Source organism: Pristis pectinata, chromosome 2 (genome assembly GCF_009764475.1).
Source record: "Pristis pectinata isolate sPriPec2 chromosome 2, sPriPec2.1.pri, whole genome shotgun sequence".
Classification (NCBI taxonomy): Eukaryota; Metazoa; Chordata; class Chondrichthyes; order Rhinopristiformes; family Pristidae; genus Pristis; species Pristis pectinata.
The window spans coordinates 79,530,517-80,107,232 of record NC_067406.1 but is presented as its reverse complement, the minus strand read 5'-3'; the positions used below and the strand labels follow the sequence as shown (position 1 = coordinate 80,107,232).

Sequence of the window (576,716 nt, the reverse complement as noted above, 5' to 3'; positions counted from 1 at the left end):
CCTCCTATTTATTGTATAGCTGCCTTGGTTGACCTTGGCAAATGGATTAAAGTGCATTTGCCATTTTTCTGCTGAGCTGACCAGTCCAGCTAATATTAAGGTTTATCCTATCCCTTTGAAACGATTCCAATTACTTTCCTACCATCAAATACTTAAACCAACTGGCCTGTAATTACTCAGTTAATCTCTACCTCCCTTTTTAAACAACAGTACAACATTAGCAATTCTCCAATACTCTTGCAAAACTTCTACTCAAAGAGGATTATTTAACAAAATGTACGCAGAGCTTTTTTGAAGAGCTTCGAATACTATTCATTTGGGCTTGACAATTTATCCATTTTCAAAAATCAATCCCTGAATTTTTCCAGTTTTACCACAGTTATCCACTTTAATATTTTACAGTTGTTCACATTAATTACAACATAGGGATCATTCCCCTCTTTTGTGAAGACAGTCAGAAATAACTTAAGAACCTTAGCCACTTCTTTTGCCAACATACACAGTTCACCTATTTAGTCCCAAATTGATCCTTAGGCTCTCCTCTCCTTTATTTACTTACTTTTGTTTTCTAACTTTGCTTGTCAATCATTTTATAAACCCTCTCTTTGCTTTTCTAATCTCCTCTTCAATTTCACTCCTTCACTTCCAATACAATATTAGGCTTTCTGCTATTTCAATCTATATCATAAGCCTTCCTTTTTTCCCTTGCTCTATTCTCTATGGATTTTTCGTGGGTACTCCAAATTTTTAATAGTCCATCCCTTTGGGAATATATTTACCCTGATCTTTATATTTATCTCAAATCATTTTCTTAGATGCTTTCTATTGCTCCAAAAAAAAATTACCCTCAAGTAGTTGTCTTCAGTCCATTTGCTAACTTACTTTTCAGTGTAGTAAAATTGGTCTTATCCAACACGCTCCTAATTGTGCTTTCTTTTATATAACTGTACTAAATCTGACTGAATTATGATCATTATCACACATAAGACTATTGAACAGTTCCCTTATACAATGAGATGGACTATGACCTCACGATGTACCCTGTTGTGACCTTGCACCTTATTGCACTGCACTTTCTCTGTAGCTGTGACACTTTACTCTGTACTGTTATTGTTTTTACCTGTACTACATCAATGCACTCTGTACTGACTCAATGTAACTGCACTGTGTAATGAATTGACCTGTACGATTGGTTTGTAAGACAAGCTTTTCACTGTACCTCGGTACAAGTGACAATAATAAACCAATACCAAGTGCTCTCCCACTACTCCTTCCAAATGCCCACATTCAACTCCCGAGATAAATCCAAAAATGCTTCTCTTCCCCTGCACACCCTCACTTTTATGAACCCTCTACATGCTAACAAAAAAAAACTTATCCTGAATGGGATTTCAGAATTTTGTCTAATTATATCTTTTACATTGCTGACATTCCAGTTAATATTTGGGTTACTGAAATCGTTATAAATGAAAAATCTATAAGCCACAGAACAGGAATCAGCATTTCACAACAGGGTGACTGTTGCACGCAATAAAATGAAAATGGGGTTTTATTGAGGATATATCTAACAGAGGGAAATGCTGAGATGCAAGTCTGTCTAGAATACAAAATCACGTGAATTGTCTGTCAACTGTGAAACTTTCTTAATTATGCTTCAGTACAACACTTACATTCTAATATCAAAATCAAAACAAAGTTATACAATAACACAATTCTTGTGGTTAAGTACCATGTCACAATCTTTCATAGCAAAAATTTTGAAAATAAATTGTATTTATCCTTCAATGTCAATATCCACTATCAGTACTACATATGCTTGCTATATTGCCCAAATTACTAGTTAAATACAAACTTTAAAAAAATTTCATGTTTATAATTGCCTGCTTCATTGCAATTTTTACATGAAGGATTAAGTGCTCAGAAAAAGGAATTTGAACCCGAGGAAGAGGGATATATACACCACTTAGAAGAATGTAAGAGGCAGTAACATATTTTCTGTATTATATAAATGAAATACTTTTGATGAAATTTGGGTAATATAATTCGGTTACCTAATTAATGGAAAAATAAACAACTTGGTTTATTGGCACATAGAGTACAGTTGCTGAAGTAATTCTGTATCCACAAAATACTAGTTCCAGCCTTACCATTAGAAAGAAGGTGTTTGGCATACTGGGCTTCAGCAGAGAGGGCATTGAGTACAGGAGTTGGGAAATTATATTGCAGTTATCTAAGATGTTGGTGAGGCTGCAATTGGAGTACTGTGTACAGTTTTGGTCATCCTGTTATAGGAAAAATGTTATTAAACTAGAAACAGTGCAGAAAAGATCTACCAGGATGTTGCCTGGACTTGGGGGCCTACATTACAAGGAGAGGTTGTGTAGACTAGGACTTTATTCCCTGGAACACAGGAGATTGAGGAGTTACTGATAGAGATAAACAAGGTCATGAGGGGCATAGACAGGATGAAATGAAAGTCTTTTTTCACAAGGGGCATAGGTTTAAGACCAGAGGCGAGAGATTTAAAGGGGACATCAGGGATAACTTCTTCTCACAAAGGTGGTACGTATTTGGAATGAGCTGCCGGAAATATTGGTTGAGTTGGGCACGTTAGAAACATTTAAAAGCCACCTCGATAAGTACATGGATAGGAGAGGTTTTAGATGCTATGGGCCAACGTGGGCAGATAGGATTAGCTCGCTGGGCAACACAGCTGGTATGGGCGAGTTGGACTGAAGGGCTCTAAAGCATTAAGACACGAGTAAGCAATTTAGCCTCTGAAGCCTGTTCCATATCTTAAATATACCATGGCTCATCTGTAACTCAACTCCGTATTTCTGCCTTTTCCCTTTGTTTCTTGGTAGATTTCAGAAAAAAGGAGATTTAAAATTACGTCTAATCCAATAACAATTGCCATTTCAAAAACATTCCGAACTTCCAACTCTTCTAATGTAGAAACATTTCCTAAACTAAACTCCTAGAAGCCTTTGAAGCTATGCTCACTAATCCTAAAGGGCAAATAAGGGGAACAAAGTAAAATAGTTCCTATCTACCTTTTCAGTTCCACTTAATATCTAGCAAACTTTAAATCAAAAATCCATACCTTAACTTTGAAATTCTAGGGAATTCAAATCTTGTTTATGCAATCTCTCCTTGTAATTTATCATTCTGATAAATCTACATTGCTGTCCATGCAAGACCAATTGAACTGTTTTCAAAAGTTATGCTCAGAGCTGCTCAAATGTGGTTTAAAAGGGGTCTGAATTGCATTAACATCACTTCCATGCCTTTTATGTTGTAGAGGTCAATATTCCTTTATATTTTCTGTACCTGCCCATGATATTTTAATGATATATCACCAAGGTTGTGAATGATCTGGTTCTGTTTCAGAGTTGCCAGTGAGAGGGATGTAAACGAATGCCAGAGAACAGAGATTGTAAAAAGGACCAAGAAATCTGACAGGGATCAAAAGACTAAGTTTCATCCTTCCTGTGCCTAGCCAAAAAACAGTGACATAAATTTACAGTATACTTATTAAGATGGAACAATAGATCAACTACACTCATACCACATTTAAACCCATGCAGAAAGGATTATGGAAAAGGCACTCAAGTATCAATGGCTCAGCAACTAAATTAGAAAAACTGGAATACTGGAAATCTTAAAAAAGTTAGAAGTTTACAGTAAGCATTTAGTGAGAGACAGATTACAGTCCACACAGAGATTCTGAAATAAAATTTATTAACTAAACTCAGTCTGGAACTTTAATTTGCATTTTCCTCTCTGTTTTAGTCATTGTGTTCAGTTCTAAACTTGGCAACTGATTGTTTAAATTTGTGCAGGTAACAATCAGCCCTTAGCTCTGCTTAATGGAGCAAGTAAAATAATATAAAGTCATTTAAAAGCAGTAAAACTCCCCTTATAAAAATATTCTGTTGAAGTTTATACCATTAGGACTACAAACCTGATACTTGGTCCTAATCAGACCCTCATGCAAACTGGTCGATTATACCTTAATCTCCAAGTACATTTAAAAATTTGGGATTATATCTCCATGGCTCTTTGACAAGCATTTTAGTTGTTTATTATGATGGTCCTGATCTATGAAACATATTAAGAACAGACAATTTGAGTTACAAAAGGACATTTATTCAGCATTTTTTTTTACATGTTGTACTAATTATAAAAAGATACAGAAGATTTTGTATTTGGTGGCTTTATAAACTTCAGCCATGTCTTTTTGCAGTTAACTTGAAAGTGAGTAGAGAGAGGGAAAGTTATTGTAAATCTTTAGAAATTTGAATATTTGTAACCTAGATAGCACCCTTAAATTAATGACACAATAAGCTAATTTATTCAAATCTACTTGGTGCTACTTCAGTCAGACCATTTAAACTTTCAGTTAACATGAAATATTTCTTGCAAAACAAGTTTTTTGAGCTGCTGGAGTTAGAAATTTGTGTAGTGATGTTTTTTCATGAAATCTTAAACAAAAACATTATTGTCTTTAGTGCAAAACAAAAAAGCTAGAAACATTGCACATACAAGAACTATAATAGATTAATGCAGTTCACTTAATAAGGAACTGTAAGGTTAATTACTTGTGTGTCTCGGACACTTTTCCTTTGTTCATGTACTTCTTTATAGGAAAATTACCCATTTTTGCCTCTTACCGATTTAACTTTTTCTTCTTAACCTCCTTCAGGATTTCAGCCTGTGCGTTTCATTCCTTCCCGGTATATAGTCTGTTCATTCATTCATTTGAATAACTTGGATAACTTTTCTATTGTACTATAAACTCAATTCTTAGGATACAGCGAAAAGAAAATCAAGAATAATGGAAATCTGAAATAAAAGTAGAAAATGCTGGAAGCAGCTGGCAGCTTTACCAGCATCTGAAAGGCAAGACAGATCAATGTCCCAGACGAAACTTTAAGAAAGGATCATTTCTTTCTCTTTCTTTTTCAGGCGATCAGTAACTCTGGATATTTCAGCAGTTTTCTGTTAGAATTTTTCTAATACACCATATGCAGGTGATTCCTTTAAAAGGATCCACACAGCAACGCTTCCTTTATCAATAATTCTTGCATATTCATCTTATAATTGAAACTTCCCCAGAAATAACTGTAAACTTCAACTGGAAGTTTTGGGATCAGCTTACCAACATTTCTTTTCTAGAATAGGATTAGATTTCGTAAAATAAAATCACTGCAATAGGCACATATCTACAATGAAATTCTGCAAATACAACAGAATCTTGTTGAAAACATTTTAAAAAGCCAAAAGAAAAGTTATCTTGCTGTATATTCACATTATTGTATGAAGGTGTAATTGCATCACAACTGGCAAGAAATATTGCACAAAAATTCATACAGCTGTAGAGAAAGCTGTCTTTGAGAGCATTTATCTGCCAGGTCTCCATAGAAACCAACCAAAAGATTTTCTTCCTTTGCTACAGGAAATTGATACACAAACCAAAATGGCATATTCCAAACCAAGTATCTCCAGAGATGAAAAAAACAGGTAAAATATATTTTAGTTTGAATCATTAATAAATTATAAAGATTTTAATAAATATTCCTGATCAGAGCCTCCTTTGGCAGCTTTTGAACCTTTATAAACTGTCAAGCTTAACAGCGTTCCATTTGCCATGCAAAGGCTTAAATTTGAAGCTGCACTTCTAAAGACTGGTGCAATAATCAATCAATCCGATTTCCACAAATTGTGAACCTGTCTATTTCAAGTAGATCTTCTTTTGAAGAACATTGTTTGCCATCAGGTTTTTCCTGTGGTATTCCTTTGTCCTCTATATTGGGGGTTGTAAGAAATTGGTCAGAACTGTTGCTTGAAACCAGAGCCGATACACTTTCTGACAGAGATACAGGCTGGCTAACGATGGAGTCTGATTGCATTTCTTCTGCTGGAACGCCTGTCAAAATGAAATTACAGGTTTTGCAAATGCATTCCATTACAATTTAATTTTTTAATCTTTTAATCAGAAACACCTCCACAGTAAAATGCTTGAAAACATTTGGGATTTTCCACACAAAGTACTAAATTACCATACAAAACAAGTAACAGCTTATCAGGACTATTATCTGTAATTTATGCACATGATTTTGTTGCACTAAATTGAAGATCTTGCATTATATTATCTTTAAGACTTTAGTCCTTCTGTTGCACGTCACTGTGATTAAACAGCAATAACTACCAGCAATACTAATTTATATTTTCCCTAAGAACTACAGGAAACTAACATAAGGCAATCGAATCATGTTTGTATTAATTACTTTGCATGTGGATAAAGTGGATAATATTTGAAGAAAAAACTGATGGAACAGCAATTGGTCAAAGATAACTGACTTCACATAACTCTAGCCCCTCTATGAACTGATAGCAGCACCTAGACCAACAGTTTTACTTTTAAACTGTCAAAATCTTAAGATTTCTCTTGCTTTTCCAGGAAACTCATCTCGAAACTAGTTTCATAACCATTATAAGAGGTGAAACCAAAACACATGAAATTGGTCCTTATTGCTTGTTGGAGTCCCAATGGAGCATTTTTATACGAAAAACCAGGGGAAACAGTAGAAGGTATTGAGGGATAACCATGGTTGTCATAAAATGAAATTTGAGATGACAGTTGGATTAGGAGGGTGTGGCTACCAAAGAAAAGGGTAGATTTGTGTGAGATGCAAAGAACTTTAGGGACTGATGACAACTGAACTGGACTGAAAGAAGCTGCATTTAAAGAGGCTAGTTTCTGTCTTCAAGAGGGTCTACAGGTGCCATAGAGCAAGTGATTTTTAGTGTTAATTAGATAAATTCAACATATAGCAAATGAATGAATACGGGCATTTAAAATGACAAATTTTATCTTGCCTTATTATTAAATTGTCAGCAGGCAAAGCACACTCAAAGCATAACATCATTGAGAGGAATGTCCAAATATACGATGTAAACAGTGGAGGATAATATAATTAAAAACCTAAGCACAGAGAAAATTACTGCAGGTGCTAAATCAGAAGTTCCCAAATCTTATTCCAGATGTATGTACACCCTTTCCAGAATACGTTTTATATTTTAACACAATAAATGTAAATTATATTTTTTATTTTATCCAACAATGTGTGCAGTTTAATTAGCAACAGCATTATTATTAATTATTCTTGTCAGTAGTGCAGTTTTGAATGTCATGTTTGTAATTACACATGTAGCTCACATAGACTTTTTGTTAGAATATATGTTCCACACCAATAGGAAGGGAGCTAGGGGATGGAGCATGGCACACAACTTTGTTGTAGATCTGTTCTTTATTTTCTAGTTCAGAACAGTTTATTGTTCTGAAGTTGCCCATGATTCCATTAACATGATCTGAACTTTGGAGTAGGGATTGAAAACACACACACACACACCACAGGTAAATCCAACATCTTCACCTCAAGTGTGTACTGTGTTAATTAAGGTAAGGAGGTAAATAGCCACAGCCTTACACAATGAGATTTGAATCTTCCATTAAATAATTTCTTCCATGTACCCCATAAAATGTTTTTTGTACTCCTAGAATTACACATACCATAGTTTGGAAACCCCTGACCAGATAAAATTTTATTTTTTAAAATGTATAAATTGACATGGAAACAAACATAGGAGCTGAAAGGCCATATCTAGGAAACATTTTAAGCAATTTAATTGGTCTGCTTTGTGACATTTCCTGGTTGCAGTGAGAAATGCAAATTTGGAGAGGAATTGTGCATTACTTACATTGGAGTGATTATATTTTAAACCTATTTAGTTCATCACAGTGTGTGTGACTGATCAATTATGTCAAAATGGATAATGTAATAATTTGATCAGTCACATAAATTATGGTGGATAATTTTTACAGTGAAATGTATTTCCACTCTGAATATTTACATTCGAGGTACGACTTTATGGGAGACATGATTAAACAACACAGAAAAATTAATTTGGTTACCAAAAGAACTACGTTATTGACAGTAAAGCGCACTGCTCAATCCAAGCTGGAGTATATTCTCAGAATGTTATTTCTGTTATTCTGAGAAGAAAACAACATTACTCATTTTAATTATGTTTCCAAGATGTTGGTAAAAATTGGAGTAGAAAACAAAGTTGTCCTATCTAGTCATCATCAGCTTTATGCTCATTGATTACTGAAAGCATATGTAAATAAAGGCCATGGTCAATGCAGACTGAGAGTATGTTAATAATGGTTTAGAACTCCATTGCTCAGTCAACCCGACTAATAAAGTTCTATGCAGCACAATTATTTGTACAATAACAGGACTTAGAATTGTATCATGCAATTGCCACTGCAATTTTGAATAATTTAATTGAACAATGTATTTTAAAAAATATCAAATATGGACTTTTAGGACTGTGGATTTAAGCCAGATAACTAATTGTTTTAGGTTCAAATTCATTTTGAGCGTCAAGGCATTAAACTGCATTTTAAACTGATTTTTTTCTTTTTTTGTAACATATATTGTATGTACATAAAATCCAACATCCCCAAATAAAGGAAAGTTGATTTTCCACTTCATTGCGTTGTGCCATAATATATATAAAAGGTAGATTTACTAATTCTATTACTGTTCAGCTTACCACTGGAAACCTCATTACACTTACTTTTATCGTTTACTTTGTTTCAGTAGGTGGCTTCCCAATAACTGAACTGACATTCAAATTGATTAATTTGCATTCAAAACAAATCTTAACTTATGATTTTGTGAACATACTGATCTTGTAAACAGTTACACTATTGGAACAAAATGTCTCAGTATAAAATATTTTAAGTAGTTTGCATGTAGAAGTTAATTACCTGAGATGATTTAACTTTGCTGACAGATTTTTTGGCAGGTTTCCCAGGGATGCTGGCTAGTGGGGATTGAAACAGCTTCTCCTCCATCTTGGCCTCTTTTACATATTGGCAAGATTCCCCAGCAACACAATGCTGTTCAGAACTTTAAGTGCAATCAGCCTTGAAAGGGGAAAAACAAAGATTAGGCTTATAATAGTAAAGGAAAGCTGCAACTAGAAGTAATTGATAATGGCCAAATAGTCCAAGCTTTTCCAGAAATATGTCTATCAAGCTATGCACAATCCTCCAAGAAACAAATTGTTACTAGATAGTACTAATCTGCATAATCTCTGCAACCACTGTCTCTCATAGAATTTCAAAGTGTAATGCTGAGACATGGTAATTGCTTCTAAATATAGCTAGTCTTGAGTTACAGTATAGTTTCCCATCACCCCCAGAATATCTGCTTGGCTTTTTGCTACCAAAATATCAAGTTGTTCAAAGAAGCATTCCCAGAAACATTTCCATGCCTTGTTGAAAAAAATCTAAATCAGAAAAAGTCACTTTATCAATGGCCAGTCATACTTTTCAAATTATATTTCTAGGACATCATTAGTGACTCCAACTCTTTGAAACATGCTAGCACTGTGCCATTTAAACATGCATTCTAGGATGTATTTTTCCATTCAATGTTACACTGGATCTATCAACATTGACCCTTTATTGAGCCATTTCTTGTCAACCTGAGGTTTGGTGACAGTAATTTTGAATTTATGCAAGTACAGCTGTCAGTTTAGTCCAAGCAACTTGTGAAAAGGACGCACATCTCAACCAAGCAATATACTGAAATTCTCTTCTAAATTAATGTCCTTATAAGAAAAAAATGCAAGGCCATTCACTAAGACAGCAACAGGATTGGATTCCAACAGAGGTAGCCAAAGTCGTGGTCAATGTGAGAGGTTTAAATAAATTGGTTGAAAGGTGGAAGGGGACTGAGGAAGGACTTCTAGACCATGAGAAATTAAAGGACCAACTGGGAAGAGCAGATGAAGGGAAAGAAAATGCAGAGTTACCTTGATTTACAGGAACAGATTTAAGTGGTGTGGAGGAAGCGTGTGGCTAGGTTAGAGGAGATTACAGAAGCAGCAGCAAGCTATGGAAGGATCAAAATGTAAGAACTTTAAATTTATAACATTGAAAGGGAACAAGTAACCATGCAGGTCAATGGGATAGAGGGTGACATTTGTAGTAGTAGGAAAATTCCAGAATGGAATTCTAGGAGAGGCAAATGAAGAGTATTCCACCACGCTCCTTGACTTGTGCTTGTAGATTGTGTAAAGACTTGAGGAATTGGGGTGAGTGACCTGCCTGTAGTACTCCACTTCTGTTGCCTTATTGTTTTACTGGATTGTCCAGTTAAAATTTTGCCAATAATAATACCAGGAGAATGAATGATAGGGTTTTGATGATGATTGCCTTGAACAAGGCTGTAGTTAGATTTTCTCTAGTTTGACTTTATCACCATCTAGTACATGATTGGTGCAAATATTATTTGTCATTTATTACCCAAAGTCAAAATATACTCTAAAAGTTGTCTGCGTTACCACATTTAGGCACCGACTACTTCATTATCTGAAAATGGTGCTGAATACAATGAAAGAATCATAACCCATCTTCATATTTAGTGTTTTGATGAATTAGCTAATAGAGTCAGCTCTGTCCAAAGGAATACTTGCAGCAATAGTTTGGCTCATATAACTGGCCTTCATTGATCACAGCCGCTTTGATACAACTCTAGTTTTTTTCGTATTCCAACTGACTTCCCACTTTTTGTAGTGCATGTTAATCTCAAGGACTCTCACCTCCTCTGTGGAATTCAACTCTTTTGTCCACGTTTGGACTTTGGCTATAATGAGTCTGGAGCCAAACTACATGAAATAATCTGGAAAGAGGAGCAAACTATCTTTCATTCTCCCATCCCAGAGAAAAACAGATAGAGAAAGCAAATAGTTTTGCTATGATTGCAAGCTTCCCTATGGTATAAGCACATCACGCGCATCTCAACTCTGCTCAATACCAGAATCCAAAGACATTTTATGTCCTCGGCAACTAGATGGTATGCGGCCTCAGGCAACAAATCATACTGTTCATTGCCTAATGTCTTGGGAGCAGCATGAGGCCTTATACTGCAACAGTCCTGCTGTGCCATTTGCATTTGCGACTAGTAGCAATAAGGGTTATCCATTGTCAGCATGGCTATTGTTACAATATGCAAATTTAGTTTGTCGTGTCACACCAAGATCTATGCTAGTGTCACGACCATTCACTGTATTTATAAATAGATGATTGTTTAGAAAGTTACATATCCAAGTTTTCCAATGACAGAAGCACAAGTTGTGAGAATAGAAACATAAAATTACCAAGTGTTATTAACAGATTAAGCAAAAGTACTAAACTGCAGTACATTAAACTGCAACAATCTGCTACCCGATTGTTTGGAAATCCCAGTGGTTTTGTATCTGGCTTGCCAGGTGCTGATTCCTGTGCTTTGACACATTAAGGTTCTGGTTCCTGTGCTCCCTCTGACACACCAAGGTGCAAGTTCCCATGCTCCTACCGACACACCAGGGCCCCAGTCCATGCACTCCCTTTCACTCACAGGGGGTCTGGTTCTCATGCTCTCTTGGAAACTCATCTGATTCTGCTTCCTACCCTTCCCTGAAACTCAACTGGTTCTGCCTCCCACACTCCTTTGAAATATACCAAGGTCCTATTTTTCACACTCCCTTTAAACTTCACTGGAAAATTCACTATTCTACTGTGTAAAATTAAAACAAAAAGTGAATTAAAAATGTTTTGGAGTATTAATAAGAATAACATCCAATAGTCTGGAAAATCTGCCAGTCCAGCACTACCCCAGTTCCAAGCATTTCACTATGAAAATAGAAGGTCATTTATTTTGGACCCAAAAAAACAAATGTTTTAAAGGATGACAAATCTAGAAGCAGTGCAAATCCAAAAGAACATAAGAAATAGGAGCAGGACTAGGCCACTCTGCCCCTCAAGCTTCCCTGCAAGTCAATATGATCATGGCTGATATGCTGCCAGGCTTCATCTCCTCTTCTGTGCCAGTTCCCTAAAGAGCTCAATTCCCCAATCTTTCAAACATTTATCTACTTCTTCAAAACCCCCGATGGTCCAGCCTCCTCCACCTTCCAAACTAGAGAATTTAAGAAAATGTCATAGATAGGCATCTAAAAAGCTACAGTAATGTTATTTTTTATTATTATACAGAGGATCTAGAACAAGAGAATAAATTTAAAGCATGATTTAGACCATAATCTGGAATATCGTAAGCAGTTCTGCAAACACCAATTAAGGAGGATTCACAAGCTTTGCAGGGAGTGCAGAGTAGATTTCTAGTGTCATAGTCATAGACCATTGGGGGTTTTGAAGAAGTAGATAAATGTTTTGAAAGATTGGGAATTGAGCTCTTTAGGGAACTGGCACAGAAGAGGAGATGAAGCCTGGCAGCATATCAGCCATGATCATATTGACTTGCAGGGAAGCTTGAGGGGCAGAGTGGCCTAGTCCTGCTCCTATTTTCTTATGTTCTTTTGGATTTGCACTGCTTCTAGATTGTCATCCTTTAAAACATTTGTTTTTTGGGTCCAAAATAAATGACCTTCTATTTTTTATTATTATACAGAGGATCTAGAACAAGAGAATAAATTTAAAGCATGATTTAGACCATAATCTGGAATACTGTAAGCAGTTCTGCAAACACCAATTAAGGAGGATTCACAAGCTTTGCAGGGAGTGCAGAGTAGATTTCTAGTGTCATAGTCATACAGCTCAGAAACAGGTCCTTCAGCCCATTAAGTTGGTACCAACCATCAATCGCCCAGTTACACTAACCCTACATTCTCATCAACTCTCCGCCCCCCCCCCCCACCCCACAAGATTCTACTACTCACCAATGCATAACAGGCAATTTAAAGTAATCAGTTAACCTAATAATCTGAACATATTTGGGATGTGGGAGGAAACTGGAGCATGGGGAGGAAACCCATGCAGCCAAAGGGAGAATGTGCAAACTCGACACAGACAGCACCTGAGGTCAGGGTTGAACCCAGGTCTCTGGCACTGTGAGGCAGTGGCTCGACAAGCTGTGCCACCTTAGTTGTTGTCTGTATGGAACTGAAGTGTAACATTGGTAGTAAATCACTTCATCACAGTTAGGTCAAAAGGTGGGCAAATGGAGGTGCTCACGTCAAACTGGCTTTGGACTCCTTCATGCTCCTTGACAGTAACACAGGCTTTCTGATGTTTTCCATTGCACCAAGCATTTTATTGTGTATGTCCTTCAGCATTCTTTTGCAGACTGTCTTTCAATATTTTCTTGCTGAAACAGAATATGAGCATGACTTTGTCCTCCAGTGAGCTATCCATGCCATAACCATGGATACAGGCCACATACATGGTGACTTCTTATTACATGCCAACCCCTCCTCTTATACTGTCCTCTAAGTTTCACACATCTTAAAATCTGCCAGTACAAAATCACAAATCTATCGGACCATTCCTTACACCATCTGTAGTTGTAAATAATAAGGGAGTTAAGAGGTGGAATTTATGAAATAGGCTGGAGGTATAAAGGTCTCACTTTCTTTGCTATTTCTGCCCCTCCACTGACTATGACCTCTAAATTAGAAACCATTAAGCATTGCAGGTTAGCTTTAACTGTAGTGTAGCAGTTAGCACGACGTTATTACAGCGCCAGCGATCGGGGTTCGATTCCCGCTGTCTGTAAGGAGTTTGTACGTTCTCCCGTGTCTGCGTGGGTTTCCTCCAGGTGCTCTGGTTTCCTCCCACATTGCAAAGACGTACGGGTAGGTTAATTGGGTTTAAAATGGGCGGCACGGACGCGTTGGGCCGGAAGGGCCTGTAACCACACTGTAAATAAAATTTAACTGCTGACAATTCTGGTCACTTGCTGGCATGTATAGTCAATAAACAATGTGGAGAGCTGGTTGGATGCTGCATTCTTGCAAATGAGTGGGCACAAAAGCTGTCTAGGTTCCACAGTATGAGCAGGTTAATTGTACCATAATCCTTGCTGGGTTTTATTGGCCGTTTGCTTGGATCTATTCAAGGAGGATTCATCGAGTGATGCATTATGTAATGTAGTATGTGATGATACTGCATAAAGACTGATCTCCAACGAATTACCGAGCAGTCGAGGCAGGGCTGGGAGATGCTCCCAATTGGAATTAAGATCAGCTTCATGCCATGATTGCAGGCCTCTCACCCATTATTGACAGTCACAGTATATTCTTTGCCTGCCCCTGACACAGATTCATCTCTCAGGTTGGTCTCTGTAGACTCCTGGATGTCTTACTTAATTCTGGAAGACTCTCGGACAATCCGAGAGGGCTGACAACCCTAAGCAAAAGGGCCGTGGGATACTATATATGGCTCAAGTGTTTGATTGCTTCACTAAGAACCATTTTATTCCTTCTTTCTATAACATCCCACAATGCAGTGCAAATTCCTGCTTGCCAGTGGGCTCCATATAGACTCCAAAGGCAGAATGTATTTGCAGATTTGCCAAACGCAATCTGTCAACAAGCTCAGGACTTTCATTCCAAACTTGCTTTCATTTACTGAGTTAAATGCTGGCAGTTGGGTACAGGATTGCTGGCATTTAAAAGCCATATATGACCCAGTAAATAAAGGATGAAGAGCAATGAACTGTTTTATATCCAGCTAGAATATGCAGGTATGCTGTATTATACATTTCAAATTATTCTGATCCTTTTAAAAAAAAGACAAAATTCACTAAAGATCAAAATATTTTCACCACTCCACCAACTCTTAATGTGCCTCAAAAAAAAATCTGAACATTTCATTTCAACGTAGATTTCTTACCCGAGGTAAAACACCAATAGGCTGACAATAGCCAAGGCTCCCTGAATTTTTGTGGAACTTGTGATAACTCTGGATAGCTACACATGAAAAAGAAAGACGTTGTAAACAATGGTTCAAAGAAATCCTCAAACAACGTAAATTTCAAATTTATACAAGTGACTACAATTATTGATGTACCCATTTAACAAATCTCAAATAGCTTGCTAAACTTTATGTCTGACATTAACCATTAAACTGTTTAGTCATGGGAAAGTTGCCATGGTAAGTTTTAATATCAGACCAAGAGTAAGAATAAAAGGTAATAAAAGATTGCCTGTGCAGAAAAAAAAATTAAATATTCTAGGAACATCAAGTGTTGACACAGTATTTTGTTTAAAACAAATCGCAAGAAATAGGAGAAAATAACGGGCAAACAAATAAGAAATGACTGACTTAATATTTTAAAGTTACTCCAAGTAAAACTGATAAACGATCTTTTACTCTCATATTTTGGGTTTTACAATATATATGTTCTATACAGACTCAACATCATCAATCACCCTTGTATACAAACACTGTGTTCCATAGCAATTGAAGTATGCATTTATACACTGTTCAGTATCTAAACAAATAAAGGCTGGAATGATGAACTGAACAGAGACATTCTGAATTAGCTTACTGGAATCTTAAGTACATTTTCAGGAACAAATAACAAAAAAAATCCTCTATACCACAAAATCATTCCTCTGCATGTATCCTTGAAAAGCAATGCTTCTAGCATCATTATGATCTTTATCTCTCTTTTCACACAAAGTACCTTGCACAAAGGGGGAAGAGGAGAGACCAGGGAACCTGCCACTAAGCTGCAGAAACTCATGATTCCTAAACCATTCTGATCATCAGAAATATTTTTAAAAGTTTCAAATAGATTTTTTAAAATATTAAAAATTTTAACAAATACATTTACTTCTTAAGCTACAATATCTTAATAATATCATAAACTATAAATGGTGAAGGTGGTCATTGATTTCTGTCTCTGGGTTTTCCAGCAAGTTATAGAGTCATGGAGTCATAGTCAAACAGCACGGAAATGAGCCCTTCAGCCCAAATGGTCCATGCCAACCCAGATTCCAATCTAAACTAGTCCCATTTGCCCACGTTTGGCCCATATCCCTCTAAACCTTTCCTATCCATGTACCTATCCAAGTACCTTTTAAATGTTGTTTACATACCTGCCTCAACCACTTCCTCTGGTAGCTCATTCCATATACTTACCAACCTCTGGGTAAAAAAGTTGCCCCTTGGGTTCCTATTAAAATCTCTCCCTCTCACCTTAAATCTAGTTCTTGACTCCCCAACCCTGGGAAAAGGACTGTGTGCATTAACCCTATCTATGCCCCCTATGATTTTACACATCTCCAAAGGATCATCCTTCAATCTCCTATGCTCCAATGAGAAGTCCCAACCTGTTCAACCTCTCTCCATAGCTTAGTCCCTCGAGTTCTGGCAACATCCTTTGCACTCTTTCTAGCTTAATGGCATCTTTCCTATAGCAGGGTGACCAAAGCTGAACATGATATTCCAAATGTGGCCTCACCGATGTCTTGTACAACTGCAACATCACATCCCAACTTCTATACTCAATGTCCTGACTGATGAAGGCCAGCATGCCAAAAGCTTTCTTCATTACCTTGTCTACCTGTGACACCGCCTTCAGGGTTAGGGTATCAAGTACTTGTACTCCTAAGTCCCTCTGTTCTACAATCAGCAAGTTCTGGGGCTTTAGCAACATCTTGCAATTTGCGGCACATTGTTCCATTGAGGAGAACACAGGAGTGCCAAATTCATCTCCTTCTCCATTGAAAGAGATCTGTAGGCAGTAGGAGTACATGACTCAGTGGTATTCTGTAGGTTTAGTTAAGGTTCAAAAAGCCAGTGGCTTTCCCCTCATAGATTCATAGAATCACAGTACCGTTGCAGCAAGGAAGCTGTCAAGTTCATAACAGGATTTGTGTAGGGACAATCCTGCTAATCCCACCATCTTCTCAAAGGCCTGCATTGTTTTTTCCTTTCAGCTATCTATTGCATGCTACAATTGGATCTGTCACCACTGCTGTCATTTGCAAAGCGTTCCTGACCTTAAACTCTCACTGTGTAAAATGTTTTACTTCATATCACTTCTCTCACCAGTCACCTACGTTCCTAGTTTTTGACTAATAGCAACAGTTTATTTCCATCTACTTTGTCTACATCCTCATAACATTAACTACCTCATTCAGATCCTCTTGCAACTTCTATAGTTCCAGTGAAAACTTTCCTAAAATGTGATGCCAGAACTGGACACAATACTACATGTTTTACGAAGGTTCAAAATGACTTCCCAGCCCTTGAACTCTGTCACCTTATTTCCCCTTTAGCTTTGTGCAAATATTTATTTATTTGTCTTGATTTTGTCTTTGTTTTTAATTCATTTATGAAAAGAGGCATAGTGGGAATTGTTCTGGAAAGCTGTATTGAAGATCCCCAGCTTTATGGTGTAACTTTCTTGGTTCCATGAAAAACCTCTACACCATACTATCTGACACCATTACCCATCCTATTTCAACATCCAATTTTCTTGGATTTTACAGTGGTAATAACAACAATACAAGCAGGATCCTCAGCCATCATGAATGATGTGGTACTGACATCAGCTTCTGGATTTTAGCTCACTTTCACAATAGCTCAACTTTACCTTTCTTGGGAATATTTAAAGGTCCAACAACACAGTCAGATAAGTTCTGAGGATTTTTTTCCACTGTCCCAGCTAACCAATATCCTCTATCGATACAAAGCAGATGATCTGATCATTTATATTACAGCTCTGTAGGACCTTTGCACAATCTTAGCCACTGTTTCTCAAAGAGTCGAAGTCATGCAATACAGAAACAGACCCTTCTGCCCACCATGTCCATGCCGATTATCAAGTACTCCATCTATTCATGTCACAATCAACAGTGTCTACACTACAAAAATACTTGATTGGTTGTAAGACACTCTGCAAGTTTCTGCTGTTATGAAAGATGCTATATAAATGTAAATTCTTTCAAGCTCCTTCTTGTATAGTCTATTCATGATTTCCCTGGACGTATACAATTGTTCAGTAATGTAGGTGCCATTCATTTCCTTCCCATTGCAAGTCTGTGCAATTTCTTCAATTCCATTGTCTTTCTCTGCTATAACTCAACTAATGAATATCTGTTATCTACCCATATGTCAATTTCTTATCCATTCGTTAGAATGGATCCTTAGGTGTATTTGACTTAATTACATACTTTCACAGATGCTAATTATGATAGACTTCAGGTCATCAGTAAGGTGTTGAGTGAGTACAGCTTTTTTTTTGCAGGATCCTTGAGACCTTCAACATTGATTTTTCTACTGCAGTGTTTCTGTGGCCAAGGCATGTTGGAGCCAGGTTGATGGAAATAAGGAGCAGATTTGGCAGTGGTCAGTCCAGCAGTTGTTATTATCTGTAATGGTGTGAATGAGGCATACAGTACATCCTTGCGGTCACTTACTCAAACAATGACATAATCTTATAGGTGCCAATGGCTGAATTGAGTGTGTTGCCATGAGGCTTTATAATTGTCCCTCAAACAAATTAGGATCTGATTATGACAAGATTATGTTCCAAGCATTTTGTCAGGAAAAGAACACCACTGGAGTTAGCTTTCCTAATTCCTTCCTTGCCAATCACAGCTTTCCAGAGGATCATGTTCTTTCCATGTCCTTTCTAATAAGGTTCTGGCTTCTCTATCAGAAAACAGTGAGACTGGTTTGATGAAAATGATCTGGATCCCAGCAACTAATTAATCCAAATCATTGACATTTTTGCATTGAAGAAGAATGTATACGTCATGGGAGACAACACCCACGAAATCCAGGCACATGAAAGGCAAGAATCAACAAAAAAATTCATGCAATATGGTGGGTGGAAGGCTCACCGGAGATCCAGAAACCAGCTAATTATCATGATATGCATGGATTCTTCAACACTATCAGGACCATCTTTAGCTTTAACATCCAAGGACTCATTCCAAGGACAACCAAGAAATGAAGGAGCACATTAAAAACAGAAAGGCAGTTGGTTTTTGCTGGTGGTAGCAGCTCAAAAATCTTCCAAACAAGTTTCTGTCTTTGATGCAAATGTCCTTAAGTCTATCTTTGTTTCTGCTATAGTCTCAGAATTACTCCAACCCAGCAAGATATTGAATAGGTCATCTTGAGTAGATTTCTCGAGGTCCAAATCCTGATGAAGTACCAAAACATGACGGAGATATTTTTCTGCTGCAAATTCATGACTCTATCGCTCTCATCTGAGGAAGGTGAGCCAGAGGGGATCTCAGAGACCCTGTGATAGCTACTATCTTCAAGAAAATCTGATTACAGTAACTACAGATAGGATTCCCTATTGTATTTCACAAAGAATGTCATTGCAAGGACCCCTGCCCCAACCATGTCCACAAACTCCTCCCCGAGTCTCAGTACAGATTCCATCCATCCAAGGACACAATGTCACGATCTTCACTATATGATTAAATAGAAACATAGGAAGTGACATTAACCACTGAACATAGCGTTCTTTGATGTCCAAAAAGATTTTGATTTCACCTACAGAGGTGGACTATGAAGAATCCTTCTCAAATTTAGCTCTTCTCAGAATTTTGTTTAAACATTTATGTCTGCTGCACAATGATGTACCAGCTCTAATTCTAACCAGACCCAATTCCAGTGCAGAATGGAGTCATGCAAGGCTGTGTCATTGCACTGATCCTCTTCCTCACTCTAGTATTGCACCTTATTTCCAACAAGCTCCACAGCACAGAATAAGGCGGAAACTCTTCAACCTTCATTGCTTTCATACTAGAACCAAGATCAGCCCAACTTTAGTCAGTCATTGGTTAACAGTGTGCAGAGAACATTAGCGAATGTTCACACTCAGAAACTGACTTCCATATCATCACTGATTCCTTCAATATAGCATCTGGGACCATGCACCTTAAACTAAACATCTGGGAAACTAAGGTCCTCTGCCAACCTTCCCTGCTGAACAATACCACAGTCCTCTGACAGTCAAGATCCATGACAAAACCCTGATCATATCTTGGGATCACTGATCACATATTGGAAGCCACTTCTCAGTGAAGGAAGACATTAAGAAATTCCCCATCACCTCCAGTGAGCCAGCAGAGCCTTCAGTCAACTGATAAAAGCACATTTGAAGACCAAAACTCATAATAAACACCCAGTTCATGTTCTAGTAAACATCAGTGATCCCATCACTCTACCATGCATCAGAGATAGCAACTGACAGCAGGGACCCAAAACCACTGCAGATGTGCCACCAATGCTTTCTCTGCAAAATCCTCCAAATCTATTGTCAGAATGGGCAAACCAATGTCAGAGTTTTCTCCCAGATGAACATCCCCTAATTGAGGCCTTCTTTAAAAATTGTAACATCTTCTCTGAATACAAGAATCCCTGACCCGTGACTGCACAAAATAGAGGAAAAGCATCCAGAATGGCACTGAGAACCTAGCATTTCTACTATGGGAGCATGCAGAGACCCAGCAAAGAAACTGAAAGTAGCACATATCCCAGCTACCCAAACAAGCATCACCTACTCCACTTGTAGCAGAAACTGCAGATTTCGCACAGGACTCGGTAGCCACCATAGGGACCATTGAATTGGAACGGAAACAAGTTAAACTTGAGCATGGTGGACTGCCCAAGAGGATGCCTTCACAGAATTCTGTCAAAAGTATTGTACTAGGTTTATGCATAAATCATCATCAGGTTTCACAGTTGGTTATTATTTCCTTAAAGTCCTTGAAGTTTGTCATAGTGTTTCTTCATCTTGTAAAGAAAAATTATTTGTTGTTTACAGGATTTGCAGTTGAGAAATAATCTTTAGATTTCACACTAATACTCAATTTGATTATTTTATGATTGAAAAGAGATTAATGGGTCTTCAGTGGTTGGTATCTTTGTAGCAGCTTTCATTAGTGTTCATATAAGAGTATTCGTATTCCTCCTTGTTAATTGCAGCCAGATAGCATACACTTACATTGCTTGCGTTACAAGCTTGAGCTCATTGTTGTTCAAATAACTGTTACTCACATACATTATTTTTAATGAAGAAACAAATCCAACAGACACAGTATTGGCTAGGGCAGTTTTATCCTTCTGAAAATTCAACTACAGTGTGATGCAAATACAATAATAAAATCCTGAAGTTTGTAGAAAAATTTCAAAAACCATTTAGCACATCAAAACTACGGCAATACTTTGCTTGAGTAATCCAAACTATTCCAACAGTCCTGTTTTCCCTCAAGATACCCATTTTTTCTTCTGCTTCTGATGCATATCCAATCGTTCCTTAAAAGCTGCAAATATCCTGCCTCAGCCAAGTGCTTGGGAGGTGGGGGTAGTCAGTGGACAGGATAAAAGACAAAGGGGAAAAGGAGGGAAAAGACAAAAGGAATACTGAGAAATGGATTGGGTGGAAAGACCAAGAGGGAACTTTCTCCAATTAGGAGGGGAGAGGGGTGGGTGAGGGGGTGGGAATTAGTGAACTGTGAAATGACGGGATGGCAACCATGAGTGAAATTCTCGCCAATATTCTATTAGCTACTAAATACAAACTGAATTTGGAAAGGGGGATTTGCAGTCATGTTCTTGGTGAAAAATGCCAGGACTCAAAAATAAAATGCCTTGCAAGTAGTTCTGAAGCCAGTTCACAGAATTTTGTTTAAACATTTTGAAATTTGTATCCTTAAACTGAACTTGCACATAAAAAGGGATTCAAAAACTCGCAACAACCGTTGCTGATATTGGTGGTATTAAGGAGGTTTCTAACTTGAAATTTCTGAGGCTAACAAAGTAATGAGAGCAACAAACTAAATTTCACTTCTTACACACGTGTAGAACAGCTTGTGATATTAGAAATCCTAGATTGGCACCAGGCTTAGTGAAATCCTTTAAACGACATGTCCATAAAATTTCATCCTACTGCCACAAGAAGAAATAAGCTACTGAATAGATGACTAGATTTTTGAATTTAACGAGCCATGTACTCCACCTCCATAATCACTTACTGGATAAAGGATGGCACTGGAAGAATATGTCAAGGGCTGCATACATATCAAGAAAAATAAGAAGGAATAATTCTCCATGGTGAATGAACTTAGAGGATATTATTTGTATTTGACGAGGATGATTTTAAGATAAGATATCTTTATTAGTCACATGTACATCGAAACACACAGTGAAATGCAGCTTTTGCGTAGAGTGTTCTGGGGGCAGCCTGCAAGTGTCGCCACGCTTCCGGCGTCAACATAGCATGCCCACAACCTCCTAACCTGTACGTCTTTGGAATGTGGGAGGAAACTGAGCACCCAGAGGAAACCCACGCAGACACAGGAGAGAACGTACAAACTCCTTACAGACAGCAGCCGGAATTGAACCTGGATCGCTGGCACTGTAAAGCGTTACGCTAACTGCTACAAGTGCTTGGCAAAGACACAAGCCAGATGGGAGACGTCCAGGTGTGGCACACTGAGACAAAAGGGTAAGCATTTGAAAAGCAACAATATGGTCAGGGACTTCTAAAAGGAAAAGACAGTTGCAGTTTGCTAGGACTGTGGGGTCAAAGATGAGGATTTTAAAAGTGGGTATATACTGGAGAGTTTGAGGAGGAGCCAGACACTACCTGATGAGAGAGAACCATTCACAATGTTGGGAAGGTAAGTTGGGTCTTCATTTGGGGAAGGAAAAGATGTGGCAGAGATGAGAGCTAACAGATGGTCTCAATCAAAGCCATTATATTCATTTACGAGGATATATCTTTGATAATTTTGTTTAAACATAATAATCTTCAAATAGTGCTTAAAAATGAAACTTTCATTGAATTAAGTCTTCCAAAACAGTCTATTTGTTAAAGAGGGATGATGGGGGCAGAAACAGAAGAGTTCAAGGAGATACTTGGTATATCTTTGCAACACTGCATACATAATTCTGGAGTAAGTCCTTTGGCAGAGAAGAGCAGGGCCTAATATTGTTTGATGTGTTCCAGAAGTCTGGCAATAATGACTAAGTAAGATGTGTACAGAAATATTAAAATCTGCTCCTTTTATATTAAATGGGCAAAGAAAAGATCACATTAAGGGAACCAACAGTATGGTAGAGCTTTATTGGGGTTACAGACATCAAAGGTGAAAAATGAGTGTCTGATTGGAAACTTTTTTTCAATTATTGACTCCGCTATCAGAATCATAGGTTCTCTGTGGACGCTAAGTTTAGACCGGAAATGGACATTTTCAGGATCTTCCTGAGCAGGAACAAATAGCACTTGGGAATTTCGTAATAGCAAACTTCTCTGCACAAAAGACAGAATTCTGCTTCATTGTTTAGATATCCAAGGCATGTAACTTATGACTACTTCAACCCACGTACAAGGCTGAAACAAGGGAAGGATTTTTCCACAGAAAATGGATGCAACTCCAAGGAGGAAGTAATAGTCAATAGTGGTGTATCACCTATTACCTTGGAGTATAATTCAACCTTATATTTGGAACAACTCTTTACAAAAGCTCTCAAATGTGGACTGGAAGATATTACCTGGAAGTTAAATAAAATAACATAATTTGAGAATAGGCAGCAAATGTAGGCTATCTAATCCTTTGAGTGCACTCCATCATTCACCAATATCACAGTTAATCTTCTACCTCAGCTCCATTTCCTATACTATCCCTATATCCCTGGATTCCCTTAATACCGGAGAAAACTATTTATCTTTGAATATACTCCACAACCGAGTCCACAGCCCTCTTGGATAGTGAATTCCAAAAGGGTAAAGAAATTTCTTCTCAGCTCAGTCCTGAATGGCCAACCCTTATTTTTGAGTATGATGGTTCTAGCCACCTGGCCAGGGCATTCTGTTCTGTTAGGCCTCATAACATTGTGTAAGCTTCAATAATATCTTCTCCAATACTCCTGCCACTTTAATGAATACAGGAAGAGTCTATTTAATCACTCCTCATATTGCAGATATTACTTCAAGTCTAGTGAACTTCTGATGCATTCCCTCTCTGGCAAGAGTGCTACCTATTTTTTTTTTAGGTAGTAGTGTAGTCTTTTTCACCTAAGTGCAGTGCCATCAAGGTCTGATATAACTGCAGTTAAGACACCTTTGCTCCTCTACTCAATCCTCTTGTAAAAAAGGCCAACATACCATTTGCCTTCAATTATTGCCTGCTGCACGTGCATATTAACTTTCAGTAATGTGTGTATGACACCCAAATCCCTGTGATCAACATTTCATCAGCATTTAAAAATACTCAGTTTTTGTTTCATGCAGCAAAGTAGATGACCTGCCTTTTTCCACATTATATTCCATTTGCCACATTACCAACTCACTTAACTCATTTTTATCCCCTTGAAACCTCTTTACATTGATTGGACTTATTCTCATACTCAACCAATCTACTTTGAGTTGCACAAAAACTGTTCAAGTTCTAACTGATGAACACCATGTTCAAATTTAATCTACAAGATCGTGACATGATGTGCTTGCTGTTCACCATGTTGATGTTACTTTGTATCTGCTGATCACCACAAAAAGGGCTCACCACAAAGGTCATTTAACACTATCGTCATGGATGGATGTACCTAAAGTTATGCACTTGGAGATGGCAGTTCAGAACCAAATCAACTCTTCATTCACTGATTCAACTGAAACTTGAACTAAGCAAATTCAAGGCACTTCAGAGTACTTTTGTTGACTGATACTAGTCTGACTTCTTCCCATAGGAAAACACATGCGAAGCATTTAACCTGATAATTATATACTGTACTTTTAAAATTCAAAATGCTTCTGATCATGGGGGAAGAAAATGAGGATGCAAACACAGAGCTCCACTCACCTGCATCCAAATGGCAGCTGAATTTGAAAAAGGTTCAAAATTTAATTTTATAATAGCAGATGGTCTAATGGATGCAGTTAAATTACAACTGGCAAGTCACTGAACCAGTGAAAGATTACTTAAAGATGGTTTCACACTGTAGTAAAAATTCAATTTATTAGACTTTATCACATAATTTTCACTGATTCTAAACTGAAACTGATTTTCATAAAACTAGCCTGATACAAAACTTAATTCAACATTATTGCAGTCTGAATCTTCCATCTCTGATGCTTGAGCTCATATTTAAGACAATAAATTTAATCTCTGCTTGACGTATCAGCCAGCCATCAAATTATATCTCAATCTACAAACCAAATTCTGAGTTTTCAGAAATTCATGCATATTTCTATTTTAAGTTTTGATTACTTATAACAGCAAATGTGATCAAAGCTAAATTTGAACTTGTATTTATATAGTGCCTTTAAACCTCCCAAAGTGCATCATACAAGTATATTCAGGCAAAAAAAAAATCAAGCCAAAGAAAGTAATTATTTGTTTGAGTAACTAAAAGCTTGCTCAGAAAAGTAGATCCTAAAAAGAGAGAGAAAAGAATAGGTAGAAAAGTGAGGAAAAATTCAGAGCTTAGAATAAAATATTAAAGATGTGTCTGGCAACGATGTGGCAAATAAAGTGCATAATGCACAAGACTCTAGAGCATAGCAAGCATAATAACTGGATAGGGGTTGTATTACTGTATAAGATGTAGGACAAGGTTGTAATCCAGAAGTCTAGAATAATGATCCAAGTTTGAATCTCACAAAAGGTAGCTGGGGCATTTAAATTCAGTTAATTAAATTAAATCATCTGGAATGATCATTAAGAAACTACTAGGTTATTGAAAAAACCTAACCGCTTTGTTGGTAGCTTTTAAAGAAGGAAGCCTGCCATCCATATTTCATCTGGACTATATGCAACTGCAGGACATAGCAATGTGGTTGACTCTTAACTGCCCTCTGAATAGACTGAGTAAGTCATTCAGTTGAATCAAATGAGTCAAAACAAGAATAAAAGTGGTCAGAACAGCTGGCATGGCATCAAGCTAAGCACTGGATTCTGGTAAGGATAGCTCAGTTGATCCTGCAAAACGCTCCTCAGAAACATCTGGAGATATGTAATAATTGGGATACAGAAAGTCAAGCAACAGCTGTTGCTTGTCTGTTTTTCAGCCAATGTTCTAAACTCCTTCTCATAATCCCAAATTATCTCTAGTCCCACCAACAGAAAAGACCCACCAGAGATGGCAGCACTGTGGTGTACAGTTAAGAAGGAGTAGCACTCCTCAACGCTGAATCTGGGCTCCATGAAGTCTTATGGCATCAGGTCAAACTTAATGCTGATTAACACCTACTAGCCTCCTTCAGGTGATGAATTAGACCTCCTCAGTGTTGAAAATCTCTACAGAAAGTCACTGAGAAGGCAGATTGTATTCCATGTTGAGGACTTCAATATCTATCTTTAACCAGGCTGGCTGGGTCCTGAAGGATATGGATACCAGATTGTAAGTGATGAAGAAAAAACATGAGAGTAAAATCAACGTGACATCATCCTCATCAATCTACATGCTGCAAATTGATCCATGAAAGTATTGGCAGCAGTAAACTCTACAATCCTTACAACAGACAAAAGAGATGCAACTACCTTTAATTAGGAACGGCTGAGAACACAGATACTACAGAGGTTGTGACCCAGCAACATCCAATTTGTGAAGTGTTGTTCTTCAGATCCAATTGTGCTTTTGGCTAAACTGTTCCAAAGCAACTGCAATACTGCCATCTACCTGAGAATATGAAAAACTGACTGGATATCTTGTGTCCAGAAGACAGAGGACAAATTCAGTCTTCTAATTACCACCCCACTGGTTGACTCTCCATTGAACAACAGATTGATGGAAGGCAAGATTGACAGTACTATCAAGCAGCACTTACACACCAATACCCTGAATAGCTTGTGTTTCGCCAGGACCATTTGGCTGCAGACCTCATTATAGCCCTGTTCCAAACATGGACAAATGACTGTATTTTGAAGTCCTTTTGGCATCAAGGCAGCATTCAATAAAGGCTAACATTTAACAGTCTTAGCAAAGTTTAAGTGATTGCGAATTCAGGGGTAAAGCAATGGTTGGCATCCTGTCCATGTTGAAAGGAAGGCATCTTGGCCACAGCATATTGGCAGAAGGAGCTCCCCTAGCAGTGCCTACAGCCCAAACCTCTTCAACTGCTTCATTAAAGACCTCCCTATTCTCACAAGGTTACAAGTGCAGACATTCATTGAGGATTACACAATACCCAATTCCATTCACAGTTCCTCAGATAATTTAGCAGTATATTTCAGCAAGATCTAAATAACATTTGTGTCACCCAAGTGCCAAGCACTGACAATCACCAACAAGAGAGTAGAGCCACTATCCCTTGACATTCAACATCATCTTGGTGGGGAGGTGGGGGTTCACCAGTGATTAGAAAATTACTAAATAGCTACATATAATGACTACAAAAGCAGGTGGGAGATTGGGTTTCCTGCAACCAGTGCTTCACCAGCTGACTTGCACCATCCACAAGTACTAGTCAGGAATGCAATGAAACCTCTCAGTATATTTCTAACACTACAAGGTTCCGAACATCATCCAGGACAATTGCAGCAAATTTTATTGACATCCAAAATCCTAAACATTTACTTCCTTCCCTCCACCCACAGGCAAACCTTGAAAGCTTTAATAGCATCTTCTAAAGCAACAAATTCTACTACCTGAAAAGATATAGGCAGCAGCTACATGGGAACAACACCACCAACTGCTATCACACATCATCCTGACTTGGAAATTTGCTGTTCTTTCATCATCATAGAGTCATAGAGCACCATTGCACAGAAACAGGCCATTTAGCACATCTAGTCCACGCCGGCCTGTTTTTTTTGCCCAGTCCCATCTACCTGCACCCGGAACACAACCTTCCATACTCATCTCATCCATGCACCTATCCAAACTTCTCGTATATATTACAATTGAACCCGCATCTACCACTTCCGCTGGCAGCTCATTCCACACTCGCACCACCCTCTGAATGAAGTAGTTCCCCCTCAGATTCCCCTTAAGTATTTCACCCTAAACCTATGACCTCTAGTTCTAGTCTCACCCAACCTGAGAGGAAAAAGCCTGCAAGCATTCACCCTATCTATATCCCTCATAATTTTGTATACCTCTTAGCTCTCCCCTCATTCTTCTGCGCTCCAGGGAATAAAGTCCTAACATATTCAACCTTTCCCTATAACTCAAGTCCTCAAATCCTGGCAACATCCATGTACATTTGCTCTGCACTCTTTCAAGCTTATTGATATCTTTCCTGTAGGTAGGTGACCAAAACTGCACACAATACTCTAAGTCTGGCCTCACCAACATCTTATACAACTTCAAAATAACATCCCAACTCCTGTACTCAATGCCCTGATTTATGAAGGCCAATGAGCCAAAAGCTCTCTTTATGACCCTATCTACCTGTGCTGCCACTTTCAAGGAATTATGGATCTATATTCCCAGGTCCCTTTGTTCTACCACACATCTCAGTGCCCTACCATTCACTGTGTAAATCTTACCCTGGTTTGTCCTCCCAAAGTGCATCACCTCACACTTGTTTGCATTAAAATCCATCTGCCACTTTTCAGCCCATTTTCCCCAGCTGGTCCAGATCACTTTGCAAGCTTTGATAGCCTTCCTTGCTGTCCACTACGCCCCCAATCTTGGTGTCATCCGCAAATTTGCTGATCCAGTTTACCACATTATCATCTAAATCATTAATATAGATGAAAAACAACAACAGGCCCAGCACCGATCCCTGTGGCACACCACTAGTCACAGGCTTCCAATCAGAGAGACAACCATCTACTACCACTCTCTGGCTTCTCCCGCTAAGCCTCATTGGGTCTAAATAGTGGAACTCCACACCCAACAGCACTGTAGGGCCACTTTAGCTATATGACCTGAAGCAGTCCAATGTGCTAGCTAGCTCAAGAAAAATATGTAGATGGATTATAAATGACTATACACAAAGTTAACAGATTAGTACAATTTAGGATATCGGCACAAGAGTTTCAAATAATCTCAAACTTATAAAGGGTGGAAGATGAGAAGGCATTAGGAGATCATTAGAATAATGAAGTTTGGAGGTAATAAAAGCATGAATGTTTATCTTAGCAACAGATAAGCAGATACAGAGTCAGGGAAGGGTGATTTTATGGATATGCCTATTCTTTGTGATGTAGAGAATGATTCCAATTTATAGTAATACTTATTACTCTTCCCCAACTATCTGATCATCATGGCATCTCTACTGCTGTGGATGTGCTCAACTTCCCTCATTTCTGCCTTTTTCCCAAGCTTACCATCTTCAAGTCACTAGCCATTTCCCAGCCTCGTTCTTCAAGTCATCAGTTCAGTGACCTTGAATGTGGCACACATCTGTTAGTCATCAATCAGATCTGGTGTGTCCACATTAAACATTATCACAGTTCACTCCTTTCAGTCAATTTGATACCTTACTCTGGATTCATCCAAAAACACGAAGCACCTAATCAGAATGATAAACAAGTTTTGAGCCCCTTTCTTTTAATCCTGTACTTTAACTTCCAATCTGGAAAAATCCCTCTGTCCTCTTCTCCCATCACTCCAAAAAAGCATTACAGGATCCCACACATTCCAATATAACATCCTGGAATCCTAACCATCCTAGCTCTGGTTCACATAACTGCAGTTTCTCTCTCTCTCTCTTCCGCCACCTCCCCTCATGGTAGTTGGTAATGTTGATAGATCACTAGTCTTAGACTCCGTTTTCTCCCTTTGAAAACTGCTCTAATTACTACTCCTCAACTACTTGCTCATCAGTGACCACTAATCCACTCTTTATCCCACCACTTCTACTCAAAAGGTCTTTGAGCACCGCCTCCCTGAACATGATCATTTCTCCAAAATGCCCCTAAACCCAACTTTCACCCTTGATACAAAGATGGCACATATGGGCTAAAGCAATGGTATCCATTACAGCTGTGGCATTAGTCTAACAATGCACCACATCCAAAACAAAATTTCTCCAATATTTCATTTAGTGGACCAAGCCTCCTCTTCCATCATCCATCACACTGTGCTGTTACATGTCTTTGCAGCTCATCTTAAGCAATGGTTTTCTTCAAATGGTCCATCCTTCGACACCTCCCCTTCCATCTAGATACTGCTGTTTGGTAACATTAACCACAGGCTAAAGTCAGTTTCATATATTTGCTGACTGTACCCAATTTGAACTCTCAACTATCTCCATTTCTATGATGCTGCTAGATGACTTGTATGATAACAAGTTATGGATGAATCACAACTTGTTCAACTGATCAAGACAACCAAAATTATCACCTGTGCCCTGTACCATAAATCTGCTCCTCTGCACAGACAACATTTCTGGCACTTGGGTGCATTACTCCTTAATCTTGGTATCTATTCAACTCAGAGATCAACAGGCACCAGATCCTATACATTGTTAAGACTTTCTTTCATCTTCAGTGCCGCAATGATGCTTGAGCTACTGGTGCTACTTCAACCTCACCACCACTGAAAAAAAGTTCAAGATTTTGTCAGCTCCAGATTCTGTCACTTTAAAGCTGCTTTCACGGGCATTTCATTGTCCACTACCATATATTTAACTCTATGTACTACTTTGAGCATTATTCTGTTCAAAACTCATTCACTAAAAACTATTTCACTTCCAACGGTAATTATAGCCAGATAAAATGAAAATATTTCAACTTTTCAGACAACAAATGTGTTATACCTATTTTAACTTACCAGAACGGCTAATGGAAGTGGTATAAATCCCATTCTTCTTGATACTGTATCACTATAATCTGTATATGCCTGTAAGACAAATTGTTCTCTATCAAACAGAACATACTGTAAATAATGGATTAATGTGTAAAAATATATTAATGTCAGTTGTCTGACAAGTGAGCATGAACTCCTTAATGGTTTGGTGCAGCATCCATGGAGACATTGATTATAGTCATACACCATAGAAACAGGCCCTTTGGCCCACTTGAGTCCACACTGAGCATTATACATCCATTTACACTAATTATATTTTATTTTACCCACCTTCCCCTCAACTCCCCTCAGATTCTACTACTCACCTACATACACAAGGAACCATTTACAGTGGCAAATTATCCAACTAATCCACAAGACTTTGTGATGTGGGAGGAAACCAGAGCACCTAGAGGAAATCTAAGCGATCACAGGCAGCATCAGAGGTCAGGATTGAACCCAAATCAATGAATCTGTGAGGCAACAGCTCTATTAGCTACAACACTGTGTTGTCCATTTTTGAGAAAAACATTATTTAAGTAGAATGGAATCCCTCAGAGGATACTTTTAGAATTCTCCACCCCAGACTACAGTAGATCCTGTGTTGTTAGATATATTTAAGATTATGATAGATTTTTGAACTACGGGGGAAATAAAGGGTTACAGAATCAGGCAGGAAAGCAGAGCTGAAGGCAACAAACACATCAGTCTTAGTCTTATTGAATATTGTCACAGATTTGAGGAGCTGTAAAACCTATTCTTACTATGGTTTATTTTGCTCAGACGAACCAGGGAGAAGAGAAATGCTTCTTTGGGCCCCAGAAGGAATTCTACTGCCACTGAATACATCCCTTCTATTTTATACAAGCTTATTTTTCTTTTATTTTAGTGCTCCAGGTCTCCCTTGACAAAATTCAAAATGTTGATGGTCTCTTTTACACATTTATCAATCTAAATTTAGATTTTCAGTAAATGCTAATTTACATATCTAAGCAGCCATATGGATCAACATCCTCCAGCAGCTTTCCACAATTAAACAGAGAAGTCTTCTCTCTTTGCTGGTTTGGAAATATACTGCAGCTCTGGAGGCACTTTCAAAACGATCTCCAATTTTGATCACATGGATTAGTTATTGATATTTGGATATCAATAACTTACATTGATATTTAAAAAAAACACCTAAAATCATTGAATTCTTGTTCTCAGATCTATTTTTGAAGTGTTTGCAGACCTTTCTATCTTAATATTGTTGCAAAATAGTTTTCAGTGGGCATCAAGAATTTTATTATTGCCCTTTCCACTTCTTGACTATTCAGTCTTGTGCATTTCTGAGAATGATGCATTAAAAACAGCCGGAGTCTTGTCATTTCCTAAAATATTTCCAAAGAAGCTGTTCTGTAAGAGATGGCTGAAAAAGACAAATAAATGGTTGCTGCTGATCCAGCCAGTGATTAATTGAGTACTCTCAATAAATGAGCATGTGCTTATGAAATAGTTTTCGGATAGACCGTCTTAGGCCAATGTTGCATGTAAGCATTCCTCGTGACTTTGGATGGGATCTAAATCTATATAAAATTTTGAGTCAGCAACTAATTAATTTATAGGAAAAGAAAACAGAGGCTTTTGTTCAAGTGCCAACCTGGCTTTTCCTCCCAGATGAATCTCTGCAGCATTGTAACCAGGCAGAAAAGCATCAAATTTTATGGCTTGCTTACTTTAAAAGTGCTAACTTTGCATTAATCTTCAAACCAGTAAACAATATTTATAATAATCCAATATATAATTCAAGAGGTGTCAAATATACCATTAGGCTCTAGGAGGACACTCTGTTGACTCGAAAGAAAGATGCTGGAAACTAAGAACAAAGAAGCACAGTAAAGAAAGTCATGACACCTGGTCAGGGAGAATATAGCTGAAATAGCTTTCTATTCTGCTGTGAACTATCTGGAGAACAGAACAAGTGAATGGGGATGTTTTGGAAACTGACATCATGCAAAAAGGACAGTCTGGCAAATTGTAAAGCATAAACATACACTTTGATAATTGCGGACCAGGTGACTAAAGTGATTGTGTCAACAGGAATTTGAAAGAGTCAAAGCAAATGTCTAGGAGGTATGTGAAGAAATGGATAAAAAGATGCCTCATAGATAACCCAACAATAATAATTCCAGAGACCAACTACTGAAGGAAGTGAGTGTCAGGGACTCAGAAAAGAACTCATCTAGTCATACTCTGGGCCAGGTTCACCTAAAGTGGGTAGTATCTAAATACAAGTAGTAAATTTTGGAAGTTCTGAAACTGAAGAGCCTTGTTTTAAACTACGCAGTAAATCTTTGGGTTTTTTGAACTAATTGTGACTAATAAAGAGGCATAGTTGTTGGGCAAAGTCATTTGTGTTTTTTTATTGCGTGCTGCATTTAATTGGCGACACTATAAACTTATAAAAATTAATAGTTAAAGGAAGTGCATTTAGGTACTTACATTTTTTTGACGGCTGCTAACCAAGTCAAATGCAAGGCTGGCTCTATACTCACTGTATACCTATGTACAGGAAAAAAGTGCAGATATTTTAGCAGGGTGCCCAGAACCCAGTCAGACAACGTGATATCAAAACGACCTTGAATGCACTAGATGGACCCAAACTTGCCGCAAACACTAAGCCAGACATGCTCAGTGGTGACCTATGAGGTAAATATTAACTTTTTCCCCAGATCCATGCCCCCTCAGCCAAATCATTGACATAGATTGTGAACAGCTGAGGCCCCAAGCAATGACCGCTGTGCTAGTCATACAAGTCACAGCCTGCCAGCTTGTGAAAGACGCATTCATTCCCACTCTTTGCTTTCTGCTTTTTTAACCGGCTCTCAATACACACCAATGTATTATCCCAAATTTTGTGTGCTCTTAGACTTGTTAATCAACCTTCTGTGGTATAGAGAAAAAAGACAGGAAAAAGTTGAGGAATGGTAATGTTAATCAGGCACCATAGTATAGAACAATGAATTCAAAGTCTGAATCTCTGGTTGTTGTTAATGAATAGAAAAAGATGCTTGGCTGATTCAGCACTGAAAAAAATGGATTCCCTGGTGACAGATGGGGAATCCCAGCACCATCTAGCTGACATTGCTGTTGGACCTCACCTGGAGTCCAGTGATGGAGCTAAATGACAACTGGGCTAGCATCTGTCACTCAGCATTACAAGGTTTACAGCAGCTGCATGCAAATCTGGGACTTATCTACCAGTGGATAAACACCAGCAGTTCTACTGGAACTACTGGCCAGAGCTAATATGGCCCAAGTCAATGTTGCAGTAGAAGATATAGAGATATTAGATAGGTTAAAAAGGTACAGTAAGAAAAAACTAAAAAGGTTGGCAGTACTCAAAGGAGCCTGAAGGTACATGAAGTACAGGAGCCTGAAGACCCACACTCTAACGATTTAGGAACAGCTTCTTCCCCTTTGTCATCAGATTTCTGAACAGTGCATAAACCCATGAACACTACTCGTTCTTTTTTTGCACTACTTATTTATTTTGTAATTTAGAGTAATTTTATGTCTATGCACTGTACTGCTGCCACAAAACAACAAATTTCATGACATGCAAGTCAGTGATAATAAACCTGATTCTGATTCATCTGGACTGGATAGGATGTATTACATGGCTTCTGAGGGCACCGTGAAGATAGCAAATTGAATTTCTAATTGCTTTCAATTATTACAAAAACAAATCTACCAGGAATGCCAGAAATCTAAAATAAAAACAAAAAATGCTGGAAAGATTTGCAAGTCAGACAACAGAGAGAGAAATAATGTCCCAGGTCAATGCACTTTCAGCAGGACTGAGAAAAGGGGAGAGGGGAGTAGAAAAGACAAGAGAAAGTCTGTGATAGATTTCCCCAGAATCAGGAATTATTTCTGCAAATATTCACTCTGAACCCCAAATGTAAATTTTGGCAAGACAAGTGAATTAGATGTGTATTTTGTTGAGTCTGGCTCATTGTTCACAATAACCACTCCAGCTACTCACAGCCCCATGTCTGAATTCATATGGCTGATCTTTCTGGCTGAAACCATTCTAGAGTTGAGCAGCAAGGCCGTCTGTGGCATATGGCCCTTCAATGATGTAGGGTGGGTCAAAACAAGGCCATGTCACTATATATACCTGGAAACCTTTGATAGAAGGTGAAGTTCTGCTCCCAGCTTCTCTATTCTTAAAGCTGTTATGGTATGTCAATGTTTTATTTTCAGAAACATTTAAAATCCATTTGAAATAAAATAAAAACGTTATTTTTAGTATCTGTCTAATAATCAAGAATAAAATTACCTTAAAGAACCTAGAAATACTTCAAATAATTAAAAAACATTAAAATAAATACAAATAATTAGAAAAATAAAACTTATTCTTCCTTTTCCTCCTTGTAACCATTCAATTGACCCAGCAGCAGTCTAAACTGTCACAGGATCCATGAGCAGATTCCTCAACTGAAAGACTCAGCAATCACATCAACCTTCCACTTCAACCTTTCATGTGGAGTCCAGGAATGCAGCTGGGAAAACACGCAGGTGAAGCTCAGCCAGCAAGAACATTTGCACTGGAGACCTTAATTTGCCAGAACTCACGTGGGTATAATTACCATCAGCTTCATGCAAAATTGTTGTCAAAACCCAGCAAAATACAGCTTATTGCATTCTGAAGTTGATACAAACATAAAGCTTAACAATAATTCAGTAGTGATCTGGTAATGTTAATTTTAAGAGCTACAAGAATGGCATGTTGATTAAATATCACATACCTGTTATAATACTTAAAGAATTCTTAAGAATTAGGCTAAAACATAATAAAGGAAACATTAACTGTCATTGAATACATTTCATATCACTTGTGTTTGATTCTAGAACTGGGTATTGAAGATGAAGCATTTTGTTCCCCACCATCTCAACAAAATAATTTACAATAATTTTACAAAACAAGTTAACCAAACTGACAGGCACCTCACATAAGTAATAGTGTCAATGGTTTTCATGGAATATAACAACTTGAAACATATCAAGTGCTTATCTATTTGATGTGCCATTTCAAATAAATAAGTGGAGATTGGATGGAACTTCATTGGTTAACAATGGTAAAAGGTATTATAGTGAAGTGCTTTGGAACTACCAATGGATTAAAAAAAATCACTATAAAATGCAAATTCTCTTTTACACAAATAATTATTAGTATACTCACATCAGCTGTAATATCATTGAATTTCGTAATAAAAGCATGTTTAACCACATCCACAGCCATTTCTGATGCAATTACCATGCAAACATCTGGAAACAACACCCAGAGATGGTCTAAAAAGAAAAAAAAATCTTCTTCAGATAATTTATTTTACTTCAGAGTTAAAATTTTGTGTTCACATTTGTCAATAAGAATTCAAATTCATATACATTTAAATATGATCTAAACAGACAAACATTTTAGATTATAATGAAGGATAGAGACATTCTTATTCTCATTCTATTCTAAACATTATTAAACCCTGATCTACTTTGGAAGTTTTTGCACTTAAAAGAAATACTGAAAATAAAATAAACAATTCAAATTGCAACCAAAGGTTAGTTAAATATTGTTAGATTGATGGATATATTATTCTGTAAAACAAATGCAGTAAAACTCTGATAATCCACTATCTGACCATTCAGAAATTCCAATGGCTGGGCATCTGGCTCACCAGGTGATGTCTGCAATTTCCTTTCACCAGGGCCCCAGTTAGCATGCTCCCTTCCTACTCAATGGGGCCCTCCGATTCCTGCATTCCCTGCCAATTTGCCAGGACTGGTTCCAGCACTCCCCATCCAGTCCCCAGGGTTCCATTTCCGGCATTCCCTTTAAATTCACTTGGTTCTTTTGGCTGTGCTCCCTTGAAACTTACCTGGTTCTGTTTCCCACAGTCTTCTGAAACTTAGCTGGCTCACCGAAATGTTACTGTTTAGTATCTTTTAAAAAAGTGAAATAAAATTGTGTTCAATTGTTAATAATATCCAATGGTCCAGAAAATCTGCGAGTCCAGCACCACCAAGTTCCTGAGCGTGCCGGATTAACAGAGTTTTACTGTAGATAATAAACATGCTTGTCACCCAGATTGGACTGCAAAATCAAACCAATTCGAGAAACCCACATGCACTCTTTTACCTGGGTTCCAAGAAAATTGTTCCATATTCCTCAAACAAACAATCAGCAGAAGTACATAGTTGTTGAATCTCTCCCTTATATCTGCAAACAGATTTTTGTCTACGTTAGTGATTATGAAAAAATTGTCTGAAAATTTATTTTGTTTCTTTGTATTTTGTACTGATGATTTTTTTTACCAAGAATCTCTGTTTTTTTCAAAAATATCGTATAGTGACTAAAGATTTAAAGTGCCTCCAAAATAAAATCACAGAATAAGGGAAACTATTAAAAGAAGCGTACACAGATTATAAAGCATTAAGGACAAACAACTCCAGCTCTTGGACACAAGGAAAGCCAGAGTGGTGACATCCAACTATGTCTTATTTTAATTGGCAGTATAAGGAATGAGGAATGGGTTTCCCAGATGTGCCAAAGTGCTGTTAAATGTACGTATAAACACAATGGTCATTACAAGACGATAATGGTGTTAAACTGTCTTCAAATATTGGAGGGCACAGCTTTAAGGTAAGAGGGGGAAAATTTAAAGGAGATTTACGAGGCAGGTTCTTTTCCTACACACAGACCAGTAGGTGCCTGGAATGCACTGCCAAGGGAAGTGGTGGAAGCAGATAAGATAGCAACGTTTAAGAGGTATTTAGACAGACACATGGACAGGCAGGGAATGGAGGGATATAAACCATGGGCAGGCAGATATGCAGTTTAAAATGGCATCATGGTTGGCACAGACATTGTGGACCAAAGGGCTTGTTCTTGTGCTGTACTGTTCCATATACACACACATATACATCTGTCCTGTATTTCACCATGGCTTTTCCCATCTCTGTACTGAAAAGGTTGAAGCTCCACATGGTTGAAAAGAATATAGATTCAAGCACCATATCACCAAATTTTAAAACTTACATTTATTCACTTTTACAAGACTGGAATCTTATAAGTAATGGAGTAGTTATCAATTTCACTGCATGGAAGCTGTTACGCTGTGCACCTACAACTGCACAGAATTACTGGAAATGCACAATATCTGATAATTACCCGTCCACAGAAGTTGTCTGGTAATTATGAGATAATGCATATTTTCAGTATTTCTGAAGTTTACAGCAGCAATGATATAAAATGTGTGCCCAGAAATTCAATTGCATAACAATCATTTTGGTACAAGTCATCCTTGTAATCCTGACCCAAATTCTGTGTCAGAGGCACGAGGACATGGACATTCACAACGTAGCATTCCCTTCAGAACTCTGCATGAGAACTTGGAAGACGTTCTTTCTGCAGCTTCCATTGGGCACTTTCAAGACAACCAAGTGTTTCCAAAGCAACATACGATTTTGAATCATTTTCAGACAAGCCCCTCATTTCATTTGTATCCTTCTGGCTCACATGTCACCACACCACAATCGAATTCAGAAACCAAAGGTACCAACCCCCATCAACCACAAATTCCCCAAGGACCTTAGATGGAGAATTTGATCTCCCAACTCAGTGATCCTCCAATTTTTCCAGTCACTCCATATATCTCGGTCCCCTGATCACCTGACCCAGTGATCCTTCAAGCCCCTAATGGAGGCTTTAATCTCTAAACTTAACTCATTGCCACCCAAATCCTTGGCTGAGTATCAGTTCAAACCCAATCATCAACTATCTTCAACTACGGTCACCTTCATCCACCAATCTTCCAATCCAGTTTCCCTGTGCTCTAGCGTTCCAAGGCCTTCCTCTAACACAACCAATCTATTATATTATTCCTTCTCAACACCCAAACAGACTTTGATTTTCAACCCCACAGATCCAGTCCATATAACCCCATAACTTCACATCACTTTTATTTGCTTCTCTTTTTACCTTAAAAAGCCTCTACTGAAAATCTTGTTCTCCTTTCTCACACACAAGGAGGGTTCATTCATTCAAAATGAATCCTGGAGTCTTAGGCAATCTATTAGTTAATATTTTGCTGTAGACAATAGGCTTTGAAAACATTTCAAAAACCCACAGCATGCACACTTCTCCAGCATGCACCAAGTTAGATCAACTAATCTTACGCAGCCTCTAACATTATGCTGCTATTGAAAATAAAATTTTAAATCTTATTCAGTCCAAAATGACTTTATTCTTTAAGTCATATACAGTATAAGGTGAACAGAAACAAATGCATGGAGAATCTTTCAAATTTTCTGTTGATAATAAAAAAATGAATGAATTGAATTGTGAAAGCTTGTCACAGAAACAACAGTGCTTTTGTCACTTACAACAAAAACAGAATATGTTGGAAATAGTCATCAAATCGTATACAACATCTGTGATTAAAAATAACATGGCATTAGACCAGATTTTGTTGTTGGTTGAATGAATGCCCAGAGCTCTCCTATGAACTTCTGCCCTGTGGTTAGTGATAACGAGAAAATCTAAATCAGCATGGGTCTTGTACAGGAGGTCTGGGACCCATCAGGTGTCAACTAGATGCCTCCTTATCCAAATGTAGTGCTTAAAAAGCATATCAATTAAAGTTATAGTCCACAGAGTCTGTACCAGGGTCTATGCTAGTTTGGACATTTAATTCAATGTAAAATCATGCACAGAAAATGAAATAAGGAGAACAAAGAAAGATGGAACTAAGACAGGGAAAATAATAACCATCTGAGTTCTAATTTTTGGCCTAAAAACAATAGTCGGTGGAGGCCCAAACTTTGAGGCATTGGCTCATCATTATCATGTAGCCTGAATAAAGTATTTTCCCCCACTAGCATATAGAATTAACAATTTTAAAAAAGTAATGCATTAATTTGTGATCATGTTAACTGCAATGAAAGGCGTTAGCTTCAACCAATGCTTACATATTCCTACTTATTCCTTCTTCATATCACTCATTTTCCTTCAATATTGGAGAATTTGCAAAATCAACACAGCATGACTGTTTTTATAATGAACTTTGATTTAAAGTTTGGTTGAACATTCAATTTAGTGGACCAGGGTCTCTTGGCTTGGGCACTCAAAAGGTGGAAAACTAAACATTCCCTTTAAGAATTAAAATCAAACACTGCAGGCACTGATAATCTGAAGTAAAAGCAAAATATTGGAAATATTCCAATTCAGGCTGCACCAATGGAGAGAGAAACAGGATTAATCAGAATCCTTAAAATACTTATTTAAGGCCATAAGTCTATTTTCTGCAGTACAGATAATATTGGACTCTACTATCGCTCTCCATCAAAAAACATTAATGAAAAAGTGAATAAAAACATTACATTGCCCAATTTCACTGTTTTTTGGAAGATTCTAAAGTTTTACAATTATGCAAAATAATTTTAATATTACATGAAATGCAAGCTAATCGATTTCAAGCATATTTCAGACACCACTTCACAAGTGCACTCAAAAGTGGAAACTCTACTTCCTAATTTAAAGTAGGCTTGAAAAACAGATTTTCAAACTCATGGTACAACTTTTAAAACACAGCTTTTTTTTGTTAAACAACAATGCAGGTCAGTGGAGCTGTACATACCACTATTGGACATCTGAAACAGATTGTTCTTCTCAAACTTCTTGAAAACACTTCCTTTTATTTCCACAAACTGTTTAAAAAAAAGTTTAAAATCAATTTTGAAACATTATAGCATAATATATAATCGACAACTTTAACTAACTACTTTTGAGTGAATTTTGGGGACAATCTAGTATTTGAAAATCAGTATCACTAAAACAAAGGGAGAAAATCCAAACAAATTGCAGCTATCTAATCAGAACTAAGGCATCTGCCACATTTTGTGCAGGCATAAGTTAGAACTTGGCAGAGGTTAAATTTATTGCAGGTATAAAGTGATGATGTTGTAAAAAAATTTCATATGTGTCAACGGCATTACAAATGATTCCAAAAATTAAGGCGAGGAAGTGGGTTTAGAGAAAGGATGAAAGTTGGGAAACAAGTTGGTGAAGGAAAGAAGGGCAAGTAACCAGAAGCAACTGATTCAAGATAAGTGAAAAAGAATCAGAAGTAACATAAAAGTAAGTGAACTATTGTGGTTAGATTGTTCTGCCTGAAAAGGATGCAGATTCAATAGCTATTTTAGAGAAGAATTGATAACTATGTGGAGACAGAACATTTACAAGACATTTTGGGACAGCAATCAGTTGGATTAATTCAATAGCTGTAACAAAGAGCCGACACAGACACAAGGGACTGACTTGCTTCCTTATGTGCTTTATCATTCCATGATTCAATGATTGTGACAATACTGAATTTCACTGAAATTGTAAAAGTGAAATCTCATTGTTTCATCTATTCTTAAAATATACTTGTTTTTATTATTTGCAATATTATTGATAGAATACCAGACAGCTGTTAAGGTGTACAGGAATCCATGTATTAAAACTTTTGGGCACAAAATACTCACATTATTTGACATCATGATGGTAAGTAATGATTTGTTGTGGGAGTTGAAAGCAACGTTCAAAGTTGTTGCTTGTACCATGACCAAAATTGTATGCAGAACTATTTAATTTGTTAAGGATAGCACAGAAACAAAGAAAAAAACCATGAACCTGCCCACTATAAAAATATTTTACAGCTTGTGCAAATACCTAATTGTTGAAATTACAACAACATTAAAAGATAAAAATTGAAACTGACATTGAAGTACCTTCAAGAGTCAATCAAATAAGATTGAATGACAAACTGCAAAATTCCAACCTGCATAAAATACAACTGTATTTTTTTTCATGCATTATTGGAGCATTATTTGTTATAGCTGCCCTCATAACAGTGTCCAAAGTTATAAATGCCTTTGCATGTTTGATCCTGAATATGCTTTGTACCGTAAGTTACAGGAAGTTGATAACCTGATACCTGGGACGTGAGTGAACAACTAGCTTGAAGGATTGTGAAATTAACAATGCAAATCAGAAAATGACAGGTAACTTAGAGTGGTTGGATTCAATGCTAAAGAAAACTAGTAATAAAAAGGAAAGAAAAATTTAATCAAAATGTAGAAAACAAAAATAACATTTCTAAAACATGGTTAAAACTTGAACAAGACTTCATATTTAATTATCAGTGCAGAGAGATTTGTGGCTCTAAGTAAAATCTAAAATGATATCTGGAAAAAAATGGAATGACTTAATTTTTCTCTCGTGAACTTGGCTTATGTCTACTGTACAATTCAATGACTTCAGACCAATCAATCTATTTGTGTTGAATAGACAGATGTGAACCTCACAAAGCCAATGGCAGAAAGTTGTATTTCAGGCAGGGAATTTTCCTTTTTCCATATTTAAGTATACATTTGTCCTCATCCAAAGTTACAGTAAGAATGTGAAAAATAAACAGCGAATACCAACAGCCTCATCATTATTCTGACATAAAATCATGTGACAATAAAATTTTGAAAAGTATAGTATTGGATCATGTAAACATTGCTACATTTGTACCTGACAATAGTCACAGTTACATAGTACTTCAAAACTATTTAATATTCCCTCATGTTCCTTTCAGTAAAAACAATTAATAAATGACTTAACAGTATAGTTAATATTTGACGTGCGTAGAAAAGATAGCAATGTTATTAATTAAATCATTCTCATTTGTGCAGAAATATATTGATTCCATTCAGTATGTCACTAAAACCTTCCATAAAATCATGAATAACTGCAATTGATTAAACATTTAAAAAATTCAGATCCATTAATAAATCTGGTCCAAAGGATACAAACATAAAGCACTGCCATGAAGAAGTGAGGTATCACCCCAATATGAGCTCTTTTTTTCTTTTTGGGTTCTGTAGCTGTCCAATACAGTGCATCCAAAATATCTTGACCAAAGGAAGAAAAAAGACGATCTGCAACCTGTGGAGAAATCCGGCTACAGTATAATTAATGGGACATTCCTCAAAGTCACTCAACTATCACAGAACTGCTATTTTGTAACTACTGTGATTAAAAAGTAAGATAGTAAACTGGGTACAAGACCATAAGGTATGGGAGAAGAATTAGGTCATTCTGCCCATTGAGTCTGCTCTGCCATTCAATCATGGCTGATTTTTCTCAATCCTATTCTCCTGCCTTCTCCCTGTAACCCTTAGCAATCAAATGCTCCTCATATGTTAAGCCTTTCATTCACACGATTATTCTTGTGAACCTCCTCTGGACCCTCTCCTGGGCCAGCACATCTTTCCTTAGTTACGGCACCCAAAATTGCTCACGATATCCCAAATGCAGTCTGACCAATGCCTTATAAAGCCTCAGCAGTACATCCTTGCTTGTATATACCAGTCCTCTCAAAATGAATGCTAACGTTGAATTTGCTTTCCTTACTACCAACTCAGCCTGCAAGTTAACCTTAAGGGAGTCCTGAACTAGGACTCCAAGTCCCTTTGCACCTCCAGTTTCTGAATTCTCTCCCCATTTAAGGAATAGTCTACACCTTTATTCTTCCTACCACAGCGCATAATCTCACACTTCCCTATGCTCTATTCCATCTTCTACTTCTTTCTCCACTCTCCTAACCTGTCCAAGTCCTCCTGCAGATTCCCTGCCTCTGTGACACTACCCATCCCTCCACCTACCTTGGTATCATCTGCAAACTTGGCCACAATGCCATCAGTTCCTTCAACCAGATCATTAATGCATAAAGTGAAAAGTTGTGGTCTCAACACTGACCCCTGCAGAACTCCACTAGTCACCAGCAGCCATCCTGAAAATGACCCCTTTAACCCCACTCTCTGACTTCTGCCAGTCAGCCAGTCTTCATCTCTCACAAGATCGAATAACTCAATGACAGTTCATAGCAGAGAACAAACTGGTTTGGTTAAAGCTCTCATTCGAAAGTCTGTGTTCTTTCCTTGCAGCTGTATGTATACATTCATATAGCTTGAAATTAACTAGACCCACTGGTATGTCATAAGAATAAACAAAATTAATTTTCTGAGTATTTGAGAATGGCAGTCCTATTTTAAAAAATGCCTGTGTTTTATTCATTTCAGGAATGGCAAATTGAAGTTTGTGACTACAACAAATGTTATCAACAAACCTTGTTCTATGTAATTTTAATTCCCTTAAAAGGTAACAGATGCAAAATGTATAAAAAGGTTGGAGGAACAACACCTCATATTCGTCCTTGGGAGTCTCCAGACTGATGGTCTTAATATTGATTTCTCTAATTTCCGGTAACCCCACCCCTTCTTTTTCTTCCCTCCCCCACTCCTTTGTCTTCCCTTATTCCTATGGCTCCCTTCCCCTGCCCTGATGACCTGCCCATCTCCTATCCTCCCCCATCCTTTATTCCATGGTCCACTGCCCTCTCCTACCAGATTCCTCCTTCTTCAGCCCTTTACCTCTTCTACCTATCACGTCTCAGCTTATTACATCTTCTCCCCCTCCCACTACCTTCACCCTCTCACCTAGACTCGCCTATCACCTGAACTCACCTATCCCCTGCCTGTGTGTACTCCTCCCCCTCCCCCTCCCCCCACCTTCTTATTCTGGCTTCTGCCCCCTTCCTTTCCAGTCCTGATGAAGGGTTTCGGCCCCAAATGTCGACGGTTTATTTCCCTCCATAGATGCTGCCTGACCTGCTGAGTTCCTCCAGCACATTTTGTGTATTGATGTAGAAATGGTGATTGTTTAAATAAAAAATTAATTTATAACAATCCAGCTTGGAAAATCTCACTTTACAGATGTTACATACCTCTAACATGTTGTAGATGATGTAGAGTTTGATGACAGATTGTCCTCTAATAAGATGATACATCATGGAATAATCCACATAGTGCATCATGACAAAGCAGATGACCATTATAACTGCCTTAAGTATGTCACACACTTGAGCAGGTTGCAGTAATCTTCCATCACTTAGAATGAAATTAAAACATTTATTTCAAAAAAATTGTAACCAAAAATAAAACAAAACACCTAAATGATTATAAATGATGGTGCAATGCACAAGTTATATTGCCTTTATACATTTATTTCTTATACAAGCAACATGCTAACATACTTTTCATAATTCTTATTTTAATTGTTGCAAGCATTCAAAACATATTACAACCTAGAACAAAAGGAAGGTACAATTGAATATATTTATATAGCAGCTTTTACAACCTTAAGCATTCCAAAATGCTTTAAGGAGAATTAATTATTTTTGAAAGAAGAGTCAGCTTTACAATGAAAGGAAATGCTCCAGTAATTAAAACCAAGCAAAGTCCCAGAACCAGCAATGAATAAATGACCAGGTAATCTGTTTTTGGAGATTTTGGTTGAGGAAGAAAAATTGTCCAAGGCAATGGGAACCTTCCACTTTGAATGTTTCAAGGATATTTTCCTCCTCAATCACAAACAAAATAGATTGAATAATTACATGAAGAAAACATGTGGGAACATGGGAAAGAGAGGGGAAGTGGGACAAAACAGCTTTCTCTTTGAAGCTGCAAATTCAATGGTCCTATTTATTCTTTTACTTTATGAATCTGAGAAAATACAAAGAACCTCATCCAAAACAAAGCAACCTTCAATGTTCAGCAATCCCTCAACAACGTACTGCATTATCAACCTAGATTGTGCATTTAAATCTCAGGAACAGACTACCAGTCAAGGATTAGTAGTGCAAAGGTATATCAGCCATTCAAATTTAATGGGGTAAAGAAAAAAAGGCATACAAGAGTGACAAAATACATTCAAAAGCTGGAGGGCCAGGACTGGTTAAGTACAAGTTCAATCCAAAAACCTGGAGGGGGGGAAGAAAATTGGAAATCAAACAAAATCAATTTAAAAACTATCAAAACTTACAAAACATACAAAATTCTTACAGGGCTTAAAAGAATGAATGCAAGGAGGATATTTCCCTTGAATAAGGAATCTAAAACCAGTGATGCAGTCTCAAAATAAGAGACCATTTCAGATCAAGATGAGAAATTTATTCACTTGGAGGACAGTGAAACTTTGGAATTCTCTACCCTGGAGGGCTGTGGAGGCACAGTCATTCAGTTCATTTAAAACAGAGATCAATATACAAGGGATATAGGGACTCAAGGGATTTGGGGATAGCATCGGTAAATGGACCCGTGGTAAAAGATCAGCCATGATCTTGATAAATGAAGGAGCAGGCGTGAAGGGACATACGGCCTACTCCTGATCTTAATTTCAGTCTAAAACAGAAAGAACAAAAGTCATTAGCAACTCACTCAGCCTCAAAAATAAAATATACACTTCTAGAAGGTGCATAGATGGTAATAGTGAGTTGACCATTTTAATTTATTATGATCTAGAATGTATCAAAACAAAAATGAGGGCAAAGGTTTAAGGTAAGATGAAGGAGTTTTAAAGGGGATCTGCAGGGAAAGGTTTTTTTTACGGACAGAGAATGATTGATATCTGAAATGTGCTGCTAGAGGAGGTACAGAATAAAATACAATCACTATGTTTAAGAGATATTTAGATAGATACTTGAACAGGCAAGGCATAGAAGGATACAGACCTAATGCGGGCAAATGGGATTAGCATAGATGGGCTAAAAGGTCGGAATGGATGGGGAGGCCAAAGATTTGTACAGCACAGCAATGGGCTCCCTCACTTAAGATACATCAAGACTCTTGACACAGTCAGTTTGAATATTCCTCAAGAGACTGGTGAGAATTGAAAACATATAGAAAAGGAAGTAAAAATTTAAGTCACGTGGAAAACAAATGAATACTGGGAAAGAGAAAGAAATGTAAAAAACACTTAACTTCTTTTGCTAACAATCACCAATTAACTTCTCCATGAGCCCCCGCACACTTCTGAGCTAATACCCCAAGTTCACATCTTGCAAATTTTAAAAATTGATTCCATTGGCTTGGAATGTAGTACAAACAATGGAAGAATCGAGCACCTCCAATAGCTACCTCTTGATTTCCACATTTAAACACACGAGCAGATACTGCAAGTTGCTATCCAAGACAACCCCTGATGTGCTAAGAACTGTTGGTGCCACTGTTACTAGACTCAAAAAAAGCCAGCCCATACTTCAACTGCACCAACTTATCTTCATTAACAATATATAACAGTTCTGTCCTCATTAACAAGTCTGTATTAGCTTAATTACAAAGGATTTTAAGTTTACTTTTGATTAAAGATTCAATATCCTAGATAAAAAGTGGCTTCTTTAATGGATTTACTGAAATGAACATTATCAGTAGAACTTGGTTGGTTTTAACAACTGATAAATAAAATAGCTTTGAACACTTCTGATATACTCTATATCAAAGTTATATGTTCATATGCATTAATACGCTTTATGTTTCCCCATGAAAATCATGCTGTAGCACTGTTTTGAGTATTGGTATTTTGAACTAATAATATCTAATGTTGAAGTGTAAGTCAAGGAGAAAATGAGAAAACAACCTTGTAATTAACTTAAAAAGTAAGACCATTGTACCGAGAGAAGGGATATGAACAGGAAGACATACAAAGGATAAAGTTGTAACTTGTATTCTTCCAAGCAAGCGTCCTTTGCAACCTCAGGTGTTGGTTGTAAGTGCATTATTTACTTTCAATTATAGGATTAATTAGTGACTAAGATCAGGGGAATTCTCCCTTTATTCTGCACACTATTTATTCCTCACCCTTCTTACAAGAAAGACAGTCACTTATCTCATTACTGTTGGTGATATGTAGCTGTGTTAAAATTACCAATTGTATCTTCCCACATTATACCAACCACAACTGAAATTCTACTTCATTAGATACAGTGCTGAAGGTTGAGAATTAGCATTATACAAATGCAAGTTCATTCTTAACTAGAGCAGGGAGAATCCTGCTTTTTCGCTCTTTTGATAAACTAGTTCTCTTCTGGGATTCAATGAAATTAGAGAGGTGCAACATCAAGTACTTGGAAGCATTTCAGTATCACTGATCTGTAATTATATCTGTAATTGAAAGTGACATGGAAGTGAAACACATTGATAGACTAACTCAAAAGCCTCTATTGGCTTAGCACGAGAGAAACTAGAGAAGAATGTACAGAACAGAAACATCTGATGGGATCATTCTGAAAGAAAATTATAAATTCATTTTAATGGGAAAAGCTTGAGTACCACAGTAACAAAAGTAGAAGAGTTTTTTAAAAAAAACACACACAATAAGGATGACCAAGCACATAAAGACGGTTAATAATTTTGAATTCCTAACAAATACCAATTAGTCTGTGAATCTCATCCCATCTGGGTGCATATAATCTGCATGCAACACTGACATATTACCCTTCACAATCTTCTAATGACAGGAGAAAACAAAAAGGAAATAAAACTGGGAATTTCCTTTCTGATCTTGAAGACAATTAAACAAGTTCATGGCAGCTGTAATAACTGATCCCAGATAATTCTCTAATTTCTATAACTTAAAATGACTTTCACATGTAGGAACTCCTGTTCTTTCGCAAAAAAACCTGTAGTGCATTCACATTGAATATATGTACTGACAATCTATTCCAAATATTGACAACTCTAACCCAGTGCACCCAATTCAATTCAATCTAACTGATTTCTCAATGGACTCCCAAACTATTTGTCTTAAATAATCTGTTCATTTGAGGAATTTTTAATCCCTTCATTCTCTTAAAGATTTCAGTACAATCTAGGCATTAAGCCACTCCTTTTCTAGTGTCTTGATAACCCCTACCATATAAGAGGTCACGTCTAAAGAACAAATTACAAACAGAGATCTTATGTCCAGCATTCCAAACAGTCTTAAGAATAGAATCAGAAGCAGATGTAGGCCATATTGCCCAAGAAAATGCTTTACCATTGATTAAATCACATATGATCCTGTGCCTTAGAGTCATTTTGCCATCCTTCTCCCATATCCTCAGTTACCCTTACCATCAAAAATTCCATAGGTCCCAACCTTGAATATACTCAATGACCAAGTATTCTCATTCCTCTTGGGAAGAGAATACCAAAATATTTACTAAATCTGTAGATATAAAAATCTCATCATCTCATCCTGAGAAGCTACCCTCCAGCTCTCAATGCTCCAGCTGCAAAATAAAGGTCTTCAGCATCATCCTTGTCAATTCTTCTAAGGAACTTCAACAAGATCTCTCTCATTCTTCTAAACAAATGCAAAATGGCTAATCTTCTTCAATTTTATTACCACTATCTAACACCACTGGAATCCAGATCAGCTTCAGCAGTGAAGACGACCGCAAAATAATCAAGCAAACCTTTGAATCAATGAGCTTGAAGAATCCATCAATGTCCTAAAATAATTGATATCTCTTTAACAATGTTTAAAATAAATCTTGATATCATAGCTCCAATTATTCATGTTTCTTTTTCCTAATGCTTTTCAGGCAGATCAGAAAATAGATTCTATTGATTTCAACTGAATCCAAGACAAGTCAATTTTCCAGATGTTTATCCTGCTGAAATAGTTTTTCAGTTTGGACATTATCATTTAACCATGTTGATTTTGTTACTTAATAAATAAGAGAAAAAACATGGAATACAATTTCAATTTAAACTATAAGCAGCAATAAGGCCTATTTGGTGGCATGTGTCTGTGTCAGTAAGCCATGTATTCAAGTGCTAGCATAGAAACTGAATGTGTTATAGAACATTATCTAGACCGTATAGGTTGAAACTCTCTAGTCTGGCACCCTTGGGACCTGACTCATGCCAGACCACAGGAGATGCTGGACCATAGAAATTGTCCTCGATTTTCCTCCTCCAAGCATGAGACCTGTTCTTTTTAACACTGATCTTTTAGACGCTCTCCGGGTTACATAAGGGTTCCGAGAATTGTCCATAACCCAGAGTTTTTGCAAATCAGAAACACAGTTAGCTGAGGTTGCAGTTAGTGCAGGTCAGCGTCTGATTCAAAATACGCCAGACCACGGGAGTTAAAAGACCACAGACAGCATGACCAGAGATTTTCAAGCTATATTTCGAAACATCATAGAATGTGACCATATGAGGATAGCAATTTTTAGAGAAGTTTAATCAAAATCTTATCTACTTCAGTGGTCAAACTCATAATTACAGGGCCAGCAACCCGGGTTCAATTCCGGCCACTGTCTGTAAGGAGCTTGTATGTTCTCCCCCTGTCTGCGTGGGTTTCCTCCGGGTGCTCCGGTTTCCTCCCACATTCCAAAGACATACAGGTTAGGAAGTTGTGGGCATGCTACGTTAGCACCAGAAGCCTGGCAACACTTGCGGGCTGCTGCCAGAACAATCTATGCAAAAGATGTAGTTCATTGTGTGTTTTGATGTACATGTGACTAATAAAGATATTTTATCTTATCGTATCTTAAAGATCCAATAACACTCAAGTAGAATTCTCAATTTGGCCAGCTTTCTTCAAACAACTGCCATCTAAAATCAAGTTAACTGCTACTCCTTATAATAGCTTTTCTGGAACCTTGTATACAAATTAACTGAAATATTTATCTGCATAATGTTAACTGTTGTAAAATATTTTGGAATAGTGAGAGGGTAATTTAAATTGGAAGTGCTTTCTTTTACAGTTGTTTGGGATTGATGTCCCAATCCCTTAGAACCAATGAACAAAATCAAATATGGATGCAAGGGGGAAAAAAACAGAATAATGCAAAAGCAGGTAGGTGCTATGCTGGCTGATTACTGGTTTCCATAGTAACAAGGCAGAGTCCATAACAAAAGTCCTTATTTTCCTATAAACAGAAAAACACATTCTCATGTTGAAACATAAATAATCATTTTAGCTTTCCTGAGCTTTATTTTTAAATGCAAACAACAAAGGTGGTAATGTTTCAGCCAGATGAACAGCATTTATAAAAACATAATAAACAACAGGAATTGAACATTCAGCTCCTCATGCCTGTTCAGCCATTCAATAAGATCATAGCTGATCTTTTACATCTGTGTCAGTTTCCAGCATTAACCCCCTGTTCCTTGGTTCCAATTAATACTTAAAAATCTATCATTCTCTGTCTTGAATATATTGAGTGACTGAGGCACCAACGACTTCTTGGACAGACAGTTCCAGAAGGTCTGCTAGCCTTCACATGAAGACATTTCTTCTCATCTGTGTTCGGAATCGCCAACCAATTATTTTGAAATAGTAATCCCTAGTTCTACACAAAGCAGCCAGGGAAAAGATCAACTCTATATCTATGCTTTCAAGACTGATAAAAATTTTGTATATTTTGATGAGTTCACTTTTCATTCTGCTCAGCTCCAGAGAGTACAAACCTAGTGTTTCTGTTATCTCCCCATCAGACAAAACCACTATCCCAAGAATTAATCCAGTGAACCTTTGCTCTACTCCCTCTATCACAAATATATCCTTCCTTACATAGAAAGACCACACCTGTACACAATGTTCCAAATGTAGTCTCAAAAGGACCCTATACGGTATAATAGAAAAAGGAGAGGTTGGTAAACAAGGAAATGATACCAGAGGAATGGCCACTACAAGTGCGTGGAGAAAGGTAACACTACTTCTGTAGCAGTTGGGTAGAAACCAGTAGCTTAGTTAACAAAAAAAGGCTTCAAACTGAACAAATTTTCCCACCCATTAGCCCTGTCACATAAATGATAGTAGGGGACCGATGCAGTTAGGTGTGACCAAAGTTGGGGACTGAGAATGAGGTTAGGTATGCAACCAGAGTCTAGGAATGGAACACAGATGGATGGCCAGAGTCAAGGATTGGCACGACAGGAAGAAGTGCGGGTGGAGGGGGGGGGGGGGGTGCAAAAGCCAATGTGGTTAGGTGTGCGGTGGGATCCTGGGTGCAGCTGGAGTCAGAGACCAGTACGTGCATAGGTATGTGGTCAGAGCTGGGGACTGGCATGGTCATGTGTGCAGTGGAACCAGGGGATGGGTAACAATGTGGTTCAGTTTGTGGCCTGAGCCAGGATTGGGAATTGGTTAGGTATGTGGCTGGAGCCAGGGATCAGGAGTACATTTAGGTATGCAGCTGAAGCTGGGGTTAGGAAACCATTTAAGTGTGCAGGTGAAGCGAGGGACTGGGCATATGATTAGGTGTGTGGCCAGAACTAACAGCATGGTTAGGTTTTTGGCCAGAGCCAGGGGGCAGAGGGCACATAGGTGTGCAACTGGAGTCAGGGAACTGAACATGGTTAGGTTTGCTGCTGTAGTCAGGGACTGGAATGTGGTTGAGTGCAGAGGGAGCCAGGGGTTGGACATGGTTTGGTGTGCAGGCAGTACCAGGATCTAAAAAAAGAGGATCTGATATGCAGCCAGCCTCGAGAGTCGGTGACTGGAACATGCACATGAAGGGGATGAGAAGCAAAAGGGATGCAGTGGTTAAGAGCTTCTGTACCTAGCCCACACTAGTATGCATGTGAAAGCAAGTTTGGCAATGCCAGACAGCACCTACATATGTGCCCACTAATGTGAACACTAATATCCAATGCAGCAGAATCTGAGCTTCAGTTGCTTTAGGCCCATCTGCCTCTGGATCAAGACCTTGCTTTGTGATAGTTGGTGTGCCACAAATGCCCTATGTTAATGGAAACCATGCAAAAGCATCTTCCATTCCACAATATGAAGTTCAGTCACAATCCTCATGGACAATCCCATCAGTGAATGACCTGAATGCTGCTCTTCTACCATAGCTTGGGAACTCAGATGCTTTGATATTGACAGTGTTGCACTGATTAAGACAAGATGGGTAGAAACAGCCAATTTAAAGAAGAAGGCAGTAGGTGCACCTTCTTTTGAAGGAGAACACCAGAAGAGGAAAGCCATCTACATGGAAAGTGCTTTGGCATCAAGAATGAGTTAGTCCAGCAAATCAGCAACTCACCCTGCAAAATAAGCAAATGTCTTGTGAGACCTTTTGGCTCACTTTAGTGTGGAACCAACATGTTCTGATCATCAGTGCATGTGCCTAACCCTTGAAGTTCTGGATGAGGCCAAAGAGTACTTCTTCAATGGCCTTGAAACAAAATGCAGCTCAGTATATCAAAAGGAGACAAACTGATCCTCCTGGGCAGCTTCAACACCATGATGGGAAGGGTCAAAATCTTTTACTAAGGCATGAATGGTAAAGAAAGAATAGGAACGCTAACTCCAACATGGTCCTTCTCTTGATAAATGCTTGGAGAACTGCCATGTCATAACAAACACATAACAAGTTAAGGCCTTCTTTTCTCTATTTTTTTCTTAGTCAAAGGGAGTAGTCATAAGGTTTATGGATGCTAAGGCAGTAGTCTGCTCCTCCTGCAGGATGTGGGAGATTGAGGACATTTCCCATGATCCCGATGACTACACCTGCAGGGAGCATATTGAGTTGCAACCCTTGGTAGAGTGTTTAGAGCAGTTGGATCTGCAGATTGATTCGCTTTGCAACATCTGAGATATGGAGAATGTAGTAAACAGTCTATAAAGTGAGCAGGTCACTGCAAAGGCAGAGGAAAAAAAAGAGGACATGGGTGACCACCAAGAAGGGTAGCCAGGTTGAGGCCCCCGTGGTCATTTTTCTCTTTCACAAGTGTACTGGGTTGGATACTGCTGGTGAGGTGGCTTTCCAAGGAAGAACAGCAGTGAAAGACCAGTTCGTGGCACTACAATTGGCATTGATATGTGTGGGTGGGGGGAGGGGGAGAGAACAGGACTGGGACAATGATAGTGATAGGGTATTTTATTGTAAGGGGGGCAAATAAGCATTTTTGTGGCCGCAGATGAGACTCCAGATTGGTATGTTGCCTCCCTGGTGCTACCTCAAGGACGTCTAGGAGTGACTGAGTGCATCCTGAAAGGGGTGGGTGAACAGCCAGAGGCTGTGGTACACGCAAGTACTAATGACATTGGCAGGAGAAGGGAGGAGTTTAGGGAGCTAGGTAGCCATTTAAAGAGCAGGACCTCAAAAGGTTGTAATCCATAGATTTCTCCTGGCGTTACAAGCTAGTGAGTATAGGAATAGGTCAGATGAATGTGCGGCTGAAGGGATTGCTCAGGAGGATGGGCTTTCGGTTCCTAGATCACTGGGACTGTTTATGGAGAAGACTGGATCAGTACAAGTGGGAATAGTTGCACCTTAATCCGATAGGACCAACATTCTTGCTGGGAGACACAAGAGACTGGAATCTGGACCAACACACAAGGCACTGGAGGAACCCAGCAGGTCAGGCAGCATCTATGGAAGGAAATGGACCATCGACGTTTCAGGTCCAGACCCTTCATCTCGGCTGGAGGGTGAAGGGTCTCAACCCGAAACATCGACTGTCCATTTCCCCCCATAGACAGTACCTGACCTGCTGAGTTCCTTCAGTGCTTTGTATGTTGCTCCTTGCTGGGAAGTTTGGTAGCACAGTTGGGGAAAGTTTAAACTGAGCTGGCAGGAGAAAGGACAGATCAAGGGGTACAAACACTTAGAGGAGAAATAATTAGTACGTCCAGCAGACAAAACAAGTGAGTAAGTGAACATCACGGGTATTCAAAGATAAATTGCATCTATTTTAACATGAGGAGTATTACCATTGAAGTAGATTAACTCAAAGCTTTAATTAACACAGGGGTCTACAATATCGTTGCCATCACTGAGACATGTTTGAAGGACACGCAGGACTGGTAACTTAATACCCCAGGGTACAGAATTTTCAGGAAAGACAGAGAATTGGAATTTGTTTATTATTGTCCCTTGTACTGAAGTACAGTGAAAAACATGTCTTGCATGCTGTTCATACAGATCAATTCATTACACAGTGCATTGAGGTAGTACAAGGTAAAAACAATATCGAATTGTATTCAAGGTAGAGTGTCACAGTTACAGAGAAAGTGCAGTGCAGGTAGACAATAAACTGCAAAGGCATAACGAGGCAGATTGTGAGGTCAAGAGTCCACCTTATCATACCAGGGAACCGTTCAATAGTCTTATAACAGCAGGACAGAAACTGTCCTTTAGCCTGGTGGTACGTGCTTTCAGGCTTTTGTATTTTCTGCCCGTTGGGAGAAGGGAGAAGAGAGAATGTCCGGGGTGGGTGGGGTCTTTGAAAGAGCTATTGCACTGTTAGCCAAAGATTGCTTTACTTCAGTGTTGAGGAAAGATATCCTCAAACAAGGCCACATAGGTAGAGATTAGAAACAAAAAGGGTGTTGTCACTTTGCTGGGGGTATATTATAGACCTTCCAAAATTCAAGAGGAGATAGAGGAACAGAAATGTAGGCAGGTGTCAGAGAGATGCAATCAAAGCAGGACTATTTTACTGGGGGATTTCAATTTCCATAGAACCATAGAACCATACAGCACAAAACAGGCCCTTCAGCCCACCATGTTGTGCCATCCATCAAACCACCCTCACACTATCTAACCCTTTCCTCCCGCATATCCCTCTATCTCACATTCCTCCATATGCCTATCCAACAAACTCTTGAACCTGTCCAATGTATCTGCCTCCACCACCACCCCAGGCAGCGCATTCCATGCACCAACCACTCTCTGGGTGAAAAACCTCCCCCTGACATCTCCCCTGAACCTCCCACCCATAACCTTAAAGCCATGCCCTCTTGTCTTGAGCACTGGTGCCCTGGAAAGGCAGCGCTGACTGTCTACTCTACCTATTCCTCTCAATATTTTATATACCTCTATCATGTCTCCTCTCATCCTCCTCCTTTCCAGTGAATAAAGCCCTAGCACCTGTCACAAACCAGCAACAAAAGAAACACACTGAGCATGATTCAGTGTTAAAAACTATTTTATTAATCACTACTTATGATAATACGTAAAATAAAAGTAAAAAAAAAATGTTAGTATGTTAGAATTCAAGAATGTTAAACCTCGAACGTTAATCCCAAAACTAAACTCTTCGTATGTGTGTGTGACAAAGTCCAAAACTCCCAGTTCCTGAATGGTTCTTAAAGTTCAGTTCCGCAAGCCATAAGGTGAAACATGAGCAAGGGCTTCTTCAACAACCACCGTTGTCTGAAGATAAGATGTAGATGTAGAAAAACATAGAGAGAGAGTACATACGAAATCCAAATGTTCCACGATGGAACCCAAACGACACTTCAGTGTTTACTCGGTAGTGACTTCCTCACCCCGAAAAGCATCCGAACCGTGGTCGTCCACACACAAATACCTGTTTCCTTCTACAGGTCAGCAACAAAGTGAACTCCACCGGATTACTTCCAACTTCCATACATGGATTTCAGTGGCAAACACAGTTATTGTTTCTCATCCATCGATAGAGAAAACAAGCAGGCTGGTGTCTCTCTCCCTTCTCTCTCTCTCTTTCTTCTTCTTCTGACTTCTTCAACAACGTCATTACGTCCTTTATCTTCTATTGACGTAAGCACGCCCCACACACACATACACACACACTCTCTATCTTAAAGGGACTTTCACTGAGTCCGTAACACACCTTAAGCCTTTCCTCATATTCCATATGCTCTAATCCAGGCAGCATCCTGGTAAATCTCCTCTGCACCCTCTCCAACGCCTCCACATCCTTCCTATAATGCGGTGACCAGAGCTGAACACAGTACTCCAAGTGTGGTCTAACTAGAGTTTTGTAAAACTGCATCATCACTTCACGGCTCTTAAACTCAATCCCCCGACTTATGAAAGCTAACATCCCATAGGCCTTCTTAACTGCTCTATCCACCTGTGAGGCAACTTTCAGTGAACTGTGAATATGAACCCCTAGATCCCTCTGCTCCTCGACACTGCCAAGTACCTTGTCATTTACCCTGTACTCTGCCCTGGAGTTTGTCCTTCCAAAGTGTACCACCTCACACTTCTCCGGATTGAACTCCATCTGCCACTTGTCAGCCCAGCTCTGCATCCTATCAATATCCCTCTGTAAGCTCCGACAGCCCTCCACACTATCCACACCACCGATCTTAGTGTCGTCCGCAAACTTACTAGCCCAGCCTTCCACCCCCTCATCTAAGTCATCTATAAATATCATAAAAAGTAGAGGTCCCAGAACCGATCCCTGCGGGACACCACTAGTCACTGCCCTCCAATCTGAGGGCACTCCTTCCATCACAACCCTCTGCTTTCTACAGGCAAGCCAATTCCTAATCCACACAGCCAAGCTTCCCTGGATCCCTTGGCCTCTAACCATGAGGAACCTTATCAAACGCCTTATTAAAATCCATATAGACCACATCCACCGCACTACCCTCATCAATCTTCCTCGTCACTTCCTCAAAGAACTTTATCAGGCTTGTGAGGCAAGATCTTTCCTTCATAAAGCCATGCTGGCTGTCCCTAATCGGTCCATCATTCTCTAGGTGTTCATAGATCCTATCCTTTAGAATCCTTTCTAACAGCTTACCCACCACAGACGTGAGACTCACTGGTCTGTAATTCCCTGGACTATCCCTACTACCTTTTTTGAACAAGGGGACAACATTTGCCACCCTCCAATCCTTCGGCACCATCCCCGTGGACAACGAGGACTCAAAGATCCTTACCAGCGATTCAACAATCTCCTCCCTCGCCTCTCGAAGCAGTCTGGGGAAAATCTCGTCAGGCCCCGGAGATTTATCTGTCTTGATATTATTTAACAACTTCAACACATCCTCTCTCGATATCTACAACCTCGAGAACATTACCCTTACCAGCACTCCCTTCCTCGTCATCAAGACCCCTCTCCTTGGTGAATACCGAAGAGAAGTATTCATTGAGAACTTCTCCCACTTCCGCCGCCTCCAGGCACATTCTCCCACCTTTGTCTTTAATCGGACCTACCTTTACCCGAGCCATCCTCCTACCCTTCACGTACGTGAAAAAGGCCTTGGGATTTTCCTTAACCCTACTAGCCAATGCCTTTTCATGTCCCCTTCTAGGTCTCCTCAGTCCTTTCTTAAGTTCCTTCCTCGCTACTCTATATTCCTCACGGGCCCTGTCTGAACCTTGCTGCTTATACCTTATGTATGCTACCTTCTTCTCCCTAACTAGTCGTTCCACCTCTCTCGTCACCCACGGTTCCTTCACCCTACCATTCCTTCTCTGCCTCACCGGGACATATTTATCCCTAACATCCTGCATAAGATCCCTGAACATCGACCACATCTCCACGGTACATTTCCCTTCAAAATGGACATCCCAATTTACACTCCCAAGTTCTCTCCTTATAGCCTCATAGTTCACCCTTCCCCAATTAAATATCTTCTTGTCCTCTCTGCACCTGTCCCTGTCCATGACAATTTTAAAGGTTATGGAGCAATGGTCACTGTCCCCCAAATGCTCACCCACCAATAGATCCTTCACCTGTCCCGGTTCATTTCCTAAAACTAGATCTAGCATGGCATTCCCTCTAGTCGGCCTGTCGACATACTGCGTCAGGAATCCCTCCTGGACACATCTAACAAATTCCGTCCCATCTAAACCTTTGGCACTGAGCAGGTTCCAGTCTATATTTGGGAAGTTGAAGTCTCCCATTACAACAACCCTGTTATTTTTGCTTCTCTCCAAACACTGCCTGCCAATCTGCTCCTCTATATCTCTACTGCTACCTGGGGGCCTAGAGAATACTCCTAGTAGAGTAACTGCTCCTTTCTTGTTCCTTACTTCCACCCATACAGACTCTAGAGATGATCCTTCTACAACATCCATCCCTTCCACAGCCGTAACAGTGTCCCTGACCAGTATCACCACCCCTGCTCCTCTTCTCCCCCCTTCTCTATCCCTCTTAAAACACCAAAAACCAGGAATATTCAATATCCACTCCTGCCCTGATGTCAGCCACGTCTCAGTAATAGCCACGATATCATAGTCCCCCATACTTATCCAAGCCCTCAGTTCATCTCCCTTATTCCTGACAGTTCTTGCATTTAAGTAAACACACTTCAGTTCATCTACCTTACTACTTTTATAGCCTGTATTCTGCTTCTCCTTCCCCAAAGCCTCTCTACCTGTTTGATCTAACTTTTCCCCATCCCCTTCTTCCTCTGACCTACTCCTCCAGTTCCCTTCCCCCTCACAAACTAGTTTAAACCCTCCCGAACCACCCTAGCAAACCTAGCCGCAAGGATATTGGCCCCCTTCTGGTTTGGGTGTAACCCGTCCTCTCTGTACAGGTCCCACCTTCCCGAGAAGAGATCCCAATGATCCAGAAATCTAAAACCCTCACTCCTGCACCAACTTCTCAGCCACGCATTTATCTGCCACCTCCTCCTGTTCCTGCCTTCACTATCGTGTGGCACCGGCAGCAATCCTGAGATTGCTACCCTTGAGGTCCTGTTCCTCAGTCTTCTGCCTAGCTCCCTGACCTCGCTCTTCAGGACCTCATCCCCCTTCCTACCTATGTCGTTGGTGCCAACATGGACCACAACTTCTGGCTGCTCTCCCTCCCGCTCAAGAATCCTGTGGACCTGATCAGTGACATCCCGGACCCTGGCACCTGGGAGGCAACATACCATCCGGGATCCAAATATTAACTGGGTTTGCCTTAGCATTAAAGGCTCAGCGGGGGCAGAATTTTTGAGGTGTGATCAGGAGAGCTTTTTGACATAGCAGGTAGATAGGCCAATGAGGGAAGGAGCATTATTTGACTTTATTTCTATGTTTCTATGAATTTCTATGATTCTATTGCTGGACGATGGGATCATTATGGAAGGGTGCCCACAGGTCAGCATGGATGAGTTGGGCTCAATAGCCTATTTCCATGCTGTATGATTCTATGAAAGGAACTGGTCAAGTGGAGATGGTAACCATGCATCCACTATCTCCAGAGGGAATGCCTTCAAAATGCTAGGATGCAAGCCATCAGGACCTGGAGACTTATTGCCTTTAAGTCTCATTAATTTATTTTACTAATGCTAATTTCTTTTGGCTTTCAATCTAGACCTGCAGTTTTCCATTATTGTATTGGTTTATTGTATTTTCTTCTGCAAAGACACAAAATATTTGTTTAATTTCTCTGCCATTTCCTTATACCCCAATATAATTTCTTCTGTTTTAGTGTGTGAAGGACCCACATTAAACTTCAGCTAATCTTTTCATTTTTTCTTCCATATCTACAGAAGCTCTTAAACTCTGTTTTTATGTTTCTCAGTAGCCTACTCTTGTAATCTACTTTCCCTTTCATTATCAATATCTTATCAACATTATATGCCTTTGATCCAATGCTATCTTTAAATTCCCTTGTTAGGTTTTGAATGTTTTGCCTTAAAAAGGGAAATACTTGTTGTGCAGATAATTTGCTAGCACTAAAACACTGCATTGTACAGATACAACTGGTACTATCCATTCAAGAACAGGCAAGATTCATATTAAAGGTTATCACAGTACTCGGCAAAATTACTTATCACCCTGACACAACATTGGTGAGACATTCATAATTGCAGCAGAATGGTATTTTTTTGGGCAATCTATTATTTATAAATCTTTTACAAATAACGACTGAAACATCCATATACACCTTACCTTAAACCAAAACAGGGTAGAGTAATAAATCGCACTAGGGCCAGAAGGACTCTAAGTGGTAGTAGAGTAAAGAGATATAGAAAGGCATCCAGGCAGAGGAAGAATCCAAAAAACATCAACTGAAAGAAATAAGAAAACATGTAAAAATAAGAAACACTTCACAAAAAAGTGATGTGCAATGGAATAAACAAGTCACAAAAATACATGGATCCATATAACTTCTTCAATCTATATTAGAATTGAAGGTATAAATGCATAAATCTAATTCCTGAACTTGCATTGAGGCAATGGAGATACATGCATGGAGAAATGTTGAAAGGCTGAAAACACTATGATTCAATGGGAAAACAAATTTTCAGTAAACGGCATGGTATTTGCAAGGGTGGAAAGAAGGAATAGACAAAGCAGAATCATATTCTGATTGACTTTGGGATACAATTACTAACTAAAACAAGTATGGAAGCTATTTTGCATGAAAACACCTGAAGCAGCTTTCTTGGACAGGTGTTCATTCTGGACTTGAATTAGGATAGAGCAATCTTTAAAATGGTCACAAGTATAACCAAATTTGCAAAAGACTCCCAAAAGTTTACAAATTTTCATTTGCCAGGATCCTGAACACCAGTGAAAATTATGGAGAAATAATCTGTTTCTTAAAAAAACGGATTTTGTTTGGTGATCAGTTACGTATTATGGAGTGTTTGTTAAAACTATATCCAAAACAATCATTCTAGGGTAAGCATGGCTGTTTGTGAGATGCATATCAAAAAAATCTTCAAATGAATAAATACAACTATCTTTAAAGGCATGGAAAAATAAATTTCCTTTTATTATCCACAACAGTGGGCATTACTGGTAAGCCTAGTATTTAATCACTATTACTATCTGAGATGAAGGATGAGCAACTGCCTTTAACAACTGCAGTTCTTGTGGTGATGCTACTTGCACAAAGATGAATGTTGGGGAGTTTCAGGATTTCAATCCAATGACAATGAAAGAATGGCAATATAATTTCAAATCAGTATTGTACAGGATGTAGAAGGGAACTTCAAAGTGGTGGTATTTCCATGCACCTGCTGGTCGTCCTTCTAGAAGGGTTGAGATTACAAATTTGAGAGCTGTAAAGTAGTGCCTGGGTAATTTGCTGCAGGCCATTTTGTATATGGTATATGCTGAAACCACTGTGCACCAATAGCAGGAAAAGTAAGTATTCAGAATCCCAATAAAATGGGCGGGCTAATTGAGTGATTTGAAGCTGGACTCTAACAGGCAAAAGAGAGTATTCCATTGCACCTTGCAGATGGTGGAAAGGCAATTGGGAGTGAGGAAAGGAATCACTTGCCAAAAAAATGAACGGTCTATGACCTGCTATTGTAGCAACAGTATCTACGTGACAGGTACAGTTAAATTTCTGATCAATGATGAACTGGGGTTGGTGGGTGACTCATTTACAGTAATTTGGTTGAATATAAAGGGGAGATGGTTAGATTCTCTTGTTGGAAACAGTCACTATCTGAAGATTTGCAAATGGCACTATACACTGTGGAACATTCCCACCTTTGACCTTAAGATCTTTGATAAAGCAGGTGAAGATGGTTGGGTCCAGGACTGCACCAAAGAACTGCTACATAGTGACTTCCTGGGGATATAATGACCAACTTCGAGCGATGACAAAAACAAAATTCTATTGGCTGGAGTCATATTTAGCCCAAAGGAAGTTTGTTTGAAATTACCATTAACTTCAATTCTGCAAGGATTCTTTGATAATACTTAACTAATTGTTGCTCTCATAGCAAGGCCATTCCCTTTCAACTCACCTTGGGAATTCAGATGTTTCACTGCTTTATCAGCTGCAGCTCAGTTGGTTAGGCAGTTTTGCTTATTAGGGGTCAAGTCCCACTTCAGAGAGACACCAGCAGAAAAATCCAGACTAACATTCTATCGAGAGATTGCTGCACTGTCAGTGCTGCTGTTTTTCCGGACAAAATATCAAATTGAGACTCTTTCTGCTCTATTCAATGAATATGGAAAGATTCTATAGCACAAATTTAAAGAATAATAGGGCAATAATCCCCAGCATCCAGACCAATATTTATATCTGACTCAATAGATTATCTGGTTATTATTCTTTGTGGTATCTTGCTATACACATGTTGATTGTTGTATTTCCTATATTACAATAATGATTGTTAAGTATATTGGGCCACCCTGAAGGAGATGCAAAATTTGCTATGTGAATACAAGCCTGTATTTTTCTCTCTTTTATCCATTATTGGACTAAGGTATCGATGATGCCTATAGCTGGATGGTCCTAGTGGAACCCAAGCTAAGCACATGGTCAACTGGCTTTTGATGACTGGGTGTCCCTTGAAAGTGGTGTTGGTAGCACTTTCCATTACCTTGTTGATATTTGGGAGGAGTCTGATGGTGTATTAATGGACTGGATTCAATTTGCTTTGCTTTTGCAGGACAGAAGATCTTAGGACAATGTTTAACTCTGTCCAGTGAATCTCAGAGTTTGTCTAGTGTTGTAGTTTGTTCTGGTGCAGCTGGTCCACAAGTGTTCAGCACTACTGTTGAAGGGTACAAGGCTTTGCTCTATTCACTACTTCCTGTTCTTTCTTGGTGTCAGTGAACCCAATTAGCTGAAGATGGGCTTCTGTGATGATAGCTGGGATCTCAGGAAAAAGTCAAGGTGGATCACTTATAAAGCATTTCCACCAGATGATGTTTGTAAATCTCTGCCCCAGAATTTTTCACTTAGTTGCAAGGCTCCACCATTGCTGAGGTGGAGATGTTCTTGGAGCCTCCTCCTTCACCCGCTTGCTTATTAATAATTGTTCTCTATCATTCATGACAGATAAGACTTAGCAAGGGATCATGATGGAGAAGTCTCAGACTCCGGCTAAAAATGGGACTATGCCTGGATATTGACTGACTGGTTTGTAACACCTAGGCCTGTTCCCAGATATTCATGATGAGAAATTTGATGGATTGACTAGGTTGGGTGTACATTTATTAGAGCACGAAAGACCATTCAGCTCATTTAGTTTTGCTGGCTCTCTGCCAAACAATCCAATCAGTCCTTTTCCTCTGCTCTTTCTCCATAGTTTGCAAATGTTTTCATCTTCAAATATTCATTTAAACTGACCCATTCGTATTTGAATTTGATATAGTGGCTTGATCTAACTGAGTGACTGGCGTGATAATTTCAGAGGGCAGTTAAGAGTCAACCACATTGCTATGCACCGATCACAATTAGGCCACATGAAGCAACACAGGCTTCCTTCTCTAAAGGTCATTTGTGCACAAATATTCATTCCTATAGTGGAATGGGACAGTGATCTAAGCAAATTGATGCACCTGAAATCTGCATTTAACTTACTGTATAAACGACAAGGTGGCAAACATGAAATCTTGCTCAAAGCATATGTAAAAATTATGACAAAATCCAGCCTAATTCATAAGGAATATTAAGTTGATTGGATCCACTAACTCAGTGAGAGAAAGACATGCTAAAACATGTCATTACATCTGCCACCTATTGGTTACCTAATTCCACTTAATTCTTGGAACCACTGTCAGCTGAAAATGTTATCTGCCATTGGTTGTAAAAAGAATACAGTTTAGAATCCAACTCTATTTACAGATATACCTGATCAAAGATGTTTTATATTCAGATGTTCAACATTTATTGAAAATCAAAAAGCAACAGCAATTTTTGAAATGAATTTCATCAAAGCTTGTTCTGTTCTGCTGCTGTAACAAAGGCAGTTTTCTTCAAAGTTACAAAAGTGGAGGAGAGGGAGAAATCATCCCTTGCAATACCCTTATTGTCTTCCATCAGAAAATACTTGACATAGGAAAACAACAAATGCTAAAAATCGAACTGGACAATAGCACGCCAATATTATACCCAACGGCATGCAAAATTTTTGAATTAATAATATATTTTAAGTAATAATATCTAATAATGGATATTGCACAACACGTAGTAATTATAGCACATTGAAAAGTTTTGTGACTAATCTTCAACATACGACTATAAAATCAGAATAAATACCACCATGTATTTATTAGAAGATTAAAAAAAACAATGTTAGTGAACAGGTGAAAGAAGGGAACACTGTTAATACAGATATTCCTCAATTTATGAAGGGATTATATTCCAGGAAAACATTTAGTAAGGTGAAAATTTATAAATAGACATTAATAGGAAATGCCTTTATATAAAAAATCTGAAGCTCAAGAACCTTGATTGAATATATCAAAACACTTAAAATACATCAATGTATCTGAAATAATGAAGTATCATTTGTTAACAAATAAAATCTTAAATTACCATAACAATGTGCATAATGCATTCTCATATGTACATAATGTTGTCAGCCATGACATTGATGTTAACCAGATATCCAGATGAACAAGGTTCTGTTCTCCAGGCTGTTTTTCAGACAATATCATTGAATAAAGGGGAAGAGAAACAAATGATACTTGGAAGAGCAGCAATGTTATCCAGGCCTTTTTATTCAATCATCACACCCTTGGAACATTGGCTTTTGATATCCCTTTCGTGCCTTTGAGTTCTCTGAGAGGCCTAGGCTTAGAGTCATGCTGGGCATTGCCTCCAAGATGGGCATGGGCACAATACCAGGAGCAATTTTCACATTCCTTGATATGAATATTCAGGGTGGCATCCTCTTCTGAAAAAGCCCCATCTCATCAATGATAAACACCTGTTTCAGCTCCCTTGGAAAATTGCAGCTACAGTATCTGCATTTGCTGCCTCCCCCGACAAATATTATGCTGGTTTGTGTGCTTTTGAAATGTTCCAACTAGCCATGGCTAGCCTTGAACATTGTATCCCTTTTACAATTTCCTCTCCACCACCCACCACACAACATTCTTTCAAATCTTACTTTTTTCTAGATCATCATCTGATCTTCTAACTACATGCTTAAAACTTTTTCCCATTTTCTGCATTATGACATCTATGCCCTTTGTAGTGAATGACACTACCATGGTAACATTCTATTGCAATCAATAGAGGGCTATTTCCAATAGTCAATTATGTCAATGGTCATTACATCAACAGGTTGTGGTTTATTTCAATAGGTCTATGCCCCGTGTAAACAGTAGTCTATTTCAGCACAGCTGTCAGTCTAATGGCTAGCAATCTTTGTTGACACAGCTATGCCTTGTATTTCAATTGCCACTTATTGCTAATATCTATTTAATCTTTCTCTCTGCCCCTTAACATTAGGGATCGTTTATTGAATCAAGGACAGCCTTGTAAATAGAGGATACAAACCATACAGGGTAAATTGCATCATAGAAAAAATCTGTCAATCAAACATTGATTACGCAAGGGATACATATACAATATAAACCCATATCACTACCACTATTGCTCAACTTTGGCATTTTAGCTATATTCCATAAAATCCATATCAGTGCCGTTCACATCAGGGAAACAGGCAAAAAGTCAACAATGCAAAAAGTATAGCATCTGTTTTGCACAAATGGGACTTGTCTGAGCTGGTTAGGCAACTGAGTGTCTCTTTAACCAACAAGATTAAAGAATCAGTGACTTATAGCACAGGTTCAGAACTAGGAGGTAGTTATTAAGATTAAATAAAGTGCAGAAAGCAAAATAAAAAGGTGATGGTCCAGTGGTACAGAAGTAATTTGGACTGAGAGAAAGAAATAAGTAAAACAAGGTTTAAAAAAGATAGTTTTAAAATCTCCCAAATAATAAAAATCCAAAGGAATGCCACACCACACTTTTAGAATTAATTTTTGAGCCAAGAGGTTATTTGACATTAATCAAGACTTATCTTGTTTTAAGTGGGTACACATATTGGAATGGACAAACAGAAACTTCTAGCAGTTTAGCTCATATATATCAAGTTATTTAAATGGAGAGATACCATTAGCAAGCAGCTCTGAAAGAGGGCTTCTCCAGCAGCAACATCATCATTTCCTGACGTTGTCTTGCATGTGTCAGAAGTTTCTGTTCGACTTCCAAATAATGAGGAGTGCTGTTGGACTCACTTATCTATTTCTCAAAATGCAGCCCATGATCTACTTAATATTCATTTTAATTAACACTTGCTCCATCTGGTGGACGATGCATTTCATTGACATCTTCAATGTACTTCGGAAACAAATTAGACCACCCTACATCAAATTCACAACAAAATCGATTTCAGATATGCTATTCTGCCAAAGGACATAATACCATGCATCATATATTAATGCTATAAAACACTTTAGAGTTTTTTTTTTCCTCAGTGGGGGAATTGGCATACTCAACTTTGGAGAAAATCCTTAAGCTGTGAAGCCAAAGGATATATTTTTATATGTTCACAAGCAATTAATTGCATAAATAAAAGATAAAATTAGCTTCTGCCCCTTGACCCAATGCACAGCTATGATTCAGTGTATATTTGTTTCTCTTTTTACCATTTATTTCCTCTCTCCCAAATATCTAAACTTCTTTCCCACATTTTTGTTTCTATTCTACACTGCTCCTTCCTATCCAATCTCCCTTGACTGGGAAAATGCAGGGGCAGCAGCCGTTGATGAAGAGTCGTGTTATGTTCTTAATAGTGAGGACGATAGTTGTAGGCAACAAGATGACCCTGATCTGTTGGTAAGATGGGGAGAGCAATGCCAAATGGAATCCTAATAAGTGTGATGTTATGCACTTTGGGAGGACTAATAAGGATAAGACTTACACAGTGAATTGTGGGGCCTTAGGGAGGATAGAGGAACAGATTTTAGTGTACAAGTTCAAGTTCAAGAATCCCTAAATGTGGAAGTACAGGTAGATAAGACAACATATACTTGTCATCAATAGCTGAGGCAAAGAATACAAAAGTGGGAGGTATGGTATAACTTTATAAAATATCAGTTAGGCTACAGCTAGAACACTGTGTACATTTCTGGTCGTCACACAATAAGAAGGATGCGACAGCACCAGAGAAAGTTGCCTAGGATGAAGTGTTTTGGTTAGGATGAGACAATGTATGGGCTGGGTTTGTTTTCCTTGGATGGAGGAGGCCGAGAGGGGACCTGATGAAGGCACATTGATAGGGTACATGGTAGCAAACTTTTCCCCATAGAAAAGGTATCTAAAACTGGAGAGTATAGGTTTCGGGCAATGGGGTGAGCTGAGGAAGAACTCTTCCATCCAGAGGATGATTGGAATTTAGAAAGTTGAGCCTGAGTGGAGGGTGGAGGCATGCAATTTCATAGCACCTAAAAATATCTAGGCAAGCAAATGAGTTGCCAATGCACAGAATATCACAGACGAAGTGCTGGTAAATGGGGCAAGGATAAAAGGGTACTTGATGGTTGGCATGGACATGGTGGGCCAAAGGTCCTTTTCTGTGCTTTATGATGCTATGACTCTAAGATGGGAACTCAGTAAATCTGCTGAATGAAGTAGCAAAAGGGAATTTGGTAATTGTGGAAAATTAAGAAAGGAATCAGCCTGAATACCTTTCATAGCCCTTTATACAAAACTACATCGATCAAATTAGAGAAAATGCTGAATAGGCAAAGTAAAAGGAGACTTTTCACAGAAATGGATATATGTACGTGAATCAGAATGGCAAATTTTGATCAATTATTTTTTCCTCAAGTTAAAAGAAAAGTGCAGTTCTTTTGTTTTGCAGAATGTATTGAGAGTTTCTGCTTTGGGTGTAATCTTTAATCCAAGGTCAAACTGTGTTAATTTTCCTAAAATAAAGTTCAAACATAGCTCAACACACAAATGTATAAATCACCCATCAACCATGGCAAACCATCAAAAAGATTAGCCATATGGACTGATTTATTATACTCTAGAAGATTTCTAGACCAATTTCAAGGTTTACCAAACTGCAGCCTCTTGCCATCCCTGAAAGCCTTTTCCTGGAATTCTTGAATTTAGCAATAACAGCATTTCATATAGAGAGCTGAAAACCCATCTAATCAACATTTGGTTGAAAATAACTTTGCTTCTCCCTCAAGATGAGCAGATAGCCAAATGAAACTTGAAACATTTGTGTACAGTTAATCTTAATATAAGATTCTTTATCGGCATTTTAAATTCTTTATGATTTGTAACTGATTAAAATGCAGCCATTGCTTTCCCAACTGGTGGACAATTAATATTGTTTGATTGCCAAACTAGTCTAAGTCCTGCAAACTTCACTGGAACCATACAGAGACAATTCTGTTGGCCCAAAATCTAAATGGTCAACAACATACCAAACTTAACTGAAGACACAGAACAAGAATCATTTGGCTTCTGCTTGTGCAGAAGGCTATGGATTGCACTTAATCATGTTCAGACAACACATTAGCAAAACAATGAAAGTATTAGCAAATTTCTAACTGCTTTGATTGATTTAGCAGTGGTTGATTATTTGTACAACCAAAAAACTGCGGAACTATGACTAGCATCCATCATGTAATTTATAATATTAACTTTTAATAAAGATGGCATTACTACATTAACTTTTTTCACTTCCAATCATGGCATTTTGAGCAAGGAAACATAGTGAGATCATAAGACTTAATGTAGGTTTAAATACTGTGCCAATTATAATTTATGGATGACACTCATTATGTCTAACAACCTGTCAAACAATGAAGAAATATTAACTGCATCATTCCTCTTTTCCATTTAAAATCAACATTAAGCAGCTAAATAAGAGAATTCCATTTACACATGAATACATTAATACAGTTATTCTTACTCATATACTTGCAAACTCTGTACACTTTTAATGTGTGATAATGTATCACCTGCTGAAGCAAGCTAAATTTTAGTCAGAAAACTCTTAAAAGAAAATAACCATACCTTTTCCAATTCTCGAGGAATTCGTAGACAAGTGTATACTCTTTCCCTCCTTTCTTTGTACTTGGCTTCATTGTGTTCCAAAAGATATCCTCGTGTTAACTCGGCACTAATAAATCTCAGCAGGGAGAGATCTGCACAAAAAAGATTTTAAAAAGTATTAACAACATTGTTTCTCCCTTGGGAAATACCAAAAATCATTAACTAGTCATTTGTCTTATTTATTGAGGATACCAGCCTTGTTAGTACAAAACTGGTATGTTTTTGCTCAATTAGCAATAATTCAAATTGGAAAGCAATTCAATAAATGCAAATGATGTTGTGTCCAAGGTGCTGCAACATGGTGCTGGGGGATTCATAATTTCTTAAAGATGAGAAATTACCTCAACAATTATTTAATCTCAAAGAAAAGTCTTATTGTACATTGCAGAATAGCAATGCTTCAGCAAATCGTCTGAAGCAGTAAGGAGCACAGCAACAGTCTTAAAATGTTATTTAGACAAAATGTCTGACAGCAGGTAAGAACATTGTTTTTAACAATGATTAAGCAGTCAGTTCTATAAAGTTTGCTTCTATGGGATGCAATCTCAGGATTTTGATAACAGGGAAATCTGGTGTAATGAGGGGAAGGGGAACTGTAATGGTATTTCATTTCTGCTTAGTAAAATCAATCAATAATTAGAGGCACAGGAGGGATCCTATGGAATACACATTGTGTGCCACATGGAAACTGCTACTGTACTGGGCAACTACATGTACAAGAAGAGTTGACAGCTGCTGACAGCTCCAGCTTTCAGAGCATGAACAACACCTGACCTCACTGGGATCCAACAAAGTTCAGTCGCATGCTTCTTGAGGTGGTGACTGCAGTTCAAGGAAATGTCACCTTTCAGCCTCCTTTGCTCCAGGAAAAGAAGACCTAGCCTATCCAATCACCCCTGATAACTCAAGCCCTCCTATATAGGCAACATCCCTGCAAATTTTTTCTGCACCCTCTCTAGCTTAATCACATCCTTTCTCTAGTGTGGTGACCAGAACTGCACACAATACTCCAAGTGCAGCACAACCAACGTTTTGTACAACTGTAACATGACATCCCACTCTTATACTCAATGCTTCGGCCGATGAAGGCAAGTGCTACCTGTGTTCCTATTTTTAGGGAACTACATACTTGTCTCTCTGTTCAACACCACTGCCCAGGGCCCTGCCATTCACTATGCATGTCCTTTGTTTTACTTTTCTTTAAACCTTTAAATATGTTTCTTTAAATCAATGCTGATTTCCTTCAAGTCCTCATTTTCCCTTGACTCCCTTTTCTCCACTGTTTGCAGGTTTTTTGTAGAGACACAATGGCAGAGCATTTTTGTAGCAGTCATAGAGCTGTACAGTATAGGGACAGGCCCTTCAGCTCAACTCATCCATGCTGACCATGATGCCCATCTAACCTAATCCCATTTGCCTGCTTTAGGCTTTCTGCTCCCTTCCTATCCATGTACCTGTCCAAATGCTTTTTATATGTTGTAATTGTATCTGCCTCTGCTCCCTCCTCTTCCATATAACCACAACCCTCTGTGTGGAAAAATTTGCCCCTCAGATTTTCTTTAAATGTCTCCCCTCTCACCTTAAACCTATACTCTCTAGTTTCAGATTCCCCTACCCTGGGAAAAGGACTCTGACCGTGTCCCCTACGTATGACCTTCATAATCTTATAAACCCCTACAAGGTCAGCCACGGCCTCTTAAACTCCAGTGAAAACAAACCCAGCCTATCTAATCTCTCCTTGTAAATAAAGCCTTCCATTCCAGGCAACATCTTGGTGAACACAAGACACTGTAGATGCTGGAATTTGGAGCAAAAAACAAGATGCTGGAGGAATTCAGCAGGTCAGGCACCATTTGTGAGGGAAATGGACAGTCAACATTTCGGGTTGAAACCCTTCAAATACAGATGAAGGGCCTCGACCCAAAACATCGACTGTCCATTTCCCTGCACAGATGCTGCCCGTCCCACTGAGTTCCTGAGTATCTTGTTTTTTTTTAAATCACCCTGGTAGCGTAAATTGGGAACAGATGTTCTTGGAGAAGTGCACAGCAGAAATGTGGAGGTTGTTTAAGGAATGCTTGCATGGCGCTCTGAATAGGTTTGTCCCACTGAGGCAGGATAAGGATGGTAGAGTGAAGGAATCGTGGTTGACATGATATGTAGAATATCTTGTCAAGAGGAAGAAAGAAGCTCACCTGAGGTTTAGAAAGCATGGATCAGACAGGGCTCTGGAGACTTACAAGGTAGCCAGGAGGGAGCTTAAGAATGGACTTAGGAGAGCTAGGAGGGGGCATGAGAAGGCCTTAGTGAGTAGGATCAAGGAAAACCCCAAGGCGTTCTCCACGTATGTGAAGAATAAGAGGATGACTAGAGTGAGTGTAGGACCGATCAGGGATAAAAGAGGAAACATGTGCCTGGAGTCGGAAGAGGTAGGAGAGGTCCTTAATGAATACTTAGCTTCGCCTTTGTATACTTAACTGCGCCTTTGTATACTTAATTGCGCCTTTGGCGATGATCTTTGTGGCCTCACTCACCACAGGAATAGTGCCAGATGATGGGAGAGTGGCAAATGTTGTTCCTTTGTTTAAGAAAGGGAGTAGGGATAACCCTGGGAATTACAGACCAGTGAGTCTTACTTCAGTGGTGGGCAAGTTACTGGAGAAGATTCTTAGAGACAGGATTTATGGGCATTTAGAGAAGCATAGGCTGATTAGGGTCAGTCAGCATGGCTTTGTGGGGGGCAGGTTGTGCCTCATGAGCCTGATTGAATTCTTTGAGGCTGTGACAAAGCACATTGATGAAGGTAGAGCAGTGGGATATAGTAAGGCATTTGATAAGGTTCCTCATGGAAGGCTTATTCAGAAGTTAGGAGGCATGGGATCCAGGAAAACTTGGCTGTGTGGATTCAGAATTGGCTCGCCCATAGAAGACAGAGGGTGGTGGTAGATGGAATGTATTCTGCCTGGAGGTTGGTGACCAGTGGTGTTCTGCATGGATCTGTTCTGGGACCCCTGCTCTTCATGATTTTTATAAATGACTTGGATGAGGATGTGGAAGGGTGGGTTAGTAAGTTTGCTGATGATAAAGGTTGGCGGTGTTGTGGATAGTGCAGAAGGTTGCTGTAGATTACAACAGGATATTGATAGAATGCAGACCTGAGCTGAGAAGTGGCAGATGGAGTTCAACCTGGATAAGTGTGAAGTGATACACTTCGGGAGATTGAACTTGAAGGCAGAATACAAGGTTAATGGCAGGACTCTTAGCAGTGTGGAGGAACAGAAGGATCTCGAGGTCCACGTCCATAGATCCCTCAAGGTTACCGCGCAAGTGGATAGGGTTGTTAAGAAAGCGTATGGAGTGTTGGCCTTCATTAGTCGGGGTATTGAGTTCAAGAGCCGTGAGGTGATGTTGCAGCTCTACAGAACTCTGGTTAGACCACACTTGGAGTACTGTGTTCAGTTCTGGTCACCTCATTCTAGGAAGGATGTGGAAGCTTAGAGAGGGTGCAGAGCAAATTTACCAGGATGTTGCCTGGATGTCTTATGAGGATAAGTTGAGTGAGCTAGGTCTTTTCTCTTGGAGAGAAGAAGGATGAGAGGTGACTTGTTAGAGGTGTACAAGATGATAAGAGGCATAGATCGAGTGGACAGTCAGAGACTTTTTCCAGGGCGACAATGGCTAACACAAAGGGGACATAATTTTAAGGTGATTAGAGGAAGGTACAATGGGAATGTCAGGGGTAAGTTTTTTTTAAACACAGGAAGTGGTGGGTGTGTGGAACGCACTGCCAGCAGAGGTTGTGGGGGCAGATGCGTTAGGGATACATTTCATGAGGGCTATGTGGAGGGAAGGGTTAGATAGATCTTAGAGCAGGATAAAATGTCGGCACAACATTGTGGGCCGAAGGGCCTGTACTGTGCTGTAGTGTTCTATGTTCTATGGTGAATTTCTTTTGTACTCTCTCTAAGCTACCACATCCTTCCGGCACTGTGGCAACCAGAACTATACACAATACACAAGTGTGGCCTGACCATTGTTTTATATAGTTGCAACATGACAAACAAGAATTTCTAGACCAAAACCTCTAAATAATTCATTGCAGGAGCAAACAAAATGTATGTAAAGAGATACCCAAATTGTTTTAAATAGTAGTTTAGATAATGGATACATATTAAAGTGATCTGCAGAATGTTCATTGTATCACTAGTGAATTAAAATGCAAGTACACATTTATGCCAAGAATAGTCATGAGTGACTGAAGCATGATACACTAGTCAGTGTTGGAATTTCCAGCGTAAACTATGCATTTGTGAAAATCCTAAAATTGTAATCAGTGATTCAGCTTGCTGTAAACATCGTGAAAACCTTGCAACTTGTTCATGAAGCCTAAGGAACTTTTTACATAGCATGGGGAGTTATTTCTTAGCAAATTTCCCCTTCCAGGTTTGCTGCTCGGGAGAATTCCTAATGCAACTGGGTGGTCAGCCAGCTTGTTGAAATTGGGGTACAGGATGCTATTGATAGGTTTGAAGTAGAGGTGATTGACAGCAACAGTGTTAAAGACGGAAACGGCATATCAAGTTCACTTGATCATCTTGGGCAGCTTCTTCAGGTCGGGGCAAAGTGCTGTCACTTTGCCATGAAATGGCAAAATTAGCAAGTCCTCAGAGACCACGTTACCCATGATGCAAGTAGTTACTATGCTTTGTGGAAAAACAATGGGGTAGGGAGGGATAAAGATTTTGTGGTTAAGGCAATAGGTTTGGATATCTTGACTGTACATTTAGTAGTTTAGAAGCATGAATCTACAAAATCAGGGACTAAATTAGCAGCAACTTGGTCAAGATAGGATCCTCAGAGAAAGCCAGCAAGTCTTTCTTCAAAGCAAATCATGTCCAAACTAACCTGACAGATTTTTTGATGAAGTAACAGGGGCACTGTTAATGAGAGAAATATAGATAATGTGATGCATATGGACTTCTTAAAGGTATTTGATAAGGTGCCATATAATAGGATAGTCATCAAGATTAAGGGCTGTGGAACAAAAGGGCTGCAGCAGCAGGGATAGAAAACCAGCTAAGTAATAGGAAAGAAAGTGTGGTAGTGAAAGTCTGATTTTCTGACCTGAAGGGATGTGTACATTGGAGTTCCTGAGTTTCCTAGACCATTTTTTTTTGATATATATTAATAATCAGGACTGGGGTATATAGAGCACAAATCTGCAGATGATACAAAATTTTGGAGGTGCAATAAACTGTGAGGAAAGTTGTAACAGATCAAAAATGCAGATGGGCTGGTGGAATTGACAGAAGGAAGGCAGATGAAATTTAATGATGATAAATGTGAAGTGTCATATTTTGGTAGGAAGAGTAAGAGGAGCGAATACAAACTAGAGGGCACAAATCCGAAAGGGTTACAAAAATAGAGAGATCAAAGTATGTGCATAGTGTGTGAAAGTAGTTTGGGTGTGTTGAGGCAGTTATAAAAGGATATAGGATCCTGGGCTTCACAAGTTGAAGCATTGAATACTTGGTTCAACAACAACTGGAGTAGTGTCCAGCTCTGGGCACTGTACTTTAGGAAGATGTGAAGTCCATTGAAAGGGTGCTAAGAGATTTACTAAATGGTCCCAGGGATGAGGGACTTGGGTCATATGAATAGACTGGAGACATATTAGTCAAATGTACATTGAAACACACAGTGAAATGCATCTTTTGTGTAGAATGTTTTGGGGGCAGCCCTCAAGTGTCACCATGCTTCAGGCGCCAACATAGCATGCCCACAACTTCGTAACCCATGTGTCTTTGGAACGTGGGAGGAAACCGGAGCACCCGGAGGAAACCCACACAGACACGGGGAGAACGTACAAACTCCTTACACGACAGCGGCCAGAATTGAACTCAGGTCACTGGTGCTGTAACAGCATTATGCTAACTGCTACACTACCATGCCTGCCCGTAGAGAGAAACTGTTTCCAGTGGCAGAGGAGTCATGAACTGGGGGACACAGAATGAAGGCAATTGGCAAAAGAACCAAAAGTGACGTGAAGAAAATACTTTTTTTTAAAAATGTATACTATATGCAAGTGGCTGGGGTCTGGAATGCATTGCTGGAGTAGTAGTAGAAGAAGTGCTCAAATGTGGTGTGCAAAAGGGAGCTGGACAAGTACCTGAAGCGAAGAAGTGTGCTGGACTATGACAAGGATGGAGAAGTGGGACTGTTCTTACATACAGCAGTATGGCCTCGACAAGCTGAATGGTCTCCTTCCATGCTGTCACACCCATTCTGTGATTATGCAGTTTGCAATGGACTTCGATAGGAGATCAAGAACTCTCCGAGTACACTAGTGATAAGTTCAACATCATGTTGGACTCAAAGGTTCCAGTATTTTCTGTTTTTATTTTGGATTTCCAGCATCTGCAGTTTTGACTTTCACACCTGTGAGGGCATGATGGCAAATAATCAGAGCCATGAAAAATAACAAGTCATTGAGGACATCGAATGAATGCATGATTGTATTAGTGGGATAAGTCTGAAGTGCTGAATTGAGCAGAAGAAAAGTGTCACCTGCAAGATTTATTTTGAATAAAAGGGCAAGTCTGGTTACTTTGAATAAAAGGGCAAGTCTGGCACCTGTCAAAGTGGAAGGGTAGTACAAAATGGCATACCTGTCCCCATTGCATTGTTATGTTGGAAATGTTAGCAGTTCCACCAAAGCATTAGAGGACCTTCCATGTGTACACTGAATGGAATAAAAGGGCAATAATAATGAAGAAGAGGGAAAGGGCAAAAATGCTCAGATTAAGGCCATTTCCAATCACATAGAAATTTAAAAAATCTGTTTCAACACTGCAACTTCAGCATGTGTTTGGATCTTGAACTGCAATTTAAGCTTGTGTATTTAATGTTAGAACAGGCACCCAAGATACTTACACTGAAGGAAATGTCCTCTTATAATGGGAAGGGATTTCACATAGCACTGAACGCAGTTAGTATCCCTGGAATGTCAGTCAGTATCCATAGAATGGAAAAAAATTACATAAGGAAACCCACAAAAAGGTTTGCAATAATATCGACAAACGCATTAAATAGCATAAATGCAATTTTTTAAACACCTCTAATGACAATTTCAAAATTAAAGAGGATTAATCAAGACATCGATATGAATGGAGACACGGCCGCAGACTGCCCCATATGAGATGGTCTACTATTATGACCGGAGCTTCAGGAAGATCCATCAGCAAGAAGCACATTAAAGTTGAGAAATTGAGAATATTAGGACAAATGAAATGTGTTGTCCTCTAATATGTACAAAATGCAACGGTACTGATTATAGCAAACAAACCAACTCCTAAGAGATTGACTGAAAGAGTTAAGGATGGATTGGAAAAATGTATTTAGTGTGAATACATCACAACCAAGTTTAAGGAAGCCTCTGGAACAATATGAAGATACATTTATGGATTCATACAAAGAAATTAAAGAGCACTAAAATCACATACACATTAAACCAAATGCCAAACTGATCTATTGCAAGCCTATGCCCAAGGCCTTTGCAATAAAATCTCAGTTGGAAGAAGAGCTAAACAACTGGAGTGACAATCAGATATTAGTGAAAGTGTCCACAAAGTGATGGGCAACACGCATTGTGATATATTTAAGGTAGTTAAGACTGGCCTGCTCTGCAAACATTATAGACTGACCCTTAGATTTTTACACCAAATTGGCAGGGGCAAAGGTCTTCATTAAATTAGACTTCTCTCAAGGGTATGCCCAGTTTAATGTAAAAGATTAACAAAGAAAGCCAACATTACTTGACCATAAACAACTACAATAGGTTTTACTTGTATAGAAAGCTACTGTATGAATGGAAATCATAACCAAGAATATTGCAGGCAACTGCAGAGGTCCAGCATTGTTTGTTCTGTCAGATTGGTATTCTAATCATTAATGGCAAGCTTAAAAAAAGCAGATATGCCTTTGTTGCAGAAGGAAATGGCTTATGTTGGTCTGGAAGTGGATGGAAACAGACTGCAGTCAGCTAAAGAGAAGCATCATTAAAGCCAGAAAATATTAGTGAGCTCAGGTAACTTCTACCTTTGATCCAATAATATGCTAGATTTCTGCCCAAACTTGACACAATATTAACTCCCTTTCTTCAATTATTAAACAACAAACTGTGGTATTGGGGGAAAAGAGATCAACAAAAGGCACTTGGCCTACAGAAGAAACCCCTCAGGGATAAGTCCTTTCAGGCGCATTATGATACCAATAGTGTGCTAATACAATGGCCAGAAGAAACTCTCTGAACCAGACACATCAATATTGTGGTTGGACCAGCATGGCAAGACCAAATAACCTGCAGCAAGTTGCTCACCTCCTGACGCTCCAAAGCCTTTCCACTATCTATAAGACAAACAACAGGGGCTTGATGGAATACTCTCCACTTGCCTGGAGGAGTGCATTTCCAACAATCCTTGAAGCTGAACAACATCTGGAATAAAGCTACCCACTCGTCTGGTACCCCATGCACCACCTTAAAAATTCATTCCCTTCACCAGCAGAGCAGTGTGGACACAGCATGGGCTATTTACATAATGCACTGCAGTTACTCACTCAGATTATTCCAAAACTGCAACTTTTACCACCAAGAAGGACAAGGACTTCAGATGCATTGGTACCCTACCATCTGCATATTTTCCTCCAGTTAGAAACCATCCTCATTTGAAAATATCACTGTTTCTTCATTGTCATTTGGCCTAAATCCTGGACCTCCCTACCGAACAGTATTGTGGGAGCACCTTCATCAGAAGAACTGCAGCGGTTCAAGAATGTGGTTCACTGACACCTTTCCAAAGAACGTAGTGTATGGACAAAGAATACTAACCCTGGTAGCAATACCCACATTTCCCACTCCCTTCCCAAAATAAAGGCGGGGGAAGCACTTTTTCATCCAAGGATGTAATAATTTATGATATAATTATTCATTATTAAAAATTCCCATGAAAACAGAGTAGAACTGAAGTTTTATAAGACTTGACAACAAACCCAGAATGCCCCCGTGGAAGAGCCACAAACCGATTGCACATAGAAATACACAAGCAATATGTTGAGAAAATCCAAATATTGTGGATAAATTTAGCAGGTCATGCAGTATTCTCTGGTGTTTTTCCCCTCTTCGCAGAATGTAACCTGACCTGTTGAGCATTTCCAGCACTTAGTTTTTATTTCAGATTTCTAGCATCTGCGTTTTTGTTTTCTTTTTTTAAAATCAAGCAACATATCTACCTCTGAAGAGAAAATTTAAGCAGAACATTAGTTCTGAAGGTGATGGAATATTTAACTGACATTGCTAACAGCCTGCATTATTGTTTCTGTACTGGGATCCTCCCCCCTTTCCCCGTCATTAATTAAAATGACAGATTGCCCGCATGCAAGCAGCACGGTGCTGCCAACCCACAGCTCCTGCCAGGTGACTTGTGTGCTCATTGAGTTCCACTGCTGTCAAAGAGAAAGCTTCGCCCCTGCCCAATCCACGGTCGCTGGCGACCGCTTGACAGACAGCCGTTGACAGCTGTCAAGCGCCCGGGGTGCCTGGAGCGGCCTCCTGCCGGGCGATCGGTACCGGGCTTGGCTCGAGGGCACTCCGCAGGGTTCTGAGCGATAACGAACGAACGATCGATCGATCGATCGGTCGGTCGGTCAGTCGGTCGGTCGGTCGGTCAGTCGGTCAGTCGGTCAGTCGGTCAGTCGGTCGGTCGCCCCCCTCCCTCCCTCCCTCCCTCCCTCCCTCCCTCCTCGTCGGGAGCAGCGCTCCCGCCACCAAGGCCCGTGCGCGCACCCACCCGCCCGCCCGCCGACCAGCCGGCCCCGCCAAGCAAGGACCACACTGCCGCCTGGCTCACCTGACAGATTCCGTTTCTTCCCCCCGTGTTTGCTTGGTTCAGCCTTCGCCTCATAAAAACCTAACGTCTCCGCCCGGTGGATGCCTCGGTCAGAGCTCCATTCCTCACCCGCTTTCTTATCCCCGCTCTCCAGCACCGCCGCCATCTTCTGACGGGAGGAGGAGGAGGGGGAAGAGGGGGGGGAAAAAAAACACAAACACTGCCGTCACGTGACCCGCCGGGTTCCCGAGTGGGCGCGCATGCACGGACGGCCCCGCCTGCTGCGTGTGTGGGTGCCCCGGGCAAGGAGGTTGCGGTCGCGTCGAGCAGCAGGTAGGATTGGCCGCCTCAAACGATATAGTTATTGTCAAAGTAGTTCCCTCATCGTAAAGGGACCGGTTAAACATCGAAAACAAAATCTGAAGATCCTGGAAGTCTGAAATAAAAAAACGGAAAATGCTGCGACAGGCAGCTCAGGTAGCATTTGTGGGAAGAGAAACAGCCAACGTTTCAGGTTAATGACCTTTCATCAGAAGGGTTCCTGCGTTAGAGTGGGTCTGACTGGGGGACGGTCAGATGTACCTCCCTTGTTGGTTCTGATGAAAGTGTTTTACCCTAAAATGTTAATTTTGTTTTTCTTTTCCACAGAAGCCATGTGGCTTGCTGAATGTTTCCAGCATATATTGTGTTTTATTCCCGTTAAGAATTGCACTTCCCTCCAATAACATTTTTTTCGTCATTCCCCACCCCCATCCACAATTTAGCACAAATATACAATTTTGAATGTTGTTTGCCCAGCTTCGTTGCTAATATACCCAAGTGGAGATGGGGGTCTCAATGCCATATACTGTTAAATTGCTGGTAACTTCTCTCTCCAGTAATTTGCTAGTGGCCCTGTAGATCCTTTTCACTTTACTCTGACTGTGTTCCTCTTTCCAATTATTTGGACTCTCAAATCTTGAATGATTGTTCATCAGCAAAGGCATTACCTTCATCAGTATATACGATATACAAGGTATTTTGAGTATGGAACAATGCTGCCTTCAGCCCCTAAGGTCATTTGGCCAGATGTCTTTCCACCTCTTTGGAACACTTCTATTTTCAAAATCTTTGTTTGTGCTTCATTCAGCGTTTCTTCTTCGATGCTTCTGATTCATTGATAACTGAACAGTTCTTGCCTGAAACATGAAATCAAATTTCAATTAAGTTTCTTCCAATTTCCACCCTTTTTTTAACACAATGTTTGTTTTTCCCATTTCCTAACTGAAGACTTCTCTCCACAATGCTTGAGAATGCCCATAAAAATGTATGTTCTATTGCCCACTTTGTATCTTCCAATTGGGCATATTCCAATCTTCTGCTTCATAAATCCATCTTCTCTTTCTTTATTTATAACATTATCTTCCCACTTTTTTGTGCCATCATTCCTCTTGCTATTTACTCTCTACAGCCTTTCATCCTAACACAAACTTTTCCTGTTTGTTGCTTTTGCTCGTACTTTCTTTCTAAATTTGCTCAGAGATTCTATCATGTAGCATAACATTCAGGTGTATTAATCAATTAAATCTTTCTCAGAGCATTGATCTATCTTTCACAAAGGTCACGTAACTGCCCCTTGGTCTTTGTGAATATAGGACACTTGTACATGGAGGCACCTAATGTGAGCTGTGGTGTGCAACTGTGTACATTTGGAAACTACTTCTAAGATAGACATGTATGTGTGGACCATGAATGCAGGAGCAGGCCTTCACAACAAACCTAAATTTAAAGGGCAGCTACCTTTAATTTATTTTGTTGTCTGCTGGTGATGTTAGGAATATTTTCTAGGGTTAAATTCTCACTCTGACATCACATGAATACTGGTTCTTCCTCTTTTTAGCATTACACCTCTAACATAAAGTTTTGAGTTGGAAGCACAACATGATTTTTTAAAATCTGAATTAAGAAGCAGAATAATTCCCCTTGCTTACAAGAAACTATTATTTACACCAACAATCAACTTACAGTTCTTAAGAAGCTGAATGGGCTTTCACTTTCTATTCCCAACATAACAAAACACACCCATTACAGTACTGGTGTGACTAACTGAAACTGCATTGTAATGAGAAAGATCATGAACCCCTGTCATGAAACCCTAGCATGAGAGGTTAATTTTTTTTTACTTTGTTTTGGATCTCTCCTGCCTCTTGAATTCATTGTTAAAGTGTGCTGTCACCAATTCATCATATACTCTGCACACTTCCATGATTTACAATTATGATGAAAAATTAACTGTAGTTCAAGTGAATTTATAAAAACAAATCAGAAAAGAATAATAACCAAAAGTTATCAATTGATTTTTTTAATAAAGATTTTAGTCATTGTTTTATCAGCTTGCAGTCATGAAATGGCAGAATTTAAGACCTGAAAAGCAAAAAATTACTGCAAATACTGGAAATCAGAAGTAAAAACCAAGCACTGATTGAAATATAGTTAATGCTCTTGGTTGATGATTCATTATGTGAATCAGTTGAAATGTTAACTCTGTTTAATATTCCATAGAATTTGTTCACCTGCTGAATAATTCCAGTATATTCTGTTCTGATCTGTGAACTTAAGCCTGTTTTCTTCAACCTGATATACTTATGTTGATGTTTATTCCATTTCAGTGCACACAGTATATGGTTTTAATAAAGTAATTGCTGTCAAGTATTCTTTAAAATCTTAGTAGTCACTGAAAGCTAACATGCAGGTGCAGCAGCCAGTTAGGAAGCACATGGTATGTTGGCCTTTATTGAGGGAGGACTTGAGTACAAGAATAAATGTGTCTCAGTGCAATTATATAAGTTGTTGGTGACACCGCACCTGGAGTATTGTATATAGTTTTGGCCTCCCCTCTGAGGGAATGAGCACGCATTCACCAGACTGGTCCCTTGGATGGCAGATTTGTCATTTGCGAAGAAATTGATAAGGCTAAGACTCAATTCTTTAGAGGATAGAAGAGTGAGAGGTGACTCCATTGAAACATGCAATATTTTTTGGTGGGTTCAATAGAGGATGATATTTTCCCAGCTGAAGTATCAAAATAAGGGTTAGGAAAACAAGGAGGAATTTCTTCACTTAAAGGGTGATGAACCTTTGGAACTGTCTATCACTGAGGGCCGTGGGGGCTCAGTCATTGATTTCCTTCAAAACTGAGATCAGTAGATTTTTGGATATTAGAAGAATCAAGGGATAAGGGGCTGGGACAGAAGAATGGAGTTGTGGTACAAGATCAGCCATGATCTTATTGAATGGTAAAGCAAGTGAGGGACTGATTGGTGTACTCCAATTTTTTGTAATCCTTTTAAGTTATTGTGTGCATTACATTGACTGAAAATGTGATGGAGCTAGATTCAGTAGAAATTTTCAAAAAGGCATTTGGAGAAATACTTCAAGATTTAAAAAAAAAATACAGGAATATGGAGGGGAAAAAAGAACAAGGGTTTAAAACTAATCTTTCAAAGAGCTGGCCTGGGCCTATGAGTGAAATAGCTTAATTCTGTGTAATATTGTTCTATGATCATAATTATACAGAAGACCCTGGATTATGTAAGGGTTCTGTTCCCGAGAACTGTCAATAAACTGAATTTTCCATAAGTCGAAAATGAACAATCTCCCCCAAAATCATAATGCAAAATATTTTTAACTTTGACAGCCCTTGGGGACTGATTTGCAAAGAGTAGACTGGGGGAAGTCAGTGTAGGTAATTGGAGTTGTTACCAGCAAGTGAACTATGACAGATGTTTGCGTGCACCCTGGATCGGGATGGGGAGCTGATCTGCTAATCAGTGAGAAAACTATCTTTAAGTTAATAAAAGAAAGTGTGTACTAACAAGAGGTGGCTCAGGGTTCATGATATTTGATCTTACCTGAAGGAGAGTTTGGAGAAGGAATTGGATTTTTATCTATGGGTGATCTCTACATTGTACCCTGGTGAAGAGATATGAGTACTATACCTGGGAGCAGAGTCTAGGAGAAATTGTGTAAAGTTCGGTTTCTCTAAGTCAGGTCTTTCATAACCCAGGGACCCCATGTACTTCATTTTCTGTCATCAAGATTTATAGCAGTTCTCAAATGCTATATTCTCTTAGAGACAATAATCTTCCATGCAGATCTCCTTATGGAATACTTGAAGTTGTAATAATTTAGTAAGATTAAAAAAGATTGCGTAGAATAATGCAGGGTCCATAACTCCAAATATAATAATAAATTTGACTTAATTACATGCAAAAATATCTCTGTTCATTTTCTTTCAGAGCTGAATGTTTTGATAAAATGAATGTTGTTAAAATAAGAATGCCGTCACTGCGACTGGGAAAGCAGAATGATGTGAAACATAATAGTAGCTAGGGCATGATGTATGAGCAGAATAAAAATGTCCAAATTAAAATGCAGTCCATTATTTCTTTCTTATACACTGCTATTCACCAACTTCTGCATTCTTCTTTGTCTGTTATACTCATTATACATTTATATCAAACAAAATCATTGATCATTTCTTTTAAGAGCAAGATGCATCTTATATATCATCTCTGCACATCCAAGTGTATTTGTAGATACATTTCTTTAAATGGACAGAGATCTTGGAAGTAAGAAGCAATCTGCTGGAGGAACTCAGTAGGTCAAGCAGCATCTATTGGGGGCAGGTGGGGAGGGAAGGAATTGTCAATGTTTCGGGTCCAAACCCTGCACCTGGACTGAGAGTGGAGATAGCCAGTATAAAGAAGAGAGGGAGAGTGGTTAGACAGGTGCCAGTAGGTGATTGATGGATAGGGGAAGGGGGGAATCCAGTGGGTAAAATATGTGGGTAGTAGGTGGATGGAGCTTGTGGGGGAGTGGGGGAAGAGTGATGTGGGGCTACAGGCTGGGGTGTGGGAAAGGGGACAAAAATATGAGTACTGGAGGTGGATCGGAAGGAGAGAGGGTCGGGGAAGAACATGGGTGGTAAGGGTTTCCTGAAATTGCTGTCCCTCTGATCAATGTCCCGTCTTCCCATCTTTGTCCTCTTTCCCATACCCTCCCACCACACCCCTCCAGCGCCAATTCACCCTTTTTCATGCCTCCTCCCCCAATTTCATCTCCCCTTTCCTCTCCTGGTTCCATCTGCCTACTGTCTAAACATTTCAGCCACTGGATCCCCCCTCCCCTATCTGGTTCCATCTGCCTACCTCTCCCGTAATGGTTCCTATTATCACCTTTCATACCTATCATCCTCCTAACAGTCTCTACCTTCACACTCCACCCCCTCATCACCCCCCACCACCCAGCTGCCTTTGTCTCCTAACTCCGCCCCTCCTCATCTTCCCATCCTCCTTGGTCCTCAGTCTACCAATCACCTACTGACCCCTGTCTCACCATTCCCCCTCTTTGTTTTATATATACTGGTTATCTTCCCTCTCCACTCTCAGTCCTGATGCAGGGTTTCAACCCAAAACATCAACAATCACCCCCCCGCCCCCCCCAACGCAGATGCTGCTCAACGCACTGAGTTCCTCCAGCAGGTTTTTTGTTGCTCCATATTCCAGCATCTGCAGTCTCTTGTCTCCGATCTTGGAGATATATTCAATATGGTTTCCAGGATCTCATGGTAATTTGTACATTTCTGTTGGATTATTATTGAATTTCATTAATACAACACCGCACAACTTCATCTAAACAAGAACAAGATGAGTTAAAGTCTTGCTGTTTCTTCTTGAATGTTGTGCCTTGGTGGGATTGAATTTTTCAAGTGAAAGGAAAAGTAAATGAGGAATTTGTTTTGTATTGTGCTCCCTAATTCTGATATAGAGAGGAATGAAGACTCCAAACTTTAATGATAAGATAATTGGGGTTGGTAAATTATGCCATCTTAGGTCAAAGACCAGGGCTGTGAAAACTAAAATTCTATAGGGCCGTGTGTTGCCCATAATGGCACGATAGTGTTGCTCCAACATTGTAGACACTGGCTTGATGCATCCAACCTCCTTTCAAAACTTAAGTTGAAACAGATTTCTTAAGGTGTGATTTCTGTTTATTTGTAGTTGTGTCAGGAGAGTGGAACTGCAGGAATTTCAGGACCGAGTTGTTTTTCCGAAAAAATCTGTTGCTTCTGTAATGCTATAGATCAGCCGGACCTTGCTCCATCATTACATGAACCAGATGACCAATACTAGTTCACTAAGAAGCGTAAAAGAGCATGCTAGGAACAACAACAGATTACAGATGAACTTACATTGCAGGAATGCAACAATACTAAACACGGGATGCATTCTACAGACATAGCTAATGACCCCAAAAGCAATAAATTAGATTTAAAGTTCTGCTGTCTGACCACATTCAGAAATGGCAATTAAACAGCTAATGGACTTCCCATCTTCACTGATGCCAGATTATACTGAAGCTGTCATGGCTATATATTTTGCCATTCCAAGTTTCCTTAACCACATGCTGCCAGCCATTTGCTTCAAACTACTGCAGAAGAGATGATGCACAAAAATATGATTTTGGATAGTGAGCTCCAGTTATGAAGAAAATTGGTAATATATGTCCAAATCAGGATTGTGTGTGACTTGTTAAGGATTGGGAGGTGAATGGTATTCCCATGACACAACCAATTAGGATAGCTCAATTCAGTCAGAATTGGTGATTGACTGCTTTGTGCATGATTGTGCAATGGAAAATGAAATTGCAGTTCTTAAAATTGTATTGTACAAAACTTACAACACAGAAGGAGCCATTCAACACGTCGGGTCTGTGCCAATAATTATTTTTCCTCCATTTATTTACTTTGCATGTTTTTATGACCAGTATATGCTTCCTGTTTTGTTTTTGATTGTTTTTAACAAAGGAAAAAGACAAAACATCATTGCACTGTTCCTTCACGACATAGAGGCTTACATTTAAATTATGCCTTTTATAACTCAAGCTTCTTGAAGTAACTTGCAGCCAATGAAAGACTTTTTACAGAAATGTAACAGCCAGTTTGCACACAGCAATCTCACACGCATGTGTAATGATGATGAGATAAACTGTTGATTGAGGGATAAATATTGACCAGTGCAACAGGGATGATTCAAAAGTAATAAACTGTAGGTGCTGGCAATCTGCAATAAAAAACAGAAAATTCTGGTAATTGTCATTGAATCATCCAGTTATTGTGAGGAGAGACAAACAGAGTTAACCTTTCAGACTAATGATCTTTCATCAAGGCCTGTTCCTCTTCAAAATAGTGTCACAAATCTTGTATATTGAACTTTCAGAACAAATCAAGGCCCAGAAATTCCTCATCACAACTTACTGTGTGTTTGAAAATAGATTTAACCCAGAGCAGAGGAATAGTATGTGCACTTTTGAGTGGCTTTCTTCCATTGGAAACTTCCACTCCTGACTTTTTGACAGGGTTTTCATTCCCCAGCAACCCTTTTCCTGTGTAAGACTCCCGAAAATTACACACAAAATAGAACACCCAAAATTTGTTGCTAGTGAAGTTATCAACATCTCTGGTCTGAAAAGAGAAGTTCTTATTTATCCATGGAAGAAACAGATTTTATTAATCCTGCTTCCTCTGAAATTGTGCTACTTAAAGGTGTAACACCAGTTACAATTTTATGCTCATCAAAATCTGTGGACTTTCTATGACCTAAGAAAGAAACTCGCACATTACTTGGACTGCTTTCCTCATTACAGTCAAGATCACGATCGCTCTTGACTTCTAGCTTCATGATAATTCCAGGATGTTGCTGCTACATTTCACAGTTGGCTGCTCAGTGCTGCATTAGGGAGGTTACCCAAACAATATGCAAAGAAAAGACTCTCATTTAGCCTACAGAAGCAAGCAAAGCAGGCACAGATTTCCTCAAATTGCAGGTAATCGTATTGCATGACTTGTTACAGAGACTTCTTTGGCAACCTCCTTCCAGCACCTCTTGGCATTTCCTTGGATGTTCTCCATGGTATTATTCTTCACTAGAATGCCCAGTTCCCTTGGATTCCCTGAGAATACCTTTCCGCTTTCTCCCATCATTACAGCGTCCATTCATTTAGTAATAATATTCCTATGAAGCAGGAAAGTGCGACTTGTATTATGCATTGGAGCTGGCTGCTAAGATCGCAGCAGCTAGGCTGAATGCATCATTGCTGAAGTAGACACTGTGCAGCATTACAGACCTGACTGTGAACCTTATAATTAAAGATCGCAATCTTTATGGGACTGTTGTAAACGGCATTGAGGTGGCGCACAATGCCTTTAAAAATGTATTAAAACAACTTGTAGGCCAGAGTTGTTGTTCAACTCTCATCAGCAGTGTAGCAGCTCTGACAGCGCAGCACTCCCTAGGTATGACCCTGGAGTATCAATCCAGAGGCTTGCGCTCTTGAGTGGTACTTGAACACATAATCTGCTGACATAGAGGCAAGAGTGCTACCAGCAAAACATAGATGACAGGGCAACTTACCTTATGTTTGGACAATTTACATAATTAGTTTTCTATTTTGTTTCATTTAATTACCAGATATGCATACTTCATCTAATTATAGTAAATAGCTTTGGCTACTAATCTGCTTAGTTGCTAAGTGACTGTAAAGCTCTAAAATGATGCTTAATATATTTACTTTAAAACTATGTGTTAACCCAAACAGGCATTGCAGCTTAAAGTATAATTAACTGACATGTTATTTCCTACTTATTCCTTGAAAAGCTGACAAATAGTTGGAAAAGTATGTTTCTAACCCATTTTAAAACAAACACAAATATATAAATCATTTGTTTCAGCTTCATTTATGTTCCTTAATATTCTAATACAACAAAATGCATCTATCTCAATGTTGTAAAACAATTATCCTCAAATCCAGAATCTTTTAGAAGTATATGTTTAATGTTATTTAGGTATGTAATTATTATCAGAAGGTGGCTTTATTTGCTGAAAATAAATAACTGCAGATGCTGGAAATCTGGGGAAAAAACAGAAAATGCTTGAAATACTCAGCAGGTCAAGCAGCACCTGTGAAAAGAAAAACAGAGTTAACATTCCAGGTCGATGACCCTTTGTCAGAAAAAGCCATTCAGCCCCATGACCCTTCTGGCAAGGGGCCATCAATCTGAAATGCTAACTATTTCTCTCTCCACAGATGCTGCCTGATTGCTGAGTGTTTCCAACATTTTGTGGCTTTAATTGCTAGTAGGAAAATACTTAAAACTTACAAAAGAAAGATATTGGAATGGTAATTTGTTCCACAAGGTATACAAGTCTGTGATCTTAAAGATTTTTTTTTATTTTGATATATTTTTCATTATCAAGTTACAAACAAAGAAAATTAGTTGTATTGCTTCAATTTGATTTCAGTCGTCATTGTGCAGTGTAATACTATGAAAGGGATAATCCTGGTTTTCACAACGTGAGGATTTGTTTGGTACGGTGAACAGAAAAGACAAATTTGTGAAATAGAATGTTTAGTTCTAAACATTTAACATTAAAAGTGAAACTAATGAACAGCAAGTTTCGTGTTTAGATGCATTAATAATATACAACTTGTTAGCTCCAAGTAGGGCTCAAAACAGAACACATGATATGGAACCAACCTGATTTAGAGATTTGTATTAACGTTTAGCAAACTCTTAAATCTTACATTATTTTCTACACACCACAGGTGTTGTGCCATAGATATCTCTTCAGTATGCGTGGGATGAAATAACTATGGATTTAAATGTCACCATTGGAAGCTCAGTAAGCTGCTTGTTTATCCTGTGGACATTGTTATTTTAATTAGTATTCTTTCCAATTACACAGCAAAATAAATTTCAGTTCATTTTTTACTGAGCAGTGAATTAATGAAAATTAAATGGACAATTAGTCTGATTTTTGCAAATAAGGATCGGATTACTGCTAATATAGAATGTTCCCTAACTTTGTCAGTTTACACCGGTACAGAACACATCCTGTCAGCAAAATTGTTTGCTTTGCTTTGTACTTGAAAATCTAAAATGCCCAAAAGGCAAATATACCATGTTGAGCATTCCTACAGTTACACTACAAACCATTCTCAGCTTCCTTCCTATCATAGATGCCACAGATAAAAAAGCGGACCAGTGCCTCTACTTCCTCAGGAGGCTAAAGAAATTTGGCATGTCCCCTTTGACCCTCACCAATTTTTGTCGATGCACCATAGAAAGCATCCTATCTGGATGCATCACAGCTTGGTTTGGCAACAGCTGTGCCTGAGAATGAGGAAACTGCAGAGAGTTGTAGACACAGCTTAGCATATCACGGAAACCAGCCTCCCCTCCATGGACTCTGTCAACACTTCTCGCTGCCTTGGTATCAAAAACTCCACCCACCCTGGACATTCTCTCTACTCCCCCCTCCCATTGGGCAGAAGAAACAAAAGTCTAAAAGCATGTACCACCAGGCTCAAGGACAGCTATCCACTGTTGTAAGACTATTGAACGGTCCCCTGTACGAAAAGATGGACTCTTCTTCTCACAATCTACCTCGTTATGGCCTTGCACCTTTATTGTCTGCCTGCACTTTCTCTGTAACTGTAACACCTTATTCTGCATTCTGTTATTGTACTACCTCAATGCACTGTTGAAATGAAATGATCCGTTTGAATGGCATGCAAAACAAAGTTTTTCACTGTACCTCGGTACATGTGACAATAATAAACCAATTTATCCCAGTGGTTTGAGGTTTATCAGGTGAAATGATAATGAATATAATTCCCTACCATTCAATTAAAAGAGACCTTTTTTGACTTCTCAGATGAGCAGCAGGATAAATGGCCTCAGTAAGATACTAACCAACATTGTGCCTCCTGCTCATTTATATGATGGCCGCATTGGCTGCATGCCTCAGCAGGGAGGTCAGTAACAATACTGGCACCACTTAAAGGTAGTCTCTAGAACTTAAAATCAGTTAAATGTTTTAAAAGGGAGATGCATTTTAGTTGCAGCAAGTTCTGGCAGATATTCTCAAGAGAAAATGACTTGGGTAATATGCATAGTGGAAGGAAGTGGGCTCCTTGGATTTTGAATGCTGAACTGCAGGCTTTGGTGAAGGAGGTCCAAGTAGGAGAAATATCCTGTTACAGGGGAGCAAGGAGGCGTTATAGACTTACACTGAGAAGATACTGGGAAGAGATCCATGAAATTCAAAACCTGGAGTCAAGCCATGAAGACTTGTATCCAGTGATCCAATAACTTCGTCAAAATCCGTGAATATATTTTCAAATGCCATATTCCATCAACTCAATCACCAGCCTTGTACACCATTCAATGCACCCATCCCTATTACTCCACTACCAATAGTCTCCATCAATCAGGCTTCATATATAACTTTCACCTGCACATACTTAACATTATTGCAAGCCTAACACAGCTTGCACACACTGACAGCTTATCAATCATTATCCAACACCTAGCATACTGCTCATATGGAGTCATACAGCATGGAAACAGACCCATCAAGTCCACACTGACCATTAACATTAAGCACACTATTATGCTAATTCCATTTCATTCTCCTTACATTCCCATCAACTCCCCCCGGATTCTACACCTCGCTTACACACTAGGGGCAATTTGCAGTGGCCAATTAACCTACCAGCCTGCATGTCTTTGGGATGTGGACGGAAAGTACCTGGGTAGAAACCTACATGATTACAGGGGGATCCTGCATATTCCATATGTACAGCAACAGAGATCAGGATCAAACCAGGATCGCTGAAGCTGTAAGACAGCAACTCTACTGCCTATAGGCTGCCACCACTGCCATTGTGCTGCCCTCTTTAGAAAGATATAGCATGGACACAGGCCATTCAGCTCACTGTTCATACTGACCCATTTTTTACATTTCTATCACATTCAGGACAAGGTGGCACAGGTGGACAAGGAGGAAAACTAACTGGCATAGAAAAGGCTTTACTCCAAAGATGAAAAAGTGTCTGTTATACCTGGAGCAATCTTTTCTAACACCATGAAGCGTCAGAAGATGATTATTTATTGATCTTTTTTGTAGTGTGAGCATCACTGCAAGGCCAGCATCATTGCCCATCCCTAAATGCAGTTTTTTGAAATGTTGAAGTCCGTCTGGTGATGGCCTCCACAAAGCTCTTGGTAGGGAGTTCCAGAATTTAGACCCAATGACCATGAAGAAGTGGTAATATTTTTCTAAATCAGAACGGTGTATGACTTAGAGGGGAACTTGTATGAAGTAAGTATGTTCCCCATGTGCCTGCTGCCCTTGTCTTTCTTGGTAGTAGAAGTAATGGGTTTAAAACATATATTTGGGATAACTTAGGCAAATAACTGCAGTGCACTTTGCAGAAGATACACTCTGCAGCAGCATTGCAGAGGTGGTGGACAGAATGAATGTTTAGGGTGGTGCTTTGTCCTGGCTGGAGCTTGATGCATATTGCTGCAGCTGGACACATTCCAGGCAAATGTAATGTATACAAATACTCTCCTGACTTGTCCTTCATAAATAGGGGATTAGCTTTGGAGTGTTGGAACATGAGTCACTTTCAACAAAATATCTCGCCTCTGATCTGATCTTGCAGTCACTGTATTTAGTGGCAGGTTCAGATGAGATTCTGATCAATGGTGAGTTCTAGGATATTGATGTTTGGAGAGGCAGTGAAGGGGATGCCATAGAATATCAAGAGTAGGTGGTTAGACTTAGTCTTATTGCAGATAGTTATGGCATGGCATGGAATGTTACCTGCCACTTAGCAGTCCATGCTTGAATGTCATCTATGTTTTGTACCTTATGATATAAGCAAAGTTATTGACGTAACATCTGACGCAACTTGGGCCCAGGACACTGCCCCTAGGATCTCCTGCAGTGATGTCCTGGGACTGCGAGGATTGTCCTTCAGCAACTACAAACATTTTCCTTTGCACAAGTATGTCTCCAAACATTGAAGTATTTTCCTCTTGATGTACCTCACCTCTGGATTTCTGCTCATTGCTCCATGTGCTGGTTAAGGCTGTGATAAGGTCTGGAACCAAGTGGTCCTGGTGAATCCCAAACTGAGTATCAGTGAGCAGGTTATTGGTAAGCAGGTACTGCTTCTGTCGCTTTGGTAGATGATTAGTCATTACTGAGCCAGAATGGATTTGTCCTTCTTTGTGTGAACAGGAAATACTCAGGCAATTCTCCACATTGTCATGTAGATACCAGTGTTGTACCTGAATTGTACCAGGTTAGAAGTGTGGCTAATTCTGGAGTGCATTTCTACAATACTACAACTGGGAAGTTGTCGAGCCACATAGCCTATGCAGTACTTCCTGATATCAGGTGGAATGAATCAAATTGGCTGAAATTTGATTTCGGTGATGGTGGGGATTTTAGGAGTAAAATAATCATCTACATGACATTTTTATGGTTGCAAACTTTGCCTTATCTTTAGCTCTCATATACTGGGTTCACTTTTGTTGAAGATGGGAATGTTCTTCGAGTTGCCTCCTTGCATTTCTTGTTTAATTGTCCACCATCAGTCATGATTAGATGTGGCAGGATTGCAGATTGTACCATTTTCCAAAAAAAAGCGAGTATTTCATTGTGGAAAAGTTAGTCCGAAGCATGTACCAAAAATGTTACCATTACACCCATGAATATCACATGCAAAGAGGACCTGAGTTTTTTGGGGGAGTTAATTGACAAAAGCTGGGGAAAAAAAACCCTGAATATTGGAAAAATTATTTTTTTATCATTCTGATGAAACAGCATGCTGACAAGCAATGACTCTCACAGAATTTCATTTTGCTTTTAGAAAGCTGTGTCTGACTTTCAGAATGCACATAGAGATTGCTACCAAACCATTTTGTTAATGGGATATGCTAATCTGTAGTGAAAAGGACAGTGGAAGCAGAGGTGAAAGTGGTGTGAGAAAATAAAGTCGTCTGCAGTAACAATGATATTGTGTTTGGTGCTCAGAATGTTTTCCATGTATCAGTAGTGGAATTAACACTAAGATGCGGTAATTGATTGTGCCACATGCTGGGAACCTAGTGTGAACCCCCACTCTCCCCAGTGCTATGCTGGGAACCTGGTTGAAAGTTCAGCTTTCCACTGTGCTGTATAACTCTGACTGGTACTCCCTTGGCAATGAAACAATTAAAGTGATCTCATTGCTGCATAGCTTGGTGTGGAGTGGCCACCAAGGCAAGGTGTATTGGCTACCTATGAGGGCTGGTGTTGGGCGGCTGGATGAGCAGTGTGGTCACCAAACCCTGATGTGGGGATCAGGGCTGCACTCTGGCCACTACAGGGAATTCAGGCCATTACTTACCCAGCCCACCCAGCATCAGGCCTCACAGACAGCCACTGTACATTGCCTTGGTAGTTCACTCAGCTGTTTGGCAGTGAGGTCTTTGTGTCACTTGCTGCATAAGCACCACTGGAGGGCACTGATTTGCACCAGGTTCCCGTAAAGCTGCGCTCTGCCCAAGTGGGTGTGATTTTTTTTTAAAAAGCATGGCAGGGGTACGTACCTGTGCATTTAGAATCCAGGACTAAGAATCACCCCTTAGTTGGGCCTCCGTGTGCTTGAAAGAAAATGAAGATATTTGCCAGTTGTTCAGTCTGAAAGATTTTGCTACAGGATTTGAGTCGCCAAACAGAAAGTTTACAAATGGTTTCCAGTATTCAAGCAAGCAGCTAACATTCTCAGTAAACAAAAAGCAGTGAGACTTTGTGACTTTTAGTGCTAAACTTGTGTCCTGGCAGAATGTAAAGTTGGGTTGCTTTCAACTCCCATGCATGTGTGAGTATAGTGCCAGCATGAAATGACAACATCCATTATCTCCTTACAAGTAGCAATGTCAAGGCCAGTCTTTATCACCATGTCAATCAAGTAATGGAGTCCCTTGTATATATTCCTTTAAAATCTCAAAGTAAATTTCAAACCATGAAGTAGCTTCACTAAGTAGCTTGCAGAATTAGTGCACAGACATTTAACATGAGTTCATGACATGGTTATTTTGATATAGTTGAGCCTAGAGGAACTGAAAGTTCACTTTTTTTTACAATAACTGAAATTGACAAACACTGAAAAACTTTAAATAAAACCTCTGAACTGAATCAAAAATAAAAATCAAAAAATTCAAGCCCTTAATTGAAAACATATATCATTTATGCTTCCTTAAGTTAACAGTTGGAGATTTTCTTTTGGCTTTGGCTTGAAGGGTTAGATTCCAAGAATTCAAACACAGAATGTTCAGATCATCACTATAAATCTTGCATTTCTACAAAGCACATTAGTAATTTAAACAAATTACAAGAGAAAGAAACAGAAGTGTCATTAACCAATTACATAACAATTCTGCAAAAATACTGTACTGGATTTAATGAAAAATTTGACAACAGTGATTAACCACTGTCAGACAAATGCATTAATGTTACCATTGTTTATTGGCACAATTAATGGCAAAGCATACATAAAATACATCCGTATAATGACACAAAGACTCATTTCTAAGTTTCACATTTTGTGCTGAACATTTATGTGAACAAAATTGTGTCTGCACTAAACCATCTTTTAGTCCCCTTATAAAAAGCTTACATAAATACACAAGCAAAAATTTGACCAGCATGGGTTCCTGCAAAACCTGAATATAAATGATCATCACTATCAGAGTCCCATGATAGTAACAGTTCAAACTCAGGAACAAATTCAAAGAAACCACAAACCTGCCATACTAAAATGCCCACAAAATATAATGGGTTGCATGGCTTATAATACCAGCTCGAGTTTTTTTTAAGCTTTGAATATGAACTCACTAAATCAAATTAGGGGATTTAATATTTCAATACTGCTGAATGCAGACATTTTTAAACAAGAAATTTTGGGTTTCAGCCTGGATAAAGAAGAAGGGGAAAGCACAAAATTTTTTAATAAAAACTGATATGTTCCTTTTTATTGAGAGGCCTGTGGTGTGGGATTTTCTGATTTACTCTCCTGACTAGATTGCGCTTTGCTGTTCCAGGGACTGTTACTTCCCAGTGCAGGAGAGTTATTGAAATCTTCCTCATCATCAATGCCATTTGCTGCATCATACTGTGTGTTCTCTAATCGAGTGATCAGTCGCTCATCCTCATCCCCGAACTCTCCGCCCATCAGTGTAGGTTCACCCACCACCATAACATCCTACAACAGGACAGACAATCATGTGGTAAAACAGTGAAGAGATTTTGTTTGCTTAACCAAGACTATTCATAATAATAGGATGAATCTGGCAAATGTTCGCCTTATTCTGTTTGATTAACTAGTTAAGAATAAACTTTATTTAGACAACTTGTTTTCAGTTTGGCAACAAATCTCAAATCTGACAACAAACTAATTCCCTCTCAATTTGTCAAGACTCCATTATATATGTGGTTAATTAGTAAAATGTATACATAAAATTTAACTATTTATATCATTTTAATCAACTGCCCGTAGTCCGAAGCAAAATATGAACAAATATTACACAGTGACCACTAGATGGTGTCCTTGTCCTGTTTATAAAGTAAGAAAAGCTCATTGAAACCATAGGGAACAAATATTGATCAAACATAAAAACAAATACAGTTTCTATTTTACAACATTTGCTTTCACTTGAATTGATCAAGATTTCACACCATGTATTATCTTTCTCCCTGCATAAATTTCAAATTTCCTATTTAGAGTAGAAACATATGTAATCTGGAAAATTCTCATGAGCAGATATCCACTGCATTCTTCCTAATCTAATCAAAAGCACATACATTCGTAATCATTGAGCATTAACATTTAGAGGAAATTATGCTAACCACTACAATTTAATTACAATTTTTAGAAACGAGAACCTCATTCAGCTGTTGTTGCTAATGTCCTGGGATTTAACTATAAGGCAAGGAAAGGTCAGATACAACTTGATTGCATTTTGCATTTATGCTGAGTTGGGATTTATAGGACTACAAAGAGCAGATAGGTAAAAAACTATGTAATTACCTGAAACATGAAGCTTTCACTCCAAGTCAATCATTTTTTAGTTCATTTCTATTGAGGAAATAATTTTTTTCGGCATAGAATTGTTTGGAGATTATCTAAACAAATTTAAATTTTAATCTCATGGAATACAGTTTTTAATGTATAAATTCTCAGTATAAAAAAGCTCTATAGATCATCAGAGTAATGGTCTCATCAATTAATAAATTCTTTTCCCTAACTCACTTCCATGCTTAATGTTCTAATGTATTTGAACTGGAGATGGGTGGAGATATTTTCATTCATTCATATGAGTGAATGGCATAGAAGAAGGTTATCAAAGGATACAGCAGGATATAGATCAGTCACAGATATGGGGGGAGAAGTGGCAGATGAAGTTTAATCCAGGCAAATGTGAGGTGTTGCACTTTGGAAGGTCAAATGTAAGGGGAAAGTATACTATTAATGGCAGGACCCTTAATAGCATTGATGTACAGTGGGATTTTGGGGTACAAATCCGTAGCTCCCTGAAAGTAGCCATGCAAGTAGATACGGTGTTAAAGAAGGCGTATGGCATGCTTGCCTTCATTGGTCAAGGCACTGAGTATCAGAGGAAGGAAATCATGCTGCAGCTGTATAAAACTTTGGTTAGGCTGCACTTAGAGTAATGCATGGAATTCTGGTTGCCCCATAACAGGAAGGATGTAAAAGCTTTGGAAAGGTACAGAAGAGGTTCACTGGGATGCTGCCTAGATTAGACAGTATGAGCTAGAAGGAGAGGTTGGACAAACTTGGGTTATTTTCTCTGGAGGCTGAAGGGAGACCTGATAGAAGTTTATAAAATTATGAGAGGCATAGATAGACAGAATCTTGTTCCTAGGGTAGAAATGTCAAATACCACGGGACATGCATTAAGGTAAGAGGAGGAAAGTTTAAAAGGAGATGCGCAAGGCAAATTCTTTTTTTATACAGAGAGTGGTAGATGCCTGGTACTTGTCTTTTTTTTCACTAAGGTCTTGATTTTGCACAGTCTTTTTTTCCTCTCCCTCTTCACAGTCTTGTATAATTTATATTCTCTATTGTCTGTACCTATGTGCCTGTGATGCTGCTGCAAGCAATTTTTTCAATGTACCTGTACCTCACCGTACTTTTGTACACAACAATAAACTCGACTTGACTTGGAGTTGACTTGAATAGGCTGCCTGGGGTAGTGGTGGAAGCAGATATGATAGTGGTATTTAAGAGGCTGTTAGATAGATACGTGACTATGCAGGGAATGGAGGCTCTGGATCATGTGCAGGCAGAAGAGATTAAGTTTAATTTGGTGTCATGTTCAGCACAGATATCGTGGGCTGAAGGGCCTGTTCCTGCATTGTACTGTTCTATTTTCTATGAAAAGAGTAGACTCTTGAATCAAATTGTGGCCATTCTGTTGACTATCTCAATCATCATTGTTCGTTCATGGATGGGTTTGTTTAAACAAGCAATAAGCCCTTTCCAGAGGAAATTCAAGTTGGCTCACTCTGACATCTTATTGATTTATTTTGGTTTGGGTATTTGAGGACAGGTCCATTCATTCAACATCACTACCTATCATATTTATTTGAAGAAAAAAATACCAAACAAAATCCATCAGAAAATTCTGTCTCAAAATAAAGAACTTCCACTCTATCTATGAGAAGAATAACAACTTTGAGGGGAAAAAATCCAAACCTATCCTTTCTAACCAATAAACTGTTTTATGTGATTTTATGTCAAAGTTATTTAATTGTAGAAAATTCCACTGACAGATTCAAAGATAAATTATTTGACATATTGGGAACTAAATGTACTTGATTGGAAGGACTGGGAATCTTAGGCTGCTGCTTTGTTTCTTTGCTTTGTCTTGTGATCTGTTCCTAGTCCTATACATTCAGTTACTCATTTGATTCTGTAATGATATCAACTATCACTCCTTCATTCACTTACTTTGTTTTTTTTAACATTTCTTGAAACAGCTTCCAGCAGTGATATGAATGTAAGTCAACACAAATGTGGCAGATAACTTGTTCGTTAGCTAGATAAAAAGAATTCAGACATTGCAAAATTTGCAACCTTCAGTTGATGAAATTACATTGATATTTTTCTCTTTGCCTTTTACACTTTTAAACAGAAACAGTTTAATATTATCCCCTCTTCAATGAGTTATAGAGTCATACAGCATAGAAACTGGCCCTTCGGCCCACTGAGTCCGTGCCTAGTATACACATATCCCATTTTATTCAACTCGCCTTCCTATCAACTGCCTGCAGATTCTGACTGCACACTGCAGACTACTCATCTACACACTAGAGCAATTTATGGTGACCAACTAACCTACCAATTTGCACATCTTTGGTATGTGGGAGGAAACCCATGCAATCACAGGGAAAACATGCAAAGTCCACATAGACAGCAGGATTAAACCTGGTCTGCTGGAACTGTGAGGCAGCGGCTCCATTAGCTGTGCCACTCGATAATGAACAAGATAAATTTGGAAATTAAACCAATACGTGCAAAAGACCCCACTGCTCCCATTTTACAGCTACGGATCAAGTGTTCCATTATGGAAAGGCAAGATATTTTACTAAAGTTTCCATATTATCCATCAGTTTTCTCACCACATTGTTATTGAGAACTTTAGTCGAAATTAATCTGTGTTCTCTGAAGCACAGAAAGCAAATAGGAAGTAGGAGCTGCTGCTGGTTTCATAAACTAACAGCATTTTCCAAGCACTCCTTTCAGCCAGGAACAGCAGCCTTGATTCTCCTGGACCCTTAAAACAAAGATTGTGCGCTTACATACGTACCCATGTCCCCATGAAAGATCACCCTGACCTCCATTCTGAAATTTTCCTTAATACTTCAGCCCCAAATTGAATGGCTATATATGAAGATTCCTGCTCTAGCTCATATAGAAGATGCTCATATTTGTCATGGTGATTTATATTCCATAATTCTCCCAATTTTCCTTTCCATTTGGAAAAAAATTAATCATTTCAGACTCTCAGCCAAAACAACTCTGTTCACTTAAAGAAGGATCATCAATTAAGTAGATACAAAAGGCATTGAAGTATTGGAAGAGAATGGGAATATGGCACTAAGAGAGAGGATAAACTATGATGGTATTGAATAGCACTGTAGGCTTGAAGGGCCAATGGGCCTACTTTTTTATGTTTCTAAGTCATGAAGATAGTGCAGCAGAGACACTAGATATTAGAGATGCAAGACCAGTGATCTGCAGCCCTTCTCATTCAAAAAGAGAATTCAGGTTGTAAATTATTTTTTTTAGAAAGGAGGAAAACTGGTCAATAATTGGAAGGCTTAAGGAAAAAATGTTCGGATAATTTTTCAATGTTTTTAAAAGATAAATGTATTTACATTTTTAAAAAAAAAGAAAAAATGAAGTTAAGGGAGAATGACATTCAAATATTTAGTTCTTTCAATGAACTGACACAGTGTGATGGGCTGAGTGGCTTCTAGTTATATGATTAGAATATATGTGCTCTTCAAGCAGCAGAAATAACTGTTGAATAACAATGAAGTGACTATAATAAGAATGATGCTCACATCATTTCCATTCATATTTTAAATATATTTTTTCCACTTTCCAGAAGAGTTTCTGGCCAAAAATTTATTTTTAGCTTTGTTTGTGCCATTCACCCTTATTTGAGAGTAAGTTTAAAATGATAGCATGACATCATAGCTGAAATGGATACCACACTAACCCAAAAGTGGCGACAGAGGTAGACAAGGCGGTGAAGAAGGTGTTTGGTACACTTGCCTTCATTGGTCAGGAGTTTGAGTACAAGAGTTGGGATGTCATGTAACAACTGTACAAGATGTTGGTGAGACCACACTTGGAGTATTGTCTGCAGTTCTGGTTGCCTGGCTATAGGAAGGATGTCATGAAACTGGAAAGGGTGCAAAAAAGATTCACAGGGATGTTTTCTGGGACTGGAGGGTTTGATTTATAAGGAGGGACTGGATAGGCTGAGTGTTTTTTCTTTGGAGCATAGGAGGCTGAGGGGTGACCAGAGGTATATAAAATCATGAGGGGCATAGATAACATGAATGATCACAGTCTTTTTCCTTAGAGTAGGGGAGTCTAAGGGTGAGAGGGGAAAGATTTAAAAGGGACCTGAGGGGCAAAAGTGGTGGGTATGAGGAACGAGCTGCTGAGGAAGTGGTAGAGGCGGGTACAATTACAATGTTTTAATGACATTTTAGAAGGTATATGGATATGAAAGATTCAAGGGATATGGACCAAGCTCAGGTAGGCAACTTGGTCAGCATGGACAAGTTGGACTGAAGGGCCTGTTTCTGCACTGTATGAGCCTATGATTCTAATATGGCATTGTGTCAATGCATAGCACAGTTCACCGATATAATGTGGAACAACCAACTTCCATTCAAAAATTCTTTGAGGAGTTTGTTCATGTGCTTCTGTGGGCAGCAGGGGAGGTGAAAACCACTCACAAACCTGATTTTTAACAGTAAATCAGTAAAATCAGGACTTGGTAAAACAAACTAAGCCTTCACATTATTCTAAATATTCTTTCTGTTTTTGTGAAAAAAAGTCATTTGTTAATGGTATGGATTTGCATTCCTGCTTTGGTATTTTGTTGTTTAAAATAAATGTTGCAAATGGCCTAGCTTGTGATCACAGAACTGGCAAGGATTATTAATCTTTTGAACTGCTACAAGTGTCCAGGAGTAAGATTCTGCATCTCTCTGGGAATGATTAACTGCTGAACAGGTTTGTTTGTGTAAGCTTTCAGCCTGTTCCAAAAGTTGGCAAGATGTTTAATTCTCCAGTCACCAGCAATCCACTGTTTGTTCCACTGTTTGATTAGTGTAATTAATTTAGGTAAAGTTTTTTTAAAAAATAAGATAACAATGCACATACTGATGAGATAATTTGCATAGGTAATTAAGTCATTAGCAAAACCTGCTGATTGCCAACAAGCCTTAAATTTACCATCTGTTACCATAGAGTCTGTCACTTATAAACATATTGGAACTGTACAACAATCTGTGCAGAAAATGTTCCAATTTGGCCAGCTGTTATAATAAACAGAGTGTCAGCATGGAGGAAGAAAACCTCTTGCTAATTACCAATGCACCAATGAGTAAATCTATTCATCTCATTAACAAAGAAAAACTCCTCCTGCATGTGGAAAAACAAGCACTGTATCTAATGAGAAATATGTACAGGGACACAGAGTAACAAAGAAATGATGTATACAAAATGTCTCGGAGCACAAGCTGGAAAAATAAACAAGTACATAAAAGGTATGTTTCCCTCAACACTACTGGCACCTGAACCAAATAATTCAAACACCCTTCCCTGCAGAGAACTGTAGTATAGCCAGCAACTGAGGCTAAGAATAGAGTTGTTTAACAATCAGAAACCAAGTTAACATCCTTCTTTTCTGGAATTTCTGATGACTCATGAGGAAGTACCATTTCCTTTACCAAATAATATCAAGCGGCATCTAACAATGGAATTTCCCACCTTCGGTCTTTTTTTCTATCTGCATGACACAGGCATTTGAATCCCAAACCTACTTTTGTTCTGTATTGACTGATAGCCCTTTATTTACTTCCACACCCCTCCCTCCCCTATGAGATGCTGTTTACTGAAGTTCCTGGCCCTTCACCCTGGTTCTCAATAATAAGGAATGACTTAGAGCAAGAAATAGAATTGCAGTTTTATCATTCTTGCTTTCAATAATTTCTCTTCATTTTTAAGCGTTAATTTTTCAGACCCTCTCCAATTTTCTTCCTCGCTCAATCCCAAACATATCAAAATTCTTTTAAAATGATGTGAATTACATCAGGCAGAGTATTTTGGGGGAGCCCTGGAGCCTAACTGGACAGAATAGCAGCAAGAGCCAGCATACTATCAACATCTTGATCAATGTATGCAGAGCACTACTAGCTATTGCATAGAATACTTCTTCATCTTGCATTAATCTGAAGTCCTGCAACGTTCATGGCATCCAAATCTCAGCTCTGTCTATCTTGGCTAAGTGAAAGCACTCTTTGTTCTGGGTCATAAATTTAGAGGATTAGAAACTTGAGTAGTTAACTTCGGCTAACACTTCACTCCAGATGTGAGGGAGTATTGTACTGGTGGCAGTGTCAGATGAAATCATCCATGTAAAACTGTATCTTGTCTTCCTGTTTAGATATAAGCAAATGATCTTAAGATAGCATTTAAGGAATGGAGTTCTACTGGTGCCCAGGACAAGATTTATCACTCAACCAATATCACAAAAGACCGGTTAGCCATCAAATTTCCTATTTGTGGGATCTTCCTAAGCGCCAGTTGGCTCCTGCTCTATCTATAAAAGAGAGGCAAAAGCAACCAACAAGCAACTAATTAAATGTAAAATATTTTAGGATGTCCAGTGGATGTAAGAAGCCCTGTATAAATTCAAGTTTTTCTTTTACTTGTGTATTTTCATCTCTAGTCCTTAACATCTTTGTGTTCTTTATTGCAAGCCAAAGCTCTCTTAACTCTTCCTCTTTCAGCTCCTTGATGTAAATTAAGTGCATGCAACATTGACCCGTTGCCACTCCTGTGTTAAATTGAATTTACTTTGTTTTTCTGCTTTTGGAAAAGAGGAAGTAATAATAATGCACCACACTACATTTATTTCTTCACTGGCCACTGACAGTGAAAGGCAATGTGCAAACCCTTTTCCAGTGTGTGAGTACTGCACATTACATTGTTACAAGTAGTTGCATAGGGAAACTTTGGTGCTGACATGATGCAAGGCAAAAGTAATTTGGCTTTGTACCCAAGTGGATCTGTAAGTCAAAGCAGTACACAGGATTTGCCAAAACATTTTTTCTGCACTTAAATTTTCTAAATAGTACCAACAGTAAGGGAACTGCTTTCAGAGTTGACATCAGTTACACACCAGCATGACATAAATGACCTTCTTGAATCATTTGAATTTAATCTCGCCATAGCTAAAACCATCTTTTCCTTACCTCATTAAATTTATCTGGCATTCTTGCCTCTCAGTCTAAATAGCCAACTGGGAAATTTTGAATTTTGTCAAAAGAAAGAATCTATCAGCTCCTTCTCCCAGCTGAAATTCCTATAATCATGATTTCAGTTTCACAGTGAGCCGTTAAGTTAGTTTCACCTTCTCTAAAGATCAGATCAGCTGTGCATTGGGGCTATTTGTATCCTGATTGCTGCTGAGAAACATGAGCAAAAATGCAGCATATCCCATATTATTCAGCCACTCTCTTCGATGTGTTGCTTACTTTAATCTCATCTCTAATGTTGTATTTGTCTCTCGGCTTCTTGTTTCCACTGTCCATATCCTGTTAGAAATTACATCCTCTAAACCAATTCCATTAATTCAACAATTGGGGCTGAATTTTCTGCCCACTGACTGAACTGAGAAGAAAAGGGAGGAGGGTTTTCATTATTTTTGCAGCCAGAGGAAGGAAAGTTTTTACTGATGGTGTGCATGGAATTCATTTTTATTGGGAATACACCATAGACTACCAAACAGCAGGAAAGTTATTAAAGGATAAATCTGTATACAATTTAGAATCAGCATACAATCGAGGATATAAGGTTTTGGTCAAAATTGGGAAGACTTCCAAAGTAGTTCTTACACTTCTTCCTAAATCAAGAATGATAAAGAGCTAGACTGGAATCTTGGCAAAAAATGATTACAAATAAACAGACTGAAGATATGGCACTGGGGAAATAACCTGGCTTAATTAATTAATTGCATTTTTGATGTGTATCTAACAAGAAATATTGAGTCTGAGATAAAGATAATGTAAACTGTAAATGCTTGAGTTGGTCAGGGGGCCATGCAGTGTCTGTGGAGTACGAAGCTGATATTTCAGGACCATATATCAGAACTGGGCGAGTTCTGATGAAAAGTCATCAACCTGAAAAACTTGCATTAACCACATTTCCTCAGATTCTCTTAATACCTAAACATTTATCATTTTCTGCCTTGAATATATTGTGTAGCTGAATCTCCACAGCCACTTGAGTTGTGAGCTCCAAAATTTCCATATCCTCTGGGTGAAGAAGTTTCTTCTTATCTCTGTCCTGATCGGCTGATCCCTAATTTTGAGATGGTCGCCCATTTTCAAGACCTTGCAGCTAGGGCAGGCATCAACTCCACATCAACCCTGCAAAACCCTACAAGAATTCTTTGTTTCTATGATATTACTTCTCATTCTTCTAAACTCTAGAGACTGTAGGTCAAGTCTGCTTAATCACTTCTCATTTGAAAACCTAAGGAATTAATCTCATGAACATTTTTCTATACTTCTTTTGCAAGTACATCCTCCTTTAGGTTGGGAGACCAGATCTGTACACAAATTTCCAGATGCAGTCTCACCAAGGCCCTATATAATTGGAGCAAGATATCTCCACTCTTGTATTCAAATACTCTTGTAAAAAAGCCAACATACTATTTGCATTCATAATTCCTCATTGCACCTGCATGTTAACTTTTAGTGATAAGGAAACCCAGACTCATCTGAACACCAATACCTTTCAATCTCTTATCATTTAGAAAATACTACCTTCCTACTTTTTCTACCAAAATAGATAACTTTATATTCTTTCCACATAATATTCTATCTGCTATGTCCTTGTCTATTCACTTAGTCTGTCCACATCCCCCATACCCTCTCTGCATCCTTCTCAGAGTCCACACTGCTACCTAGCTTGTACCATCACAAAACATGAATATATTACACGTAATCTTCTCCTCCAAATCAATGATACAACTTGTGAGTAGCTGAGGCCACAGCACTGATCCCTGATGCATTCCACGGGTCATAAGTCTTCCAACCCAAAAATGACTGGTTTATTCTTACTTTCTGTTTTCTGCTCATTAACCAATTAATGGTTATTAACTGCTCATTAATCAATATACCCACACGGGTATATTGTCTCCACTCCTAGGCACTCTAATAAAAAACAGAAAATGCTGGGAAAAACTCAGGAGGTCATGTGATAGATGTGAAAGAGTTAACATTTCAGGTCCATGACCTTCATCAGAATGAAGAAAGAGAGAAAACAAATTAGTTTTCAGTAGCAGAGAGGGTGGGGGAGGGAATGGGTAGAACAAAGAACTTTGCATTTACTCAGATTTTCTGCACAAGTGCCTCTTAAATGTCTTCCTTCTTCCCGAAATGTGGTAGTGTAAGGCAGGCACGGCTGTGTAGCGGTTAGTGTAACACTATTACAGCGCCAGCGACCTGGGATCAATTCCGGCCCGCTGTCTGTAAGGAGTTTGTACGTTCTCCTCGTGACTACGTGGGTTTCCTCCGGGTGCTCCGGCTTTCCTCCCACATTCCAAAGACATATGGGGTTAGGAAGTTGTGGGCATGCTATGTTGGCGCCGGAAGTGTGGTGACACTTGTGGGCTGCCCCCAGAACACTCTACGCAAAGATGCATTTCACTGTGTGTTTCGATATACATGTGACTAATAAAGATATCTATCTTTTTTAATATAATGTGCAGAGCCCTTGACCATATCTCACCTATTTCCCATACCTCTGCTCTCATCCCCTCTCCTGGACAGAGCAAGAACAAAGTTCCCCTAGTCCTCATCTTCCACCCCACCAGCCTCTGCATTCAATGGATCATCCTTCACAATTTCTGCTAGGTCCAACAAAATTTCACCACCAGACATGAACTCCACTCCCCTCCTCTTTCAGCATTTCAAAGGAATCACTCCCTTCATGACTCCAAGGTCAATTTTCCATCTCCATTAACCACTCCCCATTCTAATGGCATTTTCCCATATAACTGCAAGCTAACCTATCCTTTCACCTCTTCCCTACCCGCCATCTAGGGACTCACACAGTCTTTCCAATTGAAGCACTGATTTAATTGTACTTCCTCCAATCTAGTGTAATGTATTCGGTCTTCAAAATGTAATCTCTGTCACATTGAAAAATCCTGCTCGGTACAAGAGGAACCACAGGTTTGGACATTTGGTTTATGTGCTTGGATGAGGAGCCAGTGGTGCGAAGCTACCATCTGCGGGATTATGACTGAGCATCACTAAGTCAGAATCCTGCCTAAATGTTACAAACAGTCTTCTACAATTGAAAAAAAACAAAAACAGATCGGGTGATTACACAGCGGAGCATTTGCATTTAGTCAGCAGGGGTGACCCTGAACTCCCTGCCGCCTGCCACTTTAATTCACCATCCCACTCCCACTTTGATCTTTCTGTCCATGGCCTCCTGCACCTTCCATCTGAGCACATTGTAGTCCTCGAGGTCAAATTCTCCAACTTTAGGTAACTTGCTCTTTCTGTCTCTATCATTGGCCATAACTGGTCATTTCTGCCAGTCATCCATCTGTGATTTTGGCTCCTTTCTTTGCCCTCTCTCTATTAGTACAGCTTGGTCTGCTGGGCATGTCCCATAGCCCTATCATTAGTAACATAACAAAGACAAAGAAGGATAATGTGCTTCGACAAGCTATATTCAGTCAATTAATCTCGCCCTATCAGAGATTTTTTTTTTGTTCTATCTTTTCCTTCCTCACCTTCTCTGCAACTGAAAATTAACTTGTTTTCTCTCTCTCCCAGTTCCAATGAAGGGTCTCAAACCTGAAATATTAATTCCTTTCTCTTTTCACAGCTGCTGCCTGACCTGCAGAGTATTTCTAGCATTGTTTTTATTCCAGATTTCCAGCATCTGTAATTTATTTAAATCCCATGTGCACAAACCTTGTTTGATAATCTTGATGCCAAATCTCTACTTGGGCATTCAGAAGACTTATCTAAAGTCTTCTGAGTGACCAAATACACCACATGAACTAGTTCTCTCTTATCTATTCTACCAGTTAGAGGTAGGGAGGGAAGAGGTCATAAAAACAAGGAAAAGAATTTCGAAATTGAGCTACGCTGTTCCCAGGTACACATTTTAGTTCTCTGAGCACGTGGGTAATGGGTAAACAGGACTTGCTGCAAGTTAGGACATAGCTAAAAGTTTTGGATATCCTCAACTTTTTGGTGAGGGAAGCCAACCTGCAATGTATTAGAATAGTTGTGCAGAGGAAACAGAGGCAAAAGTCTCAGCAGCAGATGTGCTAAAGTGGGTGTAGAATCTGGCAATACCAAAAAGGTAGAAATGGTGAGCCTTATTAATAGCTTTGTTATATGTCCATACATCATTTTGGAACCAAATATAAAGCCAAGATTGAAAACAACCTCGTTCAGCTTAAGATAGATGCCACAGAAACAAAATCCAGCAATATTGCAGAGGTAGAAATAATCAGTCTTAGTGATGGCTTAGAAATGTATTCCATACATATGTTGGGTCACATATGATGCTGTGGTTGCAGACAGTTTCAGACAATGCCTAAGAATGGAATGGGATGAAGTTAGTTTCTCAGAAGCAAAGCCTATGAAGGGAGCCAAAGACAAATACATCATTGGCCCAGGTTTATTCATTGGCAAAAGTGGAGATCAAATAGCAGACCAACAGTGGGAGACATATATTTAACTTGTTGCAATGATTCTCAGGTATACATTTTCAATCACTTGGACTAGATATGTAATATTTAGCAGGCTGCAGTACTAATCTTCTGAAATTTAGCTTAGTGAATTTAATTGAATTCACTGAAACCAAATTATATAAGATGGCTACAAAACACATTTACTACTGCATTGTCTGGTTAATGCAATGCTAATTAATTATCTTTGTGCTACAAAAGCTGGGATTCACTAGATAATGAGAGATAACAGATATGGGACAAAATACAGGAAAAAGATCCTTAAGATAAAATAAATGGAAGAGAACTTTCTCTGTCTGTATCAGAACTGACTATTTCTACAATAAGTCATCCAACTGTGATACTGGCTTGGTTTTTTTTCTCTCTCCATTAGTACAGCCTGGCCTACTGGGTGTATCCCACAGTCCTGCTATTAGCAGCACATAACAGACAAAGAAGTGTAATCATATTCTAACTGCCCCCACTAACCATCTTGACTGGTCATTCCCACAGCAACCCTGGTCAAACCCTATCACAGATAGGGTTTGTTCTATCCATCTCTTACCCCCTCGCCTCTGCCACATTCTCTGCAACTTAAAACTACCACTTTATCTCTTTTCCAATTCTGAAGACGGACCTTTGACATTAAATGTTAACCCTGTTTCTCTTTCCATAGATGCTGTCTGCCCTGCTGAGTGAGTCCAGCATTTTCTATTTTTGTTTTAAAAAGGTAGGACTATTACAGAGTTTGATGAGTAATGCGAACAATCAAAATAAAGTTCACTTTTGCATTCAGTTTTGTAGATGAAGGATAACTAAAAATGTCTGATTAATTACCATGCCTTCTCCTCAATATTCAGACACTTTTAAGACCAAGAATCTCTTCTCTCAGCAGGTGTGATTTCCAGTGATTTGCTCATCAGAATTTAAGGAAAGGCTGCAAGTAGTCCCAGATTTAGCCTCTTGCCAAGGAGGGTTGTGGGTGTGGGAGAGATGTGGGATAGATCATCAAATCAGATGGAAGTAAGTGGATAGAGTTGTACCCTAAGCTCTTTGATAAAGTCAACTTGTTCTACTATATCTAACACAGGAATATCAGCCATTCTGTGGAGCACTCACAAAATTTGCATTCAAGAATACTGACAGAGGATGAAAGGGAAGATAATGGCAGCATGAACTTCTTGAAATAAAATTTCTGGAAAATGGGAATTATACCATAGAAATAATGGGTGGTGTCAAATTTTGTACCCAAGTTCATCAAGGAGGAAGGAAGTTTAGAGGCACAAAAACAAAAGGTCATTGGTAAAGTAAAAGAATAATTTTCAGTTTAATGAGATGTTGGTGGCAGTTACTCCAGGGGCTTGGACCTCCAGAGTTTTCAGTAAGTCAAATTATTTTGACGTAGGTAAGATTGGAGAATTGCCAAAGTTTGTTGATGTTATCCAGTTAGGCTTCATGGTAAATCTTGAGCGACAGTGCAAGAAGATATAAGCAGATTACAAGAGTGGGAAAAGTAGGTGGCAGATGCAGTACAATGTAGTGCAATAAGAATCAGAAAATGTAAAAGAAAATACAGCCTAAATGATAAGAGAACAGTGAGCTCAAGTGGTAAAGGTAATTAGATTTGTAAAAGAAGGAATGAGGCTTTGTGGATCACACGTATGAACATACGACTCAGGACAGGAGTTGGCCACTCGGCTCCTCGAACCTGCTTGCCCATTCAATAAGATCATGGCTAATCTACTTGTAACTTCAACTCAGTTTGATGCTTTATGGATATCGGTATTGAATGTAAAAGGAATGAAATGCTGTTTAATTTTGTAAGATATTGGAAAGGCCAATCTTCCCTACAATCTTTTGTAGTGAGGTGTGGAAAGAATACACTGAAAAGATTTACCATAATATACTAGGAGTTGGAAATTAGAGTTCCAAAAACAGTCTTTGAAACAGTATCTCTAAAGGTTGAGAGAGGAATCAGAAGATTTGAAGAATCTTAAGTATCCAGAAGAGGAGACACTGAAAAGTTATATCCATTGGTTGGTGCATTTGTAACAATGGGAGAACAGGCCTAGACAAATGAAACAAGTAGTTAAAATGAATTCATACAGAGAGATAGTAGAACTTAGTGGCTGTGAGGTAGTGGGAATAGCATTAAAGGGAGTTTGATAAAAGTTTTTGCAAAATGTGGAGGGAAAAAAGATGGAAATGTGATTAGAGGAACAGATCCTACTTAGAAACTACCACCAACAAAGGCCCAATGTGCTTTTTTATTAAATGAGTGGGCAAGAATGGAACTTTAATTTTAACCATCGGGGCCAGTCTATAAAATTATTTATTCCTTTTATATTTTCTTACAGGAGCTTTTAATTTTCCATAGTTCCTATCAATGCATTATTCCATCTCATTTGGGAGGATCCGATCTCATGCTTTCTCTTTCCTCAAATCTAATCCAGCAGATTTAATTTAAAATGTGAAACTTCTTGAACTGCCAGTCTTTAACAAATTGATCCCTCCTTCTCTTCAAACGGCACTCCCTTTACATTTGTTGCAGAAGCTGCTGCTGTTTCTGAAATCATTGTATCATTTCACGTTTATCATCAGGTGGGGAATGATCTAGCATAGGAGCACTGCGCAGGCAAACTGGAACTTTGGAAGTGCAGTTCCAGTGATTTTTGGTCCTCTTTATTAGCGAGGAAAATGGGAGTTCACAGAGCTGAGCTTTAAACTGCTCCACAGGACTTACATTAAAAATTATCTTTTAAGTAAACTTCCCTACATTCCAAGTTCAACAGTCTCCATGAGATATATGCATAACTGCAAAGAAATCAAGAACTAGCTTCCACGTGAATAGCTTTGGTCGAGAATCTTTGCCTTACCCTTTTGCATCTTACATAATAGCCATACTTCATATCGTACTTCATAATGTGGGATCAAATTTAATTGACAAATGGCATAATAAGTTCCCAAGGTGCCTTTCATTGCTAAGAAATGAGCTGATAGACTCATTGGAAAATATTAGAAAATCAGCAAATATTCATCAAGTAATGCTTACAGGTACTTGCTTAAATCATAAAACAAAACACAGGTAATGAGAAATGACTGTAAACTGATCAACTTCATTAACATGAACTGGACCATCTGTCAGACATAATTACCAATCCAAATGAGTATTGAAGTAATCAAGGTACTTAAACTGAATGACTTCAACAGGTTTCTTTCAAGACCAGTATCCCAATTATTGGTTTATTTATCAATTGTGAAATAAACATGACCGCATCAATCCTGAGAGAGCATTCTGCTTATTTCATGGTATTACCAGGCTATAATCAAATGTTAATTTTTAATTAGAATGATTCTGTCCTTGCCCTCCCTTCAGTCACACACACTCTGGCAAACACTGATGACTCGTGTTTAGGAACGGAAACCCTGACCTGTGTTTCCTTCCTTTTCTTAAGGTATAGAGATTAATTATAACATCCTATTGCCACCTGGGCTTGGACGGGGGGGGGGGGGGGGGGGGGGGGGGGAGGGGGGGGGGTGAAATGTGGAACCTTCCAGGTCTGTATTGCTCAGCCACTTGCTGAGTGAATACATTTTAATCGTAAAAACAATTCTTTCTCTTTTCCCCCTTCTTTATTTCTGGGGATTTACCTGTTCCGGAGTGGTAGAGGACGACATTTAGGATGTCATGTGGAGCCGCTGTGCTGAACTGTGCGAAGAGGATGCTGGCATTTCAGGTTGAGCCACCGTGGAGACGTTGTCCTGAAGGACGTGGATGAAGCCCTGCTGTAGCTGCTGCCAGAGGAGGGAGGACACTGTGGGTCTCGATTATTTTGTTGGAGCCGCTTTTTTCTCAAGAAAACTATCTTTTCCCCCAGCTTTTCACGTTTAACCGTGTGCATTTTTTTTTAAAACTGCTTTAACACAACATTTTGTTTTGATAGCAGTGAGGCTGGGGGAGGGGAGATGGCAGGGGTTAATTTGAAGCTGTAAATGTGTGAGGTGCGGCTACCTTCTGAAGGGTCTTTGAAGGGCAGTTCCTGGGTTCAGGCACCTTTGTGAAGTATGAAAAGGGTGGGGCATTGGAGAGGCAGGCATACTGTCATTTTTGGTTCATAGAACTTGGACTTGCAGCCCTTTGCTGCTATGCGAAGCATTATGGTCAGTACCTTGCTTGACAGCTAGAATTTTGCTTTGGTTAGGCATCTGAATGAGGTTGTTCAGCAAATAAGAGCAGACCCATGGCAGACAGAAAACTGGCGTAACACATATTGCATTCCACTGTTTGCAGCCATGATAAAGGAGTATTTTACATACCGTGTGTACGTTTAAAAAGTGCTCCATTTAGAGAGTAAGGGATCACAGTATGTACAATGTTACCAAGCCACTTTCGCCATTATGTTGTTATTTTTGCTTTTCACTTTTGGTCCTGTACACTCCGTTATGAGTTATCTCGCATAAAACACAGGTGTTTATGGAACAAAGCAAAATACAAGACACACACACTATCGGAGAAAGCTTTTTTTTAAAAGATTTGCGTTGGAAGAGCCAAGGTTGAACTGATTATTTTCTGGATTACGTTTGGGTTATTTTCTGGATCTTAGCAGATAAAGGTTACTGAGAAAAGTTGACATACGAAAGACGAAACAAACCATTACAGCAGTGTGTGTGTAAATACATTGTATATATTTAAGTAGTAACTAGTCAATATGCTTGTCCTGGTCAGACACAGAAATGAAAGGAGATGCTTACAGGTACCTGACTGGAGAGACTGAAATTCCCTGCAGGCCCCTTTTTCTTGCTGTTCATGCTGTTGATGTTTCCTGCACTGCTGTTTGAGGTGCTGCTCGCTGAGTTCTTCCTCTTTCTCCGCTTATTTGTCTGTTGTCTGGTTGGTTCTGCTGTGAAAAACAAAACAAAAACATGCCAGGATCATGGTTTTGACATCATACCTAGCTTTGCGTGCACAAGACTGATTAGCTTTACCTTTTCCTGACTGGCTAAATATGAGGAGCTGCTTAGTCAAGTGCAACATGGCTAAAGGTATATTTTGTGTGAAGTTGTAATAGATAAATTCTTTATCCTGACATTCTCTCCGATAACTCACTCCCTTTAATGTGTTCATTAACTTATGAAGTTGTAATTAATCTTACTGAATGGTATTTGCCTGATCCCATCTTAAGCCACCAAAATAAATGTTGAATAGTTTATTTCAGATCACGATCATTTCCCTCCCTCAGTGTTTATTTGGAATGGTTGGTGATTTTGACTTCATTACTGGCCAGGTAGCTATTAGCTGGTATGAGCTGGCCTCAAAATTGTAACAGGATAATTTATAACTGGAAGGATAACAACCTTAATTTTGCCCTTAAGTAGCTGGTGTAAGATTGATGTCTTCCCAACTCTAAATATGGGATCTTTACAAAAATTACGACAATGAAGTTCTTCCCACTAGGGAAGGCTTTTAGAACAGTTTATCACTTTTACATTTCAATCAGTTGAAGCCTTTTTCCCTCCTCAAAGGTGCCAATTGACAACACTGCTCTTCATGAGGCCAGCAGGAGGTGAACATGGTGAGGGAGATGAAATGCCAGCTTTTTCTTTGCAAGGCACCCCACCTGAAAAGCCCCACCTGGAAAGTCCCAAAATGAATATGACTGCTAAAGCTGTCTCCAACTTGGAACCACTGGAGTATGAATAAAGCATAAATGACCCAGCACCAACCATGGCAGAAGATTTCCTTTAGTTCTTGCATAATAATGGTGTAAAGACTTTTTCCAACCATTATTGCTAGCAAAACTCCAAATGCTTTTGTTTAGAATATTTGTAATTTTACTAGAAATAGAAATGTAGGAAATTTTCTCACTGTATTTACAACATTAAAAACACAGAACAACCAAAGAAAATCTTTCTCTGTATTTACTTGAACTGGGTCAAACTAACAGTTACATGTTGATGAATAAATATGGAACATTCAGCAAAGCTGTGGTCCAAATCATGGCATTGGATGTGAAAACCATCCAAACTTCCAAGATTATTCTTGCCTTATTGCTCCCTCCATGTCTTTGTTATTTTATATAATATATACTTCAAATGACTTTAAAAATAATTAAACTTTGTTTTCTTACCGTTATGCGCTGGGCGCGCTGAGCGAGGTTGTGGGGTTGAGGCGGTGTGACGTAGGAGAAAGGGTATAACGGCTGATTGTGAGGTTCGACCTGAAGGATTACAGCATCACGGGACAGGTATTTTACTCTTACATGGTTGTTAATTTCAGCGGTTTTACTGGTGCATATACGATATAGTATAATTTTTTTGCCATATTTGCGAATTAATTTCCTCTATTTTTCTCCTCAGTCCCCTGATTCCTCCAAGCCGCTTACCCACTGAGGGCAAAAGAGCAGGTAAGTGATCTGTCTGCAGTTTCTACCAGGGCCACTATGAGCCTGCCTACTAGAGCTCTGCAGGAATAGCCTGGAGGCTGCAGTCCCTCTGATTCTCCCTCCCCTTCTGTGGGGAGGCATCTGTCCTCCGCTCAGCGCCTTCCCACGACAGCACAGCTGAGATTTGAAACCAAGCTGCATGGGGTTTAAACCTTTCACTCCAACAACACCATGACACAATGCACTGGCACTCCAACGTACTGAGTCACTGTGCTGCTTGTTGTAGGATACAATTGTACGCTTTTCAAATCACTACATCTACTTTTTATTTGCAGGTATAAGAGAAAAACATGATGAGAACAGTTCACAAATTAACTGCCTTTAACAGTGGACTAGATTTACTATGTGGCAATGTAAATTATGTTAAGAGTGAAACAATGAGAAATGTTTTAAGTATGAAAATGTTAAGTAACTATAAAACGATTGGCATCAACTCTGGTATAACAAACCACTTAGATACAGGACATAACCACATTACCAAAGTATTCTTTTTGACATTCATTGAGTTCATATGAACAAGCAGAATACTTCTATATAGTATAGTTATCAAATTTGATGGGAATGTTAATTAGAAAACTGGGTGGGAAAGTCAGCACACTTGATACGTGGTGCTCGTGATTGGTTGGTTAATAATTTTATTGATGAAGTGGAATGTGCTGCCTTCGCAGCCAGTTCTCTGATCCAAGCTTCTGTTAAGTAAGAATCTATGCTGGCACAGTCTTACAAATTTGTAAGTGAATAGATAGGTTGAGTCGTCTACTCTTTGCTAGCATGCAGAAATTCCTTCGTGTTCTTATATTCAAATAAATAACCTCATCTTAATCTGACATGTTTACATGATACACTAGGTGTTGATCAGGGTGTTCTCCTTGCTCCAAGTAATCAGCGAGGAAACTAAAGCAATCAATAACTTGTAGGGCTTACTTCACCGTGGGCAGATAAGGCCTGCATCGATCCATCCCACTTTAATTTGTGAGACACTATGCTGAAGCCAAATGCAGCATCAGAACAATTAATTAATTGGGCAAATTTTGGTCTTGATGACAAGTTACAAATTTTCTGGGCTTGCCAATTTGATGTGTTGCACGATTAATTTATCACCTCACTCAAAGCATACCAGAATGTGTTTGATACCAAAATCTTAATAGGTGTACAAAATAACTTTTGAAGTTATGGGCAAAGTACTACAATGTCAACAGTTATCCACAACATGCAAAGACGACGATGGCAAAGCAAAATGCAGGTTTACTAAATGTCTAGTCCATTAAGTATCCTATCTATCCTGTAAAGATTGGCTTAACTTCACATGGAAAGTTCCACATGAACCTCATTGTGAATCACAACTAAATAATTTCCAAATAAATGTTACCTTGGAATACTTGCGCAGTTGTTCTATTGACTATTTATTTACCTCCCTTAGTTTTCACTTATTTAGATGTAGATCTAGGATATACTGTATATGTATGTATATAAACCTAACTCAAAGATTCAACAGTCTCCTAAATGGTTTGCCCAGATTCACACATTTGCGAGAATCTACATTTAAAACAATTCCAGGACCCAGTTTTTCTCAAAAATATCACATTCAGAAGCAAAGGCAGAAGCTTAAGGTTTCAGTGCTAAACCTAAACAGCACTGATTGCACCCTAATCTGAGCAGTCACTTTTGTGGAAGTTTTTAAAAAAATACTGAAATAATTTGTGGATACTAAAATGTTGAGGGGAACGCTTTATTCAAAGCATTCTCTTTTACACATTGTAAAATAAGTCTTCCCAAACATTTCCTTAAAAATTTGACATATTTCAAGGAATTAAGCTGGAGCAGTATACCGAAAACGGGTATGCAACTTCACACCCAAAGTCAGTTGCAACTCACCTTCCCCAGTCGTTTGGAAAGGGGAATAGAGATCTTCAAGATGTATGGAAATGCTTCTCATACAGCTTTCCCTGTTACTTCTCCTCTTAAAAACCTTAAATTATCCAGCAGTACAATTTAATCAATTTTAACAAAGCAATGCAGGGTACATTTTATTTGTCCAGCTTCAAATTGAATTCATAGATGAGGTGAATTAAGTAATTAGAATTAACAATACAAAGTCTATAAATGGATGAGGGACTATCTGGTAAGACTATTCCTTCTCTATAAAATCCTTTCCCATATAAAAAAAAATGCAGAGAAGGATATGATACATGAATATATTTTACTGACTATTGGAAAAAATACAGCCTGAGCACATATGGAGTGCAGCAATTAAAATATGTATTTCAGTCAGTGTTGTGGATCTCATAAAATTTGCATTGATACATAAACATGAATATCAATATCGCCATTTTCAAGATTATTTTATCAATTCATGTGTGTAATATAGCTCATATATCAGTTAGATAGTTACCTGCACTACTGAACATATGATATGGAGACACAAGGATGTAATAAATATCATTAAGGTGTTACGAGAAAAATAGTGGTGATTTAGAGATCAGTACCTTTGATATTGTGTTAAGTGTGAGGAACTTTATAAAATTCATTAATGAAGCATTCCCCAATGTCATAATAACTGTTTACCTCCAGCTATAATATTCAATTAATCATTGCCAGCCTACCTGGAGGTGCCACCATTCGCTGCCATTTCTGGAATAAGCATGTTTTCAGGCAGTCCCTTGGGCTGATATTGTATGTTTTGTGTCTGGACATCAGTTCTTGCATTGGCTCCAGTATTACACACAGCTGGAAAAATGAGCGCAGATTACCTAGTGTTAACACATCACACATTAAATGCATTTTTAAAATATGATAAAAGCAGAGCTATGCTGGAACAGATTTGAGTTATCAAATAAACTTTCTCATAAGTTGAAGTCTTACAAACATTCCTTTTGCTAATTCCTTAATTGATCTGAAAATATCTCTGATGGTTCTAGCCACTGTTAAAATATTGTGAATTTGAGTCTTGAACTGTATGGGTGATTAAAACTGGCAGCAATTTCAAAACAACAAATTGTTAGTAGAGTAATTCACATCCAGCCCAGATTCATTCAGGAGCTTCTCCAAAACTCTGAGAAAATATCTACATTGTATTATACCTTATTTTGGTACTATTTCCACTTTGGTCTCCATTCAATGTAAAGGGGAACTTCAATTGGAAACAATTTCTGTTTTAGATGCTTTCATTTCACAGATAAAAATGACAAGCAATACCATAAATTTCTTCGACCTTAAAGGATGCAATAGAAACAAACTTACAATGCAAATTTGCTTCACTAAATTGGGGTGCAAGGCTGCCTCCTTCAGAATGTCTTGTCCTCCCAGCTGGTCTGATACTATAATTTGAGTTTTACTCATGTAACTCTGAATCCCTTCATTGCAAACTATAGAGAGGGTTTGGAAGAGGGACTTGTAACATCAAGTAGGCCTTAGAGCTCCTCCGGAACATGGTTTCTTGGAACTGGGCAGATCCAAAGTAGTTGTTGGGTTGCTTTCTGGCAATAGCAGCTAAGTACTAGGATGGCAATATAATAACAAACTTTTCATTAAGGGGGGTGCCAGTGTGACCTAGAGTAGATCCAATGCAAACAGTAGCACTGCAGTGTAGGAAATGAAATGTTACCATGTCTGGAAAATATGACAGCCGCATCATCTATGCATTTGTCAAGAAATGGGAGTTTAAAAAAATGTTCATTTAATTGACTTTTTCCCCCCACATAAAATTTCGTAAGAGCAAATTTTTATTCCATATCCCAAGTATTTTGGTGGTGATGGGTGAATTCTACAAAAGCAAATTTCCATTACCCGAACTGTTGTGAAGCAGAGGTCCCCTTTACTGACATTTTCTTCAAACAGTCACTCTATGTTATGGTGAGACTATTTCATTCTCTTCAAAAAAACATGAAAAAAATCTTTACTCTGCTTTCACTGTTAAATTTGACAAAAGAGAACAGAAAAAAGGACATAGACAAAATGATTTGAGGAGAAAGTATAGGCCGCCAGTAAAGCTTCTCATTTTTCTTACAAAATGGAAGGAGGCCATTCTGCCATTCCAGTTTATGCTGACCTTAGAGCAATCCCATCAGTATCGTTTTCCCATTTATTTCCCTGTACCCTTTTCTCTCACATGCCCATCAACTCCCCCCCCCCCCCAATTCTCCTGCCACCCACCTACAGCAGGGGCAGTTTACAGTAGCCAATTAATATTCCAGCACATCTTTGTGATGTTGCTGGAAACTGAAGAACCCAGAGAAAACCCATGCAGTCACAGGGAGAATGTGCAAACACTACAGTGGTTGTGTGTGGGCCATGAGCAACTTTTAAAAGCTATCTAGATAAGTACATGGATAGGAAAGGTTTAGAGGGCTATGGGCCAAATGTGGGCAGATGGGACTAGCTCACTGGGGAACAGTCGTCATGGACAAGTTGGGCTGAAGGGCCTGTTTCCATGCTGTATGACTTTATGACTACAGAGACAGCACACATTGTCAGGAGCAAATCTGGGTCACTAACTGCTGCACCGCTATGCTGCCCCAATTCTCATTTCAAACCTGGGAGCAGCTAATCCTATTCAATGAACATATTTTCATTTCACTCAACATCCATTCTAAATGACATTCACTAAGATTAAAATTCTCTCACTTAATCTCTGAATAGGATTAATAATTAGATTTGGGTTATAGTGTATCAGTTATAATTACATGGTTCAATTCAGTCTGGTTGATCTGCATCTATTTACGAGAGCTGAAAGATCAATTGCCTAAAAATGCTTTAGGTACATAATGGGAGTAATTCATATCCAGCCCAGATTCATTCAGAAGGAATGAATTGTGTGTTTCACCTGTACTGATTCATGCCAGTGCAATAGGATCATGGCTTAAAATCCCAATCCCCATATATGAGGATTTTCATTGTCCAACCCTTCCACACACATGAAGTTATGTGGGTTGTGACAATAATCACCAAATTTAGTACTGTTACATTGTGACACTTCTTTGCAAACAAGACTAATGTCTTTCAGTATGGAGTCCAAAGGGAGAGTGGACATGATATAGTGATCTCTCATCCATGGTAAAATGCTTTGGGGCTAGCAGTTCTCCATGTTTAAGCATGGAACAGGAAATTCTAGAAAATCTGCAAGCAATTACATTGTCTTTGTCAGCGTGTTCATAAGGGGCCTCTCTTCAATGCTGCAAGTCTGATCCTCAGCTTCTGGCACCTGCCCTGCACGATGTTGCTTACCTTCTGCTCCTCTTGCAAAGACCCAGCTCCCCCATTGCCTAGGCTCTGTAGGAGGCAGGAGATGTCAACAAAGTACAAGACCCTCAGAGTGAAACAGAGAGCAGAATTGTATTTTAAGGAGACTGATGGCTAGACTCCTGGTGATGCTATGGCTTTCATCAAAGGCTGCAGTTGCAGGAGCTGGGAGAGGAACTGCAAACCAGGGAAAGTGGGAATAGCCTTAATCTCCCAATATCCAGCCCTCAGGAATGTGCACCATCTAAAATATGTGAGCTGCCAAGGGCTGCCTAAGAGTAAAAGCATTATGTGAGCTTTGTGGATACCTGACAATCAAAAGAAAATTCTTTTCATGGTTGACCACAACTCACATGTTCATGAAGTGGAAGACCTTACAATTCACAAACTGATCTGAGTTATGATGGGAAACCAGAAGGGCAACGTTTGGGAAATTGAGATCATCACATGAATCCCGGGGAAGCTCACAATCCTGGTGAATTCATGCTAGCCTATAGATTCTGGGGCATGAAATCCATGGATGTGGGGTGCCCAATCATGTCTATTCTGTCCCGATGCTTGACCTGTAGCTCCAGCTCTTGAAACTAAAGCCTCATATCCTCCACTGAAGAAAAAGTAAAGGGAGTCATTTTTTTTGGGCAGTGACTTCCTAATGATGTGATGAGCTAATCATAAAGTGTGTATGTGAGCAGCTGGCTGGGAATTAGGCAAAAATCTGCCTCTGCCACTTGGATTGATCCAGAGGTCAGGATACGAAGGTGACAGTGATCTTAACTTCCACAAACAGAGCAGTCCAGAGATGGGGTGTGTGGTTGGAAACTCTTTATGGAAGGTCATATCTCTATCACCATCAACTTAGAAAATCTCAGCTTCTAGAGATATTGCTTCTCAGAGAGAGTGAAATAGAAACAAGGTCTATAGACTCTGGGTTGAGAAGGTCAGTGAGTAAGAGTCCTTCTAGCACTCTTACCTCAGGGTCCCTAGCTACAATTGTACATGCCTAATGCCTGACTGACAGCTCCAGTTCATGCAGCAGGCCCACCACAGAAGCACACGTGATGAGCGGTTTTGACTGTGGAATTGGTAGAGGACCTCAAAGTCTCTATCCTCAGTAAGAACCTGGTTTAGAATCAGTCTCCATAGGGTTCTGCCCTTGATTGTAGAAGTTTGGGCAAAATGTGTGAATGGCCCTTTCAATCACACTGCTACACATAAATGAACATTCAGTGGGAACTGGTCAATGACTCTTCCAATGTAGGAGCAACATGACCTAACTTCTTCTGGCAACGGTCCACATAAGCACTGCTAAATGACTGATGTTATTATGTACGTCACTTGTACAAGCACAATTTGCTTAGGTAAGTGCCCAGTCTAATTTCCAGAGTGGTGACATTTAGACTACCAGGTTAATGTGTTGTGTTATTGTGTTGCACTCAGAAAACATCCACTTGCCAATGTACAGTTATGCAAAAGTATTCAATACACTAGTGTTCCAACTGACCAGGTCACTGTGTCCTCCAATCGTCACCATCTTGAAGGCAATCATCTAATTTTACCTCCATTTTTCCCCTCTCCAATAATACCAGATCTTCATGCAACTTTTGAAGCCAAGAGGCTCATCTTCAGATTTATGTTCTTTATTTGTGCTGACTCTGTTGGCAATTCAGTTGAGATCAGGATTTCAGTGGAGGGGTAAAATTGAACCCGTACTCCTAATTGAACCTCTATTTTGTACAGAGACACTCCAAGCTATTTAATACATAAATCTTGAATGGGATACACATTTTGAGTTGTGAATGGCATTATGTTGCAATCAATCGAAAGCCACAGTCATTAGTCAGTCAATTCTTGGCAGAAAACAACAAAGCATACTTCTCCCTCATATAGCATAAACACAGCAAACTTTGTGCGAAGAATAGAAAGCAAGCTAGCTCTTCATTAATAGGTGCAAAATAAATACAAAGATAGAAAAAAGAATCTCATCATTACTTTCTTGTAAACAAGCTTATTTGAAATCCTACATGGTAGTTGGCAAAAAGCCCAGGTAGTTCTCTAGACAATACATGTTGATGGATTTTTCTTCTATACAACAACAAGGAGCCTTTAAAGTAAAAATCAAAAATAGAATTTCACTCTCTGCTTCAAAAGTAGGTCATTGGCTGAAGCTGCTGACAATATGCTTATTCACCTTTTATAAGAAACAAAAAAAAATTCCTTTGTGCTGAAATGCTAATTTCAGCTTTTTAAAAAACACTCATTTGTATTTTATAGACGTACAATAACGTTATAGCATTTTGATTCTCCATGATCATAAATAAATCACGTTTGCAGTCATCTTTTGTGAAAACCAAGCCTTTATGCACAGAGCATCCAAGATGAAACTGTTTTTGATATTCTATGCTCTTTGCACCATAGGAGGGGATTGTTCACCAAAGAGGTAAATCAAACTGAGCAGTAGTGATTCATAGGTACCACTCTCATAAAATGTTGAAATCCACTGGTAGCCAGAAGATGGCACGAGACACTCTGTGACCTGACAATAGTCAACAAGTGTTCTGACAATGTTTAAGCTCCTATTTCTATGTCAAGAACCAGCAGGAGAATTATCAGTACACTTTCAGTCATGCATTTTAGCATTCAAGATCTATCTTGTTCAACAAAACTGAATGAGTGTTATTTAGATAAATATAAAATATTTATCAACCATCTACAATACAAATCCTGTATCTTGAAAAAGTGAGCACTCTTCACTCCATTCGGAATTTACAATATGAAAAGTACAAAGCTGAAATTATAAAATCTACTAAATCTTACTTGAGCACTATTTTTTACTTCAGAACATGATGAAGCTATTATTTGAGAAAATAACGATTAACAATGCTGGATTTGGAAGGTTTGTCTAAGTTACCATTAAACGCAACATAAAGTTGAAATTTAGGGGAATGGTTCTTGGGAATACTTTTAGACAACGGCATGAAAAGTCCATTTATCTAAGAAAAAAAGCAAGTTGAAAGGTAGAGCTACACATCATATGAATGCAAAAAAACAAACTACTGGAAGAACTTAAGTGAGAGTCAGGCAGCATCCATGGAGGGAAATGGACAGTTGAAGTTGTTTTCGGTCGAGACCCGTATCTCGACTGAAGATAAAGGGTCTTGCCCCGAAATGTCGACTGTCCATTTCCCTCCATAGATGCAGCCTGACTCACTAAGTTCCTCTAGTAGTTTGTTTTTGTTCCAGATCTCATGTCTGCACCGGATGAACGGATTTCCATTAACTGAGCTATTGGTCCCAGGCAAGTCATCAAATAATAATATTTACAGCACAGGGAGCAACACCTGGTTCACTCTCTGGTGAATAGTTATACAACAACTTCAGCAGAGCCATGGATCCAGCTGTTTTCTAAGGTGGAAGCAGATGAAATGATCATGTTATAAAATACTACAAACACTTCACAAACAGTGAAGTGATGCATTTACAAGGATGTAAAATAAGGATGCAGCCTATGGTGATGCTGAGTTCAAGTACAAATATTCCTTAAATATTCCAGTGTTGACATTTTAAAAAAAAGAGGAAATAGCAAATCAGTTCCATATTTTGGAATACTGCAGACATAAGAGCAGTCTTGCTTGCTTGTAATTTACTATTATTTATAATGCTGAAGAACTCCTCAATCATTTGCAAATGATTTATCGGTGAGCTTGAAAGCAGTGACCTTAGGATTATTAATTTTTCTGTGCAGAAGCCATCACAAGTCAATGACACCAAATATACTAGCAGCCAACCTTTACACAGACAGCTGTTCTAAGTATAAAATTGAGTTTAGCTGCTCCATCAAAACTATATATTTTTACTATTAAGCTGCCTGTGTCCATCATCTAGGCTGAGGCTGCTATCAATGGAATGATTGTCAGCTTCCTTCTTCATCACTGGTTAGGCATTGGTGTTCTCTAGCTTTCTAATTTCAGGCCTGTCACTTTTGTTATTCTCTAATCATATTTTGCAAATTAATTCTAACAAATTTCAACATTATCCAGAAAAATAAATCTACTTATTCCATGCTATTTCATCCACCTAACAAGTTGCTAAAGCTTCCTTGTTGTGGTTTCCAAATGATTAAGTGATTCTACCCTCCAATACTGCATTTGGATGTTCATTTCTATGCTGATTATTGTATATCATAACTTAGTGATATTGAATTATAGATTCAGAAAACTTATAATGCAGGAGGCCATTCATCCCATCATGAATCTACTGGTTGAAAAAGATCTACCCAAGCTAACCCCAGCCTCCAGCACTAGGTCTGTACTCTATAGGTCATGGCTCTTGACGCACACCTCCAAGTACATTTTAAATGTGACGGAAGTTCTGTCCTGTCTGTCAGTGAAATCCAGACCCTTACTATCCTCTGAGTGAAAATTGTTTTCCTCATTTCCCTTCTAATCCTCCTACCAATTACTTTGTGCGCCCTGGTTTTTAACCCCTCTGCAAAGGGAAATAGATGCTTCCTATTTAGTCTAAGACCCTTTTAATTGTATTCACCTCAACCATGTCTCTTATTGGCCTCCCCATTCCAAACAAACCACCCAACTTAGCCAATATTTCCTCATAATCTTAATAAATCTCCTCTGCATCCTTTCCAGTTCAATTAGATCTGAATACAGAATTCAAGTGCAATGTATAAATTTCTAATATAACTTCCTGTGTCTTGGTGAATAAAAAAAAATCATGCATTCCTTTTTACCTACTCACTGTGACCTGTCCTGCTGCCTTTAAGATCTCTTTTTTGCTCCAATATCCTCCCATTTATTGTATATTTCCTTTCCTTGCACCTCCAAAATGCATGAACTATACTTCTCATGATTAATTTGCCATTCTCCTGCCAAAATTCACCAGACCATGTACAATCTTCCTGTAGTCTAAAGGTTTTCTCCTCACCATTAATCATATGACCAACTTTTGTATCATCTACAATCTATCTTGCCCTCTACAATTAGCTTCCATTCATTTATATATTGCAAAAAAAGAGACTGAGTACCAAGCAATGTGAAATTGCAATGCGAAGAGCCTTCCAGTCACAAAAACAACTGTCAACCATTACCCTTCTTTCCTGCCGTAACCAATTTCAGATCCAATTTGCCACTGTCCCTTGCATTCCTTGGACTTTAAATTCTTAACCAGCCTGACATAATTGGATATTATCAAAAGCCTTGTTAAGATCCATGTAGACCACATCAAATGCTCTGCTCCCAACAAACTTCCTTGGTGCCTTCTCAAAAAGCTCAAGTTTTTCAGATGAACAAATCAGTGCTACATAAGAACATAAGAAATAGGAGCAGGAGTAGGCCACCTGGCCCATCGAGCCTACTCCACCATTCAATAAGACAATGGCTGATCTGGCTGCGGACTCAGATCCACTTACTTGCCTTTTCCCCATAACCCTTAATTCCCCTATTATGAAAAAATCTATCAAACTGATTCTTAAATATATTTAGTGAGGTAGCCTCTACTGCTTCCATGGGCAGAGAATTCCACAGATTCACTACTCTCTGGGAAAAACAGTTTCTCCTCATCTCTGTCCTAAATCTATTCCCCCGAATCTTGAGGCTACGTCTCCTAGTTCTAGTCTCATCTACAAGTGGAAACAACTTTCCTGCCTCTGTCTTATATATCCCTTTCATGATTCTGTATAAGATCCCCTCTCATTCTTCTGAATTCTAGCGAGAATAGTCTCATGCGATTCAATCTCTCCTCATAGGCTAACCCCCTCATCTCCAGAATCAACCCGGTGAACCTCCTCTGCACTGCCTCCAAAGCCAGTATATCTTTCCTCAAGTAAGGAGACCAGAACTGCATGCAGTACTCCAGGTGCGGCCTCACCAGTACCCTGTACAGTTGCAGCATAACCTTCCTGCTCTTAAATTCAATCCCTCTCGCAATGAAGGCCAACATTCCATTTGCCTTCTTGGTGACCTGTTGCACCTGTAAACCAACCTTTTGCGATTCATGCACAAGCACTCCCAAGTCCCTCTGCACACCACGCTGCAATCTTTCACCATTTAAATAATAATCTGATCTTCTATTTTTCATTCCAAAGTGGATGACCTCGCATTTACCAACATCGTACTCCATCTGCCAGACCCTTGCCCACTCACTTAACCTATCTATATATCTCTGCACCCTGTCCGCATCCTCTGCACAATTTGCTTTTCCACTCAATTTAGTGTTATCAGCAAACTTAGATACGCTATTCTTGGTCCCTGCTTCCGAATCGTAAAAAGTGCTAACTGTCCCTCAATGATATATGTTTCGCTAAATGAAAGATTATACTATGCCTTAGAATGGATTTGAATAATTTTCCCAACACTAAGGTTAAACTAACTGGCTTGTAATTACTTAGTTTATCTCTTCCTTACTTTTTAAATAATGGTACAATGTTAGCAGTCCCCCAATCTTCAGGCACCTCTCTTGTAGACAGGGAGAACTGAAAAACTGTTGCCCGAGATTTTGAAATTTCCACCCTTACTTCTTCTAACAGCCTGGGTTAAATTTCATCTGAGCTTGGTGATTTATCCACATTCAAGGATGAATGTGAAGAAAAAAAACCTTAATATTTTCTTTTTTTAACTATGTTCAACCTATCCAATATTTCACACTCATTGCCCTTTACCTACAACACTGGCATCGGACCCCTCTTTTGTGAGGATAGACAATAAGAAATTCAGAAAGAACCCTACCCACATTTTCTGCCTCTAAAAACTTTAAGTCTTCAGTTCCTACTTGGCCTTATTTCTTTGTTATTCTCTTTGTTATTCTCTTTATGTACTTAGAACACATTTTTGGATTTTCATTGATCTTACAGCAATATTTTTTCATAGCTTTTCTTTCCAAATTTCCCTTTTAATTTCACTCCCTGCACTCTTCCAGGCATTCTGCTGTATTAAGCTCTCAGTGTCTGACATGAAGTTCCTTTGTTTCCCTTACCCTACTGTCTACGCACTTTGCCGGCCAGGGATTTCATATTTGGCAGTCTCATGCCCATTTTTGTGGGATTATATGTTTGAATCCCTGGAATCTCCTCCTTAAATGCCTTTTATTGCTCTGAGACTAACTTATCTCCTAACAGCTCCTCCAGCCCACTTTTTCTAAATCAGTTCTCAGTAAAGCTGTCTTTATCCCAATTTAGATTTACTCCTATTTTATCTTTTTTCATAACTCTATCAAACTATCCTCCTATTTATGCCCAAGAGTAATCTAAAGATTACCAGTTTTGGAGCCCTCATTTTTAATCTCTTTCCTTAAAATTTGAGAGCAGAACTTCATCCCCTTTTCTATCTATTTTGTTTGGATTGATCTGGACAGCAACATCTGACTATTCACTGTTCCCCTCAAGAATGTTCTGCAGCTGATCAGATAGCATGTTACCTCGCTTTGCTAGGGAGGCAACATAAAATCCTGGAATTGCATCGGTTGCTGCAGAGACTTCTGTCTGCTCTGCTAACTACAGAATCCCTGTAACAATTGCTCTCTTGACCTTTCTCATTTCTTAATGCTATGGTTTTGGCTCTGGCTATACTCCCCAGAGGGAACCCCAGGATTAAATACTGGTCAGAGATCAAGATGCACTTAGGGTTCTCCTGAAATATACCTTAGGGTTCTCCTGAAATATATGCATTTTTTTCATATGCCTGGCAGTCATCCAGTCCACCTCTGCCAGAAGTCTCTTCACCTGTGGGTTGACCATCTCTCTAGTGATGTATTTCATGAAATGCTCTGCTTCACAGATGGCTACAATGATGTCAACCATTCCTTAAGGGCTAAAGCTTGGAGCTTGAGCTCGTCCAAGTGATGACCCTTCCTGCACTTTGATTGTCAAGGACACACAAAGCAAGTGTGTTGGAATTCCCACATTTGCACAAGTCTGAGATATTCTGGCTGTACCTCAATTTATTATATTGGCTTACTTTCCAGGAACCAGATAAGCACCTCTTTGCCTCATTGCACCAAAATCCTGACTTTTGTATCCTACAGAAGTTACTGCAGCTTGACCTACTCTCAGAATTAATGGTGAAGGAAGTTTTTGAAGTTGGCTTTTACAAACAGTTTACTACATTGTCCGTTTCACCGACATCTTCCTTCACATTTGTAAAGAACACATTCTTCATTCTTCACTTATGCTCAGAACTCTAAAACCATGGATTTCAAGCCAGTGAATGTTCCCTGCACTGTTTCCAGAACCTCAATGTCTCTCTTGTTTCTCAATGATCAGAAATGAGTACAGTACACAAGATGATGCCTGATCAGAGCAAAATATAGTTTAATCACAAGTTGTTTCAGACTGAGTTCTACTGTTTCAGCTACATCTTTTGACATGTTATTAGCTTTATTGACTGATGCTCCACGTTGATTGTACATTAGTTTCATCATTAAGTTAATTTCTTTAACAAAACTATCCATGTTGATCATTTTCTTTTCCTCATGTGCAACTGTTTCATAGTTTTTGTTCATTTTCTCTCTGCCCCCATTAACCCATCAGAGACGTTCCCTTTGTCCTGTCCATCCCTCCCCCACCTTCTCTGCAACTTAAAACTAACCTGTTTTCTCTCTTTCCCAGTTCCAATGAAGGTTCTTTGACCTGAAATGTTAACTGTTTCTCTTTCCACAGGTGCTGTCTGACCAGTGGAGTGTTTCTGATATTTTCTGGTTTATTTCAGATTTACAGCATCTACAGTTTTATCTTTAATTTTCAAAACTTTTCATATATTTGCATGAAATTACATTTCTAAGATCTGGCCAACATAAATGTTCCCCATTCACCCATACACATAGATAAACACAAAAGATTCAAAATCTTACAAACTCACTAAGTGCATCTTCCTGTCATTCCAATAATATTCCCAGCTTGATGTGATATCACCTCACCAGCCCTTATCAACACCTTCAATGTTACACAGCTGGGCTGTCAGGGTGAGGTCCAACTGGCACATACCCCAAAGTACATAAGAGACAAGCCTGATTATTCATTCTTTTGACTGGCAGCCTTCTCCCCCTCAGTCAAGGAAACTAATTTTCTAACAGCGTATGCCCTGACTCCCTGCCACTCCAAGCATTCCCAAACCTGTATGTTCACCTTCACATTACCAGCCCAGGACTACCAACGGACTATTATCCGTCTACTGCTGTGTCAAATCAGCTGAAATCTGCATCCTCCCAACTGTCAGACGTCAGGCTCTGCTTTTTTTCCACGCACCAGAGCTAACTTCCCAGATACCTTATTGGCATCTTCACTGCTCAGTAACCCCAAAAGGTGGGCCCAGCTCTGCTCCAGTCCTTCAGCTCTTCTGTGCTTTGTGGTCTTCTTAATTGATTGTGTTTGCAAGACTCAGATCATTCATCTATTGGGCATTTACATAACAATTTATAATATAATAAATTTTTTGGATGTTTTAAAATATAATAGTAACATAATATTAGAATCCATTTCTATTATTCAAGTGAGTCCATGTTATAATTTGGGAACTGCTCAATATTTGATACTATTTGTACAAAACTCCAAAGGAGACACGAGAGGTAAGAAGGTTTATGAAGTACACAGAAGAGAAGACAATGTGAGAAGTATCACTGCATAGTCAAAGTAAGAAAAAGAGTAATAAGATAAATGCATAGTTCAAAATAGATTAAAATGGAAGTCACTCACAAAGACACAGTAAAAATGAAGGAAAGAATGAGATACAAGCAAAGAGTTTGTTGCAGGTTAGCAATAGCCAAATCTTTGGGGTCACTGCTGGAATTTAACAGGGTTAAAATGTAAGCACAGGATATTGGTAAGCTTCCTGATGCCTATTCAGTCAACAGTTATCCACACCACCTGTTCAGACACTAGATTGAAGGCCTAATTGAAACAATATTGGACCCCAAACACAGGTAGATCTCCAGGGGTGCCCTGGAACAATGCCAGATTTCTGAATCTGTAGCAGAAAGTTGGCTTGGTTTTGAACTTGCATCACCAGAAATGTAATTGTGCCACAAATTCAGTCCCAAATGGGACGCAACTGAGGGCTCATATCCTAACTACAGGGACAGCAGATACCAGGTGCTACTCAACAGTAATGTAGTGAGCAGTGTAAATCACCAGAAAATGTCTGAGTATATTGTTGCCAGATCCTCAGCTATAGCATGAATACACAATTGTGAATGGTGTTTTTCCTATTTGGAGTCAAAAAGTTAATCTATAACTGAACCCTAGGAACACATGCATGTATGTTGCCATGCATGCAGATTCTTAGTTACGTCTTCCAGCAGCTCTCTAAATTAGCCAGCAGATAAACAACAATCTTGTCATTCTACTCTGCTTCCTCCAGGATGTGACTACAGAGGTTCAAGCACAAAAAGATTTGGGTGGGGAATATGAGAGACAATACCAGGATCTGGATCAAGGAAAAGGTGGGGGTATTGCCAATGGCAAAAATAATTAACAACAACAGAACCCTAAGGCTGTAATGATAACCTGAGACTTCCTTCGAACAGAAACATTTTATATGCAATGTTTCACTGCATGTTATGAGACAATAAATAATTTGCGTAAGTTCTGCTCTTTTAATACACATTATTGGAATTTGAGCTTGAAAGAATAGAACAGATCGGAAATCTTCAATCGTTTGCAGCCCAACTTTTACCAGACTTCCTAATTCTGTGAATGTCATATTTTAAAATAGAATGGCTCTCAAGCAATTAAAAAGCAAAAGATCCATAATGCTGCCACGACTGACTCTATAAATCTGCTGGGCCAGTTCGTAGGCTGGAATTTTCCTAACCTGTGGACAGTTCCTTGCAAACAGGAAGGATTTCACATTTTAGTGCTGTTTCCAGCTCAGAGAAACTCCACCAGCTAGACAAAAGCCACCAACAATGGTTTTAGTATTTTGAGTAACATCTATACAATCTTCAACAAGCATGTGCAATGGCAGGTTTATACTACTCCGAAGGAAATACTCTCTAATTATTTTCTCCAAAGTTTTAATGATAGTATGACAGCCATCAGGGCCAAGTAGATTTTACATATTAATTTTTGAGATGTAAGTACCAATGGTACCTCATTAACTGGGAAAGGGGGGATGTTGCTCATGTCTTGCACCACTGTGCTCTGTCTCATGCTTCCACAGTGCTGATAGGAACTTTGACAAAGCAACAGCAATAATGGTATATGTCCGGATGGCATATCATCTGTTACAAGTGGTATATGTCTACGTCTGAATGGTGTGTTCCTTGGAGGGGAACTTAAAGGTTGACGTTGTTCCAATCAGTGTGTTGCTCTTGTCCTTCTTGTGGTGGAGATCACAGACTTGTAAGATTCTGCTGAAGAATCCTTGCTGACTTGCTGCACTGTGCCTTCCAGACTGCCTTCATGACACACTGATAGTGGATGTTTAAGCCATGGATGGAATGCCAAGAAAATTTGTCCTGAATTGTTTTAAGCCTACTTCTTAAGGTTAAAGTAATAACTAATCTATTTCCTGCAATTTCAATTAAGTACAAAACTCTTGATGGTGGAATATAAACTGACGGTATCAGAGGTGATCAAGCTGTATGAAGGGTGCAGCTTTTCAAATCTGTAAGCCCTCTAAATAACTATAGAAACATGTTCCTTCATACACTACAATTTCTCTGTTCCCAAGAGACATGTCATAGATGCGACCTTATAACGCATCCATTTCTGAATCACTTTAAAATACTCTATTATTTAAACAATCATAGTTGTATACTTCAAAGAGACTTCTCTCAAACATCGCTTTCTCCTTTAAATATTCTTGAATCCTTTGAAGTGTGGTTATGTGAACTGGATATCTTCCTCCTCAACATTTTCTCTTTACAATAGTTAATAGATCTCTCTGCCTGCACTTATTACACCAACCATTAAGATATTTTAATCATTCAAGATTGATGTGGCCCCCGTCACTAATTTCTTTGCGCATGCAGTTCTCAAATGATGAAGCTTGGACATTTAGAACAGAAGGTTAAACATGCAAATATCTGAGATGCTCTGAATTTATCATGTTAATCTTAAAAAGCCTCATCTTTGTTTTCAGATCCCTCCATGGCTTTGCCCCTCCTCATTGCTGTTATGCTTAATCTTCTCTGAGATATGTGCTCACCTCAGATTCTGGACTCTGGATCTTGTTCAACTTTGATTGCTTCTCCTTTGATGGCTCGTCTTCATCAAACAAGGCCCTAAGCTCAGGAATTTTCTATCTAAATCTTTTTGCCTCTATAATTCTCTTTCCTTCCATAAAACTTTGCCCTTATCAAGCTTCTAGCCTGATATGATATGTAACATGCAGTCAAATTTTGTCTGGCACTGCTGTGAAGCAATTTGGGAATTTCTGATATTTTAAATGAACATGCCATATAAATACAAGTTGTTGTTGCTCTAGTAAGCTAGATTATTTGCCCTAAACTCTCCAAAATGACCAGCATTTAGTTCTGTAGGACCTTGATAGACATCATACGGATTGTAAACCTGGCTCCCCCCTCGCAAGTATTTTGTAGTCTGTCACTTGCCGTTGTGGCAAGTGGAGAGTACTCCTTCAAACATTTGTGTCTTGTAAGTGATGGAGAGGCTTTCAGGAGCTGAGTTAATTTACCAAATGATGTCCAGCCTCTGACCTTATATCGTAGCCTCAACACTTGAGTGGTTGGTCTAGCTGACTATGTGTTCAATACCATCCTAACTTTCTCCATACCCCTGCACCCTTACCACCACCACACCACTCATCCACTGATGGTTGGCATCAAAGCTAGGCTTTAAATATCAGGGGAAGAAGGCTCTCTTTTGTGGAAATGGTTAGAACTTTATGTGGTACAGAGGTTACTTCCCACTAATCAGCTCAGGCAGGCACAAACCATTTGTATCTGAGGAACAGTGATTCAGTGCTGTGCAATCATCAGCAAATAGCCCATTCCTGACCATAAGGCAAGATCAATGATCAAGGAGCTGAAGAGGACTGCACCTTGGACTAAAACCTGAAGAATTATATAATGCAGATGTGGCCTAAGGCTGAGATAATTCATCACCAGCAAACACAACCTTTTCTCTAGGTATGACTCCAAGAACCAGTTTTCCCCCGATCCCCAGTTTTATTAGGGTGTCAGTTTTGGTCATGTGCTGCCTTGATTTCATTGTCATGTGATCACACTTATGAATTCGGCTCTTTTGTCCATGTCTGGACCAAAGCTGTAGTGACACCTGGAGCCGAGTATGTTTAGGGGATCCATATCAAGCATTGCTGAATAGGATATTAAATGCAGGATCAAAGAGGCAGCATAATGGCAGACAGGATAGAGTGAAGTAGCATGTTCTCTGTTGACTGCTCCTTGCATCAGTTTTCTGATGAGTGAGAGTAGACTAGTGGGACAGTAGTTGGATGGTTATATTGAATCTATGTTCTGTGAGCAGGAAATATTTGATCAAATTTGCAGTGTTTGTTAGATACAATTTCTGTAGTTGTGTTAGAATGCATTAATCCTTGTCTTCACCACAACAACTAGAGTACTATTGAGGACCTTGCCTTCGTTGCATCCAATAGATTCAGTCTCTTCTTGATATTGCGCGCTGAACCTAATTGGTTGAAAACTACTTTTCGAGATCACGGGCAATAGATGACTGAGAATCATCATCCATCTGGCACAACTGGCTGAAGATGGTTGCCTTTTGCTTGCTGGATTTCACCATCTCGAGAATGAAAACGTTGATAGAGCCTGTTCCTGTTAGTTTCTTGGTTACCCGTCACTCTCCTAGATTGGACATGGCAAGGTTGCAGATCTTTGATCTGTTTCCTGGCCATGGGATTGGTGAATTATCCATATCTGATTACACAGTAATTTGATCCACAGAATATGGGAAAATAAGCCACTGATGTTACAGAAATGGTAATGGGAAATAATAACCCATTTGTTTTTTCTTTCCATATTTGTTTTTCTTCAGAAAACAAATTTGAATTCACACAGTTTTCTGTCAGTAATGCTTCATGTGCAAGTTCAACCAAAGTATATTTTGATATTCATCCATCGAGGTCAACAGCTCAGAGCTCTCAATCTATACCACAAATAATCACCACACTTCTGTAATTTCGAAGAGATGACAGAAATATGTACAGTATGTATAAGTGCAAAAGTCCTGATGCCAACTCCTGGTGATGGAACCAGCTGAAGGAGCTGAATAGTCTGTCCTCATTCCTACTCCCCGTACTCTTAAGGCTGCAGTAACGATGAACTGGAAAGATTAGATGCTGCTTTAAATCAAATTTTAATAAATTCTTAATAATGTGATCCTATCAGAAGGGGAATGGATTTTAAGCTTTGTCACTTATGTAGAATACAAAATGGTTAGCTCAAACATATAAAGATTTCTTGTATTTAGCTAATAACCTTTCATCATACTTCAGTGACTAAGCAGAAGTATCTATTTGAATATTAATGGTGTTAAATACATCTGTTGTACATGCAGAGTCTTCTATGAGAAATATGCAACACAGTTGCTTCCATTTTTTTGCCAATGCCACTCTGACGGACATAGGTGTGAGGTTTCCTCACCCACTCAGTTGTTAATCCCCTTCAGCCAAAGTGAGTAATTTGAACTAAGCCGAATAAACTGTATCTAATAATGGATAAGTCAGGCATTTAAGAATGATTGGAAATTAGGACACAGGAAGGAAAGGATAAATAACCTTTTCTCATTTTGTATGCCTTTAAATTCCTGTCAATCATTTGAGGATTATGATAAAAATTCATGCAAGGATTGAAGTGATGTGAAACAGACTGATGATGCTTTTTCCAGAGAAAACAAGTTATGAAAACTGAATAGTGACTAGAACCTACCAAATTGTTAGGTGTAATTTTTCAACACTGATCCCAAAACTGTGATTGCCTTTTCAATGGCTAAATATTGATAGAATTAGATGAGATTTTAGCAACCAATTTTTATTACAATCCAATTGTCTTAGAGTTAAGCATTTGTAGTGATCTTCAAGAAATCTGTCATAACTCTAGAACCACTAAAATGCTGATGGGAAAGGAAGAACATTTGTTGAGGTGATAAGAAATGTCTTCATGTAAATTTGTGTTTGAATAGAAAGTGTTTCCTCAAAGAGAGTTTCTTCCCTACAGCTTTTCAAGGAAGAATATGTAACCATGTGAATAGGAAGACAGACTATACTTTCTTTTTGTGGACTGACTCTTCCTTCACTCCTGGGTGATGTTTTCAGATCCTCTCTCTAAAGGTCAGGCAGATATCCAGGTCACAATTCCATGGCCATTTTATTCAGCAGAAATGGCTTGATATTGAGACTAAATCTGCGAAAGAAGGAAACTTCACAGTTGTCTTTCCACTACTGTCATTTTGGATGTCACATTACAGATAGGATCAGAATGCAAATCTCATCTCTCAATGTTTCAGCCAAATGCGTGGCTAATGAAACAATGAAGAATGGGGGAGAAGTGGTCAGAAACAAACTAATTTACAATTAGAGAAGAATATCTTGGGGTTAAAATGAGCAATGATTTTGCCTTTGGTTCCTCTCAGATATTCCACTGCCCCACATTTTTTGTCCCTCATCTCTGTCTATATTTCTTGTTGCCTCGGTAAAGCAGTCAGGATAATCAAAGACCCTGCCCACCCTGGACATTCTCTCTTCTCTCCCATCGGGCAGAAGATACAAAATAATCCTGCTGTTATAAGACTATCGAACGGTTCCCTAGTACGATAAAATGGACTCTTGACCTCACAAATCTACCTCGTTATGACCTTGCACCCTATTCTTTACCTGCACTGCACTTTCTCTGTAACTGTAACACTTTATTCTGAATTCTGTTATTGTTTTACCTTGTTCTACCTCAATGCACTGTTGTAATGAATTGATCTGTATGAACGGTATGCAAGACAAGTTTTTCACTGTTCCTCGGTATATTTACCATTTTTAAGAGAGGTGAGTGGATCATTGGATGGATTCCCAATTTGTTAATCAGCCAACTATCAATCCACACTGGAAATGCTTGTGCAGTGTGGCTTCAAATAGAAATAACACCCGGCCATCAAATTGGTTCTTGCCTTTTTGTGACAGCATCAGGTGAGCAGCCCGTTCACCTTTCCCACCATTCTTTTTACACATATATACAAAAATTGGCCCTTCACGTGAGTGTATTGACATTATAGGCTAAAGGTACATGTTTCAAATACTTTAACAAATATACTAAGAACAAGCTTTGGATAACCACCAGTTTCCCGTACCTACTGGCTTCAGGCCAATAGCCTTCCTGCAAAAGGACTGGCAGGGTTTATCTGCGCAACTGAACACCCTGATAACAATTTTAATAGTACAACTGTGACGAACTGGATGTCCACCCCCCATTGTCTATTATAATTTTTTAAATTAAAAAAAACTCACAGATGGTATTTCTCTGCACTGCGGGAAGCCAGTTTCTCACAGTGATAATGCCCTGTGTTAACCCTATGAATATCAAAACTCTTTCACAGTTTTCTGACCCCAGACAAAACAGGTTTTACATCACTGATTGATGAGTATATGGAATATCCACACTATTTTCTAAGTGACTCAATAAAGTGCGAAGTATTTTAAGTTATTAAGGGACATCATAATCCTCAAATGGTTGACAGAAATTTAAAGAAATGCAGAATGCGAAAAAGTCATTTAGCTCACTGAACCCATTCATTCTGAAAATACCGTGTATAATTTACACTGTCTTCAGCTTTAACTAATTTATTTACTTAATCCCCCAAGGGAGGTGAATGCCGTAGATAAACCTTCTACACCACAGAATCAACAAGCATCATGAGGCTCAAGAATAGAATATTTTTCCCTTCACACACCGGTGGAATACTTTCCCATTAAAAACAATACTCTGTTAATAGCCTTTTAAAAGGAAGTGAGATGACTATCTAATTAAGAACAGGATGGAAGACAACATGCATTGGTGTAAATTTCTCAAATATGATGGAACCTGATCATTGCGGTTCCTATTGCAAGTGTGTGTCTGTGTGGTCGAATGCACTATTATGGTTAAATAACTCAGATGGTGGGTGTTGGTCACAAGGTTACCTTAAGGAAACAAATGAAATTAAAATGTATCTTTAAAATCTGGAGTTCATTCAGAATAGAAGCCAAATAAAGCACAACAAGCACAATGTATTGCTGTTTGAGCAAATGAGCATCCAGTAAACCTTACTCATTATGTTGGGAAAATGTTTCAGATACCAAAACAATGTTGTGCCCTTTTAGTCAGTACTTTGCTGATTGCAAACTTTCTGGTACTGTTTAGTTGTTTTTCTGACATATTGCAAACACTTGATTTTTTACAAAACTAATGGATCTATAATTATGCATGAACAAACAAATATCCAGTCATGGTTTTCACTGTCACCAGAGTAGAGACAACTGGTTCACAAGGCTCTAATGCCTCTCCTTTTCCTCACCCCTCCATCCAACTGAACCTTCATCACACATTTCCTGGGAAACATTTCTCCAATATTAATTCTTCATAAGGTGCTTAATAGGCTATAAAGTGCTTTGATGAATCCAATAGTCATGAAAGGTGCTGCATGACAATAAATTATTCTGTATAATAATAAATTATTTTTTCCTCAATCTCCCTCTGTTCCATCTCTGCACCAATCTTGACCATGAGACTACCTCCTGCTCCTCAACCCTGTTCCCTTCCAACTTCCTTTCCTGGCTCCCATACTTACATCTTAAAGGTCATGCAATCTGCTCTTTCAAAGCTACCTTGATCATGATATCCTCAAAAAAAATCCAGTATCCTTGTAGCTGTGAGCAAATGCTCTATTTTCAATGAAACTGCTTATTTCAAAGATCTTGAAATCTCCCAGGTTCACATTCATTTCTCCTGCATCATTCTGTTTTCATCCCTCTGAGTTTTTGCTGCTCTGCACCAGGTAAACTACTCTAAATTGTCAAAAATGACATTTTGTGCCCGTGGCCATGTTACACTCTCTTAACACATGGGTCACCAACAATTTTTTCAGCACAGAGACAGGGTCCAAGGACATCTTTTCGAACATTCCATTCCAACCTTTACTTCCCTGGCCACCACCCCCTACCATCTTCTTCATCTCACCTCTCAATGACTTCCTAGGCTCATTGAACCTCTTCAACCAGCAAGACTCAAGTCGGCGAAACAGGGTTTCACTGACAATGGTCTTGCTACCCCAAGCTACCCAATGCTCTCCAGCAGTGATTGAATTCAGCTTATTTTCAGCTATTGCTTGGGCATCCTGAAGTTACTTGGTGTATAATATGAGCTAATGGGGAATTCTTGAACTTGGCAGCTGCTGGATGCCTCATATAGGCACATTTCAGCACTTGTATTTATGTGTGACTGAATTTCTAGGCCCTACTTTCTCTGATTTCCATCTCCTTTGCATTATAAGAACATAAGAATTAGAAGGAAAGCAGACCATATGGCTCATCAACACTGCCCTTCCATACAATAAAACATGGCCAATTGTATACATAGAACCACAGAACAATACAGCACAATACAGGCCCTTCGGCCCACCATGTTGTGCCGACCTTTAAACCATGCCTAAGACTATCTAACCCCTTCCTCCCACATATCCCACTATCTTAAATTCCTCCATATGCTTATCTAACAACCTCTTGAACTTGATCAACGTATCAGCCTCCACCACCAGCCCAGGCAGCGCATTCCATGCACCAACCACTCTCTGGGTGAAAAACTTCCCTCTGACATCTCCCTTGAACTTCCCACCCATTACCTTAAAGTCATGCCCTCTTGTATTGAGCATCGGTGCCCTGGGAAAGAGGCACCGGCTGTCCACTCTATCTATTCCTCTTAATATTTTGTATACCTCTATCATGTCTCCCCTCATCCTCCTTCTCTCCAATGAGTAAAGCCCCAGCTCCTTTAGTCTCTCCTCATAATCCATACTCTCTAATCCAGGTAGCATCCTGGTAAATCTCCTCTGCACCTTTTCCAACACCTCCACATCCTTCCTATAATAAGGCGACCAGAATTGGACACAGTACTCTAGGCGTGGTCTAACCAGAGTTTTGTAGAGCTGCATCATTATCTCGCAGCTCTTAAACTCGATCCATACTCTCTAATCCAGGTAGCATCCTGGTAAATCTCCTCTGCACCCTTTCCAACACCTCCACATCCTTCCTATAATAAGGCGACCAGAATTGGACACAGTACTCTAAGCGTGGTCTAACCAGAGTTTTGTAGAGCTGCATCATTATCTCGCAGCTCTTAAACTCGATCCATACTCTCTAATCCAGGTAGCATCCTGGTAAATCTCCTCTGCACCCTTTCCAACACCTCCACATCCTTCCTATAATAAGGCGACCAGAATTGGACACAGTACTCTAAGCGTGGTCTAACCAGAGTTTTGTAGAGCTGCATCATTACCTCGCAGCTCTTAAACTCGATCCCACGACCATACCATGTCCACTTTCTCATACAACCCCAATTCCCCAAGTGTTCAAAATTCTAATTATTTCAGTCTAGAATATATTCAACAACTCAGCATATACAGCCCTCCAGGATAGAGAATTCCTAAGATTTACCATCAAGTGGAAACAGCTTCTTTACATCTATTCCATCAGCCCCTTTCAGAATCTCATACGTCCTGGTGAGATTATCTTTCAGTCCTCTAAATTCCAAAGGGCACAAGCCAATTCATTCAATTGTTCCTCACAGGTCAACCCTCTCACCCTGGTTATCAACTTAGTCTGTAAAGACTGCATTGACTTCAATGCAAGTATATCTCACCAAAGTTACATACTTAAGTGTGGACCAAAGTCATGATTGCAACAAGAATTCCCTACTTTTGCACCCACCACCTTAGAGTAAATTCATTACAAGATCACAAGACAAGGGAGCAGAAGCAGGCCATTCGGCCCATCGAGTCTGCTCCAAGGAAAGGGAAATAGAAATGAGAAATGGGGAATGGGGGAAGAAGAAGAAAAAAAAACTAGTCTAATCCCAATTACCGGCCTTATCCCCATATCCCTTGATATCCTGACTATTTAGATATCTATCTATCTCCTCCTTGAACGCCCCCACTGATCTGGCCTCCACTGCTGTACGTGGCAAGGAGTTCCACAAATTCACCACCCTCTGGCTAAAGAAATTTTTCCTCATCTCTGTTTTGAAACTGTACCCTCTAATTCTAAGATTGTGCCCTCTGATCCTGGACTCACCCACCAAGGGAAACAGCCTAGCCACATTTACTCTGTCCTTTCCTATCAATATTTTAAATGTCGCTATGAGGTCCCCTCTCATTCTTCTGTACTCCAGTGAGTACAGTCCAAGAGCCGACAAACGCTCCTCATACGTAAGCCCTTTCATTCCTGGAATCATCCTCGTAAATCCTTCACTTACCCATCATTGATGACTATGGATATAACCTCCAACCCTATTTGATGGAATTGTCTTCTTAAACTCCTCCATCCTTATTAAAACCTACCTTAATTATCAAGATCTTGGTAACCACCCCACACCACAATACTGTCATTAATAGACTCTCTGTTTTTGGCTCTGTGATGCAATTATGGGGACTTTGACTACATTGAAGGTGCAATTAAATGCAATTTGTCGTTGAAAAATAAATGCAAAATCCAATGGAAGCAAGGTTAACCCCACTGCCACATGGACAATTTCCCTTATCTTCAAAGAAATTTGATGATGTTTCTTTGTAGTACTAGCGAAAATTCAACAAACTGATTTTTAAAAATTATTCAGGTTTTAAATTACATTGAATCACTGCACTGTTCCATTGCACAGAGACATACTGCAGTGCCAAATCTCTGCATGCCACCTTTTGATAGAAATACAAGACTGAAAATAGGCTGTCTTTCTCATTCTGCTATATCATTGAAGGTTTAAATCTGTTTAAAATAGCAGACAACAGACTTTCATGCAAATATTTTGTTGCCAACTTTGTAGAGAACAATGTTAATCTAAACAAACTGTTGGGCACCTTTGCTGCTATCTAGCAAAGCAATTCTAAATCATCACAATAACACATTGCACCTTCCAATTTAGAGAACAAGGCAAATAAGAGACAAGTCAGAGTTCACATTTTTAAAGAATGCCCATGCATAAGAAAATGGTTTAAAAATCGATAATTTTTCAATTTTTAAAAAATCAAATTATATAATTTAATCCTCTCCAGGACTAATGTACTTTATAGAGACTCAAGACACTGAAATCTGGATCAAAGAGTAAATTGCTGGTAGAACTCAGCAGGTCAAGCAGCATCTGTGGAGGCAAAGGGATGGCCAATGTTTTGGGTTGAGACCACGCATCTGGAGTGAGAGTGTTAGAGGGAAGATAATCAGTAAATATAAGTGAGAGGAAGGGGTGAGACAGCGGCTGATAGGTGGAACCATGTTGGAGTGGGGGAAGGGTGGGTATGATGGGAGACGGAAGTAGCTGGGGGAGAGGGAGGCGGAGTGTTGAGACGGAGTTGGTAGGTGGTAGTTGGAAAAAGATTGGGGGGGGGCATCAGGGGAAAGATTAGTAACATGGAACTGGGTGGGTAAGGAGAGAGGGGAGGGAATAGAAAAGATGAACCAGGTGGATAGGTATGTACTGTAGGTGATGGGCAGTTGGAACCAGGTTGGGATGGCGGGTGAATTAGATAATTTCTCTCCCACCCACCCCCACCCCCCCACACCGTTCTAACCACCTATCATCCCTTCCTTATCCATTTCCACCTATCATCTCCCACCCTTTGTTTCAAAAGTCCTCCCTCCCCCACCTGGCTCCATCTGCCCCCTCCCCCCATCTTGTTCCACCTCCCAGTCTCTGTCTCACCCCTCCCCCTCACTTCTATTTGCTGGCTATCTCCCTTCTATATTCTGTCATGATATAGGATCTTGACCTGAAATGTTGACCATCCCTTTGCCTACACAAATGCTACTTGACCTGCTGAGTTCATCCAGCAGTTTATTTTGTTTTATTTTAGCTTAGATTTGGAATCTTTCCAAAACCATCAACAGCATCTCTCAAAAGGTCTAAATATTCAGTGATTTCCCTTAATTTGATTGTAAGTGGAGGTGATACAGAAGGAAGATATTACCACAGTGCCTCTTCACCAGAAGTTAAATATCTCTTCCATATTTGCTCCATAATAGCTCCATTTCTGAATTGCCTCTATAGAAGGGGGCATGATGGGGGACAGAGATTCCCACATGTAGAATTTCTTCCACTCTGGTCTATCAACCATGGGGGAGGTAGACAAGCTAGGTGAAATGAGGGGACTGACTGTTCTGGGCACTGTTGCCTGCTGCCCCCATCCCCCCCCTCCCCCCCACCACAACTGAGGAACACTAATTCTGATCTTTTCTTAAAACAAAATTCTAATGTTTAATATATTTTGAACTTTTCTGTATGTCATAAGATACAGTTTAGCTGGCTGCTGAAGTTTTGTGGTGGGCCTTGTTTTGCCTTCTCCCTCCCACATGACAATATTATGTCACTCAAGACCCTGGCACTGTTTGGGGCCTCACCCCTTCAGATCCGGAGAGCTTTGGAGAGCAGTTTTACAAAAATGGATCCATGAAAAGCAAGTCTGTACTTCCACATAGATCTAATATTTCTTTTCCACTTACTTTAGATTATCTAACTTTGAGCAGCCTATACCGGAATAACTAATAGTAGGTGTTAGACAGAAGCAAATAGAAGTGAGCTAATTTGAAGATGGTTGATTTGCATAGATTCAGATGCACATTCTAATGGCTAAATAGGCCACTCTAATGATGGGGGTGGAAGAATGTACAAAAGGAATTCAAAGGGAATTAAGGATGAATGGTAGATTAGGAGGACAACATTTTTGTTAAGGTTTGAATAGCTATCTACAGTTAGAGGAACTGAGACTAAGAAGTGACAGGCAAAATCAATGGTTAAAAATATCATGAACGTGCAGGTAGTAGCAGCCACTGGAAGTGAGAGTGGCTGCAAGAACATTGAACATCACCAACATCACAACCACAGCACCAGCCCTGGTTCTAAATTGTAGCAGGGAGAAGGAGCCCCGTTTTAGGCAAACAAATATTATCACTGGTTGCAGCAGCCAAATGCTGAAAAATTGCTGTGGATGTTCCTACAGACATGGCACAGAGGAAAGAAGTAACCCACCTTTTGAACCTGCTTCTGCATTCTGGGGTAGAAATACACCTTCAATTGTGTGTATTAACATAGTGGCATATGTTCGTTATACTCCACTACTATACTGCACAATTAATGCATGCAACAGAAATAAAGTCAGTCCTTCTGTTACAAAGGGTCATCTACCTGCCTTGAAACCCTTGCTTAAATCCAAGATTTAAAACTTTTTGTTGGCTGAGTGTGAAAGGCTTTTTCCACTAACATTTGTGTGAAGGTTTTCCACCAAATATGAACCCTAAATGTATTCAATTTTGCTATTGTTACGGACTCAGTGAAAGTCCCTTTAAGATAGAGAGTGTGTGTGTATGTGTGTGTGGGGCGTGCTTACGTCAATAGAAGATAAAGGACGTAATGACGTGGTTGAAGAAGAAGAAAGAGAGAGAGAGAAGGGAGAGAGACACCAGCCTGCTTGTTTTCTCTATCGATGGATGAGAAACAATAACTGTGTTTGCCACTGAAATCCATGTATGGAAGTTGGAAGTAATCCGGTGGAGTTCACTTTGTTGCTGACCTGTAGAAGGAAACAGGTATTTATGTGTGGACGACCACGGTTCGGATGCTTTTCGGGGTGAGCAAGTCACTACCGAGTAAACACTGAAGTGTCGTTTGGGTTCCATCGTGGAACATTTGGATTTCGTATGTACTCTCTCTATGTTTTTCTACATCTACATCTTATCTTCAGACAACGGTGGTTGTTGAAGAAGCCCTTGCTCATGTTTCACCTTATGGCTTGCGGAACTGAACTTTAAGAACCATTCAGGAACTGGGAGTTTTGGACTTTGTCACACACACACACGACGAGTTTAGTTTTCGGGTTAACGTTCGAGGTTTAACATTCTTGAATTCTAACATACTAACATTTTTACTTTTATTTTACGTATTATCATAAGTAGTGATTAATAAAATAGTTTTTAACACTGAATCATGCTCAGTGTGTTTCTTTTGTTGCTGGTTTGTGACAAAATTGGTGGCCCGTACGGGGATCGTTCCCAAGGTTAACAAGATTCGTCCGGGATCGTTCCCAAGGTTAACAAGATTCGTCCGGGATAGTTCCCAAGGTTAACGAGTGTCGTCTGGGATCGTTCCCCAGATTGACAAGATTTGTTCGGGATTCAATCCAAATTCTTTTTAATTGGCTTGTGTGTGTGGCAAGATTTGGTTCCTCACCCCGAAAAGCATCCGAACCGTGGTCGTCCACACATAAATACCTGTTTCCTTCTACAGGTCAGCAACAAAGTGAACTCCACCGGATTACTTCCAACTTCCATACATGGATTTCAGTGGCAAACACAGTTATTGTTTCTCATCCATCGATAGAGAAAACAAGCAGGCTGGTGTCTCTCTCCCTTCTCTCTCTCTCTTTCTTCTTCTTCAACCACGTCATTACGTCCTTTATCTTCTATTGACGTAAGCACGCCCCACACACACATACACACACACTCTCTATCTTAAAGGGACTTTCACTGAGTCCGTAACACTATGCCCCTTATTCTGGACACCCTCACCAGATCATCCACTTTGGACCTATAAAGGACAGAACAAAGGAATTTTTAAATGGTGAAAAGATAGAAGCATGGAGGACCATACAGACTTGGAGGTATATAGACTATTTAAATATCATGGCCAGGTATCAAAATAATTAAAAAGGCTAATGAGATGCTGATATATATACAGACACAAGTGTTCATAATTAGAGGAATGGAATTTAAAGGGGTAAAAATTATGCTACAACTTTACAAAGCTTGGTTAGATCATACCTGAAGAGCTGTGAACAGTTTTAGACACAACATTTGAGGAAGGATATAATGTCCTTGTAGAGCATGCAGTGTACATTTATCAACATGACATATGGTCTCCAAGGGTTAAATCACAAGGAGAGATTATTCTAATTGGGATAGTATCCCCGGGATGTAGAAAGTTCAGGAGTGATCTGATTAAAGTTTTGAAGATAATAAGCGGAACAAATGAGGCAGAAAGAAAACAGTTCAACCGCTGGGGTAGCCTGGGACCAGGGGGTGTAGTTTAAAAATTAAAGCCAGGCCTTTCAGGAGGCAAATGAGGAAACACTTCTATGCGCCAAAGAGTGGTATAAATTTGGAACTCTCTTCTGCAAACATCAATTCATGTTGTGCCAAAAGTTAATTTTAAATCTAACTAGAGGGTGCCAAAAACTGCAGGTGTGGTGACGGCATCTTGGTGGACATAGCCAAGCTGGGTGAGCTGGATGTCTTGAAGTCGAGCTATTCAAAGTGAAACATGTGACAGCGGTACTTCTGACGATGGTTATTCAGCAGTCATGTATCTTCATGTGCCCTGGGGTTTACAATCCCATCCTCCTTCAGGAAGTGGGGCCTCAACAAGCCTGATTATTTATCAGTGTAAATTATGTTCAGGATTAGCCTGCCGACGCATGTGTCAGAACCCTGACAGGAGGGTGCAGGTAAACTCTTGTGCCGCCTAACCTGCCTGGGATCCCTCTGTAGATCCTCTGCTTCTTTTTCCAAACACCTCAGAGAGGGGAATTCCCATTGGGAAACCTTTTGGCTGCAATAATGGTGCCAGGAAGGGGACAAGAAACATTCAATAAGTGGCACAAAGGCTCATGGGTCGTGCCACTGGCAAAAAAAATACCAAAAGGGTCAAAAAATTGAAGATTTAATTTAGTTACAATGCTCTTGATATCCTAGCAATGGCAGACTGATTTCACATCAACATTCAGTCAAAGCTCCCACTAATTTCAGATGGAAACTTCCAATGAAGCTAATTATCTTCTCTTGGAAACCTGGTTACTTTCTGTTAGGACACACTGTTTTCAAAACTATTTTCTTAAGTTAATACTGCCACTGTGAGTGACCATTAGAGGAAAACCATCTCTGGCCTAAGAATCTGGTCATCCAGCTGGGGGGAGAGGCTTCCAGTGATCACTACAGTCACTGGCATTTGAAATATTGGTGTGAATTAAGGGTGCAGGGCATGCTCCTGAGGGAACATACATGACAGGAAAGGTGCCCACCACTGTCAGACAGTGGCACCTGTGTAGCAATGGAAGGAGAAAGAGCCAGTACGAAAAGCAAGCAGTGCTTGCAGAGTCTTTTTTCTTAATTTTTTAAAATGCTCAGAGCAAAACTGCATCAATGTTGTTAGATTCTTGGGAACAAAAGAGAGGGTAAGGGCGGCTGCCATCAGGCTTTCTCTTCCCATCATACTCACCTTGACTTAGCTGGGGAAGGAGACACAAGAGAGACTGCAGATGCTGGAAATCTGGAGCAATGAACACAAAGTGCTGGAGGAACTCTGCAGGTCAGGCAGCATCCAGGGAGGGAAATGAACAGTCGACGTTTTGGACTGAGATCCTTCATCGGGACTCAAAATCAGGAGGGTCTCAGCCCAAAGTGTCAACTATTCATTTCCCTCCATAGATGCCGCCTGACCTGCTGAGCTCCTCCAGCATTTTATGTTCATTGCTCCAGATGTTGCGTTCGTTAGCTGGGGAAGGTATGTATTTGGCAACAAAGGAAGGAAGGAAATTATCCAGTTCCTCTTACCCTCACCACCTAATTCCTACCAGCAGTAGGGCTGGTAAAGGTTGGGCAGTCAATAAGGCACAAAGATAAACTTAAGCTGCTGTTTTCAGAAGCCAGTGTCCATCAAGTGGCCCATAACACCATTTCCTCTTTGACCAGTTTCGGGTGGCATGAACAGGTAAAATCTGCCCCGCAATCCTCACAGCTTCAAGAACAATTTCTAGTGTAATTTATTTTTTTCAATTAATTCATTTTTTATTATGAAAAATGTAATCATCTTTTATGATGATAAACATTCATAATGAATTGTAACATCCAGCAGCTCCACATAAATTCACTCATTTAATGCAATGTAAACTATGACTTTGAGAACTATATTAATGTAGACACAACAAAAATTCCAAATAATTCACTCCATTAAGAGTGCTATACTAACAAATATATTGTTAATTGTAATAATTCTTTCAACAGTTTCTGTTTCCAAAAAAAAATCATACTCTATGCATTATACGAATCTGGATTACATTATTGTAAATCATTGGGATTACACATCCAGCTAATGAAGAGTTTAAGTAAATACTGCACTTATTGTTAAACAGTTGTGTTTTCCTCCACCCATTTATGTATATTTGTTGTTGCAAATTCCATATTCATTGCATTAATAAGTTGTCTCTGACATGTCTTTACATGTCTCTCAAATGAAGTTAAGGAGGCTGAAACTCAAATTTGACTCTGAAAGTGATTTTTTACTTTGGTATTCATCAAATGAATTTATAGTTCACGTTCACTGATCTTACCCTGAGGTAGTTAAGGGTGAAGTTAGTCAGCCCCATACGAGTGATGTTTTTGGACAATTGTTCCAGCACTTGAGGGTCTTGTGCCTGAAAAAAAATGTAAAGTTAGAAAATAACATACTTGATAAAATAAAAACAAGTTTGGAACTGCTTCAGAGCAATCTTCTCTGCAGAGATAAGAAACTAATTCTGAAGAGGTATCTAATAGAATTCTGTTATTCTCAAAGGGCAATTGTGGAGCTTGTAATAGTTTTATGATTTACATGACCCGCCTGAACTATAAAGTTCATTGACTCACCACGCACTGCATTTACCGCTCTTCCTTCAACATTGGGGAAAATGAGATCAAATTGATTTGTAAACAGTAGACCTTTATGATCACCTTAATGTATGTTTAAGGAGCCAGAATGAATTACTTATCAATTCACCTGAACGGTGGTAATTCTAGAGTCAAGCTTTTACAGATGGAAGTTGTTGACTTCACCATGCACTGACATTTTCAATCCATTATGAGGTTGTTCTGAGGTGCCACGAAGCCATAAGGTTACCCTGCTCAGGAATAATGGATATGTCTTGTTCCAAAGTGAGCACACAGCCTACATTCAATGGAAATGTCCTACATTTACTTCATTGAAATTCTAACATTGGTTAGCTTTGTAGGATAACCTTGAAATTACTTTCAAAGATAAAATGCCATCACTCCTTCAGGTTCAGGAAAAAATATTTAGCCTTTGCACATCACCCTTTATAAGAAATTACTGACCACTTAAATGAAAATCTGTTTGGGGTTATTTCTGTCAAATGAAATTCTAACAGATTTTCAATTTGTTTTCTTAAAGGCTGCAAATAATGACCATGCTTTTCCCAGTAAGGGTGCAGATGACTGGGTGAATTCCTGGTCAGTTAATCCTGATTTCTGCACTGTTGAAAGTGTCTAAGGTTGATTTTATGCTTATAATTTGTGCATAATTATCTGCCACTCCCTATATTTTCCGGAGAAATCACCCTGCTTTGGTCTGGTTTTCAACCGTTAACTCCTGTTTCCTCTGCTCTTTAGGTGGATGCTGTTTTTTTTAGTAAATTGACATTGTTTGCTGAACAATTGACTGCCTGCTGTGAAGCTGATCATAAACACTACTCCTCCCCTGCCTCCAACTCAATGGCTGACAGAGTTGTCAACACACTTAATGGCTCAGAAACTGCAAAATGGGTGTAAAGGTGTGTTAAAATGGCACTTCAGTAGGCAGTGAGTAGTGGGTGGGATGAGGGGATTGGGGTGGGGCTAGGAAATCTTGCTGTTGGGTGTCCTACTGCATACATTAGGATAGGCTTTTTAGCACTGTAGGTTTCTGTATTGTGTAGCAGGGAGATCACAGACAGTGAAAATAATGGAGGAAGCAAGTTTGGGAGTGCTATGAGGATAGGAGGAAGAGGAAGCTGTGGCCGGAGGTGTGGGTGCGGGGATGGGGGCAGGAGAGTCAGTGTTGGGAAGTTGGTTGAAAGAGTGGTCTTGAGGACATTGGGAGAAGGGTTAGAAGTAGTTTCTCAAGAAGAACACTTAAAGAAGGCACCTGCCAAGAAGATGGATGTCCTGGACTCATGGCTGCAGGCCTAGTGAGGGTCTCCCATAAAAAATGCCTTAGGCAATCTGCAACCCTCTGGCTAAGGCCTGCTTCAAAATATAAGGCACACCCATTTTACAAGTCTCCTCTATGCAGTACAATTTTGTGCCAGTAACATCAAAACAAGCATTACACAGAGAATTATAATGAAGGAACGGAAATGAGGCACAGGCATGTACCCTATATTGTGTGGCTGTCAGATTTTTAAAAAATCTTATCATATAACACGCAAAAGTGTTTTGCTACGTGATAGAATTTTTAGGCCTCTTACACTGGGAAATATGTACTTGGGCAGATTATAATCACCGGGTAACCTACTGTGTAAAGTTTGCTTCAACAATCAATTCCAATCTCTGCTAATCCTGAGTATCAACAATTAGGTCATAACTATGTTTTGGTCAATTGTCTGTGGCACATCAATTATGACATTTAGCTCTACCAACATCAAATTAACCCAATTTCTGAAATGAAGTACAATGTGTAACCTCTACTGCATTGTATATTTAACACAAACAGTGGAGGACAAACTTCTACCCAATTAAGTTAACAAGGCAGTGTAAAACATAACTGCGAAGTGTGACCTAAACTTCTTTATAAATTTGTGGTGGATGTTAGGTAAATACAATTTTAGTATCCTATTTAAAATAAACTGGTCTTCATTCAATACATTAACTTAATAATTCATTGAGCTAACAAAAATAAGCTATAAACAAAATAACAAACACTGATTTCAATAAAATTGGCGCAGCTCAAGTTTCCTCCAATTGGCACTGTAACCATTCACTTAACCACATTCAATCACTGCTGTGGAAATATACTTACTAGTCAGTGGGACAAGAGTGGAAGAGAGAAACCTTGAATTCATCAAAATGTTCATTAATTCGTGGAGCTGCTGTTTCACTGTCCCTGAACATACATCCATTCCCTCTCAAATAAATATTTAATAACTTGCTTTTTGAAAATCAAAAACATCAAAAGTGCTGAGTCTACGCTTCACTCTGTAAATGTGTATCAAAGTTCAATGGTCCATGGCCGAATTCCATCAGAATAGATCTAAGCAGAATACACTGCAGGGGATGGGGAGAGGTTGGTGGGGGGGGGGGGGGGGGGGGGGAAGGGGGTGAGAAAGAATCTCCTCTTGATCATGATTCAGTAATTCATTCTGTTTTTCCTTCTGATAGCTGTCTGTATGCCTTGATTACTGATGCCTTTTCAAGCTGTGAAGCAATATGTTACAGAGAGCGTACCAGCAAGTATCCGCACAGGGAGATGTGATGTGTCAGGCAGATCATTAAATGCTGATGGCAGCAGTGGCTGCCTAAAAAGCAAGACTAGCAGTCTCTTTTTCAATGCATTCTGCTACACATCTAATTATTTTAAATGATGAAACCTGCAACGGCATTCAGTAATTACTCCACATCCATTTTCCCATGTGGTTTGAAAGCTGGGGCTGTTGGGATATGAGCTAGATTGCAATTTAACCTGGCTAAATTCTAAATTATCTCAAAAAAATTCATGGACCTAAAATTTAGTGAAGTGTCAAGGCTCCAGGAATAGTTACAAATCTGCTTTCACAGAACTGTCGTACAAGGAGATATATACATTAATAAAGTTTCTTAATTGTACACATAAATCAACTCACACACAAACATAAGGTGTCAGGACATTAGCTGAGTCAATTTCCTCCTAATTCACAAATTTGATGTGACAAAGCATGATATATCAAGTAACATTTAAAGAGAACGTTGTAATGTTTGAAACAATGCCAGCTAATGTCTGCATAACAAGCTCCCAAAAATGGGAAAATGATAATGATGAGATGATCTTTTTAAGTGATGTTGGTTGAGGTACAAATGTTGGTGGGACACAAGGAATAATTCCCCAGCTCATCAGGAGAGTGTTTTGGGGTCTCTTACATTTACCTGTTGGAGCTGATGGGGACTTAATTTAATGTCTTTCCGGAAGACAGCAAGCAATAAATATTCATAAATTTTAAATGTAAATTAGTTTCTTCTACCAATGTGATTGACTCTTAAATAAAATGGAGAAGGTTGAAAATGATCAGCTGGTCAGGCAGCATCTATGGAAAGAGAAACAGAGTTAATGGTTCAGCTTGAAAATCTTTCATCAGAGCTGGGAAAGTGAGAAAACAAACTAACTTGTTTTCTCTCTTTCTCAGTTCTAATGAAAGATTTTCCTGCTGAAACATTAGCTGTGTTTCTCTTTCCACAGGTGCTGCCTGGCCTGCTAAATGTTTCCAATATTTTCTGGTTTTATTTCAGATTCCCAGCATTTGCAGTGTTTTGTTTGATTTTATGTAGTTGACTCTTAATTGCCTCCTCAGGTCAGGGACAATTAGTGATGGATAGTAAATGCCAGCATTGTCAGCAATATCCACATCCCATTAACAAATAAAAAGTGTGATCTGATCAAAATGTACAAAGGTAAAATTAAAATAGAAACACTCTTATTTCTGGTTAATTTTGATAATCATGAGGGAAAGACAGATATAACAAATCCATGCAGTTTCTGACACTTCTTCAAGGCATCCTTGACCTGGAACCCTTTATGGACAATAAATGAAAACTGTTACAACAGGTTCTACAGAGGATCCCAGTTCGCCATCTCATCCGGAACATTATTTAAAGGAGCTTTCAAGTCTTACAGTGGGTCTCGAAAGAACATTTTTTTGACTTGTACGCAAGAGTACTTATAAAGCTGAATGAGAATGAAAATGTAAGCATGGTTTATTTGTAATGCGATAACCACACAAATAAACACAATGTTAACAATCAGAGTATGAGCAGAGAAAAAGGGAAAATCACACGTTATATACCAATGGCATCAATAAGATATAACAAGCATTGCAGTAATAGTGAGGACTTCCACAAATCTTATATTCTTATGACCACACAGATTTTTTTTAATGACATTCAAGAACTGATGATCATGATTCGTTGTAATATGACATAAAGATCCTTTTATGGCTGTTGTATAAATCTACAACCAATATGAAGTCATATAGATGTTAAAAAAATACATCTTTAGAAAATTGAAAATTTTATCAACTTGTGAATCAGCCTGAGTATACTAAATATGGTTAATAATGAGAGCAATATGTCTCCAAAAAGAAATATTTACGGAATCTTTTTTAATAAGTTGTGGTAGGGTAGAACTAGGAGTCAGAATACTTTCTGCCTAACTGTTGCAACAAGGAATGATTGCACATTGTGTATGGAGAAAGAAACAAATGTAATGAATTTAACAAATATTTTTCTCAAGAAAGTATAATTACCAGTAATAAAGGCATTTCAGACAGCATATTTAATTAGTGTTGAATTTATTTCTATTCCAATCCAACTGCAAACTCACTCACTGCCTTTGTCATTAGGAAATCAGGCAGCATTTGTCAAGATGCAGACCCATTGGGCAAACCATATGATGTGCATTAAATTATAATCACTTTCATTGTGTGAAAAGATACAGTACTACAGAAAGAAACCTTGCTTTTATATAGTATTTTTCATAACATCCTAATGTGTTTTCCAACCAATGAAATAATTATGAAGTGTAAAACTAGTTCTATTGTGTTTCTGAAAGTGCATTTGTTTTACTTCCCATTTTTTTGCTCATTTTGCTAGACTAAACCACTATAAACTATCAGGTTTATCCCTGTGTAAAAGGTAAGATATGAGAATTATTAAATTAAGAATGGTAAAGCAGTATTCACAGGTTGGGCATCCATTTGTTATGCTGGATCTTGACAGTAGGTAACAGTTTGCTTCATGGGTGCAATGAAAGGGTGCTACTTACATGCATGGCAAGAATGCTGCGTGGGACTAATTCCCTGTAGTGCCGGATGGTAAAGTGCCACATCTTTATTCTCATCAGGTCATCAAATGTAAACTCCAGAATCAACCTCCCTTCGGTACAAACCTATCACCAGGATTTAGGAGGAAGGAAAGAAGGAGTGAAGAAAATGACACAAGAGAACATCTTTCTAATAAAATAAAAAGAACAAATAAATGTTATATTTTGTCTTAAAATTGAACAGAATGGGTTTTCTCAGCAAACTTTGACTAATTTATCTACTTTGCAGCTTTCCTCTTTCCCCTGATCTTTAAAAAAAAGTGCCTTTGATCTCTTTGATATTAGAAGGTTGCAATTAAGAAAACATTTGCTGTTTTGCTCAATTCCTTTTACGGTTCTCTGAGCTGTGACATTTTATTACCATGGCAATGGGAACCAGCTGATTAGTTGGCATGGCAACCAGAAAGATGTAATTCCAGCAGACGTGTTATAATCAATGCTCCCAGCACAGATGGTCTCTGGAGGATCAACAAGAAAGAGTCTAGCAAGTGTTCAGCACATCACTTGGCACCACTACACGGTAGCAGAAAACTTTACATGCAAAAAATATCTTAGTTTTTTAAGATTTCTATCAAAATATTATCTTCAGGGTGAATTTTTATGCTTGGAAGGGATTCCTGTTTTCGATATCCAGTTATCCAGTATTGCCATATGTCATATATTACATTTAACAGATTTAAATGCAAAATAAATCTTCAACCGTCTCTATTCCAATTATGTGTCTTAGTTCCAACCTTTGTGGAGAACACCAAATGACAATTTCAGTTTTCATACCAGACATCCATATGGGCTCTGAGATAGCCAACATCATGCTAATAGACAACGGTTTGTGCAGTGGATTTCCAAAAATCTAGGAATTGTGTAGGGACAGTGTGAACCAATTAGGAACTTTTTTCAAAAACATAAAAAGAAACCTTTTTCTTAGTACAACACTGTGGATGCTGGAAATCTGAAAAAACAAAAAATGCTGAAACACATAGAAGGTCAGACAGCATCTGTGGAGAGAGAACATTGCAGGTCCAGTAACCTTTTATTGGAACTGTTCTAATCAAAGGTTACAGATGTGAGATATTAAGTCTGTTTCTCCCTCCACAGATGCTGTCTGACCTTCTGAGTATCTCTAAAATTTTCTGCTTTCTTCTGATAAATCTGGGCTGTGTTCTAAAGGTGAATCAGCATCTGACTAATTTCACTTCTTTACTTCTCTCACTTCATAAACAAAGAACTGGTCACTAACAGGTAAGAGTATTAGTTTTGCCAATTTTATCTTCCCTTCCTGAGGTTCCTGGGGTGTTTGGGCCATAATTCCACAGACAGCTATCCTCCAGCTCTTTGCCCAAGTATCCACACCCAGTGTGAACCTATCCCTTATTGCCAGCAAGCTATCTCACTATGGAGAGCTACAGGGCTGTGTCTGATTCTGTTCACACTGGCCCATGCTTCTAGTAGTGGTCACTGGTTAAAAAAATCGCATGTGGGAATCCAAGTTAATTTTCTCCTCTTTGGCTTAGGGATTTGGGTCTAATTTATAGCATGGGGCTAATTTATAATTCAGCTCAGAAGGGAGAATCAAAGCTAGGATCTCCTAATCTGTATGATTTGATGCAGCTCTGGGCGAACAGGGGAGCTTGAATTTAAATTGGTTTTATCTCTGAGTCTAACCATTTTAAATATTTCATTGTGAGAATACCCAGCTGTTTTTAATTATTTTAAGAAGTGTACATCATCTGTCTGTATTCATGAAGTGCTCCTCACTGTGGATTCCAAACTTCTTGAAATTGCACTGCCTCTAAGTGAGCAGGCTTATCATATGTTGTCAAGCCTTTTGAGAGCAACCCAGGGTGACCAGTCTGCTGACTGTTCTTGCTGACTGTGAAGATGCACTTAACTGTCACTCAGCACTTTCTCTGAATTAACAACCCTGGACACGTACAACGTAAGGAAGGAGAGAGGAATGAAATATCTGTACACATGCCCCTTGGAACTGTGTTGCCACATTGCATGCCCAGTAAAGGAAACATTTCCGTACATAGTAACCTGTGTACAAAACTTAAATCCTTATTTTACAATGTCTGCTAATCACACGACTGTTTAGATACAGATTCATGAAGCATTTAGGGCACAGTTGGCTTTATGATAGGGTCTTAGCAATCAACTTATCAGTCACTGAGGAGGGCATTTTAATGAAGTAATCTATGCAAGAAATCGGAAGCAAATTGACACAGATTCTACTGACACTGATCAAAACTAGAGCACATGATGCAAGTGATTTCTCTGACATATGCTACTCAAGCATCTGAAATCTACCGAAATGTTAATAACAGGACTTGACAGAATTCCAAACATCATTGTTTAACCAATGAAATGGTTGGTATACCAAACTATCTGTGTAAATATTACAGTTCTTAATGTCCATTTTCTCATAGTTTTGAATTAACATATATATTTCAATAACATCAACCATCAAGTGAAGGTGGGAGAGTGGGAGCCACACTTTGTCACACTACTGCAAGTCAGTTTGGTACTCTCCATTGTGTGAGATGCACAATCAATTTCAATTGAATCGGCAGGTGCCACTTTGTATTTTGCCATTTTAAGCATGAATTATAAATAATTTAGACAATACAGTTCTTTCACCTGAAGATAGAGAAGGGCGAGTCTATGAATAATTAAAATACACAACAGGTGCATCTTTGATGCTATGCATTACCACAACTCTCATCCCAAGAATCACCATTAAATGATTTAAAAAATTATTTTCGTTTTGATTGTTGGCAAAACCAATTCTCACTCTGTAATTTTTAATAGAAAACTATACCAGTGGGAAATTTCTTATTATCTTTGGTGATGGCTGTTTTGTTATATTTGGATGTCCAAGGTGCAATGTTAAGACATTCCCTGAAGCAGCCACAAAGATTTTTAAGAGGACTGTTCAATGATCATAACAAAATTAAGAATGTCACCAAATTCTTAAAGAAATTATTTTTTAATTTTAACTGTTCAAAAGGGGAACAATGATTTATTTGATCAGTTGGATTGCACATAGAACAAATGATAGAAGGGGCTTCCTTTGACAGTGCCTGCTGTAGTATTGAGTCATTCAGCCAAATACATCCTAGTTTTTATTCAGAGCCTGTGTGGAATTAGATGATCTCCTCACCCAATGTCCAGACTTACACAGTTTGCTGCAGCAGCTGCAGAATTATGATTTGCAGTCAAAACCTTGCAAAGTCTCCCTATCTTTAGCAATGCTGAAGCTAATTCCCATGACCTAACTTCTGTCACTGCTGCAATCAGCCAGGTCAGCACAGACGAGGAGCTGAACTTGGCACGTTCAACACATAATGCAACGTATTTTCTGAGAAGCCATTGGAATAGCTGTATATTTTTAATTCAAACTACAGTTATATAAAAAAATCAGGTTGATTTTTGCATTGTAACATTTCTCAAAGGGTAAAAACTGTTACTTAAATTAATAATTTTATCTCACCAGGTATTCAGGAGTGAAATAAAGTGACACAATTTAACAATGAAAGGTCTGAACAATGCATGTGTTTCAAAAATCCAAAATGCTACACGTGTAAATACTGTAATGTTTACACAAGTAGTAATTGCTTCTAATTGGGGTATCTGGACAATTTTAGCAGCCACAATTTCGCACAAGGCTTTTGTGGTTTTCCAATGAAGCTTGACTGACCTCCTTTCCTTGACTGTATGAATTTAGCAAAGATAATCAAGGTGTTAGAAAAAAGAACATATTTTTAAAAATTTATACGACTATGTCAATGCTTAATTTAAATTGCCTAAACATATGGAGAGAATGCGTCGGGGGGGGGGGGGGGAGGTTAATAATATTCAAGTATTCAAGATGCTTAAGGGAACAGAAAGATTTAACCCTATTAATTTATTCAATGTTGCCACAAATATGCCATAGGGCATGTCTCAAGCTTGGAAAAGAAAGGTGCATCGGGAATTCAAAATTTAATTAATATATGTGGAATGTAGTGAGCATGAGGAATTAAATTTCTAAATTGGAAACAGAAGTAGGTTTAAGGGTGAGTTGATGGATATTTAAAGGAGTGGGCAATTAAGTATGGCCATTAATTCTGTCACTGAGCAGACAGGCTGCAGGATTCTGCATCATGTGTTGTCCACTCTAAATCTCCATATTGTCCAGTTTGATCTTACCATTTCAAGCTTTTATTCAATCATTTTCATCCCTTCAAAGCCAAAAAAACAACACTGACTTTGTTGCATTGAGGTATGCCATGGCTGCTGCTGCCATTTCCCATTGGGAAAAGTAGAAAATAAGTGAGCCAAGGCATCATGCCCTTTCTCATGCACTTCCTTATGGACTGCATAACAGCACTAGGGAAGAAGCCTAGTCTCCCATCACCCAGCCTCTGCTTGGAAAGTCAATTATTTTCTGTGCAGGAAAGGAACCATGAAGTAAGAGTTTCTGCTGTGAGGCACAATTGGACATATGGGTGTAACTGTACTCAGAATTACACTGATATTCCGAAGTAAAGTTATGGTTCATGTTACAGATCATTTGGCAATTACAAATATAAAATGTAAACATGAACCAGAAAAATTGATGGTATTTCGGAAGACTTTTTTTTACTTGCATTAAAAATATTCCTTGATTATTTTGGAGCAGAAACTTGGTGTAGTTTTATTTGTAAAGTTAGAAATGGGTTTATCACAATGTGTTCATTAAGAGTGCCCATTCGCTATGAGTAAACTGATCGTCAAGTACTGAGTATTGTAGAGAACTATTTGCTGCTTAAATCAGTGGAAAACAAATCAGCGAATTGCAAAAAGCATTGGACACAGCTTGTACTTTGATACCTTAAGCACCATTTTGACCAATTTGTGGGAAGTTACAACAGGAAATCAGTGGGAGAAGCTGAGTGACCTCTCCATTTGAGTGAGATTTTTGGTTATAAGCTAACTTAGGCTATCATAATAACATGGAAGTGAAGCAAGTTTATGGGTCAGTAGCTCAATACTGTCTCACTTCTTGGTAATCTCTACCCACCTACCCAGCACCTTCAATATCTGATTTCCCTCCTTAGTATCACAATGGGCTGAATCTTGTTGGCAGTGGCCAGTGGCTCCTTGGCGCTCAAAGTGAAATGACTCGCAGACTTAGACACAGGTGCTGTGGGCCAAGGACTTGCCGGCATATTCAGGGAGGGTGGGGGGGAGGGGTGGGCATGGGGAGAAGGGGAGCGACGAGTGATTGCATCAGTCCATTTGGGCTGTTGTTGGACTTCACATGGTGTTCAATGCTGGGGAATCAACTGTCAAACGTTGCGCCAGGTCAGAGCTGGGGCTGGATCCGAAACCCTGCTGATTTCAGTGGGGATTCTAGGCCTACAAACTAGGTGGCAAACTTTTTTTTTTAAAATTGCATCATTTTAATGTTTTATAATTATCTTCAAGTGTTGTTGCTTCAGCTTTACGTTTCATCCTCAATTTCAATAGTTTCTAAACATTTCTGAATGTCACTTCGTCCACATCTGTGATGTGGAGGGCCAGCAAAATACGTATTCATGTAAATATTGTGTGACCTTCCAGTGCTTAGTACACAGAACAACGATATTCCATCAAATATTCTGGTATGTTTAATTTGTTTATAATTGATCAATCAACCTGCATTAAATATTTCTTTTCTTCTTCCTCCTCACCAATTTTCCTTCTTTCTCTTACCTTTGTAAACATGGGTTTGCCATGCTGGGTGACCATACTACATTGGTCACAGTCTAGTGTGATGGATGAATTGTGGTAAGACTCCTTCGAGTGTTTAAGAACATAGTAAAGGTCTGTTACTCCCCCCTCAAAGATTGTACTGAAATATCGAGGAATAAGCGTTCTTCCGATAGCTGTTGAAAAGAAAATCACAAAATAAACAGGATTAAGGAAGGACAACTCAATCCTCTAGGCTGGCTATTCTTCATATGTTCAAAGCACAAGAATACATGAATTTGGTAAAACAAATGCCAAATGGCATATTATACCTAGCAGAATGAAATCTCTCTGTGTAAACAATATTTGCATCACCTTTGTCTCAAATCATAAAAAAAGTCAACGTGATGCCTTATCTTTTGTCTCACAGTGTGCATTATTTATTTCAAAAAAAAATTGCTGTTCAACTAATTTGAATACCATCTTTCTGCTTGTTTATTTTTGGAAAACGTGTGAGATAATCGTAACCTCATTATGAGATCCTGGCTGAATTCCAAAACACAATCAAGAAACCACAGTGAGTATTAACAGAATATCTGGACAACATCAAAGACAGTTGTGGCCATCTAAATTCCATCACCGTAGTTACAGTTCTGAACATACTGTTAAAAAACAGAATTTTTCCTAAATACGGGCGTTCTTATAATGAGTTTTACCCAAGTACATTCTCTATCACCGTCACTATCATGGTACCAATCCCTTCCATAAGGATTCCTATTTCTATACTTTCCAATGTTATGCTGTCAGGCAACTATTAAAATGGGATCAATTGAGCTGAGGAGAGGATATGACTCAGAAGTAACACTCCTCCCTTGGGAAATGATGAACTGGTTCCCTGTGTGCCCATGCTTAGCCAGGCTGGTTTTAGAAGGCCAAACAGTCACGAGGCAGACGGTGAAGTCCGAATGGTGACAACATTAAAGTGTTGAGTCCCTGTCCCAAGAACGTTCCTGAACAGAAGGCAAGGCTGGGACAGAGCTTCGTACTCCGTCAAAGCTGAGAAACAAAATTTTAACTGTTTTCAAATGTCTCTAATACTCAGAGACATTTAAAAACTATTGAGATGTAAGTAAATAATTTAGAAAGAAATTATTGAAACTATTTTAATGATACAGAAGTAAAACACAAAACCATAAAGAAATTATTTTAAAAAGTAAACTAAAGCAGAATAATTAACAAGAACTCACCTTCCCTTTTGGCTCCCAATCAGCAGGCCTGGATTCACCATTAAAATCAATAGGGTCTCAGATCCTATTCAAGGTCTAACTGCTGCAGGATCTGACAATCGATTCCCTAGCCTTATCCTGGGGACTACCTGCAAGACTGAGCCCAGCCTTTGTGCTCCCTGACAGTTTCGGCCACCAATTCTGTCAACAAATCCCAGACTCACAACATGCATGTTTTCAGATCTGGACTGATTTCCATTCGAATGGCTGAGCACCAGCAGTTCTCTTTAGAACTGCTGGCCACAGCCACAGCTAGCAGGATCCAGCCCGATATCCTGCTGCTCTGTTCTACAAGGGTCAGTAATGCTCCATACATATCTTGTTTAATAATGAACAGTCTGCATTGCGAGCATTGTTCTAGAGACTGCTGTACCATTCCGAGTCACAATGGTCACTCATAACTCATGGGCCTTTCACATCTGTAAAAGATTACTAACAATGCAAGATCTTATATATGAAACCACTTCAACACCCTGCCCCCACCGTGTGCATGGAACCAGGTGAAAATATGGTGCTGATGCTTTTCTCCTTTCTTTCAAATGTACAACATGCTTTCTCAAGAAAGAATCAACATCAAGATCATCATCTTGGTCTTGTCAAGCTGTCTTGCTGCAGGATAACGATGAGCCGACATGAAGTTGGCAGTTCTTGCCTATTAACTGCTGGCTCCTGGACCTCTGGGATTGAAATTTCTTTTGCTGTAATATCTTTTTTTTCCCCACAAAATCTTCCACTTCTTTCTGTGCTTTACCTAGCTTCAGCTTCTGTGCAACATTTAGTCCGTCTCCTCTTTTCGTTCTTTCAAACTTGATGGTGTTCTACACAATGGCCCAGCCTCAGCTTTTAAATTATTAAAAACTGTGCTGCTGGAATTAATCATCAACGGCACTCAGCCTTGCTGGAACTGTTCTTGCTGCATACTTGTACTTGCTTGGTGCATTGTTGAATTTTATGTAATATTTCCCCTGCATATTGCATACTTGTTGATTGTCCATATATATTTTCAGATTTATATTCTTTTGCAATTATTACCAGAGAATTATTTTGTGAATAAAACTTCTACAAATGAGAGGTTAGTATAAACCAATCACTGATGGAAATAAATTACAAATTCAATGTATTTTGGTGTGGCATTAGTAATTTACATCCAAACAGACTTTTTCCCAGTCTTCTGTTCTGAACTTTCCATTACTGCACCTCTCCACATAGGTTCAGTTACATACCATCAATAAACACCAGCAATATAATGATTCATATATAACCATATGAGTCAGTAATTGCTCAAATACTTTTACCTCCATACATATTACTGGAACTATATCTAATAAGTTAATGTAACACAACCTAAGTGGAGGAATCCCTTATACCATACTTGCGATAAATTATTTTCATTTACATTTTATTGTACCTTGTAGCCTTTCTGAAATTCATACACAGAACATGGGCAATCCTGACATGATTGCTCATCCCAATTGCCCTTGAGAAAGTGCTGGTGAGCTGCCTCCTTAAATGCAACACTTATTGCAATGTTGACCACTGCTCAATATTCTAAATGCAATTCCCATTAATTGCAGCTTTTTAACTTCATCAATAGCTTTTGCAGGTGGAAAGATTTCACTTCCAAACTACTGTCAGGGGACTGACTTTAATAAATGTGGAGCCTCATTTCCTCAGACATTCATCATTGATAGAGGCATTTAAAAAAAGATCAACAATTAGCTTAGATCTAGCTTAGATGAGAATCTTTGTCAGGCTGAAGGGCTGAACAGCCCATTTCTGTGCTGTATGACTCTAATTGTTTTTATTTCAGAGATATAGAGGCATACAGGTCCACCTAGCCTGTGCCGACCATCAACTTCCCATTTACACTAATCCTACATTAATCCACTTTTTAAAAATTCTTCCCACATTCTCATCAATTCCCCTGAGATTCTACCACTCACCAACACACCAGGGGCAAGTTTTTAGTGGCAAGTTAACCAACAACCTGCATGCCTTTGGGATGTGGGAGGAAACAGGAGCACCCAGAGGAAAGCCATCAGGTCACAGGGAGAACATATACTCTCTCTTAATTCCAACTTTCTTTCCACTTCAGTTCATTTTTAGTACCTTATTTAGCACTGAGTTCAATATTCTAACTGACACATAGTTCATTAATTAATTGATCTGAATGGTTAAGGGGACATGCACATCTATATACACATTTTGGATTCTCTGCAGTGGACACCATGCTGTTTTGGCTCTTCAATTTACAGTAGGTTCCAGAGAAGAACGTGTGGAGACACATGTGTTATGTTCACTGCTGAGAGCCAACATCTGGCCCAAATTCTTATTGATTTACTAACAATTTTTGTCATCTTTCCTGAAATAAGGGTCAAGATGTTTTCCTAATGTAATATATTTTAATGTAATATATTTTTCTAATATATTCAATGTAATATTTTTAATGTAATATACTGCATCACCATGCTAGATACAGCACTGCTTTTGGAAGTAAAACTGTTGAGTAATAGTGACTAATTGGTTCCTCGTATGGTTATGTATTCATGTTATTATTTCATAGGATGTGGATGTCCTCAGTAAACAACCCCAATTGTAACCCTAGGCTTTGTCAGAAAGCAATTAAGTAGTCAGCTACATTGATGGGTCTGAAGTCATACTGACCAGGTAAGGAAGCCTGGTTTCCTAATGTCCTTCAGGAGATTTCTTTCTCCTGAAGGGCATTAGGAAACCAGATGTTTTTTGTGTGGCAATTCGATAATCTCTTCGTCACCCTTACTGGAACTAGCTATTTATTCCAGATTTGAATTTAAACCTCCCTGGGCACAGGACAGGATTAAAATTAATGTTTCCTGATTAATATTCCAGGTCTCCAGACACTAGTCCAGTAACCTAATAATAATGCTTTTGTTCAGAAGGATGAGGGGGTGGGTATCTCATTGAAACATACCAGCTTCTGAAAGGACGGATAGAGTGGTAGGAAAGTCTAGGATCCAAGGGCGCAGCCTCAGAACAAAAGGACATCCCTTAATTTTAACCACTGTATTGCTGATAGTTACTGATACTATATATGTGGCCTTGTCTCTGCAAAATCTCCAACTTCACAGGAAGAACAAGCAAACCATTATCAGTGTCTTCTTCCAACCAACATCCCCAGAACTGAGGCACTAATTGCCCTCAGTTGCTCCACTGGGCAGGCCATGTCGTTCTGGTGGCACAGTGGCACGGCTAGTGGAGCCACTGCCTCACAGTGCCAGAGACCCAGGTTCAAACCTGACCTCCAGTGGTGTCTGTGCGGAGTTTGCACGTTCTCCCTGTGCTCATGTATTTTTCCTCCGGGTGCTCTGGTTTCCTCCCACATCCCAAACTTGTGCAGGTTGTCGGTTAATTTGGAACTGTAAGTTGTTGAGTCTAATAATGTAAGTGAATCCTGGGGGGGGTGGGGGGGGGAGGTAATGAGAATTATGGAGAATTTAAAAAAGAATTAATGTAGAATTAGCATAAGTTGGTGGTTGATGGTCAGCATGGACTCGCTGGGCTGAAGGACCTGTTTCTGTGCTGTATGTCTCTACCACGCAAGTAGAGATTACCAAACTAACATAGGTAATGATTCAAGGATGTGCCCAAAGCTTCCTTGAAAAATGCAACATCCCCACAGATTCCCTGGTACGACCGCTCAAAGAGGAGAAGGAACATTTGGGATTTTAATGAGAACCTTGAGACCAAGCATAGGGAGAACACCAGAAGCCTTGTGTCAAAGGTGGAAGAAACGAACTACCTCATAAACTACCCACCTGCCCATCCCATTAGGCACCTCCTGTCACATCTGTGGAAGGCTCACCCTGTATCTCATCAATCATCTCAGAACCCCAAAAAACCAGAGTGGAAGTCAGTCTTCCCCAATCCTAAGGGACTGCCCAAAAATCAAGATATGTCACCTTGTGTGGGTGAATGATAACATCTGTGGACCTGAAAGTGGAGAGGTGCATCTTTTATAAATCTGAAACAAAACAGCAAACAAAGAATATGTTTGGATGTAAAGTTTAAAATAACCAAGTTGATCCCTTGGTTTCAAATGATAATGCCATATTTCCAACAATAGATGCATTCCATATAATACTTGACGTTGTCCCAACAGGAATGCACATAACGTAATGTTTGGAAAGGGGTAATCTCATGGGTTCTACAATGAGCCTCCATATCCCAAAGCTATGGATGAAAAAAGAACGCTGCTTTTCATCATGATTTAATTACATGTTGACTCCAAACCCTCGATTGATCAGCATGTCAAATTTCACTGCTTCAGTCTGGAACTGAAGGAGCAGATTGCTGCTAGTTCTAATAAAAATACGTAACACAAGTTACTACTTTGAAAACAGTAAGGATATTAGAGAAGGATAACTGCACCAGGCAATCTGCTGGGTATCTTTGTTCATCCACAAAATAAGTATCAGAGGTTTTCAAATGAATAATGTTCATAAGTTTGTAACCCACATATAGGGCACGGTTTGTTGATCTTTGTGTTATTCATCACCACTCGTAAGGACTGAAGTTCCAGTCATACTCTCCATTTAGGGCTAAATAGTTGTTACTGAGCAACAATTCCTTCCTCAATATGAAACAATCACATTAACAGACTCCAGCCAAATCTGGCAGCTTTCTCTCCACTCATCTTCTCTGCAAAGCACCCAATAATTCTTGCATTCAATTCCATCACTGTGCATTGGATATTTTGTTTCTTGAGGATAAAAATTCTTTTAAGGAGATGTATTTAGGGTAGACAGTCAGCCACGTCAAATGCTGCTTCATTACCCAATTACACAATGGCCACAACAAACATTTTCCTACTGAATTTAAGATCTTTCAATATGCGCTCACACCAGCTATACAATGTAACTATCAGCGCACTAAATTCCATCCATTTATATGCAATTGCACCACACCCCTTTCAAATAAAAAAGATTCGTGGCCTGGCCAATACAAAATACTGACATCATTATTAAACATAAAATTCATATCATAGTTAATGGGGACATACAAAAATCACTTATTTTTCCAATTGCATGAGCAATTGACAACACTTATATAGACAACACTTTTGGTACTCTTCTATAGTTAAATGTGTACTCTCACATGATTCTTCAGGACAGATTCAGTGGAGTTAGTAATCATTCAAGTCAAAAACGAAGGTGGGATCTGGATAGCCCAGAAATAGACTCCAGGACTCTGGGTGGTTAGCTCACATGATGCAAACAGACAATAGACAATAGGAGCAGAAGTAGACCTTTCGGCCCTTCAAGTCTGCACCGCCATTTTGAGATCATGGCTGATCCTCAACAATCAATATCCTGTTCCTGCCTTGTCCCCATATCCCTTGATTCCCCTATCTATAAGAAACCTATCTAGCTCCTTCTTGAAAGTGCCCAGAGAATTGGCCTCCACTGCCCTCTGAAGCAGTGCATTCCACAAATTCACAACCCTCTGTGAGAAGAAGTTTTTCCTCACCTCTGTCCTAAATGGCCTAGCCCTTATTCTTAACTCATGCCCCCTGGTCCTGGACTTCCCCAACATCTGGAACATATTTCCTGTCTCTATCTTGTCCAATCCCCTAATAATCCTGTATGTTTCAATCAGATCCCCTCTCAATCTTCTCAATTCCAGCGTGGCCTATTCACACTCTGGGAATTCTCAGAACTTTTCCTTTCCTTCCTTCCAGAGGATGACTGAATTTTATTTCCAGAAACATTTGTTTGCATTTTATATCCACTTTAGACAACTTTCTTTTTATTTTCACCAAGTACTGCATTATTGTTTTGAAGTCACTGCCCACTCTGAAAACATCTCAGTAAATGATCACAGTAATTACAACAAAAATCTGATAAACTGAGGCTTCGATGGTGCCAGACTGACAGATTGGATGTTATTCCTATTAATACAATCCACTTTTAATTCACTTTATTAAAGATGGAACACACCAGTGTCATAAATTTTCCAGTGAAACCATTGAGTTCAAATGGAGTGCTGGAAATGGGGCCCCAGTGAGTCCAAAAAGAATGAAGAAAATAGAACCGTTTCTTTAAAAGGTTTGCAAGAAATGAGACCACAGTGAGTTTAAATGGAGTGCAGGAAACAGTGCCCTTGTGAGTTTAAAGAGAGTGCAGGAAATGGGACCCTGGTGAATTTAAAGGGACCATGGAAAACAGCACCTGTTAGTACCAGGTACCAGAAAGATACTGCATTGGTTAAGAGGCTTGAAGATTATAATGGTTTCCAGCAAATGATAGAAAAGTGTTGTGGAGAAAAAAGTCTGTTCAGTTTATGCACTTGTTACAAAAGTAATTTATTTTTGACTAGAGGTATTACTGTAGGTGGGAATACATATGACCTATTGTCTGTTTGGAAATGCACAAAATTCAATCAAATCTAATAAAGTAGAGATGATTAAGTGAAGGTACAGAGGCTCCCTGGGTTACAAATGATCTAACTTACAGTAACCTGACGTTACGCAAATTCTCCCGTACATTTTTAAAGCCCTTTTCAAGATAGTAATAATGTTTCATGATATTCATTAATGACTGGATACAGTAGATATTCCATTAGTTTAATTATGTGCAGTGTTAGAGTGATTATTCAATGAAATGAAAGAATTATAGCAAGTGTATGTAGAGTGATTATAATATGGGCAGCCATAGAAAATGGACATTTCTGACTTATGGAGAAATCGGCTTATGAGCAGTTCTCAGGAACAGAATCATTACATAACCTGGGGACTGCCTATATATTTCTACAATGATGCTTAAACATCCTAGACTTAGTACTCCTAATCTTGCTTAAATGTGCAGGGCATGCATAGTAATAGAAAGCACAGAAAATTAAAAGACAATAAAGTAACGACAACAGTAAAACACCAATAATCCACGATCTGATTGTTCAGAAGCCTCGATAGTTTGGCATCTGGCTCACCAGGTGCTAATTCCTGTGTTCTCTTGCTAACACACTGGGGCCCTAGTTCCTGTGCTCTCTTGCTAACACACTGGGGCCCTGGTTCCTGTGCTCTCTCGCTAACACACTGGGGCCCTGGTTCCTGTGTTCTCTGGCTAACACACTGGGGCCCTGGTTCCTGTGCTCTCTAGCTAACACACTGGGGCCCTGGTTTCTGTGCTGCCTTGAAACTCACAAGGTCCTATTTCCTGTGCTCCCTTGAATGTTATTGTACTGCCGCAGTCTGTAAGATCTAAAATAACGTGATTTAAAAGAGTGTTGGAATATTAATTGGAATAACAAAGTCCTGAGCATGTTAAATTAACAGAATTTTACTGTACTCTTGTATACTGCTGTTTAAAACTTAGCAACCTGCTGAGGTTTTGCAATGGCTCAGGTCAATTTGGTAATCCATCTCCGAGTGAGGGAATTATGCACATTTAGGCATGGTTATTTCTACTACTTAATTTGACTGTTATGAAAATGCACAACTTAGTAATCACTTAAAGAGTCGGTTACAAAAAAAATCTTCACATAGATAGTGATTAGAATGTAGCATTCTTTGCCATAAACTGCTTGTGGTCTAATTCACTATTTTTAAAGAGGAATTAAGTAGTTGTATGAAGATGTAAATCAACAAAGGATATTATGGGTAATCAGGAAAGTGTGAATGGATGCAGAGAAATACACACCTAATAAGCTAAAATAGTCAGTTTCTCTGCTGTCACGTTTATAGTTTTCTATGAGCACTGTGCAATAAACAAAATACCTCAGAAATGAAAGAAGACAGTGCCATAAGGACAATGTAAAATCATACTCTAAACAAGATCTGAAATGCACTCAATTTATTTTATAATGCAGAATGATGTTTTTTTTATTTGTGTTTACAGATACCATAAAATACAGGTCCTTCCCAGTTTATGAACACCTGACTTATGTAGAGCCCGTACATATGAATGAGCATTTGGGAGACCAGTGGGATGGATTTGCTGGCTGCTGCAGGCATCTTCTGCCAAGTGGGAACTCAGTTCACAGCCGCATTTCCGACTTGCAAACTGTTTGGGTTAGGAACAGTCGACAGGAATAGAACAGCACTGCCATATTTCTTCTAGAGTGGATAAATTTCAAGTGATCCTGAAATATCTATACTATACATAATTAAGAATTGTAATAATGTGCTTGGTTAGTAGAAACAAGATAGCATTTGACTTAAATTGTTCCTCCTGTTTGTCCTTAAGAATGCAAGAGGCAGTGCCCTGGACTTCCTATTTGGGGCACAATTGAACATCCTTTTCATAAACCGTGCTGGTTTTACAAATGCTTTTTGCTCATGCTTCTGTTCCAATTCATTATCTGAAATGCAGAATCTTCCATTAACTAATGCAAGTGAGCATCATTTGGAACGTAATTTTATAAAAATAGATAGTCCTTGTCTGCCTTCAGAATGGTAACCTTGAGGCGTCTTATTATTGCAGCTGCACATACGTTTATCAGAAGAGATAACCATCTATGATCAGTGTGGCTAGTTCACCACCTGTGGGTGCCTCAATTTTAAATAACTGAAAATAACAGAAATTTACGATACAGTCAGCAGCTTCTTAGCAATGCAAACAATATTTATGATTATTTAAAAGATGTTTATTAGTGTTCCTTAAAAAAATGGCCATTATGAAGACTTGCAAATGGATGCAACTGATGGAAACTTAACAGGTTCAGAGTCTGCTGTGCTCTAAACCAGCACACTATTCTTAACAATCAACACATACACGTATGCAGAAAAACACTCCTTCATTTCACTTTTTTTTTCCTATCCTAGCCACATTACTTGTCGCCACTCTAATCTCTGTCAATTGCCGAAAATGCTGCTATAATTAGCCTATGATTAGCGCTAGATGTAACTTGCACTTGAAATTCTATTACCAATTGTGTTGACCAATTTTGGGCAAATTGTGCTGGGTGCAGCCTACCAGAAGTTCCAGGATTTAATGTTATTCACACCAAAATTCTCAACTTCCTATCAAGTGTTGCCCCAGATCCAGAACTTCCTCCCTGGGCAACCCCTGGGTAAAGGAACTGTGATCTTGTGAGATTTTTTTCAGCTCTCTAAATCTAATGAATGTTTGGAAAAAATAAATCAGAAATAACTCAGATATATAAATGTTTGGAGTAGGGGAACTAAGAAGTAAGATAACACAGAAATGGGTCATCTCAGCTGGATTAAGATACTTTCAACTGTATTCTACAGACATCAGTTCACATGTTTTGGTCTTTTAATGTTAATCTTGTTATTTTACAGCACAGACCTGTGAGCAAAACCTACTCAGAATCCATTGCAGTGACACTATTAAAGTTGACTGAAAATGACATTGTCTAATGAACGCACAGCATATTGTTAAATTCAGCTACTGTTAATACAGCCCAGTACAGGAAACAAGGACAGTTAAGATTGATGATGGATTCAGAGCTTTGTCAATGCCAACAAAAAGGCAAGCATGTAATATACTAATCTTAGTGGGATTGCCTTATTTACCACTTGTGACAAAGAGCAACTGTTCTCAACTAGAAAGTAATCTTGACAGTCAGAATGAAGACAGCAGTTTCCTGCATGCTCCCAACGTATCAGACCACATTATAAATGAACTACACACTATTTTGCTGCCTTTTATGGTTTGAGTGTTGTGAAATCATATATCTTGTCCTACTCTGGTTTTATATATGTATGAAATTAATTCAATAAAATAACATGAGATTAGTGTAGATGGCAAAAAGGTCAGCATCGACATGGTGGGCTGAAGGGCCTGTTTTGGTGTGATATGACTCAATGACTCTTTGGCTCTGTTTGAACTTAAGAAAGGACAAAGGTATGAAACCACATGGACAGAACATCCAGTGCAAGGAGGCAGCTTGAAGAAACAAGTGGGTCTCCAAACAGATCCCATTATATTCAGATCCTTTGTTTCACAGAGTGTACATTTTATGAGTGGAATCAGATGTCACTCTGAAAAATAGCTGCTGACTCCTTCCTTGTCACAGCAAAAGATGTCATTTCCCATTTGAACTTTCCCATTAAAATACATTATTCTTTTTAGTGTTTTATGACAGCGGGGCTGATAATTGGGAGAATGAGGTATTCTGTCGTATTTTGTTGACCCTCTTGTAACCTTTTTAGAGTTGGGTGAGCCTAGCATTTACTCATGTATAATTTCTATCACTCTTTGATGCTGCAAGCTGACACAAGTCATAGGAAACCTCACATCAGTAGTAGGGGAAATGCCGGAAACTATTTTTTAACCAAGTGGCAACAGGGCATGTGGAAAAGAACAATAGGATTGAGCAGAGTCAACATGGATTTAGGAAAGGGAAATGATGTTTGACAAAACTGTTGGAATTTTGTGAGGTTGCAACCAGCAGAATAGTTAAGGACGGACTAGTTGATATTGTGCTTTTGGACTTTCAAAGTTAAGCTACCACACAAGAGATTATTGAATAAAATTAGTGTGCATGGTAATGGGGATAATGTACTGGCATAGAAGGAAGATTGGATAAAGGGGTAGGAACAAGTGAGTCATTTTCAGTTTGGGAGGCTATAACCGGTGGAATGCCACAGGGATGGATACCAGAGCTCCAGATGTTCACAAACTAGATCAATGATTTGGATTAAGTATAACACATCCAAATTTGTTGATGTTACAAAACTTGGTTGGCTGTGAGAAGGATGGGTACAGAGAGACTTCAGGGACTTAAGAAACCTAAATGAATAGGCAAGGACAAGGCAGATGGAGTACAATGTAGAAAAATGCAAGATCATCCACTTGAGTAGAAGGAAGTAGAACGGTGGAGTAGTTTTTAAAATGGTGAGAGATTGAAAGGTGCCGGTGTACAGACAGACCTGGGTGTCATTGTACACAAATCACAGTATGTTGGCCATTATGTGCAGGAGTAGAGACAACTTGCTCCAAGTAGGGCCCTAGAATATTGTGCACAAATCTAGCCTTCCTACACAGGGAACAATATACTTGTCATGGAGGTAGTGAACATATACATCCATTTTCTCAATTTGGGCATTACCAGCAAGGCCAGCATTTATTGCCCACCCTTAACACCTTCAAGAAGGTAAAGTAGGGCTGCCTATTTGAGCCACTGCCTACTTGCTGGTGAAGGTATCCCATAGTGCTTTTTGGTAGGAAGTTCCAGGACTTAGATCCAGCACAACTGAAGGTCCTAAATGCTGGAATTCCCTATCCAACAGCACCATGGGAGTACCTCCACCAGAAGGCAGCTCACTGCTACCTTCTCAAGGGCAGGAAAGGCCAATAAATATTGATCTGGCCAGAAATGCCCTCATCCCACAAACCAATAGGAGAAAGTATCCTATAAATATATCATACGCTCAAAGTCTTTCTATATTCCTGTATATATGAGACCAGAGAGTAGTATTCATTATGATGAATGAATTGAAAGCCAAAAAGGTTGCAATTAGATAGCACTGAAACTTGAAAGAAATTCTGCTTTACTGTTTACAGTTTTAATCTTCTTACTGATGCAGCACAACATGGTTTCCCACAGGACCATATTTGAAAATACTGAGACTCCTGCGTATATTTTATGTTGAAAGGAGCACTCAAGAGATAAGATTAGCAATTTGCTGTTTCACCAAATGTTTAAAAGAGACTTAACAAATGTGTATCCACGTATACACAATCTAGAAATAATTAACATTGTCGTAATTAGTCACATTAATTTACACCACTGCATTAAATTATTTCCTGAGACACATTAGGAAAGATGCCAGCGATTTAAGCCAAAGCATGTGAAACTGCACTTCAGGTTTAAGTAAGTCTTTTTCTGGGTAACACTATATCAACATGGCAGCTAGCAGCAGAGAAGCAGACTGCCTGGTACAAAGAGAAATCAATTCTGACAGTATATTTAGATTTGTTATGCCTGTCCTTTGGGTCCTACAAGAGTACACAAAGGTCTATAATAGCGTCTGTAGCACATATGCATTCTTCTGGCACTGGCTCATCCAAATTTTATTTTAATGAGAACATAAGAACATTAGAAAATAGGAGGATGAAGCGTTTAGGCCGGTCAAATCTACCCTGCCATTCAATAGGATCATGGCACTCATTTTAATGACAGCATAATGGACCGAATGACCAATTAAAGTACATTCAGTGGGTTGTGACATTGATCAGCTTGTAATTCATATAAGTGTTGGTTCAGGATACAGAAGTCTACAGGAAATGGGATGGCAGGTGCTGAGGATTATCGGCTGAGCTGACGTTTCATCACAAACGAGTTGCTTTCAGACAGAAGTGCAATACTAGGAACTTCCCTAACACTGTAGCATGACTGGGTGCATGGGCCAGAGGGCACGGCAGGACATGCCACTGGAGGAGGATTGAGTGCGATTGAGGTGGTTGAAGGAAGGCTCTCAACAGGACGTCATATCCACCAAGTGTGAACTGGGCATAACTCTCCTATCTGAAACTTAGCAAGGAGCAATCTTGAAGACACCTGCTCTTCCATAAAGATGCCTCACTGAATTGTGCCAACTGCCTCATTTCTAACTGCAACACTTATCTCAACCTTGCCATTTAGGAATTCTTATAATAATCCTGCAAAGTGACTTGGAACATTATTGTTACATTAATTGTGTGACACAAAAGGAGGGTGTTGTGCAGTATTTCAATAAGAACACTCGTGTGCTCTTTCTGCAAACAATTCCAGCTCCTGCAGCATTTACGTAAAAACTCATTGCCTTTAGGTTGCGTTCTTAACTAGGAGTCTGTTGTTCTCATCTGATGTGCGTAAACACACAGACATGGTTGCTAGTGGTGGCACAGGAGAACTTTTGATCAACTCCAATAACCATTAAGTCAATTAGAGTATACAACCAAAGAGGACAGAGAGAAAGCACCTGAGAGAATAATGGACAAAGGTCAAAGATGAAAATCTGAGTGAGGGCTTGTGATGACATTCATCTCATTATTACCTGAAGTTCAATGTTATCTGGAATCACTGTGTAGAAATTCCTTTTTGGTCATGACACAGAACATGTGATGTGGCAGTGCATGGATTCAATGGAACCAAATCTTGGAAGCAAAGTACAATGTGCTGCCATATCACACATTTAGCGTCTCCGACCAGATTGAATTTCTATCCAATTCTATTTAATTGAGGTGTGGAAATCTTATTCCCCACTGGTCAAATAAATGGTGATTGTCAGTGTGTTCTATGTTCTTGATACATTAAAGATACCAACTAATCATATTACTGATACAATAATGAATGAAAATTAACTGAGAAATTATTAACGATTATAAGGACATTCCTATGCTGAATACAGATAATTGTTTTTTTAAAAAGCCTCAGTGAGATGCAGTACATTTCTTTTAAATTCATATTAGGGATGCCTGAAATGCTTTAATTTCCCTCCAAATATGGTGATCAATAATACACAATATAAGAAAATGTCAGGAGATTTGCACAATTTGTCCTTAATCCATAAGATTAATCATGTTTTATTTCGCTATTATATGGATTTCCTGGGCCAAAGAATGAATTTGGAAATGGGACTGGAAACAGGGGTTTGAAGAGTACTGCATCACTCTGAAGGGTTAAAGCAGAGTCTGTTCATGCAGCAAAATGGTCTTTAGAGCACAGAGGTCTGAAGTCTGGAGTTTGCAAACAACACATGTTAATGAGGATTAGATGAAGCAATACTGCAGTAACAATTTTTTTAAAAGCAACTCCATTAAAAATATAAATTTATATTGTGTCTTGGGTGCAGAGATGTCAAACTGAATACATCAAATAAGAAAAGAAAAACTAAGAATACTAAAGGGAACTGGGTGTGATTTTGTTCTCAAGAGACAGGAATATGGTCAAAGGAATAGCAGTCACCGCACAAATGAGGCATGCATTTTTATACTTCATGCGAGAAGCCAGAATCTTTCAACTTCATTCTTACTTAATGCAGTTTCTTTCGGTTAGAAAGGATTGGATTAAAATTCTACTCTGATTTAATGAACATTTGCAAGAATGTATTACTCAGATCTCATACATCTTGTAAGGTCAGTAGCGCTCCGTTGATCTCTTATAAATGGGGAGAACATGAGATGTAAATGAAAGGGCCAAGCTTGCCGAAATCATAGTCCTAGAAATAGCCGGACTTGCAATATTGAAGCTGAATGCCATTAGATTAGATACTGTGCTTACTGATCCTGTGGTGGTGACTCTGCAGTGCAATTTGCCAACAAAAATAACTAAAATGTGTTGCAATGAGCTTGGCAACCAATGCACAGCACCTATTCAAGTCAATGGAGGGCAACACAGAATAGGACATCAGAATAGGGGCGGCACAGTAGCGTAGCGGTTAGCGCGACACTATTACAGCGCCAGCGATCGGGGTTCGATTCCCGTCGCTGTCTGAAAGGAGTTTGTACGTTCTCCTGTGTCTGTGTGGGTTTCCTCCGGGAGCTCCAGTTTCCTCCCACATTCCAAAGACATACGGGTAGGTTAATTTGGGTTTAAAATGGGCGGCACGGACTCGTTGGGCCGGAAGGGCCTGTTACCACACTGTAAATAAAACTTAAAAAAAAGGTTATTCCATTGAGGATATTTGATGAAAGGGCATCAACCTGAAACATTAATTCTGGTTTTCTCTCCACAGATGCTGCCTGACCTGCTCAGTACTTCCAGCACACATAGGTTTTTGCTTTTAAGTTATTTGATAGTCTGGGTTGTGCAGTCAGCAACCAAATGATGGCAGCTCCTGCTGATCCCGGAGAAAACAGCCCACAAAGCTTGAGCAGGCCCTGTGATGGAGGAGTTTTTTTTGACATGAGCCTCAGATTTTAAAAAAAGACTAAATTTTATCTTAAAAATGTTTTCTGAGGGAATGCTATAGAGAAGCGGCAGAACAAGACTGGGAGAGCAATAGTGATAGTGGATTCTATCATTAGGGGGTCAGATAGGTGTTTCTATAGCTACGAAAGAGACTCCTGATTGGTATGTTGCCTTCCTGATGCTAGGGTCAAGGATATCTTGGAGCAGTTGCAGGATATTCTGAAAGGAGAGGGTGAACAGCCGGAGGTCATGGTACATGTAGGTACCAATGACATTGGTAGGAGAAGGGATGAGGTCCTGCAACATGAGTTTAGGGAGCTAGGTAGCCATTTAAAGAGCAGGACCTCAAAGGCTGTAATCTCCAAATTCTTTCCAGTACCAAGAGCCAGTGAATATAGGAATAGAAGGATAGGTCCAACGAATGTGTGGCTGAAGGGATTGTGGAGGAGGATGGCCTTTAACTTCTTGGATCATTGGGATTATTTCAGCTGTACAAGCTGGGCAGGTTATACCTTAATCAGAGTGAGACCAACATCTTTGCTGAGAGATTTGCTAGTGCTGTTGGGGAAGGTTTAAATTGGGTTGGTAGGGGAAGGGGGCTCAGAGTAGTTGTTCAGATCAAGGGGTACAAACACCTAGAAAAGAAATAGTAAGTCCAGTAGGCAAAACAAGCAAATAATTGAACATCGAGGGAATTCAAAGCTAAATCACATCTATTTTAATGTCAGATGTATCAAGAGAAAGGAGATGAAATCAAAGCTTTAATTAACATGGGGGTCTACAATATCGTTGCCATCACTGAAACATAGTGGAAGGATGGGCAGGATTGGCAACTCAGTATCCCAGGGTATAGAATTTTCAGGCAAGACAGAGAGGGGAGTAAAAGGGCAGAGGTATTGCACCGTTAGTCAAAGATTGCATTACTTCTATAGTGAGTGCGAATATCCCAGAAGGCTCCTCAAATGAGGCCATATGGGTAGAGATTAGAAATAAAAAGGGTGTAGTCACTTTGCTGAGGGTGTATTGCAGACCTCCCAACAGTCAACAGGAGATAGAGGAACAGATACGTAGGCAGATATGAAGGAGATGCTATAAGAATAGGTTTATTGTACTGGGGGATGTCATTTCCCAAATATTAACCAGGACTCCGTTTCCCTAATGTTAATGCTAAAGGCTCAGAGAGGGTGGAATTTTTGAGACGTGTCCAGGAGAACTTTTTGACAGAGTATGTAGATAGGCCAATGAGGAAAAGAACATTAATGGACCTTACCTTGGGGACTGCAGCTGGTCAAGTGAAGGGAGTGTCAGTTTGGAGATATTTTAAGGTGGTTATGGAAAAGGATAAGGGTGGACCAGTAATTAAGGTCTTAAATTGGGGGAAGGACAATTTCATTAACATAAGGGAGGACCTGGCAAAAGGAGCATCTACTTGCAGTTAAGTCCACATTTGCACAGTGGGAAGCATTCAAAGGAGAAATGGCAAGAGTTCAAGGCCAACGTGTTCCTGTAAGGGTACAAGTCAAGGCTAAGACGTATAGGGAACCACAGATATTGAGGATATTGAGGGGTGAATAAAGGGAAAAAAAGAAGCATATGACACATATGAGAGCCAACAGAGGCCTGTCAAGAATATATAAGTGTAGGGAGGCACTTAAGAAGGAAATTAGGAAGGCAAAGAGGTGCCACAAGAAATCATTGGCAGACTGGATTAAGGTAAATCCAAAGGCATTCTATAAGGGTCCAAAGGTAAAAACAAAACAGGGAAAAAGTAGTGCCCATTGGGGACAACATGGGACAATCTGTGCATGGAGCCAGAAGGTATAGGCGGGGTCCTAAGTGAATACTTTCCATCAGTATTTACAAAGGAAACTGACTGTGCAGTTGGAATATTCAATGAAGGCGTAGGGGAAAGTCTAGTGCTGGTCTCCATAAATAAAGGGAGGTACTCAATGCCTTAAGCAGGCATAAAGGTGGATAAATCCCCAGGACTGGACAGGATTTATCCCAGGCTGCCAAGGGATGCAAAAGAGATTGCTGGGGTTCTGGCTGAGATTTTTAAGTCTTTGCTGGACACAAATGAGGCACCAGATGACTGGAAGACAGCAAACATGGTCCCCCTTTTCAAGAAATGCAGCTGGGAAAAGCAATGGTAACTATAGATCTGTGGGCATAAAATCAGTGGCAGGGAAAATACTGGAAATAATTCTGAAGGAGAGGATTAATGATCACCTGGAAAGGCAGGGACTGCTTAGAGACAGCCAACATGTCTTTGTTAAGGGCAGATCCCATATTACCAATTGGATTGAATTTTTTGGAAGAAGTAACGAAGTGCATCGATGAGGGCAGGGCAGTAGATGTGATTTACACGGACTTCAGTAAAGCATTTGACAATGTCCCACATGGGACACTGGTTCAAAAGGTCAGGACAAATTGGCAAACTGGGTCCAAAATCGGCTTGGCAATAAGAGTCAGAGGGTGATGGTGCAGGGTTGCGATTGAATGCCTTTGACTGGTGGTGTCCCACATGGAGCAGTGCTGGGGCCCTTGCTCTTCATGACATACTTGAATGACTTGGATGTGGATGTGGGAGGCATAATCAGTAGGTTTGCAGACAACACAAAGTTTGGTGGAGTTGTTGGCAGTGTGGGAGTCTTAGGCTGCAGGGAGATATCGATGTATTGGTGAAGAAAGCTAAAAATGGCAGATGGAGTTTAATTCAGAAAAATGTGAGCTGATAATGAGGCTATGACATATGTCATGAATGGTTGTGTCTTGAGGAACAGAGGGAACTTGGGGTACAAGTCCATAGATCCTCAAAGGTAGCAACAAAGGTACATAACATGCTTAGGAAGACATGTGGGATACTGGCCTTCATTTGTTGGGGCACTGAATACAGAAGTAGGGAGGTTATGCTCCAACTATAAGAAATCTTGGTCAGATTTCAGCTGGAGTACTGCATGCAGTTCTGGTCACCAAGGTATAGGAAGGATGTGATATAGCTGGAAAGAGTCCAGAGGAGATTCACCAGGATGTTGCCTAGGATGGAGCAGTTCAGTTATGAGGTGAAACTGGAGAGGCTTAGGTCTCTTCTCCCTGGGGCAGAGGAGGTTAAGAAGGGACATGATTGAGGTATATATGTAAAATTATGAGGGGTACATACATATATAGGGTAGACTGCAGGCCACTTTTTCTCATAGAGGTAGATAAAACTAGAGGACATAGGTTTAGGGTGTGGGGGAAGAGATTCAGAGGGGATATGAGGGGACCTTCTTCACCCAGAGAGTGGGATTGATACAGAAGGGTGCCCACTGGTCACTGTGGACAAGTTGAGTCAAATGGCCTGCTTCCATGCTGTACAAGTCTATGATTCTATGAGGAATGAGATTTTGTACAAATAAAAATGGACTTTCAACACCAATTACATCATTTACCCAATAACATTAACATTGTGCACCATTAAGAATTTCGCTACATCTCACTGAACATTTTTAATTACAAGAACAGAGAATTAAAAGTTGGTCAAAATTAGAAATTGTGAAGACTGCAAAGTGGACTGCGTGTCAGTGCGGTATGTTATTGTCAGCAACTTTTTAGATTTCCCCATTTACCTGTGTATGCAGAATTAGCTATGAGTTTTACAGAATAATGCCAGCAATTATTGACAGCTTTATCATTATTACAGATCCTAATTTGTACTGGTTTCCCACTTGCACATTTCAAGAATCATTAAATCTCAGTGGAGCATTTTTTATTTGTTTTGAAATGATTTCGCTTGCTTATAATTGGAGCAGCATCAAAAATGAAACACTCTCAAAAAGAGGTGCTTATTGCTTTTGAAATGAATTTCACATTTGAGAATTGCCATGTCAGAAAGCAGTTGGCATCTTCCCTATAATATATAAAAAAAAGCTATGACATTGCAGTAGATCTTCCATTGAGATCTGCCTGGATCTATTGGCAACTAACCTCATAGGGCTCCTCCTGAGGGCACCCATGACTCAGCGCAGCACCTGTCCTGGGACACCTGCGCTGTGCTGGTGGACTCTACATGGAGTCCAATGGGGCAACACCAATCTCCATAGCCAATATCAGGCTAGGGAATCAGCCCATTAAACCTATGCCAGATTAAACCTGGCATAAGAAAAGTAGTCCTAATAAAATGAATGGGAGGAAGTGGCTGCTGGGAGAAAGTAGAGTGTTTTATTTGATGCAATGTTTTTAATGAGGTGTTAAGTAGGTGCATGTGTTTTATTAATAGTTGTAATTCTTTTCCTATGGCTTTTTTTAAATAGATTCAGAGTGATTTTGAATGTCAGTGAATGTGAGAGATTTGGCAGCAAATGAACACCTTTCCCAGGTGAGTTTAGGGCTGTGGCTTTACTAGCTGTCAAAGCTGTCCAGACAGCACAGCCAACCAGTTGCACTGAGAGAGGTCCCTGCACAGTGCTGGGCTCTGCCAATGAGCTGGGAGACAGACTCCAAGCAAACCACCCCCACCACTAGTACTACTCCAGAAGAAACAGCACGGTCCTTAGGTGGGTAGCCAACAACCTCAGGGCAGCAGAAGACTCCCCCCCCCCAACCCCCTCCCCCATTAAAGAAAGGCAGATTTAACGGGAAGTTTAAACATGCCATCTAGATGTACACTTTTTAAACAAATCACTATAATACACATAATAAGGTAACTTAAATATAATTGTATTTATATATACAACTCTCCTTCGGTAGTTTAAAGCCTGGGAACTTCATGCAAACTGTGTCAAAACATTCTGAGGGAATGAATAGTTTACTAAAGCTGAGGGCTCCTGCACCACTTTGATCACCGTGACAGTAATTCAGCAAACGCAATGTCACCATTTGCAATATTTTTTGATGAGCTGTACAGAAGTACCATCAAATTGTGGAGGGGCATATGTAATGCCATGATACACATATGCCATTATTTGCTGGAGTCTGTACACATAACAAAGGTGACAGGCAGACTCTGTGGTTCAAGGTTAAAGCAAATTCAGGTTTAATGTGTTCAGTGGGGCTGAGGTGAGCCAGTCATGGTGGTCAAAACTGGATGGGAGTCATAGCTGAAGGACAAGTTACTTTCAGTGCTGGAAGGCAACTATAAATCGGGTCTTAAAAGTGGAACTTCCTCAAGTACTTGAGCTGGGGGACTTCACTATGGACTACATTACATCTTCCACTGGGCTTCCACCTGAGGTTTGGTCTTTCAGTAGCAATGAACTGGAATGCAATTTCAGAACAATTTTGATCAGTGCCAACAACACCTCCCACAATGGTCTGATAAATGATGTAAAGCAGGTCTTCCTGCCTCATAGATAAGGTGGCCTGCAGAATTACAACCCAGCTTGCATTTCAAAATCATGTTTTGTAACTTAATTAGTTACTACACATAAATGTAAGAAATAGCAGTAGGCCATTCAGCTCCTCACACCTGCTGAGTCATTCGATAAGACCATAGCTGATCTTTTACCTCAGTACTGCATTCCTGCACAACTCTACATCCTTTGATCCCCCTTCATATCTAAAATTATATTGAGTATCCTCTGTGACTGAGCTCTAGAGTTTTCCCAAAGATCCACTACTCTGTTTCTTCTAATCCCTGTCTGAAAGGCAAATCTCTGTATTAAAAGATTGTGATCCCTGCTTCTAGACCACTCCACAGCCAGTGGAGAACTCCCCTCCTCACCTGCACCTGCCTATCACTATCTCTTACCTGCATCTACCTATCACCACCTTGTGCCCACCCTGCCTCCCCTCTTTAGTCCACCGATCACTGCTCTGCTTTTCCCTCCTATATATTGGGCTTCCCCTTTTCCTATCTTCAGTCCTGAAGAAGGGTCCTGACCCGAAACGTTGACCACTTGCTTTTCTCCACAGATGTTGCCTGGCCTGCTGAGTTCCTGCAGCATCATCGTGTCTTTCATCCAGCATCTGCAATCCTTTGTTTCTCCAGCAGAGAACTCAACTCTGTATCTACCCTGTCAGAGCTATTAAGATATTGTTCACTTTGGCACAACAGTTGATAAATTGATATTACGTTCACGTGATGGCAATATTTACTCATAACATAGTAAAGAAGTCCCAAGTTGCATCATACAGATACTGTAACCAAGTCGAAGGAAGTGAGACCAGGAAGGTTGACTAAAAGCTGGTATGTTATTCTTTCTTTGTACCTGAACTAAACAAATTATGCTTTAACAACGTGGTAATAACTGAGAATCAGAATCACAATCAGACATTATCATGGTCTTATGACATGAAATTTGTTGTTTTGTTTGTTGCTTGCTTGTTTGTTGTTGTGACTATAATATCTACACAATTTGTGTTGTCTCTGTAGTAACTAAGGATAACTATGACATCAATGAGTGAAAACAAATTCCAGATTTGTGTCTTTGATAACATTTTCAAAAAACCTTGGCAAGTTAACTTTACAGGTTTATCTTTCCAAATTAGACAGGGCTGTTCAAACTCCATTCATCAGCACCAGAAACAGAAAGGTTTTGCAGCAAAAATGCAAGTTAAATCCATCATCTGTCAAAAACTGTATCACAAACAATGTCTGTACCATAATTAGAGAAATACACTCAGGCAAAAGTGGTGCTTGAAACTGATAGTATCCAGTCAACTATCAACCCTAACATGTTCAATCACATTCAAATGTTTTGAATTTCCTTGGCACTTGCAGAGGTGTGTTAATTGATCACTTGTAAATTGATAATGACCGAGTCCAAGACTTTGGCTGCTGCTGAATTGGCTTTACCCAAGAAAGGTTATTCCCTCTGTGCACTGGATACGAATCATAGAATCATAGAATATAAAGCTTTGGACAGGTCCAAAATGTCATGGGAGAGGGACCTAGTTGGGTGGCCAGGGGCTGCGGGGTGGTGGGGGGCGGTGTTCATTGAAGGGTTAGAGGGGGCAGTCATAAGTCAGAAGAGAGATTGGGGTAAGGATCAGCTGCTAGTGAACGGCAATGGCTGTGATTATCTTTCATATGAAGGAAGGAGTGGTTGAAGAGGTTTATGCAGGAGAGTCAATGAATGGGGTAGAATTGGGGGACCGATTGGTGGGTGAGGAAGTCAGGCAAGGAAAGTGAATTTGGTGTTGGGGTGGTGGGAGGCAGTGGAGGGTGGGAAGAAGGGGGGTGCCTGAGGAGAATTGGCAAATAATCCCCTCATCTCACCCGAGTGAAGCTCTCAGAGCATTGGAAGGCACTCTTTCAATGGCACCACTGCAGAGTAATGAAGGTCAAGTCACATTGTGAATGATCAAAGATGGACACAATCTGGATCAACATCAATTCCTTCTGACAAAGCTCTGAACAATCATGCTAGGAATGGCACTACATCTGCATCCGATATAGACAATGGCTTTCTGCAGGATCAAGGAAAGGAACATCCAGTTGAATTTTAGTCGTGCTGCAATTCAACCTGGAAACCATCACTCCACTCCCAGAGACTGTGATTTCCATATGCCAAGCACGAAGAATGGGAGTTGCTGCATAACAAAATCTATAGGCAAAAGGCATTCAAAAACTTACACACAACCCTTAGTCTGAGACTGGGACAAGGACAAAGAGAAGGAAAGCAAAACTCAACTCTGACCTCACAGTTACAGCCCCAGGAGAACACATGCAGACTTCACCAACTCCAGATTTCTGGAACTCATTTCATTTTCTGTGGCAATTTATATTCCCGTGCGTATTATCTAAGAAAGCCTACTTCAGTGCCAACATAATACTAAAATTTATAAAGTGCAAAATGTTCAACTGTTAACAGTATACATTTCTGCTAATGTATGTAGCCAAAAAAGAATGAGGTGTAATCAATTACTGCATTCAGATGCCAGCTCTTGTAGCTTGGGATAGAATTGATGTTTAATTGCCTGAAAATTGTAGTCTCTTAAGTCACAACAAAGGAACTTGTAACTCTGCAGGATTCAGTGAAGCATCCTATCCCTCTACATGAAAAAGGGAAAAAAAAACAAATACCCTTGCAGTAATTGTGAATCGTGTCAAGGATCAGTTTAGGAAACAAAAAAACAAACTGCTGAAGGAACTCAGCAGGTCGAGCAGCATCTGTGGAGGGAAAGGAATTGTAGTGTCATAGAGTTACACAGCACAGAAACAGGCCTTTCAGCCCAACTTGTCCATGAAGACAAAGGTGCCAACCTGAGCTAGACCCATTTGCCTGCATTTGGCGCATAACTTTTCCTATCCATGTACCTGTCTAAATGTCTTTTATAGCTGCCTCTACCACTTCCTCTGGCAGTTTATTCCATACACCTACCACCCTCTGTGTAAAAAGACTTGCCCCTCTGGTTCCTTTAAAAGCTTTCCCCTCTCACTTTAAATGCATGCCCTCTAGTTTTAAATGCCCCTACCCTGGGAAAAATACTGTAACCATTCACCTTATTTCTGCCCCTCATAGTTTTATATAATTCTACATGGTCACCCATCAGCCTCTTATGTAGCAAGGAAAACAACCACAGTCTATCCAGTCTCTCCTTATAACTCAAGTGTCCTGTCCCAGCAACATCACTGTGAATTTTTTCTGACATCCTTCCTGTAGCCAGGCGACCATACCTGTACACAATACTCCAAGTGTGATCTCACCAACATCTTTCACAGTTGTAACATGACATCCTTACTCTTGACCAATGAAGGCAAGTGAACCAAACATCTTCTTCACCACCCTGTGTCACCACTCTCAGGGAGCTATGTCCCTCTGTTCTACAACTGTCAAGGTTTCGGGCTGAGAGCCTGTATCAGGATTGAGAGTGAGAGGAAAATTAGTCGGTACAAAGAGGAAAGGGGGAGGGGGGTGTGAGACAGGGGCCAGTGGGTGACAAGATGGATCGAGAAGGGGTGAGGGATGATGGGCAGATAGACGCAAGTGAGGGAGGGGAGGGTGAAGGTGCAGACAGAGGCTGAAGGTTGATGAGTGGGGACAGAAAGGCTACAAGTACTAGAATCTGATAAGTAAGGAAGGTGATAATGGGAACTAATCAAAAGGGGGGGGGGATTGTCATGAGCAACCTCTGCAATAGCATTAGATTAGATAAGATTTCTTTATTAGTCACATGTACATCGAAACACACAGTGAAATGCATCTTTGCATAGGGTGTTCCGGGGCAGCCCGCAAGTGTCGCCATGCTTCCGGCACCAACATAGCATGCCCACAACTTCCTAACCCGTACGTCTTTGGAATGTGGGAGGAAACCGGAGCACCCAGAGGAAGCCCACGCAGACACGGGGAGAACGTACAAACTCCTTACAGACAGCGGTGGGAATTGAACCAGGGATTGCTGGCACTGTAAAGCGTTACGCTAACTGCTACACTACTGTGCTTGCATTAACTGTTCTGCACCACCCTTTACAAGATATATCCATACTGTGGAGGTTAGTTGCATTGTCCCTTTTGCCTCACAACAGAAACAATCACAGAACCAAGGTGTCAGCAGGAATTTGAATGTGATTATTTTAGAAGGAGAATGTTACACCTACTGTACATATGTTATACTGATTAAACTGAAATAGTTTTAGAATAATTATGGAGTGGCCCGTGCCCAAATGCTGAGCTGTCATGTGTTGCAAATGTAACTTGACACTGGTCTTGGATGTAAAGGGTGCACACAATAACAAAGCTGCAAAATTACAGGAAGCTATCAAAGAGCTAATCAGGTTCATGAAAATGTGACAAATGCAATTCCATCCATTGTGTGCACTTATTTGGGCAAATAAGGCAGAAATACACAATACTGGGAAATGTAGAGGAAGGGAGTATAACAAATAGATAAGATGGTTCAGAAGGCATATAGGATACTTTTTGTATTTGCTGAAGCATAACATAAGTGCAATAATGTAATGTTGGATCTGAATATATTGCTGGTAAGGTGACAGTAAAGGCACGATTCCTCTGGAGAATGTATGGAAGAGTTTGTTTATGAGAACAGAGGCAAGAATGGAGAACTTCAGTTCTATGGAAAGATTATATAAGCTAGACTTATTTTCTTTAGAACAGAGGCTAAGAGGAGATTTAATTGATATTTGTGAGGGGCCTCGATAGAGTGGGAAGGAAGGATTCAACTCTTCGACAGGACAATAATGAGGCAACATAGATACTAAGTAATTGGTGAAAGGATAAGGGGAAAGAAGAGAAGGCAGTTTTTTCACCAAAGGTGATGGGGCTCTGAATCTTCAGCTTGAGAAGGTGGTGGAGGCAGAAACACTATCACATTTAAAAACTGGAGGGACAAGAGCATTAAGTGTTGTGGCCTGCAGGGCTAAGGACCGTAAGATGAGAATCCCTTTGGTTGCAATGGGCACAATGGTCAAAATGATCTCCCTCAGTGCTGTAAATTTCTTCAATTTTCTGCGGGCCAGGGGCACCTTAAATGACAAAATTGGAGACATAAAATAGAAATTCTGCAGACTTAATCTCTATTATCATTTCTTAATTCTACTTTACCTTGCACACCTTGTGTGACAAGCTGCAGCTGCTTTCAGTAGCCAATTCCCCCTCTGTTCATTCTTCACTGTGTAACTGTGACCCTATGCATCCCACAAGCCACCCCACATACCTTTCACTTCAGGTGCTGCAGAGGTAGTGACACACCACTACTTCAGGAAGAGAAGGCCAGTCCATTTGGAACTGCTCCAGTGCTCGATCTAACCCCAGCCTGGAGAATGACAGCACGTTTTTTTATAGCTTTGACTGGAGGAGAAGTTGAAACACTGGTCACAAGTCTGCAGGAGCTAGGACTTGGGACTAAGACATCATAAATGGCAGCTGGCCAGATAAAGATGTCTTTAAAGTCAATAAACCAAAAGAACTAGTCAGTTCACCTGTGAATTTGTCACAGAATCATCACCATCACAATGGGAATTGTTTCTGTAGTAACATTCATCCTCCTATGTTTATAATCTGAATATGAGCTAGAACTCTTCTGTTGCTGATGAATACATTGTACAGTGTAATCCTTTCTTTGTGTCAGTCTCAGAAAAGGAAGGCTATTTCTCCAACATTTTAAATTTTCACACTATACACTTACTAGAAAAAAAATTGTGGCAGTGTTTAAGATTATGATGTTTTCTTATTAACTGCAGACAAGGGTCAGGGTCATGGAAGTGAATACCACTTAAATGTTGAAGGCACAAATCACAAAGCAAACTGTTTCAGATATTATAGAAGGTACAGAAGACAGAATATTTTGCCAAATAGCAACCATAAAATTAAGCAAAGGTCACTTGTTAATGTAGGGTTCTAAATTGAGGTAAACCCTTCAGCTGAAAATAATAATCTCAGAAGTAGCAAATAGTTCCTTTCTGAACATACAGTTTGACAACAGATAAACCTTCAGATACTGGCTTACATAAGGTATAGGAAAAGACCTGTCAGAAGATAAAGACCAGCTTTTACAGAGTTTCACACTGTTAAAATAATGTTTTCTTTCCTCTAGGCAATTGGAAGATAAAAAGTGTAGGAAATGGATTGTAATGATGTGAACATGGCTGATATATCAGTGTGGTCTCTGGTTACCGTGAGGACTGGATAATTAGTTAACATGAGGAATAATCAACTCACAGCGTCTTTGATGAGGTGGGATTTTAGGCAGAGTTTCATTAAATACTTACATTCTTGTAATTCAGAAGTTTTAGTTGAATTTCTTATTAGCTATATTGTTTTGTCCAATCATCTCTATCAGTAACTTTTACTGCTGTTCATTAGTTAGTTAACAGTAATCAAACATCAGTTCAGCTCAGGGAAAATCAAAAGTCATACAACATGAATCTATTCTGAAAAAATATCAGAAAGAATCCACAGCAAAATTGCATCTGAGAGGTGCAATTAAACAATAATTAAGACTTCTCAGTCAAAATTTGCTTCTTCAATTTCTTTTAAAATATTGTAATGTTAGCAACAAACCCTCATATAAGATGCACCCGAATTGAGTACAGATGAGAGAAACCCATATTCAGTCATTCTGCAGCCAGTGTAACAAACTTGAGTTTATATAGTGGATTTGATCCAGCAAAAGAACCTAAGGTGCTATATATGAGTGTCATCAAACAAAACCTGGCAAGGAGCCAAGGAAAGAATTAAAAGAGATGGAGTTGTGGGAGTCTTTAAAAGTGGAGAAATAATTAGCAAGCCTGAGAGAAGAGAATTTCAAAGTGTAGCCCCAGATGTCTGACAGCACAGCCACTAGTGTGTAGCTATTAATTTTGGGAACGTCCAAGCAGCCAGAATCGGCAGTGTGCAGAGATCCCAAAGGCTTTGGGAAGGTTACAGAGATATCAAGTAGAGAGGCCACAAAGGACATAATCACCAAGCACAAGAGATGGGTGATCAGAACTTGGAACAAGTTAGGATGAGCTCAAGGCTCAATGGTGGAAGGTCAGAAAGGAAAACGCTAGAATATCCACACTAGTGGAAGCAAAAACACAGCATGCCTGATGTCTGTGTCATTACCACTTCATTGGTGAAGAATAGTACTGAGGCCAGTGAAATACAAAGTCACTTTTCAAAATAATTATACAAAATAACTCCAACAAAATAAACTGTAAAATCTGTGCAATTCCCTCCAGTTGGTAAGGAGGTTGCCTCATCTCAGGTGTAATAGTGATGAGGCAACTCCAACAGGCTGCAGCTTCCCTGCTAGGGTAAGAGAAATCTGTTACAGTTCCGACATAGTGTGTGCGAGAGAGAGAGAGAGAGGGAGAGAGAGAGCGAGAGACTGGATGTCAAACTCAGGTATAGTTCGCTTCACAGCCAGTGGACAATCTTTCTCAAGCTCATTCATGAATTGTGGCCATTTGAGACAACCAAAACCTTTGACACTATGTCCCCTGAGAAATGACTTAACACCTTAAAAGAGGAGGGAAAACTGAAAGGAGGTGAAAATGTATTCATTATGAGCTTCACTGCTGGCTAAAGGTATACTTGAAATAAGGATGTTTAAAAATGTAAAGGGCTAATTCCACACTCCAGCTGAGTAGCCCATGATTTTCCAACCATCATTTTCAATACCTGACTTCCTCAATTTGCTCCAAGAGGATTTTTCTGCAATAGAAGTGTGGAATTAATTCTTATTATTCTTTTAATTTTACTTGTGGCAATGTAAGTGAATGGGGTTTGATTATTTTAAATATTTTTAAAAGCAATTCTGAACTACAGTTATCATATTCTAATGCAAACAAAATTAGGTTGTAAAAGAATCTACATTATATAAAATTACACATCATTAAACAAAATTGATAATGTACTTGTACATTTTGCACATGCAATTTTAAATAAATCTTTGAACTGATTTTACACGTGGATATATGGAATTAGCATACCAGATATTTCAGGTATCATTTATTCACTGTATGTTTCAGTTATTTAGTATAAGAAAAATAAAGCAGACAGAAAAATCAAAACCAGGTTTATGTACAACATTAAGCACAGAAAATAACCATCAAGTAGTATTCATCAAGCTTGATAATAATAGATGATTATGGGTTTGTGCATTGCAAGCTGCCATTGTACTGTCATTGCCTACAGTAAGTGCTTAGAAATAAAATGTCACTATAGTAACCAGCAGGATATGACTTGACTTTGAAGCTTGAAGAATTTTAAAAACACTGAAGAGAAATGATACTATGATAGTACTGTTTCACATATCACACACAACATTAAAGAAACAAAGGAGAGATGGAAATGATGAATTTTACAGATGGTTCAATCAGATTATCAATTTCATATCATGATTAAAATTACTTCTTCTTAAATTCTAAATGGTAGCCAATTAATACTTTACAGGATTTATTTTTGGTTTTGGATGATTTCCCCATCAAGTATCAATAGCAACTTATTACATAATTAAATATGCCAACTATACGTATACAGATGAAAACATTGTAAATAAAAGCATCAAACACAGCTCCAATCAAGGGTTTGATCCACAAAATAACAATAAAATGCAGTAAGTGGTGCCTCAAGGATCGGAATGTGTCAGCGCACTGCAATCTGCTCACCCTCAATTTCCTTCCTTTCACTGACAATTCAACAGAGAACACTCCCACAGGTAACTATAACCTCTTGACCTTAAACTAAATGGCTACATTTCACCTGCGGCTCAAGACAAACATCAGTGGGAAATTTGGCACGGGAGTCGGAAAGCAACTTGGCTAAACTATGCCCACCCTTACTCTGACCTCCATATCCCAGCAGGGACCAGAGGAATGCAGCAGAAACCTTGTCTGATGTTCCTACCTCAGTAATACTAATTCAGTGGACAGCAGCAATCAGTACCTTGCCAACAGGCAAAATATTGAAGATTGAGGAAAACTAAAATACCAACAGATATTTTGTAAATGCTCAGAGGTTAGGCAGCATCTGCAATGCTCTGATGAAAGGTCATCAGTCCAACTCAATAACTCTGTTTGTCTCCACAGAGTATGCCTAACCTAATCAATACCATACATGAGGTTGCATTTAACCACGAATCAGATAATTTTATCTCAGGAATTGTGAAACAAAGAAGGTTCTTTAAAAGCACACATGATGTTATGGACCTTGGATACACAAGAGACTGCAGATGCAGGAATCTAGAACGACAATCTGCGGGAGGAACTCAGCGGGTCAATCAGCATCTGTGGGAGGAAAAGAATCGTCAATATTTTGGGTCCTGATGCAGGGCTTCGACCTGAAACGTCGATAATCCCTTCCCTCCCACAGATGCTGATCAACCTGCTAAGTTCCTCCAGCAGATTGTATGTTATGGACCTTCCTCCACTGCTAGGCTGAAGCCAAAATGTTCTAAAATCAGAGCACATGGAAAAGCGAACATACTTGTATAAGTACTCTTCATGTAAAGTTTATATTAAGCTTTAACTGTGCTGTTTAATTACACAATGTTTCAATACTTAACTCTTCTTGCAACCTTACAATATTGTCTTACGCCTGGACATATATTGGGGGCACACACATTCAAGCTTCAACTTGCCACATTCAGATGTTGTGTGAACGTCACACAACAAATTGTTGCAACACAATCAAACCACACATTGCTGATCATTTACAAGCACCCTGACACATTCTTCCTCCAACTCAATGTGCTCCTCCAACTCAAAACATTTCATGGCAACTTTCTTTTCTTTATGAAAGACACGTTGATAATGCAATCAAATTTATCAGCATGGAGAAATGCCTAGAAATTGCAAGTCATCATTTGGATTGAGGTATCTGGGACCTTCTTGCACATGATGTTATGAAAAGGCTGAAGTAAAAGTAAAGGTAGAGGATCTCTTTGAGCTCAGCACCAGATACTCTTACTGACAGTAAGAGTAGGGTGGTGCTGAGGAACCCACCCTTCTATCATTTGTGTATTTTATGGCATTCTCTAGGACTAGATATGGTGCTGTCCACCCTGCCAATGAACTAAAGCAAATTTTTGTTTACTATCAGAGTCAAAGACTGCAAAGTGCAGCAGAAGATCAGGCATAATCATTGAATGACGGAGATGGCTTTGGAGGAATACAAATGGCTGCCTTCTGCTCATTTCTCATGCTCTTAAATTGGCATCACATTGCATCATAGTGTCCACCACAATTTGTAAGCACCAGCACAACACAAAGGTGCTCACCAATTTCAGCACACTGCTGAGTGAGTGTGTGTAGCAGTGATAACATCAATACAAACAACTGGGCACGTCTCTAACACGGCTGGCAGTGAGGGGACAGCACTGATCAAAGAGTGGAACACAGAAGTGCAATTTCGAAAAATAGCACTGCACTGAAACTGTTAAGTTTCAACAACTTGTGTCTTTAACATGGCAAAATATCACAGACAATGAACAGGAAAGTAATCAGGCAAAAATTGACACCAAGCCAAAGGAGATAAGATGGAGAGATGAATAGTGTGTCCCTGTTCCTCTTTAGTGGGAGAGGAACTGAGTATTACTTCAGTTACTTGTAAAATATACGAGTAGCCCTGTTAGCTCGTTTACTGCTAGTTGTAGGCAAGTCAAATTTGCACCTATCTTCCACGTGACCCAGGCAGATGGAGAGACTTGCCACCTGCTTTTGTCACTGGGATGTGAAACACCCTGCAGAGACTGTTGCTGGCATAATGACATGTGTATCCAATGCATGCTAGGCATTGGTAAATCTGTCTGGGATGCCTCCATTCATCCTGTTTCTCTATAACCTTGAAATAATGTATTCAGAGAGCTTACAAAACAACCCAGCTCAATCAGGATCATCAGCATCTGGAATATTGCTGCAGCTCCACAACAGTTTGTGGAAGTTGGATTCGGAATGATCCCTTGAAAAACACCTCCATTTCACCGTTTGCATCTATACTGAAGTTCCTGACAATGCCTCAGTGCCTTCTGGAGATGAATGATGTGGAATGCTTAGCTTGGAAAAGAGAATACGCCATTAACAATGCATGAAAACAACAATAAACAATTGCAGTGGTCCAAAAAAAATGCTATTTTTACCTCTCAAATGTACAATGCCAGCAAAGTAACAAATGAATAGAGGGAAAGGGGGAAGATGCCTCATAAATGACACTTTTCTCTATTGATGAAAATGGGTTGACTTACCTGACAGCCCAATACTCGCTTCAAAAACACAAGAATGTGTGCTGCGGGGATGTTTGAGTGAATCACATTAACATCTGGTGGGTAATGAGGCTTTTGCTTGACAGAAGCAAAAAACTTTTGTGCCGAGAATGCTACTGCTGAAAAATTGTGCAAGCCGAAACACACGGGACTCGTTCGCTGAGAACTCTGAGCAATGTGACCACTTGCTCTGCCACAGAGACAGGAAACTTATATTTATCCTCCAGCAAATAAAGTTTGTAAATTGTTAATTAAAACCATTTGTTAATTGAATGGGTTAATACTAACATCATTGTCCATTCAGGTACTTTGTGCTTTCTCATAGTTAACATAGGTGACTCAGTCAGACAACAATAAGGCAAGTATGTTCCTTCCATGCTCCTTGAGACAAGCAAGCAAATGGCAGGTAGGAACTGTAAAAGTATTGCAACCTGTCACTCCATCATCCCACACCTCCAATGAAGAAGGTTCTTATTCTATTTGAAACATCACTTAATCATCATAATCAACTCACTTTGGGAATAATCACAGATTCAAACCTGCTTTCTACCATTACATTGCGCAAGCTACAATATTATGTACTAAATTATACTTTTGAAGCAAACATCATCATAGAATAATTCACATTTATGATACCTAGGATGAGGGACTAGTTATGTGGAGGGAGTTATAAGACTTGTTTGCCTGAGAAAAGAGAGGATATGGACAGATTTAAAAAATTATGAGGGATGTGGAAACATCAAGTAGGGAGGAACTGTCTCTTCTGGAGAATGATGATCACCAGGGGCTTAAAATAATTGTTAACAGAAATAGAGAGGAAATAAGGAGAAATTATTTCACTCAGAGCTTTGATAGAATCTGAAGCACATTAGTGGAAAGACTAGTGGAAGCAGATCTGTAACATATGTAAACAAGCGTGAAGTTGGTGTACGACATATTTCATCACGTGTGTCATTGTGTGCATCTGTACAGTCTGCGAATAATCTGAAAAATACCAGTCACATTGTTCAGAGTTCTTCATGTTACCCTCGTTTACTCTGCACACTCAGCATGTTACTCCACCATAAAGTAGGAACACACAGGGCATAAACACTGTAAAGGCAATGTGGACAGGATGGAAAATAAATCAAATTGCACAAAGTGACAATGTCATTGAACACGTCAAGAAATCTCGCAGTTGGAAGCTGAGTCTGAAAACTCAGGATCCGTGTAGATGTGTGGTGATGGGATCAAGTCTAGACTCGAGTACAGGGGAAATAAAGGGCCATGCACCCAAGTCATCCAGTATAAGCCTTGCAACTGTTGAAGTGGGACCAATGCAAGGTGGCCTTGTCAGGAACTTTGGCATTTTTGATGAAGCACGTGAGTTTGTCAATTTCTATGGAAAATGGATGGAGGTGTCCTTCAGGGCCAACAATATTGCTGAAACTGAGGCTAAGGAAAAAGTGCGGCTGTCAAAACAAAGCCATACAAGAGCATAAGAAAGCAATCTCATTAACAGAGGTTGGGTTGGTTATGTAACCCCACCGACAGATCTTCTTGCCACCACATGAGACAAAAGCATCTCATTCATTGAGGCGTGAAGAGAAATTGGATAATCTCTATAATCCAGTGCCACTGGTGATCGCAGAGTTACAAATTCAGGACCAGAATCTAAAGGTCAGACAAGACCATCAGTGATTATAATCTGTCCTGGCAGTGTAACTTTGTGGCTTTCTGAATTAAGTGCGGTGGCAGAAGTTTCTGTGCCATTTACCAGAAGAGCAAGTTCAATCCAAATTATTAAGTGCATAATGTTTAACATTCAAGCGTGCATGAAAAATTGCCACACCAATGGATGTGACTCCCAAAAACAACAAGAGAATTTTGGCCAGTGAATAACATCAGTGTCAATGCTGGAAATGGACAAACAGTAATAGCGAAGGCTAGAGCACTGATACAATGCCTTGGTAATATGAGTGAAACGGATGAAAAAGATGGGACTGGCGGGAAAGCCAGCTCCTGAAGTAAAGGAGATTACCCATCAACAAGTATGCCATTTGAGAGCCATGAAATTCTTCAACTGAAAACAAAAAGCTTTCAACCTCACTGTGCAAGGCTAGACTAAGAATTGAAAAAAAAGAATAATGTCAGCCCAGTACTTTCTCAGTGTAAGGGCAACACTAATAACAAAAAGTCACAAAGGATAGCACTGAACAATATTGCAGTGGCAGTAATGGAAAATACAGCAATTTTAAAATTCCAGTGAAAACCAATGATCAGTGTATGGATATGAACATCAGCATAGCTGTTTACTCTTTCACTATGGGTAAAGATATGTACATCAAGAAGTTCAGCAAAATGCTTTATTAAAAGCAGAACTTAAAGACACACTCTAATGAGAAACTGAAAACCCTAGGTCAGTTGCGATGGGTAATTTCTCATAATGCACAAAAAGTGGCTGACAAAACAATCAGACCAAATCTATTAGAAAATGTTTAGCTCAAAGAATTAAAAATGGATTGGAGGAATGTGTTTGGTGCGACCACTTTACAAACAAGTCAAGATAAGCTTAAGGAGCAACATGCAGATATGATCAAAGGATTTTTATTCTGGTTTGAAGGACACAAAGACCATACATGCATTATACCAAACATGAGCCAAATTACAGTTAGCATGGACTGGCACCATGCATGCTAAAGGCTTGTACAGGAAGAGCTTTAGTCAAAGGGGCAGAGGCTGACTGGGCAAACCCATTCTTGTGATGGCCAAAGCAGGAAAAACTGCCCACTTTAAAGGGATTGTAAAATAACCTTCAACTGAACTGTTGATGAAGAACAATATTCTTTCCCCACGTTCCAAGATTTGTAAGGTGAACTGGTAGGGGTCAAGGTCTTTACAAAGCACAACATATCACACTCATGCTCAATTAAATATAGATTAAAAAATACACCACAATCTAATAATCAAAACCCATAAGGGTTTTCATTCATATACCAAGATCCCTAAAGGTGTGAAGTTATCACCGAAAATATTTCAGGCCATCATGGACAAGATGTTAAAAAGAACCCAAAACTGTCCAGACAACCAAGATGATGCGATGAACCAAGAGGAAAATCTCTGAATACTTAGAATTATTCAGGCAGCTTCATGAGCATGGTGTTAAGTAAAAGATTAATTGATCCTTTGTGTAGGAGGAAATTATATATTTGGGCCTTAGGGTGGATGCAAGCAGTCTAGAACAGGTTAAGGAGAAATCTGAGGACATTGTTAAGGCTAGAAAATCTGTGAATGTTAATAAATCTTGATCTTTCCCAGAAAGGATCCATCATTATCCCAGGTTTCCGCTGGACATTGCAATGGGACAGATAGTGCTACATCAGCTGCTGAAGAATTGCTTAAGAAGATTCAGCAAAGAAAATGTCCAAAGAGGAAAAAAGTGACCACTTCACTGAGTCCAGAAATAGGAGAAACAGGTTAAGGAGAAATCTGAGGACATTGTTAAGGCTAGAAAATCTGTGAATGTTAATAAATCTTGATCTTTCCCAGAAAGGATCCATCATTATCCCAGGTTTCCGCTGGACATTGCAATGGGACAGATAGTGCTACATCAGCTGCTGAAGAATTGCTTAAGAAGATTCAGCAAAGAAAATGTCCAAAGAGGAAAAAAGTGACCACTTCACTGAGTCCAGAAATAGTTACTACATTGATGATATCTTCCAACCCTTCAGTATCAACACAATCAGCACCAGTACAGAATTTAAAACCCAGTTAATCATTTAAACTCTTAAATTTATAAATGTTGTTACACTAGTTGTACTCTATGGTTTCTTTTAAAGGGAGAAAGCAGTGCAGTATAATTAAAACCAATGTCATTACACAACATATTTGATCATGTGTATCACTGTGTGCACATGCACATATGAAAACCTCCAATAAGCCTGTACAGCTCTCTGTGATCCCCTCTCATTACTCTGCACATAACTTCATTATAAACTTTGACCGACAGGGATATATACATTGCAAGATTCAATAGGAACTTTCAAAGGCAAGGGGACAAATATATGAAGGAAACCAATTTGCAGAAAGTTGACCAAATTGGACAACTCTTTCAAAGATCCAGCATAAATCCACAAAGCACATAGAAGGATACAGTCCTAATGTGGGCAAATGAGATTTTAGTGTAGATGGGCATAAGGTTGACGTGGACATGGTGGGCCGAAGGGCAATATTTTTAAATGACTTCAAGTAATCAAGTAACATGATTACCTATGCTACTTCACATTATAGAATCTTAAGATTCTACAATGAGAAGTAACATAGGTAGCCATACAATGGAGTTAGGGTTTGTTTCTGCTAACCTTCCATCCAAGGGCTTAGCAACAGACTGACAATCATCCTGAGAGAAATCCGGTTATTTGGAGTCATATGCAGCCGGGCCTGATCAATAAACTTTAAGAATTGAATGTAAAATAAATCTAGGAAGTCTCAACACCGTGTTTGGTGGATGGATGCATGCTCTCTATTTGGCACAAAATCTTCCACCTCGATCAGGCAAGAAATAAAGGTGGACACACGAGAGACTGCACTTGCTGAGTTCCTCTAGCAAGATACAAATGTGGCTATGGAATGATAGAAAAACTTCGATCATTGGACCAAGGTTGCTTTTCTGACTCTCAGGAGGAGATTCAATGACCTTTTATGGGCTTCACAGTTCTGTACCAAATTAACCACAAGAATACTGGAGATCATCAGTCATGTCAACTGCCAATTCTAACTCATTAATTGCCTCCATTTTTATTGCTTAAATCTCTTGTCACCTTCAGACATTTCCTATATCCTCATAGGGATCTTACCACCCCACAGTTTCTATTGTGTTTATATACCACCCAATTCTAGGTTGGATGCATCTCATATTTTTGTCCTCCCTTACATGTAATGATTTATTTCTTTCAAACAGTCAAATCTAAAGTATGGCTTTTCTCTTCCATATATATCCTTCTCACAGCCTCTTCCACTCCCAAATCCCTTCAGTACTCTGGTTCAATGACTGAGAGCTTCCCCCTACTCTTTGCTTTCATTGCTGGCACATACTTCAGCCATCTTAGCCTCTGGGTCTCATCCTAACCCCTCTGCCACTCCCCTTCTCTCCTCTCAGAGAAGTTGCAATACATGTCATTTTATTCACCTCTCTCTCCCTGCTTTGCTCAAAGCAAATTGCCCTTGAGACACCAATTCTCCCAATTTCTTCTTCTTGGGACTTCCCATCACCCTGTATGAATCGCAACTGGACAAGACTCGGCCATCTCTCCTACTCTGTACTGAAAATTTCTTTTAGCTTTCATGTGTACAAGTGGTAGATCAGTTGGTTTTTTGGATCAACCTTGGACTTCCAAGTGGAGAGGCTGTGTTTAAATTTGAACATTTGAATGTAGCCTATCATCCTTAGATGTCAATTGGGAAACATCTCTGCAATATTTTTAAATAACTTCAAGCTCAACATAAATGCAAATTGCTGTCACTTGCCTGACAAACTTATATTGTATATAGATTTAGCACTTTTACAACTGTTATGATGCAAGTGAACCAATTAAAATAAAATGTGGATACACTTAATAATGTACATTACTTTGTGTATGAAGCTACAAAGTTGCTTGGAAATGTCAGTCATTCATCAAAGTAGTCATCATGCATTCAGGCTTGCACTGAGAATTCTAAAATGTCTTGTCAGACGTATAGCACAACATGGCATATTGCATAACTTGTAAGGCTTTGACCAACCTTCAAGTTTGTACAGCAGAAGAACTACTCTGCGTGAAGCATACCATCCTATAACAAGCACAATAAAATCTGGATGGCTGGATGTTTCACCAAAGATAATTAACCTCCTTGGGATACTCCACCGCATCTGAAAAAAAGTATGCATTATTAAATCAGTTGGAATATCTTGAACAAACTGAAAACTCGCAGAAGGAAAGAGATTTCAAGTTGCACTGCTTAACATTTCTTAGCCTCCATCGCCAGCCCATCTCTATTCCTGCCAGAGTCTGCAACACAGACTTAAGCAGAGATACCGTCATTACTGCAGTGCAGTCAACATTGCTATATTGTAGGCCACAAAAGAATCAGCATTCTTGAATTTGGACTAATACCTTGAGATAATGAGAAACCTAATGTAACTGATGTTCCTTAGGAATCCCAGACCAAAAATGACAAAAATTGGAACAATTCAATTCAAAGGCCACATCAATTTCAGCTGTTCAAATTTACACACAACCTCTCTGTTTGGAAGTCCAAGGCTCATCCAAAAAAGCAACTGATCTAATGCTCGTACACATAAAAGCTAAAAGTGGTTTTCAATCGTTCCTGAGATCACACTTCCTTGGATGTGATGCCCTACCTTCTGGAATACGGTGTCAGTCATACAAGGGGAAACAGTGCTATCACTGCAGGAAGTCTGAAGGAAAGTATGCATTAAAAAATCAGTCAGAATATCTTGAATAAACTTAACACTTGCAGAAGGAAAGACATTTTGAGTGGCACTGCTTAACATTTCAGTTGATGAGATCGGCTTGACCTTGGAAATAAGCATAGCTTGGAAAGTCTTCCACACTGGGAAAAGCACAATAAACCAGTGTTACACCATGGGTCAATGCACATTTTGTGTGAGGCCTCATTGATACACAGCTCACAAAGACGGAGGTATTGCTAACAATTGAACAGCCCTTGTTCATTTTTAACAAGGCATTAGGTCAGGTGAGGGAGGGTGCAGGGAGATTAATTGGTCTGGTAAAGAGAGAGGGCCCAGGGAAGAAGGTCATAAACAAAATGTTGGATGTCAGTCAGGGGAACAGTATCAATAGGGTCAAGTTGGGTTCGGGCAATGGGGCTAGGAGGGGGCTAAGTGTCTCCAGGATATTTAGTGGGACAGGGGAACCAAGTCAAGACGTGGTGACAAGTGAGGAGGGCAGTGACTGGACCAGGGTTGAGGGGGTCTCAAAAGAAGTCAGAATGAAAGGCAACTACTTACTATATTATATATATACACATATATGTGTGTGTGTGTGTGTGTGTGTGTGTGTGTGTGTGTGTGTGTGTATATATATATATATATATATATATATATATATACGCACACACTTAACAATACGATTTCTTAAAAGACTTGATGGTTCTTCCATCAAGTGATTCTAAGTGTTGAACTCCGCAAGTTCAGACCTATTCGGTCAAGCCCAAGTACTTCAAGTACTCCCAACACAGGGAGTTGTATGATCTGCTCCTGTATCGGTAACGCTACATTGCCTGCAGAACACATAGGCATGAGTGAATTTCTCACATATCGACATGCATTGCACATGAACCACCACTCCACACGACCAGGCATCTCACACAAACAGAGGGCCCAGAAGGAAAACTTCACAGACTGTATATTAAGCTCAAGATCATGTTTTGCAATCAGTTTTATGAAGAACTTCAATACACTGGTATCCCCTGAGCACTTGAGATGTGTTCCCAGAAGCAAGAGCATTAACGTGGTAATAGGTGCAAAGAGGGTCATTACAGCATCCCGTGTCAGGAGCCTAGCATTGCCAAAGTAATGAATCGTGCCATAGCTCAATGTGGAGAGGCTGCCTGTGAAGACTGATATGGGGCAGGCTACTCAGCTGAAGTATGGGGCTCAGGGCTGTCTCCTGTCCTGTACGGTGAGTGTGGGCCGTTGCTGGAGACTAGCAGCACCTACACCATGATCATCTGCTGCTGGAAGGTGCCATGTCCTCCCTCTCTGTTTGGCCGCACAACCCTCCCCAGCCTGGAAATGTCTCAATGATAACAAGGTCAATGGCCACCGACTGCTGTTGAGCTTGCTACCATACGGAAGTCTCTGGGCTGAGGGGAGATGCATGGCCAAAGAGAGAGAGGAGCAGATAGGAACTTCCATCAGATCCAACAGGTGGTGATGAGAGAGACTGTAGGATCCAGGTGGGTTGTCAACACATGGAGCTGCCTGTCCCCAACAATGATCCAGAATCACTATGCTGACAGGGAGGCAGCACAGAGCCCCAATGTCAGCACTCAGTGGCTGCACTGTGCACCCTGACCTGTCCTACACCAGCTCTCGCTGGCAGCCATGGGGAAGTGCCAGGAGAGGGCTGATGTCTATGCCAGTTTCCCAGCAGAGCAGCTTCCAGTCCAAGCTAATGCTTTCCTTTAAAGTACAGTATGGTTCACACCCCTGGGCATTCGGACTGGAAGAACAAGAATGCTCTGCATGGGAACCAGTGTAGTGAACATACAAAAATATTTGCTATTAGAATTTCCAGCTCTATTTTTCTTTAAAGCAGATTAGGTTTAGAATCAGTACACTGAAAAATTCACTGCATATGTATTCCATACAGCTCATTTACCAATATTACCATGAAACAGAAGCAATTTATTTTTACCAAATTTTTTGTTGACAAAACACAAATGGCACCGGGAATTAAATGTTAATGCATTCAAAGTAAACCAAGTTGTCTTTTTAAAAAAAAGACCTGAATGCTGCACTGCAGATTAAAGCAGCAAATATACCATCAATGTTTTAGCATAACTTGAGAGCAAAACAGAAATTTTGAATAAAAGGATCAGCACGGGGGAGTTGTCTGGAAAATAATTAATTACCCAGAGACATTCTCCTATTTTTTCTAAAATATTTATTAATTCTAGATAGGTAAATTGTGTTTTAATTAAACCAAGGGGAATTCAACTCCATGAATAGATGAAATATCTGATATTTCAGAGCCCCTTCTATCAGCTTTTTTTTCATGTTAGTTGAAATATACCCATTGCAATTATAAAGCTCATTACTGATTTATTTCATTCTCATGTATACATTTCTGTCATTTAAAGATTCATTCAGATTCAGTAGAGAGGGCTGGGAAGTAAAAACTCATTATATTTTCTGTTGTGTAAATTTATTTCTGATGCTGATCTCAAGGAGTAGACCATCTCCCCATCAAGTTGGAAAAAATTATTGGGCTTGTGCCAGCTATAAGTGGAATACAGAAGGACAGTCAGAGAGTCATACACCATGGAAACAGGTCCTTCAGCCCACCAAGTCTGCACCAGCAAATTTACAATAATTCTTTGCTAATCCCATTTGGTTTCCCACCTTGATTCCTGTCCACCCGCTACTGACGGGGCTGGCCTCTGATCAGCATTTCTTCCCCCTTCATGCCAAAAGCACTTCCAGATCTTAAGCTCATGGAGTGAAAAATCCAGAGCTGTGTGCTTTGCTTTCCCATTCTTTGGCACTGAAGCTTTCTTTCTTTCTTTTGTTACTGTAATTATTTATTTTGGCTTTTCAGGACTGCTGTTCATACACAGGTCAAACTTTGCTCCAGTGGAAGCCAAATGATTATAAAGAACAGCATCCAAAGCTCTGCACACCACTCCTGTCATTTCTAATATTTGGCTTGAGAATCTCCACCCATTTCAAAATGCCAACATTTAGTGAAGGTCCTTAATTTTGCAGAACTGCCTTAAAATGATTATTGACTGGATGTGTTAGCTCTGTTTCTTTTCAATGCTGCTTCACTTTCCTATTTTCCTTTTTTTTTGTTTTTATTGTACATACACACAGTTCTTTATCCAAATTATACTTGGAAGTAAAAATATTCCTTCCATGTACACAGACAAAATTGATTAAATGGTAATACCATAACTATTTGGTACCTTTCTCTTAAGCTGTAACTAATAGTCTTAGGGACTCATTCTTGAGAAATAGACAGAAGTCCTGTGCTTTCTACTGCATTATAAAAACAAGAATTGAAATTAGTATTTGGAAGGATTGTTCACTCATCACACGCCACAGCATATCTGTGTAAAGAACATCCATGTTTCATAGACTGCCCTTGGATTTTAATGATGAATTAACACACAGTAAGGTTCTCATCAGCTTCCTTAACATGGACTGTAGCTGTGTCACTACATGACATGCAATGCTCTTCCATCAAAACATGATGTTCTTTCAAGGCAACAAAAAAACCTGGACTATATATAGCCAATTACGCTTGATCTACAGATTTCTGCAAGTGACCTACACTAAATGGCACACATAACACATCAGAACATACTGCATCGCTAAGAGTGCAAATATTCAACACTTGTCTTAGGAAAAAAATAACTTATTTAAAATCAAATATTATTTAATAGCTCAGTGTGCTGATTTCCCTAAAATGATGCCCAAAGATGGTAGGAGAAGGTTATATAGACTTCACATGATGAATTACTGATGCCAGGTTTGCGACTTTGATGACAGAGAAGAATAACGAAGAGCTCATGAGGAGCAAAATTCTTAGTTTCAGAGCCACAATGATCCAAGCATGAGTGAAGTGCATTTGACTACCTTCTAGACCAGTACTGCAATGTATCAAGAGGATACTAAAGTGAAAGGAGAAAAAAAGCTCACTTTTAAAAATAAGATGCAGGGAATTTTTATGAAACTTCTCCTTGCTGGACTTCGTACTTTTTTTTGCCAACAGTGAACTTCCCTAAATATAAGCATGCACATTAAAACACTCCACATGGACACTGAATAAACACATCACTTAATAAATTACTTTGCACGGTATTGATCTCACTTGATGTGCTCATCGATGCTGGTTCACAATTAAAATTAAAAATGGCCTAAACCTGTTTCCTGCAGTGTTCTAATATTATACATTTACAGTACATTTTCAAGTCGCTGTTATGCACTGTTTCTCATTAGCAAGGCACTCCTTTCTTAATAATGGAGTTTAAAATCACCAAAAATGCATTACTAAACAATGGAAGATATAGGGATAGAGCAGTTGTGCCCACATCAAATACATCTGGCACTTAACTCCAGCAGAGAAGGGAATTTTTTTGTAAATATTTACTTTTAGAAATGTATTAATCACCAGATCTGCTTATAAATGTACTTGGGGATGTGGGGTTCTTCAAATCTGTTTAAAGTAACTTGTGAAGCAACTAAGCTGTAAGTTCACTAACCTAATTTTGTTGGCTAAAAAATCCGCATATACTTATGTACTTTATGTGCTATCATAAGCAAAGGCCTTTTATCTTGATGATATGAAATGGAATTTTCAGACATTTAAGAGAGCAGAATATTGTCCTGATGTGATTTAGTTCTTTTGTACTTTTTTTTGCCCACATATGTTCAATCCCAGCTAAGCTTTCAAGTTGACAGCAGCTTCTTGTCCACTGGTCATTCATTATTACAACAAATCTATACAAATCCCACAGAGCTTTAGTGCAAGGTAAAAGAGATTGGCTGAAGTATTCAGACGTGGTTATCATAAGTAGCCCTTTACCCCTCTAAGGGAATATGGCTCATAAAAGTCGATCACCAAAAAATCTCACCTTTACACCTTAGTACAAGGTCTGGTTTCAAAAAAGACTATTTTAAGTAATATCAAATCCCAAAAAAGCACCATTATCATCAAATTCAAATCAGGAATAAGCTCAACATCAGCAAAGCTCAGACAGATAAGGAAGTCATAAAGTAATTAGTGACTACAGACTTTCAATTGAGTATGACAATAGCATATGAATTAAAAGGTTCAGTGATAATGCAGGCAAAATCTGAATGCTTAATTAGCTTCAGTGCAAGAAGAGTAGACTTTGGGCAAATTGAAATGAATTCCTGAAGTGTGACTCAAAAAATAAAGACAAACATCACAGAACCATAGAAAAATACAGCAGAGAAATGAGCCCTTTCAGCCCACCTCATCCATGCCAACTTTGACACCCATCTATGCTAATTCCATTTGCCCAAATTAGGCCCATACTCCTCTATGCCTTTCCTCGCAAAGCACCTGTCCATAACCTTTAAAATGTTGGAACTGTATTTGCCTCAAACTACCTCCTCTGGCAGCTCAGTCCAGATATTCACCACCATCCATGTGAAAAACTTATCCCTCAAATCTCCTTTACATTTCTCCCCTCTCACCTTAAACCTATGCCCTCTAGTTTCAGACTCCCCTAACTTGGGAAAAACGCTCCATCTATCCTGTCCATGCCCCTCGTAATTTTATAATCTTCTATAAGGTCATCCCTCAGCATAGGTTCTAACAAGAATAAATTCAGCCTATCCAATGTGTCTTTGTACCTATAGCCCTCCATGCCAGGCAATGTCCTGGTGAATCTCTTCTGCACCCTCTCTATTGCTACCACATCCTTCCTGTAGTGTGGTGACTAGAACTGTTCATAATATTCTAAGTATGGTCTAACCAATGTTTTAATGATGCTTCAGGGGCTTCAACTGCACAGAAACTGGCAATCATGATACTATTGAATGGCAGAGCAGGTTTGAGGGGCTGAGTGGCCTTCTCCTGCTCCTATTTTCTTAACCCTCTGCTGTCTTCCCTAACCAGCCACTCATCATTAATGAGTGACATTATGACCACTGGCATCGATTGACTGGCGTGCACAATACAGTGCTCTCCACCCAGTCCTTCTCCAAAATCTGCAGGGGCAATTTCGACAGGGATCACAGGACCATGATTAAGAATGCAAGAATTTTTATGCTGCTTTAGTTTAGGTCATGGATCTTTGATACGTTACCAGAAAATGTGCAGTTACTATGTAATGGAACCTTGGTGAGGAAGCAGTGCCTTCAGGAGTGCTGAACGGATATTTTTAAATTCCACATTTTTAACATAACTTAACATTTGAAGGAAGTAACTTCCCTCGAGCTGAACACAAACCCTTCCTGCATCACTAGATTTTCATTTTCTTAGGGAGTCCCTTGGGGATGACTTGCTGCAACTCCAGCTTTGAGGATTCCAAGATGGCCGATGTGGGAGCTACACACTCTTGGTGCAGGGGATGTGTGACAACACAAAACATAGAAGGACAGTGCAGGCCTTTCAGCTCACGATGTCATGCCGACATTTTATCCTGCTCTAACACTTCCCTCCCACAGAACCCTCTATTTTTCTATCATTCATGTGCCTATCTAAGAGTCTCTTAAATGTCCCTAATGTTTCTGCCTCCACACCTCTGCCGGCAGTGCGTTCCACGCACCCACAAAAACTTACCTCTGACATCTCTCCTATACCTTCCTCCAATCACCTTAAGATTATGCCCCCTCGTGTTAGCCATTTTCAGCTTGGGAAAAAGTTTCTGACTGTCCACTCAATCTATGCCTCTTATCATTTTGTACACCTCTATCAAGTCACCTCTCATCCTCCTTCGCTCCAAAGATAAAAGCCCTAGCTCACTCAACCTATCCTCAGAAGACATGCTCTCCAATCCAGGCAACATCCTGGTAAATCTACTCTGCACCCTCTCTAAAGCTTCCACATCCTTCCTATCATGAGGTCACCAGAACTGAAAACAATACCCCAATTGTGGTCTAACCAGAGTTTTATAGAGTTGCGACATCACCTCGTGGCTCTTGAACTCAATACCCCAACTAATGAAGGCCAACACGCCATACACCTTCTTAACAACCTTATCAACCTGCGTGGCAACCTTGAGGGAATCTATGGATATGGACCTCAAGATCCCTCTGCTCCTCCACGCTGTATTTTGCCTTCAAATTCGATCTTTCAAAGTGAATCACTTCACACTTATCTGGGTTAAACTCCATCTGCCACTACTCAGCCCAGGTCTGCATCCTATCAATGTCCTGTTGTAATCTACAGCAACCTTCTGCACTATCCACAGCACCACCAACCTTCATGTCATCTACAAACTTACTAACCCACCCTTCCACATCCTCATCCAAGTTATTTATAAAAATCACAAAGAGCAGTGGTCCCAGAACAGATCCCTGTGGAACACCACTGGTCACCGACCTCCAGGCAGAATATGCTCCATCTACAAGCACCCTCTGTCTTCTATGGGCGAGCCAATTCTGAATCCACACAGCCAGGTTTCCCTGGATCCTATGCCTCCTGACTTTCTGAATGAGCCTTCCATGAGGAACCTTATCAAACGCCTTACTAAAATCCATGTACACCACATCCACTGCTCTCCATCAATGTGCTTTGTCATATTTTCAAAGAATTCAATCAGGCTCGTGAGGCACAACCCGCCCCTCACAAAGCCACGCTGACTGTCCCTAATCAGCCTATGCTTCTCCAAATGCCCATAAGTCCTGTCTCTAAGAATCTTCTCCAGTAATTTGCCCACCACTGAAGTAAGACTCACTGGCCTGTAATTCCCAGGGTTGTCCCTCCTCCCTTTCTTGAACAAAGGAACAACATTTGCCACCCTCCAATCATCTGGCACTACTCCTGTGGCCAGTGAGGACGCAAATAGCATCGCCAAAGGCACAGCAATCTCTTCCCTTGCTTCCTGTAATGACCTTGGATATGTCCTATCTGGCGCAGGCGACTTATCTATCCCAATGTTTTTCAAAAGTTCCAGCACATCCTCTTTCCTCATGGCAACATGCTCTAGCATATCAGCCTGTTGTATGCCATCCTCACAAACTTCAAGGTCTCTCTCACTGGTGAATACTGAAGCAAAGTATTCATTAAGGACTCCCCTACCTCTTCTGACTCCAGGCACGTTTCCTCTTTTATCCCTGATCGGTCCTACTCTCACTCTAGTCATCCTCCTATTATTTGCATACATGTAGAACACCTTGGGGTTTAAGGAAATCCTACTCGCCAAGGCCTTCTCGTGCCCCCTTCTAGCTCTCCTAAGCCCATTCTTAAACTCCCTCCTGGCTACCTTGTAACTCTCCAGAGCCCTGTCTGATCCTTGCTTTCTAAACCTTAGGTAAGCGTCTTTGTTCCTCTTGACAAGATATTCTACTTTTCTTGTCAACCATGGTTCCTTCACTCTACCATCCTTACCCTGCCTCAATGGGACAAATCTACCCAGAATCCCATGCAAGTACTCCCTAAACAACCTCCACATTTCCGTTGTGTACCTCCCCAAGAATATCTGTTCCCAATTTACACGCCCAAGTTCCTGCCCAATAGCATCATAATTCCCCCTCCCCCAATCAAATACTTTCCCATATCATCTGCTCCTATCCTTCTCCAAGGCTATGGTAAAGGTCAAGGAGTTATGGTCACTATCTCCGAAATGCTCTGCCACTGAGAGATCTGAAACCTGATCAGGCTCATTGCCTAGTACCAGATCCAGAAATGGCCTCTCCTCTATTCGGCCTGTCCACATACTGTGTCAGGAATCCTTCCTGGATGCACCTAACAAACTCCGCCCCATCAATCCCTTTTACACTAAGGAGGGTGCCAATCAATATTAGGGAAGTAGAAATCACCCATGACAACAACCCTGTTATTTTTGCACCTCTCCAAAAGCTGCCTCCTCAGTGTCTCTGCTGTGTTTGGTGGGTCTGTAGAATACTCCCAATAGAGTGATTGCTCCCTTCCTGTTTCTGACTTCCACCCACACTGATGATCCCTCCAGGACATCCTCCCTTTCTACAGCTGTGATACTGTCCCTGATCAGCAAAGCCACTCCCCCACCTCTTTTACCTCTGTCCCTGTCCCTTTTGAAACATCTAAACCCCAGAATATCCAGCAGCCATTCCTGCCTTTATGACAGCCAAGTCTCTGTGGCCACAATGTCGTAGTTCCATGTACTTACCCATGCTCTAAGTTCATCACCCTTGTTACTGATACTTCTCGCATTAAAGTAGACGCACTTTAGCCCATCCAACTGACTGCAATTTTGCCCTTTCAAATGTCTATCCTTCCTCACAGTCTTTCTACACTCTGCATCTACTTATACACTAAATGAACCAAGCTCTGACCTATCACTCTGGTTCCCATCCCTCTGCCAAACTAGTTTAAACCTCCCCAATAGCGCTAGCAAACCTGCCACAAGGCAATCAGATAGTTAGTGAGGTGGTCCATTGCTTACGCAAGGCTTCAGTGTGCTAAGGATGCATGGACTAGAGCCTCTAAACATCATCCCAAATGCTCCTAACCCACATTGAGCAGTCACTGGCCAGAGATTGCCTTGAGGTGAACACAATCACCTGCTTCTGTACTGGATCTAGTGTTTGCACCATGGTGTTGCATATACTCCACCAAAAGAGTACCTGGCCATTTATTATTGCTGTTTTGTTCGGTCTTAGGAAGACCCAATTCATACATTTCCACACAAAATCATTGATGCTGCTGTTAAATGGCAATTCATTTGTTGTAGAGCACAAGGGGATAAGAAATTAATATTTTAAATTCGATGTTCTTCATTTCTGGTGATGCACTCTTAAAAATGTGTAACAATTATATTCATTTTTACCCTAACAGAAGCTAATCAGAGCGGCCCTGGGGTCCCTTTTGACTGCAAGGTTTTGCTTGATACTGCGTCAATGCTTTGTCAATTGAATCATTGGAGGAGCTTGTGTGGGATTCCCATGAGAGGTTGGAGACTTAACCTCCATGCGTGCTTTATAAATTGAAACATCCATACTGGATTTCTTTTAGGAAAAAAACATAACAATGCAAATGACACTAAGTCTGAAGGAAGAGCCTGCACCTTAGAGAAAACAACATGTTAGATATATAATAAGCACAATTACAAATAGAAATAACCAAGTAAAGAATTAATCAGGATCAAAAACAAATCTGAGTCTGAAGTAGTTTGAATTAAACAAAATATTGTGTTTGACCAAATTCAAACCTTACCCCATTATGGTGTTGGCTCAACTCAGCACCATTTGAGGAACATTACTGATGTTTGTCCTTGCTTCATTTCCAAAGCTAAGCAATGAATTATGATAAGTTTTATAATAGTAGTGTAGACAAGGATACTTCCAGTCACGAGTCACTGGACTTCTTTGGTCCTTTCTGGGCTGTGCGCTGCACTTGATGGATCTGAAATGTTAGCAAGTATCACTTCAGCAGCATAACAGTGTAAAAGGCCATACATTTTTACACCACTTTTGCATCAGCTCCATTGCCTTGAATGGAGATTGAGAAATGTAGAAGGCTTGCCAGATCTCTACTGCCCATTTTACATTCTCACTGATTCAAAATAACTCCCATTATATCACAGCCAAATAGTGTAATGGAGTTATACAGCATGGAACCAGGCCCTTTGGCCCAACTCCCAGGATATCTAACCAAGCTAGTCCCATTTCCCTGCATTTGGCCCATAGACCTCTAGACCTTTCCTACCCATGTGCCTGTCTAAATGTTTTTTAAACATTGTAATTGTACCTACCTCTACCACTTCATCTGGCAGCTTGTTTCATATACCCACCACACTTTGTGTGGAAAAAGTTTCCCCTCAGGTCCCCTTTAAATCTTTCCCGTCTCACCTTAAATCTACGTCCTCTGGTTTTAGACTCCACTAACCTGGGAAAAAGACTGTGACCATCTTCCTTATCTACATCCCTCATGATTTCATATTCCTCTACAACATCAGTCCTCAGCCTCCTGCACTTTCCTTATAACTCAAACCTTCCAGTCCTGTTAATATCCTCATGAATTTTTTCTGCACCCTTTCCAGCTTAATGACAGCCTTCCTATAGCTGGGTGACCAGAACTATGCACAATACTCCAAGTGTGGTCTCACCACTGACTTGTACTCCACTGGAGTGGATGTTCAGACTTTCTCCTATTTAAGACCAGTTCATATTTTTTTTGAGATCCGAAACATCTAAATTCTGGGTGGTCTGAATTCAGGGTGGTCTGAAAATATAATTCTTTGCTTCAAAAGTACTGCTGACTGCCATGTTGCTGAAGCACATAAATATTGACACAGAAACATCTCAGTGGTCTGCATTCACAGCCTTTGCCCTTAATGGAAAAATATAAACATTCTCTGAAGAAAATGGTGCTCTTGCTTGGAAAACAGTCTCCGACTATGATGATAAACCTAGTTATATGAGGGGTTAAAGGTGAGTAATACTGGTTATCATTAATGGATGCCTAGATTTTTAGGGTAGGGAAACACAGTGCGCAAGTTCCCAAAGAAACGGGCAAGATTCTGAACTGGTAAAGAACAGTAGCCAGTCTGCTGTGGAAGAAGAAACCTCCTGAAAAAAAAATCAGATTGTGAATGCCTGAGAGCAAACTTGTTTTACACAGTTGTTCTTCAGTGCTCAGCTCCCAGACACCATCTGACTGGATAAGACTTTTCAAAAGCAGACCATATTCATGCCTGTCTGTGACAGGAATAAAGCACAACATTCTTTCTTATTCTACAAATTTGGAACCATTTTAAGGTCTACAAACATTGAAACCAAATCCTGAAGGCCCTGATGCAGGTTATGATACCCCATCATGAATGTGTATCACCATCTAATATATCATTAACATACCTCAACTGCCAGCAAAGCAAAGGACACACTCTTTTACACATAGCATCAAGTTGATGGTTTCAGTAATGTACAATACATATGACATGATCACCTGAACACCGCTGTATAATACTTCACCATATTCTCCCTCCACTGTTAACTCAGATAATTAATATTCAGCCATACAGCATGGGGTACTGCCATACATAGGATGGAATGAAACCCAGATCAGACTGAATTCAGTTCTCTCAATGCACCCAATTGTGAGAAGATCAGCAAGAAGGCAGCGACACTTTCCCCATCACAGGGGCTCAGAATGAAGCAAAAAATTGAGTAACAAATATACAATGGGGCATCTGGTCATACAACAGGGTGGAATGGTGCCTAATATTCTCAACACAAGAAGTTCACTATCTAGGATGCTGTCAAATGCTCTGGCATTAACCCACATTAAAAAGAAAATGAAACTCCTGTGTTTGATAAACAAATCTCAGCAATAATACCAGGGACAGTCAACAGGTCTCCGCTGGATGGATTGGTTCTCTCATACAGGAATTGAGGATAAATACAGTGGCGTATGCTGCACATTCCAGGACAACTGTTCAGGCCATTGGGGGAAGAAAACTTGGCGATCACAAATATCAAAGGTACTGTGACTACACTTAATATGCAAAAAGAAAGCAGGACATTTCCAGCAGAAGAAGTTCTGCCTTTGCTTGAAAGCAAAACACAGATAGTTTGCAAAGTAAACAGCTGCATGGAAATATGTTAGTTCTGAGAATACATGTGAGATAGCCCACTATTGTGAAATGGGCTGTTGAGTTTATTAGTTTCTTTGTGTATGGGACAAATTGAGACTGTGTGGAATATGTGTAATTTAATTACAAATGGCACTTTGTGGTGTAAAAAGCATCTTAACATTTCACATCTGGCCATATCTTCTCAATATCTGCCAGGGCCACTTTGGAAAGATGAAACAACCATGTGCAGACAACATGCATTTGGGTTGGAGAGTATTCCGTTATACCCCTGCACCATGCTGTCACAATACAGAACAGTGTGAGTCAATTCCTGTAAAGAAGGATTCTCAGACTCTTTGTGGGAGTGACAGCAGCTACTGAACAAGAGGTGGTTCCTCTTCTGCAGCTTCTTTTTGTTTTAACAGGGCAGCACTGGGAGAGAGGGGGCCTTCCTCCCCAGGAAGCTGACATGAAAGAATAGCCTAAATGAGAATAGCTTTTAAAGATAAAATTAAAGATAAACAGATGAGGGGAGAGTACAAAATAAACAAAGAATTAAAGCTGAATTCACAATTTTGAGGGGTGCATTAAAGAAATATCTCTTCGTTCTCAAAGTGAAATTTCACGAAATGATCAAAGCAGAAACTGGAGCTTAAGAGGTGCTATTGATTTATTGTATTTGTGAGCAGGTCTAAAAGCAGTAAATAATAAGATTGACTGTGATTTAATTCTGTGGCATCCATTTTCACATCGATTTAGTTAAATAGTTTGAACATACCATTGGGATATGCTAACAGTCAAATATTGGAAAAGCAAGGAGTCCACTTCATTGAATAAAGCAACCAATACTTAAATATAAATTGAGAGGGCAATAGACAAGCAAGCATCTTTCAACAGTGGTGGCCAAGTCAATATTCTCCAAGTCTGGAGGTAATCAGACTTTACTTAGCCACACACAGCACCTTATCTCTTCGTATAAAACTTCGAAGTTAAAACAACTAAGTGCAAACTTGCTTGAGAAAACATTCCCTTGCTTTACATAATTTCACCAGAAATGCACACAAGTTTGACTTTTAGTTAAGTACAGAACCCTTTATTCTTCCTGATCTGCAATATATCTGGGATTCAAGAACCTCATAGCCTTACACAAGCACTTAGGGAAATAAATAACTGACAACAAGACAAATGCACAAAACTGCATTCCCAAGCAAGATTTAGATCTGTGACTCAGTGCAAAAGCAATATATTATTTTTAAATTCTTGCCTGGGATGTGTGCATCATGGGAAAAAAAAATCAGCATTTTTGCTCTGTTCCCAAATGGCTCAGAAATGAATGGACTACTAAGATGTTTCATAGGAGAGAAAGAAACTACTTTGCTGTGGGTCTGGAGTGACTTATCCCGGACAGAGTAAGAGCAGTAGTTTTCCTTCACTGAAAGCAGTTAGAAATTTCAGGTGGACCACAATGAAGTGCTGGGAAATGATGTTAAGTATCAGCCAATGGCAGCATTTTTCAATGTAATGACAGCCGATGAAATTTGGACAGAATAGCAGTGATGCTTCCAGGAAGAGGATAGTTACTCAAAGGAACTCAATGATGTGCATGTGAATCCCATGAGAAATTGGTTGAAATGGCAAAAGTTCTTGTAAAGTTCCCAGTTAAAATGTGGAACTGGTAATGTCTCAGCCGTTCAATTTTACAAAACTGTTCCAAATATAAGGAATGAAGAATTAGTAAACAGCAACATTTTTCACACCAAAATATATAGCAACTATGTGCATGTCCCAAGCCATAAGAACTCAGTGTTCTGAAATAATCCCACAGTTTCTCAGAGCACAAAGAACACCTCACACTCCCAAAGCTAGCTAAACTCAAGCAATGATTGCTTAGGGCAAAAGGGGGGCAGAGCTCAGGTCAACAGATAGCAACCTAGACTAGAAAGATAGATGTTCACAAAACACTGCCATGATGATGAATAATTTCTGACCCCAAAATTTTACATTCACAGATCTGTTCTAAAAATAAGCTGCTGAATTGACACAAGCTCATACATGAGTGGAATAGATAATGCAAATTTAAGCAGGTCATTTAACTTGGTTTGCAATAAAATAAGTAGATGATATGAATGCAAAATTAGCAAGCCTCAAGCAGGACCAGAGATTAGAATGTTTTCCATACCTCTCCAGAGGAGCTGTTATAGGGGAAATACTGCTAACAAAAGAAATTAATGATGTGCTGGTGGCTTCAACAAAAAACAGTTGATAATATATGTATGTATTATAAATGAGTCAAACTTTAAAAAAAATCAAAAAACTGAAAGCATTAGCTATCCGAAACAAAGAAAGAAAATGCCATGGTAGTGTTATATACTTGAAATAATTGCCCAGATCTTGCCGGGTTTGGTCAACTGCTGGCATTTACCCAGGGCAGTACAATAAGTTTGGGATTCCTGTACAAAATCCTATACCTGAATTTACTTTCTCAGCTTTGCCAGTGACTTGCTGGCGGTGTCCTGAGGCTGCTAGAATTCCCAGTACCTTATTCCTCTCCCTGGTAACCACCTGAAGCTGCATTAGACAATTTGCAGAGTTGGTGTCATATCTGAGCCCCGAATGAGTTTCAGAACAAATGTCCATGCCATTAACAAACAGTCACGTCCATAACACTGCCCAGCACGGTTGGCTTTTTTATCTATACTTCTGTTATTAAATTCCTCATTTGTGCCATTGTTACTTCTAGATTTGGCCATCTGCCTTTAGTAAACTTGATGCCATCATGGCAATGCTCTCCATATCCAAGTCCTGATCACTCAACATCTCTACCTGAACTGCTCAGGTTTAAACATTGGCTAAGCATTAAGCAAAGTGATTTTCTTTGTGTGAAGTACCTTGAACTGCACAATATAAATACAGTTTGATTTTGTTTTGTTGGTACTAATTAATCGTCACAACAAGTTAAATTATTTACTTCAACTCTAAGTTCCTTCCTAGCAACTGGAAAGCTGTAAACTAATGCCAATCAACCTCTCTGGCACTGAGGTTTGGTTTTGGATGTTGTTGATCTTGAAAAGTTAATTTTGAAATATCATACTTTTCATTTCTCTCCATTGGCCTGATCTGACAATACTCTACACTTCCCCTGGTCATTTCACAACCCTTCAATCTGATTGGTGCAAGAGACGCACAGTTGCTTGCCTTGAATACTCAGGTCCGAGATATCTCATTTCTATCACCATCACATTATCAGCTTACATTTTCACTAAGTTGCGATGCAAACAATTCACGAACCTGAATCAGAAAGGTCAGATCCCGGAATAGTAAATTAAAGAACATTCTGTTCAAATTTGTGGAGGAACTTCATATCCCTTCACTTTTTTGTTGCTTGACTTATGACTCTCGAAGGAACTGGAATGGAATGGGTACAGGCTATAATAGTGCCTATCACTATGGAGGCATTTTTCCCCAATGTGTACATGAAAAAACACTCTGTGTGCATAGCTATCTGACATCATCCAATTTACATTGTCGTATCCTCCCAAGCAGCAGGCAGTTTCAATAGCAAAAAGCCACAGAGGAAATTCGAGTGTAGTGCCTTCCAGGCAGAGAACAGCAAAGCAGGGATTAGTGTCTTTTTCACTTCTGTCCTGCATCCATATCTCAGGCTGGGAATTATGCAGGAGAAAAATCAAATGTGCAGAATCTGTTCAGGAGCTTGTAATGAATCAAAAATAACCTCAAATAATAGTGTGTATCAATCAGCTGTATATAATTTTTACTGGAGGAAGAAATCCAAGTATGCATTTTTCTAACATTCTCCTAAAATGCAACATAATAACTAAATTGGTAAGAGGTAGCTGATGACCGAATTCACAACGCAATTTCTCCTCTGCAACATTTTAGACAGATGAAGTGGTAACTCCCTGGCTAATACTTCCAACAATCATGATTTTAGCTCAACAGAATGAAAATGACAACTTTAGATTTTAATTAGTAAAAATAAATTTACCATCTGAATCAACACTATGAATGCTAATTATTTGCAGTCTCCTCCATTTCGAGGAGAGTTTTGACTTGCAGTATCTTCTCCCAGGGAGAATAATTGAAGGGTCTGTGTGATATTGAGACTGGCCAGAAGGGCTTTTCTGTCTTCTCTTTTCCTGAATCCCTATTCTGATAGCGTGACTTACATCTTAACTATAAACATAATAAGAGATTAACCATAATTCAGTAATTTCTTGCCCTGAAGTATTAATATGAATGAGAAAACAATGTGCAGACTATGATTTTATGAATCCTGTGTAGCTTCAGATGAATGTGCAGTGGACATGCCATCAAGAAGTGACCAGTGGAGTTTATTTGGAATTGTTGAATTGTCAAGCCACACACCGTTAATGTTGAGAGTTTAGCCAGACAGAAGGCACAGCACATTTAGGATTTAATAGATCCTAAATCACGCTCCATTCTTCATAATGGATGAAAATTATGGAAAATAAATTACATGCAGGGAGCAAAGTAGTTGATCTAAATTTTTTAATCTCAAGGTCTGCACATAACTCAGGTTAAGTGTAAATATGGCAATTTCATCTTGGTCTTATTAACATGTTAAATGTAGTGCAATGGGGAACAATTCCAACATTACAGTAAACATCACCATAAAACATTACCTTAAAATAACCTAGTATTTGGTGAAAGAAACATATTTACAAACAGTACACAAAAAGTGCTGGAGGAGCTCAGCAGGTCAGGCAGCATTTATGGAGGGAAATAAACAGTCGACGTTTCGGGTCGAGACCCTTCATCAGGACTGGAAAGGAAGAGGGCAGAAGCCGAATAAGAAGGGGGTGGAGCAATGCAGGCAGTTGACAGGTGATAGGTGAACACACTTATCACCTGCCTGCGCGTGATCTTCCCCCTCCCCCCACCTTCTTATTCTGACTTCTGCCCTCTTCCTTTCCAGTCCTGATGAAGGGTCTCGGCCTGAAATGTCGACTGTTCATTTCCCTCCATAGATGCTGCCTGACCTGCTGACTTCCTCCTGCACTCTTTGTGTGTGTTGCTCCAGATTCCAGCATCTGCAGAATCCCTTGTGTCTCCTATTTACAAACAGTGCTTGAAAATCTAACATAATCAATGAGGGATTATAGTTTACACAGATATTTACAACTCCAAAAATGAGGAAAAGGGGCTACTTAAAATGGAGTTAATTTATAAACTGTATTATAAATCTGTGGAACCTTTCCAGAGGACTCATTGTCATGCCAGCCAGCTTGAAACCCAGCTGCTCTCTAATTGTGTCCTGAAAGCAGAGTGGGCTTCCAAAATAATTTTTGCAGAGCGTATATTCAGAGCCATATGTAAAATATCAGGGGATAATAACAATAATATTCTCATTTACATTGCTCTATTTCACCACACTTCTTATCCAATAAATTGGGACAGCAGGCAATGCCAAATATATTAATAATTGATGTTACTATTGTGCCAATTATTTTTCGGAGTTGTACTTGCTCTAAGGAAGTAAAACGAGACACCGCACACGCTTTTAATTCTTCCAAAGCTACTGGAGATCTAAGTCACCAATTAAAATGGGAAATCTGAGTTACTGGTGCAAGTAAGTTATTATTCACATGATAAGCACAGATGAGCAGTGCTGTGAAACAAATTCAGCCACTCCCCTCCCAACACTTACCCCTACGGTGGAAGCAAATTAAAAATAGGACAGTGCAACAAATCTAATTTTAACCAGCGGTCTCAGAAATAAATGAGCAAAGCACCCCCACTCTCACTACCCCGTTAGGCAAATTATTCCTGAGAGGGACATAGCTTGTTGAAGCCAGTTGCAGAGCTGGCACTAAGAAGAATGCTTACATTTTAATTGGATTCATGATGACTGGATACCCGATTGGAAAGAACTGATTCCCTGCAGTATGTGGCAGCTCAGTGAAAAAAAACTGCACTCATCTGAACATAGTCATGTTCACACTCAAAACTTGACAGTACAAAGATTTAAACAAGTCTGCTTTGGAAGGGCAGTGGGAATGGAGCAGGGGAGGGGTGACAGATGACAGTAAATTCATACATACTGATGTCCTGCCATCTGAATCCTGATCAAAATTATGTTTCTCTCATTCTTTTAACTGCAGCAACTTGTATTCAGATGGTGCATCTAACATAACAAAAATGTCCCAAAGGCTTCACACGGGACATTCTTAAACAAAAACTGACAAAGCACCACATGAGGGATATTAGGACAAATGACAAAAACTTGGCTAGAAAGACAGTGCTTAAGGGACACCTTAAAGGAGTGAAAAGAGGTAGAAGCACAAAATCAGAGCTAAATGCCTCGATAGCTGAAGGCATGGCCACAACTAACGCTGTGATTAAACTCGGGGATAATCCAGAGATTTAGATTGATGTATCCATCTCAGAGGATTGTGGATTTGATAGGGGTTACATAGATGTAAAGGGCCATGCCTAAGACAGAAAAGAATATTAATATCAAAACAATATTTAACTAGAAGCCAGAATGGAAGCCACAGAGAAGTAATAAAGGCATGGATAACTGGTACATCAGCACATATGATGTGTTATAACACAGAGGTAGAAATCAGCAATCTCGGATGTGTGGTCCTATGTTCACCTTGGGTTTAAAAACGTTACCAAGGATGCAAATGGTCCAGTTCAATTAGAGTCAGCAGCCAGGTTGATGTCAGTGGCCAAAGAACAGAATTTGCGATGAAGACTGACGACAATAAATGTCTTGGTCTCTCCAATATCTGATCGGGGGAAATATCCCCTCCTGCAGTGCTGGACATCAGACAGGAAGGCTGACAATTTACAAACAGTGAAGGGGTCGAGTGAGATGGCAGTTGTGTGTTATTAAATGAAAATATGGAAACATATGGCACATTTTCAGATGATAGTGCTTAAGGACAGCATGTATATGAGAAAATGAGAGGGTCAAGGAGGGATCCTTGGGAAGCATGCAACATAAAGGGACAGATGTGGGAATAAATGTACAGGTAGAAAAAGAAACAGCGGATGCAATCCCAACCAGCTGAATAATGGTAGAGGGATGTTGGACGAGAATGGTATGATTAATGGTTGTAAGCTGCCTGTTTAAGAGGACAAGCGATGAGTTGTCAGAATTCCCTTCCATTTAAGCACTGTCCTGGAAACTTCAGCTCACAGAGATTCACAGGGAGAAGCAACATTCTCTATCGTAGTGACTCAGTCAGTGCACTTTATTTCAATAAATAGAGAGCAATGGACAATTTAAAGAGAATTGCATCATAAATTGTCTGTCAAAGCTCAAGCAATTTATCACCACCTGAACTGCCATTACCCTTACTGCAAGTGTCCCATCTCTTTTTATATGATACACATATGTACACCCTGGCCATGAGATTAGGATGTGGGATAATCAAGCATGAGTGCTCTTCTACTTTTAAATTTTTATTGTTTAGTGCACATTTTCTCATATGTATCAATTCAAGTCTGCATTAGATTTCATTTTATACTTGTCTCACGCATCAACTAAACTGTTTACAACCTCCTAAAATCTATTAGTATTATTCAGTTAACCAGACTTTCTATTTTCTGCCATGTGTGAAGCTTAATATTGTTCTCTCTATTCCCAAGTCCATATTATTACACAAACTGTAAGACCTTTCAGGAGAATACATCATATACCTATATCTCTTTAGTTTGAAAAACATTGATTGTCTATGACTCTTTTCTGTACCTTAGTTAAATTCCTAACCATGCTTCTATATCACCATTACATGCCAATATTGATGCAGTGGTTCAAGCAGCCAGTTGGTGTATTGAAGCCCAGTCCCATTTTCAATGTCTGCAGAGTGAAAGGAGTTTGTATTTACAACTTGCAGCAGATGGAATTACTTCTGTTGGTAGCAGGAACTCAAGCAGGCATGGCACTGCAGTCCAGAGGCGAGAAAATGGATGGCAGTGAAGGGATAGGGCGAATTCATAGGATAAGAGTTACTTACAGCAGAGAAACTGGCCATTTAGCCCACAGTCATATGACAGTAGTTATGCTACTTTCACCGAATTTTATCTCACCCAAACTACAAACTCACTCTCTGTCAAATGTACTTCCCTAGCTCATCCTTAAAAGCATTAACACTATTCACTTCACCACTCCCCATGAGAGCGGGCTCAGCAGTCTAACCACTTTCAGTAAAGCATTTTGTCCTGAATTCCTTATTGAATTTATTGGTGACAAAACTTCTCATTCTATTCCCTTACATTACAAAGTACTACACTGATTGTAAAGGACTTCAGGAAGTTTGGAGGTTGTAAAAAGAGATACGTAAATGTATTCAGTTATATCCAAGTGCAAATGCTGACAAAAGTGCATCTTACCATTCCTCACCAATTGGAAGCATTTGCTCTAATAACTGAAAGTTGCACAAAACTCGTTTCTTATCAAAAATTCAGTGGTTGACTTAAAACTTTGCTCTGTACAGACTGTCCTGCAATCTAAATGCCACTTAAGAAAAAACTACGGCATCCTAATGATGGCATTCTTTGAACTGCCCCTCATCTTAACATGTATCCAGCATAAAAACAAGACAGTTCAAAACCTGTATTGTTTTTCTTTTCATAAAAGGACCACACTCTGTTTTAAAATGGCCTTCATGGAACATTCCAGATCTGAAAACCTGCCATCAGACAAAATAATCTCCCAGCAGGGATTAAAATTGGCCAAACTGTTTTCAACCAGAAATGAAGGGGTGAAAATGCACTGCTGGAGTCAGGATTAGGGTGAGCTGTGGGTGTGCCATGTGAGAAAACCGTTTGCTATTGTGAAAACAGAGCAACCTAATTTTTTGTTAGGTAGCAAGATAAGGCAGATTGTAAGAAACAGTGATTGTCAATATTTTTGCTTTTTGTCTATTTTTCCAATTTTATACTAGATAATTTGCAGCCAATTTAAAAAAAAATCAAACATTTAGTAGAATAGGTATTTGTTGAAAGAATTTCTAAAGTGACATCAAATCAACTCGCACTCTGAGCTCTGTAATTAAGCAAATGCACATCCTACACAAATACAGGTGACATGTCCTTGGTTATTTCACCAATACCTCCTGCATTTTCTCAAACAATTTGGTTTACTTGACTGTCTCCTGGGCCACTGGTGTAGGAAACAGATGCTTCAAAAGAAAAAAAAATTATTAACAACAATTGTAACTCGTGTTTCGTTGTAACATTGAAAAATTTTGGTTTACGTAATACACATAACACATTGCACCCTGATTGTACTTGCATAGAACTCTTGTTGTTTCTAAGGACTTCACCTCTCAGTCTAACTCTGTAAGACTGCAGGATGCAGTGGGTATGATGACCTGCTTGGCTGAACACCATTTGATGATCTATCATTCCCACAGTGAGCTATAAGACTTTAGAATGCATTCTGGCACATGATGAGGAGGAGGGAGGTGGACGAGGAGGGAGAAGGAATAAGACAAAAAAGATGAACAGGATATGTAAGCAGATGAAAGAGAATAAAGAATAAGTACAGACAAAGAATACAGGTGAAAAAGCAGTTCTACTGCATCATATAAAAACCTCATCATCGACAAATGAAGGGCATACACTTGCTTTCCAGAATAGCTGAGAAACACACAGTGATGACCTGTTAACAAAGTCTTCACAGGAAAACTAGCTAAACTAAATGGACTAAATGACAGCTCACAGTTGCTGATGCATTCCAGGCCTTGTGAGGGGCATAAAAATCCAGAAAAACTCTGAAGAAAGCCAAAAGCAACTAAGCTGTTTGCAACTGGCCTTCTGTCATGGGCATCAGATGCAGAATGTGGCACTGCCAGGAGGCTGGAAACTCAGTAAATTCAAATGATTTTAATAGCATGGTTCTGAAATGGAAATGAGAGCTACCAGTCCAAGGGTTAGTGGCACCAGTGAAATAGCAGAAAGAGAAAATGTACAGAGTGATCATATGCTGGGACCATGTGACATAATATCAGGGGTCATAAATGCATTGCCTGAAGGCAGAAACAATGCAACGAAGTGAACAGAACTGACATGTGTTAGGTGGACAACGTTGGGAACCTTGAGGAAAATTTTGAACCACCAGGATCATTATTCCAATATTATTGAACCTTCAATGATATGAATAGACAGGATTAGGCGCAGAAAATCTCGACAAGCCTTGGACTGCATATTCCACTCAATGTGCACTTCTGGCAATACAGGTGAAAATAGATCATTACTAATCCATTCTCTGCCTTAAGTGAGAGTGCTCCCATGCTATAGAGAGACTTGATCTTTCATCCACCATATTCCTTACTGTAAAGCTGATAAATGGAGAAGAAAAGCTTGGAGAAAGGGATGGTCTAATATCCAATCCACTGCCCAGAGATGCCACCTGTGGTCCCTGCCCACATTCAGCTCGTCTGGGTGCAGAGGGCCATTCTTGCTGAGCATTGGAGCCCTGGAGAAAGGTGGGTACAGAGGGCTTGCCTCAGAATGATAGGCAAATCTGGGGATGAAACTTGGCCTCTTGTGAAAAATGTCTCTAGCCAAATGACTTCGGGATATTAAAAATGAAATAAAGGATTTAAAAAAAGAAAAAGTGTTTATTTTAAAAAAGCTAACTAAAAAAAAAACCATCAAAATATTTATGAACAATTTAACAAGTCAAGGCGTGAAATAAAATTATTTAGATTTACCTGCCGAGCTGCAGGCAGAACATCCCTTCTGAAAGCAATGGGGTCTCCCATTCTAAACTAGCTGCAGGAGTGAAGAGCCAATCCTCCAGCATAACGCTCTGGAATGGCAGCAAGATTGGGCTGTGCTGCTTGATTTCATGTGGAGTCCAGCAACAGTTGACACCACGTGACACTCAGCAAGTTTTGGACTTGATAAGTTTCAAAGGCTGAAATACACAGTCTCCAATCGGAAGCGCTACCTCCAGTTGTGGAAAAGATTCACTCCATACTGAATATCATTATCAAGTGACCTTTTACATGCAGCAGGTTGTTCACTTGGTTTCCTATGTACATGACAAATAGTCAAAATGTATCTCAATCTTTAATTAGTATATGTTTCTAAAATACTTGAAAGCAAAGGCTCAGTAGGCACTGCAGCAAGACTTCGTTTGAAAGTAATGTAGTTCAATGCAAAACTAGGGTCTCAGATCTAAACAAAGGTAATTATAAAGGTAGGAAAGGAGGGTTAGTTGAGGTTGATTGGGAAAATATATTGAAAGGTACGACAGTGGACAGGCAAAGGTTAGCATTTAAAAAACTAAAGCACAAGTTGCAAAATAAATTCCTTTAAAGTACAAAAAACCCAGCAGGGAAAATGGCTCATCCATGGCTGGCAAGAGAAATTAAATTATTAAATCCAAGGAAGAGACTTGTAAAGTTGCCAGAAATAACAGTAGGCCTGAGGATTGGGAGCATTTTAGAATTCAGAAAAGGGGGACCAAGAAATTGATTAAAAAAAAGGAAGGTAGAGTATGAGAATAGACTTGCGAGAGACATAGAACTTTTAGAGGTATGTAAGAAGGAAAAGATAGACAAGGACAAATGTGGGACCCTTACAGACAAAGATATGAAAATTTATAATTAGACATAAGGAAATGTTCAGAGACATGCCAGGTATATTAGAGAAGGGTCTAGCCGGACCTAGGTATTCATCAAAAATAGGACTAGAGAACTGTAGGCTCCTATGATCTGAGGAGAGATTAAATATTCAGGGACTGTATTCTCCAGAAGAATGAAAGGAGATTTCATTGAAACTTACAAAATTCTTAAAGAGCTTGGCAGGCTAGATTCAAAGACAACACGGAGGAATCTACAACCAGGGGCACAGTTTCAGACTAAGCAGAAATAAGGAGAAATTTCTTCACTCAGAGGTGGTGAACCTTTGGAATTTTCTACCCTTGTGAACTGTGGAGGCTCAGCTCTCTTGTGTTCATTTAAAACACAGAATGATAGATTTCAAGACATTACAGAAATCAAGGGAAATGAGAACAGTGCTGGAAAATGGTGCTGAAGTAGAAGATTTGCCATGATCTTGATGAATGGTGGAGCAGGCTCAAAGAGCCAGATGGCCTACTGCTTCTCCTAATTCCTATGTTCTTAACACATAGCAGCACAATGGATGTCTTTTAGGGTTTCATGATTTCAAATTTCTCATACATTTCTAAATACTTCCTGAAGGATCAGTAGTTTCATTTTGTTAGCAATAACCCCCAAATGAACTTTCCACAGCTAAGCATACAAATTGACAACACATTGCAACCTTACCCCACAGCTCCCTAGTTATGACATACACTTTCATTGGACTGTTGACAACATCAGCAATAAACCTAAAAGCTGTAAGCTTTATCGAAAGCAAAATGGACACTTCCACAAGTAGAGTTAATCTTTGCTTTTTAGTAATGCTTAAATACACTTGGATATTAATTGTCTCATTAATGGGTTACAGAGGTTGCATTTAATTAACACCATAGTACAGTTCTCAGTAATTACAACTCCTGCTATTCTTAGATTAATAAACTCTACTCTGTTTCCAGTCTGTGTTCTGGGCACGTTTTCCTGGAGTGAATCCCATTTCTCTGGTTCCTGGACTCTGCAGTAACCTTTCCTTTGCCACGGCTGATTGCTGGAACTGGTCTCTACCCACTTCCAGTCCTGTTCCTGATCAGCTTCTGTGAGGGCTGTTTCTGCTCCACTCCTAATCCACTCTGATACCAAATGATTCTACCTGCACTATTGTCTCACTTCCTGTGGCCTTTGCGCCAACCTGCTATCAAATGCAATCCTCTTCCACAGAAGAATTGGACTTACTTATTCAACTACAAATCAAACATGAAAACTCAAATCCTATTCAATATAAAGACAATATTTTCCACCCTCACGTGTACCCACTTTAGCACACCTTGAATCAAAACTCTCATTCATAGCTTTGTCATCCCAGGCTCAAAAAGCCAAGAAATTCATTTGCACTGCACATGTTGTTTATGTGCTACACGAGTGAATTGAAGAACTGAATCATTTGTTAAATTAGATACACTCTAGTGAACAGTGTATAATGTTACTTTGAAATGTGCGCTTCCCTGCACATGACGAGTCCATGCACCAACAGTGCTGTATACACAGCAACATCATCAATCAGCATGTACTGCAAAACTGGACCTGAGTACGTAACCAGGAGATTGAGCGGGTCTCGACCAGGAGAGCAGGACCAAAGGAAAAGTAACAGGCAGCTGCAGTAATCCTACCTCAGCAACGGAACACTACAGACCACCTTTTGCACTACCATGGACTTGTCTGTGTCTTCCTTTTGCACTAATGTCTTATTTTTTCCAGTCTTTTTCTTTCTTCACTGTCTTGTATAATTTATGTATAATTTATATTCTGTGTGTTGTCTGTACCTACATGCCTGTGATGCTGCTGCAAGCAAGTTTTTCATTGTACCTGGACTGCACCATACTTGTGCACAAGACAATAAACTCAACTTGACTTGTCCTTAAAGGAACAGACCATACTTGCACTGGTGTTGGGAGTCTGTATAGAAGACAATGGTAGATTAAGCTGCATTGCAGCAACGGAGCAAATGTTACAGTATATTGCACTTCTACCTTTACATATATAAAGAGAAGGGGCCCTGAACACTCAATCCTCTAATTCAACACTATTCTTGTGTGTTTTGGAATTTGTTGCATTTTAGGGGATGCAACAATTTTGAGGCATGAACATGATCCATTTTCAGAATTGTTAATGTGACTGCAAAAGGAACAATAAATATTGGACTGTAATTTAATCTAGCTGAAGTATAAAGCAGGGCTGTCTAAAGAAACCTGTCTGTCAAAAAAGTAAGATGTTTGATACCAAGCTTTCACCATAGAACTTAACAGGAAAATGCCTGACTTAAAGCATTTACATTGGTGATCTTTGCTCTTTGTTCCCAAGGTCTGGCTCTGTGATTGGCAGGAACCTGGGGCGAGGTGCCGAGGTCAGTAACATGATTGCACAAAATGATGTGTTATTAAAACTGACCCCTCTGGAAAATTTGAATATTTGCATAAAGGACTGCACTTGGTAGAAGAAAGTAAGCTCCAGGATATATTTTAACGAGCGTCACGTTTTTAAGAACTTGAATTTATTTCTTTTTTTAAATAGAAATCAACAGCCTTTTCCCATGCACTTTGCTCTGCCTTTTCTGGGCAGGAAGGCAACATCACTCCCAAACAGAAACAGCTCCACCAAACCTAAAGTTCTGCATTATTTAAAAGAAAAAAATTCTTTTAGAATTTGGGCTTGAAGTGTGATTCATCACTGGTAAGTTGCTTCCACCTGTGTTTCACCATCGTATGTTTAATGGAGGGTGAGTTATGGCTTTACTGGTCAAAGTTGGCTAATACTAATTTTTGATACTGTATGATCGAATTGCTATTAGTGTCAGCTATATATTTTTAAAAATCTTTTCAAAACTGAAACAGCTACTAGGTCTCAACTAAAGGAGAAATGCATACATTTAAATGCTGAAGCTTCAAAAATACGATGACATTAGTTATAAGTACCAGCACTGACAGGTAATTACTCAGCTTGGGAGTGTTCTCACTCAGCAAGTATATCAATACCTTCTGAAGCCCGCTTGATGTGGAAAACACAGCCTGCTGTACATTTACAAATTCCAAACTTTCAAATTGGGAGACGGCATTGTGAACCTTACAACCATACACATTAGAATGAGGTAGAACTGGTTATAGGTCAGGCACTAGTTGCGGGAGCCATTAAGGTGATGAATTCAGGCCGTAGTCATAATACATTATCAGTCCACATAGTTGTAGGGTGTGAAGCACAGTCAGCAAGGCTTGAATTCCACAATGACCTGTGCCTGACTGTGAAACACATTCTCTCCCCGAGGAGCAATCCCTGTGTAAGCTCTCTCCCAGCAGCTACATTTTAATGTCAAAGCTCATGTGCCAGTGTTCCCTCTCTCATTTAAGATACTTAATTCTAACTTCCTAAAGTACCCAGTAGATCCAGACCTGCCTCATCTCGGACTGGATTTATATTAAACATGATAAAAGATCACCAACCGAGTTGCACAGCCACATCACCTCAAAGCATACCTGAAGCTACTTAGCTCAGTGTGAAAGCAGCAATGTAACTTTAGCTTAGTCTATTGATGTGCACACACAGAATATGGAACCCCGTTGGCTCACATGCAATTTATTTATTCAGCAGATAAACAAAATTTATCAAATCAGACTAAAGCAATATTGCCAAGATCCTCCATACTTAGGATGTTTTCGGGAAAAAACCTTTCCCCTCTCTAGCTCCTCGCACAGCCCCTTTCCCTCACATTCCACAACCCCCCCTCCCCCCCCAATATCAGAGACCAGTTACCTTGCTACATTTTAACTTGCATGATCTGAACTCTAGTGCTGGTCTGGAATCAACATGCAAAATTAGACACAGTCAACAAGCAAATATTAAAAACACTGTGTGCTATCCAAAAGTGAGGAGAAACTTCTCGGTTAAGCTTTGTACAGAGGCAGTATCACAGGCAAAAACAAGTAAATTATAAAGTGTCGTTAAAATACAAATGAGTGTGTGGCAGAGTCAATTAACTCATTTGAGATAGAGTTGTATCATATCTACCCAAGGACAGGAACAAGGCTATGAGGGTAAAGAGACAAACAAGCACTAGTACGGAACTCAAAGGTTCACATAGCTCCGAGACTGCGTTTAAGTTACCTCTGGATTGTAGGTAATCTTTGGCTGTACAGGTTGCTCTGTAGGTTAAATATTCTGCAGTTATTCCCTTGGAGGTCGGGTAGAAACTCAAAGAATTTCTTGGAGGCTTTTTTTTATCTGCAGACAGTCAGGAGACTTGGGTCAAATCCATGACTGGAAAATGATATACAGCCTGTGGTGGGAACAAGCTGAATAATCTTTGCTTATTCTAAACTTCGATGCATTATTATGATTTTATTAAGTAGATCGCTGGTGGTGAATGGAGAAATTATGCAGTTTAGAACTCGATGATCATGCTACCATTATTACTTCTACCTTTAAGCTACAATTGCCGAGCTCCAGTATTTCAGCTGGCTTAGCACAGAGTTGATTTATAACAGATTAATATCAATACTCTCACTGAGCATTGTGCAAAAGATTGTTTCAACAAATGTGATTTTAAAAACCAGATTTTATATTTTGGGTGTCTGTTTCACATGTCTTTCTTAACTAACCAACTGTCCTCCTTAACAGGGCAAATTAATGCAAGTTCACTACAGACAACAAAAAGTTGTTAATGACCAGGCTCTAAATTCCTGCAGGGATTCTCCCACTCTCTAAACCATAGTATTGGCAGGATATTGTCAGAAATCCCAGGAAACTTTGCTAATCCAAAGGCAGGCAATCCCCCCAAGACTTCAGGATCCATGTTTGGTTGAAGGTTGCTTGAAATCTCATCTCAGACATTGAAAGAACACAAAACTCAACCAACTGAATTAGAATGAGGCAGGAAAACAAAACATGATTCAGCATGTGGCTCAGCATTGCTGGTCATGATGCTGATAACCAGTGTTCCTGGTTACATCTTGCTTTGTTGGGTTTGCATCTAAGAAAATGTAAGGAATAAACTGAATTGAATAAATTGAACTTTGGCCTGAAACTAAAAATGTTGATCAACAAGTGATCTTACTGTGAACTGTGAAGGAACCTGTAATTGACAGGAAACCTCAAAAATAAGGCCTGTGTCTTGATTTTTTTCTTTTATTGTGTTTTAAGACCTAGCACCATGAGGAAGACTTGATGGGAGAAATGGCAAGACCAATATTTTTCCTGAATTGGTGTTTTCTTGGTGGATGAGTGATTTTGTATTCTGCAAAAACAACTGTGGACACAGAGGCTCCCCCACGCGCATCTTACAATTGGTTAAAGAGGCAATTGCTGGTGTCAATGCCAATTGATGAGAGCTTCACTTCTGGTTGTTCAGAAAGGGCAGCCTGAATGGAGAAGGAAGAAAGCAGTTTATTTGCTAACTGAGCATCGCTGTGCTGGAAACCATTACAGGCAAACCCGAGCAAGGAAGAGTACTGAAGACTGGAAGGAAAATTATATGAACCAGAAATACCTAAACACAGAGGGACATTTTTTGTACTTGTAAAGAATTGGAACATGATGGCCAACCAAGTCCTGGACAACTCTATTTCATTTGTGGGTATTGCTGGTCCACCATCAATGACAACACTGTTGTTGGCAGAATCTCAGATGGCAATGAGGAGGCATACAGGAGTGAGACAGATCAGCTGGTTGAGTAGTGTCACAACAACAACCTCACACTCAACACCAGCAAGACCAAGGAATTGATTGTGGACTTCAGGAAGGGGAGGTTGGGAGAACACACACCAGTATTCATTGAGTGGTCAGCGGTGGAAAGGGCGAGCAGCTTCAAGTTCCTGGGCATCAATGTCTCAGAGGATCGATGTTGGACCCAACAATCATGAAGAAGGCACGTCAGTGACTCTACTTCATTAAGAGATTTGGTATGTCACCAGAGACTCTTCCAAAATTTCTGCAGATGTACAGTAGAGAGTATTCTGACTGGTTGCATTACTGCTTGGTATGGAGGATCCTATGCGCAGGATTGAAAGAGGCTGCAGGGGGTTGTAGACTCAGCCAACTCCATCATGGGCACAACTTTCCCTGCCATTGAGGACATTTTCAAGAGACAGTGCCTCAGGAAGGTCGAATCCATTATTAAGGACCCCCCACCATCCGGGACATGGACTCTTCACATTACTACTATCGAAAGGAGGTACAGGAGCCTGCAGACCCACACTCAACGTTTCAGAAACAGTTTCTTCCCCTCCACCATCAGATTTCTGAATGGTCCATGAAATCATGAACACTACCTCGTTATTCCCCTTTTGCACTAGCTGTTTATTTTTGAAACTTATAATAATTTTTATGTCTTACACTGTACTGCTGCCATAAAACAACAAATTTCACAACATATGTCAGTGATAATAAACCTAATTCTGATACAATGGACTTTTGTAAGGAAGACTAACTTACTATATTATTTATTTCTCTGTATCCCATACAGCTGCTACACAACACTTAAATCAGTCCTCATTTGTTTATTGAACATTATTTTGAATTGCATTTTAATATTCTCTTGGAATGTTTTTCCTGCTCATTTAACATGCATCTGTTTTAAAGAAAAAGACAATTTAGGGAAGAGATCTAGCAGCTTTAAAAATTAATAAATGTGAATTCATGTTAGAGGAATGGGAAAGGTAAATGAAAGGATGGATCAATTGTCTCCTGTTTGTTTTTAAGTGGGACAGGGCAAAATGGCTTGAAGATAAAACCCTTGATGTTCATGTAGACCAGTAAAGTGATATTTATCTGTTAAGGACCAATTTCTGTATCTAACTTTTATGTGTTTAAACTGACAATTAACATAAATCTACTTTAAATGTCAGAGTGAAAACTGCAGAGATTCTGTTGAACAGAAATCAAACTAGGTCATCGCAAATTAAGCAGACACTCTGTAGAATTAGCAATTTATTTTATTGAACGCAAAAGGATGATAAATATGGGCAGATATCATTCTGCTTGCTAACACCCTCTCATATACAGCAGAGCAAATAATAGCTGTTCCCAGCATTGGATAGTAGAGCTTTAATAGAAGACAATTCATTGTTCTCACACTTCATTAGAATATTAACATCAGCTGCAGGAGCACAAAGGCACAGAAAAGACTATGATTGTGGGATCCCAAAAATTCCCATTAAAACATTAGTGTTGCCATCATTAAGCTGTTGATTGTAAACATCAAATTCCAATTTTGGCAAAATGCATAATATGCACTTTGCAGATGGTTTCACGTTTCTATCAATTACAGAGCTTAACATGCTAACAAAGAAATAAAATGAGAAAAAATTCTCCCAACAATATACTGCATCATTATTTCACATTGAGACTGAAAGGCACTGTGCTCAGAATCAGAACAAGCGAGGTCATTGTTATTTGAGTTGACTCTCACAAGCTCTACAATAGAATCTTTTTGTTTCAAATAAAATAAAACTGGGTTCAGATTTTATTAAAAGTATTGTAAATGAAAATTATTTTGCATACCTCTATATATTCAGATTTATTAATCTACAGAGATTAATTCTGGATTGTGTTGCATGGAAAATATTTTTTGATACTGACAGTGCTTTTGGTGCTAAGGTAGGTTGAGTAATCAACATCATAAGGCACCTGTACCCCAAGGCAATCAACATACAAAGTAACATTCTATGCTTTTAATTATTGTTTTCAGTTTATCAGTACAACATGAAAATGGCAGATAATTCAGGACACTGGAGTATATTTTAAATCATAAGCCTGAATAAACATTAACAAAACCATGAAGATACAAACAGAAAAAAAGTAGCCTGTAATCTCTGTACAGATTATTCTTAGGGAGTAGGATTCGACAATGACAACTCCCAAGTCAGAAGCTGTCAATCAACTGTCAAACAGCAGGGCCTCACTGCAGCTCCCATCACTTGGCTGTCAGTGTTGCGGTTGATGGGCTCGATTCAGAGAGCACACTCAGGGATGCCAGTCAACTCCTTCACTCACATCAACCTTAGAAATGGTCTGGTGTGAGAGTCTGAGAACGTTTGAACTTTTCTGAACCCAGCAAGTTGGGGAATCTATAATAAGTTTATTTTGTTCAAAAGAAACCCTGTGTGACGGAATGTTTTAGGCAAGTGGTCAACTGGGTCCAAACAGCTGTATTAAAAAGATACTTAATACACATAATTTTTGGGTATAAATGTTAGATTTTTAATGAAAGTAACAATCTACAAATCTGAGGAAATCTTATGATTCTTTATTAAATACTGGTTTAAGACTGGTTGGACTGTTCACAAAGTTCAGACAAATCTAATATCAAGAATCAGGTTTATTATCACCGTCTTATATGAGATGAGTTTTGTTGTTTTGCGGCAGCAGTACAGTGCAAAGACATAAAATTACTATAAATTACAAAATAAATAAATAGTGCAAAAATAAAAGGAATAATGGAGGTATTGTTCATGGATTCACAGACTGTTCAGAAATCTGATGACGGAGAGGAAGAAGCTATTCCTGAATCATTGAGTGTGCATCTTCAAGCTCCTGTACCTCCTCTATGCGTAAAAGAGGCCATGTCCCGGATGGTGAGGGTCCTTAGTGATGGATGCCGCCTTCTTGAGGCACTACCTCTTGAAGATGTCCTTGATGGTAGGGAGTGTTGTGCACGAGATGGAGCTGGCTGAGCCTACAACCCTCTGCAGCCTCTTGCAATCCTGTGCATTAGAGCCTCCAATATTAGGTTGTGATGCAACCAGCCAGAATGCTCTCCACCGTACATCTATAGAAACTTGCAAGAGTCACTGGTGACATACCAAATCTCCTCAACCTCCTAATGAAGTAGAGATGCTGGCGTGCCTTCTTTGTGATTGCATCAATGTCCTGGGCCCAGAATAGGTCCTCCAAGATGTAGACGCCCAGGAACTTAAAGCTTCTCACCCTTTCCACTTTCCACCCTCAATGAAGACTGATGTGTGTTCTCTCGACTTCCCCTTCCTGAAGTCCATAATCAGCTTCTTGGTCTTGTTGACATTGAATGCAAGGTTGTTATTGTGACACCACTCAACCAGCCAATCTATCTCATTCCTTAAGCCTCCTCATTGCCACCTGAGATTCTACCAACAACAGTGGTGTCATCTATTAATTTATAAATGGCGTCTGAGTTGTGCTTACCCATAAAGTCATGAGTGTAGACAGAGTAGAGCAGTGGGCTAAGCACACATCCTTGAGGTGCACCTGTGTTGATGGTCAGTGAGGAAGAGATGTTATCACTGATCTGTACTTCCTAGTCCCCTGATGAGGAAGTCAAGGATCCAGTTGCAGAGGGAGGTATAGAAGCCCAGGTTCAGAAGCTTGGTAATTAATACTAAGGGGATAATGGTATTAAATGCTGAGCTGTAATCAATAAACAGCAGCCTGAAGTATGTTTTGCTGTTGTCTTGGTGCTCCAAAACTGAGTGGAGAGCCAGTGAGATTGCGCTCCCTGTAGATCTGCTGTGGCAGTAGGCAAATTGCAGCAGATCCAGGTCCTTGCTCAGGCAGGAGTTAATCTTAGCTGTAACCAATCTCTCAAGCTCTTCATTACGGTAGATGTGAGTGCTACTGGTCAACAGTCATTGAGGCAGCTCACCCTGCTCTGCTTGGGCACCGGTATGATTGCTGCCCTCAAACCACAGAAGTGAGAGTTTGAAGATGTCCTTGAACACTCCAGCCAGTTGGTCGGCACAGGTTTTCAGTACCCAGCCAGGTACACCATAGGTAGGAGAAAAAAAAAGGTGGGGTAGAAGAAAGAGAGATAGGCTTAGAAAGGGAAGAAAAGAAGTGGCATGGTTGGGGGTGGGGGTGGGGATTACTTAAAGTGGGAGAATTCAATGTTCATGCCATAAGGCTGCAAGGTTCCAAGATGGAAAATGAGGTGGTGTTCCTCCAGTTTGCACTTGGAATTCTCCTGGCAGTGGAGGAGGCCGAGGACTGATATATCAGTGATAGTGTGGGGGGGGGAAGTTGAAGTGACTGGCAATGGGGAGATGTAGATCGCAGTTAGGGATGGAGCACAGGTGTTGTGCGAAACAGTCACCTAGCTGCGTTTGGCCTCACCAATGTACAGGAGGCCACAATTGGAGCACCCAGTGCAGTAGATGATATTAAGGAAGGTGCAGGTGAATCTCTATCTCACCTGAAAGGACTGTTTGGGTCCCTGGATGGAGGTGATGGAGGTGGTGTAGGGGCAGGTGTTGCACCTATGGTGGGGACAGTGGAAAGTTCCTGAGGTGGGAATGGGATGGGTGGGGAGGAGGAGTGAATGAGGGAGTCACAGAGAGAGCAGACGCTACAAAAGGCAGAAAGGGGTAGGGAGGGGAAGATATGCTTGGTGGTAGGGTCCTGTTGGAGATGGCAGAAGTGGCGGAAAATGATGCATTGGATAATGATGTGTTGGAGAATGATCTGCTCTCCCCTCCTCCCCCGCACCTGCCTATCACTATCTCTTACCCGCATCTAACTATCACCACCTTTTGTCCACCCCACTTCCCCTCTTTTGTCCACCTTTCACTGCTCTGCTTTTCCCTCCTATATATTGGGCTTCCCCTTTTCCTATCTTCAGTCCTGAAGAAGGGTCCTGACCCAAAATGTTGACCACCTGCTTTTCTCCACAGATGCTGCCTGGCTTGCTGAGTTCCTCCAGCATCATAGTGTTTTTCATGTTCTTCAAGGTAGGATCTTATATGTTTGAATAAGATCACCTATCATTCTTCTAAACTCCAAGGAATACAGACCCAAACTATCTTGCTTCTCTTGATAAGACAACACTCTCATCCCAGGAATTGACCTGGTAAATAGCTTTTGAACTGCCATCAATGCTACTACATCCATTCTTAGCCAAGGGGACCAAAACTGTGCACAATATTCTAAGTGTGGCTTCATCAACACCATGTACAACTGTAACAAAACTTCCCAGTTCTTAAACTCCAACCCCTTCACTATAAAGGCCCACGTGCCGTTTGCCTTCTTAACTACTTATTGGATCTGCCTGCTAACTTTGTGATTCAAACTTTAGAACAGCTAGATTTCTCTGAGATTCACTCATTTGCAGTCTCTCTCCATTTAGATAAAAATCCACCTTTTGATTCCACTTATTGAAGTGCATGACCTCACACTTCCACACATTAAACTTAATTTCCCATGTTTTCACTGAATCTGTCTATATCATTATGCAGAATCACAATATCCTCATCACAACTTGCCCTTCCACCTATTTTTGTATCATCAGCAAACTTGGAAACCTTACATTTCACTCCCTCCTCCAGCTCATTAATATAAATAGAAAACAATTGAAGGCCAAGTTCCAGTACTGACATCCCTAGAGCCTGAAAAGGGCCCATTTATTCCAACTCTGTTTTCTATGTGACAGCCAGTTTTCAATCCATGCTAACACCCTTCCTTCAATATCTTGGGCATTTCATTTCTGCATCAGCCTCTTATGTAGCACCTTGCCAAATGCTTTAAGAAATCTAAATACACTACATCTACAGATTACCCCCATCAACTGTCCCTATCACAGCCTGAAAGAATTCAAGCAAATTTGTCAAACATGATTTACCTTTCATAAAACCATGCTGGCTATGTTAGACTATATTCGGCTTTCTTAAGTGTATGCACAATATAAAAAAGTAGTGACAGAACACGTCATATCTTTTCAAAGGTGAATAAGTAGTCATAGTCAACTGGTTTCAGAAACTGCCCCTTAATACACAACCAGTTGGATTACTAGAGGAGAATGCCTGAAATGCTTTTCCACACCCCAGCAGACAAGGCACATTTGAGCTTACAACTCTCCCTGCTTCTAACATCATGGCTCAGGTTTGGAATGCACCTTGGGTAGAAGTAAGGACAGATTCTCATTGGATACCTTAGCACTAAAAATTAAATACAGTATTTTCATTTAGATTATGGGTGGCACATTGATGTAGCTAGTAGATCTGCTACCTCACAGCTTCAACAACCCACGTTCAATCCTGACCTCTGGTGCCGTCTGTGAGGAGTTTGCACATTCTCCTTGTGACCACATGGGTTTCCTCCAGGTGTTCTAGCTTCCTTCCATATCCTCAAGACAATGGGATTAGTATAAATGGATGCTGGATGGTCAGCACAGACGTGGTGGGCGGAAAGGCCTGTTTCTGTGTTGTATGTCTCGATGAATCTATTACAAATTCAACACTAAACAATGAAGGGAGCAAGCTCTCCCAGTGTAGAGAACTGTACTTTTAATTTTTCACCCAACTCTTTCCTAACGATCCCCTGGAACCGCCTGTTTCCATGAACTGCCCAACTTGCAATACAGCAGTTTCTGAAATGTAAAATTTTTTTATAGCTGAAATAACATCTAACTTCATTCCCAAATGAAAAAAAAATGTGAAACTGCCACAATCCTCTCTGATTCACAATACAGCTCTTTTACAAAGGTGGTGTCTGAGCTACAAATGAACAGTTGTGATGGATGGTTGATGAAGAACACATTGACATATTTCATAGCACTTTATATATTGCTGCACTGCACAGCACTTAAATTGGTGCTTTGAAATATGTTAATGCACTTGTTACTAATATATCTTATAATCGCAGTAGTTTTACAATGCAGCAGTAGCACTTGAATAAAGTGGTCTGAAGAGACAACTGAATGCTGCAGGGCACCACATATATTTCAGCATTTTAAAAATAAAACATTTTTCCACTCTGCTCCTAAAGTACCCAACTCACATGAGAATATGGCGTTATAATGAAGGGCTCCACAATGGAGCCTAATCTCGTTTATGCATGAACACCTGCTCTTTCCTACAGGACTCACTGTACAGTGACCAAGAATGGCAACACCGGGTTTTCTCTGGACATCTTGTAGCCCAGTTGTAGTTCCTTCTATTACTGGCCTCTCCATTTGCTTACACAAAGCTCTGTGGGGATGTTAAGAGTTGAAGGAATCTTGTCTCCTCTCAAGAATTATTGGACCAATTGAGCAAATGAGCAGTGTCTTGCATGTAAAAACAAGTAACAATAAATGTTTATTGCAAGAACAGGTCTTATTCTAAACTTATAGTGAAAAACTGATCATATGCCAAAAGCTGAGAAACTGCTTCAGGAAGGAATTTATAATTGAAACTTGTAGTAATATTGTGCAGAATAATGGAACAATCCTTTCCAGAGTATGGCGTAGAGTTTTGAGACCAAACTCATGAAGAGAATTGAAGGATTCCAGTCTTCAGGAAACAAGGAATCAGGTAACAAGGTTATGTTATTGGAAATGTAATCGAAAGGCTTGGATTAATGATTTCTGGACATGAATTCAAATCTCACCACAGCAGCTAGGTATTTAAAAGTTAGTTAACAAATCCAGAATAAAAAGCTAGTATTACCAATGGTCACTATGAAACTATTGAAAAAAAACACCACCGATGCCTTTTAAGGAAGAAAATTTACAAACTAGCTGAAAGGCAATTCCTGACCCACTGCAATGTGGTTAATTCTCAATTGCTGGTTAAAATGTCAAAACTTGCTACCCTGTTCCAGGGGAGTTAGAGCTGGACAATAAATGCAAGCATTGCCAGAAATCCCCACATTGTGTGAATAAATAAAAATATAATCTTTGTTTGTGATGTTCTTCACAACTAAGTCAGCAATATGTTTGACAAAGCAAGGAATGGGGATTACATGAGCCATTACATTCCATTTCACTGCAGCTGTTGGAATACTGTATATTTGTTAAGCAGCTTGCAGCACTTACAACCAGATGTCCCAATATTTTAAATGCAGGTGTGCACATACTGTATATACACATACACTAAGAATGGGAAGGAAAGTATTCATCATTTAGCAAGTTATGATCTGGATTTCTGATGCACTTTAATATGTCTCTTATCTTTTATGCTGGTCTCATATTATTACACTCTATATGATATTTATGCAGGGAGAAATATTTGCAATTCTATTATTTTCCTGCAACTTACAAGAAATTCCCTGTAATTAATAAATTTGAATTTCAGTTAATCTATACATTTAAAGAAATGTATTCAGAATGTATTCTTACATAACAAATCCAGCACCCATGAGAATGGCACTACACTCAGAAAATATATTTACCTAACAAACCAAACAGATCCCCTGACAAGATAGGACTGAGGCTGTCACAACGGTTTTACATTACACTGATGGCAAAAAAATATTCTATGACAAACTCTTTTCTCTGGAACACAGTTCACAAGAAAGGTCACACCAGTTTATATGACCAAATGTTAATTGCTTTTTCACCTATAGCTTCTGAGCCTTGCTGACTGATAAGATAACTTATAAATCTGATACCTGGTAACATGAATGGACCTAATCACATTTTATCACCTATTATCACAAATACAAGGTGCAATTTCAGGACCTTTACAGAATTATCTATGGCTGTGAAACAAGTGAACTGGAAACCATCAACACTGATGGCCAGTGATGCCCTTCCTAATGGTAAAGTGGCTGCTGCTGGTGCACAAACATACTGCTCTTCCCAAGTACAGAGAGAGGGCTGCCGTTCAGATGCGTTTTAAGTCAGCCAAAACTGTTCAAACACCTTGTGTTACATGCTTACTCTTACACAATGCATCAGTATTGTGATTTTCACTGACAATCCGTTTTCATATCACGCACATTTCACTGAATGCTTGTATTGTAAATTCATAGAATTATACAGCACAAAAACAGGCCCTTTGGCCCAATTCATTCATTCTAAGATGCCTACTATGCTAATCCCATTTACCTGCATTTGGCCCATACCCCTCTAAACCTTTCCAATCCATGTACCTGTCCAAATGTCTTTTAAACATTGTAATTGTACCTGCCTGTACCACTTCCTCTGGCAGTTTGTTCCACATATCCACCATCCTGTGTGTGAAAAACTTGCCCTTCAGATCCCCTTTTATCGTGATGAGATCTCACCTTAAACCTATGCCCTCTAGTTTTAGACTTCCCTACCATGGGAAACAGACTGTGACCATTCATGTTATATATGTACCTCATAATTTTATAAACCTCTATAATGTCACCCCCTTGGCCTCCTTTGCTCCAGGGAAAACAATCCCAGTCTGTCCAAATCGCTCATAACTCAAGCCCTCCAGTCATAGCAACATCCCTTGCAAATCTTTTCTGCACCCTCTCTAGCTTAATCACATCCTTTCTATAGAGTAGCAACCAGAACTGCACACAATACTCCAAATGAATATTGCTTTATCCTTGAAACAGGATGTAACCAATATGAAAAGGTATGTCTAAAAGTGAAAGACTGAAAAGAAAGTTTTAAGTCTTAAGGAGTGGAAATTTGTCCTTGGCTGCTTGCACTAAATGGGTAATACAGTAACACCTGCGCATAGTCCCCTGCTTCCAATCAAATAAAGCAAAGTACAGCTCACAGCTGCCACTATTTTGGACCCCTGGTGCAAACCAATGAAAGTGAATATTGACCCTCTAGAGTCACCCTGCCACCCATTCTGTGCATAGAACAGCCCAGATGGAACACTCCAATGCAAGGTGAAGTAAAGTTATTTTGTTAGATAAATTAGGAAACAAAAAACTCCAGAAGCTACAAATCTGAAATAAAAGCAGAAAATTCTCTAAGCACTCAGCAGGTCAGGCAGCAATTCCTCAATCACCTGACTATATAAACTTATTTAAAAAACCTGACGTTGCCTCTCGTTCAATCACTAAATGATAAAATTAACTCTTGAAATACTAACTGTTTCTTTCTCTGGCTGATGTGCTGAGTGTCCAGGAATTTGTTTTTATTTTGTTTCAGATCTCTAACAAATGAACAAATCAGGCACTTACATATTTGTGGTGCCCATGGCTCTCTTAGTACTAAACGAGGAAAAAATCCAGAAGTGCTGCAAATACTCAGCTAGTCCAACAAAACTCAAGCTGTAGGGATTGGTAGGAGATGGGGGTGGGGGGGGGGAGGTTGGGGAGAGGAGGTGTTGGTAGAAACAGACACAAAATATACCTTAAGTTTCACCTTATGGCAGGGCAACTGTTGTGGAATGAGAGGCTTAGGGCAGTCTTGGACCTCAACTCCTTCACAACAAAATAACATGATTCAGCACAGGTAGAAGTTGAAATCTCTCAAAATATTGAGATTAAAATGATAAGAGAAGGGTTGCTGATCTGAATATTCTTCAGGGTAATGCCAGGCTAAAGCAACATCAAATACCCTGTTAGGGAGGGTATTCTTATCTAAGATCACTAGCTAATGACTTTCATTGGAAGATGGACAGACTTACGAATCCACAAAACTCCAACAATAATCTTTTATCAAGGTCATGAAAGTAAATTCATGATCTTGGTTTTAATTGCAAATGGCTGGGATCATAAAATGATCTTTACAAAAAAAGATCAATATTTCTGATAAAAATGTTACTCAACTTGTTTAGTCATGACTTCATTCAAGGACTAATTGAATTTTAATTATTAGACCAGTGGTTAATGTTTTTTCCTCCAATTTGTTCTTTAAATACACACAATTTGAACCTTCCTTCTATCATAACACGAGAAGTGGATAATTGCACATTGTTCAACTCCATTCACAACTCCTTAGAAAATGAAACAGCCCACACCTGCTTGTAGGAAGACCAAGGCAACATCCAGGTATGGACTGATTTATACATACAGATGCCAGGCAATGACCATCTCAAACTAAAGAGAGCTTGAACATTAACCCATCTCATTCGATGGCATTAACAACACTGAGTCCATAACCATCAATACCCTGGGATCAATATTCACCAGAAAGGTAATTGGAGCTCATATGTAAATACTGCGACTACTCGAGCATGTCAGATGCTGAGTAACCTCTGGTGAGTGACTCACGACCTGATGCCTTAAAGCCTTTCCACCATCTATATAGCACAATTTTGCAGTATCATGAAATACTCTCCACTTCCCTTTGTGAGTGCAGCTCTAACGACATTCAAGGACAAAGCTATCTATTTGATTGGCATCCCATTCATCACCTTAAACATTAATTTCCTCTACCACTGGAGTGGCTGCAAGATTCACCATCTATAAAATGCACTGCATTACTCACCTATGCTACTCTGCCGGCACCTCCCAAACCCACAACCTCTACCGTTAAGTATATGAGTAGACAATGCATGGAAACACCATCATAGCTGGATCCTCACCTTGTTGCACACTATCCTGACTCAGAAATATATTTCTTTTCCTTCACTGTGGCCAGCTCTAAGTCCGGGGACTCCCTCCCCAACAGCTCTGTGGGGAGATGGGACTGCAGCATTTCAAGAAGGCTGCGCACCACCAACTTCTTCAGTGCAATTAGGGATGGGCAATAAATGCACCCAGCTTCCACAAGTGAATCAATAACAATTCTCTTACTATATAATTTCTACCAGTCCTGATTTATAGAATTACAAAAAGAGTGCGATTTAGAGTACAAATTTTAAATCTCTCAGAGTTTTCTGCAGCTTTTTTTAATATCTTCTGGAATAGTTAAATGATGGGTAGTACAACTATTTTAGGCAAAACAAGAGATTTTTCAGCCCTTCTACCTTACATAACCAGGATGAATTGCCGGAAAATAGGTTTATTATTGTCACATGTACCAAGGTATAGTGAAAAACATTGTTTTGCATGCCATCCATACAGATCATTTCAATACAACAATGCATTGAGATAGTACAAGGGAAAACAAGATTTCCTACCCATTTCTACTTATGATGCACTCAACATCTTGCCCTAGAAATCCATCGCTCACAGGTCCTTTACATGCATCATCATGACTGGCAGTATGTGGGTGCATTCTTCACCTGAAGCACATTGGCAGCCATCATTCTCTCTCCAGTCTGACCTAATCCAAAACTAAAAGCCAGCCCAGCACCAGCTACCGTGCTCAGATCACTGACTGACATGGGGTTGGTTTCCCTTAGCACTTTGCCTTTCCACCACCCCAGTGCATTGCTGTAGCCTGTATTTACCATATGTATAAAGGCCTTGACATTACTCACTGTGTGTTATTAAATACTGACGGTAATTTGTTACAGGGTTGGGGCTAATGTGTACAGGAATGACTTTCCAACTGTACGAGTGATTAGCAATGTATTTTTCTGACAAATTGTAAATGAAGAATTATCATTTCTGGGTAAAGAGGCAATCACGTGCTACAAATAATTTTCCCCCAGTATCTTCAAAATAAGCAGCAGAACCAAGATGTATATTTTGTATGCATCTAGTGCGAGTTAGTGAGCCCAGATCTAATAATTAAGAGCTAATTACACTACTTTCCACAATAGTGATTACATGGGATACTTGCCAGATTTCTTGTCTCTCTCCAAGGGCCAAGCCTCACTATCAAACCAATTCAGTGATCTGGTCAGAGTTAATTACAAACTTAATAATGCACAGAAGCTGTGAGACACAAGATACCGAGTACAATAATTATGACTAAATAATATAAGAGCGTTTTCAAAAGATATGAAGTTCAAACCATTGTTTCGCGTTTTCAATAGATTTGAAAAGCAGTTCTGACTGTAGGTTATGAGGAACTGTCATCCCCATGGACTACCAGATAACCCCTTACGTGGAGGGGCACTGACAAGTTGGGAAACAGGGGACAACAAACGTCCATCACTTTATATAAAAGTTAATCCAAATAAACTTATTGCCCTGTGTTCTTCTACCATGAGTAAGTGTTTTAATACTTTGGAACAGGGGTTTCATGGTCATCTAATAGTTGCTTTCATGACACTTGGCTGCAAGTGAAGCCACAAACTGGAAAGGGCAATTGAAATATGGTGAGCTTTCAGAAAGATTCGTATTAATTGTTCCAATATGCCATTGTTCCATCTGTATATCTAACATTTCAAATAGGCTGTTCTAACCATCAAAATAAATTGAATTAACTGGGATCTGAACAAAGACAATTGCTGTGTTTCCAAGGACACTTCTCTTCTAACTGGTAAGTATTTGGAAAATAAAATTATTGGAACAAAATTTCTTGATTTACTTATAAATGTTCCTGATAATAGATTACCTCCTGCATAACCAAACTGTACACACAGTCTGAAGGCCCAATGAATGTTTATACTTGTTAGTCTAAGTCAGATAAAATGCTCTCTTACTGTATCTCTTTGGTCCATCTTCCAAACAGAATGAAAGTGTTAACGTTGCATCATCTTCAAAAAACTCTGTAGCAAATGCGTCCCACCACAGGTTGTCACTGTCCTGAGGACAAACAATTTCAAAAGGAATGCAATTAATGCTAAGTGTCTAAATGAATTAAATAATAACAAAATACTGCATACAAAATATACTCAATTTGACAATTACAGTCATTTGATAAATAAAGACAAGCACTACACTTTGTCACATTTCACAGGTCATGCTTGTCTTTACCATTGGGTGGTAATCTTGAGAAGTGGATGACCCAATTTATATGGAACACATTCATGATTTGTTTCATCAATGGCATAAATATTGAGTGATTACCATACCAGATGAGTAATAAGCCCACTCAGGTGATTTCCAAATCAATAACTATTCTTTATAGAGGAGGAGATAATTCCACTGTTGTTCCAATGACAGTAACGCAGTTGGATCAAGGGTTCACAGAGTGAGGGCCTACCATTCCCTCATTCTACAAAGATTATGTATTCACATTCCAGAATTCACAAGATGAATAGCTCCAGGAAGAATTAGGCAATGTTTTATCCTTTGGACATGGATGTCACTGGCTATGCTGCTGTTTATTGTCCATACCTGGTTGTGCAGAAGGTGGATTTGCATTTAATTTATTTAATTCCCAGCTGGTGATGGATTTTGAACCCATGTCCCTGGATTAATGCTCCAGATCTCTGACTGCTGGTCCAGTAACTTAATCAGTGGTCTTCCATACCCATGAAGTGAAGAGCAATAATTTTCAAAATCACCTCCCAAGTCACTGGCAAGCTTGACTTGCAATTTACTACTTCATTTTTGGGTCAACGTCCTAGTATTCTTTACTTACCTCTACTATGGAAGCACCATCCTTGCAAGGAATGCAGCAGTTCAAGGAGAAAGTCCACTATCACAGGCTCAAGGCAACTAGGTTGGACTGAGTGCAGTTCTCCCAGTCTTAACATATCTCAATTGTAAATATTACTTTTAAAAAGTGTAAATTGCTATAAAATTTCAACTTAATATTCAAATTTTGTTTTTATGGGTCCCACTTTCTTACATCTGAGCTGACCCAGTTCTAATAATATTCTCATCAACCTTCTCCACAAGCATATAGGAAAGTACATTTGTAACAGATTAATGATCTTTGGGTAGTGTCTGCTTTGGATGCAATCAGCAATCCAAGCACAAAAATGGTGCTAGTTTTCCACTCGCTTACCTGCTTAATGATAAACATCAATTGTCCATGAACTAGTGCTTTTGGATGTATATTCTGTATTTTTAAAAATTTTGATACATTTCAGTGGTAATTTAGTGCAGTTTTATTAATACAAGAAACAAGCATATTTGAAGGTTCTAGATCACTATCAATGAGCAACCTAAATTTAAAAAATGGAAATCAAAAACAGAAAATGCTGGAAACACTCCGCATGTCAGGCAGCATCTCGATGGAAAGAGAAACAGTTAATGCTTCATGTCAAATACGGTTCATCATAATTGGGAAAGTGAGAAAACAGTTTTGTTTTGATGAAGTGCTTCAAGAGGCTGGTCATGGCACACATCAGCTCCAGCCTCCCAGACAACCTCAACCCACTGCAATTCGCCTACTGCTGAAACAGGTCCACGGCAGACGTCATCTCCCTGGCCCTACACTTATCTCTGGAGCATATGGGCAGCAAAGATGCTTACGTTAGACTATTGTCTATTAACTACAGCTCCACCTTCAATACTATAATTCCAATCAAACTCACCTCCAAACTCCTAGACCTGGGACTCAACACTGCAACTGACTTTCTGACCAACAGACCACAATCAATAAGAATAGGCAGCAACACCTCTGCCATGGTTATCCTTAACACTGGTGCCCCAGAAGGCTGTGTCCTCAGCCCCCTACTTTACTCCCTATACACTCACAACTATGTGGCAAGATTCTGCTCTAACTCCATCTATAAGTTTGCAGATGACACCACCGTAGTGGGCCGAATCTCAAATGATGATGACTCATAGTACTGGAACCTTTACCTCAATGACAGCAAAATAAGAAAGCTGGTCCTTGACTTCAGGAAGGGGGCAATGCGTACACTCCTGTTTACATCAACTGTGCTGAGGTCGAGAGCTTCAAGTTCCTAGGAGTAAATATCACCAATAGCCTGTCGTGGTCCAACCACGTAGATGCAATGGCCAAGAAAGCACACCAACACCTTTATTTCCTCAGGAGGCTAAAGAAGTTCGGCATGTCCCTGTTGACCCTAACCAATTTTTAAAATATGCACCATAAAAAGCATCCTATCCAGATGCATCAGAGCTTGTAATGGCAACCCTAACCCTCGCAAGGCGTCAGGCCCCGACAGTGTACCTGGCCAGGTATTGAAAACCTGTGCCGATCAACTGGCTGGAGTGTTTAAGGACATCTTCAACCTCTCATTGCTGCAGCCAAAGATTCCCACCTGCTTCAAAAGGGCAGCAATCATACCGGTGCCCAAGAAGAGCAGGGTGAGCTGCCTCAACGACTATTGCCCAGTAGTACTGAGATCTGCTGTGATGAAGAGTTTGACAGGTTGATCATGGCTAGAATTAAGTCCTGCCTGAGCAAGGACCTGGACCTGTTGCAATTTGCCTACTGCCACAACAGGTCTACAGCAGACAAAATCTCACTGGCTCCCCACTCGGCCTTGGAGCACTGAGACAACAGCAAAACATATGTCAGGCTGCTGTTCATCAATTACAGCTCGGCATTCAACACTATCATCCCCTCAAGAAGCTTCAAAAACCAGGGCCTCTGTACCTCCCTCTGCAACTGGATCCTTGACTTCCTTATCAGGAGACCACAGTCAGTGCAGATCAGTAATAACATCTCCTGCTCGCAGACAATCAACACAGGTGCACCTCAAGGATGCACGCCTAGCCCATTGCTCTACTTTCTCTACGCTCATGACTGTGTGGCTAAGCACAACTCAAACACCATCTATAAATTCGTTGATAACACTACTGTTGTTGGTAGAATCTCAGATGGTGACGTGGAGGCATACAGGAGTGAGATAGATCAGCTGGTTGAATGGTGTCACAACAACAACATCGCACTCAATGTCAGCAAGACCAAGAAATTGATTGTGGACTTCAAGAAGAGGAAGTTGGGAGAACACACACCAGTCCTCATTGAGGGGTCAGCGGTGGAAAGGGTGAGCAGCTTCAAGTCCCTGGGCGCCAACATCTCGGAGGATCTATCTTGGCCTCAACACATTGGTGCAATCACTAAGAAGGCACGCTAGCGGTTCTACTTCATTAGGAGTTTGAGGAGATTTGCTATGTCACCAATAACTTTTACAAGTTTCTACAGATGTACAGTGGAGAGCATTCTGACTGGTTACATCACAACCTGGTATGGAGGCTCCAATGTACAGGATCACAAGAGGCTGCAGAGGGTTGTCGACTCAGCCAGCTCCATCACGGGCACAACCCTCCCCGCCATCGAGGACACCTTCAAGAGGTGGTGCCTCAAGAAAACAGCATCCATCACTAAGGACCCTCACCATCCAGGACATGCCCTCCTCTTGTATTACCATTGGGGAGGAGGTACAGAAGCCTGAAGACCCACATTGAACGATTTAGGAACAGCTTCTTCCCCTCCGCCATCAGATTTCTGAATGGTCCATGAACCCATGAACACTACTTCATTATTCCTTTTGTTTTTGCACTATTTATTTTGTAATTTAGAGTAATTTTGTGCCTCGCACTGCACTGCTGTGGCAAAACAACAAACTTTCCAACATACTAATCAGTGATAATAAACCTGATTTTGATTCTGTTCTGCCCACAGCTCAGCACATCACAGGAACCAGCCTCCCCTCCATGGACTCTTGTCTACACTTCTTGCTGCCGCAGTAAAGCAGCCAACATAATCAAAGACCCCACCCACCCCACACATTCTCTCTTCTCCCCTGCTCCCATAAGGGAGAAGATACGAAAACCTGAAAGCATGCATCACCAGGCTCAAGGACAGCTTCTATCCCACTGTTATAAGACCATTGATCAGTCCCCTTGTATGGTAAGATGGACTCTTGACCTCACAATCTACCTTGTTATGACCTTGTACCTTATTGTCTGCCTGCACTGCACTTTCTCTGTAACTGTAACACTTCATTCTGTTATTGTTTTCCCTTGTACAACCTCAATGTACTGATGTGATGAAATGATCTGTATGAATGGCATGCAAAACAAAGTTTTTCATGCGACAATAATAAACCAATTTACCAGTTTAGTTTTACATTGCAGAGAGGGTGAGACAGGTGTGAATTGGACAAAGGGAATATCCCTGATAGCAAGAGACCAGGATTGCCCAGGTGATCCCAATATTTACAGAGCAGCCTGGTTCCTGGATTAATGAGAACAGCTAAAGAGACAGGGAGAAAGCAAACTAAAGTCAATCCTGGCTGGAAGGAGCACTTGGAAGACCTCAACGGAGGCCGACATGTGCCCTCAACTCCATTCCTGACAGCTGAAACAAGCGGCAGCCTCTGGAGCATATGATTTTCCAGAAGTACTTAAGCATAGCCGTAAAGTATTTCTGGCACAACTCTGAGGTCATCTAGAAAGAGGAAGATGCGCCCATGGTTTTGAAGATTCAATATTCATAGACATTGATAAGAAAGGAGAAAGCCTGAATGCTTGATCCACATACAGGGAAATTCATCACAAAGATCCTCAACTACCTCCTCCCAGGGTTGCAATGAGATTCTGTCTAACAAATACACTGGACATGATCTTCATCACGACAAAAAATTGCAAACTCAGCAAGAAAAAGCCTTTAATGCTGTCAACTGAAATGTGTCATGAAGAAATCTTCAAATTTGGTTATCTCCAGAAGTTCATTACCATTCTATTTCTGCAACACGGTAACATGTTAGTAATGATCACAAACAACAAATCTTTCACAGACTCTATATGAGTGCATTCTAGGGTCAAGATAGTTATGCCAGCACACCAATTGTCTTCTACCTTTGCGGCAATATTGCACCTGACTTCCCACGGGGAGGAGTTAATTTAAATGATGAACAAGAAAATGTTCAGTCTTCATCAGCCCCACTTCAGAGCCATTATCCCAACCTCACTTTATTTATATATCTTTATTTTTTATATTATATATAAACACACACAGACACACTTATATGTACACACACATCACATACTGTAAACCTGTTTACATTAAGCAGCACAACACTTGACTTCTTCACTTGCAGGAGAATGGGGTCTGCAGCTCTACAAAACTCTGGTTAGACCACACTTAGAGTACTGTGTCCAGTTCTGGTTGCCTCATTATAGGAAGGATGTGGAAGCGTTGGAAAGGGGGCAGAGGAGATTTACCAGGATGCTGCCTGGTTTGGAGAGTATGGATTATGAGGAGAGACTAAGGGAGTTAGGGCTTTACTCTTTGGAGAGAAGGAGGATGAGGGGAGACATGATAGAGATATACAAGTTATTAAGAGGAATAGATAGAGTAGACAGCCAGCGCCTCTTTCCCAGGGCACCAATGCTCAATACAAGAGGGCATGGCTTTAAAGTAATGGGTGGGAAGTTCAAGGGAGATGTCAGAGGGAGGCTTTTTACCCAGACAGTGGTTGGGGCATGGAATGCACTGCCTGGGGTGGTGGTGGAGGCAGGTACGTTGGTCAAATTCAAGAGATTGTTAGATAAGCATATGGAGGAATTTAAGGTAGAGGGATATGTGGGAGGAAGGGGTTAGATAGTCTTAGGTGAGGTTTAAAGGTCAGCACAATATGGTGGGCCGAAGGGCCTGTATTGTGTTGTACTGTTCTATGGTTAAAGTCCATATTAAAATTGTGAAATGCACGTCGAAGCTGTTGCTGAAACCTGAAACCAAAGTAGAAAGCCCAGTAGATCAGGCAATGAAAAAAAAACTAGTTAATAGTACAAGTGGATAACCTCATAGAGGAAATGGCCAGCAAGTCATCCAAAATTATTGAATTCAATATTTAGCCCGAAGGGCTGCAACATGCCCAAATGGAAGATGAGCTGCTGTTCCTCAAGCATATACTGGCCATAGACTCTTACACAGTTCCACATGATTATCCATCTATACTATTAACTCAAGTTTTTCCTCCTCTGCAGATACTGCCTGATCTGCTGAGAACTTCCAGCATTCTCATCTTGGTTACAGATGAGGTGATGGCTACATCTGATCTTGGAACTGATCTATATTTGGAATCCATTTAATCTTGGCATGGATTTTGCAGTTACAGTGTCAGCAAAATCATCAGCATGTACCCTATTATGCTGTGAAACTAAAATTAACTTTAGAATTTCCATGAATACACAGTTTAACTCAGAACCAAATATGGACTAGGGTGGAGGTAAAGGGAAGACAGATCAGAAACGTATAATGGATAGCAAAACCCTGAGCTCCAGTCACCTGACACATTAACTCAGTGATCTTCACTCCTTTCCAAGCAGATGTCATTTAAGTTAAAATGTTTATGTAAGAATGACATCAGCAACAAACACATACTCCTTTTAGTGGACATTGTGCCACCTACACTACGCACTATTTCTCATGCATATACACACACACGCACACACACACACACACACACACACACACACACACACACACACACACACACACACACACACACACACACACATTGCCATTGCCTCCCTCCTTGATTTTCATCCCATCACACATCACCTTGCCCTTGGCTTTCACGCCCACTGTTTTAACTGTCCCTGAACCCTTTCACAGAGTTTCTGCCCATTCTCTGGCATCCCCCTGCTCTCCCACAGACACCTTGCAATCACCTCACACCCCTGCCCTCTCTGATCCCTGCCATGCTCCTGACCTCAGCTGCAGTGCTGGCCACCTTCTCCACAATGCTCCGTCCACACAGTTGACCCCATTTCTGGCCATGGTCCATCTACGTATCAGCCCACAGCCCTGGCCATGATCAGCCCCTGGCTCCAGCAGAAGCTGCACTTAGGGTCAATGGGAGCTGCAACCAGCTTGCAGGCTTTGCAGTGCTTTAACTGTCTGATCCACTCCCAGTCCAATCTATATTTGGAATCCATTTAATCTTGTCCTGGATTTTTCCACTCCCACTCTGATCACTCAGTCCTACATTGCTCCAATAAAGCACGAGGAACAGCACCTCATCTTCTGACTTAGCACATTACAGCATCTGGCAATTAACTAATTCAACAATTTTAGATAATTGATAGTTCCAAAATGTTTATTTCATTTTCCAGTATTCATGTTTTTTTTTCTCCTGGTAATTCCTGTTAATTATCCTGCTTCCAGAGTTACAATTCTCCCAGACTGACACTTTGATCCTTTATATCCACTATTACCAATGAGCTCTACCACGATTCAATGCCCCAGACCTCCATTTTTGTTCTGTTCTCTGCTCCACCACCTCCGTGTCTTAAAACTCATTTCATCTCCGAATATTCCTTGTTCAGATGAAAGGTCACTGACCCAACAAGTTAACAAGAATCCTGGAGTCATACAGCACAGAAACAGGCCCTCCAGCCTACGACACCCACATCGACCACTGCACCCATCTATAGCAGCCCATTTACCCATATTAGGTCTGTTGCCTTCAATGCTTTGGCAATTCAAGTGTTTGTCTAGATACTTCTTAAATGTTGTGAGAGTATCTGCCTCCACCACCCCTTCAGGCAGTGCATTCTGGATTCCAACCACTTTGTGAAAAAAATTCTCCCTCATATCCCTTCTAAATCTCCTACCTCTTTCCTTAAACCTATGCTCACTTGTCTTAGACACACCCACCATGGGACAAAGATTCTTACTATCTACCCTATCTATCGCCTTCATAATTTGTATCCCTAAATCAGGTCACCCCTCAGCTCCTCCACTCCAGATGCTTTATCATTTGCTCAGTATTTCTTGCAATTTTTATTTTCATGAGTAGCAGTGTTATAGACTCAGAGTCAGACAAAACAGAAACAGGCTCTTTGGTCCAACCTATCCTTGTCAACCTTTTTACCCATCTATGCTAATTCTATTTGCCTGCAAGAGGTCCATATCCTTCTATGCCTTGCCTATTTAAGTGCCTGTCTAAATGTCTCTTAAAAGGTAGTGATTGCATCTGATTCCACTGCCTTCTCTGGGAACAAATTCCAGATATCATCCAAAGTGTGGAAAAAAAACTTACCCCTCAAATCCCCTTTAAATCTCCTCTCTCACACCTTAAACCTATGCCCTCTTGTTTTTGATACACCTACTGTGGGGAAAAAAACTTGACTATCTACCCTTACTATGCCTCTTATAATTTTATATACACCTCTGTCAGGTCACACACCTCTTTCGCTCCAAGGGAAACAAACCCAGGTTATCCAAACTCTCCTTATAACCAAAGTTCTCCAATCCAGGAAATATCCTGGTGAATATCCTCTGCACTCTCTCCAACACAACCACATCCGTCCTATAGTGTGGCGACTAGAACTGCACACATTACTCCAGGTGCAGTCTAACCAATGTTTCGTAAAGTTGCAATATCACGCCTTGACTCTTGCATTCTAGGCCTCGAGCTATGAAGGCAAGCATACCATATGCCTTCTTTTCCACCCTATCTACCCATGTTATCACTTCCAGGGAACTGTGGACTTGAACCCCATTGTCCCTCTGTTCATCAACATTCCTCCGTACCTACCATTTGCTGTAGGGCCTACCAATTTGACTTCCCAAACTCCATCACTTCAAACTCATCGGAACTAAATTCCATCTGCCAACTTTCTATTTTATCTATATCCTGCTATAGCCTCAGATAACTTTTCTCGCTATCCACAACACCACCAATTTTCATGTCATCTGCAAACTTACTAATCATACCTCCTACATTCACATCCAAGTCATAAGTATATATTTAATCACAAACCACGTGGGTCCCAGCACCAGTCCCTGCCGTACACTACTGGTCACAAGACCTCCAATCAAAGAAACATCCTTCCAGCACTGCCCTCTGCCTCCTATCAGCTAGCCAATTTTGAATCCATTTAGCCAGAGTACAGTGGATCCCATGTGCCTTCTGTATCAGCCTACGATGTGGAACCTTGTCAAATGCCTTGCTGAAGTCCATACAAACAACTTCTACCGCCTTTCCAGTGCATCATCCTTTCAGCTGAGTGACAGCAGTTATCCATCAAACACCAGCTGAGGGCATGGTAAGTTTACCAAAAAAAGGTTTTACCCAAAAACAATGCATTTGGACATCCGAGCCTTACTGCTTTTCACAGATGGGCTTCAGAGAGAGAAGCAGTCACAGCAGCAGATCTGTATCTCCAACTGTTGAAACACATTGTGGGGCATCTTGTGAGCCTGTACTCTGGCCTTTCCAATTATGCCCGAGAAGGCCAGCCTTGTAGTGGCCTCGTTTTTCTGCCATGCAATGCAAGTTGCATAACTTGATCTTATTAATGTTCCTGTGGTCAAATACCATGTAAATATTCATCAAATGCCAATCCTTCCCCTTCTGAATGAAATCAGGTTCTTCTAAAGCACACCTAATTTTCTGACCCATACTCAACAACAGAAATGTTGTAAATAACAGCAAATCAAGCAGCATCAGTGAAGACAAAAAGAGAATTCACATTTTGGGATGAAACAAACAAGGCAGATGGAGGGAAATCAGTAGATAAAGTGTATTTGGATTTCCAGAAAGCATTCAATAAAGTACCAGTTAAAATGATAATGCAAGGGATAGAGGCACATGAGGTTAACAGAGAAAAAACGGAGTTGGATAAATGGGTCATTTTCATATGGCAATCAGTAACTAGTGGAGTGCCACAAGGAATAATGCTGGAGCCTCAACTATTTACAATCTATATTAGTGACTTGGGTGAAAGGTCCGAGTGCACGGAAGTCAAATTTGCCGTTGATACAAAGACAGGGTTAGCAAGTTATGAGGAGGACACAAAGGGTCTGCAAAAGGATACAGATCGGTTAAATTAGTGGGCAAAAAATTGCATATAGATATAATGTGGCAAACTTTGAGGTTATCCACTTTTGGAAGGACGAATGAAAACGCAAATTATTATTTAAAGGGACTGAGACTACAATATATTGCATAATAAAGGAATTTGAGGTCCCAGTACATCAAACACAGTGTCGGCACACAAGTGTAGCATGTGATTAGCAACACCGATGGGATGTTGGACTTTATAGTGAGGGGTGTAGAATATAAAAAAAAGCAGGGAAGTTTACAAGGTGCTGGTGAGAGCACACCTGAAGGAGTGTGTACAGTTTAGGTCTCTATGTTTAAGGAAGGGTAGACTTGCATTGGAGGCAGTGTGGAGAAGGTTTACTGGGTTGATTCCTGGGATAAAGGGGCTGATTACTGAAGAAAGGTTGAGCTGATTGGGCCTGCACTAATGAAGTTCAGATAATATAAATGTATTAAGATTCTGAAGATACATGACAGGGTGGATGCTGAGAGAAAATTTCCCATAAGTGGGGATGTCTAGAATTGAGAGAGGGGAGGCACAGTTTCAAAATAAGAGAAATTTCTTCTCTCACAGGGTTGTGACTCTAAAGAATTTTGTACACCATCCAGCTGTGGAGGCCGTATCATTGAACAGATATAATGTGGAGATTGAAAGACATTTGAATGACAAGGGAGTCCGGGGGTACTGGGAGAAAACGGGAAAGTGGTGTTGAGATCAAGATTGGATCAGCTATGATCTTCATGAATCATGGAGCAGGCTCAAGGAGCCTACTAGCCTACTCTTGCTCCTCTTTGTTATGTTCTTATGGTCAATGACCTTTTACTAGAACTAGGATAAATTAGTAATAAACAAGTTTTGAGACGGTGAGATTGGGAGGAGACAAGGAAAGAATTACAGAGCTATCGGATGGATTTCAGAAGATATTAAGTGAAAGAAGAGATGACGGTGCTGGCGATGGCAGGCAATAATGGTGCAAGTAAAAATCAAAAGACTAATCCAGAGAAGGTGTTTATAGGAAAAGCAGGATCATGATCTTAAATTACAAAATGAAAACAATGTAAATACTGCCTATTCAAAACAAAACATAAACGTTGAAAAGGTTCATATTTGAGAAATCATTGAAATCAAAGTTGAATCCAGAATGTAATATTGTGCCGAGTTTCGACAAACACCATTATCAGAGCTAGAACCATTCAAAATTAGGCCTCATGAAGAAGTAATCCATACTTGGCAGATAGCACCAGCAAGAACAAAGGAACACAAGAAAACAGGAGCAGGAGTCAAACTTGGCCTCACAAGCCTGCCCCACCATTCACTACGATCATGGCAGATCTACCCCAGGTCTCACTCCTCTTCTGTGCTGGACCCCTGTGGCTCTCGATTCCTTGATCTTTCAAAATTTATCAACTTACGCTTTAAATACTTCTAATGATACAGGCTCCACAGCTCTCTGCGGTAGAGAATTCCAGAGCTTTACTACCATCTGCTAGAAGAAATTTCTATGCAAACAAATTTTTAAAAGACCACCCTGTTATCTTGAAATTACGTCCCCTTTTTCAAGACTCTCCCATCAGTGTAAGCATCTCAACATTTATTGTCATGCCCCCTTATGATCTTATGTTTCAATAAGATCAACCTTCATAAGAATATAAACCCAACCTGTTTAGCCTTTCTTGATAGGACAACCCTCTCATCCCAGGAATTAGTCCAAAGGAGATTCACCAGGCTATCTCCTCTCTACTATATCCTTTCTTAGGTAAGGTGAACTAAACTGCACTGTATTCCAGGTGTGACTTCACCAACAACCTATACAATTGTAATAAAACTTCCTTAAACTCCAACCCCCATTTACCTTCTTAACTTCTTGCTGCACCTGCCTAGATCCCTCTGTACTTCACTATCTGCAGCCTCTTTCCATTTCGATAATAATCTGCCTTTTGATTCTTCTTACCACATTGCATGACTTCACACTTTCTCACATTAATCTCCATTTGCCAAGTTTTTATCCAGTCACTCAATCTGTCTATATCCCACATGAAGTGACCAAAAAGCCTCATTTAGATCATTCACTTCAATTTTGGTTGCCCTACTTTAAGGAGCAATATAGTTACCTTTCATTAAGTCTATGACAGCACATAATGATGTTAAAAGACTGGATGCTACATAGAGAACTTCTTTTCCCTATGTATTAATGATGTGATTTGATTAATGTATTTTAAATATTCAAGACAACGAACAGATTAGGCAGAGAACAACTCTTTCCTCTGGAACGAGAGTCTGGAGTCTCAATATTAGCGGAGGGCAGGAATTGGATGTGAAGACCAAATTGCCTGACTTCTCATAGTCAAAGGGCCAAGAAATTCCCACTCTTAGACCTCACACTCGTGCCCAAAACTGACAAGAATGATAACTGCTACCTGTGAGTGATAGCCAAAATTTGTGCTGGGCATGGGGTCAGGCAGCAGGAATGAACCCCAGTAAAATAACTAAGGAAGGGAGCGAGATGAGGAAGTCCATGACCAGAGCTTCAGGTTAAAATAAAGGTCAGCCTGAGGTTAACACAGCATTGCATGCCTACGGTTTAATTGGGATGCAACTTTATCATTAATGAAGTTGCTACTACTTTGGGGCAGACAGCCTTTACCTGCCTTACTTCAGACAAGTAAAAATGGGGACAGAAATAAAGAAAAATTAAAGACTGCAGTTGCTGGAAATCTGACATAAAAATAGAAAATGTTGGAAAGATTCATCAGGTCAGACAGCAACTGAGAAACCAAGTTGACGTATCACGTCAAAGATCCTTCATCACAGCAGTCTAATCTGTTGCGTATTTCCAGCATTTTTTGAGTTTTATTTTGTATTAGAAACGGTGAGACACACCGTCACCCCTCCCACCTCCCCCTTCCCACTGCTCTCCAGCCCCCACCTCCTGTCAGACTCTTAATTAAAATCAACCCTAAAACCTTGGAATTCAGATTAAGCAAATCTAAAATTGAATTGAGGAGAGTTTTCATCGTACAAAATGGGGCAACAATGTGGCACAGGCTGCTGCAGATGGAGAAAAGTTGGGATTCAGGTAACTAAAAGCACAGTAGGCTCAATGAGCCAAAGGGTCCACTCTTATCCCCCTAGAATGAGCTCCTACCATTAAAAGCTGCATCTGCAAACTTTCTTTTGTTGAGGTTTAATAACAAACAGCAGTTACTGCCAATTCATAATCAACAACTTGGAAAGGGGGTAAATAAATTATGGAAAATGCTGCAGCCCATTCTGATATCAAAGCAGGTAAGATTTTACATAATTCACACTGGCAGACGTTGACCCTGTTGGATGTCAAAGAAATTACATTGCTCAATAAGTATTACACTGTCACCTCTTATACCAGCTGAAATGTGTAAGGAGTTTGTACGTTCTCCCACGTCTGCGTGGGTTTCCTCCGGATGCTCCGGTTTCCTCCCACATTCCAAAGATGTACGGGTAGGTTAATTTGGGTTTTAAAAAAAAGGGCTGTGTGGACTCGTTGGGCTGGAAGGGCCTGTTACCACGCTGTAAGTAAAAAAAATTTTTAAAAATTTAAAAATGTCACCACTTCACAGTTTACAAGCATCGTATCGACTCAAATTGTACGGCTTTCCAAGTCAATGCAGTGCAGGCTGTCACAAATGGAGAAAAGTAGAGGATCAGTTTGTAAAAAGTTAACAAATACCACAGCAGGTTCAATGAAACAAGGGGTCCATTTTTGCCCCACTAATAAGAATGAAGTACTACCACTAATAGCTGATTCTGTGAATTGTTCATTCTGAAGGTTTGTCAATGCTTCAATCTGGATCTCTTTGAGACTTAAACCAATCAGCACTGGTGTGAAGCAATTACGTCACCTTCCTTCCCTCCGCTATACTGAAAGGTTCATTTCAAACACAATATCCAGACAAATGAAACTTTATCCACTTTAATCCAGTATAGTTTGACATCCAGATTGTATAAAGGCCTGTATTTAATTCACTAAATGACCCAAAAAGAAACTTAAGTAAAAATTTCATTTATATAGCTCCTTTCACATCAAGTTCAGGATGCCCCACAGCACCCTACAGCCACTGAAGTACTTCTGAAGTGTAGAGTGTGGTATAATGCAGGAAATTCGGATTCAAGGCTGAGAAAAACATCCTTAGACGTCCTAGTGTTGAATCACGCTCACTGCATTGAAAAATAACATCATGTTAACATCGCCATGTTCTGTTACAGAAATCCAACCTTCCATTTTCAAGTTGTGCATGAAACATTTAGTTCAGTGGCTTTACACAAGCAACTTTTATTAGTCTTGGAAATATATGGAATTCAAAATATTGAACAGCTCTGGTGAATCCACAAAACCAATCCAAATGCAATTCAGCTACACTTCTGATCTCGATCACATACACAATAAAGTGCAAAAGCATGCCAGTTGTTAGAGAAGACTCATCACAGAGTTTGACCAGCATTGCTCAGGATGCTTATGACATGGTAAGATCTGAACGAACAACGAAATATTTCTGGAAAGTAATGCTAATGGAAAGTCAGTGACCCAAAAAATACTTTTTTTCTAGATGCTACTTAACCTGCTACATATATCCAACATATTCGTTTTAAGTTCAAACATCCAGAATCTCCAGTTCGTTGCTTTGGTATTGTTATTTAATTCACTGCCACTTCTCCTCAAAGAATGTGCACTTAGAAGTTGCTCTGTTCATTTTTCAGAACGGACTTCCATTTATCTCTTTTTATTTGCTCACCTTCGTTAGTTTATCAGAGTCATAGAGAGATGCAGCACAGAAACAGGCCCTTCAGCTCCATGTTGACCATCAACCACCCATTTATTGTCATCCTACATTAATCCCATTTTTTTTCTCCTCACATGCTCATCACCTGCCCTCAGATTCCATCACCAACCTACACGCAAGGGGCAATTTACAGTGGACAATTAACCTACCAACCCACGTCTTCGGGATGTAGGAGGAAACTGGAGCACCCAGAGGAGACCCGTGCGATCACAGGGAAATTGTGCAAACTCCACACAGACAGCACCCAAGATCAGGATTGAACCCAGGTCTCTGGTGCTGTGAGGCAGCAGCTCTACAAACTGTGCCACAGTGCCGCCAACAACGTTTCCCTTCTCATTCCTGATTGAGTATCTACAGTCCGCTGAAAGGGCATAGATTCCAAACCTCAACTCTGTTTCCTGCTCCACTAATGCTGCCTGACCTGCTGAGTATTCTCAGCACTTTGTTCTTATTCCATTGTGTAATTACTTCTGAATATTCTAATGATGGAACCAAAGAATTTATAACTTAACTCTCTCAGTCCATATGCTGGCTCTCTGAAAAATTATCCCATTCTTTCCATACAGACCTCCACGTTTCCTTTTAAGTGGAGATACAATTCACTTTCACAAATAACTATCAACTCTTCTTTCATCACCCTTTCAGGCAATGGTTTCCAGATATTACTCACCGAGCAACACAATTTCTCCTCCTCTTCTCCACCCCCAACACTCCCCATCCTAGCTTTCTTGCCAATTACATTAACTCCATTGCCTTAATATCAGGTTCAGTCACAAGAAACAGTTTCTCTCAATCTAGTCCAGCGAAAGCCAGCGTCATTTTTGAACAATTCTAATAAATTTCCTCTTAATCTTTTCTGCTCCAAGGACAACATTCCTCTTTTTCTCCAGTCTCGCTACATAATTGAAACTTCCCACCATAGAAGCATACTTGTAAATCACCTCTGCAACCTCTCTAGACATTGATGTGGCCTAGAATTGGACACAATAATCCAGATAAAGTCTCAGTAATGCTTTATGAAGGTTTTGCCTAACTTCCTTGCTTTTGTAATGTATATTCATAAATCCTGTAAACCTTTTTAAACAGATTTATCAATGTTCTGCCAGCTTCACAGAATGCTGGATGCATACCCAAGGTCCTTCTTTTTCTGCACCAACTTGAAAATTTTCTGTTTCGTTCTACTGCCTCATTTCCTTTTACTTCCAAAATGCTTTTACTTCTCTTCATTAAATTTAACCTGAGGTGACTCTGCCCACTGGAGCATTTTATATCTGCTCTGTTCTTTTCATTTTCCATCACTATCAGGTTCTGTGCGATTTACAGACTTTGAAATTATTCCTCACACCTATGGAAAAGTTCTCAATTTAAGTGGACTTTGAAAACTTACAGCTCACTAAAATACAACACATCAATAACGATTATGTATAAAATGCAATGCTTGGGTTTCCTCCGGGTGCTCCAGTTTCCTCCCACATTCCAAAGACATATGGGTTAGGAAGTTGTGGGCATGTTATGTTGGCGCTGGAAGCGTGGCGACACTTGCAGGCTGCCCCTGAACACTCTACGCAAAAGATGTATTTCACTGTGTGTTTCGATGTACATGTGACTAATAAGGATATCTTATTATCAATCTGATTTTGAATGTCAAAATCAGTCCTGGATACTGTTGAGGCAAGTTGCTTTCTGAAACTAGTATATGCCTCTGATTAGCAAAATATTTAAGCTCTCGATCTTAGCACCATAAAATTAGACAAGCCACGCTCCTGCTGGACTAAGAGAAGGAAAATACATACTTCTCAACAGACAGAAGATCTTGGCACTGTCTCACTCTCACTCAGTATTCCTGGGCCAGCAGTAGGCAAGAGAGAAAAGGAAGAATCTTATACTTTGTTCACTCATTCAAAAAAAATTGTGGGCAATAAATTTACACACTGAAAATTGAGCTTTTTAAATCAATGGCTGGATTTTTCTGGGAAATGCTAGTAATTCTGTGTGTCAATGCCACTGCTCAAGACATCACCAGGTTGAGGGAAGTGGAGACTGCAGACGGTGAGCCCTTGCAGGTAAAGTCAGGGCTAATATATGTTCTATAATTCGCAATATAAACACTAATATAATATGGAGACACAAGAGACGGCAGATGCTGGAAGTCTAGAGCAATACACAAAGGAGCTGGAGGAACTTGAGACCTAAAACGTTGGCTGTCCATTTTCCTCCATAGATGCTGCCTGACCGCTGAGTTCCTCCAGCTCCTTTGTGTGTTGCTACTAATATAATATAATCTGATGGTACCAAGTCACAACATTTTGCTTCTCCTTCATCGGTCAATGCAACAAAATTCCATCCACTCAATTAATCATTTCAATTCTTTAAATGAACTTAACTTATTCCATTCTTTCTGCACTGTTGATAGCTTTATAGCAAGTAATCAGATAATAAACTGCAGTGATGTTAAAACTGTCATCACCACAACCAGAATGCCTCACAATACCACACTTTGCACATTCATCAGCCCTGAGAATGACCTTCAGATCTCTTCTCACGCCCGTAGATCACCATTCTCACACTGGTTTGCGCAATATCCACCATGTTAAGTCTTTTATATAATGCGAGCTGGGCTTGAACTAATACCAGATGTGTAAATTTTAATGTTCAAGCCCTGAAATAACTGACACTGAAGGAAACTGTATAGTGTTCAAAATCACTAAACTTGCACAAGACACTGACAAAATCCAAATTCTAAGCAAACCACCATTTGGCTCAGATGCATTTTTCCATTATAACTCTAACTTGGACTTGATATACATTTATCAGGTGTCACTGAGTAGACTATCTTTTGACAACACACCCCTAAAATTATAGTACACCCAGCAAACATCTAAAAAAGCAAAACATACTAAAAATAAAAAGCACTACTTTTCCAGTACTGAACTACTTTTTAAGAAACCAGTTCTCTTTTTAAAAATGGACTGGAGATGACTTGTGGCTTTATGTTAATCGAACGTATTCTAACGTGGCTGCAGCAGACTTGTTGAAAGGATATTTATCAGTGTCGGTCGACAATCGGCACTTTCTGTGGCCTCAGCCCTATTCAATTACAGAGCTCTTGAAGGGGTGCTACATCAAGCCAACTAGCATGAAAGTCCACTCAATGACACCTGATAAACGTTTATTGATCCTCACATTTCACCCTTGTCAAAATAATTTATACGTGTGTCAAGACACTTTGTAGGAAAAACAAATCACAGGAAGACACAGCCCAAGATTTATAAAAGGAATTCACAGGTTTGATACACACTGCAGTGAATAAGCAACTACAAGCAGGTACCACTGATTCATTATCTAACAACGAGGGAAAGGGTGAACAAGCAAAGAAAATGTTGCAGCCCATCCTGACTTCAAAATAGGTAAGTTTTTAACATAATTCACATTGGCAGATGTTGACCCTGTTGGATGTAAAAGAAATTACAGTGCTCAAAAAGTATTATACTGTGATCTATTACACCAGCCAAAATATGACCACTTCACGGTTTACAAGCATTATATCGACCTAAATTGTACAGCTTTTCCAGACAATCCTTCACCTTTCCATGAATCATTGTATGCCAATGTAACTTTAATTCCAAAGGGCACAACATTCTCTGTTATCTCAATGTTTTTTTTACATATAATGAAATAGAATTTACAAAAACCTGAATCTGCAATTATTGTGTTACTGGAACATTAATCTTCGTTTTTTTTAAGAAAGAGTAACTTTCAGAAGTAATATGGAAGGCAGCTCAGTTAAAGTCAGGTGATGCCCGAGATTTCTCAGCACTCATCAGAACATTGGTTTAGGTGGAAGTTAATTTTAGCAAAGTCAAGTGTTCAACTCAAACATTTTCCCTCTACTGGACCTGCATTGGAAACATTTAACTGAGAGACATTTGAAAATATTTTATGGTAGGTAAATACTTCTTTTTGTTCCCATCACTGTTGCTTCCAGACACAGATCTGGCATCTGGTTTCAGAGGTTTGACTTCAGATTGGCTATTCACCAGTAATCTTCACTGTATCAAATTCACCCATTGAGCGTTGGACATCTTAGGAAAGGACAAGATTCTGAGGGAGAAATCATGACAAAGATAGAAGTATTGATAGCCACACTTTCCGTCATCCAGCCAGTTACTGAGAGTAGATTAATCTACTCTCAGTAATCAGCAAAATGATCAAAGTGTCAATGACTGTTTTGTCAAGCCACATCTATCAGCAAATAAACCCATTCACAGGTCCTCAGTTTGGGTTTTCACCCAGATTTACTCTGCCCCTCCCTTCAACACTGCCTTGTTTCAGGCAAGGATAAAGGAGCTGAGAAAGGGTTGAGGTGAGAGTGGCAGTCCTTGACATTAAGGCATCTTGTGGCATCACACAGCTCAATGGGGATCAAGGGGAAAACTCACCATTGTCACATCTCACACAAAGGCAGGTGGCTGTGCTTGTTGGAGACCAAGCATCTCAGCTCTAGCATATTGCTGCCGTTGTTCCTTATGGTGATGTTCTCAGCCCAATCATTTTCAGCTATGTCATGATATCCACCATAGTGAATGAAGGGGGATGTTCACTGATGACTGCCTAACGTTCAATTCCATTCACAACTCCTACTATAACAAATCTGCTCATGACCACTTCAGCAGGACCTTGACAATGGTCAGACAAGGACTGACTGTGCCAAGTGGCAACATCACCAGCACTACTTCAATGACTTGATAATCAGAAGTTTTCTTATCAACAGATACCCCAACATCAATATCCTGGGTGTCGGAATAGGCAGGAAAACTAAGTATACGAGCCACATAAATACAGCACATGGAAGAACAGATCAGGGGCTGGATTGCTGCAGCAACTGGTTCATTCCAAAGAGTATGGGTTAGGAGTTGTGGGCATGCTATGTTGGCGCTGGAAACGTGGCGACACTTGCGGGCTGCCCCCGGAACACTCTACGCAAAAAGATGCATTTCACTGTTTGTTTTGATGTACATGTGACTAATAAAGAAATGTTACCTTAGGTTCGTGCTGAGTTTACTCCTGTGTGCCTGTCGGGTAGGGAATTCCAATGTGTTGACTCAGCAACAAAAAACTAATAGTGATACATGGAGACACAAGAGACCGCAGATGCTGGAATCTGGAGCAAAAAACAAGCTGCTGGAAGAACTCAGCAGGTCAGGCAGCATCCATGGAGGCAAAGGAATAGTTGATGTTTTGAGTCGATGTAGGGTCTCAACCCAAAACATCAACTACCCTTTTGCCTGCATGGATGTTGCCTGACCCGCTAAGTTCCACCGGCAGCTTGTTTTTTGTAGTAGTGATATATATCCAATTTAGGATAAGGAAAATATGTAGGTGGTGGTATTCCCACACACCTGTGTCATACTTCCCTCTAGGGGGCGGCAGTCAGAGCGTGCAAGATGCTCTTAATGTTGGAGAGGCTTTGGGAAGCCAGAAGATGAATGAGTTGCTGCAGCAATCCAGCCCCTGATCTGTTCTTCCATGTGCTGTATTTATGTGGCTCGTATACTTAGTTTTCCTGTCTATTCTGACACCCAGGATATTGAAGTTGGGGTATGTGTTGATAAGAAAACTTCTGATTATCAAGTCATTGAAGTAGTGTTGGTGATGTTGCCACTTGGCACAGTCAGTCCTTGTCTGACCATTGTCAAGGTCCTACTGAAGTGGTCATGAGCAGATTTGTTATAGTAGGAGTTGTGAATGGAATTGAACGTTAGGCAGTCATCAGTGAACATTCCCCTTCATTCACTATGGTGGATATCATGACATAGCTGAAAATGATTGGGCTGAGAACATCACCATAAGGAACAACGGCAGTAATATGCTAGAGCTGAGATGCTTGGTCTCCAACAAGCACAGCCACCTGCCTTTGTGTGAGATGTAACAGTGGTGAGTTTTCCCCTTGATCCCCACTGAGCTGTGTGATGCCACAAGATGCCTTAATGTCAAGGACTGCCACTCTCACCTCAACCCTTTCTCAGCTCCTTTATCCTTGCCTGAAGGGAGGGGCACAGTGGATCTGGGTGAACTTCGTGGGCAATCAGAGAGCTGCGTATTTTGTGAAAGATTAAATCAACCGTGCATCACCACCACCTCAACTTACAATTCAAACACATTCAATGACACAAAGTTGTTTTACCTTCCTTATATATTGGAACTAATCTCACCATAAAACATTATAGCCAGTCTATTCCAATCTATGTACCTTTTTGATGGCATGGTAAATCTTAATTAATGCCAAGTAACCTCACTGCCACTGAAAATCTACTTTTACTCCTTCAGAATTTTAAAGCACGTTCTAGTCAAACCCTAAAAGGCAATCCGTGGGCATGTGTAAGTGTATTGGAAGGTTGGTGCTGCTCATTCGTCACTAAATGCAAAATCCAGACCATTATTTTAGGCCAACTTACATCAATGAGGTCAATTATACTGGATCTATTTAATTATCTCAATGCTTCCTTTTTGTCACAGAAGCCTCTCCTGTCAGCAATGCACATGGAGCAACTTGTTATTCACTTACTGCAGATTATCACAAATCACAGCAAAATAATAGTTTGCTGCAAAATTTGAACACAGCATGAAAATTTCATCTCTACAGCAAAAATGTAAAACGTATTTACTTTTTCCACTATAGCTAGCAAACAGAGAAAATTTCTCTTGTTAATGTTAATAAACCACTTGGCACGATATTAAAAAAAAACAACGTACACCATTAACTGTTTACTTAAATCTCATGTACCATAACAGATAGAGGGAAGTAACTAATTTCGAAGCTTTATATAAAAAAAATCTACATCCTGTCGCAACATAATGTCTCAAATGAATAACTTTTGGAATACAGTAATTACTCTTAGCTGGGCAAAAACAAGAAAAGGTTTCCTATGATTGATATTTGACACTTTTCTTAAACCATTCAATGAAGTGTATACAAATTATGGATTGAGCTGCAATTTGGCAGTTCAAAGGCTTTATTGCTAGATATCACCAAATTCAGTCTTGACCCCAGTGCTGATCTATCCCAGTCAATGAATGTACAGCTACACAAGTCCAATGTACAAAAAATTCATTCAGAAGCTTAAGATCCTAATCCCTCTCAGCAATCAAATTTCTATAAGTCACTTAGTGGCCCAAATGAAACTGTGTAGAACTAGTTGACATGGACAACAAAATTCTGTCCTCTTCTCCTCTGACTGCAAATCCACAGGCATATTTCAGCACTTACTGCAAATAACTGCCACTTTTATGCTTTTCATAGAAAGTCAGGAAAGCTTCTAACATTTACCAAATTTAACATCGAGGTGGTCATTGAAGGTCCTGTCAATGCTCAAAAACTCAAGACTGCTAGCTGAAATCCATCCCTCAACCTCAAAGAGAAGCAGGTCATCTGGTTATCCTTCTCGTTGCTGTTTCTGAGGCCCAGGTAACATAAATTGTCTGTCATGTTGATCTGATCTGGATCATCATTTCTCAAGTCAGATTTTAATGAATAGCTGCTCTTGTTATTTTTCAGGGCATCAAAATACATTTGTGATAATGAAAAAACAACAAGATGCTGAAGGAACTCAGCAAGTCAGACAGCATCCGTGGAGAAAAACAGAGAGGCAACGTTTCAGGTCAGGACCCTTCTTCAGGACTGAAGATAGGAAAAGGGGAAGGCCAATATATAGGAGGGCAAAACAGAGCAGTGATATGTGGACAAAAGAGGGGAGGCGGGGTGGGCACAAGGTTGTGATAGGTAGATGCAGGTAAGAGATAGTGATAGGCAGGTGTGGGTGAGGAGGGGAGAGCAGATCCATCAGGGGATGGGTCAAAGGTAAGGAGCAGGCGGCATGGGGGGAGAAGAGAGGAAAAGCAGGGAGAAAGAAAATTGGCAAAGGAGGAAAAAGAGAGAAAGACGAGAAAAGGGAAGAAGAGGCAAGGTCGGGGCGGGGGGGGGGGGGGGTGGTTGGTGGTTTACTTAAAGTGGGAGAATTCGACGTCCATGCCATTAGGCTGTAAGGTTAAAGTACGGATGCTGCCTGACCTGCTGAGTTCCTCCAGCATCTTGTTTTTTTCATCTAGATTCCAGCATCTGAAGTCCTTTGTTTCTCTGGTATTACATTTGCCATAATGTAATCTGCACTTGATGTGGAAATAATTGCATGTACTAGAGCTTTAAGTGCCATTTCTAAGGCAAAGGGAGGTGACTGTTGATGTGTGGTTAGTAAGCAAAGGCAGACGTCAATAGTGAAATCACAACTTTAATATTCCAAGCCAAACTTCCATTGTCTGAAGCAAAAAGTGTATGAAAACCAAAACTGGCAGCAAGCTCATAATCTGAGCAGCAATGATCTCAGTCCTGTTTTGTGTATAGGAGATGTGGACAAGCTACACAGGCACTTCAAAGCACTGGAGATCTGTCTCCAACACCATTTCTGCAAGATCCTCCAAATTTCCTGACAGGATAGATGTTCAACACAGAGACTCCGATCGCACTCAACCATCTCCAGTGGGCAGACCACATCGCCCAGGTGGCCAACAGCAGATTCCCGGAACAAGCACACTAATCCGAGCTCTGTTGTGCAAAGTGATTCCCTGGAGGTCAGAAAAAAAACACTTCAAGGGCTTCCTCAAAGCCTCCTTGAAGAAATGCAACCTCCTCAATGATGCATGGGAATTCCCAGGTCAAGATCCCTTCAACCGGCAGGGAACCTATAGGAAGTCAGCAAGCAATTTTAGTCCTCCCATGAAATGCAAATAGCAGAAGATGCACGCAGTATTCCAAGCATCCCATCCACCTGCCCTGTCAAGCACTCTCTGCCCCACTGTAGCAGAGTCTGGAGATCCCACACAAGTCTCATCAGCCACTGCGGAACCCACAGAGCTGGAATGGAAGTTAGTCATCCGTACACTTGAAGGACTGCATGAGAAGGTAGTACATGTCGATGGCATTTTGCCAGTGAAAGGGTTGGGAAAGGCATTAGTTGTAGGAAGAACCTTAAAGATGATGAAGTATATTTGTCTACTATTCTCAAAATAAAATCTTCAGATGGATAAATACTATAGTCAAAATAAATAAATAAATTTAGTTACAAGAACAATCGATCTTTCTTCAACTCCTAAAACAATAACTGTATCTGTGGCTTTCGATCACTACAAATAGCTTTTCCATGTATGTCATACAAGTTTCCTAAATTCACATGTTACCTTGCTTTCAAGAGTCCAGGGAACAAAAAAACCCACTGTACCCTCATGACCTGAGATGCACTGGATAAATTGCTCATCTGTTGCCAAATTCAGGGGGTTTCCTCCACATGGCAATGTACTGCAACAGTAGAATTGCAGCTATACAAAATTGTTTGCAATTACACCTGCCCGTTATCTACCAGTCTTGCTCTGAGAAGACAATCAAAGAAAAACCAGGAAATTTTGTAAGGCATGCTGCATAGCACAAGTCCCAACACCCATCACCCAGGCCCAAATCACCCAACCCAATATTCTCCCCTGCCCCATACTCACCTGCAAATCCCACCCCACCCTCCCCAACCACCAATTAACCCAGCACCCAACACATCAATCATTCACCTGGCACACATCACCAGCTCCTATCCCACTACTCTCCACCCCACCACCATGTAAACTTTGATAGTTTTTGCCCTTACTTTTCAGATTATACAGGTATAGATGCTGAATGTAGTGAAAACATGGCTGCTTTTCTTTATCACCACACCCAGGATTCCAGGCATGCTCAGAACTACACACAGTCTTCTTAAAAGGGAAATGCAATACAATAGCATTACAAGATTATCACACTACATCTCTCTCCATATTAATTAAAAGCAAATGGAGTTTAATTCAGTTAAGTGCAAAGTGTTGCATTTTGGAAAGTCAAATCAAGTTTGGACTTTCATAGTTAACAGTAGGGCCCTGGGAAGTAAGTGTTGTAGAACAGAGGGGCCTTGGAGTTCAGGTACATAGTTCCCTGAAGGGTGGAGTCATAGGTAGACAGGGTGGTGAAGCAGGCTGCTGGCATGCTTGCCTTCATCGGTCAGGGTACTGAGTATAAAAGTTGGTGCGGCTATATAAGACGAGATTGAGGCTGCAGTTGGAGTATTGTGTTCAGTTTTGCTCATTCTGCAGTAGGAAAGATGTTATTAAACTGCAAGGAGTGCAGAAAAGATTTACAAGGATGATGCCAGGACTTGGGGGACTGAGTTAAAGCGAGAGGTTGGACAGGCTAGGACTTTTCTCCTTGGAACGTAAGAGTAAGGGCTGATCTTATAGAGGAGTATTAAGTAATGAGGAGCAGTCTTTTCCCCAGGGTTGGGGAATCAAGAACTAGAGGGAATAGCTTTAAGATGAGAGGGGAAAGATTTAATAGGAACTTGAGGGGCAACTTTATTTTTTTACACAGAGGGTGGTCTGTATATGGAATAAGCTGCCAGAGGAAGTGGTTGAGGTAGGTACAGTAGCAACTTTTGAAAGCCAGTTGGACAGGTACATGAATAAGAAAGGTTTAGAAGGTTAGGGGAAAATCCAGGCAAATGGGTCTAGTTTGGATGGGCATCTTGGTTGGCAGGGACCAATTGGGCCAAAGGGCCTGTTTCCATGCTGTATGCTTCTAGAAAGAAACACTCTGATTTTATCAGTCTTTATCATTTTTTCTTTTGGTCAAGTAAAATTTCTACACAAAGTCATTCAAGTGTAATTTCTATACAAAGAAATTCCACTTGCATGATGGATAATGCTTAGCTATTTCCAGATGAAAGAGTATTGGTTATTGCGTCAACTGGAATTGCTCACTTTCTTCTGTGATCTTCAGGTTATCCACTTTAGCTTCACCGGTGGTTGAATGGTATTCAGTGGGCTTTGAAGAATGATGCGTTTTGTGTGATGCTTTGTGAACCACCTGATGCTGTGACCATGGATCACTTCAAATGGCTGCGTGTCCAATGGAGTTACATAGAGCTTCAGATTAATGTGTTTCACCAGAACTGTATTCCCCAGGCTGCAATGATGTAGATCTGAATTTCATCTGTTTCTTTACATTTGCTTTCATGCTGTTTTTCTTGGCTTTAACATGCTCACATAGATGTTGATCATCCACTTCGCAGGGTGTATTTGGAAGAAATGCACATAAAGGTTGTGCAAACATAAACATGGCATTCCTGTCTCTGAATGTGGAATGTGGACTTGCTCTGTATTTTTGTAAAATATAATAAAATTCCTGCTTCAGAAAGCAAAACAAAGGTGCAGCTGCTGGAAATCTGAAATAAAAGCAAAATGCTGGAAATGTTCTGTTTTTTGCTTCTGTAATTTGCCATTGGGAAATGACTTTCTTCCATATTTGCATAAACTTCTCTACCACTGGCATGCCATCAGTGAGGTGTAACTGCAAATGTAAAATGGCTGCAAACTTCATGACATTGTCACTGTTGAATGGCAGTCCATTATCCCTCCTCACTTACTGCAGAACACAATAGTAATTGATAATTGGTTTATTATTGTCACATGTACTAAGATACAGTGAAAAACTTTGTTTTGCACTGCAATCCATACAGATCATCTCAAAACACGTACATGAAGGTAGTAAAAGGGAAAAGTAATAACATAAAGCAGAATATAGTGTTACAGTTACAGAGAAAGGTCAAAGAAGTTCCACGACCGGGCACCTAACTACAGCTATCGACAATTACAGGCAAATAATCACCAGAGTGTAGATCTGTGAAGTCAACGTGAAAGGGGAATCATGTTTGACCATGAAAAACACGACAATGCTGGATGAACTCAGCAGGCCAGGCAACATCATGGAGAAAAGCAGGTGGTCAACGTTTCTTCAGGTCCTGACCTAAAATGTTGACCATCTGCTTTTCTCCATGGATACTGCCTGGCCTGCTGAGTTCCTCCAGCATCATTGTGTTTTTCATCTAGATTCCAGCATCTGCAGTCCTTTGTTTCTCTCTCATCATGTTCGACCAGTTTATTGGTGCTTTTTGAAGAAATAGCCTATGCTGTACATAAATGGGAACCAGTGGATGTACTATACTTACAGTCCCAGGCATTAAAGCTTTTGTGAAAAGTAAAAGCAAATGGTGTGCGAGTTAACATATTGGTGTAGATTAATTGGTTGACTAACAGGAAATATAGAGTAGGTATAAGTGGGTTTTCTTCTGGTTAGCAAGTTGTAACAGTTGGTGTGCCACAGGGATTGATACTGGGGTCTCAACATTTTATAATTTAAATAATGACTTGGATGAAGACTTGATGTACAGGATGTACAGGAGCCTGAAGACCCACACTCAACAATTCAGAAACAGCTTCTTCCCCTCCGCCATCAGTTTCTGAAAGGTCCAGGAACCCATCAACGCTAACTCGTTATTCCTTATTTTTGGACTATTTATTTTTGTAATTTATAGTAAGTTTCTGTCTTTGCACTGTACTGCTGCCACAAAACAACAAATTTCATGTCATCTAGGTCAGTGATAATAAATCTGATTCTGATTCTGGATGGTTGCTAAATTTGCTGATGACACAAAGATACAAGAGGAAAGTAAATTGTCAAGAGGACATATAGAGACTACCAAGTGACATTGGATAAGGGAGTGGGCAAAGATCTGGCAAACGGAGCACAATATTTAAAATTGTCCATTTTGGCAGGAAAATTATAAAAAATGTATCTAAATGGGGAGAGAATGCAGAGCTCTGGGACGCAGAGGGATCTGAGTGCCCAAATACATGATTCACAAAATGTTAGTATGCAAGAGCAGCAAGTAGTTAGGAAAGCAAACACAATTTTATCATTTATTGGTAGGGGAGTTGAATACAAAATAAGGGAGGTTATGGTCCAGTTAAATGGAACATCAGTAAGACCAGTTGGTAAGATCTGGAGTACTGTGTACAGTAGTGATCTCCTTACTTAAGGATGTAAATGTGTTGGGAGCAGTTCAGATAAGGTTTACCAGACTAATATCTGGAATGTTAGGTTGTCTTACAAGGAAAGTTGAGCAAGTTAGCTTTGTGTCTACTGTAGTTTAGAAGAGTGAGAAGGGACTGAATTGAAACGTATAAAATCCTGAGGGGTCTCTAATAGGGTAGACGCTTTCTTTTGGGAGAGAACCTCAAACCAGAGCTCACTCTCTGTACCTCCCTTTGCAACTGGATCCTTGACTTCCTTATCAGGAAACCACAGTCAGTGTGGATCAGTAGTAACATCTATCTATAAATTTGCCAGTGACACCACTGTCGTCGGCAGAATCTCAGATGGCAATGAGGAGGCATGCAAGAGTGAGATAGATCAAAATGAAAAACACGATGATGCTGGAGGCCAGGCAGCATCTGTGGAGAAAAACAGACAGTACACATTTTGGGTTAGGACCCTTCTTTAGGACTGAAGATAGGAAAAGGGGAAGCCCAATATATAGGAGGGAAAAGCAGAACAGTGATAGGTGGACAAAAGAGGGGAGGCGGGTTGGGCACAAGGTGGTGATAGGTAGATGCAGGTAAAAGATAGTGATAGGCAGGTGTGGGGGAGGAGGGGAGAGCAGATCCACTGGGGGATGGGTCAAAGGTAAGGAGAAAGAGGGGAAAAAAGTAGAAAAAAAAAGGCTAGGAAAGGGAAGAAGAGAAGCAACAAGGTGGGGTGGGGGGTGTGTTCAGTCCCTATATACCTCCATTCTCCATCATGACGGCCTCACCACCTTCCACTTGTTTCTTGACCAGAGACAGAACCAGTCCCCTTCCACTAACACTTTCCTCCACCTGGCTGAACTTGTCCTTACCTTTAACAACTTCACTTTCGATTCGTCTCACTTTCTACAGACCAAGGGTGTAGCCATGGGCACTCGCATGGGCCCCAGCTATGCCTGCCTCTTTGTTAGCTATGTGGAACAGTCTCTGTTCTGAGCCTACTCCAGCCCCATTCCTCAACTCTTTCTCCACTATATTGACAACTGCATTGGTGCCACCTCTTGTACCCATGTGGAACTCGACAGTTCCATAAATTTTGCCATTAATTTTCTCTCCAATTCATTTGGACTCTCTCTCCTTACTTGATATTTCCGTCTCCATCTCAGGAGATTCCTTATCCACCTACATCTTCTACAAACCCACTGATGCCCACAGCTACCTTGATTACAGTTCCTCCCATCCTGTCTCTTCCAAGGACACTATCCCTATTTCTCAATGTCTCCGCCTATGCCACATCTGCTCCCATGATGAGGCTTTCCAGTCCAGGACATCCGAGATGTCCAACTTCTTTTCTAACCGGGGTTCCCCCCAGCTGTGGTCATGAGAGCTCGCACCAATATCTCTGCCATTTCCCACACCTCTGCTTTCACCCCCACCCCTCCCAGACCCAACAGGGACAGGGTCCCCCTTGTCCTCACATTTCATCTCACCAGCCTATGTATCCAACATGTCATTCTTTGCCACTTACACCATCTCCAATGGGACCCCACTACCAAGCATATCTTCCCTTCCCCACCCCTTTCTGCCTTTTGCAGGGACTGTGCTCTCCACGACTCCCTAGTTCACTCCCCCCCCCCCACCCACCCATCCCACTCCTACCCCAGGAACTTTCCACTGCCCTCGCCATAGGTGCAACGCCTGCCCCTACACCACCTCCATCACCTCCATCCAGGGACCCAAACAGTCCTTTCAGGTGAGACAGAGATTCACCTGCACCTCCCCTAACATCATCTACTGCATTCGGTGCTTCAAGTGTGGCCTCCTCTACATTGGTGAGACCAAACGCAGACTAGGTGACTGTTTCGCAAAACACCTGTGCTCTGTCCGTAACCGCACTCTGCATCTCCCCGTTGCCAGTCACTTCAACTCCCCCTCCCACACTGTCACTGATGTGACAGTCCTCAGCCTCCTCCACTGCCAGGAGAATTCCAAGTGCAAACTGGAGGAACAGCACCTCACTTTCTGTCTTGGAACCTCGCAGCCTAACGGCATGAACATTGAATTCTCCCACTTTAGGTAATCCCCACCCCCCTTCCCCACAAACATCCCCCCTCCACCTTGCTTCTTCTCTTCTTCCCTTTCTGAGTCTCTTATTTTCTACTTTTTTTCCCCCCTCTCTCTCCTTTCCTTTGACCCATCCCCTGGTGGATCTGTTCTCCCTTCCTCCCCCACACCTGCCTATCACTATCTCTTACCTGCATCTACCTATCACCTTCCCTGTGCCCACCCCGCCTCCCTTCTTTTGTCCACCTATCACTGCTCTGCTTTTCCCTCCTATATATTGGGCTTCCCCTTTTTCTATCTTCAGTCCTGAAGAAGGGCCCTGACCTGAAACATTGACCGCCTGCTCTTCTCCACGGATGCTGCCTGGCCTGCTGAGTTCCTCCAGCACCACAGTGTTTTTCATCTAGACTCCAGCATCTGCAGTCCTTTGTTTCTCTAGTGAGATAGATCAGCGGGTTGGGTGGTGTCACCCAACAACAATCTCACATTCAATGTCAGCAAGATCAAGGAATTGATTGTGGACTTCAGGAAGGGGAAATTGGGAGAACACACACTAGTCCTCATTGAGGGGTCAGCGGTGGAAAGGGTGAGCAGCTTCAAGTTCCTGGGCGTCAACATCTCAGAGGATCTACCTTGGGCCCAACACATTGATGCCACCATGAAGAAGGCACACAAGCGGCCCTACTTTGTCAGGAATTTGAGGAGATTTGGTACCTCACCAAAGACCTTGCAAACTTCTACAGATGTACGGCGGAGAACATTCTGACTGGTTGCATCACCGCCTGGTATGGAGGCTCCAATGTGCAGGATCGAAAGAGGCTGCAGAGGGTTGTAGACTCAGCATGAGCACAACCCTCCCTACCATCGACGAAATCTTCAAGAGGCGGTGCCTCCAGAAGGCGGCATCCATCATTAAGGACCCTCACCAACCGGGACATGCCCTCTTCACGTTACTACCATCAGGGAGGAGGTACAGGAGCCTGAAGTCCCACACTCATCATTTCAGGAACAGCTTCTTCCCCTCCACCATCAGATTTCTGAACAGTCCATTAACACTATCACGTTAGTCCTCTTTTGCACTATTTATTTATTTTTGTAACTTATAGTAATTTTTATGTCTTTACGTCTTGCACTGTACTGCTGCCGCAAAACAACAAATTTCACAACATATGTTAGTGATAATAAACCTGATGATGATTCTACTTAAAAATAAATGGTCACCCATTTAAGACAGAGATAAAGCATCTTCTTTCCCCCTTTCAGAAAGCAATGAGTCTTTGCAACTCTCTTCTTCAAAGACTAGAAGCAAAGCTTTTGAATATTTTTAAGACATAGGGAGACATATTTGATATGAAAGGATTGCCATAGGTAGATGGGAATGTGGAGTTGACATTTCAGTTAGATCAACCACGATTTTAGTAAAGAGCAGAGTAGGTTCGAGGGGCTGAGTAGCCTATTCCTGCTCCTAATTTGTATGATCAAATTGTGCAACATAACTGCGGTATTATGAGAGGAGAGTTTCCATGGTACATTTCCTCTATCATAACTGAAGTGATGCCCTACACATGAGAGAACAACATTTTGCCTCACTGCACCTCTGATTTGACTCAGACACTATGTTCATGATCATATAATCTACATGCTATTCTGCAACCTTTTTTTTGTGACAAGTGCAGACAACATTGGATCTTGGACTGCATATGGAATCTCTGTGATGTGAAGTGCTGATGCTTCATCAACAATCACAACAGTATCACAGTTTCATGGCAAGTTAACACTCTTTGGATATTATTTGCAATGAAAACATTCTCAGTACTGCCAAATGGAACATCCAGGCATTTCTTTGCTTAGTTAGACGTGGAAGAAAACAACATTGAAGACAACTGAAGGTTTGTTCATTCACGATGCTGACATGTGCCTGTATAAACATTACATTGATTCATAAACTGCAACTGTTCACTTACACTCGTGGCTGAGAGCACTGAGAAACTTAGTGAACTGAAAACTTTTACAAGGGACCATTGGAATTATTGTTGACCTCTGCATCAACTTCAACATTTGCTACATGCTTGGATGAGTTCTGATGCATAATGTTTCCTAAACAACAAACTTTCAGAAAATGTTGAATTCTCCAACATGACTTGTATAGTTTTTATATAGCGAGGGATTCCAGTTTGCATGAATAGTTTATCTCACACAATTTTTGCACATTCTGCCTATCTTGCTTGCAGTTGTTTTTTGTTCACAGCTTTGAGTAAAAGTTTCTGCCCTGGTGTTTGATTTTTTATTTCTTATGATTGTCTTCACAGTTTTATCTTTTGGACTTTGTACATCAACTGCTCTCTATTCTGAAAGTGACATCAATCTTCCTAACTCAAGCAGCTCAGGCAGTTTGATATCATGGGACATTTCATCAAAGTTACTTTGATATGCATCTTTCAATGACCTCTGATTTTAGCTCTTGCTCAAGGGCCAAAAACTCACATTTTTGCAGCAAGCTATCTCAAAGAAAACAACGTCAATCAATTGTTTCCCTTACTTTTCCCCTTGATTAAAGAATACAACTGACCTATACACCATATTCTATGAGGTAAAATGAGCATGTTTTATGCCAAAGCAGAATGCAGTGGAGTAACAATGGAGAATGCTGCTATGTTTCACAAACAGCTTGCAATCCTTTACTACCACAATGTAACAAGAATACTTCTGTCCTTATATCATCGGTGATTACAAATAGAGTCTCCACCCATCAAGCCAGTGAAGTCACTTTTTCCAGTGGGAAAGGATTGAGGATAATTCTGAATGCGTGTAGAACGATATGTGATTAGGCATGGCCATCGCATCGACAGCTTGTGAATCCAGTGCAGGTGAACTGAACTGACTGTATGTTACTGTTCAGCTAAAAATGCACTTTCAGCTTTGGTCATTTGCATAGGCTCAGTTTAATTAGATTAGATTTAATCCACCACCACCTTCTCCTCAGGAGGGTGGTGGGTTAAATGGCAGGCTGACTCAGTTTTAAAATGTTATATTGGTGCCGCACGAAATCCCAAATAATGGATCAAAAAAGATATCAACAGCGAAGTTCATTTTGGGTGGTATTCACACACAAAAAAAATGCTCAAGCTGACAGAATTGCTTTTACAGTTTGCTTATTATTGCCCCTAGTGTAAACTTTGATAGTTTTAGCCCATGTATTTGTGAATAATTATACACATTTACTGCTGAGCACTATGGAAACATGGCTGCTTCTCTTTATTGCCACACCCGAGATCCTGGACAATGCTCAGAACTACACACAGTATCTTAAAAAGGAAATACAGTGTGTTCTTAAAAGGGAAATACCATAAAAAGCATAACAGTAACATAAAATAAAAGCTATACAGCCCGGTACCCCCCCCCTAAGCACCAGCCCTGATCCACCACTCAAGCCCTCATCCCACCACTCCCCTCCAATCCACCTCTCCCAGCCCCAAGCTCTAACCACTGAAACTCACCAAGCCTGATTCCAGCCAAGGACTTACTCACTTTCTCTCACACCTCTCAACTGAAATGCCTTATGTAAGGCTAATTCAATTGCGCCCAACAGGTTAGGCACTTATGAATTGATAGGCAATTAGATGGTATGCAGTGACCTCTGAAGACTCTGAGGAACCTCTAAGTTTATATTCTTTCCAGTTAAATATAAAATGGAATGGAGCACAAGAGGGAAGTTACATAGGATAGCACTCAAACTGAGTACAGGGACAATGATTCACAATCTGCATTTGTTTTGCCCAATCCAAACAATACACTAGATAGGTGTGCCCTGCTCATTATAATGACTGCTACCTGAAACAAGAACAGAAATGCTGGAGGAACTCAGCCAGTCAAGAGGTTGTAGAGGGTTGTAGACTCATGGGCGCAACTGTCCCTACCATCGAGAACATCTTCAAGGGCCGATGCCTCAGGAAGACAGCATTCATCACTAAGGACGCTCACCATCCGGGATATGCCCCCTTCTCGTTACTACCATTGGGGAGAAGGTACAGGAACCTGAAAGGCCACATTCAGCAATTTAGGAACAGCTTCTTCCCCTCCACCATCAGATTTCTGAACGGTCCATAAACTCATTAACACTACTTGGTTATTACTTTTTTTTGCACTATTTATTTTGTAGTTTATAGTAATTTTATGTCTTCGCACTGTACTACTGCCACAAAACAATAAATTTCACGACATACAAGTCAGTGATAATAAACCTGATTCTCATTCTGGCATCTGTGAAAGCAAGTAATGTTTCAGGTTGAAGGCTTTGTAAGAACAGGTTTCTCTTTCCAGAGCTGCTGCCTGACTGGCTGAGTTCTTCCAGCATTTCTGTTTTTGTTTCAGATTTCAGCATTTGCAGTTTTATTTCTTTTCTGGCACTGCTGCCCATGTTGTTTAGTAATATTACTTCAACAAAAGGTTCAATTTTGTGACCAGTTAGCAGCAGTTAATGCCATCCTGCATCTCTTAAAAAGGCGTTGTCTTGGGGTTCCATGAAGGTGTATTCTGATGTAGATGTGTGAGACAAACAGTATAGCACCAAGTGCAGAGAGCAAGCTTTGTGGTTTTCTGATGCTGCATTTGGAAGCTTTGGTGTTCTTAGTGTGACCAACGTACTGCATCTTGTCAAACACAACTAAAGGTTGAATAATTGGCCACCAATCCCATTTGTTTGTGGGATTTAACTGTGTATAGGAAGCCACCATTTTTATCTGGGTGATTACACTCAGTAAACCTGAGCGTGACATCATGCTAATGACCTTGGGGAAGAGAAGTAATTAGGTGCTAGGTGTAAATGCAATCTTTATTTTTGCCACAAAGAGATTTAGATTTAATTAATTACAGCAGAGGAAAGGAGGAGGAAAAATAAAATTGAAAATGCTGGAAATGAAAAATGCAGACAGAAAGCCAGCAGTTCATTTTCAGTACTTAATAGGGAAAGTCTACTGAACTTTTTATGGTAGAAGCCTTTATCAACAAATAGTTTGAGATTTTTTTTTCATATTCTGCATCATATTCTACCAACAAAATGCAAAAATCCAATTTACTAATGTGACATTCGACAGACACAACTGAAGAATATTTAATTGAGTCTCTTTGGTAGAAATGATAATGTTATTCATTAGTGCTCTATTGTTACAGAGAATAATATCAAAATTGCCTATTTCAAACACACCCCACATTCTGCAGTTTGCAACTCACCTATAACATAAAGGTATGCTCTTAGCATGCTATAAATAACCATGGGGTCTTATCAAGCTCTGTTTGTTAATGTCAGCAGTGCAGGAGAACAGAATAATTACTTTAAGTGAGACTCCTGGGTCAATTTTAAATTCACTGTGAGATTAAATAATTTCCAACTGTCTGTCTTGGTCAAAATTCAAAGCTGGTGAAGAGTTGTTAAGAGACGAAAATGAAAAAATTACTGACTCTTCTGTATATATTGAATATTACTGTTTTCTGTAAATTCAGCATAATGAATGGCAGGACACAAAATGCATCCTGCAATTAAATTTACCAAGTTTTGGTGCAGTTAATATAATCCATATCTGCTTCAGTTGATGGTATTGGCACCGCCCAGTCATCGGTTCCTCTCATGATAGAAGGAAGGAGGGGACCAGCCCGGTGGAAATACAGCATCTGGCACCATTATAGAGCTTTTCCACTATCTGCAAAGCACAAATCTGGAGTATGGTAGAATACGCTACACTTGCCTGGATGAGTGCAGATCCAAGAAGCTGAAAACCAAAACAAAAACATCCCACTTGATTAGTGCCCCATTCACCACCCAAAATGCACTGCATTTACTCACCTTGACTACTCTAACAGCTCCTTCCAAATCCGTGACCTCTACCAAAGAGTGCAAGGGCTGCAGATGCAGGGAAACACCACCACCTGCATGTTCCCCTTCAAGTTACACACCATATCAACTTGGAGATATATTGCTGTTCCTTCATTGTTGCTGGGAAAAAAGCTAGAATTCCCTCCCCAACAGCAATGTGGGAGCACGTTCACCAGAAGGACTGCAGTGGTTCAAGAAGGCGATTCACCTCCTCCTTCTCAAGGGTAATCGGGGATGCGCAATAAATGGTGACGTAGATGGTGATGGCCAAATCCAAACTAAAACGAATAAAAACTATAATGTAACGAGAAAACATGAAGCTGCAAACAGAACTGAAGAACAAATTAATGTAGCATGTAGTGCAAAGAAACAAAGCTTTCTGTGATACTGTGCTACAAAACTAGATCTGTAATTCTTTCACTGAATCCACGCTATGGGCTTTGCTGTCTGGGTTTATAAATCATTCCAAATCCTTCAACATATTACAATACTATAACATATCATTCAATCAGTTATCCTCTGTTTGTGCCACTAATAGACAGCAATATGGTATGGACTACTGACAGTCAAGTGATCTCCTGATCACTGTGAGGTTTGGATATATGTATATGGCATATCAGATTACTTTTTAAATACATTGTATTCAGTAATAAACTAGATGCTGCTTTCATCGTAGGATCAGAGAATCACTACAACACCAGAGACCACTGAGCTGGTCACAGCTCTTCTGTGAGAGCAATCTAGTCAGTCCTGTTTCTTGGGGACACAAGAGACTGCAGATGCTGGAATCTGGAACAACAAACTAGATGCTGGAGGAACTCAGTGGGTCAGGGAGCATCTGTGGATGGAAATGGACAGTTAACGTTTTGGGTCAAGACCCTTCATCTGGACCCTCCAAAGTCCTGTTTCTTCACTCTTAACCTGTTGTCCTGCAGGACTTTTTTCCTTATCTAATTCCTTTCCAAAAGCCATGATTGTACTGCTTCCACTATTCTCTCAGGCAGTGCATTCCAGATCACAACTACTTTCTGCATTAAGGAAATCATGAGAATGTTTCCTTTGGATCTTTTATCCATCATTTTAAATCTGTGCCCTCCAAGTCTAAACCATTGCATCAATGGATATGGTTTCATTTTGGTCATCTGTCTTCATTATATTGAGCATTTCTATTGATACTCTTCTCAATCTTCTCTGCCTAAAGGAGAACAATCTTGTCTATACTCTTAGGTAACTGAAGTGCCACATTCCTAGAATCATTCTAGCAACTTATTTCTGAACCTCTTTAACACATTCAACTGCTCCCAGAACTGGACACAATAGTCCTTTGGTGCCTGCAGCAGGGATTTATAAAGATTCAATGTAGTTTTCTACTTTTATGGTCTACTTAAGGAACGTAATCCCCACTTCAAAAGATCCTTCTTGTGTGAACACGGAAAAGGGAAAGATCTGGCTGAGGCCACTAAGTTAATGCAGGGTGTGGGAAAAGAATGCTTCCACTGATAACAACTGCTATTTCTTGTGCATATATATTATTATTGGTTCCAAAAGCAGGACTATGCTTTCAGTTGTTGAGACCCTAAGCTTGAGAATTATCTCCCTAACCTCACCATCTCTCCATCTTTCCCTACTCCTTTAACAAGCTCTTTAAAATCTACTCTTTGACTAAGCTTTCGGCTATCCTAATGTGTGATTCAGTGCTAATTTCATTTAATTATCATGCCTGTGAAGGTCCTTGGAGAATTTTACTACTGCAGGGGCTCCCTGGGATATGAATGACCTGACTTACAAAAACCTGACTTTACGCAAATTCTCCCATACATTTTTAACACATTTTTCAAGCTACTAGTAATAATAATACTTTTTGTTAATTAATGACTGGATACATTATATATTTTGTTAGCTTAATTATGGATAGTGTTGCTGACTGATCAAGCCACTGCCAGAAAGATTAAAATTCACCAGTTATCTGGCTTTTTCAGCCAATGAGGCCAGGAAACACTAAACCATTGGTAGCGTATCAAGTTGGTATCACCAATCAATGAAAGGAACTGGCAGGAAATTTGCCAACCAGAACAAAAGATTTATGGGATCCATTTTGCCTGTACTCCAGTCTTGAGCACAGCTGATTGACAGGGATTTTCCCACAAAGTTTTGCCAAGCAGCACTTATGCTATATTTTGTACATCAGTTTTATGGATCAAACAAGCAGCCAGTGCATAATGACAGCAAATAACAAAGATAAATTTATAACACAAAAGCTTAATTTTCTTCTTTTGAATACAATTACAAACCAAACACATAAAACAATCAAATATAACAATTGTTGCAGAAAACAACATGCTATTTAAATAGGAAATCCTGCACAATTAATCTTTAGATTTCCATCAGAATATTCTTCAGGCTTCATGAACCCACTTTTTGTATAAAAGGGGAAAGAAAAGCATTCACTGAATTTGCAAAGTAAAAGATTCAACAGTCCACAGGTTCTCCAAGTTACAAAGTTAATACAACCTCAATTACATATGTCTAGAGACAGGGTCTAATTTCCAGCAATATTTCTTCAAATCCTCCTGTGTATGAATATTTCTGTCTTAGTACTGGAACTTTCAATAACCACTGGGCCACATTCTTCTGTGCATTCTTCCTGTATGCTGTCATCATAAACATTTCACTCACATGGGGTAAATTTTGTTCTTCACTACACACAGTTCAGAGCTGGAGCATATTATCACAAATTGAGAATTTACCAACTAGGGTTTTCTGACCAATAATTTCAAAAAATGCTAAAACTGTGGATGAATTTCTTTTTAACCATTTTCACACTCAGGGCCCCCCTTTATCATGACTTGAATTCAACAAAGCAACTTTGTTCTTCAGAGTTTTACAAAATACTCAAACTTCCCTATTAATGTCAACCGATCCCTGTGATAATAAATGAGTATCTGTTCTGCTGGCATGAGTAAGACAAATGATCTGTACTTGAACTTGAGCAATTTTCTTCAGTGGTTTGAAAATTATCTATTGGTGGATTGGCAGAGACTTGTTGTCTCTGGTCCATGATCATACAGGCAGCGATCCAGCTTCATGGTTTGCTCCCGGCTACTTCAGCACATTTCCCATGAGAACATGCATATTTGAACAAAATTTTTTCTTTGCTTTTAAAATCATTCAAATTGTCAGATTTCAGGCAATGAAGTATTGCTGGAGAAATTTTGTTTAAGTGTGCTTAAGTGTGCACACTTAAGTGTGCAAAATACTGTATATCAGAATCACTGCCTTCCACAATACATAAAGTAGCATTGCGAACTTGCAAAACTATAATTAATTTTCAGTAAAACATCTTTCCTGTAAAACAAAATAGTTACATAACTACTTCCAGGAGACAATTAGATCATTCAAGAAAGGACAATTTGGCCTTCTGAAGTTCATCTTCCCCACTGCAATCTCCATGCTTTGTCATCAATGTTAGGAGAGGATGCACAGCTATGTTCCTGGACTAGTTATCTTGAGGCATGAACTACATATACAGAAACTGAGCATTCAAGTCCTACTGAGGCAGTATGACAATTTGAAAGCAGCTTAAAAAAATCCAAAAATAAAATAACCTATCTGATAATGATAAAAGCAGCTGCTAGGCAGACACAGCGACCCAACTTATTTATTAACGCATGATCTCAAAGAAAGGAGACCTGCTATCCTTCATCAGTTTGGTCTATGTGTGACTTTATTCCATGACAACACAATTGGCCCTTAACTGCAGACATTTACAATTGCCATAACATCCAGTCGCCAATAAATTCAACAGGGAATTCAGGAGACATCTCTTTGCCAAAAGAGTGGTTAGAAAGTAAAATGCACTATCATAATATTGGTCGAGGCATAAAGGCATTTACTGGGGACTATATAAATGCATATGAGCAAAATAAATGGGAATGCAGATAGGGTAACATGCATAGAGGTGGCAGATGTGGAGCATGGACCAGTTGTGCTGGAAGGAGCTGTAGATTCCATGTCACTGCAGGAGTGCTGCATCACAGGGACTGCGCTGGTTCAAGCAGCAGCACTCCCAGATTCTCAGAAAATCCAGGAATGCCGGCCCAGTCAGAAATTTTCACATCCCAAGAATCATTTTCTAAAAATCCATAGCTGCATTTAAAATTTGACCAATTATATGAAGCAAAAGTCAAGATTCAGTGGTAAAAAAGTAAAATTAAAAATTAAAATCAAACTAAAAAGCAGGTGCATCCTAAAATAATAGGTAGAAGCTGTGGAATCTTGCTGATCTGGACCCTGCCCCCATCCGAACTCCTGATCAGTTGCAGCCACTGTCAAACAAAGCTATTACTGTGCTGAAATGCCCAAAACCTTGATGTAACACTGACTACTTCTGTTTTTTTTAAACCTTGCTAATGTGAGAATTCAGGAAGACACTGTTCAGTGGAGAGATAATTACATTTTGCTGCCATCAAGAAAGATTGTATATCCTTACAGAGTGATTCTAGGCATTGTCATCCTTAACCGTAACCCCAGGGTGTCTCTTTCTAGTGATGATTTTTATGAGGATTATGAAACTAAATAGGTGAATTTAAGTGAATAAAACAGTTAATAACCACATAAGAAGATTTCCCTTTATATCTAAAGTGACACAATGGCAGTCTTCAGATCCTCAAACAGTGCAGATCTTTAGTAGTTAGTGATCACCCCTCACATGCCACAGAATTCCCAGATAATGAGCTCTGTGATATTACAATTTCTTTTTAAAACTCTCTTATTTCAATCAACTGCTTTCAGGAATTAATTCTAAAAACAAAAAATATGCAGGGAGATCTGTGCATTGTTGAATCGTACCAGTGTACATTAAAGAAGCGTGTCTGATCTCTTAATGATTTTGTTCGCAAAATACTTGCACATAAAGACTCAGCTTAACTTAGATTTCTTTTCTTTTATGTATCTCCCCTTCCTTTGCTTTGATTTATGCAGCATAATTATAATGCCTTTTGACAACAATGGAAGGAGTCTGCAGTTTGCTTTATTGCAAACGTTGCTGTACGTCCCTGGAGACAGGTTCTGATCCAGCTTCTGAAGATTCCAAAACCAAGTACTGCAATACAGTCCAGAAGCTGTTCTCCCTTGGCTGGAGAAGGACAAGACTCCCAAATACTCTGTTAACTCACATACAATACTTTACTATTCATACAAAGTTAATATCCCCACCTGCAAGTATTAATTGTTGAGGACTGAAGCTAAATGCACATCAAGGGGTAAGTGCAGAGCATCCAACTAATGAGTCTGAGACCAAGATTGCAGTCTGTCTTCCGTCACATTTTGCTGTAAGTTTTTCAGTCTCTTAAGAGTCTCCTGTTTTTCACACATTATTTCCCATTTGAAAGAAAAAAAACATGTTTTTAAGTCTATCACAATGAGATGCATCAAAATGCTGTTGGATCAAACTTACATTCACCAACTCTCTTGTATACCGTCAGCTCTCCAAGATGAACTGATTGAAATGAAATAGTCAGTAAGGGAAAAGTGAAAACAGTGCTGTGTCAAGTATTAGCACCTGTGAGGAAGTGGGGCAAATGATGTGTTGCCAATTAAATGCAACAGACAATAAAACACACCAGACAATGACTATGCCCAACGACTATATTTCTTTATTAATCGTGATGAGTTCAAGCAACTCAACGATTCACTACGTAGTTTCAAACAACTCATTAACTTCTTAGTTTCACATCTCCTTTAGTTATACAACTCTTTAGTTTACTTTCACAACTTCCAAAATGCGCTACATGTATTCAGATATTCCCCACTCTTGATGAACCTGGCCAGGGTTCAATCTTGGCAAGTTCTTCTCAGGGTCCTCTTTTTCAGTGGTTGGTCTCCAGAGTCACTGCTGTCGGTTATCTCATAAGGCACCCTTTTATACATCTCTTCACGAATCTTAAAGACATTGCGTAGTTCTTCATTGCCAGTCATACAGCTATAAGTCCAGTCCTTATCCATAAAAGTATGTGTTTCTTTAACTCCTTCAAATTCCTGCTATCGCCATTCCATAATTGCCTCAAACATCGATTCCTTAATTATCAGAGTGTCTGTGCTATTGCAATTTATCAGACTGTCCCTTTCACAAGACATTAGTTCCCAAAATATCTCCGATTGCTTGTTCTGTTCTCTGGATGACTCTCAGTAGGTTAGATCACACTGGGATGTAAAGCTACCTCAGTTATGTTCTCATACTGACCAGGTGTCAATCATGTGACCTTCCTTCACAGTGCTTCTTTGCTCTGTAGTTCCCAGCATCTCTTTCTAGCCAGCAAAGTGTTCTCCCAGAGCCTGATGGGATACTTGACATCTCTCTCCAGCTGCTACAAGTACGGGATCGGGTAAGAAGAAGGGTGGCTTAACACATCACCAGCTTTACATCCCCTGTTGATTTGTTATTGGAACAATGAAGGATCTGTTCAAAGTGGACAAATGATGCTGAAAACAACATAAAAATCTATAGAAACATCAACATAGCCAGGGAGGATATGGATATAATAAATATCTTAGCTCTTTCTATTTTACTACCATTTATTTTGAACAAGTGCAGGAGAGGAAAGCAAGCATCTTGTGAAGGAACCATTCCAAATTTCTTTGTTACTTTGCTTAATTTACTCCAGATTTATTGCACAGCAATGAAAGATTACACGGAATAAAGTATTCTATCATGGATCCTACTTCAGGTCTCATTTAATGACCTGAAGGCTTATTACCTACAAATTATCTCCACTAAAACACATGTCTAACACATGGTACATTAATAGAATAATTTGCAATAATGAGATATTTTTAAAAGCCTGCCAATCAACCTGTTAACAAATTATTTACCTTTTCATACAGCTAATTTCATTCTTGAACCTTAAAGTTGGTAATTTTATTTGAAACAACTTATAATGCTGGGATATAATATTGTGCTTATGGGGTATGACTTCAGATCTGAATATTTCTAATAGTGGATTCCACTAGTGCTTCCTCATGGTGAGCCACAGGATTTGTTGATAATTATGTCTAATAATACAAAATATAACCATGTGTTGAGGTTATTTTGTACACATAACTGATACATTTTAGAAAATCTTCTTAAAGCAGACACAGTAATAAGCTGAAGAAGTAAAAGAAATGCAGAAAATGTCACAGCAAGCAGGGAAACTAAGAAGACCAATCCAGCAGATGACACAAAAATTGGCCAACTGTGTGACAGGAAAAAGAAAAGCTTGAGACCACAGGAAGCTATAAATGGTCCAGTCAGTCTAGAGATTAGGAAGAAAAAGGTGAGTCAAATTATTTGTTTTTTCTGGCCTTTTACTTTAATGTTTTTGATGATTTCTTCATGTTTTAATTTTAATTTTCTATTTGAAAGTTTATTAATTACAGAAGGTTCAACTGCGTCAAAATATCAGAAATATTTAAAATCTAAAAAATGCCTCCCAACTTCCAGCACTTGGTCTGTAGCACTGCAGATCACAACTTTCTGGAGTACAAATAAATCTTGTGTTTCTACCTTCACCATCCTTTCAGGCAGCAAGTTGCAGACCTTCACCGCCACCTAGGTAGAAAAACAACTTACCCTCATCTCTCCTTTAATCTTTCTACCAATTACCTTAAATCGAAGCCGCCTGATTTTTGTTCCCTCTACAGAGGGACATACATCCTTCCTATTTACTCTACCTCAGGGTGCCAGCTTTGTCATTCTGGGGACAAGGGCTCAGTGGGTCACCACCAGAGGCCTTGCCACCCCTTCCCCTTGGGTTGGGAGTCTGCCCATTCAGACCTCTGTGTCTAACCTTGGCAAGTACAGGTCAGCAGAGACTGTGAGAGGCAAGCCAAATCCAGCATGATCCAGCCTACTCTGTAATTGCAGACACTGCTCTGCAAGATTTTGTTTTTCCTTCACCACCACCCCCCCCACCCTGCCCAACCCCAACTTTACCAGCTCTCTTTCTAAGCCCTTCTAACCAAGAAGTTGGTTAGCCATGAATCGTAGACATTGACACTCTCTGCCCACAGCAGACTGGAAATCTCTATGAGTGTTCAAATGTGATGTTTCAGAAGACAAAATCAGAAGTGCTCTCACAAAGCTGCCCACATTTTCTCTCCTCAAGAAACATTAAAGGAAAATCAGGGAAACATTCCAGGGCAGTCACATGCAGACTTGATAATCAGTTAATCAGAACCAAGGAAACTCCCCCCAACTATCTCTGGTCCCCGATCCTACACTCCTCTATCTTGGCCCCCACACTCCAGTTTTGCACTCGCTCTTAAATTGCTGAGCGTAACAATTAATATAAAAAGTATAACAGTCAATGAACAATATTTAAAAATTAACTGCACTGTACACTTCTCCCCATTTTGTTTTATCTGGTGCAAAGTATCTCACTTAATTCTTAAATCAGAAAATGCTACATTCACTCACAGTTGTTTCTGACAAAAGCCAGGTTTCAGTTCCAAAGAAGAGAAACAGTTGGCACTAATGATTACTGGCACCACCACAATGTGCTCCCAAATTACCCAGCTTGTAAGGCAGTAATCGAGAACAGAATGCACAGATCATATGTCACAAAAAACGGAAAAACAATCATGTGCTGTTTGCAAAGTAACTCGTTATCATCTTGTCACTGAAGTGGCTCTTGTACATTCCCTTAGGGTGCACTCATAAACCACATTCTGTGTCACTGCAATTGCTGGTTTGGCATCACGCTAAAGTGATGTCATATTGAATCGACCCACAGTGGCTAAGTGGAATTCCCAGAACCTGACAGTGTTAATCCCAAATTGCAAATCACAGGCTGCGGTGTGAATCAAAGTCCCCTGCTGCTTGGGTTCGAAGAGGCAGAAGAGAATAAGGGCTTGCATAGAATTTTGTCACCAAGAAAGGCAAAACACAGAAACATAATGAAAATTCTTTGTCAAAGTGGGCAAAATGGAATAACTAATTTTCTCTAAAATTCAACAAATACAAAACAACCATTGTGTAGGTGTCAGGAAGCAAAACCTCAGCAGTCTCCATGGCCTTCTGAACCCAAGAGAAACATAATTCAGAAGAGCCGATTAAAATGCTTCCAGGGCCAACATGAACTCGGGAAGATCCTCTAGGTTGAATTTCTACAGTGAGAATTTACAAAAAGAAATTGAGAACTAATTCCAAATTCCCTTTCTGCAATTATATTTATTTGCCATATCACACCACTTCCTTATGAATGCTAATGTTACTAAAAACAAGATGAGAAAGGTATTAAATAATGTCACCCTTGAACTGCAGTGAAACTTGCACTGTGACAAACTGTTAAAAATCTGCATGCCAGGAATTAATGATGGAATTTTATTAAAATAAACACTAAGCTCCTCTGCTATTTGTTTGATTTTCCTCTCTAGGAGTGTCTGTAAAAAGCTGTGTGTTACCACCAACTTTTATAATCAATACTCCCAGCTGCCAATGCCATGACCCTGCATGTGACCATAGCATCAGGAGGATAAGCTCTTCCACTGACTTCTTGCTTAAACCAATCTGTTCTCAAAGTTGGATTAAGTGCACGATTGATTGCTTTATTCAGGAAAGCAGCATGTGTTCATCGAACACACTTTCAATCCTATTCTCAAATGCCGGTGATTTCTTCAGAGATGTGATTGTAATAAACAGAAATTATAAATTGATTTACTCATTGTTTACAAAAACGGCAGTCAAAGAACACAGCTTAAAAACTCTGTGATGCATGCTGTTAGTAATTTTTCTCTCAGTGGGATACAGTGTAAGGTGGCCACTTTGACAAGTATCTATTACAGGTTTGTGAAAGGGCACAAAATCAGAGGTTGCCATTATTCAATTATATCTACATGAAAGAAGTCTCAAAGGAGCATAGAAGCACAAGACCACATCACAATGAGAACTTTCAGATTTCTGAACCAAATCCAGCATCTGATAAAGAAACAAACAGCAAACATGACACAATATACCGGAGGACACAACCCATTTTTACACCAATGTGGTTTCTATAATTCTGTGGCATATTAAGAGCAATGCCAGAAGCAAATGAATTTGAATATGCTCTCACATTTCTAGACTTTCAGTCAGAGTACGGTTTTGCCAGCTCTGCCCATGTCCTGTGAATGAATAAAAATAAAATCCAATTTAAAACAGTTCTTTGGCAAATCTGGCATTCTGAAACTATTAGAAGCAATTTAATACATTATGTCTAATAGCCCTCATGGGATGCTCGTATGTCTACTATAATAGCCACTATTTAGCAATTAACTGTCTCACCTGATTTCTCAACCTCACCCAGTGAGATTGTTAGGTGTTATGCAGTTACTTGTTTCACTGCCTGTATTTACAATATTTCCATGTTTTAGCCTAGTGAACAGCACCTAAACATCAGATGCATTATTCACAAGCAATTTCCCCACTCCAAATCAATTAAGAATAACAATGTTACATCTCTAAGCATATTTAAAGTGCCAGTGAGATTTGCATTTGTTGACAGCAAAACATTTGGCTACCTTAACAAAGTCATAAACATTGATTATCTCTGGTCCAATTCTCACTGACATCACCAGCAGTTTCCTTCCTGTAGGAATTCTTCCCACTGCTTTTAAACTGATGTCATCACTCCTTCTTAAAAAACCATCCTGAAGACGTCTATACTTGCCAACAACCCCCTCTTTTCTTTGAGCTCCCTAAATCAGTTCAAACCCAATTTAGAACTCACCTCATCCAGTTCTAAACTCTTCAACAGGACTTTGTCCTGACCACAGTTCTATGACTGCATTCCAGCTTGTTCCATTTCTCTCCCCAGCTACTTGCTCAGGGTGAACCAATATTCCACAACCTGCCTGATCCTGAGCTTTGTTTTCCTCAATGTCTATCACACTAATGTACCCATACACACCTGCAATACCGTAACACCTCCCAACATACACTTTAGATTATTGATGAAAACACAGATGGATTGATTGAAATTATGTGAACAGGACCCTAATAACAAGATGCTTGCATTTGCAGAGTTTGAACTGTGTGGAAGGTAAATGACTTTACAAGTAACATATGGTTGTTTTGATCCAGTGGACTGTTTTTGATTGCTGGAGGGGATTAGTGAGGAATTCTTCCATTTTTCTAATAATGACCAAAGATTTTCCTCTGATTTTGCAACCCTCCCAAGGGATTACAGGACCGACAAGCAAAAGAAAGTGTTCCATCAACTTTCACAAGAATACTTAAGATAACCAATTTAACTTCAACACTATTTTAATCCCTCCACTTCCTGTATTTATCGCACCGTCTGTTCTGGATAACAAAAATTTCCTCTAACTGAATGCAGGGAAAACCAATGATTTCAGTCTCCGCTTCACATTTCATTCACCAATCCTAACCCCCTTCCTCTTCATTATCTGAGGTTATCCTCTAATTAACAAGCATGGCTTCCTATTCATCCCTGAGCGAAGCTTTTGATTCATGTCCACTCTATAACCAAGAATGTCACTGGATTAACCTCACCTGTCCTTGTCTGAAATTCTTCTAAAGTTCTCAAGCATGGCTTTGTTAGATGGAAACCCATTCTTTCAATGTTCCCCAGCTTGCGTGCTCCACAAAGTTGAGGTCTTCCAATACTCTGCTGTCTACCTCTTACTCATACTATCACCTTTGTGATCACTGAGCTGCAATTCCTGATCTGGCAATACCTCAAGTTTGAAATGTTCACCCTAGTCTTCAAATCCTTCCACAGCCTCATCCCATTCCAATTTGGTAACCTCCATTAGCCCAACCAGCTCTTTCCGCTCCATCAGTTCTGACCTCTACTTTCCATGCTTCCTTAAAGCCCTCTCTCATTGTTAGCAAATATTTTGATAACTGTGCTCAAAAAAGGACCCTCCCCTCATCTCATGGAACCTCTCCCTTAGACAATGCATTTTTGCATCTCTTTGCAAGGAAACTTGGGATGCTTTACGACCTAAAAGAACTGTATAAATGATAGTTGGGATCTATTAGAACTTTGGCTTTGTATTCATTAGCAATATGGCTCTGAAGTAAAAACAGAACATGTTGGAAATACTCAGCAGGCCAGGCAGAATGTGAAGTTCAAGTCAATGACCTTACATTGGAACTGTTCAGATGAAAGGCCATGGACCTGCTGTGTTAACTCTGCTTCTCTCTTCATAGATGCTACATGATCTGCACAGAATTTCCAGGATTTTCTGTTTTTCTTTCAGATTTTCAGCATATGGGCCTCTCTCTACTGAACATTACAAGATAATTATTTACAAGCAGACACCATCCGACCGATGGTTCTCTTCACTTCTTCACCTAGGTTTTTTTTCCACCACTCATCTCTGGGTACAGCTGGAAATTCTATCACCATACTGTGAAGGTTCCCAAAATTAAAATCAGAATTTAGGGGCACCACTCATGTATTGAGGTGAGAAATGTGGAATTTAAAAATCCTGTGCTCTGCTCGAATGACAATGTGTAACATTGCCTATTTTAGCTCTGTGGCACCTTGCCAGTCTCCTGGGCAGACTGCCAGCAGGATGATTTTCTCATTTTCGAGGAGGTTTTTAAACTTTCCACTGGCAATGATATGCTGCCCTCCTCTAGCCTTCTGAAGACATTGCAAAATAGAGAGACTAAATTCAATCTGCTTCTGACCTTATGATGCCCTCCATTCAATTTAAAGCAACCTATCAAAATATAGGGCCAGGGTTTCATTCAATGACCCCTGATGTAATGTTCTGTAAGGGGATGTGAACATGGAGTGACCTTGTCCGGAGGTCTGGACAATCGACGATGCCAGAAATATAGTCATGCAAAAGCAAAATACTGCAACTGTTTAGAAAATACTGAAAGTGCTCTGCAGGTCAGGCAGCACCTGGGGAGAGAGAAACAGAGTTAGTATTTCGGCTCTGTGGCCCTTTGCAAGTTCTAATGAAAGATTATCAACGCAAAATATATTGGGGTGATGCGCTGGCTGTGATTGGTCGTTCTGAGGGGAACTGAGGGCACTCAGCTATTAGCAAAAGAATACATTTTGAATATAGGTGACCCGATCAGAGACCTGGGAGGAGCAGAGTTACATGCACTCGCCTCTGGCACTCTGTTCCACCACCAGACTCCACCTGCCCAGGATGGAATCCCCATTCATCGGAATGGACAGCCAACTTTTTTGGGAAGAAAATGTTTGTTTATTCATTTTGAATGCTTTTGGTGTTAAAAACAGTTAAAAGTGCTTACAAAGGTTCACAGACTATGCCAGGAGGCAAGGATCTTACCCCAGCCTTGCTCCTATCAAACACTGTGAAGAATGATCTGGAGGAAGGGAGTCACTGCATCTCCCTGTCCTGCTCTGGGATTGAGAGGTCCAGAAAGGTTGAGTCCATGCATCCATGCAGGCCTAGTCAAAGCATGGGGAAAGCCTAGGGACTGGATCCAACTGACAGCATTTCTAGCCACCTGGAGTTCCAGCATATCTGCTTGTAGGTGTAGGTGTGGAAGCCCAGAAGAAATTCTTCCCTGTATACCTTGGGCTAAAACGGGTGCCAATGAAGAGGCTGAGACATTAGCCAGTTCAGCAGTACAGTCAGTATGACCAGCCTTAATTGCTCCTGATAAAAAGGTAAAGGAGAAGCGCCAGAACGTTGCCAAAAGTAAACACTGTGCACCTAGGGCGAGGTAAGGACCAGGTTTAGTTGTGGCACAATGCATTTTCGAGCAGCTTGCTGATGTGAATCATCTTGACTTGTAGGCGATGAATGACCACCGGGACAAGGTACCAGAGTGTCTGTGCAACCAGACATCTGCACCACAACACCAGTTTCTGGAGCAGATGGAGATATACCATGGGAAATGAAGTGATTCCTCCTTTGTGGGCATCAACCTGCAAGCTGTGCTCACAGCTCTGTAAAATTCACCAACAACTCCCATTAATATATCTGTGATCACTGGGAGACCCAGATTCACAGAAAAATGGTTCTGAGAGGATTTTTTTGTTAATGGCTACATGGTGATTCATATCTCACAGTGCCACTCATTTCCTGCTGAAGACAGTGACATGATAATAATCTGAGAGGCAAGTACTTTTTTGTGGTTTTGCAGCAGAACTGCCGTGCTTGTTGTGAATGTACGAGTTGAGAAGTCAAAGGACTGCCAGGACCTATGGGAATGTTACTCTTCTCTGTGGAATAAATGAATAAAGCAAGACCATCACATGGCTTCATTTCACAGAATTCTCAGTCACTGATTGCATTCAAGACAGAGATCAGTGGATTTCAGGCTATTAAAAGGAATCAAGGGAAACTGGGATAGGGTGGGGAAATGGTCTTCAAAATAGAAGATCAGCTATGATTTTGTGGAGTGCCAGAACTGGCTCAAATAGTCCAAGAGCATTTCTTTTTTCTTAATGTTTTTAAACCCCACAATGGGATGTGACAGATCACATTAATAATCAGATCCATCTCCAGAGTTGCAAGGAGCTGCATAAAAGTTTTACATTTTTAAAATGTAAGCATAGGTAGACTTTCAAAGTGTTGATATTCCTCTTGATTTGCAGTGTTTATGTTGTTATGTCAATTAAGTTATTCAAATTCTAGGTCCAATTGACACTGGTACAGAGGAAATAAAACATGTTAAATAAATTTGATTCAGCCAAGTTATATTAAGCAATCTGTTGTCTCTGAAGCTCAAAGAAGTTTTGTCCTCTATCCATTCATTTCAGCACACAACTGCCTCATAATGGTATTCTGTGTTCTGGGGGAAATAGGTGCACAAACTGGGGAGTTCAAGTCACCTTGACAAGACAGACAAATCTACCTACTGCCCTAGGAGAGAAGAGGTTGGATGCTATTATCTGGTAACATCCTCTGCACACCAACTAAACCGAACATTCCACTGAACTCAGTCAGTCAGATAATGATATTTGGAACCCACACATTTGAAACATCGAGCATAGCACTTGCACAGCCACTCAACTGCATGATTTTTTTTTATTATATACAAGGGTACCTCAGAACAGCATAATACAGATGCATGCAGCAAAAATTAATTGAACAACCTCAAGCTAATTAAGGCACCAGGATATTACGTGATGCTTGTATATTTCTGCTCCTTGTTCCAACATAAAAGTTGCGCTCTCCCACTCTACTCACATTAGAGACTGACCAATAATGCAGAAAAAAATTAAATCTAAATCTGCTATTCATTATCAGCACATCTTGCTGCCTGGAAGGAACTCTGGACAAGTCACAGGAAAAGGGTGGGGGCATACTTGCTACTTCCTTCTGGCCCCTGCACCGGTTTTGCTGTCCAACCGATTGTTTGTGCAGTCACACAGGAGTCAGTCTTGGAGCTGCTTCCAAGTGAATGTAGAGTAGTGCAACATATCCTGTTGAATACACAGTGCAATGGTACCCGGTACTTCCTAAAATGAAGCCACTTAATTTGGTTTAGAATCCACTAACCAATGAAATGAGGTATGAAAAAGTGTTATGAAATGAGGTAAAATAATAAAGTATTTCCAAGTCTAACTTTCATTAGGTAAAAAGGATTTATTTGCAAATAAACTACTCGTTAAAGAAAAGTGCAGTATCTTTTATTAGCGTCACTTCAGTGGAGGATTTGGATACACCCTCCATTATCTACTACCCATACTAGAAAAGTAAGTTTTTTGGTACAGCAAGTTATCTACCTCCAACTCACTCCATTTGGAAATGGGCTAACTCCTCAAAGATTACAAGGTCTTAAATTGTCATTTGAACCAAACTGTTCTCAAATGATAATAGCAGTCACTGTATTTATAAAAGTTTTACACTAAATTATAACACCTTTCACAACCTCAAGATATCACCAAAGGGCCACACAGTCCAACCATATCTTGATGCATAATCACTGCTATAATGTCAGAACTACAGTCAGTGATGTGCTTCACAAAATCCAAAAAGCATAATGTAACAATAACCAAATAACCTGCTTTAGCAACACTGATTCAGGAATATGTACACTGGCAGAACAGAGAGGATAATACCCATTCTATGAAATAGTGCTAAGGAAGTTTTCAATGTTTTCATGTTCACCTAATAATCTCAGTTCAATGTCCTATCTGAAAGATAGCATTGCTGACAACACAACAACATCTCTGCACCAAACTAGAGGGTTAGCATGGATTTTTGTCCTCAAGACTCTGACGTGGTTCTTGAACCCACCACCTCTTGATTCCAACGTTTTCAGGTGATTAGTCCATCCCCAAAATATGAGGGAATAAAAATCTTTAAAATCTCACTGTTTTCATATCAAAGTTCAGTATCAGGGGCACATATTAGGAAGGGACCTGGATCATTCTTTTTTAAATGGTGCCACCGAGAGGATGATATTCGTTATGCTGCAGCAAATAATGGATTTTAGTTCCCAGTAGGTTTGGAGCAATTTCAGTGGTTCATGACACCGTTACCACATTGATAGCCCCCTGAAGACTAACATCATAAATTGAAGGCTGACTCAAGTTGCACATGCATTCTTACTGAAAACAAGAAACTGCCTCTATGTGTTTCAACTCCAACTATATGAATATTGGAATTTTTCCATCATCAGAGCAGCTAGTTGAATGATTCTCACTGCAATAAAAATGGTAGGAGTCTGTTGATCCTGCTGTATAAGGCAAGGCTTGTGACTTCAGGTGGGAAGACCTTGCCAATGATTCAGGGAATTATGATAAACTTGCCTAATCTACAAAACTCACACCACTGGAATCAAACCTCAGGTGACACTTTCCTGGAGCAACCAAGAATCTTTGCAGTAGGTGCCAGATCTATGAAATACATTCCCCTCTGCCAAGAAAGACCAAAGTTTTATATTGGCCCCTTTATAAGTGACCCAAAGTATACTAAAAAAAATGTTGTTTTATCTTCCGCGCACACAATGCAGGACTGGATCCTTATATTAGTCCCTATTTTCACCGATTTGCAGGCAGGTTTAAAGGCTTTATCTGTTTGTTTCCCTATCGATACCTTGCCGGCCATCCTGGAGCAAGCAAACCCTGCGTCTCCAGCACTGCCTGCCTCTGATTTAGCTTAATTTCTGTCCTATCGCTGGATTCGCCCTGCTGTTACTTTAGAAATATGCCAGATGGCCAACACAACTTTGGCCCCAGTTCTACAATTCTATTTTAAGAATTTTTTCCCAAATTAAGAGAATGTCTGATTTCCCATAAAAGTTACATCCATATATTGTGTAAATAATTGTGGATTGTAACTCATCTTGACTTTTTTTCTTAAAAGAGACTGTTTTCTTCAATTTCAGTTATGTTCAAAACAAAAAAAATTGAATTAACACTTTCAGGATGTGCCTGTTTTTGTGAGGATTCAATCCCATCATGATAACTTTTGTCCCTTATTTTACACTCAAAGTAAATCCTGAAACCTTGCCACATAAAAAAGGCAATAAAAACTGAGTTTAATTGTTTTTTTTTACTTTGAGCCTTTTCATGTTGATCAAGATGAGTGAAATAAAAAGAGCAAAGAGCAAACAAGCAAAAGAAGTTGACTAAAAGAGGGCAAAGGACATGAAAAGTAGTCATACATAAAGGGTCATTTTCAGATCTTGAATGTTTGGAAATATACAAAAAATGGATTTAGAAAGCAGGAAAAAGCTTTCACTCTATTTCAGTATTCTTTTATTTTCCTCCCATCCAAGTGATCAATTTCCTCCTAGGTCATATGCTCTTCTTCTGGAAGGGAGAATAGATTGGAGAGCAGTTCCCAAAGTTAATTGAGGTGGTCATTTCATATTCAGAAGGGCTCAGGATAATAAAGAAGCCAATATTCTGTTCCTCCCTGTGAGGAATTAGATGTCCTTTGTTGGGTGCTTCCTCACAAGAATAATTAGAATCAGAAATCCCCTTAACATCTTCCTACAGTGTCAATTGCACTGCGTCACAGTATCACCCACATCTTTGAAAACTCCAACAGAACCTGCAAAAAGCTATGATAAAGCAGAAAGATTTTGGGATACTTGTTCTCACACCTCAGTGATGGCTTGCAGTGTGTAGAATATCCAGGGTTAGTTTTTTTAAAATCTAGTTGCTCTGTTATGTTTTGCGCACTATTGAAGTCAGAATTTTTCCAGCAAGTTAAAAACTTGCACAGGGTTGCAAAGTCCTACAGTCGTTGCCCAAATACTGAAAGCGGGATACTCTCAAACAGAAGCCGTGAATGGTACTTGGCAGCTTCAGTCACCAGATTCCCAGCCACAGTCAGCATTAGAAATCACACAGTGGAGGCTGAAGGCATGAGAGGCTGGCGGAGTGGTGAGTGTAAAACTTAGTGAGAACTCTTTGGAAAGAGTAATATCCAACAACCATGCATTAAGTGCTGACTCCCCACTTTTCTCAGTTTCTACCTTTAGTTTTGTTTTTTGCAGTTTTTCCTGACACACTTTGACATTCTCACTCCCAGTAACTCTTCCTTTTCCCTGTCTTAGCTCTTTCCTCAATAAATCAAGCAACTATTTCTGATATTTTCGTTTCCTCGTTGCCTATGTTGTGTACATTGTCTTTCTCTTCCCTTGTATATTTTCTTTATCCTATTTATTCTCTGAACTGGCTGCTGTTGGACATGAACCAACTTTGAGCTTAACAAGATCATTCCTGCCTCTTGGAAAAGCACAAGTTTTGGAGAATAAGTGAGTCCTAGTTTAAAAACAATCCATAGATTTCAACAGCACCTGATTGAGGATCTTATTTCCTATCACCATAATAATTCACAGCAACAAAAATGTGTTAATGCTCAATATTTCTTCAATTGGCAGAGTCTTTAACTTCACTGTTTACAATTATATAATTAGCTAGAACTGAAATTACAGACATATTTCTAAAAATTAAAAATGACCCTTCATTTAAAAACCAGTGAAACAGACAACTCTGATCATGTTGTTAAGCCACTGAAAGCGAAACACAGGAAAATGAAAATTAAACAAGATGGTCACCAGTATGTGACAAGTCAACATAGACCCAACTTAACCCATCAAACTCCCTGGTCTGTCCAATAGTGTTTAACCCTGGGTAAGATCACTTATAAACACAGCATTGAGGCATTGCTAAAACTCCTGCAATTAAAAATATTGCATTCCTGAATATTTGTGACCATTAGTTGATACCTCTGACATAGACACACATTTGAATTCTTAGACGGTTTTGACAGGTGATTCAATCTGGGCAAGGCTTTGCCAGCCTTCCAATGATTTCTGTGGATGGGTCACATCACTTATGATCAGAAGGTCATGTGCACCAATTAGAAAATGGGTTCTTTGATTCTGCTTGCGGCAGAGGAACGGACTCATGGCATGACCACGTTCAGTGGGGAGATGACCAGCCCGACTGGGTGTTACACAAATGTGGGGCCATTGTGTCCTTGCTGCTCACCATCCTGTACTTTGAACAAGAGTAAAAGGGTTGTGGCATTTCACAGTGGATGTCAGTGGGAAGGGAAAGGTTTCAATGGCCACCTTTGCATGCAGTTACCTCAGAAGGTGTGATGAACTCTGGAACGTGAACTGTGACCACATGCTGCCCCTCCTCATGTCATGTGGTTGGATCTGACCATGCTGGACAAGCAGACACAAGGCATCACATCAAACCGGACCTTACCTCTTCCAGGTGGAGCTGTTCCTGAAGGGAAATCTCTTTGACAAGAAATCTGGCAGAAATTTGTTCCAAGTGGAGAGGAGAGAGTTGACTCAATGGAGGAGTTATTCAGGCGGCCAGTCAATGTCACTCGGCAAAATGTCCTATGATCAGAACTGTCTGGCAAGCAGTGTTATGCATCTTGGATGGCATTAAGGGAGGGCCACCCAATTCTTCCTCCCGCACCCCCCACCTCACCTCACCTCGTGCAGTCCTTCCAATAGGATTGCAAGCTCAGCACCACTGCAAGCTGCCCTTCAAGGTGTGTGTGGGGGTTGAAACCATGATTCATCTCCTGCTGGGACGTCCCTCTTCAGGGAAGGTGTGGCGTGGGGTGTTGGCATCTGTCCAGGTTCATCCCCAGCAACTCAACAACACAGAACTCTGTGTTCCACACCTGGTCCCTGTGTGCAGATCGAGACAGACATCAACTCAGTGAAAGAGGCCCCGGGGTCTACCCAAAACCTGACTGCCTTCCAGCAGAGGCAGCAATTGATGATCCAGTGTTGCCAATCAGCTAAATCCAAGGGCAGGGAACATGTGGAGCAAGTCACTATTAAGCGAGGCGTGTATACCCATGGAGGGGAAGCAGACTGTATTACTGCCCTCAACAAACCTCTTGCATACAGTGAGAAGAAACCATATGGTGTGATTTTTTTTAAATATGTATGAAAAGAAATGTCTGTATTCTAAAAATGTACCACATTGCCCACAGTTGTAAGAACTATGTATATAAACTGTGAAAGATTCTCCATAAAATATTTAATATTGTAAAAAAAGTCAGCAGACTAATTATCTACACAGGCTGTTACTGCCAAGCCTTTACTCATCCTATGCAGACCTCCAGCACTATGCTGCTGGGTTGTGATCAGTGCTTAGAGGAGGAAATTATACCAATCATTTTAACCTGGGGGTGTGTGTGGTGGGGGGGGGGAGGGGAAAGGAAGCAGAGACTTCACTACCCCTGTCTTCACCAACGGAGCTAAGTGATAACTTAGCATCTTACGTGCATTCACGTTCAGAAATGATCAATGCAACATTTTTTTAAACATTCATTGCTTACCATTCACTTACTTCGCAGCACAATCTCACAGAAAAGACAACATAACCAAAAGCAATTTCAGTTGGTTGTTTATTTTTAAGAAAATTAATATTCTCTGCTAAAGACTTGTTTTGGCTACCAAGCAGACGGGACATTCCCATTTCTTTGACAAAGTGACCAGATCAGGTACAGCATCTCCAATGCAAACAAACCTCCTGCATGGCTCTTCTACAAATGTGCATTAACACCCATGTTCAATATAATACACCCACTGGCAGCAATTTTACTATTTAATTGCCAACTAATGTTATGGACTCCTTGACTAAAGTGCCAATTTAGCATCAATCTGTGCCTAAGCTAATGACATTTATATTTCACATGCCCACAAGATAGAGGAAGTGAACCCTTGTTGAGCTTCTACAGTCTGACTTGTCTATTCTGGTCAACATATTGAGATGAAGAACAATTACTCTGGTTTCCCGTTCATCTTTCCACCAACATGAAGAAAAATATTACATTTGCAGCAAATTCACACTCATATCAAAACTTCCTGAATTTCTGTTTCTTTTTGCTTCTGTTATTGAGCATGATCCATTACCTCAATTCTGGCCAGTCACCACTTTTTAGGACAGATGGAGAATGACTCGCTTAATCTGCTTTCTGAAAGTAACTGCTTCACCAAACTGGATCCAGACCTTCCTCATCAAAAAACCCAGCAAATCAGATCCTTTATTCCAATAGCCAATGCTAAGCAACATCAATCTTGACCTAAAATTATTGAATTAAACCGTTATAACAGTTTTAAAAACTGATCTTTTGATTAAGAAGTTATATTAAAAAAAACTGTCCATAGCAAATATGGTAATGATAGGTTTGTAATTTGTTCATTATCTCCAATCTTTTGTCAAATATATAATGCGAACAAACAAGAAATGTGCTTCTTTACGGTTAGGAAGAGAAAGCATACATTTCCAGATCATTTGCAAATTGGCACCAGTCACTCACTGAAATCCTTCACTTGGATGCTGCCATTGTTAGTTCTTGGATGACTGTTACATGGGTGATATCTTGCACTGTCAAGCTTCAATACAGGCAAGAAAAAAAATTGCACCGTTTAGGAGATTGAGTCAGAAAACACCAACTTGTAAAACATTTAAAAGGAATATTAAAATGCTTTTTGACAAAATGCATCCTTGCATCAGATTTAATGGAATAGCTTTGATCCCAACTCGAAAACTCCACAGTGATCCAAATAAAGATGCTGGCTTTGTAGAGCACTTGCTCTTGGCACAGTCTTTTGTCAGCTTAAGTGGTTTATTTTGAAGTCTATATGTATTCAAGATTTCAAAGATTAAGCTTTTTGTACTTCATACTTTTAGCAACAAATACAGATTCATATATTAGGATCATTGTGTTCAGTTAGAGAAGATTGATATTAAGGGAGGCACTGATCTGAAATTGATGGGGCACCGAGAAATTCATACCAATTTAAATTGGTGCATTAAACTTAAATTACAGGCAGAGCCAGAATCAAAAGTGCCAACTGTACTAAGGAGCTTGGTGCATTAATAACAACTCCCACCACCATACCACCACACCTAAACGCAACCACCTCATCTCCCCAATAACCAACTCCCTCTGTTGATTTTAGCTTCACATTGCATTTAAATGCATTCCGCCCTCCCTATTTAAAGCCTAAAAGTCTTCTTACGCTAATTTCTTGTTTTCTTTGTTTCATCAACCTCCTCTAAAACAAATTCTGAATGGTAACATAGTAGTTGGAATAAACTACTATCCAAACTGAATGGAGCCCTCAATTATCTCGAAGTGGTGACTTCAGCTGTACTCTGATAAAGATTTAAAGTGTACTAAGGTCTGACATTTTTTTTTAAATCTTCCAGAAAGCTCCTCCATCTACTTTAGTCTTTCCGTAATGCTACTTTTGTCACTTACTCTAATTATGTAAAAGTGCTGCTGGAGAAGTGATTCAAGCACTGCTGATAATTTGATACATTAACATTATATTGACCATCTTACTCAGTCTGTAACATCTTTAATTAAAGCAGTGTCCTTTATTTGATATCTGGCCAGACTATACCTGAGCTCAGTATATTTGATAATGACAGTGCTTAAAAAACGAAAATGTTTCTCATGTAATGCAAATGTTTTGCAATGTAATAAATGAACATAAACCTATTTCTGTTTTAGCATTTGCCTCTCTAAGTGACTGAAATATATTTTGTGATCCGAGAAGGAAGACGGGTTGCTGGAAGCCCGAGGCTAGGTGCAAAAATGTCACATTTTAGCATCATCATCTCAGAACTGGAGCAACAATGGTGTCACTGATGGAGAGAGAAACAGTCTGTAATGTAAAGATTATAAATCCCATTTTCATTTGAAGCATATTATAGAATAATTATATCTTGAGATATGATTTTCAGTGTGTTGTCAGTGAATGTCAACTTGTAACTACATCTTTTGTTGTATCTGAAAGCAAGATCCTCAATGTTTAGAGATGCACAAAGATATGTATTATTTTCCTGGAATAATAGCACTCTACCATGGTTTTAGGGTTTTAATATGCTAAATAATCTCTTTGTTAGTTCTGGATAGACATATAATCAATGGATACATGTTTCACAAACAAGATAAAGTTAATCCTCTCTGCGATCTCTTTACAGAATCATCACTTAGTTGCAGTTTCTCTAAGATGTGCAGTGAGCTTGTATAGTGATGCAGAACAAAATCCATCTTAGCTGTTCTGGTTCACTCCATCTTATTTCAATTCTTATTACAGATCACACTTTCTCTCTTGAAATCAGATTCTGAATGGAATTCATTCAAAGAAAAAAAAATCACCTTGCTCACACTGGTCGTGTGCTGACAGTGACAAAGTGAAGGCCAGATAGCTCAGCACGATCCAAAACACTGCAGTATTACTCAAGGGAAAATTTTTATATGCATCCTCATACTCATTGCAGAAGACCTAGCTCAGACGCAAGAACATATCAATTAAAAGAAAGGCTGCATCATATCCTCCTTTTAAGATTAATATTTAGTTAAGATAGGGAGTAAACAATTTTTCTTCACCTACATAATTCAGTAAACATTTCACGATCATTCCTGAGGACTTATGCCACTACCAGCAACAATAAAAAGCAGCAGGAAAATAAGAGCACCCCTCACAAGTACACAAACCTCTAACTAAAGTTGGATCAAATAGAAACTCTGGGAAAGATTTTAACTCCCATTGCTGGCAGTTAAACAAAGGGCAATCACTTTACCCCTTTAATTTCACTGCATTCCCATCTTGTCACAATAACAATATTCTCTTTTGAGCAGGAAAGCAGCACAATGCAAAAATGAAGCAAAGTCATAACCATATAGTCAAAGAATCATACAACGCAGAGGATGCGGAGACTCTGCAGAAAGATATAGTTAAGCTAAGCGAGTGGCAAGAGTCTGGCAGATGGAGTACAATGTTGGTAAATGTGAGGTCATCCACTTTGGAAGGAAAAATAGAAGATCAGATTATTACTTAAATGGTGAGAAATTGCAGCATGGTGCTGTGCAGAGGGACTTGAATCGCGAAAGTATAGTTTGCAGGTGCAACAGGTTATCAAGAAGGCAAATGGAATGCTGGCGTTCATTGCGAGAGGGATTGAATTTAAGAGCAGGGAGGTCATGCTGCAACTGTACAGGGTACTGGTGAGGCCACACCTGGAGTACTGCGTGCAGTTCTGGTCTCCTTACTTGAGGAAAGATATACTGGTTCTGGAGGCAGTGCAGAGGAGGTTCACCAGGTTGATTCCGGAGATGAGGGGGTTAGCCTATGAGGAAAGATTGAGTCGCCTGAGACTATACTTGCTGGAATTCAGAAGAATGAGAGGGGATCTTATAGAAACATAAAATTATGAAAGGGATAAATAACATAGAGGCAGGGAAGTTGTTTCCACTGGTAAGTGAGACTAGAATTAGGGGACGTAGTCTCAAGATTCGGGTGAGTAGATTTAGGACAGAGATGAGGAGGAACTGCTTTTCCAAGAGGGTAGTGAATCTGTGGAATTCTCTGCCCAGGGAAGCAGTAGATGCTACCTCATTAAATATATTTAAGACACAGTTAGGGAGATTTTTGCATAGTAGGAGATTAAGGGTTATGGGGAAAAGGCAGGTAGGTGGAGCTGAGTCCTCGACCAGATCAGCCATGATCTTATTGAATGGTGGAGCAGGCTCGTCGGGCCAGATAGCCTACTCCTGCTCCTATTTCTTATGTTCTAGCAACGGGCCCTTCAGCCCACCATATCCATGCTATTAAGTATGTAACTATACTAATCTCAGTTACCAGCAATTGGTCCACAGCCTTCTAAGCCTTGGCAATTCAAGGGCTTGTCCGGATACTTCTTAAATATTGTGAGAGAACCTGCCTCCACTGCCCACTCAGACAGTACATTCCAGATTTCAATGACTTTCTGAAATATTCTTCCTCTGATCCCCTTTAAACCTCTTACCTCTTACCCTAAACCTCTTACCCCTTACCCTAAACCTATGCCCTCTGGTATTAGATACTTCTCCTTTATGGAAAATGTTTCTGACCATCTGCCCTATCTCCCTCATAAGTCCTTTAAATATAAAGATCCAGTCCTGTCTACATTATGAATTGGAGATCTGAGTGGATCATAAGGTGTATCTTGAGAGAGGATAAGCAGGTAAATGACAACATTTAGTTTAACTGGTAACTCAGAGGGCTTGGGCCTTCCTTGTCCTGGAGCATCCTCCTTCACAGATCAACACCAAAGAATGGGCCTACTCCATGCCACCTAAATGGGTGCCTGACTGTGGCCTCCTATCAACAAAGTCCTGCTTCTTGTCACTGCACACTGATCATTTAAGAGCTCGTGTGAGGGCCTTGTCTGTTCTCCATTCAAAATCAAGGCAATTTTGGGTAAATTATTATAAATAAATTACTAGTTCTGGCCAAAAAGAGTAAAATTTAAATATCAAAACCAAGGTTCACCCATCTAAAAGATGTCAGTATGAACCATCTGGTGACAAGCACTCATCACGCCATTAAATCGAGTCACTTGTAGATAGGAACGCCCATTAATTCAAAATTACAGTATGATGCAAACGTAAGTATGCAAATACTAAATGATTTGCTATGAGACTGTTCTATCTGCTGCTTAAATAGTTTAATATCTTTGCTAAAAAAAAGTGGACAAAAGTTTCAGAAAATAGATTAAGTGATCACATATTAATATTTGCACCATATATTTTCCAGGCCATGCACAGTAACCCTTTCCCTTTACCAACCTAAGTGCTATTTTAGAAGAGGAAAAGGTAGCCCATGAAACCAAGGGCTCAAGGTTAATGTGTTTTATCTTTTTACTTGTCGCATTTTGATCCTGCTAGGTTTGAGTGATGGGACCATTAACCTGAAATGACAGTTCAATGTTCAAGTTCCTTTGCACACATCATCAGAACATAAGGGAACACAGACAAGGAATAAGTCTGTGAATCACTCATTATGCATCAAGTGTTTCTGTATGTCCATCAGATTAAAGCAGGCGCTTACACAAAATGTGTTTTGACAACACTTTATCAACACTTCACAATATGTCACGGTCTGGATATGAGTGGAAATTGTGCAACACGTGCAGCAAGTATGAAGAAGATCAGCGCAAATAAAATCACACCACTAAATATATTTTCCTTTTCAAAAGTACACATTTTTCTTGGGACATTTGACCTTTTTCCCCAAACTTCAACACTCTGCAATAGGCTGTTATCAACTTAGCATGAGTTTTTCCCCATAGATCTGCCCATTTATTTACATGACACAAATCTTTATGTTTACATGCATTTAATATGCTACATTTCATTTCCATTTAAAGTATTCCCCCCCCCCCACCTCTCTCTCTCTCTCTCTCAGCTTGGTTCATTACTATTCATTCTCAGACAATGATCTGCAACTAGGATAACATGCTAAACAGCCAAGCCCTCATCACTTCCTCTAAAACCCTCTTCTCATTGTTATATTAAATAACTGTGGAGACATTACAAGGAAGAAGTGCGGACACTTCCCCGCCCTCTCCCAATAGAACAATGTAGGCAGTTACAACAGTTTCTGAATTCCCGTCAGAGTCCCTCCCGAAAAGCACCGTCAGATTACCTTCACCAGAAGGACTGCAACAGTTCAAGGTGGTGACTCGCCACCATTGTCTTAATAGCTATTAGGGATGGAGAATAAACGTCAGAGATGCCCATGCCCCAAAAATATTTTTAAAGAAATCAGAATTACTGCTGATTTACCCTTTTCATGGGTCCATCTGAGCCAGATTCAGCACTTTGCCCAGCAGAAGACCCAAGATGCATTGCTGTCAAAATTAGGGCAGAAGAATTCAACTACTGCATGCTGTGAACATAACTGTTATAACAATAACATGGTTTTCCCCAAAAGTAACCAGCAAGGAGCTTTTCCAGCCAGCACTTCTTCACATAAAGGAATTCCAGTGTCAAATCTTGCTGCCCCGGAGAGGGGCAAAGTGGAAGAATCACATTCCACAGTGAACAAGACGGAAAAAATCGGTCACTCAGGCACTTCTCTTAGTAGACTGTCACAGAACAGGCAATTGGACAAATCTAGCAAAGGTCTTCAATTGATTCAAAGAGGGAATGGCACATGAAGATAAATTACACAAAAAATACACACACCAATCATATCCGCAGGTCATTAAGTACACGTTGCACCAACATGAAGACTAAAATTCATTTCCCAGAGGCTTGTTCTATGGCTTTACAAAACCTAAAATATCAGTGTAAATACAATCAATGTTCATGTTACATTGCTGGTTACAGTTCAGATTAATGTTGCTACAATGCATAATGTTTACAAAGGATGCCAATGTCCTTAATAGGTAAATAGCTTTCAGCTCACTGACAAGCAGGGACTGGTATCATAGAGCAGAGGTTAGCATCTATAAATGGACAAGGCACATCCAAGGATCTTGATCTCAGCTCAAACAAGGAAATACTTAAATGTTTTAGAGTTTCTGCATTATAACTGTAACATGGCTACATGGATGGCAGTCACTATTACTTACTACTTGACTTGAAATACTGTTGTTCAGGGCTTGTATCAAGGAATTCACAGAATAAGCATTCAAAACCCACCATGATTAGCATTCAGAAGAGAACAGTGGTGGTAAATGCCAGTATCCAGTTCACTAACAAACTCCATTGTCCTACAAATTCCTGTGAATTACAATTCCTTTTTTACATTTTCTCACCTTTTTATCTGCAACACAGAAGGAAAATCACTGCATCTTCATCTCAATAAAAGTACTGCTTCTTTCAATTTCTCCAAGGCCATTTCCACTGCACTTCCTTTAAAGAGAAGAGATGAGGACTGTGTCCTTCCCAACCAGAGGGCAATAAAAGCAAAATTAATTATATTTACATAATCAAAACTCAAGATCTAGGCAACCTAGCGGAACTAAAAATGAATAAATCTCCAGAGATCCATGCATTGATCTTCAGTGGGAGATTAAGTAAGAGATTTAATAGATATTGACAATCATCATGAGAGAATCAAGGGCACTGTTACAATATCAGTAGATTGGATATGGGATAAAGTGATGCCTAGTCTCAGAAAAAGGTTTTCAAAATAGACACAGACAACTACAGAGTCCGGAAGTAAAATAAGGGAACTGATTGGGAGGAGATTACAAGGCAACCTGTTGATCAGAAACCTTGCAGACAGTGCGGATTTTAAAAGAAGTGATCCTGCCCGACCAACTTTCTTGACTCCTTTGAGGAAGTGGCAACTGACATGGACTGTCAGAAAATTATTTAACATAGAGTAGCAAAACATTTGCAATGCATTTTAAAAAGTTCTACTGGCACAGGCATTAATTAGGCTCAAGGCTATAGGGATTTGGGATAAATCTGAGGAAAGGAAAGGAAACTGGCTAATGCATAGAAAAATTCTCTTATGAGTGCTTTAGGGGGAGTTGGTGGGGTGGTGGAAAGAAAGGAATGGGGTGCCCCACGGCTCAGATGTGGAGCTACTGCTGTTCATAATTTTGGAAAATCTAATTTAGTTTTATACCAATTCAGCTGTCTGCTTCAGCAAAGCACCTTGAAATTCTGGTACTTTAGGAGAAAATTACAGGTACATCATTATTGGGAGTGAAGTAGGGATTTATCACAGTGAGAAAAAAGATACTGCTGTTATTTTTTTCCTGCTGTGAAATTTCTTTTTATTAACGTTGCTGTAGATACCACAATAAAAGAAAATCCAGTGGCTTCAGTGCAAGATTGAACCACATAACGATGCCAGTACCTCCCATCTCACTGCCTTTGCTTTCATTATGTTGTAAATTCTGATTCTTCCCAACTTCCCAGTGGCAAAGATAGAACAATTGACAAGCACTGGCATATTCAGCATACACAACCATCAGGCATGACTGGGTCACAATGAGTGCCCAGTCTTATGTGAGATATAAAAAAGACTTTTACCTTTGAAGTTGTAATGCAAATTTGCAGTTCTAATGACTTAAATCTTTTGCGTTTTGCTTTTGCGGATTATGTGGCGATCAAAACCAAAAATGTGAACTCGGCTACTTCATTTAGATCCCTGTGAACGACACACTTGCATCCCTAAAAAAACCACAACACTTTTTAAATGGAAATTCCATCTTTTTATTTTACTTCCTCCTCTTCAGGTCTGAAGGCAGATACATGTTTTCTGTGTCATCTTCAGTCTTGCCATTTGTACGTGGTTCGCCCATCCAAATATCTTAACAGCTCTTCTTTCTTCTTCAACACTGCAGAAGCTCACAAGCCAGACTTGTGCTGGTTTCAACCCAATTTACAGATGTCATTTCATTCTCTTTTGCAACACAGTCTCATCACCAATTCTATTCAATTATATTATATGAGTCGCTATACTGATTTCCAGAGGGTAGGAGGGAGGAGGATACAGTAAAACTCTGATAATGTGGCACCCTTGGGACTTTGATAGTGCGGACTAGCAGATTTTGCAGATCATTGGATATTGTTCCAATTAATTTCTAACGGACACTTTTATATCACTTTTTTTTAAACATTTTGCACAGCAATAAAGTTTTCCAAACCTGGTCATCTTTAAATGGTTTAGGAAACGCACAAGTTCTCTGGACTCTGGCTCTGACCACAAACTACCCACGTTTCTGACCCCTGGTAGTCCAGACCCGTATCATAGATCCAGCCACACACCAAGCCCACAGTCTGGACCCTGGCCCCAGCTGTAGTCTGTACACTTCTTTGCACTCTGGATCCCTAGTACACATCCCGGACTAATAACCGAGCCAGATGCCAGACGAACAGGATTTCCAAGCAATCAGATGACAGAATCTGGAGCAAAAATTGAGCTGCTGAGGAACTCAGCAGGTCAGGCAGCATCTGTGGAGGGAAATGGACAATTGACATTTTGAGAAACAAAGGACTGCAGATGCTGGAATCTAAATGAAAAATACGATGATGCTGGAGGAACTCAGCAGCGCAGGCAACATCCGCAGAGAAAAGCAGGTGGTCAACATTTCGGGTCAGGACCCTTCTTCAGGACCGAAGATAGGAAAAGGGAAAGCCCAATATATAGGAGGGAAAAGCAGAGCAGTGATAGGTGGACAAAAGAGGGGAGGCGGGGTGGGCACAGGGAGGTGATAGGTAGATGCAGGTAAGAGACAGAGATAGGCAGGTGCGCAGGAGGGGAGAGCAGATCCACCGGGGGGGGGGGGGGGGGGGGGGTGGGTAAAAGGTAAGAAGAGAGAGGAAAATAAAAGGGCTAGGAAAGGAAAGAAGAGAATTTGGGGGGGGGGGCATTGTGGGGAAGGGGGGGGGTGGGGATTACCTAAAATGGGAGAATGTAATGTTCATGCCAAATTTTGAGTCAAGACCCTTCACCTGGACTGAAAGGGTACAGGGGAGATGTACAGTATAAAAAGGTGAGAGGAAGGGGTGAGACAACAGTTGGCAAGTGATAGGTGGATCCAGGTGAGGAGGGGTTGATTGGCAGATGGTATCAGGTGGGGGAGGGAGGGGCGGAGAGAGTGACAGAGGCTGGGAGATGATAAGTGGAGACAACAAAGGGCTGCAGATTATGCAATCTGATAAGGAAGGAAGGGTGATGAGTGGAAACAAATGAGGGAAGGAAGAAGAGCAAAGGGGAACAGTGAGGGGAGGGGATAGGGGACCCATTGGGAGGAGCGTGTAGATGATGGGCAGATGGAGTATAGGTGGGGGAGGGGAAAGAAACTGGGATAGGGGGCAGGGGGATGGGTGTTGGAAGAACCTGGGTAGATAAAAAGGAGCGAGAAAGGGACGGGGGGAGTGGGCTACCTGAAATTGGAGAATTCAATGGTCATGCCATTGGGTTGTAGACTACACAGGGGTGGGGGGAGGGGGGAAGTATGAGGCACTGTTCCTCTAGTTTGTGTTTAGCCCCACCCTGGCAGTGGAGGAGGCTGAGGACAGACAGGTTGCTGTGGGAATGGGGTGGGAAATTAAAACCAGAAGCTCCAGCAGACCGAGGTAGTGGAAAGCACAGACTTGGTCTCACTGATAGAGAGGAGACAACATCAGGAGCACCGAATGCAACAGACGAGGTTGGAGGAGGTGCATGTGAATCTCAGCCTCACCTGGAAGGGCTGTTTAGGTCCCTGGATGATGGTGAGGGAGATGATGTAGGGACAAGTCTTACACCTCCTATGGTTGCAGAGCAAAGTGCCTGGGGAGGGGGAGGGATGAGCACTGAGTAAAGGAGGGAATGGTTCCTGCGGAATACGGATAGGGATGGGGATGGGAATATGTGACTGGTGGTGGAATCACGTTGTAGCTGGCAGAAGCGTCGAAGAATGGTGTGCTGTATACTCGGTGGGGTGAAAGGACCAAGGGACTCTATCCCTGTTCTGTATGGAGGGGGGAGGAGGGGAGGGAGGGGAGGGAGGGCAGGGATAAGAGCAGAAGTGAGGGAAATTGTGGAGATGTTGGTGAGGGCTCCATCAACCACAGTGGGGGCGGGGAATGGAATGCCACCTTTCTTAAAAAAGGAGAACATCTCAGATGTCCTGGAATGGAACGCCTCATCTTGAGAACCAATGCGGCAGAGACGGGGAAACTGAGAGACAGGGTAGGAGTTGTAGTCTAGGTAGCTGTGGGAGTCAGTGGGATTGTAGAAAATGTCAGTGGATAGTTTGTCTCCAGAGATGGAGACAGACAGATCAAGAAAAGGGAGAGAGGTGTCGGAGACGGAACAAGTGCAACCGAGGGCTGGATGGAAGTTAGTAGCGAAGTTGATGAAATTGATGAGGTCCATATGGGTGCAGGAGGTAGCACCAATGCAGTTTTTAATGTACAGGCGAAAGAATGTTCCAGATTCCAGCATCTGCTGTCTCTTGTGTCGCCAGATTATGGAGTTGTATTTTAGCCTGTGGCGAGCACCACATAAATGACAAATAACTATCAGTCAGTCATAATCACCTAACCAATTCACTGTGAACTGCGACTTTTGTCTATCTGAGTGTTCTTCTCCGGCATTTATCTGGTTTATCAATGACCTTTATGAGGAAAATCTGCCCCCTTAGCCTGTCCAAGACAAGGTTCGCATCTTATACCAGCTAGTTGCCTCTGAATGTCTTTTCAAGTAGTGCACACACTCTTCAGGATGGAACAAGGAATGGACGATAAATGCAGCTTTGCCACTGTGATGTACATAACCAGACCAAATAAAAAAAATCATAGAACTATATCTCATCCAAGAATAACAGGCGAGAGAATGCAAATTCTGCAAGTTAAAATCAAGTGAGTAAACCATCCTGTGCAACCAAGTATTGTTCAACTATTCATTCCAAGAACAACAACAGGAACTCACATACTAAGCTCAATATACTTGTGTTTTTTCCCTTATTAAAGCTTTTGACTCCATCAATCAGGAGAAACTGTGAAGCACTCTCCTCAAGTTCATCTTTCCTTCAAAATTCATCATTACTTATGTTTTCTTCATGATGGCATGCAAGCCTTAATTCTTAACCAACAGATCTACAACAGAGCCATTCTCAGTAAAGCCAAGAATCAATCCCGACTCAGTCATTGTTTTTTTCTCACTTTTTCTTGTCGTAATGTTGCACCTCACCTCCCACAAACTTCCTACAGGAGTGAAGCTAATCTTCAGAACTGATGAGAAACTGGATGACTCTAATATTTGTCTGTGATCACAGGTCAAGCTCTAAGTCATCACTGATCCATTCACTGATGCATACGAGAGGATATGCCTTGCATTCAACATCTGTAAGACTGAAGTCCTCGACCAACTTGCCCATGCTGCATCACACTGCTCTCCGACAATAAAAGATTACATGGGCCACTTCCCTTATCTTGAGAGCCACCTCTCAACAAAGGCAGACAGCAATCTTGAAAATTCACCATCGCTTTTGAAGCCTTTGACCAACTGAAGAAAAGAGGTTTGCAAATTGAGAACTCAACCTACCACAAAACTCACCGTCTACTAGATAGGAGTCATCTCTGCCCTCCTACGTGTTTCTGTGACCTGGATGACCTACAGCAGGCACTTTAATGCACTTGAAAGATACCGTCAATGATATCCACACAAAATCCTCCAAATTTATTGGAAGGGTAAGCAAATCAATATCTGTGTCATCTCCCAAGGCAACATTCTCAGAACACAAATCCTAACAACACCCCAGCATCTTCATTGGGCAGGCTACATCACCCACATGCCCAACATCTGGGTCCCAAAACATTCCTCCGAGCACTGTCACAGAAAAAGATTACCAGGCAGAAGGAGGAAGAGATTCAAGGATGTGCTCAAAGCCTCCTTAAAAAAACTGCATCATTGCCACTGGCTTCTGGAAATCCCCATCCCAAAAATACTCAAAGTGAAGAAGGACCATTCAGGTTGGCACTGAAACTCAAGTACAAACAATGAGAGAAGGTGTGTAGTACCCTACAAACTACCCGTCTACCTGGCCCATTAGACACTTTCTGCCCTATTGTCCCATCTGTAGAAGAGTCCGCAGTTACTACATTGGCCTCATCAGCCAGTTCAGACTACCCTCAATGGAAGTAAGTCATCCTCAATCCTGAGGGAATGCCTGAGATGAAGATCATACCAATTCTTAGTCAAAGAGATTGACAGGACCATTGTGGGTTTCACAACACAGTATCACAATGCACCATAACTAGCCTGTGAAGGCAGCAAGCCGAGAAATTCTCCCACCAGGGTGGAGAGATAAAGAACTAAACAAAGGAGTTAATTAAGGTAGCTTCCAGGTACCCGAAGAAAGCAAATTATGTAAAGGATTTTTTTTACTGAAAGGAACAATGAATTTGATTCCTGTCGAGACAAAAAGATTGAGATTGCACTCCAACCAAATCGAAGCTCAAGGTTCAAAGATGAAAAGATACTGCTCCCAGTTGTGCTGCTTCTATTCACTTACAAGAAAAAAATAGTCCAAGTGCTCCTTTTAATCTATTCATGTTAAAATTATTACTGACAAAACAACATTATCATGGAAATATAATACTCATTACATCTCATCCTGACTGTTTATTAAATGCCATCTGAACTATTACAGTGAGTTCATTAAATCCGCTACATCTAATAAAGATTGATGGAGTTGCTGAATAATTACTAATCTGTACTTTGGGAATGGCTCAACTTAGACAACACTTGGTTTAACTTGAAGGAGACTAGAAAAAATCTACCATCAACGCCTTGTAACTGTACTTCGCAGTCTTAGCACAGGCATTGCAGCTCACAGTAAACAACTGAAGTGTAACTACGTTAACACAACTGCAACTTCCAGTTTTTTTCCTGGTTATTTTCTCACTGCAAGTGTACATGCAAAAACAAATGTGTTTCTTGTAGGTTATCCTCGAGAAATGCTTACAAAAGTTCAGCGCTTGAGCTCAGGCATTTTAATGTTTCCCCCCACTTAAACAAATTATCAAAAGCATGGATGATACAAGTTTGTAAAGGTACGTAAATATGTGCCTGTGCACACATACACGTACATTAAATATACACACTATTTTTTTCCAGTTATTACAAAATTGTAGTATGTGAAATTAAGTACACTGATTAAATACTTTTTCAATATTCATCCTACTAAAAAATTAATGCTTTAAGAAGCTCTAGCAAATTTAATTAATAATCTAAAGTTAACCTGGCGTCAGGATATAACTATCAGGAGATTGAAAAAGTAAAACTACACTGGCTGTTCCAAAAGAAACATTCATGCAGCAGATACAGAATGTCAACACATCGCAGAACAATGCTAAACACAGAAGCAGGGTTTTTCAGGTAACCCTTACCATTCAAAGACAAAGGAATTTTTTGTAATGGTATAATTATACAAATCAGAAGCCTCCAGACACCACTGAAGTTCATCCAATCATTCAAATAACAGCAATTCTTTCACACTGTATTTTCATCCCACTGTAGTTTATGTAATGAAAGAGAATCCTGTTTTGATTTTTTTTAATCAGCTTAAAAGTCCTTGAGTGGGCATAAATACATCCAACAAGCGAAAAAAAATGTTCAGTGTCAAAATAAACTACAACCAGTACCTGTGCTTGCTTTCACCTCCGATTAACTGAGCAATGCTTGTAATATATCACTTTCTATTCATAACATGATTTACTTCACCAACAAAATTCAGATCTGCAATAAATATCTTGTTTTCCTTTACACATAAATCGTGAATTTATGAGCAACTGCATGACAAAAGATCTGATTTGCTTCTTAATTAACAGGTCTGCATGTTTACTATAAATTCTTTGTTACTTCCTTAAATTTAACCAGCTAAGCTCTGTTGCACTAGAATAAGAAAGCTGAACTTCCATTTCAGCCTCTTATTACAGTCCCTAATTTAGCAGTAAGAGCCATTCCAAGCATCTCTTACTTACAGTAAGTATCACAGATCCAGCTGTCATTGATCCAGCAATATGCTTCCACTGTGTTGCTTATGATCATTTCAGTGTAAACACAGGTACTCTTCCAAAGCAAATCTAAATAAAATGTGGTTCAGCTTTTCCCTTTCATTAAAAATTAACCATTTGGAAACTGCCTCCCTAAATCAAGAACATTTTGCATTATGAAGATAAACCTTGGGGAAAAAAACAAATGCCTCATTTGATTAAATTCTGTGAAGAAGCGGCAGCTTTTATCAACTTGAACAATTAATTTGCATCCAGAGATAATGAGATGCCACATAATTTAATTACAAAAATAATCAGAGCCATGTGTTTCTGCATATAATGGAATACTTCAAGCAGCATAATGAGCCCCTTGCAAAATTATCCCAGAAACACATCTGAAGTATTATGTGCTATTTCAAAAAGGCTGAAGGACTTACCTCTGTGCGAGTCTGCAATCGTTTGTTCAGCTCATATATCCGATAGTCTGGCTGTACCACGTATGGCGTGTGTCTCCTATAAAATGGTCCAAAAGGAGAGGAATAGAAAGGGTCATGAGGTGTGCTGGACATCTTGGATGCTTGCAGAGAATCAAGCTACACACTGTAACATCAACATCCATACAGTGCACATGGGCTTCAGGCTACAGTGCAGGCAAGCTACCAGCAGAACACACTGGGAAATGCTCTGGGAGCCCTCTACTGCAAGAGAAAGACCGGATAGCTCTAGGCAGAAAAACTTGTTTTTAAAAAATCAGTTTGTGAAAGGGTCATTTCCTGTCCGCTCCAAAGACTGGCAAAAATATAATTCTTCAAGCTGACAGAGAGGTCTGAGGTTTGGTTTTAATTTTTCCCAGCAAGGACCCCTCAGGAGCCTGGCAGCAAGACTTGTTAGCATATAGGTGGTTGTACAGCTGCCTGACCTAAAATACCTTCTAAAAGGAATATTCCACACTGCAGTGCTGCATTTTCTAACACTAACACTTCCAGCAGCATGCTTCCTTCATTCACTTTTAAAGAGCATGCTTACCCTGTGGCTAAACCATACACCTAAACCGAAGTGTCAAACTCCTAAGGTTAAAATTACAAATAGAGAAGATGAGGAATTACAGAAATACAAATTTTTACAAGAATAAAATTAAGCAACTGCATCTTATTAGACAACTCTCAGAAGCTAAATGTTCTCTTTCCTTAAAAAACCTTGTATGTTGTTTTGCAAAAGCGAGCAAAAATGATTTCCTCCTCATAAATTTTCATCTTCATACAAGGAGGTTATACTCTGTTTGAAACAGGGAGCCTCCTGGGGGTCTGGAATAACATCCCAACACACTCAAGTATCATTATTTGACTGTTAGACAAAGTAATCTAACAGTTAAAATCTTAAGATTGAAGCATTTCTGATCTTCATTCATTGTTAACATGCTGATGTGTTGACATGCATTAACTCTTTGACTTCATTCACTTTAAATAGTCACTGCCAAGGGGAGCCTCCCTGAATGACCCCCGCCCCCTCCTCTTTTCCTGCTGAGAAGGTCACATGGCTGCATAGAGGCTTGACCCTCTGTTTACATCTGAGTGCACATACATCACAAAAAGAACAATGACATACCAAGTTTCTGCCTCCAATTACTTTTCAAAATCTGGTTACACCAGTCCAAATTATTGTGCTCTAACTGCAACTCAGATTGAACCGATGCACATATGAACTGAAATGACAGGTTTCAAAGGGTCTGTAAAGTAAAACAAATTATTTATGTGGATTTAATTATTCCTTAAGTGATAGAACATTACTAGTAGTGGGTATTAATTCAGTAGATACTACTTTATTCCAACAATGTAATTTAATCAGCATGCTTTGCTTCATCAAAACTTGCGTTGGTCTCTATGGGCTAATGTCTGTTCTGGAAATGGGTACTTGGACAACAAGTGATTTAATTTCAAGGTATGAAATATCAAAATAACAGAGCAGGAGACATTTCGCTCCTTTCCTTAGAATCTGCATGATGAAAATTAATTATTTCAACCCTTCCTTGTCTTTGTTGCTGATGCTAGAATTTTTTGGTTCATTTGATGAAAGGAAAGTTTCTGGATTTGTTGCATTTCTTCCTCGGCCTGTCAAACTTAAAAACGAAACAGAGCTGAATTAGTTTCAGAATTGCTCATACAAGAAAACTGACAATAAGCACTGCAACTACAGAAAGAACAACTTCTGTTTACATACCTTTAAAAGGAACAAAAACATCCCAAGGACTTTCAATGCAGCATTTTCAAACACAAATCTGATGCCAAGGCACAGAAGGAGGATAACCAAAAGCTTGCAATTACAAAAAAAGAGATTTTAAGGAACTGTAGAGAGGTAGAGTGGCAGAAAGGGAGGGAATTTCAGAGCTGGGGGGACCTTGGCAACTGAAGACACAACCGCCATTGATGGAGTCATTCCATCAGGATGAGAGTAAGAGGCCAGAAATAGACAAGGGTTACAGAGCTGGAGGACAGAGAGAGGCAGGGAAGGGCAGGACCAGGGAGGGACTGAAAAACAAGGACGAGAATTTTAATCTGAAGCATCCTTTAGCTGGGAGCCACTGGACTCACAACATCTGCACTCAAGTTCAGGGCTTACTTTGGCTTGAATGGCTTAATAGCAACAGATCCTGTAGTTATTTGAAAGATTCAGTCCAGTGCTAAATCCTAAACATCACAACTCACACCAAATTTCCTGAGTATCTAGTGCAGAAGATGAAATGCTGAAATACTGAAGTGACGTTATGCAGTTTGTCTTAGTGTAATTGAGAATAGAGAATTGTAGAAGGGACATTTGCTTCTTCTGTTAGCCAGTATCCACTTACTTCATAGCTGGCTTAATGTTGATCTGAGAGAAATAGATAAAACAATGCAAAAGGTGGGATAGTCTACCTATTGATAGAGTGGAGAGGACCAAGAAATCATGTATTTAATGTACCCAAACTTAGGAATTGGCTAGATCAGATATCCCAAATTTCTCACTATTACATAGTCTGAAAGAAGAGTGGATGACAGATTGGCATCAACCACATTCCAGACATTCTCTTTGTTGTCTCCACCCCTTCAACTCAAAATATGGTTGTTTTCCAAACTTTCCCAGCTCTAATAAAGGATCATTGATCCGAAGGATAAATTGAATCACTCTCCACAAACGCTACCCAACCTGTTGAATATTTCCAGTATTTTTGTTTCAAATGTGTATCTTTTTCAGTTTTTTTGCCTTTCAGTACTCGAGTCAATATGATCCCCAAGCCCGATTTCAGACAAGTGCCTGAGGAGTTAGAGAAGATGCAACAAACAAAGTGCCGGAGGAACCCAGCAGATCAGGCAACATCTGTGGAGGGAAACGGATAGTTGACGTTTTAGGCCAAGACCCTTCACCTGGACTGTCTGGGTGAGAATGTGGTCAAAGAGAAGGAGAGCAGCAGAAACCACAGAGGAGGAGCAGTGAGAGAGGGTCTCACAGAGCTCTCGTCAAAGGGAGGAGGAAAATTTCTTCAAAGCAGGCATCCCTTGAAGAGACTTTGCAAACACAAGACACTGCAGATGCTGGAATCTGGGGCAACAAACAAAATGCTAGAGGAACTCAGCGGATCAGGCAGCATCTGTGGAGGGAAGTAGACAGTCGATGTTCTAGGTCGAGACCCTTCATGTGGATGCTTACCAAATTTATCTTTGACCCCAATTTTACTTTTGCTCACCCTGATGATTCCTTGCCTGCTGGCCAGTGATACGAGTCCAGTCCTGATATTCCAGGACAGGGCTGATGGTTGCTGCCTGCTATGTTCTTATGACTGTGGTACTAATGAAAGTTAGGCTCAGACATGGGGAAGCAGCTGCTAAATGCAACAAGTGAAACATCAACTCATCCAGTTCAGCATGTATTAGCGAGGGTAGCAGAGAATCCACAGCCCTGCACTCCAGTGGTGGAGACAACATTCAACAGAGTACAAAGCAGCAATTCTTCTTCCTTCCCCTCCCACCGTAACACTAGCACTTATACTGGCAATTGCCCAGGTATCCCTGTAGATGTCCCAGCCTGACAGCACCTTTCCCACTCTCAGGCTGAGAAGCCTGATTGTTGAGCCAGCCTATGCCCTGTAAACCTGGTGCACGTACTGGATTCCCTCTCAAATGAATGGATGACATCAGCTCCCAGGAGAAAGGCAAGTAACTACATTTTTAAATCATTTATTCATATTGGTTTCAAAGTTTTCATTGAATTTTAGAGTGTGAGTACATTTTATATACATATATAACAATTTACTTTAAACACAAGTGGAACGTCACTGACAGAGTGTGAGCATCAAAGACATTGTAACAATCAGTAAAAATGGATGGCAAACCTGAGGGCAGGGCCTCACTGGCTGTCAAAGCCACTCTGAGTGCAATGGCTGCTTTTGGTGCCACGTCCCCTATCCTTGCCATGCTGGGGAAAGCTGCACTGGAGTCAACGCTGGGTGAGCAGCTTGATCTGGACCAAGGGGCCAGTGATTTCAGGGTAACTGCGTCTGCTCCAAAAGGTCTTTATGACGGCAAAGCACTCATACATTCTATGGAGAGCAGGGCTGCTCACCTTGACCCTATGCTGGTCTAAGAAAATCTGAAACCTGCTTAAGACCAACAGGTGAACTATCCTGCTCATCCAAGTGTGTGCTGGCAACAAGGGGCGGAGTTGTTTTCCTGTGTTGTCATCCTTCACTAGCACTGAGCAGTCCCAGACAGAAAAGACACACTCAGGTCTCTTCATTCTTCCCAAGCTTCATTTCCATTGGAACAACTCATCCCACCGCATTCCTTTCCTTACTATTCATCCCGATGGTTGATTACCCAAGTAGCAAGAAAACTCCCCTGGGACTTTGCCATAACCATGCTACAAGCTCGTGTAGCTGCTGTCTCACAGCTCCAGCAGCCCAGGTTCAATTCCGACCTCCGATGCTGTCTGTGTGGAGTTTGCATGATCCCCCTGTGACTGCACATGTTTCCGTCACGTACTCCAGTTTTGACCCATATCCCAAAGACAGGTTGGTTGGTCAGTTCATTGTAAATTGTCCTGAGTGGTAACATCTGGGGGGAGCTGATGGGAATGTGGGGAGAATAAAATAGGGTTAGCCTGGGAATAATGTAAATGGTCAGTGTACACTCGATGGGCCAAATGGCCTGTTTCTGTTATGTATGACTCAATGATTCTAAGATACGAGCCCAGACCATGCAAAGTGGTTCCACCTGCCCTTCACCTTTCCCTTAATGGTTCCCATTCTCACCCTCCCAGTTGTCTCCACTTCGCCCTCCCCTCCCCCAACCTGGCTCGATCTGCCCTTTTTTTGCCTGCCTTCATCTATCATCAACCTGCCTCTGTCTCCCAACCCCACCCCTCCGTCTCCCCTACCTGGCTCGATCTGTCCATCATTCTTCACCCCTCCTCAGTCCACCAATCGCCTCTGGCCCTGTCCCACCACCCCTCCTCTCCTCTTTATACTGGCTGTCCCCCTTCTCCACTCTTAGTCCTGATGCAGGGTTTTGAACTGAAACATCGACGATTCATTTCTCCTCACAGATGCTGTTCAACCCACTGAGTTCCCCCAGCAGATTGTTTGTGGCTCCTGGTTTCAGCATCTGCAGTCTCTTGTATACTGTGTAAGGCTTCCTCAACCAAAGCACGTCTCGCCACTGACATCACACGTCACAGTTTCCACAGTCGGTGCAGCTCTTCTTTTGGAAACTGCCTTTTTGTTTCACGCACTTGTAAGAAAAATTGGGGAATTGTAACAACACTTCTGGTGGCCAAACAAGGCCAGCAAAGTATAAAGTTCCTGTTGCACACACCACAGAAAAAACCCGACTCTGAATTATTTAGCTGTAAGCTTCTCTTGGAACTATCATTTAGACTTCACGTGGGCAATTCTATTTTTTTCAGCTTGCACCATCTCAGGGTTATGAAGAAAAATGACTAATTTATGGGCTATTTGGCACACTACTGGTGCCTGAAAATAAATTCTAGGCACATACTATAGCACAAGGATTGACATTGGCGTGAACAAGCATTTGGAAGATATATTTTACCATTCTTTTCCTTCTAGTTTTAAAGTGATTTTTTTTTTGGAACTGCAGTGAAATTTTAAACAGAATTTGCATGTATCAGACCACAAGATTAAAATCAACTAATATCTACTACAGGCATTCGTAACAATCACTGGAGATGTTGACTGAAAGCTTCCTCAGTCCTGTTGTGGGGTTTTAAAATCAAAACATACATTCTGACATATTTGAAGAATCTTTACAAAAATGCCAAAGATCACTAAACAGTGTATGAGTTCTTAAAATTTGATTAGAACAAAGGAGTAATGAAATATAGTCTTACAAAATGAGTTGTACCACAGTGAGATTGCAATGCAATACAGTTTAATACCACAAATCCACAAGCCAGTACTCCAACCAGAGCAGTTTTCTGATCCCCTGCCAACCTCATACACATATAGTACTGCATGTCTTCACCTCCAGCTGCTTACTTTTCCATTTTGCAATGTATTTGACCTGCTTATAAATGAAAACAAATTCTAAGTTTCCTTTTGGAGCCAAAAGACAAAGACATAACCCACTGCAAGTTCTATTATTCACTTTTCAGCAACCTTTGCAGTCAACAGTAAATGAATGACCCATTCTATGCATGGTTCTCTCTAGAAAATCCAACGGCTGCTGGTAGTCACTAAAGTTTTGCTCACCAGTTTTTCTTGATCTGCCAGAATGTCATAAGAATTGTGCAGCAATCTCTTTCTGGTTCATCACCGTTCATTACAAAGATAGCAAGTAGATGTGTGAAACTAATCACACAAATTTTGCAGTAGGAGTGTATTTAAAAATGTTTGGCATTTGCTAGACCTCCCTTTTGCCTTTTCAATTTCAGTAATATTTTGTTCCACACATTGCTGAAAGTGCAAGCTGCTAATGTTGCTGTGAAGGAAACTGGGACCTGACTGAAAACAGCAAGTGATAGTGATAGGAGATAGCAAGTATCTCCTTAACCAATCAGGTGAAGGATTGTCAAATTAACAATGCAAGGACTGGGAAGGAAAACAGAAATGAAGGAAGGAAAAGGAATTTACATTAACTAATAAAAAAGAAAAGACACTAATTAATAACTTTGAAATCTTTGTTGCATCGGAGACAGAAACCACACGCTTCTGAATTCACATTTCAATTCAAAGTTCAAGTCCCACACCATAGACTAGAGAAGAAAAATCTAAATGAGACATGGGAAACAGTAACAAAAACAGAAAATGTTGGAAACACTCAGCTGGTCAAGCAACATCTGTGGAAAGGGAAACAGAGTTCAGACTGAGGACCTGAAACATTAACATTTTTCCCCCCACAGATCCTGCCTGACCTGAACATTTCCAGAATTTTCTGTTTTTGTTTCAGATTTCCAACATCTGCAATTTTTTAATATTTTTACTGCAGTACAGTACTCTGATTTTAAGGGCTGATTCAATGTAGGAGATTGTTTTATTAAAACATATTTACTGGAATTATCACATTTTGTGGCACTGCAAGTTGTGAGACACAGCTACAGGAGATAACCAGGGTTAAAAAGAGCAAAATGTTAGAAGAGCTTGTGCACAAATATTCTGGAATTAGTGCTCCCTAGGGTTCAACAAAATCTTGGTATGTGGATGGGTGGTGGGCATTGTGTGAGGATGGAGTTCTGAATGTGTTGAAATTTATTAACAATAAAACTGGGAGATCATTGTGGAGATCACCACAAAAATTGAGTTCAGAGATGACCAAATACAAGAATAAAAATTTCAGTGTGAGTTGGGTGATGGTAATGAATGAGATTTTTGAGGGAGTTGGTAAAGGTTGAACTGGGATCAAAATCAGTGCAAGTATACGGAGGTGAATCATAGAGATGGGAAGAAATTCCACACTGGGCATGGAGACGTGAACAGAGAAAGCAAGTCGGAAATTACAGACTAGGCCAGAATATTAAACAGATTAATGCCCCAAGATATTTAAAAGGATCAAATTCAAAGTAGTGCATATGAGAAGGTAAAATATGCAATATGTGGTCTTTAAGAGCAAAGTTAAAATACTGTAAGATGAAAAGATGCCAAGCTTGTTAGTAGACTTCAACCTGAAAAATGATGTTTGAAGTTCAAGACCTCAGACTTGGCACAAAACTCACGATCTACTGGGCAACATGATCCCTGTCCTCCTATAGCATCTGAGACCTGGACTACCTACAGCAGGCATTGGAAAAAGATCAACAGCAATGTTTCTAAAAAAAAATCCTCCATCATCACTGGAAGTACAACCAAACCAACATCAGTCTCCTCTCCCAGGCCAACATCCCTAACGTTGTGGCCATAGTTACATTCAGTAGGCTTCATTGAACAGGCCACTCCGTTCAAATATCCGACGCCGATCTCCCAAATTAGACACTTCGAGGACCGTCACAGGTGGATAGAAAAAAATATACAGATGTGCTCAAAGTCCTCCCACTGACTCCTGGGAATCAACCCATGACCTCTCACAGTGGAGGAGGAACATTCAGATGGTGTTGGGAATTTTGAGGCCATGCATAGGGAGCTTCAAGAAGTGGTAGAAAGAATGGACTACCTCGCAAATGATCCAGCCATACTCCCCTTCAACTACCACCTACCCCATCTGTGGAAAATTCTGTGAATCCCACATTGGCCTGAAAACTCACAAGACTGGAGAGGAAGTTAGTCCCCCTCAATCCCAGAGGGCTGCCTAAGATGTAGATCATTCACTAAGCATGTCCAACCAATGCAGAATACCAATAAACAAAGCCAATATAAACTTGAACTCTACTTTAGCAATATTGTTCTTTCAGAAGTTCAAAGGAGGGGCAATTTCTACTTGACTAAGAGTAACAGAAGTCAAATTATTTCTGAGTAAATGTGCAAGTAAAACACATTTAGGTGTGTGGCTTCACTCAGAAACTGTCTCTGCCAGCATTGACCCAACAACCCCCCCCCCCCCCCCCCCCACACCCATTTACCATCCCACATCAATGTTACCTATCAGCTGCAGGAAATCATGCAACCTGAAATGCACAAATCTTGACATTTAGGTCTAGCCTCACCTGCAAGTAAGTGCAAGGATATAAATCTCACCATTGCAGGTAAGAAGCTTGATAAACAAGAGCTAAATACCACCTTGGCTAAGGAATAATGGGTTCAAAAAAGCATTTGGTTCCAAAAGAGCCTTAATATGGAACAGGTGTTCACATCTGCATTCCTGCTACGTCCCTTTTGACTGCTGCACCTCAACAAATGTGAAAAATCCAACAAGATTGAAGGAGCTGCTCTGTCAATGTCAAGTAGTAACAGCCAGTTTAGACCTCCACACCATAATTCCCAGCAATAGATCCAGAAGGGGAAACTAGCACTAACTGTATAATCAATAACAAAAATCATCAGCTACTCCTAAATACAGATGGTTTGACAGATGTACATATAAAATGGTGAACTTACATGACAGTCTACATGTCCGTCAATAGTTCAGTATTAAATCTGTCACAGAGGTTTTGTATGAATCTCGATCACCTCCAGCACAAGCACAAATGTCAAATAGATTATATATGTTTTAAAATCTGCAGTGAGAATCGATAAAGAAGCACATATAGGGGGAGAAGTCATGTCATAACACCACATATACGATGGAACACCAAAAAAATCTTGTCATTTTAGACAATGGCAGCCCTCGTTTTAAAAAAAAGTCTTCCCTTTTCTACTTAATTAACGACTAGCTCTCTAAAAAAAATCTGCCATTAGATGAGTGGCTAATTATGGAGAAACAGGCTTTCTCCCAATGCTTGATAATAAAGGAATTCAGAGCACATTACATATCAAAAACATTCATTAATCCAAAGAACATATGTCAACATGCAATATAAATCTCTGATAATTCATATCTGCAATAAAGAGAACTGGCAAAATTCAGGAAGGAAAGAGTGTAAGAAAACAAGTCATTAATGAGGCAAGCATGGCTGTTGTTTCATTACCATGTTAAACACACACGTGGCAATGTACTTTTTAATTCTACACTGCTGACACCACATTACAGTTTAAAATACACAATGTGCAACACAAACTCAATAATTAGTGGGTGGCCAGAAATCTCCATTTTTACACCAGACTTCACTTGTTCTACACAAGCAATTCAAGTCCAAGCTCACAGGCTTAGACTGAACCACACACAATTCTCAGCAGTTATTCCTTATAATTTTGTACAGTGTGAATGCTTAAACAAATAATTAAGCACAAAGGCATGATACTTCAGCATATACTGGAGCACAATAATCACTGCTGTCTTTGTCTGATAAAAGTAATTCTTTATTTTGCTGCTAGCTCTGGGAATAAGAGTGATATAACGGAGAATATTCCCACAAGATTTTCTCAAAGACAAGCAACTTCTTGCATTTTGCAATGCAGAACTACCTCAAGAGTGAGAAGAAGAAAGAGCATAAACAAGTTTTCAACGATAATAGGCTGTCCTTGTGGAATTTTCTTCACGAGTTTAATTAATTCAGTCCATACCAGTAAAGACAATGAAAAAAATCTTTTATTTTATTTTGAACCAGCAATACCTCAAGCTGTATCTAAATTCAATTTTAAATAAGCAACATGAAAGGCTTCAAAGTTAATCAATATTGTGATTATTATCCATGATTTATTTTAAGAGCCATTTATCAATATGCAATACATGCATTTGCTGACAACATGTAAAACAGACCAAACTTTGAATTAGAAAATTTCCAAAGCAGCATCAATAAAGGTGAAAAAAAATTCTAACCCTTGACTGGCTTAGAAATGGGTAGGTGGAGAAGATTAGAAAAGTAACTGAACTTCAATTATAAGCAACAACAATTTATGCACCAGACAGGGATGCAAGGAATGGGCAATAAATGTGGCCTTCACAGTGATGCCCACACCCCAAGAATGAATTTTTTTGAAAAACGGGGTTTCATTGACCAATATCTGCCCCTGGTTTCTAGCTTGGCGCTACAGGTCATTAACTAACTGCCAGCTGACAAGATAAATTGATGCCAAATCACTGCAGAGGTTAGAGCATCACATGTGCATTTGCATGAGTAATATCACTGCAGGAAAAATGTTGGTATAAGAGTAATACTGGTGTACGAGTAATACTAGTATAAAAATGTGTGGACTTTTTCACCCATCCCCTTTGAAATTCTTAGCATTCCCTTTTCATTATGCTATCCTACTTAACAGCAATGTTGCTTTTAATTATGCAGATGAGAGAACATCCAGCCCTGCATTTGCTATGGAGCTTTAGACAGTTATGTGAGGTGTTAATTGCTTTCACTCTCTATACAGTCCAGAATCCTTCAAATTTCAACGGAGCATCTTCCCCCCCCCCCCCCCCCCATAACATAAAGCAAATGGAGACACTTAATCAGATGTTAATCCAAGTTATTCAAATCTGTCTCAACGAGGATGAACAAGATACATTACATATACTAATGTAGTCTAATGGATGTTAATTGAAGTGACATATGTAAGCAGCAGTAAAGGATACAAAAAGACTCCCTGATGGATAAATTTATCTACTGAAGATCTAAGCCATACAGGCAGAGGATCCCCATTCCAATTCTCAAAGTATTTTGACTTTGTCGATCTCTGCCTTTGGCAGCAGGACACTCTAAAGGCCAAGTTGCCAGCGGGTGCTTATGATGCTATGTCCCCACACAAAGTACCTGCTGGTGAAGGATCAGGTGACAACCAGCACAAAAAAAAGGGTAAACTGATAAATGCAAAACTGTACTGCCATCTGTCATTGAAGTTGAATCACAGAAGATAATAAAGTGATGATGGGCCGGAATGACATCACTCAGCCTGCAGGTGGGATTTCCTGGCACAAGAATGCACTGGATCACCAGTGAATATTGACCAGAGAATCCTGCATGACTGAAGAAGAACCTGGAATTATGGAGGTACAGCACACTAATCCTACGTTAATACCATGTGTTATTCTCCCCACATTCTTATCAAGCCCCTCCAGATTCTACCACTGACCTACACACTAGGGGCAATTTACAGTGGCCAGTTCACCTACCAGCCCACATATCTTTGGTATGCAGGAAGAAACTGGAACCCCCAGGGGAAAACACAGGTGGTCGTAGGGAGAGCATGCAAACTCCACGCATACAGTACCCGAGGTCAAGATTGAACCCAGAACTCTGGTGCTGTGAGGCAGCAGCTCTACTAGTAGTGTTGGTATTTGCCTGATTTCCTCCTTCAATTTGGGAGAGAGAGAGAGGGGAATAGGGTGCGTTCCTTTGTAGCAATCCATCTGGCAAATTCTTTGTGCAGATGATCTGATGCTCTTGGTTATAAAACTAGAAATATATATATGCTGCTCCCATTTCCGTGTCTTTTCCTCACATGCCTTTGCATTTTCCTTTATGATTCAATTCTCATTTAAATGATATTATAGTCTCTGCATCAATAGTTACTTGTGGTCATACATTCCATGTTCTAACAGCTTTCAATTTGAAATAATGTGCAAATTGATAATGAGCTAGGTGCAGCGGGACAATAGCAGAAGACAAATGTGCGACAACAACACAACAGGTCTACAGTGGATACAATCTCACTGGCTCTCCACTCAGCTTTGGAGCACCTAGACAACAGCAAAACATACATCAGGCTGCTGGTTATCAATTACAGCTAGGCGTTCAACACCATCATCCCCTCAGTCCTAATCAACAAGCTTCAAAACCTGGGCCTCTGTACCTCCCTCTGCAACTGGATCCTCAACTTCCTTATCGGGAGATCACAGTCAGTGCATATCGGTAATAACATCTCCTCCTCGCTGACAATCCACACAGGCGCACCTCAAGGATGCGTGCTTAGCCCACTGCTCTACTCTGTCTACACTCATGATTTTTAAATGTTGCAGATTCTCCTCATCTGTTTATACCCACCCACCCCTCACTTTGTGTTATGTATTGCATTCCTTTCACATCACACCTCAGAATCACTTGGGCTACAGTACTGAACTCTTCACTCAACTTCCTCTTCAACTTACAGTGCAACTTCCCTCAAATTTTATGAAATATTACATTACCCTAGTCAGGTCTCCCATTGTTTAGCACTCATTTCAAAAACATGGCAGTGCCACTCATGATGTATGTGATGATAATTACCCCTACCAAACTAAGATGACAAGTTAACCTCGAGAAGCAGAGCTCATTTACGAGGTCAAGGAAATCTCATACCTGGGTCTGCCCATCCACACATGCAAAAAATCTTTCCAACAACAAGAGTGCAACAGATGGTTCCCAGAGGAAACCAACATTACAACAAAGGGCACTGATGTTTTATGCAAGTTGGTACACCTCCTCTTCAATTAACTCGCGATGTGCCACTCAATTTCAGTTTTACTGCCAAGTTTCCACTGCTGGGAAATCTGGACAGAAGGTGTTAATTTCAAATGTCTTGAAAGATACCTCATTTAAATATCACAGTCAGAGAGCCACCTATCCAGAAGGCTTCAGTCAGAAGCACTCACAACTGCCAAGCTTAAATCAAGCGAGAATCCTTCTTGGCCAGCTGAGATCAGGGATGAGATTTTTGCCAGAATAACACCTTCCAGCTCTCTCTTCTATCATAGTTGGAATGATGAGTGGTTTACAATACAACTCTCCAAGTATTTTGTTTCTTTTTTTCCCATTTTCCATTGATATTTCTCAGCCTATGCCATGTTGTACATCCAACCAGCCTCTGAAACAATATTTAGTTTATACCCCCTCAAGCCGTTCCATAATCCCTCAACTTGCTTTTATAGAAATACCTTTATCTTTCTCTATACCATCATGAAAAATTCATTTTTGTGCATAATTTTATTAAGATATTTTTTATTCTTGGTATACTCCTCGTGAACCTTCACCACACTATTTCCATAATTCTTTTTACTCTCTGTAATGGATTGTCCCAGACTGCACAATCAAAGTCTAAGTGGTGTTTTGAATAAATTTAATGTCACTTACTTCTGTATTCAATTTCCCTGTAAATAAAATCCACAGCTCCACTACTACCTTTTTCTACCTTGAAGGAGTTCCTCTCACTTACATTCACAGCATCTCCTGCTCCCCCCATGCCCTATTTCAATTCAAATTAATTGGGAATGACCAAAATTGACCAAAGTGTTCAGTCATCAGTGGTGCTATTTTACACTGTGGATTCTGTTTAATTCTGCCTTGCCGATGTGGTGTCGTGATTTTTTTGTCACCATTTGCTACTGAAAAGTTATTTGTTCTATATCCACTTTTCCTACAAAAATCAAGCTGCTGGAGAAACTTGGCGGTTCAGTCAGCATCTGTGGAGGCAAAGGGATAGCTGAGGTTTCGGGCCAAGACCCTGCAGTCCCGATGCATGGCCTCAAGCCAAATCATCGACTATCCCTTTGCCTCTATGGATGCTGCCTGACCCACTAGTTCCTCCAGCAGTTTCTTGTATAGGAAACACTGTTTCAGATGCTGGCTGCCTATTACTGCAGCTGTTCAAAGTCTAACTTGATACTAATAGGGAATTAAATATATTAAAAACAAGTCAGCAAGAGCTACTTGTAAACTCTCTCATTTTCTTCATGTTTTGTTTGGACATTCCAATTAAGGAACACCTTTCCTCATTTGCATAATGCTCAATAAACACCATGGGTTGTTACTTGCAGAACATGCTGGAAATTGCTGTTTTATTAGCGGGAAATAAGCTTTAGTAATGCCAGTGGTCACTGCTTATATTCTGCATAGCATATGTCACAGTCTGGACAAAATGGGTAAAAATATTCTGTCCAATAAAATGTTTCATTGTGTGTCTCAGTCACAAAAAAGGAGGGTATTAAAAATGGATTTCCCTAAAAGGCAGCAATAGGATAATGCATTTGACATCAGCATTGTTTCAAAAGGCATAGAGAATAATGTATGCTATGGAAATGACTGGAATACGAATCTAAATTTAGGATTAACATTCCTAAAACATTCTAATATCAAAAAATACACATTATTCAATCCCAAATTAGAAACATTCATACTACGTGGAATATTGCTTCGAGTAAAGCCATATGCTGACTTATGAATAATATCCATTTTACCAAATAACACTAGATAACTGCTGCATAGGATATGTTCTGCACGTCCTGGAAATAAAATTCTCCAAATGTATCCCAAATTTCCTAAATAATAAAATTATTATTAAAATTGTCCTAAATAATAAAATTAGCTGCTTGATATCCTCATCCTTCTGAAGTGATTGACTTCCGAGAACCCCAACCATAGTTCTTCATGCTAGTTCTGGAGAAAAAGTTTTCATTAATTTTAGTTGATATTCCTTAATCTTCATCTTCCAACGTCCATCCACCAAAGTCACAGGTCACTGCATGAGCTGACACATGGCCATATTTCACTTGCTGAATGGTGATAGAAAGATCAGCAATCGAAAGGGCACAGTGGACTCTCTCTTACTGCCCAGATGCTCCTTGATGCCAGACTCGGTCAACTGCCATCTTGGCATCAAGGACAATCACACTCATCCTACACCTGGAATCCAGCTCCCGGGTCTTGGTTTTGAGCAAGGCTGTGATAAGGTCTGAAGACAAGTGGCCCTGTTGAAACACAAACTGGGCACTGGTGAGTCAATGGCATTTGACAGCATTGTCAATGACACCTTCTATCACTTTGTGATATCGAGAATAAATTTCAGGGCAATAATTAGCCAGGCTGGATTTGTCCTGCTTTTTGTCAACAGGACATCCTCAGGCAATTTTCTATTTTGCCATGAAAATGTCAGTACTGTAGCTGTACTGATATAACATGAGGAGCACATGTCCAGCTCTACAGCCTCACTGATGTTGGAGCCCATAGGCATTTCCTGGCATCGCACTTCAGCATCGTTTTGTAGTCTTGCACTCTGCTTTGACTGATGATGGAAGGATCCGTTTCCTCTGATTCCAACTGCAGATCTTACATAGCTTTGTCTGTTTTTGAATTAGAAACTTAATATTTACCTCCCAGCAGCAAAGTCAAACTGTGTCTCTATCCACAATAGTTTTTGTTTGAAAATGATTTTAATATAACAGAATGGTAATTTTAGATGGAATTTCAACAATTTCAATAAAAGGTAGTTATTTCCTTCAATATAGAAAGCATTCAATGGAAACTGTCCATTTCTGTAACCTTATTTTTTTATTTCTCTTAACACCTGGATTAACCTTTTCTGTCAAATGATCTGGATTAAAATCACCTGCATTGTTAGAAAATATCAGCTTTCTCAACAGTGAGGTAGAAGCCAAGAAAGATATTTTAAAAAGTCACAATGAAGCATCTGCGTAGAACCCAGCAAAAAACCTGATTGGTTGTGAAAATTTTCAAACCTTAAAAAAATGCACAGCTGTTAATGGTGCTTTCAGGTCTTTGATTCTCTCCTCCTCAATTTATCTGTTCATGACAAAGATTCCACCAATAGGTGAAATTTCACTTCCATGTCTTCTTTTACCTAAACTTTTGGCTCCTTCATGGCATCAAAGCAGGAAGATACCCCCTTCCACAGATTAAAGGACTCCTCTCAGCCAACTTTCCCTTCCCTTAATACAAAACTGATAAAATCTCACTGCAGCTCTCCACAGCTGCCAAGGTTTAGAAGCAAATTGGTGCACAATAAGCTCTATATTACCACACTAAAGTTGACTCATTTATGGTTTGCACAGAACAAACAGAATCCAAATTTCAAAAAAACAAAATAAAAAATAGAATATCATGCAACAGTAAGCAGACTTTGATTTATTGTTGCAAAACAACATCACCTGCAAGTAGCACCATGGGAGGTCTAGTATAATAATACTCTTAGAGTTAATAGCACATTTATCCTCAATATGATGCCATGAGAGATTCATTAGCAATTGAATCTGTGACAACCACCTTAAGTTTCTTAAATGTTTTTGAAGAGGGCTTCTATTTTTTTTTGCTATTGCTGTTGCAAATAAATGGCCTGATTGTCTTAGCTTCTCAAAGCTCCTTAGTTCCTATCTCAGCTGGTGTAACTAGAGCAGGCCAGTTTACAGGCTATCATCATAATGATTTACATCGAGCTGGTTTTCTCACTCGCAGAACAGCAAACACTCCCAGCATGATCCTCTTATGCATTTGCAAATTTGGCAATGACTTGGGCCTCACAGACCACCAGTCCTGAGCAGTGTAAGCTGAGTATTAAAGCTCAAGTGTTAAAGCTGTATCAGTTCTGGCCCTGCCTCTGGACTGCAGATGTATTTACACTGGTCTGAATATTGTATGAATATTGAATGAACCCGAGGAAAGCATCTGGCCCAGATGGTGTCCCTGGCTGAGTGCTCAGATCTTGTGCTGATCAGCTGGCAGGTGTATTTGCAGACATATTTAACCTCTCCCTGCTTCAATCTCAGGTCCCCACCTGTTTTAAGAAGAGCACTATCATCCCGGTACTGATAAAAAACAAGGTTACATGCCTTAATGACTACCGACCAGTGGCTCTGACATCCATCATCATGAAGTGCTTCGAGAGGCTGGTCATGGCACACATCAACTCCAGCCTCCCAGACAACCTCGACCCACTGCAATTCGCCTACCGCTGTAACATATCTACAGTGGACGCCATCTCCCTGGACCTATACTCAGCTCTGGAGCATCTGGACAGTAAAGATACCTACATTAGACTATTGTTTATTGACTACAGCTCCGCCTTTTCAATACTATAATTCCAAACACACTCATCACCAAACTCCAAGACCTGGGACTCAACACCTCCCTCTGTAACTGGATCCTTGACTTTCTGACCAACAGACCACTGTAGTAGGCTGTATCTCAAATAATGATGAGCTGGAGTAAAGGAAGGAGATAGAGAGCTTAGTGACATGGTGTCATGAGAACAACCTTGCCCTCAATGTCAGCAAAACAAAAGAGCTGGTCATTGACTTCAGGAAAGGGGGCAGTGTACATGCACCTGTCTACATCAATGGTGCAGAGGTCAAGAGGGTTGAGAGCTTCAAGTTCCTAGGAGTGAACATCACCAAGAGCCTATCCTGCTCCAACCACGTAGATGCCAAAGCCAAGAAAGCTCACCAGCGCCTCTACTTCCTCAGGAGAGGCTAAAGAAATTCGGAATGTCCCCTTTGACACTCACAAACTTTTATCAATGCATCATAGAAAGCATCCTATCCAGATGCATCATGGCTTGGTATGACAACTGCTCTGCCCAGGACCACAAGAAACTGCAGAGAGTTGTGGACACAGCCCAGCACGTCACAGAAACCAGCCTCCCCTCCATGGACTCTGTCTTTACCTCTCGCCGCCTTGGTGAAGCAGCCAGCATAATCAAAGACCCCACCCACCCGGGTCATTTTCTCTTCTCTCCTCTCCCATCAGGCATAAGATACAGGAGCCTGAGGGCACATACCACCAGACTCAAGGACAGCTTCTATCCCACTGTGATAAGACTATTGAACGGTTCCCTTATACGATGAGATGGACTCCTGACCTCACAATCTACCTTGTTGTGACTTTGCACCTTATTGTCGACCTGCAATGCACTTCCCTGTAGCTGTGACACTTTACTCTGTACTCCGTTATTGTTTTTGCCCTGTACTACCTCAATGCACTCTGTACTAACTCAATGTATCTGCACTGTGTAATGAATTGATCTGTACAAACGGTATGAAAGACAAGTTTTTCACTGTACCTCACTACAAGTGACAATAATAAACCAATACCAGTATTGCAGTAGCATTGACAGCAAAACTAATAGCATTGACTGGTAACTTTGGAATTCATGTGAGTTTAGTGCAGATACCCTTTAGTTGATTTCAGTGATGTTAGTCTTCTTTCATTGTTTGCAACCTTCTCCACTAGATTCTCCACTCCAAATTCTCTGCTCAAAACAATTGTGGAGCTCATTCATTGAGTTTATTCCAACAGAATTCAGACTTGGGGACATTAGGTGAACTGAGGGAGATGGGATCTGCACAGAAAAGTAGGCTTAAAAAATGCACCATGGTCTTAGTAAATGGCAAAGCAGGTATAAAGGGCCAAATGGCCTCCATTTGCTTCTATTTCCTCTGTTCTGAATCAAGAGAATTTGTTAGAACTGACGTAAATTTCAGATATTTCATAAATTAATCTTGCTTTGAAAACCTTTTGGTTTGCCATGAGGCCTGAGATTTAATGATGTACTGAGGCATAACCATTGCTTTCAAATTCACTTGTGTATTGTAATATGTACACATAACTATCTCAAAACAATGAATTTTTCATTCATTGATAAGTTTATTTTAGAACATTTAAACTACTTGTTTAGTTATATGTGTTCTAAGCTTTATTTTGCCATGGTGCTTGCAATGATAATTATAAACTGTACATTTTTCACTCCTGGTCTGCCATCATGAAAATTCTTCAATGATATTAGCTGCACAATCAGCTTGATTTCAAAAGAGCAGCTGGATGTCAAGGATCCCATTCAACTGATGTTTGACAGAAGCAGACATCAGAAAAGATCAAGTTTTCGCCACAGAGTTCACTAGCTATGAGTGGGCTTCTTTCTTCAGGGTCAGTGATCAGTCCTCTTGCTTCACTGTGAATTATGGACCATAGTAACTTCTGTATTGGTGGAAAATGAAACAGCTTCTCACCAATGGTAAGGCTGCAATGTAAACATATCCACAGCACTCGATTTCTTTAAATGGTGAAGGGCAGGGCCACAAGCTCGAAAGAAAACACCTGAGGAAAAATATTATTTCAGTTTTCTTTTCTTTGCATCTCTTTCCACAACCATCACTTTAAGAGAGCTTACACTCTGTAACTTTATTCTAAAACTATTTCCCCCCATGACTGCATACAGCAGTTCCAAATGGAATAAATTCATGAGGTGCATCATATAGAATTAATTTAAATCAAAATTAAACTTCATTAATGTTTAAAGTGGTTTTGTATCTAGTTGATCTATTGCAGAATAGGCTAGAGGGGAAGGAAAGCCCTCTGTCACCTGATTTGAATTCCTTGAATAATGCCCATGGTTACTACAGATAATGGTATGTAGCAGACTTGAAATAACTGCTTCAATTAAGGATCTCCTGGTGGGAGTATCAGCCATACCCTGCTTTGTTTAAAAGCGGAGAGCACATGTGCTTCTTGTTAACTGAATGGTTTGTGTCCGATTACTGAATGCTAAAGAGCTGTAAGGGTGGATTTGTGCTTTTGTGTAATGACACATGACAGATGTTCTGGGTGTTTCTGGATGGATCCCCTGAAGCCTAGTCAGACTGTGTGTTACCTTTTAGAAGGGGCCAATCTAAATTTTATAAGAAATGACTTTAAATGTTCACTTTCTCCTCTCTAACACCATCACAACTGGGTAGGAATTTCTAATTCCACCTCTCTTCCCCACTGCCTCACCAACCAAAGTCGTACTTTCTGAGGATGAGACGCAAAGTGCAAACTAACAATTTTTATGGTTTGAACTCCAAGTTCAGCACAAGAGTCATTCTATAATCATGGGGTGTAAAAGTGAAATCAATAGAGATCACGCAAAATGCTGGAGAAACTCAGCGGGTCAGGCAGCATCCATGGAGGGAAATGGATAGTCAATGTTTCGGGTCGAGACCCTTCATCAGGATTGGAACGAAAGAGGGGAGATAGCCAGTATAAAAAGGTTGGGGGAAGGTGTCGCCACGGGCACTTACATGGGCTCCAGTTATGCCTGACTTTTCGTTGGACTGCTCCACATTCCAAACCTACATTGGTAATGCTCTCTAACTCTTTCTCCACTGCATTGACGACTGCATTGGGGCCGCTTCCTGCATCCGTGCAGAGCTCATCAATTTCATGAACTTCACTATCAACTTCCATCCTACCCTCAAATTCACCTGCTCCATCTCCAACACCTCTCTCCCCTTTCTTGATCTCTCTGTCTCCATCTCAGGAGACAGATCATCCACTGACATCTTCTACAAACCCACCGACTCCCACAGTTACCTCAACTACACCTCTTCCCACCTTGTCACTTGGAAGGATGCCATTCCCTTCTCTCAGTTCCTCCATCTCTGCCATATCTGTTCTTACGGTGAGGCTTTCCACTCCAGGACATCCAAGGTGTCTCCCCTGCCCCACTGCTATTGATGCAGTCCTCACCTACATCCCTTCTATTTTCCATATGCCTGCCTCACCCCATCCCTCCCCAAGACATAACAGGGATAGAGTTCCCCTTGTTCTCACCCACCACCCCACGCATCCAACATATCATTCTCCACAACTTAAATCTCCAAAGGGATCCCACCACCAGGCACATCTTCCCCTCCCCTCTCCACTTTCCGCAGGGATCGCTCTCTCCTTGACTCCCTTGTCCACTCGTCCCTCCCCACCAATCCCCTTCCAGGCACCTATGCCTGCAACTGTGCAAAGTGCTAGACCTGCCGCTACGCCTCCTCCCTCACCACCATTCAGGCCCTAAACATTCCTTCCAGGTGAGGCAGTCCTTCACATGTGAATCTGAGGACGTCATTTATTGCATCCGGTGCTCCCGATGCAGCCTCCTCTGCATCGGTGAGACTCAATGCAGATTGGGGGATCATTTCATCGAACACCTTCACTCCATACACCATACCAGCCAGGATCTCCCAGTGGCCAGCTATCTTAACATGTCTGACCATGGCCTCCTCTACTGCCAAGTGGAGGCCATATGCAGATTAGAGGAACAGCTCCTCATATTCTGCCTTGGTAGTCTCCAACTTGATGGCACGAACATCAATTTCTCTAACTTCCAGTAGCCACTCTCCTCTGTCCCTTTTTGTCCCTTATCTCACCGGCCCCATCACCCCATCTCTTTCCCCTCCCCTGCACTCTTGATCTGCCCATTACCCACACATTCCTCCCTCTGGTTCCCCCCTTCTTCCCTTTATTCCATGGTCCACTGTCCTGTCCTATCAGATTCTATCTTCTTCAGTCCTTTGTCACTTCTACCTATCACCTCTCAGTTTCTTACATCATTCCCACTCTCCCCCTCCCTCCCTTGCCTATCACCCCCCTCTCACCTGGATCCACCTATTGCCCACCAGCTCTTGCTCCATCCCTTCCCATAAGACCATAAGGAGCAGAATTAGGCCATTCTCCCACTCTTTTATACTGGCTTCTCCCCTCTTTCTTTCCAGTCCTGATGAAGGGTCTCGACCCAAACGTCAACTGTCCATTTCTCTCCACAGCTGCTGCCTGACCCGCTGAATTCCTCCAGCATTTTCTGTGTTGCTCCAGATTTCCAACATCTGCAGTCTCTCTTGGGTCTCAATAGAGATCAGAAAGGTTCACCACATTTGAATAAGTTGCATTGTTATTCAGTGCTCTCTATCAAATGCAAGCAGTGTTTTTGACTAAATTGTGAAGAAAACAACAATTATGGCTCAAATTCAGTCCCCAAAGTTTTGGACAATGGTCATTATAATATTTTGGTCCAGATTTAATGAGAAAATATAATTTATATGTTGTAACTTCAATGAAAACATCTATTTATAAAAATCTTATTTCTGAAATGCTGTCAAAAGTATATTAAAATAACAGAAAGTTTATTTGATCTTCATCAGAACTCCAATAAGGGATGAACAGAGACTAGCTTCTCATTATTTATATTGCACATACACTGAGTTAAATACTGTCTCATCTCCCTTCCCATGCTCAAGTGGTACTATTTAATTCATGTGTATATGCATGTCTCTTTAAGATTACAGATAGTTAATCATTTTTCATACTGATTCCATATTTCCATGGTATTTTCTCCAGCCTGTAAGGTCAAGCAATAATAAGTGGGCTGATTAAGAAATCTCCATCTTATTATTAAATTAATACTTAGAAATGAATTGTGGCTCATAAATTGATTTATCTTCACCCTTTACTGAAAACTTGTCATCGGGCTAATGATCTGTGCTCTTCTCATGCTGAACTACAACACCTCCTCCTTGAGAGGAAAAAATCATTTTGGCCTTTTTTTTTCAATTGAGCTCCACTAAATTGTTCACTTTTATCTCATCAATCCCCAGTTTAAAAGAATTAATCAGTAAAGAAGCAGAGTAATTAGAAATTGAAAAAAATAATTGAAAGAAATTACATAAGCACTCCTTAAAAATGGCAACTCACATGCTCAGAATTTAATGGTTAATCTCTCTCCTTATGGGATCCACATAGTACATTTGACCCTGGCTTCAGAAAACGGCATAAGATCAAGGCAATGCAGATAGAAAACATCTAACGCACAGCAAATGCCCGAGTAGCAGATGTTATAATGAACCATTACTTTTTATACCACATACTATTGTATAATCTGTAATTCATTGGAAATCAAAAATAGACCAATTTTGGTGCTAATCCAAGGCAACAATTCTTGGTATGGCATTTACCCATTACTTTAGTGCATTGATCCATTTAAAATTAAATGATTTAGAGTTTGTGCTGAAATTGCAAAGAAAGGAAATTTTTATGAAAATATCTTCAATTAGCAGCAACAAAAAATTCTTCTCGAAAATAACATGAAAGCAAATAAACTTGTCAAGAAATCAGCACATTGTTTTGGTAACATTCACAATTCATTCATTGTAAATATTCACAGACATATTGTTAGGGCAAACACCCTCCCATGTAATATATTATTGTATAAAAAATCTATTCAAAAAATGTTTAAGTTGAAGACATAAATCAAAAATTTTAATGCCTAACATTTTCAGGTTACTATTCGATTGTTCATTAAAAGAGAATACCATTTCTCTATTCTAAGCATGTCTATGCATCACACAAATCTGAACAGAAATGTCGACTTCTCTGCTTTCCAATGCAAATCACAGTGAATAGTGTTCATTGTCACTGTTAATGCCTTGTTAATATTTCTTACTCTTGCTTGTAATCTGCCACTGTCTGTATTAATTATAGTAATAGATTTTTTAAAAGGTGAAATCATAAAATGTAGTCGATATTTCATATATTTTAGATTTTTAAAAGAAACTGTGATTTTTATTGTAATGAATTAAAAGAAGTACAAGAAAAAGGCAAACTTTGGAGATTATTCAATATCCATGCTTTTATAACTCATGTGCAGTATATCTAAAATTTATCACAAATGTGATGAAGCTGATCCCTCAACCTTTCAACTTTCCCAATTCCACGCACATCCTTTACAAACTGGTGGTATGTTCCCAGGTTCCTGCATTTTATTTCTTGAATCAGGGAGGGGGAAAGTAAATATTGGATCCCCAGCACGAGACATGTGTGTGTAACAGCCCCCAGAAAGAGAGACCTCTGCACATTCTTTCGAAGGGTCTTTAACGGAAATGTTAACTCTGTTTCTCTTTCTACAAATGCTAATTGACCAACTGACTGTTACCAACAGTTTCTATTTTTATCTCTGCCCATTCAGCTTCATTGGAGTCACAGGACCAAATGCATGAAATTTGTATCTGTGGAAGTGAGTATGAGCAAAAATAGCCAATATCTCGAAAATATTTAGAGCTGGCAACAAAATCTTTTCTAGGTGAGTAAGAACAATACAAGTTCAAACTATCAAGTTTTTCCTCTTTCCAGTTTTGGTAACCATATCCCCAGGCAACATGGATTTTCAATCTACCTTGTCCGAAACTCATCCTCCTTTAGAGTATCTACAACAACTACCCAATCAAGTTACATTTTACATTAATTTCATCAGAGGGGGTTCAAAACAAGGTAGACCTGATCAAAGTTTTAAAAATACAACTTATTTAACAAAATAGATCGATATTTGACTCAGTTTTGAAATTAGGCTGAATGTCAGTTAAAACATAGCTTGTTACATCATTCAGTTCAGTCACGTCCTTTTACAATCAGGCAGGATAAGCAAAATCAATGTACGTCAGGAAATCAAACCAAACAAAGTGATATATAATTACAGTCAAATTGGTGCCAATTACCCCACCACATAACATTGAAACAATTTCATGTGACAAGTTCCCGAGTCAAGTCATTATAATTTTAAAGTTAAAATACTTTTCTTATTTCTACCATTTTTGAAAATACAATGCTAAAGATGTATTTCAAACAGCTTATGTTTTTCAAACAGCTGTTAATGGTCATTTTGAATACTTTTACCAACACTGTTTATGCTCATAGCAAAAACTTGCTTCAGAAAGCAAACCCATATCTACCACAAGTTGAAATTTATAATCTGTAAGGGAACATTTGCATTCATATAGTAGTTGTTACATCCTCAGGAAATTACAAAATCCTTTACAATTAATGAACAAAGCAGTGGAAAATAAACTTAGTAGAGATACCAGAAGGAACTTCTTTATACGAGCTGATAATTGTTTGGAAGAAGATGTCAGAGAAGATGTCTAGATATTCAATACCACAATGCATTTTTTCCTATTAGTGCATTGCAAATTGAATTGCTGGCCTCCATCCACGTGATATGCCAGTCAATACAGCAGATGTTTGTTATATTATTGCTGCAACATTGGATCTCACTATCTGCAGTAGAAATCAAAAGAGCCTTAAATGCAAGTGCAGGCTTTAAAGGGAGGATGATGATCTGGACAAGTTCTTATTGTCAGCGAATCCACCGCTGAAGCTAGTCTTGAAATTTTCACCCATGGGCCATCTAAAATCCTCTGTAGTTCAGTTAATATCCCTTGATTTTTCTATTTTCTCAATACCATGCACATTCTTTATGGACTGGTGACCTTTCTCCTTTGTGGAGTGGAGGCAACAGCTCTGATTGTTACCCTGGATGTTTATTTCCGCCATCACATTGCCCAATTATCCATAAGTAACACGGGGTGCCTGCTCCCAACTCTGGCCTGCTGTTCCTGGTTCAGACATTGTAATTTGGGCTCACTGTTTGAGGCAATAGTTCCCACTGAATTCTGCCACTCTGAAAGCTCCTGATGTGGCAGGAAATAGTAGTTGTACGTTTGCAATTCTTAAGCAATTAAACTAAGTCAACAATCTGAAAATCTGGAATTCGCAATGCTTAACAGGACTAACTGAGCACATATTGTGTGGGCAAGGAAATTACATCTTTGCTGCCTTGCCAAAATTTGGCACAAGCCCATTGGTCCCTGCCACATTTAGACCATGATTTGTCCAAGCTGGAGAGCTTCTAAATCACTCTTTAGGAGAAATCAAAACACCGGATGGATGAAATACTGACAGTGCTGCAATACTGTGTTGCAAGCCTCTTCTCTTAACATCCTTGTGTTTAATTCTGACTACTGAAGCAGAGGAAGGATATCACAACCAACAATTATAGTTCTAGCTATCAGGAATTTAAGCTGAGGAGAAAGTCAAAAGTTGTTTGGTAGAGAAGATAAAATAGAACTGAAGTTTTTTAACTTTACAAACTAAATTGAACAAATAATTAGTTAAATACTGTCTTTACCTCTGCTCCTGCGCTAAGTGTATATCTGACTATATATATGAAAAATGCAAAATTCTGGCAACAGCAATAATTGCTGATGTTGAAATAGTCTTTTCATATCCTATCTCCTGCATTCTTGGACAGGTCATTAGGTTCTTTGTAGCCTCCACCAACAACATTTTCTGATATATTTTTCCTGCTTTTCTCTATCTAATTAATATCAATACTCTGCTGACTTTTAGTTACCATGTTGAAATTAAGACTGACTGCAGTTTCCCCTCAAACTGAAATTCATCATCTCTCTCACCTCTTTATGCTATAAACCTTTGGCCTTTAAAACTCGGCTTGAAGCTCCTCATTCACCATTTCTAATTTATTTTTCAGTCTTTGTACCATTTGGAACTATAACATTTGGCTTTCGATCTTGATTTCTCCATCAAAACAATATTTTAATGTTCAACATTTTAAATCATAATAACTTTCTTAATTTTCTTACCTTCTCTGATGGAGATTATCTCAAATGAATTGGTACTTTGGGTCCAAAAAATAATACATTGCGCTTCCAGGGTTTTATGTTCCTTACTATAATTTGTTTATAACTATCTTTCAAAATTTTAAAATTTGAGCTTGCATCAGAAAATGGGTAAGAATGAAAGGGTAATTAAGCTAGGGGAGTGGCAACCATGAATTCTATTATCAACCTGGTAATTGTTAATGGTTCATTGATACTAGATTGTAAAAGGCTGGTCCCAGCTCAGAAGTTAAGCAAAGTCAGGTCTGGTTGATACAGTACAGGATATAGTCTAGGAATACCAGGTATGTAGATTTTAACTGGGGAGGAGATATACACCACCAGGTATTCTGCGAAAGACCAATCCATGAATCAAAGCACGTATCAGCATCTAAGATCCACCAACAGTCACAATTGCTTCATGACTTACATTGGGCATTTGAATTGTTGATTGCTGCACTGTGAATTCAGAGATCCGGACCAGTGGGCAAAGAGCTTTCATGGTGACTGAATTAAAATAATGTATAATGACATGCACTGGGACACACACACACACACACACACACAATGCAGAAAATCCCAGGTTCATTTTCTGCTCTTACACTTTCAGCTGATGTGAAGTCAGGGTGTTTGCAAGTGACTGCAATATATACACTCAAGGGAGTGAAATAAGCAGCCAGAATTCTCTGTCTTGATTGATATTCTGAGATGTACCAGGCTGAAAGGCTTCATTTGTGAGATAAGGGAAACTTGTATTAAAAAAGAGAAAGGTAAGAGATGATTGTTAGCGGTGTTCAAAATTATGAATGGTTTGAAGGCAAATGGAGAAACATTATTTTTCACTGATCAGGGAAATACCATAGTCCTTGTACAGAGAAAATATGGTTATAACAATCACTAAAGGAGGAGCTTATCATGGTTTGCAATGCATTCCAGACAGAAAAAAAATAGAAGCAGTTACAATAGCTTTAGTAAGCAAGAGGATACATATTCGAAAAGAAAAGTTGAAAAGGTTACAGGAAGTGTTCAGAATTTGCCACAAGTACAGGAGGCAGAATGGCTATTTTCTTAGTGCAGAGTTAAATGATTTTTCTTGTATGGACACTGGTTTAGATTTCTCCTCTAACACAGTCACATCCTAATATATTCTCAGCCCTTACTGTCCAAGTACTCACATGAAGACCAGTTGATATCATGGAGAACTGCTGGCTCCTGTAGAATTTTAATCTTGAATATGTCATAGTCTTGAAGGGACTAAAAGGATAGAATTTTGCAGCGGGGGTGTATGGGGCAGGAGGAATGTACATAAATCAAATAGACAATTAATACTAAAGGCTTTTGTTCGTATCTATTCTACAAAGCCAATGGTGTCAGAAATTGCACATGGTTCATTAGTTTCTCTCTCAAACAACAAGTATAAATTTCAACAAACAATTTTAGAACTATCACATGAAATTCTGAATCCTGCACAAGACCCTACTGAGATAACTGTTTTTATTTTACTTTTATCATTCGTACATTCAAAAGTTTTCGAAATCTGTTTAATCCAAAACATCTCTTCAGAAGCCGATTTTGTTAAATAGAAAATCTAAATTAAAGTACCAGTTTCCTGTGAGCTTTGCTGTATGTAGTTTCATTGAAATCTGCAATCTCATTCCAGTTTTGCCTTTGTATGATTTAGGTGCACTGTTTGTAATTTTTAATTTGAAAATATTTCAAGTGTTAGTAACAGTTGGTTGAAATTTGTTAGCAAAACTTAAATCACAAATTTTGAGTCAAATGTTTGAGGTGAAAAGTTCAACCTGGGTTCATCAATAAAAACAACTAAAATATTACACAATCTTTAGTACAGCAATGCAGCTGTAACTACAAGGTCCAATACTTAGAAATTCAGGATAAATGCTTCAAGCAGCAAAGATGGGAATACAATTCATACAGCCCTTGCCAACACTCGTCAATGTTAAAAATTATAAGAAGTAAAATGTTAGACTACCAACACAAATGGAATCTTTGCAGTGATTTTTAAAAAGGTATTTGGATTCCTGCTGTGACAGGCAACTTCACTTTGTCCAATTACCATACATCTTTTATTAGTTTATAACTATGATGATTAATGATACAAGTCACCTACTTGAGCTAAAGACCAAAAACTATTAATCAAACAATTATGCAAGCTTTTTGTTAAGGAACAGCATAGGTGCTGCTAGCCTTCAGATATTCTTCCATTATTAAACTTAAATAATTTATACCTACTGACTGCAGCTCAAAAATTTCAAAATTTGCAATATTGTTAGTAGTTTTCTACAGATGAAATGGATTCTAAATCATTGCGTTCACAGTCTTGTCTATGGGTGCAAAATCATAAATAATTTGCAAAAAATATATAGTTAAAATCTGCACATTATGGTGACCATCAAATATTCTTTTACCACAAGAACAGAAATTCATCAGAAGGGATTACCATATCGCAATTTGCAGGTTGATCTGCAGCTGTGCAATCAACCAAAAGACCAGGCATTGCTTGGTACTCATCAAAATGGCTAAATATGCAGACATTACCACAATATGAAAGACAGCAGCAAAGGAAAATGGGTGAAATATGGATATGGATAGGCAGATGAAACTTTATACAGATAAATATAGTGATACACTTGGGAAGAAAATACAGACAGCACGTGGACTCTGTAAGCGAAGATAAAGTAGCTAAAATTGAAGTTTAAAGTCCTGGATGTCTCATTAGTAATAGCATTGACATACCAAACTAATACAAGACTGCAATCCATAAAATCAATAGAAAATATCCAATATGGTTTGCAACATAACATCAGCAATTACACTTCAAAAGTAATTTATTGACAATGAAGAGCACTGGAACGTCTTGTGAATCAAACACTATATGTAACTGCAAATCTTTCTTATAGTCAAATATATATCAGAGGAAATAGTGATCAGATCTGAAGTGTTTTGAAGACTACGCCCTGAGTACTACATCCATTCTAGTTCAACAGGCAATGCAGGAATGAACAATGAGGATGATCCCAATTGTCAGAGAGTTACAAGGCAGGAAACCTTGTGTTTTCTGCCAGGAGTAAATGAATGTAGTTGATGCCAAGAATTACCACTCTTAAAAAAAAGCATTAAGGTAATCCTTTAACATCAAGTAAACTATAACAATACAACAGATATTTTACATGAAAAAGATAAAAGTAGAAATGGAAAAAATCTTCTCTAATATTTTGATACTGATATTTTTCTTTGTTTCAAATTGTAGGTTATTGTCCAGAAGTCAGTGGTCGCCACTATGATTTGAATATTTTCAGCCAGTGAACTAATATCCAACTCAAAGGAACTGATCTTTCTCAGAAATACAGATACCATGAGCTGTAAATCCCACAGAAGTGGGAAAAATCTGAAAACAAGTCTGAGAACCTGGAATGTGTATTGCAAAAGAAGATGAAGGAAAAGGTATAAAATGTCTCAAGGTCTCAGCAAAGGCCACTGCCCAACAGTCAACTTTCCAATTATTACTGGCAACTTGTCCAAATGTTAGAAGGGTAAAAGGCATTTAAATCCATACTTTCGTGTGTTTGAAAACGGCAGAGTGGATAGTCAAAATATGCAAAACTGTCCAGAGAATAAAGTTAAGACTGCAGAGGAAAACAAAGCAAATTACTTCCAGAAGGATTTCCAGATGCTCCTCTGTGCCTTTCCTTTATGCCACTGATCCGCTTTTATGCGATTGTTTGCTTTGTCCCGCCATTTCACTAGATTGGCATCCCTCAGGGAGTTCTCATGTTTGCAAATCAATCCTGCAGTCGAATCCCCAACAGTTACTTTGTGGTCAAGATCCAACAAGTGGGCTGGCATCCTCAATATCAGATAGGTTCTTTGTCTAATTGCTGCAAGGACAACATTTGGAGAAAACTTGGCATGAAGATATCCATTTTATGTTGAGTTGATTTTGCAGTAGACAGACCACATCTCCATAATCTGTCTGCAAGCACTGTTTGTACCAACTCCCTGACCAGACTATCCAGAGAGAAGAGGTAACTTGCCGATACTATCATCCAGAGACTGCATCTTCTTCCTAAAACCATCACAGCAGAATGTTCCAATGGCCATGGAGTCCCTTATGCTATCACAACTAACTACAGCAGGCACAGGATGACTGGCCCCTGGGTTGCTTAGCTAAAAAAAACATTGAAATAACAACCAGGATGAAGAACCACAAAGTAATGGTTTTCAGCTGGTGAATAAAAGAAGTTAAATTATGTAATGTAAAAATAGGAATTCAAGGGGTTGATTAATGACCTAATGATCACAGAGTAAGAAGAGGCCTTTTGCATATGCTCCAAAGTATAACTTCTTCCCATGTTCACCTCCGTACCAGAGAACGCATTTGTAGCTCATGGAGAAAACTGCCATCCAGCTGGAAAACAAGCTTTCTTCAACATTAATGAAAATTAAGACGCAGGACAAACACATGAAAGTGACAAGAGGGTTATGCTGTTGGTATCAAACAATGTGGTCTGAGAGGAGGCAGGCTAGGGCCTTTTGTCTGGTTTCAGTGCTGCAGATTCCATGTAATTTTATACAAAAGAAGGTAGTTTGAAAAGCTGGAGTAATTTCAGCAGTGCAATATGGATGGCATGTCCACTGAGATTGCAGCCTTGCAATTAACAAAAAAAAAGTGCTCAATTTCCAGCCAGACTAAAGCAAGTGCAGATGTGGAGCATAACTTAAGAAATTTAGAGGGAGCCTTAAACATTGTTACATACAAATGAGGAACAGGAGTAAGCCACTTGGTCCTTCACATCTGCTTCACCATGCAATAAGATCATAGCTGATCTTACTGTAATCTCCACTCGACATTCCCATCTGAGTGAACCTTTCACCCCCTCCTCCCCCCCCCCAACTCATCAAGAATCTACCTATCTCTATATTTTTAAACAATGCCTCTAGTTCCAGATCCCCGCACAAGAAGAAACATCCTCTCCACATCTACCATGTCAGGATCTTATAAGATTCAATTAAGTCCCCTCCCACTCTTCTGAACTCCAGTGGACACAAGCCCAGCCTGTGTGACTTTTCCTCACAGGACAATCCGCCCATTCTAGGTATTAGTTCTTGTAAATGTTCTCTGAACTGCTTCCAATGCATTAACATCCTCCCCTAAATAAGATGACCCATATTGTACACAGTAATCCAGATCTGATCTCATCATTGTCCGATATAACTGAAGCACAACCTCGTTAATTTTGTATTCTACTTCCCATCGCAAAACAAAAAGAATTAAAGAAAATTCCAAAACCTTTTATAAATATATTATATAAATAATATAAGCAAGAGGATGACTAGGAAAGAGCAAGTCCCGTCAGAGGCCAAAAGGGAAGTCATGGTGTGGAGCCAGGGGATCTGTGTGGTGTCCTAAATGAATACCATCTGTCGGTATTCACCAGGGAGAAGGATGGAGAGTTAGGGGAGGTGTATGCTGATGGTCTGGAACATGTATGGATCAGGAAAGAGGAAGTGTTAGAGATAGTGATGAATGTTAAGATGGACAAATCCCCAGGGCTTGATGAAATTTATCCCAAGGTGTTATGGGAAGCAAGAGAGGAGATTGCAGAGGCTCAGACGGAGATTTTTGCATCATCTTTAGCCATGGGTGGGGTACCAGAAGACTGGAGAGTAGCTAAAGTTGTTTCCATATTCCAGAAGGGTGGTAGGGAACCCCTTATGTCAGTAATATTGGAAAAAATTCTTAGGGATAGGATTTATGATCACTTGGAAAGGCAGAGACTGATTAGAGGGAGTTGACATGGTTTTATGCAAGGGAAATCCTGCCTTACAAATCTGACTGAGTTTTTTGAGGAGGCTACGAAGAAAATTAATGAAGGCAAGATGGTAAACGTGGCATACATGGTAAACAGATTGAGAAAGTTAGGGCACAAGGCGTTTTGACAAACTGAATCCAAGATTTTATTTTTCCTGCCAAAATGAACAATTTCACACTTCCCAAATTAGACTCAATTTTTCACATTTTTGCCCGTTGACTAAACCTATCTATATCCCTCTGTAGCATCCTAATGTCCTCTTCACGACTTACTTTCCTATCCATCTTTGCATCATCAGCAAACTTCACAATTACAACTTTGACACTTTTATAAAAAAACATTTATAGACAGTGTCAAAAAGTTGAAGCATAACCTTTGAAGCAGAACCTTATCAAGTACCTGTGGAAATACAAGTATAGTTTATCTACTAGTTCCACCTCATCTACAGATGTCATTTCTTGAAAGAACTCCAATAAATTAGTCAAACATAATTTCCTTTTCACAAAGCCATTACTAAAATTTAAACATGAAAGCTTAGAAATTCCATGTTTCCATCCTTAAATAAGTGCCCAACAGAAATTGCTTCGTCACAGCTGTGACACTATATGAACCGTATCAACTAATTTATTCATGAACATCTCACAAATGCTGCACATGGTAGAGTAGCAGTTAGCGCGATGCTATTACAGCACCAGCAATTGGGGTTCGATTCCCGTTGCTGTCTGTAAGGAGTTTGTACGTTCTCCCCGTGTCTGCGCAGGTTTCCTCCAGGTGCTCTGGTTTCCCCCCACATTCTAAAGACGTACGGGTAGGTTAACATGGATTTAAAATGGCCAGCGTTGACTTGTTGGGCTGGAAGGGCCTGTTACTGTGCTATATAGATAAAGTCTTAAAGTTTTTTTTAAAAAAGCCATGTTGACTTTGCCCGATTACCTTGATTTTTTTAAATGCTCTGCTAAAATGTCTTTAGTAATTGCTTTTAACTTGTTCCCTATTACATATGTTAAGTTAACTGGCCTCTAGTTTCCTGCTTTCTGTTTCCCTTCCTTTTTAAATTATGGAGTTCTATTTGCTGTTATCCAATCAAATAGTACCTTCCCTGAACCCAGGAAATTTTGGAAAATTGAAACCAAAGTCTCTGTGCACGTTGGAGTCTCTGTGCGTGTGCTTGTGAGTTTCACCTTCCAGAATCAGGAGTTGGAGCAGGAGCTTTGCAAAGAGGTGAGTCTCTGTGCCTGAGCTGCTGAGTTTCACCTTGCAGGAGTCTAAAAGAAGTGTATTTGCATATTGTTACTAGTCGATTGGCTAATTAACAGCAGCGAATAAAAGGAAGGTAGGTATAAGCGGAGCAGCCATTGTTGGCGTTGACCAGAGTTAGAGTTGGAGTACATGTGGCTTTCTTTCTTTGATTTTTCCTTTAGTGCCAGGCTAGAGTAGTTAGAATGGCTCCAGGGCCAGTGGTGTGTTCATCTTGTGAGATGTGGGAGATCTCCAGTCTCCCTGATAGCTACATCTGCACAAGGTGCATCCAGCTGCAGCTCCTTATATACCATGTTAGGGAACTGGAGTTGCAGCTGGATGACCTTCGGCTCCTACAGGATAACGAGGAGTTCATAGATAAGAGCTGTAGGGATGCAGTCACTCCTAACCTGCAGAAGGCAGGTAGCTGGGTGACTGTCAGCAGAAGGAAGGAGAATAGGCAGGTAGTGCAGAGTACCCCTCTGGCCGTTCCCCTCAATAACAGGTATACCACTTTGGATAATGTTGGGGGCTGGACGGGACCTACTGGGAAAGGCCACAGTGACCAGGTGTCTGGCACTGAACCTGGTTGTGTGGCACAGAAGGGAAGAGGGGAGAAGAGGAGAGCGGTAGTGATAGGGGATTCAATAGTAAGGGGGACAGACAGGAGATTCTGTGGACGTGAAAGAGACTACCGGATGGTATGTTGCCTCCCGGGTGCCAGGGTCTGGGATGTCTTGGATCGGGTCCACAGCATTCTGAAGAGGGAGGGCAAACAACCAGAAGTCATGGTACATATTGGTATCGATGACATAGGTAGGAAATAAGATGAGGTCCTGAAGAGGGAATATAGGGAGCTAGGCAGGAAGCTGAAGATCAGGACCTCAAGGGTAGTAATCTCTGGATTGCTGCCTGTGCCCCACGCCAGTGAGGGTAAGAATAGATTGATTTGGCAGATGAATGCGTGGCTGGGGAGTTGGTGCAGGGGGCAAAGTTTCAGATTTGTTGATCATTGGGATCTCTTCTGAGGAAAGTATGACCTGTACAAAAGGGATGGGTTACGGAGGCAGATGCGATATATCCAAAGTTATCACGGAAAGCAAGGAAAGAGATTGCTGTGCGTTTGGCAATGATCTTTGCATCCTCACTGGCCACAGGAGTAGTCCCAGATGACTGGAGGGTAGCAAATGTTGTTCCTTTGTTCAAGAAAGGGAGTAGGTATAACCTTGGGAATTACAGGCCAGTGAGTCTTACTTCAGTGGTGGGAAAATTACTGGAGAAGATTCTTAGAGACAGAATTTATGAGCATTTGGAGAAGTATAGGCTGATTAGGGACAGTCAGCATGGCTTTGTGAGGGGCAAGTTGTGCCTCATCTTTGAGGATGTGACAAAGCACATTGATGAAGGTAGAGCAGTGGATGTGGTATACATGGATTTTATTAAGGCATTTGATAAGGTTCCCCATGGAAAGCTCATTCAGAAAGTCAGGAGGCATGGGATCCAGGGAAACTTGGCTGTGTGGATTCAGAATTGGTTCGCTCATAGAAGACAGATGGGGGTTGTAGATGGAGCGTATTCCGATGGAGGTCAGTGACCAGTGGTGTTCTGCAGGGATCTGTTCTGGGACCCCTGCTCTTTGTGATTTTTATAAATGAATTGAACGAGGATGTGGAAGGGTGGGTTAGTAAGTTTGCAGATGACATGAAGGTTGCTGTAGGTTACAACAAGACATTAATAGGATGCAGAGCTGGGCTGAGAAGTGGCAGATGGAGTTCAACCTGGATAGGTGTGAAGTGATACACTTCAGAAGATTGAAATTGAAGGCAGAATACAAGGTTAATGGCAGGACTCTTAGCAGTGTGTAGGAACAGAGGGATCTTGTGGTCCATAGATCCCTCAAGGTTGCCACGCAGGTTGATAGGGTTGTTAAGAAGGTGGTGTGTTGGCCTTCATTAGTCGGGGTATTGAGTTCAAGAGCTGCCAGGTAATGTTGCAGCTCTATAAAACTCTGGTTAGACCACACTTGGAGTATTGTGTTCAGTTCTGGTTGCCTCATTATAGGAAGGATGTGGAAGCTTTAGAGATAGTGCAGAGGAGATTTACCAGGATGCTGCCTGGATTGGAGAGCATGTCTTATGAAGATAGGTTGAGCGAGCTAGGGCTTTTCTCTTTGGAGTGGAGGAGGGTAAGAGTTGACGATAGAGGTGTACGAAATGATAAGAGGCAGAGATCGAGTGGATAGTCAGAGACTTTTCCCCAGGGCAACAGTGGCTAACATGTGGGGGCATAATTTTAAGGTGATTGAAGGAAAGTATAAGGGGGATGTCAGAGGCAAGTTTTTTTTTAAACACAGGGAGTGGTGGGTGCGTGGAACGCACTGCCGGCAGAGGTGGTGGAGGCAGATACATTAGGGACATAACAGACTCTTAGATAGGTACATGAATGATAGAAAAATGGAGGGCTATGTGGGTGGGAAGGGTTAGATAGATCTTAGAGCAGGATACCCGTGTCCGGGCGGCACAGTAGCATAGCGGTTAGTGCGACGCTATTACAGCACCAGCGATCGGGGTTCGATTCCTGTCGCTGTCTGTAAGGAGTTTGTACTTTCTCCCGTGTCTGCATGGGTTTCCTCCGGGTGCTCCAGTTTCCTCCCACATTCCAAAGACGTACGGGCAGGTTAACTTGGGTTTAAAAAAAAAATGGGCGGTGTGGACTCGTTGGGCTGGAAGGGCCTGTTACCACACTGTAAATAAAAATGTCGGCACAACATAGTGGGCTGAAGGGCCTGTATTGTACTGTGCTGTAATGTTCTATGTTCTAACTATCTTGTAGCCTCTTTTAAGACCCTGGGATGAAGTCCATCAGTTGGCCTACAGTTCCAGCAACTTACTCAATACCTCTCCCCTGGTGATTGTAATATTTATGATTCTGACACTAATTCTGCAGGAAACAAGTGTTTGAAACATTGATGTACAAACTTGTAAAATATTTATAATCAAAGTATTCTAGCTGAAGAAAACAGTGAACAAACAGAGTGCTGATTTTTCAAGGTAGATCAAAAAATAAATTCTTGTCATGAACTGGACAGACTCAAGACTGGCTCCTCTGAAGGTGGAGATTTCAGGAGGAAGACAAGAAGGACCTACCACTCTGCACTTCTGGCTGAACATGGTTATGACTACTTCAGTCTTGCATTGGCACTTGTGTGTCAGCCTCCTTCCTTTTGCTGTTTAATTGTCCACCACCGTTCACAACCAGATGTGGTAGGACGGCAGAGCTTTGATTTGACCTGTTGGTTGTGGGATCCCATAACTCAGTCTGATTCGTGGTGTTTTCCCTCAGTTCTGTGATAGACCTCAGCCTTGTTCTTTTACCATTCCTCATTCCGCAATCTCTTTCATCCTCTTCTGACTGGCCCTGTAACATGATCTATTTCTGTTAATTCTCTCTCCCATCATTGTCCCTTGATCCTTTCATTTCAACGTTACCCTAATTTACTCAGTGATATCTCCAGTGCTAATCTGCATTCATTTCACACAATTTTATTCACATTCAACCTCTTCTAAAGTCTTATGACAGCTCAAGAATAATTCATGTTAATTTTTTAAATGATAAAATACAAAAAAATTGGAGCTTTTACAAACAGGATATGGAACAGCTGATTAGCACGAACATATACATATATATATATATATATATATATAAACCAGCATTCCCAATCTGTCTGAACAAAAGCCCCACTTGTTCTCAATAAAAATATGTGCATACCCATAAATGCTGGATAATGTTGCAGACTGCTCTTCTTAAGAGTTGGACTGTCCTGAGGATTTTCTTTTGTGAACTAACTCATTTACCTTAATATTATTAAAGCCTCAAAAACTCCCTTTATCTCTGGTGCCTTGGCTGGGAACAACTGCTCGAAACAGACATCCCCAGCCTCTAAGAATGTAATTAAAACATTTCTCTATGGTTAAGTTGTTACATAGTCAACATAAGGTACCTTTGAAGCCTGGAACCAGAGTAGAGACCACTATTTAAGACTCCCACTTTAAATTCTGCACAACTACAGGACTCTTCTTGAATTTTATTGCCCCAATTTTTTAATTTCCCCTGCCAGGATGGATATCTAGTTACCAGGAACCCTTTCCTGTGAGATGAAATGGTAGTAATTATTTTATGCAAAGAAATAATTCCTGTCTCCCAAAGTAAGCAGACATTAGGTTACTTGTGACTAGTTAAAGTATTCATTTGTTGGATAGACTTCTGGAAATCAGGGAGCGGCAAAGTTATTCCCAGGCAAGCACAAGGATGACTATGTCATTGAACAAAAAGAATTGTAGATGGGCATCCTGGAATAAACTGGCGCCAGAAATTAAAATAGCTAAAATTAAATCAGCGCAAGACTAAATGTTGCGGCATGCCAAACAAAACATCAAATCCCATCCCACAGGGCATCTGCTTAGAAGAAACCTGATAGGCCACTGACTTTCCCAGCAACCCCCTCCTCCAGCTCCACCACCATCCTACCAACCCCCAACACTCTGTCCATACTCTAAGGAACTACGGACTGCCCGTTATACCTGGAGACAAAATCCTTCTCGCAGCCATCAGCTGAAGAAATCTAAGTTAAGGAGAAATTTCAAACAAATGTAATAAATATTTAACAGAGGCAACTGAAGGCAAAAACCTAATTTATATAATCTGTCAATCAGAACAGTGAGGAGCTTGCTCACACAAAATAAAACTGTATCCATTCCTCTACCAATTTGAGGGGAGATCAGGGAAAAAATAGACCAGATTACTGATCTTCCATTAATTTTCATACATTCAGGCAGGGATAAGAGTTATAATAAATTTAATTATACTTAAAATATTAAGAGGAATAGATAGAATGGACAGCCAGCATCTCTTTCCCAGGGCACCAATGCTTAATACAAGAGGGCATGGCTTTAAAGTAATGGGTGGGAAATTCAAGGGAGATATCAGAGGAAGGTTTTTTTACCCAGAGAGTGGTTGGGGCTTGGAATGCGCAGTGGTGGAGGCAGGTACATTGGTCAAATTCAAGAGATTACTAGATAGGCGTATGGAGGAATTTAAAATAGAGGGATATGTGGAAGGAAGGGGTTAGATAATCTTTGGCGAGGTTTAAAGGTCGGCACAACATTGTGGGCCGAAGTGCCTGTATTGTGCTGTACTGTTCTATGTTCTATGTACTTATTTTAAAACATTCAATCCATGTACACACAAGAGAGGCTGCAGATGCTGGAATCTGCAGCATAAAACAAACTGCTGGAGGAACTCAGCGGTAAGGCAGCGTCTATGGAAGGAAAGAGGTAGTGGATGCTTTGGGTCAAAACCCTACATCGGGACTGACAGAACGGAGGGGAGGTGGCCAGTATAAAGAGGTGAGAGGGAGGGGGGAGGCCGGAGCTGGCAGGCGATAAATGGAACCAGGAGGGAGATGATGGACAGGTGGAGCCAGGTGGGGTAGGGGGACAGTGGCTGGTGGGAGATAGGTAGAGGCAGATAAGGAGAGAGGAAAAAGGGGGCAGATGGAGCCAGATGGGGGGAGGGAAGGGTGGAGATAAAGACAGAGGCTAGAAGGTGGTATGTAGAATCACAAGAGGCTGCAAGCACCATAACCATCACTTCTGGAGGCCTGCTGCATATTCCACCAACACAACTGAAAACTGAGGATGCTATATGAGTAATTAGCCGGGTCGTTAGTGTTATGTTTGTTCTTCATCAAGAGACAAACTTTGCGTGCGTTTAATGCCTGAACATTTTTATTAACCAACAACAGACTGCTTGCTTTCCCTCTCTTTTTATAGCCACTTCCTGTTCCCCCATGTGACCCCTTGCATTGCCTACTGGTAACTGTAGTTCTTTATTATAATTGCATAATAACACAGTTAGCAGGTAGCCCTTGATGCCAATCAGCCAGCAGATGGCCAGAAGATAAGCAGATCAGAGCTTCTCCCTGGGATGCATCAAATTAACCACAAGGATCCACTGATTGTGATCACACACCAATGGGATTTCAGTCAATGGAAATCTGTGGAAGTCCAACGGGTGTGTAATCAACAGGTTCCAAGGAGTCAACCTCAAGCCACTTACTCCAAAGTCTGCAATTCTCAAAACACCCCTCGCACACACTGCAGCTCTTCCCCATTAAGGGAGAAGGAAATGAACTCAGCTCTCTTGGCAAACAGAGCCTGTGTGACTGGCTAAATCTGAGGGATGAATCGCTACAAATTTAGAGGTGTTACCTATATCTGCAGCTGCATTGTGGAGTCGCCCTGTAGCCAAGCAATTGAAGTCATGGTGACATTTCCTGCAACAGACAAGATAGTTCAGGCCCTGCACTATGGCTGGAACGCAAGGCAGAGTTCAGCGACCACCTCCTTGGTAAAAATGCAGTGTCCTGAGGCACTGCTGCTGACAGAACTGCAGATGGAACAACAGCTGTCAGAATATCCTCTCTGACCGGGTCTCTTGTCGAGGCCCCTCCTCTCTCCACCTCCTGTAACAGGTTCTCCTGTTCAGCAGGCTCCTGCTTCATTCTCCCTATCAATGAGCTGCTCCAAGCCACACAGCCAGCACAGTAACCGTGACCGTCAGTCACATGGTCCTGAAGGTTCCAGTATAAAACTTTGCACCTGAAAATATTACCACATTGTGAGCTCACCAGAAACAGCACAACTGCAAAGAGGATCTTCTCTGTGCATCTCATAAAATACCTGAGTGAACCTTTACTGCACTCATCACTTAACTCTTTGTCTCCACTCATACAGGCAGTCTGCTGTGCAAGGACAAACCTGATAGCCTCATCACAATGATTAATGCTGTCCCTGAGCCTAGACAGAAATCAGGGCAAGGACAGCAGATACAACAGTCACCTTCCAAATATATTCTATGTTACATTGTGAAAGAACATTTAAAGAAGTCCTATAAGTAATCAGTCCATGAAAAGAAACCTGCAGAAAAGATATTGTTCACTTAAAAATTGATTTAAATATTTTCCTTTAACATTTCAGAAAATACAAAATGTCCCTGCAAATTTAGAATGTGTGGATTCATCCAACAAACTGTGAGCACTCTGACCTGCGCACTTAGTGATTCTTTTGTCGTGTAGGCTGACAACATCTATACAGGATTTTAGAATAGATACTAGCCTATTATTTTAAAAGAAACCTGTAGTAAGACTAGCAATTATGATTCTAAGATGCAAACTCTCATTCTTGAAAACATAATGAGAGTAACAGGGCAATAAAAAGATAGAACAGGAGGAAGTCATTCTGGAAACAACATGGTAAACTAGTAAAGGGATCTGTAACATATTATTTGTCATATTTTCTGTAAAGAAAACAAAGCCAACAGCAAGTTAATGGTCGCTTCCAGCAGGTAAATGTGAGAATCGTAAGTTCTCCATGAAGCAGTTTTGCAAACAACTTTCTTCTTAGAGACACACAAGCTTAAATGTATATTAATGTAGCCCTCAATGCCTGTGTTTTGAAGAGTGCTAAAAGACTGGGTTATCCATCATGTACATTTGTTATGTACAATTGTTGCCAGTTTTCAGATCTCTTTGCTCTATTTTTAGATTAAACACATTTTTAGACTTTGTAGCTCAGACTGCTTTTGTAAGTGATTCTTGCTTTCCACAATGTGGTCAGTTTAACAGACAGAAAACATTCCTTAAGTTTCTTCTGTCACTGAAATTTATCCTGGGTTTTTAAACAGGATCTTGTCATGCCTTCAATTAAACTACGGAATCCTTTTTGTTTTTGACTGCAAGACAAACATACTAACCAACAGATGAACTAGCAAATAAATGATGAAAATAGGTCCGCAAGCAATATCAGAATAATGCATGAAATGAGAAAAAAACAAAAAATGGGCTGATTTTTGCTTCATTAATCTAAATTGTTATATTCGCACAATCCACGACAGTTCTAGAATCCAACCAAGTTCATCCAAATATTTCAAATGCTCAAAAAAGAAATCACCAGGGTCTGGAGATTTTAATAACTGGCAGCCACGTTCAAAACCAAACCCACAACTAAACACAAACATTCTATTTGTGTCTGAATTGCAAAGTTTGGCTCCTCCCTCAAGCCAATTACCAAGCAAAAGCAATCCTTGGAACAACTGCATTGATTTATTTTGTAAATTACTTTGTACAATGAATCTAAAGACCAATAAAGATTAAAACAAAAGTTGCAAATCCTGAAACCCCTGATGAAATGCACAGAATTATAACTGAAAACAATAAGAGAATTAAACAATTTTGTTTGCCAATTTTCTTTCATAGAATCTGGGCTGGTTTCCAGCATTTTTTTTGTTTTTAATTGAGAAATGGTTTGCCATGGAGTTCTCCTAATCTCCTGCTATAACTGTGGTTAAAACCCAGGGAAAATGACAGATCGACTGCTTCCAGGAGCTTCTCCGGAGGTGCTGTCTTCTCTTTTCAGACAACCAGCACAGAAATCTCAGCCTTGTGTATCAACCTCTGCTATCATCTTCAGTTCTCTCTCGACTTTGGAGGCTCCGTTTATAAATAAAAGACAAACCTTCTGAAAAGCTTCATCAGAAGGAGGACAATGCTTCTGAAATCCCCTGCAAAGCAAAGTTATTTTCAAAGATTACACACTTCACTATATTCTCCTTCTCAATCATCAAACCACAACTATTGTGAACATATCTTGGGAAGGGGAGTAGGTAGAAAAGTGGGTAAGGATCCTGTGTTATTGCAGTAAATCACTATCCTGGTGAACATGGAACTGGGACAATAGCTTGAAAATAAAAAGAACTGCAGAATATGAAATAAAGCCACAGGAACAGTAACTGTATTTCATCTGTTTTTGTTTGGGGAAAATAGCTTGTCCTACTTTTTTTTTACTTCAAAAGTAAACTTTTTTCATAAAAAATATATACAAGAAATGCAAAAACAGTGCTTCACAAGATCACAAGACAAAGGAGCAGAAGGCCATTCAGCCCATCGAGTCTGCTCTGCTCCCTCACCATGAGCTAAACTATTCTCCCATCTAGCCCCAATTTCCAGCCTTTTCCCCACATCCCTTGATACCTTGACAAATTAGATACCGATCAATCTCCGCCTTAAACACCCCCAATGATCGGGCCTTCATAGCTGTATGTGGCAACGAACTCCATAAATCCATGACCCTCTGGCAAAAGAAATTTCTTCTCATTTCTGTTCTAAATGGCTACCCTCTAATTCTAAGACTGTGCCCTCTAGTCCTGGACTCACCCACCAAGGGAAACAACTTAGCCACATCTACTCTGTCCAGTCCTTTCAACATTCGAAATGTTTCTATGAGGTCCCCTCTTATTCTTCTGTACTCCAATGAGTACAGTCCAAGAGCCAACAAACGCTCATCATAAGTAAGCCCTTTCATTCCGGGAGTCATCCTCGTAAATCTTCTCTGAACCCTCTCCAACATCAGCACATCCTTCCTAAGATAAAGGGCCCAAAACTGCAAACAGTATTCCAAATGAGGTCTCAGCAGTGCCCCATAGAGCCTCACCAACACATCCTTACTTTTATACATTATACCTCTTGAAATGAATGCCAACATAGCATTCGCTTTTCTTACAGCCAACATAGCATTTGCTTTTCTTACTGCTTGGCTTTCTTTACATTTGATAGTGTTGTTTAGTCTATACCTTCAGAGTGATATTGGTTCTATACATCTGTAGTGTTAGCACAGTCTATGTACAGAGTAGCAATGCCACTCATGTGGCCTCTTTGGATGATATAACCTTCTAGTGTTTGAGAGACTTCTACACATTGCTTAGCCCCGCAATGTCTAGTAGCAGCAGGACCTTCGAGTGCCATCCTTCCCCACAAAGCCTTTGCGTTGACTGCACCAAGCTTCAGTGCATGTTTTTTTGTTTAACCTTGCCTATCCACACCGACCTATTTTTGTTACACACCTCAGCCCCACTGAACCAGATCCCCAGCACCTTCAGAAAGTCAGATTTGACAGTGAGGAGGACGGCGGACCAGTCTGGGCAGTTGCCGAAGAGCATCACCTCGCTCCTCCTGCAGTTGACTCTGCCCCCCCCCCCCAAGGCCAGCTCAAAATAGTTGCCGATGCTGATCAATCTGCAGACTGACCATGTGTCCAAGCAGAAGGCAGCAATGTTGTCCATGTACAGGTAGGCTATGATCTGAGGTCCCCCACTGCCTTGCATCATCATCCCTCTTATGCCTGCGCCCTTCCTGATGAATTCAGCAAAGGGTTCCATACAACACACAAACAAGTAAAGGGAGAGTGAGCAATCCTGCCCTACTGCAGACTTGATGGGCAAGCTATTTGTTTTCCACCCGTTGATTTAATATCTATGCAGAGCAGTTGGAATCAATTCCTGATTCCCTCCCCATATCCTGTTGAAGGCCTTCTTCTGATCCAAGCTGACCACCAGCTAAGTGCCCACTCCCCTGTCAGTTCATCTAGGGTTAGTGGCTGGTCTAGACTCTCTCACTTACTGTGGTCTAAGACCTCCATGATAGAGGACAGGAAGTTCCAGGAGGCTGTGTCTGTGGCCTTTCTGTCATACAAATCAGCATAGAAGGATTTACAAATCCTCAATATGTCCGTCTGTGAGGATGTCACTGAGCTGTCCACTTTCTTAAGGCCATTAATCACAGAACTTCCCACTGTGAGCCTCTTGAAAAAAGTAATGTGAGCACATCTCATTCTACTCCACGGAGCGGACTCTGAATCAGAAGATGATCTTGGAGGATTCCAAGGTAAAGGACGAGGCTTGCTGGCTCTTGGCCTCTCAAGAGTTCCTCCCTCACATCCACCCTCCTCGACTGCAGAAGGAAAAGATTCTGCAAATTCATCTGGAGCTGGTGTGGTTCCCTCTGATTGTCTTGCTTTCTCAACCCTTTTGAGGATGAAGCACCTTTTGAGGGTGTCCTTGGTTGCTTCCCTCCAGTGCATTGAGAGGGGTATACGGTTTTCCAACTTGCGTAGAACCTCCTTAGTTCCCCGATGTTCTCTGGGGTCAGCAGCTTAACTTCCATGTCCACTGCCTACTTTCTGGTCTTCCTGTAGGTGACAGTCAGCCCAAAGGAGGCAGCTGGTCAGAGGAGAACACCTCGTCCACGAGGTCGGTGGATCTCACCGCAACTACCCTTGACACAGAAACAAAGTCTATCTAAGCCTGGGCTGAGCTGTCCGGTCTCAACCAGGTGAATTGCTGCTGTGCTCCATCTACAGGGTTGCTGAAGGCTCTGCACAACTTAGCATCTTTAACTGTTTCCATCAGGAATCTGGAGGTGCTGTCAGTCTGTTGTCAGCACTGCTGGATTGTCCAGCCACATTAACGATGCAGTTGAAGTCACCGGCCAGAACAATCGGCTGGGATGTCACCAGCAGCAGTGAGAGCTGCTGGGGGACAGCCAGCTGCTCACTATCCGGGGCGAGGCATGCACATTGATTAGCCCGAGCGGAGTATCTCAGTACATGATGTCCACCATGAGGACATGCCCACCAACCACTTCTTTAAACAGAAACAGCCAAACTGCATCGCTTCATTTGGCAGAGAAGTTTGGACAATAATAAATGTGTTGGGATACATTTGTTAAGCATGAATTTAAACATTTCTTCTTCATAACAATAAGGTACTTTCATTGTGCAGAATTAAAGCAGGTAGTGTTTTAGCCATAACACTGTGTGAGCCATAATACTTTATAACAATGTTGCAATGGAAAGGTGGATGGAATCCAAGAGGTGTGAATTATCCCATGTACCTCTGCCCATTCAGTTGTCCAAACAAACACGCAAAATGAGGATCTGGATGACCTCAGAACATCCTGACTCTCTTAACAACCAATAAGATGCTTTTGAAATGTACTTCTGCCTTAGTTGGATCACTCTGACTTTGCCAAGGTTTTTGCATTCTTGAAACAATAGTGTAAATATGCTTACACTTGTGAAGCCCCCAGAAAATGTTGCTTCATACAGCATATGGACAGAGTGTGTGCTTCCCTTAGATCCCAGCAATTTCAGGGCCATGATGGCTGACTAACACCTTGCCCGCCTAGTTATAGTTTCCATCAGCAAGACCACAGTGGCGAGAGTGTGGCTCCTGGTTTCAACTCACACCTTGGGCTATTACACCACTCTGCCTGTGCTTACTTCCACTTGGAGCATCTCAATAGCCAGCTGCTAAGTCTGATGTTCTGGAACTTTACTCTGAGCTAATTATTTCTGGAACTGTAATATTTTGCAAAACATCTAAGCATCATTCCATTCCACAGCACTTACAATGTACCTTTTAACAGTTGCTTTGATGGCTATACTTTGGATGTGTTCTTGTAGTGTTTTACAATTATGCTTCATTAAAATTACTTACTTCAACCTGTTAATGACAGGTAAATGGAAACATTTTGATACAACGCATATTCATAACTTTTATCCCACCCCCATAATTTTTGTTGTACAAATATAAACATTTCCACTGCAGTTAAATAAGTTAGTGCGTGGTGCTCTTTTTAGATTTCTGATACATGTGAAGAACTTGCAGGCATGGTTTTCCCTCATAGGACATCCTGAGACAGCTGAAATTCTGAGAGCATCCTTGGAACATGAGAAGCAGTTCAATAAACATCTCAGTGCTCATATCAGACCAAGTAAAGTAGCTCATCGGTGAATTAAAAGCAAAATTTCTTTTTATAATTTCAGGTATTAAAAGTAAGTATCAAAATGAGGACCAAATTAAATTATTAGACCAGGATTGACATGTTAAACTGCTTTCTGAAATACAGGTGCAGAGGATTGTTGCCAGGGAAGCTCTGTAAGATTTGATTAAACTCTTTCTGCAGCAAATCCAAAAGATGAAATAAATCTGCCACATCAAGAGGAGTTGGTAGATATGTCTTTGATGAAACATGTGAAACAGTCAAACCGAATGGGGATTTAATCCAAGGCTGAAATATCAACAGTACACAACTGTCACAAACCAGCAACAAAAGAAACACACTGAGCATGATTCAGTGTTAAAAACTATTTTATTAATCACTACTTATGATAATACGTAAAATAAAAGTAAAAATGTTAGTATGTTAGAATTCAAAAATGTTAAACCTCGAACGTTAACCCCAAAACTAAACTCTTCGTGTGTGTGTGTGACAAAGTCCAAAACTCCCAGTTCCGCAAGCCATAAGGTGAAACATGAGCAAGGGCTTCTTCAACAACCACCGTTGTCTGAAGATAAGATGTAGATGTAGAAAAACATAGAGAGAGTACATACGAAATCCAAATGTTCCACGATGGAACCCAAAAGACACTTCAGTGTTTACTCGGTAGTGACTTCCTCACCCCGAAAAGCATCCGAACCGTGGTCGTCCACATACAAATACCTGTTTCCTTCTACAGGTCAGCAACAAAGTGAACTCCACCGGATTACTTCCAACTTCCATACATGGATTTCAGTGGCAAACACAGTTATTGTTTCTCATCCATCGATAGAGAAAACAAGCAGGCTGGTGTCTCTCTCCCTTCTCTCTCTCTCTCCTTCTTCTTCTTCTGACTTCTTCAACAACGTCATTACGTCCTTTATCTTCTATTGACGTAAGCACGCCCCACACACACATACACACACACTCTCTATCTTAAAGGGACTTTCACTGAGTCCGTAACACAACATATATATAATGCTTTTTTTTATATCAATGGCTGGGCTGAAATTCATTGCTGCTGTAACTGTGAAGATGACCTCTGGATCATATGGAGAGATTTTGCTCAAGTGTTGGTGGATTTTCATTCAGGAAATTCTCTAAAGACTTCACCTTGAAGGGGTTATTTTCATGCCCAACAACCTTAGAGGAGTCACAAGGAAAAAGGAAGCACTGGTCATAGGTACCTTGCCGAAGGTTCGCTGAGCCTGGAAGAGTGGTGGACATGAGGCCAGACTGAGCAGCATCATCTGCTGTGAGAGAGGGACGACCAGGTTTATTTTGGAAACATTATTTATAACCAAAGAAAAGAATTGCAAATTGGGTCCAAACACAAGATTTAAACCAGAGACACAAGAGGCTGCAGATGCTGGAATCTGGAGTAAAAAAACAAGCCGCTGGAGGAAATCAGCGGGTCGAATAGCATCTGTGGGTAGAAAGTAATTGCCGATTACCCCCCACCCCAGATACTGCTCGGCCCTGCTGAGTTCCTCCAGCAGCTTTACCGAGCAGCTTCGCTCTGTCTGCCATCTGCTGTGCCAGCTGGGATCTCCCAGTGGCCAGCCATTTTAATTCCAGTTCCCATTCCCACACCGCCATGTCTGTCCACGGCCTTCTCTACTGCCAGGTCGAGGATAAACGCAAATTAGAGGAACAGCACCTCATATTCTGCCTGGCGGCATGAACATCGAATTCTCAAACTTCCGGTAACCTCTCCCCTCTGTCCCTTTTCTTCCTTTTTTTCTTTTCTCTCTCCTCCTGATCCACTGGCCCCCATCACCCTCTCTCTTTCCCCTACCCCCCCCACTATCTCCATCTGCCCATCACCCACATACTCCTGCCACTGGTTCCCCTCCCCCCCCCCTCCCTTTATTCCATGCTTCACCTTCCTCTCCTATCAGTTTCCATCTTCTTCAGCCCTTTGTCACTTCCACCTATCACCTCCCAGCTTCTGACATCATTCCTACTCTCCCCCTCCCTCACCTGCCTATCACCCCCCTCACCTGGATTCACCTATCACCTGCCTGCTCTTGCTCCACTCTTCCTTCCACCTCTTTATACCCACTTTCTTTCCAGTCCAGATGAAGGGTCTCGACCCAAAACGTCGACTGTCCATTGCCCTCCATAGATGCTACCTGACCTGCTGAGATCCTCCAGCAGTTTGTTTTTTTGCATAAAATTCAAACCGTTTCAAATTCAACCACGTTCTTTCCATGCTAAAGAGTTTACACATTTTATTTGTAATATTATGAAGAGAACCTATGAAAAAAATCACTCATTTTTGACTAAATCACCTGGCAACTTAAGCCTGATCAGAAATGACCCAAGTTTCAGGTGCAGGATAGTTCCACAAGAATGAGTGCCCAAGGGGGAGAAGCCTCTCCTCCTGCTGAGACAGCTCCTCTATTAATTGGTTCACCTGAACCTCAACCTGCCCTTGGTCCATGTCCCTGGTTCCACAATTCGTAGATTGTTGTTTTGCACTGTGAAATGTTTTTGAATTTCACTTTTTTGGAACGTCAGAGTAAATCCAATTATATTTAAAAACATAATCTATTTAAAAAAAATACTTGCATGGACACAAATCTTCAACAGAAAATGACAGACAAAATATCTAGATGCCGTGAAAAGGGTTAGTTGAAATCCTCAAATTTTGAGCATAGGTTGAGCATTAGCTACAATTTTACCATCCCTCAGAAGGAAGTGCATTTTGGGTGTTAACTTAGAGTGAGTAAAGGTCTGTGTATGTTGGTAGTTTTAAGAGAATGCTTCTGTTCCTAGCTTGTCACTGTTGTTTTGCTGTGCCAATTTCAAAACCATGATGAAATAAGTGTGAGATATGTGCAAGTGTGATATATTCAAATTTTGCCATGATACAAGGATGGGTAGCTTTCTGGATTGTGAGGAGAATGTAAAGGGGCTTCCAGAGGGTATAGATATGCTGAGTGAATGAATGTGACACCTGGAATATGGTAAAGTGTGAGGATGTGTCACTTTGGCAGAAAAACAGAATATTTATTTTTAAATGGCAAGAGATTGAAATATGTTCAGAGGAAGCCGGGTGTCCTCGTACATGACAAATTGCAAGTTATACGCATGTACAGCAAGCAATTAGGAAGGGAAATGTTGGCCTTTATTGCAAGAGGATCTGAGTACAAGAGCAACATCTTCCTGTGGTTATATAAGACCTGTGTACCAGTCTGGACTCCCTATCCAAGGAAGACTGCACTTGCAATGCAGAGAATGCAGTGACGATTCAACAGATTGATTCCTGGGATGGGGGCAGTTTGTCCTATGAGAAGAGAGTAAACAGACTATACTGTCCAGTAGAAGAATGAGAGGTGATTTCATTGAAATATACAAAATTCTGACAGGGCTTGACAGGGTAGATGCAGGGAAGATGTTTCCCTTGACTGGGGTGTCTGCAACAAAGTGTCATATTCTCAAAATAACTACTGGCTTTCATGACTGAGGTGCAGAGAAATGTATTCATCCATGGGGAAGGGAACCTTTCGAATCCTTTATGAGGGCTGTGGAGCCTTAGTCACTGGATATATTCAAGACAGAGATCAACAGATTTCTGGGTATTAAAGGAATGAAGGTATATGGATTTCTGCAGAAAAGTGGCACTAAGATAGAAGATCAGCAGACACAAAGAGCTGAACAGCCTAGTGCTTACATTCTTACATACAGATACTTCCCAAAATTAAGATGAGCAACAGTGCTTGATAAAAGATGATATTAGATTCTCTCCCCATCATTCCTGCATGCATTTCCCATTCTAACCTGTGCACTGGCTACCAGGTGGATTATTTACAGGAGTGAAGTATAGTGCAAAGGAGTCAGGGGTTTTCAGTGTTCCCAGGGGCTGCAATGGTGACAGCCTGCAATGTCATGAGTGCTCAGATGCATCATCAATTCTGCATTCTACTCAGTTCAGACTCTTAATCCTTGCATGAAGAAATCTACAAAGATCAATTGTTGCTCCCTTAGAGACGGGGAAAATCAGGGGAGAATCATTAGTTGATCAGCCAAGTAGTACATAGCTGGATGAAGGGAAGCTCTGTCGGTGAACCTGGGAGCAGCAATCCTTGTGTTTACTAAGAGCTTACCGACCTGCAAGACAGAGCCACACTGGGAGGGATAAAAAGGGGGATTCACATCCTCGTTTAAAAAAAATAGTTGACAAACTATAATCGAGTCACCTGTGAAAATTGTGAATTTAATCTGTGATTGTGTGCAAAAGAATGAGAACCTAATTAAAATGGGAAATAAAATTATGCTCATTATATTAAGACAGGGAATTTTATAAAAATATTAGTGGCAAATAGCCATAAAATCACAAATCAGTAATTGCAATGTGTCCATTTTTGATAGGTTTCTTTCTCTGACAGCAGTTGTTCAACTGTTTTGGGCAATTTTTAATAAGAGATGTAGTCTAAGCTATGCAGTGCTACACAAGAGCATAGGCAATTCTCCAGGGAATTCCAACTTTTAAAAATAATGGCCCATTATTAAGAATAAAAATTTATGCTGCAGACTCTCCTCCAGCAGCCCATCAGAAGTGTAAGAGCAACAAATACTACTTTGTAAGAGCCATTTTTCAGCTGCACCTTTTTCAGGATTTATTGGCAATGCTATACAGCAATACCTAACTTGTTTCTCAATTCTCCTCTGTATTGATTTTTCTAGGAATGATTTTAAGTTGCATTAAACACAATGAACATTTTGTAAATGAGACTGGTGGAGACTCCATGTCTCCAACACACACACGTCATCATTTCCTTTCTTTCTCTACTTCCAATAATGCAATCAGTTTCACGTCTAGAATCTGATAGCAACAATATCATGTGAAACAGAAATACAGTCTCAAGCAACACAAAAGAATTTGCACTAACCACAGCATTGGCTATAACAGCAATATTCCAATTCACAATATTTGGAAACATACTAAGATATTTTTGAAAACTTGATTGAAATCAACTAGTTCTTCTGTTACAAAACATGTCTGCAGAAAACAGTAAAATGCATCAGTTAAAAGCAGACACACAGATAATAATGTGAGATTTTGTTTCTTTATTGTAGCACTATAATTCAACAACAGGGAGAGTTTATTTAAAGTCTGTTTGTGTACATATAAAACACATTACCTTTCAGAAAAAAAATCAAATATTTAATTTTAATATAGACTATTTTCTAAATGAAAATTAGAATTTATAATTTTGGTGAGCTTCCATGCTCCTCAGAATGAGGGATTTCAAACCTGCAATGCTTTTCTACACTGGCGACGCAAGAATTACCAGCAAGCAAAAGAGTTGCACAAACACACTCTTGATTATTCATTCCAATAGTGTACATAAGATCAACCACCAGAGCTCCAATTTGTACCAAACTCTGGAATATTTTGCATTGTGGGTTCATACCTGTATTGAATTGGTTGCAATTTTTTCACACAAATCGTTATGCAGTAATTGACTGGTCAGCACATCTTTTTCTTACTGCCTAAAGTGGGTTTGAATTCAAGTTTCAGATAATGTGCTGACTCACCCAATTCCCCTCAACATGAAAAAAATAAACTAGACCATGTAATTTATTTAATGCACAATTTTATCTTAATATTTAGTTGGCTTATAAAGACTGAAAATAGAACATATCGTAATAGTTCTCTCTAAGCACATTCTGTTGAAATGACAAGATTGCTCAATAACAAATTTGAAAAAAACTTATTAAGGCTATTTTTTCATACCATTGCCCCATCTTAATTAGAAGCAATGACTGCACACATTAAGAGAAAAACTGTCATGCTTTTTTTAAAAAAGAAACTGTCTTTTTATGAGAGAGGCAACCCTTTTTGCAGTATGCATAAATGTCTTTTGCCAGGTAAAATTCCTTCCCAAAGTTTCTTAAGATGTAGAATTCTGCCATAACTCTTCCATAAGCCCAACAGTTTTAATTTATCATATTAGAAGTAGCACAAAAACTGAATAAGTAAAATTATCAGTGAAAAATGTAAATTAATTTGGTGATCAGAATATTTAATATTTTATCTATTTAAGATTAACTGCGCAAATCCAATGTTTAAGGAGATACTGCATATAGTAAACTGCATTCAATGAAACGTATTTTATGGACCATTTCCCAATACCTATAGTATATCATGAGTCAATTTTTGGGGAAAGGCTGTAATTTCCAAAAGGAATTTTATTGTATACAGCAAGCTGTCAAGGTGGCTTATTTTAAGTACATTTATAATTTGCCAAATTTTATTCATAACTATTACCAAATGTCCATACATTCCAGTTAGGTTTATGATCAAAAACTGTTTTTCAACCACATGCAACAACTTTGTGAAATTATTTAAGCCACATTTCTACAAGAAAAACTGTCATTATTTAAGTAAAAATTACCATCCACAAGGATCACATACACCATTTGTGTGCTCAGTTGTGCAATATCACAGCTTTGAAAAGAGGAAGTGTTAGCAGAAACAAATATACTCACTAAAAAAAACACTAACTTTGTAAAACACAAAGAGAAATATATATAATTTAGCTGGCCAATGAGAAACAAACAAGATACACATCTTATAATTTTAAGTGGATATGAGAAGATGGTTGATCAGCAAATTTCACAGAATTATACAGCTGTAAACGATGTCCTTCCACACAAAGCTATGTCTAAAAATACAGGTGACAGCGCAGGGTTACTCCGTAGAAATAAAAGCAGAATATTTCCTAAATCTCTTGGAATTTCAAGGCTAGAATTGTTGTGGCATGTTACATCACTAAATAAATATGCAGTATTGAGGGGGAAAAATGTTCAATTAAACTGGTATGTGTATGTACAACCACTGCTTTCTTCATTCATTGTAAAGAAATGTAGCATATGTCGGTTTGAAATCTTAACTGGGCATTCTGAAATCGTGCGTCTGATTTACACTTGTAATGCAAATTAGTTTTTTCCTATTATTACTTTGAACTCCAAGAACTGCCAAATCCCCAGACATCATTATCTTTGACTACTATAATCAGGCCTCTACAATAATAATGCTTTGAATCTTCTTTAAACAATACTAAGGTTACTACACATACAAAGGCATGCAGTGCACCTGAAATAGATTTCTAACTCACGGCACTGATATTTAACAACACAGAATAACAAGGAGATGATTAACTCTTTATTACCCAGTGATGCCAAACAATATTTTGTTAATAAATCTTGACTTCCAAAAATGTAATTGTACCATAACGTAGACATAAAAAATGTTAAATGTACCAAGAAAATCTGAATGTTTTTTTTTAAATCCACAATTTTGTGTGTTTTTATGAAACTCTTCAAATTATTAATTAGTAAAATTAAACCAGCTTCACTCATGACTTCTGATCCTTTACACAACCACAGGCATGTCAAGCAAGTAATTAGTAAATCTGCAAATCTTAGCACTGCACATTATCAACTCACACTTTTTAAAAAAATTTTTTAACAGCGCAAACTTTATCAGCATCAAAGGCCGACGAAGAATTTTAAGAGGCAACACTAATACATAAAGGCCTATGAATGTGCACAGACATAGATTGCTTTCGTTTTTCTTTGTCATAAAAAAAACTATCGTTGGTTATCCTAATGGTGCTGTGAAAGCCACATAAAAATCAAGATGTTTAACTATGAGATTCTCAGAACAGCATCGTCATATTTCCCTGTGTGATGCATGCCGTTGTTTGTTTTAGAGTAGCTGTTCTGTTGATCTACTGACATAGCAATTTCAATCCCTTCAGCCAACTCTTAAAAAGGCATTCAAAAATGCAAACTAATATTCTTCTAGTTACAGGGGCATATTGCTACTAAATATATTAACCCCCCATGTTAGTAAGGTGGAGGGAGATTGCTCACAAGGGCTCAAAGTGACTTGCACACTTTGTGTAGAACAAAGCCTGCAGCAGGCATGCTTTTTATACAGGGGAATGGAAACTCCCCAGGGCCTTAGCCCTCTCCACAACACTATTTTAAGGGAAATGCGTTATTAAAACCTGGTCATTTCTCAGTGCAGTGAAGTTGAAAATCTCCCTGCAGACACATTTTACATGTTACACTAGTGTTGGCAGCATCTGGGGAGTCCCACCTACATCAGAAAAATGGCACCAGGACAAGCAAAATAATAATGCCTAAGAGAGGAGATTCACTAGGATATTGCCTGAGATGGAGCAGTTCAGTTATGAGAATCTGGAGAAGCTAGGTCTATTCTCCATGGTTCAGAGGGAACATGACTGAGCTATATAAAATTATGAGGGGTATAGATAAGGCAGGAATCTTTTCCCCATATCAGAGGCAAATAAAACTAGAGGACATAAGCCTAGGGCAAGAGGGAAGAGATTTAGAGGGGGATATGAAAGGACCTTCTTCAACCACAAAGCGTAAGGTACCTGGAACGCATTGCCTGTGAGAATGGTTGAAGCTGGTCACTGACATCAGTTAAGAGGTGTCTTGATGAGCATTTGAATTGCTTAGGCATAGAGGGCTATGGACCGTGTGGTGGGCAATAGGATTAATATGGATGGGTGCCTACTGGTTGGCGTGGAAGTTGGGCCAAATGGCATGTTTCCATGCTGTACAATTCTATGATTCATCTTATAAATGTTCAGCACACACTCAGATTTATCCAGTGGAAACACAAAATTTATGTTTTTCTTGCGAATGCTGCTCACTTGATGCTATATGTCCGTGATGATGCTGCAAATAAGTTTTTCATTGCACCTGTGCAGACATGTGCTTGTGCATATGACAATAAACTCGACTTTGACTTCTGACTTTACCCAGTAATAGGATTTCTGAGCTCTGAGTCATTTCCTAAAAAGTTAGAGCACGTTTTCACATAACCACTCTAATAGCTATCTATTTACTGTATTTTTCTTAATTTCAAAGAGCTAGACAGTGTAATACAAATAAGCAGGTGATTAATAAATCATTTCTTTTTTTAGACCAAGAAATCAAAAGGATAATCTTAATAGAAAACACATTTTCAATAGAAAAATTCAGGCTAGGAAAAGGTAGTGAATTGGTATTTCAGTTAGCAATCTAAATGATATAACTGAAAGACAAATTTGAATTATTAGTGTGTTTTGCGTTTAGTGAGGCTTACTGTTTTTCTATAAGTTCTCCTGATAGGCCATATACTCTGTGCCCGCTCTACCTCATTTTGTCTCCAAATGTCATTCAAGATCATGCAAGCACTCAGCACTTGTCTAAAAGCCCTGCCTCACTGTAGTTAAATAGAAATCCAAAAAGTGTAACTTGCTAAAAGAATGAAAACCAAGGCAATCACAAACCATACAGATCCTCAGCCAAGGAGGCGGCCATTGAGCTTGCATCATGCCTACACTAGAGCAATGCAAAAATAATCCCAAATCCCCATTGTCTGGTTACAGCCTATATTTATTTTTATTTCAGCTGTTAATCCCATTTTTCTCTGAAAACTTACACCAGCCTACACTTCACCTACTCTCTGTATTGATGCACTCCATGCTGTGACAATCCTTGCCATGCAAACATACCACTGATTCACCAAATGGCCAAGCAGCCTTTCCCTATTCATTCTGTCAAACCCCCCCCCCATTGTTTTTTTGATAATGATAATGGCCGAGTCCAAATAATTTTTGATTAGAAAAGAACAAAAGAGACCCCAGTAGTGATCTCAGCTGGGTTGTACCACTCTTAACCATTCTTCGGTTTAAGCAACACCCATTAATCTTAAACATCTGCTTCCTATTCATCAGCATACTTTTTATATGTTAGATTTTCTATTAGAACATGTTTGAACTTTTACAATAAGAATCCTATAAAACATCTATGAGATTCTTCTGAAAATCCATAGACATCTGCATGTCTTTTATTTGTCCAATCACTTGTTTCTTCTTATGATTAGTAACTTCATCAAAGACAACTTGATATCAATAAATCTGTTGAATATTCCACGCACTTTTAAATGCTAATTTCACCTCAAGTTACAGATTCTAAGGGGTAGAAACTAGTCATCTGTTGTAAAATAGTAACATATGTGTGTGGGACTCCTGAAATTTGGTTCTATTTAAGCCCATATTATTTGCAGCTCACAGCCAATATCAGATAACTCATCTTTCATGAATTTAAGGGTATTGCTAAAGTGCAACTTTACAGGGTGGTGAACAAGTTCACCCAATATGTATTTATTGTACCAAATTAATACTCCAGTAATGAATGCAGCAAACATGCTTGTACATTGGCTAACATGGATTCAGCCTTAGACTTTTACTAATTTCACTTGAGTTGGCATGGGTAGAGGTCTTAGATGTCAAAGCATTAAACAGTTACTTATACTGGCATGTCAAGTGGAAGCTTGTCAACTTATCACAGATAATGTGTTGGAAACTTGTCAAACACACAATTATATGTGAGTGATGGTACCGTTAAGACCTTGTTTGTGCTGTTGGAAAAGGTTTCTTCTCTGAGCCAAATCTGCTAAAATTTGAGAAGATAGATGTTCTCCAGACTAGTACAAAATAAGGGTGATTCTGTTTCTCACCTGCAAAACAAAGTAAAAGTTGACTGAAGGGGTGTGGGGAGTTTGGGTACAGGATTCATCTCTGGGGCATTTGGGTGCAGTATACACCTCCACCACTCATAGCAAATCCAGAACACATGCCATGCAGATTTCAGCCAGATCTATTAAATCAGCAAAAAACAAACCTCGATGGTATCAGTGCGATGCTACTTAAGGATACAAAAATGAGGTCCAATGACAGTTTCAGAACCCCACTCTAATTTTGTTGAGCAGCCTTGCTAAAGGTCTTTGAAGGGAAGTATGAAATTGCCCTAGAATGAGGCATTAAAATCCTGCCCAAACTCAAAACAGTTCAAGTCACAGGGTGAGAATCATGGTTGCTTTGCTGATTCAGTACTTGCTCAGGTAAAAGTTAAATATTTCCACCATCACCATGTGTGTGTTGCCATCTGGCATTCTTTTTGGTCTATCTTCTATGGACTCTTACAAACATGCATCAAAACCCCAAGAAATCACTTCACAGTTGGACAGAACTAACAGAAAGTTGTCCAAAATTCTGTTTTCCACTGGTATTCAGTTTGTGCTTACTTTGAAGCTAAACCAGATCATTACACTGGCTAAATTGGGTAGCAATGACACAACATTTGTTGAAATAAAGTTCCCCATGCATTAATTTCTTAGCAATGGATCACTCATTTTCCTTCACTCAACACAGTTATTACCTTTCCCCAAGTAAGACTAGCTTGCCTACGATGCAGAAGTGAAGTTTCTGATTCAATGTGCTGTAACTCCTACATTATTGCTATGGACAACAGCAAATTCTTTAACAGCTAATTCCTTGTCATTACTGCTCAGTTGAATACACTAGGATATTGAGAGAGTAGCACAGTAAAACTAGTGTCAGGATAGTGCAGTTAGCCAACTATAAAGGTGCCAAAAGGAGACCTTTAACTAACTGCACTATCCCTTTATACTGGCCATCTCCCCTCCACGCTCTCAGCCCTGAAGCAGGGTCTTGACCTGAAATGTCGACCATACCTCTGCTTGCACAGATGCTGCCTGATCCACTGAGTTCTCCAGCAGTTTGTTTTTTGCTGTAAAGGCGCCGAGCCGATCTTAGGTTCTACTGCTTTATAAAAATGGATACCATCGATAAGAGTGGGATTTGCTATTTTATGTTGCATGCTGGTTTAATTAAACACCACCTCCAAGAAAGTTGAAACAAAATGTCTAAAATCAAGTGCTCTATTATCCAATAGATTGTTGGGTATCAAAGTAATTTGCTACCATACTTTTAGGCAACAGGTACTCATTAAAACAGTAATTACACACTCTAAAACGAACAAGCATAAAGAAACATAATTTAAATCAAGATTCCATTGCAAAAACATAAAAACAATTTGTTGATGTTAACAGTACCAATCATATAATGATTTATCACATAATTCAATCTGCAATTGAAAGAAAAGACACGTTATAAGGATACATAAATTGATTGGATTCTAAGCTTACACTGTTGCCTTGGTTAAAAAAAAAATTGGCAGTAGTTTGACCATATTTAGTGTACTTAGAATTACAAATTAGATAATTAGGGCACATTTTATGACTGATTCAGGATTTTGCCTTCAAAGATTATGCTTAATGATGGTTTCTAGATGAGAGTAAATGAGAAGTGAAAGCACATTGGAATCCCATGCTTTCTTCAGAGCTGGATCTGTTATTCAGAGCCAGCTATACCGTATTGAGAAAAACTGTTTTGCTACATATTAGCTTGATACAAAACCAAGTCCTGCTCATTCAAAGTTCTTGCTTTTGGGATCCCTGAAGATAGGAGGAGTGGGAAGAAATACCATCGCACTCTAATGAATTAAATATATTTTTTCTGATTCAAAACCCAATAAATGAATCTGGTTGAAATGCAACTTCCTGATATAAATCCAACAGCTGGATAAATCTCTCCAGAGTACTGTATGAAAATTTTCATATCATTTTCTTAAAGACATCTTCCTGCTTTTATCCACAATAAAGCAGTCCATTTGACCCAGTCTATCCCCCTAAATATTCATTCCCTCCATCAGCAGCATACAGTGGCTGCAGTGTGCACCATTTACACAAAGCACTGCATTACCCACCCATGATAGTCCAACAGCACCTTCCAAATGCATGACCTCCACCACTAAATCCAGGGGTTTCGGACACATGGGAACATCACCACTTGCATGTTCCCCTTCAAATTGCACAACATCTTAACTTAGAAATATATGGTCATTCCTTCATTTTCTCTGTATCTAAATCCTGGCACTTCTGTGGCAAACTGACTCACCTCCTGACCCTCTCACAGCCCTTCCATCACCTGCAAGGTAGAAAGCATGATTGAATTGAGAATGGTTCAAAGGATGAAGAGAAATGAACCAGACAAGACATGATAATGAACTGTGATCACAGCAAAGAGTGATATTAATCAGGCTCATCCAGACATGTAGTCAAGCTGCAAGGTTTACACCAGGGAATCATTGGTGGTGTTGAAAATGTTTGAGCGCTTTTGAGAGGAAGCATCATTTGAAATTGAGCTATAGTTGGAAAATAATCAAGTCACTGTTGCATTGCAAGAATCTCAATAGCCAAGCTGCACACATCAAGGTCCAACGTATAGCCTTGTGATCATGACCAGTTAATCATTTCCACTGAAGTTAATTGAGGGATAAAAGTTGGTTTTGACACCAAGAAGAACCCCCCTGTTCTTCAGGTGGTGTTGCAGGACTTTTAACATCCAACAGAGAGACACAGCCTCTTCTTAAAGTTTCTCTTCACAAGACACAACCTCCAATGATGCAGTACACTGACAGACATTTAGCAACATTTAAAAGCAATTAAGATTGAAAGAAATAATTAAAAGCACATAAAAAATCAAAGAAATAACTACAAAGATCATACAAAGGTAAAATTGATTTAACCTTCCCCCGTGCCCCCCAAACTGGACAGCAAGATTCCTTATTTAAATCAATAGGGTCACAAATCCTACATCAGGACTTATATGATGCCAAATCTGAATGGCAATTCCCTAGCATAATGCAGGGAATTCCAGGGAGACTGAGTCCCACTACTGGAAGGCTTGCAGAGACCAGAAGCAGAGCACAGTGACAGAGGAGCTGCCAACTATCACTCAGGAAGTCCTGAAGAACTGGATTAGAGGGCTCACAGTGGAACTCCAAGACTATCGGGAATTTCAAGGCTAATACCTGGCAGTTCCAATCGAAGCTACTGAGTCCAGCCAGCAAGATTTACCTCTATGACTCCAAGTTCAATGTAAATACATTTGTACACTGATCAGCAACATGCCCAAAAAGATCTTGCAGTATTCAGACAGATGGGATTTTAGTAAGTTATAAAGAACTAAATATTTTTGGAAAATGAAACTGCATGAGGATGAATCTTTTTTTACAACAAACATATTTTGGAAGGTAAATTGACCAGCTGCCCACTCCACTCCCTACCCCAGCAGCTCAAAATTGGGCAATAGGATTACGATGCAAATAATTTCATGAACCTGCAACCTGCAAATCATAATGACTGCAGCATCCAACCATGCTGGGCATGTTGTTCATTGGCTAGATGCTTCAAATCAGGGTTCAATATCATGAATGACCAGCAGCAGTTAAACCAAGCTGCTGGCAATTAAAACTGGCATGCACCTCTTAAAAAAAAGGGAGATGCATTTAGCAGCAAGCAGGTGTTCTGTAACTGCAGTGGATCTGAGAAACTGTATAGAATGAAGCAACACCAATGGTTCCTCAGATTTCCCAGTCTGCGAAGGAGATTTTGATGGAAGAGGTGGAAATTGAGGATAACTGTCTTGCATCCACAACAGCCAGGAGATTCTTTGCGCCCTACCCTGGAAAGCAGTAGGCGCAATGTCAGTAGTCAGTCCAATGACCTGGATCCAGTATCCAAATGTCAGGCACTACCAAGTAATTTTATTACTTATTTAGCCACATTTTTTATTAAGATTCACCATTAAAACTATTAGCTGGATAATAAGTCTCTGAAAGCCCTTTCTTTTATTATTATAGTAAGTAAAACATGTGCCATTTATTGAGCAATGAATTGCCAGAAAGCTAACAAAGCAGACTGTTACTATTGGAGAATGTGATGGTATTGGCACCAACACTATCAGTACATGTTTCATCCATACAACACTCATGCTGCGCAAGTCACACTGCATGCTTTAGGATCAGGTCAGGATAAATGGGAACTGTGTGTTGGAATGCTGCCAAAAAAGGGAATACGTTGCCTTATGTTCCAATGCAGTCTGAACAAATCATCAATGACCTTCAATACTTTATTCATGTAATGTGACTTTATGCTTCTATTTTGCCATTGGACATCCCATTTTTCTTCAGAACTACCCAGGAATTTAAAAAAAGAATCCATGCTGCAATTCAAGGGCATAAAATTGTATTCCTCTCCAATGGTTTTAAATCACAACTTCTTTTGTTAAGAATAGATTGTGCATTATCATTATTCTATGTGTTAATAACCCACCACTACTCTCCTATTTATTGTGGTAAGAAATGTAGTGCCTGAGATATGACATTCCCCACCCGCTGCCAAGATCAGACTGTCCTATCAAGAAAGTGCGTCAGGTGGGAGGGAGGATTCATACTCTGCCCGATCTGATTCGTACACCCGCTTGACCAACCCATTCCACCCACACTGTCCATACGGCCTGCTACCTTGCCCAACCCGAGCCTGGCACCCAACTGACCCATGCTGCACATCCTGCCAGGCCCACGCCTGGCACCCCGTCAGCCTGCATCATTCACCTCACCTGGAGGCTTATGTTTTGTACATGAGTGGGCAGGCACGGTAGTGGAGTGGTTAGCGTAACGCTATTACAGCACCAGTGACCCAGGTTCAATTCCTGCCGTTGTCTGTAAGGAGTTTGTACATTCTCCCCGAGTCTGCATGGGTTTCCTCCAGGTGCTCCAGTTTCCTCCCACATTCCAAACGCGTACGGGTTAGGAAGTTGTGGGAATGCTATGTTGGCGCCAGAGTGTGGCGACACTTGCGGGCTGCCCCCAGAACACTCTATGCAAAAAGATGTATTTCACTGTGTGTTTCAATGTACATGTGACTAATAAAGATATCTTATCTTAGACTGCTAAAACTTTTTTGTTTTGATGATCCAGGCCCAGAGAGTAGAAGCTGAAAGAAAGAGAGATAGACAGGGAGATAAAGATAACAATAGATTGTATAACTCTTTATATTGAAGAACATCATCAGTGCCAAACCCCCCACCCTATCAAATTACCAGGGGGTCAACATAAACTTAGCCGGACTAGCCACATAAATAGTGACTACCATAGCAAGCTTGAGACAGTTGTTTAGCAGTCACTGACTTACCTCCTGACACCTCAAAAGCCTTTCCACCATCTATAAGACAAAAGTCAGGTTCATGATGGAACTTTCAACATTTGCCGAGGTGAGTGGCAACTCCAACAGCCCTTCAGAAGCTTGACAGCATTTAGGCCTAAGCAGCACTGGATTAGCACCACATCCACCACCCTGAGTTAGAGTAACACAGCATCAAAACAGGCCTTTTGGCCCAACTCATCCATGCCTCAAATACAGAAAACCAAAAAAAAACTGCAGACACTGAAAATCTGAAATAAAAGTATTCAGTTGGAAACATTCACATTGTTTCTCTTTCCACAGATGCTGCCTGACCTGCTGAGTGTTTCTAGCATTTTTTGTTTTTACTCTCTCAATGCTGAGTTCCTTACCAATCAGCACACTGTGGTTCTAACCTGTACCATTTACAAAGTGCAAAGAAACTAATTACCAGGGTTTATTTAATGACACCATCTAAATTCACAACTTCTTCCACCAGAGGGGGCAAAAACAGCAAGAATGTGGGAACACCAACAACTCCTCTTCCAAGTCATACCATACTTTGGGAAGTTTATCGCTGGTTTGTCAAAATCCTGAAGCACCCTACCTGCAAGAGTGCCTTCACAACCAGGCCTACAAGAGTTCGAGAAGATGGTTCATCCTTACATGAGCACATTGGATTGGGCACATTTTCAGCATAGTCATCTCAGGGACCAACTATTCCCTTGTATGATTTTTCACCTATATGGGAACCTGTACATTTTTTAGGAAACTCCCTACATGCTTTGAAACAACTTTCAAAACTTACTTATGTCACAAATGAAAATAACATGATTTGCAATGTGAAACATATCTATGGTGAAATAGAATTATTTTGGAAATGTCCCAGTGAAAAAGTCATGTATAAACTACAACTAAATACTCTAGTGACCAATTCATCATCAGATGATTAAAGTATAATCTTACTTAATATGTGCAACACATACATGCCTCCAGAATAGAATCTTTTTCCTTTCAACTGTCTGTTATCCTCAAGCTGAGGGTCTCACGTGGGATACCTTCCTCTTGGAGAGCCTGTGTTGTTCACTGAAATGATCAGTAACCCTCAAAGTCAGTAACTTATTGGATATATCAGTATCAACAGATACCAATTTGCCCAAAGTCATTGGACAATTCAAGCCAATAATTTTCAATGCATACATCTTAAATAAAATCTGGAAAAAACAATTTAGTAAATGAAATTTATGGTATTATGTAAAACTGCATCAGTAGTGGGCAGGATAATATTTCAGGATCATTTGACCAGAGGATAGAAATCATTACTATGATCACTGTTAGCCACACTAACAATAGCACAAGATTCTCAATTCACACGTAAGTTGCTGAATTTGCCAAATCAACTCGAAAAGTCTTCTGTCTATAAAATGGGCCAATATAATTGTTTTCATAATAACACACAACCTAGTGGCGAGTTGGAAGGAAAGCCATTGTTACTCACCTCCTTTTTCTGTAATCTAAACAATAGTAGTCTCCTCAGTAACTCCACGTTTACTTCATTCAAATCCTTTTGTTTCTTTATTCAGTAAAATTAATGCTCCACGTATGCACTGCTACTGATCATAATTAGAAAATACTCCTGCCTTTTAAAATACATTATGACTCCTTTATGCCACTGCATTTGCCATGATCATGTTGAATAATCTTATATATCCACATATGACACAAAACCACAAAACCTTGATGTTTTAGGATTAACAGATCAGGAGGAGTAAAGTGATTTGTACTTCCATAAAGTCACTCTGCCCTTCACTCTTACAGAGGTCACAATAGGTTAAAAGGAGAAAGCCATTTGCTAAAATCCAACGTACATCAAAATATCTAGCCTTGACTCATCTCCGAGCAGAATACTGTACTCTTAGATGTGCTGTAGCCATAGCAACTGCAATTCAGTGACCTCGTTATTTCAACCTAATCCTGGTTTTGAATTATGGTTGCTCCTCCCTTTTGGCTGGCTTGCCTGATAACATAATCATTGCAAATTAGTATGGAAAAACCCAGCAGGATTTGTTCTCAAAGTGACACAGGACTGGTCAAGCTGAAGAAAGTGTATCAAAACACTAGTTTTATCAAAGACATAATGTTCAAATGGTATAGCAATAAAATGTGTACAGCAATAATCCCAGCTGGAACACAGTTTGAATTTACAAGTCTGACAGCTCCTTTTTCTGCACACATCGTCTGAACGGGACTCTAAGTGTCTAAATCTATTTTTTTTTATTTTTATCTCAATTTTAGGCTGTCAATTTTCTACTTCAATAATTTGCTGCTTTTGCAACAGAATTAATTGGTTTCAGTGAAGACATTTCCCCATACAACATTACACTATGGGACTTGGAAACTAACCTTAGCATACAGCTTCTTTCTCTCTGGTGCACAACAGACTCAATTCACCTAGGATACGGTAGGGTCCCAGAGGGTCTTTTTAAAATGGCATTGAGTTGATATCTCCAAATTAAAATTAAATGACCTGCTTTGAAACTTCTTACTTAAAAATGTATTTCAGCTGCTCTTGATGAGTATGTCAGAAGAGACAACCATTTTTTTTCCACAAATTCTCCCCATGCAACTTCTATCAGGATTATTAATTAAATGCAGCTGTGCAACATAAAATTGATTCCCATTATTGCCAGCTAATTTAATTCCAGCAACCAAAAATTTAGTGGGTGGCATCAATGTACAAATAGAACACAACTCAATTGTATATGGATGCAAACAAAACACAGACTGACAGCATTAGTCTGCTTCCAACTAAGCAAGCAACTGTGCCCTGAAGGAACACCTTCTGAAAGTAATAATTTTTTGCCTGGTAATAATCATTTAAATAACAACAGCAGGTTACAGATATGACCTTTTATCTGGAACAGAATATTAATTATATTTCAGTTCCATTTTCTTTAATAAAGAGAAATACTTGGAGGGGGTAAATAACAAAGTATGAAATGGAGCACTAAAGAAAAGATCACTGCATCTACCTTGCTCTATGGTTTTTGTGCAAGTTCTCCCAAAGAAATACTTCAGCATTGGCTTGCATTCATAACAACAAGGCAGCTATTGTTTTGATGGGGTAACATTTCAGAGATAGTGATCATGGCATCATAAGATTTAAGTTAGGTATAGAAAAAGAAAAGGAGGAATCCAAAGTTAAAAAAAATCTTAATTGGAGAAAGGCCAATTTCAATGAGATGAGAATGAATCTGGTCCAAGTAAAATGGGACCAAAGGTTGACAGGCAAAACTGTAACAGAACAATGGGCTGCCTTTAAGGAAAAGATGGTTCAGGTACAGTTGAAGCACATACCCATGAGGGCCAAAAGAAGGACAAACAAATCCAGAGTGCTCCAAATGATGAAATGGACGCAAAAGAAGATAAAACAAAAGAAAGCTGCATATGACATGCGTCAAGTTGTAAATACCAATGAGAAGCAAGCTGCCACAAAACAACAAATTTCACAACATGCAAGTCAGTGATAATAAACCTGATTCTGATTACAGGAGAATTGGGAGGAGTGGGGGAGTGAAAACTAAAGGGAGGCAAAGAGAGTGTATGATGAAAGATTAGTTGCCGACAAAAATGGGAATCCAGAAGTGTTTGATGAGCACATAAATAGTAAGAGGGTAAACATGAAGGAGTGAGGGCCATTGAGGACAAAATAGGAACTTGAACATGGCTGCTCAGTGCACTGTTAAGGTACCAAATGAGTACTTTGCATCTGTCTTCACTGGGGAAGAGTCTGCTTATAAAGTACTAGTGAAGGAGATAGCTGAGACATTAGATATGTTAAACATTGACAGAACAGAAATATTAGAAAAGCTGGCTGAACTTGAAGTAGATAATTACCAGGACTGTGTGGGATGTATCCTCAGATCATGAGGGAAATACAAGAGGAAATCTTCCAATGTTCTTTGCATACTAGGGTAGAGCCAGAGGACCAGAGGGTAGCAATAGTCACTGTCTTGTTCAAAAAAGGAAGTAACGATAATCCCAGCAACTACAGTTTAACCTCAGTGGTGGGAAAGCTTTTAGATACATTGATCCAGAATAGGATTAATAGTCACCTGGAAGAATATGGATTAATTAAAGCAAGCCAGCATGGAATTGTTAAGTGAAAAGTGTGTTAACAAATCTGATAGAATCAGTAAGGGCGATGCAGTTGACGTGCTGGACATTGCCTTCCAGAAGGCTTGTGGTGAGGCTTTATCAATAGAGGCACAGAGTAAAAAGGCTCATCTGGAGTAATGTGTTCAATTCTGGTTGCAACGTTAAAGAACAGATGTGTGGGCAAAGGGCAAAAAAGATTTACAAGAATGGTTCCTGGGATGATGGGCTACAGTTACGAGGATAGATTTGGGAGGATGGGGCTTTGAAGAGAAGGCAAAGGTGATTGAAGTACATAAAATGATGAGAGGTTTGAACTGAGTAGATAGTGGGAGGCTATTCCTGTTGGCTATGGGTTTAAGGATTAGAGGTCATAGGTACGAAATAAAAGGGGAAACGATTAAGAGTAACAGGAGGAAAAACATTTTTACGTAGCATGTGGCTGAAATCTGGAATATGAGACGTGGTGAAAGTATGTTCCATTATGATACCCATCCTGTTCACCTCAAGCAGAATTGGCCACCAGACCTTTGAGTGGAGTTTTATGCTCTTCCAGACTCCCTTTGAATTTGACATCCGCTATAGGTGGGTTGTGATGTCAGTGAGCAGGCTGAGTTGCGAGGAAAGAATTTGACCAGCTTACAGAATCCTCACTGATGGCAAAGTAGCAAGTAAAAAAAAAGAGGAAATGTAAATTAAATCATAATAAATGTCATATACATAGAATAGAAATAAATAAATAAATCTTGCATAAAACATTTTTCTTTTCAAAAATGTATTTACTATATTACATTTCCTCTGAGCTGATGGGCACTTTGTAAAATTTCATTTTCAGGGCCACAGAGATTGCTCAGAAGTTATTGTCTGTAGTATTAATAAGTCGCAACTTCAGGTATCCCCACAAGTGCTGTTAAACATGGGAGTCTGGAAGTTACTTCAAAGAGGAATCACTGCTCCTCCTCCTTGGCTTGTAGAGACATAACAAATATTCATTTTCAACTGCAGAATAAAAAAAGTGTGTCCAGGGACTATGCACAAAACAGGTATTAGTCCTTTGTACATGCCTGACGCCCCTAAACAAAATCACCTGTGGCCCCTTGAGCCTGCTCCATCACTCAATAAGATAATGACTGATCTGATCTTGGCCTCAACCCCACTCTCCTGCCTAATCATAATAACTCGACTCCCTTATCAACCAATTATCTAGCCTTGAATATAATCAATGATTCAGCCTCCGCAACTTTCTGAAGCAGAGATTATTAAAGATTCATGGCTCTCAGGAGAAATTTCTTTTCAACTCCATCTTAAATGGGAGACTTCTCATGCTGAAACTATGACCTCCAGTTCTAGATTCCACAACATACTCAGAATATCTAATCATCAAGCCCCTTCAAAATCATATATGAATCAGTCAGATCATTTCCCTTCTTCTAAACTCCAAGGAGTATTTTGCCCAACTTGCTTAATTGTTTCTCAGAAGTAAACCCTTCATCCCCAGAATTGACCCCCTAGTGAACTTCCTTTCAACTTCCTTCAATGTAAATACATCCTTCCTTAAATAAGTAGACCAAAACTCTATGCAGAAGTCTAGGTGCAAATTCTCCAAAGACCTGTGCAATCACAGCAAAACTTCCCTCCTTTTAATAAAAACAGGAAACACTGGAAGTACTCAGCAGGTCAGACGAAGGGTTTTTGGCCTGAAACATTAACTGTTGCTCTTCCCAAAGATACTGCCTGACCTGCTGAGTGCTCCAGTATTTTCTGTTTTTATTTCAAGTTTCCAGCATGTAATTATTTTTAATTTTCATTCTTTCCTTTTGTACTCCTTCCCATAAAGGTCAATTTCCCATTGGCCTTGATAATTATTTGCTGTAACTACATGCTGATGTTGTATTTCACTTGCGAAGAAACTCCCAGATCAATCTGTCTTTCTGACTATGTGAGGCTGTATAAATCAAGAATAGTGGGTGTTTCACCTGAATTTCATTTTAACTGCACTGATTCTGTTGGCAAAGTTGGCAAAGGTGCATCCTGTGGAAGAGCAAAGTATCAGCAACAGCAACTTCAAGATTCCCATGTTTAACTGCATTTGTAGTGATCTCAGAAGTTGTTATGACATTTGCCTAGTAATAACAACACGGAATAACATTCTTGCTGATATTAATAAAGCAAAATCTGAGATACTTTTAATTACCATGCTTAGTGCATTCTAGGGATGGGCATCAGCCACATATAGCACCAGTCACATGCCAAGAACACGTTTTAAAAAATTAGAAAAGTTAATCATAGTAAGATATGAATAGATGATTGTAGAGGTGGTTGTTCTGTTGTGGAACTTTGTTACAAGGATAATGCTATACCCAGTTTTGAATATGGGACACTCTTATCTGCCTGGCATGGCTGGAAATTATTTTGTTGCTAATTATTATAAACAAAGATGTTTCTTAATTGGAGGCAAGGAAGTCCACAAAAGAAAATTACTAGAGTGGGACAATCTACCATAGTTTGATAAACATGGAAAGATGAAATGAGGAAAAAAATAAATCAAATAATAAAACCTATGAAACAAGAGTTTAGGGACTCTGCCACTTAAAGGATGTCAATCCCTACAGAATAAACAAAATAGAACTTAATAATTAAAGGGAAGAAAAATAAATGGTCTTTTGTGTTGCATTGCCGAAATGAAATTATACAAGAAACAAATCAAGGACAAAATGGGAGCTTAAACAGATTTGGATGAAAAGGAAAATTATAGAAGCCACATGAGGGAAAGAAAGAGGCATAAAATGCTGAATTGTAGAAAATGAGGAAGAGTTACTAAAGAAGCCCAAGAAAATACCCAGAAGAAAAAAGCATCCATAAAATTCAGTTGAATAAAGATCAATAAAGACATCAAAAATTTTGAACAGTGGGGCATCAGACTCCTCATGAGCGATTGTGGTTTACAATGGTTTCTGAGGACAAGTGAGTGGCAGAATAACCAAATCATTGGCCTGAATTTTACAGTCAACAAGAACTGTCATCACAAACCTTGAAAAAAGTTAGTCACAGCAAAGTCTAGCAATCTCTGTGGCTTGGATTTCCCTTTCCCAATATGGCCTGCTGTCAGCTATCAGTGCTGAGAGATCTCTGAAATCCAACAACAATGAGCAGCCAATCATAATACAGAATTCTCATAGACAGCAAACCAGGAAGTAGAAAACATAATCTTTAACTTCATCTTTAAACACTTTACACTGCAAGAAATAAAGATGTGCAACATAAAAAATGGATTAATATAGAAACTTAAATATCTCAACTTTCAAAAAAAAACTAATACTTTCAACTCGTATTTTTTTCCTTTCCTTCCTGAGTGAAGGAAAATCCACAGGTAAAAAAGTTATATTTTTTAGGACCATAAAGGTTATTAAGTTACAATTATGGCTGAATACTCCATAAATGTAATTCCTCATAAGACATGTGTCTCACTTTCATTAAATTAATGGAAAATGGAACAGTTGATGAATACCAAAGCTTCTCCTCAGGTATATAATTTTTAAAGATTACACCTGGATTATCACAGCAAACCCTGCAGAGAAACAGCAAATTATGAACATGAGAGGGAGAGATATGTTCTCATTCAGAGGGCCGCATACCTTTTTTCTGGATTCTGGACATTCAGTCAATGGGTACACTCAAGACCAAGGTCAATGGATTGTTGGGCACTAAGCAAATCAAGAGATAAAAGGATAGAGTGGGAATATGATATAGAAGTGCATTCAAGGTCTTAACGAATAGCAATGATGGCTCAAGGAATCCAAAGTTGCGTTTTTTATCATATGCACAAGCACATGATACATATGTGCAATGAAAAGCTTACTTGCAGCAGCATCACAAGCACATAGTATCAGAGACGCAACATTCACAAAAAACACAATTAAACATAAATTATATAAGAAGGAACACAATTAGAACAAAACAAAGTCTATCGTAGTGCAAAGTGGTCATAGTGTTGCTATACTGAGGTAGTGATTAGAGTTATGTAGGTTGGTCAAGAACTGAATGGATGAAGGGAAGTAGCTGTTCTTGAACCTGGTGGTGTGGGACTTCAGACCCATGTAGTTCTAGTGTTTCTATTCCTTATGTTCTATGAATGGAGGTGAGTGATTAAAGACGGGTATCAAAAAGAGCAGCAGGTACTAAATAATTGTGGTGAAGCAGTGGATGATATCAGCCTGACTTCCAAAAAGGATTTGACACCATTCTACAGGGAAACCAAATTAGATGGTCTGTCCCCCTAGAACAGGTGACTCCTCTTACGGCTGAAATGATGTTGAGCTGAAAAACAGATGGCAAAGAATGATGATGGACAGGAAACTCATTAACAATGGAGTTCTGCGGGGTCAGTGCTGGTACCTTTTTTTTAATCATTCTGAGATTGGAGTTTACTTCAGGTAGTCCAAGCTGTCTCAAGACTGACAACTGGATACAGTGGCTAACGATAGAAAGCAATGTCTCAAAATCCAAAGTAACCTGGACAGGACGGGTCAATGTCTTGAGTGGGGAGAGAGATGGCTTGACTCAATCTCATGACCTTACAAGCTCAGATAAATGTAAAAATCACGGGATTAAGTAGCATGTGCATGTCAAGTATATGTTAAATGATAATGTGCTTCAAGTAACATCGAAGTAAACTGATGGCTTCAGTAGGAAATCATGAAAGCTGACAATCTTGAAAATATATTGAACTAAATAAGATCCTGAAAATATATAACTAGTAGGCATGATGTGAGCTGAGAGGCAATATGTATGCTGTATTCAATTTTCATTTGTTCCATTTATTAAAAAAATTAATAATTGATATTATCTGTATGATAATTAAAGACCCATCTTTTGATACTAAAGCAGTAATTCTGCCAAGAGATGTATCCTCACTCTCAGCGAGTCATTCTCCCTCTAGAAACAAAATTACCCTGACATATTAAATAAAAAGAAGTTTTCTGTTCACTGATTTGGATCTATACCATTTGAAATGCAGCTTGTCCTGGGTTAGTATGACGAGAGTGCAGAAGTGAAACAATTCAGTTCTCATAAATAAATCTGCACATAGTTGGTAAAATTCCCAGTGTTTGACCAAAAGATTAAATGAACTTTTCATTAACAACTCTAAAATTCAGTTTCAATAAAAAACATACAGACAGATTTGTAAGATTCTTCCGTAAAGCTTTAAGACAGACTGAATAAATATAAAAGTTTAAACTTGTGTATCTAATGTTTATTTTATCTTGAAGCAAATCTAATTACAATGTGCTTATCTTCAAATGACCCAACAAAGTCAAATATTAGGTATAGTGGATGGAAAGGTTTAGAGTAAATTTTGAAGGATATTTAATAAAATTTGAAATTAAACAAAGAAACTTAAGAGATGTACATTATGATTAACTAGAAAATTAGAAAATGGGCATCAGCATTTAGTCCCTATTTTAATGCTGCATCAGGAGAGCTCGAGCAGCACTGCTTACCCCCAAGGGCGGGAGCACAGGCTGCCATGCATGGTAAGGAGAAAAACTGAAACAGAGTTGGAACATTTGGTAGGTCTTGGTAGAAGAGAAAAAGCAGAAATGAGTAACAAGTGCTGAAGGTGGACCTTAGAAAGATAGGGTGCAAGAACACTCCAAGAGAGTCCCGAGTACTAGAGGGTTGTGCCAAAGCTGCATTATCCAAATTTGATCTAAGTAGCGTTGAAGGTCCACACATATGATGAATGAAGTGAAGAGTGCTTGCTGGGATTGGCCAGTAGCAGGGTTAATGATGGAAGGGTAACATGGGATAAACTGGAACCTTTCGTGGTGTCTGAAATTTTTCCCCCCAGTCTTTCAATTTGCCTGTCAAATCCTATGGCCCACAGAGATCATATCTGCAACATTTTCACGATCTGTGCATAAGCATTCCAAGTTTCTTTGATTCACCTTCATTTCTAACTTTTAAACTGTAAAGTACATTGTTTTATTCTTTCTAAGTTCAAAGTGGATGACCTCTTATTCCACTATGTTGAAATCCATTTACCAGTTTTGGCCACTCACTTAATCTATTTAAATCTCTTTGCCATTTAGTATTTCTATCCACAATGCTTACAACACTACCTAGCTTTGTGTTATCAACAAACTTAGATATGTAGTTTTCTAACCTGTTGTCCAAGTCATTCACAAACAGGATGAACAGTTCTAACACCAACCCGAACCTAACCAGAATTCGCTAGTTGCATTCCACCTACCCTTTATCCATACTCTCTGTCTCCTGCCACTCAGTCAAATTTCCTGGCCACATTGATAAACAGTTTTCAGTGTCATGAGCTTCAACAGTAGATAACAGTCTTTCATCAAGAACTTGGTCAAATGCCCTCTGGTAGCCCATATAAAATTTCTCCTGTCTATCTCCTCAAAAAATTCGATCGTGGGCTAGCATGCTTGACATGGCCAAGCATGACCTACTCTTTACCCATCCATGCTGGCTTTCTTTGATCAACTCAGATATCCCACTGCCCTCACTGCACTGTCATCAGATTGGATGTCTGGTGAGTTGCAGCACAAAGTAATCCAAGGGAAAGGCTGCAGAAAAAAATTTCAACACAGCATGCTGTGAGATGCCCTGCTCCAGGCCAATTTCATTAAGCAGCAAAATGTATAGCAACTAATGCTGCAGAGCAAATGAGTTAGTTGGAGCAGAGGAATTTCTTTGCAGTACAGTTTGAGGAAATGGAAAATGCAAGACTGAAATATCATTAATGGCAGGAGGGTATAATTAACTTGAATTTTGTAAATAAAGTAAATTTCTATTATTTGTGAATGAATAAAATCTGGAAACATAGGAAAGAATCTTATCTCTTTAAACAGTTCTGAACCCGATTCTCTCATACAATTTTTCTGACCATTCGATCTGCAGCAACTTAGTCTCCCCTCATTTTTCCAGATGGAATTATCCCAAGATTTGTTGTCGGCACCAAAACAGCATCGTTTCAGGGGATATTTATTACACAATCAATAAGTTACTGGGTGCAACAAAGGTCTGTGTACACTTCTTTAAGGGATCTTTACATGAGTATTTCAACAGGATGATATGCAGCCATTTATTAAGAGCCAGTGTAGCCACTAAGGGTCATTCACTCAGAGTCCCAAAACAAGCTATCTTTTAAGGAGATTATGTTATGATATCCTTTTGAAAAAAAATCAGCGAGCACAATTCTAACAATTAAAATAGAAGAACATGAATAGTAGCCAATTCACACAGCTCTACTTTAGTTCCAGCACTAAGTAAGAGTTAATTCAAGGCCTGATGCAGGGTCTTGATGCAGGATCTCGACCGAAATGTCAACCATCCCTTTGCATCCACAGATGCTGCTTGATCCACTGAGTTCTTCCAAGCAGTTTGACTTTTGCTCCAGATTCTGGCATCTGCAGTCCCTTGTGCCTCCTTAACACAAGGCTTGCCTTCAGGCTCATGCTTTGTTTCCCCCCTGTAGCAACAACTCAAGTCCAGTCAACTCTTCATGACTCCTCAGATAGTCAGCATTACTGGCACCCTCAGTTGTGAACCACATCAGACCTGATGTCATTCACATTGTCGTTCTGCCACATGACACAAATTTTCCCATAACAACTTAAAACAATCTGACATTGGCTGAGTGGACTGTTTGCTGTACAACATCCCACGGCTTCACTGTTTTCTTGCCTCAATGCCAATCCTTCCTGAAGCAATGAAAACACACATAAAAGCAATGGGTTCAAATTACTATTCATTACTGATTAGGTCTCTTTTGCAAAAAACAGAAGTTAATAAAGTTTGTGAGATGGCTTCCCGTTATTCTATTTAACTGTTTTTTCCCATGTTTATTCTTTCTGATACTCCACAGGATTCCATCACCAGAAGTAAAGACAGACAACTTCCTACTAGTGCACCACCAGATTATCTCAAACCCTAACTGAATTAGTCATCATCCTTCCCTCCAACTTTCTAAGTGGAAAGTGGCCAACATCCATCTGGCCAATTCCCAGATACTAGACCTTAGATCAGCAAGTCTCTGAGGACAAAGAAAGAAAAGGAAGAACAGAGACAATTCCATTACCTTTCACACATCCCAAAGCACTTGACAGCCAATGAAGTGCAGACACTCTTGCAATACAAGCAATATGCTAAGATATCTTTATTAGTCACATGTACATTGAAACACACAGTGAAATACTCCTTTTGCATAGAGTGCTCTGGGGGCAGCCCGCAAGTGTCGCCACGCTTCTGGCGCTAACATAGCATGCCCACAACTTCCTAACCCGTACGTTTTTGGAGTGTTGGAGGAAATCAGAGCACCTGGAGGAAACTCTCGCAGACACGGGGAGAATGTACAAACTCCTTACAGACAGTGGCCAGGATTGAACCCGGGTCGCTGGCGCTGTAATAGCGTTGTGCTAACCGCTACACTACCGTGCCTGCCCCTATACTATCGTGTTTGCACACAGCAAGCTCCAACAAGCAGCAATGTGACAATGATACAATTATCTATTTTAATAAGTTTAAGAGCGAGATAAATAGTGGGCAAGATAAACAGGACAGCTCCCCACTCCTCACTAAAATAATGCCACTGGATTTTTATGCATCCTTATTGGACCTCCATTTTGGATCCCATCCAAAGGCTGGCACCAGCAATTGTCTTGGGCTCCATCCAGGGAGTCAGCCTGGTCTTTTGTGCTCAAGTTGCCGGAGTAGAAATTACACAAACAACCTTCTGACACACAGATGGGTGTGGGGCCAACCAGGGCTAGGAAGTCTAACATTAGTGGTAGTAATATTACCAGAAACAATTCTGAGGGATGGAATTAATCTGCATTTGGAAAGACAGATTGATCAAAGATAGTCCACATTGAACAGTACAGTACAAGAACAGGCCCTTTGGCCCACAATAAATTGCCTTGCTGTGCAAGCACTGCAATTAGCATTGCTTTGTTAAGGGGAGATCCTGTCTCGCTAATCTGATAGTAATTTTCAAAGAGGTAACAAAGTGCATTGATGGAGTAGTGCAGTTGATGCAGTCTGCATGGACTTCAGTAATGCTTTTCACAAGATTCCGCATGGAAGACTGGTCCAAAAGGCAAGGGCTCATGGGATCCAGGGTAATTAATTTAGCAATTTGGTGATAGGAGGCAAAGGATAATGGTTGAGGGTTGCTTTTGTGACTGGAACCCCGTGACCAGTGGTGATCCACAGGGATTGATGCCAGCACCCTTACTATTTGTTACATACATTAGCATTCCAGATGTGAATGTGGTAGATATGATATGTAACTTCACAGATGAAACAAAGACTGATGATATTGTTAATACTGAGGCAGGTAGTTTTCAACTACAGAATAATATTGATGAGTTGGTAAAATAGGCAGAGCAATGGCATATGGAAATTAATCCTAAAATATGTGAGATGACTCAATCTGGGAGGACTAATAAGATTACGATATATACAATGAATGGCAGGACACTAGGAAGTACTCAGGAACACTTGGACCTTTGTGTCCATGTCGATGGAACCCTGAAGGCAGCAGCACAGGTAGATAAGGTGGTTAAGAAGATATACAGGATGTATGCTTTATTAGCTGGGGCATAAAACATAAGGGCAGAGAGGTTATGGTATGATCATATAACACATTAGTTAGGCCACAGCTGAACTGTGTTCATTTCTGGCCATCACACTGTAAGAAGGACATAATTATCCTGAAAAGCATGCAGTGGCAATTCTCCAGGATGATGCCTGGGATGGAGCATTTCAGCTATGAGGAGAGAGAAGCTGGGTTTGTTCTCTTTGAAGCAGACAGTCTGACTGGTGACCTGTCTGATATACACAAACTTATGAAGGACATACATAGAATAAATATTGAAAAAATTTTTCCCTCATCAGAAGTGACTGTAACCAGAAGGGACAGTTTTAAAATAAGGGTTAAGAGATTTAGAAGGGCTTTGAGGAAGAATTTTTTCCAGATGTTGGTTGAAATCTGGAACACACCATCTGAGGGGGTGATGGAGGCAGGTACACCCACAATATTTACATAGTATTTAGATGAGACCTTGAAACCCCATGGCATGGATGCCTATGGGCAGAGTAATGGAAAATGTGATTAGTATAGGTAGGTACTTGATGACCAGCACAGACACAGTGGACCGAACAGTCTGTCTCCATGCTGTAGGATGATTAAAAAAAAACTTCTAAAAGACACCTTGTCTCATTCTTTTGCCTCTTGCACAAAAAGGATAAATACAAGAACATAAGAAACAGGCAGAAGTAGGCCAATTGCTCCGCCATTCAATAAGATCATGACTAATCCAATCTTACCTCAAAACCACTTTCCCACTCCATCCCAAGCCCCTTGACTCCATTGTAGATCAAGTATCCCTCAACCTCTATCTTGAATACATTCAGTGACTCTGCCTCCATAGCTCTCTAAGGTAGAGAATTCCACAAATACGCAACCCTCTGGGAGAAGATCTGCATCATCAGCTCTGTCTTAACAGGATGACAGCTTGTTCAGGAACAATGCCCCCAAATGAGTTCTAGATGCCCCGCTGCAACATCCACCTCATCAACACCTCTCAGAATCTTACACATTTCTAAGATTCTCTTTCTTTTAAACTCCAATAAACATAGGCCCAACCTGCTTATCCTTTCTTGGTACATCAACCCCTTCACCCCAGGAATTAACCTAGTCAATGCTCTCCGCACTGCTTTTCCAGTACAGTTATACCCTTCTTTAAATATCGAGACCAAAACTGTATGCAGAACACCAGGTACAGTATCACCAGCACTCTGTAAAAGTTGCAACAAAACGTCTCTGCTTTTGTACAACCATGCCCCTTGCTAAATGGGTCAACGTTCCATTTTCCTATGTAATTACTTGCTATACCTATATGCTAACCCTTCGTATCTCGTGCACTAGGACTCCCAAGTTACTTTACACTCTGGCATTCTGTAGCCCCACTCCCTTTAAATAATAATTTCCTTTTTCATTCTTTCTTTCAAAATGCAAAACCTTTCATTTTCCCACATTATATTCCATCTGCCACTTCTTGCCCATTCGTTTAACCTATCCATATCCCTTTGCAGGTTCTTCATATCCTCCTCATAACTTGCTAACCACCACTCCCCACCCCTCTCCTGTTGTTGTATCATCAGAAAAATTGGCTAAAGTACAGTGAACAAACAAGAGCAACTTGCACTTGTAAATCAATTTTAATGTAACAAAACACTGAGGGATTACAGAACTTGAGCCATGCATAGAGATATGACCAGATATATAATAAAAGCAGGAGGTTTAAAGGAGAATCTCAAACGAAGAAAGAGGCAGAAATGGAGAAAGGGTTGGGGAGGAATTTCCAGGGTGTTAACTCCATGGCAACCAATGGAGAAACAAGACAGGTTATTGGGTTAATAGATTTGTGGGAACTTAAGTTCAGATATTAATGATGTATTAAGAGCTGCTCTCTTCTGTTAAGTGGTATACATGCTCACATAAAGACCATAAATCAACTAAAGTGTTACTTTTAAAAATATGAGCTAAGTAAGTGTCCTTTCTAAAAATGCAATTCTATATTTTCCTCATCAACATGCATCTTGTCTTTTTTTTAACTAACTTGCAGATTGTGGGCATTATTGACAAGGCCCACATTTATTGCCTATCTGAATTAAAGAAGGTGCCAGTGAGTTACTTTAGTGAATCACCATTGAGGTGAAGATGCACCCACTCTATTGTTAGATTGTAAAGTCCAGGATTTTGGCCTGATGACAATGAAGGAAGTTGTATGACATAAAGGGAAATGCACACAGGCTTTCCATTGTCCCTATCCTTCCAAATGGTAGAGGTCAAGGGACTCAGAGGTGCAGTCAAAGAACCCGAATGAAATGCAGCAGAACATCTTGAAGATGGTACCAACTGCAGCCATGGAACACTGGTGGAAGAAGAAATGAAAGTTCAGGACTGCATAAGCCTGCCAATCAACTTGTTTTGTCTTGCATAGTCTTGAGCTTCTAGAGTATCGATGGAGTTACAGTCACTGGACCATCTTCAAATATTATTTGGGAGATACAGCACAGCAATGAAACATTTGGCCCAAACAATCTATGTCGGCATTTATGCTCCACTCAAGCCGTTGGCCCTCTTTCCTCATCTAAATCAATCAACACCTCTTTCCATTAGCTTCTCCCTCATACATTTATCCAGCCTGCCAACAAAGGGACTTGCACTATCACCTCAAACTCTCATTGTGGCAACAAGTTCCATATTCTCACCAATCTCTTGATAAAGAAGTTTCTTCTGAATTTCCGATGTGCTTGCTGACCACCTTATATCAACTGCCTTGTGTTATGCTCTTACCTTAAGTGGAAACATTGTCTAGATACTGGAGTACAACAATATAGTCAATGTCGTCTTAACGTGATGAGCCTACGACCATTTAGGTTATTGACCCTTCATTATGATATCGGGTAGTGCTAAAGGCCTCGGGACAATGACATGATCCGAAAGGCATTGCATATTTTCAGAGTCAAAAATGTGCAGCTTCCTAGGATATCAGGGAGTGCTGGTGTCCCATAGACCAATCAGGGCATAGTAGCATTGGCATCAAGTGGCAACAGTGGCAAATAGAAGTTGGATGAGGTGAGGAGGAGGGGTGGGTGGGGTTAGAGTTGGGAGATAGCTGCTGATCGGAAGCCGAGGAAGGAGGGCCTTGAAGAAAAAGGGATGAACTCTAAGATGCATATTGGCCTGGGAGTGCAATGTTGTTTGGGTTGAGGGATGAAGAGCCTCAGGGGCTGAGTTCTGTGGTGGTGCTGGGGGGGGGGGGGGGGGGGTGGTGGCTCTCTCTCTCAGTCCCTATACCACTAGATTTGATGAAGGATTGGGAATGGGAATAGCACCTCAGGGGATGGGGCATGGGTCATGGGTCAGAACCGGGGTTCAGAGCTGCGACTGGGAGTTGGGAAGGTGACTGGAAATCTGTGCCATGTAAAGTCAAGCCTGGGTACAAAGGCAAGAAGGAGGACAACTTGTATTACATTGGAGACACTACTGGCATAGTGTTCATGAAGTGTGTTTCAGGTGAGACCACCAACAGTCCACCTCAGAATAATGACACAAATTTTCCATGCAATGCTCCAAAAGGTTTAGTGCTCTCTAAACGATGTCATCAAAGTGTGTTGAGAATGAAGCACAAGAAGTACCTAGATGAATTTCAAGCACACTGTTAAATGCAACATAAAAAATGTCACAGTTCCCATTATATGACTTATTGATCCATATTAGATCCCATCAGACCGAGAGAAACAGCATGACAGAATCCAAAATCCTGGCCACTTGCATTGCCTCTGTTCTATCAAAAACTTATTTTTAAACAGTGGAAATTCAACTGCTGTTTGCATGACATTGGTGAGGAATTTCCAGAGTGTTGACCCCATGGCTACCAATGGAGAAACCACTATAGAGCATAGAATTGCATGTCAACTGTTGTTTGCCTCAGATTTGCACACCAGTACTCAAATTGACTAATTTAGTCACCATAAGTGACTGAACTTTACACAGCATAATCATCCCTTTTGTGAAAATCCTAATACATATGCAGGGACAGTGTTACACCTAGTTCCTGTAACATTATAGGAGAGCGTATATTTGCAGGAGTTATTTAATTTATACATGGATCGGCAGAAGGCACACATTTTAATATTTGTGATATAAAATTTCTGTTAAACATGATCTCTAGACTCTTACACAGCTCCAACAACCACATATTTAGATAACCTTTTTTTGCAATTGATTTTGCAGTGCGGTACAGTATAACACCAAGAAGAATCACAATAAGTCTCTGGTCTCTAATCTTGCCACTTTACACCCCACGTATTTTTAGATTAGTAGTTTAATAAACATAAATACAGATGGTAATTTCAATTATATAAATTAGCAGCTTTATTTTAATTACCACAGCCTTTATATCATTAGTACTTGCTTGGCCACTTTGGTGACCTTCTAAAGATCTCAAATGAAGAATTATGCAATACAAACGAAGGCATAAATAAGATTTTATCCAAGCACAGAGAATCCAGCTCTACTCCCATCTTCAGCACTGTATGCAAATTTTCCAGGACACTTTGATCAGCCAAGTCTTCCACTACTTTTTTTAAACAGATTTCAGCAGGAATACTGTAGACAGCTGAAGGTTTGAATCTGCAGATTAACCAACTGTGGAACAGTTTCCACTCAGCATTGACCAACACTGCAATCCTATTATAACCATGCACATTTTAGTTAAGGTCTGCACTGTTAAACTACTGCTCTAGGCAGAACTGTCACTGAATAGCAAACGCTCTGATAATCAATATGTTAACTGTTTGCACTTTTCAGCAATCACTGCCATATGTTTTGAGGATGAATATTATGCATGATGATCATTAACATAATTAAATTTGTGGCAATTACTTGCTCAAAAATTTGAACCCAAATGGTGATCTTGTGTTGGTTCTTAACGATTGCATTTTAGACAAAATAGATTTGTCACAGTACAAAACAGTATTTCAAAAAAAACAAGCAAGAGGATATAATCTGGAGCATTAACGCCACCCACTGGTTCATACATACACCTTGCATAACAGGGGATGCTTTCAGTTTGGAACACTAACACATACATTTGGAAATACAGCTGGCCAGAAACTGGATTTCACGTTTATTTAGTGCAAGTTGAAGGGGTGGGATGGGGGGGGGAGAGGGGCTGCCTCATTTCTGCTACGAGGAGGCATGTGAAGAACACTCTCTGTGGCAGCCAGAGTTCAGTAACACAAAAGGTTGCCATGGAGGTGAAAGGTGAAAGAGATTATAGCATGCGTGGCCACCATTCCTCCCTCTGACACCCCAGGTCCCTGTGGTTGATCTCACCGAGTGAGTCCCTTGTTGCCAATGGCTTCATTATTCAGGCTGATATCAAAACATTTCTATGCTGTGCATGCTTTTGAAAGTCTGCAAGAAGCATGGTGAGACCTTGCAATGGTGGTCACAAACATGTATAGCATTGAAAATTCAGGCAGGCACCTACAGACAGCAGGACAGCAACTCCCCAGAAGGGACCCTTTAACCCACAGTACCTGCTCCAAGGTTTGATCCTTGTTTTATGGGGAGTTACAAACGAAAGTCATGGGTTCTTATTATTGCTCTGATTTCTGTTGCTACAGCAGAGATGAGCATCACGCATGTTACTGATGTCATCACAAACAAGAAGTGTACTATGGAATGCTGAATACGTCCCGGGGTACTTGGTCCAATTTCTCAACGGCCAAAACTTCCATCAAAAATGGTCGCCATTATACTAAACATGTGCAAAGCAGCTGTTATGCACAATCTACACATATAAACAGATGCTGCATGTCCCAATTTCTAGGTAATCATGTTTAACTGTGAAGTCCTGCCAAGCTGCAATGTAATTAGCACAAAGACTGATATTACAATTCTTACATAATTATACATGTTTCAATCAACCTCTACACTGTTAAACATTTACCCCGGGCATTATAGACTAAGCCAGAAATGATTAACTTTATTCTGAATCTCCCACATCTATATTTGACACCTCTGAAACAGAATTCTCTTATCTCCTGGGCCATAATTCCTGGGGCTGGATAGAAACAAGTTGCACTGATGCCTGGTGTGAAATATGCCAGTCTCCACTCTGCCATGACTCCACCCTCTTTGGACTGGGCCTTAATATTCCAGTTACGGATCACTGACTGCCACCCTTACGTCAAGAAGCCATGTGTAAAAAATGTCCATCCACCTCCCATCTGTGGTATCAAGTTACTGGAGAGAATTCTGAGGGATAAGGTATACATACATCTGGAAAGACCAGGGTTGATTAAGGGTAGTCAGCATGACTTTGTGCATAGGAGATCATATCTTATGAACTTGATCGAGGTTTTTTTTTGATGAGGTGACTAAGAAAGTTGATGAGGGCAGGGCAGTAGATATGGTTTATAATGTCTTCAGTAAGATCTTTGATAAGGTTCCACATGGTAGGCTGGTCTGGTAGCTTAGATCACATGGAATCCAGGGAGAGCTGGCTAATTGGATACACAATTGGCTTGATGGTAGAAAGCAAAGGGTGATGGTAGAAGGTTGTTTCAGGGACCGAAGGCCTGTGACTAGTGGTGTGCCTCGGGCCGGTGCTGGGCCCATTGTTGTTTGTCATCTATATCAACGATTTGGATAAGAATGTACAAGGCATGGTTAGCAGGTTTGGAGCTGACACTAAAATAGGTGGTATAATGGACAATGAAGGTTATCAAAAGTTACAGGGGGATCTTGATCAGCTGAGTAAGTGGGCTGAGGAATGGCAAATGGAGTTTAATTTGGATAAGTGTGAAGTGTTGCATTGTGTTAAGTCAAATCCAGGTAGGACTTTCACAGTGAATGGCAAGGCCCTGGGGAGTGCTGTAGAACAGAGGGACCTTGGAGTACAAGTACATGTTTCACCGAAAGTGGAGTCACAGATAGACAGGGTGGTGAAGGCAGCTTTTGGCACGCTGGCTTTCATAAGTCAGGGCATTGATTATAAAAGTTGGAAGGTCATGGTGCGGTTGTACAGGACGCTGGTGAGGCTGCACTTGGAGCATTGTGTTCAGTTTTGATTGCCCTGCCACGGGAAGGATGTTATTAAACTGGAAAGAGTGCAGAAAAGATTTAGAAGGATGCTGCCAGGACTTGAAGGACTGAGTTACGGGGTGAGGTTGGACAGGCTAGGACTTTATTTCTTGGCACGTAGGAGACGGAGAGGTGATCTTATAGAGGTGAATAATGCACTCAGTCTGATTCCCCCAGAGATGGGGTATCAAGAACTAGCAGGCATAGGTTTAAGGTGAGAGGGAAAAGATTTAAGAGGAACTTGAGTGGCAACTTTTTTGTTTTACACAAAGGGTGGTATCAATATGAAATGAGCTGCCAGAGGCAGTAGTTGAGGCAGGTACAACAACAACAACAACTTCTTTTAAAAGACAGTTGGAAAGGTACATGAATTGGAACGGTTTAGAATGTTATGGGCCAAATGCTGGCAAATGGGACTAGCTTGGATGGGGCATCTTGGTCGGCATGGACCAGTTGGGCTGAAGGGCCTGTTCCCGTGCTGTGTGACTCTCTCCCTTGAAAGACCCAAGCTAAACATACCCATTGGGCTTGGCAGGGGTTAACTGCCCTCATTACAGTGGTTCCAATGGTTGACCAAAGGATTTTTACTTTCTTCGTCCATGCAGAGCTCTGCTTCACTGGGTTGTTCCGCACCAGGCTAAGGCACTGCTGCTGATGCACCCCAAGCAGGTGCTGGAGCCCCTTGCTGGCTTGGAGCCCCTTGCTGGCTTGGGTGAAGAGAGAGGGTAGACAAGAGGGAGAAGATGGGTTCCACCTTACCTGTGCTTGTGCAAACTGTACAGGACCTTCTTCCCACAAACGGGCTCAATTCTGCCATTACAGCATCACTGTAATCATTCTTCTCCCGACTCCCCAACATGAACATGTCCAGAATTAAACACAATCTCATAAATGTCATCATATTAATGAATCATTTAGGAAGTTTAATAATTCATTGTACAATCTATTCTGAAGTACAATGGATGATACTTGATTGACTTTGTTGATGATATTTCTCTAATGACTGGATAATGTCAGCTCAGGGTGTGATCACCAGCCAAAACACCTTGGCAGTCCATCAAACAGTCACTCACTCACAAGGCAGACTTAAAATTTGAATATCACCGACAGCCGATACCAAAAATTTAATAATCCACAAAGTAGCTTTATCAAATAATTTAATTTTCTTTTAAATCTGCTAGTCCACCAGTATTGGGTCATGAGGTCCAAATGTGGATTCATTTACCAACTGGACTGCTATGAGTGGCACAACCATGAACTGTTATACTTTCATTACAATTTTAATGATGGACATGACCTCTGACTTCCAGAAATTAGTGAAGCACAACTCAAGTCGCAATTTTAAGTAAGCCCAGCGATTGTGATTAAATCCCTTCCAAATCCCCTAGACTGTTCATTAGCACTGCACCTGTTAAGCTACCTATCTACTATTCCAGCTGTTATACTACCAGCAATATTTTTTTTACTGAAATGTACAGAGGAATTGCATTATTCAGTACTGAAGTGTCAATTATCTATAAAACCAGGAAAACTCATATCACAGCAAGCTTCCCCCAATGATATCAAAATGTTTCACAACTACTTTTACTTCTTGATTGCCAGCATTTTCTAAAAAACTAGTGGTTTAGTACTTCAAAATTAGCATGATTAGTTGTTAATAATCTGTATTAATCTAAGCAGTGCCCTCCCTACATTGGCAGGCCTTATCCTCCTATTGTATATATTGAATGTAAATTGTATGTAAACAAACTTTAATCTTGGTGTCACCTGGGTCAATTTTATGTAATTACAAAACAAAGTTATCAGAATTCCACTCAATTAAACTTTCCAACAATCAAAACATATTGAAGGAAAAGTGTATTAAAGCAATGACCTAGAAATGAGAGAAGTTTACTTGCAGAGAATTGATCATTTGTAAACAAGACAATTCTGAGTGGGAATCCATTTCTGCATTTCTATTAAACAGGCTCTAAGCTTCACAGGTTAAAAAGTCCTTTGAAGTGCCCGATTCTGTGAAAGAAGTAAACAAGCTGCAAGTAAACAAGTGAATTTTTCATGGCTTAACATGCTGTCTGCCCTGACTCCTATATCAGTGCATTCTAATTCCTTCACATAAGCATTCAAAAATATAATGAAGTTTAAAATAAAATGAATTTTACTTTATTAAATGAGTTTATTTATATTTTAGCTTCTAGCTTAATCATATGTGTTAAAATCAATTAAAGTCTGCCTTTTGCTTCCCGATATCTTTGAGATCTCTTTTATGTGAACGATCAATTTGCCAGCATGACAACATCAATGCTGCTGGGTGCCAGAGATTCCATTGAAACAGTGCCTGGCATCATCAAGTGTTTGAAAACTGGGAATTTCTCCCCACAGAAACTTCCAGATCTTTGCTGAGATCTTTCTTTGAGCACAGCAGCAAGCACTGGTGCCTTGTAAATTCTGAAGTGAGAAATAGATCTGAATCTTGCAAAGCAATCTAAGTGTGTGCCTAACCAGGGGTTTCTTTGAAGTTTCACATAACTTTTCTAGCATCTCTATCTAACTTGCAAGTATAATTATTTCATATGGATTATAGTTGGTGTGCACAGGTCCACACCCACTATAATCCATAAGAAATAATTATACATGCAAGTTAGATAGAGATGCTGGATAAATAATTATACATACAAGGCCACTTTTTGAATCATTTTTGTCATAAAGACAGACTGACATTTATATAGTACCCCGACAATCCTTCCAGCACCTCCAACTATGTAGAATTGGTTTGGCAGCCTTGATTTCTTCACTCAAGTTTCTGGGATACAATATTTTGGAATCTGTGCTATTTATTTTAGAAAATTCTTTTACATATTTACAAGAAAGCATTTTGTCATTGGATACTTTTGACAGTCTTTGAATAGCTGACAGAGAATTGTTAAAGGACCTGTACACATTTTACGCTGTCATACTGGAGCTAGTAATAATGGCATTGATTACAAACTAACTGGCATGTACATTTTTCTGAAGGGTGATTTGATATGAACCAGATTTTCCTTCCTGCCACTGGGGGAAGGGAATGAGCAAGTGATTCCAGTGGTATGTTGCCTGGTATGTTGCCTTGGGTAATTTTCTATTTAACAATCCCACTACATTTTTCAGCATTTTGGAGAGACCTTTAAAGGCCAAAGAAAAGTTGTCCTGAAATGTCAGTGAGTGAAGTGGATGATAATATAACTTAACTGGGTCCTTTGATTTACATTCCAAGAAAACACAAGAAGGACAGAAATAATTCAAGTAACCGCCAGCTGCTAGGTTTGATTAAGAACAAAATTAATGAAATAGAGATGTGAATAATAAATTTTCTTTAAAAAAATTATCAAGACAGAAGCCAAAATGTGTCTTTTACAAGTTATTACCCTCTTTGCAGTAGAATTGAGAGGAAAATCAGTCATTTACACTAAAAGTTTGAAACAATATGAAATAAAAACTCAGCCTTCAATGGGGCACATTTTCTCTATATCTGAACACCGAACAACATCTGCTCTTATTTAGAATTGTCTCTACACCCTCCAGTCAAAACATTTTACCACTAATTGCTTTAAGTGCAAGCTGATAGCGGCACAATGAGAGAAATACATCGTGTGTATCTCCTTAAGGATTGAGAAGGTAACAGCATATAGACAAGAGCACAACAGTCAAAATTAGAGAGGGAGTTCTGTATCAAATTGCCAACAGAATGAAAGATAACCATAGCCTGGTTTCATTCAGTTCTTCCTTGTGTGTCATTATATATGGTGCATCAGCAACTGGGAATGTTATGTTCTAAGTAAAATAAACCGAACGTTAAAAAAAATTTACAAGTGACCCATTAGCTCATTATATGGTGCTCACTCAAAGTGAAGAGATGACATGCACACTGAGGGAAATCAGCCTAAGCTTACTCCTAAATATAGTAAGCTTGCAACCAATGGTCTTGTGACCATACTCTTGCCTGAGGGCAGGTAATGACCTGACAGTGATATTTTGTGCCATGATGTAGTCCCTTGCGAGTGGATTATCAGAATCAACCATCACTAAAGAAACAGTTATCAGAGCTTTGATATATAGCATAAGTTGTACTTCGACATAGAACAAAATATAGACATAAACTGTCAAAGTGGTCAGGTGCATTGACTAGGAATCCAATCAATTCCAAAATGATTTTTAAAACAACCTTGAAAGGGATGGTTGGGCAGATAAACCAAGGAAAATAACTGAAGATGGCACCCCTGGCTGCCAGCACTGCTAGAATAAACACTTTTATAATGACTCCCTTATGGGAACATCACTCATTTACAGCTGAGTAGCATGCATCTAAAGCTGCCCAGCCAAAAATGCAGTAAACAGGAGCTGTTACTAAAACCATCCATTACCTTAAGTTATCTGACAAATGCAGACTCTTGAGCCAATGATCAAATTAGGTTTTGTAAGAAGGATGATGTCTTGCTTTTGATGCACGCTTTGATGTTTCCTACAGCACTTCTGGGCTACGAAGGGAAAAAAGTTAAGCTGTTGGGCAGCTCCTCATGTACAAGTTGCCAACATTTGTGTAACCCAGTAATTAATCTACACAACTTTCCCACTAATTTCATAGCTAGCTCCAAAATGCGACTTTTTGCGAATCTATTTTTGGTAACTGTGTAGCCTCTTACCTATACTTTTAAGATCTCAAATAATCTCCGGGCTTAGAATGCATCGACTGTAAGAGACCAACAGTGTTCAGATTACAGTTTACCTCAGATGACTTAAAGCTCCCCACATCATTGAGTTCAGATTTCTTATCATTGCCTGGCTGAGCATATCATTGAATGTTTTAGCATAGAAGGTGGCCGCTTGGCCCATCATGTCTGTGCTAACCCTTTGCTATTCAATTAGTGCTGTTCCCTTGCCTTTTCAGTTTGGCCTGATAAATTAATAAGCTTTGACTATTCGCTCAATTGTTTTTTGAATATTGCTATGGATTTTGATTCAATCAACATTCCAGGTTACAACTCCCTGGTAAAGTATTTCCACCCGTCATTTCTGGTTTATTGGCCAATTATCTTAAATCTGTGTCCTCTGGCTTCCAATCCTATTATCTTAAACAGTACTATTTCTTTACTTCTGTCATTTACATTTGCAGATGCCTCTAAAATTCCCTCTGAAATTCCTCATCTCCAAGCAGAACAACCCCAGCTTCTCCTCACATCAGGCAGGTCATCATCCCTGGTTACAGTTTAGCAGGTTCCTCTGAACCGTGTGCCCAGAATTGAACGCAATATTCTAGGCCTAGCCAGGGTTTTATCATAGCATATTTTTCTCGTTATTTTTGCTCTATTAACAAAACCAAGGATCTTTTGTTTTTAAAAGCCTTCTCAATTTGTCCTATCAGTTTCACACGAGTGTATATGTTCACCTTTTGGTACTTCTGTTCCTGCCCTTCACATACCGGTGTGTCCATTACCCCTCATTCTTTCACCAAGCTGTATCACATTTCATTGCGTCAAATTTCATTTTCAGTGTATCTGTTTTAGCAGTTTATCTCTGACTGCATTAAATCTCTAACTATCCTCCAGGCTGTTTACTACATTTCAGAGTTTAACACGTACAAACTTCTAAATTATAACCCATGTACAGGTCATGAACATATATCAAGAATGGACCGGAGCCACCTGATTTCCCATCAATACTGCAATCCTCCAATCCTGTCACCATACTATTTTTAAGATTGTGGTCAGAACCTACCCAGTTTCCACCCTTACTTCTCTGAATAACTGACAGCCCATCCCATCTGATTCAAATGATTTTCCTACTTTGTAGACTGTCAAGGTATTAGCCACATCATTCCCCCTGCTTTACTACCATGTTCCTTTTTCACTACCTCTCTTCTTGAGTACTGTTTCATGCTCTCATTCTGCTTGGGTTTGGATTTTCTGCTGCCTTAATGTTCTCCATCTGTTTGTATATATCTTTTACTGAACTTGGCTTCATTCTCCCAGTATTTGCCTCAGCAGGTTTTCTGTTTCAGTGTACAAAGAACATAACAGCAGAGTACTGGCCCTTCGGCCAACGATGTTGTGTCGTCACTTTATCCTACTCTAAGATTTATCTAACCCTTCCCTCCCACATAGCCCTCCATTTTTCTATCATTCATGTGCCTATCCCTTACTCGTTATTAGATTTCTTCTGACACTCCTGCGAGTTGCAGTCTAAAAGTGTGAAGTTTGATACTTCAAATGGTTCAAACTTTCAAGATTCTGCTGCTACCTTCCCCCGTCTACTGAAGTAATTTTGCTTCAGTACAAGGCAAATGTTTCAAAACAGCTTAACCTTTCACAGGCCATAATACTTTATACAGAGTCTGCATTCTAACCTGTGGAATATTAAAGGTGTGTGCAGCTCAGGAACAAATTCTTGAGTACATTACAACTAATATGTGAGTAAAATATATTTAATTACCTCCATTTAGCTGAAGACAATGTAACTCCTGAATTAAACACTGATATAAGATGCAAACTCTCATGTTGACTCTTATAAAACATTTGAAGGCTACATTTTCTCGGCTTTTGTGCACTTTTGTAATCATAACATCTTTTTGATCACCAGCTATAAAAGGCTCTGATGTCTCCCCCAGCCTTGCCACAAAATATCCAAGAGAAGATGCATGAAAATTCTTCAAAGAAATGGGCTCATATTTCTAATTGAGGACTCCTTGATAAATCTAGTATCATTGGGACAAAGCCTTCATTGTTACTGGATTAAAATCCTAGAACCCCCTATTCTGCAACACTGTTGAACTAATGGATGTGGCCTGCACTGGTTCAGGAGGGGTCTTATCTTCACCTAGCTGAGAGCAGCTACAGATGGTAACTAATGCTGGCCTTGACATTGATGCCTTGTCCCATGAACGATTTTTGATTTAAAAAAAAGAATGGTAATCATTTCTTTCTTTAGAAATACTGATCTCTTGCCTCTGCCATCCATCCCCTTGGGCTCCTTCACCACCACGTCCATGAGAGAACAAGGAAAAAAGATTAGCATGTCATGGATGAAATATGAAGCAAATATGTAATTCTCTTTCAATTTCATAGACCTTGACATCATACCATACCAACATGTAACACATTTGTACTTAAATCACTGCCTTATTATTTTAATTGCTGCATTTAAAATAAACAGGTAATTTCAAAAGAATGAGAGCTCATCTGTGTAGTTTTGAATGCAGTTGATTAGAGCAAAGGTCAACATTTCCTCTCCAAAGCACACTAGCATCCAATACCTTCTTAATAATCTGCATTAAAAATGAAATATGTAATGCAAAAAAAGTTAAAGCATTACATTTAGAGGGACTTAATGCAAATGACATGAAACAAGCTGAAAGATCCAGAGGGCCAGGTGAACTAAATCAATCCTGCATAAACTTGCTAATCCCCTTGTTCACAAATTCTGAACATAAAATTTACTTCAAAATGCAAATTTGGAAAAGTCAATCACACAGCACTTCTGTGTCCCAGCTTGAAAAAATACAATGCTTAATAATAAAATTGTGAAATAGTTCCCCGCAGCAGTTTTGTAAACCCAGTGGTCATCAGTAAACCTGCTTACAGCTGTGCTGTCTTGTAATTATCAGAAAAAAGAATGTCCAGCAGCATTGTTTTCACTTTCATACAAGAATGCTACAAAGTAAAATTGAGCCTTTGAGCAGTCAACAATTATCTTCTCAAATTGCCAATGACTCATGGAGAATGAAATAAATTCCATTTAATGTACGGAGCCTTCTTTTAAAAAAAAATCATTGAAAATGTTGTATTTACTCAGATTGCAGGAAGAGTGCTGCAAGCAGCATGATTGAAGCTTCTTTTTAAACAAAAATGTTAAAGAGGTCATCGTGGATTGAAAATGGCACAAGGTCACATCCTGCCACAGGGATGAAAATTCTTCCTCCATTAATTTAATTTAATACGTTATTTACAATATTTGTTTCTCGCCCCTGGCATTCTGAAAATGTTGCAAAAATATCAAGTTCCATTTCTCTATTAGATTAAATTTAACCTTTCCTTACCATGTAAATATAAGATAAATTTTTTGGAGGTTCTGCAAGGGCCAAATATGTTTGTGTCAAAAGGGGCAATAGAAGCATATGCATAATACAACGAATCAAAAAGATAACCAAACTTACTGGCACCCAAAATTCAGAAGTATTGAATGCAAATAGAATATTAATCATTCTTCAGAAAAAAACGATATAGTTACATTTTTCCATCTTTATGCAGCTACAGATTCCCACTAAACTGTAATAGCTGATTTAACAGAGCACGATGCTTGGACAACAGACTAACTGCATTACTCTGGATAACATTGCTTAGTATCTGCAGAGTGTTCCTGCTTCTGGGCAGCTAACTATTGATATACAGAAAGAGTTGGTGTACTTTGAAATAACAATAAAAAGATGTTCTAAATAAACCAGTTCCTGAATTTCCCAGGATGTACAGTAAATTGCCTGAGTTTTTTTTTCTCTTCAAATGTCAGTTCTCACCGGGATGAAATTATACTGCACATTCAGCTTAAAGTCATATCTACAGGAAGTCACCCTTCTGGAAAAGGAGTTTATTTAATTCAATACATTTAGCTATCACAGAAGAATTTTACTACCAAGTTATAACTACTGGGTCAATCCCCATCCACATCACAGTACACTGGCATTGAAACAGACAGATGACTGTGCCCTTTATCACATGTTTACAATAGACCTTAAAATTACAGCCACCAGAGTACAAGATTCATTAAATACAGCAACTGATCATAAATTAGCAAGAACCTGTATTTATATACAATCTCTAATGCAAAAGGATATCCTAAAGTGCTGAGAACAGCCAAGAGAAAAAAAACCAGAGCGGAGCCATTGGTGGAGAGTTCAGAACATCCCTACATTCCCTTCCCAAGTCTCTCCAACTCTCTTTCCTCCTTTAAGAGGCTTCTGAAAACTTTCACCCCTTTGACCAAGTCACCTGCCCTAATACCCCTCATTTTGTTTGGTATCAAATGTTGTTTAATATCCCTAACATGAAGCAGCTTCAGATGTTTTACAGTAAAAGCACCATACAAATCCAAGTTGATGTTGTGGGAAAAATTAAGATAAAAAGTTGAGTTTTGAGAAGGCTGGAGGGAGGTGAGGTTTAGGGAGGGTGGGGCTGAGACAGCTAAAAGATGACATGACCAAGGATAAGTTGAAAGGGAGAAACAGGTGCACAAAGAACTGAAGGATGCAACAGAGGATGAAAGGCATTAAGTTGCAGAGGTTAGGATTTGGTGAGGTAGCTGAAGGTGTAATGTGAAGACAAGGAATAAGATGGGGGTACATGGAGCCTGCAGGAAAAGACATGGAGTGTGGGAGGGAGATGACATGGAAAGGATATTGTGGCTGAGTTTAGAAGAGGTTGGTCTGTGTGGAGGCTGAAAAATGGAAGCTGACAAGGAGGTGACTGCAGAAATGAGGCCTAAAGGTAACAATGCATGGATATTGGCTTTGTGACACTTGGCAAAAGGCACAAGTGGCATGATTCAGAGGTAGACAGATGAATGGTTTGTAATGCATTGAATGAAACTTAAGCCTGTGTTGAAGGGATACCAAAGCTTCAGGTAACCTGATTCAGCCCGTGAGCACGATCAAGGCGGAAATGGAATCAGAGATGAGAGGTACACGTGGCACAGGTGAAGAATGATGAATTGAAGGAAACATTCTGGTCTAACCTGGCAACAGCCAAGCAGTGTGACCGCAGATGTACTTAGGAACAGGAGGATTCCAATTACTCCTTAAAGCCGGTTGCACTTTTGAACAAGTTTATGGCTGATCTGAGATTTAACTCCATTTACCCACATCTACCAGATCCTGTTGGTTAACAAGTCTTACTCATTTCAAAGCTAAAATTAACAATTAACACAAAATCAATTGCAACTTGGGAGGACAGAGTTCAAAACTTCATCCTTTGTGTAGCAGTGTTCCCTTGCCTCACTCCTGAAAAGCACGGCTCTACAGTTTAGACCCAACTCCCACCCCCCCCCGCCCTCCCTCCAAGTGGAAATAGTTTCTACCCCACTGTTAATAGACGAAAACTTCAAACAAATTGCTGATTTACCTCTGAAATTCCAAGGATCGCAAAACAAGTTTTTTGTAATTTCTCTTCACAGCTGTTGCATGATATTTATGCAACAGCTGTGAAGAGAAATTACAAAAGCTTGTAGTGGGAATTATTTCCACTCTGGTTTTCCAGTTATGAAGGACAGCTAGTCATGAGCCTTCTTGATTCTTTTCTGTAACTATCCTGATATTTTAATGTTGTATGTAGTTTCTTTAGGCCCCCCACTCCTTCTGATTTTTCACCATTTAGAATATACACAGTTCTCCCTTTTGTCGATCCAAATGAGCTTGGCATTACCTTTACATGTGCCAAGTCCATTTGTCAGGGCTTTGTTCATTTGGTTACCCAGCTAATACCTCTAAGCAATGTAAATGGAACCATTAAGTCCCTATTTGTTTCACCAGCAAACTTGGATGCGTGGCTTTTTAATCCAGCCAGTTAAGTTGTTCAGAACTACAGCCCCCACTCTACTGATGGGAGCGGCAGTGTGATTAGTTGCACACCATCCGCAGACCTAAAATCTGATCAGTGCCACTTGGCGCCATCAAGGGGCAGCACAAGGTATTGAGAAAGCTGAACCGATCTTTAAATTGAAAATAAGCACTTCTTAGCCATTGCCCAAGATTCACCTTCTCAACAATGTGTACTTGAAAAATTCAATTTAAAAAAATGAGGAATAAATTAGGACCAAGTTATCTGAGAACTGCATGATTGGATTCTTCTTCCAAACTAAGCATTTTTTTAAAAAAAGAAATGGGTTCTAAATAACATTAAAGTAAAGCTTGTTATAACTGAACAATAAGGGATCTTATTCTGCCTTTAGCATTTGTAGAGTTGCTAACGTTGCATTATCACCAACAACATCTGTACAAAAATAGCTTACAGTTAAAAACTGACGTGTTAAACTTCCTTCAATATTTTCCTTAAATAAGTCATTCAACACAAGAATCTTTAATTAAGCAAGCTGATTCATAAGCCAAGCGCAAATAAACATTGGCTTCTTATCTCTAGTTGATGTTCGGTTCACCTCAATAAAGTGGCTGGACATTTGTAAATGCCTCCATCTCCACTAGGTGGAGCACTCAGTCTCACAACAGAACTCATCACGAATGCTCATACAAAAATGATAATCTGAGGACCATAGCACCAGTGGTGAGGACCACAGAGGTACGGTCAAGGGAGGGCTTAATTGACTATTTAGAGTTAGTGGACAGGACCACATTCAGGGATTCATCTTCTGACCTGAAGGAATATGCCATGGACGTCACCAACTTTGTGGATCTGAGTGGATGAGTGTGTGCCTTTGAGAAGATACCGAGTTTTCCCAAACCAGAAGCCCTGGATGAACCAGGAGATTCACAGTCTGCTGAGGGCTAGATCTGTGGCATACAAGACCAGCGATCCAGAATCTGACAGGAAGTCCAGATCCGGCCTACGGAAGGCCATCGTGAGAGTGAAAAGGCAATTCCGTGTGAAGTTAGAAATACAATCAGACACACAAGAACTGTGGCAGGGTTTGCATGCCATTACTTCCTATAAGGCGAAACCCAACAGCATAAAATGGCAGTGACGCTTCACTCCCCAATGAGCTCCACGCCTTTTATGCACACTTTGAAAGGGAGAACAACACTACACCTGTGTGAATCCCCACAGCATCTGGTGACCCTGTGATCTCTGTCTCAGAGGCTGATGTCAGAACATCCTTCAAGAGGGTGAACCCTTGCAAGGCATCAGGCCCCAATGGTGTACCTGGCTGGGTATTGAAAACTTGTGCCGACCAACTGGCTGGAGTGTTCAAGGACATTTTCAGCCTCTCACTGCTGCAGTCTGAGGTTCCCACCGCTTCAAAAAGGCAGCAATCATATCAGGGCCCAAGAAGAGAAGGGTGAGCTGCCTCAATGACTATCGCCCAGTAGCACTCACATGTACTGTGATGAAGTGCTATGAGAGGTTGGTCATGGCTAGAATTAACTCATGCCTGAGCAAGGACCTGGACCAGCTGCAATTTGCCTGCCGCCACAACAGACCAACAGCAGACGCAATCTCACTGGCTCTCCATTCTACTTTGGAGCACCTAGATAACAACAAAATGTCCATCAGGCTGGTGTTCATTGATTGTAGCTCAGCATTCAACACCATCATCCCCTCACTATTAATCACCAAGCTTCAAAACCAGGGCCTCTGTACCTCCCTCTGCAACCGGATCCTCGACTTCCTTACCAGGAAACCACAGTCAGTGTGGATCAGTAACCACATTCTCTCCTCGCTGACAATCCACACAGGCACACCTCAAGTATGTGTACTTAGCCCACTGCTCTACTCTCTCTACACTCATGACTGTGTGGCTAAGCACAGCTCTAACGCTGTCTATAAACTTGCAGATGACACCACTGTTATTGGCAGAATCTCAAATGGCAATAAGAGGTGTACAGGAGTGAGATAGTTTGGCTGGTTGAGTGGTGTCGCAACAACAACCTTGCACTCAACATCAGCAAGACCAAGGAATTTATTGTGGACTTTAGGAAGAGGAAGTCGGTAGAACACACACCAGTCCTCATTGAGGGGTCAGCAGTGGAAAGGGTGAGCAGCTTCAAGTTCTTGGGCATCAATATCTCAGAGGATCTATCCTGGGCCCAACATACTGATGCAATCACGAAGAAGGCGTGACAGCAGCTCTACTTCGTTAGGTGTTCGAGGAGATTTGTTATGTCACCAAAGACTCGTGCAAATTTCTATACATGAACAGTGGAGAACATTCTGACTCGTTGCATCACGGCCTGGTATGGAAGCTCCAATGCACAGGATCGCAAGAGGCTGCAGAGGGTTGTAGGCTCAGCCAGCTCCATCATGGGCACAACCCTCCACACCATCAAGGATGTCTTCAAGAGGTGGTGCCTCAAGAAGGCTGCATCCATCATGAAGGACCCTCGCCATCCAGGACATGCCTTCTTCTCATGTCTACCATTGGGGAGGAGGTACAGGAGCCTGAAGACCCACACACAACGATTTAGGAGCAGCTTCTTCCCCTCTGCCATCAGATTTCTGAACGGTCCATGAACCCTACCTCGTTATTCCTTCTTTTCTGCACCGTTTATTTGTAATTTATAGTAAACCGCTGCCGCAGAACAACAAATTTCATGTCATACAAGTCGGTGATAATAAACCCGATTCTGATTATGATCTATATGTGCTTCATTGCGCAAAAGGCTGGAACTGGTAGGCAATGCAAAATAAAATCTGCTGTACCTGCTTGAAGAGAAAAGAAGCAAAGAATTGTTTTGATGGTACCTTATCTAAATATTTTTCAGCATTTTCTGTTCTTATGTTAAGATTTTTTTTCGATGTTTTAAACAGATTAGGGAATGGGATAAAACTTGGTCCTTCAGTAAAACTTACAGCTGCATTCCATGGCAAATGAGTTTATTCCTAAAGTCCATGATTTGGTGGTCAGTCTATTATTAGTGCAAGTCAAACCAACACAACAATCAAACACTTGCTTGATTTCATTTTTGATTTTCCACATAACTGGAATATTCAGACCATTCACAGAAAACCGTAGCCATCATCTTACCCCATATCTGGCTCAGTGAAGGATGAAGGATATGTAGACCTGAAGGGGGAGAAAAGGGAATCTCAATTAAGCCAATGAATTTTAAAATTATGTTATTCCAATACACAAAAATTGAAACACCAACTACAATTCTCCCAAGAGTGCTTTGCAACAACTGTACTTCGAAATGGGACATTATAGCCTCAGAATTTTGTGCGCTTCGAGATTTGATTTTAATGAAAAGTAAAACAAATAATAAAAACAGGGGGTTTAATTCAAGTTGTACAAAGCCTGTTTATTATGTACCTGGCATGCTAACACATGGAGGGGCCCACATAAGTGCAATGGCCTCCAATGAGTGGCAGGTTTGCCACTTCTATATTCTCATTCAAACATGTGTGGCCTATGTAGCTGGGGCCCCTTGTACAGAAGCAGCCTTCAGGAGCAATTGAGGGGCATGCTACAGCATTGTTTACATGGGACCTGCCTCAACAGGTGGAGTTTGGCACTAGGAAGCCAATTTAGGCACGACCCTCTATGAAGGGAGAGTAGTAGATGTCGCGTATATGGATTTCAGCAAGGCATTTGATAAGGTACCCCATGCAAGGCTTATTGAGAAAGTAAGGAGGCATGGGATCCAAGGGGACATTGCAACATGGATCCAGAACTGGCTGGCCCACAGAAGGCAAAGAGTGGTTGTTGAAGGGTTGTATTCTGCATGGAGGTCGGTGACCAGTGGTGTACCTCAGGGATCTGTTCTGGGACCCTTACTCTTTGTGATTTTTATAAACAACCTGGATGAGGAAGTGGAGGGATGGATTAGTAAGTTTGCAGATGACACAAAGGTTGGATGTGTTGTGGATAGTATAGAAGCCTGTCAGAGGTTACAGCGGGACATAGATAGGATGCAAAGTTGGGCTGAGAAGTGGCAGATGCAGTTCAACCCAGATAAGTGTGAAGTGGTTCATTTTGGTAGGTCAAATATGATCGCAGAGTTTAGTATTAATGGTAGGACTCTTGGCGGTGTGGAGGATCAGAGGGATCTTGGGGTCCGGGTCCATAGGACGCTCAAAGCAGCTGCACAGGTTGACTATGGTTAAGAAGGCATATAGTGTATTGTCCTTCATCAATCGTGGAATTGAATTTAGGAGCCAAGAGGTATTGTTGCAGCTACATAGGAGCCTGGTCAGACCCCACTTGGAGTACTGTGCTCAGTTCTGGTCGCCTCACTACAGGAAGGATGTGGAAGCCATAGAAATGGTGCAGAGGAGATTTACAAGGATGCTGCCTGGAATGCAGAGCATGCCTTATGAAAGCAGGTTGAGGGAACTCGGCCTTTTCTCCTTGGAGCGACGGAGGATGAGGGGGGGACCTGATAGAGGTGTATAAGATGATGAGAGGCATTGATCGAGTAGATAGTCAGAAGCTTGTCCCCAGGGCTGAAATGGTTGCCACAAGAGGACACAGGTTTAAGGTGCTGGGGAGTAGGTATAGAGGAGATGTCAGGGGTAAGTTTTTTTACTCAGAGAGTGGTGAGTGAGTGGAATGGGCTGCCGGCAACGGTGGTGGAGGCGGATATGATAGGGTCTTTTAAGAGACTTTTGGATAAGTACATGGAGCTGAGAAAAATAGAGGGCTATGGGTAAGCCTCGTAATTTCTAAGGTAGTGACATGTTCAGCACAGCTTTGTGGGCCAAAGGGCCTGAATTGTGCTGTAGGTTTTCTATGTTTCTAACCCAAATCATTAACCACTCCTTTGCTTCCACAGATGCTGAACTCTTCCAGCAGTTTGTTCTTTTAAGTAATGTGCTTACATTGCCCTCCCTCAGGTCCCCCCAACTCCACCATTGGCCACCCCCATGTTTGTCACGCTTACCCATTACCTCAATCAGTGCTCTCCCAACATGAATCCCACCCCACCCCCCACACCCACCAATTTGCTAACCTGACTGAAACAAATAGCCTCCAGCCACCAATATGCAGACCCAATCGGACAACACTAGTACCCACCAACAACTAACCCTGCCTCCCCAACAACCAACTGCACCCTGACTACTGACCCCCATCCTAACTACTGGCAGCACCCTCTTCCCACAACAGTTCACATCCACCAGTTACCAAACACACAATCCATGTTGGAATGGATTTTTCTGCCTCCAATACCAGTTTCCCAAGCAACAGTCTAAAATCAATAGCCCTACCTTCAGAAATACTGGAGATCGAGACATAGGGAATCTCAAGTGTACCATTAAACTGCACAATTAGCAAGCAGAAGATACTCTCATCTACAGTGGGTTGATACCAATCAAAATTGCTCAGCTGCAAGGACAGTTTGCTGACAGTGTGCCACTCAATCTGCAGCGTAAAGCATTTATTCTAGGTAAACAGAGAGGCTAAAGGGTTTGTTTCTCTCTCTAGTCAAAGGGGAAAAAAAAATCACATCTGTTGTTTTAGTTCTTTTTAAAAAAAACAGTTCCACTCACATCACCATTGCCTTAAGCTGCCTGCTGCATGACATGCTGGATCAGCCTAGCATTTTCCAATAACAAATTTTCTCTTCCTCTGTGAAAGCACATTGCTTCTGCTTCCTGGTCCAGTTCAAATGAGTTGTCATTATTCCTTGGGAAGAAAACCCTGGTCATATCACTACATAGTATAGTGCCCAGGTACACCAATCACATATTGCCAATATATTCAGACTGTCATCTGACAATGCTAAAGAGGTTTTAACAATTTTACATCTTTGGTGCTAAGAGTGCATCTTAATGGTAACTCACTATTTTCAGAGAAGTCTTTACACCAGAAATTACTGGAGGTGCTTTTTTAAAAGAACAAAACAAACAATGACTAAACACCATATATTACAAAAAAGACCAGGCTTACTCCATATCTCGATCCAGCATGTTTCTGGAGTGGAATGATTCAGAATCGGGATGGTAGGCATAAATTCCTGGAGGTAAGCACAGTTTGGAAGGTATCAGAAGGTAGCAGTCTACAAAAGTAAAAAACTACAATATTCATAAATATTAAAATGTTTATAAACATGAATACCTGTTCTGTCCTTAGCACAAGTCACATTTTTTGCATCCACTACATTCCTATGTTACATCAATCATTTTTCCCCAAAGGAACATGCTAAATAAAACAGGAATAAATTTAAGAGGATTGGAAGACTGTAAACCGCTGTGACACAGTCAGAATCTCACTGGTCATGACACTGAGTTCAGTACCACCTGTGGAAATCAAAGTAATAAATTTAAAATGGTCGTCTGTTCCAAACTTACAGAAAGTAAACCACTTTTTCAAATGTGACCTTACAAGTGGATCAGTTTCTTTTGCAAATTTATGTAAGTGAAGCTAAAAAAAAGTTTAATCTCCTGAATTCTTCTTCTTTATTATTCTGCACAGATTCTTGCCATTGGTCAAAGAGGTGATGACTTGATTGGGAAGGGATGAGAAAGAAGGTCACTAATTGCTTAAATAAATCAGCGACAGTGCATAGTGGGGCTTCTGACATTGATTGGGTATCCAGTTTTATCTGCTCCCACATCAGGAATATGTTCAAATCAATTTAAACTAAGGTGGAAGTATGTATCACTGTGCAATCCCATTTAAATGAACCACATGCTTCAGCATATCAAAAGAAGCAATAAGTCAGGAAGTACAACAGAAACTTTAATGTCAATATTCATGCCCTTAAACTACTGAACCTTCATTTAAACGGCTAACTCACAGGAGGGTCAGTCCTGGGATTTATGAAAATAAAAATGCAGAAGTAACTCATTCATTCCTTTCACACAAATACAAGGGTGATACTTTACATTAATCTCTCAGTATAAAATATTCACCATCAATTTTTATTAAACTAATAATTGGAATAAAAATTAACCTCAGAACCTGAAGAGGTGCAGGGATGTTCAGCTATTGAGCATTGTGAAGTCCATTAATATTTGAAAGGAGGTTCCAACCACTACACTTTGTGGCTGTATTCAATGACTGTGTGTACACATTGAAAACCAAATACAAATTTCCAGTAGAAATTTTCTGAGGGAGAACAACTGTAAGAAGGTAGCATTGCATATTTGGTGCCTCTTAACACTGGTTTCCTGACTTGCCTTCTGTTTAATTATTCTGTTTAAAATTGGACCATGGTCTTTCATCAATGTAGCCCAACTAAAAATAAAAAATAAAAAACTGAAAATAAATTTGATAGTCCTTATTAAGATAATGGTGATCATAGAAGAATTGACAAGATTATATAGGCCTGAACTGCTGTCCACTGAAAAGTAGTGCAAGAATGGAGCGATTTCAGCTGTGGGTGCACAAAACGTTACAGGTGACAATACAGATTAATAACATGCAGTTATTTCAGCATGTCTAACCATGGGTTTTATAAAGAAGCACAGTACAAAAGACAGAGGATTCTGCTAGACGTATAATACCTCTTGAAACTCAGCTGGGCTGTTGTATAAAAGGACAAGGCGGCTTTGACAAGGATACAGAAGTGATTTATCAGAATTATTTCATGTAATAGAGGTTACAGTTACCTCAAAGTAGATAAAATGTGAATGCTATCCTTGGAGAAAGAAGACCAAAAAGGAATTTGACAGAAATGTTTAAAATTATGAGAGTAGGAGAAATTGTTCCCAAGGGTGGAAGGGTTGATTGCCACAGATTTAAAAGTGACTGACCTACGAACCAAAGGCCAACTAACTGGTTAAATGCGTGCATTTAGTTAGGTCGCATTGAGGAACGACCATGGTCTAATCTGAACAGAAGAAGTAAAGGCAAATCAGGCAATGGTGTTAAGAAACACCAGTTCTGCAGTGCTACTTTCTTATGAATGTTCTCTCTCTTGAAAATTTATATTTGCTTTGTCTTCAATGACAGTCACTGACAACTGACGAGAAATATAATGGTTAGAACCTCTTCATAAATATTGAGCATTCCTGCATATTATCAGGGCAATGAGTGGTTAGAATTTGGAATACATTGATAGTTGGGAAATAGATTCAACAGCAGCATTCAAAAGTAAACAAGATAAATGCAAAGAAAAAAATTGCAGGGAAATGAGAAGTGCAGGAATCACAATTATCGGTATAGACTCTGTGCTGCACTGTTCTATGATTCTAGCTTGAAGATTCGCCTCAGCCATTCCTCTACAACATGATGGTAATTGGCGCAGCATCACATCTTTTGCTCATATCTTCTTCACAAACTAATCCCACATCCTTAGAACTGTTCTGGAGAACCTCTTTTGGATCTTTGTCGAAGTCTTCATGCCCTTTTGTGGTACAGAATTGAACGTAAAACTTCAAGTGGTGATGAACTAATTTTTTCCCCTTTATATGGGTTTGGCATAACTTCCCGGCTTTTGCATACAGTGCCTGTAAAGCCCAGGATCCCAAATGTTTTCTTAACTTTGTTAACTGAACTGCTACATATAGTCCACAAATGCTACTCCAGCTACAACCCAACTTTCACTATTGAGCCCTCATAATATCAGTGATAAAACTTCATATGTGGCTGATCCCGACAACAAGAATCTTCCCAGCAGTGCTACCAACTGCAAATCTTTCCTGATATTCAGAAGGTTAAATGCGAGTCAATTATCTGGCCTGCTGCACCAAGCAGTAAGCTATGAAAAATCTGTTGTTTGAGGCATCTCCACTTTTTACAACAGCATGTAGCAATTGAAATTAAATTTTAAATCTATTCTACATCGAACAAGCTATCAAAAACAGTACTTCAAAGCTTCCCTGCAAAATTATATCACTGGTGGCAATCTGCTAATTTGCTCTCCTGTGGCCTGGGAAAGACACTCGTTTCCACTATCAGAGATTTTCTCCAATCTCTTCACCAGGCTCTTTTTTGGTTCCTCAATAGACACACATAATATGAATGAAACTGATTGCTTTATAAATATTAAATTCAGTGATACCATTAACTGTCTTCATCTGGTGGCGATATTTTTCCCTCTGAGTTTGACTCCCCCACGTCCCCACCTATCCCAACCTAACCCATACCCAATCCCCAACTGCATACCCTCCACACTCACACACACGCAAACACGCTCTGCAGCCTCAAACCCTTCCACCATTTTACTCTACATTCCAAGGGAAGAGTTAGTTGTGTTTAACACTTTATACAGTGCACAGCTTTTCATTCAATTGATTTTTTTGTTTGGAAAAATATTATCCAATCATTTTAATTTCAGCAAAAGCAGCATATTTTTCTCCCTTTGGGGAAAAATAATCTAAATTAGCAGGCAATTCCAGTTAAACAGATCAAATAAAGCCTATCTGTTTCTCATTCACCCTCTTTAAATGTTACCAGGAGGTGTCATTGTTGCCACATTGAGTTGTTGGAGCACAAGGGCCGAAAATGAAAGGGAATATTTATTACAGGCAAACAGGCAACTTTGAACAAAAGTGAAGATGCATCTCACATTGAAAAGCTAGAGAGAGATACAGCATGGAAACAGGCTCCTCCACGCACAAGGTCTGCACCAACCATCAACTACCCATTTATATTAATCCTACATTCTCATCCCAGATTCTACTACTCAGCTGCACATTAGGGGCAATTAACAGTGGCTCATTAACCTACCAACCCATATTCTTTGGGGCATGGGAGGAAACCGGAGCATCCAGAGGAAAGCCACACAGTCGCAGGGATAATGTGTAAGCTCTACACTCACAGCACCTGAGATCAGAATTGAACCTAGGAACTCTGGTGTTGTGAGGCAGCAGCTCTGCTAGTTGTGCCACTGTACCACCTGTGGAGGGTACTGTCTCACTGAAACAGCACAGCTGTGAAAAGAGTGGATGCAGCAACAGAATAGAACATAATTGAAACAGACAGGATGGCAAACTAATTACTGCAGGAAATGATTAAATTTGTAATTGCTAGGATTTCAGAGATTAAATGCAAACTGCGCTTAAATAGTACCTTTAAAGTATTAATACTGTACATCAAAAGAACAAAGACATTAAAAAGCCACAGAAGTGACACATGGACACGTGGCCAAAAGCTTGGTTAAAGAAGTAGATTTCAATTATGACCACTCCCATGTCTATGGCAGCACTTCTAATGGAGCAAAACATCCAAAGGCACTTAACAGCAATGTTTACAAACACCGACACTGGACCACATAAGCAGAAAGTAGGGCAGATGACTGAAAGCTTGGTCAAAGAGATACAGTATAACAAACAGGATGAGAGAGGTAGAAAGGGGGTAAGTTTGGAGCAGGAATTCCAGAGCTTATAGTCTTGACCACAGAGGAAATATTATATACAATTGTATTGTTACAAACTAGCAACAAAAGAAACACTTGGTGTCATGTATAAGTGTTTAAAACTACTTTATTAATAACTACTTCTGATAATAAGAAAAATAAAGTAAAAATGTTAGATCTTAAACACTAAGCCCAAAAACTAAACTCGAAGTGTGTGTGCGGCAAATTCCCAAATTCCAAGTCCAGGAATGGTTCTTAAAGTTCAGTTCAGTAAGCCATAAGGTGAAATGTGATCAAAGGCTTCTTCAACAACCACCTTTGACTGAAACCAAAACGTAGATGTAGAGAGAAAATAGAGAGTAATTACGAAATCCAAATGTTCCACGATGGAACCCAAACAACACTTCAGTGTCTACTCAGCAGTGACTATTCCACCGCTTCTGCCTCACCCCGAAAGGCACTCGAATCATGGCCGTCCACACAAATACCTGTTTCCCTCTACAGGTTAATGACAAAGTGGACTCCACTAGATTATTCCAAAAATCCATACGTGGATTGTAGTGACAGATACAGTTACTGTTTTTCATCCATCGATAGAGACTAGCAGGCTGGTCTCTCTCTCTCTCCTCCGACTGACTCCAACTGTCTGCTCCAAAAACATCATTATGTCCTTTATCTTCTGTTGACATCATCACACCACACACACACCACTATGCTCTATCTTAAAGGGACATTCACCAATAGTAACCTAGTCCGTAATAGTATGAATTTGGAGCATGACCAACCAGATTGTAACCTCAACTCCATATCCCATCTACCCACAGTAACCTTTCATTCCCTTGCTTATTGAGTGAGTATCTGTCTACCTCTGCCTTAAAACTATTCAAAGATTCTACTTCCATTGTCCCTCAGGAAGAGGGTTCCAAATATGCAGTGTGTGTTGCCACAGTATAGGAAGGATGTGGTTGCACTGGAGAGAGCAGAGAGGAGATTCATCAGGATGTAATTGGTAATTGATTTTTGTTATATGTTCTGAGGTACAGTGAAAAACTTTGTTTTGCATGCCATCCATACAGATCATTACATGGAGGTACTACAAAAGAAAAGCAATAACAGAATTCAGAATATAGTGTTATGGCCTGAACTGGGGGACTTTAGTTATGGAGAGAGATTGGGTAGGCTGGGTTTATTTTCTCTGGAGCAAAAGGAGGCTGAGGGCTGAGAGGTCTATAAAATCATAGGAGACACATATAAGGTGGATAGTGTAGCGGTTGCTACCGCGGAATAGAACAAGACTCTACTCGGAGGATTGCCAAACAGAACTGGTTTACTTTCCCGCCTTGCGCGGGCCCTTTAAGGGAGAATGTTCCCGCCCAAAACAACCGGCAATGACGTAAGTCCTACGTCATCAGGACTTTCCCGCGCGCGGGTTCTCCCCGTCGCTTGGAAAGACGAGGCCCGCCGCCATCTTGGGCCTCGTCGCTCCGACGCCGCGCGACCCGACTGCCGAGCCGGTTCACCCGACTAGACAGTGAGTTGCCACACAACTCCCCCCAGAACCGGCGAGACAGTCCCCAAGGTCCGTGGGCTGTGTCAGCTGCCGCTTAGGGGGGTGGCCTCTGCGTCGCGGCGTGGCAACCTCGACAGGCTGTTGCAGATCCAAATGGGCCGGTTTGAGGCGGTCCGCCGTGAAAACCTGTTCCCTGCCTCCAATGTCCAAAATAAAAGTGGATCCGTTATTCCGTATGACTCGGAACGGTCCCTCACATGGTCGTTGCAATGGCGCCCGAGATGTGCCCCTGCGAACGAAAACAAACTTACAGTCCCGTAGTTCCTTCGGCTGGCAGGATGGGGCTTGACCGTGCTGTGAGGTGGGAATCTGGGCCAAGGCGCCAAGCTTCTCGCGCAGTCTTTGTAGGACTGCTGGGGGTTGTTCCCCTTGGTCCCGAAGGGCAGGTATGAAATCCCCGGGGACAACTAGTGGCGCCCCGTATACAAGCTCAGCTGACGAAGTGCGGAGGTCTTCTTTGGGGGCAGTGCGTATGCCGAGCAGGACCCAAGACAGCTCATCAACCCAGTTAGGACCCTTCAGGCGGGCCATCAAGACCAATTTCAGATGGCGGTGAAAACGTTCCACCAACCCGTTTGATTGAGGATGGTAGGCCGTGGTGGTGTGCAGCTGCGTCCCTAGCAGGTTCGCTAATAAAGCCCAGAGACTGGAAGTGAATTGGGTGCCTCTGTCTGAAGTGATGTGGGCCGGAACGCCAAAACGTGAGACCCAAGTTGTGAGCAGCGCCCGGGCGCAGGAATCAGTTGTGATGTCAGTCAGGGGGGTTGCCTCAGGCCACCTCGTGAACCGGTCCACGATGGTAAGGAGGTACCAGGCTCCTCTTGAAACCGGCAGAGGGCCCACGAGGTCGACATGTATGTGGTCGAACCTCCTACGGGGAGGCTCGAACTGCTGTGGTGGGACCTTGGTGTGTCGCTGGATTTTTGACGTCTGGCAGTGCGGACAAGTCCTGGCCCACTCACTGACCTGTTTGCGCAGGCCATGCCAGACAAACTTGCTGGCGACCAGTCGGACAGTAGATCTGACGGACGGGTGCGCCAACCCATGTACCGAGTCGAAAACGCATCTCCGCCAGGCTGCAGGGACTATAGGGCGGGGCTGACCAGTCGCAACGTCACAAAGTAGGGTCCGCTGACCTGGACCAACCAAGAAATCTCGGAGCTGCAGACCCGAGACTGCGGTTCTGTAGCTGGGCAGTTCGTCGTCGGCTTGCTTTGGGTCAGCTAGGGCCGTGTAGTCGACACCCAAGGATAGGTTGTGGATGGTTGGTCTGGAAAGTGCATCAGCAATGACATTATCCTTTCCGGAGACATGTTGGATGTCAGTTGTGAACTCGGAAATGTAGGATAAATGTCTCTGCTGACGAGCTGACCAGGGATCGGAGACTTTGGAGAAGGCAAAGGACAGAGGTTTATGATCGGTGAAAGCGGTGAAAGGCCTGCCTTCTAGAAAGTATCGGAAATGCCGGACCGCCAGATACAGCGCTAGAAGTTCCCGATCAAAAGCGCTGTACTTCAGTTCGGGCGGTCTAAGGTGCTTGCTGAAAAATGCCAAGGGTTGCCAGCGGCCTTCGAGTAGCTGTTCCAGTACCCCACCCACCGCGGTGTTGGACGCATCTACCGTGAGGGCAGTCGGGACGTCAGTCCTGGGGTGTACCAGCATCGTGGTGTCTGCCAGGGCGTCTTTGGCCTTAACGAAAGCAGCCGCAGCCTCGTCAGTCCAGGTGATGTCCTTGCGAGAACAGAGGGTGCATGATACGGGCTGCTGCAGGGATGAAACGATGGTAAAAGTTGACCATCCCAAGGAATTCCTGTAGGCCTTTGACTGTGTCGGAGCGGGCAAAATGGCGGATAGCATCCACCTTGGCGGGTAGGGGTGTTGCCCCGTCGCTGGTGATTTTGTGGCCGAGGAAATCGATAGAGTCAAGTCCGAATTGGCACTTGGACGGGTTGATCGTGAGGCCGAAATCGCGGAGGCGGGAATACAGCTGGCGGAGGTGGGAAAGTTGTTCCTGGCGGTTACGGCTGACGATCACGGCTGGCAATCAGTATGTCGTCCAAGTAAATGAACACGAAGTCCAGGTCTCAGCCTACCACGTCCATCAGCCGCTGGAAGGTCTGCGCGGCGTTCTTAAGGCCGAACGGCATCCGAAGGAATTCGAACAGGCCGAATGGGGTGATAATCGCAGTTTTGGGGACGTCATCCGGATGGACCGGGATTTGGTGGTATCCCCTAACGAGGTCCACTTTGGAAAAGATGCGGGCCCCGTGTAAGTTCGCTGCGAAGTCCTGGATGTGAGGGATGGGATAGCGGTCTGGGGTGGTGGCGTCATTCAGCCTGCAGTAGTCGCCGCAGGGCCTCCACCCTCCGGTGGCTTTGGGGACCATGTGCAGGGGGGAGGCCCAGGGGCTGTCTGACCTGCGAACAATCCCCAGCTCCTCCATGTGACGGAACTCTTCCTTTGCCAGGCGGAGCTTGTCTGGAGGTAATCGTCGTGCTCGGGCATGAAGGGGTGGCCCTGTGGTAATGATGTGGTGTCGTACCCCGTGTGTGGGCCTAGAATTTGTAAACGAAGGTGCCAAAATCGATGGGAATTCGGCTAGGAGCTTGGCGAAATCGTCGCCAGAAAGGGAAATGGAGTCCAGGCGCGGGGCTGGTGGGCTGATTTCTCCCAGGGGATAGGTCCGGAGAGTGCTAGAGTGGACTAACCGCTTCCTTCACAGGTCGACTAACAGGTTGTGGACCCGAAGGAAATCGGCTCCTAGGAGTGGTCGGGCGACGGTGGCAAGGGTAAAGGTCCAGGTAAAACGGCTGCTGCCAAAGTGTAATTGAAGCGTACGGGTGCCGAAAGACCGTATCGTTGTACCGTTGGCGGCATTGAGTAGAGGACCTGGTGGCCTGTCGGGGGCAAAATACTGACCTCCGCTCCAGTATCAACGAGGAAACGCCGTCCAGATTTCTTGTCCTGAACGAAGAGGAGGCTCTGTCGGCGGCCAGCCGCTGTAGCCATCAGCGGCAGCTGGCCCTGGCGTTTCCCTGAAACTTGCAGGGTGGGCGGCATCGACGGGCCTCCGCACCCCACCTCTGATGGTAGAAGCACAGCTCGTCACCCATGTCGTCGTCTGCGTTCCTGGGGCGTGGCTGCTCGGTTGCTGGGGTCGGGCGAGGCAGGCGTTGGGCTCGCAGCCTGGTGATTTGACTGACGGACGAACCGCTCTCGCGCTTGGCCCTCCACAGGACATCTGCCCGGGCAGCCACCTCACGGGGGTTGCTGAAGTCGGCGTCAGCTAACAACAAGTGGATGTCATCGGGGAGCTGTTCGAGGAAGGCCTGTTCGAACATCAGGCATGGCTTGTGTCCCTCGGCCAATGCCAGCATCTCATTCATTAGGGCGGATGGGGATCTGTCCCCCAGGCCATCCAGATGAAGCAGGCGGGCGGCGCGCTCACGACGGGAGAGGCCGAAGGTCCGGATCAAAAGGTCTTTGAAAGCCGGGTACTTATCTTCCTCCGGAGGCGACTGGATGAAGTCTCCAACCTGGGCGGCTGTCTCCTAGTCCAGAGAGCTAACCACATGGTAGTACTTCGTGGAGTCGGAGGTGATCTGCCGAAGGTGGAATTGCGCTTCGGCCTGGTCAAACCAGACGCTGGGCCGAAGTGTCCAAAAGGTGGGCAGCTTGAGGGCCACTGCGTTGGCTGCTGCGCTGTCGTCCATTTCGCGGGTCCAAAAGCCGTTTGGACCGTCGGGGTCACCAATGTAGCGGTTGCTACCGCGGAATAAAATAAGACTCTACTCGGAGGATTGCCAAACAGAACTGGTTTATTTTCCCGTGTTACGGACTCAGTAAAAGTCCCTTTAAGATAGAGAGTGTGTGTGTATGTGTGTGTGGGGCATGCTTACGTCAATAGAAGATAAAGGACGTAATGATGTTGTTGAAGAGGTTAGAAGAAGAAGAAGGAGAGAGAGAGAGAAGGGAGAGAGACACCAGCCTGCTTGTTTTCTCTATCGATGGATGAGAAACAATAACTGTGTTTGCCACTGAAATCCATGTATGGAAGTTGGAAGTAATCCGGTGGAGTTCACTTTGTTGCTGACCTGTAGAAGGAAACAGGTATTTGTGTGTGGACGACCACAGTTCGGATGCTTTTCGGGGTGAGGAAGTCACTACCGAGTAAACACTGGAGTGTCGTTTGGGTTCCATCGTGGAACATTTGGATTTCGTATGTACTCTTTCTATGTTTTTCTACATCTACGTCTTATCTTCTGACAACGGTGGTTGTTGAAGAAGCCCTTGCTCATGTTTCACCTTATGGCTTGCGGAACTGAACTTTAAGAACCATTCTGGAACTGGGAGTTTTGGACTTTGTCACACACACACACGAAGAGTTTAGTTTTGGGGTTAACGTTCGAGGTTTAACATTTTTGAATTCTAACATACTAACATTTTTTTTACTTTTATTTTACGTATTATCATAAGTAGTGATTAATAAAATAGTTTTTAACACTGAATCATGCTCAGTGTGTTTCTTTTGTTGCTGGTTTGTGACACCCGCCTTGCGCGGGCCCTTTAAGGGAGAATGTTCCCGCCCAAAACAACCGGCAATGATGTAAGTCCTACGTCATCAGAACTTTCCCGCGCGCGGGTTCTCCCCATCGCTCGGAAAGACGAGGCCCGCCGCCATCTTGGGCCTCGTCGCTCCGATGCCGTGCGACCTGACTGCCGAGCCGGTTCGCCCGACTAGACGGTGAGTCGCCACAATAGACAGAATTTCTCCCCCCATGTAGGGCTATCAAAAACAAGAGGACATGGTTTTAAGGTGAGAGAAAGGAGCTTTAAAGGGGATTTTTTTTTCATCTACACACACACACACACACACACACACACACACACACACAGTGATTGATATCTGGAACTTGCTGCCAGAGGAGACGGTGGAGTCAGATGCAATCACTACTTTTAAGATACATTTCGACAGACACCCAAATAGGCAAGGCAAAGAAGAATACAGACCTAGTGCGGTCAAGTGGGATTAGTTAGATGGGCAATAAGGTCAGTCATAGACGTAGTGGGTCAAAGAGCCCATTTCTGTGCTGTACAACTCTATGGCTCTAATTCCAGATGAGACACTTTACAAACCCAGGACAGAAATCAGCACAAGCAAACAAGCTTTTCACTTAAGGAGAATTATTTCGTCTTCTGACTTTACATGGTACAATAATTCATAATACGGAAGAACTCAATAAATTATTATTAGAAATTACATTGCAATATTTTGATTATAAATGATCAGAATATATTTTAGCCACAATTAAATGATTTGAAATATACTGTACTATGGAGATCAAATTCAAATAGAGTGATGGACTTATACAACCCAGAAACAGGCCTTTTGGCCCAACTTGTCCATGCCAACCAAGTTGCTAACCTGAGTAGTACTATTTGCCTGCGTTTGGCCTATATCCCTCTAAACTTGTCCTATTCATGCACCTGTCTAAATGTTTTTTAAATCTTGTAATTGTACCCACCTCTACCACTTCCTCTGGCAGCATGATTTATAATAAGAAAGAAATATAGTTCTACATCACAATATCTATATCATATGATAAATCTTTTCCAAAAATATTCTGAAATCTTTGACCTGCAGCTTGAAAGATCAAATCCCCCTTTTTAGCACCATGCAGAGGAAAACCGGACACAGACATTTAAAGGAAAATGACAGTGACTGAAGTGCAAACACGTTAGAAGCATTTGCAGGAGTACATTAATCCAGTATGCACCAAGCATCACTTAAAGTATTAGTCTACAATATCTTTAAAACCTCTCCAGATATTTTGAGCTTTTCTCCCTATGCATTCACACTCACATGAACACACACACAGCATGGGCTTAAGTCAACTGGAATTTAGAACAAGAATGCTCCAACTTATTTTACACAGACCCATTGTACACCCAACGACAGGAGGAAGGATTTCATCACATTGGTACAATCTGTAATCAAACCTGGTAATTCTCATCTCTAGATGTTCAGAATTATATTTTAATGATTTGGAATTCTTGCTTTTTTACTTAAATATTTTCTTGAAAAAGTGGCCCTAATCTAAGATCTCTCTAATCTACATGTTCACTGGTGTGAGGAGACAAAAAATGGACCAAATTCAAGAGTGACACCAATGGGACTCAGGAGAGTCTTCTTTTGGCTCTATGGGGGTGGCCAAATTTTCTGAACTTGCTCTGGAATGATCACCAACACCAGCAGACAATGAAGACGTAAAGACTGTTGCAGTTAATTTCCAATGACAAAATAATTTAAATGTGAATTTATCATAGTTGAAATGTTCACATAAAATTGTTTAATCACAATATACATACATAATGTAGTTTCTGTAGACTCTCTGCTGTTGCTGTTTTCTAAGGCAAGCAACAGACGCAAAGTCACCAACAAAACATCCACTATTGATGGCAGTCAACTCACAGCTAAGCAGCAGCACAGCTTACAGCTAATGGCTTATACAACAATAGGACTGAAGGTTTACACATTCATATACAACACTGCTTTCCCTTAGAAGTAATAAATCCATACAAACCATCAACAATCTACATACAAGTATTCCTTGATTTATGAAATGGTTGCCTTTCTGGAAAAGGTTTCCAAATTTTACTGAATGAAATTGGAATAAGCTGAGCAAAATGCATTTTGAGTATTTCAGTCCAGTGCATTCTTATGGGCAGGTGGTGGTGTGCTCTTTGTTACAGCAGAGAATACATAAATTGAGGAGAGAAATAGTCAGTGGCATTATATCGAAAATTCATAAACAGGACACTTCTGACTCCAGATATACCTATATATAAAACACTATCAGTTAACTATTTACATACAAAAATTATATAACTACACCAATTATTTATAGAGATACAAGTTACAAACTCAACCAATTACAAGTTCAATTGATCTATTGCACTTCTTGATTCGTGAGATCTTCTCAGTTGCAAAAGGTTCTGGTAGACCACTTCCTTCTGCAGGCTGTGTGCTACCTCCTGGTGTTTCCAGTCTACTGAACATTCTGACCTATGTACTGTCCAGTGATGGCTACAGAGGACCAATCCTGTAACTCAAACCCAAGCTCATCCCACACTAATGTTCTTAATCACCATCTTTTTGATAACTATATGCATGCACCAATCAATATACATGAACATTTTGACCTCTCTCACCCACCTTCAACATGTAGTTCCTAACTCCCAGTGCAGTAAAACTGATCATATAGCACCCTCCTCAGGCAATAAGCCAATGCATATGGTAGTTTTCTTAACGTTGAACCTGATTAGATCAATAAATGTACTACAGACTGGTGACTGAACCTGTTCTGTGTAATTCTCCTACTCACTATTTTTATTAATGATGGGGGCGGGGGGTGGGTTGGGGGGGGTGGTGGTGGCAAGATTCTGCAACTCACTCCAGTTGGCCATCTTAACACAGCCCTGGTCATCTTGAGTGCGGTTGCTTCAAATCAACATAACTTTGAAAGTTTAAAATAAAGTGAAGGAATAAAAGCAATTGCATGGTGTTCAATTTTAATTTAGTGCACCACTTCAGATTTTAAAAAATTCATTTAAGAACAATTTTGAGTGGAGATACCCTGACACAAAATGATTTGCAGTGAACAATTTTTCTTTTATTTATTCATTTTTTTTAAGATGCAAGCATTGCTGACTAGACCAGTGTTTGCTGTCTGCCTCTAATTGTCCTCAAAAGCTGCAGTCCTTCTGGTGAAAAGAATGTCCACAGTGCCATTGAATATTGATTTTCAGATTTCGACCCAATGGCAATGAAGGGACAGTGATATATTTCCACATTAGGATGGTGAGAGACTTGGAAGTGAACCTGCAAATGTGGTGTCCAGCTGAACAGCAAACTAACGCTAATCTCAAGACACAGCAAGCCACTCACCATGTTATATGCTAAAAATTCAATTGCAAAAAAGTATTGTATATAAAAAAACTCTTTCTAGTTAGACTAAGTATTTCAGTAAATGCAAATCCACTGTCATGTACAACCATCATAGCACATTTTTATACTGCAGTAGAACACTGTCTGAATGTGTCAGGCTGAGTCTAAAGCAGCTATATTCTCGAGGTACAATTCACCATAATAATATGAGCACCATGGGGAACACTAAATTTACAGCATCTGACAAGGGAGCTGTAACATGTCAGGACAATCACTCAAGCTGGGGATTGCACTGTGACACTCAAGACAGGACAAAATGGCAGAGAGGTAAAATCTCTTCCTACACAGGATCAGTACAATCTTACACAGCATAAAGGAGAACCATAACTATTTATAAAACTTCATGAAACAACCATTTGAAAAGACAATAGCAGTGCATTTGCTGAGTCGATTAAATCTATCTGATGTTCTGATTTTTGTGCCCAATTTATTGGTTCCTCCATTATACATTCAATGTGCAAAGTCACATAGTACATTGAAGCTGCACAGTGGGTCTACAGTATAATTCAAATACTTTCCTGAACACGAATTAAATATCCTTCATTTCAAAAAGCATACTTCAAATGATCTATTTGTCAATTAAATTTTAAAGCCTTCAATTGCCCTTCAGTCTTCTGGACCCTCAAATACAAGTGCCTAGGGCTTCCCACTGTCCATAATTATTGCTGTACAGAAAATCACAGCCAACAATTTATAATTCACTGCATGTATGTGTTGAACAATACAATTACCCTGACCTTTACTAAATCATTCATGTCAGGAGTGAACCCAGCTTATTGTTCTCATCTCCTTCAATTAGCATAGGACTCTCGTCAGACAACACAAATATCAGAACATTTGTCTCTTTCCTATTATACAGGAGATTTTTGTTGCCGAGAAAGGTGAGGTTCATTATTAGTTTCCAGCAATTACCCTCTAAGAAGCAGCCCATTAAAAGTCACTGAAGCACTTGCATAGTATACTGCAGATATTAGCTTCATTCCTAATGAGATCCAAGCTACCCAATGGTGTTTGAGCAGATCATCATCATCTTTTGAATATAGTACTTCATTGCATTAAAACTGCTCAATGCACTTCACTGTAACATCCTCAACACTTGATAGCTAGTGTAAAAGGAAAAATTAGGGCAAAAAGATTTTAAGAAGTGTCTTAAAGATTGCTAGAAATTTTTTTAGATGGGAATTCCAGGATCATTGAATCATACAGCATGGGAAGTCCATTCAGTCCACTGAGTCATTGAGATAAAGAGTTATACAGCACAGAAACAGGCCCTTTGGCCCAACCTGCCCATGCCAACCAAGCTGCCTACCCGAGCTAGTCCCTCTTGCCTGCATTTGGCACACATCCCTCTAAACCTTACCTATGCATGTACCTGTCTAAATGTTTTTTTACATTTTGTAACTGTACCCGCCTCTACCACTTCCTCTGGTAGCTTGTTCCACATCTCCACCACCTTGTATGTGAAAAGCTTTTCCCCTCAGGTCCCCTTAAAATATTTCCCCTCCCACCCTAAATCTATACCCTTCAGTTTTAGACTTCCCTGCCTTGTGAATAGACTGTGACCATTCACCTTATCTACACCTCTCATGATCTTGTATACCTCTAGGTCACCCCTCGGCCATTTATGCTCCAGGGAAAATAGTCCCAGCCTATCCAGTCTCTCCTTAATACTCAAGCCCTTTTTTGCACTATTTATTTTCATAATTTATAGTAATTTTGTGTCTTTGCACCGAACTGTTGCCACAAAACAACAAATTTCACGTCATCTAAGTCAGTGATGACAAATCTCATTCTGATTCAGTTCTGGTAACGGATTGTGAATCTTTTCTGCAACCTTTCCAGAATAACATCCTTTCTGTAGCTGTAGGTGACTTGAACTGCACACAATACTCCAAGTGCAGTCTTACCAACAGTTCTAACATGACGTCCCAACTCTTGTGCTCAATGCCCTGACCGATGAAGGCAAGCCTGCCAAACACCACCTTCACCACCCTGTCTACTTGCAACTGCCTTCAAACACCCACTTATGCTAATCTTACACTAAACCAATTTTATTCTCCCCACATCCCCAACAACTCCCCCCAGATGCTCACATGCTCCTGCACATTAGGGGAAGTTTACAGCAGCGAACCAATCCACTAACCAACACATCTTAGGAATGCGGGAGGAAGCTGGAGTGAAACCACACAGTTACAGGGAGAACACACAAGGGAGTTTAAGGCCTAGGCTGTTAATGTACAAGTGGAAATGATAAGGCACTTAAAATAGAGGATATGCAAGAGGCCAGAATTAGAAGACAATGTAAAGCCATCGCAGGTTGAAGTTTAACAAGCACTGATAGAATAATGGATGAACAGGACTTGGTGCAAGTTAGATACAGGAACCGAGCTTTGTTTGGGCTCAGGTTTATACAGGATCATTGTTCTTGGTCTGGGTGCTGTGCAGGCAGAAATACTCAAGTCTGGAGATAAAAGTACGGATGAAGATTTCAGTAGCAGATGAGTTGAAACGGCAATGAGTTGGCTCACTTTTCAGACACGGAAGTACATCTTGCTGAGGGAACTGACATGGGATCAGAATCTTATCTTCAGTAACAGCTCAGCAGTTGAAATATCAAGACTAGGACTAACAAAAGCCAGGTCCTGTTGTGGCTAATAGCGGGTTGATTAGGTCATTCCACATTTGCTTGCAGTAATAGCACACAAATCATTAAAGTACAGAATCAGCCCAAATGCCCACAACTGGAGTTGGATAGTTGCTTGTGATGGGCTGCATATTGTAACCTTTGGTGACATTGTCTGATGCAGAGGCTCCAACATTTTTACCAGCAATGTATCTAAAACCTAGCATTATTGGTAAATTGTTGGGGTAGTTATTTTTGCATCCAAGAATAATCAATTTATCTCAATGATATTTTTGTGAGCAGTTAGAAAATCTTCATGATTTATGTGTTTAAATACTGGAACTATAAGAAAGATAACATCTCATCCTCTCTTTAATTCTACTCCACTTTGACGAGTCTGTCTGTGGCCTTCTGCACTGCTCTAACAAGGCCCAACACAAGCTTGATGGTCAGTCCCTCATCTTGGCATGTTGCAGCTTTGTGGACAATATCAAATTCAACATTTTTTGGTAATTTACTTTCTCTGCTGGCAACAGAACTAGTTAGCTCTACTTTAGTGTATCCATCTGTAATATTAACTCAATTTTTTCTCTCTACACAAACACTGCCTGATCTGCTGGGCACCTGCAGGCATTATCTACAGCTCTGATTTACATTTCACAGTTTGTACATGTTCCTTTCTTTTGGTTTCTCTCTCTCTCTCTCTCACGTCCCTCATTAACCTGTCAACTGGGTGGCTAATTATCAAAGGTCAACAGCGTTTACAGCAAACTAGTTGTTCCACTTCTAGTAGGTAGGTTGCAGGGCTCTTCACAAAAGCATTATTAAAACAAACAAAAAACATGACACTAGGTCACGTAAAGTAACGATTTCAGGTCAGCGACAAACCAACAGCGCTCATCATGGACCTTGGCTTAAAACAAATCTGAGGTTGCATTTCACCATCTTCCAAGTCAGAACTTGCAGAAAACACTTGGAGGATTCTCCATTCCAATGCCTTCGGTTTTGTAAGGGACTAACAACATAAAAGGAGTAACACACACACACAAACCAGCCCCACAAAGAAATTGAGAAATCGACTAAGTCACAGACCCAGCTTTAGTCGAAACTATCAAATTTTCAAATCTTTTGGAAGCATGTGACTGTTTCTAAGACATTCAAAAATTCTTAGGGAACATAATAAAACAAGTTAAGAAAACTTAAATCTAAATTATTGGGAAAATACTCTTTGGAGGTAGAACAAAGTGTGTATTACAAACACTGGGAATTTCACAAAGCTCTTCATCCTTTGATGAACTCCACGTTAAGCCAAATATCGGAGTGCAGCCTGCGGTAAGATGTGCATGGCTGACAGCAGTTTCAGGATTTCCCAGTTAGCAAATGCAAATGCAAAATTCCAAATCTTGCTGTCAGTTATGGAGGGTAATCACTGTGAACAGTGGCCGCTCTTCCATTCGCACTCTGCAAAATCCTGGCTAGTGGGGCAGAAGACCAAAAGCATGGTCAAGGAGGCAGACCTTAATGGGAATGTTACACCCCTATAATTAAGATTAAAGGTTCTCCCATGGCATCTTCATTGGCAAATTCATGTACGATTGGTGTTCTAAACACAAATCAAAGGTCCTATTTAGCTAAAATTGTGGGCACAGGAAGGAATCAATTTTGTAGTTTGGAACAGTTTTAGCTTTGGACACCAAGAAACATAAGGTATTCTGATTTTTGGTCTGCATTAAATAATTCAAAACTGCTGAAATATCACTCAAGCAACAAAAGCATTGTGGAATTCATTCAATAAACTCGGCTCTGAAAGATCAACCTCAGGAGATAATCGAAGAATGAAATATCACAAGAAATTTTCACTTTGATAAAAAAGTGGCATCCAGCATGAATATTTACAGACAATAAACACTCTCCATAGTTGGTCTAATATAGCAATTGTTTAAACTCTAATTAACCTGCTCAGATTACCTACTCAGTTTTTCACCATTTGAAAATAATTCATATTTTGACATAAAAAATCTGAGATGTATTCTTGAAAAATATGCTGGCAATCTAATTTCTTCTGCTTCTTGGTTCGAAAGCTAAATATCAGATACCAACTACTGATCCTGATGGACCAGAAAAATCTATTCAAAATCCTTTGATTGCACTTCAGTTAGCTCATGTAAAACGAGCCCTAAACTCGTAAAGCAAGGTGAAATGCTGAATTGATCCTGCTCGTCAGAGGAAGCAATTGAAAAATAATTACAATTGTTCCTGGTATGAAAACTACAGACCTTACAGTCTGACATCAAATGTAGGGAATCTTCCAAAAATGTGGTATGATCAGTTTCCTAATTAAGCAATTGCTTTTTTTCTACTCATGTCCTGTACTATGTAGCTTTTGCTCCAATGCACTTCCATAAGAACCTGCAAGAATAAAATGCTAATGTACTTTGATCTAACACCATTAAGAATCCCCTTCTCACAAAACTATTTATGATCATGCACTGAAAAAGATGGCAAATTCACCTACCTGTAAAACAAAATCTTTAACTACACCTTGCAAGGAGCCACACAAGTCCTAAAGCCCATTTAGGTATCCTTTGAGGAGGATATGATTTGCCAGCTTTCACTTTAGTGCTTCAGGAAAAATTATTTTGCACACACCTAGAACCTTGCTGATAAATCGATTGAGGATTAAAACTAAAATAAAGTACAAAACAGTGGCATAAAAAAGTGAAGAAAACTGCTTGCTTGCGAAAAAAAGACAAAATTTCAGAGACCTCCTCAGAGCAGTTTTATGCCAGCATCAATAATCTTTAGCTAAAATTGAACCATAATACATAGCAGAATAATGCTTACTTTAAGCCATTAGATTGAAAATTAAAAACACTTATGTAAATAATATCCACTTTGCTTGCTGTGCATGCCACAGGGTATAAAGCCAGAGGTCAATGAACTAAATACTGAATTCTTTCTATAAGTATAATCAAGTTGAAAACATAGATTACACCTTGACATCATAGATTCTTAAAGCACACCATCAGTGAAACAGATGAATTATCCCCATTACACAAGACGCATGTTTTTCCTTTAATGTTACAGCTAGAATGTAATGACTTTAAAATGCTACCTTTTAAACTATGGAATATGATGCAATATTTACACCCTTTAGTCAATCCTGAAGATGCATTTAAGATTTTTAAAAAGTATTTCTCGTATTTTTCAATCACCAGCAATATTAGATTATATCCTAAATTAGATTACCAAATCTCCCCATTTACACTGAAGCCTGAGGGTTAAGCAATCCAGCACAAATTCTTCAACACTGGTGTCCCACTCTGCAGAATCTCATTACCTATATTCCAGAAAACCAAAAGGCATTACTGCAATATGTGCAATTAGAACAGGAACAGTAAATGACATAAATATTTGGTACTATTGAAATAATGAAAATTATAGTCACTATAGCTTTGCAAACTTATTGTGCACAGTTTTAAACAATTGACAGGAAGTGTACTTATGGCAAAGTGTAGTAGCCTTGAAGCAAAAAAAGATGTTTACAATTATTTTCCTGAACCCTGAAGTAAATCCCAGATTCACTGGGAAATCTCAATATTTTATTTAGAAGCATCGTGTATGTCATTTTACAACCAACAATTTTGTAACAAATATTCATTCAATAGTGAATAGTTGATACTATTAAAGTGTAACATTCTAATACCATTCTGGTTAAATGTGTGCTCAGTGAATGGCTAACATGAAAAATAAATGCCAGCTAAACAGGACCATTATTTCAGCCTATTGTTAATTATCCCTATACATCATTGAGAACCACCTTAAATCACAAAGGAGATGCTACTTACCTTCCCCAAAGATGACTGAAGGTCAGACAATTAAGAAGCATAGGTTATGCACCCCTGTGAGTTAGGCAACAGCATGATAAATAGCACAGTTCACTCTAAAAGGATCATCCTCCAAACCACAACATAGTCACACAGCACGTTCACTGACATCAGCTCACTAGTTGAACATTCAGCAATTTGGCAACAGTTGATCACCACTCCGTAACCCAAATGTGGTTGGTACAAAGACGTAAGTACCCAAGTGTGTGTTTTCTTACTCAGCCTCCGGCTAATATCCTTCAGTTGATGTTCTGAGTGGTAACACAAGCACCTATTCTCACAAAACAGCAGCCACCTTGATGCTCTGTATATCCAATTTCAATGCCATAAACTTATAACCAGTCAATACAAGCCCTTCTATGGGAAGGTTCAACAAAGAAATATGCTGTAATGAGGCTGACTCCCACCCTAAGGTACCCCTTGAGGGGTGGATATGCTCCCAAACCACACATTACATCTGTTATCCTTTTTTTAAAACCACAATTGGGCTTCCCAGCTTGATCCTGGATCATATCTGCAGGCAAGATTCACTTCTGCTGTACATCCAGAAATCCTCAAACAAGAAGTACTATTTAGGCATTTTTTACGTGTTGCAAGTTGTACCCTCAATGAAATCTTGCCGTCACTACTGCTGGTTAAGAACACAAATCCAAAAAAAAGGCATAGTAAATCAAGTTTTCAAACATAGCTTCAATAAAAACAAACAACAGTTAAAAATGGTCATATGGCTATCAGATCATCCCCAACCAGTTCACTTCCATTCTTTAAAGATGAAAAGTTGCTATCCTTGCCTGACCTGTCACACCACCACCAATGTTGTCAACTCTTTACCATTCTCTGGAGTGGTCACGAAAGAAACTCAATTCATATCATTCACACAAGCTGCTTCATTAGCATGAAGTAGGCTAATCCTTGGAATGGGGATTCTCCTTCTATATTTGGATGACAGGATGGCCTCATTTCATAACCACAGGACAACCCTAAGTAGTTCATAGTCTACCTTGAGATCATTGATCTGAAAGGTTAGCTCTGTTCTTTTTCCAAAGAGGCTGCCTTATCTACTGAGTACTTCCAGCATTTTCTGTTTTTAGCACACTAAGCTGTTAACAGGAAAGGGACAACGGGCACTGCTGCTTACATCCATACACCAAGCTCTTCCCGCAAAAAACTCTACATTCAGTCAGGCTAACATAACTGATAGAGTATAGAACATTACAGCACAGTACAGGCCTTTCGGCCCACGATGTTGTGCCAACATCTTATCCTGCTCTAAGATCTATCTAACTCTTCCCTCCCATATAACCCTCCATTTTTCTAGGGTCCTGAAGAAGGGTCCCAACCCGAAATGCCGACCGCCTGCTTTTCTCCATGGATACCACCCAGCCCACCGAGCTCCTCCAGCATCATCGCGTTTTTCATCCAGACTCCAGCAGTTCTCTGTTTAGTATCATTAAAAATGAAAATAATCAGGAGAACATGTGGCAGTTCTCATTGGTGGGTCAGAGGTAGAGAGAGTCAGATGTAATCATGAAGATGGTGCACCAGCACCTGTATTTTCTGAGAAGCTTAAGGAAATTTAGCATGTCAAATTAACTACTACAGATGCACTGTTGAAAGTATCCTGACTGGTTGCAGCATGGCCTGGTACAGCAATTCCAACAGACAGGAATGCAAGAGGCTGCAGAAAGTAATGGACAGAACCCAGTCCATCATGCACACAGCCCTCCCACCACAAACAGCATCTACAATAAGCGCTGCCTCAAGAAGGTGGCATCTACCATCAAGGATCCCCACCATCCAGGTCATGCTCTCTTCTCACTGCTACCATCAGGCAGGAGGTACAGAAACCTGAAGTCCCACCCCACCAGGTTCAGGAAAAGCTACTTTCCTACAACCATCAGGACCTTGAACTGACCTGCACAACCCTAACCCTACTTCAGCAATGTAACACTACAGACCACCTCTTACACTACCACGGACTTGTCTCTGATTGTGTCTTATTTTTGCACATTTTTCCCCTCATCCTCTTCATTGCCTTCTATGATTTATGTATAATTTATATTGTGTGTTATCTGTACCTACGTGCCTGTGATGCTGCTGCAAGTTTTTCACTGTACCTGTATCTCACTGTACTTGTGCACATGACAATAAACTCAACTTGATTATATATTACACTATTGCAAAAATGAATTTGTGCCAATACTTACTGTATCATATCATTCACCAGTGCACTAATGTCATGTAGAAATCACACATTGTATCTCTCAGTCACACATACTGTAGAGTAGCCTGAAAACAAACATGACATAAGCCACAGATTTGTGTGTTAAAGAGTATTTAAGAAAATGAGCTCTGGGAACAATGAGATGATGGTAGCAGACCACGGTGTAAAATTATACACCACAATGTGAATGCTGAATTTGAATCTTTCAAAACACACGTGCTGATTACTAGTACCTACCTTTCATGTGGTGTGTCATAGTAGTGACGGCGATGACTGCACAGTTCCAGACCAGAATGAACAGCAGTCCAGTGATTTTGTGAAGACGTTTGGAAGATTTTAGCAAAAATGTACACTGACATTCAACAGTTTTCTGAAAGGCACACATGACGAAGATAAAGTGGGCCACATCCATTGCGGATGGGAGAGAAATGACGGGATCTCTTCAGCAACTAGGAAATGTGTGAGTCAGAGAATAAGAGTCCTGAAAAGATCATTGAAAAATTCAGCTCATTTCCAGCCAAAGTTGACACACTGGTGCCGCAAATACAAGTTCCAAAGCCCAAGAAGCTGGCGCTTGCATTACAAGGCTTTACAAACACAACTAATAGATCCAATTTCAACGAAATGGACGAAATTTGGGGCTCAGCATATCCAGCCTGGAGAAGGAAAGGAGCAGCTCACCACAGCACAGATTACAGACATAGGCCAGAAGACAGCAGAAGACGCTGACTATTCAAACAGCCAACCTCCAGACCATGTCCAGGGAAAAGAAGCAAGGTTGATGCAGTTAGCCAACAGAAACAAAAGAATGAAAACCAGACTGAAAGAAGGCTGCACAGAGGTTATGAATGGGTTCACAGAGAAAAAAGATAGCCTGCAAAAAGATCACACTGCAGATTATGTGACGAGATCAACCACTGGGCCATGTGCAAGTTGAAAGTGAAAACATATGTAAGAAATGCCAAAGGAAAAGGATTAATGGAAAAGAAATAAATCCAATACATTCACACAATGGACAATGACAGAGAGTTCCTGGGTTTGCTGAAAACCAAGTTGAAATGAGATTAGTGATGGGGATGAAAAGAGGCTGCAAGGGGATGTAGATACGCTGAGTGAGTGGGCAACTACATGGTAGATGGAATATTAGAGTCATAGAGCATTTACAGCACAGCACGGAAACAGGCCCTTTTGCCAATCTGGTCCACGTCGGACTGGTTTTCTGCTTAGTCCCATCTACCCGCACCTGAACCATAGCCCTCCACACCTCTCTCATCCATGCATCTATCCAAACTTCTCTTAAATGTTACAATTGAACCCGCATCCTCCACTTCCGCTGGCAGCTCATTCTACTCTCACACCACCCTCTGAGTGAAGTAGTTCCCACTCAGATTTCCCTTAAATATTTCACCTTTCACCTTAAATCTATGACCTCTAGTTATAGTCTCACCCAACCTGAGGGGGAAAAGCCTGCATGTATTCACCCTATCTATCCCCCCTCATAATTTTGTATACTTCTATAAGACCTCCCCTTATTCTCCTGCACTCCAGGGAATAAAGTCCTAACCTATTCAACCTTTCCCTATAACTCAAGTATCATGTGGAAAAACATAGCACTTTAATGTAAAAAAAAAGATATGCTGAATATCTTTTAATGGTGAAAGAGAGGGAAATCTTGATGTTCAAAGAAACTGGGTCCCCTTGTACATAAGTCACTGAAAGATAATGTGCAGGTTTAACAGTCAGTCAGGAAAGCAATGGTACGTTGGACTTTATTGCTTGAGAATTTCAGTACAAGAGTACTCAGTGCCCTGACTTATGAAGGACAGCATGCCAAAAGCATTCTTCACCACCTTGTCTACCTGCGACTCCACTTTCAGTGAACCATGTAGTTGTACTCCAAGGTCTCTCTGTTCTACAACACTCCCCAGGGCCCTGCCATTCACTGTGATAGTCCTACCTGGATTTGACTTTCCAAAATGCAAAACCTCCCACTTATCCAAATTACGCTCTATTTGCCATTCCTGGATCCACTTACTCAGCTAATCAAGATCTCCCTGTAATTTTTGATAACCTTCTTCATTGTCCACTACACCACCTATTTTGGTATCACATGCACACTTACTAACCATGCCTTGTACATTCTTATCCAGATCGTTGATATAGATGACAAACAACAATGGGCCCAGCACCGACCCCTGAGGCACACCACGAGTCACGAACCTCCAGTCCAAGAAACAACCTTCAACCGTCACCTTCTGTTTTCTCCCATCAAGCTAATTGTGTATCCAATTAGCCTTCTCTCCCTGGATTCCATGCAATCTAACCTTCTGGAACAGCCTACTAAGTGGATCTTTATCAAAGGCCTTACTGAAGTCCATACAAACCACGTCTATCACCCTGCCCTCATCAATTTTCTTGGTCTCATCATCAAAAAAACTCAATCAAGTTAGTAAGATATGATCTCCCGCGCACAAAGCCATGCTGACTACCCCTAACCAACCCGTCTTTCCAGATGTTTGCATATCTTATCCCTCAGAATCCTCTCCAGCAACTTACCTACCACAGATGTTAGACTTTGGAGGTCATGGCACAATTATACAGGACACTGGTGAGGCCGCACTTGGAGCACTGCATTCAGTTTTGGTTGCCCTGCTATAGGAAACATGTTATTAAACTGGAAAGAGGGCAGAAAAGATTTGCAAGGTTGTTACCAGGACTTGAAGGACTGAGTTATAGGGAGAGGTTGGACAGGCTAGGACTTTATTTCTTGGAGCGTAGAAGACTGAGAGGTGATCTTATAGAGGTGTATAAAATCATGAGGGGCATAGATAGGGTGAATGCACTCAGTCTTTATTCCAGGGTTGGGGAATCAAGAACTAACAGGCATAGGTTTAAGGTGAGAGCAGAAAGATTTTGTGGGAACTTGAGGGGCAACTTTTTATTAGACAAACGGTGATATCAATGTGGAATGAGCTGCCAGAGGAAGTGGTTGAGGCAGGTACAATAACAACTTTTAAAAGACAGTTGGGCAGGTACAGGGATTGGAAAGGTTTAGAAGGTTACGAGTCAAATGCTGGCAAATGGAACTAGCTTGGATGGGGCATCTTGTTCCGCATGGACCAGTTAGGCTGAAGGGCCTGTTTCCGTGCTGCATGACTCTATGACTCTTAGGGTAAAAATGTCTTACTGCAATTATATTGGTGTCTTGCTGCAATTATATTGGTAAGACGGCAACTGGAAAACTGTGTACAATTTTGGTTTCCTTAACTAAAAAAGGACATACTTGTAATGGAGGGAGTGCAGTGATCCACCAGACTGGTTCCTGCGATGGTAACTTGAAATGAGATAATACTTTGCTGACAAGGTAAGGAGCAAACAAAATTTCACAACCTGGGACAACCTAAATCAAAGGGACACACACCGGGAAAGAAGACAGAAATGGATGCTCCACCCTGGGTCTGACATGTGTGATCTCAGTAAACCACAAGGACATACCATAGAGAAATGAAGATATCACGCCAATGAAAAAGATTACTTCAAGAAGAAGCAAAACAGACCTATTCTATTATACCCAAATGTTTGGATGGAATGGCTGACTATTTTAAACATCACACCACTGTTGATCTCCAAGTGAAACCAGTAATCCACCCCAAACAAAGTACCAATCAACCTGAAAAGATAGCTCAAAACAAAGAGATGCAGCAGAAGGTGCAAACAGCCACAGTTATTGACTGGGTGAACTGCACTGTGGTGACAAAGAAACCTAATACATAGCCAAAGATTTACTTAATCCCGAAGGACTTGAGTCAGGTAATTAAGAGAGACCATCATCCAGCTCCCACTGTGGAAGAAATTGCAAAAGCTTTGGCAAAGGCCAAAGTTTTCAGCAAACCTTAAACTGGTAATGAAAAGTGAAGCTTGAAGAGGAATCTTTACTGTTGACAGCATTTAACCCACCATTTGGAAAATACAAGTACAAATGTGTACTATTTGGCCTTAGAGAAAGCCAGGGCAGTGTTGCAACAGAAAGTAGAAGAGCCTATTAGATGATGCAAAGGAGCAGTATGTATTGATTGCAAATGATATCCAGATCCATGCAGTGGATGACAAAGCTTGTGATTATAAACTTTACGAGGTAGCAGAAAGAACCAGAAAGGCTAGGCTCAAGCAAAATGCTGTCAATGCATCATTAATGAGAAAACATGCCAGTTCTTTGGAATGGTTTGCACACCGCTCAGAGTAAAGCTAAACCCAAAAGAAGTCACACTCAAGACTGAGATGAAAACACCAAACCACAAAATGGAACTAAGCAGCTTTCCAGGGCTAAGCAGCTTTCCAGCAGCTTCTCAGGTTCTGACATTCTAATGACAGAATACCTGTAGTCACAATCCCATGAAATGGTCTTTTACAAACCTAAGAAAGAAATATGCACTAACGCCAGATGTGCTACAACCTTTTAAAAATTGTCACTTTACAGTAATGTGCCTCCACAAAAAGTCTGGGGACAATAGAGCAAAATGTAATTGCACCTAAGGCACATCAGCAAAAGCCAGGTGTGTCTACATAGAAGAGAACAGTTGGTTTTGGTTGCATAATGTTCTATACCTATTTCCACTGAAAGAAATTCATTGCCCAAGATGATCACCAAACCCCTAGAACAAATCCACAAAAACAAAATCTGATTGCAGAGCTCCAGCTAAACTATGAAGATTACTCATGAGGCTTTGTGGTTATAATTTCACTCTGAAATACATAACAGGATAAAACAAGATGCACCTTCTCATCTGTTGCCACAGGCAAAGCAGGAGATGAGAGATCTAGAAATGAAGATAAACTATCTAATAAATGTGACACCAACAAAGCTGAGTAAGATCAGATCAGAGAAGGGGTAGACTTAGATGAGGATTGTAGATGCTTCCTCAGCAAGCAATTCAAGTGGCTGGAAAAGAGGAAACAATCCAAAAAATACTATTAATCCAAGATGACATTCACTGGAAGATGGTGTTCTACTGACTGGATACAAGATAATCATAGCCAAAAGGATGCAAAGAGAATTACTCCAGAAGATATATAAATGCTACATGGGTACTGAAGATGCAAGCTGAGAATTAGACCTGGAGGGAGTCCAGAAGAACATCCCTGGGCTAATTTCCGGGAAGACAGGGTCAACCTATCACAAACAGCTAAGAAAGTTAGAGCTGTATTCTTTGAAGTTCAGAAGAATGAAGGGTGATTTTTTGAAACATACAAGGTCCTTAGGGGGGCATGTCAAGGTAGATGCTGAAATGTTTCCACTGCTGGGAGAGACTTGAATAAAGGGGCATAGTTACAAGATTCATGGGTAATCATTTAACACCAAGGTGCCTAGGCACTTCTCACCAGATCTCTAGAACTCTCAGTCCCTTAGGGTTGTGGAGGTTGGATCACTGGAGATACTTAAATAGGAGGTAAAATTTTTTTTGGGAGATCAAGGAATTTAGGGGTCTGTGGAACTGACACAAAAGCGCATTTGAGGCCTGGGGTAGATCAGCCACGATCATTTTGAATGGTGCAGCAGGCTTGCAAGAGTAGGTGGCATATTCCTGCTCCTATTTCCCTATGCTCTGACACGTACAAACACAGAGAAAACGGTTTGAACCGAATTCCTGAAATATAAAAATGCAAAACAAAAAGAGATGACATGGCATTCCACAGGAGTGGATTAGTTTGCACATAACTAAGAATGATATCTCAGCCGTAGACAGTGAGATTCCGTCTGTCAGAGACCATAACAATTATCAGAATCAGGTTTATTATCACTGTCTTACATGACATGAAATTTGTTGTTTTTCGGCAGCAGTACAGTGCAAAGACATAAAAACCATAAATTATAAAATAAAAGATGCTAAACAAAAAAGAACAATGAGGTAGTGTTCATGGGTTCATGAGCTGTTCACAAATCTGATGATGGAGGCGAAGAAGCTGCTCCTGAATCGTTGAGTGTGGGTCTTCAGGCTCCTGTTCCTCCTCCCCGATGGTAGCAACAGGAAGAGGGCGTGTCCCGGATGGTGAGGACACTGGTTTGAATCCTGAATGCCGAACAAGGGATTCCAGAGAAACTGGTTTGTTTCAATGGAAACCATTTCAACTCTGGAGAACATTTGGCTCCTTCAACTCATTCTCGCTAGATTTTTCATTCACTAATATATCTGGCTGGTTATATGTGTCTTCTTCTGTGAAGAGACACACAAATTAATTATTTATTTCCTCTACCATTTCCTTCTTACTCTTTATAAATTTTCTTGCCCCAGTAAGGAGCCCACACTTGCCCTCATTGTTTTTTTCATCTTACATATCTATAAAAGCTCTTATTTTCTACTTCTATGTTTCTCACTCACTACATTTACACTCTCTCTTGCCTTTCTTCATCAATTTTTTGGTCCACCTCAACTAATATCTAAAACGTTCCCAATCCTCAGGCATTAGAGAGGCCAGAGGCCTTTAGAGAATTTGGAGAGCAATACTTGTGACCTTATCGCCACATTATCCAAGTAGAAACTGCTTCGTGAAGAAATGTGTCCAAGACGGTCCTCATAAAATGCAGAGACAAAAGAGAAAACTCAGAATTTGCCCTACTGTCACTCACTGCAGGCCACACCTCTTAAAACTGACATAAATCACTGGCCAAGCTACTGAATGGCAGAAAATAGAAGACAACTTGTCAAGCAAAGTATGTCTTCCACAAGACCGACACACAAGGCTGATTGATGGAAATGTAAAAGAAAGCCAAAGCAACATCAATGATGCTAAATTATCATGAGTTCTTGAAAGGGCAACCATGCAAGTACAGGATCCACAAATGAAAACCTGGAAGCCAATAAAGTTGGTGATTAATGTGGATAGCCAAAGGTTATGTGTCATTGAGACCAAGACAATCCAGCAAATGAGATAACCCAGAGCTACAGCTCTGAGGGAGAGGAGCAAGTTCCACATCTCTAACACAACAAGAGGAGCAAGTTCCACATCACTAACACAATGCATCAAATTCATCACAGAGAGGACTCTATCTAAGTCCACCAAATGGAAATATAACATTTTACCACCTGAGCAATCTCACGAATGATGTTTTCAGAAGCACAAGTTTTATTGTTATGGGCAGCACAATGGCACAGTAAGCACAGCGCTTCAGTGACCCAGATCCAGTCCCAACCTCCAGTGCAGTTTGTGTGGTGTTTGCATGTTCTCCCTGTGATGACATGCATTTCTCCCAGGTGGTCCAGTTTACACCCATATCCCAAAGACATGTAGGTTGATAGATTAATTGGATACTGTAAATTGCCCGGAATGTGCAGAATCTGGAGTGTGTTGATGCAAGTGTGACAGAATAGGTTTCAGGGAAAATTAGCAGCGAATGGGATTGCTCTGTCAACTGGCATAGACTTGATTGGCTGAAATGTGTTATAACGAAATGTGCAAAAAATTAACATGGACGATCTGTTTTAAAAACTAAGAAAACCGAAAAAAACCTTTTTTTTAAAGAAAAAGGGTTGTATGTTATTTCAAAAATGATGTCACTGTTACTGGTAAAAGCAGGCTATTCACACATTGCTCCATATTATCCACTGGGGCACTATGTTCTGTGTAGAAAAAAAACATTTTCTCTCTTAAGAACACATAGCCTGTAATCTGAAAATGAGAATAATGTAGCCACAGATTTGAGTCCTAAAATATAAGCAAGAACTGAACTCTGAGAACAAGACATATCTGCACATTCTTCTGCTGTGCACCCCGTTGAGGGGAGGGTGGATGGTTACAAAGAAAGTTAGTAAAGTTTAAGTAAAAATAACGGAAACATTTCAATAACCTCCAGTCCTTTCACTCACTCGAGCTGCCATTCGTTCTCCCTACAACTATCAATTCCGAGTTTAAAGTAAGTGGAAACTTAATAAAACTTCTCTGTACGTGGTAGGAGATTCCCGCCTTATCCTGCGGTCCACCAGTAGTTAAGAGGCTAATGGGCTAATTTAAAACCAAGGAACAAAATACTATGCACATTATATTAATAGACAGCTGCTTTGCAACTTTCTGCCTGTCAATCAGAGCGAGTGCGTGCCCCGGAGAGCCGGGCCGAGCGGCCGCTGAAGACCGCGGCAGCGCTGGAAATCAGCGTCGCGCTGCAAGCTGAACATTCACCCGTCTCTCAAAGCGAGCCGGGAGGGAAAGAGTTTGTTAATACCTCATTGCCAGGCCTGGGACTAAGCCTGGGTGTGGATTTAATCAGATGACCGGAGAAGATGCAAGGTTGACCTCCTCCTCCCTCACCCTCTCCAAGTTACAGTCAATTCCCGGCTGACCCTCTCCTCCCCGGGAAACCCTGCATCCAGCCCGCACAATTACCAACGCATGCAGCTTCCCGAGGCCGGACGATGGATGAAGAGGACCGGCCGCTGCCTCTTACCTTTACTCCTTCTCCCTCGGTCACGGCCCGCGATTGATCACCTGGCGGCTGGAGATCGGTTAAATGACAGAACGGCCGGGGGCGCGCCCGAGCAAAGGAAAAGCAGAAGAAGGAACCTCCGGGGCAGGCGCGCTCCCTCTGCAGACATATGCAAAGGTTAATGTGCAGAATCAAAGCAGTGCTCACTCGATGGTCCCACTGACACAGAGACACTGAGGGAACCATAAAGGTACACTCACTCTGACACAATGGTATATAACTCAGGGAGAGTAACATTCATAGTGCACAAATGCTAACAATGCATGTATGTGCATAGACCTATCAATCATGCTTAGGAAGTGCTGCATGAAAATAGATCATAGTCAGTCAAATCTGTGGAGATCCCACAAAAGAAACGATTGCAATAGTTACAGAATCACATGACGATGAGACTAAAATAAGACACATGAATATCAAAGAATGTGAAGATCAAAGAATATAACACACTTTTGTTAACAGTGTGACATAAACACGCCACACAGAGTTCATGCTGATAACTGTGATTTATATGTGGACGGAGAGAGTGCAGGCAGCTCAACAACTCACTGACAGCCATGACATGTATGTTATCTTACATGCTGCGCAAGTCATCTATCATCCTAACCTAAGCCCTTACCCCACTGAGCAGCAGTGAACTCATCAGGGACAGAGACGCAGTCAATGTCCATTGTAAGGAACATTTTGAAGACCTCCTCAATTGCAATTCTTGACTCCATTCCACAGCAGTCTATCCAGGCCAGCCTGGCCATCATTACTGACTCACAAGGTGTGGAATGCTATGCACCAACTCAAAAATGACAAGGCCTTGGGAGCAGATCTCCACTGAAATCCTAAAACTCGGCAGTGAAGAGCTTCAGTCTCAAATCCATGGCTTCATCGCCCACACTTGGAAAAAGGAGTGTATATCAGAAGGTATCAGAGATGTGTAATTGTGATTACCTTCAAGAAGGGAGATGTTCAAATGTGGTAACTACAGACAGGTCTCTTTGCTATCAGCTGTCCCAGTAGCTGAAGAGCTGCTCATCAAGAGGATGGGCCTTACATTTAACATTCTCAAGACCAAGATCCTCTATGAACCTGTCCGCACTGCATTACACTGCCCTCCAAGAATAAAGGTTCACAGTGCAAAATATGGACAAACTTCCCACATCTCAGGAGCCACTTGTTTGGTGAAGGCAGACATCAATGATGAAATTTACCACTGCTTCAATGCACCAGCACAGCCTTTGAGAAATGACGAAAAAGTGATTTGAAGATCAAACCGCACACCCAGCACAAAACTCATGGTCCCCCAGGCAACAGTGATCCGTGCCTTCCTCTCTGCTTCCGAAACCTGGATTACCTACAGCAGGTCTCTCGAGGCATAGGGAAAAACATCACTAATGTTGCCTCTGCAGAACCATCCAAATTCAGTGGAAAGATCCTCAACGTTAGCATCCTCTCCCAGACCAGCATCCCAAACATTGAGGCCCTAAATACACTCAGCTACCTTCGTCTGCCTAATACCAGACTCCTGAAAGAGGCATCTTAATTCTGAGCGCTGTTATGAGAGATTACCAGACAGACAAAGAAAAAGATTAAAGAATGTATCAAAGCTTCCTTGAAGTACAACATCTTTACTGACTCCTAGGAACCTCTGGCCCATGACAGCTCAAAGCGGAGGAGCATTTGGGTTGTTACTGAGAACATCAAGGCCATGTATTGGGAGCGCAGAAAAGCCTTGAGTAAGTGGCGGAAGGAGCTCAAGGAGCTGCTTAAGAAGACAAAAACAGGGACATGCTAATGAACACTACTACCGAATAGGCATCTATTATAGAATGAGCATAAAAAACATAGAGACTGTACAGCATGGATTCACTGGGATATCAAGTTATCAGGGGAAATTTGAGATATCCAAACTATTTGCACCATTTCAGGGAAGTATAAGGGTGGATTTACTAAAAGTATGTAAAATAGCGAAGGGTTTTATGAGGCTGAATTTGTGATAATTAAAAGGAGAAAATTCAGAGAAACTCCTCTTTGCAAAGAATTGTTGGTACATGCGACACTTCCCACAAAGGTTGAGACAGACCCATGTATGTTTTGAGGGAAGATGCACAACAGAGGAAGGTGTAGATGGTGAAATTAATTTTGGATTATCCTAACAAAAAGCCAAATAACAAAATGGGCACCATCTTTGCAATAAGCATCAATAATTCCAATGATCACGGAGAATACATGCAAAGAACACAAAATCTGATGCAATTATAATCCGCCTATTTTACTTTTACATTCCTAAGTACTCTTACTTTCCTTAAATTAGCTTGGTACAACTCTCAGTCCAGAATCATTTTTAATGCTTTATTGGATTAACAGGTTTTATTAATCTTCAAATAACATGTAAGTCTTATTTAATCACTATGGCCTGTACATTCTTCAAGAGGGTGAACCCTCGCAAGGCGTCAGGGCCCAACAATGTATCTGGCCGGGTACTGAAAACCTGTGCCGATCAACTGGCTGGAGTGTTCAAGGACATCTCAGCCTCTCACTGCTGCAGTTGGAGATTCCCACCTGCTTCAAAAAGGCATCAATCATACCGGTGCCCAAGAAGACCAGGGTGAGCTGCCTCAATGACTGTCACACGGTAGCACTCGCATCTACTGTGATGAAATGCTTTGAGAGGTTGGTCATGGCTAGAACTAACTCCTGCCTGAGCAAGGACCTGGACCCACTGCAATTTGCCTACCGCCACAACAGGTCTACCATGGATGCAATCTCACGGGCTCTTCACTCGGCTTTGAAGCACCTAGACAACAGCAGTTGCATACATCAGGCTGCTGTTTATCGATTACAGCTCGGCACTCAATGCCATCATCCCCTCAGTATTAATCAACAGGATTCAAAAACCTGGGCCTCTGTACCTCCCTCTGCAACTGGATCCTGGACTTCCTTGTCAGGAGACCACAGTAAGTGCAGATCAGTCGTAACGTCTCCTCCTCGTTGACAACACAGGCGCACCTCAACGATGCATGCTTAGCCCACTGCTCTACTCTCTCTACACTCATGATTGTGTGGCTAGACACAGCTCAAATGCCATCTATAAATTCACCAATGACACCACTGTTGTTGGAAGAATCTCAGATGGCGACGAGGAGCTGTGCAAGAGTGAGATTGATCGGCTGGTTGAGTGGTGTCACAACAACAACCTCGCATTCAATGTCAGCAAGACCAAGGAATTGATATTGTGGACTTCAGGAAGGGGAAATCGGGAGCACACCAGTCCTCATTGAGGGGTCAGCGGTGCAAAGGGTGAGCAGCTTCAAGTTCCTGGGCATCAACATCTCAGAGGATCTATCCTGGACCCAACACATTGATGCGATCACGAAGAAGGCACGACAGTGGGTCTACTTCATTAGGAGTTTGAGGAGATTTGGTATGTCTAATTTCTATAGATGTATGGAGGATAGCAGTCTCACTGGTTGCATCACCGCCTGGTATGGAGGCTCCAATGGGTAGGATTGAAAGGGGCTGCAGAGGGTTGCAGACTCAGCCAGCTCCATCATGGGCACAACCCTCCCCACCATTGAGGACATCAAGAAGGCGGCATCCATCATTAAGGACCCTCACCGTCTGGGACATGCCCTCTTCTCATTTCTACCATCAGGGAGGAGGTACAGGAGCCTGAAAACACACACTCAATGTTTCAGGAACAGTTTCTTCCCCTCCACCATCAGATTTCTGAACGGTCCATGAACCCATGAACTCTACCTCATTAATCCTCTTTTGCACAATCTTATTTATTTATTTTTTGGTAACAAAGTAATTTTTATGTCTTACACTGTACTGCTGCCGCAAAACAGCAAATTTGACGACATACGTCAGTGATAATAAACCTGATTCTGATATTCTTTTATGTAGTATATTTATTTTTTTCACCATGATGTAGTTATTTACTTACCTTTAAAACACTTGATAAAAGTTTCTTTTTTTTTGTTTCCAAACCTGCTCTGTCAGTTTTTCTGCAGCGAAAACATGTCCACCTCTCATGAATTATCTGAATGATATTTGAACCTAACCACACATTTGGTTGGCAAAATCCCCTTTCCAGATTAAAATAAAATAAGAAAATGCATCATTCTGTGACATTAGAGAATCCAGTCAGTTTAAAGAATCCTCAAAGACTGAAAACCAGGAAGTAAGAACCACAATTTTTAACATGTTCTCTAAACATTTCACACAGTACGTGGGATGAAGGAGTTACAACCACACATAGAGTTATAGACTTGTATAGCAGAGAAATGGGCCTTCAGCCTACCACATCCATGCCATCCTTTTTTGCTCACCTATGCTGATCCCATTTGCCCACGTCAGGTCCGCATCCTTTCATGCCTTTTTAAGTAACTGACTAAATGCAAAGGGAGGAGCACTCTTCTTCTTCCTGGCCCCAAAATGAAAGAAATTAAGAATAATCTGTTTGGCTCACTGGCCCCAGACCTAGAGCTGCCAATCAGCTTGATGATATCTTTGGTTAAAGTTACAGTTGAACCCAATTATCTCATCAGCAGCAAATTTACACCTTTATAGAACAATCTTTTGACCTTGCAGCAGATGTCCCTCTTCCTTGCGGGAGTGAGCAGGTTAAAATTGCAATTGTTTAGCTGGAAAAGAAGGATCAACAAATAGTTGACTACCTGTCCATTTTCAGTGCAGTGGCAGCAATAAGAAAATGGCAAAATATATTTTGATCCATATAATGGTATTCTGAAAAAAAAGCATAGTTCAGCTTATGTTTCCATCCTGATGCTGTACGTTCCTTTGTGGCAGCCCATCCCAGGACAAAATATCATTAGCAAAATCAAACTGGTTTTAATTTTCATTCAGTTTTCTATTATAGATTATATGTTATGAAGCTGTATGGTAAGTATAGTTTAATATTCTGAGGCAGCATTAGGCAGTATTTTGACAAGACAATGAATTTCTAACTATATTCATAAATATTACATTTTTACATAATGAACACTTATATACACACCAATAGCAGATTCTTGGCAATAAAAACATAAAATACTGGAAGAGGATCAACACGGGAAGTCTTAACTGATCTATCCTAGCTACAAACAATGACTGTTTCTATCATTATCTATTATCCATTTTCCATAATATTTTCATTTTCACCTGCAGCTTTTTGGTGATTGATTATTGGGTAGTCTGTAGGTCGGAAGGGAAGAGTAAGAATCTTCTTAGTTCCATTTGGAAAACATCCTGCTTTCATGGAATATAAATCAAATAGAATGCTCTCTTGTTGCCATAAATGGGTAACCTGAAACATGCAATGTATTTGCAAACTACAGTGAAGTATTTATTGTGTTGGAACTCATCCTCTATATTACAAAAAATAGAGACTTTGTGGCAAAACGATCATCTCTGTAAACAATTTATATCATTTGATTTACATTGGCCGTTTCAAATTCCATCAATATTCTTTTGGAATTGCCCAAGATCGGTCTGTATGATTATTATGTTCTTGCTTTTATATTCTTGCTTTTATATTATGTTCTGTGAAGAAGTAACAATTTTCCTTGGCTTTTTGCTAAAAAATCCTTCCGGTGACCTGGCCATCAGCCCTCTGCTGCAATTACTAGAAGCAGTTGCTTTCTTCATTTGCAGTGTTGCTGGATGCAAATTGTCTGTTGCATTTGCCTGCATAACAATTACATTTCAAGAGTAATCTTTTGACTGTAATGCACATTGTCACATTCTGAGAAAGTGATAAGACACCATACAAAATGTAGTTTTCCCTTTGATTCTATATGCTTTGCTTAAGCAAGACAATGTATTTACTACAGCTATAGACCTCAACTCTGGAATTCCATCTCTTGAACTCTTTGCATTGCTCTTTATTTTCTTTGCTACAATCCGTAAAATCTACCTCTTTCACCAAGATTTTCATCACCTACCCAAATCTGCAATTCAAATCCAGCAATGCCACAGCTGACAGCAGGACTCCCAATCAAATACACTCTGTTCCTTATCCCATTCAACCTTCGCTCTTAAGTGGAGACACAAGAGACAGCAGATGCTGGAATCTAGAGCAACACCTCCACCTTTTTATACTGGCTGTCTCCCTTCTATCTTTCAGTCCCAATGAAGGGTCTTGTCCTGAAACATTGACTGTCCATTTCCCTCCAGAGGTGCTGCCTGACCTGCTGAGTTCCTCCAGCGTCTTGTGTATCAGCTCCTAAGTGACTGGAACTCTCTTAGTACTTAACTGATGGTCTCCCAATCTCAGCATTCACCATGTACAGGTAGAAGCCTGCAAATTGGTGAACTGCCTGTCATCTGAGTGAGGAAAGGGACATGGGGCAAAAAAAATCCAAGAACCAGGAAAGTGAAAAGTGAGAAGATGCCACAAAAATGTCCTAACTTTACAGAAAGGTAGGAAATAACTCAAAAATAATAGATCAAAGTGGGCACTCAACAAACATGAAATGATATTTCCTTTGTTTGTAACAGACTTTGACAGGAAACTGTATGGGCTATTCTATCTTTGCACTGAAAATTTTACATCTCTAATTTTATAAGGCAGGAAACACCAAAAGATGTCTAAAGTACGCTTTTAGAATTGGCAGTTCTGTTAAAATAGTGATCTCAAAGAACTCCTACTGAGAACAGAATCAAATCACAAATACATATTTGCTTTATTGATGACATGGCTACAAAGCTTGAGTACTGATTACAACAGTTTTAATATCCCATTTTACACATTGTATTCACATTAAGAGTCAAGATGCAATAATGTAGAAAAATAGGTTCATGTAAAGCAATACAAGTTTATCATTGCTACTGCATCATACTTAGAAGCACTCATGGTACAATTATATAGGCAATCACCATTAGAACACAAAAAATTTAAAGAGAAAGTGTATCAATGACAATGAATTAGATTGTAAATCCATTCAAAGTGAGAATTGTTGACTTTTTATTTTCACTGTTGAAGATGCTCCATGATAAGTATTTTCACAATAACTTTGCCTTTCAATTATTGTTATTAGAATACATTTATCCTTTGAGTTTTCCCTATAAATTCATTACCTGAACTTGCTGATCTGGGGCATGAGAAGGAAATGGGAAACATTTTTCTAAAAAAAAAGGAAAGAATTAGAGGGCAGCTGTAGCAAAACATCTATCCTACATCTCTTGGTGGCCTTTTCCAGAGTGAAATAGATACATGGCAATGAGTTATTTCCCCCACATCTTAGCTGGAAAAAACTTGGATGAACCATATTATTTTCTTTGTTCATTGATTCCTATGTTTTACTACCATCTTTTCAGATAAATCATTTACATTTACAATTACATACATAAACCACATATTGCAATCTCAAACAATATTAAGTTGGATAGATTTTGTGACTTGATTTTTATGTTCTGAATACTTAACAATTTTTTCCTTTAAGTAAATATTGTTTCTCATATTCTGCTGAGAATTATGCACTAAGACGACCAATATCTCTATGTATGCCTAAGACAACTTCAGGTACATCAGTAAGAATTAATTGGTAGGATTTTTTTCCTGGAATATTTTAATACTAGAGCTAATTTTAAGTATAGAGGCTTGGAGTCAATCAGCATGTAAAATGCCCCTCTAGCCCATTGAGTCCTTTCCAGCCATCAAGCACCATTTGTCCTAATCTCATTTTCTCTCCACATTCCTATGAAATCTCCTCAGATTCTACCACTCAAACTAGTTACTAGGAGCAATTTACAGTGGCCAATTAACCTAGTAACTTGCATGTCTTTAGGATGTGGCAGAAAGCACAGCATGCAGAGGACATGCAAACTCCCCACAGGCAAAGATTAGGATTGAATTTGGATTACTGGAGTTGTGAGGTAGTAGTTCTACTAGCTGTGCCACTGCGCTGCCATAAGAACATGTAAACTGCTTCTAATCTGTTTGTGTTTCCAGAACAAGAATAATTAATGAGATGTTGGAAGGTGTAGGCAATGAAATAGTGGCAAAATTAAGTATAATCTATATCTGTGACTGCTCTGTTGATTGAAAGATCTTAGTTATCTTTTTGTTACAATACCATGGAACTTTTTTTTGTAGATCCCTTCTTTCAATGTTTTGTGACCTTGAAAGATCTTGTGCGCTCAATATTGACATTTACTGATGGTCCAGCTGCACTCAAGAGTAACATTTCAATTCAGTTCTGACGGATTCAGTCAAACTGAGCACTCTTATCCTTTGCATTATGCTTCCAATTGAAATAAGTCATACCCTGCACAGCATCAAATCAAAATCATTCCAATGTTCTAACAGGTTATGAGTAAAGATATGAATCAAGCCCCTGATCCTGAACTAAATTCTGAAATGTTGTTAACCCTAGAAACGTGAGCTTGCACCGTCAGTTTGAATCTAGTTCTAATCCAATTTCAAACAGGTTGTTGATTGCAAATGCTGCAAGGTTTATTGTAGAAACACAATCATGAAAAGTTAAATTGTTCACTTAAATTATTGGTACACAAGACTTTGGGAAAGCTAACGCAAGGCAATGAAGATAATCTTACAATTTCAACTTCCTGATTTCAAATAATTCTGTGGAAGCATTGTGTGTTGGAGATAAAGTAAATCATAGCATTAAGAAGTTTTAAAAAAAGAAAATAGTAGTCAAATCACTGAGTGGAGAAACCTTCAATACACAGAGGCCAGGAGGTAATAAAATTGAAATGGTGCAATCAAGTATTGCTTCCCTTAGCATTCATCAAACTAACATTGGTACCAGTTGATTCCTACTAGGTATGCAAAATGGCACTTCACAAAAATAACTAAACGGATCTCCATGTTGTATGGTTAACATTGGAACTTCCATCTTAGAGTTGAGCAGGAATTAGTTCAGTTTTGCTTCCAGTTGTTACGAGTTGAATAAGACTTCCTGAGGCAGGTCTGGTAGCTTTATCAGTCCAGTTATGAAGGGTTCTGGAAAAGTTACACAAAAGTAACCCTTAACGTAAAACAGAATTGTTTCTTCAAAACACCAAAAGACCAAAATGAGCCTCGCCAAGACTGAAAATGAATGGTAATTAATTTTAAAACAATCCTGACTTCATCATGCCTTCAAGTTTTATTCTAAGATTATCGAATTTCTGGGTAACATAGTAAAAGTATGGTTACAAAATTGATTTATTGAAAGTAAATTCAGTGAATCAAGCATACGAGCTTGACCCAGGATTACTGCATTCCATCCCCAACTCAGGAGACCTAGTCCCATCTGATCATCTCTGATCTGCTCAGATTGGTGAGGGATGACCAATTTTCAATTGGATTGTTTGACTGATCTTTGCATGGCTGTAAAATGCATCAAACAAATTGTCTTTCATTTAATAGTTTTCATTTCACCAAACCAAATACAACAATGCATTGCTCAAACTAACACATGAGAAAGAATCAGGTGAAGGGAAGCAGTAACCAGAGATCACACTCAGGGTAGGAAAGGATGATACACAGGACACAGATACACAATACCCATTCAAACACCAAAATAGAAAGAGTAGAAATAAGGTATTGACACAGTCAGCTCCCATGGAGAAGATAATAGTGAAAAGTGGCATGGACTAAATGAACCAGTCAAGTTCTCAATAACCAACAACTTGATAATTTTATGGTTTCTGTAATTCCATATACAGTCATTCAGAAGTTTGCTGAGGGAAAGCTTAGAAGTGGTAGCAGGGTATTTTCTTCACATTCATTTGGATTGCAACATGAACATTTGCTAGAAATTCTTATCACTGCTACCAAATTTCTCTTTAATAAGACGAATAGATGGAAGATAATGGGTTGAACACCCGAGATTGCCAACATGCGTGCCCACCTAGTGGGGGAGATTTCCTAACCCTGAACCATGAACCCACCAAGGACCACCAGGACATTATCTCCCACACCATCACTGACCTCACCACCTCGGGAGATCTTCTCCCCTCCACAGCTACCAACATGATAGTCCTGCAACCAAGGACTGCCCGCTTTTATCTTCTCCCCAAAGTTCACAAGAAGGACTGTCCCGGCAGACCCACTGTCTCCGCATGCTCTTGCCCCACTGAGCTCGTATCCTTGTACCTGGACACCATCCTGTTCCCCCGTTCCAATCCCTTCCCACCTACATCTGTGACACATCCATAGCTTTAAGTTCTCTGGCATGTACAACCTGATCTTCACCACGGACGTCCAGTCCCTATATACCTCCATTCCCCACCATGACGGTCTCATCGCCCTCCGCTTCTTTCTTGACCAGAGACAGGACCAGCCCCCTTCCACTAACACTGTCCTCCACCTGGCTGAACTTGTCCTCACTCTAAACAACTTCACTTTCAATTCCTTTCACTTTCTACAGACCAAGAGCATAGCCATGGGCACTCGCATGGGCCCCAGCTATGCCTGCCCTTCGTTGGCTATGTTGAACAGTCTCTGTTCCAAGCCCACTCTGGCCTTATTCCTCAATTCTCTTCGCTATATAGACGACTGCATTGGTGCCACCTCTTGCACCCGTGCGGAACTTGACAGTTTCATAAATTACGCCACTAATTTTCACCCTGCTCTCCAATTTACTTTGACACCTCTCTCCTCTTCCTCGATCTTTCCATCTCAGGAGATTCCTTATCTATCAACATCTTCTACAACCCACTGACGCTCACATCCACCTCAATTACAGCTCCTTCCACCCTGTCTCTTGCAAGAATGCTATCCCCTTTTCTCAATTTCTCCGCCTCCACCGCATCTACTCCCATGATGAGGCTTTCCACTGCAGGACACCCGAGATGTCAAACTTCTTTACTAACCGTGGCTTCCCCCCCTACTGTGGTCAAGAGAGCTCGCACTCACATCTCTGCATTTCCCGCACCTCCGCTCTCACCCCCACCCAACAGGGATAGGGTCCCCTTTGTCCTCACATTTCATCCTACCAGCCTACGTATCACATCATTCTCCACCACTTCCGCTATCTCCAACAGTACCCCACCACCAAGCATATCTTCCCCTCCCCACCCCTTTCTGCCTTTCGCAGGGACCAATCTCTCTCTGTGACACCCTAGTTCACTCCTCCCTCCCCACTCGTCCCGCTCCCACCCCAGGAACTTTCCACTGATCCCGCCATAGGTACAACACCTGCCCCTACACCACCTCCATCACGGGACCCAAACAGTCCTTTCAGGTGAGACTCACCTGCACCTCCCTTAATATCATCTACTGCATTTGGTGCTCCAAATGTGGCCTCTTCTGCATTTAGATTAGGTGACCATTTCACAGAACACCTGCGCTCCATCGATAACTGTGATTTGCATCTCCCCATTGCCAGTAACTTCAACTCCCTCTCCCACTCCATCACAGCTATGTCAGTCCTCGGCCTCCTCCACTGCCAGGAGAAGTCCAAACGCAAACTGGAGGAACAGCACCTCATTTTCTGTCTTGGAGCCTTGCAGCCTAACGGCATGAACATTGAATTCTCCCACTTCAAGTACAAGATTCTTCTTTGCAGTAGTGCAAATTCTTGTGGAGCTTCACAGTGCTAGCTATTAATGCTCAAAAGTAAGGGAATATTAGCACAAGGAGATGACAAGCAGCACAAGGCATACCTGAACAGTACTGAAGCCATGTATACCCTTTATTGCCACTGCTCCGTTTTGAGGATGACTGGGAAATTTACTTGGACTACATGAATTTAAGCCTTCCTTTGTAAAGTACATTGCAAAACCGAATGGTGATTTGAGCATCCTGGGCCAAATTTCCTCAAGGAGTTTGTTACTCCCTTTTGTGTAAAAAAGGTTTTCTGTCAAAGTTACAGCAAAAGCCCTGAGGAAATTCTCTCTTAAAATGTAATGGAAATTCACTATATCACTTCCGCACTCAATATGAAGAGTTCACCTTCAGTACATAGCATGGTTCTATTACTGTGCATGAGGATGCATGGTTAAGGTGCATTATGCATACATATGGCTGTAGGCATTGTCGTGTCCACTGTAGGTGGAACTATTCTTATACGCATAATCCACTGCACTGAAACAGGTAATTTAAGTAAACCAAAGCCAAATCTGCTGACAGAATGTGACACTTTTTATAAACAAGTTTAGAAACAAAATACAAATAAATGGGCAGAAATATCTCTACCATGCAACTTATGCCAAGATGAAGATTTGTTCTTATGCACGAGAGGAAGTGGTTGCACTAATGTCATTATGTTTATTTTGTCGTGCAAGTGATCTATAATTTATGATAATTTAAGTTTATGTTAACTTATGTTTGTCATTTTGTCGTGTTTGTAATGTACTGTGCTGCTGCTGCAAAAAGCTCATTTTCATGGCATCTACACCCTGGGGATGTATGCCCATGACAATAAACTTTAGCCTGAACTCCTCCCTTTAATACGCTCGCTGATGGTGGGTTGTGGTGGGGCCGGTGTGCAGGGTAGCACACTGAATCAACAAGATATCTTGCATTTACAGAGTTCATTTTGCAGAGCAAGATGAATTGACGGCATGAATCTCCTGGTGACTCGTATGGAGCTTGAGCCACACAGACCAGTAAGGTCATAGGATTCATTCCTCGCCTGATGTGTTGAGTTTGTTAACTTCAGCTGAAATAGGAGTTAGGGCACTCTATATGCACAAGGATGGCTGAAAACACCATGTGCTTTTGCAAACAATCCACTGACCCTTAGAATAAAGTCTACACTGGGGACAGATAGGATCAGACCTGCCTTTGATAGCCTGTAGTTATAAATATCCTTCCAGCATTGGCAAGGCAGGTTCACAAATAAAGATGCATTGCATTTACAATTCCCTCTTAAATCACATAACTTAGAAGGAAGAGCTTACTTACATTTTTTTATATAAAGGGAAGATTATCAAAATAAACTCTCTAGATGTTTATTTTTATAGTTTACACTAATAAAATGCTCAAGTATAGTTCCTAGAAAATTATTTTGTGAATATAGGATAATAAGATCTCAACTTATGCAACAAAGCAAATTTCATCTGATTTTCCCACTAGCTGCTATTGACATAAAAGATATTAATATCTGTGAGGTGCTGCATTAATCTCTCAATGAATCAACAAAGATGGAATTGTTCTTTAGAAAAGTCAGCTATCCTTGTGCAGAATACTTGCCCTTTGCTAAACTAGACAAATAGACCTCTCAACTCGAGTCTGGATGCTGGGACAGGCACAAAGTAAAAAAAGACAGCGGCACACTGATGTGAAATGATTACAGACAATTGACCCAGCTGGATACTCACTCAGCAACAAATTCTAATGGTGTCCAGGAGCTGAAATCTGCATTAGGCATTGATTTCCTGTTCATTGGTGTATCCAAGGTAACCCTGGAAGATAAATTAAATTGAAGTGAAAGCTCTTTGTGTCATATGTATTTTATGTCTGTATGTTACCATGGTGAAGGCCTGATAACACCAGATTGCCCAGAAATTGGCAATTTAAAAGGAAGCTCACCCTTCCATCTTCCTTTGGCCCTTTTAAATCAATTCTATTTTCCCTACACTGACGTTTTAGTCTGAATTATATACAAAATACACTCTTTTGTTTTTGCCTGCTCTATTTGCACCACCAAGAAAGTGAGGTAAAAGCAGATTATGTGCAATTTTCCGGACAAGACTGATGGATGTGAACATATAAATTAAGAGCAGAAGGAGGCCACTCAGCTCCTGAAGCTTCTCTTCCATTTACTAAGCTCGTGCAGATCTTATTCATTGTAGCATCTCAGCTTAGCATTCCCAGCTACCTGTGGTAACCTTTCATCCTCTTTCTTATCAAGTATCTATTTACCTCTGCCTTAAAAATATTTAAAGATGTATTATAGACTGAAAAACCTCAAAGATCCAGAACAATAAGTAAACCTCAAGAAAATATAATATTGCAAAGATACTTTTCTCAACAACCACTCGCATTGACACCAATCAAGGCATTCCAGTAATAGTAGAATGAAAATATAAAACAAGCTGCAAAGGATGAGGTTAGACATGACTGAAGCACTAAGCCAAAGAGGTAGATTTTTAATGTATTAAATATGATGATTGAGGAATAGTGGTGGAGGAATTAAAGGAGCAATACCTAGAGAGCAAGACCAAAGCAGCTGAAGACTCAGCCTGCCATAACAGTGAAGTGAAAGCAAGAAGGAATGCACAGGAGGCTGGAGGAATGGGAGGGGACATGAAAGATAAGGGTTGAAGATCGAAGAGATCACGTAGAACAAAGCCATGAAACATTTACAGAATACATGAGAACAATATGTGTGAAGGGAACATGTTGGCGATTGAGAAGACAGCATAGGTCAACCAGGACAGAGGTGATGGAAATGTTCCTTTTTTCTGATCAGTATACATATGAGTTTTAAACACATTTAAGGATATTGGTAAATGGGAGAGGATGCATGCACTTTGGAGTAGGTGAGCACAGAAGTGATAAAATCATTGCACAAAGTTGGTCAACAGAAGAGCTAAGACAAGAACAATAATACTGAGGAATAGTTTATGAGATTTAAAGCTTAGGTTAGGATTTAGCAGGATAATAGATATAGATATATGTTACGGACTCAGTGAATGTCCCTTTAAGGTAGAGAGTATGTGTGTATTTGTGTGTGTGGCGTGCTTACGTCAATAGAAGATAAAGGACGTAATGATGTTGTTGAAGAAGTCAGAAGAAGAAGAAGAAGAGAGAGAGAGAAGGGAGAGAGACACCAGCCTGCTAGTTTTCTCTATCGATGGATGAGAAACAATAACTGTGTCTGCCACTGAAATCCATGTATGGAAGTTGGAAGTAATCCGGTGGAGTTCACTTTGTTGCTGACCTGTAGAAGGAAACAGGTATTTGTGTGGACGACCACGATTCGGATGCTTTTCGGGGTGAGGAAGTCACTACCGAGTAAACACTGGAGTGTCGTTTGGGTTCCATCGTGGAACATTTGGATTTCGTATTTACTCTCTCTATGTTTCTCTATGTCTACGTCTTATCTTCTGACAACGGTGGTTGTTGGAGAAGCCCTTGCTCATGTTTCACCTTATGGCTTGCGGAACTGAACTTTAAGAACCATTCCTGAACTGGGAGTTTTGGACTTTGACACACACACACACGACGAGTTTAGTTTTGGGGTTAACGTTCAAGGTTTAACATTTTTGAATTCTAACATACTAACATTTTTACTTTTATTTTACGTATTATCATAAGTAGTGATTAATAATAGTTTTTAACACTGAATCATGCTCAGTGTGTTTCTTTTGTTGCTGGTTCGTGACATATAAAATTTTGATCTGACTACAAGATAGATGCCTTTGGTCTTCTTAATGAAAGCCAATGAAGCCTGTGACTCATCTAAGAAATGACAAAGAACAAGTAATCTTACAGCACTAGCACAGATGAGATGTTGTGAAAAGCAGAGGATGCACAGGGCTAGATATCAATCGGCAAATCTGACCCTGCACCTGCTGACAGTGGATTAGGAGCAGGAGGATCCCGAGGCTTGAGAGTGCAGAGGAGGTAAAGAAAGCAACTGCTGAACATTCACTATCATAGGAATACCAGAAATGGTCAGAGTAACAACAAATTCCCTTCTATACAATCTAAATGACCCCAAATATGCTGCCAATTTAACAAATTATAAGGAGGAAATCATTCATCTTTCTTTAACAATAGTGTAAGAAAATTATAATTACATGTTGCTCTAAAATCAAAACTATACAAAAATCTCAAAGACGTGAAAGAGATCAACCTCCAACAAAAAAGGAAACCTCTGACAACTGCCATGTATATTGATCTTTCTGTTCTCAGTTAGGCCAAGGTTAGTGCTGGTGGGATCATTGCTTCACTCACAAAATAGAGACCCTTCCCATTCCTGTTATTGAGTTACAATTTGAGCAACGTACAGCAGGTAACCCAATTGGATCCTAAGGTAGTGATGTTGAAAACAAATGCAGTCTGTTCTAAAATCACAGGAGGATGTAAAATTCAAGGGATTACCTAATTTTGGAAAGGTTAAACATGGGACCACACAGAACCTAGAAAAGGATCAAAGTGCAATTTCAGATTTGTGCAATCTTTCTTCTATGGTGCTTGTTTGCTTTTACTATGTCATCAGACGCTACTTCGAATTGTCTTCACCCTTAGTATCAAATACTCAGCCAGTTTAAGGTGGATAACAGAAGGGTTCCAATAAAAAGTCACTGACCTCAGACATTAATTCTGTTTCCCTCTGCACTAATGCTGCCTGACCTGTTGAATCTTCCAACATATTCTGCTTTTATTTCAGGTTTTTGCATTCTGGTTACTAATGAGTGAAATGAACTTTGCTCTTTTAAAGTAGCTTTTATTAATTATTATCCTGCAGTTATTTTGCAGTATTGTGGAAGATGCAAAGGAGAAGGAAGCTGGAGGAATGCCTGAGACCTAATGACTGAAATTTGCCAAGATAGAGAAGGGCACAGGAAAGATCCCACCACCACCGTAAATCACAAGAAATTACATCATATAACATTTGTGTTAAGCATCAGAAAGCATTTCTCAAGAGGAATTATCAATTTAAGATTGAGAGTATTAAATCTGAAGCTCTAGCAGACAACATTGGTGAGCAATCACGATGGGATGGGTGAGCAAGACGTTGTGTAGCATAGGATGCAGGAAGTTTTTGACAAGGACAGAAAGATCCTATGTCTAAAAAAAAGCAATAGGCTCGAGTCAGTAGCAACAACCAAAATGATCACAAGAGTGAACACAGTAATGATAGATTAGAAGAGGGTCAGAAGGAGATGATAGAAGCTAATCAGCAGACAAAACCCAGGCATGCCAAAATCTCGAGTATGTGATAAGACTGGAAATAAATCCTATTTGCACAAATACAGCAATCTGAGAGAAATGTGGAATAATACAAGACAAAGAAAAAGCATATTTAAACAGTACTGAAATAATTAACTCTAAATATTTTATTCTAACTTTCAAAATAAACACACAATGCATCAATTCCCGGTCTACCATCAATTAATGCCAAGTGCTATTGTGAGAAGTAACAGTAATTTTCTCTCCAAATGGGACAGGGAACATTATAATGTCCAGTGTGGAACTGATACGTACGGCAAAATAGCAAGAGCAGAAGATCCAGGTGGCAATCCACTGTTCTCTCCAGCTAGACTCCAACACAGTTGATGTACAGCTGCCTTTGCCATGCCATAGCCCACCATTCCTAAATGGGAAACATATGGGTTTAAAAACAAAACCTTAACGCAATCTAATATCCTTCAGATAGGCTGGGAACATTACCAGGAATTGGTTCTTTAAAATAGTCAATCACTGATGTTTCATTTAGTACTGGATTTTTAAAAGATTTTGTATGAAACAATTAAAGATTTCAACATAAACTACTACAGTGTAAAACTGCAAAATTATGTATTTTTTGTTTTGCCTCTTTGTTCATTCAGTTTGACTATGGCAGATTAGACCATGATATGTTAGGATGAGGGAATGTTGACTGTTAAATGGAGGAATTTGGTAAACCCTTAATCTTGTAACATGCAGCATAATCCTTATATTACACCTTATGCACTGAGGAGAAAGTGGATTCAGCAGAAACACCAGTTTTGAACTAACTTTACAACTGAGTATGGAAGGACTTTGCATATATTCTATTCCCTTAGAAATGTTCCCATTCAATTTCACTTTAATTGCATTCACTCAGGAGAGGAGTGGTCAATCGAATCGTATTTTTCTTTTTACTTTTCCAACTTTATATCTCAAAGCCATTCATAATGTAGTTTTCCTTTATGTTATCACTTTAGTGATTGCTGCAAGTAAGTTTTTCATTGTGCCTGTGCATACATGTGCTTTATGACCATAAACTCGACTTTGACTTTGATCCTGGAAACACTAATAAGATTTAGAAGGTAATTTTAAATATTGAGACTGATCAGAAAATTCAAAGGCTGCATGTTAAAGAAATTATTAACTAGGATTTTACCTTTTACTTATTTTATTCCTCTACCAAATAGGGAGAGGATGTGGAAATTGATACCACTCTGCCAATTCGATTCTTGGCTGGTCATCAGGAATGTGTGCAAGAACATCCACACTAAACCTGCTTCATTCAATGAATGGTTTGACTAAGATTAGTAATGACGAAAGCCAGGCATACTCAAGTCACTTGTAAATTCACATTACTTTATCAATCTTGGTGGATTAGCTGTTAAAATCTACACCATTTTACTGTTAATCAATAGAAAGTTATTTTAAGTAGTTTACGCTGACTTGTGCACCACACCATTTATAAGGAGACTGGAATCTTTTCCCAAACAATATGCCTGTCAAGTGCAAATACTCCTGTACAAAAACAAAATTATCATGATTGTTCTTCAACATCTTTAACAAAGATGCCAGTCATTTTATTCTTGATCCAAATAGCACTTTAAGTTGACAAAAGCCCAGCCTGTTTTCAACAAAAGTAGGTACTTGTATCGAACCTTTAACTTACTAAAGTGATTCACAGGAGTATTACCAAACACTTGATACCAAGCGTAAATGAGGAGATATTAGGACAGAGGGTCAAAAAGGTGGGGGGTGGAAGATGGTGAGAATCTAGGGAGTGAATTCCATAGCTTGGGGCCTAGACATTTGATAGCACAGAAACTAATCGTTTGGAAGAGTCCAGAATTGGAGAAGTGCACTGACCTTAGAAGGTTGCAATGCTCAAGGACATTACAAAGATGAGGATAGTTGGCACCAGGAGGGCTGTGAATCTGGCATGACAATTCAAAAAACCTGAGCATCAATTCTTTTTCTCAGAAATATTGCTATCCTCAAATAAAGCTGGTGCAATTCTTAAAACAATAGTAAATTCTTATTGGTATTGGTTTATTATTGTCACTTGTACCGAGGTACAGTGAAAAGCTTGAATTACAAACTGATCATACAGGTCAATTCACTACACAGTGCAGTTACATTGAGTCAGTACAGAGTGCATTGAGGTAGTACAGGTAAAAACAATAACAGAATACAGAGTAAAGTGTCACAGCTACAGAAAAAGTGCAGTGGTCACAACAAGGTAAGATAAGATAAGGTAGATCGTGAGGTCATAGTCCATCTCATTGTATATGGGAGCTGTTCAGTAGTCTTATCACAGTGGGGTAGAAGCTGCCCTTAAGTCTGGTGGTACGTGCCTTCAGGCTCCTGTATCTTCTACCCAATGGAAGAGGAGAGAAGAGAGAATGTCCCGGGTGGGTGGGGTCTTTGATTATGCTGGCTGCTTCACCAAGACAACGAGAGGTAAAGACAGAGTCCAAGGAGGGGAGACTGGTATCCGTGATGTGCTGGGCTGCGCCCACAACTCTCTGAAGTTTCTTGAGGTCCTGGACAGAGCAGTTGCCATACCAAGCCATGATACATCCAGATAGGATGCTTTCTATGGTGCATCAGTAAAAGTTGATGAGAGTCAAAGGGGACAAACCAAATTTCTTTAGCCTCCTGAGGAAGTAGAGGCGCTGGTGAGCTTTCTTGGCCGTGGCTTCTACGTGATTTGACCAGGACAGGCTGTTGGTGATGTTCACTCCCAGGAACTTGAAGAAGCTCTCAACCCTCTCGACCTCAGCACCATTGATGTAGACAGGTGCATGTACACCATCCCCTTTCCTGAAGTCAATGACCAGCTCTTTTGTTTTGTTGACATTGAGGGAAAGGTTGTTGTCATGACACCAATCATAACAATAGCAGAGACTTGTTAAGAAGAGAGAGAGATCAGGATGTTTGGATATCCTCACCCATCACATGGTTACACCATGACCTCTGGAGATATCAGAATCACCCAGCAGATATTCAACCATGTACCCTCTTCAGTCAAAGAATGGTACTGCACATTGCAACCCTATCCCAATATATTTGTTCAGTATTTTTCACATCCAAATCCCCTTCTAATCTAATCATACAATCTTCTCAATCTAATCATTCCCAAACTCCTTAACTGACATGCTTTTGAAACAACTAATCAATCTCCAACCCATTGATTTTATAAACTCTACTCACAATTATGAAGAGTTATCTAAGCAGTTAGGGCTTTATTTCATGACAGTTGACACATTAAAGGTGACCTGATGAAAGGTTGGGATGAGGTAAACAGTGATACATTGGATTGGATCCAGCCATCTGCCCCTGAACTCACCAGATGTGTGATGCCCATCCACATTAATCTATTTTGAATTTAGTGAGCCAAACTGACCCTCGATATCTGAGAGTCGTCCCACGAGGTGGAGCAGACCATGAGTAGCAATGAGGCCACAGGCGCTGGATCATGAAGCCCCACCCTGACAGCCCATTGACAACCCAACACTCTCTAAGGCTTTTAAACAATTTTTTATTTGTCATAGAGTCATAGTGATACAGCACGGAAACAGGCCCAAGGAGACCATTTAAGCACCCATTTACACAAATCCTGCACTAATCCCATTTTTTTCTCCCCACCTTCCCATCAATACCCCACAGATTCCACCACTCAACTGTAATTGAGGGGCAATTTACAGTGGCGATTAGCATGCCATCCTACACATCTTTGGGATGTGGGAGGTAACCAGGGCACCTACAGGAAACCACAGGGAGAATGTGTAAACTCTACTGAATTTCTGATGAGAATTTTCTGCTAAATCATTCAAATAGAGTTGAATATCTTTTCTTTTTCAATCTTTTTATTAAATTTCAAATGAATAAACATAACAATAGTAATTATACATATGATTTTTAAAAAATTAAATAAAAAGCAATGGAAATATTAGGACAAAGTAACAAAAGTAAAATAAATAAACTCAGGGTCAGTAACCCTGGTGCGTGTGTTCTGCCTCTGGGCTCAATGACAAGATCAATGGTGGAGCAGAAGGTCAGGTGAGCTGCATCTGACCTCCAGCTCATCTCTGACTTCTCTATTTCGACATACAGGCATAAAAGTCAGAGGCAAGCTGTATAAGGGGTGACAGAGGGCTAATGGTTCTCTGCAGAACTGCCAGACAGAGGCAAGTATAATCCATCCCAAAGATCCTTGTGGTTGATGAGATGCAAATCAGGGGAAGCAAATTTAAGATGAACACAAAATTAATTAAAACATAATTTAGAAAAAAACATGTTTACATAAGGAATAGCTAGAGTTCATTAATAAACAAAAATAATCAGTGGTTTAATATTTACCATTTTAAAGAAATGGCAAGAAAGTTGTTTGCAAAGCAAGACCAATAACATTCAAGTTTTAATGCTTTCCTAAGAGTAGAGTAATCTAATGGAACTATGAACTGTCTCTGCATTCTCTTCTCAAAAAAGCAAATCCTCAAGACCCACCAGTAAAAGTAGTGACAGACTGATTATTGACAGTGCACATTAGGAAATCTGGTCACAGTTCACTGGTCCCAACAGCATTATTCATTCTGTTGATTAGACACAAGGTCAAACCAAACAACCCTGCACAAATCTAAATCAGCTGCTTCATTCTCATCTAAACTCAGCACCTGAAACTTTGGTTATAAATTAAGTGGCTACAACTTCCAATTAAATTTCTGAAATAACCATCATAAGACCAATGCAGTAAATGTACTTCCTAAGTATAATGTCATACCTTCAATAAATATAAAACAAGGGTGTTATAAACTTTTTTGCTTACAAAATCTGCTTCATAATTTTAAGAATCTGTGCATTCTCCATTTTTAATCAGTAGATTTATTATCTCCACTACAATCTTCAAAAATATGTTGAAAACAATACCCGAGTGTTTCCAGCTTTTTCTAATTTTATTTCAGACTTCCAGCATCAGCAATTTTTTGATCTTCATTTAACTTGAACAATTTAGACTTGCCTCACAGGTGAGCACAGTATATTTGCAAAATAGTAAACCAGCAAGAAGCAATAGGGTAATTAAATAAGAAGATAAATTCCAACTAAAATAATGGCTGATAACAGCCACCTCTAGGAAGCTGCATTTGCATAACGGCAGGAATAAACATGGTTTTGATCACAAACATGCTAAAACATTCTGCTGTGGATCCAAAGGCATAAGGGGGAAACCTGGCTTTAGTTTTTGGTATTAAACACCCGCCTGTCATCTTCAACAGGACACATTTGGTTCCACTGAAGCTGTGGAGATAAATATAACTACTACCTAAAAATACTGCAAGCATTTAGCACAGGCAGCCGCAGAATTTCACAGAACAGCAGGAGATCATTCAACCTACAGCGCTTGTCCTGGCTCTTTGAAAGAGCTTTCCAATTAATTCTCTACCTGTCCTCTTTCAATAAAGTCTGCGATTTTCTTTCCTTTTCAGGAATTCATCTGATTCGCAATGAAACTGTTTCCACTGCTCCTTCAGTCATTCCATACCCCTACAACTCATTGCGCAAAGACAATTCTCATCACCTCCCCACTGATTCGTAGCTTTCTGAAGCAAACGACTCCATGCTAAAAGTCTAATAAGCTATTAAATGAACTTTTTAAAATTTCTTCTTCCAGAATTAATCAGAACTTCTTACTGTGTTTTGTTATTTTAAATGCTTTGTGGTATTATACATCGCCCACCCACAACGTTGGAGAAAAAAATATATACTTGAATAGTTCAGCACAATTTAATAATATATTGAAAAGATATGGAAAATTGCATGAATGTTTGAAAAATATTTGAAAGATTTGTGTACTGTATCACTGAACCATGTTGAAAATTAAGCATTTGATTAAGGAATAAGAACAATGATAAGTAATCAGAACATTCCTCTCATGTTTACTCCCAAATATCTGCATTATAAAGGGTAAGTTTCCATATGTCCTCTGTTGATGTCCAGCTCCATCACACTAAAGCCTTTCTTCAGCCTTCCATAAAATAGGATCATAAAATTGCTATGGCATTAAAGACCATTCAGACCATTAAATCTTTGCTAACTCCTGATAGACCAACCCCATTACTCCCATTTTCCTGTCCTTTGCCCATAGCCCAAAATATTATTCCCTTCAGCGTCTATCCAATTCTCTTTTGAAGACCCTGTATGATTCTGTTTTCATCACACCAATAGGTAGTAAATTCCAGAACATAACCACTGACTGCATAAAAATATTTTCCTCACATTCCCCTTTGTATCCATTGTTCGATATTTTAAATCTGTATTTGCTGGCTGTATGATTTCCAACAACTCCCATTATGTCTGGAGTTCAAAAGAGTGCAAGGTAGTTCAATTGAAACATTTAAGGTCCTTAGGGATCTTGACAGGGAGAGGCTGTTTCCTCTTGGTGGGGATATCTGGAACCATGGGTCACTGTTTTAAAATAACATTCAAGAGAGATGCTGCAAAATTGCTTGCTCTTGGAGGCTTACGAATCCCTCAAACTCTTTTCCTCAAAGGGCAGTGGAGGCAGAGCCCATAATATTTTTAAGGGACAGGCTAATGGTAGAGCAGACTTGAGGGGCTAAGTGGCAGTATAATGTTCCATAGCCAGTACAGCTTCTCAAGCATTCCTGTGCTCTGTCAGGCTTATGGTTCTGCTAACGTTGGATGAGTTGCCAAAGGCCATACTAGTAGGCAGCACGCTGTATCCACGATCAGTGGGCCCCTCAGGGGATCACGTGTGTCATGGACGGTGAAAATGCGACTCTTATCTGGTGTTGCCTGTGCGTTTAGCAGTTGTTAGTTAGCATTATTGCTGTAGTTATGTAGCTTGCATAGATTTTCTTCTGCTTTCTGTGTTAGTTGTAGTATTTTGACACTGGTTTTCCTTTTGCAGTGGTTTTAGCAACTAAATGTTTGTATTATTAAAAAAAAGGCCATACTGCTCCTGAAACTGAGAACCTACCAGTGAAGCTGCACATGGCTCTGTGGGATTGGATAGCCCAGACATAGGATAGGGATCTGGCAATGCAGGCATCTATTTCCCCATCTCTAACTTCCTCTGAACAGAGGAGGTAGTTAATAGTCAATCATATTGGTGGATCTGGCATCACACATGCCATGTATGAATGGCAAATTTCCTTCCTTGAAGGACATTGGTGAACCAGATGGATTTTTTGCGACAATCCTGTGGTTTCGTGGTCATTATTACTGCTATGGGTGTTTTTCTAAATTCCAGATTAATTTCAAGTTGACTAAGTTTCAACCCAATCAGTTAAATATTTTAATGAATTTAAAGGTGCTCGTGCCTCAGGATTCTGATCTCACTACCAGCTTCAACATGAATTAAAGAAAGGTAAGGTCTACTGCATGAAAAGTGCTTTACCAGCACTGCTTGAGGACCAGGACAACCAGGAACATAGGGAACCTATTTAAACAAAACTCCACAGGGAAACATGCACTTCCAGAACTCCTTTCCCCAAAGCTCCAGGGCTTAAACATTGCAGCTTAACAAATTCTGGTGTCATTGTTCCTTTTCAAATGCATTTATTGCTTATAATGTGGTTATCGGGTGAAATGTTTGTTCTACCATCTGCTGCAATGCCTCAGACAACCTCAAAGGCCTTTTACAATTATTTAACTAAAATGAATTTTCAGAAGTTCATATTATTCAACTTATTTTCCATTGTGGAAATTGCATCTGTATTTTTAATGAATTAGAGACTAATTCCACTAATTCTCAATCAGTCCATTATATAAATATCCATGTACAGCAAAAGTAAGAAAAATCCAATTGCTCTATGGTGGCAGTTCAAGTTACGCAACAAAGCAGCAGAATCATATACTGACATACATTCAGTAAGACTAATGACCTAATGCTAATAAAATTCAATTAATACTGTCAGAGAGCAATCAGAAAAGATCTACTCACCTGGAGTCCCACCTAAGGCAGCACTTGCTCCTGTAAGTGTCAACAAGCCACCATCTTTGAGATATTTTGTGGCTAAATGGCTGGAGATTGTGGATGTCCACATGCTCTGCTTCCACATCAAGTCAGCATTTTTATAAAGAGCTTTGAGAAATAAAACAACAAAGGTCGTTGCCAAATTTTATTTTGCATAAGACAAAGATTGGCTATATTGAAAAATGTAAACATAGGATAATTTCACCTAAATTTCAAAGGAAAATTATATGTTTTTTTAGGTATTTTTAAATTATTATAAGATCAATGTTTACTTAATAGCACCACGGTAATAAGCAAAGAGGCAGCTGAAATATTTTCTTTAATACAAGGCTGTAGAATCAGAAAACATTAAAGCCCTTCATTACTTCTACATTGTGAGACAGATATGATTTTATCCATATTATTTTGGGTTTACATCTGTCCATAACTAATCTTAAGCTTTAATTAATTAGTCATGCATTTACCATCATCCTCCATGCTAAAGTATAGAAGGATTGCAGCCTGGTCACTTCTAAGTACACAAAATTATCTGGGGCATGCATGAACCAAAAGATAAAGCAAGATACAAATTCAGGCTGATATAAACTTGAGATCAATAAACCCAAAGGCATTCGCACCCTTGTTCAGGTAACAGGTTAAAAGTAGGAATTTTCCCAAATGAATTCATACTGCTGACCTAAGGTACAAATGACAAAACCTTATCATAGGCTTAATAAAATTAGAACTTAATATCATGCATTCATGCAAAATCCTTAATTGCTAAATAATATGCATTTTGATTAAAATCATTTTCCTTGTATACAAAATATAAAAAGTGAATGAATGCTGTAACTGTATAAAATATACACACTTACATTTTGCTTTTGCACTGCCACCTGCCCAACCTCCTGCTACACAAATGATGGCATCCACCTTCTGTTCCCCTAGAATACCGGCAACATCTGCGGTAACCTAAAGAAATGAGAAGGTCATGAAAAACTTTTATCATTGACTTCACATTCATTAGATGAATATTCAATTCACCCTAAGGTCCTAAGATGTCTTGAGAAGGTAGATAGGAAGAGGTTGTTTCCTCTTCTGGAAGAACCTAGAACTAGCAGTCACTGTTTAAACACAAAGGGGTTGCATATTTAAGACAGAGATGAGGCAAATGTATTCCTCTCAGAGTCATGAGTTTGGAACTTTCTCCCTCAAAGGTGGAAAGAGTGTCTTTGAACCTTGTTAAGATACTGTAGAGGCAGATGAATGGTTGATTAGCAAGGGGTAAGAGGTAACCAGGCATAGATGGGAATGTGGAGTTGAAATTACAATTAGATCAGCCATTATCTTATTGAACTGCAGAGCAGGCCTGAAGGGCTTGGTGAGTTACTTCTGCTCCCAATTTGTATGTTCATATCCTTCTTATTAATTATAAGACCCTACCTTACATTTATTACGTGCTCTGCTTGTTTCAAGCCATTGCAGTTGCCATCCAGATGTACCTGTCAGTAGCAATTGCCACCTGGGCTCTTGTAGGCAGCCCTACCAACTGTTAGCTATTCACTGCATTTATCACCTGCATTGCCTGTACCTTCTGTAGCAGCTGTCGCCTGGTCCACCTGTACCTGTTTGTAGCAGTTGTCACCTTTTCTGCTCACACCTATCAGGAATGATAGTCACCTCCTTCGTCTGCACACACCAGGACTAATTGTCACCCGTTCTGCTTGTATCTTTCAGGAGCAGCTGTCACCTGTATCTGTGGTAGTCTACAGCTGTTACCTGTTCTGCCTGCTCGGTGAAGGACTCGCTCATCTTCACAATGATGTTCGCATTCGCGTCTTCATTCGATGTGAAGTCAATGGAGGCGACCCACTGCAACAGAAAAAAGTTATTACACGACAACAGGACCGTGAAATAGATCCGGGCGATAATGAAACTCGAGCACAATCTGACAGACCCGCTCATCCGTCAATCCACCTGTGGCTCCACTTGTCACCAACCACAATGTGCGGAGTGCGGAGCGAAAGACACGTTTAACGCTTAATTGTTGAAATGCAAAGTGACTAGTCGTGACATGAAACTCTAACCTGCATTAATTTTACTGCCCCAGTAAATTATCCCTAGCGTTGGTCGTGCACCCACGACACACCCGTTCCTGCTTTAACTACATACCCATTGCTTGGACTTAAAAAGCTCCACGCATTTGGTTCCAAGGGCGCCCTTTCCTCCGTACACGATGACTTTACGAGCTGCTGCCATTGCCATTTCTCTCTCGCAATGAAAGCAGGTCAGTTCCTGCTTGCCACACGCTATCACTCAAGCTGAAGACCTTCAATGAAGCATTCAGTCCAAACATAGATTGAAAGAAGGACTCACCTCATCTGCCATTAGCACCACCATCTCTCTGGAGGACTCACTGCAACCTCTACAACGCAAAAATAAACTGGAAACAAGCAGCACCATAGATGAGAATCAATGTTCTTACCACATTTGTTTCTTTAAAAAATAAACCAAAGAAGGGAACCTGCATTTCTCCAATATCATATGTTAGGTACCAGCAACAATAGAAACACAATGAGCCATGTATAAGTGTTAGAAACTATTAATAACTACTTGTAATAATAAGAAAGGTAAAAACGTTAGATATTGACCCCAAAACTAATAAACTCAAAGTGTGTGTGTGGCTAATTCCCAAACCCCAAGTCTAGGAATAGTTCTCAAAGTTCAGTTCAGCAAGTGATAAGGTAGAACATGAACAAAGGCTTTTGCAAAACCACCATTGACTGAAGAGAAAATGTAGAGAATGTAGAGAGAATTTACGAAATCCACATGTTCCACGATGGAACCCATATGACACCTCAATCACCGAAGATCTCCATTGCTTTGGTTTGAAGTATCTGCCACCCCGAAGGCATTCGATACATGACCGCCCACAGAAATAATTGCTTTCCAGTACAGGTTAATGACAAAGTGGACTCCACTTGATTGCTCCAAAAATCCATACATGGATTTCAGAGACAGACACAGCTATTGTTCTTCATCCATCGATACAGAGACCAGCAGTCAGTCAGAGTCTCTCTCCCTCCCTCCCTCCCTCCCTCCCTCCCTCCCTCCCTCTCCCTCTCCCTCTCCCTCTCCCTCTCCCTCCCTCTCCCTCCCTCTCCGACTGTCTGTGCAAAACAGCCAGCATGCTCCAGTTATAGTCTTGCCGTCATGTAGATAACACTACACACACACTAATACTCTACCGTCCAGGTGCCTTAAAGGGAAATTCACCAAGTAGCAACCTGGCTCATAACACATAAAAATCACAAGAAATGCATTTTTTATTGGGGTACAACAGAATACAAAGAAAGCTTTGAATTTAGATAACATCTTACACAATCTTCTCAAAATGTCCCGAGGCTCTATTCTTTATTAAATCTTTTTCATAAAGCATAGTTATTGTTGCAAGGTAAGAAATGTGGTAACAAATCTGTACACACCAAGCTACCAATGTAGTAACCACCAGATAATCTATTTGAGAAATACTGATGGAAGGGTAAATACTGGGCCAGAGCAATAAACAATGCAAACTCACCATTGGCTTCTGAATAAAATTTGAACACCTGGATCCAGGCAAACACAACTCAGTGGAATATGTCCAGTTGAATCCCTTGGGGTGAAGGTCTGTGCATCAAAAAGGCCGACTGTCATGTAATGGGATCACACCTGGGGGGAGGAGGATTGGGTCGGCAGATATAGTACACAGCAAATCCCATCCACGTAGGAGGAAATAAAGCCTTGACAGGCAGTTAAGCTGTGTACCCTGACTTAGATGGAACCATCAAAGCTATCAAATACTGTGAATATTTCTGGATTTTTCAGTCAGTCAAAAACTAATACAGCAGTGAACTTCAAATCTAAAGCTCTGGGGTTTCCATATTCAGGTGTGGATGCATGGAAATCCCAGAGCTGCGCTGAGAAATTTTTACACATCCTTGCAGACTCCAGACTATTGGAAAGGGCAGCAGGGACAATTAGACATCTTGTTACCGATTTAAATGTTGTGTGTCCCCAGACTTTTGTGCTTTGGTTTTGTATTTTAAATATTTTTTGCTATTTTTCATCATAATATTTGTCTGCCCAGGTATTCGTCTCTTGCTCCTTGCATCTTTCAAAAGAAATATCTTTTACAGTGCAATTTTTTGTGTTATTCAATATGTTATTATATTATTGAAATATGATATATATTATTCTCATTCAAAATATTCTTATGTCAAATGTTCTAATCTGCAGCTTTAGCATGACAGATAAATATTAAAATTGCATTCAATTAAATGTAATTAAAATATTTTTGTACAAAAATGGTCAGAGTTATTGAATTCAATTTTGCATGGTGTGAACTCTGGTGGTTAGTTCAATGACATTATTATAGTCCCATTGCACCCCAAGTCTGTGCAATCATTCCATTTTATTCTGAAACTTGCCCAACCAGAAGCCTTGGATGAACTAGCAGATTCATAATCTGTTGAGAGCTAAATCCATGTCGTTTAGGGCTGGCAACCCAGAGTCATATAAGAAGACCAAGCTCGACCTTCAGAAGGCCATTGTGAGTGCAAAGAGGTAATTTCAGACTAAACTGTTATAACGGATGAACACTCAACAGCTGTGGCAGGGCTTGCACAATATAACTTCCTGCAAGGCGAGATCAGTTAGCATAAGTGGCAACAACCCATCACTCCCAGATGAGCTCAATGCCTTTTTTTGCATGCTTTGATAGGGAAAACTATGACAAACTCACATGAGTCCCCACATCTCTGGAAGACCCTGTAATCTCAGTTTCTGACGCTGAGTAGCCCAATACATCACGGCTAATCCCTCCCCACCATCAGTAGTGCATACACAAAAAAAAATAAATTAACAACATAAATTATACAAGACTATACAAGAAAGAACACAAAGTCCATTTTAGAAATGTTAGCAGGTAGATATATGAGACCCATCAAATCCGAGTGGGAGGAAAAACAATAGATAAGGTTAAGAGCACAACAAAAAATAGAGGCAGGTTGTGTGTTGAATTGTCTGAATAAACTGTTGTTAAAATGATTGATGAAAAATGCTTTATTCATATTGGCAGATTTAAGATAAGCAAAGGAACAACAAAATAAAGAGAGAAGGTTTATAAAAGTGCAGCATGGATTAGCTTGAAGTGTGAACCAGAAGGAAAGTCCAGGAGACCACTGAAATCTGAAAGTTGTTGTTGAAGATCAAGGACTGACAGACATCCAGCAGAAAACTAAGATACTGTTTCTGGTGGATTCCTGCCAGTTACACAATTCAGGTTCTACTACATTAGATCCACCATCACTGTAGTGGGGAGTATACACCAAACTGCTATTCTATCCCTCTGTCATCACATAAATAATAGAGGTTTGTATAAGACATGCGCTCAGCCACAGCTAATTAAAATTCCTCTTGTTCAGTTCATATCACACAGACAAGGCACAATAATTCCTTGCTTGAACAAAATAAAACACAATCAAAATTGATTGACCAGAAATTTCCTGTTTATGGACAAATCTACACCATTTTTGCGAACCCTTCAATTAATTTACCCGATGCTTGTGTTGAAGTATTTGGATTGTTTTTTTAACTTCATTATAGCAAGGCTAGGAAGATAACTTTCTATATAGACCATTTTATTAAAGTTATTATTCTTCTGATTCATGCTTTATTTTTCGCAAAACAGAAATCAAAAGATGAGATAGAATTTGATTAAACAGAAGAAGTTATATCAGAGGTACTTTATTCTCTGGGCTATCTTGTTGCAGAAGTTTCATTATTTATGCGTCTGTTGATAAGCATAGGATAGGAAGGCAGTGAGAGCTAAGCAGCACAGTAACCTAGGAGATGGTCACATGCACAGCTTTAAGGCTCCTCTCCTAATGAATCACCAACAGTGAGATAACTGATTCACTTATTCTGTTTCCTTGATAAGAATCAACTTTGTAAAGGAAAATGCTTTTGGCTACAGTAACCGCAGAGGGTTTGTTTTGCTCCACAGTAATTTTATGAGGATATTGCGAGTAAAATGAAGGTGGAATGTATTCATTGAGAAAGAAAAATGGTGGTAAAGACCAATTTGAAAAACACGGCTTTGGATTTCATAAGCAGTAAAAGGTAAATTCTGCAATAAGTAAGTACGCAAATTGTTTAATTTTTAAAAGAATAGTTTGTTAAATGGACATAGTTTTTACTTACTCAAATGTCTCCATGGAAGATAATTCCTGCCATTTAACCTGAAGTGAAGAATGATCTGGACAGCAGATATCTCCTTATTTTATAAACAATTCTGCTCCCAGATAGTTTGGCAGAAAGTGGGCAGATTGCAAAGCAATGACATTTTTTTTCTAAATCTATCCAATGGTAATAGCTAGATATATTTTGAATTTCAATGTTTACCAATAAATACTTTAGTGTAATCTGGATCATTTGCAACTCTGTACATCAAAGTCAACAGCAATTTCAATAAATATATGGAAATCTTTACATTATTGCCCTGCTGCTAAACAGTATTCCCATGAATATAAACTCATGACACTGGCAAAAATTTAAGATTTTTCTACTAAGTTTTGTTTTGTGAATTTTCAGAACCTTTTTTGGGAAAAGATGAGCTCTCACTTCAGTTGAAGCAGAAAAGCCAGGAATAGCACACTGATAATATCCTATTTCTCTCTGAGCCTTTTCTCCAGCCTCAAATGCCTGATATAAGGGATAACTGATATAAGGGAGTTTTCGATTTTGATGTATGAGACTAAACATTAGAACAAAAGTACATCTGAGAAGCGTCTTCTTCTAATTGATAAGCATTTTTATCTATTTTGATTTTCTCTTTTACAGTCATGTCAATCTTCACCACATATTCTGGTTTGGTGATACAGACATCTACTGGAACTAAGCTGGAACTGTCAATGAGGTGACAAGTGAACAGATCAGACAAGAAATGGTTAGAACTTTTTATAATAAGTAAGAAGATCTAAACATGCTGTTGGAGATGCTGCGATGATTATTAGATCTTGGCAAATTGCAATGTACTCCGAAGAAAATGTAAGCACTAAGAATTGAATCGCAACAACAGTAGGACTGATGGATCACTAGACAATATATGTCTGAACTGGTTTGCTTTGAATGACCTTATCACATCAGAGATGAATTTTAAAGCATCGAAATAGGGTTGGAATCAGCCTTAGAAGCAATTCAACTAGAACTGGAAGATTTCACTGAGACATTCACTTATTAAGAGAGTGACAGAGACAGGTATTAATATTACATTTAATGTGATGCCCAACCTTCTGAAGAAAGCTCTTTTTTCTATAGCTGCCATTGTAAGTTTTATATCTGCAATCCTACTTACCGTGGCACTAGGAACAACAAGATGGGTGACTGGTACCATTCTGTGCAAAACAGGGGCTGAAATTGTGAATGCTACTGATCCAGAAATGGCAAAGTTTATAGGACACCTTTACTATGGACTATTCCGGGGACAAAAGATACGAAAATGTGGTCTTGGAGGACGGTACTATGAAATTACAAGTAATTATAGCAGATCTTGGAAAATTATGTTATTGTGTTTAACTTGTTATTTAAATGTACTCCCTGACATACTCAGGCTTTATCTCTGGAGCTAATAAATCTTGGCCCTGATGTAGACGATGAACACTTCTCTCATCTGCAAACTGTTAAAACCAGGATTCTCCTCGTACAATTCTCCTAGTGAGCTTCACAACTTAGTATAAATTGGCATTAAACTGGCAACCTAACTCAGCAGTCTTAACCCAATTGCTGGCTGTCATGTGTTTAAACAAGGCTGTTATATCTGAACCTAGACTAAGGACATATATGCCCAGAAATTGGATTGCACCTGTTTTTGGTACATGTTTAGCACTACCATCAAATCAGGCCCCCCTCAAAAAAAATGGGGAAATTGCTCAAAAGCAAATCCACAAAAGCACAAGGGTGTTTAATACCTGGAAAGAAGGACTAGGACAAATGACCTGGAACAAATATCAGCACAACTGCCGAAACTTTGTTGAGCAGCAATCAAAGAAGGGTGTTGGCCCTTAAAGTAACACTCCACCCATGGCAGGCAGACAGATAACAGTATGGCTGCCCATGGGAGAAAGAAATGGTACGGGGGGGGGGGGGGGTGGTGGAGGGGGTGTGGAAGAGAGATCCTAGATTCACCAAAAGGACATCAAAGTTCCATTGAGCAAGATCCTTGTCTGGAGGGAGGTCCTGTGTCAGACGAGCCAGGACTCACCAGGATCACCATTAGAAAAGCTTGGCAGGAGGTGGAGCGAGTTGCCTCCTCCGAGATGTAAATGTTTCCAGTCAATGCAAAAACTTCACAACCTCACAAAGGTGTCAAGCTGAGCTGCACAGCACTCAAGATATTGCTCTCTCATACATGCGCATTGATCCAGAGACACACATATTCACAAATTCACACAGACTGTTAAGCATACAAAGTGGCTCTCCACGCACAACTCCACAGTCCCACACTCTTCTACACCACTCCCACTCTCACCCCACCATTGACTTTCCATCCCCTCCTCCCCTGCACAGAAAGCACTACTCGACATCCTTTGTCTCATCTATTCAGGCTAAAGCAACAAGGAAAAAGGAGAGAGGCCGCCCCATGGGAGGGGAGCCTCCTCGAATGTAGCATCTCATCAGACTAGAAGAAACGATCTTCCTCCTCATGAGCAAAGAGGCTACAGATGTGCAGATCACCTCTCAAAAAGAGGCAACACTAAATCACCCAGGTATGCTGGTAACAAAGTTTCCTTCTGAGTAGTGTACTGCTTTGAATTGATTTGTGGTGGACATCTTTATATCATGCCTGCTACTGCATCATTTTTTTCCAGGTCATGCTCCAGTGCTTCTTTCTGGGTATTATACATGCATATATTTCTCTTCTGTTTGTCTTTGCAGGATATGAGGGAACATCCCTTGCTTCCCTCTCACCAGGATACAGAGCAGAAGAAGCAGGAGGAGATAGAGAAGCAGGAGGGAAGAGTGAAAGGAGAAGGAGAGGGACGGCGATGATGAAGATAATGTGAAAGGTGTGCCTTTCCATCTGACACCCCATAGCACCACCTCAGAAGCTGTTGTGTGAAGGGTGAAGGAAAGCATTTGAGGCATCTGGCGCAGCAACCTGCTGAGGGGGGGCGTTTGATATTTCCTCATTGCCCCAGAAGCCTCAGATAAAGAGATGCTTTCATTATACAGTTGGGATGCTTTCATTATACAGTTGATATGGATGCACAACAAGATACAGGTGAAAATAAGAAGCAGAGAGGAGTCCATCTTCTTGCTTTCACTCTGGAGGTCTTGTTTACTGCTTTGCAAGGGCTCAGCAGCAACCCCATCATGCAGTATTTGTTGCTTTGCATGACAGCTGCTGTGGAGACACAGGTGGAACTGCATGAAGTCTTTCTGTTTCTGTGCTGTCTCACCATGATCCAGCTGGAGATCTGGTCTCTGACACTCAGGAACAGCCTGCTATCACCATTGAGCAGACAGATGCCATTCATGAGATTGTTGCTGTCAATGAGCAGCTCACAATTCTACTGGGACAAAGGTATGTTGCTCGGCAGCAGTCAACTGGCCTCCATGAAAAGAGAGATGCTGCACATCAGCACATTACTCTCATGAATAAGCAGGAAGATACCACACGTGAACAGATATCTCTCCTATATGAGCAGAAATATGAGATCTGTGGACTCATCACTCTTGAGGAGTGGAGACATGCCTCCAACCCTCCCTCCACTCACACCCCTCTTTGTTGTGGGCAGAGTTCTGCTTGGATTGAGCAGAGAGCTGACTCCAAGTAGAAAAGGTGAAGACAGCATAGAACAGACACATGTAATTTGTGGTCCATCAGCTGGGACAGCTCTGGGTCTGAAGGTTGAAATGATGCTGGTCTGAGGCTGGGTGCCAGCAAATCCTTTTAACCTTGTCTTCCTAGTTCCCTGAGAGATGACCTGATATAAAGGTTAGGTAAATTGATGCCCCCACTGCACGAATTCACCAATTCTCCTCTCAGGTGACATGCTCACCCACACTCTACAGCCAGACACCCTAGACTGCTCCTTCATTTGCTTGAGACAACATACTAAAGCTGGTCCAGGATTACAGCTTCTTTATCAAGGATGAGTCTGCTGACTAATAGGGAGCAGTCTTCCTGCAGCCACACTCCAGCCTGAGAGGGAACAGTGTGATGTACCAGTAGAATATCAAAATCCACTTAAGTGGTTTCAAACAGGGAAAGCAATAGGGGGTGTAACTAAGTAAGCAAACATCATAATTTTCTGTTTAAGTATTGATTCATTTTGCTTGTCATAAATGATTCTCAAGATATGAGCTATGGTCAAATGTATTCTCATTTAAGGCAAGTGCAGAGATACTTAGGGGACTCAAGGGTCTTGAGGAAAATGGTGTTACCAGATCAGCCACAATCATATTAATTGTAAGATACATTTGAGGGGTCTAATGGCTTGTTCGTGCTCCTTTTTTTTTATATGTCACACTGATGTGGCAATTGCTGGCATTGCTGCACACCCTAATTTACACAGTAAGGTTGTTAATGTCATGCATTTCACATCAATATGCTTGAGTAAAGCTATGTTTGCCACTGGATACTGAAGTATTGTTTTCCATTAAAAATTATGGTCATTCTGCAGTGGAGAATATAATTGTGAAATAGTTTGACTGATGCCCAAGCTGCCACATTATTCTGGCGATGACTGAGTATTACCTCCAACGTACAGTTCATTTCTATCTCAGGATGCTTCTGCCTTGTTTGTTTACTTTTACATTAGTTGTCATGGCAACTAATGTGGGAGGGTCTCCTGTGAGTGACAAAGAAATATTAGCAAGGTTGCACAGTGAAATGAAACATCTGCTCTGGATTGCCATTCTCCAGGAACCTTCCTTTATGCATAGGATTGAAAGCAAAAGGGTTAGGTGAGAGAGGATTGGTCAAAAGTAAATGCTTGTGTAGGAAAGTGTGACACTACAGTGATCAGACTCAATTGTTCTGAAATGCGGTGCTTCCTCAGCTGAGACTTCATCAGTTTTTCTCCCTTGTGTATCCTGGAATGGGCAATTGGTCCAAAGACTTAAAATTAACCTTACTTGGAGTTCCATGAGGAAATTCTCATTGCAGAATGAGCGTGAACTTAATTGGCTTGAAATATGAGCTCTTCAATGCATCTTCCTAACTATTCCATGCCAATCTGAACAATATATTGTGCAGTGCATTCTCTTAGCTGCGGTGATACAATAATGAATAGACATTATTGATGCCTGCAGCAATCCAAAGTGTTAAAAGCTCTCAACCACTATTTACATCTCCAAGTGTAACTTTTTGAAGGAATTTTGTGTGGTATCAGAGTTCTTTATGTATTGTATCACTCATCAAGGAACACAGACATATTTCAGCAAGCCATTTAAGTAGTTGGATCAGGGATTCATTCATTGATGAGATATAATTTGTATAGGTGCATATGCAAAGCTACATGCAAGGGAATATTACACATTGTCTCATCTCTCATGGCTGGTAATTGATCTACTGCATTGGTGGTAATAATTGGGCAATAGAGTACATGACGGTGTACTGTGAGGACTATAATTTCAAAGGGTCCTTAGGAGAACCATCTCTCAGTCAGGGATCCCTTACAGTCCATGTGGACAATGCCTCCCTCCTCCACTCAGCTGGGAGTTGAGCATGGTCAAGTTGAGCAGGGACATTCTCTTGCAGCATTTAATGTCTATCTACTCCTCTTGCTTCTATTATTCTTCTGAGTCCACTCCCATGCCATTGTTTTTCCTCCAGCACTGAATGCTATCTTTGGTCTGCAAGGCTGTTCAGCATGGAGCCCTCCACAGTGAAGTCTCTGCAGCTGTTGGACACGCAGGCATCCCTGGACTGAAGTGGGCAGTGGATTCTCATCTTGGGGAAGCCCAAAGTATTTTCCTCTACTCAGGAAGCCAACAAGCTGATTGATTCCAGTGCCTGAAGAACTGACTTTATCCTCAATGACATTAAAAAAAAATCATCCCTCAGCGAGCGGAGAGACTCAGTGACCTCTCTGATCCTGTAGTGAGCAGCAAATTGAGAGACATGGCATAAATCTGCTGCAGTCACCTGGAAAGACCTAGTTGTCAGGAAGCTGAGAGTCACTGTGATCTTGATCTCCACAGAGGGAGCAGTACAGGCAAGACATTGGGGATGAAGGTCATCCCACACAATTTAACATATCTCTATGACTGCAGAGTTTGAAAATCTGAGCCTGTGAATACATTATTCATTGGAAGTATATAGTGTCTCTGAAGACTCTCTTGGAGTAAGTACTTCACAGATGGATTTGTCTTTGCCTCCTGCCCTGAGGTCCCTGACTCAACCTCAGTGGCCAGCTGTGCCTATTGTGAAGCCTCCAGGAAAGGAATGTTGCCAACGAAGTCACCGTTGAGGAGCCCATTGAAAGAGGGAACAGCAGCCAAAGGCTGTGAAAAAAAAAATCCTTGTTAGTTGTTTCACACTCCACACTCTGTGAACTTTGGAAAGTGTTTGAATTTTCTGCAGTCAGCTCTAAAGCTGCCTAGTTACATCACCCGATGTCAGGAGAGTTTGCCTTTAAGTAGCTAGAAAAGCAAAAACTTGGCATGAGGTGGATCTAGGTGGTTCTAGTTCCAGCAAGGAAGTTCCAAGGCAGTAGTTGTGTGAGGATTTGGTTCTAATTTATGTCAGTAGAATTAAAAATATGTGCTCTGTGGCAAATGATATCATTAAATGCATGTCTGTCTGTGGGAAAATGCTCAGCAGGCAAGTATGGATTTTGACCAGAAGTGTCCAGTCAGTGGAAGTGATTGCTAACATGATTTTCTCTGATTTAAATTGATTTTGGATTGCGTACCACTTTAAGACTTAGTGCCAGATAATCCACTTTCTAGGCGTTAGTGTTAACTATGACATTTCTCATCTTGAAGAGCACAAATAAAAAGAATATTATAGTTCATTTTGCAAAAGAAATGACCTTTTCATGATAGTTTATCTTTTGCATGGTTCATTTTCAGTGAGAATTATGCAGTGGATCAAGATTTTATTAATATTTCAGTAGCAAGAAGGCACAGAATTCATTTAAATTGCAAACAGTCATTCTTCATTTTCCAGTGTGCATTTTTTTACAAATGGGATTTAATCAAATAAAAAAAAATTCAAAGGGGCCACTTGTTAAAATCAGATCAATTTTTGGATCATTTCATCTTACATTTAGTTTTATTGGGCCTAAAAAGAACAAACGTCATCACAAAATGTCAGTGGAATATATAACCTGATAAAACAGCACAAGTTGCTGTATGTAAATGGGAGTTCATTTACATAAAATATTAAGTGGACGAAGAGAAAATTGCTTTTTGGATGATAAATGATGTGTATCCCCTGAAATCCATTGAGCATCCTAACTCCTATAAAGCCTGTAAATGAACCAGCTGCCTTTTGAAGCAATATTTACTCATTACACTTCTAAGCATCTTTAAAATGTTAAACATTTTATTGTCTTTACTACCTAAGTGGCAATTAGGAAGCTAGGTTTTACAAAGGGTGGGTAAACTCCTCTGTAAAACTAATACCTGGACTGTGAAGATGAAAATCTATCCACATATCCATCTTATCTACAATAAATAATATCTATGTATGTAACTTAAGATTGGTTAATATTAAAAGGCTTGGCTGCCACCTTCCAACATATTGGCTGAAGATTACAAGATATCAATCAGCCAATCTGATTTAGCAAATATTTGCATGATTTATGTTGGGGGTCGGGCTAGCAGGCAGCATATGTGGGCAGATCAGAATGAGGAGGTACACTGATCGAGAAATTTGTTGCAGGTGCTCCTTCTTTCGTCCATCACTTTGCTGGAGATATGAATCCTGTTTGGGTGCTTCAGGTGAAACGATGCTGGTGGAGTGGAAGGACCTCCAAGGAGTTCCCTGGCTGTAGAACTCATTGCATAGATGAGACCATTTGGTCCATCACACATGTGTAGGTGCTGGTGCACCAATGACTCTCCATTGCATTTCATATCTTCTCACGGGGAATAAAAGGTAGAAGTATAAAATGAATAACAACAGTCTGCAGCACACAACACAAGAGGTGGTCTAGGAGTCCTGTGCGATACTTTGTTGAGACCATAAACATAGAGGGTGACATCAGAAATGACAAACAAGAGTGCCCAGCAAAGAACAAGAGGTGGTAACTGTGAGACTGTGTAGAGCACAAATCCAGATCGATTTGGAGAACTCTTTGTTGTTCTGATACTCAGCACCGGGCAGGCACGGTAGTGTAGCAGTTAGCGTAACGTTTTACAGCGTCAACAACCCGGGTTCAATTCCGGCCACTGTCTGTAAGGAGTTTGTATGTTCTCCCCGTGTCTGCATGGGTTTCTTCCTGGTGCTCCAGTTTCCTCCCACATTCCAAAGCTGTATGGGTTAAGAAGTTGTGGGTATGCTATGTTGGCACCGGAAGTGTGGCAACACTCGCGGCTGCTCCCAGAAGACACTACACAAAAGATGCATTTCACTGTGTGTTTTGATGTACAAGTGACTAATAAAGATATCATATCGTATCATTGAAGATTTCCTGCCTTTGGAGATTACAGCAACTAAACTGATATTGGGAATATGACCTCATAGCCAGAAGGAAAAAGAAAAGGATATGACAATGGGCTTTTGAGATTTAAGATAAAGGAGAACTAATAAACTGTCATGCATAAAAACAAACTCTGTAACTAAATGACACGGAGTTAAATTAGGAGGTAAACTAAGTATGCAGTTTAGATATAATGTTTTTCACAGAGAACCGTGAAAGTGCAACAGCTTACTAGCAGGTGGATGATATTAATAAATTTAAGATGGAGCCTGATTAATTGAAGATGTGCAGAAGTGGATATAAAAGGCTAGAAAACATTGCTGAAAATATTAACGGTAAAATACAATCAGATATGTATAAGTTTTCCTCTATCATAATTTTAAAGAAAAATATTAATGTTGATAAAACATTTAGAAGAATGTCACGTAAAGTCAATTTACATTAGTTACATAAATTGTGTGCCTATAGTGTGCCTAAAATTTAACTTAAGAATCAGCCAATGGGACCACAATGATATTTCACATCCTGTAAACAGCTATATTTCCAGCAAAATACCTGGTTGTCAAAAATGACAGTAATGTGAAATTGGTTTTGTGCAGATCTGTATGTCTGAACTCTGTGCCTCAGAGTACACGTATAAACACGTGATGTTCAAAATAAATCACCAGTCCTTCCCAATAATTTTCCCCTAGGTATTTGCCAATATATTGCAGGCAATAATTCTCTCTTGCATTACAGAGCCACTGCATTGAGCCTTCTAGTTTGAACACTGGCCCAGTTAAGAGCAAGTAATTCTGCACAGATGACAACCTAGACCTGGAGCTGCCTTGTTCTAGTGTACATGTCACAACTTCTTGGATAAACTCACTGACTCACTAGAAAAAAAATATTTTATGAAATTATTCCAGATATGAAAAAAGTGATCATGGTAAAATAACATCACCATTGGCAGCTAAACTCAATTTGAATATTCAGAAATTGTCATTATGGTTAATCGATTTCACATATGCATTAATATAAATCTTTTTCCAGAAACATGCATGCTTTAGTTAAAATATTTTTAAAATCTATATTTTCAGTTTTTCCACAGTTGGTGAAATCGTTGAACGCTGCTGTTCATGTTTTGGTTATATTCTTTATCTGCCTCGCAATTGCATTTGCTATGGTCAGTTTTGGGTTTTGTATTTACAACGCAGTGAAAGTCCCTTACCAAGCCATGAAAGGAACCATGGGCATCTACCTCTGGAATTTGTTTGCAGGTAAGTACACAGGACTTAACATTTCTTGCAGTGTTCATTTCCTGTTATATCCTGTTTTCAAGTGTTGAAAACGCCTTTAGTACTACCTATACTGTAGTAATTTAAAACAAATCAGTCAAATAATTTTTGGAACTGAGTGCTTGTAACAAAACATGCCATTAACCAAAGTGCATAAATAACTTGACCATGAGATAAATCTGTATAAACTCTCAATCATTAAATGAGGGAAATGGACAATCGATGTTTCAGGTCAAGACCCCTCATTGGTCTACTGTCCGTTTCCCTCCACAGATGTTGCTTGACCTGCTGAGTTCCTCCAGCAACTCATTTTTTGTTTCAGATTCCAGAATCCACAGTCTCCTGTTGTCTCCAATCATTAAATGAAGTAATTTTAACACTTCAACATAAAATTCCACATATTTGAAAGAAAAATTGAATTTTTCTTGCTAACATATAATATTTATGTCCTTGCTGCTCATGACTCTGTACCCATCATAACCTGAATATTTTGTATGCTTTACAGTGTGATTATTTCAGCATGGATGAGTTGGGCCAAAGGCCCTGTTTCCGTGCTGTATTACTCTATTTCAATATTTTCCATCTGTAGAGCAGTTATTAAGTTATGCAGTTTTTAACCTAAACTGTTTAACATCACATATATATCTTTAATGACTAGTTTTTGACTAATGACTAATTTCTAAGTTAATATCCCCAATATTTTAGGAAGGCTTAGCTATATATCCTACAAAAGAAATATTTAAACTTTTCCAACTAACATTAATCAAAAGATTATATAATGTCTGTTATTTGAGCCCCTTGTAGTTATAAAATTCCTTATAAGATATCAATAGTGCTACTACAGTATTAGATTACACGAGGTTCTATAGATGGGTCGATTGACAGCCACTGCTTTGGTAAGGCTCCTTGGTTCTGCATTGAATCAATGTCACTTTAAAAATACTTCTTTTGCATACGCATATATAACAAGGGAATTTGAATGAAATCAGAAACCATGCATAGCATGTATTAAAAATTTTTTTGACAGCTGAGCTTCAAGGACTTCAGCAGTACTTCAGATGGATGCCTGTTCCTCACACATCAGTAATTAAGTTGTCCCAGCTGGCAAGTAGTAATAGGTACATTTTTTAAAGATAATTCATGGCCATGTGGAACTGGTGCAGAAAAGGAGTTGAGGCTCGTGTAGATCAGCCATGATCATATTGCATGGCGGGGCAGGCTTGAGGTGCCAAATGGTCTACTCCTGCTCCTGTTTTCTCGTGTTGTTATAATTTAAATTCATGCCTCATTCAGCTATTATTTGATACAATACAAACATATATGGAGGCAGAAACAAATCTCTCCAACCAGAAGCAAAGTAAACTGTTACTTAATTTACCCACTCTTGCCCAGCAGAGAAGTTACACATTGAGGTTATTAGGATTCTGCTAAGACTGACCTTTGGTCTCTTTGTTCTTTCCTGAAGGTGTCAACTCCATGCCAGCTGTTAGCTTTGACATGCTGCTCATTCTCTGGTTTCACTAACAATTGGTCATTTCTAATGTGTGAATTCAATTGGTTATCTATTCAACTCTACACACTGATATTTGTACATACACATCTCTGTTAGAAGTTACTTGATAATGGACTGACACAGGAGCATGATTGAATTCACCACCTGAATCAATGTTGCATCAAGGTCCATTGTAGTACATCAATCACCCATCCAGTTAACATCATCTAAATCACCGTGTTTACCCTATTGATCCGTGTAAATCATCTCCTCGTTGACTTAACCGACTGAGCTATGAGTAGAGTCAAATTAAAGTGTTAGATGTGGCGAATCTATAGACAGGGAGGTATGCCATATCAGCCAATCCCTTTAGTTCTATGTTGGAATTGCACTGGTTTCCTTTTGCAGGTCTATGTGGATTGTTTGCAATTGTTTGCTTTTTTGCCGCTGTGAAGCTTCATCACCACACAGAACGAGTTGCCAATTTTCGTGAACAAGTTTTTAAGTTTGTTATACTTCAGGAATACTTCGATTCTTCCTTCTGGATCTGTGTGGCAAGCCCGGTGGTACATATAGCGAATATTTTAGTTGTGCGCATCAGCGGAATACGATTCCCCACATTAAAGACCAAAACAGAGGAAGCAAACGTCACACCTGAAGACCTAATGTACTAGTCAACCAATGTTATTGTTATCATCCAGGAACACACAATTGGAAACCTCACCTAGATTGAACAGCTTCCGAGAGCCATATGCATCTTGTTTATCTTGTGACGAAGAATTCATAGTTGGTGTAAAATGGAGGAGATAGAGCCTTTAAAAGAAACATTAAATGTATTTTTGTTTCAGTAGAGGTACATACAATTTGTTATTATATAAATATTTAATAGGAAAATACTTATTTTCTTCACCCAATCAGTTAATATTCAAAACCTTCATTTGCTTGGATATGTGTTTTAAGTCATTCTTTTCATGTGGTTGTGTAATATGCTTGCTAAAATTATGTAATTGCAGCCTGTAACACAGAATTTTAAGAGTCACATACAACATCTAGGAACCTTACTGTTTCCTTGAGTTGGGAATCAGCAATTGTGTTTCAGGACAAAGTCCTAGCTAAATAAAGTCTGTGCCATTGTAAGTTGCATTCTTTATCACTCCAATTTATCAATTACTGCTTGGCAGATGTACTGAGCAATTGAAATTTGTATTCATTATTTGCAAAGAACAGGCTCCATTTGAGCCCCTAAACAACATTAAGCACAGTGCATTGGTATTTTACACTTTGAAGTAGACCAAAAATCATGTATCTCTTTGTAGTGCGCTTCTGCATTCATGATCAGCTTATGGGTTACATAAATTCACTAATGTGCAGAACTGCATTGGAACGTTGGCCTGAGAATTTTATCACAGTGGACAAAAGTAAATGACTGAAAGTCATGATAGAATTTAATAAATTGAGGACAGTTGTTTAATTTATTGGGCACAGCATGAGGCAGTTCGTTGTGGGAGGGAAACTATGGATTAATTGAGCAAGACTGAGGACCCAATTTAATAAATGATGAATTTAGACAAGGAAAAACAAATAAAGATTCAGAAATTTCTTTATATTTCTTTGGAGAACTTCTTGTTACCTAATACAATTTTGGAAAGAAACAATTGAAAGAATTCACAAATATATTTAAATTGGTTCATGAATAATTTATTGAAGGAATTAATTACCCTATTAACACCAGCTTAGGCAGAAAAATATTTAATGCAAAACTGTGACTTTATCAAGGGAAGCTGAGTGAAATGGAGTTCAACACTGGCATGTTAATTTGGGCTCAACTGTGAGACTAATGCCAGGTTGTAATTCTTGGGTTTAACTGGTGGGACATGGCTTCACTCAAACAAAACTCTGAGATTGGTTGAAAGTTTATTTGACCTGTCCAAAATGAGTATTTACAATGTGAATTCAAATTTATTACTCTTTTGTACTTTCTAACTGACAGTTCCTCTATTTAATTAACAAAATACTTATGCTTAACATCATTATGGATCAAACATTTGATTAATTTTCAGAACAAAAATCTCTAATTCATTGATCCCTTTCTTCTGGTTAATATTTTGCCTTTAGAAGCTGTGACGTGATTATGGCTAGACAAATGATTCATTCCAAACACTAGTGAGTAGCAATTCAACTTTGGAAATGAACATAAAGTGTTTATAGAAATTCAGTATGGAAAAGCATATTTTGTTAAAGATGAAATATTTAAATTTTCCTTAAAATCACTAATTGATATCCATCTAAACTTGAAGAAGCTTATTGTCATTGAGATGGTGGGAAAGGAGGAGGTAAAAGGGAAGGTGTGGCGTTCCTTTGACTTAATGGGAAAGCACTAGGAAAGATAATGAATATTGATAGAGATGAAAGAATGGACCAGAACATCCCAGAGGGAACAGTCATTGATCCTCCAATGAACAAAGAAGTTCCATCATCTTTGCTGCCAATTTCCACCATGGTCTCATCTTCACAAGATGCGGTTTCCACACTTCTGCTCTCACCCCCTCTCCTCCATCTCAGAACAAGAATATGGTCCCTCATCCTCACTACCACCCCACCAACCTCCATGTCCAACAGATCATCCTCCATAATTTCTAACACCTCCAACATCAGATTTCTGAACGGTCCATGAATCCATGAACACCACCTCATTATTCCTTTTTATTTACTATTTATTTTGGTAGTTTATAGTAATTTTATGTCTTTGCACTGCACTTCTGCCACAGAACAACAAACGTCATGTCATATAAGTCAGTGATAATAAATCTGATTCTGATTATGCCACCTCTCTTGTGTCAGGTTTCCAAAAATCACTGTTCCCTCGGGATGCTCTGGTCCATTCTTCCATCTCTATCAATATTCATGACCCTTCCTAGTACTTTCCTATTAACTCAAAGGAACGCTACACCTTCCCTTTTACCTCCTCCTTTCCCACCACCTAAGACTACAATACACTATTTCCAGGTGAAGCAACAATGTATTTCTAGTTCTTTCTATTTCTGTATTCCTGATGTGCTCTCTTTTATCTTAGGGAAACCAAACACAGATTGAATGGCTGCTTTGCAGAACACCTCTGGTCGATCTGTGAGTGTGGCCCCGAGCTTACAGTTGCCAATCATTTCAATTCTCCAACCCACTCCTATTCTGGCTCTGTCTGTGGTCTACCACAGTGGTCCAGCAAAATTCATTGTAAACTCAAGGTACAACATCTCACCTTCTGTCTCGGTAGATTACAGCATTCTGGACTTAACACTGAGTTCAGCAATTTCAGCTTTTGCATCTCACATTGCCAGCATTCATTGTTTTGTATCTTATCCTTTTCTCCGGCTAGTAATCTCAGATTTGTTCCACTCCTTATTAATATTTCCTCCAGATGTTTTTGCTGGTCACCACTGCCTCTACTGCCCTTTGTCAACCAGCTCCATTATCACTTACGTCATTTACACTCTCCTGCTCTCTGCCTGATCACAGACCTTCCCCTTTTGTTTTATCTGTCATTCTTTGCATCGTAAACCTTCTCTTCCCAGTTCTGCCTGAAGTATTAGCTCTGTTTCTCTCTGCATAGAGCCTGAGCTGCTGAGCAATTCTGTCTAAATCCAGATTTTCAGCATCTGCACAGTTTTGCTTCTGAGATACTTTCATTGTATCAGTCAGTGTCACCATAAGACTTCAGCCATTTGGGAACCACGATAATTTGTCAGCTGGCCTTTGGGAGCACTATGCAGGGAGCTCTGCAGTATAGACCATTAGATATAGGAGCAAAGTTAGGCTATTCATCCCATCGACTCTGCTCTGCCATTCAATCATGGCTGATTTCTTTTTCTCAAACCCATTCTCCCTCCTTTTCCTCATAACCCTTAACTCCCTTACCAATCAAGAACCTATGAATCTCTGTCTTAAATACACCCAATGACTTGATTTCCACAGCCCTCCATGGGAACGAATGGGAACAGATTCATCACCCTCTGGCTGAAAAAATTCCTCCTCATCTCAGTTCTAAAGGGACGTCCCTTTATTCCGAGTCTGTGCCCTTAGATCCTTGACTCTCCTACTAATGGAAACATCCTCTCCATGTCCACTCTATCCAGGTCTTTTGGTATTCGGTAGGTTTCAATGAGATTCCCCCTCATCTTTTTGAACTCCATTGAGTACAGGCCCAGAGCCATCAAATGCTTCTCATACGTTAAGCCTTTCATTCCCAGGATCATTCTTGTGAACCTCCTCCGGACCCCTCTCCAGAGCCAGCACATCTTTTCTTAGATATGGGGCCCAAAATTGCTCACAATATTCCAAATGCGGCCTGACTAACGCCTTATAAAGCCTCAGCGGTGCATCCTTGCTTTTATATTCTAGTCCTCTTGAAATGAATGCTAATGTTGCATTTACCTTCCTTACTTCCAACTCAAACTTCAAGTTAACCTTAAGGGAATCCTGAACTAGAACCCAAGTCCCTTTGCACCTCTGACTTCTGAATTTTCCAGTCTACACCTTTATTTTTCCTACCAAAGCGTATAACCCCACACTTCCCTACGCTGCATTCCACCTGCCACTTCTTTCCCTGCTCTACTCACCTGTCCAAGACCTTCCACAGGTTCCCTGCCTCCGCAACACGAATTGGCCACAATGCTATCGGTTCCTTCATGTAGATCAGCTGGCCGTCGGGAGCGCTGTGCGGGGAACCCGCGGTACTGGCGTCAGCTGGCCGTCGGGAGCGCTGTGCGGGGAGCCCGCGGTACTGGCGTCAGCTGGCCGTCGGGAGCGCTGTTGCGAGGAGCTGGGAGCCCGCGGTACTGGCGTCAGCTGGCCGCCGGCAGCGCTGTGCGAGGAGCTGGGAGCCCGCGGTACTGGCGTCAGCTGGCCGCCGGCAGCGCTGTGCGGGGAACCCGCGGTACTGGCGTCAGCTGGCCGTCGGGAGCGCTGTTGCGAGGAGCTGGGAGCCCGCGGTACTGGCGTCAGCTGGCCGTCGGCAGCGCTGTGCGGGGAGCTGGGAGCCCGCGGTACTGGCGTCAGCTGGCCGCCGGCGACTGAGTCGAGTCCCACGCTTGCCGTTTGAAGATGTCGCTCGCTGCTTGCGGCAAGGTGCCGCTCCGCTCCCTGCTGAGGACCGGCTTGGCCTGGAACTTGCTCCGTTTCTGCCGGCACAACAGCGGCTCCAAGGTGCAGTGAGCACGGCGGGGCGCGGGCTTGGACGTTACGACGGGCACTGACTGTGCTGTGGGTTCAGGGGGAAGGGGTCGGTTCCCCATCCCCCCCCTCCCCGTGTCCGGGCCGGGGGTCGTTGTCCCCCCCCCCACCCGGTGTCCGGGCCGGGGGTCGTTGTCCCCCCCCCCCACCCGGTGTCCGGGCCGGGGGTCGTTGTCCCCCCCCCCACCCGGTGTCCGGGCCGGGGGTCGTTGTCCCCCCCCCCCACCCGGTGTCCGGGCCGGGGGTCGTTGTCCCCCCCCCCACCCGGTGTCCGGGCCGGGGGTCGTTGTCCCCCCCCCCCACCCGGTGTCCGGGCCGGGGGTCGTTGTCCCCCCCCCCCACCCGGTGTCCGGGCCGGGGGTCGTTGTCCCCCCCCCCCCACCCGGTGTCCGGGCCGGGGGTCGTTGTCCCCCCCCCCACCCGGTGTCCGGGCCGGGGGTCGTTGTCCCCCCCCCCCCCCCGGTGTCCGGGCCGGGGGGCGTTGTCCCCCCCCCCCCCCCGGGGTCCGGGCCGGGGGTCGTTGTCCCCCCCCCCCCCACCCGGTGTCCGGGCCGGGGGTCGTTGTCCCCCCCCCCACCCGGTGTCCGGGCCGGGGGTCGTTGTCCCCCCCCCCCCCACCCGGTGTCCGGGCCGGGGGTCGTTGTCCCCCCCCCCCCCACCCGGTGTCCGGGCCGGGGGTCGTTGTCCCCCCCCCCCCCCCGGTGTCCGGGCCGGGGGTCGTTGTCCCCCCCCCCCCCCACCCGGTGTCCGGGCCGGGGGTCGTTGTCTCTTCCCTCCCCCCCGGTGTCCGGGCCGGGGGTCGTTGTCTCTTCCCTCCCCCCCGGTGTCCGGGCCGGGGGTCGTTGCCCCCCCTCCCCCCCGGTGTCCGGGCCGGGGGTCGTTGTCTTCCACCCCCCCCCCCCCCCGCGGTGTCCAGTTCCTTCCTTCCTTCCCCCCGTCCCCCCCCCCCCCACCGGTGTCCGTGCACAGGAGGATCCCACTGGCTCCGAAAACACCGAACAATTAGTCCCGCTCCCCTGCTCCTTTCCCGGAGCCTGGTAACTTATCCTACAGACGTGCAATGAATTCAGTTCTCAATGTTCCCTTGAATCGCCCCGTCACCTCTTCACTGCATCCGGTAACTCACAAGATGGGATAATTGTCTCATTTAGATAAACACCTCAAATCTCTGTTTGCTTTAGAATTCTTCCTCCGGGATCGTTTTCCCGTGTTATTTTACACTGTCAAAATTTTTAAAGGATTTTTTGAAAACAAATCTTAATCCCTTGAGCCTCTCCTCTGAAGGGGAAACCCCATGTTTTATAATTTCTTCATGTAACTGAAGTCCTACTGGTGCCGCCTTTGCATATTTCTTTAGCATCCTTGACAGCTTTCTTGACTGGAATTAAAGCAGATTCTCAACTGTAGCCTAAACAACTTTCACCAAAGGATTTATCATAATTTCCTTAGTATTCTCTTTGTTGATAAAGCCAAGAGTGGCGTATGCCTTTTTAAGAACCTCAGTTTGTTCTGGCAGCCACAAAGACTTCAGTGCATGCTCCTCTGGATATCTGTTTTTGCATCTTCAACATTCTGCCATTTAACTATGATTGCATCTCCTCATTCTTCCCATCAAAATGTAACATTTAATGCTTTTCTGACTCAATTTTCCTTGTAATTATGTCTTGTGCAGCTAAATTCTGTTTATTAGTATTTATCAAAAAGTAATTATAATACTGACCCATGTGTAACACCGCTGTCTGCTCTTCTGCAATCTGGAAGTCGCAACTGCTTTCTGCTTTCAGTGCCTCAGCCAATGTTGTAATTCCTTTAATCCTAAGGGCTTTAATTTGCTAATAAGTATTTTATGGTACTTTGTCAAACAATTTTGGAAAGTCCCTGTACACAACAATCTCACTACTTTCATCAACATTTTCTGTTATTTCATCAGATAACTCAAGCAAGATAAACACATGTTACATGTGCCAATTAATTTTGTTCGGATTGTTGCTTGCAAAATGTCCTCCACTGCTTCTCTAGCAAAGGTTGACTGACCTATCATTGCTGGTTTTAGATGTTCACAGTACTGGTATGGTCCTTCCAGCACAGCAGCTTGATCTGCCATTTATGGTGCAGGTGAACCTTTTGCGTGCTGTTTCATTGAACCCCATTAGACTGTCCTTTTGTTCACTTGCCTCTTGTTTCTAGCTTCACCAGGAATACCCCCTGTAATGGTAAACTCCATATTCTAACCAACTTCTGGTTAATTTCTCCTTTGTTTCTCATTAGATTTTATTAGTGGTTATCTTGCGTTTTTATTCCCAGTTCTAATCTCCCCCACAAGCAGAAACATGTTTGTATCTACCTTATGAGCATAGAGATCTTCACCTGGTTGACCTTGAGCCTTTCTTCTACAAAGACATCTGATCAAGCTGTCTTTATTGGATATCTATATATATATATATATATATATATATTAGTCTTCTGTATATATTGTATATTTATTGGATATAGCCTTCCCTTGCAGTTCTAGTACTTTTTTTTTGCATCTTCTCCAATGCTCCCTATCTTCCCATTTTTTTTAAAGAAAAGTGTGATATTGCAAATCTGGCAACATGCCCATATCAAAGATGGATTGGAAATTTGTGATAAGATGTTCCATTAAATCCACTCTTAACTTCCCTCAGTAACTTTAGCTACCATCTGAAACATGTGACTTATCTGCTTTGATAACTACCAACCTTTTTTAAGACTATTGTCATTATTATGTATCCAATATTGTCTCTGCAACCTTCATTAATGTTACAAAGGCAACAGCATCCTCTTCAGTGAAGACAGATACAAAGTGTTCACTTAGTTTTTTTATTCATGCCTTCTGTCTCTGAGAGATGCATCTTTTTTGCTTCCTAGCCCAGCTTGCCTTTGACTGATCTTTAACTATTTGTGTTGATTAAAGACTTTTTTATTCTCTTTTCCATCAGTTGCTCTTTCTTCTTTATCTTTCTTTGGGCTTATTCCCTTTCAAGATCTCCCATGTTTGTTCTCCCTATCATTTTCTGACAGTTTCCATGAACTTCCTTCTCTGTCTCAGTCTAATCTCTTCATAACTAATGATGAATCTGGTGTAGTAGCTGTACTAGTACATGATTGGAGGATGATTAAAGGCAGCACAGTAAAACTGATAATCCAGCACCCTTGGGACTTTGGTGGTCAAGCAAATTTTCCAGACTAATGGATGTTACTCCTATTACTACACAGCATACTTTGGTTTCACTTTCTATTATATATTACACAAGAAGTACAATAAATTTACCAGTGAATCTGGTGAGTTTAAAGGGAGCAGGAAATGTGCAAGCACTCTGGACCCTAGCTCTGGCTGCATATCTACTTGTTCCTGACCCCAGGTGTTTCAGACCTGATGCCAGCTTTGGCCATGTACCTGGCCCACTGACCAAACTCCAGACTCCGGCTCTGATCCACATCCTGCTTGTGTTCTGGATCTTCGATGCACACTCTGAACTAATAAGTGAGATGCTGAATTATTGGGATTTCCATACCATTGGATGCCTGATTGCCGGAGTTTAACTATCGTAAAAATTAGTGTTACCTGAGAAAATCAGGATAGAGAAGCAGTAAAGGAGGAGCAAAGAGAACAGAAGGCAGAAAATGCTGAGGGAATACTTTTTAGGCTTCTCTCAATAATAATGATGTTGGACAGAACATAAATATCAAATTAGAGGAGCATGTAGCATTGTATAAGAAGCAGCCTTGAGGATTTTAATCTAAATATATACTGCACACCCCAAATTAATGAAAGTAGCTTTTAAAGTATATTGTGTTTAATAGTTTTCCTGATGCCATTTTTCTAAAGGGTCTGGTTCTTGGTGTATATGAGGGAGGAAAAGTGGACGAAGCCATTCAGTTCACAAAAGCAGGGGAACTATTTGACAATTCTATATCTGGAAGACTTAAGGAACTTCTGACCATGTAAGTATAGCATTCAAACATAAATTGGAGACAAATTGCAGCAAAGATGTTAGATTGATTTATATGAAAGAGTTCAATATGTTTCTGAAACACTTTTTGAAGTCACTTCTTTGACCTCCAAATTTATTTATTTTCACTCAGTAACAAGTTATGAGTTATACTTGTTTTCTATATTTGTATGGATACACATTGTCACACAATATATGTACAGGTATAGGTAAAATACATTGTGGGATCAGTTCTAACTCGGCAATAAACATGTTCTTTGCGTGGCAAATTTTCCCAAAGTGTTACATGGGGATGAGTGGATAATGAATAGGATTAGGGAGAAGATTTGAGTAAAGTGATCAAAGATGAGGTTGGAAATGGGTATTTTGAGCATGGAAAGTGATGTAGCAAGGTAAACAGGAGTTTGAGTGAAAGTATGATTTTAAGATGGCTGACAACACCACTGATTGTTTAGAACAGTGGCATGCTCGGAAAACCAATGAGGTTTCCTGTGTTGTAGTGAAGAATGTGGGTCTGCTAAGTAATGCAGCAGTAAATTGTCTACATTTTCATATTTTAGCCTTCTATTTAAAATTATTGTTCATTTTTAAGATCTGGTCCTGCTCTTAAAAAAGGAAGAAGCCGCATATTTTATGGACTGCATCAGGTATGTATTCAGATTAAATCTATTTAATGCTTTATTCCAGTCGATGAAGGAATGTTAAAATGCTAATTTTATTGGTGAGCAATTTGCTTCAATATGCAAATAATGGAAATTATCTGACAATTCTAATGACTGGTTTTTGCAAGCACAACAAAATGTACTATGTTTTCTCATTATTATGAACATAATACATTCAGAATCAAGTCAATAAAGTTTCTCTCCATTATTTAATTACCAAATAAGGAAATACATAGAAAAAGCAAAACTTATTGCAGTAATTATCCTGTGATTGGCAATCTGCTATGAGGTTGAATACTGTTCGTAAGCTGCATAAATATAGTCTGACATTGAAGAAGCTTGATTGCATTTCCGTAATCTCTCTATAAACTAACATTATGTTGAAAAACAAAGTAAAGATAAAATCAGAAAATGCCAGAAACATCCAGCAGGTCAAGGAGAATCCAGGGAGAGTGAAATAGAGTCAATTTTTCAGATCAGTGATCCTTCATCAGAATGGAAAAATCATAACACGAGCATATTTTTAACTTGCAGGGGTGGAGAGAACAGAGGTCTTGTCTGTGATGCCATGCAGGTCAAAGGCATCAAGGTAATCATGACTTTAAATGGCAGTTAGAGACAGTAGAGAAATGAAACAAATGAAATCTGAAATATTTGTCAAAAAAAGACTGGTTAACTGAAATTCTTGAATTCATTGTTGAGTTCAGGGGGATGCAAGATGCCCAGAGAGAAGATATGGTGCTGTTTCACAGTTTACATTGGACATCATTGGAACAGTGTACGAGGCCAAATACAGAGAGGTCAAAGTGGGAGTGGAATGGAGAAATAAAGTTACTGATGACTAGAAGCTCAGACTGGAAATTGGAGAGAAAATTCAGAAATTGGAGGTGCAAAGGGACTTAGGTGTTCTATTTCAGGATTCCCTTAAGATTAACTTGCAGGTTGAGTCAGTAGTAAAGAAGGCAAATGCAATTTAAACATTCATTTTGAGAGGACTAGAATATAAAAGCAAGGATGTACTGCTAAGGCTTTATAAGGTATTAGTCAGACCACATTTGGAGTATTCTGAGCAGCTTTGGGCCCTGTATCCAAGGAAAGATGTGCTGGCCCTGGAGAGGAACCAGAGGAGGTTCACAAGAGTGATCTCAGGAATGAAAAGCTTTTTGTGTCTCTGGGCCTGTACTGGATGGAGTTCAGAAGGATGAGGGGGGGATCTCATTGAAACCTGTACTGGATGGAGTTCAGAAGGATGAGGGGGGGATCTCATTGAAACCTACTGCTTACTGAAAGGCCTGGATAGAGTGGATGTGGAAAGGATGTTTCCATTAGTAGGAGAGTCTCGAGTCTGAGGGCACAGCCTCAGAGTAAAGGGATGTCCCTTCAAAACTGAGATGAGGATTTTTTTCAGTCAGTGGTTGGTGAATATGTGGAATTCGTTGCCATGTAGGTTTGTGGAGACCAAGTCATTGGGTGCATTTAAGGCAGAAATTAATAGGCTTTTGATTGGTAAGAGAGTTAAGGATTACGGGCAGAAGGTGGGAGAATGAGGCTGAAAAAATAATCAGCATTGATTGAATGGCAGAGCAGACCCAATGGGCCGAATGGCCCAATTCTGCTTCTATATCTTATGGTCTCATGGAAATGTTCTCCAAAATGTTCACCCAATCTGTGTTTGATTTCTCCATTGTAGAGGAGACTATGTTGTGAGCACCAAATTCAATATAATAAGTTAGAAGTGCAAGAGAATTGCAGTTCCACCTGGAAGAAATGTTGGTACCCCAGAACGGTGGGATAAAGAACAGTTGTTGCATCTTTCACAGTTGTGTGGGAAGTTGCCAGAGACATTCCCTCAGTTCTCTCCACTCTTTCCTCTTTCTGCAAATTAAAATATACTTGTTTCTCCCTTCTCCAATTCTGATGACACTTTGTTAACTTGAAATCTTGACTCTTTCTTTCTCCTTGGTTGTTGCCTGATCTACCGAGTGCTTTCAGCATTTTCTGTTTTCATTTCAGATATCCAATACCTGCAGTCTTTTTGTTCCTTCCTTAGTGCAAGTTTTTAAGTTCTGGTTTTCATTTTGCATCTATTGGTTATGAGATGGAGGCCTGTGTTGCTCTACATCTGTCTTTGAAAATACTCTTCTTAGATAGTTGAGCATAGACTTGCATATACAGTGGCATGCAAAAGTTTGGGCACCCCTGGTCAAAATTTCTGTTACTGTAGAAGATGAACTGATCTCCAAAAGTCATAAAGTTAAAGATGAAACATTCTTTTCAACATTTTAAGCAAGATTAGTGTATTATTTTGTTTTGTACAATTGTATAGTGAAAAAAAGGAAAGGAGCACCACGCAAAAGTTTGGGCACCCGAAGAGATTTGAGCTCTCAGATAACTTTTACCAAGGTCTTAGACCTTCATTAGCTTATTAGGGCTATGGCTTGTTCACAGTCATCGTTAGGAAAGGCCAGATGATAAAAATTTCAAAGCTTTATAAATACCCTGACTCATCAAACCTTGTCCCAACAATCAGAAGCCATGGGCTCCTCTAAGCAACTGCCTAGCACTCTGAAAATTAAAATAAATGATGCCCACAAAGCAGGAGAAGGCTATAAGAAGATAGCAAAGCGTTTTCAGGTAGCCGTTCTCTCAGTTCGTAATGTAATTAAGAAAATGGCAGTTAACAGGAATGGTGGAGGTCAAGTTGAGGTCTGGAAGAACAAGAAAACTTTTCGAAAGAACTGCTTGTAGGATTGCTAGAAAGGCAAATCAAAATCCCGTTTGACTGCAAAAGACCTTCAGAAGATTTAGCAGGAACTCTAGAATGGTGGTGCACTGTTCTACTGTGCAGCGGCACCTGCACAAATATGACCTTCATGGAAGAGTCATCAGAAGAAAACCTTTCCTGCGTCCTCACCACAAAATTCAGTGTTAGAAGTTTGCAAAGGAACATCTAAACAAGCCCGATGCATTTTGGAAACAAGTCCTGTGGACTGATCAATTTAAAATAGAACTTTTTGGCCGCAATGAGCAAAGGTATGTTTGGGGAAAAAAAGGTGCAGAATTTCATGAAAAGAACACCTCTCCAACTGTTAAGCACGGGGGTGGATCGATCATGCTTTGTGCTTGTGTTGCAGCCGGTGGCACAGGGAACAGTTCACTGGTAGAGGGAAGAATGAATTCAATTAAATACCAGCAAATTCTGGAAGCAAACATCACACCATCTGTAAAAAAGCTGAAGATGAAAAGAGGATGGCTTCTACAACAGGATAACGATCCTAAACACACCTTAAAATCCACAATGGACTACCTCAAGAGGCACAAGCTGAAGGTTTTGCCATGGCCCTCACAGTCCCTCGACCTAAACATCATCAAAAATCTGTGGATAGACCTCAAAAGAGCAGTGTATGCAAGACGGCCCAAGAATCTTACAGAACTCGAAGACTTTTGCAAGGAAGGATGGGCGAAAATCCCCCAAACAAGAATTGAAAGACTCTTAGCTGGCTACAGAAAGCGTTTACAAGCTGTGATACTTGCCAAAGGGGGTGTTACTAAGTACCGACCATGCAGGGTGCCCAAACTTTTTTCTTCGGGCCCTTTTCCTTTTTTGTTATTTTGAAGCTGTAAAAGATGGAAATAAAAAAGTAATCTTGCTTAAAATATTAAAGAAATGTGTCATCTTTAACTTTATGCCTTTTGGAAATCGGGTCATCTTTTACTTGCTTTGAATCATTTGAATCAGGTTTGAATCATTAAATTATTATGACAGAGAAGGACTATGCCCATTTTTTTTGTACTCAGTCTTATTCCCCTGCTTTTTTAAAATTATTATTTATTGGCTTTATTTTAGAATCTGAACTTTACGAATATGGCAAACATTTATTGCACATTTATTGGCCAGATCAGATAAGGACAGCAGATTTCTTCCCCAGATGGGGTTTTACAACAATCTGGTATTTTCTGGTCATCATTAATTCTTCTTCAGATTAATAAAATATTAACTGGATTTAAATTCCATAACTGCCAGAGTGGGATTGAATCTTGGATTGTTAGTCCAGGCCTCTGGATTATTTGTCTGGTAATTTAACCACTCTGTGGCCACTGTAGACAAACTTGTTCTTTCAACTTAATGTTATTTTATGATATTTGAGAAGGAAGAACAAGATAAACTAGTGAAGAACTGCAACATTTGCGGTAAAAGATTATAATACCTATCCTCTTACCGTAAAAAAAAATTTGCTTTAATAGGATTTTCCCCATGTTGTAGTTGTTGGTCTTGGCGACAAAAATGCTGAAGTTAATAGTTTGGAACAGTGTGATGAAGGCAAAGAAAATATTCGAGCTGCTGTAGCAGGTAAATGCTCCTTAATTTCCGTATGATTTTTATTAGCAGCTAAAAATGCATTAAGAGCAGTGACATATCAAAACAAAACTACAGTTTAATGTGTGGGAAATACTCTTAATATGATAAAGGGTCACGATACAGTAAAGACTTGGGTTATTACCACACTTGAAGAATTTTTATCTCTTCCCAAGGTCAAAAGTTTTTAGATGTTGGCATGTGGCCATGTCAGAAATGAGTCAAAATTCATTGCAGCTTAAAATACATGAAAACTTAATAACTAATGGCTTCATATTGTATGATATAGAAGGAATAAAAAAAAGTCAACAAAAACAGACTTTAGTTAAGCTTCATTTCTTTTTTTTTCTGTACAGCAGTTTAAAAACCAAAATAGGACAGGTGGCAACCTCAGTCCTCTTAAGGACACTTGTCTTAATTGCTGAGCGGTCTTCAGTGAATTTTAAACTAAAGTTGTGAACAAAAAGGAAAGACTGATAAAAGGGAATTTTTACAATTAATTGGGTATCTGGAATAGATTGCCATAGATTATTGGAGTTAAATGGCATGGAAACAATTAAGAAATAATAGGATATTGGAATGGAGGACCTAATGCTGTTTAAGAATGGAGGAATTCTGTTGGGCTGAATGGCCTTTCTCATTTGTAATCAATGAAATAAATAATATGTCATTATAAAAGTAAACATAAAAAAAATGGCCGGATTATACTTAAATTGATCGAGTGGTTTTCAGAGAACTGCCAGCTGTCCTTCAGCTTGTGTCTCATTTTCAGTTCAGTGCATTGAAAGCTGGAAGTCAGAGACAAGCTGACACATCTGATCTCCTGCTTTGCTGTTGGATTTGGCAATGAGTTCAGCATTGGAGTACAGATCCACTGAAGGGATCCCCCAGCTTTAAATCTGCGATCGCTGGCATAAGAGCCATGACCCCATTCACTTCAATGAAATCATTTGAATGCTGACCCTGAAGAAAAAATTAAGTGCAGACAATTTTTTTTTCCATTTTTTTCCTTTTATCTTAATGTTTCTAATTAATTTCTAAAAATATTTCAACACTCTTATCACAGCACCAAAGTGTCAAATGCTGTCAGAGTGTTCTGGGGGAATGGGCCTCAAGATCAGCTGCTTGAGCCCTGCTTGCCACTCGTGGCCTGCTTTTCCTTGTGGGATGGCTCTTGGTTACAGAGGCTCATCTAAGCTTGGCTTTTGTTTCTTTAATAGGTTTGTGTGAGCACTATGAGTAGTGGGTTCAGATCCAAAGTAGTGAGTGACCCTATCGCCGTTGGGTTTGCATCAAAACCCCTGTCTAATAACTTCCTGGGTGTTTTCAGCATTTTATTTACTATTTAAGAACTATTAGCAAATCTAAAATTATAATTTGAGGTCAAGTTCTCACTTGTACATGTCCTATGGCTTTTCACATAAACTTAGTAATAATCTTAAAATCTGGTGTGCAGCACTTGTTTATAATGACTAACAATTCAATCAATTTTTTTTAAGGTTTTAAGTCTGTTGTTCTAAAAATAGTTGCATGCAGTGCTTCAGTGACAGAAGATTAAGCTTTTGTATGTCTTTCAGTTGGATGCAGGCAGTTACAAGATCTAGAAGTTCCTCATGTGGAAGTTGATACATGTGGAGATGCCCATTGTGCAGCAGAAGGATCTGTTTTGGGTTTATTTGAATATAATGAGCTGAAGAAGAAAAAGAAAACAGCTGTCACTGTGAAACCATATGGAAGGTATTGAAATATTATGTATATACAGAAAGCATGCTCTCAGTTTTATAAAGAATTTTTTGTTTATTCCGCAAAGAACTGAATTACTAATGTTTTGCAGCTTTCTGTTCCAGGCAAGTTAGTTGTGGCTCCATTTTATTTTAACCAAAATCTAAAAAGTGGCAGGATTTATAACTTGTTTGCATCTCTTCCTGCTGATACAGTGCATTGTCTTCTGGTTTCAGTTGTGAAGCTGGTTAAAATTGGTATAATTAATTTTTTTTGTGCTTTGAATATTGACTGCTCCCTTTGGAGATGGAGATCGACCTTCTAATGTTTTCAACTGTTTTTGTTGGTGATTTAAAGTAATTGCAGTTTTTCCTGTCTTGTCTTATTGGTTTAAGCCTTTAAAAAAATTTGGTATATAATTTATTTATCTTTAATTTTTGTTTTGTTATGTGCCACTATGTATTGAGGCCTTAGAGTAGGCATCCTTTTGATTGAGTTTCTTACCTTGGTACAATGATCTTTCAAGGAATAAAATCTGTAGTTTCGAAATTACATAATTACTTCATAGCTTAAAGTATTGAAGATTCTAGAATTTGAATTTCTTTAATGAATTAGCTTCTCAGATTAGAGCTGGATTGCTTAATATTTTTCCACCACTAAATTGGACCAATTTTAACAAGCACATTTTGAAAATACTTTCTTTTTGCAAGTTTGGAAAATGCAGCATGGCAGAGAGGAGTCACGTATGCAGAAGGACAGAATTTGGCTCGGCATTTGATGGAAGCACCTGCTAATTATTTAACTCCAACTAGCTTTGCAGAGATCATTCAACAAGCATTGCATTCAACAAGTGATAAAATTGAAGTGCACATAAGGTAATTCTTGCATTTTGTTTTAAGTAACAAAAAACATTAAATATAAAGTTGCAGTACTTGTGAGAAATAAAATGGAGTAGCAGCATGGAAATTAGTCATGTTTAGCTTCTGTTAATTAAGAAGCAATAAAAGAAAAGTTGTGTACTGTGATAGTAAATGTAATATAAGTTTTAAGATGTATTTATCCTGTAAAAAAAATAAATGAAAGCTTTTCTCCCCCTTGATATAGATAGTTGGCAGTCTCATTACCAGCAGATGCAACTTGGGCTAAAGGGTCATATAAACTTTTTGAATTGTCATAGCAAAACATGGAATAATAGGATTTTCTAAAATATACTTCAGTACTAGTAACAAAGCTCCTGTAATGAGCTGAAGTAATGAATGGCTGAGCTGTGCAGACCAGAAAGACCAAAATTGGATTCCCTTCTACTAATTTAGCTGACAAAGCCTGTCATCAGTATTTAAAGTCACCATTTGGGTGAGGGACCAGAGGGCACCTGCCTCTTAGAAAACAGAAAGTGCAGGAACTCTTATCAGATCAGGCAGTGTCCATGGAGACAGAAGGAGTTAACATTTCAGATGGATGATCTTATCTCAGAATTAGTAAAGGTTCGAAAATGAGCATGTTTTAAGTTGCTGTGAAGGGGCATGGGTTTGAGAGAACAAAGGAAATATCTTTGACAGGGTAAAGATTAACAGAATCTGACACCAATGATGTTGGTGCAGGTTCCTGGTTCAAATGAAATGCCGTTGACCTGGAACATTAGCTCTTTTTCTCTCTCCACACTTTTAGCATTTTCTGTTTTTATTTCCAATAACTGTAGTATAAATTTTTGATTACCTAATCAAATTCGTAGTTTTCAGTGATACTTTTAAGCCAGCAATTTCTGGGTTGAATAAGTATACATATTGTCCAAGAATCAAGTTTCAAATATATGCACAAATGTTGGATGAAAAGGAAATCTCAAACACTCTGATTTTGGTGAGGTATCTCTTAAAAACTTTCTAGAAATCACACACACAACCTGGCATATAATAGATATTTTTGTAGCTAAACATACTGTTTTCAGACATTGTTCAGCTATTAATAGTACCTGTAGTCAAAGTATGAAGGCTAGTATTTATTGGACGTGTAATCTAGAGGCTTGTTTAATAGTCAAGAGACTGAGAGTCCAAAGTCAAAAAATTGAATTCCTTTATTTAAAAAAAACAAGCTTCGATAAAGCCTTAAAATATTGGATTGATGTAAAATGCCAACTTGTTCATCAATATCAGTAAGAGAAAGAAACTATGATCTTACCTGGTCTTGCCTATTTGTGACCTCAGTTCTGCTAACCATTGTCCAATACATGAGAAGGACACTGAAAAAACTAGGGATAAGCCATCACTGCCAGTCTTTCTTACAGTGGATTGAAAAGAATGGGTATTATGTCTGACACTAATTTATTGTTTTCCATACATTTTTCATAGATCCAAATCCTGGATTGAAGAGCAACAGATGGGAGCTTTCCTTAGTGTAGCCAAAGGCTCAGATGAAGAGCCAGTATTTTTAGAGATTCACTATAATGGTTCTACAGTCTCCAGTGAATCACCATTAGTTTTTGTAGGAAAAGGTATTACATTCGACAGGTGAGTTGAGTTTTTAATTGTTTTATATGAGCATTCTTCTTTAAAACACTTGCATTCTGACCAAAATGTTGGAGATTAAATCAAGGTCTTTATTAATGTTCCAGCATATTCACTTTGGAATCCCACATGTTTTTGGAGAGTGCTGTTGAGAAATTTTATAGTGCAAATGCCAAAGACAAAATCATTGTTTTCTTAATTTGAGCTTGCTACAATAATTAAGACTGTTTCTATTTTCACAATGGTAAAGTAGACCTCAGCTTGAAGTACAGGCTCATCCCAACACACTTGACCTGATTCAGGAATGGGATGCTAGATGTCAACAAGTATTTTAACCCTTTTTTTTTATGGTTCACTTGTTACATTGTATAGAAAAAGTAGCTGGAAAATTCTATCTGAGAGCGCTAATACCACACCAAATCTTTTGGGTTCTTTACAGATTTATTCTCCAGCTATAATGTTGCTTTAGGAATAAATTATGATTGCATTGCAGAGAAGTGTTTTATATTCTTCCATCCGGAATTGTGTTTAGCTAACTTATTTCCACTTCTTTTGGTAGTGGTGGAGTTTCAATTAAACCTGCCTCGGGTATGGATGCAATGAGAGCCGACATGGGAGGAGCAGCAACCATCTGTTCTGCTATAACGACTGCAGCATCTTTGAAACTTCCCCTTAATGTTATAGGTAAAACATTGTGGTATAATTCACCTGGAAGAATGAAAACTTTGAGGTGTTACTCAGATGAGGATCGAGACAATTGCTGGCTGTTCCAGTAGAGTTTATTAGTTTTAGAAAATGTTTATTGAGAAGCCATTAAGTAATGAATTCTTTTTTGTACTTGTGGAGACCCTATCTGCATTTACATATTTTAAAGCTGTTCAATGTAAAATTATGCAGCCTATATCCCTGAAATAAGTTGTAATTTTTTTGTGGTTGCAAATATTCTTTTTGTTCCTATTCTCAAAAAAAATAATCTGTTTTTGGAAGACTATGCTGAAAGTTCCTTTGTTATCAAGTTAATATACCCTAAGAAATGTCTTTCTAAATATTTGCCTACAATTTTTCTACTTCTCCCAGTTCTGGAATTGGTCTTGTTCTGTCCATCTTTTGTTAACTGAATAGCTTGGCTTGGAAGGAGAAAATGTCCTCCCTTTCCAAGAAAAAGAGGTTAGGTCCATCCAGCAATTCCCAGGTAGCTCTCATTTTAAAGTATTCTTGCTTCTCTGAGATAAATTCTGTATGACAACAAACAGAACAGTAATAAATGGGTCTTTGTCGGGGTGACAAATGGTGACTTGTAGGCTAATGCAGGGATCAGTGCCTGGGCCTCAGCAATTCACAATATATATATCAATGATTTGGATGAGAGAACTGAATGTACAATTTCCAACTTTGCCAATGACACAAAACTGAGTTGTGAGGAGGATGCAGAGAAGCTTCAAGGTGATTTAGATAAGTTGGTTGGGCAGATATATGACATATGCTGTATAATGTGGATAAATGGGAAATTGCCCACTTTGGTTGGAAAAACAAGAAGAGAATTATTTAAATGGTAATGTATTGGGAAATGCTGTTGCTGAAATGTATCTGGGTGTCCTTGTATTTCTGTCACTAACCATGAGCAATTAAGAAAGCAAATGGTATGTTGGCCTTTATTGCAAGAGGTTTTGAGTACAGGAGCAATGATATCTTAGTGCCATTATACAGGGCCTGATGTAACCACACCTGGAATTATTGTGTACAGATTTGGTCTCCTTACCAAAGAAAGGGCATTCATGCCATAGAGTGCAATGAAGGTTTATCAGACTGACTCATGGGATACTGGTACTGGGTTAAGCAGACCTGTTTTCAATTGCAGTTTACAAGAATGAAAGAAAATCTCATTGAAATGTACAAAACTGACAGAGCTCAAGGGTTATAGGCTCAGGATACACGCAAGACATTTCAAACTGAGGTGAGGAGAAGTTTCTTTATTCAGAGTGGCGAATCTGTGGAATTTGCTACAACAGTCTCTGGAGGTCAAGTCACTGAATATATTGAAGAAAGAGAGAGATTTCTAGATACAAAAAGAATCAAGGGCTGTGGGGAGAGAGCAGGAATGTAGTTTTGAGATAGAGGATATGCCATGATACTGAGTGGCACTAAGTCAAAAAGGAGTGTTTTTAAATACAAGCAATTCTGTGTGATGTCTCTAAATTGTGAAAGATTTGAGGACAGTCAAGGACTGAACCAAAGATTTTTCTTTTCCTAATAGGGAGTGCATTTCATTCTTACCAACTGCTTGGAACTTGCAGGAGATGGGAGGTATATGGTAAAACATTTGCACTTACGATTAATACATCTTTTAGGTCTGGCTCCTTTGTGTGAGAATATGGTGAATGGCAGAGCAAATAAACCTGGTGATGTGGTCAGAGCAAAGAATGGGAAAACTATACAGGTAATGCTTAACTTATTAAAACATTTTTCTGAGAGCAGGCATAGCCATTTTCTACTTGGTTACTGCTGAATAGATCTGACTATGTTCTGCCTTCTATATTAAATGTTGAAGATCAGTGTAGCTCTATATTTTCACTGCTTGAATTATCCTATATTTTTAAGGTGGATAACACTGACGCTGAGGGTCGTTTGATACTGGCTGATGCCCTTTGCTATGCACACAACTTTAATCCCAAAGTGGTTGTAAATGCTGCAACTTTAACAGGTATTGTTTTCTTTGTATGAGGTCAGTAAGTGCATCTGACGACAACAGTGCAATGCCTACTAATTTTCTTATGAATGAGATGTTGTTAAAATTATTCCAAAGACAGTTGAATTGTTTTGCTAATTTGAACTGAATGCTTTACCTTGACAACTTACAAAATGTATTTTATTCAAAACATACAAAATGTATTTTATTCAAAACATACAAAATTCCTTTAATGTCTTGGGTTAAGGGGGTTGCTGGCTAGGCCAGCATTTATTGTCCATACCACAGATGCCCTGAGAAAATACTGATGGAGCTCCTTGAGTAACTGCAGTCAGTGTGATATGGTGTCTAGACATTTGATGCATTTGTACGACCAACTAGATCAGTTAATTCAAAGGAGAGTTAAGAATCAAATACATTGATGTCAAATTGGACTGTTAAACAAGCCAGGGAAGGGCAGCAGGTTTCTTTCCTTTAGGAAGGTTAATGAACTATTTGGGTTTTACACCAATTTGACAGAATCAAGATAAATTACTGGAGCATTTTTAAAAACTTTTTTAAGAAAACTGAACTCAAATCCCCATCTTTTCTATGGTAGGATTTGAGATCTCTGTTCAGTTCAGTAAAATAACCACTACAGTAATATAATTATGTTAACAGAAAAATTATTAATTATGTGTAAGATCTTGCTTATCAAACATGACTGAATGCAAGCATTAAAAACATTTTTAAAATGTTGAACTGCAGTGAGTTGATTTAAGTTATTTTAACAGGTGCTATGGATGTTGCCTTGGGATCAGCAGCTACTGGGGTTTTCACCAACTCTGACTGGTTGTGGGAACACCTCAAAGCAGTAAGAGTAATTTAGTTTTATACAAAGCATTTTGAGATCTCATTTGTACTTTAAGGAACTAATTCTGTGGTCCTACACTTGTGAAAGAACTCCAGAACTGAAGGTGGTGTAGATCAAAGGCAAGGATATTGTAACAGAGATTAAATTCTTCCTCTTGATTAACCTACAGTTTTTTTGGGAATGAAAAGTAGCTTGCAGTATAATTCTGTTAAACTGACTGACCAACTTTCGCTGAATGTGATGTATAGAAATATTGTAATGGTTACAGAGAGTTGGGAATGATAGTCTTCAACAATCTCTCTACCAAATTAGTTAAAAAAATATTGATATGGTTACAGAACAATAAATTAATAAAGTGATTCCATAACTATAATTAGAAGTGTAAAACCATACACCCTGATTCACATTGTAAGTTGATGTTGCACTATAGAATGGGGTTGATTGTTTGATTGTACCCTACTCAACAAATATTGAACAGAACAATGCCTACATGCAACCAGTTGTCATTTCTGGGCTCTTGGATTGTAGCTTGTTTTGTAGCTGTGATGAGATAGAGGTATTGTTGCACTAGATTGAGTGTTGGCCTCGTCAAACTCAGGATGGTCTAACGACACTGTAATGGGATATCTGACTATCTTGTGCATTTTTCAGATGATAGATAAGACTGTACAAGCATAAAAGGACAAAGGGATATTTTCATATTTTAACCCATCTTTCATTGAATTCATTTTTAACAGTGGTCTAAAATTTGCATATTTTGAAGATAATTTAGAGTACCCAGTTTTTAAATTGTGATATTTTTGTGTTTGTATGATCAACAATGTGTGCTCTATTTTGTGATGAGTGGAGTAGCTTAGGAATAATTATAATGTGAGCTAATGGTTATCCACCTTTTTACTATTGTAAAGTGTAGCACCAGAAATAACAGTACATTTATTGAGAATTTATTTATTGAGAAAGCCAACATGGATTTATTGAAGGTAAATCATGTTTAACCAACATGGTAGACTTTTTTGAAGCACAGAGAGGATTAATGAAGTAAATGCAGTTTATGTGCTATTTCTGGACTTCCAAAAGGTGGTTGATAAAGAGCCACATAAATAGGTTTGCCATCAAGATTGAAACTCATTAATAAAAGGGACTGTAAGAGGATGGATATAAATTTGGCTAGGTAATAGGAAAGAGTGGTAGTGAAAAATTGTTATTGGGACTGAAGGGAAGTGTAGAATTCAATTCCTTTTCTTAATATACATTAATGACTTGGTCGTGGGTGTAGGTGGCATAATGTACAACTTGGAGAGGACACAAAAGAGGTAATGAACTAGAAAGAGGATAGTAATAAATTTCAAGGGCATATAGACAGGTTGGTGGTATGGGTAAATGGATGACAAACAAATTTAAAAAATGTTACATTTTTGTGGTTTATAAAAACATACAGAATTTTGGGCTTTATAAATGGATGCATAGAATACAAGAGGATGGAAGTCCAAATCAGTCCTAATAAAACACTCTTAGCCATAATGGGATTATTGTGTTCATTTCCAGGCACCATGCTTTAGGAATATTGTAAGGGTTTTGGAGAGGATACAGAAAAAATTAATGAAATAGTTTTGAAGCTGAGGGAATTTAGTTATGTGACTGGACTGGAGAAGCTAACGTTGTTCTCTTCAGGATAGAGGAGGCTGTGAGGGGATCTAATAGAAGTACTTTAAATCATGAACGCTACAGACATTAGAAAATGAGAAACTTTTACAATTGGCAAGAATAGGGGAAGTAGAATGAAGGAGTGACAAAAGAGATGTGAGAAAAATGTAATTATATGATTCAAAAGGGAATTTGGCAAGGAATATATTAAAAAACAAATGGAGGGCCGTAGGGAGAGGGTGGGGGAGTGGAACTAGCTGGATTGGAGTATGAACATCATGGCCTGCTTCCATGTTGTGTACCACTGACATATTTGATAGCAATCTCTGTTCAATTTTAGCCATAACTTATAATTTTGGGCATGTCCTGTTTTTATTTAGGCTAGTATTGTGACTGGAGATCGTGTGTGGAGGATGCCACTTTTCCAACATTACACCAAACAAGTCACAGAATCACAACTAGCAGACCTGAATAACATCGGCAAATACAGGTGAAAATGTTATCTTGTCTCTAAGTTAAAATTACATTGCATTCCACTGGAGGAATTGAATAATATAAAAAAGGTAGGTGATTCAGCCCTTCAAGGTTGTTTCGCCATTTTATGATATTGTGGCTTTTAATATGTATTTTTAGTGAAAGAGACTGTATACAAGTTAATGTACAGGGATCAGAGAGGTTGCTCAACAATGATTAGTTTCTCTATTGTTTAACACTCAGTTCTGATTGTGGAAGACCTAACATCATCAAATGTTTTTAGAGGAAGAATAATGGATAATCAGCCAAGTGCATTGCATGACAGTGATTTCTTTGCAGATTCTATCAGCAGAATGTGCAAGAATGCACCTTGGGAAGGAACAAGAAATTGACAGCAACTTGTGTTCAGTTTGTAATTGAGTATGTGCAGTTACCTGAAATTGCTATTAGCTTTACCAGTAATAACAGTGAACACTGACAGTCTTGTTGTCATTAATACAGCAAGTAAAAGGACACTTTGGCTTTTCACAGCATATAGTTTATTATCTGTAGGAATTATGGATTAATGTTTCATGTTGAGCCCTCATCATTTTCTCATATTTCCTTATGAGATACAAGGAAACTAGGGCAGGCACGGTAGTGTAGTGGTTAACATAATGCCATACCAGCACCAGCGACCCAGGTTCAATTCTGGCCACGTCTGTAAGGAGTTTGTCTGTTCTCCCCATGTCTGTGTGGGTTTCCTCCAGGTGCTCCAGTTTCCTCCCACATTCCAAAGACCTATGGGTTAAGAAGTTGTGGGCATGCTGTGTTGGCGCTAGAAGCATGGCGACACTTGCAGGCTGCCCCCAGAACACACTACACAAAGGATGCATTTCACTGTGTGTTTCACTGTGTATGTGACAAATAAATATCTTATCTTAAACCATTCAGCCTACTGAGTCCATGCCAGCTCTCAGAGTCATCCCATTTCCCCACTTTATTTTCCTGTAATCTATTCTCTCTCACATCCCCATTAACACCCAACCTGATTCTCTCACTGGCCAGGGTAATTTTCAGTAGCCAATTAACAACCAGCACATGTTTTGGATGTGGGAGGAAACCTGAGTACCCAGAAACAGGTAACAGGGAGTGTGTACAAACTCCACACAGATAGCACCAGAGGTCAGAATTGGACCAGAATTCAAATGTGCCACTTGTTTATGTTTATATCAAGCTGCAGGTTTACAATATGGGTATATTCGTATCCATTTCCTTTTTTGTGTGACTTTATATTTTAATTGCTTTCCTTTGTTAAGGTATACATTAATGCTTTGGGTACTCTTTTAGACAAGTTGCTCAGTATTTGTAATTCTGAGAAGTCTGAGTACTTTCTGCTGTAAGTAGAAGAACTGCAGCATATTTTCTTTTTCAATCTAGTGCAGAAAGTTTTTAAGGAAATCCAGATTCCCAACTCCTCATCTTGTTGCAAGCACTCCTCTCCAAAAAGGACATCCACCGTTCTGTTGCTTTAGCATAAACTGCATGTTCATTCTCAGTCACTGTTTCTATTATTGCATTGGCTCTTTGTGTAATGAATTTAAAAATTTTGTTTTTTGCTTAAATCCATTCCTGACTTTGCCCTTTCCCTACCTCAGTCACTTCTTGAAGACCTATATGAATGCATATATACTTTGCTTTACTGTTAGCTGTTGGGCACCTAGCCATCTCAAAATTACTTAATAGAAGTTCCCCTTTAAGCTCTTCTGCACCTCTCTTAAAGTTTGATTTAATACCAAGCCCTTTGACCAAATTTTTGGTCACCTCTGCTCTTGGTTTGTCTGTTTATGCCTTGGTAAGGAGCATCTGGACATTCCACATTAAATGCATTTATGTAAATACAGATCTAAGGTATAGCTGAATTTTATCTTGGAGCACACAATGGTGCCAGGATAAATGGTAGGATATAAAGAACTGTAGAGATACAGAAGGATCTCCAGAAATCCCTGAAGGTAGCAGGACAGGTAGATAGGATCGTTTAGAAGGCATACATGATGCCCAATATTATTACATGTGTGTATAAAACATTTATTGGACCACTGTTATAGTACTGTATACAATCACCACACGACATAAAGAATACAATACCACTAAAGAGGGTGCAGAGAATACAATGATGTTACCAGGATTGGAAAATTATACCTGAGGAAAGACACTCTAGGTTGTTTTTTTTTAAACAAATCTCCCTTCAGACTCCTTTGAGATGTATAAAACAGTCAGACATTTAGACAAAATAAACAATGACTTGTTTCTCAGAGCAAGGAGTAGATATTTAAGTTAATTGGTGTAAGGATTAGAAGTCCACTTTTTGCCTGACATGTTCATGATGGGGCAACAGGATGCCTTTTGTGCTGTAGGTTTCTATAATTGTCTGACTACCCCACTCTTTGGCATAAAGTGATCACTAGGAGAGGGGGAGGGGATTCCATGGAGTTCTATCCTTTGATTTTCAGGTAAACCTAAATTTATACTGTAAACAACCAGAGACTTAAAGTTTTTAAACCAGAGTCAAATGACAGTATCACTTCAGTACTATTTCAGTACTATAAACCTGGTCTTCATTTAACTCTCCTTCACTGGTGCTGTTCCAGGTGCACAGGGATCAGCTGCTTGGAGCCATTTCTTGTTGACCAAAGTGAAGCCTGATTTTTGAAATTGATTCCACTTTGTCTGAAGTGTCCCTAATATATGCTCCTTCTGAAAATCGACCCCATAAAATGTGTCCTTTAAGATGTGGTTGCTTTAGAATTGAAACTCTAATGAATGATTAGAACTAATCACAGAAAAATTGCATTCTGTGACTGACATTGAATCAACAGGAAGTCATTTTGTTCACCACTCAAAAACATGCATTTGATAGATAAAAACTGGAGGAAAAAAACGAACCCATGAACTTGTTAGTTTGATTCGGGTTGTAGCATTGAAGCAGTGAAAATGAAATAGTCACCCAAGAAACTTTACCTAGCAGGGTAAAAATGACACCTAGAAGTAGCATTCCTGATACTGTTACAATTGAGGATCATAAGTGCATTAAGAGAAATTGAGGGAGAATAGTGTGAAGGAATATTCAACAAAAAATGTTGCTTTCATGTTTTATTTCAGGAAGGAGAATTAAAACTATGCGTATTCACTTGCTGCCACTTGTTAACTTTCACTGTGCTTTGAAATATTCCAGCAGGTCTGGTGGAGCATGTACAGCGGCAGCATTCCTTCAAGAGTTTGTTACAGTACCTCACTGGGCTCATCTCGACATAGCTGGTGTAATGTCAAACAAAGATGAAGTTCCTTATCTGCGGAAGGGAATGGCAGGAAGACCAACACGAACGTTAGTGGAATTTATAGTCTCCCTGAGCCAAGAAAATCAGAAATCATAAAATATATATTCAATGATTAGTCCACATGTTTCTTTAGTTTTCAAACTATGGTAAACATACCAGTCACGTTATTTGTGTCTATGACTTAGTTTAATTTTTCTTTCTACTCCCCACCTTAAATTTGATGAGATGGAATTTGATAGTAATTTTTTTAAAGCAAATTTTGTTAATGAAGTGTTTTATAATCATGAATGATTATTGCAGGGGTGGCTTCTAAATATATTACAGGTGATTTTAATCCTTAAACTATCTGCTGTCATTGAATGGGCTCCTGTACACATGCTGCTACAGGGGAAAGTTCTTTGCAGCAGCACCAAAGTTGCAATGTTCCATCTCTCTTGTTCAGTCAGAAACTGTGATAACCTATCAGTTTTTGAAAAATACTGAATTTAGTTTAGAAATAAGTCTGCCCAGTTGAAAGGAAAAGCCAATACATGCCTGTGCCTTTATTATTTCTAACCATATGAAATTTTGTAATATTCAAAACAAAGTTGAGACCATATAAATCAAATAAATAATATCAAATAAACTGCAGATAATGAGTACTCCTTATTGATCATACTGTGATTGCTAAACATATTCAATATAGACAATATGAATGTTGAATGAAATCTAGTTAATTAAACAGTATAAAGAAGGAAGATGTAAAAAAAAACTTTCAAAGTAAACTCTGACAATAGGACATGAGGAACAACTTTAAACCACATTGAATGCACAGGTTGCCTTCCCAGGAATGAGAGCCCAAATGAAATTAATGCTTCAAGGCGTTTATAGATTTAAATTGGTTTATTATTGTTATCCCGGTACCTAAGAAAAACAAGGTAACATGCCTTAATGACTACCGACCAGTGGCTCTGACATCCACCATCATGAAGTGCTTCGAGAGGCTGGTCATGGCACGCATTAACTCCAGCCTCCCAGACAACCTCGACCCACTGCAATTTGCCTACCGCCAAAACAGGTCTACAGTGAATGCCATCTCCCTGGCTCTACACTCATCTCTGGAGCATCTGGACAGTAAAGACACCTACATTAGACTATTGTTTATTGACTACAGCTCTGCCTTCAATACTATAATTCCAAGCAAACTCCGAGACCTGGAACTCCATACCTCCCTCTGCAACTGGATCCTTGACTTTCTGACCAACAGACTGCGATCAGTGAGGATAGGCAGCAACACCTCCAGCACGATTATTCTCAACACTGGTGCCCCACAAGGCTGTGTCCTCAGCCCTCTAGTCTACTCCCTATATACTCATGGCCAGATTCTGCCCTAACTCCATCTACAAGTTTGCAGATGATACCACCGTTGTAGGCCGTATCTCAAACAGCGATGAGTCGGAGTACAGGAAGGAGATAGAGAGCTTAGTGGCATGGTGTCAGGACAACAACCTTTCCCTCAATGTCAGCAAAACAAAAGAGCTGGTCATTGACTTCAGGAAAGGGGGCGGTGTACATGCACCTGTCTATATCAATGGTGCTGAGGTCAAGAGGGTTGAGAGTTTCAAGTTCCTAGGAGTGAACACCACCAATAGCCTGTCCTGGTCCAACCACATAGATGCCACGGCCAAGAAAGCTCACTAGTGCCTCTTCTCCCTCAGGAGGCTAAAGAAATTTAGCATGTCCCCTTTGACACTCACCAACTTTTATCAATGCACCATAGAAAGTATCATATCTGGATGAATCACAGCTTGGTATGGCAACTGCTCTGCCCAGGACCGCAAGAAACTGCAGAGAGTTGTGAACACAGCCCAGCGTATCACAGAAACCAGCCTTCCCTCCATGGACTCTGGCTATACCTCTCGCTGCCTTGGTGAAGCTGCCAGCATAATCAAAGACCCCACCCACCTGGGTCATTCTCTCTTCTCTCCTCTCCCATCAGGCAGAAGATACAGGAGTCTGAGGGCACATACCACTAGGTTCAAGGACAACTTCTATCCCATGGTGATAAGACTATTGAACAGTTCCATTATACGATGAGATTGACCTCTCAATCTACCTTATTTGACTTTGCACCTTATTGTCTACCTGCATGCACTTCCTCTGTAGCTGTGACACTTTACTCTGTATTCTGTTATTGTTTTTACCCTGTACTACCTCAATGCACTGTGTAATGAATTGATCTGTACGAATGGTATGCAAGACAAGTTTTTCACTGTACCTTGGTACAAGTGACAATAAACCAATACCAATACTTGTTTTGCATGCCATCTTACTGACATCACTGTTGTGCCAGGAACCTGATACAAGTTCAACAATGAATCATCCCATGGCTTGGTGTGGGGGGCTGGGTTTTGGGCATTCAGAGGCAAGTGGCTGCTCAGGACAACATGGTGAGTGCAGGCTGTTGCTGGGAACTGGCCCCAACTGCTCTATGTGCTGACAGACCACCTGACTCCACTGTCTCCCTCATCACCTTCTGTTGGATGTGATGGAAGCTGCTGCCTCCCCCTCTCTCTGGCTGCACAGCTTCCCTCAGCCTAGAGATTTCTGTATAACAACAGGCTCAATAACCAACAACTACTGTTGAACTTGTTACCATAGAAAAATGTCTCAGCTGGGGAGAGCTATGCAGGCCCCACAGGCAATCTCTCTTTACCAAGCCTCAGTGTTGCAGGAATCCCAGTGTAATACAAGGATTCTCAACAGGTTCCTGGCACTGCAGCATCCAGCAGCTGGGAAGGCAGGGGTTCAGGCCAGTTTGCAGTGTACAACACATGAAGTTCGGGGTTTGATACTGATCAAAAATCAAATGGCATCCTGGATAAAGTGGAAGGGAAATTTAAAAGAGAGGTAAATACCATATGGCAGTATATAGCAGTATTAAACTTTTAATATATAAACATCTTTTTAAAAATCTACAGTACACAGCATCTTTGTATTTTGAAACCTATTTGAATTTGTACATCTAGCTGCAGCAAATAGTTAGGAAGATAAGTGGCAATATTGGCTTTTAATGCAAGGAGGTTGGAGTTCAGAAATAGAAAAGTGTTTTTACAATTTGTACAGTCTCTTGGTGAGGCTGCACCTGGAGCACTGTGTATGGTTTTGATCCCCTTGTATAAGAAATGATATAGTAACATTGGAGGCAGTCCAGAAGTGTTTCACTAGGCTAGTTCTTGGGATAGGAGTGTTGTCCTATCGCAACAAATAAAACAAAAAGCTAGATCTGTATTCTTTGGAGTTTAGAAGAATGAAGGGTGATCTTATTGAAACATAAGATCCTAAGGAGGCATGATAGAGTAGACGTTGAGATGTTTTCACTAGTGGGAGAGTTTTGAATGCAGGAACATGGATATAAGATAAGGGGGTGGTCATTTAAATGTTAAGTGTTTAGCAATTTCTTCTCATAGAGGTTTTAGATTTTCAGCATCTGCATATTTTTTGGTTTTCATGGAATCAACAGGCACTGACTCCATTAGATGTACAATATAGCATAAAGACCATGGAGCAAACCCTTCATTTCATTTTAAAGTAATGCTCTCCATTATTGCAATAGATTCACTAAATAATTCCCTGTACTGTTAATTGTAGCCTTTAAAAATAATAGAATGAAGTAAAAATGAAAAATGTTCTGTTACTGTAATAAAATAGATTAAGGGACTCTAAGAAATATTTTAGGTGATCCCATTTGCACCAAGTTACTTTGAAGGGCAGATTTTGTTTATCTGCAGGAACACCCAAAAGATGTTTTATTGGTAAGATGATCACACAATGTGGTAAATAATGTAGAGGGCGTGTTTTCTTACCATACTTTGAGGGTGCTTCTTCCTCAAGGTACATGGAGTAACTGCACAGGTGGTGCTGCGGAATATCCAACATCCGCCTAAACCATTGGAACAAATGCAGATTTGTTATTGTTTCATCTGAAGAATGGTACCTTTTACTCAAAGGATGGGATGGGGAACAGCCACAGAATACAGGGAATACTGAAGAAGATAGATAATTTACACTGAGCTTGAGTGCATTGGGAAATTTATGAATGAAATATGACAAATCTTCACTTGAGAAAAATTAGCTTCAGCCAAATTGTGAAGTTGAAGATTACCATTATTAAAATAGATAGTGGAAGAACTATGCATATTAAACTGCAAGAAGTGGTTGAAACATGTGCCTGGAAGCTGCTGTCTGTTTTTGTTTTGGACAATTTTGACTGGCTTCATTCTGCGGTTGTATATTTGTTTTGTAATTATAAAGCTCTGGTTTCATTTAGCAAGAAGAATTCCCAACAGCGGAAATTACAGAGGTTGTGGGGAAAAGACTACTATCTGGAACTCTGCTCAGAGCTGTTTGTGCAAGGTTTTAATTTAGATCAAATGATAATTTCATGGGAGATGAGCATTGCAGCTCGAACACACCTATCTTTTCCAAAATTTCACAACACACCTATTTATTTGTGACAACAGACCATTGTGAAGTGACACACTGAGAAAAACTGGTATAGACTTCTTTTGGATGGATAAGCTAAACTGAGGCAATGTGTCTTCTTTATGTTTCTCACAACTAAATGAAAACCAAATTTTGGAAACTTCAGATGTTCAAGCAATCTGTCTGCATGTAGCATGATCTGAATAACATTCAGCCATGTGCTTCTAAGTGTTAAGAAATATTCAGATAACTGCAAGGCAATGATTATCTCAAACAATAGAGGGTCTAATAATTTTTCCCTTAACATTCAATGGCACTATCATCTCCAAATCCCCCACATTAACATCTTGAGGTCACCATTGACCAGAAACTTATTTGGACCACTTGCATACATACAGTGCTAGCAGAGCACGTCCAAGATTGGGCATTCATGTCAAGTGACTGTTCCTCACCGTCTGAAACTGTTCTCCACTCTAAAAGGCACACTTAAGGAAATACTGTACAATTGCCTGGATTTCCATGAACAATCAAGAATCTCAAAGCAGCCTGCTTGTGTGACCCTCTGCCCTATCCTAAACATCACCAGTGCAGTCAGTACAAAATGCCCTGAGGCATTTTGCCAATACTACTTCAACAGCAATCCCAAACATGACATTTTCACCTAGAAGAACGAGGCAGCAGATACATATACATACCATAATGTTCACATAATGTTCAAGAACTTCAAATAGAGCAGTATTGTAGCTGAAACTTTAATACAAAAAGATGGTTCCTCAAGGATTGGTGCAGTAACACCCATATTCTGTGCATGAAGAAAAAGCTTGCACCTTCCTTTTTCAGTATTTATAGTTTTTTCTGTGTTTTTTATTTGAATGATCAAATAATCATGCAGGTGGAAATAAACCATTGAATGCATATCTCATTATACTCATTTTATTGGATATTCTGAAATCAGTATGAAAGCTGGAAATGATATTCAAGTGACATTGGATCTGCATATCAACAATATTAAGTGAATGGAATAAAGTAACTTGCACATAAACACAATTACCCATAATGCAATCAGTGCTAATTTACAATATTAACCAAATGGACTGGATTTTCAGTAATCTGTGCTTAATCTCATAATTGTAGAATATGTTGGCCATTGTTACTCTCTGTCAACATTCATTTGTTCATTTCCACTCTGCCCTCCTCCATCTGCTAATCACCCTTCCTCATCTGGATCCACTTATCACTTGCCAGTTCTTCCTCCACCCCTTCTCCTCACCTCTTTTTCTGGCTATCACCCCTCTATTCTTTCAGTCCAGATGAAGGGTCATGAACAGAAATGTTGACTGTCCATTCCCCTCTATAGATGCTGCCTAACCCACTGAGTTAGATACCCTCTCTCTTCTTTCCGTAGGGATCGCTCTCTCCGCTATTCCCTTGTCCATTCGTCCCTCCCCACAGATGACCCTCCAGGCACTTATCCCTGCAACCACACTAAGTGCTACACCTGTCCCTACACCTCCTCCTTCACCACCATTCAGGGCCCTAAACAGCCCTTCCATGTGAGGCAGCACTTCACCTGTGAATCCAAGGGTGTCATTTATTGCATCCGGTGCTCCCAGTGCAGTCTCCCTGTCACGAACCAGCAACAAAAGAAACACACTGAGCATGATTCAGTGTTAAAAACTATTTTATTAATTACTACTTATGATAATACGTAAAATAAAAGTAAAAATGTTAGTATGTTAGAATTCAAAAATGTTAAACCTCGAACGTTAACCCCAAAACTAAACTCTTCGTGTGTGTGTGTGACAAAGTCCCAAACTCCAAGTTCCGGAATGGTTCTTAAAGTTCAGTTCCGCAAGCCATAAGGTGAAACATGAGCAAGGGCTTCTTCAACAACCACCATTGTCTGAAGATAAGACGTAGACAAACATAGAGAGAGTAAATACGAAATCCAAATGTTCCACGATGGAACCCAAATGACACTTCAGTGTTTACTCGGTAGTGACTTCCTCACCCCGAAAAGCATCCGAATCGTGGTCGTCCACCCACAAATACCTGTTTCCTTCTATAGGTCAGCAACAAAGTGAACTCCACCGGATTACTTCCAATTTCCAGACATGGATTTCAGTGGCAGACACAGTTATTGTTTCTCATCCATCGATAGAGAAACTAGCAGGCTAGTGTCTCTCTCCCTTTCCTCTCTCTCTCTCTTTCTTCTTCTTGAACAACGTCATTACGTCCTTTATCTTCTATTGACGTAAGCACGCCCCACACACACATACACACACACTCTCTATCTTAAAGGGACTTTCACTGAGTCCGTAACATCCCCTACATCGGTGAGACCCGATGCAGATTGGGTGACTGCTTTATTGAGCACCTTCGTTCCATCTGCCATAAAAGCATGGAGCTCCCGGTGGCCATCCACTTCAACTCCACATCCCACTCCCATACCAACATGTCTATCCATGGTCTTGTCTACTGCCACGTTGAGGCTAGACGTAGGTTGGAGGAACACCACCTCATATTTCGCATTCGTAGTCTCCAACCTGACGGCCTCAACATCAATTTCTCTAACTTCTGGTAAGCCCTCCCCTTCACCCCCCCCCCCCCCCCCCCACTTCTCTCTTTTTTCTCTCCTTTGTCTTCTCTCATTCCTGAGGCCCTCTTTCCCTGCCCTCATGACCTGCCTATCTATTCCCCACCTCCTTCTCTTGATTACATGGTGCACTGCCCTCTCCTACCGGATTCCTCCTCCTTCAGCCCTTTGCCTCTTTTACCTGTCACCTCTCAGCTTCTTACTTCTCTCTCTCCCCCCACACCTTCCCCATCTCCCCCACCCTCCTACTTTCTCCCTCTCACTGGACTCGTCTATCACCTGCCTGCATGTACTCCTCCCTCTCCACCCCCACCCCCACCCCCACCCCCACCCCACCCCACCCCACTCCGCCGCCGGACATTCTTATTCGGCTTCTGCCGTCTTCCTTTCCAGTCTTGATGAAGGGTCTCAACCCGAAACGTCGACCTGCTGAGTTCCTCCAGCATTTTGTGCGTGTTGCTCCATATTCCAGGATCTGCAGAATCTCTTGCGCGACTTCCTCCAGCAGTTTTGTTTTGCTTCACTTGTTTTCTTTTCGAACGGAATTTGTGAACAATGCTTAAATTCATTTGCTATTGCTGTTATAGTTATTCTATCACTGGCAAGAATGTTTCTTTTAATATAACGCCATTGTAGTTTTGAACATCATTTATCAAAGAACCTTATGAACCGAACCGGTAACCAACATGTGTAGTGCAAGATCCCACAAACCCTTTCTAGTGATATCACTTAGAGGTTAAATATTTGGCAGGGCCATAATAAAGAGTAACTGCCCTCATGAAAAATTGACGACACCGGGGCACGGCGTTAATACTGTAAATCGCCGGGAACGAATAGTTGTACCACCTGCACACGATCATGACAAAAGATAAAAGCAAACAGTAATTGCTGATACATTCACTAGCTAATCAAACCCTTTTAAAAATGCTTTTCCCATTGAAAAGTCGCAAAGCGTAGATTATCCTTGTGAGCAATATGTATATAGTTGAACAGTTGCACACAGCCCGCCTGAAGTTGGAGCTGCAGGAACTCCGGGCTCTGCAGCAGCAGCAGTAGTAAGGAGCCGCGCAGGCGCGCTGAGGCTCCGCAAAATGGCCGCCTCCCTCTCTGGGATGTTCTCGCACCCGCCGCAAAACCCGAATCCGCCGCCCCCTCCCGGGGCCGGGCCCGCACCCGGGGCCTCTGCGCCCACCGCCGTGCCGGCGCGGCCTCCCTCTACCCTGGTGGACGAACTCGAGGCTTCCTTTGAGGTAACGGCGGCGCGGGAGGGTCGGTGGTTTTGGGCGAGGGGAAGGTGGCTGCTGTGTCTCGGGGGGGGGGGGTCCCCGGGGGGGATGGGTCAGTGCAGGGGGGGTCTCCGGGGGGTGGGTCAGTCCGGGGGGGGGGGTCCCCGGGGGGTGGGGGGTGGGTTAGTGCGGGGGTGGCGGGGGATCCCGGGGGGATGGGTCAGTGTGGGAGTGGCGGGGGGGGGGATGGGTCCCCGGGGGGTGGGGGATGGGTCAGTGCAGAGGGGGTGGTGGTGGTGGGCCCCTGGGGGGGGGGAATGGGTTTGTGTGGTGGTGGTGGGTCCCTTGGGCGGCGGGGGGGTCGTCCCCGGGAGATCAGTAGGTGCATGTGTGCTTTTAGCAATACTTTTAGCAATCAGTCATTCATTGTATTTGCATTTATTGAGAAAAAAATTAATGAGCTGGAGTTTAGAAAGGAAAGGATGGATGCATGTAAAAGTGATGTTTTATTTGTGTAGAGATCAAAATTAAGGCGAAGATAAAGTGAACAATTCCGGAGAAACTTTTGTACTAGAAAATTGATTTTCTTTTTTGATAACACTTTAAATGTGTGCAAGATCATTGGCCTCTTGACATATTGCCTTTGTTTCTATTGACGTCAGGCCAAATTTGAAAACACATTCCACCCCAAAAAGTAAAAGTGTGGAAATCATTTCCATGTGGAGTGGTTGAGGTATTCCTCTTGGGAGCATTTAAGAGGAAACTAGATAAGAATAAGTGAGAAGAGTGTTAATAGTTTCTTTGGCACCACTTCCCACCCTGCAACCTCTACCAACTAGAAGAATAAAGACAGCAAACGTATGGGATTGCCACAATTAGTTATCCTTGAAACCACACAGAATTTTGACTTGGAAATAAATCACCATTCCTTCATCATTGCTAGGTTTGAATTCTAGAATGCCTTACCTAACAGTAATATGAAATACATTCATCTCAAGGATTGCAGCAGTTCAAGAAGATGGTTCACTCTCTCCTTCATGGGGGCAATAGAAATGTTAGCCTTGAAGTGATGCCCATGTTGAGTTTGGTGGCGGGGGCTTTGGTAGGGCAATTCCATCAGCAAAGACCATACTACTGTGTCCTATTTATCATCGCTTAGATTCCTTTGTATATCCTATGTCTTCATTCTTGTTTGCATTCTGCTCACAGTTTAGGTTGTCATGTTCATATATTTAAAACCTCTGCTTGGAAAAGTTTCTTGTTTCCATCCACTTTTCCCACAAGATTTTATTACACTTTTGTGTGTTTGCTGGCTGTTCTGTCTATTTAATGATTTCCCTTTTATAGATGTGCTCAGCTTACCCCAGTTAAAAAAAGCTACTTCACAAGTATTTTGCTGACATCTTTTGTTACTTGCTATCCACAGAATCCCTGACCTTGAATCCTACTTCATTTCTAATCTGATAGAAAAGTGTTCTTGTGCTAGATTGTTTCTGTTAACTTAATTTGGAAAATTCTAAGTATTAATTGTGAGTTTCTTGTAGGCATGCTTTGCATCACTGGTCAGTCAAGACTATGTGAATGGCACAGATCAAGAAGAAATTAGAACAGGTGGGAAACCTTGGAAGAATGTATATAATGATATAAATGATATGAGGTGTATTGAATTCTGTGTTTAAGCAATAACTTTTATTTGGACCTAAAATGATTATGAAAGCTCCTTCTCTAATGGATTACGTTCTGGCAGAGACATTTTTCCAAACGTTTGCATTGTTACAAAGGTGGAACGAACTGTTGTAACAATTATTTCAGTTATCCTGCATACATAAAGCAGAAGCTAATATGTAATTTTTCTTGATTATTTGCTTTGCTCAAGTATTGATGTTAGCAATGGCCTCATGATTAGCAAAGAGGTGAGACATGAAATGGAACATTTGCACACTTGGTAGCATGCAGATAACAAAATTTGAAAATTAACCTTGATATTCTAACTGCAGTCTGCCTAATGAGGGAAAAATATTTACTGATTAAGCATTACCTCATTTTTGTGCTCCTTGAGACAACTTATAAAACTCGGGACATATTGACTTGGATCTTGCTGGATCTGATTTGCTGCCTGGCATCATGCAGACATACAAATTAGGAGCAGGGGTAGGCCACTTAGCCCCCCCCACCAAGCCTAAGATCTTAGCTGATCTGACCTAACTGCTGCTCCGCATTTCTGTCTGAGTGTGGTAACCTTTCACTGCAACGTTTTAAATGGTGCTGTCTTATTTTTGAACAATAATCCTTAGTTTTAGATTCTCCAACAAGAGGAAACTCCTCTACACATCCACCCTGTAAATATCTTATAAGATTTTGTTTCAATCAAATCCCCTTCACTTGTCTATACTCCAGCTTTAGAAGCCTAGCCTGTCCTAACCTCCTAAGACAACCCTCTCATTCCAGGTATTTTAGTCTAGAAAACCTTTTTTGAACTGCAAATGAATTAATGTTCTTTCTTAAATAAGGGGACCAATACTATACCCAGTAGATTTAGTCTTGTTTATGTCCTACATAACTGACGCATAACATCCTTTCTTCTGCATTCAATTCTCCTAGCAATAAGCAATGACGTTCTGTTCAGCTTTCCCAATTACTTGCTGTACTTGCATATTAACCTTTTGGAATCATGCACTGGGACTCCCAGATCCCTCTACATCTTAGAACTCTGTAATCTCTCACCATTTGGATAATAAGCTTTTCCAGTTTCCTACCAAAATGGAGAATTTCACATTTTACCCCATTTGCTGGATCTTTACTCACTCACTTAACCTTTATTCCTTTGTAGCCTCCTTAAGCCCTCCTCACAACTTACTTTCGTACCTTGTGCTATCAGCAAATTTAGCAACCATATCTTCAGTATAAACTGTAAAAAGTTCAGGCCCCAGCCATCTCATGCTCACCTGGTGTGGATGTATAGGTGGAACTTCGTTGGTTTGGGATCTTGGAGGCTTCAGCCAAGGGTTAATTAGGTCTCAGTAGCTACTAGACCTCAGCTGCATATTTCTGAGGTCTTGTCTTCAACTATCCTTGACAGAAGGCAAAGCTGGAGGTGGAACAGTGGAACCAACAGTGGTATCAAAGAATTTAACAGCTTTTAAATGTATGATTTTCTGTGACATTTAAAAATAAAATTTATGTAAATAATTTAAGAAGAAAGTCATTAGGTTTATAAATGTCATTAAAAGCAAACAAAACCACTTACAGGTCTCTAAAATGTTAAACTAAAATAAAATTTAAAGAAAGAAACCCTTACCTTTTCCCATTGTGCAGGTTGAGAATCCCCATTTAGATGAATAGGGCCTCTGATCTTAAAACAGGTCTGTGGGTGAAGTCCACTAATGGCATGTACTCAGAAATGGTGACATCTTGACACAGTAAGTCTGGAACTTACTTTGTTGCAAATGACTGAATGCTTGAAGTTGCCTAAAAGGGATTTTAATTGTACTCTAATGATTTTAATAATTCATAAGTGATTTTGTATCTTAAGTAGCTTGTTTTTAAAATAATTTTAATGCAAGTTTTTAAAAGTCTCTTTGGAACATCTGGCTGCAGCCAGGAAGACTTGTCATGTTTACAGATTTTAATTGTCCTTGCACATTCAAGAAGAAAGCTGTTATTTATTATTTTAAGAAGTAAATTATAACAATGTTTGCAACATGACACAGATTTATTGAGCATATAATAGTTAAACACACAGCCATAACACTCTGAAAAATTTTAGCCAGGGAATTCAAACACATTACAGTACTTTCAGTTTAATTTTGAAGATCATACTTCTAAACAACATACAATTTTATCCATAAATGTGTTCATTTATTATGCCACAGGTGTAGAGCAATGCATCCAAAAGTTTTTGGATGTCGCCAGGCAAACAGAATGCTTTTTTCTTCAGAAGAGGCTGCAGCTTGCTGTACAAAAACCTGAACAAGTCATAAAAGAGGTAGAGAGCTTATTTTCAGTAGTTTTATAATTTTCTATTGTCTTTCTGAGGGGAAAATCAATTGAGTAATCAGCATTACGCTAAAGTAAAGTTGAACAAAGTTGGTAGATTTCTGAATCAAAGGTGATGATAGGAGTCCTCTGTTTTATTAGCCTGTATAATTGTTAAGATGTTGGATTATGCATTATACAAAAACCTGCAGAATAACTTGACAGTTGTTTATTTTGTTACCTGAAAGTATACACGGAATCCTATGAATTCTTAGTGCAAGTATATATAGCTTAGTGTGGCAGCCTGCTGTAGAGATGGTCAAGACCCTAAGTTTGGATTGTAGCAGGCTGGCACCCCACAATTTTCACAACATTGAGGTGATACAATTGGCTTTAATGTTACTAAACTTGTGATAGAGGGAGTGCAAAGGAGAGTTGGTGGGGGGACAAATACACCAGGCTCGTGCTAACATCCTACTGTCTTGTTACCCAAGTATATTACCCTGTACCCATGTAGGATAATGGTAAGAGCAGCCATTATACTGGAGAGGAATGATTGATCTTGTGCCCTCTTTCTTTTATTTGATTTCAGCTGCCTTACTGACATTGAGGAAGCTGACTTTTAGATTGGAGAAAGAGTGCAAGTGATCAGTCAGCACAAAGTGAAGCTAACAAATTATGTGAACAGTAAAACTGGCAAATAGTTGTAAGACTATCCACTCTGGACCTTGAAAAGAATAGATAGTGTCTTCTAATTAATAGAAGGCTAGAACTAGTAAGTTCCAATGATTTGCACTGCTCATCTGTTTTCTTAAACATTTTGCTTGATGTATCTTTTGTTATTTATAAATTCCTAATCATATTGTAGTCCTTCAAAGCTTAAGCATTAAAATATTCTTTTTGGAAGTGTTCTTAAAAATATATATGCATTTTGTAGGATGTTTCAGAATTGAAAAATGAACTACAGAGAAAAGAAGCCTTGATCCAAAAACACCTGAGCAAGCTGAGACACTGGCAACAAGTCCTGGAAGATATTAATGTGCAGCCCAAAAAAACAGCAGATCTCGCTCAAGGACCTTTAGCCTATCTTGAACAAGCATCTGCAAATATCCCGGCTCCACTAAAGCAAACATGAAATTTGTAAATATCAGCAAGGCATCTGGAAGTTTCATATAAACTGTTTTCCTAAGTCCCTCTTTTCCCCTGCAGCCAATTTCTCTCAATATCAGTTCCAAGTAATCCTTTGAATGAAGGTGGCTACAGTGTATAAATATGCAGTGCCTAAATCACATTGAAATTTTCTTCATTTTGACTTCAAGGTATAAATGTTTGTTGTATGCAATAATTGTATGGAAAAAAAGTTGTAATTATATTGTGAACACACTTGTTACAATAAAAATGTATAATAATAGATTCTGTATCAATTATGTAAGAATTTTGAGGAATTTCTACAATTTTCAGAGCGATGTTTGCTTTGGAATGATTTACTAGATATATCTGTAACACTTTTATATAGCAAGTGTTTAAAATGTCTTGGGAAAAGTATAGTACCTATACTTCCTTTGTCAACAGTGGAGCATTTGAAGCAGAAAGCATTTGGCTTGAAGCATTGTGTTTGGTTAATTGGACAGATCATGCTGAATATTCATTGGAGTCCTTGGTGTTCAGATGCTGAAGCTAACACAAGTCTTTGTCTTCTGCCCATGCACTGCAAAACGTAGAAGTCTGGGACTTATTCAAAGACCTTGTGTGGCAGAATATGAGTAGAGTTGATGGGACTAGGAATAGAATAGGTTGTAGGGAAAATTAGTAGGGAATGGGATTGCTCTGTGAGCCGGCTTAGACTCAATGGACCAAAATGGCCTTGTATATTGTAAGGAAATGTTATATAGGGTGGAACTCTGACTGAGCCTCCACAGCCATCCATGAGAGAAAAATCCAAAGATTTAACACTCTCAGCAATCTCTGTCATTTCTGTCCTAAACAGCCTACCACTTATTCTGAGACTATGAACCCTGGTTCCAGACTCTTCAGGTGGGGGAAATGTCCTTGCTGTGTCCAGACTGTTAACTGACTGACAGCTTTCAAAATTGTAGAACAAATAAGACGTTGCCAGTTGTGTTTACAAACACTTAGAGCTTGGTCTAAGTTAAAAACATTGTAATAAAGAGCTAAGATCTTTTCACTTTTGACAAAACAAGTTAAATGATCAAAGTGATAAAATGGGATGTGTGTGTGTAATATTTGCAGTTCTATGATCAAAGATTATCAGAGAATAACACACAGGAATAGTGGCAACCGACAATTGCTTGTACTTCTGTGTACTGTTTAGGCTTGGACTATAATATGGATTAGCTGAGCTGTTGATGTGCCATCTAACTGCGCTGCAGGTCAGCACCAATGAAAACCCTGCTGCAAGTGTGAATATGGCCAAAGAAATTTTTCAGTGAGTACACATGGTTTTCTGTAAACAGGAATATGATTTCTTTTAGTTCTTACCATTAATTACTCCGTGAATGGAAGACAAATGGGAAACTTCTATGACCACAGAATGTACATTAGATGAGTTAAGAGCATTGTTTTACATGTAGTGGTGCACCAGAGGAAATATTCAACAGACCAGTTTTGCTCTTGGCAATTTAAGGATTTTGAGGGGAAAAAAGTCACACCCTAGTATCTCCTTATCACCCAGCATCTAATGGAGCAACTAAATTTTCAGTCAGAATGCCTTAAAGGAATAAATACTCAGAACTCTCACTGGTTAGAATGAACCATAATTTGGCAAATTTTCTGTTGAAAATAGAATTACTTATTTCTACAGGGTATATATGATAAAAAGGTATAGGCCAAGGCTGAGTTTGGTACAATCTAATCTAATGACAGTAGAACAGAAAAGTGCCAAAAATGCTATTTCAAGATCATTTCCACAGAAAGCCTTTTTTATGGAGATGATGTCATACAAAATACAGGGCTGGATGGGCAGATACAAGGGGAATGTTTCTTCTGACTCAGGAGTCCTGAACTCATAGAGTCATACAGCAGAGAAACAGGCCCTTTGGCCCAACTTGTCCATGCTGACCAAGGTGCCTTCCAGAGCTAGTCCCATTTGTCTGCATTTGGCCCATATCCCTCTAAACCTTTCCTCTCCATCTACCTGTCTAAATGTTTTATAAAGGTAATTGTTTCCACTGCTACCACTTTCTTTGGCAGCTTGTTCCACAGACCCACCACCCTCTATGAAAATTTGCCCCTCAGGTCCCATTGAAATTTTCTCCCTCGCCCTAAATCTATGTTGTCTGGTTTTAGACTCCCCTGCCCTGGGAAAAAGACTCTGCTCCTCATGATTTTATAAACTACAAGGTTACTCCTCTGCCTTCTTAACTTATGGAAAACAGTCCCAGCTTATCCAGTCTCTCCTTATAACTCAAGCCCTGGATATTCCTGGCAATATCCTTGTAAATCTTTTCTGCATCCTCTCTAGCTTAATCATATTCTTCCTATAGTATGGGAAACACAATTGCACACAATATTCCAGGTGCGATTTCACCAACATCTTGTACAGCTGTAAATATAAAAGTTAATATTGAAAGGTTAATTATCTTTGGAAATGGACAAGTTGACAGGGCTGGCTGAAATATTCCAGGATATTTAAATTTTACAAGGGATCATCAAAAAGAAATCACTGATGTTAAAGGGTCCATAAGCAGTAGAGTGGAATATCAAGTAGAGTCAGTCTGAGTGGAGCTGATGAACATCAAGGGGTAGAAACCATTGATGAGAGGCCCCCACATGATAATGGTAATATAGAGCATAGAGTAAATCTGGAAATTAGAGGTGCAAGTAACACAATAATAACGAAAGATTTTAATCCAGAAAGTATTTACAAGGATGTTGCCAGTGCTGAGGGTCACAGTCTCAAATTAAAGAGCAGCTCATTTGTGACTGAAATGAGAAATTACTTCACTCAGATGGTGGTGAATCTTCAGAAACTCAAGAGGGCTGCAGAGTCAATGATTGCATTCAAAACAGAACAGTAGATTTCTGTATAGGGTAGGGCAGAAAAAGTGTTGAGGCAAAAGATCAGTCCTAGTCTGTTGAAAACTGGAACAGGCTTGAAGGGCTAAATGGCCTACTTCTGCTCCCAATTCTTATGTTCTCATGGGCAATTATTATCTCATGCCAAGGAGAGGAAATAGTGTAACAGCCGAAGATTGAGATTTGGTATCCTGCTGATTATGTTACTGGACAATATTCAGACAAATGATTCGGAATATGCAATTGAATCCCCGCCCCATAACGTCTTGGGAATTTAAATTCAAAGAATTAAATGCATTTGGAATGAAACCTACATATAATTGTAACATCATTACAACACTGATGTTGGAACCTGTCGGCTTACAGGTGTCTCCAGACTCGACCGGGTCGAGGCCGATGTGCCGGCTGCAAGGATCATTCCTTGGGGAGGGGGTGGGGGTGTGGTGAGGTGAGGTGAGGGGGAGGGGGAGGGGAGGGTGGGGTGGGGTGGGGTGGGGGGGGAGGGGGAGGGGGGTGGGGGGGGAGGGAGGGTGTTGTCAAGCCCCGTTTAAAACAAGCGCTCCCAAACCACGTGCAGCGAACGGGTTCTGAGGTCCAATCAGAGAGCGGAGCGGGGCCACCGGCTATCCAATCAGATGAGGGGAAATTCAAACGGCAGCGCGGTAAACCGATTGGTCGCTGGCTGGCTGGCCACCTATGGCAACGGCGCGGCCTGTGACTCCGGGCCGCCTTTCCATGCCTGTCCGCTCGCTCGCTGCAGCAGGATGATGAGGAAGCAGCCGCTGCGGGGTGGCCGCCTGGCCGTGGTGCGGACCTACGGTAAATACGGCACACGGATGGTGAAGGGTTCCAAGTGGCTGAGTCCGGAAGTGGGCCCGCAGCATCTCTTCTCCTCCTCGGATTCCGCCAACGCCTCGCCGTCCCCGAGCACGGACACCAGCGACGAGTCCTTCGTCATCGGCAGCAGAAGGTGCCCGGCTCCGCTGGCTTTTCACTGCGAGTGTCGGGGCCCGGTAAACGTGTCTCTTGGCAAAACCGAACTGTGGGTTGTCTGGGTGAAGTTTAAGGAGGTGCCCCGGATCCCGCTCCAGAGCTGCATTTGCACTCGGTGCATCAGGAGACTGTGGCCCCTTTGTACTTGTGTCAATGGCGTGTCTTCCTGTCACTGTTCATCCACCCCTCCTTTCTCCTCGATGTTTAGTTTTCTGCCTCTGCTCCTGTCTGCGTTGCTGCATCCACAAATAAACATCATTTTCAGAACATTCCTTTTCAAGACACTATTCCAACTGTCTGATACACAACCCAAATGTCATACCACATAGTGTACACGGTTCTTAATGTGCATTTTGAAGTATATAACTAGACTGTTTTCCCCCTTTCCTTTTCAAAAAAAAACCGTACAAATGAAATGGTACTAGTGGTATTACATCAGTATACAGTTGTAATTCAAACAACTATAAATCAACATGATATTTTGGCATTTGGTTCACTGAACTATTTAGCACCCAATCTTCTGAGTATCCCACTAAATGTACAAGTAATTCCTGTGAATGCCTTGTCCAGAGGGCCTCCTATATATCTGCTCACATATCCTATTCATCAGTTGTTGAATGTAATTGTTGTCCTAACTTTGAATACAGTATACATTGTATACCCAGTGTACAATGTATACTGGGTCACCGGCTGAATATTGCCTGTGTGCACTAAAATATCCTCCTGGACATCATGGAGGCTGATAATCTATCAACATGGTAAGGCTGTTACAGGGCCAACGACCGGGGTTCAATTCTGCTGCTGTCTATAAGGAGTTTGTACGTTCTCCCCGTATCTGCGTGGGTTTCCTCTGGGCGCTCCAGTTTCCAAAGGCGTACAGGTTAGGAGCTGTGGGCATGCTATGTTGGTGCTGGAAGAGTGGCGACCTTGCCGGATGCCCTCAGCACATTCTCAGTAATGCAAAGAGACCGTTTCACTGTGTGTTTCAATGTGCATGTGACTAATAAATAAATATCTTAATATCTATCTTAAGAGTTAGTATAATACTTTGTATTTGCTATTCATTCAGTTCCAACAACTTCTACAATGGTTACTTTTTAAAACTCTCCTTTGCATCTCTGCTTTCACACCTAGCATCCTGACTTGCTCTGAATACTGGACCTTTCCTCTTCCCCTTTTGAAGTTATAAAGTCATCTTCTCTTCCCTTCCTAGATTGTCTCCAAGGCTTTTAACTCTGGCATGACCTGATCTGTTCTTTTGTGCTCTTGCTGCAATGTATTGGGCTGACGTTAAAAAGCTGTGACTGCTAGAACATCATTAAGGATCTTCAGAACTTGGGAACTGCCTTCATGCTGTAATATAGCCCCCTCTTAAAATATCCAACTCAATCTGTTCTTGATTAAATCTATTCAGCTGTTCTGTAAATAGCAAGTGTACTGTGGATTCTTGGCCCTTTCCTGGAACGTGCAATTTTATGTTATTTATCTTCAGGCTGATTGTAATGTTTGTGTCCTGAGTGAGTCTTTGTCTCATTAATGTAAGAAATAGAGGCAGGCCTAGACTATTACCTTTGTGTCATTTTCCCCAGGCTTAACCAGGTGGGGAGTCTCTTGTCTCCCACCTTGTTTGTAGGCTCTTATGTTGTATTAAAACTATTATGAACTGGCTCTCTCATGATCAGACAAATTACAGACTTTTCCTCTAATTTTCTGACCAGCATGCTACTCTCCAGTTCTATTCTTCACTCTGGAGACACAAGAGACCGCAGATGTTGGTATCTGGAGCAACAAACAATCTGTTGGAGGAACTCTGAGTCGAGCAGCATCTGTGGGAGGAAAGGAATTGTGATCTTTATCTGGGCCTCCTGTTTCACCATACTCGCCATCTCCCCTCTCCGCTCTCTGTCCTGATGCAGGGTTTTGATGTCGACAGTTCCTTTCCTCCCATAGATGCTGCTTGGCCCAATGAGTTCCTTCCATATCTGTTCCTCACTCTACCTGCTTGGGATATCTTCTGGCCCAGGAATTCATTGACCTCATGATACATATGTGCCCACCATTGCTTTGCTCCACTTCAATAGAGAATGGTTGAGGTATTTTGGATATGACAGACTGCCTTGTTGTGGTAATGATTATACTTGTTTCCTCAATCAACAAACTGGCCCATTGATCACGCTCCATGGAGACAGAATACATACCATTAAGCTTTCTCATTTCACCCTGATTATTGTATCTGCTTCTGCCACATGCACAGTACTCCAGTGGGACTGTTACATTGTGTCTGAACCATGCAGGAACTATCATCTTTACTGACTATTAATTTCATATGGAACATGTATCGCCATGCAATATACACTGTAACATTTGTTCGATGGGCTATCTTGAATGGGCATTCTGTGGATGGGTGGTTCCTATAACATTTATGGCAAGGCCTCTGCTTTTTGAATTTGCATGATCTGCCAGTTTCCTGTCAAACTGGCGTGTAATATCTATCTGATTAAGCTTCAAATAAGAAAACAATGCTGTCACTACATCTGTGAGATTGTTTCCTGCTTGCACCTTGGAATTGGCCTTGAATGAAACAACCTTGAATCTTTAATCGCCATCTCTGTACTGATGGATATTGTGTTCTTTCTTGAAGGTTAAGTCCATCACATTTTGCCTGAATTCTTTCACCTGCCATCCTGTAAGTGAAATGATGTAATGTCTGATCTAGAATAATCTTGAAATTTACCCTTTATTTTTGCTAATGTATGTAGCCTGATCCACACATTTGCCATCCGTTTCCTCTGGTTCCTTTGTTGTACATTGCAAAAATGCATTGTTCAAATCTCTGGCACAGATGAGGTTCCTCTTGCTTTATCAAGTAGCAGCATCCCAAACTCAACATTGATGTGTTGTCCTGTATGATGCTTTGTGTTGCTACTTGCATAAGTAAATAAACATGTAGAGTTACAAACAGAGTACTCTTTATTGAAGGCAATAACTCAACTTATTAGCAATGTCTGGTACAATGATGCATAAAAGACATACATAGTACATCTTGAAGGTGTTAACTTACACTTGCGTCTTGTACTTCTTTCCTCAAAAGTGCTTAAACCCCTATTTTTGATGCCAGGGATGTTACTGAGGAGTTATGGAAAAGGGAGGAGGGGAATTTGAAGCAAACTAAAAGTTCTTTACAAAAAAAAGGCACTGAGTTTTGTTTGTGTGGAAGAGAGTGCCATGTATTGGTGATGGGTAAACTATTAGTGCATTTTTCATTGCCTTCCCTCATTCTATTCCCTTTAAGTCTGAGATTGCCCAAAATTCTGCTGCCCATTTGGATCCTTTTGCTCGCAGACTTTCACTGGTCAACCAAAACTTTTTTTTTCAAAAAATGTTCATGGCCATTCCCTTCCCCAATGATGTACTCTCTTTAAGCTTTATAAACCCTCTGAGATATCTGCGCCTCACCAATTCTGCCTTCTTAGCTCTTAATTTAGTCACTCTGCCATTGGCAGGGGTATTTCGGACTGCTAAAGTCCCAAATCTTGGGTTCCCTTCTTAAATCTCTGCTTTTACACCCCTTATTTAAGAAGTTTCTTTATACGCCATCTCTTCTTGATCAAGCTTTAGGACATTTTAATCTCGTGTGGCTGGTATCAAATTTTAATGCTGCTGTGACTTATTTTAAAATCACGTCAATTTCAGATTTTGGTTGTGTGGGGAGGTATGATGTTTTCTAATGGAAGTTGTCACTGCTACTGAATTGGTCTGAAATTTAAATTCTCATTGAAAATCGTAATAACTATGGGTTGTGTAATCCACATAAGAATATAACTTCTCTCTTAAATATTCAGTGATATTGTAGAAGGAATATTTGAGGGTATAATTTCTTTTCTGTTTCTCGTACCTTGATGTTACTGCATATCTTCCATTCCTTTGTGTCTTCCATTTTGACCTTGTATCCCCACACTTTGTCATGTGCTTCTGCCCATGCAACTGCAAATCTGCTTGCGAGGTTAATAAGAAGGGTTACGATTGCAGTAATTTAAAACAGACTCGCTTGCTGGAAGTTTTTTCTGTGGATTGTGGGGCAGCAGTCTTTAAAAACTGCTTGTTCGGTGCTAATGTTGGTGTCTCATTAAACTGAAGTTTGAATATACAAGGGAGATAATTTGATGAGGGGGAGTGCAATGAAGATGAAAAAAGTTATTAATGGTCCCTAAATATGTTGTAAGATGGAAGCTAATTTTATAAATGAGCATTTTACACTGCTATAAATTTCCCTATTTCATATTGCCTGTTAGAAATTACTTGATCGTTGATGGTGTTAGTCTTGCTGGGAAATACCATCCTTCCGTGACAACCTGCCAGAATTCACCTGCAGAAGTTCAAACCAGTCTAGGACTTTCCATGATCTATTAAAATGCAAAAGAGTAAACAGCCAGCACCTCCTTCCCAGGGCACCAATGCTCAAGACGAGAGGCCATGGCTTTAAGGTTATGGGTGGGAGGTTCAGGGGAGATGTCGGGGGAGGTTTTTCACCCAGAGAGTGGTTGGTGCATGGAATGCACTGCCTGGGGTGGTGGTGGAGGCAGATACATTGGACAGGTTCAAGAGTTTGTTGGATAGGCACATGGAGGAATGTGAGATAGAGGGATATGCAGGAGGAAAGGGTTAGATAGTGTGAGGGTGGTTTGATGGACGGCACAACATGGTGGGCTGAAGGGCCTGTTTTGTGCTGTATGGTTCTATGGTTTGAACATACTGGCAGATTTTATCAAATTAAAGTGTTTATAGTAGGTGCTTTCTTTTATTGGCATTCTAAAAGCTTGAAAACTGACATAAAAATGAGAATGTGACTTTGCTGTCAAAGGTTTCCTCAGCAAAGCTTTATGGATAGGCTTATTCTGACCTTCACCACCACCCCTCACTCACCAACCTCAGATGACATGATTGTTCCATGCAAGGTCTGGGTACCACACACAGCCTCACAAATTGTGTCCAGGGCACTCATGGGCAGCGAGTTCATCTTTCTGGTACTGAAAAAGCTAAGCAGGGACAATAACGAATCTAGCCAGCGGTACCCGTTAAACAAAATTTGAACCATTATATCTACTGCTGTTTGTATCCTTGTGATGAAATAAGGCATTTTGCATTTTAATGTATGCTGCTACTTATAGGTGCCAAGTGGCATCTATAATATTGGCAGATGAGCCTGTACAGAAAGGTTCTTTAACAATTAGGAGTTTGTGTGGAAGCAACCAATTTAACATGTTATTATTTTGAGTCTATTAATGGACTCCCAGGCTGATCATAATGTTTGTGCCCTGACTGAGTCTCTGTCCCCATAAGTGTAAGAAATAGGGATAGATGTAGGCTATGTGGCCCTTCCATCCTGCTCTGCCATTTCATATAATCATGACCTATGTCTTCTTGGTCTCATTTAAACTTTCTTGCCTGTCCCCCGTAATCTATAATCAGTCTTTCTCAGTCTTGAATCTATTTTATCAGAATCAAGTTTATTATCACTGACATATGTCATGAAATTTGTTGTTTTGTGACAGCAGTACAGTGCAAAACATAAAGACATAAAAATTACTATGTTACAAAAATAAATAAATAGTGCAAAAGAGGAATAATGAGATAGTGTTCATGGACCGTTCAGAAATCTGATGACGGAGGGGAAGAAGCTGTTCGTGAAACGTTGAGTGTGGGTCTTCAGGCTCCTGTACCTCCTCCCCAATGATAGTAATGTGAAGAGGGCGTGTCCCAGGTGGTGAGGGTCCTTAATGATGGATGTTGCCTTCTTGATGTCCTCAATGGTGGGGAGGGTTCTGCCCGTGATGCAGCTGGCTGAATCTAACCCTCTGCAGCCTCTTTTGATCCTGCACATTGGAGCCTCCATACCAGGTGGTAATGCAACCAGTCAGAATGCTATCCACCATACATCTGTAGAAATTTGCAAGATTCATTCTCTTTATGATTCATCCTCTGCAGTTCTCTGGTATAGAGAATTAAAGTAAAATGTAAGCAGTTGGAAACACTCCTCCATTATTTGTAGGGCTGCTTTTCTGTTTTTGGCTGCAGTTTAATGCCAGACTCTTGAATTTTGATCACCCCGTTGGGGGAGGGTTGATCGTTGAATGATTTCTTGGATCTGTTCCTGGGTGTGGTCAAGTTGGCCATTAATGGCTCCAGGCAATGGTTGATGGAGATTTTTACTGTGTCAGTGACCTCTGAGTAGTTCTCTCTACAGGAAACCCAGGTGGAGATAATGTACTGTCTCATGCTGTGCTTAGTTTTCTATGATGGATACAGGAAGCAATTCATAATTTGAAAAGTTTTGGTGTTGGCACTGTCATAATTTGCAATATTTTCCCATTTTTATTTAAAGTGGGCACATAGATTTCAAAATTTACCTGTTGCTGATTGGTTAATCAATGAAAGTTAAATAAATTTTAAAATATTGCTCAAATAGCAGCATTTTCAAATGTTTTGCTGTTTGGAATTATTTCTGTGAATCCATAACCAGGAAAAGGAAGATTTGTTGCATCTAAAAGTACTGAGGGTTTAATTTTTTTTAAATTATGCATGAAATCTGAGTCTTCTAGAAATTCTCACTTTATTTACTATATAATTTTTTGAAATCTTATTCTGAATCTTTTCAGGCAACAAAACGTATTATGTAGTGTTTCAAGTGGCAAGTGGCTGAAAAAAAATGTTGGAAAGCAACAAAATACTGAAAGCCAAAAGAGGAAAAGTTATCTCCTCCGAAAGAGAAGGGCTTTGCGTTGTAAGGATCATGGCTCTACTTCCACAGAAGGTGAAAGTCAAGTAAACAGTATACTTGTGGAAGAGAAAGAAAACCATTTTCCTCCTGTTATCAGGTATGTGATTTTTGTTTTATATACATATTTGCAATTTTTTTTTGTTGAACAGTTTCTAATAAAACTGTTCAGCTCATCACGCTTATATCTTGAACGATTCTTCAAAAATTAATGATGCACAAGGCGTTTTATTATTACCAGGTCATAATGAGTGTGCTGGCATGCAAATGGGTGGAGAATTGTACCTGCTCTGATCGATCTGGTGCAATTGCGTACCCATCTCAAGCATATTGTGTGAAAGCAAATACTTGTAACTTAACCATTCGCTTAGTTGAAGAGAAAAATGATAGTGATTTAAAGTTTGCAGTGTACTTTTATATGCTCCTGAGGAGCATGATTCTGTATTAGAATGGATTATTTTAGCATTACAGGATGGGTGGAACAATCCCTCTAAAGGAAGATTGTTCCCAGGTAAAATTTCAAATCATATGAATTGTATCAATAAATTGATTTTTTTAGAATTTTGAAAATTGCCCTTTTTTCATTAATTCCTTGTCATTAAAATGAATGGAGTTACTGAACTTGATTCCCCAACATAATGCTGGGAAGCCACAGGAAGACCATGAGGAATTCGACATTGGAAGCCATCAAAAAATTGCTAGCAATCAGCTGTGAGCAACTTGGGAACTTCTGCGTGTGTCCAGGCTTGTCTGGGTTCTTGTGTTTCCCAATAGACATGGAGGAAAATGCTGACAGTTGGATGCAGAATTGACAGCAATTCTCAGGAACATCAGAGTCATTGAGATGAACAGAAGTAGCATGAGGGCAATTATTTATGTAATGTGAACCACACCAGAGAGTAGCATTCCACATGGAGGTCCATAAAGAATTAATAGGGAAAAAAAATGAAGTGCTATAGGGGGAGAGGGGTATCTGGGAAGTGGAATTAGCTGGTTTTCTTTTCAAAGAGGCCGTTACAGATTTGATAGGTCATATGGTTTCCTTGCATTCTGTGTAATTTCTCGATTCAGTAAATGACTGCAAGTACAGATAAACAGACTCCAGAAAGTATTTTGTTGTAATGATTCTAGAATTAGTTTTAACAATCTTGTTTTTAAAAAACCTTCAGAATGAATTTGTTATTTTGTTAACTGTGCCGCTTAAAATCGTAATTCTTTCCTTCCTCTCTCTCTCTCACTCTCTTCTTTGGGGGGAGGAGGAAGGATGAATTTAAAGCAGGTGCAAAGAACAAATTCCAACAATTCCACAATCCAAATTTGTCACTTGTCGACGGAAACTGCTGAACTATAAAGTTACATCAAATCAAGTTGGAAGTACCCAGCCTCAGCTGAGAGAAAAGGTAAGTTGGTATTTTCTTTGTTTCCCACTGATCCCACACATTCATCGTATATAAAATCTGAAATATAGTTTTGAAGGTGGCTGCATCTGATTTGCAGCAGAAGAATGTTAATTATGGAGCATAAACCTATTCTGCAGCAATTTACAAAGTGATTGGCTATGGTACCAGCAACATCACGTTCAAAGCATTGAAGGTCTGTGATTCACAATATAGACAATAAAATGTTAAAAAATATATTTCCTTCCCCCTTCCCCATCCCTCAACCCTTCAACAGCCCCCTATCTTGTCTTTCCTGATGAAAATCTTGTCATATCTTGTCAGTTGGCATAACTTGGAACAATAAACAACACTGGATTCCAAATTTTATTCTTAGTCTCAGGTTACCTGGTCCTTAATGTAGCTTTGGCTAGAGTGTTGCTTGATTTCATTGCTTTCAGACAAGGAGGATGTAAAATTATGCTCTCATTTTTTATGCAATTACTCCAGGAATGTGAAAGGTTGTAAGCCAGAAACAGAATCTTCTTAGCAGTCCCTCAAGATCAAGAATTATTTGCTCTCACTCTGGCTTTGTGAATTCTCTGGTAACTGATGAAGCCAATGTGAGAACTGCAGGCTCTTCTACAATGGGGCAGCAGGTACCTGATGGGGCCTGTGGGTTGGCAGTTTGTGAGGTGGTGGGATCCTTCTGCCACTTGGATCATTATGCTTTTGGTGTATGGACACGATGTTCTCAATACCATCTAGAATGCTCTTTTTCCACTGAGTGGTTGTGGGCCAGAGATTCCCAAGAATCAGCAGGGGGTGGGTGGGGAGGGTGTTGTCTTTTCTCCCCAAGCAGGCTTTGAGCATATCCCATATCCTTGATTTTTTTTTCTCTGGTCACAGCAAAGTCACCACCTTCTTTTGACTGGAAATGATCAAGAAAGTTTCCTGATCAAATTTCAAAAAGTCCTCCACCTCTGTGGAATAAGAAAATGGCAAAGTAATTAATCAAATGGTGTGTGTGTCTTCATAGAAGAAAACACAAAAGATCTCCCAAAGGGAGAATGAGGAACTAAAGGAAATTTCTGTTAGTTTTAGGAGTCTGGAGAAGTTGTTGGGCTGATAAATCCCAAGAACTGGATAACCTACATAAGGTGGCTGTCAAGATAGTAAATGCATTGTTTATCATCTTTCAAATTCTGCAGATTCTGGAATGGTTCCTGCAGATCCGAGGGTAGCAAATGTAGCTGCACTTTTTAAGGAGGGAGAGAGAAAACAGAACAGCATGCCTGTTAGTTTATCATAGGCAGTACAGAAAATGCTATAATGAAGGATATAATAACAGAACTCCTAGAAAAGGATAATGGGAATTAACAGAATCGGCTTGGATTTATGACCGGGAGTCATGATTGACTAATTAATTGGAGTTCTTTGAGGATGTAACCAGCAGAATAGATAAGGAGGAACTTGTAGATATGATGTATATAGATTTTCATAAGCCTTCCAATAATATGCCACAAAGGAGGTTCGTCAACAAAATTAGAGTTGATGCAATCAGGGGTAATATACTGACATAGTTTGGGAATTGGCAGAAAGCAGAGTGATAATGAGTCTTTCTCAGATTGGCAGGCTGTGACTAGTGGGGTACCTCAAGGACAGGTGGTTGGGTGCCACCTTGGAACTGTTGATATAGATTATCATATTGTTATATATGACAATCTATATAATCAATTTCCAAGTCTGCTGCTAATATATTAAACGGAATTGTGAGCAGAGAGGAGGGTGTAAAGGGGATAAAGAATATAATGTGGAGAAATATGAAGTTATACAGGAATGCCACGTACACCATATGAGAAGGGCGTGAGTAGACTAGGTCTGTATTCTCTAGAGTTTAGAATGAGAGAAAATCTCATTGAATCAAACAAAATTCTTCCAGTGCTCACAGGCTGGATGCAGGGAGGATCTTTCCTTTGGCTAAGGGGTCTAAACGTGTAGGACAACATTTCAGAATAAAAAGCAGGCCATTGAGACCTGGGCTGAAAAGAAATTTCTTCATGCAGAGTGTGGTGAACCTTTGGAATTCTCTATTCCAGTGGACTGTGAGGGCTCTGTCATTAACTGCATTCAAAGTAGAGGTTGATGGATATCTGAAGTTAAAAGGATTCAAGGTATATGGGGATAGTCCAGGAGAATGGCATCGAGTTTGAAGATCAGCCATGATCTAGTTGCAAGGTGGAGTAGGCATGATAGGCTAGATGGCCTACTCCTGTTAATTATTATGCTATGTTCCAATGCAGACTTGCTGCACAGCTCTAGTGACCCATATTTGAACCTGGCCTTGGGTACTGCCTATGCAGAGTTTGCATATTTTTCCCATGACTGCCTGGGCTTCCCTTGGCTGCTCTGGTTCCCTCCCATATCCCAAGGACATGCTGGTAGGCTAAGTGGAAACAGGTTAGGTATGATTGGATTGAAGTTGAACTATTAAAGGGAAGTGATTGGGTAGTTGGAGTGTAATTTTCTGCTGGTTGGGAGTCAAGGTTAATTGGAATAGTCTAATAATTACTGAATTTGGAAACTTTTGCACAAAGGATGGTAGAAATTTGGAATTCTTTGGCAAACAGCAGATGATGTGATTGATAGGTTTATTTTAAGGGCTATGAATTATGACACAGTTCAAAAAAAAATGAACTGCTGGAGGAACTCGGCAGATCAGGCAGCATCTGTAGAGGGAAAAAGGCAGTCAACATTTTTGGTCGAGACCCTTCATTTGGACATACAACATTGACTGTCCACTTCCTTCCACAGATATTGCCTGACCCATTGAGTTTGTCTAGTATTTTGTTTGTTTCTCCAGATTCCAGTACCTGCAGTCTGTTTTGTCTCTAGGTATCTGTTCAACTCTGATCTCATTAAATGGCAGAATGGGCACAAGGAATAAATTCTCCACTGTTCCTATATTGAGCTTAAAGAGGGTGCTGTGCAGATTCAGCAAAATTATATCTACACTTGAAGGCTCAAATAATAGGTTATTTGAAGTTGGCTCCTATTTCCTTGACAATAGAAGATTGAGTGGGTAACCTGAACAAGTTGTGTAAAATACTAAAGATTCAATTAAGAGAGATGTAGAGAAGCTACTGCCGTTAAAGAGAAAATAAATCAGGGGCAAGGGAATACAGCTTAAAATTAATGCTAGGCATTATATAAATAGAAGTTAGGAAGTTGTTTTTGCGTGAGTAACAGCTCAGTTGAATGGCTGAGGTGTGATATTCTGTACCTTGTGTTGACCAAATTCTGTAATTGTTCTGAAGTGAGATGTATTAAGTTTATCCAATAATTTTGAAAAATACAAAATCAGGATGTGGGGTTGGATTGGTCTTCGCCTGGGGTTTCAAGGATGGAGGGCTGGGCAGAAAAGAGCGGGGAAGTGTGATCAAGGTCAAGTGAGTGATGGGTTAGTGGAGGGGGCATGGGTGGGGTGGTTGGTTGGTTCTTGGAAAAATTATTTGGGTACCTTTGTACAGAAATGGTTAAAACCAGGTACAAGAAACAATCAGACCATGGAAAGTTTAATTCTTAGACTTAAAATAATACATTGTATTAAGGGTTGATGCATTGAATCTATTAAGATTCAATTGCTGTTCCATTGTTAGGTCCCCTGTCTTGACGTCCTGGGTGTCCACTATCTGTAACACAAGTTGGGAGTGTGATGGCACAACACTCAAGAAGCTTGAGACCATACAAGGCAGCCCTCTTAATTGGTACTCCATTCACCACTCTAAACATTTATTTCTTCCACCATTGGACAAAAAAAATGCATTGCAGTTGCTTGTTAGGATAATCAGATCCATGACTTCTACCATCAAGAAGGGCAAGGGCTTCAGGTACATGTTCCCTTCCAACATGCACACGATTGAGAAGTCCATTGCCTTCTCAAGGCACTTAGGATTGACCAATAACTGCTGACCTTGCTGGTGACTCCCTGATTCCAAAGATATGAATATATTTAAAAAAAGTTGCATATTGAGCACTATTTTCATGCTTGAGATTTATTGTTGAACATTGTGATAAGTTTGGTTGTGAATGTCATGTGGTATTTCTCCGGTGGTGTTTACAAAGATGAATCATATCTGCCTCCAAATTTAGAAACCATATTTCCTGAATATGGAGATAGTCTTTTTGGGTCACTGCCAGATTTGTGTATATGGAACATATTTCTCATTCATCAGACATAAACCTGACAGTTTGATCTGTGTTTCTGTTTTAATGCACTATGCCAATTAGGGTATTGAGCACAAATATATGGTAATATAATTTGGTCAAAAAGTAATCATTTTGCATTTCAAGGGAAATCTAAATCGGAAATGTACACACAAAAACAAACTGCTGGTGGAATTCAGCGGGCCAGGCAGCTTCTGTAGAGGGAAACGGACAGTCAATATTTTGGGTTGAGACCCTTATCTGGTCGATGGTCCATTTCCCTCTACAGATGCTGCTTCGTTCACTGAGTTCCTCCTGCAGTTTATTTTTGCTCCAGATTCCAGCACCTGCAGTCTCTTGTATGTTCAGAAGTATATACAACTGATTTGTGGGTAGTAATGAAATATAATTTGAATCTTGTTTTCATAGTTGGCTAGATATTTGGTATATGTATGTAAGTTAACAATTGTCCTTTTTTGCTCTTCTGCTCCAGAGGTTCCTTGGAAGATCAGCTCAATCTTCAGAATCATCGATTTGTCTTGATAATTCAAAAGTGTTCAGGAATACCTCCAAAACTTCATACTCTAATCTAAATCCCAACTTTGGAAAGAAGTTCGATAGACCTCCACTGCAAACCAGCACACCCTCTTGTACTCAGAAAGTGAAAATTAAGAAACCTTCAAGATGCTTACTTTCTTTCAATAGTGAAAATGAGAAGGATTGTGTGTGGAAAAGCAGTGTTGAGCCTTGCACTACAGAAAGTGCTGACCTCCCTAGTGTGGTGGAAATCTGCTGCTCCAGGCAGAGCGATGCATCATGTAAGGAGCTTGCCTCTACAGAATTTTCAAATCATTCAGAGGTTGTTGGACTGTCTGGTAGGAAGTTGGATGGTATTTGTGATTTTGAAACTGACTATAAACCTGTGGCTTCAGTAGAAGATTTTGAACATGTAAATCCAGTAACTTCTCATCCATTTCAAGTTCTGAAAGATGATTGGCATCAAATTTCACACAGTTCCTATAAGGAATTATTTTCTGATGACACTGAAGTATCTCGGATATCTCCTGAGGATAGTTTACTTCATGAAACAAATGATCTGAAAGTACTCATCAAAGACCCTTTGGCGAAGTCTGAATTACTTAACTCTGCCTTAAGTGTTGACTCAGTAATTAAACAGGAAGACTGTGAATGTGAAAACAGAGCTTCCAATTTGAACTTTCAGCCTGTAGTACATTTAGATTATTTTTCAGCACAAAATTACTTGCACAAACATAGGTCATTGACCACTGAACATGGCTCTTCTAAGGAGAGTTCTTTCCAAGGTGCTGCTGGAAAGAAACAACAAATTATTAATAATCTCAATATAAAATTCACACCCCAAAAACGTTTGGTAAAATCTTCTGTTGGGCTTGCTCAAAAGCCTGTTGTGTTACTCAGTCGTCTTGAACTACAGCAGCATTTGCCACAAAAGAGAAGTTTGAGAAATCCACTAAAACCAAGTCCATCTGATGTTGCTTTTGCTGAATATAAACACAGTTTTCAAATGTTAGATAAAGAATGCTTGTGTAAAAGTAACAGGAGCTTAAAGTCATCTCCACCTACAGTGCATCTAAATTTGCAAGCAGACCAATTAAGTGGGGAATTAGTTGTTCAAGACAAGTCCAGTAAAGGGTCTGCAGTTGACACAAATGCTCTTCAACATATAATTGGCCGGCGAAACAACAAAACACTTCCAAAGGAAAATGGTCGCCAGATGAAAATAAAGGATCCATCTAGCCAAAAGAATCTTATGAGTCGCTTTACCTCCAATACACGGAGTGAGCAGAACACCTGCACTAAATCAATACTTCAAAAAAGCATAAATCCTATTTCAACATCAGTGAAAAGTCCAGAGAAATCCACATCTGATGTACTTGAGCCTACATTTCTGCAAGCAACAGAGGTAAGGAAATATAATAATCTGTATTACATACTTGTTCACGCTAGTTTGTGATAACTTTGCTCAGTGAAAATCTTCTCCAAGTTAGGCATTTGAATGCTCAAGCCCCACTCCAGCATTTGAGACTTGTGCTTGCTGCGGTCCACGATGGCCACATCTGCAGTAAGTGCTTGAGGCTGGAGGAACTTTGGCTCAAAATCGATGAGCTGGAGTTACAGCTTCAAACACTGCGCAGCATCAGGGAGGGGGAGAGTTTTGTAGATACTGTACATAAGGAGATGGTCACCCCCCTTAGCGCAGGTAATTCTCGAGTCCAGGAAGTAGATAGAAGGGTGGCTGTCGGGAGGGAAAAGGAAAAAGAAAAGGAAAAAGAAAACGAACAAGCAGATAGAGCAGAGGACTCCGGAGGCTGTTCCCCTCAGTAACAGGTTTTCCGCCTTGGAGACTGTTGAGGGAGATGACCTGCTGGGGCCTAGGAGCAGTAGCCAGGTCTGTGGCACTGGGACCGGTCCTGCTGCTCAGAAGGGAAGGGAGGAGAAGAGGAAGGCAGTAGTGATAGGGAACTCGATAGTCAGGGAAACAGATAGGAGGTTCTGTGGCAGTGAGCATGAATCCCGGATGGTTTGTTGCCTCCCAGGTGCCAGGGTCTGGGATGTCACTGATTGGGTCCACAGGATTCTAGAGCAGGAGGGAGAACAGCCAGCAGTTGTGGTTCATGTTGGTACCAACGACGTAGGTGGCAAGAGGGATGAGGTCCTGAAAAGTAAGTTTAGTGAGCTAGGCAGAAGGCTGAAGGACAGGACCTCGAGGGTCGCGATATCGGGATTGCTGCCAGTGCCACGTGATAGTGAAGGTAGGAATAGGAGGAGATGGCAGATAAATGCGTGGCTGAGAAGTTGGAGCAGGAGGGAGGGTTTTAGATTTTTGGATCATTGGGATCTCTTCTGGGGAAGGTGGGACCTTTACAGAGAGGACTGGTTACACCCGAACTTGAGGGGGGCCAATATCCTTGCGGCCAGGTTTGCTATGGTGGTTCAGGAGGGTTTAAACTAGATTGCGAGGGGGAAGGGAACCGGAGGAGTAGGTCAGAGGAAGAAGGGGATGGGGAAAAGTCAGATCTGACAGGTAGAGAGGCTTTGAGGAAGGAGAAGCAGAGCGCAGTCTACAAAAGTAGTAAGGTGGATGGGCTAAAGTGCATTTACTTGAATGCGAGAAGCATCAGGAATAAGGGAGATGAACTGAGAGCTTGGATAAGTACATGGGACTATGATATTGTGGCTATTACAGAGACATGGCTGACATCGGGGCAGGAATGGATATTGAATATTCCTGGTTTTCAGTGTTTTAAAAGGGATAGAGAGGGGGGTAGAAGAGGAGGAGGGGTGGCGATACTGGTCAGAGACACAGATACAGCTGCAGAAAGGGTAGATAATGTAGAAGGATCCTCTCTAGAGTCAATATGGGTGTAAGTTAGGAATAAGAAAGGGGCAGTTACCCTCCTGGGAGTATTCTATAGGCCCCCCAGTAGCAGTAGGGATACTGAGGAGCAGATTGGGAGGCAGCTTTTGGAGAGAGGCGAAAATAACAGGGTTATTATAATGGGAGACTTCAACTATCCAAATATTGATTGGCACCTACTTAGTGCCAAAGGTTTAGATGGGGCACAGTTTGTTAAGTGTGTCCAGGACGGATTCCTGACGCAGTATGTTGACAGGCTGACTAGAGGGAATGCCATATTAGATCTAGTTTTAGGTAATGAACCGGGTCAGGTGACAGACCTATCGGTGGATGAGCATTTGGGGGACAGTGACCATAGCTCCATAACCTTTAGAATTGTCATGGACAGGGATAGGAGCAAAGAGGACGGGAAGATATTTAATTAGGGGAAGGTGAATTATGAGGCTATAAGGTGAGAACTTGAGAGTGTAAATTGGGATGACATTTTTGAAGGGAAATGTACTATGGAGATGTGGTCAATGTTCAGGGATCTTTTGCAGGATGTTAGGGATAAATTTGTCTCGGTGAGGCAGAGAAGGAATGGTAGGGTGAAGGAACCGTGGGTGACGAGAGAGGTGGAACAACTAGTTTGGAAGAAGAGGGCAGCATACATAAGGTGTAAGCAGCAAGGATCAGACAGGGCTCGTGAGGAATATAGAGTAGCAAGGAAGGAGCTTAAGAAAGGGCTGAGGTGAGCGAGAAGGGGACATGAAAAGGCTTTGGCGAGTAGGGTTAAAGAGAATCCCAAGGCTTTTTTCTCGTACGTAAAGGGCAGAAGGATGGCTAGGGTAAAGGTAGGTCCGATTAAAGACAAAGGTGGGTGGATGTGCCTGGAAGCTGTGCAAGTGGATGAGGTTCTCAATGAATACTTCTCTTCGGTATTCACCAAGGAGAGGGGTCTTGATGATGCTGAGAACAGTGTAGGTGAGGGCAATGTTCTAGAGTTTGTAGATATTAAGAGAGGACGTGTTGGAGTTGTTAGAAAATATTAGGACAGATAAGTCCCCGGGTCCTGACGGAATATTCCCCAGGCTGCTTCGTGAGGCGAGGGAGGAGATTGCTGAACTGTTGGTTAGGATCTTTGAGTCCTCGTTGTCAACGGGGATGGTACCGGAGGATTGGAGGGTGCCAAATGTTGTCCCCTTATTCAAAAAAGGTAGTCGGGATAGTCTAGGGAATTACAGACCGGTGAGCCTTGTGTCTGTAGTGGGTAAGCTGTTGGAAAGGATTCTAAGAGATAGGATCTATGAGCATTTGGAGAAACATGGACTAATTAGGGACAGCCAGCATGGCTTTGTGAAGGGAAGATCTTGCCTCACTAGCCTGATAGGGTTCTTTGAGGAGGTGACCAGGAAGATTGATGAGGGTAGTGCAGTGGATGTGGTCTACATGGATTTTAGTAAGGCATTTGACAAGGTTCCGCATGGTAGGCTTCTTCAGATGGTCAGAGGCCAAGGGATCCGGGGAAGCTTGGCTGTGTGGATTCAAAATTGGCCTTCCTGTAGAAAGCAGAGGGTTGTGGTGGAGGGAGTGCATTCGGATTGGAGGGCTGTGACTAGTGGCGTCCCACAGGGATCGGTTCTGGGACCTCTACTTTTTGTGATATATATTAATGACTTAGATGAGGGGGTGGAAAGGTGGGTTAGCAAGTTTGCAGATGACACAAAGATCGGTGGTGTTGTGGATAGTGTGGAGGGCTGTAGAAGCTTGCAGAGGGATATTGACAGGATGCAGAGCTGGGCTGAGAAGTGGCAGATGGAGTTCAATCCAGAGAAGTGTGAGGTAGTACACTTTGGAAGGACAACCTCCAAGGCAGAGTACAAGGTAAATGTCAGGATTCTGGGCAGTTGAGAGGAGCAGAGGGATCTGGGGGTTCATATCCACAGATCACTGAAAGTTGCCTCACAGGTGGATAGGGTAGTTAAGGAAGCTTATGGGATGTTAGCTTTCATAAGGCAGGGGATCGAGTTTAAGAGCTGCAAAGTGATGATGCAGCTTTACAAAACTCTGGTTAGGCCACACTTAGAGTACTGTGTCCAGTTCTGGTCGCCTCATTTTAGGAAGGATGTGGAGGCATTGGAAAGGGTGCAGAGGAGATTTACCAGGATGCTGCCTGGATTAGAGAGTATGGATTCTGAGGAGAGACTAAAGGAGCTGGGGCTGTTCTCATTGGAGAGGAGGAGGATGAGGGGAGACATGATAGAGGTATACAAGATATTGAGAGGAATAGATAGAGTGGACAGCCAGCGCCTCTTTCCCAGGGCGCCAGTGCTCAAAACAAGAGGACATGGCTTTAACGTATTGGGTGGGAAGTTCAAGGGTGATGTCAGAGGGAGGTTTTTCACCCAGAGAGTGGTTGGTGCATGGAATGTACTGCCTCGGGTGGTGGTGGAGGCTGATACATTGGACAAGTTCAAGAGATTGTTAGATAAGCATATGGAGGAATTTAAGTTAGAGGGATATGTGGGAGGAAGGGGTTAGATAGTGCTAGGTGTGGTTTGAAGGGCGGCACCACATGGTGGGCCGAAGGGCCTGTATTGTGCCGTATTGTTCTATGGTACTCTGAAGACAGTTCAATTCTTAAAATATTTAGTCTACGTTGGATGCCTCCAGCATAAAAGAAACACATATGGGAAGAAGCCATTAAGTGTCTTCAGACTTCTCTACTATTCTCAAAGACCATGGCTGATTTTCTTCCTTGGCCTTTGTACATTTCCATATCTTGATTCCTTTTAGTGTCCAAAAATCTACTCTTCAAAGTCTTGCATATAGTCCGTGGTTAAGCATAGCCTTCTGGGTTTGAGCTTTCCAAAGATTTGCTGCAGTAATTTTTCTTCCCTCAGTCCTAGTCATTGAAGTCTACGTCCTACTTCTAGACAGCAGCTGCCCAAACCATTGTTCTTGAAGGCTCATTTTTGAGGTTGATGCAGAAGTCTGTGGGCTGAAGATATTGCTGGTATATCTGTGCAGATGATATATCAATGCATGGAGTCCTTCTGGGTGTTTGTAATGATATTAAAATATGTGTACTTTGCTTTTGAAATCACTTTCACAAATCCTACATTGTACACCAGGCCCACGAATGGCACAGGCCTCAAGCACTGAAAGTGAACTAAACCAGAAAGTTGGGGTGTGCTTTAGTGTTGGTTAAAGTTTCTGACTTCACCTGGCCTGTTGTTATGAAGTTCAGGAAACATCCACTTTCCTCCAGACATGTGCCATCTTTAATATTTCTCCCAGAGGGTTCCTACCTTTCCACCCAACCCCCAAGCAGGTCCATTCCATGATAATTTTGCAAGCACAAATAAGAAGTTCTATTGCACAAAACATCTTGAGCCTTGCAGAAGAATGCCTGAGCCCAATGTCTTTGTTTCTGGCTGTCAAAGGCACTTAGGATTGAGCAATAATTGCTAACCTTGCTGGTGACTCCCTGATTCCAAAGAAATGAATAAAAAAAAATGTTGCATATTAAGCACTGTTCTCTTGCTTGAGTTTTATTATTCTTGTTTAACATTGTGATAAGTTTGTGAAGAGTTTGCAGTCTGCTTATCAGAAAGAGTTTGATTTGATGTGCAAATCATCTATTGGGCTGATCTTGCAAGCACACTGAAGAATATGCTTCTCGTTTCTTTTTGCTGATGGAGCTATAAAAGTAATTTAAAATTTCAGTAGCTTACCTGTAGAAAATGGTGACAATATTTTTTTATGAAGAGAAGTGATAAAGTTTTATTATTGAGATATCCTTGCTGTAAAGCACCAGAATATTATCAAACGCAAAGGATTTTTGTCCTTATTGTCTCTTGTCATTACACTGAACAATGTGGCCTAATGACTCATTTGTGTAGTAACGTATAGTGAGATTGAATTGTAGTATAAAATTGATTTTTAAACACTGGAACCTCGATTTTAAAGATAGGTCCACGAGAAAACCATACACACAAAGGAAGTGCAATTAGAGAATCTCAGAGCACAGAAACTTGCCCTTTCAGCCCACCTCATCTATGCTGATCGTGATGCCTATCTACACTAATCTCATTTGCCTGCATTAGACCTGTATCTTTCTGTGCCTTTCCTATAATGGACAGGGTTGGTGTCTGTACTCCTGTTCCTTTTAAAATTTGATTTGGGAGCATCCAGTAAATATGTTATGGAGCTTGTAAAGGAAAGTGGGTCTGAACATCAGGGACTGGCTTAGATTTGTGCTGCTTAAAGGGATCATAAGTTATTTGCAAGTTTGTTGGGGAATCAGTTGGAGTTGAACTCGGGCATTAAAGTGGGTGGAAAGTAATGGAACTCTTGGTATTTTGCAGCATAATGAGGTGAAGATTGCCTTTTGGTTCAAATGTGGGGACCTTGCTGGTCTCGGTGGGCCTCCAGTGCAGCAGATGAAAAAGGGCAAAGATTAGGTGTCCCTTGTGGAACATTAAAGGGAGTTGGTAATATTGGGAAGGACAGAAGGATTCTGATAGGTGCCTTCTAAGAGGCTTTGGGAGCAATGCTCATATTGTGACGACCAAGATTAAACAAAAATGCAATGACAAAGATTTGTCATTTTCTGTCGGTGGAGTTACTGCCACACATGTGCTTGGAATTCTGTTGCCCTGAGCTTCCTGGGTTCTGTTTCATTCTAGGAAGTAGTGGTTGATTTATGCCATTCCTCCCAATTTGCAGCACATCACTATATATGGAATGTCTGGTGTCGTACAGGAGAATTCATCTGCATGCAAAGAGTACAGCAAGTAGCATAAGGATTTGGCTTTTCCCAGTGTGCTGCTTCTGGAATACTTAGGGAGTGGCAGTTGCATACCTATTGTTCATTTGCCAAAGATGATATGTGACCACCAGCAGAATGATTTTCATGATCCGTGCCATGCAACTGGCAAACACATGTTGCTTTTTCATTCCGTGAAGTCCACCTGCTGTACTTCCATTCGAGTTGACAGACAGCTGGATCTTGGGGAACAATGGTAGGTGGACTGATTAGTAAGTTTGCAGATGATACAAAAATTGGCAGAGTTTAAAGTGATGAAAGTTGTCAAAAGATTCAGCAGAACATAGGCCAGTTGGAAATGTGGGCAGAGAAAGGGCAGGTGGAGTTTAATCTGAACATGTATGAGGTGTTGCACTTTGGGAGGTCAAATGCAAGAGGAAAGTATACAGTAAATGGCAGGACACTTAGGAACGCTGATGTACAGAGGGATCCTGGGGTGCAAGTCAAATGCTCCCTGAAAGTGGCAACACAAGTAGACAGGGCCGTAAAGAAGGCATACGGCATGCTTGCCTTCATCGGTTGGAGTGTTGAGTTCAGGAAGTCTTGTTGCAGCTGTATAAAACTTTGGTTAAGCCACATCTGGAGTACTGAGTGCAAATCTGGTTGCTACATTATAGGAAGGATGTGGAGGCTTTGGAGAGGGTGCAGAGGAGGTTCACCAGGATGTTGCCTGGATTAGAGAGTATATAACCTGGATTAGCTAGAAGGAGAGGTTGGACAAACAATCTTGTTTTCTCTAAAGTGTCGGAGCCTGAGGGTTTACCTGAGAGAAGTATATAAAATTTATGAGAGGCATAGATAGGATAGATAGTCAGAATCTTTTTCCCAGGGTGGAAATGTCAAATATTGGAGGGCATAGGTTTAAGGTGAGAGGGGGAATATTTCAGAGATTTGTGAGGCAAGTTTTTATTTACACAGAGAGTGGTAGATGTCTGGAACGCACTGCCAGGTAAAGTGGTGGAGGGAGATCCAATTGCAACAGTTACAAGGCATCTAGGCAGACATGAACAGGCAGAGAATGGAGGGATATAGACCATGTGCAGGCATATAGGATTAGTTTAGATTGCATTGTAGTTTGCACAGACATAGTGGGTTGAAGGGCTTGTTCCTGTGCTGTACTGTTCTATGTGTACTCTATCAAGACCTTATGCAGTTTCTTATTGCTTTTCTTCCAATTGCCTTTGCTGCTGTGTCTCTTCAAAGATAGCAACAGAGTCCTTCTTCTGGCTGATTTGAAGATTGTACTGTTGGAATGGAGGTGTTTGCATTTGGTCTTCAAGGCAACCTGAGTTCTGGGCTGAAATGGCTTGACCTTTCTGAGAGTTGCAGCAGACTGGGCTAGCAGGCTGATGGTCATCTGTAAGGATGCAGCAGAGAAAACACCTTGGCAGCCAAATATACCCCAATGAGAATCTCACTTCCTTTGCAATTTTCTGGAGCGGGGGATTGTTAGTGCTCTGTGATATCCTCAAAGCCTCTGCCAACAATAGTATCCTGAGTCCCAAGGTATTTTTCTTGGGTAGCTTTTTCTTGTGCTGCAGTTTTTTTTCTGGTCTGCAGTCTGGGATTTCTTCATCAGCATCATGTTTGTGATACAAGTGTTGACATTAAGTTAGCTGCCAGTTCTATGCAGCCAACCCACTGTCAATACTTGTATTCCAAACATGGATACAAATTTGGGATGCAAGTATTGACATTGAGTTAGCTTCATGAAACTAGTCCAGGTTCTGCTCAAACTGGACTCCCTCCCTTCCAGATGTTTTATGAAGGCAGGCTTTCTTCTTCTGTTCCTTCCACTCTGCTCCTTGGTATTTCTTGGACACATCCATAGCAAGAAAGGCACAAAAGTTTGTCGTATTGCAGCAAAGAAACACACGAGAGTGACGCAATTAAACCATGTGAATCTTGTAAGATAGAAGAGATTGTGGGAGGTGACATGGAGAATTAATGATCTCTAACTCTCTGCTGGCTCTGCAGCAGCCGAACTTACTACTGCTACCACCCTCACTTCCAGATAACCTGGCCTGTAGGTAAGGCAGGGCCACCCTGTGTTTATGTTCTGCACGATATAACTGATTTCTTTTGTGCTTTTAAACCTAGAAAGAGAACTTGCCATCAACATTTATGAACTTATCATCATTTTCCACGCCCTTGGGCTCTCGTAATTGGTCAAGATTCAAGGCAGCTCATTCACTTCACAAAAGAAAGAAAGGTTTGGTGATGATGGAAACTATTCCATTTATCAATTGCCTTTTCAAAAAAATGGATATGACACTTGTAATAAAAGCAGCTAGGATATGTGGTCTGTGATTTTTGACCTGGGGCCTATTAGCAGCCCTGCCTGTTTCATGTTGTGGGCTTTCATGTGTTCCTCCAGTTTTTTGTTTAGTGAAGGCATGGGAAGTAGATTGGAGGTGACCTACAAATAAGAATTCTAATTTTAATAAATCCACTGCTTTTGTGAATGTTGGGTAATTGTCTCATAAACAGTTTTGCTGTCTAAAATGTAGAATTGATTTTGTTTTAATCATGTATGGTTAACTGAGAAATCAGTTGTCTCAATACAGTTAATTTCTTTCATTGTATTTCTTAAAATTGCTGTAAATAAAAGTTGCTTTCATTTTAACCCCTGTGCATTGAACAAATTGCAGTTGTGACTTGAATTTGTTGCAACTGTTCCCAATGATGCTGCAGTGAAGCTGCTGTGTATTCAACACTTTTGCTAATTAACTATTATTTTGTAATCAAACTTGCCATTAAAGTTGAAATCAATTGGGGTAATTTGAGTGTCTAACTACAGTCTGAGTTAACTTGCAATGTAAATTAAACATAGCTGTGAGATTTAAGCATATGCAATGCTAATTTTCAGTTTTGTTTTTTTTCCAGTTATTACGCCTTTGAAATCAAACCAAAGTACTCTGGAACTTACATGTCCTTTACAAAAAGTAAATAGCAACAATCAAAGTGATTTGCTTGCACCCGGGGATAAATTGGCTTTGAGGGAAATTTTATCTGCAACACCAATTTGCAGCAGTTTAAGAAGATCCAAATTGTTCAGAAGTTCAGAGGAGGTGGGTATTGAGGCCTAACACCAAAATATGGCTTGGACAATTTTGCAGATATTAACTTTATATAAAATGCAAGAAAGTTTAAAAAAAAATCTGTTTATACAAAATTCATTTTATAATTTTAACTTTGACTCCATTGAATTAAAATTTAAGCACTTTGCCTTTTCATTGGAGCAATTATAAATCATCTGCACAGTCAAAATATTGCACACCAACTTTCATTTTATATCTTAACGTTTGAAAGGATTGCCGGGATACTTAGAGACCAAGAAAATTGTGAATCAAATAATGTGAACGGTAAGGGTTCATAATATATTTGTCCATTTGACCACAAAATTTCTACAGAAATGGTGAGCAAGATGGTAATTTTTGGATCTGATCTCTTTGCAGGAGAGTTACATGGTTTGTTAGCCCTACTTGAGTTTTGTGACATAATTCAAACATTTGATTAATATTTACTAAAATATACTGTGCTGATAAATAATTTCTGAAACATAATCAAGATTTGGCAGTTCCTACCCAATAGCTCTGTGGAACTATCTTTCCATGTACAACAATAGTTGAAAAAGAAAGGGCATTAATGCTGGCCTTGCCAGTGACATTTACATCTTATAGATGAGTGAAATAAGAACAAAAATGGAATGTGCCAGGTTTTTTGGTAGGAGGAGGGGCCTGGAGAAGAGAGTGGAAGGCTGAACAGATGGATCATGCTGATCAAGATGTTATTTATGAAGGTTACATTTCCTTGGGCCACAATTATTCAGTGGCAGAAATATCAATCATTAAATGTTTCACAATGCAATGCCAAAATATATTTTTGTTTCTATCAAGTCATACATCAACTCTTTTTGGGATTTGTTTACAGGGGATGTAGGATGATACGAGGAATCCTAAAATATTTTCAAGGTTTATTGCAGTTTTAACCTTCCTTACGGAGAATCTGGCACTGTCCATGAAGATTTTTTAATGTTTTCTGGTCCTGTCAGTGCTAATAAAAGTATATTTCAATTGGCCTATTTAATTTCAGAGCCTTGTGGCATTTAATTTGTTATAAACATTAAGGTCAAATATTTAAACTGTATCATATAACTATTTTTTCAATTGTCCATCAGGAAAAATTGTCATCTGCATTACTTCAGTCGGTGATCCTATCACATGAAGAGAAAGTATACAATGAATGTCATCAAAATGGACCCATTTCTTTTAGAGAATGCATACCATTATCCAAACTCAGGAAGTGTGAAAAAATTGGAGAGGGAGTCTTTGGAGAAGTATATCAGACAATAAATGATGATAGAAATGACGTGGTCTTCAAGGTACTTCAAGTGATAATTTCATAGAGGATTATAGAGCAAGGTAAAGAACATTGCTTAGGCAATGGCTCTTTACAAGGAAGTATTGATTTAACTGTATGCCCATGCCCATGCCCCTGCATTTGCATTTTTCTTTTCGAATACGTATCTACTTCCCTTTTTAAAAGATGTTGTCATGATATTTTTGGATGGTACACTTTGGAACCATTTACAAAATGCATTGCAATTACATCCCTCAGCTACTCTGATAGCACCTCCCATGTTTTCTACTACCAAGAAGGACAAGGGCAGCAGGCATATGGGAACACCACCACCTGCAGATTCCCATCCAAATCGCGCACTGTCTTGATTTGAAAATGTATCACTGGTCCTTTACCTTCCCTGGGTCTACGTCGTGGAATTTCGTATCCAACAATACTGAGAGTACCTTCGCCAGAAGGACTGCAGTGACCACCATTTTCTCAGGCATGAGCAATAAATGTTGGTATTACCAATAATGCTGAGATCCTGAAAAATGAATATGTAATTAATAGGTAAACTCAATAACATGAAGGCTAATCTGGCCTTGGCATCAACTTCACTTTCAAGCTGTAGTGCATCATCTCTTTGCCATGAAAGATTGGTTTCAGTGAATACCAATTACCACATTTTAATTTGTACAGATAGCTTTAATTTGTGATCTTGCTATTCATTAAGAGCAGATTCATTTGAATTATACCCTCCATCCAGCTCATAAGATCATAAGAAATGGAAGGTATCAGCCATTCAGCTCTGAGCCTGCTCCACCATTTAGTAAAATTGCAGCTGATTTCTAACTCAATACGGTAAAACTTAATCCAGCATGCTTGGATCTTTGGTGGTGGACTAACAGGTATTCCAGACTATTGGATGCTATTCTATTAACACATCGATACATTTTTAATTCACTATTTTAAGATGTTACACAGTAGAATAATTAATCTTCCAATGAATCTGATAGGTTTAAAGGAAGCACGGAAAACAATGCCCCAGTAGGTTTAAAGGGAATGTAGAAAACAGATCCAGATGAGTGTAAAGGGAGTACTGGAACCTGGGCTCCAGTAAGTGGATGGGGAGCATGGCAAACATCACCTTGTGACCAAAACATCCAGATTTTGGAATATTTTGAAGTGGATTCTCAAGAGCTTTGCTGCACCATCCCCAAATCCCTCTAAGATCCAGAAATGTATCTATTTCAGTTTTGGATAAATCAATGTCTGAGCCTCAAAGCCTTTTGGGTGGAAATTTCCAAAGCTTCCTTGCACTCCAGCAAAATAGCTTCTCATTTCATTTCTAAATGACCCACTCCTTTTTGTTTTCTGGTCTTCCTGGGCAGGGAATACATCTACCCTGTCAAACCCTGTAAGTCTCAATGATGTCACTTCTCATTCTTCTAAACTCTGAAGAGTGTGACCTAGTCAACTCAATCTTTGCTTGTGTGATTGACCTGTCATCCTAGGAACCAATCTGGTGAATTTTTGCTGCACTCTCTCTATAGCAAGTATCCTCCTCTTGGATACTGAGACCAATCTTCTACACACTACTCCAGGTGTGGTCTTGCCAAGGCCTTATTTAATTCTTGTGAGACAAACCTATTCTTGTATTGAAATCTTGTTGCAATAAAGGCTAGCATACCATTTACCTTCCCAATTGGCTACTGCACCTATATGTTCATTTTTGGTTACCTGCATGCAGGATACTTGGAGTCCTTGAATTTCAACAATTTCCAATCTCTCACCATTCAAAAAAAAAGTACTCAGCATTTCTGTTTTTACTAGTGGATAAACCCACATTGTACTCCATCTGCCATATTGTCCACTCACTCTGCTTCTCTATATCCCCTTGAATCATCTTTGCAACCTCATTGTTACTAACTTCCTGCTTATTTTCAAGTTTGCTGATGACATGAAACTGTTATATTGGTACCCTCAGACAAATCATCAATAGGGAGTGTGAAAGGACCTGAGCAGTAATTCCTGTGTTGTCCTACCATCAACCTGAGAAGGACCCTTTTATTCCCACTTTGTTTTTTTTATCTGGTAACCCACTCTCAGTCCATGCTAGTATATTACCCCCAATTCTGTGCTCTAACCTTGTTCAGTTACTGTATGTGTGGGAGCTTACGAAAAGCCTCTGAAAATCCAAATACATCCCATCCACATCTACTCTAGTAGATACCTCCAAAGAGCTCCAATAAATTGATTTATGAAAGGGAAATCACGTTCAATGTTAACATTGCTTAATCATATTATTTTCAACAAATTTTGATGTGACATCCTGTATTATAGGTAATTGGGAAAATGCTGGCATCTATGTCAGGCTAACAGGTTGGTAGTTCTGCTTTTCTTTTTCCCTCCTTTCTTAAAAAAAACAGGGCCACATTTCCTCACATCTGCAGGATGAGGAAGGCAGGCACATGGAATTTTGGAAGATGATGGCCAGGGCAACTACTATTTCTTTAACTACCTCCTCATTAGCGTCACTTCTATACTTTGTTACCCACAGCATAATTATATTTGAGTTACAGAAGCATTAAGAACGGGTTAAACACCAGTTAAGGTAAATAATAAAAAGGAGCAGAAATGAGATTTCACCTTATTTGTTTCACTTTGTGTCAATCGAGAACAGTGAGGTCTGGACAGCTTTAACTGATGAGATGATTGTATTAAAGTGACAGCATTTTTTTATAAGCAAAAGTGCTGTTTCAGTGTTTTGGAGTTTATAAATACTGCACTTTTGAGTGATCAGATGTTCTGGATATATAGATGTGGCTGCCTAAAACATGACTTTTTTGACAGATGCTTGGGTACTAAGGTTTTGGAACCAGTCTCTGTGTTTCATTAGCCACACTGAGGAGCTACAAGTTGTGCATTTTGTTTCGGTCTCCCAATAATGACAATTTGACTTTCAGATAATCCCTATTGAGGGAGAGAAATATGTGAATGGTGAACCACAGAAGAAGTTTGAAGAGATTCTTCCTGAAATAATAATTTCCAAGTAAGTGTTTTTTGTTATAAATTGGTGTTTAACAATTGGATCACAATTATTTAAAAAAAATCAAGATGAAGAAGACATTGCTGGTGAATAGACTATGTCCTATTACCTGCATTAAGCTAGTGTTATAGTACAGAAAAACCCAGTGTAAAGTTCCCTTTACTATTCAAAAGAAACCATTGACTAACTTTGTCTGCAGGCGTATTATTTTAGGAATGTGGATTATTCTTGGTCATGAATATCTTGCATACAATTGTGATTTATAGTAGCACAATATTATGTAACTAGACTAGTAATCCTGAGGTCAGGAATGATGATCAGCACTCTGGAATTCATTTCATATCATGGCAGTTGGGAAAGATAAATTTAATTGAGGAATAAACAGCTACTAATACTGATCACGTAACTATCAGATAGTTGTAAAAATTCATCAAGTTCACAAATATCTTTTGGGAGAGGATGTATTTCCACAGTCGAGCTTATTTGTGACTGTAGACCAACAGCAATTGACTTGTGTTTCTAAACTTTGAAATAACTGATCAAGCCAATCAGTTGTGTCAAAACCACTAGGTGGTGTGGGAGTGCTTTCACTGATGTTACCATAGTCAATAGCAATAGTTAATGCTGAATGATAAATACTGGCCTTGTTGGCAACACCCAAAAAGCCCATAAGCATTTTTATTTGAAAGGAAAATGCACTTCATGTTTACTTTTACCCTATAATTTATAATATTTATAAAACTTTATTTTTTAACCAAAATTTGATATTTTGGTGTGAATTTACCAGCACTGCTTCCAGATTTTTCTGTAGCATTGCTGAAAATGTTAACTTGCACATAAAGGTGATTGAATGCTGTTTGTTCTTTGCCATGAGGGGCCCCTTTTGGAGCTGCTTGGTTGTTGCTGCATGCTTGCAGCGGTTATTTTGATTGGTTGATCTGGTGGATCTCCCCTCCATGCGATGTTAGTGTTGAAGGCTGATATTTTTCTCCCTGTTGTTTTAGTGACTAAGCTGTAAATGAGGAAGTAAAATGCACACAAAGAACAAAAATGCTCGCACACTCTTTCATCTGCCAATCAATGCAAAAGATTAAAGATATGTAGATACATGGTGCAAATGAGTAGTAGTTTCACTGGGTGGAACTAAGTCTGGGCACATTTTTGGGTCCCTGTGGCAAGTACCATGGATCTCTGATAATTTTGCCTCAGTTGCATTTTCAGGTTGTATAGGGCCATGTATTGTCCCTCCACTAGTGCCTTTTTCCTGCTGAAGAATCTTAAATGCAGCAAGTTCCCCTCTCATGAGAGGAATAACTCATGGGATTGGTGATTAAGAGGTATTTGGACAATAATTTGCATACTTACTGTTTTATTGATCAGGATCCTTGAATTTCTTAGTAGATCTACAGCTAGAAAGATTGGGTACAGACTGTACTGCTGTGTAATTGGTATTCTTTAACCCCCCCTCCCGTGTTCACTTTTTATATACTAATCAAAAATATGGCCATCTTCATCCAAATTTCCTTTATGGCCACTTGTTAGCATTCCTGCTATACACTGGTTATGCACTTCAATCCTTTCCAGTTGAGAGCATATTGTACCGGTGTAATTTTTATTTCTTAAACTGATATCACTCTGTTGTTTTTGAGAGTTTTCAAATGCATGACACAATAAAAACCCCAATTTCGTGGAGTTCTTTTGTTTTGTTTTTGTTTATACATTATATGCAACTAGTAATCCTAAATGGAAATAATTTTTCTCCCCTTAGGAAACTGAGTCAACTGAGTGAAGGAAGTGAAAATTCCACTGATGGATTTATTTCTCTATATTCGTAAGTGAATATGAAATTTTCATATGGATTCCACAGATCTATTTTTACTTGCCACAGATCTAATTGTAATGGATTGCTGAATGGTGTAGTTGTTCTTTGCAATGGTTGTTTCAAAAAGTTGTCAGAACTTTCTTTTATTGCACACCTAAAATATGCTAAGGAAGTTTGTCTTTGGAGTTTCACAACTTTTTTTGGTGGGTGGTGGAAAATTGGGGGCATGATATTTTAATGCCAGCCTGCTTCATCTGGTTACAATTTCATGACATTTATATCAAAAGAATTGTGATTGTAGTCACACATCAATCAATACTTCATTTTCTGGTAAATTTGTGTCTGCTTCATTATCCAAAACAAAGTGGCAATTGACAAATTAGCTCTGTTATTTCCCGATTTGCATAAACAGTAAGGGAAGAATTAAATGGATTTCTCTGACATGATAATAGAATCTTGCAGTACAGATAAAGGCTATTTGGCACATGGAAAATGCTATTTCTTATCAGGATAGCTACCCAATGATGCAATATCGCAGTTAAATAAAGCCCTGCTATTTATTCTGCTGTCTACAAACGTACGTGTACACACAACCCCAGATCCTTCTATTTCACATTCTCTAAAATGTCCCATATACTTTACATTGCCTCCCTTTGCTCTTTCAACCAAAATATATCACTTCACACTTCCCTGGTCAAACTTGATCTTCATGTATCTCCACATTTTGCCAGTCTATCCAGATTCTCCTAATATCTGAAACTATGCTCCTTGCTATTTACTACATTCATGCTTGATGTTGTCTCCAAATGTAAATGTATGTTTTTGATCTGGCTTGGGTATAGAAGGCAAAATTCAAAATCACAGTAATCTTATTACCAATCCTTGAACACCAGACCTCTCCAGTCCAAAAGCAACCAACAGTTTACCATTATGCACAACTTTCTATCCTTAACTAATTTTATAGTTAGTAAATGGTTGCGGGGCATTTTGAAAAGGGAGGGTGAACACCATATTGATACCTTTGACATATTTAGGATAATAGATGTGTTCTGTAGACAGTTCAGGGAGCTAGGAAGGATGTTTTTATTGGTATTGGTTTATTATTGTCACTTGTACCGAGGTACAGTGAAAAGCTTGTCTTACAAACTGATCGTACAGGTCAATTCATTACACAGTGCAGTTACATTGAGTCAGTACAGAGTGCATTGAGGTAGTACAGGTAAAAACAATAACAGTACAGAGTAAAGTGTCACAACTACAGAGAAAGTGCAGTGCAATAAGGTGCGAGGTCACAACAAGGTAGATCGTGAGGTCATAGTCCATCTCATTGTATAAGGGAACCGTTCAATAGTCTTATCACAGTGGGGTAGAAGCTGTCCTTAAGTCTGGTGGTACGTGCCTTCAGGCTCCTGTATCCTCTACCCGATGGAAGAGGAGAGAAGAGAGAATGTCCCGGGTGGATGGGGTCTTTGATTATGCTGGCTGCTTCACCAAGACAGCAAGAGGTAAAGTCCAAGGAGAGGAGGCTGGTGTCCATAATGTGCTGGGCTGTGTCCACAACTCTGCAGTTTCTTGTGGTCCTGGGCAGAGCAGTTGTCATACCAAGCTGTGATGCATCCAGATAGGATGCTTTCTATGGTGCATCTGTAAAAGTTAGTGAGAGTCAAAGGGGATAAACCAAATCAAAGATAGTAATCTCTGCATACTCTGAGCAGATGAATGTGTGACTGGAGAAATGTGTAGGAGGGAGTGTATTAGATTTCTATAGTATTGGGACCATTTTGATGGGTTAGTGGGATCTCAACAAGTCATATTGGTTGTACCCCAACAAAAAAAAGGGACCAATATTGTCATGGAAGGGTTTTCCTTAAAGTTATTGAGAAGGTTTTAAACTAGATTGTCAGGGGACTTGGAATCCAAAAATAGAATCAAAAGAGAGAAAAGCTAAATTGGAAATAGAAGATGGGGATTTAGGTTTGGGGGTATTTTCAAAGGAAATAAAAAAAGGAGGCAAATAGTGCAAGGGAATGTCAGAGGGTAACAATATCAGTAAAGGGCAAATTTGACAAATCAAAAAATTGTTGTGATCTGATGGTTTATAGAAACATGGTTGCAAGGTGACAAAGGCTGGGCAGGGGTATTTGACATTTTGGAAGGATAAGCTGAAAGAAGAGGGTTAGTCTGTAATTAAAAGGCGAATTAACTGCAGTAGTGAGGAATGATATTGCTCGGAAGCTTGAGCTGTAGAATCAGTTAGAATGGAGTGAGAAATAGTAAGAGTAAGAAGTCACTGGTGGGAGTGCTGCATAGGTCACCTAACATTAGATGTGCTCGAGGTCAGAATAATGGGGGCTTGTTTGAAAAGGAAAATGCTGCTATAATTGTGGGCTTTTTTAATCATTGTATAGATTGGACAAATCAAATTAGCATATGCATCATTGGATGAGATTTATAGTATGTATACATTAAGTAATCAACCAGGGAGCAGGCTATTTTAGATCTGGTATTATGTAAAGAGACAGGATTAATTAATGGTCTCAATTGTAAAGTATCCCCTAGGAAAGAGTGATCATAGCATGGTAGAATTTCAAATTCAGTTTGAGGGTGAGAAATTTGGGTTCTGAAACTAGTGTTCCAAAATTAGAAAAAGGCAATTACAATAGTATGAGGACAGAGTTGGTGAAAGTGAACTGGGAAAATCGATTAAAGATGCTAGAATAGCCTTTGGCAGATATTTAAGGAGATGCTTCATAAATCTCAGCAAAGGTGTATTCCAGTGAGAACAGATCTCTGAAGAGGATGCATGATTCATGGCTAACTAAGGATGTTAAGGTGTAAAAGGAAAGACATATAATTTGTAAAAATAGGTAGGCTTGAGGATTGGGAAATTTTTAGAAATTAACAAAGGATGACTAAAATTTTAAAAAGAGGGAGAAGATAAAGTATGAATCTAGCAAACTGGGCAGTCAGAGCTTTTACAATAATATAAAATGGAAGAGAGTAGCTAAAATAAACATGGTTATTAACAGGGTGGCTACTGAGAGATTGTTTCCCCTTGAGAGGTTATCCAGAGCTAGAGTGCATAGGTTCAAAACAAGGGGTCTCCCATTTAAGATGGAGAAGGAATTTCGTCTGGGGGTCATAACCTTTTGGAGTTCTCTGCCCTGAGAGGTGTTAAAGCAAAGTCATTGTTGATCTCTGTCTTGACTATTTTAAGATATTTGAACTATGAGTGTCGATGGGTATAGGCAGAGAATAGTAAGGGGGTGTTCAGGCCAAAGTTACATCAGCCTTGATCTCGTGGAAAGGGCTCAAGGGGCTGAATGGTCTATCTCTTTTATTATGTTCTTGTAACTTTCTTAGCCACTTTCTCTTTAATTCTACGAGCTTCATGTTGATTAAGTACTAAATTCTTCTTTTGAAAGACCAGCCATCACTGTCTTCAACCACTTTGATTCACTCTATCTGAAACGGTTGAGAACATTGGATATTACAAAAGCAATAAGATGTGACAATATTCTACCTGTAGTGTTAAAAATTTGTGCTTCAGAACCAGCTGCACCATTAGCCAAGAACAGCTGTAAAGTGGCATCTACTCAACTTTGTGGTAAATTTGTCCACAAAAGGCAGAGTATACCCACTTCAGCTAATGATTGCCCCTTCAGTCTACTTTCAATTGTCAGCAAACTAGTGGAATGTGTTGACCATGTTATCAAGCAGCACTTGCTTGCCATTAAACTGCTTAATGATGCTCAATTTGCTTACCCCAGAATAACCTAGGAGCCAACATTAATAAATCCTTGGTCCAAAAGTGGACAAAAAAAGTTGAATTCTAAAGGTGAGAATAATTGCCTGTGACAGTTACATAACATTTGAATAAATATGGTGTCAAGAAGTCTTGGCAAAAAGACCAATCAGTGGGAATAAAGAGGAAAATTCTCTGCTGACTGGTGTCATACCTTGTTTAAAGGAAGTATACCTCCACCACTGGTGCATCAGGGGAGCAATATGTGCCATCCACAAGATGCTGTACAGCAGCTTCAAGGCTCTCTCAAAATCTCTTCAAACCCATGACATTTGGCATCTAGAGGGATGAGGAAGGCAGGCACATGGAATTGGCATCATTGGAAAGGTTCCCTGTAACTTGCACAGAATCCTAAATTGAAAATATTATTGTCGCACTATCATTGCTGGGTCAAAATCTGGAACTTGCTAACAACAAAATACAATGTTTTGTGAAAGATAGCCCAGCACCACATTTTCAAGGGTAATTAGGCAGGAGCAAAAGATCCAAATGTTCCAGTGAGGCACAGTTCCCATTAAATGAAGAATAAGGAAGAACTAACACATTGTTACTTCATCAAAGTGCTCAGTTAATCAAACACTATTAACCTTTAACAAATCCTGACTGGCTGTAATTGATTAAATCATGTGACAATTAATTTTGTCCCTGCTTGTCTTCAACATTTTCCTTTTAACTGATGAGTAGCTGACTGCCCTGCAATTACATTATTTTATCTTGCAACAGTTTCTGTTTGAAGATTATAATGTCAACACTTGAATTGATTTTTATCCTGAATTTCCCTGTAAAATTAATTGCATTTAGCTCCTCTAGTCAGTTTGGTTTGGTTTCCCATGACATGCACACATTTGGAAACACTTAACATTTGACCATTAATAAATCACCTGCGTAGCTGTCAGCACATAACTTTTAAATATATTGCAATGGAAATTTCACACCCCCTATAGCCATTGCGGCAGGGGAACAGGAAAATAGGCTGATGCGCCAATATGCATTTGGCCAGGCAGCTATCATGGGATCCAGGCCAGAGAAGTGTCCTGGATTACCAAGAACTCCAGTAGTGCTTTTTTTTGTGTGTGATTTAATGTAGCAAGTTTGGAACTGGCTGAGTATTTCCACAAGTCCTAGAGCCCTTCAGATCCAGGGGAAACTCGATTTTTCTGGAGTTGTGGGGAAAGAGTGCCTCCTGCTTCCATGCTAATTGTAAGCATATTTTGGCAATGTCTTTAGCTACTTAAGTTACTTGGTACTTTGCATCTGGTCTTCTTGATCTAAATTATGTGATATTTGTTTGTGTTACTACTTACAGTAAATTAAGGTTTCTTGTTTTATAGTGTACATTGTGTCAAAGATTCTTACCCTCCAGAGCTACTTAAAGCTTGGGACAAGTATAATCGGATCAAGACTTCTGAAAATGATCGTCCAGGTGAGAATACTAGTTGCTTGTTTCTGTGATGCTACAAAATGCGTCTTTCCTCTTGCACTCAAATATTTGGGAATATAGGGTACATTTGGGAATAAATATGGATGTTTCAAAACTTGGGATAGACAGATGCAGCTTCCCTTTGAACTTTTTCTGAAAGTCATTTGTAAACTTTATGTAAAGAATATTCTGGTTTCTTCATGTCATTAATGGCATCCAATAAGTTCAGAGCAAGAGAAAGTTAATTAGCAAATGAAGGTCACTTTTTCCAAATCAGGATTTCTTACACCTACTGTTATCATAAAATCATAGAAATCCAGTAAATGTTGGCTGTGCTGGAGAAGGAAATTAATACTTGCCAAAACAAGTGATGAGCAAAGAAACTGGCCTTTTTAGACCCAAATTATTCATGATGCCTATCTATGCTAATGCTCATCACTTGTTTTGCTAAATATTAATTTCTTTCTCCAGCACATCCAACATTTATGGGATAGTTGCTGTAGAGTGTGCAGAACAGGCCAGTGCATCAGTCATGGTGCTTCTGCCTCACCCAGATTTACCCAAAACTTTGATCATTGTTGCTGAAAACGAGCATTTTAAATAGATGTCTAGCTCCTGCCTTACAAATTGCATATCCCCACTCCAGCTACCAGATGGGAAATTGGGATGCACTGCGATGAGTAGGCACTGGGCTCTGGTATGGATTTGGTGTAGCAGGTCACAACTACCAAGCAGATGGTTTTAATTATTAATCTTACTCTCAGTACCTCTGCATTCCTGAGGGCTGCTGCTGGGCATGATCAAGTGCATTGCCTAAGATATTAGCTAAGGCTGTTGAGATAGTCTAGCAATGTGTAAATTGTCTCTAAACCACATTTGTCCAAGCTATTCAAATGAATGTTGAGGCTCATTTTTGAGTGTTCTCAGGGCTTCTCCTTAGAGCGTATGCTTTGTATGAAGCATTAGTTTGCGGCCAGTTTTGGATGCACTCCTTGGTGCAAATTTTCTGTTTGATTCAGCTTCTTAAATTTTCCTTTTAATGAGTTGCCACTCCTTTGAATATCTACTTCTTCCAGAGCTCAAAAAAACAAAATGAAGTATATTTTTTCCCTTCATTTGTTCTTTCCAAACATGAAAGAGGAAGCTTTCTCTGATTATGTCTGGTGAATAAGATAAATCATTCGTGGCTTTGCCTTTGGAGGAAGTGCCAAATCCTTTTGGATGTAAAACCATATCATGCCTGCCTTTTCTTAATTGCACAGGTATTACAGCACAAACATGCTCAGCCAGTTTATTTTCCACATTGTAATATTAATCTCACATACTTCCTCAATTCTCAAATCTTAATTTCCCCTTTCCTAACACCCGTCTCTTTTTATTGTTGACATTACCTTTATTTTAGCCACTAACTTGGAGTGCTTTCCATAACATGCAAGTTTCCTTGTCCTGGCCTACCACTCTTGCACTCTTGTTCTCGCAACCTAGATGTCACTGAAAACTATTTGTCTTTATTTGCTCATAATCTCAGGCCTTGATCGTTGTGTATTCCTTTTAATAAATCATCAGACACAATTTTTCAAGTCTTTTTGTCTGAGTCTTTCTTAATGCCATATGGTATCCAAGCCTGCACTGTGTGAAACCGAGAAATGTATGGTGTGATTAAAGTAGCAGTTTAAATTGAATTCAATGTTGCATCAAGTGGAATTAACTTTTGTGCAACTGTCATCAGCAAACATCGCACTCTCATCTTGTGATGGAAGGAAGGTTATTACTGAAGCAGTTGAAGGTGGTTAGGCCTTGATCACTGCTCCGAGAAAATCCTTTATCGACGTTGTGGGCCTGAGATGTTCATCTCCTAAAATCATAACCATATTGTAGACAATTTCTTAATTTTCTTTTGATCTGGTTATTTAATAATTTTGCTCTAATTTCAAAGCTTATTGGTTCTGCCTGCCCTTTAAAGTTGCCCACTGCGGATCTCCACTCCACATCCACCCTGAATGGAATTCATGAATTGTGCCTTGTGTCAATATCTCTCGAGGTGTTTCAGTATCAATGATTAAACAGCATCTTTAGTTTGTTTTCTTTCAGCATAATCAGCATGTACTTTTTCTACAACATCCCTTCTTTAAATAAATATTGTAGCATAATATTTATTGAGTTTTCTGCAATTTCCATTGATTCTCTTTAAACTCTCTGTATTTCAGGAATTCTATTATATTTTTTCTTTTTGATATTTATGGGGGATAAATGTATGAGTGCACAAGTATTCATGATTTTTCTTTGATTGTACAGTTTATAAATTATCAAATAGCATATTAAGTAAAATGTTTAACTACAATTTAAAATGAATCATTGACCCATTCACTCCCCAGGTGTGCTACAATTGGTTTTGCCTTCTCAAAGCTTCAACTTGAAATGTTCAAGGCAAATAATTGCTGTCATTCAGAGTGCAGTTTTAACAGGTCAACCCATGCAAAGTATTGGTTAAAAAATTGTAACTAAAGAAACACTTTGTTAAAAGAAGCATTTTGCAGTTTAAAAAAAAGATATGGTTGGAGGCAAAAGCAGCAGAGAAGCGTTTTTCAATTTCTGCCCCAATAAAGTTTGTTAAATGATATCAAGGATTTAATCTGTTTGAACTAACCTCTTCCAAATGATTAAAGTTTAACAGTTACTTTCAGAGTTAAAATGATTAATCAATGGTTCAAAGGCTTAATTGTTTCCTAAATTCCCAGGATTATTTAAAGTTCTTACAATCTACAGGTAAAATGTATTTTCTCTTTAGATGAATTACAGAATGAGCAACTTTACATCATTTTTGAATTTGAATATGGTGGATGTGATCTAGAAAGTATGCAAGCAAAGGTAATTTTTACAATATTTTCTGTACTTTGCTTTAATTCTACTTTTATCAAATTTATTAAAATCCAGCTGTACTGCAGGTACCTTCCCCTTTATCGAATTTATTACATCAATCTATTCCTACAGGTACCTTCCCTTGAAGAAGCAAGAAGTATATTGCATCAAGTAACGGCATCCTTGGCTGTGGCTGAAACTTCTTTAAATTTTGAGCACAGGTAAGGGTGGGGTGGAAGGAAGAATCTTACATTAACCTTTGCAAAATAAGAAGCCAAGCCTAAAAATGGACTCCCTTCAATATCTAAGGGACATGTGGCAGAATTATCTCTTGAAGGTGTAGACTTAGTTTAGTGATTTGAATGAATTTTCATAGCAAGGATACTGAGGACTACAGTGAATATATATTGGTGCTAGGAACGCCATTTGCAATCAAATTGCTTACTGCAGTGGCCAAAAGCACTGATCTATAGTACATGTGAATATAACAGCCAATGCCTTAGCATTTTTTTCTTTCCTTTCCTCAGGTATTTGGAGATTTTCTTCTTGAATTCATTGAGTTCTTCCAAATGTTTTGTGCATTATTTTCCATTATGCTGATGGCTGGTTCTGTTCTTGAAACGAGCTTAGAGTGTTGGCTCTCGTAAATCCTATGCATGTCTTTTCATAGGTGGTGAAATTGTTTGTGAATAAACATTGGTGTTTTTATGATCTTAAATTTCCATATAAAACAATGTGAAACAAGGGAATTCTGACTGTGTGATAGCAATAAGTTTACTTCTACATTTTCCTTCCAAAATTTACCAAAAAACAAAAGCTATCTAGATAGCGTCTTTAACATAGTACAAAAATTAACCAAGGTAGTTCATTTTACAAAATTTGACACCAAGCCATGATAAATGTATCAGGTCTCCTGAAAAGTTTAGCGGAAAAATTTGTGAGATTTGAGGGTATTTCTGAGTTTTGGGCCTAGACATGTGATGGAAGGGGAGTCATGATGGGTTAATTGAAATTAGACTCTGCACTAGAGACTAGAATGAAAAAAGTGCAGAGATATGAGATTTGTAAAGCTGAAGCTTGTTGCAGAGATAGAGGGGTGAGGCCAGAGTGGGGTATGATGACAGGATAGGAATTTTTAAATTGAGGTGTTAAGTTCCAGGATATTGGTGTGATGGGTGATTAGGCCTTAGTGTGTTTAAAAAAAAATCTGAGCTGCAAAGTTTGGATACTCAAGTTTATGAAGTGAGATTGAAGGGCTTCACTAGTTCAGCTAATATGGAGGTAGAGGTGAATGGCATTGCAGAGACTGAATTAAGCATTCTTGGTGATAGTGAGGATATTGGGTCAGGTGTTGAGCTTCTAATTCTTCAGATTACTCAAAGACTTCTCTGTGACTGGATAGATCTTGGAGGGTTGTAAGCCTTTTGGCAGATGCACAAAAAGGAAAGGGCATGACCATGGAGCGTTTTGAGCTTGAGGATAAGAATTTTAAAATAGCAGTGTTGCCAAACAAATCATTGGCAATGGAGGAAGGTCGCGTCAATTGTGCCAAAAGACTGCAGAGGGTCAAGAAAGATAAGGAAAGATAGTTCACTCCAGTCGTAATCATCATAGGATATCAGATATGGCATTGATAAGAATCTTTTTCACCCCAGTGCTATGATAGAAACCTGCTTGGAGGGATTTGGGTGTGGAAAGATGTGGACAGATTTCAAGTGGCAATGTATTCAAGGAATTTGGAGAGTAAAGGGAAATTGGAAATGTTATGAGACAGTAAGAGTGTACTAGAAACTAGTGATCGATAGAACCCTAGGGTTCCTGATCTTGATCTGCTAAAACCAAGTCTTTAGCTCCACCAAAATTAGTGTGATGTGATGCTGAAATGCAGCAGATGAAAAATCAAAGACCCAGTTGTCTGGCTTTTGCTGATCTCTACAATGACCGTAGTTTGAACTTGACATCAACATCACTGAGTAAGAAGGTTTAAAATCAACCACTTGTTATGCTCACTTCCTAACAACCTCTAATGAAAATTGCAAGAAAGGTGGGTGATCTTTCATGGGATATTTTCTCTGCATTAGGACTGGATCATCTTTGGTTGATTTGGAGATTCTGGAGGCCTGCTTGTAATTGTTTAAGCAGATGCTTTGGGAAGGCATGTAGAAATAATGCTTGTCATCAGTCATTTCTTTTGTCCATAAAACATCAATGTGAAATATATCTCTGAAGGTGTGGAAGAATATTTCATTTTCTGATGAGTGATTATGAAGTTCATCCCTTTGCATTATCATATCATGGACCAATACACATGTTGCGCTAAAATTCACTTAATAGGCTACAAGAAGTAGTTCTTGTATCTTGTACCAAATATCTGAAATAAAACAAAATTGCTCTTTGACATGAGAATTAGTTTAACATGAATTTGTGTGTGTGTGTGAGTGTGTGTTTTGGGGGGGTGGGGGTGGTGCTGATTAAAGACCAGGTTTGGAACTTGTGGGGTTTATGCCAGCCCTGAACTGAGCTGCATATGATTCCATTGGTAGCTTCTGACATTCCAAACCTGAGCAAAAGAAGTGGTGCAAAAAGTGCCTGTCCTTTTGTGTTACCATTTGTGGAAATTGAGTCAGGTGGAAAATCTTGATTCTATATCATATTGTGGATTTCTTGCTGAGATCACGTTGAATTCTCCCTCCCTACCTCAGGAATTTTGGAACTTGAATATATTTTTAAAAGGTGCAGTTGGTTTTAATGTTAATTGTGCAATTGAATTAATTCTTTAAATTCAATTTCAGAGACTTGCACTGGGGTAATGTTCTTATCAAAAAAACTAGCATCAAACAAGTTGAATACAAGTTGTGTGGGAATACTTTCAATATTAACACCCATGGATATGTAGCTCATATTATTGATTATACCCTATCAAGAATGGGAGAAGGTTAGTAATGTTAAAATGTATACTGATAAAGCTGCATGTTTGGTTATTTTGTTCTAAATAGTGCTGTTTCTGTTAATCAATTACTTCATGCATGTTTTTGAAATGTACTAATTAAAAAAAATAGAAACATCAAGAATAGCTTTATTAGTTTAATGTTAACTTTATATTGCTTAAATATCGCATAGCCAAGAATGAGAACTTGATACAAGCCTGTATATGGTCCTTTCTTTTAAACCCTAATTTTCTCAATGATAAAAAACATTTTTAATGTTATAATTTAACTTATTCCTTCATTGTTTCAGGAATAATGAAACTAATCATTTTCTCAATTATTATATTACTGGATCCTATTCTCTACTTTAGAAGCATGAGCAGGTTTTTGTTTTCAAGATAGCAACACAAGGCATTTTCATTTTCTGAAAGCCAGTTCATACATGGAAGATTAATTAACATTGTCAAAACTTGGGAATTATTGTCCATGCACTTACTTCACTTGATATTCCCAGGTTCAGTGAGCAAGAATACTCATGTTTATCATTGCTTATGATAATGCCTATTGCTTAACTAAAACTAGGTAGCAAACTATGCTTTTCTCACATAGTTTGAATGAAATATCAGTCCTGACAATACAGTAAACTTTTATGAAGCAGCGCTGCAAAAAGAAATTAAAACTACTCCATCCTAACATAAAATGCATGGTATATAATTGGGGAAAAATAGCTTTAGAACTCCCTTAATGCAACTCCTGTTCTTGAACTTTGAGGCTAAAATTTAGGACTTTAAAACAAGCCAGTTACCTAAAATTAAACATTTGCTGTAAATCATTGGTAAATACAATGCTTACATTGCGTAACAAGAAGATACATTTCCTATTGCACTTCTTCTACTGTTGACGTTCCTTACTACCTACCAATCTCTACCCAACTGTTAAAATTAAGATCATTGGATAGAAAGTTGTTGGATCAGTTTTAACAATGTATAACCCTAAGATCGTGCCTAGTTTTTGAAATTCTGCACATTATTTGAATGAGGTTTAAAAAATCTGGATATATCTCTTACCATCACCAACTTCTTCTCTCCCAGCCAAGTCCCCACCCACTGTCTGCACTGCTGCTGGCCTTCCTGCAGCTTAAGGAATGGGCTGCTGTTTCCTACCTCAGCATGGCCATATTCAGTGGGATTTGTTTCAGTATTGTACCGAAATTGTTTAATCTAAAATGTGTTCTATTGAGGAACAGCAGTAACACAGGAGTTATTTGGCTCATTTTGACTGTGCCAGATCCTTGATAAAAGATAATATTCAGTTCACTCTCCTCTTTCCCCAGAAGTCTGTATATGTTTAAAAAAAAATTCCCATTCTTAATCGTAATAAATTTTGAATTCTTCTTTTGTTTTCAATTCTTTGCCAAGTAACTTTAATCTGTTCTTTTGTTACCAGCTTTTGTCAGTAGAAACAATTTCTCATTTACACTGTCAAAACCCTGCAGAATTTTGAAGGCATCAATTAAATCTTTTCTTACTTGTTCTGAGGGAAAACAATTGCAACTTTCCCAGTCCATCCACATAACTGAAGTTCCTCAACTCTACTGCACCATTTCCAAGGCTTTGGCATCATTACTAAAATATGCTATCCAGAGTTAGAAATAAAAATTCAACTGTAGCTTAAACAATGTGGAGCATAATTTCCTTGTACTTGTATTCCTCTATTAATAAAACTCTTTAAATACCATAGTTATTTTTAAAAGCCTTCTCAACTCATTCTGTAGAGAGGGGACAGTAGAGGTGCAGGTTTCCCCCCTCATACCTTCCTCTCACCACCCACCCACCGACCACAGCAATCGTCAAGGTCATGAGCATATGCTTATCAGAGTATATTAGTCTCCCAAAGCAAACAAGTTTAAGCTTCTGCACAGAATCTTGGCCACCTTCAAACACTGTCCTCAACCTTGTGTTTATTTTCAATCAGAATGTATCACTTCACATTCCCTGCATTAAATTTCATCTATCCTCCTGACATCTAAGAGGATCTGCCTCATTATACACATTTGGATTTTGTAGCATCTGCAAAATGGATCTGTGCCTTGTGTGTCCAGGTTGGGCATTTGTCAGAAAGAGGGAATACCACATTATATTTGAGTTTCAAAACAAACTGTCCACCATTACTTTCAGTCCTTTAGCAAAGTTTTGTTTTGTCTGTGCTGCGGTTGTCCCATTTTAATTCCAGAAATCTTAGTTGTGGAAGCAAGTCCTATATGTGGAACAGCTTTTGAAAGTACACATACATTTTTGACATCTTTGTCACATTGGCAAATGTCTCAAGCTAGTCAAATGCATGCTGATAATGTTTCAGTCATTTATCTAAATGGCAGTTGATTTTGTTGCAGGTTATTATCTCCAGTTTTTTCTCTACTGCCAACATAAAGCCTCCATAACAGACTTCATTACCACAGCAGGCTGCCAAAGCACTTAAGAGCCAACAATAATTCTGCAACGTAGTCACAGCTACACTGTAGAAAGGAAATGGCATTTCTGTGATTCATAGGTTCTAACATAAAGAAAAGGACCAAATAATTTCATGGGAGTTAGTTGAGCTAATAAATGTTGATGAGTACAATGAAGTAAATTGCCCTACATGACTTTAAATATTGCGATATATCTTTTGTGACTCCCTGACTTGATATAACATCTTGATTGCAAATGCACCAAATCTGACAGTGCTGCAGGAGCAAGTTCAAGTCCTTAATCTTAGAGTTTAAAGCATCACTTCCAGTTTTGTTGGTTTGTGATATAGTGATTGAGACATCAAAACATATATTTCCAGTACTCTTTTGTTCTTGCTTTGAACTAATTTGTACTTCCCAGATGTCGTGCACTTCTGTGATCTTTCCTCTGAGGATAGTTTCTTCCATGGTCAAGGAGATTACCAGTTTGAGATATACAGAAAAATGAAGGAGGAAAACCTGTAAGTAATGAAAATATTGAAGGAATTTAATTTTTATGTATAAAAAGTATATATTCATTTTGTGGTTATTGTTTTTAGCCCAGAACTATTTATAGCTCTAGCATATAGCCTATATGTAGGAAAGTGGATTGAGATATTTAAATTGCCAGAATAGTGGTGGACATTTTTGCAACTGTTCTTTTGAGATGGGGATAATTTGAAAAAAGTCATTATGGTTTGGACGTTGGGGGGCTGGGGTGGTGGGCTGAGGTTGCAGGGGAGAAATATCAAACAATATGTCTACTATTTGTGAAGCACTGATATGGAACCCTCTGGAAAGAATCTGGTTAAATACAGAAGAAGATTGCACAGAAAATGGGTAACCTTTTTCTGAGAGTTAGTCTTGGCCTGGGATATTGCCTCAGAGACGAGGCTAGGTCTTTTTGGTTTTCATGCAGTATATTCAACCTATTTAACCTGTGTGTGAAAATGTTGCATTTATTATAATACTCTGATGTTAAGTGTTTATGTTATATTTCCACACTATTCTCAAGTTGAGTTTTGAGATTCTTAAATTTTCAAATGAGTGCCACTGATCTTGTTTTTTTTAATGTTGTTTTGCATAACTAATGCTGCAACTGCTAAATTTTTGATGTTCTTTCCCAAATGAAAGGCAATGCCTGTTATCTGTTACAGCCAAAATGATTAAAGGGGAGGCTATTACTTGTAAAGTACTCAGAGACACTTTACAACTAGGTTTCTCATGATTGAATCACTCGGTATAGTGTAGCCTGATTATGTCTAAGAATCAGTCTGTTGAATTGGATTGATACCAGATATTTGCTATCCTAGAGCTGGATCATTAATGGCATTAAATTTTATCACCATTGTATATCATTACTCGAAACTTTAAAAAAAAATCAGCCGATATAACCTTTCATTTCTGCAGTGATAATCAAACTAGAAACTATAGCAGCCTTTAGTTTTGGTTTCTTGTGATCCATGACACTTTCAATATGCATTTTAGCCTTAACATTTTTAATCACTGTAATTTTTATGGAATAATTATAATGGACTTTCCTTCCACTCCCAAGCTGATTCCAAATTATCCATGTTCTGAAAATCTTAAATAACAATATATATTTTTAGAGTCTCCACATGCATTTCTCTTATTGAAGCTGAGTTTTTTTTCTTCTTAGTAACAATTGGGCAGACTACAAGCCACATACAAATGTTTTATGGTTGCATTACCTGGCAGATAAAATGTTGAACATGCGTTACAAGAAAAGAGCCACCAAAGCTCTCAAAATGCTCCGAGAAATGTTTGAAGAATTCATGAGGGATTTACTGGAGTATCCAAGTGCTGTAGATGTACTTCTGTCGAGCCAACTGTTTCAACAAAACTAAAATATTTTGCCTTTAAATGCAGCAATGTAAATAAACTTGCATAACTTTAATAATAAAGCTTTTAAGAATATTGTAAAATATCATGTACTGTATTGTCCAAATAAAGTTCCATTGTAAAGTAAAAACAGAAAATGCTGTTGACACTCTTGTTAGGTAATATCTGTAGAGAAAGGACTGATGTTTCCAGTTAATGATCTCTCATTAATACTGGATTCTGAGAAAAATGATCATCTGAATTGTTAACTCTCTCACTCGCTCTCTCTCGCACTCACTCTCTCGCGCTCTGTATATACAAATGACTTGAATGTCTCCAGCATCTTCTGTTTTTATTTCTGATTTTGTCCAAAATTTTTTGTTCTCATGTTCATGTAAAAAAATTAATTGCTGTCATGCAGTCACAGATTAAATCTGAACTTTAAGTCTTGTATTGCCAAAGTGAAATTACATTCTAAATCATTGCTTGGTCAATAACAAATGAAATATAACCTTTCATCACTAGGTTTGGAGATGACATTTAAATATTTTGTTTTCTATATGCACAAAGAAGCCAAGCACAGTTTATAACACCACAAAAATCATCAGCATGTCAACAGAATGTGAAAGAAAACATCTTCCTTCTGTGTTTTAGCTTGACAGTTGCTTCTTTCAACTAATTGCTCTTTATGGGTTCTTGTGGCTGTTCCATTTCATAAAATTAAAGAAAATTTAAGACAAGTGGCTGCTATTCAGCCCATTGTGTCTAAAGAGAGTTTCCTACCTTATCACAACTTTCAGCACCAGGACTGTAGCTGGATCTTCAAAGACTTACACCCAACTACAGGCGACATCCATGTTATGATGATGGGGGGGAGGGGGATTGCGTTCCTAAAAATCACTATATTTTGTGACGTGAAGCTTTATCATCTGCACATGCATCAAGAAACACGAGTTGAAAAAAAACTTGTTTATTTATTTAATTTTTCCTCTCACAGCTTCCATGAGAGTGGATTTAATTTCATATCTCAAATGTTGGGTAGTGATTTGTGAATTCTGCAAGGGCAAATTTGAGTTACCCAAACAGCCATGATGTAGGGGTCGCCTATACTATTTAAATATGATGTGGTTTCTGCCTGACATTGCCTAACCCGTGATATTTCCAGACTTCAACTTCCCTCCAGGTGGAAAGAAAGTTCCTTCATCTTCATTCTATAAATCTATGGCTTATGGGTTTTGATTCCTCTTTCCTATTTATTCTGTCCAAACCACTCATAATTTTATACATCTCAAGTCCCTCCTTGGCTCCCTCTTATCCAATCTTTCCTCATGACTACAATTTTGGGCTGATATTCTCTTTAAGATCTTTGTCCCTCTACAACACTCAATGTCCTACTGCTAATTGTATGTTGCTTTGTGTACTTCCCTGCATTAAATTATTCGTTTCAAGTACAGTGAATGTGTCCCACATATGGGCTACTGTATCGACTTAAAATTTTATATTTGGGATGTGACCAATACAGGGAATAAGAATGTTGCTCATTTGTCTTTACCCTGCAAAGTTAAAATTAGGGAGAGGCTTTTTTTTTAAATTGTTGTAGTATTAAATGCTTCCAAATAGAAGTACTAAAATATTCAGTTTGTGATAATGAAGGCACAGCTAATGCCAAGGCGGTGTGTGACTTGGAGGTGATTTTCCATAACCTGTTGCCCTTGT

The 576,716-nt window shown here is 39.9% G+C and overlaps 7 protein-coding genes across 15 annotated transcripts; 4 read left to right on the top strand and 3 right to left on the bottom strand.

Moving 5' to 3' along the window:
• Window positions 1-4,127: 4,127 nt before the first annotated feature.
• Window positions 4,128-79,167, bottom strand: LOC127581985 (transmembrane anterior posterior transformation protein 1-like). Its single transcript, XM_052036861.1, is given in 16 exon segments — window positions 4,128-5,920; window positions 8,012-8,024; window positions 8,843-8,958; window positions 8,961-9,001; window positions 14,753-14,829; window positions 30,560-30,628; window positions 33,056-33,115; window positions 35,802-35,911; window positions 36,753-36,833; window positions 40,252-40,321; window positions 41,141-41,238; window positions 42,452-42,587; window positions 44,428-44,590; window positions 60,097-60,215; window positions 68,951-69,081; window positions 78,895-79,167. Coding segments are annotated over 16 exon segments (1,650 nt in total). The 5' UTR covers window positions 79,040-79,167; the 3' UTR covers window positions 4,128-5,699.
• Window positions 79,168-94,028: 14,861 nt separating this feature from the next.
• LOC127581957 (LIM domain-binding protein 2) lies at window positions 94,029-443,059 on the bottom strand. 8 transcript variants are annotated; one of them, XM_052036802.1, is made up of 13 exons: window positions 442,869-443,059; window positions 411,765-411,831; window positions 408,903-408,941; window positions 312,112-312,187; window positions 240,271-240,373; window positions 157,783-157,955; window positions 152,011-152,133; window positions 146,579-146,662; window positions 116,397-116,520; window positions 113,479-113,568; window positions 112,109-112,251; window positions 111,002-111,145; window positions 94,890-95,016 (listed from the first exon to the last, which is right to left on the bottom strand). In XM_052036802.1, exons 2-12 carry the CDS (start codon window positions 411,782-411,784, stop codon window positions 111,029-111,031), a joined length of 1,092 nt encoding a protein of 363 aa, XP_051892762.1. In that variant the 5' UTR covers window positions 411,785-411,831; window positions 442,869-443,059; the 3' UTR covers window positions 94,890-95,016; window positions 111,002-111,028. The 8 variants fall into 8 exon arrangements, with proteins under 8 accessions (XP_051892733.1, XP_051892723.1, XP_051892715.1 ...); XM_052036783.1 differs by having other exon boundaries at window positions 112,103-112,251; window positions 442,869-443,058; XM_052036793.1 differs by having other exon boundaries at window positions 111,002-111,142; window positions 112,103-112,251; window positions 442,869-443,058.
• A 6,501-nt stretch (window positions 443,060-449,560) lies between these two features.
• Window positions 449,561-470,047, bottom strand: LOC127582459 (dihydropteridine reductase-like). Its single transcript, XM_052037728.1, has 7 exons — window positions 469,883-470,047; window positions 469,490-469,582; window positions 468,586-468,682; window positions 467,699-467,839; window positions 460,012-460,120; window positions 456,174-456,257; window positions 449,561-451,866 (listed from the first exon to the last, which is right to left on the bottom strand). Exons 1-7 carry the CDS (start codon window positions 469,973-469,975, stop codon window positions 451,761-451,763), a joined length of 723 nt encoding a protein of 240 aa, XP_051893688.1. The 5' UTR covers window positions 469,976-470,047; the 3' UTR covers window positions 449,561-451,760.
• Window positions 470,048-475,032: 4,985 nt separating this feature from the next.
• On the top strand, window positions 475,033-485,849 carry clrn2 (clarin 2). The gene is made up of 3 exons (XM_052010312.1): window positions 475,033-475,285; window positions 483,486-483,665; window positions 485,584-485,849. Exons 1-3 carry the CDS (start codon window positions 475,033-475,035, stop codon window positions 485,847-485,849), a joined length of 699 nt encoding a protein of 232 aa, XP_051866272.1.
• Window positions 485,850-490,093: 4,244 nt separating this feature from the next.
• Window positions 490,094-513,243, top strand: lap3 (leucine aminopeptidase 3). 2 transcript variants are annotated; one of them, XM_052041421.1, is made up of 13 exons: window positions 490,094-490,374; window positions 494,252-494,367; window positions 494,968-495,022; window positions 499,283-499,388; window positions 500,972-501,131; window positions 501,827-501,991; window positions 503,462-503,620; window positions 504,177-504,301; window positions 505,966-506,054; window positions 506,216-506,318; window positions 507,077-507,156; window positions 509,181-509,290; window positions 512,489-513,243. In XM_052041421.1, the coding sequence occupies exons 1-13, from the start codon at window positions 490,273-490,275 to the stop codon at window positions 512,685-512,687; spliced, it is 1,569 nt and encodes a 522-aa protein (XP_051897381.1). In that variant the 5' UTR covers window positions 490,094-490,272; the 3' UTR covers window positions 512,688-513,243. The 2 variants fall into 2 exon arrangements, with proteins under 2 accessions (XP_051897381.1, XP_051897392.1); XM_052041432.1 differs by having other exon boundaries at window positions 490,219-490,374; window positions 512,492-513,243.
• Window positions 513,244-520,707: 7,464 nt separating this feature from the next.
• med28 (mediator complex subunit 28) lies at window positions 520,708-526,263 on the top strand. Its single transcript, XM_052045539.1, has 4 exons — window positions 520,708-520,901; window positions 522,422-522,488; window positions 524,750-524,862; window positions 525,790-526,263. Exons 1-4 carry the CDS (start codon window positions 520,743-520,745, stop codon window positions 525,985-525,987), a joined length of 537 nt encoding a protein of 178 aa, XP_051901499.1. The 5' UTR covers window positions 520,708-520,742; the 3' UTR covers window positions 525,988-526,263.
• Window positions 526,264-529,471: 3,208 nt separating this feature from the next.
• Window positions 529,472-575,773, top strand: haspin (histone H3 associated protein kinase). Its single transcript, XM_052044389.1, has 15 exons — window positions 529,472-529,857; window positions 536,537-536,755; window positions 537,935-538,055; window positions 542,731-544,179; window positions 552,545-552,656; window positions 553,331-553,515; window positions 554,625-554,828; window positions 557,755-557,840; window positions 559,606-559,668; window positions 564,796-564,887; window positions 567,673-567,752; window positions 567,876-567,964; window positions 570,536-570,678; window positions 573,541-573,640; window positions 574,819-575,773. Exons 1-15 carry the CDS (start codon window positions 529,523-529,525, stop codon window positions 575,024-575,026), a joined length of 3,486 nt encoding a protein of 1,161 aa, XP_051900349.1. The 5' UTR covers window positions 529,472-529,522; the 3' UTR covers window positions 575,027-575,773.
• Window positions 575,774-576,716: the final 943 nt, after the last annotated feature.

Excerpts from the sequence above, each read along its gene's own strand:
- med28 (XM_052045539.1), top strand. The coding sequence starts at position 520,743 with ATGGCCGCCTCCCTCTCTGGGATGTTCTCGCACCCGCCGCAAAACCCG. Across the intron at positions 520,902-522,421 it reads AACTCGAGGCTTCCTTTGAG|GCATGCTTTGCATCACTGGT; the intron begins GTAACGGCGGCG and ends AGTTTCTTGTAG. Across the intron at positions 524,863-525,789 it reads CTGAACAAGTCATAAAAGAG|GATGTTTCAGAATTGAAAAA; the intron begins GTAGAGAGCTTA and ends TGCATTTTGTAG.
- LOC127582459 (XM_052037728.1), bottom strand. The coding sequence starts at position 469,975 with ATGGCAATGGCAGCAGCTCGTAAAGTCATCGTGTACGGAGGAAAGGGC. Across the intron at positions 469,583-469,882 it reads TTTTTAAGTCCAAGCAATGG|TGGGTCGCCTCCATTGACTT; the intron begins GTATGTAGTTAA and ends TTTCTGTTGCAG. Across the intron at positions 467,840-468,585 it reads TGGCAGTGCAAAAGCAAAAT|CTCTTTATAAAAATGCTGAC; the intron begins GTAAGTGTGTAT and ends TATTTCTCAAAG.
- haspin (XM_052044389.1), top strand. The coding sequence starts at position 529,523 with ATGAGGGGAAATTCAAACGGCAGCGCGGTAAACCGATTGGTCGCTGGC. Across the intron at positions 538,056-542,730 it reads AGCCTCAGCTGAGAGAAAAG|AGGTTCCTTGGAAGATCAGC; the intron begins GTAAGTTGGTAT and ends CTTCTGCTCCAG. Across the intron at positions 553,516-554,624 it reads TGTTCAGAAGTTCAGAGGAG|GAAAAATTGTCATCTGCATT; the intron begins GTGGGTATTGAG and ends ATTGTCCATCAG.
- LOC127581957 (XM_052036755.1), bottom strand. The coding sequence starts at position 411,784 with ATGCTGGATCGAGATATGGA. Across the intron at positions 146,663-152,010 it reads GCAGCATTCTTGCCATGCAT|GCACAAGACCCTCAAGTGCT; the intron begins GTAAGTAGCACC and ends ATTTTTTTTCAG. Across the intron at positions 116,521-146,578 it reads TCACCCTTAACTACCTCAGG|CTGTGTGTAATACTGGAGCC; the intron begins GTAAGATCAGTG and ends TCATTTTTCCAG.
- lap3 (XM_052041421.1), top strand. The coding sequence starts at position 490,273 with ATGTCGCTCGCTGCTTGCGGCAAGGTGCCGCTCCGCTCCCTGCTGAGG. Across the intron at positions 504,302-505,965 it reads ACTTCCCCTTAATGTTATAG|GTCTGGCTCCTTTGTGTGAG; the intron begins GTAAAACATTGT and ends TACATCTTTTAG. Across the intron at positions 509,291-512,488 it reads AATAACATCGGCAAATACAG|CAGGTCTGGTGGAGCATGTA; the intron begins GTGAAAATGTTA and ends GAAATATTCCAG.
- clrn2 (XM_052010312.1), top strand. The coding sequence starts at position 475,033 with ATGCCCAACCTTCTGAAGAAAGCTCTTTTTTCTATAGCTGCCATTGTA. Across the intron at positions 475,286-483,485 it reads ACGGTACTATGAAATTACAA|TTTTTCCACAGTTGGTGAAA; the intron begins GTAATTATAGCA and ends CTATATTTTCAG. Across the intron at positions 483,666-485,583 it reads CCTCTGGAATTTGTTTGCAG|GTCTATGTGGATTGTTTGCA; the intron begins GTAAGTACACAG and ends TTCCTTTTGCAG.